Source organism: Lepus europaeus, chromosome 4, assembly GCF_033115175.1.
Source record: "Lepus europaeus isolate LE1 chromosome 4, mLepTim1.pri, whole genome shotgun sequence".
In the NCBI taxonomy this organism is placed as follows: domain Eukaryota; kingdom Metazoa; phylum Chordata; class Mammalia; order Lagomorpha; family Leporidae; genus Lepus; species Lepus europaeus.
Genome location: NC_084830.1, coordinates 81,672,817 through 82,249,532, shown reverse-complemented (window position 1 = coordinate 82,249,532; position 576,716 = coordinate 81,672,817). Strand labels below are relative to the sequence as shown.

At 40.7% G+C, this 576,716-nt stretch overlaps 2 protein-coding genes and 1 pseudogene across 6 annotated transcripts; 2 read left to right on the top strand and 1 right to left on the bottom strand.

Annotated features, from left to right (window-relative positions):
• The first annotated feature begins 122,555 nt into the window (after positions 1-122,555).
• CLVS1 (clavesin 1) lies at positions 122,556-316,803 on the top strand. Its single transcript, XM_062189571.1, has 5 exons — positions 122,556-123,010; positions 217,492-217,666; positions 284,797-284,907; positions 289,015-289,250; positions 316,716-316,803. Exons 1-5 carry the CDS (start codon positions 122,556-122,558, stop codon positions 316,801-316,803), a joined length of 1,065 nt encoding a protein of 354 aa, XP_062045555.1.
• Positions 234,100-234,252, top strand: LOC133758998 (U2 spliceosomal RNA; annotated as a pseudogene).
• A 972-nt stretch (positions 316,804-317,775) lies between the features above and the next one.
• On the bottom strand, positions 317,776-555,270 carry ASPH (aspartate beta-hydroxylase). Of its 5 annotated transcripts, none has more exons than XM_062188443.1 (25): positions 554,942-555,269; positions 513,584-513,730; positions 509,564-509,632; positions 476,463-476,591; positions 473,275-473,349; positions 469,382-469,504; positions 467,056-467,088; positions 466,083-466,139; positions 465,534-465,581; positions 464,966-464,998; positions 460,296-460,334; positions 459,508-459,543; positions 455,097-455,141; positions 442,107-442,148; positions 392,273-392,358; positions 384,460-384,546; positions 377,432-377,582; positions 373,388-373,524; positions 368,506-368,604; positions 366,318-366,407; positions 360,186-360,323; positions 338,730-338,865; positions 334,581-334,672; positions 334,078-334,211; positions 317,776-321,288 (listed from the first exon to the last, which is right to left on the bottom strand). In XM_062188443.1, exons 1-25 carry the CDS (start codon positions 555,087-555,089, stop codon positions 321,138-321,140), a joined length of 2,325 nt encoding a protein of 774 aa, XP_062044427.1. In that variant the 5' UTR covers positions 555,090-555,269; the 3' UTR covers positions 317,776-321,137. The 5 variants fall into 5 exon arrangements, with proteins under 5 accessions (XP_062044427.1, XP_062044431.1, XP_062044428.1 ...); XM_062188447.1 differs by lacking the exon at positions 554,942-555,269 and adding an exon at positions 520,736-520,829; XM_062188444.1 differs by lacking the exon at positions 467,056-467,088 and having other exon boundaries at positions 554,942-555,268.
• Positions 555,271-576,716: the final 21,446 nt, after the last annotated feature.

Below are 576,716 nucleotides of genomic sequence, written 5' to 3'. Positions count from 1 at the left end.
CAAGCATTCAAGAAACTTAGATTACAGGAGAGACAACCAGCAGAGACAGTAGCCAGCAGAAACATAACTGAAAAGATCTTAGTTATTGGAATAATCAGAAGTAGATTATAAAACGATAGTCTTGCTATGCTTAAATAATAAAACATTTGCAAAATATGTGCAGGATATAGGTAACTTTGAAAAGTAAGTCAAAGGATAGCAAAAGATATGTAGAACTGGTAGAAATAAAAACAAAATTGCCAAAATAAAAAAGCTTAATGCAATGCTTAAGCATAGATAAAGGAAAATTAATGGACTGGAAGATAAATCAGAAAAAATCTTCCTGAACAAAATATGGAGAAACAAAAAGTGGGAAAATACTTATACATAAATGAAGATAAGCAATATGAGAACAAAATACAGAAATGATTTATAAGTCACAGGAATTATTTAAGATTCCTTTTTCTAAAGAGTTATTTATTTACTTGGAAGGCAGAGAAAGAAAAGCAGAAAGAGATCTTCCACATGCAGGTTCCCTCTCCACATGCCTGCAACAGCCAGAGCTGGGCCAGGACAGAGTCAGGAGTCTAATTCTGTATCTGTGTCTCCCTCATGGATGACAGGGGCCCAAGTACCTGGGACATCATCCCCTGTTTAATTGTGCTTACAAATAAAATTGGAATGTTATGCTTCGAAGACAAAATAATACTCAGGACAAGCTTTTCCTAGAGTGAAGTTGAGAAAGTTAGTTTTGCAATTTTGTAACAGAAACAAGCAGTCATCCTTTTTTTTTTTTTTAAGCATCATTTTCCAGATCAGAATAGGGCAAGTTATTGTCTTCTTTTACATGATTACAAATTTTTCTTTAAGTAGAACATTCCTTTTTTAGCCAAGGAAGATGACAACACAGTTATATACATGTCTTAGATGAACACATGACAACTTATGTGTCTTTCATTTTATTTTCCTCTTAGGTGGCAGTGTAAATGTATAAACATGAAATTATTACATACTTAATATATTACATTTAAAAATTTCCCTTTTCTATATCTCGTGTTAAAGATTACAGTGTAATTTGCTAGTGTCTTACAATTTCCTCTCCCCTAACATTACTGTAAATTGTTTTGGTGAATATTGATGATATTTCAAAAAGTTCATGGAAAATAGAGTTAAAAGAAGTTTTCTTTGAAGCAGACATTTTTGAAATCCATGCATAGTTTTTTATATGAACTTTTTGAAGATATCTTGTATTTTCTCTACTCTTTTTTTAAATTTTACTAAGGGATAGAAACTTCATGCATTTCATATATACAAATTTAGGAACATAATGATTCTTCACACCCTACCTCCATCTTGCCCATACTCCCACCCTTCTCCCTCCCTGACCTATTTCAATTATTCCCATGCTTATTTTTTACGAAGATCTATTTTCAGTTAACTTTATACTCATAAGATTAAGCCTACACTAAGCAAGAGTTCAACAAATAGCAAGAAGAAAAAAACAAAACAAAATATACTACTATTTCTGAATAGTTAATTTGTTTAGCACTTTTTAATGTAAAAACTTTGCTATTAACATTCTTGGACATTTTAGTGCATTTTTAAAATTGTTTACTTAAAAATTCTTTTCTTGGATTTATTTATTTGAAAGACAGGAAGAGAGAGATAGAGTGAGAGAGAGGGAGAATATCTTCCAAATGCTTGTTCACTACCCCCATAACCACAATAGTCAGAGCTGGCCAGGCTCAAGCCAGTAGAGAGAAACTCAATCTGGGTCTGCCACATAGTGACAGGAATTCAAGTACTTGAACCCTCATTTGCTGTTTTCCAGGCACATGAACAGGAAGCTGGATTTAAAGCAAAGTAACTGGGATGTAAACTGTCACTCTGATAGGAGGTCTCGGCATCCCAAGAGTTGGCTTCACTCACTGTGCTGCAATGCCTTCTTCTTTTACTCAGGAATTTCTAAGTTCCATAAAGTGAACTTGCTGGTACAAGGTTATGCTCATTAGGAATTTTGCCTTCTTGCCCTTTAGTAGAGCTTATCGACTTGCATCTCATTAATGATGCATATTACTTACCCCACAATTATGCTAGCACTAATTATCATTCTTTTCAAGATTTCCCAACTCAATAGGCAAAGATAGTATCTTGTTATTTCACTTATTCATCACTAGTGAATTTACAAATTTTGTTTTTCATCATTATTGACCACTGTAGGCTTGATTTTAGTAATTATGTTTTATTTCCTATTGATTCTGAGATGTAATTTAACATTTGGCAACATACAATGTGTATGTTTCTATATAGGAAATTGTGAGATATTATTAGCCATAAACAGTCATCATAACATTTACACAATTTCAGTCTTTTCCTTGATTTCTTTTTCAATCATTTGTTCCTGTTGCTCACTAAGAAAAAAAATAAAGTTCAGCAGAGTGACATAAACCCATCCAATGATTCTGATAAATCAAACAAAAAGAATTTGTAGGGGCCACATGTCTTTTATCATTTAGAGGTCAGAGGTCCATTGTCACTAAGGAATAAGGAAATTATGATGGCCTGCAATTTCAGGAGTCCCAGGTAACTCAGTGATAGTAGCATAGTACATTGCAATGACAGGTATGGAAAGTTAGGGTGAGGACAGGAAAATGCATTTCCCACAATCCTAGAAGAGGGCTAAAGTTAGGCTCAAATCCTGATCAGGTTACACATCCTGGGCCTTCTTGAAAAAAAAAAAAAATCCAAGGGGGCCGATGCTGTGACGTAATGGGTAAGCTGCTGCCTGCAGTGCCGGCATCCCATATGGGCATGGATTCTAGCCCTGTCTGCTCCACGCCTGATCCAGCTCTCTGCTATGGCCTGGGAAAGCAGTAGAAGATGGCCCAAGTCCTGGGGTCCCTGCAACCATGTGGGAGACCCAGAAGAAGCTCCTGGTTCCCAGCTTTGGATAGATGCAACTCTGGCCATTTCAGCCAACTGTGGCGTGAATCAGCAGATGGGAGACCTCTCTCTCTCTCTCTCTCTCTCTCTCTCTGCCTCGCCTTCTCTCTCTAACTCTTTTTTTAAATTATTATTTATTTATTTGACAGATAGAGTTAGACAGTGAGGGAGAGAGACAGAGAGAAAGGTCTTCCTTCCGTTGGTTAAACCCCCAAGTGGCCGCTACGCTGGAGCTAGGCCAGTCCGAAGCCAGGAGCCAGGTGCTTCCTCCTGGTCTCCCATGCGGGTGCAGAGCCCAAGCACTTGGGCCATCCTCCACTGCCTTTCTGCGCCACAGCAGAGAGCTGGACTGGAAGAGGAGCAATTGGAATGAGAACCCGATGCCCATATGGGATGCTGGTGCCGCAGATGGAGGATTAACCAAGTGAGCCACGGCGCCGGTCCCTAACTCTGACTTTCAAATAAATAAATACATCTTAAAAAATGAAAAGAAAAAGAAAGGAAAATCTGAAGAACAAAAAAGAGAGAGCAATTGTTATTGATTTTTGTAGGACAGCTACAGTTGATAGACATGGCAGGGCATAGTCAGATCTCTCTTGTTAGCTAAACACAAAGGCTGATATCATAATGAGAAAAGTTATAAATTGATGACAGTACTATTGTGGGCCAAAGAGATCATGTTTTTAAAGGATTCTGTACTTTAGTTATTGAATTTAGTGCCTTATGTTCTTGTGTCTCACAATCCAGACCCTAGTTGTCCTAGAAGGCTGGTGCAACCAAAGTCTCTTCCAATGAGAAGTCCCGCAGGCAGAAAAAGTTTGTGCTGAACCGCCTTGGCATTAGAGTCTGTCACAGCCAGCTTACACTGATCATCTTACATCTTCTCTTGCTTTCTTAACATCTTGGATGTTATTCCTGTTCACCTGTTTCTATGAGTATAGATTGCTAGACTCCCTATATCAGAAGTTAATCCTCAGCACAAAGGTGAGCCCACAGTAGGATTTATAGCAAATGCAAATATGAGTCTAATGATAACTTAAAATACTTCTACAGAAAAATTCAATTAATATTTACTGAATAACTGCCATACGTGTGGCATTTCTGCATATGACATCTTTTTAAATTCTGGTAATCATCCTGCCAGGTAGGTGGAGATTGGCCCATTTTTCAGATGAGAGAACTGAGTCCAAGAATTTATCCATTTCTCAAGATTCTCTGGCTAGTGGGGCTGGGATGTGAATTTTGTCTTACCAGTTTCAAGGTTGGTACTCTTTTCACCATCTCACACTCTTTCTGGGTTTGTTCAGCTTAATCTGATTGTGGGTGGAAGAATTTTGCAAAGAAAACTATCATGACTGATGAGCTGATTGAGAGATGCCGAGAAAAGAAAATCATGATTATTTTGGTGATTCTTTTAACCAAACCTCATGATGCCTATGTTCTTGGACTGATTTTTATAAGCAAATTAAACAAGTGCATAGAGGTTTCTTTTCCTCTGAAGTCAAAATCAGTGGGTTTTCAGGAAGAAAATTGCTGGACTCATGATTGTCTTCTGCTAGGGAAATATCCGAGTAGAATTTCAGTAGATATAAATGAAAATTGTTTACACCATTAAAAAATGCAGTGCTTAACACACTGAGGACCTTTCAGGACACCTATAGAATTTGATTGTTTCTGTGGGAAAATGTTAAATGTGGAAAGAGTCTAATGAGGCTCCCTTAACATTTTTGCAGATGACATTAAGTACATTATTGCCTCATTAAAAAGGAAAAAATCAATTTCATAGAAAAAAATAAATGTGCAGTGCCTCATAGTGCTTTGTATAGCTACTTTTCTATAAAGCAACTTCCACTGTAGGTGGGAATCCAGCTTCATTAAACTTTGATAAGGTCAAGTTATCTCACTAATAGATCACCGACCGTGCTTAGGCTATTTCCTTTGCTGTCTCTAGGAGCTTCTTGCCATTAAAATACCATCAAACAGAAGCAAAATGGTGATGGTTAATAGATGTCAATTTTGTGAACTACAGTTTAGAAGATTTTTTCAAAATTATGTTTTATTTGAAAGGTAGAGAGATGGACAGAGATCTCACATCCATCCATAGGTTCTCTCCCCAGATGCATGTATCACTGGAGGCTAGGTCAGGCTGAAGTCAGGAACCGAGAGTTCAGTATTGGATTTCCATGAGGATGAAGGCCATCATCTGCTGCCTCCTAAGGCCTGAATTGGTAGGTCACCAGACATGAGCGTGGACTTATGGCTTAAACTCAGGACTTTGATATGGGATGCAAGTATCTCAAATTGTGTCTCAAGTGCTGTGCCAAATGTCTATCCCTTGTAAATTATAATTTGAAGACAAATGTGTTTCAAACTCAGTTGTATAAGCCATTGGACATTATTGTTTTTTTTCAAAGAATAGAATTTTTCAGTTGGTGAAACATACTGGAAAATCTGCCAGATTTCAAGAATTTACATATCGCAAGGGAATTACAAAAGCCTAATGAGGAGAATGCTTTTATTTATTTATCTAAAATTTCTTATTTATATAAAGAGAACAGATTTTATGGATTTCACAGGTACAGTTCCAAGAAGACGACCACACTTCCCTCACCTCCCTGTTCACCCTCAGGTCCCCTCTTTCCCTCTCCTGTCTTCATAAGTTTTTCCAAGGACTTACTTTTTTTTTTTTTAAAGATTTATTTATTTTATTTGAAAGGCAGAGTTACAGAGAGGCAGAAGCAGACAGAGAGAGAGAGAGAGAAGTCTTCATTTGCTGGTTCACTCTCCAGATGGCCACAATAGCCGGAGCCGGGCTGATCTGAATCCAGGACCCTGGAGCTTTCTCTGGGTCTCCCACATGGGTGCAGGGGCCCAAGCACTTGGGCCATCTTCTACTGCTTTCCCAGGCCATACCAGAGAGCTGGATTGGAAGAGGAGCAGCTGGGACCTGAACTGGTGCCCATATGAGATGCTGGTGCTTTACCTGCTACACCACAGCACCAGCCCCCAGACTTATTTTAATCCACTCCATATTCACAAGCTTAATTTGTCTCTAATCATAATATTCAGTAAGTAAAGAGTAGAAAGACCACAGTTCCACAAGAATATAAACACAGGCTAAAAATGACAATCATATCCCAAAATGATCATTTCATTGCTATATATTTTTTAGTATTGTGTATTAACTGTCACATATCAGAGAAAACATGATATTTGTCTTTCTGAGACTTGCTTATTACACTAAGTATAATGGTTTCAAATTGCATCTACTTTGCTGCAAAAGACAGGAGTTCACTTATTTTATGGCTGAATAGTATTCCATAGTGTATATATTATATTTTCTTTATCTAGTCATCAGTTGATGGACATCTGAGTTGATTGCATATCTTAGCTATTGTGAATTGAGCTGCAATAAACATGGGGATACAAATAACTCTTTCATACACTGATTTAATTTATTTTGGGTAAATTCTGAAGAGTGGAATGGCTGTGTCATATGGTCCATCTGTATTCAGATTTGTGAGGAATCTCCATACTGTCTTCCATAATGCTTGTACTAGTTTACATTCCCACCACCAGTAGATTAGGGTACCTTTTTTCCCATATCATCACCAGCATTTATTGTTTTTTGATTTTTGGATAATAGATATTCAAACTAAGGTGAGGTGATAACCTCATTGTGGTTTTCATTTGCATTTCCATGTTGGCTACTGATTCTGAGCATTTTTTCATGTGCCTGTTGGCCATTTGTAGTGCAGCCTTTGAAAATTTCCTGCTCATGTCCTTTGTCCATTTCTTAACTGGATTGGGCCAATCCTTTGTTGAGTTTCTTGAGCTCTTTATAGAATCTGAATACTAATTCTTTATTGGTTGTGTGTTTTGCAAATATTTTTTTCCCATTTTCTTGGTTGTTTATTCATTTTGAGTATTTCCTTTGCAGAGCAGAAGCTTTTTAGCTTGATGTAATTCCCTTTGTCTATTTTGGTCTTCATTGTCTGTGCTTCTGGGGTCTTTTACAAGAAATCTTTGCCTATGCCACTGTCTTTCAGAGTTTCTCTGATGTTCTCCTCTAATAATTTGATGGTATTAGAAAATAAATTTAGATTCTTGGTCCATCTTGAGTTGATTTTTATATAAGGTGTGAAATAGGGATCTTGTCTCATGCTTCTGCATGTGTAGATACAATTTTCGCAGCACCATTTGTTGAAGAGACTGCCTTTTCTCCAGTGACTGGTTTCAGCTCATTTGTCAAAGATTGGTTGATTGTAGATTTGTAGATTAATTTATTTTGTTTCTATTCTGTTCAATTGGTCCACATGACATATTTTTATGTCAGCAGCAGGCTGTTTTGATTCTAACTGTACTATGGTATGTATGGAAGTCTGGTATTGTGATGCCTCTGGCTTTGTTTTTGGTGTGTAGGATAGCTTTTGCTACTGTGTTTCCATATGAATTTTAATGATATTTTTTTCTTGATCTGAGGAGAATGTCATTGATATTTTGATTGGGATTTCACTGAATGTGTAAATTGCTTCCAGTAATGTGATATTTTGATATTAATTCTTGCAATCCAAAAACATGGGGGATTTTTCCATTTTTGTCTCTTCTATTTCTTTCTTTAACATTTTGTGATTTTCATTGTAAAGATCTTTCACATCTTTTAGAGTTATTCCAAGGCATTTTAGTTTTTATGCTGCTATTGTGAATGGGACTGATTTTACAAGTTCTTTCTCAATCATATACAAAGGTTAATGATTTTTGTGTGTCAATTATACCCTGCAACTTTATTAAACTCTCTTATGCGTTCTGATAGTCTGTAAGTAGAGTATTTTGGTTCTCCTATTTATAGAATATGTCATCTGCAAATAAACTAATTTGAATTCCTCCTTTCCAATTTATAATCTCTTTGATTTATTTTTCTTGCCCAATGGCATTGGAAAAACTTCCAGAACTATATTGAATAGCAATTGTGACAGTGGGCATCCTTGTCTGGTTCAGATCTTAGTGAAAATGCTTCCAGCTTTTCCTTATTCAATAAGATGCTGGCAGTGGGTTTGTCGTAAATTGCCTTGATTGTTGAGGAATGTTCTTTCTTTTTTTTTTTAACTTTTATTTAATGAATATAAATTTCCAGTATACAGCTTATGGATTACAATGGCTTCCCCTTCCCATAATTTCCCTCCCACCCGCAACCCTCCCCTCTCCCGCTCCCTCTCCCTTTCCATTCACATCAAGATTCATTTTCAATTCTATTTATATACAGAAGATCAATTTAGTATAAATACTTCAACAGTTTGCACCCACATAGAAACACAAAGTGAAACATACTGTTTGAGTACTAGTTATAGCATTAAATCAAAATGTACAGTACATTAAGGACAGAGATCCCACATCAGGAGCAAGCGCACAGTGGCTCCTGTTGTTGACCCAACAAATTGACACTCTAGTTTATGGCGCCAGTAACCACCCGAGGAATGTTCTTTCTATACCCAAGGTCTATGTCATGAAAGGATGGTGAATTTGAAGCTGGCACTGTGGCATAGTGGGTTAAGCTGCCACCTGCAGTGCCAGCATCTCATATAGGCACAGGTTCAATTTCCGGCTGCTCCACTTCCAATATAGCTTTCTGCTATGGCCTGAGGAAGAGATGGCCCAAGTCCTTGGGCCGCTGCACCTGCGTGGGAGACTCAGAGGAAGCTCATGGCCCTTGCCTTTGGATTGATACAACTCCGGCCATTGTGGCCAATTGGGGAGTGAACCATTGGATGGAAGACCTCTCTTTCTCTCTGCCTCTCCTTTCTCTGTGTAACTCTGACTTTCAAATAAATAAATAAATAAATATTTTTTAAAAATTTCTAAACTTTTCACCATAGTTACAGACAATTCTTATGTGTCAATTAAATATTAATATCTTCTTAAAATTTACAAGGAATTTAAAAAGATAATGTGAAACAAAGATTTTCCACTGTATTTTCTATTTGACATACTCAACCCTTCATTTCTTTTTTTAATCTACCAATGCTTTTTTAAAAAATAAGATTTATTTGTTTATTTGAGAGGTAGAGTTATAGACAGAGAGAGGGAAAGACTGAGAGAGAGAGAGAGAGAGAGAGAGAGAAAAGAGAGACCTTCTACTGCTGACCAGATGACCACAATGGCTGAAGCTGGGCTGAACTGAAGCCAGGAGCCAGGAGCTTCTTCTAGGTCTCCAAAATGGGTGCAGTTGTCCAAGCACTTGGACTGTCTTCTGCTGCTTTCCCAGGCCATTAATAGAGAGCTGGATTGGAAGACAAGAGGCCAGTACACAAACAGGTGCACATATGAGATGCTGTTGCCACAGGCAGAGGCTTAACCTATAGTGCAGTCCCTGAATTCTTCATTTCTAATATTTCACTTTGACTTCTCTTCAATATTTCTGTCTCTTGGAAAAATCTTTCACCCATATGGTTTATGGATTTCTTTATCTTATGAATTTGTTTCTCTGTGTTTCTGAGTAATTTTATGATCATTCTTTTGAATTCATGTTCAGACATTTCATCAATCTCTTCACATTCTAATATTTATTTGTTGCCATTTTCTTTTTGGGCTGTTTTATTGTCTTCCTTGTTCTTATTTCTTGTATTTGTGCATTTACTTTTAGGCATTTTTGGAAACGTTTTTTTCTCCTCTGATGGCTTTTCTCTTTGAACTATGCCTCTGTGGCTTCATGGAGTGTCTACTCCTTCAGTGGATATACAGTGGCCTGTGCTGGGTGGGGCCAGGGAGCTCTGGTCAGTGCTGAAGTGTGGGTGAGAGTCCAGGATGACACCCATGTTGGTCATGGTACATCTCCTCCATTGTCAGCAGGGTGGAGGGTATGATCATTTCTACTGGCATGATCACAGCATCACCTTCTCCTTTCCAAGGTGATCAATGCCTGGCGTTAGCTGGCAATGGCTACAACCCCCACCCGCACATGCACATGAGCTGCACAAAGGCTTGTGAGGTCCTCAGTGTGAGCACAGAAGCCTCTGCAATGACCCACCCCAGGCTATCTGGGAGCTCTGAGCCTCTGAGGCCACAGACACTGATTTCCCAGAGACTCAGCCACACTGCATGCCCTAACATGCAGTCCCAGAATTCCCATAGTCTAGTGCTTAAGGCCCCTATATTCACAGGGTGCAGGGAATTCACTCTCAGTCCTGCATCTCCGCCCCATCCATGGAGAAGCAAATGGATTCCCAGAACCTGCTGCCTGTGTGTGCTCTGCCTTGGCAGTTTTAGCCCCGGAGCCTGTGATAGGGTGATGGGAGATCCTCGTAGTTGTAAGTGGGTGCCCAGCTCCCTGCCAACCCCTCCAGGCCAGACTCAAAGTCAGTAAGGACTGATAAAATTCCCTAGTCATGTGGCAGAGCCACTGCAGCTTCTACTGTCCTTAAGATGTCACTCTCTTTCTGCTGGTCACTGGGTGTCCCTGTTGGGAGATGGGGAGAAAGAAATATCCTTTTCTTTCATGATGCCCTGCTAGGGCTCCAGGCCAGACTCAAATTCAGCATGGTCTACAAGGCTCTCCCTCAGGCAATATCACCAGTGCCTGGATCTCCTGCAATCTGCTCTCACCTCACTCTCAAAAGCTGCCATCTCGTCCAGCCCCCAGCTGCAGAAGTCACCAGTGGTGTAGCCACTCTGCTGCATGTTTGTATTTTCCACATTGCTCCATGGTGACTCTCTTCTTTTTGTAGAGTTTCCAATCCAAACTTCTCTCCAACTCTCCCCTGGGGATGAACTTCCTGCTTTTTTCCCTCATTATCTTCCCCCTATGAAAATCAGCACATCTTTTTCATATTCAGCCATCTTGGAATCCAAGAATGCTTTTTTTAGAAAAAAATCTTGAAATGGGCCACTACTGCAGTGCAGTGGGTTAAGCCATTGCTTGCAATGCCTGCATCCAAAACTGAAGTGTTAGTTTCATTGCTGGCTGTTCTGTTTCTGATCGTTTCCTGTTCAAGCCCCTGGGAAATCGGAGGATGATGGCTTAAGTGCTTGATCCTCTGTCACTCATGTAGGGGATTTAGGTGGAATTCCTGGCTCCTGGCTTCACCCTGGTCCAGACTTAGCTGTTGTACCTATCTGGAGAATGAAACAGTGGCTGGAAGGATTCTCTTTCTGTCTCTCTCTATTTCAAATAACTGAATAAGTCTTTAAATAAAAAATTTTAAAAATTGTATTTAAATATACCTAACAAAATTAATCATAATTAATAATTTTAGGTGTACAGTTTTGTAGCATTAAGTCTGGGTATGTAGTTATCAGTTGTCTACTATGCATCAAGAAGCATCTGGTGCTAGGGCTACTTCCAATGTTGCTAGTATAATTTTCACTTGGGATAAACCAGAATATTTTTTTTCTGTAATCAACTAACATTGATCCTGCTAACCTGGAAACTACATTAGAGGAGCTATAAGCTTTTAGGTGAGTGAATTCATTAAGCCCAACACCTGCAACAATCCAGGTGCCCAGTGGAGAAACAGAACCATAAACAAGCACTAATTCAATTTTTAGAAATTAAATTGTATTGAAAATTACTTTTATAAATAAGGAGAGGGATTTATTTGTTCATGACTCCGGCATCCTAATAAATGGACTTCCCCATCTTTCTGTGTGCTTCCTTAGTCTCCGCCATGTGCATGTACAATTTTTATGTTCTTGTGGTCAGTACATATAGAGCTTCATTGTCTGCAAATATAATTCAATGCTGTAAATGTTTTTCAACACATGAAACTAGAAAAATCTTATGGTTTTTGGTGGTTGAAAAATATTCCATCAACTATAGTGTTCTTGGCTGTTGGATGCCTTAGAATAGCAGCACTTTGGCTGGAGGAGGCAGTCCCACATCCTTCCTGGGATGACCAGGAAGCTATAGTCTGAGGAAAGGGAGTGAGGGATGAAGGCTACCACAAAGGAGGAGTTCGATGCTTGTTCATTCCCCATAGAATAATTTGTTGAACAACTTTAAAAGTCATGAGACTTACTGTATCTTAGTTCATGCCAAGAACAGCTTGCATCTCAGAGGAAAACTGCCCTGCATTCTTGGAAAAAAAAGAGAGGTGGTGTAAGCAGAGCTGGAATCCTCAAATTGGAAGCGGAACCCCAGAGTGTTGGGGTAAGCTTAGGCATTTACATTTACAAAGCCCCCCCACCCCCCAGTTATTCTGAAAGGTTTTAGGTTCTTAGAATCTCTGATTCTTATGTCTGAAAGCTACTGACAAAGATGGAGAGGTTTGAGCTGAAAGCCTGACTCTGCCACTGACCAGGTGTGATATCAGGGAAATCACCTTTGAATGTGTAGCTTCAGTTTCCCATCTGTCTTTTGGGTTTTGGTGAGGAGGAAATGATTGCAAAGTAGTTAGTTTGTAACTAAACAAAATGTTCAGCCACATAAAGCAATGGAGATAAAGAAACTTTTGTCCAGAGTTTCTCAATCTAGTTTCTCAGCTCTAACTCATTTTGTTCTCAGGGAGAGAACTTGGGAAAACAAGTCAGACCCATGACTTCTCAGGCAGTGTGTTCTTGAAGTACCAGCTTTCAGCCACTGGAGGTCCTTGGAAAGACTTCTAACTGATAACCCAGGGAGCTCTGCCAGCCATGGGAACGGACACATCCTTGTGACTGCAAGGAGTCAAAGGCAAAGAGAAAGTGATGGGGCTTCCTGCCATTGTCCACGGTGCGTCAGGAAATTCAGGTCCCATAATCTTTCACCAATAGACTGTGGTCTTGCCATGGAACTAAAAATGCGAAGTCAGACAATAGAAATGCTTTCAAATATTTTATAGGATACTGACAGATGAAGCAGTTTTTCTCTGTAATCCATCATGAGTACATTTGCTAAAGGGGGATATTTATTGGTTTCACAAAATGATAGATTTTTTTTCAGACGCACATGCTGATTTAGTTTCAACAGTATGGCAGAATTCCTTAAAAACCCCATCTTTCTTACATTTTAGAACAAGGTATCCAGATCATTAATTCTGAAGAAAGGGCTCTGACAAAATAGGGGATAAATCAGGATGCTATTACATCCTTACTCTTTTCTGACAAGAGCTGAAATAGCTTAAAAAATTAACTTTTAAATTTTAAAGCTGAGAGGCCTATGCTGTGGCATATCAGGTAAAGCCATCACCTGCAGCGCTGGCATCCCATATGGGCGCCAGTTTGGGCTCAAGACCCAGCAGCTCCACTTCTAATCCAGCTCTCTGCTAATGTGCCTGGGAAAGCAGAGGAAGATGGTCCAAGTGCTTGGGCTTCTGCACCCATGTGGGAGTCCTGGAAGAAGCTCTGGGCTGCTGGCTTCAGATCAACCCAGCCCAGCTGTTGTGGTCATTTGGGGAATGAACAAATGGATGGATGGAAAATCTCTCTCTCTCTTTCTCCCTGCCTCTCTCTGTAACTCTGCCTTTCAAGTACATAAACAATAAATCTAAAAAAGTTGTAAAACTAAGATGAATCTTGGAATTTTGTTTCCTAAGGTATTTTGTAATGTTGGATATGAGAATCAATAAATGGTAAATTATCAAAGCGTATATGCCTTGGCCAGCGCCACGGCTCACTAGGCTAATCCTGCGCCTGCGGCGCCAGTACTTCAGGTTCTAGTCCCAGTTGTTCCTCTTCCAGTACAGCTCTCTGCTGTGGCCTGGGAAGGCAGTGGAGGATGGCCCAGGTCCTTTGTCCTTGCACCCACATAGGAGACCAAGAGGAAGTACCTGGCTTCTGGCTTCGGATCGGCGCAGCATGCCGGCCATGGCAGCCATTTGGGGGGTGAACCAATGGAAAAGGAAGACCTTTCTCTCTCTCTCTCTGTCTAACTCTGCCTGTCAAAAAAAAAAAAAAAAAAAAGCATAGATGCCATATAGGAAACTAACTTCATGAATCAACCACATCTTGTTTTTTCCAACAGGGTTGTGGGAGCTTTCTCATATCCTCTTGGATTCCTAAGAACAGCAGTGGGAAGTATAGTCCCATTAAAAATAGGGTGGAAGGTGCCTGGTGAATCCTGATGGGCTTCGCTGCTGACAAGACAGTGTGAGAACTTACGCCAGTTCTTCTAAGTCTGGGGTCTATTTTAGCTTCTCCATTGCTAAAATAGTATCTTTTTTTTTTTTTATAAACATTAACCATATTTTAACCTACTGACTTTAAGGAAGAAGTACAGTGAAAAGAATGGGTGGTACATGTGTAAGTCTCAAAGAGACAGTGGATATTTAGGACTGGTCTTGGAGCCCAGCATCCAGCCCTAGGGCTAAGCTAGTTCTCCTGCTTTGTGAGTTGCTGTGTTGGCTACTCAGCCTAGTTGCATCATGCTTAGAAAATATTATTTCATCCTCATAAGAAATGCATGTTGTGACATTTCTATGGTGTTTCACAAAGCTGCAAATGAAGATAAATTGAATTATTATAGAATATTGACTATAGTGTGGATTTGGGTGGGAAGCATGGGGAACTGTTTATAGACTATACTTGTCAGGCAAGGGCAGCTGTTGCCTGATGAAGGGAGAGGCAGCAGAGATGGAGGAAGGGAATCAGTTCAGCTTCACGTTGTTTGAATGTGAGTTGAAGAGGGAATGAGAGGGTCTAAGATGACTTCTATGTCTTTTGGGTGAATGTTAACTGGCCCTCTGAAAAGAGAAGAAGGACAAATTAGTTGTATGGGAAAAATGATAACTTCACTTTTGCACATTGTTTGTCAATACCTGTGAAGTGTCACACATGGGTATCTAGGATGCATTTGAATGGGTAATTTTGAAGGTCAGTGTGGTGGATAGAATTCTAAGATGATCCCCAGTGTCCTTGTACCATTCTCTTCTTGTGTGTGTGTGTGTGGGGGGGGGTGAGAAACTTGTAACTTGATTCTAACCCATGAAGTATGGCAGGTGATGGGATAGCACTCTTGTGATTCCATTACACTGAAGGTGAGGGGATTTTGCAGGTGTGATTAATTTTTTTGTTTTTTGACTGGCAGAGTGGACAGTGAGAGAGAGAGAGAGAGAAAGGTCTTCCTTTTCCATTGGTTCACCCTCCAATGGCCGATGCGGCCGGCGTGCTGCGGCCGGTGTGCTGCGGCCAGTGCACTGCACTGATCCAAAGCCGGGAGCCAGGTGCTTCTCCTGGTCTCCAATGCGGGTGCAGGGCCCAATGACTTGGGCCATCCTCCACTGCACTCCTGGGCCACAGCAGAGAGCTGGCCTGGAAGAGGGGCAACCGGGACAGAATCTGGCGCCCCAACTGGGACTAGAACCGGGTGTGCCGGTGCCGCAGGTGGAGGATTAGCCTATTGAGCCGTGGCGCCGGTCAAATTTTCTACTCAGTTAACTTTAAATTCATCATAAGGAGATTATCTTAAGTGGCCTGGCTTAATTTGGAGAGCTGTCTGGGGCAGGCTCAGATCTTTCCTGAAAGAGGATACTCACTGAAATACTCGCGCTAAAACTTGACTGTTATTATCTTTCAAAAATTCCTATTTTGGAACTTAAACTCCAAGGTGATAGAATTAAGGGGAGGGTCCTTTTGGGAAGTGGCCCGGTGGAATGGAATGGATTTGTGACCTTACAAAAGAGATTGAAGGGAATGTTCTCATGCTTCTTCTGCACTTCTGGTAGTAGAAACCAACCTTCATTCTTTCCACCATATGCTAATGTGGTAAGAAAGCACAGTATGAGGAACATGTCTTCACAAGACACCAAACCTGCTGGTGCCTTGAAACTGGACTTCCCAGCCTCCAGAACCAATAGACATAAGTTCCTATGGTTTATAAGTTAAACAGTCTCAAGTATATTGCTGTATCAAAAAACAGAACTCCTCTGCTGGCTTTGAAGAAGAAAGCTGCTGTGTCCTGAGAACACCTGTGAAAGCACCACATGGCAGGGGACTGTGAGGCCTTCTAGGAGCTGAGAGTGACCTATGTGACCCATAGTTAACAGCAAGAAATCTGGACCTAGTGCTTCAGCTGAAAGAAGTGAAATTCTTCCAACAACCATGTGAGCTTAGACAAGGACACTCAGCTCCAGGAAGGGTGTAGCCTGGCTGCTATCTAGATTTCTCTGAGCAAAGCTAAGCCATGCCTGAATTCTTGAGCCAGGGCCACTGGGGAATAATCAGTGTAAGTTCCTTAGTTTGTTCACAGCATCGAAAACGACTACAGGTAGCATTAGTACTGGATTATAGATGTAAGAGGCCATTTCCCAGGGAAAGCCAGTAGAGCAAGAGGATCTGTGGGCTAAGGACACCTGCCTTTCTGGAAGGGAGCACTTTCTATTTAAAAGGGAATCTGCAAGAAGCCACTAGAAAGGGATGATGACAACAAGGAGAGAGCAAAGGTGGGAAGGCCTGGAGGCCAGGGAGCCTAGAGGAAAACCATATGGTTAGCCATGTTCAAGGTAACAGGGAGATTCAGGAAGTCAAGGCAAAAATGTGGCCAAGCTTGAGGTCATGGAGGATCTTCAGGAGTAGTGGAGAGAAATATGAGAAGGGATCATATAGTGGACTGAGGAGTGAAGGTGGGTGAAAGTTCGAAAGATTGAGTGAAAAGGATAATCAATCTCTAGAGAGACATCAGATTGAGTGAGGGCTCCTCCTCTCTTTCTTCTCAACCACATCCCACTTTTCTTTCTCCCCTATCAAGAATGACATAGTTTTTTTTTTTTTCAGATTTGTTTCTTTATTTGAAAGTCAGAGTTACAAGGGTGGGAGGGGAGAGAGAGAAAGAGAGAGAGAGAGAGAGAGAGAGAGAGAGAGAGAGAGATCTCCCATCCTCGGGTTCACTGCCTAGATGGTTACAACTGCCAGGGCTGAGTTAGGCTGAAGCCAGGAGCCAGGAGCTTTATCCAGGTCTCCCACTCTCCCATGTGGGTGGCAGGGGCTCAAGCGCTTAGGCCATCTTTTGCTGCGTTTCCCAGGACGTTAACAGGCAGCTGGATCAGAAGTAGAACAGCCGGTCTCTAGCTGGTGCCCATGTGGACTGTCAGTGTCCCAGCTGGTGGCTTTACCTGCTACGCTGGCCCCATGCCACAGATTTGAACATGTTTGTGGGGTGAGGGGAAAGATCCATTAGAAGGTGAGTATTTGAAGATCCCCTTTCATCAAGACCTTTACTGTTTGCAGCTTGCTATGTGCTGAGCGTTGGGCTACACTTACATACAAGATCTGCTTCTTGTTTTCAGGGGGGCTGTGGAAGGCACAACAGTGGCTCCCCCAAAGTGTCTGCATCTTGAGCAGTGGGACTGTGATTATGTTACCTCCTGTATGACAAAAGGGCTTTGCTGATGAGACTGAATTATGGATCTTGACCTGGGGCAAATACTCTCCATTATATGAGTGGGCCCCATATGACTTCATAGGTCTCTGTAAGAGGGAAGCAACAAGGTCAGAGAAGGGAGATATGAAGCAGAACAAGGCAGAGTCAGGGATTGAAGATGCTCTGCTCCTGGCTTTAAAGATACAGGAAGGGACCACAAACCAAAGAATGCAGGAAAAATCAGCAAAACTGATTCTGTCCTCAAGCCTTGGAAGAAATGTGACTGCATGGATTCCTTAATTTTCGCCTAGTAAAATCCCTACCAGACACTTGACCTCCTGATATTTATAGCTAATACATGTGATGTTTTTAAAGACACTAAGCTTGTAGCAATTCACTGCAGCAGTGATAAAAATTAAATAGATTGGCTAATGGTGTATATGGGCTCCCAGCCCTCTGTTTCCAATGCTGTCCTGGGTGTGTGCAGGCACAGTGGGACAGCCTGGAGACAGGTGCCCCTAGAACACCCAAAGGATGTAGCATCTGGGGAGAGTTCAGGAAATCTCCACAGAGGAGGTTGAATCTAACGAGCATTCAAAAGGGACAGTAGGAAGGAGACACATGAAAAGAGTTTGGTGATGAGGTAGGGAGTGTTTTGGAGAGAAGACTAGCAAGAATTAAATTCAGCATCAAGAGTGGGCAGCGCAAATTCAGGGAATGGAGTCAAGGTGACTCCAGGGTGCAAAGTCAGGAGTGGGGAGAGAAAAGCTGAGCCCTGAGCAGATGCTTGCCAACTGCCAGGTGGGTACATTTGGATTAAATATGATAAGGAAGAGCCAACTAAGGGCCTATGTAGGGGAACAGATAAGGCAATATATACATTTAGGAAAATAATTCTGGATAAATGGTGAAGAGTGGCTTGGAAGCCTGGATGCAGGAAGTCAGTCACAGAGCTGTAGTGATAACAGCTTGACCCTGGGGATGATCTAGGTTCAGTTCAGGTTTTCCTGGTACCAAAAATTGTGCACCTGATTCAATCCATCTGCCAGCCTTGATCTCCCTTTGTAAGCATTTCTTTGAGGTAGAGTTTGATCTTTGACTGCTGCTAATCTCTGGAAAGGATTGGTATGCCTTTCCAGCTCTCCTGGCTCTGTGCAGATATATAAAACCATCTTGCTCTGAGCTTTCTGTTTGTGGGAAGAGAAATGAGATTATAGCCACATGGAGCACTTTCACAATGACAGAGCAAATCGCTGTGAAAGTCTTTGAGGTAAGAAGGGGTTCTTCGCCCAGAACCGTCTGTCACTGTCTGTATGTGCAGGAATAACTTCCCTCCCTCATGGGAGGCTAATTTTAATGGCATAAGTAATTTGTATGGATGCACTGTTCCTGGTGGCAAATTTGCTGGAAGTGTGTGATATGGAACAAGCAATTTACTGTATTCATTTGTTAAGGTTGCCATAACAAAATACCACAGGCTTGGTGTCTTAAACAACAGATTTATTTCCTCACTGTTCTGCAGGCCAAAAGTCCAAGATCAAGGTGTCAGCAGGTTTGATTTCGTCTGAGGGCTCTTGCTTGGCTTGTAGGGGGGCAAATTCTTGCTGTATCCACACATGATCTTCCCTTTGTCTGCCTGTTTTCACCTCTTTTTATAAATGCACCAGTCACCATGGATTAGAGTCTATTGTAATGAATTCTTTTTAACTTAATCACCTCTTTAAATATCCCAGTCACCAAAATGCAGTCACATTCTGAGGTCCTAGGGGTTAGGACTTCATCTGTAAACTTGGAGGGGACACAATTCAGCCCATTAAACCCTCTTATGGTTCAGTTACTCTTCTCAGTTCTGGAACAGTGATAGTCCTGACTCTGCTTCAGATCTCAGTTTCCTGCTAATGCACTTCCTGGTAGGCAGCAGGGATGGCTTGAGGAGATAGTCCCCTGCATCTCATGTGGGAGACTTACATTAAGTTCCAGGCTCCTGGCTTTGCACTGACCCAGCCACACCTGTTGTAGGTATTTGGGGAATGAATTAGAGGACAGAAGATCTTTTTTGTCTATCTTTTGTTTTTCAAATAAATATAAATTAATGAATTAAAACCTTTTAAATGGTGATAATATAAGGGAGGTCTTCAAAAATTCATGCAAAATGCATATTATGAAAAAATTATGCATTAGTTTCAAAATTTTTTTGCATCAAAATAAAGATTTCTTTTAATTCCATTTCTACATGCTTTTTGAAGTTCTTTGTAATTGTACTTTTCTTGGCATGATGGACTTGCATATTGAACGAATATTGTGCAAATGACTTAATGCAACCCCTGAAACAGGCATGCTTAGCCAATACCTGCTACAGCGATGCTGATCTGATGGCTCTGCTAAGGGTGGTGATATTCACAAAGGGACAGACAAATGCATGTTTTGTGACCTCAAGAAGCTACTTGAAGTCTGTGCTCCCTTTCTTTCTATATTCTTAAAATCTAAGCTATGTGCCTAGAAGGAAATAATAATAGAGGTACTATTATGGTGTGGATATATTAGTTTGGGTGTCCCCCAAAGGCCATGTGTCTAAGGCTTAGTCCTCAAAGTCTTATGCTAATGCTTAGTGGATTATCAATAATGGATAATAGATTAAGGATGGACACTAGACACAAATATGGTTTTTAGGAGGTAAACCTAGTTTAGGGGGAGGTCATTAGATCATGGGGGCCTGCTCTTGGGAGATAGTTCTTGGCACATTACATAAGCTTGAGTCAGGTCTAGGTGCTCTCTCCCTGCTTCCTTGGTCCACACTGGACACTCCACCATTGTCATCTTCATCAGATGCCAGATGGGTGGGCCCAATCTATCCTGGATTATAAAGCCAAGAACCTTAAGCTGAAATCAACCCCCTTTCTTCACAAGTAGCTTCTCTCAGGTGTTTGTTATATACTTAACACAAGTCACTTAACATTAAATACACTAGCAGAGTGATCATGAAGTGTAAGTATTACTTTTGTAACTATACTTAGTACCCTTTGATGAACATCATGCCATTATACCCACACTAAAACAATGGAAACCACCCATTTCTGTTTCTTTTTAAGATTCCTCATACACGCCGGCGCCGCGGCTCAATAGGCTAATCCTCCACCTTGCGGCACCGGCACACGGGGTTCTAGTCCTGGTCGGTTCGCCGGATTCTGTCCCGGTTGCCCCTCTTCCAGGTCAGCTCTCTGCTATAGTCCGGGAGTGCAGTGGAGGATGGCCCAAGTGCTTGGGCCCTGCACCCCATGGGAGACCAGGAGAAGCACCTGGCTCCTGGCTTCGGATCAGCACGGTGTGCTGGCCGCAGCGTGCCGGCCACGGCGGCCATTGGAGGGTGAACCAACGGCAAAGGAAGACCTTTCTCTCTGTCTCTCTCTCACTGTCCACTCTGCCTGTCAAAATAAATAAATAAATAAATAAATATTCCTCATACAGCAGCTGGTGTTGTGGCATAGTAGGCAAGCATCCCCTATGGGCACTGGTTTGTGTCCTGGTTGCTCCTCTTCCCATCCAGCTCTCTGCTAATGGCCTCAGAAAGCAGTGGAATATGGCCCTGGTGCTTGGGACTTTGCACCTATGTGGGAGACTGGGAAGAAGCTCCTGGCTTTGGGTTGACTCAGTTCCAGCTGTGGCGGTCATTTGGGGAGTGAACCAGCAGACAGAAGACCTCTCTCTCTTTTTCTCCCCTTTTCTGTCTGTAACTTTACCTCTCAAATAAATAAATAAAATCTTTAAAAAAAGATTCCTCATACAAGTGAGATCTTGTACTATTTGTCTTTCTGTGTCTGGCTTATTTTACTCAGCATAATGCCATATGACTTTATTAATGTTGTCACAAGTGACAGGATTTCCATCATATTTAAGCCTGGATCATATTCCACACATGTCTACCCCCCCCCCCACATAAACAGCATTTTTATAAGAATCAAAAAATTCATGGAAAATGTAATTAAAAGATAAGTTTATATGGGTTCAAAAATTTTGAAATCCATGCATGGTTTGTTTACAATATGCATTTCAATAAACTTAAAAAAACTCATTGTCCATTTGTATATGTACAAGGGGATTTAGTAAGTTTATGGAAAGGTGTAATTAAATGATAAAAACAAAAATACAAACTTTATTTTTCAACAAAAGCTTTGTCAATTTTAGGACACTTTTATAAGTAATGATACCTCCCATTTAGGCCTGAAAGTCCTGGCAATTCATGTCAATATAGTCATTTTAATATTAGTAACTGAAGAAAAATGGATGCCCTTGAAAGAGTTTTTAATATTAGCTAGCAAAAAGACATCAGAAGGAGCAAATACTTACTGTACAGTGGATGGCTGGTGAGTTATTATTGAAACTCTTGCAAAATTGCCTTGTGTAACTAGAAGAATGAGCAGGAGCATTGTTGTGATGAAGAAGAGCACCTGGGTGAAGATTTTCTGTGCCATTTTCCATAAGTTTTGGCTTTCTCAAAATGGTCACCTAAGAGAGCCTGTTATTATTCTTTGGACCTCCAGAAAGTCAACAAGCAAAATGCCTTGAACAGACCCCCAAAAACTGTTGCCATGATGACTTGCCCTTGACTGTCCTGATTTTGTTTTGATTGGATCACTTCCACCTCTTGGTAGCTATTGCTTTTTTTTTTTTTTTTTTTTTGACAGGCAGAGTTAGACAATGAGAGAGAGAGAGACAGAGAGAAAGGTCTTCCTTTTCGTTGGTTCACCCCCGCAAATGGCCGACACGGCTGGCACACTGTGCCTATCCGAAGCCAGGAGCCTGGTGCTTCCCCTGGTCTCCCACGTGGGTGCGGGGCCCAAGGTCTTGGGCCATCCTCCACTGCCTTCCTGGGCCACAGCAGAGAGCTGGACTGCAAGAGGAGCAACCAGGACAGAATCCGCCGCCCCAACCGGGACTAGAACCCGAAGTACTGGTGCCACAGGTGGAGGATTAGCCTAGTGAGCCACGGCGCCGGCCAGCTATTGCTTTGATTGTACTGGTAAAGCTAGGCTTCATTTCCTAGCTGCAATTTTTAAAAAAAATTTTGGAATCTTGATCCCACTTCTTTAAAATTTCCGTTGAAAGCTCTATTTTTGTCTGCAGCTGATCTGGATACAAGAAGCTGGATACTCACAGAGAAGAAATTTTGCTCCACTTTAAATTTTCATTCAAAACTGTGTGAGCTGAACCAATGAAGATGTTAATAGTGTTGGGCATTGTTATTGTTAGTCTTCAGTTATGGTACATATTCATTTTTTTCCTCGTAAATTGTTTTGGATGGTCTGCTGCTGCAGGCTTCGTCTTCAATATCATTTTGTCTTTTCTTAAATTGAGTTACATGTAAGCTGCTGATTTCCTTGGAGTATTGTCCCCATAAACTTTTCATTAAGCATAAGCGATTTCACTATTCTTGTGCCCAAGTTTTACCATAAATTAGACATTTATTCTTCCTTCAATTTTAGCAGAATTTATGTTACTTTGATGGGACTCTTTTCAAACTAATGTTTAGATGTGTTGTAATGAGTTAGTGTGAGTTTATTTTGGTGTAATAAGTTTTGAAATCCATACATTGTATTTTCATAATAATCATTTTCTTTAAAAACTGTCTTTACATTTGTATACATATATCTTAAAGAAATCCTCCCTGCCCCAAATTTATAAAGACATCCTTCAGTATCTCACTAGGTTCTTCTAAGAGTTTTCTTGTTTTATCCTTTTCTTTTTTTTTCATACCTTGGTCCTTAATCCCAAATTGAGTAAATTTTTGTATGTAGTATGGAATAGAGAGATTAATCTTTTTTTTTTGTTTTTTCTTCCCCCTTCACATGAAAAGCTCATGTTCTCGAACTTGTTTATTGAGTAGTTCATCAATTTTGTATTGATCTGTAATCTCTTCTCTGTATCAAAGTTTCATATGTATGTTCTTAGATATGATTTGAATCTTTTTGTGCTGGGTTATCAATATATATCCCTGTGTTCCTCATAGTTGGGTTGTAATTATCTCAATTTTAAAGAAGTCTTATCATCTGGTTGGGTAAATCCCTTTCCATTAGTCTTTTGAAATTATACTCATTTATATGAAATTTTTTGTTTTTTTAAACTTTTATTTAATAAATTAAATTTTGAAAATACAACATTTGGATTATAGTGATTTTCCCCCCATAACCTCCCAACAACCTGCATACCATCTCATCTCCTATACCCTCTCCCATCCCATTCTTTAATAAGATTCATTTTTAATTATCTTTATATACAGAAGATCAACTTAGTATATACTAAGTAAAGATTTCAACAGTTTGCACCCACACAGAAACACAGAGTATAAAGTACTGTTTGAATACTAGTTATACCATTAATTTACATAGTACAACACAAAAGGACAGAGATCCTACATGGGGAGTAAGTGCTCAGTGACTTTTGTTGTTGATTTAACAATTGACACTCATTTATGACATCAATAATCAACCAAGGCTCTTGTCATCAGCTGTCAAGGCTATGGAAGCCTCTTGAGTTCACAAACTCCAACCTTATTTAGACAAGGCCATAATCAAAGTAGAAATTCTCACCTCCCTTTGGTGAAAGGTACCTCCTTCTTTTTTGGCCCATTCTTCTCACTGGGATCTCACAGAGATCTTTCATTTAGGTCATTTTTTTTTTTTTTGCCACAGTGTCTTGCCTGAAATACTCTCATGGGATTTTTAGGCAGATTCTAATGCCTTAAAGGCTGATTCTGAGGCCAGAATGCCGTTTAGGACATCTGCCATTGTATGAGTCTGCTGTGTATCCCGCTTCCCATGTTGGCTCATTCTCTCCTTTTTAATTCTTTCCGTTAGTATTAGCAGATGCTAGTCTTGTTTATGTGATCACTTTGACATTTAATGATCAGTTATGAACTTAAACTGATTACTTTATCAAGTAAGATGGCATTAGTACATGCCACCTTAATGGGATTTGGAATCCCATGGCATGTATCTTTTTTTTTAAATTTTTTAAAATTTTTATTAAATAATGAAAAGAGATTTCATGGCATTCATAGGTACATTTCTAGCTCTACCATTAGGGGTAGGTCTGAGTGAGCATGTGGTGAATTGTACATCTCCTCCCTCTCTATGGTGCCTTTCCAATTTCTTGATGTAGGCACCTATTGCTATAAACTTTCCTCTTAACACTGCTTTTGCTATATCCCATAAGTTTTGATATGTTGTGTTGTTATCTTCATTTGCTACCAGAAAATTTTTGATTTCTTTTTGATTTCTTCTATGACCCACTGTTCTTTCAGGAGCATGTTGTTCAGTCTCCCTTCTAGCTTGTAGGGTTTCTGATGAGTCTTCCCTTCTAGCTTGTAGGGTTTCTGATGAGAATTCTGCTGTGAGTCTAATTGGAGATCCTCTGAGAGTAATCTCATGTTTCTCTCTTGTACATTTTAGAATCTTTTCTTTATGTTTCACTGTAGTGAGTTTGATTACAATGTGTCATGGTGAGGATCTCTTCTGGTCAGATATATTGGGAGTTTGATGTGCTTCCTAACTTGTATGACTCTTTCTTTCTCTAAATCTGGGAAGTTTCCTGCAAGTATGTCACTAAAAAGGCCTTCTAATTCTTTCTCTCTCTCCATTCCTTCAGGAATTCCTAGAACCCAAATGTTGGGTTTTTAAATAGTATCCTGTAGATTCCCAACAATATTTTTTGGATTCCTAATTTCCTCTTCTTTTCTTTGGTTTGACTGTATACTTTCCTGTGCTCTGTTTTCTAAGTCCGATATTCTCTCTTCTGCCTCACTGATTCTGTTTTTAAGGCTCTTAATTGCATTTTTTATTTGTTCTATTGAATTATTCATTTCATTTTGATTTATCTTCAATATCTCAATTTAATGTTCTATTGAATTCCTCATTTCATTTTGATTCGTCCTTAAGATTAAGAGTGGGAAAAAGAGAGGGAGGAGATGTAGAATTTGGGACATGCTCAATCGGACTTGCCCCAAAGGGTGGAGTTAGAAACGAGCCAGGGGATTCCAATACAATCCCATCAAGGTGGCATGTACCAATGCCATCTCACTAGTCCAAGTGATCAATTTCAGCTCACAGTTGATGGCTCTGATAGGTCTAAGAGTCAAAGGGATCACACAAACAAGACTAGTGTCTGCTAATACTGACTGATAGAATCATAAAGGGAAAAAATGATCCAACCTGGGAAGCGGGATACACAGCAGACTTATAGAATGGCAGATGTCCTAAATAGCACTCTGGCCTCAGAATCAGCACTTAAGGCATTTGGATCTGGCTGAAGAGCCCATGAGAGTATTGTAGGCATGGAAAGCCAAGTCACTCTGGAAAAAAAAAAAAAAAGAAGACGACCTAAATGAAAGATCTCTGTGAGTGAGATCCCAGTGGAAAGAACGGGGCCATCAAAGAAGGAGGTACCTTTCTCCGAAGGGAGGAGAGAACTTCCACTTTGACTATGACCCTGTCGGAATAAGATTGAAGTTGGCGAACACTAAAGGCTTCCATAGCCTTGGCAACTCATGACTAGAGCCTAGGGAGATTACTGACGCCATAAACAAGAGTGTCAAATTGTTAAGTCAACAACAGGAGTCACTGTGTACTTACTTCTCATGTGGGATCTGTCCTTAATATGTTGTCCAATATGAAGTAATTCTATAACTGGTACTGAAACAGTATTTTTACACTTTATGTTTCTGTGTGGGTGCAAACTGATGAGACCTTTACTAATTATATACTGAATCGATCTTCTGTATATAAAGATAATTGGAAATGAAAAATAAAAACCTTGGTTTTAAATTGGACATTGCATAGAAAATTAATCAATTTTTTAAAAATATCATGTAGGATCTCTGTCTTTAATGTGCTGTACATTGTGATTTAATGCTATAACTAGTACTCCAACAGTATTTTTCACTTTTGTGCTATGTGGGGGCAAACTGTTGAAATCTTTACTTAATATATACTAAACTGATTTTCTGTATATAAAGAGAATTGAAAATGAATCTTGATGTGAATGGAAGGGGAGGGGGAGCGGGAAAGGGGAGGGTTGCGGGTGGGAGGGAAGTTATGGTGGGGGGAAGCCATTGTAATCCATAAGCTGTACTTTGGAAATTTATATTCATTAAATAAAGGTATAAAAAAAGAAAAAAAATTTCATTCATGAGAGAGATTTTCTTTCATATCCTGCATGGATTTTAGTAGTTCGTGTGTCTGTTTTTGATTACTTCTAAATATTCTTACCATCAATTTTTTGAGTTCCATTTCGTGCCTTTCTTCTATCTTGTCATCTTCGTAATCTTGTATTGAAGTGTTGTGTTCTTTTGGGAGCATCATGTTGTCTTCCCTATTCTTTTTCCTTGGTTGTTGCATTTGTTGTTCAGCCTTTGTGGAGCTACTCGTTGTTTTCTTTTTCTTTCTTTTTTTTTTTCGCTGTGGTGGCTTTTCTTGTTGTACTATAAGTCTGTAGATAAGTGGCTTGTGGTGTCTATGGCCAGAGAGATATGTTCAGTTCTTCAGGGTTAAGGGTTTGCCTAAGGTGACATACCCAGGTTTGGCAGGGTAAATCAATCTCTCTCTCTCTCCCTCCCTCTCTCTTTCTCTCTCTTTAATTAGAAGGGCAGTAATTCTGCTCAGCTGAGCTCTTCTCCTCAATGGCAATCAGTGCCTGAGTGCTAGCCCCAGTGGGTATAATATTTGTCTGCTCTTTTCCTAGGACCACACAAATGATCTGTGTAGTCCTCAGTGTAAGCTCAGAATCCCCTGCAATGTGTCACCAGGTAGCCAGGGCTGCCCGAGCTTGGGGCATCTCCCACCAAGACTACTCAAAGTCTCAGCCACACAGTGAGTTCTCCCACACACCCTCAGGTTTTTGTTTTTGTTTTTTTCTTTTTCACAATGACAATTCAGAAGCTTCACACAGTTACAAATTCCTAGCTGCCTGTTTTCTCTCCCCAGCAGAGTCAGGTTTCTCTGCTTTGACTGATTGCCGGGTGCAGCCCTGAGCTGGCACAGCTGTTATGTATACCCAAAATGGTGCCTGCTATATCAGTTCATACGCCTTTGTAAGGTGATTGGAGAGAGAGAATCATGTCCATACTGTCCCTTTTATTTTTTCTCTCCTCTAGTTGGGCTGGTGTACTTTCCCCAACGAGGCATCAAGCCTCATTCCCTCTAAGCTCTTCCTGCCACTTTTCCACCAATGTCTCGGGCTACTGCAGTTTTGTCTCAGCTTGCTTTCCAGCATTGGTGCGGAGGTTTTTGGCAGCTGGGGTCCCAAGCCATGGGCTCCCATGCCCTCCATGTAGGACCACCGTCCCTCTAATTATGAAAGTTTCCTCTTCTGTTTTTTCCCTAACTCTTCCCTGAGACTACACTATCTCTAGTTTTATTATACTATCTTCTCCTGGAACATCAGTAAGCTCTCTCCCTATTCCACCATCTTGGAACCTGGTGTGTCATAATCTATATGAATTTTAGAATAGTTGTTTTAGCTGACAATTTTAAATTTTATTGTGTTAGAGAAAGTGTTCTAATGACCATCCAACATTCTCAGTCTGAGATTCTGATTTCATGGGGAAAGTGGTGTGGCTTGGATCACAGAGAATTTAAAAATGTCTTTTGTTGGCCGTTGCCGCAGCTCAAAAGGCTAATCCTCCACCTGCGGCACTGGCACACAGGGTTCTAGTCCCGATCAGGGCCCCGGATTCTGTCCTGGTTGCCCCTCTTCCAGGCCAGCTCTCTGCTGTGGCCCGGGAGTGCAGTGGAGGATGGCCCAAGTGCTTGGGCCCTGCACCCCATGGGAGACCAGGAGAAGCACCTGGCTCCTGGCTGCGGATCAGCACGGTGCGCCGGCCGCAGCGCGTCGGCAGCGGTGGCCATTGGAGGGTGAACCAACGGAAAAGGAAGACCTTTCTCTCTGTCTCTCTCACTGTCCACTCTGCCTGTCAAAAAAAAAACAAACAAACAAACAAACAAAAAAAGTCTTCTGGTAATTCTAATGCCTCTGCAGTTCTTTTAAATTGTATTTCTGGGCAGTACTCTTTCCTGTTTGAACATCCTATTCTATTTCTAGCATGTCTTGCTACAGTGAGATGTCCCTCCATTGTTAATAGCTCCTTAGAGCCATGCTGAGTTTCTCTCCTGTGACTAAAAGTTTTTATCTTTGTTCTCGCTATTTGGAGAATAGATTTTTTTAGCTGACAATTTTTAGTTAACAAACGGGTTCTAGGTGTTGATTTGTTTTTGTTTCTGTTTATCACCTGTGGTACACATTCTTCTGAGACTCATTGTTCATATTCAGTGGTAGACAACTCTAGGACATTACATTACTCCTTCCCCTTTTTAAAAGAACAGTTATTTATTTATTTATTTATTTAAAAGGCAGAGTTACAGAAAAGCAGAAGCAATGAGAAAGAGAGAGGTCTTCCATTCGCTGGTTCACTTCCCAGAGGGCCGCAACAGCGAGAGCTGCACTGATCTGAAGACAGGTGCCAGGAGCTTCTTCAAGGTCTCCCACGTGGATGCAGGGGCCCAAGACTTGAGTCATCTTCTACTGCGTTCCCAGGCCATAGCAGAGAGCTGGATCAGAAGTGCAGCATCCAGGACTCAAACCAGCACCCATATGAGATGCTGATACTGCAGGCGGCAGCTTTACCAGCTACATCCACATTACCCCTTTATTTCAGCTCTTTTACTCTTAAATCTGGTCTTTCTAATGGAGGCTCTATTGGATGTATGAAGAAATCTTTTACTTTCATCTGTACATCTCTTATATTCTCATGTACTTTTTATTTCCTTTGTCTCTCTGTATAGCATTTTTAGTGAATTGTTTAATACTACATCTCTTCCTTTTAAAAAACTTTATCCTGTCAAGGATTTATTCAGTTTGCTAAGTTTGTATAAGTTAATTTCCATGTCTGGATATATTATTATGTCCAGGGAGTAATCCGATTTTATTTCATACTTTTGTGGTTTTGTTAAGTGGATGTTATTTCTTCCTTAATCTCTTTCAGGCTCTTTAACATGCTAGTCTAAAGTCATTTCAGATTAGCCTATTAATTATTCCATTTTCTAGGGAGTTGTATTGCCAGAAAGCAAGAAGAAAGAAAAAGTAGGATGACTAGTTAAATTTGAATTTTAGATCAACAGTGAACATTTTTAAAAGTATAAATTGTGTCCCATATTCAAAGCCTAGTGAGGCCATAACTTTTCCATTGTTCTATATTGTATCTGGAAGCTCCACACCTGCTCTTGCTCCCTTGGGGCCTGTGATTTGGCATGTAATTTGAACATCTCCCTTGGTGATTGTGATACACATGAAACTGTACAATGATAGACCTGTGCCACAGTCCCTCCTTAGATGAGAGCAAAATCATTTATTTCTTGATTGTGACTTGGTGGGCATCTTGCTTAGTGTTAATTTTTCTGCTCTAATTTTAAATGATAGTTTGCATTTGTGTGTTAAAATTACTTCAAAGCCTTTCCTCTCACTGTTTGCTTCTCCTGAACTGCTGGCCCTACAGTTGCCTTTATCTGATCTCCTGTGACCTCCTGTCCAATATAGCTCTAATGTTGAGAGTTTGATGTGCACAGCAATGCTGAAGACATTGCCAACTCAGCCATCAAACCATGACCATTTTAGCTAGCTTTTTCCTGCCTAATTTTTCTGTGGCTTCTGTTTCATTTAGAGATGCATTTATTCATTTTTTAATGTATTTGACAGATAGTGAGAAAGAGAGAGAGAGAGAGAGAAAGGTCTTCCTTCCATTGGTTCACACCCCCCCAAATGGCTGCTATGGCCGGAGCTATGCCAATCCGAAGCCAGGAGCCAGGTGTTCTTCCTGGTCTCCTATGTGGGTGCAGGTGCCCAAGCACTTGGGCCATCCTTCACTGCCTTCCCGGGCCACAGCAGAGAGTTGGACTGGAAGAACAACTGGGACTAGTACCCGGCGCCCATAATGGGATGCCGGCACAGCAGGCGGAGGATTAACCAAGTGAGCCACGGTGCTGGCCCAGAGATGCATTTATTCATAATCTACATATTATTTCTTATGTTATTAAGTGCAACTAGGCTATTCAAAGGACGTGTGTGTGTGTGTGCGTGTGTGTGTATTTTGTATTATCACTGGTGTATTTAAAACAAAGTAGAAAGCTTACAGGAAACTTTTCATCTTTATGGAAAATCTTTATGGATATTATGATATAATAATACTCATATATATTTGATCTTCATTCAGGTTCTTGGCACTTATTTCCTAAAGCACTCTTAATTTCTCGAGTGATAAAGTATTGACAGGAACGTCTTTTGTTCCAATAGTTGGCCTGAGCTCCAGGTTCCTGATGTAAGAACCTCTAGGATCCCTGACATCTCTGAAGAGGTGCTTGTCTTCTCTGTGCTAATGAGGATGCTTGTGGCCAGAGGCCCTTAGATAGCTCCAGGATAGGAGATGGTCATCAGAAAGTCCAAGACATGATCAGTGGTTTGGAACATTTAGCCCTACTCTTTGACTACTGGGGAGAGAAGTGATGGAAGTTGAGCTAATCACTAGCAGCCAATTATTTAATTGATCATTCATGCCTATGTAACAGAACCTCCATAAAAACCTAAAACAACAAGGCTTGGAGAGATTCCAGGTTGGTGAACCTAACCATGTACCATAAGGATGTGCATCCCAAACACCAAAGAGTCAGAAGTTGCTTTACTCAGGGCCCTTTCCAATGCCACTATATATTTCTTCACCTTTATAATATCTTTTACTATAAACCAGTGAGTGCAACTCTGAGCTCTGGGAGACATTCTAGAAAATTATTGAAAATGAGGAGATAGTTGTGGGAATTCCTGATTTGTAGCCAAGTTGGACAGAAGTGTGAGCAGTCTAGGGATCCACTGCTTGCAACTAGGGCAAGTCTTGTGTGATGAATCCTTAACCCTTGGGATCTGCACCATCTCTGGGTAGTGTAAGAATTGAATGAACTTGTAGGACACCAAGTTGGTGTTCTACAAAAAAAACCTTGCAGTAAACCCACACTTTTGGTGTCAAAAATGTTAGATGTAGAGAAACAGTTTTCCTTTAGCTATATTCTGATTACCATGTCTTTATTCAGTGGCTTATTGGCAACCAAAATATATAATGAAGCAACTTTAAATATGGTTGCCCTCTGTGAGTCTTACTAATGAAAGTCTTCTTACGGCTAGTTTGGTCACCTGTGGAAGAGGCCCAAGGGAGGGACAAAATGTGTGATTGAAGAGTTAAGGAGCATCTTAAATCCAAAGATTCTATTTGAGTGAAGCAGGTTTGAAGTAAAATTGTAACTCAGGGAGTTAAATTGAATTTCTTGAACAATATTCTGAAGAAAAACTTCAATAATGTTACAGGGATTGTTGTCATTATGCTCATAATGGGGATCCTTTGGGTTAAGAATTGGCACTTCTAGAGTTTCTGGGGAGAATGTGTCATGGAGAAATCACACAATGGCACATTTTCTGGCAAGCTTATTGTAATATGAGAATGGGTGCATCAAGTCATTGAAACTTTGGTGAACTAGCCCCATATGCCATCTACTGTTATGAGCAAATTTGTGTCCTTCTAAAGTTCCTATGTTGAATTCCTAACTCCTAGTACCTCAGAGTGTGACTGTGTTTTTGGAGATAGGATTTCCAATGAGGTTATTAAAGTAAAATTATATCACTGGCATGAACTCTAGTGCAATATGACTGGTATCCTTTAGTAAAAAGCACACAGTGAAGACCATGTGAAGACACTGGGAGGGGATACCTATCTGCAAGTCAAGAAGAGAGGCCTCAGAAGAAACAAAGCTGTTGGTAACTTGATCTTGGACTTCTAACTCCCAGGACTGTGAGATGATAATTTCCTTGGTAGTACTTTGTTATGGAAACCATAGCGAACTAAGACATCGTCCAGTTGCTTGAATCCTGACTTCAGATCTCATGGTAGCTTTCTGGTTATAATTGGAACTATTATTTCATTGTCCTTGTGAGAAAAGAATGAATGCATTAGCCAGATATCATGAGAATCCTGACTCATCATCAACTCTGATTTTCCTTGTGAATTAGTTAACTGGCCTTCTGGTGAACATATTTGTTTTATAAACATGTTTAGGAGGGTTCCATCTTTGATTTTCTCTCATTCATGTCAGTGCTGGTAGAATGAATTTCTGGACTTGGTGAGGTATTTTTTTTTCATAATGGAAATTAGAATGTGACTCCTGTTGCATGGTACAAAGTAAATATTCAGCTTTTACAAGTGTTTTTTTGCTAAGAAACACCAACTCCAACCACTTAACCTCCTGAAGTTTTATGGTCAAAACAGGGAGAGATGGTAAGGTTTTGGTACACCATGAGGATGGCAGACATTCAACAGAGTTTATTTTAAAAAACACCTTAAAGTTTAGTGGCATGTTTTTAGTTTTCTTCAATATCCTATCAGTCACTCTAAATTGACTGTATAAAAATAGCAACATCAACATCTATTGCTTTGGCAAAGTTGTATGGTACGTGGTCACAGGTACATAAAAATAGTGAAGAGGTGAATAATTGTACCAAAGTCACACTGTGTACCTGAGCTTGACAGACTATTAAAGCCAATTATTGTATTAGGCCAGCCTCATGAGCAAGCTTGTTTTTCAATGATCAAAGTTAAAGTTTATGCAATGCCTTCCTCTTCTTCCTTTTTTAAAACAATGACAGTGGAGAAAAATCATCTGGCCTTGAGTTTTCATTTATGTATAAACAGGATCCTACTACCTAGAAGTCTGAAACATCCTATTTCTCCCTTTGTGCTCAATGATGTTGAACTCATAGCAGAGAAATTGAAAGTGTATGTGTTCCTTTTCTGAATTCCACCCTATTCACACACTTAAATGTTTCAGAACATTGCTGAGAGAGGCGGAATTCAGTGGACATGAGGAGAAATCTGTTGTCCTCCAGCTGTTTTAGTTTATACATGCCTTTAGAACAAATGATAGTTCTTTTTTTTTTTTTTTTTTTTTTTTTTTTTTTGACAGGCAGAGTGGACAGTGAGAGAGACAGAGAGAAAGGTCTTCCTTTTTGCCGTTGGTTCACCCTCCAATAGCCACTGCGGCCAGCGCATCGCGCTGATCCAAAGCCAGGAGCCAGGTGCTTCTCCTGGTCTCCCATGCGGGTGCAGGGCCCAAGCACTTGGGCCATCCTCCACTGCCTTCCTGGGCCATAGCAGAGAGCTGGCCTGGAAGAGGGGCAACTGGGATAGAATCCGGCACCCCAACCGGGACTAGAACCTGGTGTGCCGGCGCCGCAAGGCGGAGGATTAGCCTGTTAAGCCACGGCGCCGGTCAACAAATGATAGTTCTAGCTTTGTCAAAGCAAGGGGAGGCAAATGTGCAAAAGAAACAGCCCCAAGGCTATGCCCATGGGTAGCGGAATGTGAGTGTTGTTTCTGATCTTAGATAAATATATCTCAGTCTCCTATTGCCCCCAAGTCCCTCCACTCATTGTTTGCCCCCCTTTTTTGTGTCCTTCCCAGGATATAAACACAGTGACTGGGCAGTGGAAACCCAACTCTAGTTCATGAGAGTCAGGTGTCTTACCAAAGATAGGTCAGACTGACATGGTAGGGATTGAGGGCCAAAGAAAATTTCTCCTTGGTCTTTAGCTTCCCTTCTCCATGGATGCTTTGAGGCTTAAATTTCCTTTACAGTCATCCTGAATGGAGAGTCCTCTTAATGAAGAGCAGCTCCATGCTAGCTTGACTTACAGGGTAATAGATTGAATATTAGCACATGACCCTTAGTCTTTTAGCCATTAAAGGTTCATGGCGAATATATTGGGATGGGTATTGTTTAGGGTGGCACTTGGGATGCCTGCATTCCATATCGGACTGCCTGAGTTTAAGCTCCAGCTCCTGATTCCAGTTTCCTAATATTACACAACCTGGGAGGCATAACATGGTGGCTCAAGTATTTGTGTCCTTGCCACCCATGTGGGAAACCAGATTGAGCTTCTTGCTCTTGGCTCTGGCCTGATGCAGCTCTGGCTGTTGTGGGCATTTGGGGAGTAAGCCAGTGGGTGGAAGATCTCCTTGTCTGTCTCTGCCTGTTTCTCCCTTCCTCTGCCTTTCAAATAAAGTAAAAATAAATTAACTAAAATTTAAAAAATATTGGAATATATTAACCTCATGGTTTAGTTCAACATAATGTAAGCACCTGTTATGTGTCAGGATGTGGCTTGTTAGAAGAAACAAATGAGAGGTCAGCAACTCTGACCTCCCATCTTAGAGCTGGTGTCCCATACAGGTGCCAGTTCTGTTCCCGGCTGCTCCTCTTCAGATGCAGCTCTCTGCTATGGCCTGAGAAAGCAGTAAAAAATGGCCCAAGTACTTGGCCTCTGCGCCCATGTGGGAGACCTGGAAGAAGCTCCTGGCTTCAGATCAGCCCATTTCTGGCTGTTGCAACCATTTGAGAAGTGAACCAGTGGATGTAAGACCTTTCTCTTTGTCTCTCCCTCTCTCTGTCTATAATTCTACCTCTCAAATAAATAAATAAAAATCTTTAAAAAAAAAAGAAGAAACAAATGAACATATGTCTATCTCAGGAAGCTCATGGTCTTTGGAGGTGGAAAGGTGAACAGGTATACAGAGAACCCCACTAGAGCATGCTTGTTGCTGAGTGGTCGTAGGATATTGGTGGACACTGAAAGGCAGCGGAAAGGGAACTCAGGGCTGCAGGAATTCTCATCTATAGCTCTGGGAGGAATAGAAATGTCTGATATATTTGTGTTCTATAAAAGTAATTCGTAGTTTTGAAAATGGAGGTAAAAAATGTGAACAGAAAATCTTCTTTGTCCTTAGTGCCATTTATTATTCTTAACTATGATTATCCACAATTTATCCTTACCAAGTCCTGAAAAGTGGACTTTAAAAAGATCACATGTTGGGATTATTAAATGAAAGCCTTTGAACTTGACAACATTTCAAAATGAAATTTTCATTAGATTCTAAAATCTTGGTGAGGTAGTTTCAACTCTGAAGGTAACCAGTCACCTTTACTGATTTTATAGATTTAAACCATAGCGTGATACTTGAATGAGAAGCACAAAACCCAAACAAAACAAAAATCCTACATCTTTTGTTACACAGAATCCAAATGGTGGGAGGGGTGATGTGTTCTGTCAATGGATGTGTATATTTCAGGTGATTTGCACAACCTACAATGGGCTAAGCCACTTAGCTGTACAGTACATCCAAGGGCAAAATGTTAGTTAGATGAATGGAATTTGGATTTCAACTGAGTCCACTGGCAACTCAAGCTGTCATCAATCCCCAGGATACATTTTCTTCTTCTGTCAGTGTTTCCTCCTGGGTAGTAATTGCTAAGTGTAGTATACAGGAAAACATTATGATCACTACTTCCAATTATAGCAGGAGAGATGGTATAATCATTGGTCTCAACAAAGTCATCTTTGCTTATTTCTAAAAACATTTCATGTAAGCTTTTAAAAGGGGAAAAACTCAAATTTTCCAATTTGAGATATATGGGTGATACCAACTAGTTTTGACTAGAGTGAACATTGTCACTAGGTTCATTTCAGCTTTAGGAGTGTTTCAAATGGGTCAGAGATACTTACTAAAGTAAATTTAATATGCTCCAGAAATAAAAAGTAGAAACTGGTCATATAATTATTTTTAATAACCTGTTGGCTATTTTCAAGGTAGCTAAACCAATTAATCAATACTAAGTATGACTTTGAAAAGGTAACTCAAACCATAATTTATTGTTCAAAGAGATTATTAGAAATTATGGTTTTGAAGAGTGACTGAATTCTTGGCTTGGAACACATAAGGCATTCAATTTCTTTTTGTAATGAAAACAAACTTTTCAGACTGTTAACATCCATGAAGTTTTCCAACTTGTCTTGTCCCTTAAAACTGGAAGATATTTCTCCAGTGCAAGCACTGTAGTTTTACACATAGCACACTTCATTTTACCTTAGTGAAGAAGTGTCCAGTTCTCCACTTTTGTATCTTGATGTTTTCTTGCAGTGGGATTTGGAACAGAATTTAGTTTGCCCTCAAAAATTAATAAAATTTAAAGTGAAGAATCAACTCAGAGTCTTCTTCACGCTGACTTTGAGATGAAAACCAGTTTTTCTTTCCTGGTGATCCTGAAAGCCATCCTGTGGTATCAGTCTTTCATGTTAGCCCTGGGGTGGGGAGGAAGGAGGGTCAGTTTGGAAGGCGGACTTTGCAGAAAGGTAAATGGATTCTATTTACAATAATTGGTTTGATGTCACTTAGTGATAATTCAAATCCACCAAACAAGGACATCAGTATCAAGGAGGTCAAAATATGCCAATGTCGGCACAATGACAGTTTCCCTTTAGAAAGTAATTAGTGTGAATGAGAGCTCATTTCTGAGGATCCAGGGTTTCAGAATTATACGACAAAGATATGTGACGTTATCAAAACACCTTTTTCCTTTTTTAGCTTCCCTGTTCAGTTTAGCCTTTCAGTTCAATATAATATGAAAGACTGGGTTTAACTGGTGATAAGATCTGGTAATAGTGGGATCTACAAAGAAAGCAATAGAAGAGTACTTCAAAAAGTCTGTGGGATTGGCATTAGGATGCAGCAGGTTAAGCTGCTGTGGGTGAAGCCAGTATCCCATGGGAGCACTGATCTGAATCCCAGTTGCTTGACCCAGCTCCCTGTAATGTGCTTGAGAAATCAGTGGAAGATGACTTAAGTACTTGTGTCACTGTCACCCATATGGGAGAACCCGAGCAGTTCTAAGCTCCTGGCTTTGTCCTAGCCCAGCCCTGGCCATTGTGGTTATTTGGAGAGCAAACTGGTAGATGGAAAAAGTCTCTCTATCTGTGTCTCTTCCCCCCTCTGTAACTCTGCCTTTCAAATGAATAAATGCATCTTAAGAAAAAAAAACTGTGTGGAAAAACTGAATTAAAAGATGTTTGTTTTTGTTTAAGAAATTTTGAAATCCATGAATTTTTCATGATATGAATCTTTCTGAATTATTTGAAGATCCCCTTGTATGCATAGTTTCAAAATTTTTCACCAAAATAAACTTTAAAAAAATTATTGAAAAAAAAGGTAGAGTTATGAGAGAGAGAGAGAAAACTTCCATCCACTGGTTCACTCCCCAAATAGCCACAATGGTTGGAGCTGGACCAAGCTGAGGCCAGGAGCCAGGAGCTTCATCCAGAAGCCTCCCATGTGGGTGCAGAAGCCCAAGGACTTCCACTGCTTCCTCAAGTGTTTTAGCAGGGAGCTGGATCTGAAGTGGAGCAGCAGGGACTGGAACCATAGCCAATGGGAAGCCGCAGCTTAACCTGCTACATCACAAAACCAGCCCCTAAACTTATATTTTAATTCCATTTTTTGTGAACTTCTTTGAATTGTCAATATGCAAATGATGTTTGTGTATGCCCTAGCTCTGTAGCTGTGTCCTGATGAATGAACATCGAGGATAGAGACAGATTGCTTTATAAAACACAATTCCATCATAGACTAACAGTGTAATATTGAATTAATTCTCATTAAAATGAAGTTCAGGGGTTGATGTTTGATGCCCACCTGGCTCAAGTCCTGTCTCCACTTCCGATTCAGCTTCCTTATATTGCACTACTCTGGGAGGCAGCAGATGATGGCTCAAGTACTTGGTTCCCTAGCACCCATTTAGGAGATCTTGATTGAGTTCCTGGCTCCTGGTTTTAGCCTGGCCCAGCCTCGGCTATTGCAGGTATTTGGGGAGTGAACCAATAGATGGAAAACCCATCTTTAAAAAGAACCCATCTTTAAACCCATCTTTAAAAAGAAAGGAAAAAAATGCAGTCCACTTACACATGAGGGACTAGTCTGTCAAGGTTGGGGTGAGAAATGTTACTTTCTTAGGTGTGAAGTTTCACAATCTCTCTGATCAGTCACACAGTTGTAAAGTCTGGTTCTGGGAAGTTATAGAATCACATTTCCAGAAAACTTTTTCCATGCCTGGAGCCAAAACCACATCATACATTTTCATGAGAACTCACTGCTATTCATCTCATTGAAAGCATGTTGTTATTTTTTTTTCTGTTTAATCCATTATAAAAACAAGTATCTAGAAGACACATGCTTTTTATATTAATTTCTGCCAAAAATAGCATTTATTTTCCATGCACATGACATTCATTCTCATATTTATCTTTTTTTGCTGTAGTAATAATATTCAAAAAGAGTAAGAGAAAAGGCTTCTGCTCTGGGGTGAAGCTCAGCTCAAAGGAGGGAGTCATTTCGAGACCTATACATAGGAGTGATTTCTGTGGTAAATTTTTACAGTAAAGATGTCTGGGTGCTAAGTAGGGTGACATGAGGGTTTTTCCTGGAAACAGGGTTTTCAGTGCTAGAATTGTGACATCCCAAGCAAACCAACACTTGGGTCAACCTAGCACTAAGACAATCAATGAAATAATAGAGCTATAAGGGGTACTTTTCATATTGCTTTGCTTTTATTGCATTTATTTGTATTTTTCTAGTAATTAATTTTTTATTATGCACTATTTATTTTGTTTTTAATTGACAATTATAATTTTATACACTTATGGTAAACCACATAATATTCTTTTTTTTTTAACCACATAATATTCTAATAGCAAAGGATACTTCAAATTATAAGTGGAAAGAGGGAATTAAAAGATAAATTTATTATGGTGCAAAAAATTTGAAATTGTTTATAGCAGGGGTTATCAAAGTGTTGACAGAAAACACATATTATGAAAAAACTATGCATGGATTTCAAATTTTTTTCACCAAAACAAACATATCTTTTAATTATGTCTTCCATGGGTTTTTGAATTACCCTTGTATGCATAAAACATGAAATGCCTAAATTAAGATATTTAACACATGCATTACCTCACATACTTAACACTTTTTTGTGTGTGTTGACTACATTTAGCATCTACTCTCAGCAGTTTTCCAGAGTGTTGTTAACTGCAGTCACCAGAATGTAACGATCAATATTTTTTAACTTACTCCTGTCTCACTGGAATTTTGTGTCCTTTGACAAATATCTTTCCATTACCCCCACTCCTCAGCCTCTGGTAACTCTTTATTTCCTTGAGTTCAACTTTTATAGATTCCATATATAAATGAATTCATGTAGTATTGGTCTTTCTGTGCCTGGCTTAGTTCACATAATATAACATCCTTCTGGTCCATGTGTGTTGTTGAAAATAACAAGATTTCTTTATATACAGAAGATCGATTCAGTATATAATTAGTAAAGATTTCATCAGTTTGTACCCACGCAGAAACACAAAGTGTAAAAATACTGTTTCAGTACTAGTTATAGCATCACTGCACATTAGACAACACATTAAGGACAGATCCCACATGGGATGTAAGTACACAGTGACTCCTGTTGCTGACTTAACAATTTGACACTCTTGTTCATGGCACCAGTAATCTCCCTAGGCTCTAGTCATGAGTTGCCAGGGCTATGGAAACCTTTAGAGTTCGCTGACTTTGATCTTATTCCGATAGGGTCATAATCAAAGTGGAAGTTCTCTCCTCCCTTCAGAGAAAGGTACCTCCTTCTTTGATGACCCCATTCTTTCCACTGGGATCTCACTCACAGAGATCTTTCATTTAGGTCTTCTTCTTCTTTTTTTTCTTTTCCATGGTATCTTGGCTTTCCATGCCTACAATACTCTCATCTTCGGGTGGGAGGGCAGTTATGGGAGGGGGGAAGCCATTCTAACCCATAAGCTGTACTTTGGAAATTTATATTCATTAAATAAAAGTTTAATAAATGAAAAAAAAAGAAAATAACAAGATTTCCTTCTTTTTAAAAGGCTGAATGGTTTTCCATTACATATATTATATGTATATATAATATGTTAATATGTAAATGTATTTCTACACACACATATATAATATATGATATTAATATATATGTAAGCATAAATATATATCTATTTCTACAAAAACACATCTCACATTTTCTTTTTCAATTCATATGTTGATAGACATATAGGCTGATTCCATATATTGGCTATTTTGAATAGCACTATAATAAACAGTGGTGTGCAGTCATGTCTCCAGCATACTAACTTCATATCCTCTAGATATATACCCAGTAGTGGGATTGTTGCATCATGTAGTGGTTCTATTTTTAAAGGAATCTTCATATTGTTTTCCATAATGGCTGTGCTGATTTACATCCCCCCTACCAGTGCACAAGAGTTCCTTTTTTCAGAGCATACTCACAAATACTTGTTCTCTTTTTGAAAATATCTCTTGTAGCAGGGAGGAGGTGATACATCATTGTGGTTTTGACTGGCATTTCTCTAATCATTAGCAATGTGGAGCACTGTTTTGTAAACCTGTAGGTCATTTTTGAGAAATTTTTATTCAGCTCCAGTTTCCTCAAATCTCAATAAATGGGTTAAATCTAGCAGCTAAGAGTTGTATTTAATCCACTTCCACAGTAATTCACTCAAAAATATTTATTAGGTACCTAATCTATTCCAAGCACTGTATGATAATATATTCGAAAACAGAGCAATGTTTCTCCTCTAGTGAGATTTATGTTTAAAATGACAACACTGGCCTTTGTTGAACAATAACCTCATGCCAAATACTCCATATGTGTTCTCATTTATTTCTCATAATAAAGTAGTCCCTCCTTCTCTTAGGGAAATGTAGCTCAAGACTTCCAGTAAATTCTTGAAACCAAGGATAGTATGGAAATTGTACTTTTTTGCTTATTCATAAACACCTATAATAAAGTTTTAGTTGTAAATTAAGAGATTAATAATAACTAATTAAAACAAATTAATAACTAGTTAAAATAAGTGACAAATAAATAAAAGAACTATCAATAAATATAACAGTAATATTCTGTAACAAAATTTGTAAAAAAATGTATGAATTGTTTATTTCTGTAATTTTCCATTTTATAATACTGAAGCATTGTTGACTGTGGGTAACTGAAATTGCAGAAAGCAAAACTGTAGATAGGGCAGAGGCTACCATAACTTTAATTATTGAATCCTGTTGTTAGACCTATTCTCCAGGTAGAGAATTAGAAGGTCAGAGAGACAAAGTAACCTACCCAAAACAGAAGGGTGGGATGTAAGCCACTGAGATCTGAAAGGAAGGCTCCATGCCTGGTGTCAGGCTATGCTGGAAGAAGGAGGGCTCTGAGCCTTGAAGCAAAGACTTGAACTCAGGGGACACCTAAATGGCCAGGTATTTGCACTGTGCCAGACAGACACATTTTTTAAAGACTTATTTTTATTTATTTGAAAGGTACAGTCACAGAGAGAAGGCGAGACACAGAGATAGAGAGCTCTCCCATCTGCTGGTTCACTCCACAAATGGATACCATGGCTAGGACTGTGCCAGACTGAAGCCGGGAGCCAGGAGTCTCTTCCAGGTCTCCCACGTGGGTGCATGGGTCCAGGCACTTGAGCCATCTTCCGCTGCTTTCCTGGGTGCATTAACAGGGAGCTGGACTGGGATCTGAGCAGCTGGGACACAAACCGGTGCCCATATGGGATGCTGGTGTTGCAGGCAGTGGCTTCACCCACTACTACACAGTGCTGACCCCAGGACACATTTTAACAATGGGCACAGGTTCTCCTCTTTGATGTTCATATCAGGAAGAAGGAAGTGCGGAGCCGTCTGAAAAGGACCCTCTTCTGAGAAGCTCTTTGTGGACAAGGGACTTTACAGTCTTGTGTGGGACTTTAGGAGTGGAGGAAGGGCATAGGCGTAAAAAAGAAGACAAAAAATGAGGCAAAAGAATAAGCCAAGTGAAGGAGGGCCATGACAAAAAGGTTTCTTCAAGACTGCTGATCTCCCACGGAGACAACTAGGTAGCCCACTGGTCTATTCACCTTTCTTTTGTGTGTGAACACTGTAAGCATTTCGAATGTTAATAACAGAGGAGAGCATCTAGCAAGCAGCTGATCACAAGGAACCTGGGGCCAGACTGCCCAGGTCCAGATTCCTGCTCTCCCACTCCTAGCTATGTGGCCTGAGCTCTGTAACTAACCTCTCCGAGATACAGTGATAGCTATAAAATGATAGTGTTAAAGACAGCTTTTTCTATAGAGGTTAAGAAAAATTAATTAGGTAATAGATATAAACACTAATGATGATGTTTGGAATACAATAAGTATGGTATCCGCATTAGCTATAATTGGAGTCCAAAGTGTCTTGATCAAATATTGTCTCTATTTGAGTTAGTCTTGGTTGCTTATAATTTGCTTTTCTTTCTTCACTTGGCCTTTCTGCCTTTTGGCCTAATGGGTTTTTTTAGTCTATTTGTGCTGCTGTAACAAAAATAGCATAGATTGGGTAGCTTATAAACAAAGGAAATTTGTTTCTTTTTTTTTTTTTTTTTTTTTGACAGGCAGAGAGGAAATTTGTTTCTAACAGTTCTGCATACTGGGAATTTTAAGAGCAAGGCACTGGCAGAGTGTCTGTTGAGGGCCCGTGTCCTGGTTCATGGATGGTTCCTTCTCACTTTGTCCTCATGCTGTAGAAGGCAGCAGATGATGGTCCAAGTGCTTGTGGCCTTTCCACCCACATGGGAGAACCTACATGGAATTCCTGGCTCCTGGCTTCAGCTAGCCCAGTCACAGTTGTTGTGGCCATTTGTGGATCGAACCAGCAGATGGAAGATCTCTCTCTTTCTGTCTCTCCCTCTGTTTTTGTTACTCTACCTTTCAAATAAATTAATAAATCTTTAAAAAAATTGTATAACCTTTAAAGATTTAGTGGAAGGTAAATAGTTCTTTTCTACCATGTCCAAAGAAGATAGTAACTGTACTAATATCTTTCAAAAAATCATTACTTATCAAAAGGCAAACTCCATAATAAGCACATGAACACCTAAGGAAATCATTTAAGGGGGACTTGTATGCATTTTTTTTTGTCTACAATAATTAGGAATAATTAATTTTTATAATATGCTTCATATTTGTGTTTATTATATTTATATTCAGATAATGAATATTATAAATATTTATCTCACAGACAAGTTAAGTAAGAGATTGTCTTTTTATATTGCAATAGGCTAAATGAGAATTTGCAGAGTGTCAACATGCTCTGAACTCATTTGCTTTGTGAGGGACCTAAGCTTGCTAGGTATTTATTTACATGCATGATAATTGGTAGGGTACAAACATGGAATGGATTTATTTTTCTCCTCACCAGTGCTGGTAGCCATTCTCCATCTACTCTCTATTTCTCAATCTTTAATGAAGTCTCAGGAAGAACCTATAGCTTTTTAAAATTTTCTTAGCATTAAGTTATTTAAAAGTGTAGGTGTGTCTAGCACACTTTAAAACTTCAAATTTAGCTGAGTGCTTAGCTTAGTGGTTAGGATGCCTGCATCCCATATCTGAGTGCCTAGTTTAGTCTTTTCTCTGCTCCAAATTGGAGCTTCCTGATAACACAGACCCTGGGAGATAGCAGTAATGGATGAAGTCATTGGGTCCCTGCCACCCATATGGGAGTCCAGAACTGAGTTCCCCTCAGTCCTTGATGGTATTTGGGAGGTTTCTCTGTCCCCCCAGCCTCCTTGCAGGGGTCTCCTCTCCTAGCAGCCTGCTCTTGTGGCTGCGGAAGGGCCTGCCTGGTGATAGGAGACTGTGTGCCCAAGGTCACACCGGCCGACATCCGGCCACAAGCGAGAACCAAGCACCTTCTCTCTGCACACAGGTTTCTGGTTGGTTTTCCTGGAGTCTGTCTCTCTCTTGTCTTTATCTCTAAATTTTTTAAAAATTAAATTATTAAAAAGAAACAAAACCTCAGACTCTGAACAGATATTACAGTTAAGACACTGTTTGCAATGCTGACATTCCATATGGGATTACCGGGTTGAGTCTCAGCTGCTCTTCTTCCTATCCATCTCCCTGTTAATGCACCTGGGAAGGCAGTGGATAATGGCCCAAATGCTTGTGCCCCTGCCACCTATTTGGGAAACCTGAATGGAGTTTCTGGCTCCTGGCTTTGGCCTGGCTCAATCCTGGCTTTTGTGGCCATTTGGGGAATGAACCAGTAGATAGAAGATTACTCTCTCTCTCTCTCTCTCTCTCAGTCTGCCTTTCAAATAACTAACTAAGTAACTAAATACATCATTTTTTAAAAAAAGAAAACTGCAAACTCATTTCTTGCTTAATGCTTATCTCTTTTCCTACTCCCTGTACCTCATGAATTCCTGCCTCTGGGCTGCCTCTTCCACTTGGGCACTGCCCAACCTCCCAGCAGGGGTCTCCCCTCCTAACAGCCTGCCTTCATGGCAAAAGGAGAGAAAGGAAATGAATGACTGGAGTTGTGAGTGCTTTCCCTGGGTGTGATGTTGGCTTCTTTTCTGCCTACCCTACTTGGAAAGTGTTGGCAGTTGCTCCTTAGTAAATTCTAGAAGGAGTGAAGCCCCTAGTCATGCTCCAGGGATCTTCAAAAAGTTCATGGAATATACATATTATGACAAAATTATGCATGGATTTAAGTTTTTTTTGGGGGGGAGGATATCAAAAGAAATTCATTTTTTGATCATTTTCCATGGACTTTTTGAAGTATCCTCATATAACTCCTTGAACATGAGGGTAGGTGACAGACACCCATTTGTCTCCAGCTTTGGGTCACAGCTTCTTATCTGAGGTCCACTCAACACCATATTACCTATTTCAGTTAATACTCCACATTCTGCCCCTAGCAGCCTCAGTCCGGGATCTCACCACAGACTCTGGTGTCAAGGGACACTGGCCAGGTGTCTGTTCAGACCAAGGCCTGGGGAAGAAGTGTGAACTGAATTCTGCCCTTGTCCAGCTGAACGGTGGGTGTGTCCTGGCTTGAGGGGGCAGAGCATGATTTGACTAGCATTTGACATTCTTTGTTCTGCGCTTCCTGCTGGAGGGTGTCAGCTTGGCAGAGGATCCCTGGGTGGTGCATAAGTAACTGTGGATAATTACTTCAAAGGAAGAGGTGAATTACCCCTGCCGGGCCCATCTGTATAGACAGAGCTTGGACGTGCCTTTTATCTGCACATCTTTGAGTTTTCTCTCATGCTGCTGCTTGAGCAGGGGGCAAAGGTGCTTCTGCAGCCACCCACACGATTGGAAGGGGGTCCTGGCAGCTCAGAAAGAACCCTGCAGCGTCAATGGCACATCCCTCTAACTGTTCACAGCCCCTGTTCTCATGGTCTAGAGACCAGGCTCTTACCAGAGCAATCTGCAATTTCTGAGGCCTTCAGTATACAAGTGCAAGGCAATAAACGTCAGATGGAAATGATCTCTTGAAACATTTCTCATGAATAATAATAGTTTACATTTTTGGAGTGATTTTCCTAAGACAGAAGTTCAGGGAACACAGCATGGAGACATATGTCCCTGTTTTTAAGTTGAAGACAACTAGAAATTCACATCCAGTTGTCATCAGCTGGGAGACCCAGTCAAGATAGGGCATCCATAGAAACTTTCTGTAATTTTCTATTTATTTATTTATTTGAAAGGCAGAGTTACAGAGAGAGAAAGAGAGACAGAGAGGTCTTCCATCTGCTAGTTCACACCCCAAATGGTGGTAATGGCTGGGGCTGTGCCAAGGCCAAGCCAGGAGTCTGGAGCTTCTTCCAGGTCTCCCACATGGGTGCAGGGGCCCAAGAATTGGGCCATCCTCCCATGCTTTCCCATGCTCACTTGTGGGAAGCTGGATCAGAAGTGGAGCAGCCAGGACTTGAACTGTTGCTCTTATGGGATGCCAGCATCCATGGCAGACCACGGCACAACCTGCTATGCCACAAAGCTAGACCCTCTTCTGTGATTTTCCATGCTCTGTACCAGTTAATCCTTACCATTGCCGGTGAGATTTAGAGTTTGATTATCCCCAGTTTTCAGACAAGAATGCTGAAACTTAGGTAGCTACACAACTGGCTGCAGATTGCACACATGGCCAAGGTTCAGCCCATGGCTGTGGTGTAGACTCTTATCATTCAGTTTTCTGTGGGGCTGACCAAGTCTGACCAGCTCAGCCAGCTTGGATGTCACCAGGCAAAGGAGGATCCTCAGAGCTCAGGGGCCTTAGCACAAACAGTGCAATTTTGCTGGCTGTCATAGGTCTTTCAAAAAACACCAGCTTAGATGGAATGGCTGCTGTGGTTATCTTCTACCCCAGGATCAGCCATCATTTTTTGCACAAAACATACAATTTTAGGTCACTGCAGAATGATCTGATCAGAGTCATCCTAAATAAGGCAAGAAGGATGCTTAACATGACCAGACTAATTGCAGATCACAGATTGGCCTAGGAACTACATAAATAATAGGCAGTCTAAGGAGCTGGACACAGGGAGGCATGAAGAACTTGTGGAGATGATGTCTCAATATTTTGGCTTTCCTATAAGCAATTGCTGTTTAGATTGTGGAGTGAAGGTTTGAAAGGTCAAAATCCAAGAATAGGAGGAAAACACAGAAATACTCCATTTGTTTGGGCATCTCTGGCTGCCCCACAGTGAGAAGAGAAACTGCCCATGCTAATGGCCGATTCTATTGTGCCACTCAGGCAAAACTGCAGAGGACAACAATGGAAGAGCACCTGTGTCTCCCTGAGTGCTTTTTTTTAAATCTCAAGAAATAAGAATTTCAAAATGCAGATGAACTTCTCTATCATTATGCTACTACCAGTAACTATTATTAAAGCTCAAGAAAATGGAACTTGAGTGGATACATTCTGTAGAATAGCTTCTTTTAAAATTTCATTCATTTGAGAATCAGGGAGACAGATATTCACAGAGAAAGAGAGACAGAGAGAGAGAGAGCGAGCGAGCAGCCATCCACTGATTCACCTCCCAAATATCTGCAATGATTAGGGCCAAGGCTGGGAGCCTGGAACTGAATCTAGGTCTTTCTTGTGGGTGGTAGGGATCCAACTCATTGAGCCATCACTGCTGCCCTCCAGGGTGTGCACTAGCAAGGAGTGGGAATCAGGAGTGGAGCCAGGAGTCAAACCCAGGCACTCTGATATGGGATGTGAGCTTCCCAATTGGTGTCTTAATCCCTGGGCCAAATGTCCACCACTATAGGATAGTTTTTACTATGCAAATTCAGCTCAACTCATCACTATATTTTCTTAAATAATTACTCATGTTGAGAGTGCTAATTTATAGAAAATAGAGTAGGGTATGTTTTCTGCTTGTCTATACGTGATTCATCCTAGGCCCATTTAAGAAAGAGAATCTTCATTTCTGAAGACATTGTTAGTCACAAAAATCAACTGATCCCTATTGAGGTTTATTGTATTAATGCCTTGTTTCCTGGCACATCTTCTGAGCTGAAGGTAAAACATAATGTACAAGTCACTTCTTGTTGCTGGGAAAAGAGACCACTGAGCCAAGCTCTTTCAAGACTTTACTTCTCTGTTAATAGTTCTCTATCTCCAAGCTGGGAGCCATATCTGTGAAAGCAACATGTCACCTGGCGCATAGTCAGATGGGATTGGTCCCAGTGAGCAGGCTGTTTCAGACCCATGAAATCAGAGACTAGGGCCCAAGCTGTTGAGGCTTGGCTCTCACTGTCGGGACCCTTTGTGATGTTCTTGGACTGCTTTCTACAGTTGATGAGAGAAGCAATGCCTGTCAGTGATGAGTTGGCTGTGCCATAGATCCCCAGCCACCTGTGCCAGGATTCCTTCTACTCATTTTGGCTCTGCTGACCCAACATTGAAGTGAGGCAATCAATGTGCTGCCAGGGCTCAGGGTAGAGAGAAAACAGTATGTTGGCCAAGCTGGAGACTGGGTGAAGGAGAGATGCGAAGGGTATGCAACCAATATTTACACAGTAGCCCAGAAAGGCAGTAGACATGGTGACAGCAGGCAATTAGAGATGAATGGATTCCGCTTGCACACCATGGGATCCAGAGGGAAACGTACCTGCTGTTGGTTTGTTTCCAGTGGCAGAAGGCTCTGGGAAGGCCTCCTTCCAAGATGCAGCCTGTAGCAGGGCATGCTGATCTCCCTCAGACAGTCGGCTCCTCACTCAGACATCCCTCTGGGACCCAGAAATCTGACCAAAAACAGAGCTGTGGATTTGGGAGCAAAGTTCTACAAATGTAGCAGTGGCACTGCTCCCAGGTGGGCAGCCTTTGCTCTTTGTGAAATCCCATCTCTCCTACCAACGCTCAGCACCTGCTCTGTTATTTAATAGCTCCCTAGGGCCAAGATCCAGCTGGGTTTCATTTACAAAAACAAGAAGGATTACAGGTTTCTAAGCAGAAATGAGTATAGGGATTGTCTAGGTCCTTGACATCATTTTACAAATGAAGAAATGGTGGTCATGAGAGGTGAAACTACTTCACCAGGTCACAGAGCCAGCGCAGGAGAATTAGGGCAAATGGATGAGCCTACACTTAGAGTGTGGGAGGTCAGGGGAGCCAACACCTGCATCCCCAACATCCTCATCTCCCCAGTGCTGGTGGTTGATGGAATGGAGTGCAATTAATTAATGAGCAAGATGCGAGTGTGTGTTGTTAATATGGCATCATGAACATTTAGCTAGAGGAAATAGAAATACTTAAATTCTGCCTTCAATGAATCATGGTGTGATGTCCCACAGAGGAAAATATCCAGGTACAAAGGATGAAGAAAGTAGAGGAAGGTATGTTTTCATTAACTGGGGCTTTATTTTTGGAGCTTAGGGAAGTCTAGTGAACTAAAGTTAAGCCACAGGATGACTCCTATTGTGGGCAGAGCTGGTTGAGGCAGCAAGCCTCTGGCCATAGTGATGGAGTCAAGTGCAAGGAAGTTGTTGGCAACGCCTGTATTGGAGTAAATAGAAGCAAATGGTGGAAATTCACAGAGAGAAGGAGTTCTCTATTCTGAGAATCTTGAAGTCTCCGAACTGCACGGGGCCTCAGATGTCATTTCATCAAACTTCCTCAATTACTAATTTAAGAGCTAAGGGCATTGCGGGCTAGAGAGAGAATGTGAGTTCTCTCTCCAGCTTTGACAAAACTCCCGGGGACAAGCCATGGTGCAGCAGCCTCTCCAGTGGATTGTGGTTTTTTGTCATCTTGTAGGAGCCTGAAGAGGAGCAAAGGCCTGTGGGCACATCTGAGAAAGCTGCAACAGTCAGACATGTGGAACAAATGGTGGAACCACACATCCTTCTCCAAGGAGAGATGTGGGAAGCCCAGAGGATGCTCTGTGGATTGTCTACTGCTTTCAGGTCATTTAAGATGCAATTCTCTATCTTCTCAGAAGCTCCCATGCAGAGGAACCTGCAAGAGGCTAGAGCTTTTCGCTACCTAGTATTTTCTTGGGTCATCCAAGCAGAGACTGAAGTAGCTGGCAAGTTGGAAAGCATTTAATTACTAGTTTGGCCTGAAAGATTCTGAAAGGGTCTGAGAGTGCCTAATTTGTGGGCACCCAGCCACAGTTCTTCCTGACAGAGCAGGGGGTCCTGTAGGAGAGCTGAGTAGCTATAAAGAAATGCAGAAGCTATGAGATCATTTGAGACTGTGCACACATGTTTCAAAGCGAGAAACACAAGTTCCCTTTAATTCTAATAGTCAGGAAAGACCTACTGCTAACTTGCTTGTCCCTGTCTTCTTCCCTTTCCTTTCCTCTCATCATTCCTCCTCCCATCATTTTGTTAAAAAAATATTTATTTATCTATTTAGTTTTGAACTGCAAAGTGGCAGGGAGAGAAGCAGAGAAAGAGAGAGAGAGAGAGATACCTTCCACTCACTGGTTCACTCTCCAGATGGCTGCAAATGCTAGGGCTGGCCAGACAGAAGCCAGGAGCTTCAAACTACATCCAGATCCCCCACAGGGGTGCAGGGGCCCAAGCATCTTCTGCTGCTTTCTTGGATGCACTGTTAGGAAGCTGGATTGGAATTGGAGTAGCGATGGAATACCGGCATTCCAAGCAGTGGCTTAATCTGCTGAGTGACAATGACAGCCCTATTCCCATCTGTTTTTCCCTCCTTCCTGCCCGCTTCCTCTCTTCTCCTCTCTGCCTACTCTCTGACCCAGTGTGTCTATTCTTTGTTTCTCCTGCCAAATGGACTTCATTCAGCTGTCTGGACAGATATTTTCTCTGCTTAGTCCAAGTGGCAGGGGACAGACCGCCCCCCCCCCCAAATATTTACGAGCTTCTGCGGCTGCTTCCAGCCATTTTGTCAATTAACATCACACTGCACTTATTTTAAACAATATCTTTGGCTGGCGCCAAGGCTCACTTGGCTAATCCTCCGCCTGCGGCGCCGGCACCCTGGGTTCTAGTCCCGGTTGGGGCACCAGATTCTGTCCCGGTTGCTCCACTTTCAATGCAGCTCTCTGCTGTGGCCTGGGAAGGCAGTGGAGGATGGCCCAAGTCCTTGGGCCCTGCACCCGCATGGGAGACCAGGAGGAAGCGCCTGGCTCCTGGCTTCGGATTGGCACAGCGTGCCGGTCGTGGTGGCCATTTGGGGGGTGAACCAACGGAAAGGAAAACCTTTTTCTCTGTCTCTCTCACTGTCTAACTCTGTCAAAAAAAAAAAAAAAAAAAAAAAAAAAAAAGCAATAGCTACCAAGAAGTAAAAGTGATCCAATCAAAACTAAATCAGGACAGGACAGTCAAGGGCAAATCATCATGGCAACAAAAAACAAACAAACAGTATCTTTGTGCTTTATTTAATGCTATATTGTGTGTAATTTCTCATGCTATTAAGAATATTCCATGGGGCCGGTGCTGAGGCATAGCGGGTAAGGCCGCCTCTTGCAGTGCCAGCTTCCCGTATGAGTGCCAGTTCAAGCCCTAGGTGCTCTACTTTTGATGCAGCTCTCTATGATAGCCTGGGAAAGCAGTAGGAGATGGCCCAAGTCCTTGGGCCCCTGCACCATGTGGGAAACCCGGAAGAAGCTCCTGGCTCCTGGCTTCGGATCGGCGCAGCTCTGGCCGTTGCAGCCATCTGGAGAGTGAACCATCGGATGGAAGACCTCTGTCTCTCTCTCTCTGTCTCTCTCTCTCTCTGCCTCTCCTCTCTCTGTGTAACTCTGACTTTCAAATACATAAATAAATCTTTAAAAAAAACATTATACCAAATGAAGATAACTTATTTAATCAATTTACTTTTGTGGCCATTGAAGTAATTTCTAATTTTTTACTCAACGTATATCTTTACACATTAGTCTTGGTCCATAATTAGGACAATCTCTATAAAGTAAAATCTTATATGTTGAGAAGAAAAATTCTCTTATTCAAACATGTACAGGAAGCTGTGGTGGTGGGTGTTTGTTTAGCCTAGTAACCAAGATGATGATTAAGATGTCCGTGTCCACGTTGGAGTATTTGAATTCAAGTCTGGGCTCCAGCTCCTGATTCCAACTTCCTGCTAATAATGCAAACGTTAGGAGAAAGCAGGTGCTGGCTCAAATAGTTGGATCCCTGATACTCACATGGGAGACCTGAATTGAGTTTCTAGCTCCTGGCTTTAGCCCCAGTGCAGTTCTGGCCATTGTGGGCATTTGGGGTGTGAACAAGCAGATGGGAGATCTTTCTCAAATAAATCAATAAATTTTAAAGATTAATATGTTTGGGGCTTGCACTGTGTCCCGGCTGCTCCTTTTTTGATCTAGCTCTCTGCTAATGGACTGGGAAAGCAGTGGAAGATGACTCAAGTGTTTGGGCCCTTGTACCCTGTGGGAGACACAGAAGAACCTCCTAGCTCCAGCTGATGCAGCCATTTGGGGAGTAAACCAGCATATGGAAGACCTCTCTCTCAGTCTCTCCTTCTCTGTCTGTAACTCTGCCTTTTTTTTTTAAAGGTTCATACGCCTTAGTGGTGTTGATACATTTTGCTGAATTTCTTTCTGCAAAGAGGAAACCAATCCATGCTACCATCCACTACAGAATATGAGTCCTTAGCACTGCCACTTCTTCAGCAGTTTACTTTGCATTTTTGTCCATTGAAAAATGATATCTAATTTTTGTTTTAGCTTACCCTGCTTAAGAACTCTTTAATAGTTGAGTATTAACTTTTCTGCCTCATTTTTGAGCTCAGTTTATCCTCTCTTTACTTTTTATTTGTGATCATTTTACAAAATGTACTGTTGTGCTTTGGGGTTCTATAATATAAAAGTTATACAAGTGAACGTGTCAACCCTGCTAAACTTTGTAAGAATCACAAGTGGAATTTCTGCATATTTTCTTTGTGATTTTGTTTGATTGTTATTGTGTGTAGAGAGCCACGTCTTATTCAGGGATCAATTATATTCTAATATGTGCATTTTTCTCTTTTTAGATATCATTTCCCTTAAAAAACTAGATTTTTGAAAGTGTTTTTTCATCTGTCTAAGTCCTTATGTTTAGCTTTTGTGCAATATTTTGTTGAACATTCATGTGCACCCTGTTGAGATGAATACCCTTATTGTCTCCTTGTTTCAAAAACGAGGGCTCTGGGACTGCAGTGGGAGGCAATGTGCCCAGGTCACCCTTCCAGACTGCTGCAGAACCATTGACTTAATTCATCACCCTTGACCATTAACAGTGCAGTCTCTGATTAGCTACATAATCTCACTGCTTCTTATCTAGCTGAGATCTTAAGAAAATGTAGACAATCACCCATATAGATAGAAAAAACATATCTTTTTAAAAAATATTTTATTTATTGAGAGGTAGAGTTACAGATAGTGAGAAGGAGAGACAGAGAGAAAGGTCTTCCATCCACTGGTTCACTCTCCAAATGGCTGCAATGGCCAGAGCTGAAAAGATCTGAAGCCAGGAGCCAGGACCTCCAGGTCCCCCACATGGGTGCAGGGGCCTAAGTACTTGAATCATCTTCCACTGCTTTCCCAGGCCATTGCAGAGAGTTGGATTGAAATAGAGCAGCCTGGACTAGAACCAGCACCCATATAGGATGCTGGTACTGCAGGTAGAAGATTAACCTGCTGAGCCACAGTGCTGACCCCAGAAAACACAACTTTAACAGGAAACAAGGAGGCCAACAGAAAATGAAAAGTAGAAATGGGATGAGATGGAGAAGGTATCATGTTGTTCTTTTCTCTCAAATTCTTCACAGCTTCCCACCACTATTAAAATAAAATCTCACTCCTCAACAGGCTGCATCAGATCCTTCCTTTATTCTTTGTGAGCTCCTCCATTTCATTCTCAACTCTGTTCTGAGTGCCTAGCATTCACCTTGTATTAGCTGTTATCAGCACCTAAAATTCTTCCTGTATTCACATATTAATTATAATAGCTAATGTATAAATTTATTTTGGGTTTTTAGGTACCTTCAATATATAATATTAAATATAAGAGCTTGTGCTTTTATTTATTGATTTTTAACAATATGCTTCCCCACCCCAGTAATGCACTGGCTAAATTCTATACTGCAACATTGAATGAATAGTAGACTTGCTTTGGTCTTGACACAGGGATAACTCTAAGAATTCCAAAATTAATGATGGTGTTTACTGATGTTTTGGAAAAAACTGTCAGTCCATTTGGGCTGATAAAACAAGCTATTATATGGCCAGCTCTGCAGCTCACTAGGCTAATCCTCCACCTGCGGGGCCGGTCCTGTCCCAGTTGCTCCTCTTCCAGTCTAGCTCTCCGTTGTGGCCCGGGAAGGCAGTGAAGGATGGCCCAGGTGCTTGGGCCCTGCACCCACATGGGAGATCAGGAGGAAGCACCTGGCTCCTGGATTTGGATCAGCACAGCGTGCCAGCCATGGTGGCCATTTGGGTGGTGAACCAAGGGAAAAGGAAGACCTTTCTCTCTGTCTCTCTCTATCTCTCTCTGTCTAACTCTGCCTGTCCAAAAAAAAAAAAAAAAAAAAGCTATCATAGATTGTGTGGCTTATAAATAGCTAAAATTTATTTCTGGAAGTTCTGGAAGCTGAGTCCACGGACAAGGGGCAGGTAGATTTAATGTACAGTTAGGTGTTGCTTTCTGGCTCATGGATGATCATCCTCACTTAGCAATCACCTTCTAAAAGCCCCATCTCCTAACACTAACACATAGGGGACTGGGATTTCAACATTAGAATTTTGAGGGGTGCACAAACATTCAGCCATAGCAATAAACTTTATTGAGTTCAGAAAAATCCCCAAATCATTTTATTTTGAATTGATATTATGAATAAATCTGAACTGTAACAGATACTTTTCTGCAACTGTCAAAATGATTATTTGATGATTTTCTATTCATGAAATGAATTATTATGATGATTCTTAAATGTTAAATGACCCTTGCATTTCTGAAATGAGTTAGCTTGGTCATGATATATTTTCATTGTTACATGCTATTAAATTCAGTTTCTAATATTTTTAATGGTTGCTTTAGGGAGAATATATGTAGTCATGTGTTACTTAGCTTTATGGGAGATGCATTGGTAGATGATTTTGTTGTGCAAAAAGTCAGAATGTATTTGTATAAAGTTAGATGATTATGACATCACTAGGTGATGTAATCTTATGGGACCATTATATATGTGATCCATGGGTGATCAAAAATTGTTACATAGTGCATGACTGTATTACAGTATAATGTTCCACAGTCTAATAGAATAAATACTGTACCAATTTGTGTAAAAAACAAGAACAAAAAAATTTTTTAAAAAAACCTGGGGGGCTGGTGTTGTGGTGCAGTGGGATAAGGCACTGTTTGGGATGTCTACATCCTATAGCAGAGGGCTGGTTCAAGTCCAGGCAGGCTGCTGTGCTTCCAATCCAGCTTCCTGATAATTCACCTGGGAAAACAGAAGATGATCCAAGTATTTGGGTCTTTGCCACCCATGTGGGAGACCTGGATGGAGTTCTGGACTCCTGGCTTTGGCCAGGCCTAGCCCTTGCTGTTGTGATCATTCGGGGAGCTAACCAGTAGATAGAAGATTTCTCTCTCTCTCTCTCTCTCTCTCTCTCTCTCTCTTTCTTGCTCTGCTATTCAAATAAATAAATCTTTTTTTTAAGAAATTAAAACTTTGCAGCCATATAATTTTGTTTAGGCTCCCCTAGAACTTTTAACAATTTTCATATGCACTGCATCTGTGTCACTAATCCTGCAAGACAAATATAATTTTTGTTCCAAAATGGTAGATATATGGAAGAAATTAAGAGGAAAAATAGTTGTTGTAGTCACACAAATATTTAACATTTCTGATATTCTTTATTCTTAAGATTTGAGTTTTTCCGATAGTCATTAAAATTCCTCCAGAGAAATTTCTTCAACATTTCTTGCTGTGCAGGTCTGCTGGTGATGACTTCTCCCAGTGTTCCTTTATTTATCTGCCCTTCATTCCTCAAGGACATTTTCACTGAATATTGTGTTCTGATTTCACTTTTTTTTCTCTTCTAGTACTTTAAGATGATTATACTGTCAGTAGTATTATTGAGAAAGTTATTTAAGTCATTATTTCATTATTTTTCTGTATATAATAAATTGTTTCTTCTGTCTTCTTAAAAGATCTTGTTAGCCCTTCCATAGATATCCTAATATGACAGGTCAGCATAAAATTATTGAATTCTCTTTGTATTTTGTTTCCATTTCTCTATCAAAATTTTAAATGTTTGTTTATATTGACACATACTCATTTAAAAGTTGCTGTCTGCAATTCTAATGGTAGAGATCCTGTCTTTTTTTCTTTATGCTGTTTCTTTTGTTTCTCAGTCATATTTCTTGTCTCCTCATACGCTTAATTTAGTGTCGTATATTAAATAAGAAATATTGTGGAAATGATTGAGGCCTACCTTGAGAGGCCCGGGCCATTGTAATTTTGGTTCATTTCTATTGCTTGGCTTTGATTAGCTGTTTAGGCTATTCCTAACTGATGTTTACCAGGGCCACACCTTGGCAAATCTAAACTTCACTATCCACCCTCCTGATTTTGTGAGGCTGTCACAAACTCTGCTCGGCTTCTTTCTCTTAGTCACCTCTTGCAGGTCATCTCTCTAGGATTTTTTTCTCCCTTTGCATTTGGGCCTGTGATTTTTCACTGCCTTCTTAGCAATTACAAACATTTCTGATCAGGATTTAATTGTTATGAAGAAAATTCATCTGAATTATACAGCCTACCATTACTGGAACTGATATTTTAGTGATGTACTGTTGAGTATGATTTGCTAAATTATTTTGAACTTTTACTCTGTGTAACATACTGTAGTAGGATTTGGGGATACCACATTGAATACAGACCAGGCTGCTGCCATTATGAAGTTTGCAGTGTAATGGGAGGTGGAACACATTTTAAAAAAAAGAAGTCAGAAGTAGATGATATGTGTTTTAGCCTGGATTAAGTGTTACAAGTATGGGGTTTTGAAATATAGCCATGAACTCTGTAGGCAAAGCCTCAGTACCACTGAATATGATTTGTGTGTGTGTGTGTGATAGTGTGAATGGGCATAAATACAAGAATACTTCAAAAAGTTCAAGGAGAAATGGAATTAGAAAACAAGTTTATTTTGATGCAAATAAGAGACAGAGAGATACAGCTAGAGATAGATAGATAGATAGAATTTACATTTATTACTGATTTTAAAAAGTGCTTGGGCCCTGCACCCCATGGGAGACCAGGATTAGCACCTGGCTCCTGCCATCGGATCAGCGCAGTGCGCCGGCTGCAGCGCGCTACTGCGGCGGCCATTGGAGGGTGAACCAATGGCAAAAGGAAGACCTTTCTGTCTGTCTCTCTCTCGCTGTCCACTCTGTCTGTAAAAAGGAAAAAAAAATCTTTGTTTTTGCTTATTTTAAACCAATTGATCAACTATAAAGGGTAATGTTTTGTTATAGTCTCCCATTTAGCTGTGGTTGTTCATTTATCATTGAGTTTTGATCATGTTTTTACTTCATATTATTCTAAGCTGTAAGTGGAACATTTTTCAGTTTGCAATAAGCTTTTCATTACTACAAAATCATTAGTATTGTACTTTAATCAAAATAAATGGACAAGTTACAATATTTAAAACTTGTATCTTGAAATTTAATTATATGTTGTTAAAGACTTTTGTGTTTTTTTGGTAGTTTTTTTAGGGAAGGAAAATAGCATTCTCAGAATTCAATTCAATGAGATGCTGCTGCCTTTTAAAACTATAATGCTAGGGGAGTGAGGAAGACAGGATAAGGCAGAATAACTCAGTGGGAAGAAGTTGGGTTTTATTCTGTGAACAATGACGCTGATTGCTGGAGAGTCTGGGTAGGTGCTTAGGTCACTCAACTAACTTTATTTATTCATTCAGAAAATATTTATTAGCCATCTAATATGTGCCAGAAACCATATTGAGTGCTAAGAGTGTAGGAAATGTTGTAGACAAAACTTCACTGCCCACAGAAGTCAAATTCTTATTTTTGGATTTGGAGGGATGAGGTAAAGACAAAATTAAAAAAAGTAAGTAAAGGTAGAATATAATTTTAAAGATTTTTTTTTTATTTGAAAGGCAGAATTACAGAGAGGAGGAGGGGCAGAGAGATAGAGGCAGAGAGATAGAGATAGAGAGATAGAGAAAGAGAGAAAAAGAGAGAGAGAAAAAGAGAGAGAGAGAGAGTGAGAGAGAGAGAGAGATCTTCCATCTGCTGGTTGACTCCCCCAGATGGCTGCAACAGCTAGGGCTGGAGCAACAGCCAGGATAAGGAACCTCTCTGGGTCTCCCATATGGATGCAGGGGCCCAAGCACAAGGATCATCCTCCACTGCCTTCCCAGCTGCATGAGCAGGGAGCTGGGTTGGAAGTGGAGCAACCGGGTCTCAAACTGGCACCCGCATGGCATGCTGGCATCACAGTGGAGGCCTAACCTGCTATGCCACAACACCGGCCCTTACAATGTAACTTAAGGTATTGGTAAGTGTTGTTCTATCTGCTCTACAAGCCTCTCTGTATAACCATGTCCATTTTGCAAGTAGATGTCTAAATGTGACCTGGCTTGGTGTTCGGTTGTGAGGTGTACCTTTTCATGTAAGACAAGAGATCAGGAAGAACTCAAGTAAATCTCAAGGGACGCATATTTTGTGTTGTCAGTAGAACCGCAATACTTGCCATTGAAATGTCCACAGTTTCAAATAAAAAACAAAAACAGAAACAGCCCCAAAAACATTTAAAGATGACCTTACTACAAAAAATAGTTCATATCAAGAAGGGGAAGACATGCTTTTGAAATCTAAGTATCATCTTTGGCTTAAGGAACACGTGACTCAACTTTCTTTCATACAAATTACATATTACTGTTCTGAGAACAAAGCAGCTAAAATATTACTTTTATTTTTTCAATATAGTGAAGATATTGACCCATGTAATTATTTTTTTAAAGATTTATTTATTTATTTATTTGAAAGTCAGAGTTACAAAGAGAGAGAAGTAGAGGTAGAGAGAGAGAGAGAGAGAGAGAGACAGTGAGATCTTCCATCTGCTGGTTCACTCCCCAAATGGCTGCAATGGCCTGAGGTAGGCTGATCCGAAGTCAGGAGCCAGGAGCTTCTTCTGGGTCTCCCACGTGGGTATAGGGGCCCAAGGACTTGGACCATCTTCTACTGCTCTCCCAAGCCATACAGAGAGCTGGATCATTTGGGATGCTGGCACTGCAGGTGGTGGCTTTACCCGCTACGCCACAGCACTGGTCCCGTAATTCTTTTTGAGTGTAGACTTCAGGGACATTCAGTCCGTTCACACTGTTGTGCAGCTAACCACCATTCATAGCCAAAGCTTTTCAAAATCCCAAACTGAAGCTTCTGCATTCATAAAAGAGTGCCTCCATTTGCGGCAAGTCCGATTGAGCATGTCCCAAATTGTACATCTCCTCCCTCTCTTTTTCCACTCTTAAATTTAACAGGGATCACTTTTCAGTTAAAATTTAAACACCTAAGAATAATTGTGTGTTAATTACAGAGTTCAACCACTAGTACTAGAACAACAACAACAACAACAACAAATACTAAAAAGGATGAAGTATTACATTGTACATCTAGAGTCAGGACAAGAGTTGATCAGGTCATTGTTTCTTATAGTGTCCATTTCACTTAACAGGTTTCCCCTTTGGTGCTCAGTTTTCACCAATCAGGGAAAACAAATGATATTTGTCTCTTTGGGACTGGCTTAATTCACTCAGCATGATGTTTTCCAGATTGCTCCATCTTGTTGCAAATGACCGGGTTTCGTTGTTTCTTACTGCTGTATAGTATTCTATGGAGTACATGTCCCATAATTTCTTTATCCAGTTGACTGTTGATGGGCATTTGGGTTGGTTCCAGGTCTTAGCTATTGTGAATTGAGCTGCAATAAACATTAATGTGCAGATGGCTTTTTTATTTGCCAAATTAATTTCCTTTGGGTAAATTCCAAGGAGTGGGATGGCTGGGTTGTATGATAGGGTTATGTTCAGGTTTCTGAGGAATCTCCAGACAGACTTCCATAGTGGCTTAACCAGTTTGCATTCCCACCAACAGTGGGTTAGTGTCCCTTTTTCCCCACATCCTCTCCAGCATCTGTTGTTGGTAGATTTCTGAATGTGAGCCATTCTCACTGGGGTGAGATAGAACCTCATTGTGGTTTTGATTTGCATTTCTCTGATTGCTAGTGATCTTGAACATTTTTTCATGTGTCTGTTGGCCATTTGGATTTCCTCTTTCGAAAAATGTCTATTGAGGGGGCGGAGCCAAGATGGCGGATAGTGAGGACGTGTGCCTTAGTTTGGGAAAATAAACTTTCATAAAAGTGGAACTACTGTAGCCTCAGGAAAAGACTCAAGAAAAAAAACTACAGAGGAAACGCTTCCGGATCTTGTGGATGAGACACAGAGGAATTACAGGGAACCCACCGCGTGGAAAACCAACCGAGACGAGCCGAGCGGCAGCGGCGGGAGCGGAGCCAGAGCCACAGAATCTCGCCAGCGCGGGAACGGAGGACGGTAAGACAAAGACCTGAGAAGTCCGAGACATTGGGGGGAGGGGGAACAGAGGCCTCTCCCTTCACTCACCAAGCAAAACAAAGAGCACCGCGATTTTACATATGTAAAGCTCAGCCAAACTCAGTATCTTTAGCAAAACTGGAGAACACATTGAGGGCTGCATAAACTCTGTGTATGGTCCCAGGGGTAGATCAAACGAATACTCACAGAGGCTAGATTTCAACTACCCTCAACTCCACTCCCAACTGAGTCAAAAGAAAAAAAAAAAAGAGAGAGAGAGAGAGAGAGAGAGAGAGCATCCCAGCAAGGAGCAAGTATTCTGGGAGAGTCGCTCTTTACACAGCCTTAAACCTCAAGAAACAAGCATAGCTCTCTGGCCACACCCATCACAGCCCCTAAGGCTCCAACAAAACAGACAGCTCACTTAGAGGCATAGTATAACGAGAGAAAAAAAAAAACAAAAATAAAAACAAAAACACCACAAATTATCTCTAACATGCCAAGCAAGAAACATAGAAGCGGAGGTACCAAAAACAACGAAAGCACTATGACGCCCCCAGGTGATCAAGACACGCCAATGCAAGATTATGAAGACGCAGAGATAGAGCAAATGCAAGAAGCAGATTTTAAAAAATTCATAAGAACATTAAGAAGTTCTCAAAAACAAATTCTTGAACTACAGAAATCCTTAATGGACAAGATAGAAAATCTCTCCCGTGAAAATGAAATATTAAGGAGGAATCAAAATGAAATGAAAAAATTAGTGGAACAGGAAACTGCGATACTGGCAAAAAACATCAATGAAATGAAGAACTCAATAGATCAAATGGCAAACACATTAGAGAGCCTTAAAAACAGAATGGATGAAGCAGAAGAGAGAATATCGGAATTAGAAGACAGAGAACAGGAAAGGAAACAGTCAAATCAAAGAAAAGAAGAAGAAATCAGAAATCTAAAAAATACTGTCAGGAATCTACAGGATACTATTAAAAAACCCAACATTCGGGTTCTAGGTGTTCCTGAAGGCATGGAAAGGGAGAAAGGATTAGAAGGCCTTTTTAGTGAGATACTAGCAGAAAATTTCCCAGGTTTGGAGAAGGACAGAGACATCCTAGTACAGGAAGCTCAGAGAACCCCTAATAAACATGATCAAAAGAGATCCTCACCACGACACGTCGTAATCAAACTCACCACAGTGAAACACAAAGAAAAGATCCTAAAATGTGCAAGAGAGAAACGCCAGATTACTCTCAGAGGATCTCCAATTAGACTTACAGCTGATTTCTCATCAGAAACCCTACAAGCCAGGAGAGAATGGCGAGATATAGCCCAGGTATTAAGAGAGAAAAACTGCCAGCCCAGAATATTATATCCTGCAAAGCTCTCATTTGTGAATGAAGGTGAAATTAAGACCTTTCACAGCAAACAGAAATTGAAAGAATTTGTCGCCACTCGTCCAGCCCTGCAAACGATGCTTAAAGATGTGTTACATACAGAAACACAGAAACACGGTCACCAATATGAAAGAAAGTAAAGGAAGGAAACCTCAGAGCAAAAGATCACAGGAATCTCAAACCAGATATTAGAAAATATCTTTGGCAAATGGCAGGGCAAAGTTACTCCTTCTCAATAGTCACATTGAATGTTAATGGCTTGAACTGTCCAGTTAAAAGACACCGATTGGCCGATTGGGTTAAGGAACAAAACCCATCCTTTTGCTGCTTACAAGAAACCCATCTATCCAACAATGATCCATACAAGCTGAGAGTGAAAGGCTGGAAAAAGATATACCACACCAACAGAAATGAAAAGAGAGCGGGCGTAGCCATCTTAATATCGGACAACATAAACTTTACCACAAAAACTGTTAGGAGAGACAAAGAGGGGCACTATATAATGATTAAGGGATCCATTCAACAGGAAGATATAACGATTATCAACGTATATGCACCTAATTACAGGGCACCAGCTTATTTAAAAGACTTGTTAAGGGACTTAAAGGGAGACTTAGACCCCAATACAATAGTACTGGGGGACTTCAATACTCCACTCTCAGAGATAGACAGATCAACAGGACAGAAGATCAACAAGGAGACAGTAGATTTAAATGACACTATAGCCCAAATGGATCTAACAGACATCTACAGAACATTTCATCCTACATCTAAGGACTTTACATTCTTCTCAGCAGTACATGGAACCCTCTCTAGGATTGACCACATACTAGGCCATAAAGCAAGTCTCAGCAAATTCAAAAGAATTAGAATCATACCATGCAGCTTCTCAGACCACAAAGGAATGAAATTGGAAATTGGCAACTCAGGAATCCCTAGAGCACGTGCAAACACATGGAGATTGAACAACATGCTCCAGAATGAACAATGGCTCATAGAAGAAATTAAAAGAGAAATCAAAAATTTTCTGGAAGTAAATGAGGATAACAGCACAACATACCAAAACCTATGGGATACAACAAAAGCAGTGTTAAGAGGAAAGTTTATATCAATAGGTGCCTACATCAAGAAATTGGAAAGGCACCAAATAGATGAGCTTTCAAGCCATCTCAAGGATCTAGAAAATCTGCAGCAAACCAAACCCAAACCCAGTAGGAGAAGAGAAATAATTAAAATCAGAGAAGAAATCAACAGGATTGAATCCAAAAAAACATTACAAAAAATCAGCCAAACGAGGAGCTGGTTTTTTGAAAAAATAAACAAAATTGACACCCCATTGGCCCAACTAACTAAAAAAAGAAGAGAAAAGACCCAAATCAATAGGATCAGGGATGAAATGGGAAACGTAACAACAGACGCCACAGAAATAAAAAGAATCATCAGAAATTACTACAAGGACTTGTATGTCAGCAAACAGGGAAATCTATCAGAAATGGACAGATTCTTGGACACATACAACCTCCCTAAATTGAGCCAGGAAGACATAGAAAACCTAAACAGACCAATAACTGACACAGAAATTGAAACAGTAATAAAGGCCCTCCCAACAAAGAAAAGCCCAGGGCCAGACGGATTCACTGCTGAGTTCTACCAGACATTTAGAGAAGAACTAACTCCAATTCTTCTCAAACTATTCAGAGCAATCGAAAAAGAGGGAATCCTCCCAAATTCTTTCTATGAAGCCACCATCACCTTAATTCCTAAGCCAGAAAGAGACGCAACATTGAAAGAAAATTACAGACCAATATCCCTGATGAACATAGATGCAAAAATTCTCAATAAAATTCTGGCCAATAGAATGCAACAACACATCAGAAAGATCATCCACCCAGACCAAGTGGGATTCATCCCCGGTATGCAGGGATGGTTCAACATTCGCAAAACAATCAACGTAATACACTACATTAACAGACTGCAGAAGAAAAACCATATGATTCTCTCAATAGACGCAGAGAAAGCATTTGATAAAATACAACACCCTTTCATGATGAAAACTCTAAGCAAACTGGGTATGGAAGGAACATTCCTTAATACAATCAAAGCAATATATGAAAAACCCACGGCCAACATCCTATTGAATGGGGAAAAGTTGGAAGCATTTCCACTGAAATCTGGTACCAGACAGGGATGCCCTCTCTCACCACTGCCAGTCAATATAGTTCTGGAAGTTTTGGCCAGAGCTATTAGGCAAGAAAAAGAAATTAATGGGATACAAATCGGGAAGGACGAACTCAAACTATCCCTCTTTGCAGATGATATGATTCTTTATTTAGGGGACCCAAAGAACTCTACTAAGAGACTACTGGAACTCATCGAAGAGTTTGGCAAAGTAGCAGGATATAAAATCAATGCACAAAAATCAACAGCCTTTGTATACACAGGCAATGCCACGGCTGAGGAAGAACTTCTAAAATCAATCCCATTCACAATAGCTACAAAAACAATCAAATACCTTGGAATAAACTTAACCAAGGACGTTAAAGATCTCTATGATGAAAACTACAAAACCTTACAGAAAGAAATAGAAGAGGATACCAAAAAATGGAGAAATCTTCCATGCTCATGGATTGGAAGAATCAATATCATCAAAATGTCTATCCTCCCAAAAGCAATTTATACATTCAATGCAATACCCATCAAGATCCCGAAGAGCTTCTTCTCAGATCTGGAAAAAATGATGCTGAAATTCATATGGAGACACAGAAGACCTCGAATAGCCAAAGCAATCCTGTACAACAAAAACAAAGCCGGAGGCATCACAATACCTGATTTTAGGACATACTACAGGGCAGTTGTTATCAAAACAGCATGGTACTGGTACAGAAACAGATGGATAGACCAATGGAACAGAATAGAAACACCAGAAATCAATCCAAAAACCTACAGCCAACTTATATTTGACCAAAGATCCAAATCTAATCCCTGGGATAAGGACAGTCTATTCAATAAATGGTGCTGGGAAAATTGGATTTCCACATGCAGAAGCTTGAAGCAAGACCCATACCTATCACCTTACACAAAAATTCACTCAACATGGATTAAAGACTTAAATCTACGACCCGAAACCATCAAATTATTAGAGAGCATTGGAGAAACCCTGCAAGATATAGGCACAGGCAAAGACTTCCTGGAAAATACTCCAACAGCACAGGCAGTCAAAACCAAAATTAACATTTGGGATTGCATCAAATTGAGAAGTTTCTGTACTTCGAAAGAAACAGTCAGGAAAGTGAAGAGGCAACCAACAGAATGGGAAAAAATATTCGCAAACTATACTACAGATAAAGGATTGATAACCAGAATCTACAAAGAAATCAAGAAAATCCACAACAACAAAACAAACAACCCACTTAAGAGATGGGCCAAGGACCTCAATAGACATTTTTCGAAAGAGGAAATCCAAATGGCCAACAGACACATGAAAAAATGTTGAAGATCACTAGCAATCAGAGAAATGCAAATCAAAACCACAATGAGGTTCCATCTCACCCCGGTGAGAATAGCTCACATTCAGAAATCTACCAACAACAGATGCTGGAGAGGATGTGGGGAAAAAGGGACACTAACCCACTGTTGGTGGGAATGCAAACTGGTTAAGCCACTATGGAAGTCTGTCTGGAGATTCCTCAGAAACCTGAACATAACCCTACCATACAACCCAGCCATCCCACTCCTTGGAATTTACCCAAAGGAATTTAATTTGGCAAATAAAAAAGCCATCTGCACCTTAATGTTTATTGCAGCTCAATTCACAATAGCTAAGACCTGGAACCAACCCAAATGCCCATCAACAGTAGACTGGATAAAGAAATTGTGGGACATGTACTCCATAGAATACTATACAGCAGTAAGAAACAATGAAACCCAGTCATTTGCAACAAGATGGAGCAATCTGGAAAACATCATGCTGAGTGAATTGAGCCAGTCCCAAAGAGAGAAATATCATTTGTTTTCCCTGATCCTTGACAACTGAGCGCCAAAGAGAAAACCTGTTAAGTGAAATGGACACTATAAGCAACAATGAACTGATCAGCTCCTGTCCTGACTTTAGATGTACAATGTAATACTCTATCCTTTTTAGTATTTTTTGTTGTTGTTGTTGTTCTAGTACTATTGGTTGAATTCAGTAATTAACACACAATTATTCTCAGGTGTTTAAATTTTAACTGAAAAGTGATCCCTGTTAAATCTAAGAGTGGAAAAAGAGAGGGAGGAAATGAACAATTAGGAACATGCTCAATCCGACTGGCCGTAAATGGTGGAGTCAGAAATGTGCAGGGGATTCCAACACAATTCCATCAAGATGGCATGTACCAATGCCATCGCACTAGTCCAAGTAATCAATTTCAGCTCACAATTGATAGCTCCGATAGGTCTAAGAGTCAAAGAGATCACACAAACAAGACAAGTATCTGCTAATACTAACTGATAGAATCAAAAAGGGAGAGAAAGATCCAACATGGGAAGTGGGATACACAGCAGACTCATAGGATGGCAGATGTCCTAGACAGCACTCCGGCCTCAGAATCAGCCCTCAAGGCATTCAGATCTGGCTGAAGAGCCCATGAGAGTATAGCAGGCATGGAAAGCCAAGATATCATGGAAAAAAAAAAAAAGACCTAAATGAATGATCTCTGTGAATGAGATCCCAGTGGAAAGAACGGGGCCTTCAAAGAAGGAGGTACCCTTCTCCGAAGGGAGGAGAGAACCTCCACTTTGACTATGACCCTATCGGAACAATATCAAAGTCAGCGAACTCTAAAGGCTTCCATAGCCCTGGCAACTCATGACTAGAGCCCAGGGAGATTACTGACGCCATGAACAGAAGTGTCAAATTGTTAAGTCAGCAACAGGAGTCACTGTGTACTTACACCCCATGCGGGATCTGTCCCTAATGTGTCGTCTAAAGCCAAGTGATGCTAGGACTGGTACTGAAACAGTATTTTTATACTTTGCGTTTCTGTGTGGGCGCAGACTGATGAGGTCTTTGCTAATTATATACTGAAGTGATCTTCTGTATATAAAGAGAATTGGAAATGAAAAAAAAAAAACAACCTGGTGTTAAAATGGAAATGGCATAGAAAATTAATTATTTTGAAAAAAAAATTATGTAGGATCTCTGTCTTTAATGTGCTGTACATTGTTATTTAATGCTATAATTAGTAATCCAATGGTAGTTTTTTCACTTGATGTTGCTATATGGGCAAAATGTTGAAATCTTTACCTAGTATATACTAAACTGATCTTCTGTATACAAAGAGAATTGAAAATGAATCTTTACATGAATGGAAGGGGAGAGGGAGCGGGAGGGGGGAGGGTTGCGGGCGGGAGGGAAGTTATGGGAGGGGGGAAGCTATTGTAACCCATAAGCTATACTTTGGAAATTTATATTCATTAAATAAAAGTTTAATCAATAAAAAAAAATAAATAAAAAAAAAAAAAGAAAAATGTCTATTGAGGTCCTTGGCCCATCGCTTAAATGGGTTGTTTGTTTTGTTGTTGTGGATTTTCTTGATTTCTTTGTGGATTCTGGTTATCAACCCTTTATCTGTAGTATAGTTTGCAATTATTTTTTCCCATTCTGTTGGTTGCCTCTTCACTTTTCTGACTATTTCTTTTGAAGTACAGAAACTTCTCAATTTGATGCAACCCCAAATGTTAATTTTGTTTTTTACTGCCTGTGCTGCTGGAGTATTTTCCAAGAAGTCTTTGCCTGTGCCTATATCTTGCAGGGTTTCTCCAATGCTCTCTAATAATTTGATGGTTTCAGGTCGTAGATTTAAGTCTTTAATCCATGTTGAGTGAATTTTTGTGTAAGGTGATAGGTATGGGTCTTGCTTCAAGCTTCTGCACGTGGAAATCCACAATTTGGGACATGCTCAATCAGACTTGCCCCAAATGGTGGAGTTAGAAATGTGCCAGGGGATTCCAACACAATCCCATCAAGGTGGCATGTACCAATGCCATCTCACTAGTCCAAGTGATCAATTTCAGCTCACAATTGATGGCTCTGATAGGTCTAAGAGTCAAAGGGATCACACAAACAAGACTAGTGTCTGCTAATACTAACTGATAGAATCAAAAAGGGAGAGAAAGATCCAACATGGGAAGTGGGATACACAGCAGACTCACAGAATGGCAGACGTCCTAAAAAACACTCTGGCCTCAGAATCAGCCCTTAAGGCATTTGGATCTGGCTGAAGAGCCCATGAGAGTATTGTAGGCATGGAAAGCCAAGATACCATGGAAACAAAAAGAAGACCTAAATGAAAGATCTCTGCAAGTGAGATCCCAGTGGAAAGAATGGGGCCATCAAAGAAGGAGGTACCTTTCTCCGAAGGGAGGAGAGAACTTCCACTTTGACTGTGACCCTATCGGAATTAGATCAAAGTCAGCAAACTCTAAAGGCTTCCATAGCCCTGGAAACTCATGACTAGAGCCTAGGGAGATTACTGACGCCATGAACAGGAGTGTCAATTTGTTAAGTCAGCAACAGGAGTCACTGTGTACTTACACCCCATGTGGGATCTGTCCTTAATGTGTTGTCTAATGTGCAGTGATGCTATAACTAGTACTGAAACAGTATTTTTATACTTTATGTTTCTGTGTGGGTACAAACTGATGAGGTTTTTACTAATTATATACTGAATTGATCTTCTGTATATAAAGATAATTGGAAATGAAAAAAAAAACCTGGTGTTAAATTGGAAATGGCATAGAAAATTAATTAATTTTAAAAAAATATTATGTAGGATCTCTGTCTTTAATGTGCTGTACACTGTTATTTAATGCTATAACTAGTACTCCAACGGTAGTTTTTTCACTTTGTGTTGCTATATGGGGACAAACTGTTGAAATCTTTACTTAATATATACTAAACTGATCTTCTGTATATAAAGAGAATTGAAAATGAATCTTGATGTGAATGGAAGGGGAGAGGGAGCGAGAAAGGGGAGGGTTGCGGGCGGGAGGGAAGTTATGGGAGGGGGGAAGCTATTGTAACCCATAAGCTGTACTTTGGAAATTTATATTCATTAAATAAAAGTTTAATAAATGGAAAAAAAAAGAGTGCCTCACTATTCCCCATTCTTCTAGGCCCTCATAGCCATCTTTCTACTTTCTGTCTCTCTTAAATCACCTACATTGGGTATCTCATGTATGTGGATCACATAGTATTTTAAAGTATTATTTTAAAAACTAATCTATTTTATATAGGAATCAAATAGCAAAATATTAACACAGGTGATTCTGTTCCCATTTTGACATTTGTTGTTATTGATTGTGGACTTTATACATTTTGCTTACTAGATTTGTAAGGTGGTTTTAGTGAAGGAGGACAATGTGAAAAATTTCAAACCAGATAAATCACTAGAGCCTTCTCATGTCACACAGAACTGCCAAGTGGATTAAAAAAGGCAACTTTCAGAACCAAGAGCTGCTTACCCTCTTATCTGGTATTATTTTTTTTAAATGTACTTATTTATTTGAAATTCAGTGTTACACAGAGAAAGAAGGAGAGGTGAAGGGAGAGAGAGGTCTTCCATCCTCTGGTTCACTCCCCAGTCTGCAATGGCCGGAGCTGTGCCAATCTGAAGCCAGGAGCCAGAAGCTTCTTCCAAGTCTCCCACGCAGGTGCAGGGCCCAAGGACTTGGGCTATCTTCTCCTACTTTCCCAGGTCATAACAGAGAGCTGAATCAGAAATGAAGCAGCCGGGGCTCGAACTGGCACCCACATGGGATGCCAGCACTGGAGGTGGCAGCTTTACCTGCTATGACACAGCGCCGGCACTGGTATTGTTATTGAGTTACTAATTAGAATGAAAATTTATGAGATCTTTAGGGTCTCACATTGTATAGTTATTCGGTGTATTTATTTGAGAATCAGATTGAGAGAGAGAGAGAGAGAGAGAGAGAGAGAGAGAGAGAAACAGAGAGAGATCTTCCATCCGCTGGTCCACTCCCCAGATGGCCTCAACAACCTGGCCCAGAAGGCAGAAGTCAGGGGCCAGCGGCTTCCATCTGGGTCTCCTATGTGGGTGGCAGGGACCCAAACACCTGGCCATCTTTTGTTGCTTTCCTAGGCCATTAGCAGAGAGTTGGATCGGAAGTGGATAGTCAGCCCATGAACGGTGCCCGTAAGTAATTACTTGCTATGTCACAACGCTGGCTCCTTGGGTGTGTTTTTTGAGCAAAGGAAAGATTTTCCTTGATATTCAACATTATTTTCTCCCCTTAAAAACACAAAAAATAGTTTTGGTTGGTCATAACACATGTATTTTAAAAATGGACAAAATTGATTGCAGTTACACCATTTGATGTAAACAAAAGCCAGGTTGTGGGGAGAACTCCAACAAATGCATTAGCAGCAGCATTTTTATTTTCTGTCTCTGTGCTAAGTGAGTAGACAGATTTTATCTTTGCAGCAAACAAATATTGATCAAACATCTTGAGTTGTTCTGTCACCTATTAAGTTGATGGTGTGCAGGAATTACAATGTCTATAAATTTGATGTATGTTCAGCAAAGCCACACATTTAAAATCTTAACTTTTAAGGCTTTGTAAGTCTTAAGCGTGTTTTAACTCAAGACCAGAAACACTTAAATTATATATGAAGCAAGCATACTTGAAAAGGCTGGGTAAATGGTTTTAGATGTTTTCAATTCTCTGTCCTATAATTAAATTAACTTTGGAAATGTTCCTGTCTGCTTGCAAAGTTGGAGTGAATGGGTTTTGCATGCACCATTGCAGGGTACATACTGGAAAACCAATAAGATTTGTACTTGTGTTCCGGTGAGTTTACTGAGCATTTTTCAGCAAATAAAAAGCAGGAGGAACTTGGGGGACTTAGCTAGAGAAAGGTGCACAAGTAAGAAAAGGAAATGGGAATGCTGGAATGCAATAGGCAATGAAGAAAGTACATAGGCTGGGCTCAGTGATGTGCTTATCAGTGGCCACAGTAATCTAAATCTTGAGTTAAGAAAATAATTATGCCTTATGCTGCTGATTGGCTCATGCTACCCTGGATTACTGTGTATATTTTATGTATATGGTCTGCTCCTCTATCAGAAGAGATTCACTGTGCGATACTCTCATATATATTTATTTATTTTTAAAAGATTTATCCATTTATTTGAAAGTCATTGTTACAGAGAGAGAAAGAGAGGGAGAGGAAGAGGGAGAGGGAGAGAGAAAGAGAGAAAGAGCGAGAGGGAGAGAGAGAGAGAGAGAGAGACAGAGAAATCTTCCATCCATTGGTAAAAACCCCCAGACAGCTACCAAAGCCAGGAACCAAGAACTTCATCTGGGATCCCCACATGGGTACAGGGACACAAGTTCTTGGGCTATCTTCTGTGTTTTCCCAGGCTATTATCAAGGAACTGAATTGGAAGTGGAACAGCCAGGATTTGAATAATAGCTTCCAACAAGAAAGCAGCCCATACCAGTTTTACAGAGCATTGATTATTTTATATTTTAAAAGCTGACTTTTCATCCTATAACCTAGAAAGTGCCAAGTAGGGCCATGTACACCACACAAGTTCAAATCCTGGCTCTTCCACTTCCAATTCAGTCAACAAGCAGTGCTCATGCCTGCTAACCACAAAGTCAGCCCCACATTGCTCTCTTATTAAATAGGTTACTAATGTTGATGGTGATAATGATGATGGTGATGGTGATGGTTGTGGTGGTGGCAACAACAACTTTTGCTGAGAAAGGGACAAGAAATGTCAAGATGAACAGAAGAAGGACGAGCATAAAAATGTAAAATGTGGGATCTGTTAATAAGTGGGACTCATCCAGTCCCTCTACCCTGCTCTGCTACTGCTGGCCACGCTTGAGCTTTGTAAGCACTATTGTCTGTTTTCCTCATATCGGCACAAACCTCACTTTCATTGCAAAAATCTTCATCTACAGTGAATTCAGTAGTATACAAGAAATAGATTTATAGATTTTTGATCAACTGAATACACAAAATAACCTTGGTGTTCAAGTAGTTGAGGTTAATAGCATCCAACAAGAAAGCAGCCCACAGCAGTTTTACAGAGCATTGATTATTTTATATTTTAAAAGCTGACTTTTTATCCTATATCCTAGAAGGTGCCAAGGGGAGCCATGCATCTTACAAAGAGAGAAGAAAATATTCTTGTTACTGAGCCAATACATGTCAGGAGGACCTCTTCAGAAAAGGCTTGAGCTAAGGACTAATAAGGGCAGCCCAGGGGAAGGAGGGGACCAGGAGACAGACACATCTGGCAAAGTGCAAAGTCAGCAGAGTCAGTTCTCACCCCTGTGACCCAGGCACACCACCTCCGACACCAGCATGAAGACACAGCTGTTATTTATTGCTCTATTTATTGGTTGGGGCTGCTGAATGGCTTTCAATGAAGCCACAGAGAACATCTTTGGTGAGTGGATGCAAAATCACCACTGAGTTTATGTCATAAAAAGGATGTGTAAGTGAATTTTTGCGTTTAGATTAGAACTTCTGCTTATGATTACACAATTAGCCCTCTTATAGCTTTAAAAGCTTATTCTGCACAACAGGATGTCTTTGGATGAAAGCAATACCTAACTGGTTTCATGTTATACATTCCAAAGATATAGCATAAACACAGAGGGGAAGGGTCAACATTCCAGCAGTACAGCAGGTCGGGTAACCCTTAAATGTCAAGATAATGCTATACAAGTAGAAATCACCAACATGATATTTTCCTTGTAGAGAAATTATTGCAAGGCAGTTGTCAGATGTAGCCCTATGTGGAGTGTATTTAAACATGGAGATAACTGCAGCCAGTGTTCTGAAGAAAGTAAAATATCTGGTAACAAAAGAGCAAGATGATACCCACGTGCCTCAAGAGGTGAGCGATTTCAATAACACACAGCACATGTGGCATCATCTACACATTCAAAGTCACCTTCCAGCCAACTCTTTGGGGACGGATATTCATTGGGCTCCTAGAGCTCAGTCATGAGTAGTTCTGTGGGTATTTACAGTTAGCAGCAGGTGCTAAACAGGAGGGTGCCCATGTGGCAGGCTGCCCGGACCACAGCTGCTGGCATAGTATTGATCTGGCTCCCGCTCTTCCAGCCGAAGCATCACATCTGCAGAGGGCTTTTGTACCATCTTGAATTTCCTTTGCCATCCTCATGGCACATCTGCTGCAAGAACTCAAGGGCCCACCTGATCTTCCCCTTCACACAAATAATATTTCTGTCAAGAATGTGTAATCCTCACATCTGATTTCTCTTCCTATTTTCAGGCTAAATGTTACTTCCTTCTGCCCAATTCCCTGTCCCTCTCCCCATCATGGCTAGTTACTTGTCTTTATTATTTTCTATTCTGGTCCCTTCCTGGTTTCCTTCATAGCTCTTATGTACCAAATTTTACTTATTTAGATGCCATTCATTCTAATCCCTTCCTTTTATAAATGAGAATATTAATGGATATTAATATTAATTGATTATTGTTAATTAATGAAGTTGCTTGTCTAATGAGCATTGGTGTCCTTAGCTATATCTATAACATCTTGAAAGTTCATCCACTTACAAATAAACTCAACTACTAGATGATGAAGCAAATACACAATTCTGAGGAAGAAATAAAACCTTTTTGGGGCTGACTCTGTAGCACAGTGGGTTAATGCCTGGCCTGAAGTGCCAGTATCCTATATGGGCATTGATTCGAGACCTGGCTGCTCCACTTCTGATCCAGCTCTTTGCTGTGGCCTGGGAAAGCAGTGGATGATGGCCCAAGTCCTTGGGCCCCTGCACCCACATGGAAGACCTGGAAGAAGCTCCTGGCTTCAGATCGGTGCAGCTCCAGCTGTTGCAGCCAATTGAGGAATGAACAATTGTATGGAAGACTTCTCTCTCTCTTTGCCTTTCTTCTCTCTGTGTAGCTCTGACTTTCAAATAAATAAATAAATCTTTTAAAAAAGCCTTTTTTTTCTCTTTTCCTTCAGGTTGCCTGCAGGCATCTGATGTCATTTCCTCTTATTCCTATGCACCTGCTGAATGGGAAGAATTATTTTTACTCTTTCTTTCTCCTCCCTACCTTTCAATACTAGAGCTCCATCATTTCTTTCTTTGACTCTCTAGTCAACCTGTTGTTCAGCAGTGGTTGAGGTGGAGACTGGGGAGCGGCTTCAATCTCCAAGGCCTTTGGGTCTTGTTTATAGGAGTAAATGAAAAAGAGTGAGTCTATCTGGTCAAACCCAAATACACAAACTCTTAGGGTCCAAGTCACGGGTCTGATTACACTGAATTTTTTCTTCTTTCATTTGCCATTGTCCTAGCTTGATAAGGGCAGACTCCCCAGAGGAAGGTGAGTGAGTGTTGGGAAATAATACCATGGAAGTAGACAGGCTGGCGAGAATGGACACACAAACAGTAAAGTGTGTGCAAGCTTAATGTGCATGAAAATCATAGGAAGAGCTTACTTAAATTCAAAGTCCCAGGCTACCCTAACTCCTTAAAATTTGGATTCAGTAGGTCTGAGTGGGAGTGTTGGATTACAGAATGTAAATTGAAAGAGGCTCCCTGATAATACTATAAAAGCTGATCTTACATCTTTTCCTGCATAAAATTTTCAAGCATCCTGTGACTTGAGCTCTGTGATGTAAACAAGAGCTTCCAACTGATGCGTGCTCAGATACTGCTCCCTAGAGGTGGCCACCTGACCCCTGCTCTAAGAGATGGCCCTGAACTGGCCTCATACACCCTGCTATGCCTTACAAATATTTTCATTAGCTCTGAGGGATCTGAAAGAGGTTGTGAAGCATTGGCTAAGCAGCATTCTTTGAGGACCTTTAGTGAGTTAACCATCCTTTGAATAATAAAGTTATTTTCAGAACTAAAAGTGGGGAGCAGAAAAGATATAGATCAGAGCCAGACTGGAGTGCAAGAGGAATCCTTGTTCAATATTCCCATCCACTAGAAATCTGGAAAAATTCAGAGCTTTGGGGAGTGTTAATGCTAAAGAAGGAATGTTTGTGGCACCTTGAAATCTGTATGTTAATCCTAACCTTCAGATGAAGCAGATGACCAATTATCAGGTGGATTTTTGGGACAAGATTAAGTCGTGAGAGTGGAGCCTTTATGAATGGGATTCATGACCTTAGAAAAGAGACTGTGTTGAGTTTTCTGGTTCTTTCCACAATGCAAGCACTCAGCTAGAAAGAGCCAGCCATCTATGAACCACAAGCAAGTTCTCATCAGACACTGAAGGTGCTGGTGCCCTGACCTTTAACTTCTCAGTCTCCACAATTGTGAGAAATACGTTTTTATTTTTGATAAGCTGCCAAGCCTATGGTATGGTCTTAGTCTGTTAGCAACTTGAAAACACTAAGACCAGGAGGACTTGCTCTTCAGGTGAGGGTCCCTCTCCCTTCTTGTGTTGAATTCTTGCTTCTTTTCTTTCTTCTACATTTTGGAGCAGTTCTTACTGCCATGTATTTTTAAAGCATGTTGTAGGATGCTGTTTGAATGCTCCATAGAACAGTGTCCCCTCACATGTACAGCAACCTAGGCACATGGAATTCAAGAGTCCAGATGGATCTTGTGCCTTGCTCTGAGATCACAGAATGGCAGCTCTTTAATGAATGCACATATGTTATACTTGTCCTTATCTTCAGCCTTAGAAAGACAGGGATTAGGCATCCTCCCTCTACTGATCAGAGCTCATCTTGTATTAGGATTAGCTTTCTGTCTCCAGGGCTGCGGCAGAGTGTTCAGGGACAAGGTGGCAGGCTTTTGAGATGCTCCCAATCTGTCTGTTCCTTGTGGTTGACTGCCCCTTCACTGGGGTCTGCCAGAAGGCTTACAGCCACAGAAATAAAGGCACTTGTTGATCTTGGAGCATTTGCTTGCACTGAAGGCTCAGAGGTGGGAGCACCTGCATTTTAAGAAAGTCTTATTGGCAATTTAGTTAATCCTGCTGGGCAGCACTGTATCAAGACAGGAAGATAAACACATATTTTAATAATGGAATCAGCCAGCATTTGGAAGAGGAGGAGGAGAAAGAGGAGAGAGAGAGTGAGAGCGAGAGCGAGCGAGAGAGAAAGAGAGTGCTCCCTGGAAAACTTGACGGAAACGAGTGACCCAGAGAGGTCCCTGGTTAAATGGCTGTCATGGCTGGCAAGAAGTACTGAAAACCCATTCATATATACCATAGTGTGGTTAAGATTTCTGCTGATCTTCTCTGTTTATTTCCCCAGCTCACTAAGCATAGGGGCTGGGTTTTATGTATTGTTATTTCTGAGGAAAAAGTTATCCATTTCTATTGTTTTATTTCTAATTGACATAAATTACTTGCACTTAGTTATGATGTATAATATTATAATTGAATACAAGCATATGAGCACAATGTATAATGATTAAATCAAGTTAATTAGCATTTCCATCTCCTCAAATATTACCATTTCCATGTTTTGAGAACCTTCACAAACCTCACATAGTTATTTTGAAATGTATATTTAATTGTAGACAGTAGTTACTCAACCATGCTGTGGAAACCTAGAACTACACCCCCATCAACTGTATTGCAGTGTCTATTATCCACCCAGTCATTATTCTCCTTTCCATCTACCCTCCTGGCCTCTGCTAACCTCTATTCCACTATCTTCTTCTATGTGATCAACTTTTTTCTGACTTCAACAAATGAGTGTGATAAAATGAAATATTTTACTTATGATAATGTTCTCCAGTTTTGTTTGTTGCTGCAAATGACAGGATTTCATCCTTTTTATGATATCATAATACTATTTGTTTTCCTCTGTTTTTTTTCCTTGGATATCAACTCTCAATTATTTGTAATAAAATAAATATACAATTGTGATTTAAAAGCTCATGACTACTTTTGCCTGACTTTTGATTATCGTTTTGCATATACATGTGAAAATAGGTGTATTTCACATTCTGAGAACTCATGTCTAGCAGAGTAATGACTCTTCACTAGGTAGCTCTCCCATAGCAGGTGTTGGGAATCTGCCCAGTTTTCACCCAGCTCCTTCTGTGAGCTCTTATCCATAACCCATGTTGTCTTGGGATTTAACATTATCAAGATTTAGCTATTTTGGCTAGAAGAGAGAAAGTTAAGTATTTGCATTTCTACCTTTTTCTTTTGACAAAATGAATGGGAGTTGTAAACATCATAATGAAGCTCACTGGCTTCCTGGGTGGGCACAGCGCTACAGAAAGAGCATAGGACTTGATTGTCACAGGGTAAAGGTTTCAGTCCTAGCTCTGCTGATGATTGCTGAGAGTAATTCATTCAGTTTCTCTAAGCATTAGGCCCTCCTCTGTAAAGGGTTATCATTGTAAGTAACTTATTCAATTCATACGGTGGTTATGAAGGTCAAAGGAAATGGTGGATGTGAAAGCTTTTACTAAATTGCAATGTGGCTGTTTGTGTTTCAAATAGTCTAAGACTTCAGCACTAAGTTATATTTCTTAGGTTGAGGTGGTGGCAATTGTCACAACTGAGTATGAGACTTTCTAAATATGCTATAAAGAGATGGTCTGCCTTAATAATTGCAATTTAGCTCTTTCATTTTCAAGAATTTCCATTCAAGCTACAACTGAATGAAAAGTAGTACCAAAGCAGAGATCTTCATGAAATCAAGAGAACCTGGAGTAGAGTCTCATGGTCAGCAATGTCAGTATTGTCCCACTCATGCTGTAGTTAAACATGAATCAGACATTCTAATGTTTTGGGTAGTAGGGTGATCATAAATAGTGCACTGCATGTTTTTAACATAAAAAAGCTAAAAAAAAAAGATGGTAAAAGTTTAAATGTCTTCACTTAAAGAAAGGGTAGATGTTTGAGAATGGGACACTATGCAATATGTATATGCATCAAAACAACACACGGTACCCATAAATGTGTATAATTTTTCTGGGTCAGTTAAAAATTTTAAAAATAAAACCAACATGGTATACTGAGATACTATCTCCTCCTCAAATCCATTTCCCACAAAGCTTTGTTTATCTCAGTGGATGGTGCTGCCATTCACCCAATGGTCCCAGCTCAAATTCTAAGAACCATCCACATCAGACTTTGCACTGGAGTTATCCAGGGTTTAAATCACAGCTCTGCAGCTTATTTGCTTAGTAGCTTCGGATTAGTTCTTTGGTCTTTCTGTGCCTCAATTTTCTTACCTGTAAAATTAAAATGATAGTACTCATCTCTTTGGAAAGCCAGGGAATTAAAAGGTGAAGCACTCAGGACAGCACCTAGCACATTGTAGTTTTTGTGAAGGGTTTGTTGTCAACATTTTGTCTCCTCATGTCTCATGTAAATTTTACTAGCAAATATTGTCAGCTGTAACTCAAAATCCACTCTGAATATCATCACTTCTCACCCTCCCAGCATCACAATCTAAGTCCAGACTGTCATTATATCTTCATTGTTTCCCACATAATTCCTCCTTGTGCCCAGCATTCACTTTCCTTCTGTGACTGTCTAGCTTCTGCAGAGCAGCCAGAATCTAGGCTTCTCACTATGACAGATAGGCCACACTTGCCTGATTCCTGCCTTCCTTTCCCATCTCATTGCCCCTCTCCACCATATTCTGGATGGAGTCACCTGCTATGATCACTTTTGTGCTTCTACCAGTCACTGTCCTACATTGGCATCTCATCCCATTTTATTCCTAATACTTTACAGAATTTGAAATGATAATATTAATGGATAAGTCTAAGGATTCCTTCTCATATCTCCCTGTGAAATATTGTATGCTGTTCTACTTTGTTGCTATGTCCTGACAATTTGAATTTCACCTGATTCTTATGATTCTAGAAAACAGTGAAAGTTAGGAAATCCCCCATCCTTTGTGTTCCAGAAAACAGTGTTCTTGCAAAAGAACTGTCATTTTCCAAATTACTTAATTAAGACTCATGGATGCTCTCCCTTGTTATCCTAAGACAGGACCAGACACAGATCCTCCAATGGAATACAGATTCCCACTCTTTTGCCTCAGAGATTATTAGATTCACTGCTTGTCTCCATTGGTCAGCCCTTACTGATCAATATGAACAATATACTCATTATCCAAACTTGGGTTAATATTCTTTCTTTCCCTCAGGCATGGAACTGGGACTGAATCAGCAGAAAGTCCCAGGAGAGAATAGTCTGGCCCCAGGGTAAAATATTCTCTGAGCTACTATGCAGTCAAGCACCCTCATTCTATTTCTCCATGCATGATTCTTCCTCGGCTTTTTGCTCCTTCCAATATAAAAGTCAGTTTTTCATAACTCTCCTAATGCTTGCATATCTAATACCCACAGTGTCTATTGCCATGGTTCCTAGTCCCTTTTGAAATAACGCTTTCAAATAAAGTCACTCTTTAATAAATCCTGATTTTTAAAAATTTTATCATTATTGGTGATGATTCTTTTTAAAAAGTGTTTTACTTATTTATTTAAAAGGGAGGGAGGGAGGAAGAGATATATTTAGACAGATAAGATACATTTACATGATAGGTGCCTAATGGATATTTGTTATGGAGTAAAAATGGATTTTTATGTGGGAACCAAACCAAAATATTGCTACTTTATAGCAATCCCAATGCCTGACTCTCAAAGCTCAGTGAAGAAATCCACCACTGTGCAGCCATCAAGAGAAATTTTCACTCTGAGGACAGGAAGCTGAGATGAACCCTAGGTGATGAGGTTTTCAGGCCCAGAATAGGTAGCCGATGGTAGAGATGGAACTGCCATTCACCCAACTCCTTTCATTCTTATCACTTTAAAAAAGAAAAATGCATGTCCCAATCATCTGGAGATTTTATTTCCTTTGCTGTCTACCTAATCTTTCACAGAAAATCTCCAGCAAGAAAGATGAGAACAGGATGGGATGTACCCCTGGTATCTATGGGAGGCTAAATATCAAAGGGTATTATTTTTAAAAATTAGGGTCTTTCATTTTTAAGCAGGTATTTAGCATTTTATAAACCTTGTAGCAAAATTTGTGTTATATTTATGTCTTGATTTTACAAATTATAACTAGTAGAAATAAAATTTAATAGAATAAAATGGGCTATAATTATACTTCCTCCCAAACACACACACACATGCACACAGACACACAGACACATCCTTCTGCTATGTAAAATTTATCTTTATTTAAGGTCATCTATGAGCACTCTCTCTTCCTTGAATATAGAGTACACAGCTAATTTTATTTTCCAGGAGAACTTGTCTTTATCCTTGAAAGACAGGACAATTCATATTTTCTATGTTATGAACAAAACAGACAACTTTCCATACCTGTTTAGCTTTCTAGCTTTCCCTCTTTTATTTCTTTTTTTTTGACTGATCTAGGCCTCCCTCTTAACTTTAAATAAATTAAATGATAATCATGGCTGTAGTGCATAGCTAATTTGGGTTTATTGTCTTTTTATGTGTATAACAAATATAAACTTTTTTTTCTTTTTTTAAACTTTTACTTAATAAATATAAATTTCCAAAGTACAGCTTTTGGGTTACAGTGGCTTTTCCCCCCCATAACCTCCCTCTCACCTGCAACCATCGCAACTCTCGCTCCCTCTCCCATCCCATTCACATCAAGATTCATTTTCAATTACCTTTATATACAGAAGATCAAATTAGTGTATACTAAGTAAAGATTTTCAACAGTTTGCACCCACACAGAAACACAAAGTGTAAAGTATTGTTTGAGTACTAGTTATACCGTTAATCACATAGTACAAAATATTAAGGACAGAGATCCTATATGGCAGTAAGTGCACAGTGACTCCTGTTGTTGACTTAACAATTTGACACTCTTGTTTATGGCATCAGTAGTCACCCAAGGTTCTTGTCATGAGTTTCCAAGGCTATGGAAGTCTCTTGACTTTGCCAACTCTGATCTTATGTAGACAAGGTCATAGTCAAAGTGGAAGTTCTTTCTTTCCTTCAGAGAAAGGTACCTCCTTCTTTGATGGCCCATTCTTTCTGCTGGGATCTCACTCACAGAGATCTTTCATTTAGGTCATTATTTTTTTTGCCAGAGTGATTTGTCTTTCCATGCCTGAAATACTCTCATGGGCTTTTTAGCCGGATCCCAATGCCTTAAGTGCTGATTCTAAGGCCAGGACTGTTTAGGACATCTGCCATTCTATATTTAGGACATATGTTTAGGAAATATGCCACTCTACACAGTCTGCTGTGTATCCCGCTTCCCATGTTGGATTGTTTTCTCCTTTTTAATTCTATCAGTTAGTATTAGCAGACACTAGTCTTGTTTATATGATCCCTTTAACTCTTAATCCTATCATTATGATCAATTATGAACTGAAACTGATCACTTTGACTAGTGAGATGGCATTGGTACATGCCACCTTGATGGGATTGTATTGGAATCTCCTGGCACATCTCTAACTCTACCGTTTGGGGCAAGTCCGACTGAGCATGTGCCGAACTGTACATCTCCTCCTTCTCTTATTCCCACTCTTATATTTCACAGTGATCACTTTTCAGTTAAATTTAAACACCTAAGAATAATTGTGAGTTAATTACAGAGTTCAACGAATAGTACTAGAACAACAAAAATACTAAAATGGATAAAGTATTACATTGTACATCAACAGTCAGGACAAGGGCTGATCAAGTCACTGTTTCTCATAGTGTCCCTTTCACTTCAACAAGTTTCCTCTTTTGTGCTTGGTTAGTTGTCACCGATCAGGGAGAACATATGATATTTGTCCCTTTGGGACTGGCTTATTTTACTCAGCATGATGTTTTCCAGATCCCTCCATTTTGTTGCAAATGACCAGATTTCATTTTTCTTTACTGCTGTATAGTATTCTATAGAGTACATATCCCATAATTTCTTTATTGAGTCTTCTCTTGATGGGCATTTAGGTTGATTCCAGGTCTTAGCTATTGTGAATTGAGCTACAATATACATTGAGGTGCAGACAGTTCTTTTATTTGCCAATTTAATTTACTTTAGGTAAATTCCAGGGAGTGGGATGGCTGGGTTGTATGTAGGATTATATTCAGGTTTCTGAGAAATCTCCAAACTGACTTCCATAGTGGCTTTACCAGTTTGCATTCCCACCAACAGTGGCTTAGTGTCCCTTATTCCCCACATCCTCGCCAGCATCTATTGTTGGTAGATTTCTGTATGTGAGCCATTCCTACCATGGTGAGGTGAAACCTCATTGTGGTTTTGATTTTCATTTCCCTGATTGCAAGTGATCTTGAACATTTTTTAATATGTCAGTTGGCCATTTGGATTTCCTCTTTTGAAAAATGTCTATTGAGGTTCTTGGTCCATCTCTTAAGTGGGTTGTTTGTTTTGATGTTGTGGAGTTTCTTGATCAATTTGAAGATTCTGGTTATTAATCCTTTATCTGTTGCATGGTTTGCAAATATTTTTTCCCATTCTGTCGGTTACCTCTTCACTTTCCTGACTATTTCTCTTGCAGTACAGAAACTTCTCAATTTGATGTAATCCCAATTGTTAATTTTGGCTTTGACTGCCTATGCCTCTTGGGTCTTTTCCAAGAAGTCTTTGCCTGTGCCTATATCTTGCAGGGTTTCTCCAATGTTCTATAATAATTTGATGGTGTCAGGTCATAGATTTAGATCTTTAATCCATGCTGAGTGGATTTTTGTGTAAGGTGTAAGGTGTAAGGTAGGGGTCTTGCTTCATGCTTCTGCACGTGGAAATCCAATTTTCCCAGCACCATTTGTTGAATAGACTGTCCTTGCTCCAGGAATTGGTTTTAGATCCTTCATCAAATATAAGTTGGCTGTAGATGTTTGGATTGATTTCTGGTGTTTCTATTCTGTTCCATTGGTCTATCCATCTGTTTCTGTACCAGTACCATGCTGTTTTGATTATAACTGCCAGTAGTATGTCCTGAAATCTGCTATCGTGATGCCTCCAGCTTTGTTTTTGTTGTACAAGATTGCTTTAGCTATTTGAGGTCTCCTGTGTCTCCATACGAATTTCAGCATAATTTTTTCCAGATTTGTGAAGAATGTCTTTGATATTTTGATTGGTATTACATTGAATGTATAAATTGCTTTTGGGAGAATGGACATTTTGATGATGTTGATTCTTCCAATCCATGAGCATGAAAGCTTATTCCACTTTTTGGTATCCTCTTCTATTTCTTTCTTTAAGATTATGTAATTCTCATTGTAGAGATCTTTAACGTTCTTGGTTCAGTTTATTCCAAAGTATTTGATTGTTTTTGTAGCTATTGTGAATGGGATTGATCTTAGAAGTTCTTTCTCAACTGTGGCATTGCCTGTGTATACAAAGGCTGTTGATTTTTGTGCATTGATTTTATATCCTGCTACTTTTCCAAACTCTTCGATGAGTTCCAATATTCTCTTAGCAGAGTTCTTTGGATCCCCTAAATAAAGAATCATATCATCTGCAAAGAGGGGATAGTTTGACTGCTTCCTTCCCAATTTGTATCCCTTTAATTTCTTTTTCTTGCCTAATGGCTCTGGCTAAAACTTCCAGAACTATATTGACTGGCAGTGGTGAGAGTGGGCATCCCTGTCTGGTACCAGATCTCAGTGGAAATGCTTCCAACTTTTCCCCATTCAATAGGATGCTTGCCGTGGGTTTTTCATAAATTGCTTTGATTGTGTTGAGGAGTGATCCTTCTATACCCAATTTGCTTAGAGTTTTCATCATGAAAGGGTGTTGAATTTTATCAAATGCTTTCTCTGCATCTATTGAGATAATCATATGGTTTTTCTTCTGCAGTTTGTTAAGGTGGTATATCACATTGATTGATTTGCAAACATTGAACCATCCCTGCATATTAGGGGTATACCCCACAGGTCTGGATGAATGTTCTTTCTGATGTGTTGTTGCATTCTATTGGCCAGAATTTTATTGAGGATTTTTGCATCTATGTTCATCAGGGATATTGCTCTGTAATTTTCTTTCAATGCTGCATCTTTTTCATGCTTAGGGATTCAGGTGATGCTTGCTTCATAGAAAGAATTTGGGAGGATTCCCTCTTTTTCGATTCTTCTGAATAGTTTGAGAAGAACTGGAGTTAGTTCTTCTTTAAATGTCTGGTAGAATTCAGCAGTGAATCCATCTGGTCTTGGGCTTTTCTTTGTTGGGAGTGACTTTATTACTGATTGAATTTCTGTCTCAGTTTTTTGTGTATTTAGTTATGTCTTTCTGGTTCAATTTAGGTAGGTTGCATGTGTCCAGGAATATCCATTTCTGATAGATTTCCCTGTTTGTTGGCATACAACTCTTTGTAGTAATTCTTGATGACTCTTTTTATTTCTGTGGTGTCTGTTGTTACATTCCCTTTTTCATCTCTGATTTTATTGATTTTGGTCTTTTCACTTCTTTTTTAGTTAGTTGGGCCAATGGTGCTTATTTTTTCAAAAAGAAGCTCTTCATTTGGCTGATCTTTTGTAATTTTTTTTATTCAATCATATTGATTTCTTCTCTGATTTTCATTATTTCTCTTCTCCTACTAGTTTTGAATTGCTGCAGTATTTCTAGATGCTTGAGATGGGTTGAAAGCTCATTTATTTGGTGCCTTTCTAATTTCTTGATGTAGGCACCTATTGCTATAAACTTTCCTCTCAACACTGCTTTTGCCATATCCCATAAGTTTTGATATGTTGTGTTGTTATTCTCATTTACTTCCAGAAAGTTTTGATTTCTCTTTTGATTTCTTCTGTGACCCAGTGTTCATTCAGGTGTATGTTGTTCTGTCTTCATGTGTTTGTAAATGCTCCAGGGATTCCTGAGTAGCTAATTTCAAGCTTCATTCCACCATAGTCTGAGAAGCTGCATGGTTGATTCCAATTCTTTTGAATTTGCTGAGACTTGCTTTATGGCCTAGTATGTGGTCAATCCTAGAGTAGGTTCCATGTACTGCTGAGAAGAATGTAAGCTCTTTAAGTGTAGGATGAAAAGTTCTGTAGATATCTGTTAGATCCATTTGGGCTATAGTGTCGATTAAATCTGCTGTTTCCTTTTTGATCTTCTGTCCTGTTGACCTATTTCTGAGAGTGGAGTATTGAAGTCCCCCAATACTATTGTATTGGAGTCTAAGTCTCCCTTTAAGTCCCTTAACATATCTTTTAAATAAAGTGGTACCCTGTAATTAGGTGCATATACATTTCTAATAGTTACATCTTCCTGTTGAATTGATCCCTCAATCATATAGTACCCCTGTTTGTCTCTCTTAACAGTTTTTGTGTTAAAATTTATTTTATCTGATATTAAGATGACTATGCTAGCTCTTTTTTGGTTTCCGTTGGCATGGAATAACTTTTTCCAACCTTTCACTTTCAGTCTGTATGCATCTTTGTTGGAAAGATGTGTTTCTTTTAAGCAGCAAATAGATGGGCTTTATTAATCCATTCAGCCAGTCTGTGTTTTTTAACTGGAGAGTTGAGGCCATTAACATTCAATGTGACTATTGATAAGTAGAGACTTTGCCCCTGCCATTTTTTCCAAAGATATTTATAATATATGCTTTGAATTTCCTGTGATCTTTTAATGGGAGGTTTTATTTCTTTACCTTCTTTCATATTTATGGCCGTGTTTCTGTGTTTCTGTGTATAACACATCTTTAAGCATCTTTTGCAGGGCTGAACGAATGGTGACTAATTCTTTCAATTTCTGTGTGCTATGAAAGGTCTTTATTTCACCTTCATTCACAAATGAGAGCTTTGCAGGATATAATATTCTGGGATGGCAGTTTTTCTCTCTTAGCACCTGGGCTATATTTCACCATTCCCTCCTAACCTGTAGTGTTTCTGATGAGAATTCTGCTGTGAATCTAATTGGAGATCCTCTGAGAGTAATCTGGCTTTTCTCTCTTGCACATTTTAGAATCTTTTCTTTATGTTTCACTGTGGTGAGTTTGATTACAATGTGTCATGGTGAGGATCTCTTTTGGTCACGTTTATTAGGGGTTCTATGTGTTTCCTGTACTTGGATGTCTCTGTCCTTCTCAAAACCCAGGAAGTTTTCTGGTAGTATCTCACTAAAAAGGCCTTCTAATTATTTCTCTCTCTCCATGCCTTCAGGAACTCCTACAACCTGAATGTTGGGCTTTTTAATAGTATCCTGTAGATTCTCAACAATATTTTTTAGATTTCTAATTTCCTCTTCTTTTCTTTGGTTTGACTGTATACTTTCCTGTGCTCTGTCTTCTAAGTCCAATATTCTCTCTTCTATCACTGATTCTGTTTTTAAGGCTCTCAAAAGAGTTTGTCATTTGTTCTATTGAATTCTTCATTTCATTTTGATTTATCTTAACTATCACATTTCATGTTCTTAAATTCCTCATTTCATTTTGATTCCTCTTTAAGATTTCTTTTTCTTTTCTTTTCTTTTTTTTTTTTTTTTGACAGGCAGAGTGGACAGTGAAAGAGAGAGACAGAGAGAAAGGTCTTCCTTTGCTGTTGGTTCACCCTGCCAATGGCCTCTGTGGCCAATGTGCTGTGGCTGTCGCACCGTGCTGATCCTAAACCAGGAGCCAGGTACTTCTCTTGGTCTCCCATGCGGGTTCAGGGCCCAAGGACTTGGGCCATCCTCCACTGCACTCCCAGGCCACAGCAGAGAGCTGGACTGGAAGAGGAGCAATCAGGACAGTATCTGGCACCCAGACCAGGTCTAGAACCTGGGGTGCTGGTGCTGCAGGTGGAGCATTAACCTATTGAGCCACGGTGCCAGTCTAAGACTTCTTTTTCACGAGAGAGATTTTCTGTCCTTTCCAGTAAGGATTTCTGTAGTTCGTGAATTTGTTTTTGATAACTTCTAAATATTCTTATCATAAATTTTTTGAATTCTGTATCTTGTATTTCTTCTATCTCATTTTCTTCATAATCTTATATTGGAGTGTCATGTTCATTTGGGTGCATCATAATGTCTTCCTTGTTCTTGTTTCCTCAATTTCTGCATTTGTTTTTGGCATTGTGGTGATATTCTTTGATTTCTTCTTCTTTTTTTTTTTCTTGCTGTGGTGGCTTTTCTCATTATACTATGACTAGATTAAGTGAACTGTCTGCTTTTGGTGAATTTCTAGATGCTTGAGATGGGTGTGGCCAGAAAGTTCTGTTCAGTTCTTCAGGGTTAAGGGTGTACCAAAGGTGACACACCCAGGTTTGGCATAATAAATCTTTTCTCTCTCTTGTTTTTTTATTCAGAAGGGAAGTAATTCTGTTCAGCTGAACTCTTCTCCTTGATGGCTATCAGTGCCTGAGCACTAGCCCCCGTGGGTATAATATTTGTCTGCTCTGTCCCAAAGACCACACAAAGTATCTGTGCAGTCCTCAGTGTAAGCTCAGATTCCCCTGAAATGTCTCTTACCGGGTAGCCAGGGCTGCTCAGTCATGTTCCATCTCCCACAGAGACTACTCATGTCTCAGTGGCACCGTGAGTTCTCCCACACACCCTCAGTTTTTTTTTTTTTTCACAGTCTCAGTTCATAAGCTCCACACATTCACTAGGTCTTAACCTCTTGTTTTTTCTCCCCTGTTTGGTTGAGGGCGGGCACAGCCCTGAGCTGGCGCAGCTGTTACATATGTCCAAAATGGCACCTGCTGTATTGTTTTCCCCACCTTCGTAAGGTGAGTGGAGAGAGAGAATCGTATCCGTACGGGTTCCTTTTATTTTTTTACTCTCCTCTAGTTAGGCTGGTGAGCTTTCCCCCATGGGGCCTCAAGCCTCGTTCCCTCTAGGCTCTTCCTGCTGCTTTTCCGCCAGTGTCTCAGACTACTGTGGTTTTGCCTCACCTCCCTTTCTGGCGCTGGTGTGTAGACTCAGTGGCTGAGGTCCTGAGCCATGGGTGCCTGTGCCCTTCACATAGGTCCACCATGTCCCACTAGTTCCGGAAGAGTTCCCTCTGCAGTTTTTTCCCTAACTCTTCCCTGAGACTACAGTATCTCCATTTTTTTTTAAGACTTACTTATTTATTTGAAAGTCAGAATCACATAGAGAGAGGAGAGGCAGAGAGAGAGAAGTCTTTCATCCAATGGTTCACTCCCCAATTGGCCGCAAAAGCTAGAGATGCACTGATCCAAAGCCAGGAGCCAGGAGCTTCTTCCTGGTCTCCCACATGGGTGCAGGGGCCCAGGGATTTGGGTCATCTTCTACTGCTTTCCAAGGCCACAACAGAGAGCTGGATTGGAAGAGGAGCAGCCGGGACTAGAACCGGTGCCCATATGAGATGCAGGCACTTCAGGCCTGGGCATTAAACTGCTGCGCCACAGTGCCAGCCCCAGTGTATCTCCACTTTTATTAAACTATCTTTTCCCGCACTATCAGTGCACTCCCTCCCTATTCTGCCATCTTGGAGCTCCTCTTTTTCCAAATATGAACTTTCAAAGTTAGTATCATTATGTTTTCAAAACCATAAAATAAACTTCAATTTACTGCAATTCTCTTGTCACTCAGAGTTAACTTATTTAAGAAAATTCTACTCTCTACTATTAAGGAATCTAAGAGGCTGAGCATTAAAGAGCTATTATTTAAGTCTTCATTGATGGATTGATCAGGGAATGTTCCATGCCATTCATGGGTCTGCATGGTTGCACAGCAAAATATAGGAGTCCTGATGGTAGTTGTTAGATGAGAGGAGCGGTCATTTCTTTTATGTAAAAATTAGAAGAGTATAATGATCTGCCTAAAGATTCTTAAAATCAATCTTCATAATATTTCAAATGTTTTACATGGTCCTAATCAATCAACAGTGTAACTCACTGAGCACCTTCACTGTGCCCAGTATTGTGCTAGGAGTCAGTGGGTGATTAAATGATGCTGTATGATGTATTCGTTCAATCTTGCTACAGGGAGTTTATTTTACTTTGTTACCATCTTAGATCAAATGAAATATTCTTTGGCTCTATTTTCCCTCATTAATGTTGGACATACTCACTTTTTTCAGCTGAAGTTAACTCTATTTCCTGGAGATTAAATCTTCTTAATAGTTATTGATAATGCCATTTCTATGCTACGGTGAATCAGTTCACCAAAGACATACACATTCCTTTCATTCCTTTAAACCTTTCTTTTTTCCTTTCCTTTCTCCCTCCATCTTAACCAAATTCTGATTAGTAATATCATTTCTATTTGTACCTGAGCACTTTTAAACAAGTAGTAAATCTGAAATGTTTCCATCAAAGCAAGGAAATTTGCTGCTTCTCTCTTTCACCTCACTGCAATTGATTTTCAGGCTCCACAAATTTATTTCAATTTGGAAGATATGTTGTAGCAAAAAAGTACACCATAACTAGCTATTTTAATTTTCAGTGGATTAAAACTAACTTAAAATACATTATTTCTTGTTAAGATGAAGTTGCTTAAAATTTGGAGCTACTTTCTTTAATTGATTAACACTTATAGTCTCTTATGTCTTCATCACAATTCATGTTTTAGAATGTGTCCATTTTTCCAAGTACAAATAGTGTTGTCAGAGAGCTTGAAGGAATACAATCATTGAGTAATGCATAAGGAGTACAACCAAATATTTATGGAATGACTTTCTGGAAATTAATGAAGATTGCAGAGGTGTTTCATTTGCAACCAGTATAGATGCTGGGAGATTCTGACTTCAATCTAAAGAAACCAAGATTATAAAATTATTAGAACTAGAGTGGAAGAAAAATATTATCTAACTTAGAGATTGCAAACGAGGCCTCCAGAGCTTTTATCAGTTTAGTTTTGATTTTGAGTGCCTCTAGGAAATGCAAACCAATCTTCAGTCTAGCATACTCCCCGACATTATCACCTTACTCCTGATTGCATGTTGCATGTGTGTCACTTGCCTGGCACTGAGATGCATTTAAATATGTGACCCATATTTTGTAGATAGGAAATGAGAAAATTCTGAGGCAGATAATTTGTTCAAGGGAACGGTCCCATACGCAGCTTACCTCACAAATATCTTGATTTCCCTCCTCGAGTCCTCTTCCCGCCACAGGAAGTTATATTTGTTTAGTCAGAATTAGCTAAAACTCTAGGTCACTAATATAACATTTTATATGTTTAAGAAATAATAAAAGTATTTTAGAAGAAAGAGTAACAAAAGGAAGCTTAGTTCAAGAGGTAAAATAGAAAGTTGTTTCAACTATAGAGTTCAATCCCTCACACAGGGTTTTATTGTTTATTTTGCACAATGAAGGAAACAATAAATAAAAACTGGTTAAATGATGACATACCTTTCTATAAGCTTGATGTAATAGTTTCCAAATAAGCCTCTAGAAAGTGCTTGTCTTTAAAACGCCATTGATATCAAAGAACAACCTACTGAATTAAAGTAAATAAAATGGGACCTGTGCTGTGGCATAGCGGGTTAAACTCCTCTGCCTGCAATGCCATCATCCCAATATGGATGCCGGTTCTAGTCCCAGCTTCTCCACTCCCAATCCAGATCCCAGCTAATGGCCTTGGAAAGCAGTGGAAGATGGCCCAAGTGCTTGGGCCCTGCACCCATGTGGGCGGCTTGGAAGAAGCTCCTGGATCCTGGTTTCAGATTGGCCCAGGTCTGCCCTTTGCAGTCATCTGGGGAGTGAACCAGTGGATGGAAGACCTCTCTCTGTCTCTTTCTCTCCCTGTCTGTAACTCTGCCTATCACATAAATAAACAAATATTTTTTATAAAATAAAGTAAATAAAGCTCCATGGCATTTCAGAATTACTTTCTCTTAGCCATCGTATTACTCATGCAAGAATTCTTTATATCAGTATGAGTTCATTTTAACTGGATCATTTGGTATGATGTAAGTGGTGGTGGTATTTCTTTACTGATATTCCTAATAATGTGGTTAGTCAAGAGCCACAACTGTATCATGTAAGCAAAAAAGAGAGCAAATGAAAGCTTAGTTTGGAGAATTCAGCGTTCCTTATATTTTCTGACTCAGAGTTCAACACTCACTAGGAAGATGAGGCTTGTGTTTTTCTTAGATACTTGGAATGTGCCATTAACAATCAACAACACAGGTGCCCACAGAATGAAGGACAAAGTCCAGAGTAATTCAAAAACACTTTCCTATCATTCTTGGCACAAGCAGATGTCATCCATTTGCAACCACAATAGTCTATACTCTATTTTCGATCTCTGCCCTTCCCTGCTTATTTCTTAGTCACTGTGTCATCAATGGACTTGGAATGCCTTTCTGTTCTCTTTGTTTACTTCTTTTTTTCTCTACTACAGGGTGATCTCAACAGTACAAGTAGAGTACATGGGTTAGAAAGATTGTTCAAGAAACCCTTGTATTTATGCACCAGTAGTATTCCTGGCAATGTTCTTTTGTTTGTGTTTTAACTGTAATTAAACTAGACTCTTGGTTTTTAAACCTCCTCTAAGTTTCACAGCCTTTTCTCACAATTACATCCAGCACTTACCAGATTGCACTATAATTATTTGCTCACATATTCAACTTATTCATTCAAATCTATGAGCCTCCAGGGCAAAAGATTATGTCTCAATCAGTTTTGCATTCCTAGCATCTAACCCTGTACATGTTATGGTATTTAAAAAAAAAGGGGGGGGGTGAGTGAATAAAACCACACAAGAAAATAGGTGTCTGTAAAAAGTCTTGCTTTTTTGAGATTCAAGTGTTAGTCAATATATAAAATCAGAAGAGACTCACTGTTTGAGCTTGAAGAATCAGGGAGGAATTATAAAGGGGAGAGTACCATCCAGGGAAGGGAAACTGGCCCACCTCAATAGCCCAAGTAGATTAGAGGGCAGACTGGCTATCTTTGTTCCCCATGTCAAAGGCTTCCCCCAATGCCTTGTTTCTTACCCTTTTATCACCCTGCTCTTTGTGCTGTGTCCATGTTGATTTGCCTTTCAAACTCTCCTTTTTCTGTCTTACCTTAAAAGACAAAATTCTTTATTCATACCTCCTACTCTATCGATCCATTTATTCTTATTGGAATCTGGCTTTGCTGGCTCATGAACCATAGTCTCCTTTCCCCATCACAGATATACCACATCCTTTGTACCATGCATGCCTAATTATCAAGCACTGCCTTCAAATTGGATAGGAGCTTTTGCCTTAGCCCATGCATACCATTCCCTGAGATGAGGTGTTCATGATACCCGGGACTTGTCCACCCTGGGTCTGTAATACCAGACCATATTTCACATACCCAGGATGCAGCTCCCCCTCCCTACCCACATGTTCCCAGAGCCTACATTCAGCTTTCTTAGGATGCCTGTGCTGCTGTGTTTTATTGTGTGTGATGTCCACGCACAGGTCTAGGAGGTCCCTCATGGTGTAGGACAGAGACCAGGGTGATCATAGAAAAGGGTGGCTTATTGATGAGTGTCAGGGAAGCCTCTATTTTCAGTCAGTTAACATTTTCAGTCTCCATAAATGTTAAAGGTAAGCGTTTTAGTTGCTTTACTTAGATTGCCACATTTTTTCTTCACAAAAAATCTATGTGAGGGAAATAAATTTCTGCCCAATTTCTGCCCAATCTAATATTTAAAATCAGACTGTTGATATTTAGTATTGAGGAAGTATCTTTTCATGAGTTTTCTATTAAGATATTATTTTATGTTAGATTTTAAATTGGAAATGGCATAGAAAATTAATTAATTTAAAAAAATATTATGTAGGATCTCTGTCTTTAATGTGCTGTACACTCTTATTTAATGCTATAACTAGTACTCCAACAGTATTTTTTTTTTCACTTTGTGTTGCTATATGGGGGCAAACTGATGAAAACGTTACCTAATATATACTAAACTGATCTTCTGTATATAAAGAGAATTTACATTGCAAATTGAATTGAAAATGGTTAGACTATTAAATATATGCATTAATGTACATCAACAAAGTATTTTTAAGAACAAAATAGGAAGCCAGTGCTGTGGTATAGTGGGAAAACAAGATTAGAGGGAACTCTTAAGGAAATTCATGGATTCAACAAATATTCATAGGTTCTCAACTGAAAAGAATCTCTGTTACAAAGGATAGATTAATAAAAGAAAGAAAAGCAGATGTTTAGTAGCTTATATATTTCATAAATACTTAGGAGATACCCAGAGAATGAGTAGTTCTCAATGAGGTACTTTGAATTCCAGCATATACAGCATTTTCAACAAAGAACAGGGAGTATTGTGACAGACAAAGGAAGAAGACTTTGAGTCTCCATGGGTGGTAATTGTGGGATGAGGGAGGCAAGTAACTGACAGATAAAAGGTTGGTTAGCAATGCTTGCTAATGCAGATTCTTCTGGTAACATCTCCAGGTTAATGAGGGTGAAAATTTGTCTTCAGTGGTTAAATTTTGTTCTCCCTTGTGGAAGCAGAGAGTTTTTGGGTACCTCTTGTCTTTGTAAATCCATATTCTACTTTTAGACAAACAAAAGGAAGCTAGAGGGCTTTCCTGCATCTGCTTCTTCTTGTCTTCAGCTCAATAAAGATGCATATTTGGGGAAGGCATATGCTGGTCTCCCACAATAGGAAGAGCTGGTGAGCAAAATTTGAAGGCCTCTTATCTCATTCAACTTATCACATACACTAATTAAAGCCATAGAGACAACCTAAAACCAGTAAGCAAAGGAAACACCATCACTGCACATGGCATGCTTTTAAATAGCAATAATGTATAATGTAACATGAATTTTTATTTGCCAGCCTTGGACCTGCCGAGAAATGCTTAGACTCCTCCTTCAATACAATTTCAGAAGGATACATATCAGTCTGTTCCCTTTTTGTGAGCATTATTTTCTTATGTCTTCCTGATTTTGTGACTTAACAGGTGTTGTGTACAATTTCCCAACTTCTCTGCTAGTGTTACCAGCATAAGCTAGTTTGGTTATGTGTGTTCTGGAAGTCACCAGAGATTATACATACATGTATTTTCTTTTCCTGATTTAGGAGCCTTGAAATAATTGAAGGTAACTCCCAGAATCCATCCCTGATTTTGCAATGACTTAGCAGGTTCTCAGAAAAAGTAGTCACCAAAGAATCTCTAGGGGTGGCTTTGCCCTGGAACAGGAGACCCATGGTCACCTCCCTAATCCCATGATCCTGGGACTCTGGACCAAGTTTATGTGAGCACTAGAGGACCACAGATCAAGCATGGGAAAGGCCACAGTAATGTGTCAAGCATAAGCATGGCAGAATCTGCAGCACCTGTGTAGGACCAGGTTCCCAGAGACAGCGTGTGACTGAAGAAACATTGACTGTAGTGAGCCAATCAAACTGCGGCTCTAGCTTCTTGAGTGTGGGGGCCTGACCTAGCCTCTGAGGTACAGATGAAGGAAATCTGGAGGAAAATGAAGTGTGTTTCTCAGCCATCGTCTCCCTCATCCTTACAAGCCAGCTCCACCCTGATGACTTCATGGGAAGTCCCTATTCAGAGCTGTCTTCTATTCTGCAACCCAGCTCCAGCTATCCATCTGGCAGGAAGCAAAGGCTGTTCTTGGCCCAGAGGTGCCTTAGTTTCTGCATCTCTCTCCTAGGTCTTTAAGCAAAGCTCTGTCCCTTTCTACTGTTTGCTTTACTTTCTTTCCTATTCCCCCCAAATTAATTCCCTCTTTTTCTAATGCCTCCCAAAATAATGACTTATACGTTAAAAATTTGGAAATCAAACTCCTGAATTTGCTGAAAAAATCTGCAGTAAAAATTTCACAAAATTTGAATAATTGTATTCATAGTTTGCAAAATCAGGAACTCAAAGTGGCTAGAATCCACTTAGAGCAAATTTGTAGCACTAATTTCCCAAACCATATCTCTCCTCTGATTCCTTATTAAGATATCCACTGAAAGCATTAGGTGGCTGGAAGAATGTAAACTATATATGATCAGAATGTAAGTTTGAGGACCAGTGCTGTGGTGTAGCAGGTAAAGCTGCTGCCTGCAGCACCAGCATCCCAAATGGATGTCAATTTGAGTCCTGGCTGCTCCAGTCCCAATCCAGCTCCCTGCTAATGGCCCGGGAAAGCTGTAGAAGATAGCTCAAGTCCTTTGGCACCTGCGCCCACATGGGAGACCCAGAAGAAACTCCTGGCCTTTGGCTTTGGATTGGCCCAGCTCTGGCCATTGTGGCCATTTGGGGAGTGAACCATTGGATGGAAGTTTCTCTCTCTCTCTCTCTCTCTCTTTCTCTGCCTCTCCCTCTCTGTAACTCTGCCTTTCAAATAAAAAAAATTAAAACTCAAAGTATAAAAGAAGTCATAGAGAACCCAATAAATAAATTTATTTCTTTTTTAAAAATAATGTTAAGTTTGGAATATCACTCAAATATATAAGTATATTTGTGTTGCATATTTGGTGATTATTTGTGTGTATATATAGAATACATACATTAAAAATGTCGATTTCAAAACTTAGTAGACATTTTGCCCTGTTTTATGGTGTCAAGAAAATTTTTGGTTAGATTAATGTGAACTTGAGATATATAATAATAATTTTGATATGATTTAATTTTCATTACAAGAAATGAGACCTAATCTAGAATGACAGTATTTCTCAAGGAAGTGTAAAATCACATGAATAAAAGACAAGAGTTTTGACTTTAAATATCTTATTTTGAATAAAGTTAAAAGTCAATACTTAAATATTTCCTGCACACATTATTATTCATATTATTCAAAGCACAGAAGTAAAAGGATTTATTTCTAAATTAAATGAACAGTGAATAAGGCTAATTAAATACACATTTTTCTGTAGTTGATCCTTTATATTAGATAGACAAACTTTTTATTTTGGAATTGAGACAGATGCCCAATTTCTGCCCAATCTAATATTTAAAATCAGACTGTTGATATTTGGTATTAAGGAAGTATCTTGTCATGAGTTTTCTAATAAGATATTATTTTATACTAGATTTTATATTGCAAATTGAATTGAAAATGGTTAGACTATTAAATATATGCATTAATGTACATCAACACAGTATTTTTAAGAACAAAATAGGAAGCCAGTGTTGTGGTGTAGTGGGTTAAGCCACCGCCTGCAGTGCTGGCATCCCATATGGGCGTTGATTCAAGTCCTGGCTGCTCCACTTCCAGTCCAGCTCTTCTGTGGCCTGGGAAAGCAGTAGAAGTCCTTGCACCCTGCAGCCGCTGGGAGACCCAGAAGAAGCTCCTGGCTCCTGGTTTTGGATCAGCACAACTCTGGCCGTTGCAGCCAGTTGGGGATTGAACCAGTGAGTGGAAGACCTCTCTCTCTCTCTCTCTCTCTCTCTCTCTCTCTCTTTCTGCCTCTCCTCTCTGTGTAATTCTGCCTTTCAGATAAATAAATTTTTTTAAAAAATAACAAATTAGGGGTCGGTGCCGTGGCTCACTTGGTTAATCCTCTGCCTGCAGCTCCGGCATCCCATATGGGCGCCTGTTCTAGTCCTGGTTGCTCCTCTTCCAGTCCAGCTCTCTGCTGTGGCCCTGGAGGGCAGTGGAGGATGGCCCAAGTGCTTGGGCACCTGCACCTGCATGGGAGACTGGGTAGAAGCACCTGGCTCCTGACTTTGGATCAATGCAGCGCCAGCCATGGTGGCCATTTGAGGAGTGAAACAACGGAAGGAAGACCTTTATCTCTGTCTCTCTCTCTCACTGTCTATAACTACCTGTCAAATAAATAAAAAAATTTAAAAAATAAATAAAATAATAAAAAAATAGATATAAATTGCTCTGGGTATTAGCTTCATCAGTAGCAACAAAGCCCCCTTTTTGCAAATATAATAGCTAAAAAAGAAGTTTTGGAGAATTCTGTATCATATATTTTAAATACAATAGTCCTTGTAATTGGTTTTTTATGTATCAATATGCGTATGCACATCTTCACAATCTTTTCTGATAAAAGACATTAAACCCCATTTGAGAAATGCATATGCTTTTCAGTTTTGGAGTTAATGATAAAGGCTCTCAAGTCTATACCAGAATATTGGATGTGCTACACTTATTCTGCATAATTTCCTCCTTTTGAACAGAATCAACAGCATCATTACAAAAATTTCCAGAAAACTCCAGAGAAATGTGGTTCTTCCTTCAGTCCTGAGATGATAGAGGCCAAAAGGCAACACTAATTGTTGAACCGTATAGGAAAGAAGGAGAAGGAGTACAGGACTGTTCATAACATAAAGGATAAGGAAAGGCATTGGGACTATTTGGACTTCACTGTGTCTCCCCTCATTTGTTGAAGCTCTAGCCCTCAATATGACTGTGTTTGGAGATAAGGCCTTCAAAGAGATAAGTAAGGTTAAACGAAGTCATAGGGTGGGGCACTAATCCAATAAAAAGAGGAAGAGATACAAAGAGTGCATTCACAGGGAAAACACCATATGAAAACACAGTAAGTAAGTATGTGCCTATAAAACAAGGAGAAAGACCTTCCTGAAAACCAATTCTAACAGCACTCTGATCTTGGACTTCTGAGTTCCAGAGTGGCTCAAAAATAAATAAATAAATAAGCCACCAAGTGCAAACTATTTTGTTATGGCATCTATAACAAACAAATAAAGGAAGTATCCTTCCATCTACTGGTTCATTCCTTCCTGTATTTCTGACATATTTCTTACTCCATCCCACTAGATGTCAAAGGCCCTATCATTGCATCCTGACTCTTCAGGGCTTCCATTGATCCCCTGTATCTCAAGCTGCCATTCTGATTCTGCATTGTTTTGGATGACTTACCCAAAAAAGCATTCTGATCTTTTATCTCAAACCTTAGGAACCTTGCCAGGTACTGGATTGCCAAATGTAGTCATAAAACTTGCAAAAATGTTCATGAATATGTAGCAACCAACAGCTAACAAGCCTGAAGTTATATACATTTTCCCTGGGTGTTCCATTACAATTATGTCTTTCACCATCACCCTGGCCACAACCAGTTAAAATGAGAGCTGGTCCTGAGCAAAAGACAGCAGACAATGGGATGTTTCTTCTTGCTACCTATTAAATCATTTTACTTGAGGCTGGTGCTGTGGTGTAGTAGGTTAAGGCCCTCTGTCTGCAGTGCCAGCATCCCATATGGATGTCGATTCAAGTCCTGGCTGCTCCACTCCAGACCCATCTCCCTGCTAACGGCATGGGAAAGCAGTAGAAGATGATACAAGTCCGTGGGCCCCTGCATCCACATGGGAGACTCAGAAGAAGCTCCTGGCTCCTGGCTTTGGATTGGTCCAGCTCTGGCCGTTGCGGCCATTTTGGAAGTGAATCACTGTCTTCCTCTCTCTGTCTGTAGTTCTGCTTCTCAAATAAATAAATAAATCTTTTAAAAAATTTTATCTATGAAGACACTCCTCACCTGATAATGACTAAATAAGCCAATCTGATTGTGATTCTGTTAGATAGGAAGTCAGATATGAACTTATGTGTGTGTGACTAAGGCCTAAAGAGAAGACATCTATGTCCAGCATATGCATCTCAAAGTCATCCCAATAACCTTATTTACATCTGCCCTGCCCCTCCTACCCAATAACGTGCCAGGTGGAGGCCCCCGCCCCTTCTGCCTGATAATCTTCCAGGTGCAGCCCTGTATCTGCATTTCAAATATGCATCCTGCTCTGCCCTTCTACCTGATAACCATCCTTCCTCTAAGGCGGGGCAATGCCAACCAGGCTTCCCCCTGTCTGATAACTTCAGGGGAAAACTCAGAAAGGAATTTTTCGTATTTTCACCCAAAAAGTCCTTTGTTCCAAGAAGAGCAGAGGTGGGGAGGCAAGACCCATCCCCTTAAAAACCCCCAGCCTCAACTGGACTGCATGCTCAGCCCTCTGCCTCGCTGCCTCGCCATCCACCTGGCCTGCCCAGGTGTACTCTCTCTTCCACTCAACCATGTAACCTTGCTCTCCCCCAGTCTGAGCGACTGGGCACTCTCTCAGGTTCTGTCTGGAGAGGTGCCCATCTGTTCTTACGGATGTCCCTACCCTAATAAACCTTGCTATTTGCTTTCCACTTACTCTCTGTCTCACACCTGAATTCTTTCTTGCACGAAGACAAGAACCCTGCCATTCACTGACAACAATTCTAAGAAAGTGGAAATGCAGCATACAAAGAGAGTCTTAGTAACTAGAGGACAGAGTTGGAAAAGACATGGAGAAAGGTAGCAAGTAGGCATAGGGCATGAGTGGTAGAGGCCACAAATAAGTGCAATTCATGAGGTTAAGAGGATGATGAGAGAGAAGCAGCTGCTAGAAGGAAAGGAAGTTATGGGAGAAACCAAGATAGAACCCAACTGCAAAAATCACAGGAGTTGACCCTGAGACATGACGTCTTTTAGTTCTCCAAGAGGCCTGGTTGCCCACTTCTGGGATTCACATGTTATAGTAGAAGAGCAGCTTAGAGTATTGGCCTTGAGAATAGACATATGTGTATTACACTCTCAGCTTCACACGTAATTCAGGAGTGTAACTTAACCTCTCTATGACTCAGCTTCCCTGGCAAAATGGGGACAAAAACCTACCTCCATCAAATTGCTTTGAGGATTCAATGACATAGAGCTTGTAAAGTACTTACTATACTGTTTATACATAGCAAAGAATTAATAGGTTTCAGCTATTATTACTATTACCATTAATGGTAGAAATTGTGTATCTTTATAATTAAAATTCCTGTCTGTTGAAGTAAATGAACTATGGAACTGTTTCTTGAAATCTGAAAGAGACAACCACTTACTTCTTAGGATGTAATGAATAATGCCTCTCAAAAACACACCACATTTTGAGGAGATTTGGCAGAAATTAAGGTATGTAGTTTCTAATACTTGATTGATTATTTTTGCCCCAACAAAGGGGAGACTTATTTGGAAAAGGCTAGGGTCCCTCCAAAGTAATCTTACCAAATATAAGAAGGTTCCTAGGTGAATCCAAATAGGAAATGCCAGTTACAACTCAGTGCTCCTAATTTCTTCCTCCTATAACTAAGTATTCTCTAACAGAACTAATATTCAGAGTGGGTAGATTTTCCACAAACTAATAGAGTAGTAAACTAGTAGTAAATTATAGGCTAAGTAGTAAGGTTCCCTCAAACTACCACAGAGAAGTTGGTAAAATTAAACAGAATTATTTTAACGTCCATGAGAGAAATCATATTCCAAATAGCTTGACCAGCTCTTTATGTGGCTCAGATAATTGAAGAAAGAGTTTATAGGAACCAAACCTTGAGATAGAAAATGGAACCCATGGTAGTCTGTTTTTATAGATCTGCAAACTCCCTGGCTTCATTCCTTCCTAGTTCCCGTACCCATTGAGAAACTGCAGTAATGATTGACCAGGGTATCAAGTGTCTCCAGATGTAGCCTGGCCAGGTATATTGGCTAACAAGGGAGGAGGAGTTCCTGAAAAGGAGTACTGGCCAGACTTAAACATGTGTTTGTAGTTCATCTGAGATCCCACAGATAGTAAGATGCAAAAAATGACCCTCTGCCTCCATCTTTCATGCTCTTTCCTCAACCACACTGGTATTGATTATTGTAGGAGACCTCTGAGATCTGTGGGGTTACTTAATTTTGAAAACTAGCAAAGCATCTCCTGAAGTGAAAGGCTGCATTAAAAAGTAAATTGCATAGTGTGGACTTAGTATTTGGCAACACACAGGTACGAAGCTGATAGCAGAGATAACAATCCACATTATGTAGTGGTAAAACATTTGGTAAACTGCCATCTGCAATAACTTAGGAGTAAGGTTGTAGAATTAAAGAATTTACAATTCTAGAGGTGAAGTGGATAAAAACAAAGTGTTAGTGGTATGTCTTTGTTATTATTTGCTGCATTTTGCAAGATAATAAATAAATGAGCCATTTTTATAAGGAGAAGTAAAAGGGACAGAGACTTCAAGACTTCAAGACTTCAAGACTTTGCCATGTTGGAAAGGTCAAGTAACTTTTCCCTTCAAAGATAGAGGCAATTTTTATTTATTTATTTGACAGATAGAGTTAGACAGTGAGAGAGAGAGACAGAGAGAAAGGTCTTCCTTCTGTTGGTTCACCCCCAAATGGCCGCCACGGCCGGCGCTGCACCGATCCGAAGCCAGGAGCCAGGTGCTTCCTCCTGGTCTCCCACACAGGTGCAGGGGCCCAAGTACTTGAGCCATCCTCCACTGCCTCCAGAGAGCTGGACTGGAAGAGGAGCAGCCAGGACTAGAATCCGATGCCCATATGGGATGCCGGCGCCTCAGGCAGAGGATTAGCTAAGTGAGCCACGGAGCCGGCCCCAGAGGCAACTTTTTAAGAATATTTTATTTATTTATTTATTTCAAAGATAGAGTTACAGAGAGAGGCAGAGGCAGAGAGAAAAGTCTTCCATCCACTGGTTCTCTCTCCAGAGGGCCTCAACAGCCATAGCTGAGCAGAACTGAAGTCAGGAGCCAGGAGCTTCTTCCGGGTCTTCCACATGGATGCAGGGCCCCAAACATTTGGACCATCTTCTACCACTTTCCCAGGCCACAGCAGAGAGCTGGATGAGAAGAGGAGCAGCCAAGACATGAACCAGTGCCCATATAGGATTCTGGTACTTTAAGCAGAGGCTTAGCCCACTATGCCATGGCACTGGCCCAGAGGCAAAATTAAGCAAGTGTTTGAAGAAAAGTCCACTAAAACCCAACTTTGTTTTCCATTGGCAAGACTCACATTAAGATTTTGACCTTCATGCCTATTTAAAACATCTTGATAATTTAGATTGTCTTAATGAAAACATCAGATAAAGGATCTATCCTTACCACTTATTACTTCAGAGGAGTCACATAAATTGAGAGGCACAGGGAGAATAAATATTATCTATGAGATTTGGGTTTCCAAACACCTGTGGTGTGGTTACTGAACATGGAACTTGAGTAGACTGAAGATGAACCTCTAAGATCTTCAGAGAGTTATAATTTCAAGGAAACTGTGAGGATGGAGTCCCTGTGGAAAGGAATAGGCTAAAAGCTGGTACATTCCCCAGGGATATCAAGGTATGTGTATTTCAAGATATTCCAAAGACACTGCATTCTAGTTTGTAACCACTTTCTTGTAACTGCCTTACATGAGAAATTGGCTAAGTGTGAAATAAATTTGAGCTTAAATGTTTCATGTCATTCCAAAGGAAATTTACCTAGCATATACTGAAATATGCTGATCTAGGAATATTTAAGCCTGATGATGTAACTCTGAATATTGTAACTTTGAAGCAATAGGAATGTGAAGCATGTGGTCATCACCCCATTCCAGGCAACTGAAACACCTAAATTGCTACAGTGTCACACTTTCTATGGGGCAATCTATGGCTTCAGCTCCCCTAATCTCTCCAATGAAAAGTGAAATGTCAGTGATAAGAAATCATCTGGGGGTAGCTGCTGAAGCTGCTGCTGGCAGTACTGGCATCTCATTTGGGCACAGGTTTGAGCCCTGGCTGTGCCACTTCTGATCCAGCTCTCTGCTATGGCCTGGGGAAGCATTGTTCTTCCCTGCTATGACAATTCATCCCTTGGACCCTGGATGACTCAGTGGAATAAAGCCCTCATTTCTCCCTTAATCTTCACTCCTAGTAAGAGTAAGAAGCCATTGCCAGAAGCCACAGGAACAGCAGAATTCATTTTTTCTTTCGGCGCTACCTAGCTTATCCTGACTAATACTATCAGATTTCAAAACTGGCCTACACATTAAATAATAGAAATTTCTGCAACAATCTTTTATGGTAATATTTTGGTATTCACATTACAAAATCACAAGGAAAGCAAAAACATTTTCTTGCTAACAGGAACATTTTCCATTTGCAATTTGACCTTACTGCTAACACATCTCCCTAATCCTTCAACACCGAAGTTTGGCAGGTATCCAGTAGTGTGTTGTATGCCATTGTAACACCATTCTAATATCTCCATCACATGTATTAGGATTTCTCCAGGTATTTGCCCCTTTTTCCTGGACTCCAAGCTTCAGTGTACCCTTACATGGATAGAGTCTTCACCTGTCATTGGCCAACCTACCTTTTCATCACCTATATCTACATTACAACAAACCTCATATTTAAAAATATTTTAAGATACATAGATTTCATATATTTTGTGAAAACAGATTTAGTAACACAGAGATACTTCCCACAGTATCTTCCCTCCCACCCATGCTCCCATCTTTCTTTCTCTTTCCTCTCCTAATCCTTCTCTTAATTTTCGCAATGTTCTTCTTTCAGTTTATCTCTAAGATTAACCTAATACTAAGTAAAGAATTCAACAAATAGTAAGAAAAAGAAGAAAAAAAACCACTATTATTGGCTGAAAACAATCATTGAAATCATTAAAGATCAAAGTGTCAATTACACTCTTATACATTACATTTTTGGTACTCTATTAGGTACCACAGATCAGGGAAAATATATGGTATTTGCGTTTTTGGAACTGGCTTATTTCACTAAGTGTAATGGTTCCCAGCTGCATCTGTTTTGTTGCAAAAGTCAGAATTTTATTCTTTTTTATAGCTGAGTAGTATTCTATAGTCTATATATACCATAATTTCTTTACCCAGTCTTCAGTTGATGGACATCTGGGTTGATTCTATGTCTTAGCTCTTGTAACTTGAGCTGCAATAAACAATGGGGTACAGCTAACTCTTTCATATGCTGATTTCATTTCTCTTGGGTAAATTCCCAGGAGTAGGATTGCTGGGCCATATGGTATATCTATTTTCAGCTTTCTGAGGAATCTCCATACTGTCTTCCATAATGGCTGTAACTAGTTTACATTGCCACCAACAGTATATTAGGGTGCCTTTTCCCCCACATCCTTGCCAGCATTTATTGTTTATTTTATCTGAGAGTCGTTTTACCTGGGGTGAGGTAAAACCTCACTGTGGTTTTGATTTTTATTTCCCTGATGGCTAGTGATCTTGGGCATTTTTTCATGTATCTGTTAGCCATTTAACTTTCCTCTTTTGAAAAATGCCTTTTCAAGTCCTCAGCATACCCCCATATTAACAGAGTCCTTGAAGACAGTACAGAAATGAGTAACTGGCAGTGGCATGCTTGGCACAAGGTCAAGCAGCAGAAAAGATGCTTGTGAACAGGCCGCACTTTCAGCCTTGTCATTGACTGCTTATGCACAAAGGGGTACATGGCGGAATCCTGGCAAACAAATATGTAGGCAGCTGCAGTGAGCCGAGCTGAGGTGGAGGCTGAGCAGAATGTGTACAATATCAGCACAATGTCAATCAGGGCAAGTGAAGAAAAGAATCCTATCACAGAAGCTTCTGGTTTGCAGTTATCAGGAAAAAGCTTTGAGCAAAGATATTCTGAGTCCCAAGAAACAAAAAGACAAACCTAACACAGTGAATGCATAGGTACTCAAAAAGGGCAGGTGTTCTTGCACAGGAATTTTAAATGAATAGAAAAATAAGTCTTATCATAACCAGTATGGGGATAATACCCATGAAAATAAAGGGAAAGAGTACACTTTGACCCTTTGGGAGAACTAAATATTTTAATAAATCTACTTAATATCTTTGTTCTGACTATAAGTAAGAGTTTAATATTTTTTTAATTTTACACTCTTAACAGTGAAAGTGGATTTAAGGGTTTTTTTTGTTTGCAGATTTATATGTTTATTTCAAAGTCAGAGTTGAGAGAGAGAGAGAGAGAGAGAGAGAGAGAGAGAGAATCTTCTAACCACTGGTTTATTCCCTAAATGGCCAAAACATCCAGGGCAGGATCCAGGAGCTTCATCAAGGTCTCCCACACAGGTTCAGGGACACAAGCACTTGGACTATCTTCTACTGCTTTCCCAGGTGCATTAGCAAGGAGCTGTGTCTGAGAAGTGGAGCAACCAGGACTCAAACCAGTGCCCATATTGGCTGCCAGCATTGCAGGTGAAAATTATTTCCTGCTATGACACAATGCTGGCCATATCCGTTTGTTTAAATCAGAACATAAGACTGTATTCTGGCAGCCAGTGGCTTGTGTGATTACTTTACCCACCTCTATTTTTCCCATTACAGGATCAGGCTGGACCACTCCAGAATTATGTCTCAGTCTCATTTAAGCAAGATAATTTTCTTCTGTAAAGATTTCTCAGGGAGTAGATTGTATATATTATCATATTACAGTTATGAATCACTATGATGGTAATGTGCTATGTATGAGGGATGCATCATTGGGTTAGTTCATCATTGTGCAAACATCATGGAATGTACTTAAACTAAGACAGCTAAAACTGGCTCTATCATCTTAGGGGACTACTGTCATATATCCAGGTCATTGCTATGCAGCATACTACTCTGTTTATAGAGGGATAATGTGTGACATATTTATATATATATTTTTTTGACAGGCAGGGTGGATAGTTAGAGAGAGAGAGAGAGAGAGAGAGAGAGAGAGAGAGAGAGAGAGAGAGGTCTTCCTTTTGCTGTTGGTTCACCCTCCAATGGCTGCCACTGCCGGTGCATTGCGGCCGGCGCATCTCGCTGATCCGAAGCCAGGAGCCAGGTGCTTCTCCTGGTCTCCCATGCGGGTGCAGGGCCCAAGCACTTGGGCCATCCTCCACTGCATTCCCGGGCCATAGCAGAGAGCAGGCCTGAAAGAGGGGCAACCGGGACAGATTCCGGTGCCCCGACCGGGACTAGAACCCGGTGTGCCGGCGCCGCAGGCGGAGGATTAGCCTATTGAGCTGTGGCGCCGGCTGACATATTTGTATTTCATATATCATATAATATTTGTTCTACCTCACAGGTTAGAAAATGCAGATAAAATTTGGCTAAGTTATCACCAATATCACCTTAAAGGCATAATTAAGAGTGAAGTACAGGGATCCACCTTGACATGACTATAAACATCTTGCCTTTTACATGACCCTGACAGTTATCTCAAATTCTATGAGATGAAGTAAGTTATTCAGATGACCTATTTCTCTTATCTGATGCCTGGAATGTTGCTATTTCTTGAGAAAGTCCAGCCACCTTCCAGTTAGCCATGGATCACCTTTGTATATAAAACCCTTTTGTCCTGCCTCTAAGGTACAGGGAGCCTTCTGACCTGAGGAAGCCCAAGACTATGCTTCTGTCCATAAATCCTTGAGAAATTACATTCTGTGTGGTATTGGGCTTGCTGGTTTCCTTCTTTGGTCTCATTTTACCTTCCTCCTTTATAGTTTTTTGACACTTGGTTTTCCAAAACAGTGAAGAATAACTGAAAGGTTATACCCTGGTTAAGCAAGAGTGTCTAAATACATTTTAAACTTTGAAAAAAGATTTTTAAAATACCATAGACTTCTGAAATATTTGGGCTTTGGTCTTGCTTTGTACTTCTATTAGTAAGAACAAAAAGGAGGAAGGAAGGGAGAGAAACAGAATAATCAACACTAACACATCAGAAGAAAAGAAAGTCTACAAAACTTTTAAAGGTTCAAGATCAAGAGTATATGTAGAGATTAGAGTTGGGGTTAATTGGAGAAAAATTTTTGTTTTAAAAAATTCATATATGCTGCCACTTTGCAATTTATGTTCATTATTGGCTGCACCTCAAAGATACCCCTTTGAGTTTACGTGATCAAAGCTCAGCTTCAACCTCAGATCATTTCATTGTGCTATGCCATTGCAGATAGATTTCTATGTAAAATTCATCACTTTGTGGAGCAATAAATACATCTGTATGTGTATGTGTAGATTGTGTCATTCACTTACTTATTCTTCTATTCGATATTTATTGAATCCCTATGATGTTCCAGGAACACTTCTAAGTGCTTGGGAAGCAACGATGAACAAGACAAGTCCTCTAACACATGGTGCTTACCTTCTATTGAAGAGACATTAAAGAAAAAAAGGAAACACATAGTAATATGTCAGAGTCTTAAAATTTCTGCTAACTTTAAAATCTTTGTGAAATATAAGATACAGGCCTGGATTGTGGCACAGCAGTTGAATTCACTGCTTGTGTTGCCAGTTACTCCCATATCAGAATGCCACTTTGAGTCTCAGCTGCTCCTCTTAGAATCTAGATTCTTGTTAATGTGCCTTGAAAGGCAGTGGAAGATGACCAAATATTCAGGCCCTTGCTACCCATGTGGGAGACCAGGTAGAGTACTAACCTTCTGGGTTTGGTCTGTCACAGCCCCAGTCATTGCAGCCATTTGGGGAATGTGCCAGCAGATGGAAGATCTCTTTCTGTCTGTCTCTCCCTCTTTCTCAGTCACTCTGCTTTTCAAATAATAAGTCTTTTTTAAAAAGAAATATAAAACAGAAAGATTGCTTTAAAATATTTCACAAATTTCTGTCTTTTTTGGTAAAAGTAGAAATTTGGAAAAACACAAGGAAGAAAATTGAATCATTTTGGCAAAAAAACAGTCCTTGTTTTCTTACCATACTATCTTATGATCTTAGCAATGTGGAAATTGGGGAGAAATGAACGCTTTATTTGATGTCTTGTTTTTCTTCATTTACCATTTTGCAAGCATTTTTTTTTATCTTTAGTCTTTGAAAATATGTTTTTAATGGCTGAAAACATTACAGCCTATGTGCAAAAATGTAATGCTTTGATTACTTTTTGAGAGTTTCTATGAACATAAGTTGAATTTATATTCATAAATCTTTTTCTACATATCTCAATAAATAACCAGCATAAGTTGCTAGAAGTAGAATCACTGGTTCTAAATAACATGTATTTTATGACATGATGAATGTTGTGAAATTGGTTTGTATAAAGATTATACTTTTGGTGCCAACACTTTGGGATAAGCTGTTGCCTGCAGTGCTGGCATCCTACATGGGCATGAATTCGAGCCCTGTCTGCTCCACTTCTGATCCAGCTCTCTGCTATGATCTAGGAAAGCAGTAGAAGATGACCCAAGTCCTTGGGCCCCTGCACCTGCATGGGAGACCCAGAAGAAGTTCCAGGCTCCCGGATTAGGGTCAGCTCAGCTCTGGCCATTGTGGCCATTTGTGGAGTGAACCAGTGGATGGGAGACCTCTCTCTTTCTCTCTCTGTCTCTCTCTCTTTGCCTCTGCCTCTCTGTAACTCTGCCTTAAAATAAAACAAATATATCTTTTAAAAAAAGATTATACTTTCTCACTATTATCTTAAAAATATTAGATATGTGGATTTAAAAGCTCAGACAAAATTGCACCTCAGTACTATCTTTAAATTTTTTTATTTTAAAAATGTATTCATCTGGGATACAGAGACACAGGGAGAGAACTAAATCTAGAGATAAAGCTAGAGATAGAAAGATCCCTTCTGCTGGTTCACTCCCCAAAGGCCTCCAATGACCACAGTGGATAAAGTTGGGAGCCAGGACCTCAGCCCATATCTCCCATAAATGGTAGATGTATGACTATTTAAGTCATCACCTGCTGCCTCATAAGGTATGCATTGACTGGAAGTTGGAATGGGGAGCAGGAGCTAGGAATTAAACCCAGGCACTCTGATATGGGATGTGGGATTCTTAACTAAATGCTCATTCCCCTGGGGCTCTTTTAAGCTACATATTTCTGTTTGCTGGTGAGGTTGAGTTTTTTTTTTACAAATGTGTTTACTATATTTTCCTCTTTCTCTGTGAATTCTTTGTTATTTTCCCTTTCTCTTATTTTTATGAATCTATTAATGTTTTTCTTTCGATTTATGAGATTTTATGTATAGAAATATATTTGCTTCTTTTTTCTAAGAGGTAATTTATATTTACATATTTTGATGTATTGACAGAGATAGGCTTTTATGCACTCAAATTTCTTGATATTTTTTGATTTCTTCTACTCCTCTTATACTCAGAAAACTTTACCTGAGATAAACAACATATTTACTATGTTAAAATTTTTTAATTTTAATTTTTATTAAGAGATGTGTATTTTTTTATGAGACGTTACTTTGAACCTCTTTAGAAAGTTCATTTTCTTAACGCGACTTATTAATAAAGTAATACGTCTTTCCTCCTGTATTTGTGGATACTTTCTTACCTGTCAGATTTACACACACACAGATCATTTCAGAGGTTTGATTAATACGTTCTGCTTTTAATATCGTTTGGGGAGTGCAGGTTCTGGTACTTTTTCTTCCAGATGTTAGCAAAATCAACCATGATTCTCGGTACTATCTTGATGGAATGTGGGAGAGCAACGTACGGAGGTATTTAGGACCCAGGGGAAAGCCAGGCTGGTTATAGAAGGACAGAGTCTCTGGCGCACACGCCTCCTACCAAAATCCCAGCCCCGTGGAGCCCAGGCTCTCATTCACAGCTTTCTAGAGAAATCTGAGCAGGCAACTGCCAGAATAGGGGATCTCACCCACCCAGTTCAGCACCGAGGACACCTGCAGGAACATATTCCCAAAGCAAGGCTGGGCGACAGTGTGAAGGTATTTGTTGCTTTTTTTTCTCCGTTCTGTGTTTGCAGCGCCTCCCCGCCTTTCCCCACTCTGGCGGAGCCATGGCTGCGGCGTTTCAGCACTTGGGTTCGCGGACAGCTCCCATCTGCAATCCCTCTGCACTCCATCCCTCGCTCGCCCCACGCCACCGCCCCCGGGGTCCATCCTCCTGCCGGTGCCTGCTCAGCCAGCGCTCCCTCGTTCCATCTCACCCCATCTCCACCATCACCGTCGTCATCTCCACCATCACCAGCCGGTGCGGTAACTCCGGTCCACACAACTGTGTCTTGTCACTTAGACAAAGCCCGAGGTCCGCAGGGTAGAGTGTAAGAGCTCAAGTTTACAGGCATGGGAAGGAAAGTTCAGGGGAATGACACCCCTGAAAACAAAGAGAGACGCCTGCCTGGGAGAAGGGGAAAGTGAAGGCAGGATGGAGAGACCCGGGCTCGGGGACAGATGGGGCACTCGCCAGACACCAGCAGTTAGCCAGCTGCCTTTCAGCTGATTACCGACTGTTTAGTTCAGGAAATTAACATGGCCTGAGGCAAGTGTGATTCCAGAAAAATAGAAATGCAAGCTCAACCCGTGTTTCTGGTTTTCCAATGGAGAATCACCAGGAAGCAGGGTGGGGGTGACGGGTGACTCATATTCACCCACACGTCCGTTTTTCTTCCTAAGCCTTGACTGTAGAAACTCTGGCATTAAGTTTTTTAGTGAAATGTTTTGTAAAATGGAGACCCCGAAGGTTAACTCTGCTATTAGAAGGAAAATTAAAAAGATGACAGTGATTAAAAACCCAACCAGTGGGGTCCTCATTGGAAAGTGCTGTTTGTTCAGATGTCTCTTCCTGCTTACTTATTTCATGTCCATCTTAAATCTCTTTTACAAACAGAGAAGAAAGATCTCCTGTCCAAATGGTCAAAGTAGTAATGCTGTTCGCAGCAGATGGCCTGGCTTTGTTCGTCTCTAGTCAAGGACTGGCTTGGATACGGGAGGGGAGATTTTTGTGTGCTTTCTCAGTAATCAGGCAGGCGATAACACCATTTTTCTATAATAGTAAAGGGTAATAGAGTGCAAAAATTAAAAAGGCATTTTATGTAACTGTATTTTGCCAGGCTCTGCTCTTAACAGTGCTATCATTTTCTATCTCAGTTGGGGGGGAAGTTGGAGCATCTTTCAAATACCTGATTAATTTGAACTTGAAAGTCCAAACCCAAGTCACAGCACTTATTTGATTTTACCCAGAATCATCTAATCATCTGTAATTTAAGAGCTAACAAACACCATAAAATAAGTGCCTGCGTCTGCCATAAATTCAAGTCTTTTGATGTGTATGCATTTAATTGATTTTTTTATTAAGTGGCAAGTGAGCGGAGGTTTTTTTTTTTATATAAACTGTTTTTCATAAAATCAAAATCTGAACTAAAAATGAGCTTTATTTAAACGAGAATAATGCTGGGTCATGTGTAACAAGAAACTTTAAATAAGAGCACAGAAAAAACTTCATTTAAAAAATGCCCTGATACATTTATTCTGTTTCTTAAGAAAGAGACAGCAAAGCATATTTTGTCTAAACTAGCTTGCCTGTCCTTACAGGCATTGCCAGATGTATAGTCACGAAAAGGTGTTTTCTGGAAGAAGTTTTCTGGGAAATTCACACTTAATACTCCTTGTGAATGAGGCATAGAGGCATTGTGTCAAAAGTTACTGACTGTTACTAATTACATAAACATAAGTAATTTCTTCTGCCTCTAAACTTCACTCACTTTAGAACTCAAGTCAAAAACTCATGAAAATATTTGATGATATGGATTTTAGAGAAAATTAACATGTGGTCATCTGGATACTGTCATTAGGTTAGTGATTTACACAGTTGACAAGTGCTCTCTAGACACTGAGCAGGATACCTAAAACTCCCTAATCTATAAAGAATGGTTCAGCCCAGTTTAAAAAGTGTACATATTGCCAGCTCTGGCTGCTTCATACCAGATACACAGGCCAGAAATCCAGTTCCTCCCATGCTGCTGTCTTCCTGTGCTTAATACAATTTCCTGAGGCAGAGGAAATTTCAAAACAGTGTTGCTTCAATGAGATTTATAGGCATCTGTCTCAGAAGCGATGCCTTTCCTTGACTGAAATATTGGGCCGAGTTTATTAATTTTTACTGTGTGCCACTGTGCTGGCTTCCCCTCTTACTTTTTCTATTAAGTACTATTTAACTTACTTCATATTTTCAATAATAGAACTTTCTCATTGCTATAGTGAATTTACAGTTTTCTGCAGAATTCCATCCTGCACTTTTCAAGATGTGGTCATAGAATGGTGTATGTTTTAGGATCATACTACAAAGCTGGAAGATCCTTTTTTGCCCAGCGAGTGAAATGCTGAACTCTTAGAACTGGTGGTGTCTCCTCACATTTGCTGGCTTTTTCGAAAGAGATGTCTGTTATCTCAGAAGTCTATTCACAACTTAAAATACACCCTTGTAGCAAAGCCATCTTTAATAAATTGACTTGGATTGGCTTTGAGCTTCTCTGCTGCTCCTGTTGTACAATGACTCAGGAGATAACATAGCAGAATGAGTATATAAAATAGGAAATTTGCATGCACTTGGTCCAGAAATATCCCCCAATATTGCCCAGGGAAATCTTCTCCCTGTTTACATCCTTCTCCAAAATATCATTTTGATTATTGTTCTAAATTTAACAGGAATAAAATTGTTTTAGGAGAAGGGCCATAGTGTGCATTACTACATCTATAGTTCCTAGTGACAACCTCAAGTGTTCTCTTTCTAGAGAATTTATGCTTAATTTCCAACCCAATTTTTTCTTTGTTTAAGGAAAGTTTATGTTCTCTTACTTGATACTTCATGGATGTGAAAATAAACTGATCAAACACATCCTCCCCCCAAAACATCCTATCATTTACTTAGACAATAAGTCCATTATTCTTTCCTATCTCTGCTTCCTCGCATGTCCCTTCCACATCTTGTTTGTGATCTTTCTCTTTATGAACCAGTTCTGTGACAGGGAGTATCAGAGAAAGTATCTTGTGTGGTAGGCTTATTTCTTGTGAGCTTTTCTTCTTCCTGAATTCTGAGCCAGCAAGAATTTTCCCTGTATATGTTTCAGGTCATATGCTCTTGTGTCTTGGATGTTTTTAGCCAAGTCTCCAATTCCTGGACACTGTATATACCACTGACCATCTCTTTTCTAGCTCTGTTCCTTAAAATAGCACTGTTTCAATTCAGCTGCTGTTACTTCCCAAAGGTTTTATTTAAAGTTCCATACTTTTATGTGTGTCACATGGCTTATTCAGCATTCATCCTTTTATTAGTTTTAGAGGAAGTAGGAGGGAAGTGGTAGGCCTGGGAATAGCAGTTGTGGAAGGGCTCAAACAATGCACTCTAAAAGTAAAAGTCTTCTTTATATATGGCCAAAATAAAAAAAAAATAAGCAAACATGAGATTTATCTCTCTCCCTCCATCCCTCCCTCCATCCCTCCCTCTTTCTTTCCTTCCTTCCTTCCTTCCTTCCTTCCTTCCTTCCTTCCTTCCTTCCTTCCTCCCTCCCTCCCTTCCTTCCTTCCTTCCCTCCTCCAGTTCATTTGTAGAGCACACAAACCTGTGTGAGAGTAATTAATGGGAGGTATGGTAAACTACTATGAATGCATTGCTTCACAAGGAATTAATGCATTCTTGGAAATTTTATTCTCCTCTTGGACAATGTAGTCCAAAGACAATGGGAGTTCTGACTTTAGGTGCAATGCAATGCACCTACCTTCCCAATGCCTTCTAGTCATAACCGACCCTCTAGGTCAGTGCTTCACAAACATTAATGTGGGTGTGAGTTGCCTGGGGATCCTGTTAACATTGAGTAAGTGTGGGTGGTGCTGACATTCTGTCCTCCCCACAAGCTCCTAGATGGTGCTGATGCTGCCATCCTCTGAGAAGCAAGAACCCAGTATAGTCTCCTTTTTTAGCATTCCCACTTTTAGGTTTGGTTATTAAATAATAGAACTCACTCTAGAGCAAAACAAAGACTACCCCACTTTCTGGGCAATAAGAACTCAGAAATCATATTTCTAATTAAGAAGAAAGTTATGTAAAGAGTTCCTTTACTCCTACCTCACCCAAAAGCACCATGCCATGTTCCACTTTCACCAGGCAGTTTTCTTAATTCTGGTATCTTCTGCTGAATCACATAGAAAAGAAGGGTCCAAGTTGTGTACCTGTGTTAGGGAAACATGGAACTCAAAAGGGGGCAGGTAGACTTAATGATCATCATTAGGAGTCTTACCTTTCTTATCTCTCTGCAGATCCTTCTCATACAAAAAGTGTCCATTCTTAGAGAAACTACTTTCCTTTGCCAACTGAAGAAAGTATAAAATGTTATGTGTATCCTATTGATACTCCTAAGAAGCATAACTAATTTGTTTTTAAAGTTGGGACTTTGACTGCCAGTGATTTCTTTTTTAAAAAATATTTTATTTATTTATTTGAGAGGTAGAGTTACAGACAGAGAGGGAGAGACAGAGAAAGGTCTTCCATCCTTTGGTTCACTTCCCAAATGGCTGTAATTTCTGGAGCTGAGCTAATCCAAAGCCAGGAGTCAGAAGCTTCTTCCAGGTCTTCCACATGGGTACTGGGACCCATGCACTTGGATCATCTTCTACTGCTTTCTCAGGCCCTAGCAGAGAGCTGGATCAGAAGAGAAGCAGCCAGGACTCGAACCAGCATCCATATGGAATGCCAGCACTGCAGGGAGTGGCTTGGTACACAATGCCACAGTTCCAGTCCATGCTAGTGATTTCTTATGGGAATAGTTTAATAGAAGAGGAAGACATTCCAATTTAACTTCTATGTCTTTATAACTTTTCTTTGCAGATTTTCACTATTTAAAATACATTGAAATTATCACACTGTATCCCCACAATTGTGTATGATTAAAATAATAATATTAAAATAAAATAAACACATATGGAGTGCAAAATAAACATCATGCTGATCAAAAACTTTTCTACCTAACACAATAAGGAGGAAGAACAATCCTATGGTTTTTCTAAAAATTGGCTTTCCTTTCAACTCCTTGCATTGTTTTTACCAAAACAAACTGAAAATTGAAAAGACTTACAGATGGATATAGAACTCAGGACACAAATATTTATCAACTAAGTCTACTTCTTTTTTGAGTCCCACTGTATTTTAATTGTAATCTGATGTCTATTTAGAGTAGAAGTTCTCAGTGTCTCTACTCAAGTGAAACTCATTCTAATTTACTTTTCTTAAGAGCAGGAGCAAATGGGAGCTTGGCTGCTGTTTTAAAAGGAGAAGGCAGACTGCACATGAATATTTATGTTGCAAGAGCAAGCCCTGGGCTAGGACTGAGCTAAAGGTGAAAGAACATTGACTGTAAGCCAAGGGCTAAATTCTGGTCATGCCACCCTTTCAGGTGATTAAAAGTCTCCCCTTTCTCCTTCCAGAATACTCTCCCTGCCCTTGTACCAATTGTTCATGTAGGTAAATTCACCAATATTGGACAGAAAGTCATTAGACTGGGGCCACTTTGTTACTCACTGGGTTGCGTTTGTCTCCCAGTATTCTTGCAGGAGCCTTACAAGTCATAATAATCAACCTGAAAATTCATCAGTTGGAAAGATGATACTTTCTGGTCAGCACCAAAAAATGTGTAATCAACCAGTCTCTGAAGTTTAAATGTAGACTCCACTGACAGCAGGGGGGCATATTATCATTGAAGAAAGATTTCAAATTAAAAAAAGATTTTTACTCACTATTATTTTCAATTTTTGTCTAGATATATCAGCAACATCTATTTTTATTTCATCCAGCGTAAAAATTCCTTCTGGCATTCCTAGGTGAAAATGCATACTGAGTTTAAAAATTTCAAGTGAGGCTTTAGAAAGGTGAAGAGTTACAAAGATTAAACTAAAACAGGATATATTTTATATTTGGAAACTGAACACACTTAGTGATGGATGAAGTAGTTGATTAGACTTTCACAGGCACAATTTTATCACGGATATTCATTTTTCATCCTTTTCTTGTAAAGCTATAGTTCTTGCATTTGTACTAATTTAAATTTTTTAAAGATTTATTTATTTATTTGAAAGTCAGAGTTACAAGAGTTACACACAGAGAGAGGAGAAGCAGAGAGAGAGAGAGAGAGAGAGAGAGAGAGAGAGAGAGGTTTTCCATCCAATGGTTCACTCCCTAATTGGCCAGGAGCCAGGAGCCAGGAGCTTCTTCCCGGTCTCCCACGCGGGTGTAAGAGCCCAAGGACTTGGGCCATCTTCTACTGCTTTCCTAGGCCACAGCAAAGAACTGGATAGGAAGTGGAGCAGCCGGGTCTTGAACCGGTGCCCATACGGGATGCCAGTACTTCAGGCCAGGGCGTTAACCCGCTGTGCCACAGCGCCGGCCCCACTAATTTAAATTTATGTGTACTTAAAATGTGTCCTTGCATTTCCAAGAATACCCAGAAGCATGAAAATTTGAGATATTGTTCATAAGTTATTTTTGTTCTTACATTTCAAACATTTAGGTTTTATCGATTTTTTCATTTTGTTTACAACAATGTTCTCTTTGGCCAGACTTTTGTACAATTCTGCATCCCTCAAATGATCTTCTTAGGAAAGGTGGACTTTGGATATGTGCCTGCCAAGGGAGTGAATCTGAGGGCATTAGTACCAAGAATGAAATCTTAGAAGATTTGGGAGGAAGGGCAGAGTCATGGACAAAATGCCGATCATTAGGTTTGAGTACAAATATTTATTCTTTCACTTATACTTTATTTAAATCTGAGATTTGCTCATTTGTCTAATAAGTAATTAGATGAAAGTAATTAGGAATTAGATTAATTTCAATTTAATAAGTAATAACCTAGCTTTAAGGGTTGGTATGGAAATTAGATCAGGTAGCATCAAAGCCCTTAGCACATAACAAGTACTGAACAGATATTTGTTTCCAACTTTAATACTAGATCATTATCTGACTTTAAGCCAGTTTCTTAGTTGTTAGATGCCTTGATATCCTTTTATTTACCTAAAGATGGCATAATTATAGAAATGAGAATGTTACATTTAATGTAAAATGGATCACTTCACTTCATAAGCAATTTTACCTATATTATTTAATGTGACTATATTTCAGCACTTATCAGGGAATTATCTTTCTTCTATCTGTTGCAGAATCATTCTAACAGAGAATAAAGGTAACTGATGTGAAATGCTTTGAAATAATACATACATGGATACATATTTTCAGTTAAGACATTGCTATTACTTTTCTGATTTTTTTCTGACACAGTTAATGTGTATTTGTGAAGATAACAAAATAAATGAAAATGATAGATGATAAAGTAACCAAAATATATTTCATGTGACTTACTATACATTCTTTTTTAAAGATTTATTTGTTTATTTGAAAGGCAGAATTACAAAGATGCAGAGAGAGATCTTCCATCTGCTGGTTTACTGTCCAAATGGCTACAATGGCTAGGGCTGAGCCAGACTGAAACCAGGAGCCAGGAACTTCTTCCAGGTCTCCCATGCCGGTTCAGGGGCCCACATACTTGGACCATCCTCTGTTGCTTTCCCAGGTGCATTAGCAGAGAGCTGAATTGAAAGTGGAGCAGCAGGGACTTGAATCAGAGCCCATATGGGATGCTGGCACTGCAGGCGGTGGCTTTACTCTTTACACCATAGCACAGTCCCTGCTTACTATACTTTCTGCAAGAATTTTTATAGTTAGATTCCTTGATTCATAAAGACTATAGTGTGTTTGCAGATGTGGTTCTTTAAGAATGAATTAAGTAAAAAGAAATATACACATAGATTTTTTTTCAAATGGCAATTTGAGATCATGATTCTAGAATATATGAATGCCATGACTTCAAGTATCACACTTGGAGACTGTTCTTTCTTTTCTCTTATACAAAAACACTAATACTACTACCTACATTTTTAGTTCATTAGGAAAGCAATAAATGAGTAGTGGAAGGTATCTACCCAGACAGTGCATGTGAGTTACTCTCCATGTATCTGAAATGGTCTCTAAATACAGACACATTTGGGACTCAGCCAGAAATAGGGAGATAGCTTCAAAGTGTGGCTAAAGCACCATGCTTAGTTATGATGCACATTTAAATGCCAGAAGCATGTTTGCTAGGCTTGGCAAAGGGTCAATCCTTCAAAAAGAGTGGCAGGGTCTTAGGGCTGTCATTTTTGCCAAAGGGAAATACATAAAGGAAGAATTAGTGATAGCTGGCAAAGTCATAGACAGTCGGATTTGGAATAGTTCCTGTCGTCTTCCAGTGAATAAATGAGGAGGTAATTGGACATCTGTAGGGTACAGTATTAAGTTACCCAAGATAATCTGCCCTTCTGTTGGTGTATTTAGGCTCTTAGGATGGTAAATCTGGAGGGGATTTTATGGAGGGAGAGTGAAGTACTGAGAGGGAAGGTGACTGGCTGCAGGTCACATGGGTCTTAAGTAATAAATATTGAAACTTCTCTGCTACACTTAAGAGGCAGGATCATGGGGCTGAAGTTGTGGCAAAGCAAGTTAAGCTGCCTCTTAGGATGCCAGCCTCCTATATCAGAGTTCTGGCTGTTTCACTTCCAATTCAACTTTCTGCTAATGGGCCTGAAAAAGCAGTGGATGATGGCCCAAGTGCTTGGGCTCCTGCTTTCCATGTGGGAGACCTGAATGGAATTCCTGGATCTTGGCTTTGGCCTGGCCCAGCCCTGGCCATTTGGGCAGTAAATCAGCAGACTGAAGATCATTCTCTTTCTGTGTCTCCCTCTCTCTGTCACTCTCTGATTTTAAATAAACAAAAAGATCTTTTAGAAAAAGAGGCAAAATAGCATAGTAAAAAAAGAACATGAGTTCAGAGAAATATTACGAGGGTAATTCACAAAAAGTTCATAGAAAATAGAATTAGATGGTAAATTCATTTTGGCACAAAAATATTTTCAATCTGGGTACAGTTTTTTCCTAGTGTGCTCTTCCCTGGTCACTTTGAAAATCCATTGTACTTGAGTTTGAATCTGGTTTCTGCCTTTTAGTAGCTATGTGCTCTTGTGAAAGTCATTTAACCTTTCTGTGCCTCAGTTTCATTTACACGAAATGAGGACAATGATACATTCGTTTCATATAGTTGTTCCAAGGACTAAATACTGTAGTATCTAAAAAGAGAGTTTAGAAGTGACCAGGATGTAATAAACATAGTTGTAACAAATAATAAATTATGGCTATTATTATTATTACCACAGAAAACCACTCCAACTTCCCCATGTGATACCAAGTCCAATGTATTTTTTTCTTTTTTTTTTATTAAACTTTTATTTAATGAATATAAATTTCCAAAGTATAGCTTATGGGTTACAATGGCTTCCCCCCTCCCATAACTTCCCTCCCGCCCGCAACCCTCCCCTTTCCCGCTCCCTTTCCCCTTCCATTCATGTAAAGATTCATTTTCAATTCTCTTTGTATACAGAAGATCAGTTTAGTGTATATTAGGTAAAGATTTCAACATTTTGCCCATATAGCAACATAAAGTGAAAAAACTACCATTGGATTACTAATTATAGCATTAAATAGCAATGTATTTTTTTCTAAGTCATAAAAGTTGAGATCCAAATCTTTCACATGAACAAGAGATTCCAGTCAATAGACAACCACACAGCATTTCTAGTGCCTTAAATATTATCAATTGAAATTGTTATTTAAGTAGCTGTCTGTTCTGACTCTTGATATGAAGGATTTGCCTTTAATGGAAAATATCTATTTCACCTAAGTATGAAATCCAGTGACGCCAGCTTGGGTATCTTCCATGGAAGCTTCCCTGCTGAGCACAGAATAAAGATGTAGATGGAAGCAAATTTATTTCAGATTTTATAGATTGGAGGCATAGCTGTGTAGAAGCAGGCCATGAAAAACGCAACCTCAATGCTCCCCTTGAACTCACAGTAATTTATCTCAGAAATGTTGTTGAGTTCCCTGAACTGTAAGGTAAGTAACTTGCTCCAAGCAGCTTTAAATCTTCTGTAGGGAATGAGCTATCCCCGTGGTTTGCGGTCTGTGTGTTGTGCTCCATGGCTTGGAACTGTGAACACTATCCAGCATGCTTCAGGGAGGCAAGGATCTGCAGTTCATGTGCCTAGGCTAAATTCTCTGGGGAAAAATATTTCGTAGATGAGGGATGAATTAAAAGTCATCTGCAATGCCTTCTTGAAGGAAAAACAGTCCTGGAGGTACTTAGAGGTGGAAATTATGTATCTGTTCATTGAAACAGCATTTAACTTCTTTTTTCATTCATGCATTCTATGGATATTTACTGAGTACTACTCCATAGAGCCAGTGTCCTAGGCACTGAGGACCTGGTGGTGAACAAAATGAAGTTGCACTGTTCATGGAGCTGGCCCCTTTGTTGCCAGGCACTATACTGAGGATACACAGATGATTGAATCCCACCCCTTCTCTTTAAGGTGTAACACAGAGAGAGAAAGACAATGGACAATAAATACAGTTGGGGTTGTGGGGGGATACTGTGACCTCTGAAGGTCAAGTGGGGTTTCCTAAGAAGAATGACTTTGAAGTTGACTCCTGAAGAGCAAGAGGAAGCCAACCAGAGGTCATTCTAGGCAGAGAGAGCAGCGTTTGCTCAGGAACAGAGGTGAGAAGAAATTGCAGGTGGTTCCATGTGGCTGCATGGCCAGATGGTGAGTCTGGAGAGATGGGTAGAGATCAGATGATAAAGAGACTTAGAAACTATACTACCAAGTTCTATACTTTATTCTAGGACAGTTTGATTAATGGTGAATGTTAATTAAGGAGTGTCCTGAGCATATTTTACTTGAAATGCAGAGAATGGATTGGTGGCAAGGGCACATCAAAGAAATTGTTGCAGGACTAAACAGACGGATGGTGATGTGATCTAAGCAAAGACATTGATAATGGGAATGGAAGAAATTGGACAGATTTGAGAAATGTTATGGAAGTGATTGCCTGGTAGTGGGTGGTAAGGAAGAGGGTGGAATAGTAGTTAACTCCCAGGTTTCTGGTGGGGGAAATTGCATGATAAAGGATGTCATTCACAAAGTGAAGGAGGAGGAGAACATTCATTATGAGGAAATATGATTAGTTCAGTTTTGAACAGATTGAGTGTCTGTGGGATGTCCAACTGGTGATGAATGTCTAACCTGAAGATCAGGAGGGAGATTTGGACTGAAGTTATCTGCAGAAGGCTGGCTAGACTATGGGGCAGGAACCTGGAAACACTGGCATTGAAGTGGCTATCACAGAAAGAGAGGACTGAACAGGAAAGGGTAAAGGAAAAAATCAGAGTGTTTGGGGTCATGGAAAAGAGATGGAAAATGTGAGAGAGAGGTCTAAGAGGGATGAAGTAGTCAATGTCAAATACTGATAGAGGTCACCCACAGTGAGGTCTGAAATTTGCCTATTGAATGAAGTAATACAAATGCCGTTCATTAATAGGGTGACCATCTGTCTGGGTTTCCTTGGAACTGTCCCACCCAGTTTATGCCTGTGGTCCCAGCACTATTGCTTGCACTCTTTAGTGCCCAAGTTCAGATAACAGATCATATCATTGTCTCTGGTTGGTGAGAACAGTTTCAATAGTATGGCAAAAATATATTGCCATGGGTATAAGGATGAACTGAAAAAGGAAGGCAGTGGATAAGGCTGCTTTTTGAAGGGGTATGGTGAAGATATTGGAGCGGGAACTTTAACATTAAGTAAGCATTGAACTAGATGTATTTTGGAGTTTTATTCTAGTCCTGGGAATAGTCTGTAGCATTCATTACTTATTGTTTTTACTATGATGGGTTCTTAAATTATTGAAATTCAAGATTCAGTTTCTTGTTCTGCATTATAGAGCTAAGTACTATTGTCTTATACATTATTTAATAAAACAAATATATTATAAATAAAATGACTTTTATTCCTTTATCTTGAAAATACGTACCATTACTTAAAATGTTGTCCATTAATCCTGTATCTGAAAGGCATTGTAATATACAAATGTGTGAGTTGATTATCACCCTTAGGAAATTTCTGTTAGCCCTAAATTAAGCAGGAAAATAATTTTGTCCTTTGAATTATTTTTTATGATGCAGAAGAGTGGGAGTAAATATTCTGCCTCTTGTAGATGCTGTTAAAGTAGGAAAACTAGGGAAAAAAATCCATGTCTCCAATTTTATATATGCCTTATATGTCACGTGACTTTTGGAACTTCCAGGTTAGACCAAAGAGATGTCTGTGAGAGTTTAAAATTTATATTTATAATGAGAAAAGTGCAAATAATGCAAGAGTTTCTCTGTGTAATAGAAATCATAAGGGATGACCAAGGAGGTCTTTGAGAAGTTAATAGAAAATACATGTTATGAAAAAGCTATGCATGGATTCCAATTATTTTTGCACCAAAATAAACTTATCTTTTAATTTCATTTTCCATGAACTTTCTGAAGCCTCCTAATATTTAAGACAATTAAAATGATTATTATCATAGTAAAGAGTATCTTGGGATGACAGAAAAGTTATATCTAATTGATTTTTAAAACTGATGGATCAGGGCGGGTGCTGTGGCATAGCAGGCAAAGCAGTGCTGGCAACTCATATGGGCACTGGCTTGAGTCTCGGCTGCTTCACTGCTGATCCAGCTCTCTGCTATCATCTGAGAAAGCAGTGGAAGGTGGCCCAAGTTCTTGGGCCCCTGCACCAGCGTGGGAGACCTGGAAAAAGCTCCTAGCTCCTGGCTTCAGATCGGCTCAGCTCTAGCCATTTCTGCCATTTGGGGAGTAAGCCAGCAGATGGAAGACCTCTGTCTTTCTCTCTGCCTCTGCCTCTCTATAACTCTGCTTTTCAAACAAATAAATACATCTTTAAAAAAAAAAACAAACCAGTGGATCTTGGGTTAGGTAATGAAGAGTTTTTAGTACCTTGGACTTCCTTGCAGAAGGATGACAAAGGCAGACAATAAAGTCCCTTGTAAAGGTCAACACCTGAGCCTCATTTCTCACTGCTGTTGAATTTGATTATTGAGGTCAAGCTTGGAGCCTTAAGCGTGCCACCAGTGCTTTCAGAGTTGGGTTTAGGAAATGGTGACCATCAGCATTCCCTTTTTATTGTTAAAATGCAAATGGATACCCTAATAAAAGGTGATGGAGGGAATATCTCTGTTTGAGAAATGAGGCTAATGAGAAGTAATAAATTGTATGGCAGCCATAATTTCTGTGCCATATGCAGGCCTGTGAATAGTCCCATAAAACATGCTATTACAGAGAAGGGTCTTTAGTGTTTCTTAGGTAATTAATAAGAGTGCTCTGACTACACACTATTACATTACCTAGTCAATGCACTAAGAAATCTCCAAAACATATTCAAAATACTTGCATATTATCCATTCATATTGTCAATAATAAAATCATGCCAAGTATGCCATTGAAAGGGTAATTTGCCAATTATTCTTTGGACATATGATCTAATCAGACCCACAACCTAATATACTGCTCTTCTGTCTCAGTTCCTATTAATTCACCCAGAATTTCTTCTTTTCATCTCTGTTTTGTTTCTCTTGTGTGCATCTGTTTTTCAGTAAGCAATGGCCTCGGTTTTACTTTACTTTGGACAACCACCACCACATAGGGCCTGAATGTCCTACTGCTTTCCAGGAACATCAAGAAGACCCTCTGTCTGTCTGTTTCAGTGGAAGTGTGGGAGGAGAAAAACTTGAATGGGCCACCGTTTCAGCAGACCCTCAGGTGAATGGGACCAGTCTCTCCTCTTCCAAAATATCAGAAATTAAGCCCTTGGAAAGGAGATTTGGCCACGATGACCCATTTACAAGCTGGGCTTAGTCCAGAGACTATAGAGAAAGCACGCCTGGAACTGAATGAAAACCCAGATGTTTTACATCAGGATATTCAGCAAGTCAGGGACATGATCATCACCAGACCTGACATTGGATTTTTGCGTACAGATGATGCCTTCATCCTGAGATTTCTCCGAGCCAGGAAGTTTCACCAAGCAGATGCCTTTAGACTCCTGGCCCAGTACTTCCAATACCGCCAGCTGAACCTGGACATGTTCAAAAACTTCAAGGCGGATGATCCTGGCATTAAGAGGGCTCTGATTGACGGGTTCCCAGGAGTGCTGGAAAACCGTGACCACTACGGCAGGAAGATTCTTCTGCTGTTTGCAGCCAATTGGGATCAGAGTAGGTAAATGTAGATAGTGTCTTTACTCGGTTTTTCCTTTCCATTGCATCAGCAGTGCATGTTTGGAGTTGAATGGTAATAGACTTGCTTTTCTCTCCATATATATATTCTCTATTTTACATATACCCACAAAAGAAGTATTAAGGTAACAGGTGTGCTCTCATCTAAATAATGGTTTTCAGATAATGGGCTTGTATTTCTCTCCATATATATATTCTCTATATATTCCATATACCCACAAAAGAAGTATTAAGGTAACAGATGTGCTCTCATCAAAAGGCAACTCTGGATTCCCAGTGTTTTGGAATGATAGAATCAGTGTTAGAATTGTAAGAGACCATAGAATTCCTTTTTCTATTCATCAGAATGGGTCATTTCTTTTTTTTTCTTTCTTTATTTCTTTTTTTTTTTTTTTGACAGGCAGAGTGGACAGTGAGAGAGAGAGAGACAGAGCGAAAGGTCTTCCTTTGCCGTTGGTTCACCCTCCAATGGCTGCCGTGGCCAGCGTGCTGCGGCCAGCACACCACGCTGATCTGAAGGCAGGTGCTTCTCCTGGTCTCCCATGCGAGTGCAGGGCCCAAGGACTTGGGCCATCCTCCACTGCCCTCCCAGGCCACAGCAGAGAGCTGGCCTGGAAGAGGGGCAACCGGGGCAGAATCCAGTGCCCCGACCGGGACTAGAACCCGGTGTGCCGGCGCCGCAAGGCGGATGATTAGCCTATTGAGCCACGGTGCCAGCCCGGGTCATTTATTTTAATAAAACTGAGAGCTGCTCATTTAAAGAAGCATAGATTCTGCTTTCAATGTTACCTTTAACACCAGCAAAAATGAATTCAATATATGGTTTTAAATCAAATGTTTTTGACACATTAAATAATTTCTTGGATCCCCTCAATGATTTTAATATCCTGTTTTCCTGAATTCCAGTCTATAAAGAACCCCAAGGTCAGTATGTCCCAAACTGAAAGCATCATCTTCCCCACTCTATCTGTTCTTTCATCCACCCAGAAATCTAAAGCCCAAAATCTTGGAGTCATCCTTGACAACTCCTTGATTTGGTCTTCACATCCAACTAACTGCCAAATCCTAGCACTTTCTTCTTAAAAACCTTCCAGATTGGTTGTCTTGGTTTAGGTTCTCATTACTTCTCACTTACATTATTGCACTACCCTCCTAATTGGCATCTTTGCCTCTAGTCCAGTCTCCATTTAATAGTACAGAGATAGTATAATCCTTTTAAAATTCCACTAAGTCCCTCCCCTGATCACAGTTGTTCAGTAGCCTGAAAGGCCTTCAAAGGAAAGTAATGCCCTTTATGGTTCCCCTTCTATGTTTCCAACTCTTCTTCATCCTCAGCCCTTCTTTTGTTCCCTTGTCCAGTTGGTTGAAAGCATAAACTTTGCCTCCAACACTTTGCACTCAGCCAATAAGACACTTAAAGGAGAGATCAACCACCCTCTATAGTTTCAACTATCCTGGACACATCCTGTGTATTCTTACCCTACTCACAAGACTGTAGGATTGTCAGAGTGTCTGTGTCTTTTGCATGTTTATCTCTTTGGCTGATGGCACAATAGTCAGTGAATGTTGCTTTTGAGTGAATCAATTTCCCAAGCCCATCATTGAAACTTTTATGAATTAGAAATACACAGGTTTGGGGCCGGCGCCGTGGCTCACTTGGTTAACCCTCCACCTGCGGTGCCAGCATCTCATATGGGCACTGGTTCTCATCCAGGTTGCTCCTCTTCAGCTCTCTGCTGTGGTCCGGAAAACAGTGGAGGATGGCCCAAGTGCTTGGGCTGCTGCACCCATATGGGAGACCAGGATGAAGCTCCTGGCTCCTGGCTTCGGATTGGAGCAGCTCTGGCCATAGCGGCCATTAGGGGAGTGAACCAATGGAAGCAAGACCTTTTTCTCTGTCTCTCTCACTGTCTATGACTCTACCTGTCAAATAAAATTTTTTAAAAAAGCAATACAGAGGTTTAAATTTAAAAATATATCAAAGAACCCTTGCAATGACATTAAAGGGAGTATCTTGGGTGTCTCTTCACTGCCTCACACAAATACTCTCTTCATACAAATAATAGTGTGAGATAATTAAGTAATTACTGAATATTTTCTGGTTGATAAATTTGAAATATAGCAATACAATACTTGACTGTATGTATTTGGACTGTTTAACACCATTGGTCTAGATTTTGGTTGAGTCTACACTTGGGCCTGGGTTGGCTTTCCACATTTATATTCTATTTTATAATGGTGTGATAATAAATCATATTTGTTAATATTATATCATATCACAATTAATATAATTAATGATGAGTCTCTCATTTCATGTTTCCCTGATAAAGAAGATTCTCAAGTCTACACATTCATTCATCTATATCATGAGCTCAAAAAATATTTGGAGAAAAAGGACTTTGTGTCACAGCTTGTTCTAAGGCACTTAGAGAAAAATGATGAGAAGACGTGGTCCCTCTCAGTGAAGACCCCATTGCAATGGTGCAGACCTACAGACAGCTAATCACAATGTACCACAGGGTGGTTCTTTCTGAGATACACAAATCATTAACCAAGGACATCAGCATTAAACTAGAGGGAAATGCCATGCTTCTGAGAATGGCACATGAACACGTTTTTTTTTTTTTTTTTAAAGATTTATTTATTTATTTGAAAGATGTATACAAAGAGAGAAGGAGAGGCAGAGGGAGAAAGAGGTCTTTTATCCATTGGTTCACTCTTCAGTTGATTTAAATGGCTGGAACTGAGCTGATCTGAAGACAGAAGCCAGGATCTTCTTCCAGGTCTCCCAAGTGGGTACAGGGACCCAAGGACTTGGGCTATCTTCTGCTGCTTTCCCAGGCCATAGCAGAGAGCTGGATCAGAAGTGGAGCAGTGGAACTTGAACCAGCGCCCGTACAGGATGCTGGCACTGCAGGTGGCGGCTTTTCCCACTATGCCACAGCGCCGGCCCCACATGAACAGTTTAGAATTTGAAACAGGAAAGTTTTGATAATTCTGGAGAATGATCATGTTGACTTCATTTGTGTTAAGCTGTGTTCAGTGTTCTAGAATTTCCATCTGCTCAAACAGATGATGCAAAGATCACCAATCAGTAGTGATGTGCAGATAAAGAAATGAGCCATAGTGAAATACTTTATTTTGTATTAGAATTGGGTCAGCTTATCTCCTAAGATATGCTGTTAATAAGTATGAAAAAATAAGTCTCTGAGGAAATAAACCAAATGTTTGTGATTATAGAAGCCTTGAACACATTGCTTCACTTCTCTGTTTGTCTTGTGTAAAATGAGAAGGTTGAACTATGTAATTCCTGAGATCTCTTCTAGCTCTAAAGGCTCATGAATGTGAAGCTCATTCAGCTGATCCTATGGATGGAGAAGGATTTTAAAATTCACTTTATGGACTCCTAATTCACTGGCATTTTGAAGTATTTCTTTCACTCTTTCTCCTCACTTACCAATTTTTTCAAACTATACAGTATTATTTGTTTCAAACCATTTCAGTTTTATCAAACAGGTGGTAATTATAGGGGTATCCTTTTGGCAGAAAAAGATCATTAAATGCAAGAAACTTCATTTTAATGCAGATATTGTCATGCAATTTACTGGTTTTATGATCTTGGAGAAGGAACCTCTCTGAGACTCAGTTTCCTCATCTCTAAGGTGGGGATGATAACAATGTTTAACTAACAGTGTGATTGGGAGGCTTAAATTAAATAATGCATTGAAGAAACATGGCTCCTTCTTTAGCATATGTTAAGCTCTCAATAGACTCTAGCTTATAGTATTGTTACTAATATTCTAGAATATTCCACCAGAAAAGTAACAGAATACCATTGGTAAATAAATTAGAACCAGAGACAAGTGTACAATATTTGCAAATGGGAGAAGTGGGATGAAGGTGACCTGCCCACATACCAATACAAACCAGTTGTCTGCTTTCTCTCTCAACAACCCAACCCAAACAGAGCCAAAAATCTGGAAGTGTAAACACAGCTTTGCAAAGTGATGTTTGAGTACCTGAGATGACTGGGAAGCAATTTGAATGTCTTATATGAAAGGTTTCCTGAGATGAAAATGCATAGTAATATTTATTAAAGTGATGTATACCTCACCCACCTAGACTCAGACATGTGAACAAAAACATAGAACAATGAGGAATGGGAAGCACTATCCTCCAAAGGTGTGTGAAGGTCTCTGTCTTCTTGGATTAGGTATGAAAACTGAGATCAAGGCAGTGACTGGACTGTGGGAACATAACTGGCCTTGTCCAGCAACTGGTGCTTAGCAGAGAGCTGTCTGGCTTCTGTATTTTCTGAGGCTATTGGGCTGAACTGAAAGGATTAGATGAAATTGGCATCCACATATTTACTCATAAAATGAACCTGCCCCATCCAGAGTCAGCAGAGTTAATAATCTGGATCGCCAGTGTGGTATGTAGTGGAGACCTGAGGGGACACTATAGTTCATTGAGCGCTTTGATCTTTCTCACCTGACCTCCTATCAGCATTAGAAAGAATCCACAATTTGCCCCTATAAATTCTGATAAAAAATAAATCCATTTCCTGCTTCTGAGCTGCAGACTCATACCTGGTCACATAGCCTGATGTGCTGTATGCTCTGGTGTCAGGCAGGGAGATATGGAAACAGAGAATCATGTCTATATTTTTCTGGATTTCCATCACTTAAAAAAAGAGATAAGTGTGATCAAGTTATTCTACTGTGGAGCTGCATTTTCATCAAATGGAAATAGGTAAAATATCTGGCCTGTGGAGCTGTTGCAAGGATTAATCTCAACTGCCCTACTAGAAGGTACCCAAAAGAACAATAGGATAGTGATTAAATGCACAAACTCTGAAACCATATGGTTGGCTTCAACTTCCAGCTGCCTCCTAACCAGCCAGGGAATCTTTAGCAAGTTACTCAAATTCTTACTACCCTAAATGTCTTACCTAAAAAATGGGGTGACAGTTATCATGCATTGGCACTAGTTTTTACTCTAGAAGTGGTAGTTTTTTCTTTAAAAATAAGGTATATAGCTGGGATAATAGGTCACAATATGCTGATGACAGCAGCATTTGATGTCATTATCAACATTCCTTCACCTGGAAAATTCTGAAACATGCAAAGGAGACCCCAAGCTACCTTGCTCCAAAGTCTTCTATGAGAGCTTAGTTGTGTCTGGGAGGCTCTGTGCAGTTACCTAATCTTATTTCCCCTGCCTATTGTGTTTTTTATATTTTCATGATGTAAGGAAAGCATTTGAGAGGGGGTGGATTCAGATAATAAAAACTCCACCATATGCTCTATTAGCATTCCATTTTTGCTTTGTATAAACCCAGCTGGTCCCCCAGTTTCTTGATAGGGGAAAAACAACTGGATACATATTACAAGTCTGAATATATAAAATTACACTGGACATTGTTTTGTAAGTGCATTGTTTGTTTTTTATGCTGAGAAATCAGCAACCAGGTTGAAAATTTGTTGAAAAATTTGTCCTTCATGGAAGATTAGGTATTTTAAGGAAGAGTTAAGTTCATGTCATCTGTTGAGGAAAAAAAGCAGACTAAAAAGCAACTTCATTACTCTCTTCAAGGATATAGGGATAAGAAGACCAAGAACCCAGTAAGCTTTCTCTCCCAAGAGTATAGAATAAAAGGTTTGTATTAATGCACAGCCCATTGGGTTAAAGATTAGGGAGCCCAAGTCAAGATCACAGAATCTGAGCAGGAAGAAAAAAAGACAGGGTAGGGAAAAATTCAAGAGGGCATCAAAAATTGCCAATCAATGTAAGTAGTGCTGTAAAATTTTTTAAAAATTAAAAATTAATGCAAAAATTCCTGATGAATGAAATATCAGAATTTTGAAGAAACAAGATAAATATTTCTGGCTTTTCATTTTGCCTCCAGTTCCAGTTTGGCTCAGCACAGCACTTCTCAGACGAATTAGATTTCTCAGATCCCAGTCAATTATATTATGATCCATAATCCTGCACCTATATATTCTATACATTGTATATCATACCGTGTAATATACTATTACAATTCCAAAGAATTTTCATGTATTTTTTATTTAATGCTCATAATCATTTTGAAGATTCAACATTACTAAGTTACTGATGACAAAAAAGAGGCTTGGGGAGGAGAAGATGCTTCCTAGTCAGGAGCAGTATGACTAATCAATGGAAAAACTTCGACACAGACACAGGGTTTCCAATTGCAAACTCTTTCAGAAGACATCTGGAGCCAATTGCTCAGGCCATGTGGTTTGATGTTTCATAGATACTCAGAGAGCTTGTGAAAGACTCTAAGTGGATTTCTTGAAGAATGAGTGCATTCATGAGCACACTGAGTCACAAGAGAGATGATCTGAGTACTGGGAAAAGAGTTTCTCAAAAGCCCATTTGGATGTGGAGCTGCTGCGTTCTTAATAGATAGGCTTTTGTCAATCTGTCTTCCAAAAAGACCTCCATTTTTCCAAAGTCCCTTGGATAGCTAGAGCCCACTTGGAAAGCCCAGTGGGGACTGTAGAAAGATCCCAATATCAGGGTCAATAATTACCCTTTGTTAAGAATCTTTGTGCCGGCCAGTGCCGCAGCTCACTAGGCTAATCCTCCGCCTGCGGCGCTGGCACCCCAGGTTCTAGTTCCGGTAGGAGCGCTGGTTCTGTTCCGGTTGCTCCTCTTCCAGTCCAGCTTTCTGCTGTGGCCCGGGAGTGCAGTGGAGGATGGCCCAAGTGCTTGGGCCCTGCACCCGCATGGTAGACCAGGAGGAAGTACCTGGCTCCTGGCTTCGGATCAGCGCTGCGTGCTGGCCATAGTGGCCATTTGAGGGGTGAACCAACAGAAGGAAGACCTTTCTCTCTGTCTCTCTCACTGTCTAACTCTGCCTGTCAAAAAAAAAAAAAAAAGAGTCTTTGTGCCAAGTGTTTCAAATGCAGTTGTATCTTTTTTTTTTTTTTTGACAGTGAGAGAGAGAGACAAAGAGAAAGGTCTTCCTTTGCCGTTGGTTCACCCTACAATGGCTGCCCCGGCCGGCGCACTGCGCTGATCCAAAGCCAGGAGCCAGGTGCTTATCCTGGTCTCCCATGGGGTGCAGGGCCTAAGGACTTGGGCCATCCTCCACTGCACTCCCGGGCCACAGCAGAGAGCTGGTCTGGAAGAGGGGCAACCGGGACAGAATCCGGCACCCCGACTGGGACTAGAACCCGGTGTGCCGGCGCCGCAGGCGGAGGATTAGCCTAGTGAGCAGAGGCGCCGGCCACAGTTGTATCTTGGTGTTCGTGGAGAATTGGTTCTAGGATGCCCTGTGGATACCAAAATCTAAGAATTTTCAAGTCTTTTATATAAAATTGGGTATTATTTACATATAACTTACACAATCCTCCCATATACTTGAAATCATCTCTAGATTACTTGTAATATCTAATATAAGCACTATGTAAGTAGTTATGTATTGCTTAGAGAATTATTACTAGGAAAAAGTTGGAACTTGCTTAATATAGACACTATTTTTTAAGAATATTTTCTTGCACTTGGTTGAATCTGCAGATGCAGGATCCTCAGGTAAGGAGGGCCAACTGTACATTATTTCTAAGGTCTGCATTGTCTTGCAAAGATCTATGTTATGTACACATAATGTTGAAAAAAGCAGTTTATGAAAAATATGTATTTTTGAAAAACTACACATAGATTTAAAAAGTTTGCACCACAATGAACTTATCTTTTAATTCCCCCTTTCTATACATAAGCTTAAAAAATATTATTTAAAAACAGAGAGAGAGAGAGAGAGAGAGAGAGAGAGAGAGAAAGTCTTCTACCTGTTTCTCAGTCTCCAAACATTTATAACAGTCAAGGTTAGGCCAGGCCAAAGCCAGGAGCCCAGGATACAATCTGGGTTTCTCATGTAATAGGCATGGACCCAAGTACATGAGCCATCATTTGATACCTATAAGAGTACACATTAACAGGAAGCTAGAATTGGAAAGAGAGTCAGGACTTGATTCCACTTTTGGCACCTTGATTTGGAAGGCAGGCATCCCAAGCAGTGTCCACTGTGCCAAACACCTGTCTGTCCATGAACTTCTTGAGTTGCTCTCATACATAACAGAGCAGAGATTCTTCCCTAATTTGACCAAAAAAGACTAAGCTTTCCCACCAAGTTCTCTATGTGGTCTTATTCCCTGAACTGAAAGTTTCCAAAGTCCTCAGCAATCAAAATCTTTATCATTGGTGTGCTGCTGAGTGCAAACGAAGCTCTAGCATCTAAATTCAGTGTGTGTGTGTGTGTGTGTATGTGTATTGGTTACTAACTCCCTCAACTCTCTCTTCAGCCTTAGAGGCACGAAGTGACTCAGTATAAGCAGTGAAGTCACAGCATGGGACTTTGTGCATCACAAACTGGGAGCTCTAGACATTGAGATGACTCGGGAGGCTCAAAGTCCATGGCCTACCTGGTGCCCAGTGTGAATGGAAAGAAAGCAGAGAGGGATTAATTGGTTCAGTTTGAGAAAACAAGAAAGTACATGGGGTGCTGACCAATAGACAAAATTGTCTTTAGGGGGATGAATCCAAGTCTCATTCATTCATTCATTCCTTATGCCCTCTATATTCAGTCCTGGAGCAGCTCCTGACAGTCCCCAGGCAGAATTCCTGTTCTGACCTCATTGTCTCATGGTCTCATAGCAGTGACCTCTGCCCCCAGGACTTTCAAGGCATTCAGTGATGGGAAGATGAATGCTACTACGATGCTTGATATTCCATCACAATTAATTCACTAATTCCATCACTAAGATACTTGATACCTGATATTCCATCACAATTCTGAAAGAGAGAACACCATCATATGACTATGTATAACATACAAAACAACTAGGAATCTGTCCGTTCCTAGGGAATGAGTGCTTTGCCACTCCTTGTTTCTAGGGAGGCCAGCTCAGCTGCTGCTCCTTGTCCCATTACATCTTGCAGTAATTTGACAGATATGCTGGATAGCTAGCAGTTCCTTCAAACATCACTGGTCACTGCTGATCTGCACATCCTCTCAAGGACTGTGATGCCCAAAGCCCCAAAGCTCTGTGGTGTGATTTGGCAGTGGGAGGTGAGCTTTGAGGAAGTTCTTTCTTGTGATGAAAACCCCAAGGAAATAGATGAGAGATAACACTTCAAGCTGTAAATCAGCTGGCTGACTGGGGCTCACCCTTGGTTTTTGTGAGAACATCGAAGAACTTTGTTCAAGTAGCAGAGTTATCTGTGTTCAGTTTGATGGTCCTCAGTTATAAGAACTTGTGGCATGAAAGGGGACAGTTTTCCAGTTATCCCTCTTTAATACTGGTGGGAAAGGAAGAGAACAAGAAAGCCATGGAGACATTAGGTTTCTCACCAGGACTATGAAGTAACCCCACTCCTAAAACCCCAAAACATACTAAGACAGAGCCCTTTGTTCTTATAAAAACACTTCAGAAGCTCTCTGGTAGTGATCAGTTTTCTCTTTGTTATGAGCTTGAGAACAAGCAAAACTGAGCTGAAGAGAAGGAGAGCTATTGCAACCACAAAACCAAACAACGCTGAATGCTTACTAAGTGCTTAACAGTGTGGCAGGCAGGAATGCTTTCAGAAGGCATTATTAAGATTCATATTTTGTAGATGATAAAGTTGAATCTCAGAGAGGCTAGATAATCCATCCAAGTTCACACAGCTTATAAGTGGTTAAAATGGTATAGCTCCTCAGTCAAAATAAGCTGCAAAGCTTCTCATGGGAGCTCTTATGCCAAGTCTGGAGACTCTTAAATCAAACATTCAGAGGACTCTCAGGGAGGGATCAGGGAGCAAGTTTTCACCAGTCTCTTGAGGTCTCAGATGACTCAACAGGGAACTCAGAGCTCAAAGGTAAATCCTCTTGCCACATACTCCAGTCTCACAGGGATCTGACAAACAAATTGTGGGAAATCCTTTTCCAATCTCTGTTCTGTTAGACCATAGTAACAATGACAACAGAAACAATATTGATTTCTAAAATCCACAGGCCAACAAAGGAAACTGTATATTGCTTGGGACATGTGCTATAAAGTGATTCTAACCTGAGCCTGATTTAAAACAGCGATCAGAGATGCTGTCTTTGCCATCTTCCATTCCTTGCATTAAGATAGTTACTTATACACAGGCTTTCAGTTGCCAGTTAGAGCCCCAACTCTGCTACTCCTAACCCCCTGAGCTTGTCAAAAGGTGCACCCCTTTGACCCTCAGTCTTATTGTTTATTTGGTAATACCATGTACTTTGTAGAGCTATGAGATTGAAGAGAGGTATGTATCCACAGGAAGGGACTGAATACAAAAACAGGCACTTCCTTTCTTCCATGATTAAGATGGTTTTTCCATTTTAACCTAATCCAGAATCTAAAATGCCTAGGATATTGGTTTGTCATTCAGCTGAAAAATATCAAAATAGAATATACCTCTATTACATGCTTCTAAAATGCTGTTGATTAATGAGAAAATGAAGTCAGAAAAGTTTATAATGTGTCTAAATTGCTGCTTTGTCAGCCCACCAGATGTGTCTATGGCTTGTCAGGTGAGATGACCAAACTCTTCATCAAATATTCCTTTTAAAACCTTCTCCCTCCATAGAAACTCCTTATCAGACATACTCCACCACTCACACTCTAATTCCACATAGTCCATGGCTTAACTGCTTTCTGCCTACTGTCAACAGCCCCTTGTGATTGATCTCATGTCCTTAACAGCTTGCCTGTTAGGAGCCATTTCCTCAATGATTGAAAAAATAAAAAAAGCAGTAGGGTCTCTACTTAGAGATATTGCAACAATGCAAGTCACTACCCAACTGGGTGGCTGCCCCACAGGAAGATGTCAGATGTCACCCAGCTCTAATGATACTATTACAAAGGAGATCGATTTGCAGAGGAGGGAGCCCAGTGAAGACCAGAGAACAAACTTTTGTTGACAGCATATCTTTCTAGGCCACCTGCTCCTACCAAGTCATCACTTATAAATCCAGAAATTTAAAAGACACAACACTCACTACTTTGTAGTTTTTTTTAAAAAATTCCTCTAATGGCTAGAAATTTGCTGGGCTAAGAATAATTTCTTCCTACTCAGAGCAAACTCCTGTTAAGTCACCTAGGGCTGAACTTGGCCTCAGTGAACTCAATTTGAAATTGTGCTGTAAGTGATACGGCCTTGACTAAACAAGTTCAGAGTCGGTGAACTCAAGGGGCTTCCATAGCCTAGACAGCTCATAGCAAGAGTCTCGGGTGATTGCTGACGTCATAAATAAGAGTGCCGATTGTTAAATCAACAACAGGAGTCACTGGGTACATGCTCCCCACGTAGGATCTCTGTCCTTAATGTGTTTTACTATGAAACGTAAAAACACTACTAGTCGAACAGTACCCTATACCTTGTGTGGTTGTGTGAGTGCAGCCTGTTGAAATCCTTGCTTAGTATATACTAAGTTGATCTTCAGTATATGAAGGCAATTGAAAATGAAACTCGATAAAGGGCGGGATGGGGGGGGGGCCACGGGAGGGAGGGAGATTGAGGGGGAAGCCACAACAATACAAAAGTTGCACTTTGTAAATTCACATTTATTAAATAAAAAATAAAAAATAAAAAAATAAAATGAATGGAACATAAAGCAGGAAAACAAAACAAACAACAACAACAACAAGAAATTGTGATGTAAGGGGCGCAATTCATTTCTGCCCTTTTTTTGCTTTTTTTAAATTTTCTTTTTCTTTTTTTTTTTTTTTTTTTGGCAGGAGCCAGGTGCTTCTCCTGGTCTCCCATGGGGTGCAGGGCCCAAGCACTTGGGCCATCCTCCACTGCACTCCCTGGCCACAGCAGAGAGCTGGTCTGGAAGAGGGGCAACCGGGACAGAATCGGTGCCCTGACCGGGACTAGAACCCGGTGTGCTGGCGCCGCAAGGTGGAGGATTAGCCTGTTGAGCCGTGGCGCCGGCCTTTTTCTGCCCTTTAAAAAGGCCAGCCAAGTAATGAAAGTCAACAGAGTGCCTTCCCCTAGGAGGTTCACACCTCCCTTAGGATATACCCCATGTGAAGAGATAGATAGGTCTGGGCCTCTTAACTTACAAGGCCTAAAGCCCAACAGATTATTATCAAGCCCCTTCTATCAGGTTCTATTTGCCTCTCAATCAGAAAAATTACTTGTAGCTTAGTCAGCACCTTTCTTAGCTCCTCTAATAATGACTCTGTCCTTTGTTCTAGACCCTGTCTAGTCCACTTGGGCCTCATTCCTTTGTAATCATAACCTCTACTCTACCACCAATGGCTCTACTCCCAACATGTGTGTACTGATGGTCCTCTTCCCCACTTAATGCTGTATAATTGTTCAGACCTGGTTAAGGCCACTCTTAGGATCTTGGTTACTATCCTCAACCTGTCTTTTATGACCTTGTCTAAATATGATCAGAGTCGGGGAACTTGGAAGGCTTCCATAGCCTTGGCAACTCATGACGACAGCCTAGGGTGGTTACTGGCGCCATAAACTAGAGTGTCAATTTGTTGGGTCAACAACAGGAGCCACTGTGCGCTTGCTCCTGATGTGGGATCTCTGTCCTTAATGTACTGTACATTTTGATTTAATGCTATAACTAGTACTCAAACAGTATGTTTCACTTTGTGTTTCTATGTGGGTACAAACTGTTGAAGTATTTATACTAAATTGATCTTCTGTATATAAATAGAATTGAAAATGAATCTTGATGTGAATGGAAAGGGAGAGGGAGCGGGAGAGGGGAGGGTTGCGGGTGGGAGGGAAATTATGGGAAGGGGAAGCCATTGTAATCCATAAGCTGTATACTGGAAATTTATATTCATTAAATAAAAGTTAAAAAAAAAAAGTCAGTGTCAGGGGCGGGCATTTAGTGCAGTAAGATACTTCTTGGAACACCTGCTTCCCATATTGGAGTGACTGGGTTTGATTCTTGACTGTGCTCCTTATTTTGGCTTCCTGCTAATGTGTTCTGGGAAGGAGCAGGTAATCAGGTAACAGCTTCAATATTTGGATCCCTGCCACCCAGGTGGCAGCCCTGGATTGAGCCTACACTCCTGGGTTTAGCCTGGCCCAGTTCTGGCTGATGCAAACACTTGGAGAGTGAACCAGTAAATGGGAGATCTCTGCCTGTCTCTCTGTCTTTCAAATAAATAAAAATTAATGAACAAAAGTTTCTTAAACAGAGAATAGGCCAGTGTCAGGAAAAGAGGGCATGAAGACAGGGCATTTTTAATTATGGCATTGACTAGATGCTGCTTTCTCTGTGACATTTTCTAGTGGACACAGCTGACTTCCATACCCTGTGTATGACAAGCCATAAGGTCTTTTCCTGGGCTATGAACTGTTTTTCCCAGTTCTCAATAAACTAGGAAAGGGCCTTTTTTGGCCCCTTTATAAGATTATCATAGAGCAAAGAAGAAAACCTCCTAGTCCATGCCCACACTTCAATACCAGCCCCAAGTCCTGAGCTGCAAGAGCCAGCTTTCTTGCTCTTTAAATATGGTTCCCAGATAATCCCTCCTGAATGGTGATATACAGAACCTTAAACAGCTGCTGGGAATGATTAAATGCCTGTGCTACTCCAAAGTTGTAAATCAAGCTCAGAAGCCATTTATTGTGAGTGTACTATAAAGTAGTAGAAGTTATTGCTACTATACTGCAAAATGTAACATCAGACAAGAAAATAGAGAGGGTAAATTTTGTTGTGAAGGTTTTAAAGTGATGTGTTGTTTTTTCTTTGTACATTCTCTTTCTGCTCCTTCCTGTTTTTCTCTTCCTTGTGCCTCTGTTTCTTCACTTCTCAATACTCCCTGCTAAATGTCTCTGGATCTCGTTTCAAATACACACTCCCACAGTAGCTTTTTGAATTGCACTGTTTATATTAACAATGTTCTGAGACACTAAGCATCTCCCTGTGCCTTGTGGTTTCATTCAACCCTCGCAACAATGTACAAAGGAGGGATTTTTTTTTTAAGGTTTATTTTATTTATTTGAGAGAGAGTTACAGAGAGAGGTAGAGACAGAGAGAGAGGTCTTCCATCCGCTGGTTTACTACCCAGATGGCCGCAACTGGTGGAGCTGCGCCAATCCGAAGCCAGGAGCCAGGAGCTTCTGCCATCTCTCACATAGGTGCAGGGGCCTAAGGACTTAGGCCATCCTCTACTGCTTTCCCAGGTCACAGCAGAGAGCTGGATAGGAAGAGGAGCAGCTGGGAGTAGAACCGTAGAACTGGCACCCATATGGATGTCAGTGCTTCAGGCCAGGGCATTAACCTGCTGCACCACAGCGCCAGCCCCACAATGGAGGGATTATTATGCTCATTTCAAATACAGGGTATTTTTAAAGATTTATTTATTTATTTGAAAGGCAGTGTTACAATGAGGCAGAGGAAATAAGGGAGGCAGAGGGAGAGAGAGAGTGTGTGTGTGAAAGAAAAACAGAGGGAGAGAGAGAGAGAGAGAGAGAACTTTCATCTGGCATCCATAGGAGATGCTAGCACTTCAGGACAGGTCTTTAATCCCCTGAGTCACAGTGTTGACCCCATTCACAGGATATTTAATATGGCCAATGTCACAAGGTTGGTTAGTGCTTTGATACTAAGGATCTCTTTCTCCCCTTCCTCACACTGCCTTAATTATGTTTGAGGCCTGCTGTTGGGGATTGTGGTACCTAATATTTGATTGCTGGGAAATCTTTACAGTTGCCTAATAATGTTGGTTCAGTGTCTGCCATATATTTTGCAATATCAAACCGTCATCATTTGGCATTACTTTCGTTACCCAAGAGACAGCTTCCACTTGACTTAAATGAGACTCCCTCCTCTCTCCTTTCTCCATCCTCTTCTCAGCCCTTCTCCACATTTGCTTTTGTAATTCCTCTTGCTCAGGCTTCATTCCTATCATGAGAGGAGCATTGGCCAGACAGGAGCACAGAAGAGATAACTAACCCAGATGTGAAGCTGGGCCTTTGGGATTGTTTCTGGAGTGCTATCTAACTTGAAGGAGAAGGACATGTGAGCCAGTGAAGGAAGGGGAACATGTGGGATGCTGTTTGAGACAAAAGGGCATGGTGTGAGATAATCCTGAGGGAGAGGGCTTGTTACCACAGTGAGAAAACCTTGGTTGTTTCCATTGAACATAGAACACAAGGGCTCATGTAGTAATAGATGAGACCAGGGAAACAGGTTGAAGCCAAGAAGGAAGTAATTTGGGCTTGATGGTAAGGACACAATCAGTTCTACTCATCTTTCAAAGCTCATATCCACAGTAAGGAAATTTGCCTGGCTGGGATAGAAGTGATTTTGCTTTTCCCTTCCCTGAATTCCTGATGCACTCATTTTTACTGCACACTTTCTCATGCTTCAGGGAAGCTTCTGGAGGCAAGACTCCCTTGGTGTTTGAAGGTACAGAGCAGGTGCAATGGCATCCTATTGGATGACTGAACTGTGGGGAGAAGTCTGAAATGTTGGAAAACCCAAAAGAGGGAGGGTCTTTCTAGACTCTTCCCAAAGATGTTATTCCTGTGGAGCTGGCTGAAGTTGTGTGCAACTGAACTTGAGAAGGAAGGAGGAGAAAACTAGTAGGCTTCCATTTACTTCATGCTCAATGATTTCAGCAGGAACTAATGGAGTAAAAGACCTAATGGAGTAGAAGCCATTCTAGCAGTAAGGGCACAGGATGAGAGAATAGAGCACGGGTGCTATAGATGCTCTCTGCTGTGTTACTTGAGCTCCATGTACCAGTTTTCTCAGGTAATTAATACGAATGTAGAAGTGGATGTTTCATTGTTTCTCCAACTCTTAAAATGTGTCCTTGTGTGGGGTTAATATTTCAGATTATAGAAATCTCCATTGTTCAAGATGCTACCTTCTCTATTAAGCTCAGGGATTGAAAGCCTGCTATCTTGTCTTGTTCTTTGTAAATGGCTTCTTAGTTCTACTCACCATCAGCTTGCCCTGAAAGGTTTTTGTGGATTCTGTTGATAACACATTTATCCATGATTTTCTGAGGAGTTAATCCATCATATAATTTTATTGTGTGCATATTTGTTGGTGTATCATACCACCACATATAGAGTGTTTCAGTTTGATAGTTGATCTGTGAAATCTCTGAAAATAATACTGCAATGCCTCATTTACCTTATATCTTTGTCAGCAAAGATGGTATTCCAGAGAAATTAAATTTCCAAATAGTTTAGGGCTGCTTTTTACAGACCATTAAACAATTTTATTTTATTCAATTCTTGCTAAAACAAACAAATCAAATTTAGAATGCATTCTCCATTCCCTACCTTTGCTATGTATAATTTAATATTTGCTTCATGATAAATGTTGACCACACTGGATATAAATCATTGTATCCTGGGCTGTGAAATAACCACCATGATGAAGATTCTCAGAGTCTATAGGACTTAGTCCCCATGCCACATGGCTATGCTTTATGAATTTCCAAATATTTCATTAATTCAAGGTGCAGTTAGTGGGTCTGCTTCAAAATCCCCTCTCCTTCTAATTTTCTGTGGATCAGGAAGCCAGAAAACCAAACTTGTTGAATTGTATGCTTTGGATGAGGATCTATGGGAATCCCAAGAAATAAATTAAATGAGCTGTAGCAGTGCATGAATTTTATAACATCTCATTTGTGTGCTCAGAAACACAGTTCTGGCTAATGCACCAGCAGGCAAGGCATGCAGCACCTTCTATTACAGCATCTATTTGAAATTGTACAAAATTGAAAACTTGGGTGAGGGCAGGTATTTAGCCTATTAGTTAAGATATTTATGTCTTACATAAAAGTCCCTGGTTTTGAGTCCTGACTCCAACTCCAAATTAATTACAGCTTGCTCCTAATGCAGACCCTGAAAGATAGCTGTGATGACTCAAGTAGTTAGATCCTTGGATACCTGAACTGGTTTCCTGACTCCTGGCTTCAGCATGATTCAGCCCCAGCTCAGCCCTGGCTTTTGCAGGCATTTGGGGGAGTAGTGGATGGATGTGCTCTGTTTGTTTCTCTTTCTCTCTGTTTTCCAGTTAGAAAGAAAAAAGATTGAACAGCTTTCTTTTCAGGCTTTCTCAAACTTTACATTCGTATGGGATACCTCATACCTCCCCTCTGACTTCTGACATTCCTTCTCTCTAATACTCTCCTTTGCCTGACAGAATATCACTTGTCTTCATTTAAACTGAGACTAAAACTCGTTTCTACCAAAGGGCGACTGTCTTCTGTGCTTTGATTTTCAGACTTTTTTTTTTAGCTATTAAATAAAAGGCTTTGTGTCTCAAGAAGAATGTATTGAGAGGGAAAATAGAATAGTTTATCCTTCTTTTTATCTTTTACTATCTTCCATGTCTTTCTCTCACATCTACTTTAAGGCAGTAGAATACACACAGCATTGTTCCTGGGTCCATTCCCTTTGGTACCCTCTTCTGAGCTATCATAATCTTCTTTTCAGAATAGTTGTCATGATGCAAATTATTGTGGCCTCACCACCATAGCCAAATCCTTTACATTTATAGATTAGATGTATACTGCTCTGGGCCCTCCAGTACCCAGATATCCCCAGGTAGAGTCAGAGATAGGAACACTAACAGGGAGAGTAGCTCATTTATTCCTTAGTGGTGGAGAGAAATATAATTCTTTCTTCCCTGGTCTCCACAGTGGTATAGGTAGTGAAGCTACTGGATAAATGAAACACCTTAACTTGGCTCATTCTTAACTGAAGGACACCAATCTTGGTTCACCACAGGCTCCTGGGAACATAAGAATCTCTTGAAATTGTAGATGTACACACATGTGGAGAAGGTAGCCAGCAACTCAGTTCTCAATGTAAACAGATGTAAACAATGTAAACATTGTACATGATTTTTCTTCTTTTCTTTTTTTTTTATTTTCTTTGGTATTGTACATGATTTTTAATGTTCTCACATTTTATCTATTTTCATAGATGTTTAAGAACCACTACATTATATATATTTCTTCTATTAGTTGACCCAAAAGTATAATTCTGAGGGGGTAGTAGGAAGGCAAATATTCTATCCTGTTTTTAATTAATTAATTATATTTTATTTCAGAGGAGGAGGAAGAAGAGAGGGGGTGAGAGAGAGAGAGAGAGATATTGATTGATTTCTTCTATCTTCTGGGTCATTCCCCAAATAACCATAACAACCAGGACTGGGCCAGGCTGAATCCAGGAACCTGGAACTCCACCCAGATCTCCTTGTGGATGAATGGAGCCTAAGCACTTGAGCCATCATCTGTTGCCTCTCAAGTTGCATTAGCTGGAATTGAATTGGAAGCCAAATAGCCAGAACTCAAACCAGCAATCCCATAGAGGATTTAGGCATCCTAAGCAGCAGCTCAGCTTGCTGCACCACAACACCTACCCTGACTGGATGATTTAAAACTCAGTTAATGCAAGGCATTAGACTATATACAATTTTTCATTAAAAATGTTGGTACAATGAACATCTTTATATATAAATATTTTCCTGCATCTTCAATTACCCCCTCCTTAGGATAAATTAAAGAAGTTGAATTAGTCATCAGTGAATGAGAATTTTTATAGCTCTTTAATACATATAGTTAAGTTGTTTTCCTGGAATGCTGTTTGCATCTTCATGACGATTTGCAGTCAAGAGAGCACCTGGCTTTTCCTAATTCACAGTACAAGGCATCACTACACATGCTCTCACTGAGCACTGCTTTCTGTTGGTCTGATCAAGATTTTTCTTCTTGTTTTTCCCCACTTACACCCTTCTGGTTTAGAAGTTAACCAGTTCTGGGGCTGGTATTGTGGCTGCTTGCAATGTTAGCATCCCCTACTGGAACTCCAGTTCAAGTCCTGGCTTTTCCACTTCTGATCCAGGTCCCTGCTAATGTGCCTGGGAAACAGCAGAAGATGGCCCAAATGCTTGCCCCCCGCCCCCACCACCCATGAGAGAAACCTTGTTGGAGTCCCAGGGTCCTGACTTTAGCCTGATGCAGCCCTGCCCATTGCAGCCATTTCTGGAGTGAAATAATGGACGGAAGATTCTCTCTCTCTCGCTCTTGCTCTCTCCTTCCCTCTTTCTGTTAGACCTCCATCTTGGTCTCCCACATGGGTGACAGGGACTCAAGCATTTGGGCTGTTATTCCCTGTGTTCCCAGGCACTTTAATAGGGAGCTGAATCCAAAGCAGAAAATCTGGGACTTGAACCAGCATTCTAGTAAGGGATACAGATGTCCCAAGTTGCAGCTTAACCTTATGCACTGCAACATGGCCCATCCCCATAATTTTCTTTTAAGCCAAGTCTGCTCTATTTTAATTAATTGTCTATACTTTCTATTCCTGTAATTTGCCTGATTTTTTCAAATCCACTTATTTTTTATCATGTTTTATTTATGCCTAATATATTTTGTTTGTTCTTATTTCTCTGGATATTTTAAACACATATATTTTCTTTCAGATTGCTTAAATAGCTGTAATCATGGCTGTCATGTTTCCCGTCTCATCTGTTGATTATGTAGTATTGACCTTCATCATGATTTTTATGGCTTTTGTTACAAGTTTATTTTGATGAAGAGTTGTTTTCTATAGAACTTCTAGGAAGCAGACCTATTACCTATTTTGTGATCTCATTAACTCTGGAATCATTTTTATGTTGGCTCCTAATATCAAGATTTCTGTACCAGAAATTGGTCACTACAGCCATGCGTGGAGGAGTCAATGACTAATTTTATTTTCTCATTCTTCCTCTGCCAGCCTACACTGGACTAGGGGAAAGCTCCTTTCTGTGTCATCCCAAAGACAGGCAGACAGTTTTCTTTCACTTTGTGATTCGGATTCCTCCTTTTCCAGGCCCTCACTTTGGAAAAGCAGACCAGTTCTGGCTCCTATTCCAGGGCTACTACTTCCAGGTCAGCACCATGGAAACACTGGAACTCTACACCCCAAGAGATAGATCTGATTCAGTCATTTGTTAAGGCTTCAAACCCCTCTGATGATTCCTGTTCATTTGTCAACCCTGAAGATCTCCATTTTTAGTTTGAGTTCAGTTATGAATGAACATTTTACAACTATATTTATTCCACACTTTCCTAGGACTGGGGGAAGGTCATAAGCAACTGGAATCACCTACTCTATCAACATAAGTATGCTTCTAATATATACAAATAAATATATTTCATGTATTTATCACTTGATGTTTCTAATTTTCTTGACTCTCAAATGTTCATATAACTAAAATATTAATTTTTCCTCTATTTCCATTACAAACTTTTACATATTTATTTTTAATTATATAGTGGGTTATTGATTGAAAATAGTGTCAAAATTTTCTAATGTAATTGTGTGTTTTTTTAAAAGATTTTATTTATTTAAGTGGTTGAGTTACAGACAGTGAGAGGGAGAGACAGAAAGATCTTCCATTTGCTGGTTCATTCCACAAATGGCTGCAACGGCTGGAGCTGAGCTGATCTGGGAGCCAGGAGCTTCTTCTGGGTCTCCCACACAGGTGCAGGGGCCCAAGCACCTGGGTCATCTTCTACTGCTTTCTCAGGCCATAGCAGAGAGCTGGATCTGAAGAGGAGCAGCTGAGACTAGACCCGGTGCCCATATGGGATGCTGGCACTGCAAGCAAAAGATTAACTTACTGCACCACAGTACTGGCCCCAATTGTGTGTGTGTGTGTGTGTGTTTTTTTTTTTTATTTGACAGGTAGAGATATAGACAGTGAGAGAGAGAGAGAGACAGAGAGAAAGGTCTTCCTTCCACTGGTCCACTCTCCAAATGGCCACTACGACCGGTACTGTGCCAATCCGAAGCCAGGAGCCAGGTGCTTCCTCCTGGTCTCCCATGCGGGTGCAGAACCCAAGCACTTGGGCCATCCTCCACTGTCCTCCTGGGCCACAGCAGAGAGCTGGACTGGAAGAGGAGCAATGAGGACTAGAATCCAGAGCCCATATGGGATGCCGGCGCCACAGGCAGAGGATTAACCAAGTGAGCCGTGGCGCTGGCCCCCAATTGTGTTTTAATGAATCATTCTGTAGGTTTGTCTTCTATGAGTAGTATACTTTTCATTGTCTTAAGCATTGATTATAGCTTTTATGCATATCAAATTAGTCTGTTACATCTTTGTGGATAATTCTGCCTCACCAGATAGTAAAATTCTGCCTCTATACACAACTGTTCCTTTGGATTTATCTTCTCAGCCTTTAGTCATCTTAGTTCTGTTTTGCTCTAGGTGTTTTTTTTTTTTTTTCCCAAAATAAGTTACGACTGTTAAGAACTGTTACTGTTTAATGTTATTTTCTTTTTTGTTATGAATTTAAGTGATCCTTTCCTTTGTTCATTTTGATGTATACATTTATTTTTTATTTACTATTTTTCTGACAATAATTTAAAAATAAGTTTTGTTTCTCTGCTGATGAGTGACTAATTTGCATTTTTCAAAGACAATCCTAGATCTGTATTAAGTTAACTCTTAATATTACACATTACAAAAACCATAAATTTGAGTCCATTTGAGTGGGTATAAAAAAATTACCATTGCCTGACTTGCTTATAAACAGCGAGAATTTCTTTCTTGGAGTTCTGGAGGCTGGGAAGTCCAAACTGTAGGCACCATCAGATTCAGTATACTGTGTCCTCACATGGTGAGAGGGGAGAATGAGCTTCCTTGGGCCTCTTATACAGCGACACTAATTCCCCGTGAGCCCTCAAAACCTATTTCCAAAGGCTCCGCCTTCTACACCATCACCTTGGGGGTTAGGATTTCCAAATAGAATTTCGAGGAGACACAAACGTTCAAAGCATCACACCCTCTTTTCTAGATAATCAGAAATGTGGTGCTGATTCCTCTTACATTCTGTGATCCTTATCCTAGCGTTTGTTTATTTACTCTGTGGTTTAGAGTTCATAATTTGTTTTCTACTATTTTAAAAATAAGTGATCAATTCATTCACCTAAAAAAGAACCTTTTGGTAATTGGCTTTATAAACATGTTAAAACAAGCATTTACACTCATCTCTGTGTCTTACTCATCTTTCTGCTCAATGCCTGTCCTTCTACCAAGATTGCTTCACCCTGGACTTGTTTTCACACATTTGTCATTGTCCTGGTATAGGTTTTCCAGGGGCTGCTTCAGGAAGACTGCCTTGGCAGCAGCACTCTTTGTGCAGGAGTAGCCTAGGAACTGCCTTTGTGTCTCACATGGGTGAGATGGCCTTGCTGGGTTGAGGTCTCAAGCATTTTCTGCACATGTGTAGTAGTGGTCTGTGGGTTGTCTTCCAGTGCTATGACTGTGGATGAGTCTGAGAAAAACCTGATTTTGTTGTGGATTTTTTTCTAGGTGACCTGATTTTTTTTTCAGATGCCTATATGATTCCTATTTATTCTCTTTTTTTCTAGATTCAAACAAAAATTCCTCTGCTTATGCTTAGAACTCATTATTATCCTGCCATTTAATGTCTTGGAACATAAAGCACACTGTAAATTTCCTAACTAGGGTATTTATTTGTGTCAGGAAGTATTTTCTACATTGCTATAGTTGATTACTGTTTTGTTTCTTATTTGGCAATAGTGTTTTTTTAAGGATTCATTCATATATTTAAAATTCAGAGGTTGGGGGTGGAGAGAGAAAGAATCTTCCATCTACTGGTTCACTACCCAGATGACCACATTGGTTGGGGTTGGGCCAGGCTGAAGTCAGAAGCAAAGAACTCCATTCAAGTCTTCCATGTCGGTGGTAGAGTCCCAGACACTTGGGAAATCTTCCAATGCCTTCCCAGGAAGATTGACAGGGAGCTGGATCACAAATGAATCAGCCAAGACTCTAACCAATGTTCCAGTATAGGATGCCAGTGTCACAGGAAGCAGCTTAGCCCTCTGTGCCATAATGTGTGCCCCAGAAATAGTGAGTTCTTTTTATTTTTTTAAAAATTAATAATTATTTATTATAGAGGCAGAGAGAAACCAGTGAGAGAGAGAGAGAGAGAGAGAGAGAGAGAGAGAGCGCTCCCCATCCCTCGGTTTATTACCTACATAACCTCAACCTCAATGACTGAGACTGGGACAGGCTGAAGCCTGGAGTTAGGAACATAATCCAGGTCTCCCACACAGATGGCAAGAATCCAAGTGTTTGAGCCACCATCACTATCTTCCAGGATCTGCAATAGCAGAAAGTTGGAGTCAGGAACCGGAACTAAATATGTATGGAACCTAGACCATCTGATCCAGGACATGAACATCTTAGCTGCTAGGTTAAACGTGCCTTCCACCATGCCATCAGCAGTACTGTTTTTTTTTAAACTTTAATTAGAAAGTTGACTATTTTTAAAGTATTCATAAAGTATCACCATAGATATTCCTTATTAAATAACAAAAATATGAAAGAATTCTGATGGACAAGCGCATAATAGAAAATTGGAAGGCAGTTTGTGAAATTTTTTTTCCAGCTGTGGATCTATCTTGAATGTGGAACATAACATTTTCAACTCCACAGGAGTGATAGCACAACAACTTCATTCCCAAATTTATCTGAGCAAATCTCCTACATAATGTGAAATATTTAGAAGGAAGCGCAAGACTCTGGCCATGATCTTTGCTTTTTTTTCCTTTCACCATCAAAAGAATTTTCAATAAATTCTTTCTCAGTATTTAAAATGTGCCATTGTGTTATAATTTCACTCTATTCCATACCACCGTGTTACATTTTGTCTTCAATTCTACTCCTCATATAGCTTAAAGAAATATTTCCTAAGTGATTTTTTCCCAAAGAAACCTTTTATTTAATGAGTACAAATTTCATAAGTACAACTTTAGGAATATAGTGATTCTTCCCACCATACCCAGCTTCCCACCCCATCTTTTCTCTTTCCCATTCCCTGTCCCATTCTCCATTAAGATTCATTTTCAATTAACTTTATTTAACATCTGTGTACACAGATGACCAACTCTATACTAAGTAAAGATTTCTACAATTTACACACACACACACACACAAAATAAAAAAAATTTTCAAAAATAAGTTTAACAGTTAATTCTCATAATAGAACTCATTGAGGACAGAGATCTTGCATGGGAAGTAAGTGCACAGTGACTCCTGCTTGTTAATTTACCAAATAACACTCTTAGATATGATATCAGTGATTACTTGAGGCTCTTAACATGAGCTGTATAGCTATGGAAGCCTTTTGAATCCACAATCTCCATCAGAATTTAGACAAGGCCATAAGCAAAGTGGAAATTCTCTGCTCCCTTTAGAGAAAAGCACATCCTTCTGTATGGACACTTCTTTCCACTTCTTTTCCCAGGGTCTCACTCACAGAGATCCTTCATGTAGGACATTTTTTTTTGCCATAGTGTCTTTGCTTTCCATGCTTGAAATGCTCTCATGGGCTTTTCAACCAGATCAGAATGCCTTAAGGGCTGATTCAGAGGTCAGAGTGCTGTTTAGAGCAATTGTCATTCTATGAGTCTGCTGTGTGGACTGCTTTCCATGTTGGGACATTCTCTCCTTTTTAATTCTATCTATTATTATTACCAGACCTTGATCTTATTTATATGGTCCCTTTAACATTTAAACCTATCCATATGATCTCTTTAACACTTATTATGATCACTTTAACACTTAAGATGCCATTTTTACAACCCTGCTTAATGGGATTTAGGGACCAATGGCAAGTTTTTAAACTATATCCTTAGATGTAAGTCTGTAGGAATGTATGCAGAACTATACTGCTTTAGAGTTACAAACTCCCTCCACCCTCTCTTATTCTCACTCTTATTTTTTACTAAGATCTATTTTCAATTGACTTTATGCGCATATGATTAACTGTATATCAAGCAGAGTTAAACAACTGGTATGAGGAAGAGAAAAGAAAAAAGAACTGTTCTTCGACAGTCAAGACAAGGGCTGTTCAAGTCATTACTTCTCAAAGTATCAATTTCACTTCTACAGATTTCCTTTTAGGCTCTCTTAGTTATCATAGATTAGGGAGAACATATGGTATTTGTGCCTTTGGGACTGGCTTATTTCACTAAGTATGATGTTTTCCAGATTCAGTTATTTTGTTACAAATGACCCAATTTCATTTATTTTTACCTCTGTGTAGTATTCCATAGAGTATATATCCCATAATTTCTGTATCCAGTCTTTAGTTGAGGGGCATTTAGGTTGTTTCCATGTCTTAGCTTTGTGAATTGAGCTACAATAAGCATGGGGGTACAGATAACTATTTTATTTGCTGATTTAATTTCCCTTGAGTAAATTTCCAGGAGTGGGATGGCTGAGCCATATGGTAGGTCTCTATTCAGATTTCTGAGCAATCTCCAAACTGTCTTCCATAGTGGTTTTACCAGTTTACATTCCTACCAAAAGTGGATTAGGGTATGTTTTCCCCACATCCTTGCCATCATTTGTTGTTTGTTGATTTCTGAATGAAAGCCATTCTAACTGGGGTGAGGTGAAACCTCATTGTGGTTTTAATTTGCATTTCCCTGATAGCTAGTGATCCTGAACATTTTTTTATGTGTTTTTAGACCATTTGAATTTCCTCTTTTGAAAAATGTCTGTTTAAGTCCTTTACCCATTTCTTAACTGGGCTGTTTGTTTTGTGATTGTGGAGTTTCTTGATCTCTTTATATAATCTGGTTATTAATACTTTATCAGTATATAGTTTGCAAATAATTTCTCCCATTCTATCTGTTGCCTCTTCACTTTCCTAAGTGTTTCTTTTGCAGTACAGATGCTTCTCAATTTGATGTAATCCCATTTGTTAATTTTGGCTTTGATTGCCTGTGCCTCTGGGTTTTTTCCCAAGAACTCATTGCCTGTCTCCGTCTTGCAGGGTTTCCCCAATATTCTCTAATAATTTGATGGTATCAGGGCCTTTATTTAGGTCTTTAATCCATTTTGAATGGATTTTTGCATAAGATGTAAGGTAGTGATCCTGCTTTATTCTTTTGCATGTTGAAATCCTGTTTCTCCAGCACCATTTGTTGAATAGACTGTCCTTGCTCCAGGGATTGGTTTTAACTCCTTGTTCAAATATAAGTTGGTTTTAGATGCTTGTCTTGATTTCTGGCATTTCTATTATGTTCCATTGGTCAATCAATCTGTATTTGTACTAGTATTAGGCTGTTTTTATTATAATTGCCTTGCAGTATGTCTTAAAATTTAGCATTGTGATGCCTGAAGCTTTGTTTTTGTTGTATAAGGTTGTTTTAGCTTGTCAAGGTCTCCTGTGTTTCTATATGGATTTTAGCATCCTTTTTTCTATATATGAGAAAAATGCCTTTAGTATTTTGATTGGTATCACATTGGATCTGTAAATTGCCTTCAGAAAAATAGATATTTTGATGAAATTGATTCTTCCAATCCATGAACATGAAAGATTTATCCATTTTTAATCTTTAATGTTTTGTAGTTCTCATCATAGAGATCTTTGACATCATTGGTTAAGTTCATTCCAAGGTATTTGATTTTTTTTTTTGATGCTTTTGTGAATGGGATTGATCTTTTTTTTAAAAGGATTTTATTTATTTATTTGAGAGGTAGAGTTACAGACAGTGAGAAGGAGAGACAGAAAGTCTTCTGTCTTTTGGTTCACTCCCCACATGGCTGCAATGGCTGGAGCTGTACCAATTCAAAGCCAGGAGCCAGGTGCCTCTTCCTGGTCTACCATGTGCGTGCAGGGGCTCAAAGACTTGGGCCATCTTCTAATGCTTTCCCAGGCCAGAGCAGAGAGCTGGACTGGAAGAGGAGCAGCTGGGACTAAAACCGGCACCTATATGGGATGCTGGCACCACAGGTGGAGGATTAACCTACTGTGCGGAGGCTGGCCCTGGGATTAGTCTTAAAAGTCCTTACTCAGCCATGGCATTGTCTGTATATACAAAGGCTGTTGTTCCAATAGTTTCTTGATGGAGTCTTTGGATCCCCTATATATAGAATCATGCCATCTGCAAATAGTGATAGTTTGACTTCCTCTTTCCCAATTTGAATCCCTTTGATTTCTTTTTCTTGCCTAATGGCTCTGGCTAAAACTTCAGGAACATATTAAATAGCAATAATGAGAATGGGCATCCTTGTCTGATTCCATATCTCCATGGAAATGCTTTCAACTTTTCCCAATTCAATAGGATATTGGCCATAGATTTTTCATAAATTACCTTGATTGTGTTGAGGAATGTTCCTTCTATAACCAATTTTCTTAGAGTTTTCATCATGAAATGGTGTTGTATTTTATCAAGTGTTTTCTCTGCATCAATTGAGGTAATCATTTGGTTTTTGTTCTTCAATTTATTAATATGATGTATCAAATTAATGATGGGTGAATGTTGAACCACTCATACACAGCAGGGATGAATCCCGCTTGGTCCCCGTGAATGATCTTTCTGATGTGTTGTTGGATTCGATTGGCCTGAATTTTGTTGAGGATTTTTGCATCTATGTTCATCATTCGAAAAATTGGTCTGTAGTTCTCTTTCTCTGATGCATCTTTTTCAGCTTTAGGAATTAAGGTGATGCTGGCTTCATGGAAACAATTTGGGAGGATTCTTTCCCTTTCAATTGTTTTGAATAACTTAAGAGTTAGTTTTTCTATAAATGTCTGGTAGAATTCATCAGTGAAACCATCTGGTCCTGCGCTTTTATTTGTTGGGGCGGTCTTTATTACTGATTCAATTTTCATCTTGCTAATAAGTCTGTTTAGGGTTTCTATGTCTTCATGGCTCAATTTAAGTAGGTTGTATGTGTCCAAGAATCTATTTCTTCTAGGTTACCCAATTGTTGACATACAGCTCTTTATAGTAATTTCTGATGATTCTTTTTATTTCTTTGGTGTCTGTTGTTACCTTTCCTTTTTCATCCCTAATTTTATTGATGTGGATCTTTTCTCTCCTTTTTTTGGTAAGTTGGGCCAATCGTATGTCAATTTTGTTTATTTTTTCAAAAAAAAAAAAGCTCTTCATTTTGCCGATCTTTTTTATTTATTTATTTATTTGGTTTCAGTTTTGTTTATTTCTTCTCTAATTTTAATTATTTCTTTTTTCCTACTAGTTTTGAGTTTGGTTTGCTGTTGTTTTTCTAGATCCTTGAGATAAATTAATAGCTCATTTTTTTGGTGCCTTTCTAATATCTTGATGTAAGTATCAGTTGCTATAAATTTTCCTCTTAACACTGCTTTTGCAGTATCATAAGAGTTTTGATACATTATATTGTCATCTTCATTTGTTTCCAGAATTTTTTTAATTTATCTTTTGATTTCTTCTATAACCCGCTGTTCATCCAGGAGCATGTTGTTCAATCTCCATGTGTATCCATATGTTCTAGAGATTTCTGAGTTGCTGATTTCCAGTTTCATTGCATTGTGGTCTGAGAAAATGCATGTAATGATTTTGATTTTTTTGAATTTGCTGAGTCTTGCCTTATGGCATAGCATGTGGTCAATCCTAGGGAAAGTTCCATGCACTGCTGAAAAGAATGTGTATTCTGCAACTGTAGGATGGAAGGTTCTGTAGATATCTGTTAGATCCATTTGGTCTATAGTCTTAATTGACTCTATTGTTTCTTTTCCGATTTTCTGCCTTGATCTGTCTATTGCTGAAAGTGAGGTATTGAAGCCCCTTATTACTATTCTATTGAAGTCTACTTCTCCCTTTAAATCCATTAACATTTCTTTTAGATAGCCAGCTGCCCTGTAATTATGTATGTATACATTTATAGTAGTCACATTTTCCTGTTGAATTGATCCTGTAATCATCATATAATGTCCTTCTTTGTCTTTCTTTGTTAAAGTCTATTTTGTTTGATATTAGGATGGTTACACCAGCTCTTTTTTTGGTTTCTGTTAGCATTTATTATCTTTTTCCATCCTTTCACTTTCAGTCTGTGTGCATCTTTGTCAGTGAGATGTATTGCTTGTAGGCAGCAAATAGATGGGTTTTCTTTTTTAACCCATTCAGCCAGTCTGTGGTTTTTAACTGGAGAGTTGAGACCATTTACATTCAGGAGCACTGTTGTTAAGTACCTACTTTGTGCTGCTGTGTTTCTGCTAATAGTCCTAATTTTTTACTTAAGGTTACCTTTGTATTTTTTCTACATCATTTTCTGAGTTCATCTTTTGTAGTGATGTTCCTGTTTCTGTGTGTAGAACATCCTTGAGCATCTTTTCTAGGACTGGGAGGATAATTACAAATGTTTTCAATTTCTGTTTATTGTGGAAGATCATTTTTCTCCTTTATTCATAAATGAGAGCTTCACAGGGTACAATATTCTTTGTTGACAGTTTTTTTCTCTTCGGACTTCAATATATCTTGACATTGTCTCCTCGCCTGTAGAGTTTCTGATAAGAAGTCATTGAGTCTAATTGAGTTTCTTCTGAATGTGATTTGATGTGTCTGTTATATACATTTTAAGATTTTTTTCTTTATGTTTTACTGTGGGGAGTTTTACAATGTGTCTTGGTGAAGATCTCTTCTGGTCCAATTTGTTAGGAGTTCTGTGTACTTCCTGTACTTGTATATCTCTTTCTTTCTCTAGATTGGAGAAGTTTTCTCTTATTATTTTATTAAGAAGGCCTTCAAATCCTTTCTCTCTTTCCATGCTTTCTGGAACTCCTAGGATCAGTATGTTGAGTCATTTGAAAGTACCTTTTAGATCTCCAAGCATGTTTTTAAGTTTTGTAATTTCTTCTTCTTTAATTTGGTCTGACTGTAATATTTCCAGAAATTTGTCTTATAGTTTGGATATTCTTTCTTCTGTCTCACCTATCCTATTGTTAAGGCTTTCCACTGCATTTTTTATTTGATCTGCTGAATTCTTCATTTCTATCATTTCATTCTGACTATCTCACTTTCTTGGGAGAACTGTTCATTTAGATCATGAATTTGCTTCTGATTGCTAAGTAATATGATGATTAGTTTTTCTGAATTCCATTTCTGGCATATCCTCAACATCCTCATCTTCACCTTCTATTATTATCCTCTTCTTCACCTTCTATTATTATTATTATTATTATTATACATCTATTAGTATTCCTTTGTGGGGCTCATAGTGTCTTCCTTATTATTTAGAGTTTTTCCTTTGTTTTTTGGCATTTGTGTATTTTTTGTCTGGTTGCTTTTCTCTTAAATTTCTCTCTTTGTTATTTAGTGGGATGTTTATACATTTAGTGAGTCCCAGTAGGTGTGTGCTGGATGTGGCCTGGGTGCTCTGTTCAGTATTCCAGGGTGGAGGGGTTATCCAATGTAAGGTCCCTGTGAGGCTTTGACTCTTTCCTCTTGTTTTTTTGGTTAGAGGAGATTGTTCACTTCTGTTGGTGTGACCTGTCCTTTTCCTCACTGTTGCTGAATGCCCAAGTGTTAGTCTCTGGTGTGTTCAGGGTTATATCACTCTGCCTAACGAACTGTACCTCTAATCTATGGAGGTTTTATTGTGGTGATGTTTCCCTTTGTTATGAACTGCTATGTGTCTGTGCATTGCAAGTGGAAGCACGGAGCCCCGGCTACTGGAGCTCAGCTCACTTCTCAGTCATGACAGAGGTGGATATGAGCTCTGCTGCATGGATCCTACTGTAGCCCAGCTTGCTTCTCAATGGTGGATGGAACCAGCTCACATTTTCGATATTTGACTTCTCCGTGTTGTACAGCTTGCTTGGTGGGGAAGAAATTCTTCTAAAATGTTGTGGTCTTCATTCCTGGGTGGTGGGTGTAGTGAGGTAGCCCCTGCAATTGATGGGCATGGGCACAGAGGCAAAGGCATCAGTTCCCTGCTTACCTTCAAAAATGTAAACCAACAAAATGGATTCTCTCAGCCAGCTAAAGATCCACGTGGGAAGAGGGGCGGATGTGAGCAAGGGGGTGCTCAACCTCTCTGTTCCTCTATACTTTCTCTTTTTTCCCATGTGGAACTTCAAAAGTAGTTCACAAAGTTTTCTCTCCCATTCCTATTTGCAGCTTTGTGGACTCACAATTTCCCATCTCACCCAGTCTTCTGGGGGCTCATGTCAACCTACCTGGTCCAAGTCTCTGCCGCTTCCCCCTCAGCAGTAGTGTTATACAGTTCAGTGCAGTTCTTCCTACAAAATTCCATAGATGCAACATTCTCTGGCATTTTTAAAAATAACATAAAATTTCATTTGATTTTCCAATATTTTCTCATGTTTCTTACAATAAATATACTTTAGAATGGGATGTAAATAACTCTCTTTCTTTCTTTCCTATTTGATTCCTGGCCCAAAGTCCATTGTCATATTCTGAGGCCTACCTTGACCTTGTAGTAGAGCATTGTGATCCCTCTTTGCCCCTGGAATTCTAGATTCCTCTGATTTATTGTTTATTTTCCTTACTGTATCACTTTCTAAAACATTATATGTTTCATTTGCTGGTTTAATCTATTTTTTATGATTGTCCCCCAGCCCAACCCCACTGGAGTCTAACCTCCTAGGAGGAGAATAGGGATCTTTGTTCTGTTCTCTGATGTATTCCAAGAACCAGACTTAGCCCCTGGAACACACTAGGTGCTCATTAAATATGTATTGGATAAATGGTTAAATTTTTCAGCGTGCCTAATTACCCATTGATTTACTTCGTTCATATTTATAGGAAAATATCTATAGGCATTTTTCTCTAACATTCATTTATAAGCATGTGGAATGGGAAGAAAGTCATTCTCTTTGGAGACTGATGTGGACCCTTGGTGAGCTCTTTCAAGTCCTGATAGATAGATATAAGACAGGGAAATTGGAAACAACATTCTTAGGATTTCCAGCCTGGGGAGGGGTGTGGAATGATATGTGACAGGAGTGTGTGTCTCTCTAGCATAACTTCCTGTGTGGTACCTGTGGTGCCTAGGAAGTCCCAGAGTCATTGGTGGTACCAGAATCTTGCCAGATCACCCGAAGAGGGTTTTACCCTCCTTGTCTGATCAGGTAATGAAGATAAGATAGATCCGTTATTAACTGAAATACAAAGGTAGGGCAACTCTTATTTTCTCCTGGAAACAGAATAATGGACTATTGATAACTCAGAATAAGTCCTCCCATCATCATCAGCCCACTGTTGCATCTTCTGGAAGCATCAGGTATTCTTTTTATCACAATTAATCAACAAGGGGAGTGAGTGACTCTCCTCTCTAAGAAAACTCAAGATTTTTGCTTATGCCTACTCTAATTAAAGTGCTCCTCAAGATTCAGTTTCCACTGTGGCTATGAGCCAATCTTTACACAGAAATTTAATTGTCTCCTATATTTTACCTCTCTCTGTAATTTAGGTGGGCAGTTGCTGAGTGACAGTACCTTGAGTTTCTGAGGTTCTTTTTCTTTTTTTTTTTTTTTTTTTTTTTTTTTTTTTTTTTTTTTTTTTTTTTGTTTTTTTTTTTTTTTTTTTTTTTTTTATTAAACTTTTATTTAATGAATATAAATTTCCAAAGTATAGTTTATGGGTTACAATGGCTTCCCCCCTCGCATAACTTCCCTCCCGCCCGCAACCCTCCCCCCTCCCGCTCCCCCTCTCCCTCCATTCGTGTAAGGATTCATTTTCAATTCTCTTTATATACAGAAGATCAGTTTAGTATACATTAGGTAAAGATTTCAACATTTTGCCCACATAGCAACATCAAGTGAAAAAACTACCATTGGATTACTAATTATAGCATTAAATCGCAATGTACAGCACATTAAAGACAGAGATCCTACAAAAATTTTTTTCAAATTAATTAATTTTCTATGCCATTTCCATTTTAACACCAGGTTGTTTTTTTTTTTTTTTTTTTTTCCTTCCTTTTTTTTTTTTTTTTTCGTTTCCAATTCTCTTTATATACAGAAGATCACTTCAGTCTATAATTAGCAAAGACCTCATCAGTCTGCGCCCACACAGAAACGCAAAGTATAAAAATACTGTTTCAGTACCAGTCATAGCATCACTTGGCTTTAAACGACACATTAGGGACAGATCCCACATGGGGTGTAAGTACACAGTGACTCCTGTTGCTGACTTAACAATTTGACACTCCTGTTCATGGCATCAGTAATCTCCCTAGGCTCTAGTCATGAGTTGCCAGGGCTATGGAAGCCTTTAGAGTTCGCTGACTTTGATCTTATTCCGATAGGGTCATAGTCAAAGTGGAGGTTCTCTCCTCCCTTCGGAGAAGGGTACCTCCTTCTTTGATGGCCCCGTTCTTTCCACTGGGATCTCACTCACAGAGATCATTCATTTAGGTCTTTTTTTTTTTTTTTCCATGGTATCTTGGCTTTCCATGCCTGCTATACTCTCATGGGCTCTTCAGCCAGATCTGAATGCCTTGAGGGCTGATTCTGAGGCCAGAGTGTTGTTTAGGACATCTGCCATCCTATGAGTCTGCTGTGTATCCCACTTCCCATGTTGGATCTTTCTCTCCCTTTTTGATTCTATCAGTTAGTATTAGCAGATACTTGTCTTGTTTGTGTGATCTCTTTGACTCTTAGACCTATCAGAGCTATCAATTGTGAGCTGAAATTGATCACTTGGACTAGTGCGATGGCATTGGTACATGCCATCCTGATGGGATTGTGTTGGAATCCCCTGGCACATTTCCAACTCCACCATTTGCGGCCAGTCCGATTGAGCATGTTCCAAATTGTTCCTCTCCTCCCTCTCTTTTTCCACTCTTAGATTTAACAGGGATCTCTTTTCAGTTAAATTTAAACACCTAAGAATAATTGTGTGTTAATTACTGAGTTCAACCAACAGTACTAGAACAACAACAATAACAGCAAATACCAAAAAGGATAAAATATTACATTGTACATCTAAAGTCAGGACAGGAGCTGATCAGTTCATTGTTGCTTATAGTGTTCATTTAATAGGTTTCCCCTTTGGCGCTCAGTTGTCACCGATCAGGGAAAACAAATGATATTTTTCTCTTTGGGACTGGCTTAATTCACTCAGCATGATGTTTTCCAGATTGCTCCATCTTGTTGCAAATGACTGGGTTTCGTTGTTTCTTACTGCTGCATAGTATTCTATGGAGTACATGTCCCATAATTTCTTTATCCAATCTACTGTTGATGGGCATTTGGGTTGGTTCCAGGTCTTAGCTATTGTGAATTGAGCTGCAATAAACATTAATGTGCAGATGGCTTTTTTATTAGCCAAATTAATTTCCTTTGGGTAAATTCCAAGGAGTGGGATGGCTGGGTTGTATGGTAGGGTTATGTTCAGGTTTCTGAGGAATCTCCAGACAGACTTCCATAGTGGCTTAACCAGTTTGCATTCCCACCAACAGTGGGTTAGTGTTCCTTTTTCCCCACATCCTCTCCAGCAGCTGTTGTTGGTAGATTTCTGAATGTGAGCCATTCTCACCGGGGTGAGATGGAACCTCATTGTGGTTTTGATTTGCATTTCTCTGATTGCTAGTGATCTTGAACATTTTTTCATGTGTCTGTTGGCCATTTGGATTTCCTCTTTCGAAAAATGTCTCTTGAGGTCCTTGGCCCATCTCTTAAGTGGGTTGTTTGTTCTGTTTTTGTGGATTTTCTTGATTTCTTTGTAGATTCTGGTTATCAATCCTTTATCTGTAGTATAGTTTGCAAATATTTTTTCCCATTCTGTTGGTTGCCTCTTCACTTTCCTGACTGTTTCTTTTGAAGTACAGAAACTTCTCAATTTGATGCAATCCCAAAAGTTAATTTTGGTTTTCACTGCCTGTGCTGTTGGAGTATTTTCCAGGAAGTCTTTGCCTGTGCCTATATCTTGCAGGGTTTCTCCAATGCTCTCTAATAATTTGATGGTTTCGGGTCGTAGGTTTAAGTCTTTAATCCATGTTGAGTGAATTTTTGTGTAAGGTGATAGGTATGGGTCTTGCTTCAAGCTTCTGCATGTGGAAATCCAATTTTCCCAGCACCATTTATTGAATAGGCTGTCCTTATTCCAGGGTTTAGATTTGGATCTTTGGTCAAATATAAGTTGGCTGTAGATGTTTGGATTGATTTCTGGTGTTTCTATTCTGTTCCATTGGTCTATCCATCTGTTTCTGTACCAGTACCATGCTGTTTTGATAACAACTGCCCTGTAGTATGTCCTAAAATCAGGTATTGTGATGCCTCCGGCTTTGTTTTTGTTGTACAGGATTGCTTTGGCTATTCGAGGTCTTCTGTGTCTCCATATGAATTTCAGCATCATTTTTTCCAGATCTGAGAAGAAGGTCTTTGGGATCTTGATGGGTATTGCATTGAATGTATAAATTGTTTTTGGGAGAATAGACATTTTGATGATATTGATTCTTCCAATCCATGAGCATGGAAGATTTCTCCATTTTTTGGTATCCTCTTCTATTTCTTTCTGTAAGGTTTTGTAGTTTTCATCGTAGAGATCTTTAACGTCTTTGGTTAAGTTTATTCCAAGGTATTTGATTGTTTTTGTAGCTATTGTGAATGGGATTGATTTTAGAAGTTCTTCCTCGGCCGTGGCATTGCCTGTGTATACAAAGGCTGTTGATTTTTGTGCATTGATTTTATATCCTGCTACTTTGCCAAACTCTTCGATGAGTTCCAGCAGTCTCTTAGTAGAGTTCTTTGGGTCCCCTAAATAAAGAATCATATCATCTGCAAAGAGGGATAGTTTGAGTTCTTCCTTCCCGATTTGTATCCCTTTAATTTCTTTTTCTTGCCTAATAGCTCTGGCCAAAACTTCCAGAACTATATTGAATAGCAGTGGTGAGAGAGGACATCCCTGTCTGGTACCAGATTTCAGTGGAAATGCTTCCAACTTTTCCCCATTCAATAGGATGTTGGCCGTGGGTTTTTCATATATTGCTTTGATTGTATTAAGGAATGTTCCTTCCATACCCAGTTTGCTTAGAGTTTTCATCATGAAAGGGTGTTGTATTTTATCAAATGCTTTCTCTGCGTCTATTGAGAGAATCATATGGTTTTTCTTCTGCAGTCTGTTAATGTAGTGTATTACGTTGATTGTTTTGCGAATGTTGAACCATCCCTGCATACCGGGGATGAATCCCACTTGGTCTGGGTGGATGATCTTTCTGATGTGTTGTTGCATTCTATTGGCCAGAATTTTATTGAGGATTTTTGCATCTATGTTCATCAGGGATATTGGTCTGTAATTCTCTTTCAATGTTGCGTCTCTTTCTGGCTTAGGAATTAAGGTGATGGTGGCTTCATAGAAAGAATTTGGGAGGATTCCCTCTTTTTCGATTGCTCTAAATAGTTTGAGGAGAATTGGAGTTAGTTCTTCTCTAAATGTCTGGTAGAACTCAGCAGTGAATCCATCTGGTCCTGGGCTTTTCTTTGTTGGGAGGGCCTTTATTACTGTTTCAATTTCTGTGTCAGTTATTGGTCTGTTTAGGTTTTCTATGTCTTCCTGGCTCAATTTTGGGAGGTTATATGTGTCCAAAAATCTTTCCATTTCTGATAGATTTCCCTGTTTGCTGGCATACAAGTCCTTGTAGTAATTTCTGATGATTCTTTTTATTTCTGTGGCATCTGTTGTTATGTTTCCCATTTCATCTCTGATCCTATTGATTTGGGTCTTTTCTCTTCTTTTTTTAGTTAGTTGGGCCAATGGGGTGTCAATTTTGTTTATTTTTTCAAAAAACCAGCTCCTCGTTTGGCTGATTTTTTGTAATGTTTTTTTGGATTCAATCCTGTTGATTTCTTCTCTGATTTTAATTATTTCTCTTCTCCTACTGGGTTTAGGTTTGGTTTGCTGCAGATTTTCTAGATCCTTGAGGTGACTTGAAAGCTCATCTATTTGGTGCCTTTCCAATTTCTTGATGTAGGCACCTATTGATATAAACTTTCCTCTTAACACTGCTTTTGTTGTATCCCATAGGTTTTGGTATGTTGTGCTGTTATCCTCATTTATTTCCAGAAAATTTTTGATTTCTCTTTTAATTTCTTCTATGACCCATTGTTCATTCAGGAGCATGTTGTTCAATCTCCATGTGTTTGCTCGTGCTCTAGGGATTCCTGAGTTGCCAATTTCCAATTTCATTCCTTTATGGTCTGAGAAGCTGCATGGTACGATTCTAATTTTTTTGAATTTGCTGAGACTTGCTTTATGGCCTAGTATGTGGTCAATCCTAGAGAGGGTTCCATGTACTGCTGAGAAGAATGTAAAGTCCTTAGATGTAGGATGAAATGTTCTGTAGATATCTGTTAGATCCATTTGGGCTATAGTGTCATTTAAATCTACTGTCTCCTTGTTGATCTTCTGTCCTGATGATCTGTCTATCTCTGAGAGTGGAGTATTGAAGTCCCCCAGTACTATTGTATTGGGGTCTAAGTCTCCCTTTAAGTCCCTTAACAAGTCTTTTAAATAAGCTGGTGCCCTGTAATTAGGTGCATATACATTGATAATCGTTATATCTTCCTGTTGAATGGATCCCTTAATCATTATATAGTGCCCCTCTTTGTCTCTCCTAACAGTTTTTGTGGTAAAGTTTATGTTGTCTGATATTAAGATGGCTACGCCCGCTCTCTTTTCATTTCTGTTGGCATGGTATATCTTTTTCCAGCCCTTCACTCTCAGCTTGTATGGATCATTGTTGGATAGATGGGTTTCTTGTAGGCAGCAAAAGGATGGGTTTTGTTCCTTGACCCAATCCGCCAATCGGTGTCTTTTAACTGGACAGTTCAAGCCATTAACATTCAGTGTGACTATTGAGAAGGAGTAACTTTGCCCTGCCATTTGCCAAAGATATTTTCTGATATCTGGTTTGAGATTCCTGTGATCTTTTGCTGTGAGGTTTCCTTCCTTTACCTTCTTTCATATTGGTGACCGTGTTTCTGTGTTTCTGTATGTAACACATCTTTAAGTATCTTTTGCAGGGCTGGACGAGTGGCGACAAATTCTTTCAATTTCTGTTTGCTGTGAAAGGTCTTAATTTCACCTTCATTCACAAATGAGAGCTTTGCAGGATATAATATTCTGGGCTGGCAGTTTTTCTCTCTTAGTACCTGGGCTATATCTCGCCATTCTCTCCTGGCTTGTAGGGTTTCTGATGAGAAATCAGCTGTAAGTCTAATTGGAGATCCTCTGAGAGTAATCTGGCGTTTCTCTCTTGCACATTTTAGGATCTTTTCTTTATGTTTCACTGTGGTGAGTTTGATTACGACGTGTCGTGGTGAGGATCTCTTTTGATCATGTTTATTAGGGGTTCTCTGAGCTTCCTGTACTAGGATGTCTCTGTCCTTCTCCAAACCTGGGAAATTTTCTGCTAGTATCTCACTAAAAAGGCCTTCTAATCCTTTCTCCCTTTCCATGCCTTCAGGAACTCCTAGAACCCGAATGTTGGTTTTTTTAATAGTATCCTGTAGATTCCTGACAGTGTTTTTTAGATTTCTAATTTCTTCTTCTTTTCTTTGATTTGACTGTTTCCTTTCCTGTTCTCTGTCTTCTAATTCCGATATTCTCTCTTCTGCTTCACCCATTCTGTTTTTAAGGCTCTCTAATGTGTTTGCCATTTGATCCATTGTGTTCTTCATTTCATTGTGGTTTTTTGTCACTATCGAGAATTCCTGTTCCATTAGTTTTTTCATTTCATTTTGATTCCTCCTTAATATTTCATTTTCACGGGAGAGATTTTCTATCTTGTCCATTAAGGATTTCTGTAGTTCAAGAATTTGTTTTTGAGAACTTCTTAATGTTCTTATCAATTTTTTGAAATCTGCTTCTTGCAGTTCCTCTATGTCTTCATCTTCATAATCTTGCATTGGTGTGTCCTGTTCACTTGGGGGCGTCATAGTGCCTTCCTTGTTCTTGGTACCTCCGCTTCTATGTTTCTTGCTTGGCATGTTAGAGATAATTTGTGGTGTTTTTGTTTTTGTTTTTTTTTTTTTTCTCTCGTTATACTATGCCTCTAAGTGAGCTGTCTGCTTTGTTGGAGCCTTCGGGGCTGTGATGGGTGTGGCCAGAGAGCTATGCTTGTTTCTTGAGGTTTAAGGCTGTGTAAAAGCGCGCTGGGTAGATTTTGCGGGTCGTCTCCCGCAGTTGGTTATCTGGAAGCGTTTCTTCTGCAGTTTTTCCTTGAGTCTTTTCCTGAAGCCTTGTCTCAGCTGGTGATCCAAGACACCACCTGGGGCTTCTCCCGTGATCTTCCTCTTTAGGCGCTGTCGCCTAGGGCCAGCCGGGCCACAGGATCGCTGCGGCCACCGCTGTCACCACCGCCGCTGTAGTACCTGCGCGCGCTCCCCGGGACTGGGGCGGTGGAGGGAGGCGCTCGGGAGGCCCCCGCCGCCGCCGCCGCCGCAGTGCCCGCGCACGCTCCCCGGGGCTGTGACCGTGGAGAGAGGCGGTCAGGGCGCCGCCGCCGCTGCCGCTGCCGCCGCTGCAGTGCCCGCGCGCACTCCCCGAGGCTGGGACCGTGGAGAGAGGCGGTCAGGGCGCCGCCGCCGCCGCCGCCGCCTCCTCCGCCGCCGCCGCTGCAGTGCCCGCGCGCGTTCCCCGGGGCTGGGACCGTGGAGAGAGGCGGTCAGGGCGCCGCCGTCGCTGCCGCTGCCGCCGCCGCTGCAGTGCCCGCGCGCGCTCCCCGAGGCTGGGACCGTGGAGAGAGGCGGTCAGGGCGCCGCCGCCGCCGCCGCCGCCGCCGCCTCCGCCGCCGCCGTTGCAGTGCCCGCGCGCGCTCCCCGGGGCTGGGACCGTGGAGAGAGGCGGTCAGGGCGCCGCCGCCGCCGCCGCTGCCGCCGCCGCCGCCGCCGCCGCGGCAGAGCTGCAGACGGAGGCGGGAGGAGGAGAGTTTCTGAGGCTTTTGTCTTACCCCGGTTCCCGCGCCGGCAAGACTCTGTGGCTCGGTTCTCGCGGTTGGGTTTCCACGCAGTGGGCTCTCAGTAGATCCTCTGTGTCCCGTCCACTCGATCCGGAGGCGTCTCCTCTGTAGTTTTTTTCTTGAGTCTTTTCCTAAGGCTACAGTAATTCCACTTTTATGAAACTTTATTTTCGCAGACTAATGGCGCACGTCCTCACTATCCGCCATCTTGGCTCCGCCCCCCGAGGTTCTTTTTCTTTTAACTGAAGGTGTCTATTAGGCACATAAACCTTTCAGAGGTCTTTAACAAAGGTCCAAGAGCCACATCTGGATTTGAATTTAGGTAGAGACCATTTTCTACATTGAGAAACATTTTCTAGCAAAAGAGGCTGAGAATATGAACGAATTTTATTTTCCAACCCCAAAGATCGTGGGCCTTTTACTACTCCTTAAATTATGCTTCAAACTGACAGTTTCCTTCTTTAGTGCATCTCTTCCTTGACAATTTATCATACACAGAAAAAAGTGCCAATCGACACTTCCAACCTTCTGCCAGATCCATGCGCTTGTTAGGTACATTTTCTATGCTGAACATGAATGTTCCATCACTCAAAAAAATGGGTCGCCTCTCTTTGGCTTTTAATAGCAATTTCCCTATTGCCTTCCAGCCTCTGCTAACAGACTTTTCACTACCTTTCAACTTTCACCTGCAACCTGAAACTGAAACCAACATCACACTGGTGTTTCAAGTTTTTATTATGGTAGAACTCCACTTTGAGGTACCAACTTGGGTCTGTTGTGTATTTTTGCACAGCAAGCTGCATCAAAATTTAGTGTCTTCAAATAACAAACTGTTTTTCCTTTTAATAATTTTGTGGCTTGACAAGGTGGTTCTTTGCTGTTTTTCCTAAATTTATTCCTGTGGCTGCATTCAAGTACAGGGTCAGCTGTGAGTTGGGTTTAATTGCAATAGCTGGGGACCTGGACCTCTAGTTCCAAATGTCTTTGATCTTGGGCTTCTATATAGGATGGTGGACACAAAGTTGCAAGAGGGAAAAGGCAAAAGCTGCATGATCTCTTGAGGCCTGAACTCTGAACTCACATGTTTCTTCTGCCACATTCTATTTGTCAAAGCAAGTAAAACATAGCTAGTGTACTTGAAAGGGTGCAGAAAAGACTCCAACCCTTGGGGAGCAGTGTAGCTACATTACAAAACAGGTGTCACCTCATATGAGAAGAGTCTATAGCCATTATACAATATAGCAAAGAAGCCATGTCAAATTAAATTTTGTATTCCTAAGACATGAAGCAAATCCTGTAACATAAATAAGTGAGATGATGGGTATTTGCTCAAGTGAAGGAGGAAAAAGAATTGAGGTCAATAATTCCAAATCTGATGTTCTGCTTAAAATCGACTGAGCATTCAGATACTTTTAAAAGGCACTTTCTTCTAATGAATTTAGGATTTCACTCTTATAATCAATGCAGCCAGAAAAATGCTGATTTTATATTTTAATACTTCACAACTCTGAAAACATGGTTTAGTTAAGTTAAAAAGATTTTTGACTTAATAACTCTCATGAGTACATTTCAGGCTATTGCTCAGAGTGAGCTAAAGCAGAACTCTTTATACTGGAGACAAGAAAAATTCACACAGATGAACATACCTTGTTGTGTACGTCTGTGTAAATCAAACTTCTTGGAAACGTGAAGAGATAGAGAGAATTTAAGATGAACCCTTAAAGAAATACGGCCAATTTTCTCTCTTCAGTAACAAAAAAAGAGAAAAAGGCATTTTAAAGTTCATTGTGATAAATTTCATCTTGAAATAATCTAAATAACTTTTAAATTTAAACAATTTAAAATATATTCAGTGTAAATATTGGCACATATTAATGTCCTAGTTGTCACCATAATGCTTTATTGTTTAAAATCCAGAACTTCACTTTACATTTCTGCTTATCAATGGATAGAACAGAAGCAGAAATTTTCTAATTACTTTTAGGACTATTATTTGTGAATATCTTCCCTTCTAAATGGGCATTTAAAGACATGGACCATAAGTATCTACTTTTCCATAGCTAGCTCAGAGCATTTCAGTTGGTTGGTCCCCAATATTTGCTGATTTCAATCAAATTGAACTTCTAGTTTCAATTCCAAGTTTGGCTTAAAAGATTGATCTCTGCTGTATGATTTTATCCATTTGTGCTCACTGAGAGCAATGGTTTTCAGATACTTTTGTGAAGGCATTTTTCTCTTCCTCAATTAAAGAAAACTCACAACATAGGACCACAGAACATGTATTCAAATATTCTCATTCTGTGTCAGGATTAGATTTGGTGGCTTCTCCCCATCCAGCAGCATTTAAAACACTTAAATTAGCAGCGTGAGTTTCTCCTTTGAACAATAGACTATGCAGTCATATCCTCTGCTTCCATCAATCCATGTGGCTCCCATAGTATGTATCATGTGCCTGCAACTGTGACATTGAGGAGAAAAAATACAAAGTCCACACTCTCAGGATATTTGCAGTTGCACTGAGGAAAGCAATTGTCTTTATAGCAACAATAGTCACCACGTCTTACACACCTATTGTTTGCCAACTGCATTTTATGCATTATATTCCATGATTCTGAGGGCCTTGCAAGGTAGACAGTTACTATATCCAATGTGCAGGTAAGAAAATAGGCTCAGGGAGTTTTGTGAGTTTTCCCAAGACCATAATGGTAGTAAACAAGTGAAGTAGAAATTCCAATGCAAATTCAATGACAAAGGCTATGATCATTCTTTTGTTCTGGGGAATAGCTGGATAGGGACCAGTGACTGAAAATTCTGAAAGAATCCCCCAAAAGAATGTAGGACTCTAGCTACAGGTTAAGTGGAAGGAGATGTTATTGTCATTTTTTCCTGATGAGGCATGTTTTGTGGCTTTGGTAGTGTTGAGCTTGAATTGACAGGTTCAGTGTAGACACACAGAGGGGCAGGATTCACACAGGCAGGCCAGTGCTGGGTCAAGGTGTCCAGCTGTCAGCCCTGCAGCATAACTTGTCTTTCATCCTCATCCACCTTGCCTTGACCAGTCTTATCCCTTCTTTGCCACCTCTTTCATGCTCAGCAAAGAACTGTCTTTTCTCCCTTCTTTCAAGGCATCACATAAATCCATTACCTCCATAAACTTGCTGCAGACCCTGGATTCCCTGATGACTCAGAAGTATCCGTCGTGTGTGTCCATTTCTAATCTGCCTTGGATGGATTTCTGCATGTCTCTCATTTCGGTTTTCGTGTTTTCCCACTTATATTGGTTGTCTCTCAGCAGGAGGGATATCTCCTGGAAGCAAAGATTTTTCTTTTGTTATGAACTCCCTTATGCTTTCCTCCTACACTCTATTTACACTGGACATTTGACAAATGGTACCTACGGGCTAATTCAGAGCGATGCTGTGGGGAATAAATTAAAGCAATAAAATTAGTGGATGACAATCCACGAAAGCTTTGGTGAACAGTACACTGTGTCTAAAATGGAATTTTTATTACTGCATCTGTAAGTTGGACCACTGCATTCTTATAGTTTTTATTTGTCTTTGTTTTCACTAAAAATATTTGTTCCTCTTTTTTGACATTTTTGTATTTCCTCTGAGTTTTTTCTGTTTCTCCCCTTATATTTCCTTCTAATTACCTTCTTCACAATTCAATTTGTATTTTATCAAGCTAATTAAGACATTGTAAGTCAAGCAATAATAATGATAGCCTTTTGACAGTAGCTTACTTTTCTCCACCGTTATTTCTCATTCTTTTTCAGAGGTAAGTAATTTCAACCACTTTACCATTTTTTCTGGCATCTTTTTGCACATTTTGAAGTTATGTTGTCCTTATATTGCTACTTGTTGACTGTTTTAATTTTAGCTATTTAGGAATTTTACTATGAGAATCCTTTTTGGGATTCCTTTTGCTTCTCCTGGTGTGATCTCTGCTATTTTCTGGATCTCATGTTGTCTTCTTTCTTGGTTTACTTCACGGTTTTTAAGAGATTGAGAAATATGCATCTTCCCACCAAGCTTGACCTCATTTGTAGGTTGGGAGCTGCTTTCCTTCAGAATTTGTAGATATTTCTTCATTGTCATTAAGCTTCCAATTTTTCTCTCAAGTCCAGTGATATTTTAATCTTTGGTCCTTCACCTGAAACCCGTTTTTTCTATTGCACACCCTCTCCAGGGGAACATTTCCAGGTATTCTATAATTTCACATTGCTGAGTGTGGCCCAGGCATTTTCCACTCATTTACCTGAACAGCCCATGAATCTATACTTTCTGAAAAGTCACAATCTTTTTTCTAAGATTTGTTAATTTGTTTTTGTTAAACTTCCTCCTCTATTTTCTCTGGACTCTTTTCTTAAACTCCCATTATTTGGAAGTTTGATTTTCTGAAATTTTCTTATAAATTTAAGGAAATGCTTTGTCCCATTTTTGGGGGTTTTCTGGAGATTTCCTCATCTTCATGCTGTTTTCCTCCTCCTCATTTTTCCCATAAGATACCATACTCTATTTTTTTTTCCAAAGAGTACTCTTTTGGTAGTTGTTGTTTATAACATGTTATCCTCTTTTCTCTCCACACACAATATGTATTTCACTATGTCTCTGAGGATATTAATTATAATTCTCCTTCTTGCATTTTCTCATTTCCTCCAGGTTAATATTCTTTTCTTCTGCAGCCTTGTTTTGCTCACTCTTTGTTGGGAAGTTGCCTCATGTCCCTGATCCTTGGCCAATAAATCCTGCTTTAGAGAGGGAATGCTAAAAGCCTGTTTGGCAGGTTTGCATGCAGGGGAGGTGTCTGTCAACCTAGACTCACAGTGTTATGACAGGGTGGCAATCCAGCTTTTCACAGGAGGACCTGTGGAGGACAGTGTCTATAGACATTTTTCCCTGAGCAGGTCAGCATCCCTACAGAGAAGTTCTCTGAATCTCTTGAACTAAGGAGATGGTGGCTGTCAGCTTTCTGGAGCCTGAGTGGGGAAATGGAGCTGGTAGTTTCTAGATTTGGGATGTAGACTTTGGTTTAACCCCATATGGCCCCAGAGCCCCAATTGCAGCTGGATGTTGCATTCTGAAGGCCAACCCCCTTCTGCAGGGTGGGCATCTGCCATTGCACTATTCCTTTGAACACCCTTACAGACTCCCTGGGTGTTAGTCACCTGTCCCCACATTTAGAGGGAACTCTATTGCCAGGGCATTTCCAGTAGTGCATGGAACACACCAGCTTGCTTCTTGCTGGCTTCCTTTCTCTGGTCTGACATGGCAGTGACCACTTGTCCTCTGCCTGACACCTTGATACCTCTCATTTGCTGTCATCTCGTCATATTTTCTCTTTGTTCCCTAGTTTGATGTATTTTAAAACTTTCTTTATAGTTATATGCAAATGGCATTTTAAATATGGAGGAGATAAACTCACAAATCCAATCTGCATCTGCCATGTTGAACTAGAAACTTGACCAAAATTTACTTAGTTTTGATTAAGTTTCACAAAAATTTAAGGATAGCTTTTGATGGAGGAAAGAATAAATAAAAATATGGGGAAATTTGAAAATCTGGTAAAGTTTCCATAATATCTAATGACAGATAGGTAAATATCATAGTAAGAAGGAATTGTAATCAGAAAACTCTTTTAAAGAGACAAAATGCAATCATTTGACTCTTGACAGGGTCCCATACCAATCTCAAGGATAATAGAAGATACTGAATAACTGAATAATAATAGAAGATAAGAATAACAGATGCTTATAAGAAAATGAAATGGGGAAAAGGGATTAAATATTAATTAGAGACATTGAGTTTCAAAACCAACAAAAGCAATGACTGAAGTGCTTACTATGTGAGAGTAGACATATTGTCAGATAAAAAAGCCAAACTGGGCTTGGTAGGGAGACACTTCATTCAAAAGGATTATTATAAGTAGAGGAAGGGGATTGTAATAGAACTCTGGGTCTATAGGAGCTTCAAGCTCTCAGAGAATGGATAAAATAATTGTCTTTCATAGAGAGAAATAAACAGGGGTAGAAAGAACTGAGTGTGTGATGAGATCTTTACTAATTATATACTGAATCGATCTTCTGTATATAAAGATAATTGGAAATGAAAAAAAAAAACCTGGTGTTAAAGTGGAAATGGCATAGAAAATTAATTAATTTAAAAAAAATATTATGTAGGATCTCTGTCTTTAATGTGCTGTACACTCTTATTTAATGCTATAACTAGTACTCCAACAGTATTTTTCTTTCACTTTGTGTTGCTATATGGGGGCAAACTGTTGAAATTGTTACCTAATATATACTAAACTGATCTTTTGTATATAAAGAGAATTGAAAATGAATCATGATGTGATTGGAAGGGGAGAGGGAGCAGGAAAGGGGAAGGTTGTGGGTGGGAGGGAAGTTTCGGGAGGGGGAAGCCATTGTAACCCATAAGCTGTACTTTGGAAATTTATATTCATTAAATAAAAGTTTAATTAAAAAAAAAAAGAAAGAAAGAACTGAGTGTGGGAAGTGGGATGGGATGGTGACCCAACCAGCAGCAGAGCACGCTTTAACCTGAGGCCAGCCTGTCCTTACCTGGGGCTGTCTGGGGGCTTGGGTTTAGGGTGATCTAGTCCTAGGGCCAGAGGAAAAAAAGAGAATCACAACCAGATTTGGCTAACAACTATTTTGTTCTGAATGATCTGTGGGGACAAGTAGTTCATCTATTTGTAAAGCAAAGAGTGGGAATTTGGAGGGTCTGAGGCTGGCCTTGTCCTTGCCAAACAGAGGTTGTCTGTGTGGAGCTTAGCTAAATCCTAGAGAAAGTGAGAGTTAACACAACAGTAGGGGGATTTCTTCTCTTTGGCTGTTTACTGGTATTTTCTATTTGGCTGTTTTCCAGGAATTTCTTTCCTTCCCTGTTTTCACAGGAAGTAGGTATTTTGACATTGTTGATATGAGTAAGTAAAATGGCCACCGCTGAAAAGCTAAGAGGCTGAAGTGGATGATGACTGAATAAAGTATTTTAGTACAGTGTAGTGAGTGCTGTAATAAGTAAATATGCAGGTTGCCATTGCAGCCAGAGGCAAGACACCTCACATTGGGGAGAGGTGGGTAACTAGGTCTTGATGGATGAACAGGACCTATCCAGGTAGAGAGCAGGCCATAGGCACTGAACTAGAAAACAGCAGTGAGATCACAGAGAAGGTGTGTTGCTGTGGATTCATTCTGAGAGGAGGAGTGTGCTAGGGGCAAAAGGTGTGGAGACACCACACAGACACCAAGAGTCAGGTGAAAGCGGGCCAGAGGCAGAGCAGCCCTCAGACTTATTTATTTCAGTTGGTACAGCAGCTTCTATAGCAGAGGAAGCCAATCCAGTCAAGGGGTGATATATGCCCTAATTAAGCACAGCCTATTTCCAGGCAGGCTCCATTGCCAGGTGGTTTCCCAGGTGGCTGCCCAGGTGGGTTCTGAAGCCATTCCTGAGGCTCTGTTGCCAGGTGGTTTCCCAGAGGGTTGCCCAGGGGGTTTCCAAAGCCATTCCTGAGTAACTGATGCTTGCTTGCCAGTGGCCATCTTGGCATGACCTTCTCATTCCACCACATTTCCCCCTTTTCATTTATTTTTTGAGCAACGGGAGGCATGATTCCTGGCCATACCATTGTTGACCCCATTTCCATGTGGTCTCTGTGCATGGCTGTGCCTGTCTTAGATTGTCCCCCAGAGGATCTTACCCATCATTGACTAAGCAGCCCTCAAAATGGGAGACCACAGGAGTGCTTGCTCAGATGGGGGTAGGAATGAGGAACAACCCAGGCTGTGGGTCATTTGAGTGGCTGACCAGAGCTAGTGGGGTATAAAACAGTAGTGGATGTGGCTATGGACAACTCCTCAAGGCAGGATGATAGGGCAGCAGCTTGACAATCGGTAGCAGGTGTGTCCACTAACAAGGCGGACTCTCAGTCTGTTCAGCTGGTTCTGGTTGACTGTCAGTTGCAGGCTTGATGTTTCTGGCTGGTACTCAAATGGGCTGTCCCGCATTGTCTGGAAAGACACAAGCATATCCTCGGCCCTTGGTTAGTAGAAGCCTTTCTACAGGTGTTGGAATCCAAGGCCTGAATTCTGTGTCTGCTCCTACATTAACGGCAAACATTCAGGTGGGATGGGGTCTAGCGGCTGCCCTGAGAGCCTGGGGTGCCCAGGGACTGCCACAAATGTGGGGATCCTCACTGGGTGCAGATGGGATGACCTCACATGGGTTATTGCCTCAAGGTTGTCTAAGTTCATCCCATGGATTTTGGGGGGGTGGCTGACTAGGCATTGCTGCATTGTCCACTGTCATGTCATTTTCACTGTCAGAGCTCTCTCTCCCTAAGTCATCAACTGTTGCCTGTGAGGCAACAGCCTGGAGTGACAGGCTCTTTTCACTGACAGATTCATTATGTTGTTAATCTGTGTTGGTTTCTGAGAGGGGGGTATCTTTCCCATGTTTGAGCACTTAAGAACTGCCCACTGTGCAAACTCTAGCCAAAGGAAAGACACCCACAGCACTGCTGCCATAACAAAACAAATTCCTAGCACCTCCGTGGCTGATGGCATTATGCAGGGGTTTCCCTACGTTAGACGAACAGACAGTGGTGTATTGGATTGTAAGAATGTCCTGTGCTTAGTGGGGGACTTCCTTGATTCGTTGGGTCAAGGCCGTATGCCCACACAGTGTCTCTGAAGTGTCACCTCTCTCAAGTGAGGGAAGATGACTTGGTTCTGAATTGTGGGATGATCAGTCCCTTATGTGAATTTGCTGGGAGAACCTAAAGTAAAAGGAGGAGCCGAGAAGTGGCGTACACTTCTGGGTGGTGTGTACCTAACCCGGGGTCACTTTGACCAAGGACAAGGACAAGGACAAGGAAAGGGGCGTAGGAGGGGGTTCTGTGCTCACCTTCAAGAACTGAACAGCACACAAAACACTGAGGGGCCTACTTGCCAAAATCAAGGGGGGATCTTGCCAAGTCCAGCATGCTGTCTCTCTCTCAGTCACGTTGGGCACCAGATGTTGCTGTAGATTCATTCTGAGAGGAGGAGTGCAGTGAGGGCAAAAGGAGCAGAGTCACCACACAGACACTGGGAGTCAGATGAAAGCTGGCCAGAGGCAGAGCAGCTTGCAGATTCATTTATTTCAGTTGGTACAGCAGCTTATATAGCAGAGGCAGCCAATCTGGTCAAGGGGTGGTTTATGCCTTAACCAATCACAGCCTATTGCCAGGCAGGCTCCATTGCCAGGTAGTTTTCCAGGTGGTTGCCCTGGTGGGTTCCAGAGCCATTCCTGAGTAACTGATGCTCACTTGCCAGCGGCCATCTTGGCATGGCCTTTTCATTCCACCACAAAGGTGCTCTGTAAACTTTGTGCAGCCAGCTCATGTGCAAGGGGATGAGGAAACAGGTTTTGCTGGCTGATGAGAGGTTTTCATCCTCCTTAGGGCTGTTAGATCAATTGTCTTCAGAGTAGGAGCCCATTTGTAAACATCTAGTAAAAATCTAGGTAACACATGGGAAATTAGCGTTTATTTTCCAATTTTGTTGTCAAGTAGCATTAAACTTCATGTAAGAAATGTCAAACTCCGACCTTCCTCTTTTTTGGAAACAGATTGCTGAGAAAGTAAATTTCTTCACTTGCACTCCAGATGTGTCAGTGATGGTGGGGTCAGATATGGAAGTATGGTGAGATGGCCCACAGGTTCTTTTTGCTTAGTGTTAACATCTGAGTGACTTGTTGGAGAGAAATCTCATTGTGTATCAGGATTCAACCTGGAGAGATATCAAAAATGGTGGATGAAGGACATTTTGTGGGGAAAGGTGTCACGGGATGGGGAATGTAGGTCAGGGCACGGTAACCTGGCTATCTGAGAGGAGAGGTATAGCCTTCCAGGGAGTAGGATTCAGTGAGGAAAACAAGAGGGTGGGCCCCTGCTTCTCTACTGCTCAGTCCTCATTCCCACTGTCTGCCCCTGACCTGGGTCAGAGATCCACAAAGCCCAGCACTGTCCCCAGCAGTTGCCATGACACCATTCAAGCTTATCTCAGAGGATCAAGTCTTTTTTTTTTTTAATTATTTATTTTGAAAGAGTAGCACAGAGAAAGAGAGGGACAGAGGTAGAGAAAGAGAGCAAGATCCATCTACTAGTTCACCCCTTCAGATGGCCATATGGGCCAGTGATGGGCCAGGCCTTGGCTAAGAACCAAGAGCTTCTTCCAGGTCTCTCATATGGGTGGTTGAGGCCTAAATGCATGGGCCATTCTTTGCTGCTTTCCCAAGCCATAACAGGAGCTGGATTGGAAGTGAAGCAGTTGGAAGCTGAACCTGTGCCTATATGGGATGCTGGTGTTGCAGGTGGTGGTGTTACTTGCTACACCACAACACTAGCCCTGAGGATCAAGTCTTACTAGAAACAACCCTTGAGTATTTCAGGACTTATCCAATTTGAGACACATGTTTTCCACAGTGAATGATCGTGTTTATTATCTTAGTCATCCCTTGAAATCCAAGGGGGCTTTGTTCCAGCTCCTCTCACAAATACCAAAGTGCTTGATGCTCAAGCCCCTTATACAAAATGCTGTAGCATTTGTATAGAACCAATGTATATCCTCCTCTAGTCTTTAAATCATCTCTACTTAAAACACAGAATATGGTGTAAATATTATCTGAATAGCTGTTTGCTGTGTCATTTAGAGAATAACGACAAGGAAAAAAGTCTGCATGTGTTCAGTACAGTTTTGTAACTTTCTAACATATGGTTGGTTGAGGCCAGTGGTATGGACCTGAGGATTCACAGGGCTCACTATGACCTTTGTAGCTTTTATTGTAACTTCTGAGTGCAATAGTGCTTATAGCAAAAGATAAACATGTGTCTTCTTCAAATAGAGAGGATAGTAAAACACAATACATCCTAAATGTAGAGGCAGGTCCTGTGGTGGCAGCGTTTCAGCATTTTCCTGATCTAAGTGTCCCCAAAACTAGGGCCTCACCTGCCTAGCACTTTGGCTTATGCAATGAAATGGACAGAGCCCTCACTAGTCCTGGGCCACAGCAGTCTCTGTGGGAGGAAAAGTGGATATGAAAAGAGGGAGTGAGACAAAGCAGGACAAGGAGACTTAGGAGAGTTAACAGGTGCCGGTGCTGTGGCATAGTGGGTAAAGCCAACGCCTGTGGTGCCGGCATCCCATATGGGCACTGGTTCAAGTCCCAGCTACTCTGCTTCCAAAATAGCTCTCTGCTATGGCCTGGGAAAGCAGTAGAAGATGGCCCAAGTCCTTGGGCCCCTGCACTGGCATGGGAGATCTGGAGGAGGCTCCTGGTTCCTGGCTTCGGATCGGCACAGCTTCAGCTGTTGCGGCCAACTGGGGAGTGAACCAGTGGATGGAAGATCTCTCTCTCTCTCCTCTCCTTCTCTCTCTATGTAACTCTTTCAAATTAATAAATAAATATTTTATAAAAAGGAGAGTTAATAGATAATCATAAACACAACTGTAACAATCCAATGAGGAAAGATGAAAAGAAAGAAGGATAGGAAGGAAAGAAAGAAAGAAAGAGATAAGGAGAGAGGGATGGAGCTAAATACCTTAAAAATCAATAATGTAGACTAGAAAATAATACAACAAAGATAGGAAAAGCCCATAAGCATGAAAATTTTTCAATTTTGACTATGGTAGTAGTGCAAAATGCAGGCATCTAAGGAAGGGGGGAAGATTAATATGGTCTGCCAGTAATAAACAAAAAGAAATGAAAACAAAAAATGTTTGTATACAAATACACAGAAGGAATGGGGTATAGGAGAAAGAACAAATTGGGAAAACCACAGTGAATTCAATATTGGCCTTTGTCAGAAATTCAATGTTCCAGGGTAAAAATTATGTTCTCAGCTTCCATTTTTCAGACTTTGAAGTCACTAATTCAAAGCAAGCCTGTGGATTGACTAGCAGTAAGCAAGAAAAGTGATCGACTATACTACCCAGATTTCCATGTTGACTATGAGAGCAGGGAAACCAGATCTTACTCCCTGTTGCTTCAACCCTTTTCCAGTCCAAGATAGGAAACACTTTTAAGGGACAGGTTTGGACCTACCTGTGTCCTTGTGCAATTCCAAGCAATCCTGCTGGTATTTCAGGTATTGCATTAATCTGTTCCTTTTGCTGTGCCTTGTTACCTTAGACTGGAAAATTAATAAAAAATAGAAATTTATTTCTCACAGCTCTGGAACCTGGAAGGTCCAAGATCAGTGCAGCCATAGGGTCAGTATTTGGTGGGGGCCATGTGGTCTTTGCTTCAAGATGGTGCATTCTCATGAAGACCTCAGGTGGTGGAAAGGCAGAATGGGAGAAGAACAATAAGGAAGTAACAGACTCCCAGAAGCCCTATTATAAAGGACTAATCCCATTCATTGCCCTCATGACCTAATCACCCTCTAAAGTTATTACATTGGGGATTATGTTTCAACATGAATCTAGGAGGGATACAAATGCTCAAATTATAGCAGGCATTTTATACTACAAATCTGTGAATTATGGAATGAATTCCCAATGCAGTGGGTTCTGAGAACCTGGTTTTTGTGCCGGGAGCCACCAGGTTCTCTGTACTCCTCCAGTTCTTATTTATCCTGTGATTGAATGATAAACTTGGTACCTGGTTCCTGGCTGGGGCTCCTTCCCTGCCCTGCCCTGATCCTCTCTGACCTACACAGACTTTGAATCACTTGCTTCACATAAATGTCCTCTTCCATACTTTCCATCCTTCTGAAAACATAGCAGAGACATCTGCCACATTTTGGAGATTTCTGCTGCTATGTTCCCTATATGTTCAGATCAGTTGCAGTATTATGATTTGTGATGTGGGCTGCAACATTTGTGTCTTCATAAGAATCATTTAATCTGCAATGTAAAATGTATGAGGTAGACTACTGTGGTCTTTATTTTCAAGATGGGGGAAGTGGGGCCTGCCTGGAGTCATTAAAAAAAGAAACTCATTCTAGGTCAAATAGCTAAGGAAATGGTAGCACTGCGCTCTAGATATTAATTTGGGCGATATCAAGAACTTACATGTTCTACCACATCCTACCAATGTGAACATTTGCTCTAAAGATCTAATTTTTAAATGACAAAGAAACAAAGCAAAGAGCTCAGAGACTGGGTTGCCTATAATCACAGAAATGGTGGCAAAATTGACTTTAAAAGATCTCCCCATTCTAAGAAAAGTTAACTTGCATCAGGAGACCTTGACACATGCTCTGTAGAGTTGGGCAGTTACAACTCTTCTCAGTCTGTCTCCGTTTCCTCAGGGAAATGGCCAGACCTCAGTGTAACACATGGACCCAATGTGATCCCATTTCTCCCACTTCACTTTGTGCTTCTACAGTGCCAGGCATAGCACCCCCGTTTCTGCAAATGTGTCCATTGAAGTGAATTCTTTTAAAAATTTCTGGATGTAGAAATAGGAAAATAAAAAAGATGCCATTTGCTAAGCATTTTCCATTCTAGGCTCTGCAATGGGAACCTTTTCATTGACCAGGACTCCCAAACTTGAAGGAGGGTAGCATTGCCTGGACAGCTCCTTATGCCCAGGGATTGCTGAATTTTGCTCCCTTGGTGTCCACTGGGCAGGACTGGGTTAGGCTTTGAGATTCTGCATGGCTAATAAGTTTCCAGGTGATGCTGATATCACTGGTCCAGGGACTACATTGTGAAGGCCTCCAGTTCAATGTGTTGGCCTTGAGCCTCTCAAACCTCTGTTACATAGAAGCAGACTTTGTGGATCAGATATGTTAAGGAAGTTCCTAAGATTGCCCAGTTAAATAAGGTCACAGGATCTCAAATGGAACTTACTGGTTCTCAAACCATCTCTACTTTTTCCAAACATCATGCTGCTCCATTAGCAGCAGATTCTCAAAAGAGCAGCACCCACTGTGGCGTGCTGGCACAGTACCCACAAAGGGTTCTCTCCAGCTAGGATTCAGGAGTGGGAACCACACTGAAGAGCCTTGGCTCTGTTCTGCTACCTCTGCTCCTAGGGCCCATTCCTAGCTTGCACAAGTGTTTAAGCCCAGTGGCAAAATGTGAATCCAATCACAGTCATTGCTTTCTAATTTACATTTGCTTATCCTTCCTGGCTTTCTTAGGTTAGTGAACGTGACAATGAGTGGAAAAGTTTTGTTTTTTGTGTGTGCATGCGCATGTGTTTATGTATGTGTGTGCTCACTTTGTGTGCATGTTTTTTTTCCAAGAGTGTCAAAGATGCTTTGAGGATGGAGAGAAGAAAGTGGGTATGACTTCTAAATACTGGTGAGGTGACACTGCACCTTATGCCCCTGGTAGGATGAGGGTCAGCCAACAGAATTGCTGTTGGGGCTCCTCCACCCTTCCCTCATCCTCTGTAAGTGGAATGAGAATACTGTGGTAACACAGCAATAAGGCACATCAAAACTCTAGGCTCAGGTAACAATCTGCACACTCTGCATGGTGGTCAGAGCCACATGGACAAAGCTCTAAGGCAGAGGTCTATGAGTCCAACAACATGGCACCTGGGATTTTGCTCAGGAGGCAAGAGATCTTTATATTCAAGCAACTAATAACTAGGGCAGTTAGCAGCCCTGTGTGCAGTATTCCAGTGGTACAGCACACAGCTAGGCCCATGATCTATGTCCTGTGTCCTTGACAGTCATCACATGTCCCATACAGACCACCAAGTGTACCAAATACTCACATATACTTAGAGGGGCCCCATAACCCTGGGCATAATTGAGAGGGACCTCCCTAAATTGAAATGCTTAGCTTGTATCTCATCAGCAAACAGATGTTTAGAAGGCAAATGTCAGGTGAGCTGCTGGACTGTCCACAAGAGAAAACAGAAATCAAAGAATTGCCTCTCCCCACTTTCTGTCAGCTTCTCTCCTTCCTTCCTTTGTCTGTCTCACTCATTCCATCTGTCTACCTTCCCTCCCCTCTCCCCAAAGAACTGACAAAATTGTATATGTTTGTGGTATATTCAGGATAATTTGAAATATACCTGCATTGTGAAATGCCTAAATCAAGCTAGTTATATATTACCGCATATAGCTATCATGTTTTTTGTGATAAAAACAATTAAAATGTACTCCCTTAGCAGTTTGCAAGAATACAACATGTTGTTTATTAGCTATAGACCCCATGGTGAATAGTAGATCTCTTAGACTTACTTCTCCTAACTAAAATGTTGTAGCCTTTGTCCAACATATGCCCACTCCTCTACTACCCCTAGTCCCTGGCTTCCCCCCATTCTACTCTCTGCCTATAAATTTGACTGCTTAGATTCAGCATATGAATTAGATTATATGGTACTTGTCTTATTATACCTGTCCTAAAGGCATTCCTATTAATGTCCTTTGAATTCATCAGCTTTGTCCCAACAATAGGATCTCCTTAATTTTAGTGACTAATATTCCATTGTGTATGGACCACATTTTCTTTGGTGGACACTTAGGTTGATTCCATGTCTTGGCTATTGTGAATAATGTCACAGTACCAATGGCAGTGCAGATATCACTTCAACAGACTGGTTTCATTTCTTTTTGATACATACCACTAGAAGGATTGCTGGTCATATGGTAGTTCTGCTTTTAATTTTTTGAGGGTCCACCATATTGTTTCACATGATGGCTGTATTAGTGCTGGGTGCATTTCTAATTTGGATGCATTTCAATATTGTACTCATAGTCTTGAAAGCAAATGGAAATTTTGTTTTTGAATTTTTTTAATTCACTGTTTTTCAAATTCTGGGGTGGAATGTTTTCAAGTTGGCAGTTTGGGGAATATGAAGACAATTTGTGTTTCTTGTTTCTGCTTTGTTTTGTTTTGCAAACTGGGGGCCCATGCTGGCAGCCCAGTACAAACACCACAGGCAGGATCCATGCAAGGAAGACAATAGCCTTCTCTTACAAATATTGCTGATAAAAACCATATAACTGTAAAATGCACTGGAAAGAATAGATTATGCCTAGCAGAGAAACAATAGAAACTGTCTCCTTTTTGGCTTGGTGATCATTTTGATATTTGTCATTGCTAGGCACTACAACAAAATGAATCCTCGTCCACATGTTGATAAGTCCGTCATTTTATTTAGAGAAAGCTGGGTCGGAAAATTGCACAGGGACTGAAATTAGATGGCGGCAAGAAGCTGTTAAAGATAATAGACCTGTGTTAAAGCCCAAAAATGAATGGAGCCGTCCTCTGGCCTGCCAGAGTGCACGTTGTACTCCGTGGTGCATTTTCCACACAGGCAGTGTGTGCACAGCTTGGCCATCCATTCTCTTTCAGGGACATTTGTGAATATGCATGCTCAGATAACAGGCATGGCTTCCAGGCCTGGAACTCATGTCCGTGTCCATCTCCTCAGGCATCCATCACGAAGACCCTAATCAATTCGGCACCCACCATCTGGTGGCATCATCCTGTTGACCCTGCTGGGAACCGGGGCTGCACATCTCCGTGAATGGCCATCCAAGCTGATTTGTTCTGAGCACTCACTTAGATGGACATTTCCCCTGGGGTTGATAGTATTGTTTCAGGCAAAAATGAAATATGCAGGAAACTGTCTGGCAGTATGTCCTACCTTTGAAAACTGGAGGGGAAGCCAAGGTTGTATTCACAGATTGCAATAGAGGCAACCCTGAATCTAATTGAAGGCTTTTAAGGGAATTTTGCAAGCTTCTTGTGTGAATGCCCCTGAGAGAAAACAGCTGCTGCTCCCTTGCATGGATGCTGAATTCACTGCTATCTCCTTGGGGAGGGGATGGGTTGAGGGGCAAAGGGGATGGAGAAGAATTTAGTGCTGAGCATACTAAGAGTGGCAGGTTAAAAAAAGTCATCTAATTGTGTTAGTTGGCTTTCTGGTGGAAAGTGAAAGTGTTTCTGAGCCTGAGCACATCTGAGCACCACTGATTCCTGGGGGTGTCTGCAAGGAAAACACTAGGTGATTTGCCCCAGAGCTCTCCTGTAGCGACACATGTGCCGAACTAGACCACGTTTGCTCTTCTCTTCTTCTTAATGTGTCCAGCAGGGATCTGCTCACCATACCCTCTTCTCCTGCCTAACCCTGGCTCCATTCTGCCTCCTCCAGAGGGGAAGGAACATCTACCTATTCAGAAGAGTTTGGGATCCTTCTCCTTACAGCATTGCCTGATGGGAGAACAACGAAAGAACTGAGTATGGCAGAGCCCTGCTAAGGGGCAGTGGTAATGGAAGGAGGAGGAGAGGACGCTTAGCTTCTGTGTGGCTTGGGCAGTGATGCTGACTTCTGCCTAGATCCACTGTTCACATGATCCTGAGGAGAGGTTCCTGTCCAACATGTTTATCATCTCATTCACCATTGTACTCTTTAACCATTGCAGTCTTGATTTTCTTCTTGGTCTCCCCAAATGGTAAAAACTCTGCTCGTTCTCTTGGTGGACTGCATATCTTGCAGTGCTTGGCTGAGGGAATACAGTTAACTGTCAAAGAAAAAGTGAATTATATTGTTTGCACTTTTTTCAAATTCAATTGTAACAAATAATAATGATGTGGCACTTTGGAAAGGCCCTTGAACATGTCACATGGAGCCACTTACTATAGAATCCTGGCATCCTGGAACAACAAATACCCAAGAAAGATCTCCTGAGGTCTTTAGGAGGTCTGTGGGATGTGTCGAGCAGTTTCTTTAAAGCCATAATGTAATTATAATGTGTTATAATGAAACTTTGAAAAGATGTAATAATGTCCAAAGTAGGAGAATGTTTTGGGTGCCAAAATGTTCAAAGGAAATCATTGTTGGGAGAAGAATGAAAACTAGAAGGAGAAATATAGAAATAGAGACACAGCATTTTTAAAAATCTGGGGGTGGGCATTTGGCCTAGCAATTAAGCTGTGGGTAAGACATCCATTTCTTATTTTGGAGCACCTGGATTCAACTCTTTGCTCTGCCCCTGATTCAAGCCTTCTGCTGATGCAGACTCTGGGAGGCAGCAAGTGATGAATTAAGTAGTTGGGTCCCTGCCATCTATGTGGGAGACCTAGTTTGAGTCCTGGACTCCTGGCTTCAGCCTAGCCCTGTTCTAGCTATGGTGGATATTTGGGGAGTGAAGCAATAGATGAAAGCTTCCTCTCTCTCTCCTCTCTCTATCTGTGTGTGTATGTGTGTGTGTCAAATGAATCTGCTTTTAAAAAGTGTTTTAAAAATCTTGCTTTTGTTAAATGATTATCTGGTTTCAAGGTATTAACATCTGATTGATCTTAGGTTGGCTACACTACAGCAAGCTGTCTACACAGAGAACTTACTGTCCTTCCCAATTTAATCAAACAAATATGACTTCAAAGTAATTTTAGATATATTTTATTTAGCATTAGCTGGTATCATGATATTCTCTTAGCATACATAAAAGAGATTCTCTTAGATCAATCAGCCAACATGCATTCTGATTTTCTAATGATCTTTGGTTATAGCAAAACATTTGTTTTACAAAAGATAAACTTGTAAGGGGTCTTCCAAATTTCATGTAAAGTGTGCATGATGAAAAAACTACAAATGGGTTTCAAAATTTTTTGTGTCAAGTTCATTTTTAAATTCCACTTTTGCATCAACTTTTTAAAGTGTCCTTTTATATGCAGATGTTTATGTCTGAGTTTTAAGATGCAAATTTTGCTAAGGCTAGTGGTGAGGTGGATGCACCTGTAGGATAAGTGTAGAGGGAGATGATTACATGCTAATGGGCCAGTCAATGAGCACCCAATGGAGACCCAGCTCCACTTGTCTCCAATGGTCTGGCCCAAGCACATTCAGGTATTGCAGAGCTGCTCAAACATTTTCCAGGTGACATCTCCAGAGCCAAGGACTGAAGATGTATGAATATACATATATCCATATGTATATTATTGATATCAAATAACATGTTAATATGCTGAAAGACCAATATGTATAATAATAATTGAAATATTTGTTGTGAATCTGCTATACTATGCTCTGTTCTCAGTTCTTTAAATGTATTAATTATTTCCCAAAAACATAACATAATTTCAAGTATACAATAGAAGAATTTAAGATTGAGATTTTAAAAACAACAACAGATAGATCTGATCAATTGAGAGTCAATATTCAGACCCCCACTGTCTGGCTCCAGAGTTCCCGTGTTGTAGTCCTAAGGACTATCAAGAGAACAACACAAAACTATTCCCCTCTTCACTCAGAAGGACCAGTCAGGTGTGGCTCAGCATAGTATAATGGGGTGAGACATCTCCAGGAAAGGAACAATTGCTGCATTCTAGTGAATAACCTCTCCTCTTCCATTGCCTTGTGCCTATCAGTACAGATTGGAATATGTGTAACCTGTCTCACTGTGCCAGAATCAAGCACAGGGACTGGTCCATAATGAAAATCCCTTAAATAAGTGAACAAATGACTATCCAACTAGTCTCTGAGGTCCTTTGTTAAAGGAACCAACTCTACTTTTGGCTTTAGCTCCACTACTTGTCTTGATTTTCTATTCATGACACTTGCTTCTTTGGTAAATAGTAACATGAGAGGTCTTCAAGAAGTTCATGAAAATGCACATTATAAAACAACTATGCATGGATTCTAATTATTATACCAGATATGCTTATCTTTTTAATTCCACTTTTCCACAAACTTTTTGACAACCTCTCCAGTTTCCTAATATTTAAGATTTTATTTGTTTTATTTGAAAGGCAGAGTGACAGATGGGAGAGGGAGAAAGAGAGAGAGAGAGAGAGAGAGAGAGAGAGAGAGAGAATCTTCCTCAGTAGGTCACTTCCCAAATAGCCACAACTGCCAGGCTTTGGCCAGGCTGAAGCCAGGAACCAGGAACTTCACCTGGGTCTCTCGCATGGGTGGCAGGAAGCCAAGCACTTGAGCCATAACCTGTTGCATCCCAGATACATTAGCAGGGAGCTGGATCATAAGCAGATCAGCAGGGACACTGATGATATATGTGGGTGACCCAAGGTACAGCTTAACACACTGTGCCGCAGTGCCTACCCTGTATTTCCCTATCTTAAATTGAGACTTTGTAAAATGCATATATTCAGGGATTGAACTGGCCAAAGGAAGTGCTATTCTAAAGAGACTGGAAAAGTACCATGTAATTTAAATACAATAGGAAATCACTTTGATGTGATCTACTGTGTTATCAAAGAGCAAATGCTTGTGTTTTTGGCTTGTGTTTGTTCCTCTGCTGCTGGGTCTCCTTCTTACTGCATCTGCAGTAGTAATTTTCTAAATTTTTCTTGTGCTCAAGATTTTGCATAAGAACTAATCTTTGTGTTTGTATTAACCTACATGTGAGCATTATAATTGAAGAGCAGTGATACCCATCTGCAAGATGATGCAAGTACAGTTCTCATGGCCATGTGCCCCACACACTTGTCACTCACATTTTCCATTATTAGACTCCTTGTACTAATTATATTTTTTCATGACTGGCAATAACTACTATGAAAATTACTTATAAAATCACATTTGCATTTTTGTTTTCATTCTCAAAACAAAGAAAGGAACTGGTAGGTCCCAAACATAAAGAAAGGATAAGGAAATGGGAAATGCTGATTGTCCAATTTGATCAGTGTATGCTGTAGATGTGTGTTGAATATTGGACTGTATTCCATAAAAAGTACCACATCAAACATATTTTAAAAATTGAAAAGTGGGGGCAGCACCGTGGCATAGCAGGTAAAGACACCGCCTGCAGTGCCAGCATCCCTTATGGGTGCCGGTTCAAGTCCCAGCTGCTCCACTTCCCATTCAGCTCTCTGCTATGGCCCGGGAAAGCAGTAGAAGTTGGCCCAAGTCCTCGGGCCCCTGCATCCACATGGGAGACCTGGAAGAAAGCTACTGGCTCCTGGCTTCGGATCAGCACAGCTCTGGTCATTGCAGCCAATTGGAGAGTAAACCAGCAGATGGAAGATTCTCTCGCTCGCTCTCTCTCTCTCTCTCTCTGCCTCTACTTCTCTCTCTGTGTAACTCTGACTTTCAAATAAATAAATAAATCTTTCAAAAAAATGAAAAGCATGAACTAGGATGATGTATTCCGTCTTCCAGATCCCTTGCACAAGTGTAGCATATTAGCAAGCTATGCCAGGCTGAGGATCAGGTGAAAAGAACAGGGAGAACACGTACACCAAGGTATGCTTAAGAACTTTTTGAAGTCCTTTTCTATTTCCCTTCTAAAAGCAAGTGAGTGCTCAGGAGCAGGAGTAGGGACTAACTCTTAGATGAGAAAGAACGTCCTTAACCACATTTGGATGACTTGGTATATCCCTAACTTATTGTGCATTCTCTTCTCTTTCTTCCCTTATTAATGGCTTCTACATGTGTGTGTGTGTGTGTGTGTTTGCTTGGACAGCATGTGTAGCTGTTAAGCAGTTGTTGTAAGGAAAGATGGGTCTTTGAAACAAAATTTCTTGAGTGGAGGTTAAATAAGGGAAAAGAAGAAAGAGAAGAGGTAGGGAAAAGAAGGAGGTAGAGAAGAGGAAATACAATTAAACAGCTGTCTTTTCCTAGCTAGTTAGGGGAGCAAGTATCACAGAAATTTAAACTTGGGACTGTAGGGTCCCCACTGCGGAGAGGCTTGGCTTGAAGGGCTTAGTTGGGCTGTTGGGACAATGTTTAAGGTCACTTAGCTCAAGAATGACTGTACTGCAACAAACCTATATCTGTTTTGTGTTATTTTAGACAATGAAGTGACAGTGAATTTAACTGTACTCCAAGTTAATTTTTTACTTTTTAAAAAATATGTTTTTTTAATTATTTGAAAGGCAGAGTTACAGAGAAAGAGAGAGAGAGAGGTCTTCCATCCACTGGTTCACTCCTCAAATGGCTTCTAAGATCAGGACTGGACCAGGCCAAAGCCAGCAACCAGGAACTCCATCCAAATCTCCCATATGGGTGGCAGGAGCCCAGGCACTTGGGCAATCTTCTGTTGCTTTTCCAGGTGCATTAGAAGGGAGCTGGATTAGAAGTGAAGCAACCAGGACTTGAACTGGCTTAACCCACTGCACGATGCTGGTCCCCCTCTCCTCAGCTGCTCTCAAGTTACTTTAAAAAGAAACATATTGGTCCAATGACCTAAAAAGTAAATGTTTTCCTATCAAATTCTTAAGAAATAATATTGGGAAATGAATACATTTCCAATTTCCCTGCACAGGACATTTCAGTGAAGAGCTATTCACACCTGATATGCAATGCCAGTCAATGCTTCTTATTCCAGGCTGCCTGGGATCTGCCCTAGACTGATTATCTCAGAACCTCTGGGAGTCAGACAAGGACATCTGCATTCTGGAAACACTTCCCAGGTGTGGAGTCAAGACGAAGAACCACTGCCCTGACAGACTCTGAGTAGAGAAGTGGAGGTCACAGATGAGGAAGCAAAATCTTACAGTAGAAGAAAATAATGAAAATGGGAGATTTTCAGGGCCCTTAAATATACGTAGATATATTATGATTACTACAATAATAAAGATTCCTACAAACCTAGTGCTAACATTTTGCATGTCTAATTTAGTTTAAAGGCAGCATACATTTAATTCCCACCTTTCCTTAGTACTTCCCCTATCTTCTCCAGATAAAGCATTCACTTGACAATCACTGAGCACCTACCTGTGTAAGGCATGGTGCCAGGAACATGGGTGGATGACAGTCCTGCCTCCACGGGGTTTCCAATCTTATGGAAGGAATGGAATGCATGTAGAATGTCTCATTTAAGTGCAGCATGATAAATGTTCAAAGAGAAGAACAGGGTGCTAAGGAATGGAAAACAATGGTTCTGGACCTGCTTTGGGGCAGACATTCAAGGTAAGGTCTGAAAGGGTGAGAGCTAGCACTGTGGAACAAAATAGTCTATGCAAATGTCTGCATGTGGCAAAAGTCTTTGTATCTTAAGAGAATTTAAGAAGGTCAATGATACTGAAAAGCAAGCATCTGTATAGAGTTGTCCCTTCTTCCACATTGTACAACCAATTCTAAGGGGCACAAATCACAAGAGAGGGCTTTGGTGGCACCAAGAAGGAACCCAAGTCCTTTGAGATGATGTTGAGGAGGTAGGGAAGGCAAAATCATGCAGAATATTTTAGGTTGAGAGGCTGTGAAAGATTGAATCAAAGGGCTGACCAGCAGGAAGCTGGAATCAGTTTTGTCTCTTAAGTAATTCCCATCACTTCTTGGTCTGAGAATGGATTAGAGGATTGTAGAAGTGAAAGCAGACCAATCCTGAGCTACCTCCTGCAGAGATGAGGGACACCGGCCCTGGGGAGGTGGTGGAGATAAAGAGATTTACTCAGAGTAATAGCTGTTACAGCATGATCTCACTTACATGTAAAGTCCAAAAAAGTTGAATCCATAGAAGTAGAGTGGTGATTACCAGGAGCTGGAGGGTTGGGGGAATTAGGGAGATTTTGATCAAAGGACACAAAGTTTCAGTTAGACAGGAAGAATAAGTTCAAGAGATATACAACTTGGTGCACATGTTTATTACATGTTTTATATATGTTTTGTAATGATTATCTTATTAGCTTGATTTGGCCATGGTACAATGAATATATATTTCAAAATATGTTGCACACTATTATTAAATATGATTTTAATTTGATTTTTATGCTTTAAAAGTGACAAATATAAATTGTACATATTATTAATTTTTTGAGGAGCCATTTATATTGTTTTCCATACTGGTTGCAGTAATTTATATTTTTACTCACAGAGCAAAAGCTTTCCTTTTCCTAGTCACAAATATTTATCTGTAAAGAACTTATTATTTATTTGAAAAGTAGAGGGAGAGAGTACAAGAGAGCTCATCTGGTCTGCACCTCAAATACCTGCAATGGGCAGGGCTGCAATGAGGCTGAAGCTGGGAGCAGAGAATGTAGTCTAGCTCTTCCATGTGAATGGTAAGGACTCAAGTACTTGAGCTATCACCTCTGCCTCTAGAGTCTGCATTACCAGGAAGCTGGAATCAGGAGTTAGGACCAGGTTTTACTTAGGCACTCTGATGTGGGATGCAGACATCTTAAATGATGTCTTAACCACCTGACTAAAAATGAACCCTCATCTTTTGTATTTCTTAGAATAGCCATTTGAGTAATTATGAGGTGATATTTCAGTCTGGTTTTAATTTGCATTTCCCTGATGATTAGTGATGTTGAGCATTGTTTCATATACACATTGACCATTTTTGTGTCTTTTTTTTTTTTGGTAAATGTCTGTTCAGGTCGTTTGCCCATTTTCAAATCAGGTTATTTATTTTTGTTCTATTGAGTTGTGTGAGTTCCTTATATATTTTGGATACTAACCCCTTATAAGATGTATGGTTTTCAAATATTTGCTCCCATTCTCCATGCTGTCTCTTCATTCTGTTGATTGTTCCTTTTGCTGTACAGAGGTTTTTTTAGTTTGATGTGACCCTACTTGTGTATTATTGCTTGCATTACTTGAACTTTTGGGGTCACACAAAATTATTACTCAGATTCATGCTATTGGGTTTTCTTACTATAATTTTTATTTATCAATTTGAAAATAATTTTTATTTTTCATTTTAAATGGATACAATTGGAAACCATTATACTTAGTGAAATTAGCCAGTCCAAAAACACAAATACCATATGTTTTTCCTTCTCTGTGGTAATAGAGTATGTAAAATGAATTGTAGAAGTAAAATTGACATTTTAAGATTCGATAATTGCTTTCAGTCCTTTTCTCTATTATTGAGGAACAGTGCTTCTTTTCTCATAATATTTGTTGAACTCTTTACTTACTGTAGGTTTAATCTTATGAGTATAAAGAAATAAAAAATAGATCTTGGTAAAAATCGAGAGTGAATAGGAGAGAAAGGAAGAAGAAGGGTAGGACTGTAGGCTGGAGGGAGGGTAGGGTAGGAAGAATCACTATGTTCCTGAATTTGCATATATGAAATGCATGAAGTTTGTATACCTTAGATAAAATAAAAATAATTTCTAAAATAAACAAAACTCTCAGGCTATAGAATCAACAGGGTTTGACCTTTTGGATATGAGTAGGAGGAGACACAAGAGGGAGAGGGTACAGGGTGCCCATTAGATTTCTGCATGGGAACCTGCTTCTGGGATGGGGACAATGGGAACATACCCTGGGCTTGGCAACCATGGGAACAACAACTTTTGGTGCACAGATGGTTCAGGATATGCACCAAGAGTCTTCTCTTGGATGTTGCTGTTGGTTTTAATCAATTTATTTAAAAGGTAGAGTGACAGATACACACACGCACACACACACACACATATATATATATATATATATATATATATATAGAGAGAGAGAGAGAGAGAGAGAGAGAGGGAGAGATCTGTCAGCCATTGCTTCACTACTCAAATGGCTGCAGTAGCTGGGGCTGTAGGCCAAAGCTGGAAGACAAGATCTCCATCCAGGTCTCCCAAATAGATGGCAAGGGTCCAAGTACTTGGGTCATCCTCTGTTGCCTTCCCAGGCACATTAGCAGTGGAGCAGCCAAGACTAGAACTGGTGCTTTGATATGGAATGCTGGCATTGTGAGTAGTGGCTTGACGCACTGCACCACAACACTGGTGCCAAAGATTTATTTATTTATTTATTTATTTGAAAGGCAGGGGGAGTGCATGAGTGCTGGGGGGTGGAGGGGGAGAGAGAGAGAGAGGGAGGGAGAGAGAGAGAACGATCTTTCATCTTCTTCAGCATTTTTGTTTTGTGTATTTGTTGTTTTCAATTTGATCTCCCATCTGAATGCTTAGATTCTTCTTAATTTCCCACTCAGAGTCAGTAATAAACAACTTGAAGTAATTTACAATTTTAGTGTACTTGATTCTGAACTCCCGAAAACTCCTGGCTTGAAAATGCCAAAAAGAAAATGAAAATCTGAATCCAGGTTAAACCAACATTAATTAGGGTTTTCGCACAGGAGGGATTGCCTGCGGCTCTCCAGTGCTCCCCAAACATAGCACAGGTGAGCACCACCTATGTTCATCCTTTAGACCCCATCCAAATAATCCTTGATTTGCAACACTGAGGCACATGCTCTTTGCCATGCAATGAGTTTTTTCAGGAAGGCTTAATTTTATCTCCTGTATAGGCTAATCAGTCTGTAGAGTATTAGCTAAAACACATTAAATTGTAGCTCTTCTATTCTCACCATCCTCCTGAGGTTTTGATTACTGCAAAGGGTCAAGTATCCACATGGGTCATTGCTTATTCCCCTCACTAGAGGTCTAGTTAACATCTTTTCTGACCCAGTACATTTTCTTCCCTTCTTCTGTCTGTTTCCCGAGTGAGCTATTTCTCTTGCAAGGCTGTGTGTTTGGTATTATCTGAGGTTGTGTTGGAACATACTTTTCTCCTTATCATAGAGTACTATGATAATGCATTGCAAAAGGGAACCATTTCAATAAACCATTAAAAGATTTTTGGCTCCCGAATGGCAGTTTTTATTACTCTGAAGATAAGCTAAGGCTGTAATCTACCATCTTGTTAAGTGTACACACACATTCAAATGACTGTCAGACTCCAGGCAACTTAGAAAACACAGATTCACTTTTCCTCTCTTAGATCATTATGATTTTGCTCTTGTGCACAGAAATCAAAGGTACAGCACAAATGAGCAAAGCAATTGGCACACAGAGTGGAGGACACAGAGGTAATAGAAGCTCCTTGTCACCATGTGATCCCCGGTCATCCACAGCACAGAGGTCACTGGTGCTGGTCATTGCCTGCAAAGGCTTCTACACCTCTCCTTGGCAGTGGAACTGAATAGAGATGAGGCTCTGCCTATCTGGTAGGTATGGTGGGCTGATGATGAGTCCTAGAAAAGCCTGGGGTGTGTGAGATGCTGGTGGGGACATATATGCATGTCTTCATCTGTCACGGGATAGATGTGGTTGGAGCCATGATTGGCTAGACACCTGCTTTCCCTTGTACATTGTTTTAGGGGTTTACTCCCCCTCTGGTCCCTCATCTCCACTTTCTCCAGCCTGGACTCCTCCCAGGAATTCCTTGTTGTTAGGCTCATCCTGGAGTTTCTGAACAGGGCCTTGCCATGAGGCCATCACCCCATATTGAACAAGCTGCCTTCCTCATAAAGGGTTGTAAGTGAGCTGCTCTAGGCTCAGAGGGAGGTTCCAGGACTGCAGGGCACAGAGGTTACTCTACCTCCTGTCGATGTGTCATCCAAGCAGATGTTTATTAACAGGCACTGCCCTGAGCCCATGAAATGTAACTCTGAGCAAAACATTGGATGTTGCAGTTTCTATTTTGGAAGCCACCTACGCTTTGGATTTGGATGAAATATTTGCCTCTGGGTGCTGGTTTTCCTTTGTGAGGAGGAGCCAAGTTCGGCCTGGAGTCCAGCTGAGTGCTTTCTGTGGAAACTCTCTGTGGACTCTGGATGTAACTGGTATAGCTACATCCAGGTCCTAGGCATGAGCAGGGTTTGGATCCTCTTCTCAGAGGCCTTTGAGACACATAGGAACACTCCAGTATACAGAAAAAGGCAGATGTACACTAAGGTGCCAAATACAACTTCAGATTGTGTCCTGTGCTCTGGAAGTAAACAAATGAAGACTTCCCCAATGACCTGATTTCCCTTCCTGACAAGGTGGTATAGATGAGCTGCCTTTTGCTCCTGCCTGCTAAGCACAGCCGACAACCCTGGAAAGAACAGCAGAAAGAGTGAAGGAGAGGTCTGAGAGATGGGAAGAGGAAGGCAAACCGGTTTTCCAAGACTGGAAGACAGAACAGTGAAAGGGAATCTTAAATCCTCACATCCAAAAGAAGGAGGATACCCAGTGTTTGGGTTTTTCTGATAACTGAAACTAGCAGTAAGACAATAGTAGGCTGTACTCCATTTGAGATCTGATGATGTTCTCTGTGATGACAGCAGGAAATCTAGGTGCCAGGCAAGGGCACACTCACGACCCCCACTAACGGTGAGCAGCCATGTGGAGTGATCCCCTGCCCTGGCCAGAGACAGACAGACAGACAGAAGAAGGAGGGGCCCTGTCACAATAGGCGGCCTAATTGTGGGCCTCTTTCTCCCCATAGGCTGGGAAAGAGACACAAGGGCAGGCTAGCAGACCCTGAGGACTTTTGGATCTCCAGGGTCTGAGATTTTACTTTGTTGATCAGAAATACTGAGGCAACTTGTGAGCACCTGTGCAGGAATCCCAATGCCCTGCCCCTGCCTTCACCACACCAAGTGGTGCAGCCTGGGAAACCTCTGCCTACTCTTTAGGCAGGACCAGCAGGGCCAGTGGGAGGCACAGCAGTACTGGTGACCAGAAAGAAAATCTTGATAGCCAACAGATAGAAACATCAGCTTATATAGAAAGGAACACTAACTCAAGGAACAGTGGATTTTTCATTTGATAGGGTAAAGGCAGAAGAAGAGTCACAACATTTTCCAAGGGCTGAAAGAAAAGAATTGTCAACCATGGGTTGCACATCTTGTAGAACATCCTTCAGGAATGAAGAATGAAAATATTCTCAAAGTAAAACTGAATGTTGCTCTCGGCAGATCTATCCTTTAAAATTGGCCAAGGAAATAGTTACAGACAGAAAGCAGAAGATAAAGAAGATTGGAGCATCAGGAAGAAGGAACACCAGGAAGATCAGCAACGTGATGCTTATAATTGACTATTCCATTTCTTGTGAGTTTTATAAATTATATTTGATCATTGAAACACCAAAAACACCAAATTCTTTTTTAAAATGTTTATTTATTTATTTGAAAGTCAGAGTTAGAGAGAGAGAGAGAGAGAGAGAGAGAGAGAGAAATATCTTCCATCCACTGATTCACTCCCCAATGCAATGGCTGGGACTGGGCAAGGTTGAAGCCAGGAGTCAAGAGCCTATACACAAATATCCATAGCAGCTTTATTTGTAAGTACTGAAAACTAAAATTCACTCATAGACCTTGCATCAAGTAAATGATTCAACAATCTGGTATATCTACACATTGAAAACTACTCAGCAATAAATGAAATAAACTTTTTATATATGGAATGACTTGGATGAATCTTTGGGTAATTATGCTATATGGAAAAAAACATTTCAGAAAGACTGAATAACATGATATTCTACTTATGTAGCATTGTTGAGATAACAAAATTTTAGAAATGAAGGACAGGTTTTGGAATTGGAAGAAGATAGAAAAGGGCAACATGTAGGCTCCATGGTGTGGTGGATCTATTCAATATCTTATCTATGGTGGTGGACACACTAGCCTATGTTGGATAAGATTGTGTAGAACAAAACATACATATATAAACAGATACACAAAGGATTATAACAGAATGTGAATCTACAATTATCTCAATTTAAAAAAACTTTGTTCTTCCTTGTTCCTCCTAACTATGGAATTGGTTTCACTCCCACACATAATAAACAAGAAACTCAAGCCGGCGCCGTGGCTCACTAGGCTAATCCTCTGCCTTGCGGCGCCGGCACACCGGGTTCTAGTCCCGGTCGGGGCGCCGGATTCTGTCCCAGTTGCCCCTCTTCCAGGCCAGCTCTCTGCTGTGGCCAGGGAGTGCAGTGGAGGATGGCCCAAGTCCTTGGGCCCTGCACCCCATGGGAGACCAGGAGAAGCACCTGGCTCCTGGCTTCGATCAGTGTGATGCGCCGGCCGCAGCGCACCAGCCGCAGCGGCCATTGGAGGGTGAACCAACAGCAAAGGAAGACCTTTCTCTCTGTCTCTCTCTCTCACTGTCCACTCTGCCTGTCAAAAAAAAAAATAAATAAAATAAAAAATAAACAAGAAACTCTTCTGGCCATCTAGGGTCTGTGTGACTTTTCAGGTCCCTTTCTACTGTGATATTTGGACAATGAAGTTCAGATCTTGGCTCTGATACTTTAGAGCTGTGTTTTCTGGGCCTTAGTTTTTCTCATGTATAATGGTGAAGACTTTGAACCTGCTCTAAACTTCTGTATTTTCTTAAAGTCACTGAATAAATTGATTTGCAGTCTCTCAGTAGCCTACAAACATTATGAACAACTCTTGTAACTGGAACATTTATCTTGCAGTTGAGATCTTTCAAACAGTAATTTAAGAACTTCCCTCTTCTTCTGGACCCAGTAAAAAGAGAATAAAAGAACATATTCATCAAATATTTGAAAAATGTTCTTTATTTGTCCCCTCACATCCCTCTTCCTCTAAGCCAGTCATTTCCAACATGTCAGATCGATATATAATTATATTGTACGTTGTGTGCAACCATAGTCTGCACAAGCCTCTTCAGCCATCCATTGCCAGTGTTTACTCACATCTGACTTTCCCTCTGTATCTTTCAGCTTAAGTCCTACTAGATTTGTTCCTAGCACTCTCAGCTACCCAACAAGTAAATTTTATCCAAGGATAAGTCCAGTATTTGTTTAGGATTCCAGGCATGACATCTTATTCCCCTCCAAAGTATAATGGTAAAAATGGTTACAAAGATTTGGGCCGGCCGGCACCATGGCTTAACAGGCTAATCCTCCGCCTTGTGGTGCCAACACACCGGGTTCTAGTCCCGGTTGGAGCGCCGGATTCTATCCTGGTTGCCCCTCTTCCAGGCCAGCTCTCTGCTATGGCCCGGGAAGGCAGTGGAGGATGGCCCAAGTCCTTGGGCCCTGCACCCGCATGGGAGATCAGAAGAAGTACCTGGCTCCTGGCTTCGGATCAGCGAGATGCGCTGGCCACAGCAGCCATTGGAGGGTGAACCAACGGCAAAAAGGAAGACCTTTCTCTCTGTCTCTCTCTCACTATCCACTCCGCCTGTAAAAAAAAAAAAAAAAAAAAAAAAAAAAGAAAAAGAAAAAAGATTTGGGCCAACAGATGTGCTCCCTCTAAATGCAACATCCAGCTTTGGAGGCACAAGTTTGTTAACCCATGTCCACTATTGAAGTCTGAGTACCCCCAGGAGAGAGGCTGCTCAAATAGAGTTCTCAAGAAAGAGAAATAGAATATTTGAATACAAGTGTTCCAAAAACTATGAATCAAGGGTGTTACGTACACCAGTCACATGAATTTTAAGTTAACTATTCTAATGAATAGAGCTTATGAGGTCTTTTGTTTTAGTTGGTCTTAGTTAAATGTACATTGTTTTCTGTTTTATTTAGTTATATAAATATAGTTATATAAATATATATATTTAGTTATATATATTTTCTGCAAACTTGAAAATTTGTGTTACTATAATGTAAACGTTTAAACCTTTGTTTTTATAGTCTAGCTGGTATATCATTTCTACAGATTTGTTTCCCAAAATTATTTTTGTTGACACAAAATACATGGTTTTTGAACCTTACTTTGAGAAATGTTCTAATTGGCTGATTGGGTTTATTATGACTTATTTACAAATCAATTCCTCATCATTTAAAGTCTGAGATACCAACTACACTAGCCTGCAGAGACTACCAGGTATTTGTAAACTTGATCATGTTAGTTGCATGTGATCAAGGTTATAGTCCTTGTAAAGATAGTAGCCACTGAAGAATTGGGAGAGGGAGAAATTGCTTATTTCTATAGTGTAAAACAAAGATGGATCTCCCTTTAATGACATTAGAAAAGACTGTTAAAATCAATGTACATGCTAGAATTCTGTAAGTATCTTTTCATTTTACAAACAGTCCACTTGAGTCATAAAGAAGTTACATAGTTCATTCAAAAATAACCATGTAGCTTAGATATACATATATACAGGCAGCTTATGGAAATGCCTGTTTTCCTTGTCGTCAGCTCAATGTTTTGTCTAAACTCATGGTAACAAACTAGTGGACTGATGTCCTCAACCTGTTTCATTCACTCATATGCCTTGTCTGGTCCTCACAGGCATTTGACTTAGCCACTGTGTTGTGTCCTGTCCACAAGTAAATTCTTCTCCTCATGGAGGTTGCTAAGATATATATTTTTTAGGGAGTGTTGGAGTCAGGTCCCCATACTGCGCTCATGATTCCTTGAGGACAGACTGGATTGTATTGTTGGATACCCAAGTTCTGATAACTGCCCATCACTTTGCTGTGTCGCTTTCCACCAGTGACTCACCAAGCTGTTATTTCTGCATGTGTGTGGGCTGATGTCTAATTTACAGACTTTGAGAATAAATGAGACAGTGCATGTAGAATATGTGGCACATGTAGCTGGCACATGTTAGGTGACCATTAGATGTTATCTCTATTCCTTTATTCTAAGAACAATGCAGAAGAAATTTAGTTGGACTGATACTGTATCTTTTGGGCTATAAGCCAGTAAATTCTGTGCCCTTCTGAGATGGTTCTTTCAAAGTTATTGGTATCATATGGACTGCAAAGAAGTTCCTTTTTGTTTCAAAATTAGCCTGGAGATGGGGAAAAAGAGAACATATTCTCATCAAAATAAAGAATTTATGAATTGTCTTCTCATAGTGTTGGGTGAAGATAAATAAACCAAAGCTCTTCCACTTATCCTTGAAGAGCTTGTGATTTCTTCTTTAAATAATAATATGCAATAAATACTATGGTTGATTTTGTATGTTAGATTTCTTCAGGTACTTAATTATGACAAATATGTCAGCAAAGTATATACAATTAGTAGAAATGACTGTATCCATTCAGCATAGAATAATAGCTGATAGGACTGCCCTACTTGATAGTATCCTGGTCCTCAGTTGCATCCACATAATCTCAAGGTGCCAGATTGTCTCCTTTGTCAGTTAAATCCCCCAAAGGATATTCTCCAGGCTTCATGGAGACTTCCCTTTCTCTAGTCTGTAGGTTGACACAGCTGGCAGCCTTGATTACAGAGAAAGCTCATTAGCACAAATGGATGCAATAAGTCTTCCCAGGCGTCTGTCCCTGGGTGCACAAGGGAGCACACTCTAAGGTCAGATTATAGAAGGAATGACCCATTCCTCATGAAATCACTCTGTGAAGGATTCCTTTATCTCATCTGCCAGCCTTCTCTTCCAGCTTTAGGGTTAACATTCCCATGTGGGAATATTTATCTAGACAGCTCATGTCAGGGATACATCCATGATATTTATTTATTAAATTATAAAAGAAAAAGTATTCACTGGACACTTGTTAAGAATAACAAGGAAGACTATATTCAAGACAACTGCAAACAGGGATCAAGGCTATCATTAGAGGATAGAGATTGAACTAAGCTCTGAACACAACAGGGACAAGTTGAGATTTACAGCCAAAAGACAGGACAGGGAGTTGAATGGAGCATTACTAAGAGGAAATGGTGAGGTATTAAGGATGCATGGAGGGAGAAGAGAAACTTGATTAGATGTCAAAGGGAAGGATGTTTTCAATAAACTTGCTTAACAGGGTTCTTTGCTAAAACTGGGTTCTGCAGGCCAGACACAGGCCAAAGAAGAAATCTACTTGATAAAAGTGCTCAGAATTTGGTTAAAGTCAGAGTCCTTGTCAATACTTTGCCTTAGGGAAAATCAATACTTTCCCTAAGAAAATGGAATTGACAAAGATTTGAAATATGAAAAAGAGCTCTGTGAAGAAAAGGGAAAGAATGTTCTAAGAGGGGAGAAAGAGATAAGAAATATTCTTGATTCTGTAGTTTATTCAAACTCCTTTTGGAGTCAGTAGTTCCTCCTTTAAATGTTCTGGGAGTCTCAGAGCTAGGACAGGATACTGGACACAGGCGTCAAGAACCCTGTTCTTATGAAGTACCTAGTTTCATTGAGCTCTGAATCCAAATGTCATTATGTAAGGTAAAGAGGGTACTAACATTTGGAATGGACTTGTATTTGAGGTCTTTGCCACACATTTAGGGTATTTAGAGTTATGGGCCACTGCCCAACAAGTGTTGATAAAATTCTCTAAATATTGTGAAAAACCAGTGATGACACCCACCACCCAATATGCACATGTCGGATGTGCCCTAAATGTGAAGAGGTCCATCCTATCTCCAACTGAAAATTACCACGTAATCAACAAGATTCCTGCAAATCCTCAACTGCCTCATTTGGTTTAAACTGGATGTCTGTTGTGGAAGAACCAGCCCCACTCTTTATCCACTCTTCTTCCAAGCTTTCCTAGTACTTCAGCTTACTATCATCAGGGATTATTTACAAGATTTTTATGTTGCCTCTGGATCAAAAGAATTCTATAAGATGGTAATAGAAATCCATGATTCCTGAATACGGGTGAAGGAGACTGAAAGTTCCATTTCTCTGGGAATGTTCTATATGAATAAGAGTTAGGAAAACTGTCTCTGTAACTTGGTTATTAGAAAAAACTGGGTAATTGTTAATCAAGTTGCAGCAGGCAAGAATTTTTTTATCTTTTTTTTTTTTAATTTAAGGTAAAGAAACTTCCAGTAATTCTAATGTACAGATTTAGAACATAGTGTCATTTCCTTCCCTATCTTCCCTCATGCCTATGCTCCCACACTCCCTCCTCCTTCGTTTCTTATTCTTTATTTTTATAGTGACATACTTTCCATTTTTCATTTATTTTATAATCATAAGATTGACCTACACTGAGTAAAGAGTTCAATAAATAGTGTGAAGAAAAAAAAACTGTTTCTCAATAGTAGAGACAAGGACTGTAAACAATCATTGAATTTAAAAATGTGAATTTCACTCTTATACATTATATTTTTGGTAGTCTATTAGTTACCACATATCAGGGAAAATATTTGTCTTTTGGGGACTGGCTTATTTCACTAAGTATAATAGTTTTCAGTTGCATCCATTTTGTAGCAAAAGAGGATTTCATTCTTTTTTTACAGCTGAGTAGTATTCCATAGTGTATATATGCCATCATTTCTTTATCCAGTCATCTGGACATCTGGGTTGATTGCATGTCTTAGGTATTCTGAATTCAGCTGCAATAAACATGGGGGTACAGATAACTTTTTCATATGCTGATTTCATTTCCTTTGGTTAAATTACCAAGAGTGGGGATTGCTAGGCCATATGGTAGATCTATTTTCAGCTTTCTGAAGTAACTCCATACTGTCATCCACAATGGCTGCACAAGTTTACATCAGGAGGGACATTTGAGATAGAATTTTCCAGGGGCTGAACTACTAAATTTTTTTCCGTCTGGAAATTAAACTGCTAATATTTCTTTGCTTCTTTACTTGCGTGTTTTCCAACTAAAAACAATTTGATTTTTTAGGATAAATACAGGCACTGAAATCCTCTTGTAGCAAAATTTCAAGTCCTAAAATGTTTTTCTTTTTGTGGATATTTAAATATTATATCTCTATGTTTCAAATTTAAATATTGTAACTATGTTTCAAATTCTGTGTTGCTATTCACAGTGCAGGTGATTTTGGCCCTACTTTGAAAATAAGTAAATACTGCTGTTTTACAGTATCTCCTGCAGTGTAACTACTGTTAAGTAGCAGCAACAAATAATAACTACTGGTTTTAATTGCTTAGAGAATTACCAAGTGATAATCTGTGATGTAATTAAGTAAAAGAAACCAATGTTGTCTTTAACTGCTTCCATAAAATAATTCCCTAGAGAGACATCAGAGCTTCCATGGCTGAAGTTACCTGGTAGGATAAAATTAATCTCCAAGCACACTGCACTTTGGATGGGAAAAGTCAACTAGTCCTTTGCTAGTGTTGTTGCTAAATGAACTATGCCAAGCTTATGTTCATTATTTTATGTAATTACTATGGTATTGAGTATTATTGTTTGTATGCTTTCTGATTCTTAAAATTAGATAGTACAAGAATAAGTCTATGCTGACTAGAGGACAGAAAGAGGGTCTTTTGAAACTCCCAGCTAATCTGCTTTATGTAAAGAGAGAAGGGAGAGGGCACAGCCACTCTTGGCTCTACATCAGCTACCTGACTTGGGCTAGGCTGGGGTGCAATGGGTGTACTTGTGGGTCCTCTTCTGGGAGATACCTAGAAACTCCCTGATCTGTACCCTGATGTATATCTGATGTTGCCAGTTAACGCTGATAGTCATAGCACTCTAGGCTCTAACTTTTCTGAAGCCTCCAAAATTGACATGTCTGCTGAAGCAAAGCACAGATTCAGTTATGGAAAAGTGCAGGTGCCCCCCCCCTTTTTTTTGACAGGCAGAGTGGATAGTGAGAGAGAGAGAGAGACAGAAAGCTCTTCCTTTTGCTGTTGGATCACCCTCCAATGGCCACCGCGGCCAGGAGCCAGGTGCTTCTCCTGGTCTCCAATGCGGGTGCAGGGCTCAAGGACTTGGGCCACCCTCCACTGCACTCCCGGGCCATAGCAGAGAGCTGGCCTGGAAGAGGGGCAACCGGGATAGAATCTGGCGTCCCGAACGGGACTAGAACCCGGTGTGCCGGCACCGCAGGCGGAGGATTAGCCTGTTGAGCCATGGCACCAGCTGTGCAGGTGGCTCTTGCAGAAAGTTTTTCCCCTTTGGCTCATGGAGGCATAATTAACCTGGTTTCAGAAAGACGATCTCTTGTCGTTATTGTTATTTGCAAGCTATCATTAAGCATTCCAGGAGTTGATCAAGACCAACATTTCTTCCCATAAGGCTTGTCTTTCTGGTCTCAGACTCAAAAACATTGTACTCAGTGGTTGGGATCTCCTTGAGTCCGAGAACTACCAAGGTCCCAGCAGCCTTGTATCCTAGTTCTCTACCTGTGAGAATCCAGTAACTGAGTTGTCTTGAGGAAGATGAGACAGCTGAAGAAAGGTAGGTAGGTAGAAGAATGCAGACCTGAAAACTAGCCAACAAGTTGCATTTCTGTCTGTCATGTAGATGATAAAGTTGTCCTGAATACATGAACTATGGAAATAAGACTTATCTTTCCATCACATAATGGTTTCCTGTGGCCTTTTCCTTTTGGTATTTCATGAATTTGATTGCTTGCTGCTGTTTCATTGGCTTTAGATTAGGAAGACAAGGATTTTTAAAGGGGGAAATGTTAAACCAACTTTGAAAATGTCAATCAGCTGGGGCCGTGGCTCAATAGGCTAATCCTCTGCTTGCGGCGCCTGCAAATCGGGTTCTAGTCCTGGTCAGGGCGCTGGATTCTGTCCCGGTTGCCCCTCTTCCAGGCCAGCTCTCTGCTGTGGCCAGGGAGTGCAGTGGAGGATGGCCCAAGTCCTTGGGCCCTGCACCCCATGGGAGACCAGGAGAAGCACCTGGCTCCTGGCTTCGGATCAGCGCGGTGCACCGGCCGCAGCACGCTGGCCGTGGTGGCCATTGGAGGGTGAACCAATGGCAAAGGAAGACCCTTCTGTCTGTCTCTCTCTCTCTCACTGTCCACTCTGCTTGTCCAAAAAAAAAAAAAAAGTCAGATTGCAGATCTCTAAGCTCAACAGTCTTTATTAAATCTTCTGAGGTTATAGTATATTTCAGATTAGAGACTTAAGATTTCTCTTGGTTGTAAAATCTTGTAATTCTCCCAAATTATATTGATGTCTATATATTTATGCTTCCCATGATATGCAACACCTATAAGAGTTGTTTTGCTAATGCACCATTTTATTCAGGTTGCCTTGACACTGTTCTCAGAGTTGGTGATTTCTGAGAGGTACCTTTTGATTACATGAATGATTACAGAATATTGCTAGGAGGGTAGAGCTCATGAGTGTGAGATCATTCAAAGCAATGTAGTACCATGAGATGGATGTTTTTGTAAAATACCTTCTCATCTCATTGCTCAAGTTTTTATACTTCAATTGATTTTATGGTTATAGGAATAAGGTAGGCTCAAGAGAAGGAATATTTCATTTCAAGTCATGACTTGCACATTACCAGGAGTCCAATATTGCCAGGAGCAAGACCTAGAAGTACCAGTTGAATTCCATTGATGCCCACTTCAGGGGGAGATCTTGCCATTTGAGACCCAAGTTAGTTGGATATGATCTTTGCTGCATACCTATTCTCAATAAATCTTTATGGAATGAATAATGAACACATGTTAAAAACTACATGTGTTATTTTTGTGATTTTGGAAGGTGTCAGTTTTGCAGAGTGAGTGTATCTGTGTTGTCTGTCACCAATTGTGAGGACAGTCTAACTTACTGGACAGGAAGCCGGAGGCACTTTGCAATCTGTCACCTGTTTTCAGTTTATAAATGTAGAAATTTCTGGCCAAAATGGAAATGCTAACATCAGTGCTTATTTGGCTGTATTAAATGCTTATTTGCATTCTTGAGACTCTTTCTAATTTATACTTTTCTGAACATCCTCAACCAAGGGAGTTACCAGAATAGACAGGCATGAAATTAATTTTTCATACTCATTTAGGAATGGATGGAATACTCTTAGCTCACTTCTTTTGGAGTTTTGGATTTTATTTTTGTTTTTAATTCTTCCGCTGCTACTCCATATTGACACTGGCCTCCCCAGAGAGTGGATGAAACAAAACCACTCCACACTAGCATTACAGACTGTTGTAAAGTGCTGTCTGGGGACAAGTTCTTCCCACAAAGAGCTAAGAATCTCCTGGTTTGCCAGCTTTCCCTTCTGTAAGCAACTCTCCAGCATTTTATTAACTGCTTCAGATTCTCCTTTTCTCACTGACTATTACTTTATTCGTGACCACACTGACCTCATGTGAATGCAGGGATGGCCCTCTGTTAAACAAAATCAAATGTGAAAGCCTAGCTTCCCTTCCTCCTCCTGGATCCATGATTCTCACGAGAACATTTTTCTCTATGAATACGAGCTAGGTCAGAAAACAATGCTTAAAGACACACATTGGACATCAGCAATGAGCATGAGAAACATCAAAGAATATAGCAGTTTTCCTACAAGTAATCTCAGAGTGAATTTTGTTTATATTCAGTGTTTTAGGGTTCCTAGCTTGTTGGTTAATATGCCTACCTTCTTTTCTTCACCAAGAATCATTTATTGAACTTTTACTATGGGTAACTACTGGTTGTTTCCAGGGATTCCAAGGCAAATACATCACACTACCAGCTCTAATAGAGTCCATACTCTAAGCTAAATGGGTAAGTATTCCTATGATATGAATAGAATAAGAAATAGTCCCTCCTCCAGATGTGTGGCATTTGGGAGTGGTGGTATTTCATTCCAGTTTAGTGGTAGGAATGCAGACCTCACCACACCATGCAGTTCTAGTCCCTTTCACAATTTCAGGGTCAAACCATGTTAATATTAATATTGTGTGCAACTGTGCTGAGTGCTAATCCTTACTGTGCTCTCACACACTTCCTTCCAGACAGTTACCCTTGTCTTTAATAGTACCACTGTCCTTCCCTTTTCATACCCATATTTAATTAATAATTAAGTCTTAGCACTATCCCTCGTGGTTCTCATAGCCCTTTCATTTCTATTCAGCTCTCCTGTGAGGCTGTCACCTCCTCCTAATTAGGCTTGTTCATTCAGGTCCTCTGCCTTTAGTTCACACAGTCTCTACCACCAGTCCAAATCTTCCTAAAGCCCAGCTTCTGTTCCTCCCCATTCTACCTAAATAGTAGATCTGCCAGCAAATGGAATGAAGATGGATACATTAAATTTCTGACCTCATTTTTACATTCATTTTCACTCACCTCCCTGGCACAGGCGAACTCATCATTGCTCTCAATAGATGATGTCTATACTCTCAGTTGTTACCATTGTCTATGTGGCTTCTTCTGCCTTTGCCTCCTTCTGTATCCAATTTCCAAACCTCTGCATTCCTCACGGCCCATGTGAAAACCTTCCACCACCACCACCCCCAGACTTCAGTGATCTCTCTTTCTTGTGAACCCCAGTATTACTTTCTACTTGATATAATCTTTACTTATGTAACAATGAAGACGACTGTGACTATCAGTACTCAGCATTAATATAAGGGGATTTCAAAAAGCTTAAGGAAAATGCACACAATCTTTTTTTTTAAAAAAGATTTATTTATTTATTTGAAAGCCAGAGTTACACAGAGAGAGAAAGAGAGGCAGAGAGAGAGAATCTTCCATCTGATGGTTCACACCCCATTTGGCCCCAATGGCCGGAGCTGCGCCGATCCGAAGCCAGGAGCCAGGAGCTTCCTCCGGGTCTCTCACGTGGGTGCAGAGGCCCAAGGACTTGGGCCATCTTCTACTGCTATCCCAGGCCATAGCAGAGAGCTGGATCAGAAGTGGAACAGCCAGAACTAGAACTGGCACCCACGTGGGACACCGGCACTTCAGGTCAGGGCATTAACCCACTGCGCCACAGCGCAGGCCCCACACACAATCTATTAATTCCATTATTCATGATCTCTTCAAAATATTCCCACATGAGCCAGTTGCTCTGCTAAGGTTTTGTGTTCATTATCTCACTTTATCATTACCAGTGAGGTGGAAGCCATGATCTTCCTACAAAGGCATACACTTATAAACTACTGAGAGACAAAGCAACTTGCTAAGCCCACAAAGAAAACCTAGCTGGGATTTGACTCAGGGTCTACCTAACTCTAAATATTATTCTTTTAATGACTACACTTCATTGCCTCACACAGAAATATTTTTTTAATGCCTCCTACTGGTTTCCATCTAATAGCAAAAAAGTAAATACATCCTTTTTTGTGCTTTCCCCAAAGAAGAGCTTCATTAACACTTTGAATAAATACCTCCTTACCCTTATCCAGTAGCAAGTATTTCAAAAAATTTAAAAAGAAACAAATGAATAGTAAGAAATTTCACTAATCATTGAAATTAGCAGATGGATGCATTTGGTGCTAATTTTACTCTCTTCAATTCTTGGGAGAATTTAGAAGCAGCAGGACTCAAAGTGATAAAATATTAGTTTTATTTATTCAAATCATTTATTTATTTAAACCCAAGAACTAAGTAGAGGGGAGACAGAATCTAGGGGAATTAACTACAAATGGTGCTTTATTGTATGTGTGTGTGTGATACATATATACACGATGGTTTCTACTCTTCTTATCCACAGAAACACAAAGAAGAATCCCAGCAGACTACTTCTTGAAAGCTTTAGTTCTAAGTATCATTTTGAGTGGTGAATATGAATATTTCACATTTTGGTATCTTTATGCGGAGATGGATAGGCCTGCCAGGATTGGTCAAAAGAAAACATGCTCTTATCTCCTGGCTCTCCTTGAATGAAAGAGCACTATATTTGCCATCATGATTTCCTCTACACAATTTCAAAATCAGGGCCTTGTTCTTGGGCAAAAACATTACCCTTTGTGGTAGGTTTTCCGTAAGCATTTGTTGAACTGGGGACAGGTTGGAGCAGAGGCTGACTGACCCATATGCTTTCCATATATTATTTTATCTTACTTGGTAAAGATACACAAATATTTGCAATGGCTTGTTGTTTTTGTAAAATATACACAATTCAAGCTTCTGTGACCTGAATTGAACCAAAATTCAGAAATCAAATGAAATTCAGTAGCTTGTTCTTTATCTAAATCTCTACAGAATTTGTTATCAGATGTTTGAATAGTATTCAATCCATTATTCTATCTGATCCTGAGACTGAATGCCAAGTATTCTCTTTCCAACTAATAATTTCAGTAGGCAACTCATTATTCCGATATTACAAGGAATAATATTCTTAAGGCAATACAAATCCAACATTTGCTGCACTGACTAGGATAGGATGAAATTAAAAGAGATAAAAATGTGCTTATTATATTTACTTTTCCTTATTTCCTTCTTCCTTTCTGTCTCTTTCTCTCTTCCTTGCTTTTCTCCTTGTTCTCCCTTCTTTCCTTTCTCCTCTTCAAAATATGTGCTCCATTAAATAATGGAAGCCAGAATTAAGTACAGGCTTCAGTTCTCTGGGAGATTATCCTTGCTGAGAAAAGTTGGTCTAATTTGACAATTTCTAGCTATGATTCAGGGTAGTAAATTAAAGGTTAATTTTTTTACTAATGTTAATTCTACAATAGCAAAGCACAGCATTTTTATTAGCATCCTTTGTAAACCAAATATTTTCAGAACACAAACTTTTGTTCCTCCCCTTGATTATCCCATTGAGAAATAGATATTCATTTTCCTAGGAGCACAATGACATACAACCGATGATGTTGTCCAACTCAAACCTGAATCACATAAGAATTATTAGAAGCCATTTAGGAAAGCATATAATCTGAATCTCCATCCCAGATCATTTTCCAAAGACCCTCAGCTCTAGAAGAGGAGACAGTAGGCTCACTTAAACAGTACTGATTGGATTTTGTGTACTTCCCATTGTTCTGCTACAATCACCACCATGAAAGCAGCATGACAAAGACAGGTGTCTTTATAATTCTTGCAAGTACAATACTACTTCCTATTGGGATCTGCTTTCCAATTCATAAAGCTCCTTTGCACATTTCAATTTTTAAAGATTTATTTATTAATTTGAAAGAGTTACAGAGAGATAGAGAGATTGAGAGATCTTCCATCAACTGGTGCATTCTCCAAATGGCCACATCAGTCAGGGCTGGGCCAAGCTAAAGTTCGGAGTGGGCTTCCCACATGGGTGTAGGAGTCTAAGCATTTGATCCATCATTTGCTGCCTTCCCAGATGCATTAGCAGACAGCTGGATTGGAAATGGAGCAACTGGGATACGAACCAGTATCAGATGGGATGCTGGCATCGCAAGTGGTGGTTTAACTGCTATGCCATGTTTCAGGCCTCGACATATCCTTTATTTTTTGTAAGATTTATTTATTTATTTGAGAGGCAGAGTTAGAAAGAGAGGGAGAAGCACACAGAGGGATCTTGGTTCACTCCCCAGATGGCCACAACTGCTGGAGCTGGGCTGATCTGAAGCCAGGAGACAGGAGCTGCTTCTGTGTCTCCCGTGTGGGTGCCCAAGTACTTGGGGCATTTTTCACTGCTTTTCTAGACCATTAACAGAGAACCAAATTGGCATAGGAGCAAGCTGGGACATGAATTGGTGCCCATATGGGATCCCAGCACCACAGGTAGAGCCTTAACCTACTACACCATAGCACTGGCCCCCTGACATACCACTTTGCTTGAAACCTTTGTTCTCCCGAATCAACAGGAAGTATCCTTTGCTGACTTTTGGTTGTGTACAAGTAGTTGCATATTTAGTGAGTGGCAGAAGCAAGATGTGAAGCTCCCTCACTTCTCTTCGGCACAGGCTCTTTTGCCATTATCTCAGAAGAGAGTTGTTTTCCCTGCTCAGTGGCTAAAATGCCTCAGAGGAGATACAGGGAGCATGTTTTCCTTGTTAGCTTCGCTTTGGCATTAGTATCCTTGCAAGGGGGAAACCACTCTCAGTAACTGTGAGAACCACACAATAGTTATTTCAGTAATTAACCATGAAAGAAGTTTTAAATGGAATGAAGAGATAAAGGAGCTTGGGCAGATGCAAGGTTTCCGTACCCATGACATAGATATTTGGGGAAAAATTATATTCAAAACTACCTTGTAGTTTACAGTTGACCTTAAAAATTTCCCAAGAAAAAAAATCAAACATTTAATTGCATTAAGTATAAAGTCAAGAGGTTTCAACACAGAATTGGCCAAAGAGGTTTAACTACAATATTAAAAGGCTTGTTGCAACAGCAGAAAAATTAGTATGAGAATATGCACTGTGATTTTAGAATAGGCTAAGAAGCAATCTCCACCCCCATCCCTAAGTCCTTCTAAGAAATAGCGTCATTTGCAACCCCAGCATATTATAGGGTCGTCTGATCACAAAAGAGCCAGTATTTTTCATACAGAAGGCTAGTCTTGGGATCGAGGTCCTAGAACCTCCACTAAAAATTCTAAGCACAATCATGCCACTTCTTGAAACTTGAATCATCTTCTAATTTGGTAAGAGATTACTCTTTTCCACAATTTGCCTCTATTTGTAGTATGGTTTTGACTTAGATTTCAAAGCCCTAGGTAGCAATGTTGGATGTTCAACTCATAAAAATAACATTAGAACCTAAAAATGAGTCACTATTCATAATCTCTAATTGCTCGCAGTTTAATGATGAAACCCCTGTAGATAAACCACTGCTAAGTCCTAATTAATAAAAAAAAATCCCTTTTTTCTGGAAAAATCTATGTTCTGTATTTTCTGCTAATATGATTATTTGTGTGTCATTGGCAATTTTCAGTCCACATAGTGCTTTTCATGTTTTCACATTTAACCTTATACTTATCAATCTAAAACTGATGTCATCCATAACAGACTATATAGATGGTATGCAAATTATAAAAAAGGATAGAAGAAATGTAAATATCCACTTGTCATCTGTTAGTCTATTTATTTTTTTAATATCTGAGAGGCAGAAGAAAACAGGGAGAAATAGAGCTCTCATTAGCTGGTTTTCCCCAAATACCTATAGAAGTCTGGAATGAACTGGGCCAAACTAGAATCTGGGAACTCAATTCAAATGTTCCACATGGATAAAAGGAGCCAAATTAGTTGAGCCATCAACACTGCTCCCCTCCAGTCTGCATTATCTGGAAGCTGAAGTCAGGAGCTGGAAACAGGCATCAAACCCAGGCATCCAGTGTGAGACACAAGCATCTGAACAGTTGTTTTAGCTAGTAGGTTTATTGCTCATGCCTGTTTATTTTGTCACAAGTCCCAAATACTCTGACAGAATTGTGACCATAGGCAATAAAGAAAATACATTTTATTTCTGGATTATTAGAGTTAAGCAATATATGAATCTAAATGAGTTGGTAGAATGAAGAAATTCTAGAAATGCTTTCTGTTCTCATTTCCACAATTTGTAAGATGAAATAGCTAAATTGTTTGTGACCATTTTGATTTGCTTAGAAAACATGTTAGAATATGCATGGAGAATTATTATGGCAGTGTGCAATCTCTAGTAGGCACTATTTTTTTTAAATGTACTCTCTATTAACACAATTATTATGAAAATAGCTCAGCATTCCTTTATACTGAACATCCAGTTTTTCCTATTATTAAATCCTATGGCTAGTATATTTTTTTACAGCTAAATAACCAATATTAATACATTGCTAGTCATTGAAGTTTGTACTTATCCAGAGTTCCTAAGTTTTTACATCATGATCTTCTTCTGTCCGAGAAACTGTTATGTTTAGTTTTCAGGTTACCTTGGGTTCTCCTCGGCTGACAGTTTCTTAGCTTTTCCTTGTTTTCTGTTAAAATTGACAATTTTGAAGAGTACTGGTCAGGTATTTTGTAGACTGTCCCTCAATTGGAATTAGGTATATTATTTTTCTTGTGGGTAATGGGGCATTTTGATTCTTTGCAAGGAAGATCACAGAGGTAAAGTGACAATTTCATCACCACAGCAGGAGTAAGTTCTAGCAACATGATTTATCTCTAATGAAGTTGACCTTGATCATCTGGTTCAGGTAATGCTTCTCATATTTCTTTACTGCAAAGTTCCTCTTTTTCCCCCCTTTCCATACTCTGCTCTTTGGAAAGAAGTCACTACATGTAGCCCCCACTTAAGGAGTAGAGAGATATTCTCCTTGTCCTTCAGACTTGTCCTTCAGTAACTCCACAAATTATTTGATCTAATAGGTATTTTAAATTAAAAAAAATGAGATGATTCCATAAGGCTGTTGTAAATGGGAAAGAGGAAAAAGATGAAGAAATCCACATGAAGAAGCCAGGAGCTAAGGAAATCAAGGTAATGATTACCGGAAAGATATGAGGTAGGGGAGAGCGGCAAGATGGCGGAATAGGCAGGGAGCACACTATTAGTCCGGGGGGAGAGAAAGTTTAATATAAGTGGAGATACTGCAGGGTCAAGGAAGAGTAGGGGATGAAACAGCAGAGGAAACTCTTCCGGAACTAGTGATTCACAGTGGACCTGCGTGGAGAGCGTGGAAGCCCAAGTTCGGGACACCAGCGGCAGACTCAACACACCAGCGCTGGAACGCGAGGTGAGCCGAACCTCAATAGCCCGAGATACCAGTGGGCAAGCGGAAAAAGGAGGCTAGAGGGAACGAGGCTTGAAACTCCATGGGGAAAAGTTCACCAGGCTAACTAGAAGAGAGATAGGAAAAAAAAATAAAAAAAGTGACCGATACAGACACAAGTTTCTCTCTCTCCGCTCACCTCTCAAAGGCAAGCAAGACAGAGCAGGCGCCATTTTGGACATACGTCATAAGCAGGGCGACCTCAGGTCTGCACCAGCCCTGAGCCTAGCAGAAAAACCTGACTCTGGGGGGAGGGGTGAAATAACAGGAGATTAGCATCTAACTTGGCAACCCAGTGGGAGACTGCAGGAGAATTGGAGCCCACACTGAGGGCAGCAGAGATTCCCTGTGTGGTCCTTGGGAAAGAGCTTCCAATCTCTGGCTCCTGTGGGTATATCATTTGCCTGCTAACTACCTCCAATTACGTTCAGCTGTGCGGAATTACTTCCCTTTTGAATAAAAAAAGAGAGATTTACCACACCTAACCTGGGAGTGTCATCTTTGACACACCCTCAACCCTGAGGAACCAAACACAGCTCTCAGTCCACACTCATCTCAAGCCTCTAAGGCTCCACTGAAAGCAGACAGTCCACTTAATATGGAGCCATAGTGTAACAAGAAAAAACACCACAGTGAAGAAACCAAATATATCCAACATACCAAACAACAAACGCAAAAACCGAGGTAACAAGAACAAGGAAGAAACTATGACGCCCCCAAATGAAAAAGACACCCCAGTGCAAGATTATGAAGATGATGAGATCGAAGAAATGCAAGAAGCGGATCTCAAAAAATTGATAAGAACATTAAGAAGTTCTCAAAAACAAATTCTTGAACTACAGAAATCCTTAATGGACAAGATAGAAAATCTCTCTCGTGAAAGTGAAATATTAAGGAGGAATCAAAATGAAATGAAACAACTAGTGGAACAAGAAACTCTGATACTGACTAGAAATCATAATGAAATGAAGAATTCAATAGATCAAATGACAAACACATTAGAGAGCCTTAAAAACAGAATGAGCGAAGCAAAAGAGAGAATATCAGACTTAGAAGACAGAGAACAGGAAAGGAAACAGGCAAACCAAAGAAAAGAAGAAGAAATTAGAAATCTAAAAAATATTGTCGGGAATCTACAGGATACTATTAAAAAACCCAACATTCGGGTTCTAGGAGTTCCTGAAGGCATGGAGAGGGAGAAAGGATTAGAAGGCATTTTCAGTGAGATACTAGCAGAAAATTTCCCAGATTTGGAGAAGGACAGAGGCATCTTAGTACAGGAAGCTTATAGAACCCCTAATAAACATGACCAAAAGAGATCCTCACCACGACATGTTGTAATCAAACTCACCACAGTGAAACATAAAGAAAAGATCCCAAAATGTGCAAGAGAGAAACGTCAGATTACTCTTAGAGGATCTCCAATTAGACTCACAGCAGACTTCTCATCAGAAACCCTACAAGCTAGAAGGGAATGGCGAGACATAGCCCAGGTACTAAGAGAGAAAAACTGCCAGCCCAGAATACTATATCCGGCAAAGCTCTCATTTGTGAATGAAGGTGAAATTAAGACTTTTCATAGCAAACAGAAACTGAAAGAATTTGTTGCTACTCGTCCTGCCCTGCAAAAGATGCTTAAAGATGTGTTACACACAGAAACACAGAAACATGGTCACCAATATGAAAGAAGGTAAAGGAAGGAAACCTCACAGCAAAAGATCACAGGAAGCTCAATTTCTCTTTGACATAGAATTAAACTCTGATGCTCTGTTAAAGCAATGTGTTAAAGTAATCTATTATGTTCTCTTGATGTCTGTTAAATTCTAATTGTTCAAAAACAGCTGAATTTTTATTAAGAGCTATGGGTTATTTAAATATGTGCTTTTTTCAAAAATTTGAATAATCACCTTGTAACAATGATCAAATTTGGTCTATGTTATGTCATGATTTTAAGAAATCTTATTTCAACCAGATATTTTGGATTTTGAGCCTTCTTGGCATTCTTGACAGGCATTCAAAAAATCAAAGTTTCAAACAATCTGGTCTCTAAAATTTCCAGTAAATCCTGGACTTTGGTTTTTCCAGTTTGGGCCCAACTGAAAAAATTGAAGGACCTATGTCTCTCATCTTATAGAGACACCAACTAATCAGTCTATTTGGATTAAATTAGAAGGACTGTCAAGATGTGATGTGGTACCAGACTTTAAGTTTCTATAATGGAAAATGCTATTAATACAAATGTTTGAGAATTAAAAAGTCTAATGATCTTGTGTTACTAGACATGATAGTTATCTTAATGAGAAAGTCCAGAGGCCTAAAGGGTTAAATACTTGTAAAATCCTACAGGTGCTTTCAAAAATGCTGTGAAGTAAGCAAGTGCCTCTTGTTGGTTGATGAGTTTATAATTTTAAACATGGCGACTTAAAGTCTTTTGTCATCCACAGTTATATATGATGTGCTGCTCATAAAACTAAAGCGTTGTTGGTTCTGTGTTTAGCTGTCCTCCTATAGGTTCCTATGGACTTTTTCCAGCCACTTCTATTGTATTCAGTACTTTGGGATGGCTCTGTAAACAGATGAAGCCAATAATGTATTAACAGTACCAACTGAGAGAAAGTATGGTTAACTGAGGTTACTAAAAACAAAAAGCAATTCAAATCAACTGTCAATCTACAAAAAGAGTTAAAGATTTTAAAAGCTATTATTAAATTGCTATATTGGTCTATTATGCTATGTTATATCTGTGTACATATTGTATGTCCACATGGGGAAATTTTATTAAGAGTTTTATTTTAAATGGCTTATAGATAAGATTGTCCATAAATTTAAGCTGCTAAAATCAATCAAAGATACATTTTAATTTGTGGGACCTGAATCTGTGTATCATATGTTTTAGACTTGTTGGTAGAAAGAAACTAAAAACATTTTAGATGGTTGTGCTTAAGTTTACTGGCTAAACAAACTACACCATGTTAGATATTTAAGAGGTGTTTTCAAATACATGATTCTTAAAATTGATAGAAGGCATTGGACCTTCTGGTAAATGTTTTCTTAAGTTGTTATCTAATGGTTGAAGCGGTTTGCTAAGTATTCATGTGATATTGCTATTGTCAGCAAGCGATCTAGGACTCGCTCCCTCATTTCTCTATTCTAAGCCCAACTTGTTCTTTCATTTCTCTATTCTCTTCAAGGTAGGAAACTAATTCTATTATGAAGGAATCTGTAGGATGCACAATTTAATCTTTAGACCTTATAAAAGAGATGGCTAACATTTTTCTGCAATAGCATAGCCAAAATAAGAACTTAAATAACAATCTCATAGCTAGATTCACTTCGCCATCAGCGAAGTATACAGTAAGTAGAAAAAACCTCCCTTTCAGACCAAAGGGAAAGAAAGTTTTAAAGTGAGAATATAATTTTCCTCATGGGCATTGTCTACCTTAGAAAAACTACTACAGAACATGCCTGTGACTATAGACTTGTAGTTCAGGCCACCGAAGATTAGAGATGGGACTTGGGCACTCCCTTGACTTGCATTCTCTGGTCTGCTTTAACACAAACCAGGAGGAAAAGAAAGCTCGGCATCAGAAGCAATCGGTGGCAGGCCTATTAATGGCTGATCTGTACAGTGATCTGCCCTCAAGGAGACCCAACAGGCCAGTCCACTGCAGTGGCTTTCAATGTGGTAAGCCTGGGCTTCAGCAGAAGTCAGCTTGTGAAGAGCCCTGGCAGCTCTGCCAAGAGTTGGATCACTGGAAATGGACCTGCCCTGGAGTCCAAGGATGCCCAGGTCAGAGCCACAGATCTTATTGGCTCTAAGCTAAAAAGCCCTTCACTCAGCCCAACTTCCAAAGTGACCACTGCAGCTGAGGGGATGGTCAAGTAGGGTCAGCAACATTGCAGGCAGAACTGTAAATTTCTTGTTAGAGATGCCACCTGCCTTTACCTGGCCAGCTCTCCTCCCAGGCCAACCAAGTAATGAAAGTCAACAGAGTGCCTTTCCCTAGGAGGTTCACACCCCCTTAGGATATACCCCATGTGAAGAGATAGATAGGTCTGGGCCTCTGAATTTACAAGGCCCAAAGCCCACCAGATTATTATCAAGCCCCTTCTATCAGGTTCTATTTGCCTCTCAATCAGAAAAATTACTTGTAGCTTAGACAGCACCTTTCTTAGCTCCTCTAATAATGACTCTGTCCTTTGTCCTAGGCCCTGTCTAGTGCACTTGGGCCTCATTCCTTTGTCATCATAACCTCTACTCTACCACCAATGGCTCTACTCCCAACCTGTGTGTACTGACGGTCCTCTTCCCCACTTAATGCTGTATAATTGTTCAAACCTGGTAAATGCCACTCTTAGGATCATTGGTTACTATCCTCACTCTGTCTTTTATGACCTTGTCTAAATATGATCAGAGTCGGCAAACTTGGAAGGCTTCCATAGCCTTGGCAACTCATGACGACAGCCTAGGATGGTTACTGGCGCCATATAATAGAGTGTCAATTTGTTGGGTCAACAACAGGAGCCACTGTGCCCTTGCTCCTCATGTGGGATCTCTGTCCTTAATGTGCTGTACATTGTGATTTAATGCTATAACTAGTACTCAAACAGTATGTTTCACTTTGTGTTTCTATGTGGGTGCAAACTGTTGAAATCTTTATACTAAATTGATCTTCTGTATATAAAGAGACTTGAAAATGAATCTTGATGCAAATGGAAGGGGAGAGGGAGCGGGAGAGGGGAGGGTTGTGGGTGGGATGGAAGTTATGGGAGGGGGAAGCCATTGTAATCCATAAGCTGTACACTGGAAATTTATATTCATTAAATAAAAGTTAAAAAAAAAAGATATGAGGTAGGATCACAGTCCTCAACAGAGATATAGACTCATGACTAGAGACACATTCCCTCTGACTTTTTATTGCCTACCCAATTCTTCTGGAAATGTAAAGCATTTGAACATTTGGAAACTATTACAAAGTCCACAATCCTTTTACTTTTCTCCTGGGGTCATCTCATGAATATCACACCTCCTTCATTGGCCATGCCAAACCTGCATTTTGGTCTCCAAAATGCATAGAATGATTTTCAAGTTTCTGGGAAGATATGTCTTTTCATATCTTTGCAATGTCTTCTCATGAAAGTGGAAAAGACTGGATATGTGATATAAAGAGGTACTATTTTTTTAAATGATTTGTTAAAGATCTTCATAGTTACTGAATTCTCTCTTCCATCAACTTAAAGTTCTTTCTCAAAATTCCTCAAGGCCGGCGCCGTGGCTCAACAGGCTAATCCTCCGCCTTGCAGTGCCAGCACACCAGGTTCTAGTCCCGGTTGGGGCGCCGGATTCTGTCCCAGTTGCCCTTCTTCCAGGCCAGCTCTCTGCTATGGCCCGGGAAGGCAATGGAGGATGGCCCAAGTTCTTGGGCCCTGCACCCGCATTGGAGACCAGGAGAAGCACCTGGCTCCTGGCTTCGATCAGTGTGATGCGCCGGCCGCAGCGCACCGGCCGCAGCGGCCATTGGAGGGTGAACCAACAGCAAAAAGGAAGACCTTTCTCTCTGTCTCTCTCTCTCTCTCACTATCCCCTCTGCCTATATATATATAAAAAATTCCTCAAAGATCTACTTGTCAAATGCAATAACACTTTGATATTCATCTTGACCTTTATGTTGCATTTGACTCCCTTAATTAATGACCTTCTAGTATTAGATAACTATTGCTGAATAAAAATCCATCCCCAAACTCAATGGCTTAAAAAAACAATTATTGGGGCTGATGCTGTGGTACAGTGTTTGGAACCACCACTGTGGAGCCATATGGGCACTGGTTTGAGTCCTGGCTGCTCCACTTCTAAGCTGACTTACTCCCTAATGATCTGACTGGAAGGCAGTGGAGGATGGTTCAGGTGCTTGGGCACCTGCATCCATGTGGGAGACCTAGAGGAGGCTCCTGGCTCTTGGCTTTGGATATACCCAACTCCAAGCATTGCATCCATTTGGGGAGTGGACCAGCAGATGGAACAATCTCTCTCTCTCTCTCTCTCTCTCTCTCTCTCTCTCTCTTCCTGTCTGTACCTCTGCCTTTCAAATAAATAGATCTTTGAAGAAACAATCAATCAATTATATTACTCAAGCATCTGTGAGGTGGCTAGAGTTTGTCTTGTTAGGGTTCAGCTAGATGCTTCTACTTCTAATGAAGATTACTGATTGGTAAAAAAAATCACTGGTTTGCGTGTTTCTCATCCATTCTTAGTCCAGCATGCCAGCTGTGGCATGATTTGTACCTCAGCAATGGAAGAGGGCAAGACAAGTGTTGACATCTGAGGTGTCTTAACACTTAGACCTGGAATTAGCAGTTTTCATGTCTGTGTACATGCCATTAGTCAAGTCAAGTAGTAGGGATAAGAGATGGGGAATTCTCAGTGAGGCCACAAGGCACAAGTGAAGAATTGGGTCCACTGATTCAGTAATGCACTTTTGCTTCTTGAAATCCGCCCCCCCCCCCCCCACCATATACCATCTTGGTCTTTTTTCCTTTATTATTTCTTTAATTCTGTTACCTTCTAGCCCAGCACTAAATGTAGGCTACATCTAAGGCTCATTCTTTCAGCCCTGATTTTCTCTATACGTGTTTTCCTAAGCACTCAGACTCCATCCCTGAGGCTCTAATAATAATTTCCAATTTATCGTTGTGTTGTTCCGTGTTTTCACTTGGAATTGTCTAGAGTCATAGTATTTGGTGACAAGCTACTCTCAAATCAATGTCTCTTGAAAAGGCTTATGTCTATAGATTATTATTTTGATATGAATACAAAACCAAAATCAAAACAAAGTCCTAGTGAAAAATTGCCTTATGTTAATAGGAACATAAAATTTCTAAAAATGGAAAGAGAACATATCTGAAAGAAAGCAATAAGGGAAGTATTGAGAGTTATTTTCTATGAGAAATGGTTAAAGCTAGTAATACTTTTGTAAATTTTATTTAAGGCATACAAATTTTATGTAGTTCATGTATATTAATTTAGGAACATAGTGATACTTCCCACTCCAACCTCTCTCCCACTCACCTTCCCACCCTCCCTCCTCCTTCCTCTCCTATGCCCTCTCTTTTTACAATGATCTATTTTTAGTTTACTTTACACTGAAAAAATTAACTCTACATTAAGTAAAAATCCAAAAGATAGTAAGAAGAAAAAAACACTGTTGCCAAAAGTAGAAATAAAGGCTTTAAACAATCATTGAAACCCAAAATGTCAATTTCACTCCTAATATTACACTTTTGGTACTCTATTAGTTACCACAGATTAGAGAAAACATATGGTATTTATCTTTTTGGGACTGGCTTATTTCACTAAGTATGATGTAATGCTTTTTAAGTCTAGGAGTTAGATAGGAGATCACAACTGCTGTGTTTAGAAAGCTGAAACTGTATTTATGGGAAAATGTGAGGTTTTTAAATATAGCAGAATTACTCCCAATGAGTGATGTTTGGGGAAGAAAAATTCAACTTGATACATGGAAATAATTTTTAGTAAGAAGAACTGTACAGAAAGAGTGTGCTATTTTTATTTTTCATTTGTGTCACTATTGTCTCCCAAAAGTCTTGTCCTCCCTTTTCCAACTTATCCATTAAAATACTACTCACCCTATCACCTACCTATCTCAAGCTGTCATCTTGCCATATACCTTTTCCTCAGTACTCAAATTTTAAACAATTTCTCTCTACTCACATTGCTAATCTCCTACTCCACTATAATTAAACTAGAGGCTCTTCGAAAATAGAAAAAGGACATATTAATTTATAGGTTCAAACAGGAAACACAACACTGAGCTTATAACAAGCATTTGGTAAGTTCTCATTGTTGGGTCACAGATTTCCTGATTTCACATCTGCAGTTATTAGGTTCATTTACAGTTTGAGCCATCTTGGAATGATGAACCTGATGATTTTACAAGAGGACATGGCAGATTTTGCATCACTTGTCTTCCAGGTTTATATTTTCCTACTCACAAAACTAAACCACCAAATTTAGACATCCTGTAAGATATTAACTTGTTGGGTGAAATACTTGGTAGCAAATACTGTGGTGAATATGCCACTATTTCCTCAGATCTGACAGTTATTCGAAATGAAGAATCAGCTAGTGATTTGGATTATATGCTGTGGGAGAGGACGCACCACACTGGAGAACTGTCTGTCACTCTTGTTTGTATCCTAGTTGGGCAGTTGTCATAGTTACTAATGTACTCAGTGATTTCCTTTTCGAATCACACCCAAAAGACTTTCAGTGAAAATAAGCTATTCTTCCTGCTTTATTTTTCTCTGTTCGTGAATTGAAGCTAAAATATACCATCAACCATGTGGGTATTTTTGTACTTTTAGCAAGATCACAGGTGTACAAGAGGAAAAAATGAGGCTTAATCAACATATTTGCCTCTGATTGAGGTCTCAGTTCATTTGTTCAGCAGTGATTCATTGACCTAGGTGCTGGGGACACAATTATGACCATGGCCCAGTCCCAGCCCACAAGAATATCAGCGTTCTGTGAGATAGAGAGATGATTCAGGATGTATTTAAATGAAGCGCAGTGGGAACAGTTTATAGTTTGTCATGGGAACCCAGGGTGATGCCTTGTTAAGTTTGGGGTACTAATGGGATCAGACTGAAGGGATGCAAACATCCCATGGATCTCAGAAGCAATGCACCTGGGAAATCTAATAAATGTATTTTCAGTTGTTCTGGGCACAGGACACCAATGTGACCCTGCGGGCTGGACTCATGGAGCAGTGGCATGAAGAGGCCAGCCCTGCTGCAGGCGTATGCTGTCACCTGCTGATACTCACCACAACTCTCCTTCTGCTCTGACCCCAGGAACTCCTTCACAGACATCCTCCGTGCCATCCTGCTGTCCCTGGAAGTCCTTATTGAAGATCCTGAGCTTCAGATAAATGGCTTCATTTTAATTATAGACTGGAGTAATTTTTCCTTCAAACAAGCCTCCAAACTGACACCTTCAATCCTAAAACTGGCCATTGAAGGGTTGCAGGTATGTTTAACAAATGTACAATACAAGACTGTGTGTGACAACATGATTTTTTCTTATTATTGCAAGCAGAGGAATAGTTGTGTTTTAGAGTGGAAAAAAGAAAACTTGGACAAAATTAATCTGTGAGTACCCGATACTTTTATCTGCCTGAATTTAGATGTTTGTTTTTTTTAATTAGCCTTCATTTTCATTAATAGCTCTAAATTACTATTACCACAGGCACAAATTACCTACAGTAGCAATAATGAAGAAAGCTCAGAGATGTTTGACTTAATTCATCAGAGAGTTCACAAAAATTAAAACTAGGAAACATCTGCTTTATGAGCATGCCCTATATAGAGGTAGCACAAGGGCTTTCCAGGATTTCCAGCAGCATTTTTGTGCCCCAGAAATGTACCCTGTGGATCACCACTTCCCAGAGTGTAATGTTAATGTGCTAACCTAGAGCATTTCAGGGCAAACAAAGAAAGCAAGTGAAACTCTACCTCTTATTTGTAGGATCAGTTGTCAGGATTTTGTGGAAGGAATTTTTAAGCTGCCTGGAGATTTGGGTGGTCAGACTCTGGGGTGCGTTTGACTTTATGAGGGTCAGCAATTCTATGAACAGTAACGAAATCAGAAGCAGTGCTGCTTAGCTTCCTGGTGACTCATAATTACAGTACAAAATTAGGAGCAGAGTTTGGGAGATTCAGAATTAGCATAGATGAAACTTATGTCCCTTCTTAAATTTGAAGGAAGTTTGACTCAGTGGAGTGATCACCTCCCAGTAGATGGCAGTTATGTCTGTGGCAAAATATGGACATCAGATAATTTTTAGATCAAGCAGTCATAACTTATGTTCCTCATCACATCTCATACTCCAGTGTAATAAGTAATTAGTGCATTTCTTTCTTAAAGCTACAGCTTATTCATACCTGGCCCCTAGAAAATACCTAGCACTTCTGATAGACATACAGGGGTACTTTAAACATTTTGTGAAAAATGGAACTGAAAGATGTTGTTTTGGTGCAAAAAATTTTGAAACCCATGCATGTGAGGGGTCTTCAACAAGTTCATGGAAAATGTGTATTCCTTTTTTTTGTAATGTACTCAAGTACTCATATATAAAGGGAAAACATTCTTTAAATATTTATTTATTTGAAAGTCAGAGTTAGAGAGAGAGAGAGAGAGAGAGTGCTCTTTTATCTGCTGGTTCACTTCTCAGTGGCAACCAATAGCTAGGGCTGGACCAGACTGAAGCCAGGAACCAGGAGCTTCTTCCAAGTCTTTCTCATGGGTAGCAGTGGCCCGAGCACTTGGGTTCTCTTCTTCTGCTTTTTCCAGGCCATTAGCAGGGATCTGGATCAGAAGTGGACCAGTTGGGTATGAAACCTGTGACTGTATGGGACACTAGCATTGCAATGGCAGCTTTACACGCTACAACACAACACTGGGCCCCAGAAAATGTGTGTTACTTTTTAAAACTATATGTGAATTTAAAATTTCTTTGGTACCCAAATAAACACCTTTTAATTCAAAATTTTTTCAGAAAATTTTTTAGTACTCTTGTGTGCTTACTGAATGGATCATATTTTATTGGAACCTGATTTCTCAGAGGCAGAGAAGTAGATCGGGCATTTCAGAAGAGGAAAACAAGTACAAATTGCTTCAGGAATGCCAAGTTGTCCTGAGTGGCTGCATAATACAGGGTACCTTGGGTCTGTCTTTAAAGATGCTTTTGCATGGCCAGCCTACAGGAAACATCCTGACTTGTCAAAGTCACAATCATAGACTTGTATGTTCTTCACTATCAATCACTTTCTCAGCTCAAACTCCTTTTCTCCAACTTCCTCTCTTCTAAGCTTTGAACATCTGATCTTTCTCTCCTTAAAGCTTTTATCAAAGAGAGATTTAAAGTTAACTTTAAGGTTTATTTCATGCCTATAATTACACTGACTGTATTCCCATGCATTTCTGTACAAGCTTCATGTGATCTTCTTTTTTAAAAGACAATTCATTACACGTATAAGTAGCTCTGATTCAAGTTCTGTGCCTTTATAAGTTTGTTTTTTTTATAAATCAGAAAGAAAAATGTCCTTTATCTGACCCTCTGTTCCAGTTTTTCTTTTTGAAATGTGTGGGTTATACAACATGTCCCTTGCTGGATTCACTAGGCTGATGTGCATCTTACTGAGTTATGCATGTGAACATGTTTTAAAGAGTAAAGCACATAAGTATGCACTATTCTTGTGAGAAATACTAGATGGGCTTTTGTAGGGCAAGGTGGGCCCCATCTGGGTCTTCTCTTATTATGTACCAAGGTCCAGGATGAACTCACAATGTCCTTCATTTCCCATTAAGGAATAGTTTCTACTGGGAGAAGGGAGATGTATGAGACTAGAGTCAAAGAGAATAAGTATGGCTACTAACTCTCAGAGCAGTGGGCAGGACCCTATTGTTACTCTCCCCTGTTTTGAGGCAAGATGAACCCTCTTGGATTGAGGATAGCATCAGATCATTCTGAATTCAGGGTGTCTGCTTCGAGGGTGCAGGTTTTTGGGAAATTCTGTCTGATCTGACCCTGGAGCCTCAAAAAATAGTACAGATCCTCTTGCCAGTGGAGGACCCAGTGGTGCCAGGAAAGCTAGGAGCTCCTCCATGTAGGATGCAGATGCTTCCACCCTGTACTAATGGCCATACTGAAGAGGCTTTGAGGGTTGCTGTAGGCAAGCCAGTAGATAGTCAGTTCTGGCCAAACCAGGCAACTTCTCACTTTAGATTGTCCTCTTTCTGGCTTTGGAGGACATTCAGGCACTTGGGTCAGCCCACCCCTGACACAAGTAGTGACCTTTCTTCATTGCAGGGTTGTCTCTATCTCCAGGTGACCATAAAAACTTCTATTATCTTTAAAAAGCAAAATTCATCCCTTTGTGATCACAAGTGTTGTGGGAGGGGGATCCCATTTGGTTCTCTGTTTGTAAGCTGCAAATACTCAAGATAGGTTCTGCAACACCACTGGAAGACTTTGGTGGAGACAGGGAAAGGTATACAAGGCTTGCAGTGGAAGAGAAGTCACACTCTTTCTTCCTCCCAATCACCTTGCTGGTGCATGAGGCCTGCAGAGGCCATGGCATCTACTGGGCTTGGGGAAGATTGAAGGGAAGGGAGAGAAACAGAGGGAGATCCTATGTTCCAGGACAGAGAACTTGCTGTCTCTGCCATCTTGCCTTTTGTTGGGTAAGTGTGAGAAAGTAGTTTTGCCAGAGGAAATAATCAAATCAGTTTGTTTGTCCATCTGGTTTCATGTGTCAAGTGTTCATATGATTTGTCTAAGATTACCTGCTGCTTAACTCCTGGTGAATTTGAGACCTTGGAATATGACAACACCCCTGCCCCTGCCTCTCCCCCCGCCACACACACACACATTGTACCTCTCACAGGGAGAATAGGATAGGAGTCATCTCAAATAGCTCACTGTTCAGGTCCTGAGAATTTAGGCCATCTATGGTCAATCTCCCACCATGCATCACAACTAGTTCCAGAAATCCAAGTTTTAGTCCTATTATCTTGGTTCTTAGTTCTCCATAATGATAGTTATCTAACAAGTCCTTTGGTTACTAATTGTCGCAAACTGATGAGATTCACATGCAGATTTATTAGGGGATGATCTTGGAGTCAACACCCATAGAAGGAATGCTAAGTGTATTAGCTTTCCTTCAGTGTAATAAACTGGGGCAACTAACCCAATTAAAAAGAAAAGATAAATTTAGGGCATAGCTTTTGGGAGTTGAATGTCCAAGATGGGGTGACTCTACTGTTGGCTTGTCCTCTGGTGAAGGTAGCAGATGTCAATGATGGGAGCACCTGTTGGAACAAGTCACATCTCCAACCAGAGCCAAGGGAAAGGTTGGGTAGGGTTCTGTAAGCTCACTGGAAGGCATGCCCTTAATGCATTTATGTACCTCTCACTAGGTCCTACCTCTTAAAAGTTTATGACACCTCCAGATTCTGACACCTGGGGAACCAAGCCTTTAAATATGAACCTTGGAAGGACACTCAACATCCAAACTGTAGCATTATGGAAGGAAGTTTGCCTGGGATTCAATTATTTCCAGTGAAGGCATCAGGCATTCTGTAGCTGGGTTGATCCTTTAGCGTCATCCCCATTTGAGATCAGGGGCCTGGGCTTTGTGTTTCTTGATTGTTCAGTCACTGTGTGGAGGCTGCCTAGGGAAAGGTTATGAACTTTGGCAAGTATCTCTATTCAGTCTGAGGTACCAGAGGGCAGATAATAGGACTTTCTCCTAGTGGTTCTCCCAGCAGCTGTGTCAGAATATTTACTGCAATGAACTAAAGATATTTGAAATATATTTCAATATAATATCAAAGCCACCTTAACTTTGGGTCTGTATATGTAATTTTTTCTTGACTACATACAGTCCCAATTAACTCCCAAAGTGGAGGTGTTGCGAGGTAATACAATGGTGATGGACATCTTGGTGACAGGCTTCAGTCTGGGTCTTCCAGTTGTCCTTATGTGTTTCCATAGGTAATTATACCACCCCTGTCAGCAATCATCCAACAAACAGCACCAAATTGGTCCTGAATTTCAATGGCTGAATTAGTGACTTTTTTAGTAATCATATGCAAGATTGCTCCTTAAGAGATCAGATTCTGGCCAGCGCCGTGGCTCAACAGGCTAATCCTCCGCCTAGCGGTGCCGGCACACCAGGTTCTAGTCCCGGTTGGGGAGCCGGATTCTGTCCCGGTTGCCCCTCTTCCAGGCCAGCTCTCTGCTATGGCCTGGGAATGCAGTGGAGGATGGCCCAAGTGCTTGGGCTCTGCACCCCATGGGAGACCAGGATAAGCACCTGGCTCCTGCCTTCAGATCAGCGCGGTGTGCCGGCTGCAGCGCGCAGGCCACGGTGGCCATTGGAGGGTGAACCAATGGCAAAGGAAGACCTTTCTCTTTGTCTCTCTCTCTCACTGTCCACTCTGCCTGTCAAAAAAAAAAAGAGAGATTTTTACAGAAAAGCTATTCTGTATCAGCCAGTCATGAAATGCTAATAGTATTTGCACTATACACTCCTGTTTTTAGAATAATGCTTTAAGGAAATGTCATTATTTAGAATATTAAGATGTCTCAGTTACATAAATATTCTATGAGGTTCAAAGGACTTTAGTTAAAATACTGATTTTGAGAATGCTGGAAAATCATTTCCTCTTGTTCTGCCATATGGTCTTTGAATGTGGTCAATAATGTCTAAAAGCCGTTGTATCTATTGATGATTGTTTGAATTTTAATCAAATTTAAAGTAATATTTATACTACCATTCTAACGCAGCACAGCTTTATTCATGATTTCACTGGAGAATTCTGGCAGAATGAGCAGTGCACTGAAGCCATGCTCTTGCGCCTTGTAATGTTTCCAAAATCAATTTTTAAAATTATTTCATGTAAATCACTGCAGTCCAAGCAATACAATCAACACACAGTGTTTATCAATGCTAGGCCAACCCAGGTACTTAAAGAACTTGCTGTGTTGGAATATTTTACTTAGAAACTACTATAGCTTCTGTTCCATGGGTTGTTTACAAAATAGTTGATTGCTTTAAGAATGCAAATGTTGGGGCCAGCGCCTTGGCTCACTTGGTTAATCCTTTGCCTGTGGCACAAGCATCCCATATGGTCACCGGGTTCTAGTCCCGGTTGCTCCTCTTTCAGTCCAGCTCTCTGCTGTGGCCCGGGAAGGCAGTGGAGGATGGTCCAGGTCCTTGGGCCCTGCACCTGCATGGGAGACCAGGAGGAAGCACCTGGCTCCTGGCTTCAGATTGGCGCAGCGCAGGCTGTAGCGGCCATTTGGGGGGGTGAACCAATGGAGAAGGAAGACCTTTCTCTCTGTCTCTCTCTCTCACTGTCTATAATTCTACCTGTCAAATAAAAAATGCATATATTTTTGTGGGTTTAGATATTGATTATGCTTTTCTCACACTGGAGGAGATCCAGGAAGCCTTCTATTTTTTTTCTCATCTTCCTGCTCATTTCATTGTTCTATGACCAATCTAGCCACTTTATCAGTTCATTAACTCTTCATTCAAGGTTCATTGCATGGCCTTTCATGTCATCTTAAATATGCCTTCATAATATTTCTATCACCTTTGATTCAAATTCTCCCAACAACTTTGAGGCAGTCTAGTGAAGGAAAAAAAACCAAAAAACAAAAAGAGGTCCATTACTTTTCCCACCTATTTTTTTAAGATTTAATTATTTATTTGAAAGTCAGAGTTACACAAAGAGAGAAGGAGAGGCAGAGAGAGAGAGAGAGAGAGAGAGAGAGAGAGAGAGAGAGTTCTTCCATCTGCTGGCTCACTCCCCAATTGGCCACAATGGCCAGAGCTGTGCAGATCCAAAGCCAAGACCTTCCTCCAGGCCTCCCACATGGGTGCAGGGGCCCAAGGACTTGGGCCATCCTCCACTGCTTTCCCAGGCCATAGCAGAGAGCTGTATCAGAAGTGGAGCAGCCAGGGCTCGAACCAGCGCCCACATGGAATGCTGGCACTGCAGACAGTGGCTTTACCCCCTATGCCACAGTGCAAGCCCCTCCCACTTACTTTTAAAAAATTAACTCTAGATGTTTAGAAAATTAACTCTAGGTGCTGTTGTGTAGTAGGTAAAGCCACTATCTGCAGTGCCAGCATCCTCTATGGGCACCGGTTAGTGACCCATCTGATCCACTTCTGATCTAGCTCTCTGCTATGCCCTGGGAAAGCAGTAGAATATAGCTCAACTGCTTGAGCCCCTGCACCCACATGGGAGACCTAGAAGAAGCCCCTGGCCCCTGGCTTCAGATTAACACAACTCCTGCCATCTTGGCCATTTGTGGAGCAAACCAGTGGATGGAAGACCTCCACCTCTCTCTGCCTCTGCCTCTCTGTAACTCTACCTTTCAAATAAATAAATAAATTTTTAAAAAAATTTAATCATGATTTACCAACTCTTAACCCAGACGGGAGGGGAGTTGGGCAATGTCCAGGGACTTGTCCAATTGCATATCATTAAACTCTCTCTCTCTTTCTCTCTCTCCCTCTCTCTCCCTCCATCTCTCTCTCACTTTCACTCTCAAATTTGAGAGTCAGAAATACAGATTGATAGTCATCTGCTGTTTTACTCTTAAAATGCTCCCAATGACCAAGATTGAACCAGGCCGAAGTTGGAGCTGGGAACAAAAAATAGGTCTCCCACATGGGTGACAGGCATCCAGTTACTTGAGCCATCACCATTGTCTTTCAGGTTCTGCCTTAGCAGGCAGCTAGAGCCAGAAGCCAGAGCCAGATTTTGAACCTAGGCACACTGATATGGGATGCAGATGTCTTAACTGCTAGGCAAAATGCCCAGCAGATCTCTGTTGTAGTTTTCTCTCCAGCTTCCTGCCCACATCTTAGTTTTATTCCCACTTTTCCAAAGCATATGCTTATGTTTGCTTGCTTTTGGGGAATTCAAAGTACCATATCCACTCGAAAGATTGAAACAGATGAAGAGTTGGTCATATCAGTGGGCAATGTGACCGCCCATAGGTGTAAATGAATGTAACATGCTATGATCAGAAGTGTGGAAAGAGAGGTTGGGCACTTGCATTTCAAGTTAGTAGCAGATTTACCCCAGCTTTGCAGTCCAAATCACAGACATACAGACATATTGACTCATGGTGTATTAATCTGACATAAAATAATGGTCAAGTGCTCTTGACCTGGTTTTGCTGATGCAGGCCTAGATTTGTGTCATCTGCCCATGCAGTGGCACTAGAGTTCCTTTCTTTCTGTTCTGTGGTGTGATCCTTTAATTATTACCAAACAGTTTAAAGATGAGTTCACTCGCCATGCATTGGCAACCAGATGACAAATGGGGCTGACACTCGCCTTTTTCATCTTGTAGGACTCTTTTGAGGAGCTAAGTATACAGCATCTTCTATTGATCCTTACAGTTTTCAAGAACTAAAGAATACTTGATAAGAACAGATTGAAAGAAAAGGACATTAGTATTTTGTCAAGAGGTTTCTTAATTTGTGTTTTCTAAACACTTTGGGTATACTTAAAGAATACTTTCACTCCAGGCAAGCTGTTTTACCTTCTCAGGCCACAGAGCTGTAATTGTGAATTTGAAATAGTGTGATGTACTATTATGGAAATTTTAGAGGAATAAAATACCTCCTTGAATGCTCTAACTGGTTAAGTATCTATTAAACTCAGGAAGATAATAAGAGCTAATCACACTCTGGTGATCCTGATGGCATACAGTATGGCCCATTTAAAATAGTTTCTATTAAGTAGGTCTATCTCTGGCATAGTTTTTTGCTGGATGGTGGCTCTGGACTCCTGTGCATTATCAACATAGCCAATCCTCTAATTCACTCTCAAGGAACCATCACTAAGCCTTGACTTCCAAGCAGGCACAAAGGGAAACAGGAGAAGTTCCTACCTTCAAGAAGGTCATGGTTCAAAGCAGAGGCATCCCTACAAAGGTGATGAAAATTCTTTTTTAGAAAGGAAGAGATACACTTAGTAAAATCACCAAGGATGAGTCCAATCTAGTCATGAGAGGAGTTAGGTGACTCCAGGACAAGCAAGCCACAAAGAGTAAAGAGGCCAAATCTCAACTGAATCCTAGCAGATAGGAAAATATGCATAGGCAAGGCATAGAGCAATAAGGGAGAGAAGCAGAATTAATATTCCCAGAGTGCACAAGCACCAGAAGAGGACCTTGTGCACTTGTGCCATGTTTTTTTTTCATTTTTAATTATCTTTATATACTGAAGATCAACTTAGTTTATACTAAGCAAATATTTCAACAGTTTGCACCAACACAGAAATGGCAGTGTAAAGTACTGTTTGAGTACAAGTTTTACCATTAATTCACATAGAACAACACATTAAGGACAGAGATCCTACATGGGGAGGAAATGCACAGTGACTCCCATTGTTGATTTAACAATTGACACTCTTGTTTATGGTGTCAGTAATCACCCAAGGCTCTTGTCATGAGTTGCCAAGGCTATGGAAGCCTCTTGAGTTCGCCAACTCCAATCTTATTTAGACAAGGCCATAGTCAAAGTGGCAGTTCTCGCCTCCCTTCAGAGAAAGGTACTTCCTTCTTTGCTGCTCGTTTTTTCCACTGGGATCTCATTCACAGAGACCTTTCATTTAGGTCATTTTTTTTTTTTTTTTTGCTATAGTGTCTTGGCGTTCCATGCCTGAAATATTCTCATGGGCTTTTTAGCTGGATCTGAATGCCATAACGGCTGATTCTGAGGCCAGAATGCTATTTAGGACATCTGCCATTCTATGAGTCTGCTGTGTATCCCGCTTCCCATGTTGGATCGTTCTCTCCTTTTGAATTCTGTCAGTCATTATTAGCAGACACTAGTCTTGTTTATGTGATCCCTTTGACACTTAATCCTATCTTTATGATCAATTATGAATGGAACCTGATCACTTTGACTAGTAAGATGGCATTGGTACATGCTACCTTGATGGGATTGATTAGGAATCCTTTGGCACGTTCCAATACAATCCCATCAAAGTGGCATGTACCAATGCCATCTCACTAGTCCAAGTGATCTGTTTCAGTCAATTGGTCACTCTGATAGGTCTAAGAATCAAAGGGATCACACAAACAAGACTAGTGTCTGCCAATACTAACTGATAGAAGCAAAAAGGGAGAGAACGATCCATCATGGGAAGCGAAATACACAGCAGACTCATAGAATGGCAGATGTCCTAAATAATACTCTGGCCTCAGAATCAGCCCTTAAGGCATTCGGATCTGGCTGAAGAGCCCATGAGAGTATTGTAGGCATGGAAAGCCAAGACACTCTGGTAAAAAAAAAAAAAAAAAGAAAAAAGAAAACCTAAATGAAAGATCTCTGCGAGTGAGATCCCAGTGGAAAGAACGGGGCATCAAAGAAGGAGGTACCTTTCTCTGAAGGGAGGAGAGAACTTCCACTTTGACTATGACCCTGTCAGAATAAGATTGAAGTCAGTGAACTCAAAAGGCTTCCATAGCCTAGGCAACTCATGACTAGAGCCTAGGGAGATTACTGACACCATAAACAAGAGTGTCAAATTGTTAAGTCAACAACAGGAGTCATTGTGTGCTTATTTCTCATGTGGGATCTGTCCTTAATGTATTGTCCAATGTGAAGTAATGCTATAACTAGTACTGAAACAGTATTTTACACTTTGTATTTCTGTGAGGGTGCAAACTGATGAAATCTTTACTTAGCATATACTAAATCGATCTTCTGTATATAAAGATAATTGAAAATGAATCTTGATGTGAATGGAATGGGAGAGGGAGTGGGAGATGGGAGGGGTGCGAGTGGGAGGGAAATTATGGGGGAGGAAGCCATTGTAATCCATAAACTGTACTTTGGAAATTTATATTTACTAAACAAAAAAAAAAAAGAAAAAAAAACTTCTTTTTTAAAAAAAAAAGGAATCCCTTGGCACGTTTCTAGCTCCACCATTAGGGGTAAGTCCGAGTGAGCATATGCTTAACTGTAAATCTCCTCCCTCTCTTATTCCCACTCTTATATTTAACAGGGATAACTTTTCAGTTAATTTTAAGCACCTAAGAATAATTGTGTGTTAATTAAAGAGTTCAGCAGGCACCGTGGCTCAATAAGCTAATCCTCCACCTGCGGTGCCAGCACACCTGGTTCTAGTTCCAGTCGGGGCGCCAGATTCTGTCCCGGTTGCCCCTCTTCCAGGCCAGCTCTCTGCTGTGGCCCAGGAGTGCAGTGGAGGATGGCCCAAGTCCTTGGGCCCTGCACCCGCATGGGAGACCAGGAGAAGCACCTGGCTCCTGGCTTCAGATCAGTGTGGTGCGACAGCCGAAGTGGCCATTGGAGGGTGAACCAATGGAAAAGGAAGACCTTTCTCTCTGTCTCTCTCACTGTCCACTCTGCCTGTCATAAATAAATAAATAAATAAATAAATAAATAAATAAATAAAATTAAAGAGTTCAATCAATGGTATTAAGTAGAACAAAAAAATACTAAAATGAATAAAATAGTAAGTTGTTCCTTGACAGTCAGGACAAGGGCTAATCAAGTCATTGTTTCTCATAATGTCCATTTCACTTCTACAGGTTTCCTTTTAGGTGCTCAGTTATTTGTCACAGATCAGGGAGAACATATGATAATTGTCCCTTTGGGACTGGCTTATTTCACTCAGCATAATGTTTCCCAGATTCCTCCATTTTGTTGCAAATGACCAGATTTCATTTTTTTTTCTACTGCTGTATAGTATTCTATAGAGTACATATCCCATAATTTCTTGATCCAGTCTACTGCTGATGGGCATTTAGGTTGATTCCATGTCTTAGCTCTTGTGACTTGAGCTGAAATAAACATTGAGGTGCAGACATCTCTTTTATTTGCCAATTTAATTTCCTTTGGGTAAATTCCAAGGAGTGGGATGGCTGGGTCATGTGGTAGGGCTATATTCAGGTTTCTGAGGAATCTCCAAAGTGTCTTCCATAGTGGCTTTACCAGTTTGCATTCACACCAACAGTGGGTTAGTGTCCCTTTTTTCCCACATCCTCATCAGCATCTGTTGTTAGTTGATTTCTGTATGTAAGCCATTCTAACTGGGGTGAGGTGAAACCTATTGTTGCTTTGATTTGCATTTCCCTGATGGTTAGTGATCCTGAAATTTTTTTTTTAATGTATCTGTTGGCCATTTGGATTTCCTTTTTTGAAAAATGTCTATTTAGGTCCTTGGCCATCTCTTAAATGGGTTGTTTCTTTTGTTGTTGTGGAGTTTCTTGATCTCTTTGTAGATTCTGTTTACTAATCCTTTATCAGTTGCATATTTTGCAAATATTTTTTCTCATTCTGTCGGTTGCCTCTTCACTTTCCTGACTGTTTCTTTTGCCATACAGAAACTTCTCAATTTGATGTAATCCCAATTGTTAATTTGGCTTTGACTGCCTGTGCCTCTGGGGTCTTTTCCAAGAAATCCTTGCCTATGCCTATATCTTGCAGGGTTCCTCCAATGTTCTCTAATAATTTGATGGTGTCGGGTCATAGATTTAGATCTTTAATCCATGTTGAGTGAATTTTTGTGTCTGTTATTTCTTTGCAAACACAAGGAATCACTGAAAACATTAAAACTAGACAGTAGCACAGATTCATATCTCCCAAGGGAGTTACTTGGTGACTGTGAGCAGAAAGAGTTCAAAGGTAGGGGAACCAGCCAAAAATCAACTGAAATTAATCAAGTAAGAAAAGATAAAAATCTAAACCAGGAGTGACAGCAGGCATTTGATAAAGAAATAGGAGGCAAGATAAAACAGTGGTGATGGAGTCAATGGTAAATAGTGAAGGAGATGTCAAAAAAAAAAAAATACAACTGGGCATGAAGTTGAAGTGAAAGGTGAATGGCGATGCCAGTCAATGAGATTGGGTAGACAGGAATAGGTAGGTGCAAGAGACAATTATCAGGAAGCTGGACTTGGAAGCAGAGCCAGGAACTCAGATAAGAGATGCTGGTATCTCAAGCAGCATCTCAATGGCCCTGCTAAACACTCACTCCATATATCTTAATTATTTACACGAAGTTTAAGCCAAGGGAAGAAGCCTAGATTAGACACATAGATTTGGGAGTATTTGAAATCACAAGAGAGGAAAGATCATTCTGGCAGGGGAAATCTAAGGAGTGAAAAGCAGGGACTGACATGAGATTATTTCAACCTTAACTCACGTCCAACTGAACCTGGAAGAAAGATGCTCTGAATTGTTTTTGTGTGAATATTCTCACCCCATTGCCTGCCACTTTTTTATTTTGCTTGAGCTTCGTTTGGGTTGGTTTTATATCCCTTGAAACCAAAGAACTCTGAATCCCAGAGTGCAGTATTTTCAGACCTAAGGTTTAATCACTGGAGAGTGTGAGCTGTGCAAAGGAAAGTTTTCCAGGGTTTCTTTCCAACAGGGAAGTCTTAAAAAACGCAAAATACTGCTGCACTCTGATGCAAGGTCCTATGGGACACGGACAGGACTAGAAACCTATAATAGTCTATATTACATAGTATATACAGAACAAAACCCCTAAATAGCCATGCCACTTCACTTCATTTCATAATCATTCACTATTCATCTTCCAGTCACTCTTTTTTCCGTACTAACTTCATTTTCAGACTAAATTTTTCCCCAAGGTGACAATGAAAACTAGGCAGTTCCAGATGCGGCTGGAACTTTGCAAGAATGAGGGGAGTCTGCATTCTTTAAAAGAGTGGGGGGCTTAGGAATGACCCTCCATCCAGAAGATACCATGAGCCTACACATGATGCTACACTTAAAGCACAAAGACTATGGAGGGGTGGCCTCCAAGGGATGCAGAGAAATGCCAAAAATTTCCACCTAGAAACTTAAGGCAGAAAATTAGAGGGAAGAAATGAGCATTTAGTCTAATGGTTAAGACACCAGTTAAGATGCACATGTCCTACATTAAAGTGCCTGGTTCAATACCTGGCTTTGGCTCCCAGCTCCAACTTCCTGCTACTACAGACCCTGGGAACTAGTAGTAATGGCTCAAGTGGTTGGATTCTTGCCACATGCATGGGAGATGATGATGGCTTTTCAGGCTCCTGGCTTCAGCCCTAGCTCTGTCCAGCTGTGGCCACTGTGGGCTTTTAGGGAGTGAAACAGCAGATGGAAGATATTTCTCTCTGTCTCTATTAAAATATTTAACACTGTAAAGAAAATTCGATGTATATTTTTCTTACAACTCTACCTGTTGTCCAATATAGCACCTAGGAATTCAGAAGTTGGGTTCTGTTTTGAATATCAACTAATTACATGAATAGTTTTGAGAAAATTGCTTAAGACATTTAGACCTAAAGTCAGCAAATACTGACAGGGCTGAACTAGAGCTGTTTCTCTTATGACAAGGTCCCAACTTTGGAGCATCTGACTTAGTAATTTGGGGTGGGTGGGGTGAGAATTTGCATTTCCAAGGCCCAGGTGATGTTGATGGTCCAGGGACCACACTTGGCAACATTGGACTAGATCATTCTTTATAACCTCTCTCATCCCAAAATATTGCAATTCTGTAATTTTACCTTTATAGAAATAGTCTTGCTGCCTAGGTTAAAAGTGGAAAACAAACTTTTCCTCACACATCAAATCTAAACCATGGGAATGCAGAGTTGAGAAGGATTCTGAAGCAAGCTCCATGCTCAGCAGAAAGAATGATGAGATTTATTTACGAGGTTTGGCTTTCACTGTGGACGGTGAAGGTATCCTTGTCCCACACTGACCACCAGCCCAGGTATTCCTTACTAAGCTGTTTGGGAGATTAGCCTAGTGTTCATGATATAACAATAATGAAGAGAATGAACTTTTTATTGACATGTAAAATACATGCTAGTCCCAAATCACATAAAACATTACTACTGAAACTAGAAAGTCCATGACCAAAGCCATTCAGAATAGAAGTGAACGTTCCACAGCATTCCTGAGAGCATCCATGTATCATCACAGAGTTCGATGTGAAGTACACAGCCATGATCCTGAGATACCCGTCAGAGTCCTAGGATGTTTGACGAGCCACGATTGATGACATCATGGAAATGCATAAAATATTGGAGATTTCTATTTGCAATAGTTATAATACAATATAAAACTTTTTACATCCTGAGAGACAAATCCTTAATCACCAGTATTTCTTAGGGACTCCAGCAATGTTTAGTTATCTGATATTTTAGGGTAGTGAAAATAGGTGCCAGCATTGTGACATAATGGTAAAGCTGCTGCCTGCAATGCTGATATTCCATATGGTTGCCAGTTCATGTCTTGGCAACTCCACTTCTGATCCAGCTCCTTGCTAATGGCCTGAAGATGGCCCAAGTGTTCAGGCTCCTTTCACCCACATGAGAGACCCAGGTGCTCCTGGCTTTGGCCTCACTCAGCCTTAGCTGTTGCGGTCATCTGAGGAGTGAACCAGTAGATGGAAGGTATCTCTCCCTCTATCTCTATAACTCTGACTTTCAAATAAATAAATCTTTTTAAAAATTTGTGCAAATAAGGCTGGTGTGATGCAATGGGTTAAGCTGCACTTGCTATTTGAGTCCTGGCTGCTATGCTTCAGTCTCTGATTCCTATTGATGTGCCAGGGAAGGCATCAGATGATGGTCCAAGTGCATAGAACCCTGCCACCCAAGTGGGAGACCTGGCCTCTCACTTCAGCATGGCTCAGCTATTGTGGCCATTTAAGAGTGAACCAGAGGATGAAAGATCTCTCTCTCACTCTCCCCCATCCATCACCATGCTCTGCTTTTCAAATAGATTGTTTTTAAAAGGATGATGAAAATAATTACTTTACGTTGAAAATGCTTTCCACTTTACTAAGAGAGTACTTTTCAGTTTTCCTTTCCAATTCCCTGAAATTCAAGAACATGACCTTTTTAACTAGTGCCTTTTTAACTAGTGAAATCTGGATCATTATTTAAACTCAATTTCAACTCCAGAAAGTCCTCTCTTGGGTACTCATTACGCATGATTGCTATCAAAAGATTTTTTAAAAATACTGATAATACTGACAAATAAAAATAAGGTAGTTCAAATTACACACTGCCCTACTTGGAAGCAAACATTTTAAACCTGGGCATGTTCTCTTTTAACCTCAATACTCAGTGAGCCACTTTCCAGCTCTTTAATATTTTACCACAGCATCATTTATAATGACTTCATAGTACTCCAGTGTTTAGTTATATGATAGTAACAAATGCCCATTTGTTGAATGTTTAGGTTGTTTCCAGTTTTCTTCAGTATTGTACACAGTGGTGACATTAATATCTTCTTAGCTAAAGTTTGGCAACATGAACTACCTTCTCAGGATAAACTTCTAAAGTGTACTATCGCATGAAGAGACCTACAGAAGGATTTTTATATTAATCAACCATATATGAGAGGGTCTGCTTCCTAAACAGAACCCAACATTGGATGTTGAAAATAAGGCTTTCTTGTTTGTAAGCTGCCACCACACAGCATCTTTTTGTTTCAATTGTTTCATTACTTTGCTTACTGGTGATGTGGGACAATTCGCCATGTATGTATTAAACATTTGAATTCTCTTTTCTGAGTATGCTGCTAATCTACTTTGACCAACTTTAGTTGGAATTTTAAAAGCTTGTTTTATTAGTAGTTTATAAAACTTTTTTGTTATTGAAGGTAATTGAACCTTTATCTCATATCACAAATATTTTTTCACAACTTGCATATGCAGTGAATAATGTTTATTTTTGTTGTTCTTGTTTAAAGAATTTTAAAAAGTTTGTATGATCAAGTTTATTAAACTGCTTTTGCTAAAATTTGGAAGTTTTTTATTTATCCCAAATATTATCTAAAATCCATTAGTACTACCTTCTATACTCAGAGTTTTAAAAATTTAACATTTATCGCTTCTCGGCCTTTTGGCTAAGATCAAGTATAGTAAAAATTTAACATTTAAATTTATCTGATACCTAAATTTGTAAAGGTGTGAGTGAAGAATCTAAGTGTTTCTTCTCTAGGTATTTATGTAATATTGGTTACTGGTAGTACATCCTGAAATGCACTTTGGAAATCAATACAATGGAACTCTTAGAAAGGACTGTGATACCAAAGCTGGAGTTATTCAATGAATTTCTCTAAGAAATATGAGCCAGTGTTTGTTAAGTAAAAGTAGTGTGAATTGGCAAAGGATAGGGGTTGAGATTCATGTCAATTCCACAACCATTCTGCCCCACAAGCCAGAGTTGCTAGTAGGCATAGGTGATGGGTCCAGCTGAACTGGATGAAAATACATTTTTGTTTCTTTGGAGAGACTCTGGAGAAAAGGAAAACAGATTGGTCAGCCAGATAAAAGATAGTTGTTGTAGGGATCAAAAGCTGTGCTGATGAGTGTGGAAAATATTTTTCACTGCTCATGAATTTTAGAGTATATTTTTCCTGCTTAAATAATAAACTGGATTTTAGTTATTTAAATATATTAGTGAAGAGTATTAAGAATGTGAAAAAACAAAAAGATTAAGCTAATGCCAGCTCAACTAAAATTAATTGAGAGGAGTAATGCCTAAAACCCTAATCTCTGGACTCATTAAGGATTGGAAGAAATTACAAATAATTTTTTCCACTAACTGAATGAGGTTTTAATTAAGACATTCATGGAAAAACAAGAGTATAGGGTAGTGCTAAAGTGTATTCCAATACTTTGGAAGAGGGAAATCATTTCTGAAGGAGAATCTATGTAAGAGAAGAACTGACTGGGAGGCTATGAACAGAAGGACTTCTTGGTAGATCTAAGACATGATGATAACATTCTGAAATGTTTTTCTTGGGGCAGAACTTGTTACCATTGGGGCTTTGCTACAAAGTTCTATTTCTTTATTGTTCTTGAAATTTCATTCTATAATACTGCATTTCCTTAAGTTCACAAAAAAAAAAAGGTCTTACGTACAATAATTTTCTTAAGTTCACTACATATTATAATTATATTAACCCCAAATATAGTACATAAATAGGGAAAACAATTGACTCTAAGCATAAGCCTAATATACAAAATTTCAGAACTGCCATGAGTTGTCTTACTATATACTTATCTAAATTTATTTATCAGTGCTGCCCAACACTGCCCACTTTTTCTGCTCCACTTGCCAAATTTTCTCTCTGATTACAAATAAATTGTAAAATCCCCATCTCTGCATTCCTTCTGGTGCTGCAGCCTATTGATATCTCCCCCTACTTTTATCTTAAAAAGTTTTATCCATCCCACATAAATACGATGAAATATCACTAGGTCAAACTTCAGTTCTGCAGAAGATATTCTCTAGGTATTCTAACTCTTGGTGCATTTTTCTTCCCCTAAACTTCTAGATCACTCAATTGTAGATCAAAAAGAGACTTGAGGATCACATATGGTTTGGCTCAAACTTTAGCATGCTTTAGGATCTATAAGAGAGACTTTGATTTACATTTCGCTGATGGCTAGTGATTCTGAGCATTTTTTTCTCATGTCTTTTGGACACTTAAATTTCCTCTTTTGAAATATGCCTGTTCAAGTCCTTTGCTCATTTCTTAACTGTTTTGTTTCTTTTGTTGTTGTTGAATTTCTTGAGTTCTTTATAGATTCTGGATATTACTCCTTTATCAGTTGCATAGTTTTTGTTTTTTTTTTTTGTTTTTTTTTTTTTTTTGACAGGCAGAGTGGATAGTGAGAGAGAGACACAGAGAAAGGTCTTCCTTTTTGCCGTTGGTTCACCCTCCAATGGCCGCCACAGCCGGTGCACCGCACTGATCCGAAGGCAGGAGCCAGGTGCTTCTCCTGGTTTCCCATGGGGTGCAGGGCCCAAGCACTTGGGCCATCCTCCACTGCACTCCCGGGCCATAGCAGAGAGCTGGCCTGGAAGAGGGGCAACGGGGATAGAATCCGGCGCCCCAACCGGGTAGCGCAAGGCAGAGGATTAGCATGTTAAGCCATGGCGCCGGCCTCAGTTGCATAGTTTGCAAATATTTTCTCCCGTTCTGTCAGTTGCCTCTTTGCCCAGTGTTTCTTTTGCAGTGAAGAAACTTCTCAATTTGATGTAAACCCATTTATCAATTATGGCTTTGATTGTGCTTCTGGGGTCTTTTCCAAGAACTCTTTGTCTATGCCAATGTCTTGCAGGGAAAGATTTAGGTCTTTGAACATGTTGAATTGATTGTTATATAAGGTGTAAGGTATGGGTTTTGCTTTATACTGCATGTAGAGATCCAGTTTTCCCAGCATCATTTGTTGAAGAAATTTCTTTGCTCCAGGGATCGATTTTATCTCCATTGTCAAATGTAAGTTTGTTGTAGGTACGTGGTTAATTTCTAAAGTTTCTATTTTGTTCCATTTGTCTACCCATCTTTTTGCTTGTTTGTTTGCCAGTACCAGGCTGTTTTGATGATATCTGCCCTGTAGTATGTCTTGAAATCTGGTATTATGATAGCTTCTGCTTTGCTTTTGTTGTATATGATTACTTTAGGTCTTCAACCTTTGGGGGGTGGGGTGTGAAGAGTTAGTTGGGCCAATAGTATATCAATTTTGTTTATTTTTTAAAAAACCCAGTGCTTTGTTTCACTGATCTTTTGTGTTTTTTGTTTGTTTGTTTGTTTCAACTGTGTTTATTTTTTCTCTAATTTTAATTATTTCTTTTTTTCTCACTAATTTTGGGTTTGTATTGTTGTTGTTTTTCTACATCCTTGAGATATATTGATAGCTTATTTATCTGCTGACTTTCCAATTTATTGATGTCAGCATCAATTGTAAACTTCCCGCTTCACACTGTTTTTTCTGTATCCCATAATTTTGATATATTGAATTTCTGGCTTCATTCAATTCTAGAAATTTCTTGATTTCTCTTTTGATTTCTTCTGTGGCCCAGTGTTCATTCAGAGCACGTTGTTTAGTCTCCATGTCTTCACATATTTCTAGAGATTCCCGAGTTGTTGAATTCCAGCTTCATTCCATTGTGGTCAGAGAAGATGCATGGTATGATTTTGACTTTTTTGAATTTTCTGTGGTTTATTTTATGGCCTATTATGTGGTCTGTCCTGGAGGAAGGGTGGGAGTACAGGGGGGAGGGAAAGTGGGGTAGGAAAACTCACTATGTTCCTAAATTTGTATATATGAAATCCATGAAGTTTATATACCTTAAATAAAAGGTTTCTAGATTATAAATAAATAAATAAATAAATAAACTTAAAACTCAAAAAAGACTGTTGGTCCCACCCTGGGATGGAGTCTGAGAATCTGCATATCTATCATATTTACAGATTATGCTGAAGTTTCTGGCCCAGGGAATAATTTTTGAGAATAATTGCTTAATAACATTCTTATATAAATTATAAATCAAGAAGCAAATTAATTTGCTTGACATACAAAGTTAGTGACACAACCAGAAACTGTAAATCTTAGGAGTTGATTTCAAGGTAAGACTTTGTGACTCATTTAAACCTGTGTATAAGGCAAAGTAATTTTTTATAATTTTTATAATTTTTTAATAATTTTAAAATTATTTTTATATTTTTTTTTAATTTTTGACAGGCAGAGTAGACAGTGAGAGAGAGAGACAGAAAGGTCTTCCTTTGCCGTTGGTTCACCCTCCAATGGCCGCCACAGCCGGCGCACCGCGCTGATCCGAAGGCAGGAGCCAGGTGCTTCTCCTGGTTTCCCATGGGGTGCAGGGCCCAAGCACTTGGGCCATCCTCCACTGCACTCCCGGGCCATAGCAGAGAGCTGGCCTGGAAGAGGGGCAACTGGGACAGAATCCGGTGCCCCGACCGGGACTAGAACCCCGTGTGCCGGCACCGCTAGGCGGAGGATTAGCCTGTTGAGCCATGGCGCCGGCCAAGCAAAGTAATTTTTAGTTAGGTAGTTTTTTATTATTGAGCTGTAAGAGACACATTAATGTTCTAGATATAATTCCTCTGTTAGATTACAGATAGACTGCCCTGGCATGCGCCGCGGCTCACTAGGCTAATCCTCCGCCTGCGGCACTGGCACCCCTGGTTCTAGTCCTGATCGGGGCGCCAGATTCTGTCCCGGTTGCTCCTCTTCCTGTCCAGCTCTCTGCTGTGGCCCAGGAGTGCAGTGGAGGATGGCCCAAGTGCTTGGGCCCTGCACCCTCATGGGAGACCAGGAGGAAGCACCCGGCTCCTGGCTTCAGATCGGCCCAGCAAAGTCTCTATATTTTGATTTTTTTTAATTCACCACAATTATTTATTAGTGGAAGATGAATAAATGTTAGCTCAAAGAGTAAATTACATTTGACATATCCACTTTATTATATTTTCATTTTGATGCCTATGGGAGTTTTTATTTAAAAGACAAATGCTTGTCTGTCTTGAATGGTGAAGGATCTTTTACAATGAGCTCACCTCATAAGAGCTTACATGCTAGAAAGTTTATTGCAAATAGCTTTAAGAAACAGTAACTACTAAGTGGCAGAGAGCTCAAAATCCTTCGGACTGCTATGCAGGAAACTGGAAACTTGAAGTAAGGATCAGGAAGAGGGAAGACTGATGGATCTGCAGCAAAAGCATTTGCTTAAGCTAGTTGCATTCCTTATAAGGATAAAGGGACTAACCTGCTCTCTGTCTCTTAGGCAAGGACTTTGGCATTTTGTATTCATTTCTTCAGAGCCGCAAAGGTGATCTCCAACTTTACTGGTAGGAGATTCAATGACAAGCTCAATCTCTAGTCCAGGCAAAGATTGAGATAGACAACCATGGCTTCTGCCAACACATTAGCACTGAGTGAGGATTGGCTACTAAGACAAAACCCAGCCTCTGATCAACACAGGATAAGGTGAAACAGTTGCTGTTTGAGTCTCCAACTGCACACTGATTGGTATTTTGAATGGTACCAAGGACTCTCTGGGGGTAGTGAATATATGTACTAATGCATCTTAAAATATTTCTGTGTTAGTTACTAGTCTTGCTTTCAGTATTGACTCCTCTGATTTACAGTGTCAGTTATTCATTTGCTAATGTGAGAACAAACACTATTACCTGTTTTCCTTGAAGTGACAGAGTCACTTGCTCATTTGGAGACAATATCTACCAAAACTTAAGTCTGAGTGTCCATAGTTTGCCTTTCAGTCATCCCTTCCCATTGCAATCGTGTTCTACGTGAGAAGCAGCTGGTTCAGCTCCCAACTCATTCAGTTGCTCAGGGGCATTTCTCAAGACATCTTACTGCAGTGTGCTAGAGAGGTGCTGCAAGTCTGCCTCTTGCGTCCTCACACAGTATAGACGTGTAGTTTAACATTGAGATTTAATAAAGTCACTAATTTTTTCTGTTTCATCAATGACACTCTTAGGAACTGGGGCATGGCAGAGTGGAAGACCGTGGGTCCTAGTATCATTGCTGCCACTACCTTGATTCATGCTGCCCCTTTGGGGTAACACAGTATCTTAAAAAGCAAACAATATCTTAACATTACTATGAAATTAGTCTTTAATATGTAGTTTCCCTAAAAATATCTTAAAGCCCTTTAAGAGTTGGTGGGCCACAAATCAAGAATTGCTATTATAGACAAATCCATTTGAGTATTTTGAAATTCTTTGATCACATCTATAAATATTTTAAGGTTCTTAATAATATTAACAAATGGCCATGCAGATATAATCCACATACATAATTTACCCTTCCGTCTACAACATGTGGGAGTCCATTTTATCAGGCACATACTCTACAGAATTAAAACTCCTGACTGTCCTGATTAAAAGATAAATAGTTCAAATTATAATGAATGTCTCTGTTGTGTCTGAGGTAGAGGAAGTGAATTCTTTTCAATTTCCATTACTTCTCCCACCTCAGATGTTGCTACCATTCAATAAATGGCTCACATAAACTCAAACCATCTTCCAAGACAATTTCTGTCACAATAGACCCATGAATGTAGAGAAGAAAAGAAATAATAATAAGGATAAGTGAATGAATCATTATTACCCCCACCCCGTGCTCCAAGAACATCTTTCTTTTTCCTAATTCACTACACAAAGACTAGCAACCAGTTGTCTTCAAACTCCTTTTGATCTAAAAATGTGATATTAGGCATATGTTCATTGTAATAAAATTACAAGACAAAAATATTTAATCTATAATCATAGAAGTGGAAGAGAACATACAATAGTTCCTGATTAATTCACGTGATTCCAGGAAGCTTTACATAAAATGCTTTCTATATACAATTATCTTAATCAAAACTTTTCTGTTAGACAAGATTCTGTAGGGTTAAGGATTTTGCAGTATATTGAACTTCATTATAATTAATAATAAAAGTAGTAGAATAATATTTATTGTGGATCCAGAACCAAGGGATTTAGCTAGCTAAGGAAGCATATTACAATATAGATCCCACAAGAGGGGTTCCTCAAAGGCTGAGTACCTGGCAGAAAACAGTTGGTTAGGTGCCAGCGCTGTGCCATGGTGGGTAAAGCTTCCACCTGCAGTGCCAGCATCCCATATGGGCACTGGTTCAAGTCTCGGTTGCTCCACTTCAGATCCAGCTGTCTGATGTGGCCTGGGAAAACAATAGAAGATGGCCCAAGTCCCTGGGCTCCTGCACCCACATGGGAGACCTTGAAGAAGATCCTGGCTCCTGGCTTCGATCTGCCCAGCTCTGGGCATTGCAGCCTCTTAGGGAGTGAACTAGTGGATGGAAGATCTCTCTGTCTCTCTCTGCCTCTGTGTCTCTGTAACTCTGCCTTTCAAATAAATAAATTAAAAATAAAACAATTGGTTGGCCCCAACATTTGAAGAGACCAAATGCCATGTCCAAAATGTGTCTAAATACATGCAGCAAATGTTCATTCCTTTTTCTAAACCATGGCTCACCTGGTAAGAAAAGGTCATGCTCAAGGAAGAAAATGTTCTTTTTAAAAAGTGGGGTGAATCCCATTAAAAAGTACATATATTAATATTTTAAATGTAACTCTACCTACAGGACTATTAATGTTATAAATATAGTCTTGTGATTAGGATTTCCTAAACCACCAAATCAATAAACTTTCATCATTTATACAATTAAAGACATCTATTTTCATGTTTATAAAAGTGACATTTGGAAATGGAATAAAGTAAAATATTTCATTGCTGATGACAAAGAATTTTACTCAATTGATTTTTTTCCTTTTTAAGTTGAGACACAGACAGACAGACAGAGGTCCCATCCACTGGCAGACTCCCCAGATGCCTGCAGTGTCAGGGGCTGGAGAGCAGCTGGGCGGACCCCGAGACCAGCAGCCAGGAACTCAAATCACAGCTCCTATATAGTGGTAGGAACCCAAGTGCCTGAGCCATCACTGCAGCATCTCAGGGTCTGCATTAATGGAAAGTTGGAGCTAGGAGCCAGAGCCAGGTACCAAACCCAGACACTCCAATGTAAGATGCAGATGTCTTAACTGCAAAGCCAACTGCCCACATTTGTGACTTCAAAGTCAGTTGTTAGAGGACAAATCGATTCCATAGAACAAGTTCCACTGATCCTCAAAGAAATTACATTTCCAATAAACTTAGCTTCTGATAGTTAAACAAGCATTTTATTTTTATTTTATTTTTAACAATTCATTTATTTACTTGAGAGGCATAGTTAGAGAGGGAGAGACAGAGAAGTCTTCCATTTCCTGGTTCACTCTCCAAATGGCCACAACAGCCGGAGCTGGGCCAGGCCAAAGCCAGGCCAAGCTGGAGCGGGGAGCCAAGAGCTTCTTCCAGGTCTAACACATGGGTGCAGGGGCTCAAACACTTAGGCCATCTTCTGCTGCTTTCCCAGGCCATCAGCACTGAGCTGGATTAGAAGTGGAGCAGCCAGGACTTGAACTGGTGCCCATATGGGATGCCAGTGCTGTAGACAGATGCTTAATCTACTACACCACAGCACCAGCCCCTAAACAAGCACTTTAAATTAAATCATGTGTAGTGGGGCACTTAAAGAAATACTAAAATTATGAGAAAAAGCTGATTTTTATCAGAATTCCAGGGGTCTCAATAATTGTCTTAAGTGTGGTAGAAAAGAGTGATCACTGAGTGAATCACAGTCAAGCCAATCTAAGTGTCTCAAAAGGCTATGCCAGTATCTAATGGAGAACTTACTTGAATTGATCCATTCACTGAATGAATACTTGTTAACTGCTTCCTGTTTGCAAGTCTTTTGTGTTTAAAAGCCCACCAGCCATGGGCTTTACTCTTCCATTTATTTATATATGAGAAATATGTGTCAATCTCTTAAAAAATAGGTCAGGCACTGATTTAGGCACTGCGGATATGTGAGGGGAAAACATGGACAAGGTCCGTGCTTTTTGGAGTTACAATTTATTGGAGAGTAGAGAGAACAGAGACAATACATAGTAAACAAGTGAACAAATGAATGAACAAGACCATTTCTGACAGGGATTAGTGCTATCAAGAGGATTTTTTTAAAAGATGTGAGCATTTGGTGCAGTATTTAAGATGTTGCTTGGAGCAGAGTGCTTGGGTTCAAGTTCTCGCTCCTCATTCCAGCTTGCTGCCAATGTGCACCTTGGGAAGCAGCAGATGATGGCTCATGTGTGTGGGCCCCTACCACTCATGTGAGCAATGGGGAGGGAGCTCCTGGTTCCAGGCTTAAACCTGAACCAGCCCTGGCTGGTGTAGGCATTTAGGAAACAAACCAGCGTTTGGAGGATCTCTCTCTGTTTCTGTCTCTCTCTGCCTTTCACATAAATAATAAATGCTAAAGAACACATCCTAAAATGTAAATTTTGAGTTTAATCTTAACTGACACAGAGAAAACAGACATTCAAAGATTGAGTGCAGCAATATTCAGACAAGTCCAAAGGCCTTTGGAAAAAGAGTTAAAAGCGATCCAGTGGGAAAGAGATCCATGGAAGTTTCCTCCTTCCCAACGTTTCTCACCTCTCATCACCTCACTTCCCCATTTTTGCTCCACCTGATGTTGGAATTCAACTCACCAGGCCAGTGGAGTGGGTATTATGTGCCTCCACCAAGTTGCAGACTTGATTTTTATTTCTGTTACCTACACAATTGTACACAGGAACTTTTGTATTTTGCATAGAAGCCTTTTCTAAATGAAACCATTTATAAGTCACCATTTATAACTCAGAAAAATAAGCTCTGGCCTATAAAAGCAATTTATAGAGCAGAGGCAGGATTAAAATACCTGAAACTCTGGTGCTATTCATCTCGATGAGACACATTGCCTTTCCCCTGCAGTCACTCTTGGACTGAAATGTGACAGCTGTTGATCTACTTGGCTGCTGTTAACAGGTTGACAACAGTGATCTATAGAGTAAAACACTCAGTGCATTAAGGAGATTCAGCATCTTGGAGACAGATGCCCATGGTTAATGGTGAAATGGTGGTCTCCATGTTGTTGACAGAACACCCCAAATCCTCAGGCCACTCATAAACATGACTATTTATCTTTTTCCCTGCGTCAAAGGAAGAAATATGTCAGGCTTAAAAGCCCTAATGGGAAAAGAAAAAGAAAGAGAGAGAGAGAGAGGAAAAATGTGGTAATTTGTAAAAACCAGTTTTGAATTTTGTTTTGATTTCCTTAAAGGGGAGTATTTAGTGATACCAATTTTGAATTGGCAGTCCATTCACATAGGAGACAAATGAAAATAATAGAGTGCTCAGAGCAATCCTTCTACTTCATTTCCATCCTTTACTTTTATTAGTTTCTTTTGTTACAGAAAAGGTATATATTTTTATATTTTCCATCTTTACACAAAGCTTCCATGTTATATATACTTCTGTGCACTCTGCTTTATTATTTAAAGTATTTTAACATATCGTTTCATAGAAATGAAATCTATCCATATCAGCACATAGAAAAATTCCTCCTTATTTTCTTTGACATGTGCATAGTATTCCATTGTATGGAGGAACCACAATTTGTGAAATACAATCCTCTACAAATAGAAATTTGGTCTTGTTCCAATCTTTTGCTATTATAAACCATGCAAAAACAAGTAAATTTGCATATACCATCACTTTGCACATGGACAATTATATCTACCAAATAAGGTCCGAGAAGTGGCATTTTTGTATAAATTTAAATTTATCCATTTGCAATTTGGGCAACTCTGGGGGCGTGGTGGTGGTGTGCTACACATCCACTGCCACCAATACTGTCTGAGAATGCCTGCTTATCCAACAGAATGCCTGCTCACACTTTAGGATTTTTGACAACATGGTAAATGAAAACCATCACAGTGAATTTTTTTTTTAACTTCTGTAAGTATGATGGAGATCAGGCAGGCTTTCATGTAAGTAAATTTGTATTTTCTTTTTGTTAATTTTCTGTTCATATTCCTTTCCTATGTCTTTGTTATGTTGTTGTTCTTCTTACTCATTTATAGTAGAATGAAAAGCTTTGTGACATGAATTGCAAAATTTCTCATGGTTTGCTTTCATTTGTCTTTTGACATTACTTGCAAGATTTTAAATTTTTTTGCTTTGTTTTGTTTTTGCTAGGTAAGTGGATTTCCTTTTTTCTTTTTCTTTTTTTTTTTAACTGTAGTACTTATCAATCTTGTATGGTTTCTGGATTTTTCTCTTAAAATTTTATGGCTTCATTTTATTTTACTTTTAAATTTTTCACTCATTTGCAGTTTATCCTGGTATACAGTGTGAGGCTGCATTTATTTTTCCCTAGAAGATTGCCTTGTTGTTCCAGCACCATTTCTGGAAGTGTAGATTTCCCTCTTCCGATTGCACTTGCCGTGTTCATCAAATCCCGTGTATGCTTCATATACTTGGGTCTGTTCATGCAGACATACCACACTGTTTTAATTATTGAGGTTTAAAACCATAACATCCAGTAGATCCAGTTCCTCTGAATAATTCTACATAGCAGAAACTTAGCCACTGTGAATGGAAATAGAGCTGATTATCCCAAGCTGATTGTGTGATTTATGGGGTCAGAAGCCGTTTGACCTCCATCAGAGCAGCCTTCTTTTCTCTCTTTTGTTCCCTACACACCCGCCCCTACTCTTTAAACCATCAGGTTTCATCCTTAACGCTCATATTTGCAGGCACTGAGAGCCTTTTTCTCTTCCTTTCTTGTGCTTTCCCCCTACTTGTCAGATGGTCAAATGCAGTGCTTTTTAAAGCTCCCAGATAGAGGGCAAATGCTACCTGCATTCCAGTCCACTGAATCCGAATCCTAAATGTCTGGGAAACAATCATTAATTTTAATAGATTCCTTATAGAAACATGCTTCCAAGAATGTGTGTAGGAGAAAGAGACATGAAAGGGCAAGAGAAATAAAAAGAAAAGAAAAGAAGAACCAGGCTCCAGAGCTTATTGCTCGGCTTTGAGCAAAGCACTGAATGCCTGCTAGCTGCACAGAAGCCTGGGCCCGCCCTGCACCCCACACCCAAAGCCGGAGTGACAGGTAAGGCCCTGACAGCTTAAAGAAATGAGCCAGGGGACGAAACCTCTGCTTTTTCTCTCTCCTTTCTGAGCAATGGGGGGGGGGGGGGGGAGGGGAGAAGAGGCACTAGGGGAAGAGACATACAAAAAAAGGCATTGGGGGAAGTGATACAGAAGCGGGTGGGAGAGAGAAAGGGAGGGAGAGAGAGAAATTGAACATGCAGGAAGAGTATTTCAAAAAAACCCAAGAGGCAGAAGTCCAGACCTAGCAATATTGTAGTCATTTTTTAAAAATATTTATTTATTTATACTTATTTGAAAAGCAGAGAGAGAGAAAGAGCTCTTCCCTCAGTCCCCAAATGAGGAAATAATAGAAGCTGGATCAGGAGGAAGCCAGGAAGCCAGAAACTCAATCCAGGTCTCTCAAAAAGAGAGGCAAGGACACGAGTACTTGAGCCATCACCTGCTTTCTCTGCAGGTGCATATTAGCAGGAAGCTGGAATAGGAAACAGAGCCAGGAGTGGGACCCAGGCACTCGGATATGAGATGCCAGCAACCCCGATGGCGTCTTGTCCTGTGCCAAATACCCGCCCCTTTTGCAGTGGTTTGTAAGGGCCTCAGATACACTCATCATTTTCTCTGTAGGAATCTCTTGTGAGAGACAGGCCTGCTGCAGTGTGGGCACTGCTCAGCTCACAACGGTGGCGACCCCTGTGCAAACTTCCTCTGCTGGGCAGCCTTGCCTCTTCATTCTGAGCCTCACATGGTGGAGCACCTCACTTCTCTCACCCAGGAGCTAGTACGGGGTCGTCAATAGCAGAGCAGGCCGCTGTGTGGCACATGGGAGCCTGGGATTGGCCCTGATCTTTGGAGAAGAATGCCAGCACTCTTCATCTTTCCCTGTTACTCTTAGCCAAGCATTTACTCAACATGCGCCATGGCTCACCCCATGGTAGGTCCTGGGGATAAAATGATGATAAAGGCAAAGTCCCATTTTTGCAGAAAGCCATTATTTGATAGAGGCTGTAAATATGTAAACTAATAATTCAAATGCAAGTTTTCAATATTTCTAAATACAACTTTTTAAAAAAGATTTATTTATTTACCTGAAAGTCAGAGCTTCAGAGACAGAGGGAGAGACCAGAGAAAGAGAGAGAGAGAGAGAGAGAGAGAGAGAGAGCATGATCTTGCACCTACTGATTCACTCTCCAGATGGCTGCAAGGACCAGGATTGAGCCAGACGGAAGCCAGGAGCCAGAAGCTTCATCCGGATCTTCTACATGGGTTGCAGAGACTCAAATACTTGGGCCATCTTCTTCATTTCAAGTTTCAGACAATTAATTATAAATTAGCCCATGGACCTAGGCAATCAACAAACACTGTGACTGAGCATGATGAAACAATAATATGAAAGAAAATTAGAATGAGAGAGAAGAAAAATAAATGAGTTTGAGTTCCTGCTCCAAAATAGCTCACAGCCTTGTCAGAAAGAGATAATCTAATACTTGCAAAGAAAAGTAAGAAGTATAGTAATAATAAATGTTGCCAAGGATGCTAGGGAGCTCTCAGAAAGAAATGCGTAATTTGGGAGTTTATGTGATTAGAACCAAGAAAGGCTCTTTGACTGAAGTCAGATCTGCAGGGGATTTTGAATAAACAAGGAATTCCAGCCACATTTGAAACTTCTTCCCATACTTCTCTTTTTTTTTTTCCCCTACTAATGCTGGGACTGGATTTTTTTGAAGATTTATTTTTTATTTCTTTGAAAGGCAGTGTGAAAGAGGGAGAGAGAGAGAGAGAGAGAGAGAGAATATCTTCCCATCCATTGGTTCACTCCCAAGATGGCAACAATGGCCAGAACTGAGCAAGGGTGAAGCCAGGAGCCTGGTGCTCTATCCTGAACTCCCATATGGGTGCAGGGGCCCAAGCACTTGGGCTTTCCCAGGCGCATTAGCAGGAAGATGGATTGGAATTGCAGCACCCAGGACTCATCAGAGCTACCATATGGGATACCAGCATCACAAGCTGCAGCTTAACCTGCTGTGCCACAATACCAGCCTCGGTCTGGGATTTTTTTTTAGTGACATGAAGTGAGGACAGAATTAAGCATATTTATTCATCCAAAATGTTATTGTGATCTTCCAGATCTCTGAGCTGTTTCCCAGGAGCTGAGAAACTCCCTTGTCCTTGACCAGGGCTGTAGGTGGAAACTGAGGCACGTATATGGGTGAAAGGAACCAGTTCCTACCATTCTTACCTTCACTCTTACCTGCACGTAATCAACAGAGAAAAGCTGTGGAAGAAAGGGAAGTCCACAGAGGAAAGGAAGATAAATACCATCAGGTGCTAAGAGTTAACATGATTAAAATGAGCCCACCTGTGCAAAAAAACCCTCTCTGCTCCTGTCAGGCAGGTAGCTGCCCCCAGGCCTGATACAACACATGGGATGACACATGTGCCACTCATCCTCACAGCACCTGTGTCTGGCCTAGGTCTCCCCGCCAGGGAAAATCCTCCTACAAGGTAGGCAATTCATTACTATATTTTATAGATTCATAAGGTTTTACTTATTCTCTGAACCCCACTGTAAGCCACCGAGGGAGGCAGAAGTTAAGCACCATCTGGGGGTTGGGAAATGGGAATAGTTAATGGAAGTTTCCCAATCCAAGAAAACAGGAGATCGAAGAGCTGCTCTGGGTGAAAGCCCAAGGCTTTTGGCTTAATTATCCTCACTGGCTCTTGCCTCATCTATATTCTGAGATCTTTCCCCCCTAAACCACTTCTCTCTGCATTTTTCTGCTCTCACAGGCTTTGTCACTTCACAACAGATCCACTTTTTGTGTTATTCATTTTTTTCCTGTTAACACTTTCCTGGGGCTAGGAGCGAAGGGGTGAGGGTTGGCCTCCTGAGTGGCCCCGTGCCTGAGCAATCACTCCTGTGGCCCCATCCTGCCAGAAGCAGGAGCACCTGCCCCGGAGCTCACAGCATTGTGGACTACACTTTTTCAGCCTCGTGATCTCTTTATTTTGTAGCCATAACTTTCAGCTGGAACATTGTCTAGTCAAATAGGATAAACTCTATAATAAGAAAAGATGGACACTAGGAGATTCTCCATTGCCTTTCAAATATTGATGGCTAAGCCACCTCAAAGTGAAGAACTTTTTTGAACATGTTTAAATCACCAGCTATTCCATAGCTTCTCTTTTGTTCATTAAAAATGCCTTGGCAACTGGTAATTGATCACAAAGCAGCAGGAGTATCAGTAGAACAGCAGGATCTCAGGGATGTCAGAGGACCATCAGCTCTCATGCACTTCCCATGGCAGCAATTGTACAAGGACACTTGAAGAATTTCGTGGAAAAATGTAAGGAGTTTGTTTTAGGTCACAAATATTTCATATCTACACATCTTCAAGGGCTTAAGAAAGTTCACAAAAAGTGTAGATTATGAAAAGCTATGAGGGCCGACACTGTGGCATAGTGGGTAAAGCCACCGACTGCAGTGCCGGCATCCCATATGGGCGCCGGTTCAAATCCAAGCTGTTCCACTTCTGGTCCGGCTCTCTTCTATGGCCTGGGAAAGCAGTAGAAGACGGCCCAAGTCCTTGGGTCTCTGCACCCATGTGAGAGACCCAGAGGAAGCTTCTGGTTTCTGGCTTCAGATTGGCTGTTGCAGCCAATCGGGGAGTGAACCGGTAGATGGAAGACCTCTCTTTCTCTCTCTGCCTCTACTTCTCTGTGTAACTCTGATTTTCAAATACATTAAAAAAAATCTTTAAAGAAAAGAAAAGCTATGCATGAATTTCAACAATTTTCAGCACAATGAGCTTATCTTTTCATTCTATTTTCCACAAACTTTTTGAAACGCCTGCCTATGCTCTCACAGCTCCTTCCACAGGAGCCATTATATGCTCCATGCTGTTTACTCTCAAGAAATGTGAACTATTTCCAATGAGTGGCCACCTACCTCCTTTCTCAAGGAGATAAGTGCACCCATGTTGTAATTCAGAAGGGGCTGATAAGCAGTTCAGAATGGTGTAATGAATGATACTAAGAAAAATTGCCATTTCCTATCTGCATTTATTTCATCCATGCATTCAATTTGTGGATGAATATACACTAACAACAAAGTTGAGAGACCACGGGCTAGACCCTGACCAACACAAAACAAAACTGACAAATGCCCTGCAACACTCAGGCAAAGCACATGTGTCGGATGCTTCGCTGCTGCACTGGAGTGAAGAGGAACCCAGCAACCCACAGACGTGGAGACCTGCACGTGAATACTAGGTTACAGAATTTAGTGGAAGCAAATAAGAAATATCAATCTTCCTGCTTTGCTTCATTTTGGGGATTAGCAATTACTGTTTGGGATCTGCTCTCAGATATCACTGTTACACATTTATTTTCTTCTTGATTTCTAAACTGGGCTTTTAAAAAATGCTGTCCTTGAACTAGATGACAGATATGATAGACAGATAGATAGATGGATAGATATTCCAATGCATAGAATAAATACTAGAAGCAAAAGATGGGGAAAACACTGAATTTTGCATGATTCAGCCCAAGATGAGCTGTCATTCATGTTCAGGGCCTTCATTCCTCTCCATTTTTGCTAACTTGCAAAATTTTAAATATTTATGTGAAATATTCTGTTGAGTCCCACACACCGGATATTGATCATTACCCCAGCCAAAAGAGTGGGCCTCAGACAAATAATGAGTGGACACAGCTTTTACCTAGGAATGCATGATTGTAAGAGGAGCAACTCAGTTACAGAAAGGTTCCTTTATGAGGTCCGCAGCTGAAGCAATTTCACTTTTCTTCTATTATTCACTACCTCAACACAAAATTAAGAAATGTGGCTGAACACTGTCTTTTGTGTAATGGGAATATCATCTTAGTATTCAGTCATACTCCTTAATTTTAGATTTAGATATACACATTTCATGATGTCATATGGCACACCATAATATATACAATATTATCTGTCTGCTGAAATTTTTTTTAATTGACAGGTAGAGTTATAGACAGTGAGAGAGACAGAGAGAAACGTCTTCCTTCCATTGGTTCACTCCCCAAATGGCCACCACAGCCAGCACTGCACCGATCCAAAGCAAGGAGCCAGGTGCTTCTTCCTGGTCTCCCATGCAGGTGCAGGGGCCCAAGCACTTGGGCCATCCTCCACTGCCCTCCCGGGCCAAAGCAGACAGCTGTACTGGAAGAGGAGCCACCAGGACTAGAACCTGGCGCCCATATGGAATACCGGTACCACAGGCAGAGGATTAACCAACCAAGTGAGCCATGGCACCGGCCCCTGCTGAAAATTTTTAATAAGAAAGTGCCCCTGTTCCCCCATTCCAACCTCTGTGTGTACCTGTGCACATGTGTTTTGAGAAATGGTAAATATGTCTGAATTATGTAAGCTGTATTTTTCTGCCAGAAATTTGTTTCTTAGAATGTGAAATTAAACAAAAATTCAACCATGTAAAGTTCTTGGTTTAATTTTGACTATATTTATTGTTCTTTCTGGTCCTTTGGAAGATCCATTGCAAAGTGCGAGAATTCTAGTTGCACAGCTGCTCAATTCCAGGTGTCCTTAATTTCTTTGATCACCAGTGATGTCACCATTATAATCTCTTTCTTCTTTCCCAAGAACCTTCTATGGCAGAGGTTATGACATCTCAGTATGTCAATTAATTCTCCCTGGCATCACATGTGAAAAACTATACTCAGAGAAGAAAGAAGAAAAATATTCTGGCCAGCACCGTGGCTCAATAGGCTAATCCTCCGCCTTGCGGCGCCGGCACACCAGGTTCTAGTCCCGGTTGGGGCACCGGATTCTGTCCCGGTTGCCCCTCTTCCAGGCCAGCTCTCTGCTGTGGCCCGGGAGTGCAGTGGAGGATGGCCCAGGTCCTTGGGCCCTGCACCCCATGGGAGACCAGGAGAAGCACGTGGCTCCTGTCATCGGATCAGTGCGGTGCGCCGGCCGCAGTGCGCCAGCCGCAGTGGCCATTGGAGGGTGAACCAACGGCAAAAAGGAAGACCTTTCTCTCTGTCTCTCTCTCTCACTGTCCACTCTGCCTGTCAAAAAAAAAAAATATTCTAATGTGGGACAAGCATTTGGCCTACCAGTTGAGACATTGGTAAAGATGCTCACATTCAATATCAGACTGCCTGTGTTGGAGTCTCAGCTCCACTGCCAATATCAGTTTTCTGCTAGTGTGCATCTGGGAGGCAGCAGGGGGCAAATCAAATAGTTTGGTCTCTCTCACCTATGTGAGAGACCTGGATTGAGTTCCTGGCTGCTGGTTTTATCCTGAGCCCGGCCCTGGCTTTTGCAGGTGTTTAGGGAGTGAATCAGTGGATAGGAATTCTGTCTGTATGCCTCTCTATGCTTCTCAAATAGATTAAATTTTTTTAAAAAAAGAAAGATATCTTAGGGTATTTATTTTCAACCAATTACTCACAACCCACAATTGTCCATATCAATAGATAAGAGTCATCTTTGACCTTCTTACTGATGCCAGAACTGGGTATCTTGTCCTCACAGTCAGTTGATCACAAGTAGGTGCTATCTAGATTCAAGAGAAAGCTTGAAAAAGTTATGAAGACCTTATGGTAGTCAACCTGGAGGCCTATATCATACCCAAAACAAACTGGTCTACTGTTTCTCCTTCAATCAAAATGTCTTATCCCCCAGCTCTGAAGAGTTCTGGTTTTCTTGGGTTTTGGTTTTTGTTTGTCAGGGCACTAAATCCCATCACCTTTTGATGTATTTGTTCTGTGGGAAGGAAAGAGCTTCCATTGGGCAAATCTCATTGTTTTCCCAACCAGAATTCTGATGGAGCTTGGCTTTTCCTGTTCCTGCCTCTGTCACCTGAGCAGATGCTTGCTTTACCCAAGCTTTATGGTTTTCCTCAACCTGGAAAAGGAAGAAGAGTTAGTCAGTCTCAACCTCATGGGGTTGCATGTTTTTCTGTTTGTTTTTTAAATGAAAAAATTGTTATGATAGTTTTTGAACTGCAAAAGTAGTGTGTGTTTATTTTACTTAATGAAGCAGGTGCTAACACCTGTTACCTAACAAGCTGAGTAAAGGCAAAGGAGATTTTCTCCTTCTCCCCTTCACTGCCAAGCTCCTGGACAGGCAATGCACACAGTTCATAGCCTTCTACCCCCTATCCCCTGTTACTACAAACATAAGTGAATAAATATACAGGAATTTCATTTGTACCAAAATATGCCTACCGTATATACATTAGTCTGCAACTAGGTTTCTTCTCCCCACCCCCACCACCACTTGACGTATTGTTGTTTTTAGAATCAAATGAAACAAAACTCAAGAAGAAACTTAGTAAGCTGTATTCACTGCTCTTCAAAGACTAGGAAGTGGTTTGGGACAGACATTTCTGTCTCCAGGACCGAGTACCCTGCCTGGTACACACTGGCTATACAATTCATATGGGAGGAAAAGGGAAATACGATGGATGGATTAATGAATATATCTATGAATTTATTTTTTAATTTTTTAACTTTTGAATTTTTAGAATTTATATGAAAGGAAGAAAGAAAGAGATCTCCGCTCTTTTGTTTTACTTGCCAAAGGCTCACAACAGCCAAGGCTGGATCAGGCTGAAGCTGGGAACCTGGAACTCAATCCTGGTCTCCCATATGGGTGGCAGGAATCCAATTACTTGAGCCATCAGTTGTGGTCAGATGCACTTTAGTAGGTAGCTGGAACTGGAAATGGACCTGGAACTGGAACCTGGGCAAACAAATATGGGATGCAGGAGTTCCAAGTGGCACCTTACCAGCTATACCAAACAACCTCCCCCAGATTGGTGAATTAAAAAGAAACAAATTAAGGTGCAAACAGAGCCATAAACAAAGACTATTTTTTAAGAAGTGTTGTGCTGAAAATGAGGAAGAAAATAATGAGGGAAGTAGGGAATTTTGTCTAAGAAATTTGAAGGTGAATTTGAATAAGCAGTGAAAAAAGTTGCTGACACGTTGAAGCCAAACAGCAGGAGACCTGAACTTGTTTCCCCAGCCAAGGGAACTCTGAGGCTGAATTGGAAATCGGGCTTCTCCTTATGCTCCTCCACTAATACAGTTTAATATGATTCTTTGGAACTTTCCTCAGGGAATACTGCCTCTGAGAGCAGCTGGCTCATGGAGCTGAATGCCTTATACTCTTCATCTTTCTTCAGGTCTCCCTGGCAGCTAACTTCCTGATTCTAGATGCTTCTCTGCCTTCTCTGTGTATTGATGTTAACTGTATAGCTGCAAACCACCTGTTATTATGCAGTGTCCAAAGGGCCCATAACTGACTTCTAAACTGGAGTTTCAAAGAATAATTTCATAACCCCTTGACATTGCTGCCTGCTTATTAGTGATGCTAAACAAGCATGTTAATGTTTGTTTGAAAATGTGAAGGATAAGTAACCTTCTTGTTATTCATATAAACCTTCAATGTTTATTATTTTCATCCAATATCATTCAATAACATTCCTTTTTTAGAGAGATCTTCAAGGAGTTCATGGTTGGGACACATGTTTTGGTACAGTGCTTAAGCTACTGCTTGGGTCTCTTGTATCCCATGTTGGTGTGCCTGGGATGGAGTCCCACCTTCACTTCCAGCCAGCTTCCTGCTAATGCACCTGGGAGGGAGCAGATGATGATTCAAGTAGTTAGGTTCATGCCACCCATGGCAGAGACCCAGATGGAGTCCCTGGCTTCTGGTTTTGGCATGGCCCAGCTCCGGCTGTTGCAGGCATTTGGGAGGGAGCTTATCTTAACCCATCTCTTCCTTTCTTGCTGTCATTCTGCCTTTCAAATAAGTAAAAATAAAACATTTAAATATCACTTTTAAAAAGTTCATGGACAACACATATAACGAAACAACTATGCACAGTTGTCTAACTTCTTTGCACTAAAATAAATTTATCTTTTAATTCAAGTTTACACAAACATTTTGAATTCCCCTTATATTTCATGGAACTCCTATTAGCAGAAACTCTGGAGTCAGACTACCCAGATTCAGATTCTGATCCCAGAGTGTATGGTTGTAGATCTTGAGGTAAGTTACTTTACCTTTTTGAGCCTCCATTTTTCAACCACATAATGGAACTACTACTCTGCCTTTCATAGGGGTATTATGACATTTAATTGATATACTTCCAAAAGCATGCAGCAAAAGTAGAAAATGGCAAATACCTAACTAAGGTTTGAAGAATATGCTTTGAAAAACCATTTTTAAGAATATTGTTTACTCATCATTAATTTTTCCTTATATTTAGTAGAAACCTATGCAACTCAGTATGCAAGTTGGGAGAAACAGAAGTTTAAAACTAGCATCAAACATAGGGTTGTTTTTGCTTATTTGTTTGAGGTGGCAGGTGTTTTTTTTGAGATGCAAACTCCATTCTGAGGCAGACTCTTTGAAACATTAAAAATAGCTAGAAGGAAGCTCACTGAACCTGCCTCAACTGTCCGTACACAGCAATGTCACCATACATAGCAACATCACCACAGGTACCACTCCATTTAGCATCCACCGAATGGTGATTGTCACAATACAACAAGGCAAGCATGGTGAGGAAATAAATACAGCACTATGTACTTCTAATCAATACAGACAGAAGGCAGTGGCACACCAGAGCTGAAGGTCTACTCTGGTCCTCAGAGTTTGTGGCAAATGTTCCCTTTGGGGATAGTGCCATCCTTCATACACAGGATAAGTAGCACGGACTGATACTGACGAGATGAATTCTAACCACTGCTGAGCAGAATTTGGAGTTTGTTTCTAAATTAAGCTTACTCTAAAACTATAGCACTGTGAAAAGGCCTAACCTTGCAGGCAGGCTCAATGCTGGTACATGTAGAGTCCACCAGAACAGGGGGCCGGGTGGGTTTCAGCTCATTCTGGGTCCAACTCCAGAAGCCATCTGTCATTTCCGTCTCTTTCTCTGGAAACAAAACAATAGGGGATGATTTTACTGGCTTTTCCAGCTAGAAGCCAATGCTTGTAGTGAAATGTGAAGAGACAGCAGATGTTGCTTCACTCCCATGTGGTCATGCTAGGCCTTAATTCTGCAGTGAAATGGAAGGATCCAGTTAAGGTGGACCCCTTCCTGACACACAGATCTTCCTGTACTACTTCCTGCTGTGAATACACTGGTTGAAATCCCAAACTCACCTATGAAAATGCCAGGCTCTCATCAAGAAACTGTGTTCCTATAGTGAGAGGATTTTCTTGCTTTGGAAAAAGTGTGAACTGGATGATTCTACTTCAGTTCTGAGTATGTGATTGTTCCTGCCAGCTTAATTTTTTTTTCTTTTGAAGAGCATTTTTCTCTAGGCTTTCAAAACCCTCAGAAATAGAGTGAACTATGTTTAATATTCTAATAAGAAGTAAAGAATGAAAAAGTTTAAGGGTCTTCTAATAATCTGCAGTTCTGTCCATGGAAATATAAATGTTCCTTGACTTACAGTAGTATTATGTTCTGAGAAACCCATTGTACATTGAAAATATCCTTAAGTGGAAACCAATTGTTATCTACTTAACCTGCTGAACACCACAGCTGAGCAGCACAGTGCACTGTAGAGTGTGGGTTACTTCCCTTGTGACTGTGGGGCTGACTGGGAGCTGCCCTTGCTGTTGCTGCACAGCTTTGCCAGGGAGGAGTGGATTCATAGCACTAACCCGGTAAAAGATCAAATTCAAGTACAGTTTCTACTGAGTGTATCACGTTTGCATCATCATAAAGCTGAAAAATCATAAGTCAAATCATCAGAAGTTAGAGATTGTCTGTACACATATGTGTGAAACTGGAGATGACCCATCTGTTAATGTAACATGAATTCAGTTATTCACCATCTATTTAGCCCAATCTCAAATCCCTTCTTTGTGCCAGACATTGAGCTGGGTGTTGGGTTTACCGAAGGCAAAATAAGTGTGATCTCTTCATCATGGAATCTGGAGTGTAGAGAGGAAAGTGTAGAACGAATATGCAGTTAAAGATTATATTCAGTGCCATGAAGAAAAGGAAATGAATCAATGTAATTTGCCTTAGTAGAAAAATTCTCTATAGCTAGGTTTTCCTCCTATTGTCTCAGTTACTTTAGCTAATTGCTTTGACTACTTTCTTTTTAAGGCCTAATTTATATCCAGTGTTTAGTATTCCAACTGAAAACACACTGCAGAAGTTCCAGTGAGGAACTTCTTCTATAATTTGAGTAGGGTCACCTAGAATTTGAGGGAAATCAAAGGAACGGATGAAAGTATAACAATGGGACTATCGCATAGGGAATCTTCATAACTGAATAGCATGGACAAAACCCATAGTCAGCTGTCTGTGTTCTGAAACATGAAGCAAAAGAGTAGAAGCAGAGGAATTCCATTATTAGTAGTCCGCCCTGGCCATTGAAATGACAAGAGGCAGAAGTGGCCATATCATCCAACATGCTGTTCTCCCAGTCAGTCACATTGTAGGTCGACCACCTTCCAGGCTGGGAAATCTCCTTACACAGGAGTGAGTCCTCCTAGACAATGCATTGGCGGCTTCTGGCTTCTGGCTTCCAGTGTCCACTGATTGTTATTAATGGGAAACTAAAAGGACAAACACTTGTATCAAAGAGATGAGCATAACATGTGTAGCACTGTGCCATTCCATACTCCCACCATAGGAGGCCACCTCCTCATTGCTCCACCCCAGGCCAGGGAATCAAGACTAGGCACTTATTTCTTAAGTAGTTCACGAAATTCTGATGCTCATACACTCATCTGAGAATCACATTGCTTTAACTTCAGAATTTAGTAATACTAAAAAATAAAACACTCTTGAAGTCAGATCATATGTAAAATTATCTAATTCACAGAGCATTTTAATGATGCTCATTAACTTACTCAAAGCATACTATGACTTTTACATCTTTTCTAGGGCAGGGCAAGCACAGAAATATTCTATAGGGATTTCTGCCTACAGGGAACATCTACTTTCTTTTTCTCACCTAATTTTAAAATATCTTCCAAAGTGGAACCTGGACAGTGTTATATAATTGTGCTTAAAAACAGTTTTTTCAATCAAGAAAAGACTCATAATGAGGATGGTGTCCTAAGTCAGACAAAGATATGTCAAAAATAAAGGTGTACAATTATAAACCTATAAGGAAACATTGAAAACTTGTGTCTGTGCTTCTAGTTCTACAAAATGGGCATACGTGTATTTGCCATATAGATTTTATACATGTACCTAGGGTATTATTGTCTATTTATTGGCCACCAACACACACACACACACACACGTGCACAGTAACAGCCTAATCCCTCTTAGGTAAGAGTGGACTGAACTAAGATGGAAATGTAACTTGAGGGACCAGCGTTAAGGCATAGTGTGTAAAGCTGCCACCTGTGATACCAGCATCCCATATGGACCATAGTTCTTGTCCTGGCTGCTCCACTTCCAATCCATATCTCCCTACTAATGGCCTGGGAACAGAAGCAGAAGATGCCCCAAGTGTTTGGGTGCCTGCTACCCTCGTGCGAGATCTGGGGAAGAAGCTTCTGACTCCTGGCTTCAGCTTGGCCCTGCCCCAACCATTGCAGCCATCTAGGGAGTGAACCAAAAGATGGAAGATCTCTTTTTATCTCTCTGTCTCTCCTTCCCTCTGTAACTGTGCCTCTCAAATAAATAAATAAAATCTTTTTTAAAAAAGTAACTTGGCCAATATTAAAGGATTAAAATTATTGATTTCCAAATATGAGAAAAATAAGATGCAGAAACATTTTTCAACATTTATAAGATTACTAAATGACATCATCTTATCTATCTTTACCTTGCCTCTCTCAAATGTACACATGCACACACACTGTGCAAAACTACCTATGACAGTGTACAATACATAGATATATCTATTGAGCTCTTTATAGTAATGGTACCATTAGCAAATTTATTCATTAGCTTCTGCTTTTCACCCAAAAGTCATCAGCTGTAATCATTGATCTGTTCTCCCAAGCTGTCTGCGTTATTATCATTATTAGTTCTTTTCAGTGAATGCTAGAACTTTCACTGACACCTACAGAAGTTCCTGTACTGTGGGGCAAACCTTCCACATACTGAGGGTTGAGAGCAAAGCAGAAAGTTTTCCTTAACAAATAGCTACTCTGTGGCATAGACTCTAACATAAAAATGAATGTCTAATTTGTTCGTTCTACAACCCCAGAAACAAAGACCATAAACAAGAACACATAGACAGCAAAGTAGTTTGGAATTAGCTTGGATTAACTCCCATAAATAAATTATAATTAGCAGATAATTTATTTATTGTCATGCAGCAGTAGAAGCTTTATTAACTAAGTAGTCTATGTAAACTTGCTGTATTAACTTAAAAACCTTCTTATTTTTCTATATCCACAACTATATAAGATTGCACATATAAAATGGCTTTAGTTACATGTTTCCATGTGTCTTTACCACGCCCACCAAAATTTGCTATCTCTCTCAAGGGAGGCCACACAGTCACTTGTTGCTGTTTTTCCAATATCCCCAAACAGAATGGGTCATAGATAAATGGTGGCTAAGAATTTGATGTGCCAAATGTTTTTAAAATTAGGGCTATTCACATAAAGGAAATACAGAGGGAATATCATAATAATATAATCCTGATTATTATATCCCTACCTTTTATGCAATGCAAATGTAATTATCTCTTTCCCTTTCCTATGAGCTCTTTATCCACATGGATATGTTTGAAATGACTATTTATATCTGGGCAAAGGGCTCCAGCAGTTTTTAATCCTCCCTACTTATCTGGTTCAGCTCCCCAAAGCATCCAATTGCACCTGTACGTAACAGGAGCAATTACATTGGCCTTATGAGAGCCAGCTCTGGATTCCTAGCTATACTATCAACCTGCTGTCAGCTGGGATTCCCTTTCAAGAAAGAAGTCTTGGTTATAAAATGATGTTAAAATTTCCAAATGACTGAAGGGTTAAATTAGCTTTAGATAAGCATCGCAACTCTGATTCCATCATTTCTATACAGTTTTAGCAATATTTACAAAAGATAAACAGAAGTTTGTTGTGCTTCCCTCTTTGCCTTTTTGGTTTTTATTCTTCATCATCTTTACAAGGCCAACTTCTCTTTAACTACATCAACTGCCTTTTGTTGTCTCTCTTAAGGGAACGGATTTGTTACTGTTTTGGGGAGTTGGGAGGATATATTTTATTTAATCTAGTACTTCTAAGATATTGGCAATTCAATATGTAACACATATTTTAAAATGCTAACACAAAATTTGATGGGTATTTTATACTCACAAGACATGTAAATTTTGCAAGACACATTCAGCTGTTCACTTATCATAAGTTTCTAGTGGCTCCTGTCCTAGGCAGTGCAGGCTTGTAAGAATAAACTGCAATATCAGAGCATGGAAACTTACAGCAGATGCCATATGGGTCAAGAACTGATTCCAGTTCTGAGCCATAAATGTTAGCGGAAAGTCACTATATCTAGCAAAGTGTTCCCACTTTTCTGTTTCTAGCAGTATCCAGATTTCTTGTCAAGATGAACCTACAATTTCTCTTATAGTTGTGTGACTCTCCAGTTTTCATCTGTGAGAGTCCCCAGAACCTTACTGGAATAGGAAACAGACCTGTGCAGCACAGTACATAAAATATTCAACTGGTCCTAGAGAATTTCAAACCTTTCCAGTACTCAGTGATTCAACTAGTGATGACATAGCTTTTCAGGGTTCTAGAAAAATACTCCTATTCAGATCTCTCAATGAATATTAGTTGAGTGAAAGATCTAATGGACCGACAGCCTGCTACCAATTCTCTGATCCACAATCAAAATAGTTTCTGTTTCATGTCAATAAGTGCATGCTCATTTGCATGTTGACCTCCTGTTTAAAGTGGTCTTGAATTTCAAAGAGACGATTTTTTCTCTATTTTTATGTCATTGTTTTCATTAGGTTATAATGAAAGACTAAAGCTGGTTTATTTTACTATGCCCAATGACCTTTTTTGGAGTTGCTGGTTATAATGTATCTCAACTGTGATTTTTAAAATTAACAGATTTATTAAGGTATCTTCCATGTGGCGCAAAAGCCACTCCTTTAAGGACACAACTCACTGCATCTTAGTAGTTTCACAGAATAGAGCAACTTGCCCACTGTCTGGCTTCAGACCATTTCATCACCCTGACAGGAAAGTGTGCCCATTAGCAGTCACTCCCCAGGGCCTCGCTCTCCCAGCCCCATGAAGCTGCATTTCAATCAAGAAGTCATCTTAAAATCTGGGTTTAACGTTTTTGTGAATAGAAGAGGCAGTGGGCTTTTATGGTTTGGTGGTTTATTGCTTCCATGCAATTCACTTATTTGCTAGCTCAAGAGTGGAAAGGAGTACACAATTCCACATGTCAAATGCGGTTGTTTTCAAGGTAAGCTCAGAATATATGGGCTACATCCAATTTCTGTGCTTGATTCCTATAAGATCAGATAAACATCGTTTTGCATGAAGTCGGAGATTAAGTTACTAGAATATTGTGTGCTCTCTCTGACCCCATTAAAGTGGTGAGTACATTTTTCTAGGGATGTGTGTTAAGCTTGTGGTTGACAAGTTTGGTCAGTGTTAGAACCTGCCTTCAATCAAGAGACTATGGTGTGTGTAAGCCCAGAAGTTTGGCCCACTTCCATCTCACACTCTGCTTTGTTCTATTTCATTTCTTTTTTTATTTTTTATTTTTATTTTTGACAGGCAGAGTGGACAGTGAGAGAGAGAGACAGAGAGAAAGGTCTTCCTTTGCCGTTGGTTCACCCTCCAATGGCCGCCGCGGCCAGCACACTGCGGCCGGCGCATCGTGCTGATCCGAAGCCAGGAGCCAAGTGCTTCTCCTGGTCTCCCATGGGGTGCAGGGCCCAAGGACCTGGGCCATCCTCCACTGCACTCCCTGGCCACAGCAGAGAGCTGGCCTGGAAGAGGGGCAACCGGGACAGAATCCGGAGCCGGGACCGGGACTAGAACCCGGTGTGCCAGCACCGCAAGGCGGAGGATTAGCCTATTGAGCCGCCGCGCCAGCCCTATTTCATTTCAAAAGAAACAAATCAAGGTTCATTATACAAATCCTCATTCTGACACACACATTTGCCTTCTACAGGGGGATTCATAGTGCACCTTTGTATGTTACTTCAAGCATTTATTTCTGTTGCATGGATTATTCAATATAGGAAAGGCTTACCTGATGGGCAATTCATTGCAACTTCTAGCCAGAATTTTGTGCTTCACTATGTATGGACATAAGTTATTTGTTAATTGTATCTTGTTTTTGTCTTCTCCTCCCCAAAAAAAGAATGAAGTATCCTTAAGAATAGAGAGCTCCCTTTAATGCAAAATACCCTAAACTATTTCAATAAAATCATGTCCTGAATGGAAAATATCTGGTTTCCCCATAAAATTATCCTGTTGTGTATGTTAAAACACATTTTACTTTTGTTCCAATGGCTTAATGTCCAAAATTCCTGCAGATAAAGTAGACCTGTCATGTGGTTAATCTTTTTTAAGCCAATTCATTAACTGTGTACTGATATTGATGCTGCGTTTTTTTTTTTAATGGATTTTATTCCGGGTAAATTTTTTATAATAATGTTCATCTAAAATAAAAACTAGATAATGAAAATAAAATTAACCAAATGGAATAGAGAGCTTATGCCAGAAGTTTCTGTGTCTCTGCCCCACCCTGGCCACTTCACATGTAGCATGTCTCATGCCACGATCACATGATGACCCACAGAGTTGGTTTACTTCAGATAGACAGCTGTAGACTGAACCACCTGTTGTGTTTTTTTTTTAAACATTTATTTGAAAGGCAGAGTTACAGAGAGAGAGAGAGAGAGAGAGAGAGCTTTCATTTGTTGATTCACTCTCCAAATGGCCACAATGGCCAGGGCTGGGCCAGACCAAAGCCAGGAGCCAGGAACTTCTTCCAGATCTCCCATTTGAGTGCAGGAACCCAAGCACTTGGGCCATTGTTTGCTGCTTCCCCAGGTGCGTTAACAGGAAGCTGGATTGGAAGTGGAGCAGCCTAGAATCAAACTGGTGCCCACATGGGATGCTGGCATCACAGCTGACAGCTTTACCTGCTATACCTGGCCATCTTCCACTACTTTCCCAGGCACATTAGTGGGGAGCTATCAAGACAGTTATAAAGCATCTTCTGATCAAATGAGGGTAATTGGCATTTCTGTCTCCTTGTTATTTCTTTATGCTTGGAATCTTCAAGCTCCTCTCTTCTAGTTCTTCATAAAATATATAGTAAGGTATTGTGAACTATAGTAAGCCATTGTGCTGTGCAACACCAGGACTCCTTACTTCCACTGGACTGTTTAGGTACTGTTATCCAACCTCCCTCTGTCTCTCCTCCAGGACTCTTCCCAGCCTCTCAGAATCGCTTTTCTGTGTTCTTTGTTTCTCTACTCGCACTTGAGAGAGATTTACATTCCACAGCAATGCGGGCTGAAATCCCTTTCTTTGCCTGCTGTCCTCTCACATCCCTTTCTACTCTGCTCCACAGTCCCCACCTCTCTTCCCTCACCCACCTGGCACCTCCTTTCTGTGTGTCTACCCTTTGCCTTTCATTCCTTAACTCAAGGCTGAGCTGCGAAGAAAAGCCTGGAGCCAACCCAATGAGCAAGAGAACTCCCCTTTGGAAAATGGGTGGATGAGAGGGGGCAGCACTAGAGAGCAGTTGTGTGGAGGATAATGAATACAAGAGTGTTGGAATAATGATTTTTGTCCTTATTACAAGTGCAGTAAGACTGGGAAATGGGGGAGGTGGACTCTTCCAGGACTCCAGGGCTCTGTTTGGGCAAAGGCACTATACGTGTACACATGGCAGTGAGTGCCTGGAACTTGCTTATGACCACTGAAGTCTACACATAGAATTAACAAATGAGATAAGTGGGCCCTTCATGTGACCCAGAATATTAATTGCACACTTTAGAGAAGAGTTACTCTATTCTCAGCACTCTTGTGACATGGAAACCAGCCTCAGACAGGGTTATCAATTTTCCCAAAGCTGCCTGGAAGAAGTAGCAACATTTCTGTGCCTGTAACCCCATTCTCAAAGTTTTCAAAAAATACATCCTGTTCGGTGACACTGTTGGAGGAACAGAGTTAATTGCAAATGTGAAGCAGGAAGTGTTTGCAGTTGGTGCTTTCCTACTTTTCATTGCAGGCCTCCTTCTCAGGAGGACCTTGCAAGTACAGTCAGTTCTGGCTACCCATGGGGGATTGGCTCCAGGAATCCCTCTGGTGTACCAAGATGTCCCTCAATAAAATAGCATCCCATTTTCATATAAGCCATGTACATCCTCTCATATACTTTATTATTTTTTTTGACAGGCAGAGTGGATAGTGAGAGAGAGAGACAGAGAAAAAGGTCTTCCTTTTTGCCGTTGGTTCACCCTCCAATGGCCGCTGCCGCCGGCGCATCTCGCTGATCCAAAGCCAGGAGCCAGGTGCTTCTCCTGGTCTCCCATGTGGGTGCAGGGCCCAAGCACTTGGGCCATCCTCCACTGCCTTCCCGGGGCCATAGCAGAGAGCTGGCCTGGAAGAGGGGCAACCAGGATAGAAACCGGCACCCCAACCGGGACTAGAACCCGGTGTGCCGGCGCCGCAAGGTGGAGGATTAGCCTGTTAAGCCACGGCGCTGGCCTCTCATATACTTTAAATATTGCATCTAGATCACTTACAGTATGTAATATAAATACTATAATATAAATGTGATTTTGCTACTGCCTTGTCTAGGGAGTAATGAGAAGAAAGTAAGGCTGTACTTGTTTAGTGCAGATGCAATTGCTTTTTCTGAGTATGTTCCTTCTGATGTTGGTGCAATCTGTGGATGCAGAACCCACGGCTATGGAGGGACAACTGTTTCTGTCATCAGCGTTCCTCTTCCATCACCATGCCTCAGACACAGGCAAAAATGCACACCAATAATGACTCCAAATCTGCTCCCAGGAAATTGTGAAAGAAAAACACCTGGAGTTTTACCCTGACAGCGTCTTTATTTTAGAGAAGATAAAACTCTAGCAAAGACATACTCTTTCATGATGGATATGCCAACCCTGTTCTCCACAAATGCCTGTGCTGGCTGGCACTGGCTAGGGGCTGAAGCTGAGACTGGGAAAATTCATCTAGACCTCCCAAATGGGTAGCAGGGACCCAATCACTTGAGCTATTGCTCTTGCTTCCTAAGGTCTTTATTAACAGGAAGTTGGAATCAGGAGTCAGAGCTGAAGTCGAGCGTCAAACCCAGGCACTTCGATATGGCAATCAAAGGCTCATAATTAGTGTTTTCACTGTTGGGCCAAATGCCAACCCCTTCCACAAGTTCTTGAAATACTCATGAATGTATATGTATGCATGCATACGTGTGTGTGTGTGTGTGTGTGTGTGTGAGAGAGAGAGAGAGAGAGAGAGAGAGAGAGAGAGAGAGGTCTGAAATCATTTTCTTAAAGCTAAAACCTAATTCTCAAGTCTCCAATGTGAAATAGAATAGCTTAATGGGGTAATTTTCAATGAGAACTGTGATTTTTGCTGCTGTAAAATACTGAATACATATGAGAATTTGTGTTATTAATAAAAAAGAAAACCACTTTTCCCAATGTATATTATAATACTGGTGATAAATTTTATGTAATAGAAAATATCTAATTTTATCAGCAAAAATCTTCTCTCTGGCCCCTAGATTCCCAAATATTCTCATACCTGAGTTAAAAGCACAAACAGGTGAATTTGGAAATTAATGAGTCTTATTGGCAAGCTGTTATTTTTATCAGAATCATTTCTATCACATTGATTTCACTTTGTTTTTGACTAGAATTGTAAATTGCTCTTCCCTTGACAACAGTTTTTCAAGTATTTATAAAGGTTGGCATTGACTAGGGAGCTGATTATGCTTTTGATGCTGTGCCCTTCAATGTAATACACAAATGTGTCAACATGCCTAGGAATCACAGATGTAGACAGCTTTCATGGAACCATTGGGGTACTTGCAGTGTGATTTAGCAAGAATTTTCTGTGGGTGGCGAAGGTGATGACAAAGCAATACAGTTCCTGCTCAGCGTGACAGGCAGATGAACAGAAAGAATGGGGTATAAGAGTTATTCCAAGAGGAAATGGAAGTGAAATTACCCCTAAGGTCATTTATTGACCAGGCACACCAAATCACGTCGCCTCCCCAGCCCCCAGCACACTCATGTAGGCAATGAAAACAATCCCCTCTGCACGGGTGAGACATAGGAGACCTGCTGCAGGATCTGATGAATCTAGCCTTGCTCCTCTCTGTGGCTCTGGGGCCCAGTGACTGGGCTTGCTGCTGCCCGTGTCCTGCTCTCAGTTCAGTGCCAGATTGGTGCTCACTGTATGCGCATCTAAATGAAAGATTTGGCACTGTCTTAACCTCCATTAAACAGAATTGCCAGGGCAAGCATTTGGCCCAGTGGTTAAGACCCCTATTGGAATGCCAACATCTCATATCAGAGTGCTCGGACTTGAGTCTCAGCTCTCCTTGCAATTTCGGCTTCCTGCTAATCCACACTCCGGGATTCAACAAATGATGAATGGGTCTCAACCACCCACAAGGGAGGTTTGCATTGAGTTCCTGGTCCCTGACTTTAGATTGGCCCAGTTAAGATACATTTTTTAAAAAAGGTAAATAAAAAGTTTGTTTTAAAGTGGGTGCTATGGAAACCCTAAAGGATAGGGTAGTTGTTTTCCAAGATTTTACATCAAAGAATTGGGGAGGAAAATAGACAGATTCCTCTGGAAGACAGCAAGAAATCTGGGACTTCTTCAAAATTTAGAGGTCACAGGCAAGTGAGATGAGATAAGAAAATTAGAGATTTTCAAATGACGAAAATGTGGTTCTAATTTTAAAAAGCCACAAAATAACTCCTGGAAACCACACCCTTGCTCCCTAGAACTGTATGACTTTCATAACAGATTTGCTTAAAATAGTATTGAACAATATTTAAACTGTCACATTGCCAACTCAAGTCTGATAGATCTGATGCCTGAAATACATTGTTTCCTGACTTAAAGAGAGAGGCCAGTAACTCCAAAATGTTCTCTTGTAGGTTTTTTAGAATACTAATTTTGGCTGATAGATAATCTCTCCAGTACGAATCTTGTAGTTCACAGCACTTGGGCAACATGTATTAAAGAAAGTTCAATAGCTTTCCTATCTATGGACTTATTCAAAGAACTTAGTGAAGTACACAGACGGATCTCTTCACTTCCCAGCAGTGGCCAGCTGTACAGTGCTTTTCACTTAGAACCATTTTTTTTTTAATGTGGAGACCCTTTATAGTTAATATTCTGCAGCACTTACTTTAGAAAATGCTGGTCTCTTCCTTTCTTAAGACATGGTATGGATGTTCTCCTGGTGAGTTCACTTCGTACATGGCTGCAACAGCCAGGTCTGGGCCAGGTCAAAGCCAGGAGCCATGAACTCCATCTGGGAGGCAGGGGTTCAAGCCCTTGGACCATCATCAGCTGCCTTCCCAGGTACATTAGCCGGGAGCTGGATTGGAAACGGAGCAGTGTGGACTTGAACCATCAAAGCACTTTAAGGCCCTTCTATAAAATCTTGTTGTTGACCTTAAGGAGCATGAACTCTGAGACACCAGAGAAACAAATATCAGTAGAATTGTGTGACTGCAGTACCAGAGAGTACAATTCCTCTGCTGGAAGTTTTCCCACAGTGTCCTGCCCCAGATATTTCTGGAGCTTCTAAAGCCCTGGCTTTATCTCAGGAGAGGAAGCCCAGGGGATGTGCTTCCTGAACAGAGTTTGAAGGGCGGGTAGTAGTGTTACTGGGCCAGAGAAAGAGTGGGTACTTCAGGGAGGGCAAGCAGTAGGTGCATGGTCAAAATGGACAGAACTAGGAGAAGTTTAGTAGGAACTTTGAGGGCTGGGTTGTGCTTGCAGGAAATGAAGCTGGAGTGGTTGGTACTCAGGGATCAAATCACCAGGGACTTTTATCTCCTCCAGAAAGCCACGGTTTTTACCTAAAGTCTTTGGAGGTTTTAATCAATGTCATGAGACTTACATTTTAGGGACAGCTGTTAGGCAGTAGAGGGGATACCAGAGGCCAACAGACCACTAAGAAAAGCTGGTATCAAAATACAGACAAAGGCTGACACCAAACCTAATGTTAAACATAAGAAGAAGCATTTAAGAGGCATTCAGGGAGGAGTGAGCGTGAATGAAAAACATGAGAATGAATGATAGTGGGAAGTGAGGGCAACAGAGACTGAGTTGTGGCCCCCAGAGTAGCCATTGGACAAGGGAGTGGAGCCCCAGCCCTGAAAAGGGAAAATACAGAAGAGCAGCAGGAAATACCGAGCAGGGGATGGGGTTGTGACTCAGTGGGTTAAGCCTGACACTTGCAATGCTGGCATCCCATATCCCAGGCTTTGGGACACAGGTAAGCTGCTACTTGGGACACTCACATCTCATATTGGAATGCCTGGTTCGAGTCTCAGCTCTTCCACTTTCAATCCAGTTTCCTGCTAATGCACATCTTAGAAGGCAGCAAGTGATGGCTTAAGTACTTGGTTCCTTGCCACCCATTTGAGAGACGTGGTTTGAGGTCTGGGCTCCTGGCTTTAGACCGGCCGAGCCCTAGCCGTTGCAGGGGTTTGAGGAGTTAACATGCAGATGGAAGAGCTTCCTCATTCTCTCTCCTCTTACTGTTTGTCACTCTGCCTCTCAAATAAATAAAAGTAAATAAATAAAAATTTAAAGTCATTTTAGGAAGGATATGAAAACCATTAGTGATTCCTTAGGACTGGCAGGTTTGGTGAACATTTGTATTTTTCCCTGTTGTAAGAGGAATGGTTGTTCACTGGAAAGAAAGAAAGAAAAAGAAAGGAGGAAAGAAGGAAAGAAAAGAAAAGAGGAGAAAAGAAAGGAAGAAAAAAAGGGGTGAAATCACCCTAATTCTAATACTCAGAAATAAGCACTATTATTATCTTAACAAATTTTACTGCATTTTAAGTATATTTTCCCTAATACTTTACACAAATGTGCAATCTTACATGTGCATTTTGCATCCTGATTTTTGTGTAAAATCCTCTCATAATTTAAGCAGCCTGTGTTTGTTCCTTCTTCCTTGATCAAGGACCTTACCCAAACAAAAAAGCCAGCCCTTTCACTTGCATAATCAATTATTTCCTCTCCACTGGATCATTCCCACCAGCTTACAAACATACTGCAATATGTCTCATCTTAAAACAAACAAAACACCTCCACCTGCTTCTCCCTTGCAAGAAGTACCTCAAACTAATTTTATGGCTTTTTTTTAAAACCCTGTCCTGATAGACAGGGTCCTCTCTACTGTTTACTTTAGATGTGGGTGATTAGTAGTTTTTGATAGAGATGAGAGTGAACATTTTATAATTAGAACATGAAAAAAATTTGCTCTCATATAAGAAATATTTCCTGCTCACTGAAATCTCCTGCAGAATAAGGCGTGGCATGCTTCCCTCAACTCCTTCCCTTTCTTCATCAGTTTTTGGAAAGAACAGGAAGTTTTAACTTGGAGTTGAGATGCATTCTTATGAAATGTTTATCATCCTATCTGAAATGGTAAGCGTATGTATCACTGAAAGCCCACATGAAGATGGTCAACAGTCCATCTCTATTGATCCATGAAGTATAGAGTTTAGAAAAGCTCACAGTAGAACAGTATAGTAGCACAGATGACAGCTGGGACTATGAAGTCTGACAGGGTCCACATTCAAATTCCACTCAGCCTCTTAACTATTAGGTGAGCTTGAGCAAGTTTTTAACCACTCTGCAAGGCTATGCTTCTTCATTTGTAAACGTGGGCTACTGTCTATAATAATAGAAACTATATAAATTGTCATGAATATTGCGTGAGACAACACATGTAAAAATGCTTAGTGTAGTCTCTCATGCATACTAAAAGCCCAATTAATGACTAAGTGTTCTTAGCTATTAAATTATATTTACCTACTTTAATATTTCTCTTACCTTAAATCCATTTAAGGCTTCAAAGTTTTGTTCCTCTTGCTTTTTACAGGCTTAGTTACAGAACAAATATATTGGTGTGGCTAATAGTTTCACATTTGCCAACATGGTTTGCTTTGAATATCTTTTGTGTTCCTTCTGCCATGCTTCCTTCCACATGATTTTGTGAGTGTAAAGTGTAAGTACCAGCTAACAGATGAATCATAGGAAGCATTCGAAAGCATTCTCTCTCTCTTTCTCTCTCTCTCTCTCTCTCTCTCTCATCAACTTTCCCTTCCAATCAGTGATTCAAGTTCTTTGAGGAGATTCAGTGGGTTCTTCTGTGAATTGACTTTAAATAACAACAATCACCATTTGCCATTTAGGGGCCCTGAGGAAAACTTGAATGAAGATGTAGTATGGCGTCCTAATCATAATATATTTGCTATTTAAAGTCAAATGTAAACCCTTGTTAAGGTTGCTGTGGTTAGAAAGGCTGGAAGTGATTTATACAACAAAATTACATTTCCACTGCCTGAGCATTCTGCAACTCCAGGTGACCAGACTGGGTGGATTTGCATTCCACACCTTAGTGCCTGTCACCTCTTGAGTCATCTTGCTTGCTCAGCAACTGAATGGTCGAATTAGACTGTAAAGGAAACCACTGGGATTATCTTGATTGCCTTGTTATTAAAAGTTTTCCTACCAGGCACAAAGCAGATAGCATTGTTATCAAGATATTCTCTAATTTATAGTCACATTTTCTATTTCCTTGGCAGAAACTCAACAAGTATGCACTAGCAGATTATTTTTCTTCTATTTTGCTTCCTTCCTTCTTCTTTCCCTTCTCTTATGTTTATTTTCTTTTAAACAGAGTACCTATAAACTCGTTCTTGGGGAGAAAAAAAGTGGAGCTAAGCAAAATGTAGAGACTCTTGGTGGTATATCAACTCTCAGAGATCCTAAAGCACAGTCTCCCGTATTGATCACTGAATTTTTGCTGGATCTTTTATATATGGCTTGTTTATTTGACCTGGAAGAGCATTCAGCCTTACCTTGATCTTCAGGTTGTGTTATCTAAGTGTCTTATTTGCTTGACCTGAAGAACTACATCCAATCCTCAAATCTTACATCTTTCAAATCCTGTGCCATTTCTCTTTATCCCCTACTGGACAATGAACTGGTTAAAGGCAAGGAATATGTCTCGTATATCCCTGTACCTCCTGCATTTTTTTTCATATGAGGAACCCAATAATTACTTTTGAAGCATTGAACATAAACAAATATGAATGGAGGGGGGCTGGCACTGTGACATAGAGGGTGCAGTGCCAGCACCCCATATGGATGTCGTCTTGAGTCCTGGCTGCTCCATTTCCCATCTAGCTCTCTGCTATGACCTGGGAAAGCAGTAGAAGATGGCCCAAGTCATTGGGCCCCTGAACCCTGGAAGAAGCTCCTGGCTCCTAAATTTGGATCTGCCCAACTCCAGCTGTTGCAGCCATTTGGGGAGTGAACCAGCAGATGGAGGACCTCTCTCTCTCTCTCTCTCTCTCTGCCTCCCTGTAACTCTGCTTTCAAAAATATAAATAAAGTCTTTTAAAAAATGTAAAGAAGGGAGGAATGGTCAAGGATTGTTAAGCTTGCAGCTAGGGAAGTTTCCAAGCTTGATTTGCAGGCTGAGCCAGTTTGCAGAAGGTCAGAAGGTCAGTTTTGCTTAATTCAGTTGGAACTGCCAGAGATAACTGTTTTAGGATCTGGGATCTAGGGAAAATTCTATCTCCTAGCATGTCCTGTTCTACATCTGTGGGAAAAACCCAAGCCCCTGTGAGAATCTAAAGAACACTTAGTTGGCTTAGCCTCTCAGAAGTCAGCAATGCCTTCTAGGAGCACATATTCTGAGAAAATCTATAGCCCATTTTCAGATGGAGCCAGTGCCCACCTTTCTTCTGAATGAGCACACACTCTACTCATTCATGCATGATACTGGTATTTAAAAAAAATTAAGCACTTGGTATGTAACTGTTGTTGTGTGAGCTCTCCATTTCCTTGCAAATGGGGCTATGTGACTTCCACACTAATGATGGCCACAGTATAATACAAAGTCACCACCATGAAAAATAGCATCCTTAGGAGACTCTTTGCATCAACAAAACCGATTTATGCTGCTGAAATTGTTTTCATATAACTGCTTTGATGTGGGAAGTGGTGTCATTGGTAGGATGTGCATGAAGGGGATAGATAAATCCTTACTTCATGCTCCTATCCTTAAACCACCAGCAACATACATACAAGACATCTTCAAAAAGTTAATAGAGATCTGATTTAAAAGATAAATTTACTCTAATGCAAAATTTTTTGAAATCTGTGCATATTTTTTCATTTTATGCATTTTTCATGGACATTTTAAGTTTGCTAATATGCATGAATATCAGAAATTTTTGCACCAAAATAAACTTACTTCTTAATTCTATTTGTCCATGAGCTTTTTTTAAAGATTTATTTGACAGGTAGAGCTATAGACAGTGAGAGAGAGAGACAGAGAAAGGTCTTCCTTCCATTGGTTCACTCCCCAAATGGCCGCCACGGCTGGCACGCTGCGCCAATCTGAAGCCAGGAGCCAGGTGCTTCCTCCTGGTCTCCCATGTGGGTGCAGGGGCCCAAGCACTTGGGCCATCCTCCATTGCCTTCCCAGGCCACAGCAGAGAGCTGGACTGGAAAAGGAGCAGCCAAGACTAGAACCAGCGCCCACATGGGATGCCAGGGCGGCAGGTGGAGGATTGACCAAGTGAGCCACGGTGCCAGCTCCCTGTCCATGAGCTTTTTAAAATATCTATTTTGTTTAATTTGAAAGAGAAAGAGAGAGCACAATCTTCCGGTTCATTCCCTAGATGTCCCCAGTGCCTGGGGCTGGGCCAGGCTGAAGCCAGGATCCAATAACTTCACTCGTGTTTCCCATGTAGGTATCAAGGGCTCAAGCACATAGGCCATCTTCTGCTTCTTTCTCTGATACTTTAGTAGTCTGCTGTATCAGAAGTGGAGCATCCAAGACTCAAACTGGCTTTGCAACAGGGGATACTAGTGTAGTGTCACAGGTAGTGGTTTAACTCTCTGAATCCCAATGCCATCCCCTATCCATGAACTTTTTGAAGTACCATTGTACACGCAATATATGACTGAATGGGGCTTAACAGGCTAATCCTCTGCCTTGCGGCGCTGGCACACCGGGTTCTAGTCCCGGTTGGGGTCCTGGATTCTATCCCGGTTGCCTCTCTTCCAGGCCAGCTCTCTGCTATGGCCCGGGGAAGGCAGTGGAGGATGGCCCAAGTCCCTGGGCCCTGCACCCGCATGGGAGACCAGGAGAAGCACCTGGCTCCTGGCTTCGGATCAGCGAGATGCGCCGGCCGCAGCAGCCATTGGAGGGTGAACCAACGGCAAAAAGGAAGACCTTTCTCTCTCTCTCTCTCTCTCTCTCTCCCTCACTATCCACTCTGCCTGTCAAAAAAAAAAAAAAAGAAAAAAGAAAAAAAAATGAGTGGGTGCCTCCTCTCCAGCCCTGAAAGACATTCTGCATTCCCACGGAGTATAGAGGAGGCAGAAGATTTCAAAGATAGGTCCTGTGCCATCCTCTTTTTCCTTCTTTGTATTTTATTTTTCAGAAAAATTTTAGTAGATGGGATGAGTTCATTGTGGTTGCATATTTGATTGCTCCTGTTCTAGTTTTCACATAAGAAGAGTAGAAAGAGGTGGGGATAGGGATGAGAGCTAGAGAGGGCAGCTGATATGAAAAGAAACTCCTCAAGTTTCTTCAGGCAATGTGATTTTGAGTTCAGATGCGTTTTATCCCTGTTGGAAACTATGTTAGCCTAAAGGCATTGCAATTACTAGAAAAGAACACTAGTAAGTATTTCATTATCCTGCAGGAAACTGAGCCAACTGCCACCAATGACATTTGTATTTGACTGTTGACTAGAGAGGGAATACTTTTGCCTGTCCCAATGTTGCTCCTAAATTCTAATCAAACACAAAACAAGGCAGATGAGTGATGCTTGCCTAATGCCACCATGAAAGTGAAGTGCAAAGAAAGTACCCATTTAGAAAGGAAGTACCTTTCTAATGGATTGCAAGGGTCACTTAAAACTGTGCAAGAATCCCAAGGAAATACAGAAAAGCCCCTTAGAATGTCCTGGACTATATCTTGTGCCTTAACATTTAACCTTGGCATTTTTAGTTGTTTTAAACATTCTGTGTAAGAGGAAATATCATTCTTCTTTTGTATTTCAAGGTATACAACATTCCTTCTCCACTAGGATGGCTCATGCTGTCCCTAGAGCCATATGCTCTTCTCTCAATCCTTACCCACTCCTTAAGCCCTGGCAATCACTAGTCTGTTTTGTTTCTAGAATTTTGTAATTTCATGAGTATCATAGAAATGGAATCCTGCAGTACTCAGCATATGCATTTCAGGAGATTTGCTTTTTTTTTCACTCAGCAAAATTCTTCAGAGATCCATGCAGGCTGTTGTATTTATCAATAACTTTCCTCCTTTTCTTGCTGAGTCATACTCAGTGGTATGGATGCACCACTTGCTTGAACATTTACTTGTTGAAGGACATGTGGGTTTTTCCTACCTTTTAGCTACTGCAAATGGAGCTGCTATGAACCTCCATATGCTAGTTTTTGTATGAACATAACTTCATTTCTCTGAAGTCCAGGCTCAGGAGTTCAGTTGCAGGATCATATGTTAATTATATATGAAGTTTTTAAGAAAATCGCCAGATTATCTTACAGAGAAGCTATGGCATATTGCCTTCCTACAATCAATATAGGAATAGTCCACTTTCTCTACATCCTTATCAGCATTTGGTGTTGTTACTCTTTTTGTTAAGCCAACCTGATAAAGTTGTAGTATGAAATCTCATTGTGACTTTAATTTGCATTTCACTAGTGGTTAATGATGTGTAACATCATGTGTGCTTGCTGGACATGATTATATTCTCTTGCCAAAATAGCCCTTTGTATATTTTACTCATGTCTCAATTGGATTTCTCGTCTTTATATTCCTGCCTCTGAGAACTCATTATATATTCTAGATATTAGTCTTATATTAGATATGTGGTTTGCAGGAATTTTTTCTCAATGTGTAGTTTCTCTTTTCAACTACTTCATATGAATTATTACAGGGCAAAAACTTTTAATTTTGACAATCCAATTATTTTTTTTAATTTTATGGATCATGCATATGTAGTTAAATCTAAGACTGTTTCATCCTAGATTTTGAAGATTGTCTCCTATTTTTTTCTAAAAGTTTTATAGTGCTATGTTTTAAATTAATGTTCCAATTCAAGTTAATTTCATATGAGGTGTGAAGTTTAAATCAAGTTCATTTTCCTGCCTCTAGATGTCCAACACTATTTCTTGAAAAGCTATCTTTCCATGGGGCCAGCATGTGGAGCAGCAGACTAAGTTGCCTATTGTAACTCCAGTGTCAGTTCCAGTCCTGACTGCCCTGCTTCTGCTGCTTCTGATGTAATTCCTGACTTCTGGCTTCAACCTGTCGCGACCATCTGGGTAGTGACACAACAGACAGATGATCTCAGTCTCTGTCTTGGTTGTTCTGCCTTCCAAATAAATAAGCAAACATTTTCTTTAAAAAAAAAAAAGATGAGTTATTTTTTCTCCATTAAAATGCTTTCATACCTTAGATAAAAGTCATGGGTTTTCTATTCTATTCTCTCTCCCTCTCTCATTAGTAAAAAAAATTATTTTGAAAGTCAGAGTTACAGAGAGAGAGGATAAAGAGAGAGACACAGAGAGAGAGAGAGAGAGAGAGAGAGAGAGATCTATTATATGTTGATTCTCTTCGAGATGGCTGCAACACCCAGTACTAGACCAGGCCAAAGCCTGGAGCCAGAAGCTTCATCTGGGTCTCTCATGTGGGTATTAGGGACCCAAATACTTGGGTCATTTTCCCCTGCTTTTGGCAGGTCTCTATCAGTCTCTGTCTTTTAATTTGTATATTTAGATCATTTACATTTAAATTTATGTGAGAGCTTATTTGTGCCATTTTATTATTTATTTATTATGTGTTTTTGCTCTCTGCTTCACATTTCACATTTCTCTGTTTTCTCTTTCCTATAGTCCTCAGGGTTACTTGTACTTAGTATTCCAAATATTTTTGTATTCAATTTGGATTTATCTGTAGCAATGCTGAGCATATTTGTGTAATTTTTCAGTGATTGCTCTAGGAATTACATTATAAATTCATAACTTTTCAGTCTTTTTATATCAACATTTTACCAGTACAAGAGAAGTGTAGAAACTCTTGCTTTATTTTGTTTCTTTCCCCCTTCTCAGTTTTTAATATGTCTTAAGTATTCCCCCCCACATATTATAGACAGATAGATAGATGGATCTATCAATCACTCAATCTATCCATCTATTTATCTATCTATATCTGTAGCTATATATTTATATACAGGACAGAGAGACAAATGGATTGTCAGACAGAGAGTTCCAGTCTTCTGATTCACTCCCCAATGCCCAAAATGATTGAGGCTGGGTTGTGCTAAAACTGGGAGCTGGGAAATGAATCCAGGTCACCTGTGTGGGTGGCTTAAATCCAACTTGAGCCATCACCCTGGCAACCCAGGGTCTGCATTGGCAGTAAGCTGGAGTCAGGAGCTAGAGATGGGAATTGAACCCTGGCACTACAAGATGGGAGGCAAGCCTCTGAACTGCTAGGTCAAATGCTCTCCCCTTTACAGTTTCCAATGATTAAAGAAAGCCTAGGCTTCTTGTTACTATAATATAATGTAGCCTATGCTGAAGGATAAAGATCATCAGTAATCAGTATTTCTTTAGCAGTAGGATAATAGGTGGTCTTGCTTTTCTTCTTTTTTGTCTTTTTTCCAACAATGTTTTAAAATCTATATTTAACTTCCCAAGAATGTATATTATTCTTGTAACAAAGAAACCCATGCAATGAATTAAAAATAAACTGAGGGAAACAACATTCTATAATTTGAAGCTATATTATATTTTTATTGATACAAATATAAATGGACAGAATTATTACCATTTTTTTAAACTTTTATTTAATGAATATAAATTTCCAGTGTACAGCTTATGGATTACAATGGCTTCCCCCTCCCACCCGCAACCGTCCCCTTTCCCGCTCCCCTTCCCCTTCCATTCACATCAAGATTCATTTTCAATTCTCTTTATATACAGAAGATCAATTTAGTATAAAGATTTCAACAGTTTGCACCCACATAGAAACACAAAGTGAAACATACTGTTTGAGTACTAGTTATAGCACTAAATCACAATGTACAGCACATTAAGGACAGAGATCCCACATGAGGAGCAAGTGCACAGTGACTCCTGTTGTTGACACAACAAATTGACACTCTAGTTTATGGTGCCAGTAACCACCCTAGGCTGTCATCATGAGTTGCCAAGGCTGTGGAAGCCTTCCAAGTTTGCCGACTCTGATCATATTTAGACAAGGTCATAAAAGACAGAGTGAGGATAGTAACCAATGCTCCTAAGAGTGGCATTTACCAGGTTTGAACAATTATACAGCATTAAGTGGGGAAGAGGACCGTCAGTACACACATGTTGGGAGTAGAGCCATTGGTGGTAGAGTAGAGGTTATGATGACAAAGGAATGAGGCCCAAGTGCGCTAGACAGGGTCTAGAACAAAGGACAGAGTCATTATTAGAGGAGCTAAGAAAGGTGCTGTCTAAGCTACAATTAAGTTTTCTGATTGAGAGGCAAATAGAACCTGATAGAGGGGGCTTGATAATAATCTGTTGGGCTTTAGGCCTTGTAAGTTAAGAGGCCCAGACCTATCTATCTCTTCACATGGGGTATATCCTAAGGGAGGTGTGAACCTCCTAGGGGAAGGCACTCTGTTGACTTTCATTACTTGGCTGACCTGGGAGGAGAGCTGGCCAGGTAAAGGCAGGAGCCAACTCTAACAAGAAATTGACAGTTCTGCCTGCAATGTTGCTGACCCTACTTGACCATCCCCTCAGCTGCAGTGGTCACTTTGGAAGTTGGGCTGAGTGAAGGGCTTTTCAGCTTAGAGCCAATAAGATCTGTGGCTCTGACCTGGGCATCCTTTGACTCCAGGGCAGGTCTATTTCCAGTGATCCAATTCTTGGCAGAGCTGCCAGGGCTCTTCACAAGCTGACTTCTGCTGAAGCCCAGGCTTACCACATTGAAAGCCACTGCAGTGGACTGGCCTGTTGGGTCTCCTTGAGGGCAGATCACTGTACAGATCAGCCAGTAATAGGCCTGCCACCCATTGCTTCTGATGCCTAGCTTTCTTTTCCTCCTGGTTTGTGTTAAAGCAGACCAGAGGATGCAAGTCAAGGGAGTGCCCGTGTCCCATCTCTAATCTTCGGTGGCCTGAACTACAAGTCTATAGTCACAGGCATGTTCTGTAGTAGTTTTTCTAAGGTAGACAATGCCCATGAGGAAAATTATATTCTCACTTAAAAACTTTCCTTCCCTTTGGTCTGAAAGGGAGGTTTTTTCTACTTACTGTATACTTCGCTGATGGCGAAGTGAATCTAGCTATGAGATTATTATTTAAGTTCTTATTTTGGCTATGCTATTACAGAAAAATGTTAGCCATCTCTTTTTATAAGGTCTAAAGATTAAATTGTGCGTCCTACAGATTCCTTCATAATAGAATTAATTTCCTACCTTGAGGAGAATAGAGAAATGAAAGAACAAGTTGGGCTTAGAATAGAGAAATGAGGGAGCAAGTCCTAGATCGCTTGGTGACAATAGCAATATTACATGAATACTTAGCAAATAGTTTCAACCATTAGATAACAACTTAAGAAAACATTTACCAGAAGGTCCAATGCCTTCTAGAAATTTTAAGAATCATGTATTTGAAAACACCTCTTAAATATCTAACATGGTGTAGTTTGTTTAACCAGTAAACTTAAGCACAACCATCTAAAATGTTTTTAGTTTCTTTCTACCAACAAGTCTAAAACATATGATGCAGAGATTCAGGTCACAAAAATTGAAATGTATCTTTGATTAATTTTAGCAGCTTAAATTTATGGACAGTCTTATCTATAAGCAAATTAAAACTCTTAATAAAATTTTCCCATGTAGACGTACAATATGTACACACATATAACATAGCATAATAGACCAATATAGCAATTTTAATAATAACTTTTAAAATCTCTAACTCTTTTTGTAGATTGCCAATTGATTTGAATTGCTTTTTGTTTTTAGTAACCTCAGTTAACCATACTTCCTCTCAGTTGGTACTGTTAATACATTATTGGCTTCATCTGTTTACAGAGCCATTCCAAAGTACTGAATACAGTAGAAGTGGCTGGAAAAAGTCCATAGGAACCTATAGGAGGACAGCTAAACACAGAACCAACAACGCTTTAGTTTTATGAGCAGCACATCATATATAACTGTGGATGACAAAAGACTTTAAGTCGCCATGTTTAAAATTATAAACTCATCAATCAACAAGAGGCACTTGCTTACTTCACAGCATTTTTGAAAGCACCTGTAGGATTTTACAAGTATTTAACCCTTTCGGCCTCTGGGGCCTTCTCATTAAGATAACTATCATGTCTAGTAACACAAGATCATTAGATTTTTTAATTGTCAAACATTTGTATTAATAGCATTTTCCATTATAGAAACTTAAAATTTGGTACCACGTCACATCTTGACAGTACTTCTAATATAATCCAAATAGCCTGATTAGTTGGTGTCTCTATAAGATGAGAGACATAGGTCCTTCAATTTTTTTCAGTTGGGCCCAAACTGGAAAAACCAAAGTCCAAGATTTACTGGAAATTTTAGAGTCCAGATTGTTTGAAACTTTGATTTTTTGAATGCCTGTCAAGAATGCCAAGAAGGCTCAAAATCCAAAATATCTGGTTGAAATAAGATTCCTTAAAATCATGACATAACATAGACCAAATTTGATCATTGTTACAAGGTGATTATTCAAATTTTTGAAATTAAGCACATATTTAAATAGCCCATAGCTCTTAATAAAAATTCAGCTGTTTTTGAACAATTAGAATTTAACAGACACCAAGAGAACATAATAGATTACTTTAACACATTGCTTTGACAGAGCATCAGAGTTTAATTCTATGTCAAAGAGAAATTGAGCTTCCTGTGATCTTTTGCTGTGAGGTTTCCTTCCTTTACCTTCTTTCATATTGATGACTGTGCTTCTGTGTTTCTGTGTGTAACACATCTTTAAGCATCTTTTGCAGGGCAGGATGAGTGGCAACAAATTCTTTCAATTTCTGTTTGCTATGAAAAGTCTAAATTTCACCTTCATTCACAAATGAGAGCTTTGCCGGATATAATATTCTGGGCTGGCAGTTTTTCTCTCTTAGTACCTGGGCTATGTCTCACCATTCCCTCCTAGCTTGTAGGGTTTCTGATGAGAAATCTGCTGTGAGTCTAATTGGAGTTCCCCTGAGAGTAATCTGATGTTTCTCTCTTGCACATTTTAGAATCTTTTCTTTATGTTTCACTGTGGTGAGTTTGATTACAACATGTCGTGGTAAGGATCTCTTTTGGTCATGTTTATTAGGGGTTCTATAAGCTTCCTGTACTAAGATGCCTCTTTCCTTCTCCAAACCTGGGAAATTTTCTGCTAGTATCTCACTGAAAATGCCTTCTAATCCTTTCTCCCTCTCCATGCCTTCAGGAACTCCTAGAACCCGAATGTTGGGTTTTTTAATAGTATCCTGTAGATTCCTGACAATATTTTTTAGATTTCTAATTTCCTCTTCTTTTCTTTGGTTTGCCTGTTTCCTTTCCTGTTCTCTGTCTTCTGAGTCCGATATTCTCTCTTCTGCTCCGCCCATTCTGTTTTTAAGGCTCTCTAATGTGTTTGTCATTTGATCTATTGAATTCTTCATTTCATTATGATTTCTCGTCACTATCACAGTTTCTTGTTCCACTAGTTGTTTCATTTCATTTTGATTCCTCCTTAATATTTCATTTTCACGAGAGAGATTTTCTATCTTGTCCATTAAGGATTTCTGTATTTCAAGAATTTGTTTTTGAGAACTTCTTAATGTTCTTATCAATTTTTTGAGATCCGCTTCTTGCATTTCTTCGATCTCATCATCTTCATAATCTTGAATTTGGGTGTCTTGTTCATTTAGGGGCGTCATAGTGTCTTCCTTGTTCTTGTTACCTTGGTTTTTGCGTTTGTTGTTTGGCATGTTGGAGATATTTGGTTTCTTCACTGTGGTGTTTTTTCTTGTTACACTATGGCTCTATATTAAGTGTACTGTCTGCTTTTGGTGGAGTCTTAGAGGCTTGAGATGAGTATGGCCTGAGAGCTGTGTTTGGTTCCTCAGGGTTGAGGGTGTGTCAAAGATGACACTCCCAGGTTAGGCTTGGTAAATCTCTTTCTTTCTTTCTTTCTTTCTTTCTTTCTTTCTTTCTTTCTTTCTTTCTTTCTTTCTTTCTTCCTTCCTTCCTTCCTTCCTTCCTTCCTTCCTTCCTTATTCAAAAGCAAAGTAATTCCGCACAGCTGAACATAATTGGAGGTAGTTAGCAGGCGAATGATATACCCACAGGAGCCAGAGAATGGAAGCTCTTTCCCAAGGACCACACAGGGAATCTCTGCTGCCCTCAGTGTGGGCTTCAATTCTCCTGCAGTCTCCCACTGGGTTGCCAAGTTAGATCCTAATCTCCTGTTATTTCACCCCTCCCCCCAGAGTCAGGTTTTTCTGCTAGGCTCAGGGCGGGTGCAGACCTGAGGTCGCCCTGCTTATGATGTATGTCCAAAATGGCGCCTGCTCTTTGTCTTGCTAGCCTTTGAGGGGTGAGCGGAGAGAGAGAAACTCGTGTCTGTATCGGTCATTTTTTTCTCTCTCTCTCTCTTCTAGTTAACCTGGTGAACTTTTCCCCACGGAGTTTCAAGCCTCGTTCCCTCTATTCTCCTCTTTCCACTTGCCCGCTGGTGTCTTGGGCTATTGAGGTTTGGTTCACCTCATGTTCCAGTGCTGGTGTGTTGATTCTGCCGCTGATGTCCTGAACTTGGGCTCCCACACTCTCCACGCAGGTCCACTGTGAATCACTAGTTCTGGAGGAGTTTCCTCTGCTGTTTCTTCCCCTACTCTTCCTTGACCCTGCAGTATCTCCACTTTTATTAAACTGTGTCTTCCCAGACTATCAGTGTGCTCCCTTCCTATTCCGCCATCTGGCTGCTCTCCCCATTTTCTTTTATGTTTGAGTACTTATTCTGTAGTTCCCAAAAACTCTGAAAAACATGGTGCTACACTGTGACTGAATCAAGGCTTACCATCTTGAGAGAGATCTACTCTAGCCCCTAAGAAATGCATTTCTATGAGGACAGGGGGCTCCCTTAGGGGAAGGGAGACTGACAACTTTCCTGGTATCTGCCTTCAACTTGCTAACGAAACTGGGCAAAGGTGACCAACAAAGAAGGCCGTTAACTATAAGGGGACTGTGAGTGCTAATATATTCACCTCCCCATTTGTACAACACACACACACACACTCAGTCACTCAACATTATTAATAATGTGGCTAGATTCATATAGTAATACTTCAAACAACTGCACGTTACATTTATTAGACAGGAGAACCTTTTATGTGAATTTCATAGAACAGACCTGAAACCACTGTGGGGATTTGGTAGGAGATCCCCAGCTTGGTTTATTCCAAGTTCTTGTCTTCTCATGTAGATAGAAGTGAGCAGAAAAGCAGGATTTATTGAAAGGCAAAGAGATAGCACACACTCAAATATGAGTGCAGGAAACCTCATGGGGAGAATCACCCCACCCCAGTTCGGCTGACCCCTTTGTTGTGTAGGAGGAGTGCTCTAATTGAATATATGAATGTGAATGAGTTTGGGTATGCTTCATTGCATGTAATGATCTCTGGGAAGTTTTCATGGCATCTCCAAGTAGAAGTCAGCATACACATGTTTATTATTGTAACTTTTTGCAGATCAGGGGGAGCTTAAATGCATCATGGGAAAAAGTGTTTCAAATTGCCCTGGAAGGGGTGAAGTTTTTAGCAGTGCAGGGCTACAGCATAGAGACTGCTGGAAGACTCTTATCTTCTTGTCCCTCACTATCTGCCTAGCCCACATTAATTTTGCTTCACCTCTGGCCCTAGTCCAGAACTCCAATGCTCATGTGTTTATTTGTACATATTCACTGGCTGACTTGAATGAGGTCAGTAAAAGCCCACACCTTCAATCTGGCGGACTTATCGACTGGGACCAACCTAGAGAGACCTTATAGGCTCTCAGTCCTATGATTTATTTTTCTTTGAATCTCCCTGACACACACAGAAGACAGCTTTTGATGATTGTGGTTCCATAGACTAAAACTAAGAGTCTCAAGATATTTTTAAAAGGTTAATATTTTCTTTGTGATTTTACCTACTATTTGTTGAGCATTATTTAGAGTTTTCTTCCATTTTACTGAGAAATATAAAACACAAAGGACAATGAACAGAAATACAAACCTTCTTATTGGCCCTTTTGAAAATGACAATAAAACCCTGGTTTTATAAATAAGAGCTTTACTTGTGTCCTATCATTTCTCAGAACTCACATTTACTGTGTGAGTTAATAAGTTATATTTTGAATAAGAATTCACAAGGACCAAAAATAGTAATGCTAGTGTGTGACACTTGTCACAAACACAAAGTTTTGGGGAATGTTTTTTTTTTTTTTAAATAAGCTAAAAAACAAATAAATAAACTCAGAAAAGCACAGACCTTTTACAAAAATTTTCTAGCTTAGCCTTTAAAGCTTTTAATTCCTTCCTATTTTATAAAATGCCTATAAAGAAGCAAAAATTATTCTTAAATTTTCAAATGTCAGCCCTTGAGCACATTTCCATGTCCTTACATTGGAAACCAGGTCTCAGCATGGAAGATGCCTAGGGATACTATAGACTAAAAGGGTTCTGAAAAAAGTTAATAAACCTCTTTCTTTGTTCCTAAAAAAAAAGACCCAGGCACGGCAGTTCATATAGCCATAGGGAGTAGCTCACTGCCTGAATTGCTAGTTTAGATAGCCAGCCTCCTCTGCTTTCATCTTACCTTGCTAAATTTTATAAACATGTTTATGGCAATGAAGGAGATTGACAGCAAACTTGTGAATTTAAATAACATTTGCATGGTCCTTCTTTTTTGATTCCTTGAGCTGAGAATAACTCAATCTGCTGAAGACATTTACCAGGATCTCAAAACTTGGTCTTGTAGAGCAAACTCATACTTTACAGACAAGCACATTTGTCCCAGGTATCTAATTAGCATGAGTGCAGCTTCACAGCTTCTAAAACATCACTATGTGCCCTGATCTGAATACCAACATTGGAACTATTTTAAAAATGTTCATATTTCAAAGCGTTTACAAAAGGTGTTGATTTGCAGAAAAGTGTGCTCATCTTTCCTCCACTAGGAGGACCAACTAGCTGAGCAATTAGCAAATCTCTATTCCCTGGGATCTGCCCTGTGCCCCAGAGTAGAATAATCCGTGAGGATGTGGGAGAAACACTTGCTAGACTTTCTAGATTCCCAGCAACCTCATCTCTACAGATCCTTTGAAATCCCTTCACACCCTCTTCCTACACAGCCAGCATTCATTCACCCAGAAAATGCTGTGATTGTCATAATAGAGGGTGGGAGGAGGAGAGGATGGGGGTGGAGGGAGAGCGAGAGAGCAAGAGCAGAGTGAGAGCGAGAGCGAGAGCGAGATCGATCACCTGCTTACAGCAGGTACAAATGGGAGCCTTGGTTACCTAACACCATGAAGAATTCAGATGCCCCACCCCAGCCTCGACCCAGGCTGCCCATTCTTTGTGCCATCTGGGAGATTGTACCACTCGGATGCAGAAAAAATCGGGTCTCATACTGCACCTATACACAATTTTCAAGTTGTGGAGCCAAAGGCAATAAGAGGGAAAAGGTAAAAGGAGTGGAGGACCATGCACACCTGGGAAGGAAGCATGTTTTCTTCCTTCCCCAGCAGGAGGCTAGAGCTGCAACCAGGGAGAAGAAATAAATCGTGCTTCACAGTTGCAGTCCTGCTGATCCCATCTAACCAGGAGTGCTTATTAATTGGTGTGTTTCTTTCTTTCTTTATGCCACAGGACAGCTTTCCTGCTCGCTTTGGAGGAGTTCATTTCGTCAACCAGCCCTGGTACATTCACGCATTGTACACACTCATCAAGCCATTCCTTAAAGACAAGACCAGGAAGCGGGTAATGAAAACATACACGTCATGTAAATTCCAGACGGACCATAATGGATGCCCTTGTCTCCCTCTCCTCCACTCCCTTCCCTACCTTATCTTTTACTGTGGATTTTTAGCATCCCCTGAGCATTTGTATCTCAGCTGGAGTTTACAAATGGCCTGAATTTAATCAGTAATTTGGTAGAACTGGGTTATTTTCAGAGTCCCCGTGACAATCTGAAAGAAATTTTGGAGGCATCCAAATACCAGATGCCCATTGCTCTGTAAATGTTTATGGGTGCTATTGGGGCAAACACTTCCTGTTCATAGAATTTTCTTAAGATTTATTTTATTTATTTGAAAGAATGGCAGAGGGACAGGGAGAGACAGATAAAGAAATAGATTTTCCATCTGCTGGTTCACTCCCCCAGATAGCTGCAATAGCTGAGGCTGGGTCAGGCTGAAGCCAAGAAGGAGCTTGGTCTCCCATGTGGGTGGCAGGGGCTCAAGTATATAGGTCATCTTCTGCTGTTTCCCAGGCACATTAGCTGGGAGCTGGATCAGAAGCAGAGCAGCTGGGACTCAAACTGATACTCTGATATGGGATTCTAGCATTGCAAGCAGTAGTTTAACCTGTGCCAAAAACAGTGGCCCCAGAATATTTTAACAGCTAGCATTTTGTCCTGCAATTGTATCATTACTATAAGAATGTTTATAATATTTTCTCCAATGGCTCTTGGGTGATAACTGCCCTCTCCATCACCTGTCAGACTGGGAAGGCATTCCTTGCTGGAAAAAAATAATGCTCTTATCAAGAGGCATTTAAAATCTTACTGACATCAGTTGACACTTGAGGAGCCTGCTTCTTTCACTGGAGTTGGGCTTTTGTGGCCTTCTAATTATCTGAGCAACTGAAAATTCCTTAACTGCTCAGAATCTCAGTTCTATTAATTATACAAAGGGAAACTAAAATCCACCTAATGAAGCTGTTAGGGTAACTTAATGAGACAGTGTAGGGCATGTAGCACAATGCATTGGGGCAAATACTTGAAGACTTTCATTTCTGTTTGCCATTTAGCTCAGTTTAAGGATTTGTTTTGTTTTGTTTTTAATTATTTGAAAGGCAAAATGACCAGAGAGAGAAGTAGAGGAGAAGAGAATGAGAGAGAGAGAATGAGAGAAAGAGAATGGAGAATGATCTTCCATACACTGGTCCACTCCCCAAATGGTACAACAATTGGGGCTGGGCCAGGCTGAAGCCCAGAGCCTGAAACTCAATTGGTGTCTCACACATGAGTGGCAAGGAACAAAGTAGTTGAGCCATTATTGGTTGCCTCCCAGACATGTTAGTAGGGAGTTAGAACAAAGGTAATACAGCTAGGACTTGAACCAACACTCCAACATGGGATATGAGCATCTCAAGCAGTGGCTTAACCTCTGCTGCATCACACCTGCCCGAACTTTTTCCTTTATCTTTTAGCTATATTGAGTTGTACTTGACAAATAAAAATAGATCAGGTGTACAACATGATGATTTGATATGCGTATACATTGTGAAATGATCACTACAATCCAGCTAATCAACACATTCATCACCTCACATAGTTTTGTTTCTGGAGTAGTGAAAACACTTAAGATGAACTCTCTTAAAATTTCAGTTATACAATGTAATACTATTAATTATTGCCACTGTGTTGTGCATTAGATTTTCAGAATTTATTTATCCTGCATAACGAAACTTCTGTATCTTCTAAACAGCATCTCCTTATTTCCTCCCTTACCCTTCACTCAAGCCCTGGCCACAATCATTCTAACTGCTCCCATGGTTTCAATTGTTTTCAGATCTCACATGCCAGGGAGTTCATGCAGTATTTATCTTTCTGTGGCTGGCTTATTTCACTAGACATGATGTCCTTCAGGTTCATCCATGTTGCTGCAAATGGCAGGACCTCCTTTTCTAAGGCTGAATGATATTCCATTTCATATTTATTCATCCATGAAAGACACCTAGGCTGTTTCCATATCTTTGTTGTGGTGAATAGTTCTGCAATCTACTGATTTCAGCCATCTCCTAGGTCAAGAGCAGCATTCATCAAAGGAATCTGGGAGCATCATTCTTACAAAACTTTGCATGTATGCCCTTACATCTAAAGGATCCAACCAGGGTAGGTTTAGGATTAGGGTTAGGGTAGACCTCTGAGTATTCAGGGGAAGTAATGAAGCAAGAGATCCTCTCCCCTCCCTGCCTCCAAAATACACATCCCATAAAGGCTTCCTAACTCCTAGACTTTGGATGCTTTTAGGTCCCTGGGTGATATTTCAGTATGGGATGGAAAGGGTGATGTCCTTGTCCCCAAGCAAGTATGGAACTAGGGGCTATACCTCACCACTCTCAGCAGGCAGAGATGTTCTTAGACACTTTACAGTCTGTCCCAGGGCTCAGTAGACATTTTGTTTACCATGTAGTTTCAGGCTATCCAGTGCCTTCGTCTTCTATTCAATGTGGAGACAGTAGGAATTCTTCCCACAACTGACATCACTACTGTGCCAAAGAAGTGAGTTTCTGAGCTCTGGGCTCAAGGAAGAATCAGATGCATGAGAGGAAGTTCTGGCCTCTTGCCTCTGTGCTCTTCCACCCTACAGGGCTCCAAGTAGTTTTAGTAGTATTTCATCTCCTTTAAGACTTGTGGGCTAGATGTGTATAAGTGTTTATTCTAAATGCAAGGGACAACATTTAGCTCTAGGATGCTTCAAATACTACAGCACCTTCTGAAGAGTTTTGTAAAAGTCAGAGTAAGTGAATTTTGTCAAGAGATTAATTCTTATTAAGACTCAGTCATACACAGCACCAATGTCAGAAAATGCACATTGTTTTCCAAAGAACTACAGTATTCTAAAGAATTTAAAATCTGACTTCTTTCCCACTGCATCTATAAATGATACCATTACATCATGAGTTAAAATCAGTACACAATATAGAGCAAGATAGTAAGTGTTAGTTCCTGAGTTCCATATTTAAATATTTTTAAAAAATCACACTTAAATTTCATGATGGCTAACTGGTGTGTGTGTGGGTGGGTAGGTGGGCTGGTGGGAAAGAAAGAGAGAAAGAGAGAGAGATTCATGCTTGTATGTATAATTGATGGCCATATAGTTGGGTGTAACTTGAAAACATGTGAGAACCAGAGTCATACAGACATATTTTAAATCAACTTTTCTAGTCAATTCCTGAATTGCAGTCAGTGGTACTTACCTATTCATGGTTTATCCATTTTGGGATGTGTCTGAAAATCATTGTAATTTAGTTTTTTTTTTCTCCCCTATCTGACCAGTTTCCAAAACTATCCATTGTATGCTCAGAAAAAGCAAACTTATTTGTAAGTATTGGCTCCCAATCTAGATACAGTGGAGAACTGATGCAAAAACATCCCACAATGCATTCTCTGGTTATAGCTTTCAATTCTATAGAACAAGAACTGATTGTTCTGCCTCATGTCCACACCACTCTGTGAGCTGAGGAATCTATAACAGGAGTAAGAAAATAGCACCTCTTTCCCTAGGTGTGTCTCCCTGGGGAAGCAAGCCATGACTGAACACATTAGGGAAAGAATAGAAGTCAACAGATAAGAGTTTATTGGAAGGTGGGCAGGGAGGAACAGAGATGTCAGTATCACGAGGGAAGGGTAAGGAAGAAGCTGCCATTTGGTCCAGACTGAACATGGTGGGGAGGACTCTGGTGGGAGGACACAGAAGGTGAGCATGGTAGGAGGGGAGAACAAGGCAGGCTGGGGTCTACGTGAAGCACGATCTGGGTTTTGGATGATCTATGCCACTGCTCCTTTCATCAGCAGGGATGATTAGGCGATGTCTCTATGTGTAAATTTGGGCCATGGCCAAATAATACCCAATCTATTCATAAACTTCATTTTTAATGACTATTAATTCAATCCCTTTTCTGAGCAATAAATTAAATCTTATGAAGACTAAGCTACAGGCACCAAATGAATGCCTCTTTAAACATCATGATCACCAGTAGTGCATCCAATTTGTCATTGCTAAATTGTGCATTATATTAATGTCATGTTAGTGTCATATGTTTCGAATATTTTACTGGTAACAATTTTTTTCTTTCCAGATTTTCCTTCATGGAAACAATTTAAACAGCCTTCACCAACTAATACACCCTGAGTTTTTGCCCTCTGAATTTGGAGGAACCCTTCCTCCTTATGACATGGGAACTTGGGCCCGGACGTTACTTGGTCCTGACTACAGCGATGAGAATGACTATACTCACACTTCCTATAATGCAATGCACGTGAAGCATACGTCCTCCAATCTGGAGAGAGAATGCTCGCCCAAGCCGATGAAAAGGTAAGGCCTGGGTTATTAGAGTCTTCCAGCCAAAGGTCAATGGGATTTTTTATTTGGACCTATTGTGGGTTATATAATTGAGTAAAACAAATCGCAACACATTCTCAGCTGATTTCACTAGAATTGAAAGCAAATAGGGGTTGGCTGGCCCAGAAATATAGCTGTCCCTGTGGTATTAGAGGAACAGTTTAAGCCTAGGGCCTCACTCATGTCCTGATTAGCCCTGGTCTCTCAGGAGTGTGTTAATATACAAGAGATGGTAGACTTTTCAGATTCACTAGATGGAAAACAGCCTGCTAGAAAACGTTCCTGCCATTCATTCGTTCAGAGCCATTTATCGAGAATCCACTTGGCTGTAGCACTGATTAGAAAATAGAGCAAACCAATATGAATAATACACCAAAAGAACAGAGAGATGTGCCTCAGGCAAATCTTCCAAGCAAGACTTTTGGCAATGTATTTATGAAGTGGGTGACATTCAAGCTGGGCTCTGAGGGTGAAAGATCTACAACTCAGGCTTTCAAAGGGGAAACATGGGCAGACATTGGCCTAGCAGTTAAGATGCGATGTGGGATGCACACATCCTGTATTCTGTATTAGAGAACCTGACCCTGAGTTCTGGCTCTCTGCTCCTGATTCGGGATTCCTGCTAATGCACACCCTAGTAGGCAACAGGCTGTGGATTAAGTACTTGGGTCCCTTCCATCCACCATGGGAGACCTGGATGGAGATTGAATTCTGTCCTCTAGGAAGCCCCCTGGTTGGAACTGGAAGGGATTGGAAATTCACTTACTTCCCTTTTGGTGGTTGACCTTCACTGGGAAGTGTTGACATATAGGTTGAAAGGTTGACTTGTGTCTCTATGGTGAAAGGACTGACCTTACTGGTATAAGTGATATTGGAGGATCCCAGCCCTGATCCACTCCCAGTTCAGACAACAGAATAATGGTAACTCCCAGTTCCGAGCCCCTTACCTACATTACTTCTCTGAATCCCCTCATAACCACAAGAAAGCTTCTTTTGTTATTCCCAGCTCCAAATGAAGAAACTAAGGTTCAGAGACATTAAATTACCATCTAAAACCACACAGCAGATGGTATTCAGACTGAGCAGGCTGGATGTGGCCCCTGTGTTCATGTCTACTACAAGGAGCAGCAGTGGCCTGCTTTTCCTCAGACTTTCTACCCTAAGCGCTCTCTTCTGAATGCCTCCATGTGCAGGGACAGTGACACCTCAGGTGACATGCCTCTATTTCTAGAGACATTCAACAAGACCATGATACCTTCATATATGTCTGAACTTCTAAAATCAAGTGACTTGAAGCACAAATTTGCTTTGCTTGCCCCAGGTGGTCTGTCACAGCATAACATCTCATTTGAGTGACCAGACATGTCCCAACTCCAAGTTCCAGCTCTGAGTTGATGCTGAGGGTCAGACAAAATGATGGTCTCCATTATCAGCCAGAGAGCTCTGGAGGCAAAAGATCTTGTCTAATCCTTATTAGATATTTCCCTCCCCAAGGATCCAGCCCAATATCAACACACAATAGACACAGAGCAGACACCTGTCTATGCTCGCTGAATACATGAATGAATTAATGTTGAATAAAAGCTATTAATTCCAAAACTCATCCTTGGTACCTTTGTCCAGTTGCTTCAACCAACTGACCAGCTTCCACAGGGAAACAGGGAAAATTCAAGTCTATCTTGCTCCTGCTATCTTTAACAAGACTCTCATAAATCCTGCTTTTAGGATCTTTCATCCTAGTAGGCAAGAGAAGACATATTCACAGAAAGCTACAGAATGATATGGAATGGGACTATTACTATAAAGGAGAGAAGAGGGTCTGCCCTGGTGTTCTGAGGAAGCATCACTGATTTCAGCCACAAGGAATCTCACAGAACCCCCCACAGAGGAAGACGTAGCACACAGAGGATTTGGAGGGGAAAAGCAATGATGCATGCATCTCTGTCCTCCACCAAAAGCCACCAAACTGTCCTGTCCACACTTCTGCCCTTTGTGATGGTGTCTTGGAATGCTTGTCTGGGGATTTCAAACAGCAGCAGGATTGCACTGGGATTGGGATGTGTCTGCCACCAGCCACCTTACTGATAGACAAACATGGCAGCCACAGTTCATAGTTTCTTCTTGATCTCTCAGAACCCATAGGGACATGGGAAAATTAAAAATCAAATTAGAAGAGACCTAAAAGTTCATGTCTCTAGTGTCCCAATTGTGACTGGTTCTCCTGCACAGAAGTCTCACTTCACACCATCAGAGATGGGTAGGCAGTGTATGGGGGAATCCTGTTCTCTGCACATGGCAATCATTGTTAGAAAGTGAATTGCTGCTCTGAGCTGTGCAACAGTGGTCTGTCCTCTGGATTGTCACCATCGTTTCCAAAGGGGGCATTATCGTCATCTCTTGTCCTAATCCTTCCATGGCTCCCAGCATGCTTCAGGTCCATTTGGAGTTAACTGGGGGTTTTGTGACTGCCCTCAGGATCTAATCACTTTTTTCTTTTTAAAAAAAGGGTTTATTTATTTATTGGAAAGTCAGAGTTACACAAAGAGAGAAAGAGGCACAGAGAGGTCTTCATCTGCTGGTTCAATTCCCAGTTGGTGGCAATGGCAGGAGCTGTGGCAATTCAAAGCCAGGAACCAGAAGCTTCTTCCAGGCCTCTCACGTGGGTGCAGAGGCTCAAGGACTTGGGCCATCTTCCACTGCTTTCCCAAGCTATAACAGAGAGCTAATTTGGAAGTAGAGTAGCCGGGACTTGAACCAGTGCCCATATGGGATGCTGGCACTGCAGGTAGCAGCTTTACCCACTACACCGCAGCGCCGGCCCCTAATCATTTTTTATGATGTGGACTCAGCACAACCACCATTGAGTGGCAAGCAGGTGTCTTAGCAGTGCTTTCTGGTATACATGCAGAGTAAACGCCAAGATATGTGAAACTCAGTGAATGAGTGCTTCTAGCAAGATAGTTATGACTCAATCCTTAAATAGAAATTGTAATAAATTATCAGTCTAGATAAAAAATTATTTAAAATAATTTCAATATTGTTCTGCTCTTTAATACAACGTTGGTCTCATGGGTTTTTGCAATGTGTGCTCCAAATATAAATGATCTAGAGGGTTTAAATTTTTTTTTTTCTTTTTTCTATTTTATGTTAGAAGTCCATTTCCTTGTGTCCAGGTCATCAGCTGTCCTTACTGTTCCTAAAAACCCTGCTACTTCTCCTATTAAATTCATTACTTGAATATGTTTTAGTCTTGGAGAGTAGGTGACCAAATTGATTAAAATTGTACAACAAAGAACACTGAATAAGCTTCAGATGAGTTATTGTTATTTTATTGCAAATAAGAGAAAAACCTACAATGAACTTCTGTAAACAATAAGGAAACTGTGTTATTTAACATAATGAGACATCTCAAATTAAAGTGACTGCAAGAATGTTTTTCCATAGACTCAGTGGGGACCATAAGAACCCAATCCCTCTACTCCAATTGCCCAATATAATTGGTGAATTCCCAAGTGGATGTCTATCCCTGGCTCAGATGGAGACTCCATGACTGAACAAAAAGAGCTTTTGCACCAGCAAGGAGGAAGGAATGGCTTGAGATGGGAACCATCATTTATATAACAGGCTTATTTAGGAGGGCAGGCCTGAAACTAGCCTCATGAAGTAAGTGCACAGACTTTTAATCAATGTGTAGATTTTGTGATATTTGTCTTAATTAGGCAATGTTTACTGATTTCTAGTTCTAACCTTTATTGTTGGTAAAGCATCTAAAATGGCCACAGACATCATTGTAAAGCTGGGCACACACACAAAAAACACTATCTTGAAGTAACTGGTGAATGATTAGCTACCAAGGCAGAGGTTTTCAAATACATGTTGTCTATGTCCACTTTTTGCTGTTATGATAGAGTGTCTGAGACTGGGTAAGTTAGAAAGAACAGAGATTTATCCCTTGGAAAATAGATTTATTTCTGACAATTCTGGAGTCTGGAGACCCAAGATCACAGGATTGGCCTTGGGTGAAGGGCTTCTTGCTGCATGATAATGTGGTAGAGAGCCCTGGGAGATGGATACATGCACTCCTGAGACACAGTAAGGGGGTAGGTACAACAGAGAACCTTGGAAGTGAAGCTCAATGTCATAACACAGCCACCCCCAGAACAATGTTCATTCCTGAGAACAGACTGATCAGCTCTTAAAATTTCCACCTCTTACTACTGTTACAATGGCAATTACGTTTTAGCATGAGTTTTGGAGAGGATATTCAAATCATAGCATATGTATACATATGTATGTATATGTGCACATGTTATATGTAATATGTGTATCATACATGCACATGCTGAGTCTTCAAAAAGCTTATAAAATATATATGTTATGAAAAAACTATATCTGGGTTTCAAATACATTTTGCACCAAATAAACTTATTTTTAACTCAGTTTTTCTATTTTTTAAAATGCTTTTTAAAAAAGACTTATTTATTATTTTATTTACTTGAAAGGCAGAATCCTAGAGAGAGGGAGAGAGGAAGGGATAGAGAACAAACCAGCATGAGCACTGGAGTTAGGTTAGATTGAAGCCAGGAGCCAAGAACTCTATCCAGGTCTTCCATATGGGTGACAGGAACTCAAGTATTTGGGCCATCATCTGCTGCCTCCCAGGCAGATTAGCAGGGAGCTGAATCAGAAGTAGATGTGGGACTCCATCCTCGGCACTCTGATATGGGATGTGGGCATCAAAGTAGCAGCTTAACCTGCTGTGCCATAGTGCCCACCCCTTAACTCCATTTTTCTACCAAGTTTTGAAGTATCCCTGCATGTTATTTAATATTACAGGTGATAAACATCATGTAAATGGTTTGGATTCAGGGTAAGGAACCTGACCTATTTCCTGGAGTCGGATACATTAGAAGTAGATAAGATACTCATTGAGAATCCCATGTTGGAATACCTGGCTTCCATACACAGCTCAAGCTCCCAATTCCAACTTCCTGCCAATGCAGACCCTGAGTAACAGCAGATGATGGCTCAAGTAACTGAGTCTCTGCCACATGTGTGGGAGATCTGAGCTGAATTCCTAGCTCCTGCCTTTGGCCCAGCCAGGTCCTCGCCATTGCTGTCATTTGGGGAATAGAACAGTGGATGGGTGTTATGTTTGTCTCTCTCTCTGATTCTTGAATAAATAAATAAATGAAGAGGAAGTTAAATTCAGATTGTTCATCCAGAGGTGAGGAGTCTTTAACAGAGCTTATTAGATGTAACACTCAGCAGGAAGAGTTATGATTGGCACTCTTTTAAGATGTTCAAGATCACGAAGTGCTCTCAGATATTTTATTTCATTGTTTGACTGATTCATTAATCTTGCTTGTCCTTCATGGAAGTTATTGGCAATGGAATTGAAGATATAAGAAAAATAAAGAGCATCTTTTCTTGGTATTTCTGAGAAATATTAAAAGGAAGGAATCTGAAAGGTCTGGCTCTGTGCTGCCTCTGAACACATCACTTTGGCCAGAGAGGTTGCATCTCATCTCATCTTCTGGGACCAGGGCAAGTGTCACTCTGGCAGGAGGGCAGAGATACAATTCTGGACTGAACATGGTTGTTACAGAAAGGAGGTGAGGTAGCTTCCCAAAGAAGTGGTGCAGACCAGGACAAACTCTTCTGTCCCCACCACCCAAGAATGGCCTGGTCCATGCCAGTGCAGGCTGAGACAGAAAGGGTTTTAGGCCAACTTTTGGCTGAGTTTCAGCATGTTCCTGTGGGCTTTCCTATTGCAGCCAGTCAGCCTCTGTTTGCAGGACAAATATCCTCCACAAAAATTTTGTATGAAAATACATTTTTATCATTCCCCTTACTATCAAGGGCTATGAAATTTTAGATCTGGGAGAGGTCCTTAGAGGTCATTTAGGGGGTCTTCAGAATTTTCACTTCTCAGAATGTTTTCTGTCCCATAGAAAGTGTGTGAGTGTGTATACAGAGTTATTTCAAAAAGATCATGGAAAATGTGTCTTATGGGTTTTTTTAATATTATTTATTTGAAAGGCAGAGCTATGGAGAGGCAGAGACAGGGAGAGAGAGAGAGAGAGAGAAAGACAAAGAGGTCTTCCATCTGCTGGTTCATTCCCCAGATGGCTGAGCTGATCCAAAGCCAGGAGCCGGGAGCTTCTTCCAGGTCTCCCATTCAGATACAGGGGACATCTTCTTCTGCTTTCCCAGGCTATAGTAGAGAGCTGAATAGGAAGTAGAGCAGCTTGGACTAGAACTGGTGCCCATAGGAGATGACAGCACTGTAGGAGGCGGCTTTACCCGCTATGCCACAGTGCTGGCCCTGTGCCTTATGTTTTAATTCCATTTTCCTGTGAACTTTTTGAAGTATCCTCACATATTCATATATATATATATATATATATATATATATATATCCTGTATGTATATTTATACATACCTGCATATACACATGTATATGATGTATACGTGTGTGTGTGTGTGTGTGCTCAGAGATGCTGGCTACATCAAACACATACAAGGACACTGTGTTTGTTAAGGAATCCAGAATAATTGCAATATAATTACCCTAAGAGCTGTAATTCAATAAAAACAAAATTAGTTAATTTTAATTTATGTTTCAGCCTCATGGATGAAGTACATTTAATTTCTATAAAATTTTATGGAATATTGCAAATAGTGTAAAAATATCTGCCCATTACTGCTTGTATGAAATCACTGGAAGGACTAAAGCTCAGATCTCTCACCTTTGAGTCTGGGGATCTTTCTGTGTATTCATACTGTTAGCTTTTCCAAAAGCACAGAGTCTTGAATGTGGCAGATTTAATATTTTAGATTAAAGAAACATAAGCCTGTGGTGCAGAGATGTGCCCTTTTCACACTAGTACTAAGGTTTTAAAAAATACTTTCCCCTTGAATTATCATTATCGAGATCCTGAGAAGCCCTGTAGAGGAAATCTACCTCCCCAAGCCTATTTTACCCTAGGATTCTTTCTAGGAAGAAGCTGTTGGCATCTCACAGTACACTTCTTTCCTGAAGATGACTGAAGTGGAAGGTCAGGAAGCTGACAAAATTTCTCAGAAATCCAACTGGGTTAAACCTTGAATCATAACTTACATTTCCATTGTTTCTTGAAACCTCCTCCCTGGTGTGCTCTGAAATCTCTGAATTTAATTTGGGCCAAACCTGGCAGCCTTGATATGCAAGGAAAGAGATTATTTATGGGAGGAAAGAAAAAGAAAACCCCACAAAACCTGCTATGTGGTTTTCTTCATTCAGCTCCTGAATTTACCAAATAAACATTTGTTGGCACTGAAAGAGAAACTCCAGGACAATGACACAAAAGCCCTGAGTCCTTCAGAAGCTCAGAAAAGCACAAAAGCACATCCTTGTACAGCTGAATGGAGCAGAACTACATGTCATGAGGTCATGAGGTTTCTCCTCTGTCGTGACACAGCTGTCCCAGCCACCGAGATCCGAAAGAGCTAATCTGAGGAGAAGCAAAGTCAGAAGGACTTTGAAGAGACATGGAGAGACCGAGAGGTGTTCCAGTATCATGTGTAGAATCTGAGGCAGACAGCAATAACCACACCCACCTGTTTGTTCTGCTGAGTGAGCTTTTCCTCTGGGCTGAGATCACAGGTGCCTGCCTTTCACGATATTGAAAGACCAGTGTCTAGAACATCCCAGTAAAAGGGACAGTTATTCGCACTTTGGTTCTAAGTTCTTTGCTGACTTCCTCAATTGGCATAGCAGTGACTCCTCTGCCTTGGGTGTTTGCATTTAAAGATGTTTATTTCCCAGCATTTTTAAAACCATAAGATAATGCCACTCATAGAAGTTTAAAACTGAATTCATTTCCAGGAATCCTGTGGTAAGGTGTTGGTACACCCTGACCATAGACCACATTAAACCTACCAGGGATCCAGAAACTATTTGCAAAGGAAGAAACCTAAACCAGTACAGAGCAGCCAGAACTTTCAGAGACTCTATTGAGCCCTGTTTTGTATGTAGGAGCCTTGGTTGGCGGTGCCACAGAGGGCATACTTTTCATTCTTCTAACAAAACACCTTCCTCCTTTGAGTGCTAAACACCCCTCCAAGATCCCATAGGGAAAAGTGAGAGGATGTCACCAAGACACTGTGAGCCATTGATTTGGGTGGGGTTGACAGGGAGCTAAGAATGGTTGAGAGACAAATGCCTGAACTGAGTTCAGTTTCTGAGTATGAAGAAAACTGCAGGCCATGTTGTTCCCTCTTGCTACCTGCCTGGGTGGTAAAAATTAGTTTAACTGTTTTCAGTTGTCTGTAGATTTGGCCTTGACCTTGGTGATCTTTCAGCATGCAGTCTTCTTTTTACGGGATGAATTTGTGCATTTGCTGGGTAAATACTAATTTTTGGTAGAGGTAATATATCATGACGAAATGCTATCCAAATGAAAAGAATTTCAAGGCTGGCAGTATGGGAACAGGAAGGCCCTTTTCTTCTGAGCAGCCAGGGCAAGGAGTCCACTTTACTATGTGCTTGAAAACAGAGGTTCCATGCGATTGTTGCATTCAGTATCAGTACCAAATGCATCATTCCTTAAGGAATGGTGCATGGTCTCTACAGTCCTCTAAGTTGTTCGGTATTTAGCAGAAACAGGATAGTACATCTTAGCTTTTAAAAATTAATTAATTAGTCATTCTGAAAGGCAGAATGGGAGAGAAAGAGAGACTCCAACTGCTGGTTCACTCTCCAAATGCCTGCAACAGCTGAGACTAGGCCAGGCTGAATTCAGGAGCCCAAAACTTAGTCAAGGTCTCCCCCATGAGTAGCAAGAATCCAACTACTTCAGTCATCACCCACAACCTCCCAGGGTTCATATTAACAAGAAGCTGGATCAGAAGTGTAGTTGGGGGAACCAATATTGTGGTAACATTGGCTAAGCTCCCACTTCAGATGCTGGCAACCTATGTCAGAGTGCTGCTTGGAGTCCTGGGGGTTCCACTTCCAATTCAGCTTCCTGCTAGTATGCCTGAGAATGCAGTGGAGGATGGTCTGAGTGCTTAGTACCCTAACATTCATGCATCAATGAGAGGGACCAGGATGGAGCTCCTGGCTCCTGCCTTCAGCCTGGCTCAGCCTTGGCTGTTGTGACCACTTGAGGAGTGAAACAGAGACCAGAAGATCTCTTTCTCTTTCTTTCTCTCCCTGTCTCTACTGTTCTACCTTTCAAATAAAAAATAAGTAAAACATACAAACAAGGAGTGGAACTGGGACTCATAACAAGGAATTCTGATATGTGACATGGCATCCCAAGCCACAGCTTAACCACTGTTTCAACACCCACCTCACACATCTTAGTTTTGGGGTGTCACTGCTACTCAGGCAACTAATACCTGACAGATAATACATGTCAGAAACAAAGCCTCCTAGGTAAGCCATAAATGACCAGTCTTTTATGTCTTCAATTTGATACTAGAATGTTGCACACATGCTTATAGGTTTTTGTTAACATTTTTTAAAGAATGAAGAAAAATAGTTGCACCTCCTGATCATTACTTATGCATCTGACTGAAATGGATTTCCTGCTTTTGTGCGGCTTTTTTTTTTTTTCCTGTGGCAGAAATGAAGGGGACCATCTCCTTCTGAGCACATCCTATATAACCATGTTAAAATGGAGTGAAAGAAAATCTCAACAGTGAATTTAGTCAATGAGAAAATGAATGTGCCTACTTAAAACATTGGGTACTAGGGCATATTTTCTCTTCTTTTTAAAGAAACACATGAAAAGTTATTAGATAAAGAGTTACAGGCTACTGGAAAAGCAAAGAAATAGGGTTGAATTAGAGGGAAATGAACAGATGTGGATGAACTGTTTGGGTGTAGTTTTGAAAATGAACTGTTTGATTACTCACAGTGTATGTTCAGAAAAAGATTCCTGTTTGCTGAAGCACCACAATCAGAGGCAATTACTCAGAAAGAGAGATACGGCTTAAGCAAGAAAGACAAGGCAAATTTGATTCTTGTGACACATTGCTGTTGGTAAACAAATGTTTTGCCCAACATTGATGATGTCTGTGCCCAACATTCAGCCAACAATGAAATCTCTCTTATAAAGCTTTAATGATTGTATGGACAAAAACAAGAATTTGACATAATACATGGTTGAAATCTCTTTGCAACATCATTCTGAAAAACAATATACAACCTTCCATACAGTGTTTGAATTCTTTTTTAGGTTTCTGCAAACTTCATTGTAGATACCATTTTTAAATTTTTTTATTTAATAAATATAAATATCCAAAGTACAACTTTTGGATTATAGCAGCTCCCCCACCCCCACCCCAGTGTCATGGCTTTCCATGCTTGAAATACTCTCACAGGCTTTTTAGCCAGATCTGAATGCCTTAAGGGCTGATTCTGAGGCCAGAATGCTGTTTAGGACATCTGCCATTCTATGAGTCTGCTGTGTATCCCACTTCCCATGTTGGATTGTTCTCTCCTTCTTAATTCTATCAGTTAGTATTAGAAGACACTAGTCTTGTTTATGTGCTCTCTTTGGCACATTGTAGATACCATTTTGGCTTTAAGATGTCCAAACTGTGTATTAGTTTTTATGTCAAGCTCCTAAGTGAACTTTGAGCATTTTATTGAAAACTCCTTCTCAGCCCTGCTTAGGACGTGCCTCTGGGCTCCTGTTATCATGGTGATGGGTGCCAATAAGTTCCCCTCACTTTGGTATGCAGCTGCTTAAATGGGCCCTGTGAGCTCCATGTCCAAGCAGCACATCTTAATCCCACCATATTTGCTTCAGCTTTGCGAAGTTGAGGCTATGGTTGCACTATTTCTCTCTATTTGTCTTTATTTCCCAATATAGGCACTTTTTATCTATAGTTTTTTTTGTTTTTTTTTTTTTTTTTTTTTTTTTTTTTTTTTTTTTTTTTACATATAAGACATTTGGCAAGTCACTAGCCTCAATGATCTCAGCCTTGTCAACTCGAAAGCAGATGTAATGGTCTAATATGACCTTGGGGGGTTTCTGTAGAGTCAAATGGCAGCTGGTTGAGCAAGCGAACTGCAAAGACTTTAGATAAACATGACAAATATTACCATCCTTTCTTTTCCAGCATTGAGCATAAGGTTTTCCATTTTGTTCCAGTTTTTACTTCTTCCCAAAGAAATGTTTCTCACTGAAAATTAAATTCCCAGCTCTATAATAAAAAAAGCAGCAATGATTATGACTAGGGCATAAAGAGAGATGCCTGGAAGTCAGACTTATATTGGACATTATCTTAGGAGCAATGGAAATTTGCAGAAATATTTTAGGCAAGGAAAGTGAAATGAACATATGAGTTTGTTAAAAATCTCACCCTGTCTGTTGAGAGAAGAATGAATTGGTGTAGGGAGAGTCAGTTAAGGAAACTATCTAGGGCTATTGCAATAGTGAAAGGGAGAAATTATGGTAGCTAGGGTTAGGGGATAAATGTGGAGGTATTTGGAAGAAGATGGACTAAAAAATATTTAACAGGCAAGCTCAAGAAGACCTGATGATCAAGGAAATGGGGAATAAAGGAAAGCAATTTCAGGAATGGCGACAAGTCTCTGGCATGCATAATGGAATGAATAGCAGTCCTGTTTTCCAAGGTATGGAACTCTGTAGAAGATTGGGGAGAAGATGGTGAGTTCAGTCTTGGACATGGTTGGTGTGAAAGATAGTGTAGCATCTAGCCAGAGTCATCACATAGGTAGATGGGTATACATGGTTCTGAGGTTCAGGAAACAATCCTGGAGGGGACATATAAATGATGATTCAAAAGAACAAAGAAGGGTTTACCTTATTTTCATAAGATGAATTCTATACTAAGTGAAGAGTTCAACAAATAGTATGAAAAAAAAATTTGTTCCTCAACAGTTGAGACAAGGGCTGTTTAAAAGTAAAAAATAAGAATGGGAATAGGAGTGGGAGGAGAAAAAAGGGTGGGAGTGGTGGGAAGAATCACTATATTCCTAAAATTATATATTGGAAGTGCATGAAGTTTGTATACCTTAAATAAAAGGTTTCTGGCTAAAGAAAAAAGAAGAAGAAGGGAATGCATGCCTGGAGGAGAACTTTGCTCAATGAGAAAAATGGGTGCCTGTATTGACCTGCAAGAATTTCCAAGTTTATATGGCATAAGGCACCAAGGAGTATCCAAAAATGGTAGGCAGTAAACCAAATGTGGCATTGCAGAAGCCAAAGGGATAGAGTGTATGCTTCTGAGGTGCCAAGTAAGATGAAATTGAAAGGCATCCATTGGTGAAGAAAAACAACATTAAAGCCATCTGGGTCCTCACAGCCTCTTCAGACACAAATGTCCCTTCCCCTCTCACAGTCAAACTTCACAAAATAAGCGTCTATTTTCTCTTCTTCTGATCCTCAACCCCATCTTCAATCTGAGTTGTCATGTTCACCTACATGAGTCCACCACAGCTCTAACTAAAGCCATCACCAATGACTTTCAATTAATTTTCTTTTATTTTTTCTTATTTCTTTGTTTTTGTCTTCCCATTTTTCTTTTTCTTTTCCCTATATTATTGAAAATAGGCAGGCTGAGATATTTCAAGTTAGTAGTGAGGATCCAAGAAGGAGGGAGAATTAGAGGAGGTAGCAGAGAGAATAATTGGTAACATCAAGCAGGTGAGGCAGGTTAGTACCCAGAAACTGGGTGGAAGAGGTTTCTTCCATCCCAAGAGAAGGAAGCTCCCCTCACAACAATAGGTACTGGTATATGTGTGACCTGAAGCTGTTGAGAGTCCATGGATTTGTTGGCTTCTAGTTTCCCAGAGAAATAGGTCAAGTCCTAAGGCTGAGATTACAGTAATTTACAGAAGATTTTTTAGGTATGGTGGTGGCAAAGATGCATGGGCTGAAATTCGTAGATAATCAGAAAGGGCTGGGAATTGCGTTGAGGGAGGCATAGAAGGTGAGACTCAGTTTTAAAGGTCATAGAGGTGGTAATAATGGCTTTACAGTGACTACCATATTTCTGTGCAGTGTGGCTTATATTTCTCAGCTACTCTATCACCAACGCGGAGGAGTAGTACTATTGCAGTCATTCAGGGCTCAGACTTGATTAAAGGAGATCAGTGTTTAGCCAAAAGAAAGATTGAAGTGTGTGACCACGCAATCTCAGTTTGTAGAAAAGGAAGTGAAGCTGTAAGTGGCCTCTTGCATAAGGAGACTGGTGTCAACCTTTGAGGGAAGAGCAAAGAGGCAGAGAAAAGACCAGTTACTAACCAACATGAGTGAATTAGAAATGTACAGCACTCTGTCAGCCTGAACCTAAATCTACAGGTTGATATGTAGGAAAGAGGATAAATGGTGGACCAATGCCTGCAAGGAGGCCAGTGGGAATGGTAGCAAGAATACAGGCAAAGGGCCTAGCTTTGGAAATAGAGAGTCAATGCACAGAAAGGATGTTTGCTTTTAACTTACTTTGGCTTCTCATGCTTAGCTCAGAGACAGGCCAAAAATAAAAACCCACATACATAATTCTTTGAGTGAATTATGAATGAACAAATAGGAGACAATGTTAATAGAAATATTATCATGAGAAAAAATTAAGTCAGGAATTCATACAAGAATCTCTGGTTATCTTTGACATTTTTTTAAAAATTTTTAAAAACTTTTAAAAAATTTTTTGATAGGCAGAGTGGACAGTGAGAGAGAGAGACAGAGAGAAAGGTCTTCCTTTTTCCGTTGGTTCACCCTCCAATGGCTGCTGCGGCTGGCGCGCTGTGGCCGGCGCACTGCGCTCATCCATAGCCAGGAGCCAGGTGTTTCTCCTGGTCTCCCGTGCAGGTGCAGGGCCCAAGGACTTGGGCCATCCTCCACTGCACTCCTGGGCCATAGCAGAGAGCTGGAATGGAAGAGGAGCAACCGGAACAGAATCCGGCGCCCCGACCGGGACTAGAACCCGGGGTGCCGGCGCCGCAAGGCGGAGAATTAGCCTATTGAGCCGCAGCGCCGGCGAGTCTTTGACATTTGACAAAAATCAAATCATAGCTCAGTGCTACTGGCCTGAATGCAATATTGTAAAATCAGACTTTTATGTTATTATGAAAATAAACTTGAACAAAGAAAACAAGGATCCAAACTAAATCACAGTAACTGCTCATTGAACATCTTTGGGGAGTGGGCATTTGCTTTAGTGGTTAAGAAGTCCATATCCTACATCAGGGGGCCTGGGTTCAATTCCCAGCTTCAGGTCTAGCTCCTGACTCCAGCTTCCTGCCAATGTAAACCCTGGGAGGCAGCAGTAATAGCTCCAGTAATTGGGTTCCTGCCAGCCCCATAGGAGATGTAGATTGAGTTTGTGGCTCCTGGCTCCAGCCTGACCATTGTGGGCATTTAGGGAATGGGCCAGTGGATGGGAGCCCTTTTTCTCTCTGCATCTCAAATAAGTACAAATTTTAAAAAATATCTTTTGAGTTGAATAATTAATTGCAGTGCTGAAAATGAAGGAACTTATAAAGTAAGTGTGGATCAGTAGCTGGAAGGCAACACTTCATTGTTGTTCCATGTGGCAGACAGGATGAGGGGGATGACTGGTCACACCACTGATGCACAGCCTTACTAGAGATTCATCTTGTGCAGGTGCATCTTCACTAAAGTAGCACTAGCCCCTTCTCCTGGACCCTGCCTATTATGTCACCTAGATTCATTCACTTTTTTTTTTTTTGACAGGCAGAGTGGATAGTGAGAGAGAGAGAGACAGAGAGAAAGGTCTTCCTTTTTGCCGTTGGTTCACCCTCCAATGGCCGCTGCGGCCAGCTCATTGTGCTGATCTGAAGCCAGGAGCCAGGTGCTTCTCCTGGTCTCCCATGGGGTGCAGGGCCCAAGGACTTGGGCCATCCTCCACTGCCTTCCCGGGCCATAGCAGAGAGCTGGCCTGGAAGAGGGGCAACCGGGACAGAATCCGATGCCCCAACCGGGACTAGAACCCGGTGTGCCAGCGCCGCAAGGCGGAGGATTAGCCTGTTAAGCCACCGCACCGGCCAATTCATTCACTTTCTAAGCACTACAATGTTCCTAACTTTCCATTTGCACACAGGTTCATTGAATGTGTCACCTCCATCAGCTCTGTAAACACAGCTTTATCTGGTTGCAGTCTTGTAGCCCAGCACTTAGACTAATGTCTGTCACAAATAAGGACTTGATACTTTTTTTTTTTAATTTAATAATGTACAATTCTGACTCTCTGCTTGTGTGCCAGCCATTGCCTTGACTGCTGGGTCTTGGCATTACCATGGAATGAATGGATGGACAGCTGCTGGAAGTTATATATAGGTCACCAGTTTCTGTTTCATATGAGTCGCTTGAAGGCAAGGGTTATTTTTCCTTCTTAATTTAGCTAGTAGTATATCTCAAATCTTTTAAAAGAACATATGCTACCAACATGAATATGGATAAAATGATAAATGAGAAAGCAGCTTGGCCTCAGTTTTTCCAACTTTGAATTTCTGAAATGTTTCCATCCCCCAAATATTTCCCAAATACAAAGACAGATTTTCCTAATCAGAGAGCTATTCCCTGTTAGGCTCTTTGTGCCAGTCTAATTTTAATGAAAATGACTCCATTTGAAGCAGGTGGTATAAACACCTGCAGTCATTTTCAGTGTTGCTATTTTAAGTTATAATTGGTAGTAGAAAAAAGCTTTCCGGAAATATTCACATGTTAGAAATGCATGAATTTAATACTCCTGACCATCATAAACACCTGAACCAAGAGAAAAATACATTCCATTCCCCCAGAACTCAACAAACTCGCATATACCAAATATTTAATAATTAGAAGGATAGTTGTCTCGTTCAGATACGCACTGGGGAATCTCTAGATCTCACTCTGATGCCTAGGGTTCCAATGCAGGATTTGGGCACAATGCACACTAATTCTGACCTTAAAGGCTTTGACACTTCAAATATACTCAGGTGACATTTTTTTTCCCTGAGAAACCTTTTATTTAAGTATACAAACTTCATGCATTTCATAAATACAACTTTGGGGACATATAAAGGAATTATTTTGTCAATTGTCAGTAAAATCAATAATTTATTTTTAGTGTACATATAGGCTCTGTATACATTTTCTGAGTTTATAGTCTCCCCTTTAGCTTTCTCCAGCTGGGTAAACATGAACTATCTCTGTCATCAGATAAAGCAGTGAATCCATTGTTTATTCTCAAAAATCTCATATTAAGGGAAGTATTGGTAATTAACATGCTTCTAAGTTCAGCAATTTCCCCTTCAAAGAGCTCAAACACTTTATTATTATATATGTTCCCTTTTGGAAAATATAGCAATCATTTATCCTCATTGCACAGACGAGAAAACCAGGTTGGGCGAGTTAATATGGCTAGAATGCATAGTTTCATAAAGAACAGCAAACAGCTTCATAAGTAAATTAAGCAGAAAGTCCAATTGCAGCTGCCAGCTTCATCATGTCCTTCCTTGGCTCCCTTTTCCCATTTCTTTCTCAGTATGTCCATGTTCCTGGATAGATCTGTCTTCTGGCAGCTGAGTTCTATTCTCAGTTACTTTTAATGTGCAGCCTTTCTCCAATCTAATCAGCTTTCAGTGTTGACTGATTGCAGTTCTGAACAAGTGTCCTGGGTACTTGAGTCAATGCTATGTGTTTGGAAGGAAGAATCTTGAAATATGATTAAATACTCTACTGGCAATTAGACATGCTTCTAGATTCTATAATTATTGAAGTTTTTTCTCACTAAAGATCTATTTTGTGATTTCAGTAACTTCACTGTGCCTAAAACAATTTTTATAAAAAATTGATGATTATGTGAACTTTTGGATTCAATAATACCAAGGGAAGAAATGCATCTATTACAACTTGAAAGTCAATAATTTGGATATGAATATGAACTTTTTTTTCTCACCAAGTTGTAGGCATTTCTTGTACAGTAGTTTAGTGTTTAATAACATGAATTATAGAGTCAGATCTTGGTTTTGATTCTAGCTCCACAACTGATTGTGGAATCAAAAGAAAATTAGTGCACTTTTCTAAGGCTCAGTTTTCTAATATGCAAAATAAAATGAGCAATATCCATCTCAAAAAGTTATTGTGATGATTAAGCAAAGATACAGTAGCATACATAGTGCAAAATTTGGCAAGTGGTGAAAGCTCAATAAATGGTGGTTATTGAGTTTGGTGGTGATGATAATAATGATGAACAATTGTAGGATTGTAAATGATAATTCTAAAAATATATAAGGTGTGCACTGAAGTCTTCCAAAAGTTTCAAACTGATTTCAGATGCAGCAACCAAGAGTTACTGAGTGCTGATTAGATTTGCTGTGCAGCTCGGGAGTAACCTTGGTGACTATAAATTGGATTTAAGAGAGATTGGTGAGAGTTACACTGCATCAGGAAATTGTGACCAGAGCACAGATCATTTGCAGCAATACAGTACTCAAAGGAAACTGTTTTAACAACACAGGAAAACAGTTGTTTGTAGCATCTGGCAATTGGAAATCAAACCTTTAGAAACTCATAGAAGTGAGAAATATTTTTAGAAAGTTAACCTTTTTGCTCATGAAACCTAGATGTATGGGGCTCATACTAACTTTAGAAAAGGTTTTCCATATCTGGGCAACTTCTGGCGTTTTCAATATTTCTTTGTTTTTTCTAGAAGGAGATAGGAACAACTGTTGAGGTTGAAAGGTACTTAGACTATTTAAGAAAATTAGCTTGAAGTCTTGAGTTGCAGATTTTGAAAAATGATATCGAATTATTTTTAAGAACAAATGGTGGTTACAACCCAATCTGGTAATATTCATGAAAACATGCGGCTAACCATGTCATCTTGCCCATGAATATCCATCATTTTACATGAAGTCAGAGAAGTTGGGTGATGTGCTCTACAGTCATATATTGAGTTAATGACACTCAGGACAAGAAGAGGGACCCAACTTTAGCCTTGCACTCTTCCATCAGTTTATCTGTGACTGTCAGAGGGCCCTTGGGATAAATAGAAAAATAATCTGTAGTTATAAAATAAATTTTAATGTTTTAATTTAATTTAATTTAATTTAATGCTTTAATGTTCAAAGGAACAAATTTATCTTTTTAGTAGTTTTTATTTCTTCACAGAGCAGTTTTTTTTTATTCAAGAAATAAGTAATTTATTAAGGATTATTAAACTTGAAGGGGAAGTTACATTATACCACTCTACATGTTACCATAACAATTTGCACTGGGTACTATAATGTCACACAGGAGGGAAACATAGGTAGTGGCTGAGAAAACTACCTGTCTTAAAAAGCTAGGCAGTGGGGCTGGCACTGTGGCATAGTAGGTTAAGCCTCCACCTGTGGTGCCAACATACCATATGGGTGCCAGTTTGTGCCCTGGCTGCTCCTCTTATGATTCTGGTTTCTGCTTATGGCCTGGGAAATCAGTGGAAGACGGCCCAAGTACTTTGGCCGCTGCACCTGCATGGGAGACCCGGAAGAGCCTATTGGCTCCTGGCTTTGGATTGGCCCAGCTCCAGATTTTGCAGCCTTTTGGGGAGTGAACCAGTGGATGGAAGAACTTTCTGTTTTTCCCTCTCTCTGTAACTCTACCTCTCAAATAAATAAATAAATAAAATCTTAAAAAAATAAGCTAGGCAGTTATCCTCATCAAAAAAGTAAGAGACATAATAATTTGATTGAAAAGGACAGTATGAGCAAAAACTTTGAGGGATGGACCAGCAGAGACAACTGCTAATTCCTTAAGTTTTATTCATAATATTTATTCATTAACAGACAAAATTAAATGTCAGTTTCACCTCAGCTAAATGATAATAGATGGAGTATAATCCAATGAAGTTTATTTCCAGTTAGAATTCAAGAAACCACATTGACAGTCCAGCTCTCAATCATACAGTGCCATGTGCTACTAAGTGAAACTAAAACTGGTTAATATGCAGTAAGGGCTTAGGATGGGGAAGTTCCATGATGAGAGACAGCGATGTTGTCACTGAGATTCTTTAAAATGAGTGTGAGTTTCTCAAGGAAGATTAGATTGTTCTAGGCTTAACCACAAACATAATCAGGTAATGAGGTTCCATACCAACCTTAAAGGAAATACAATGTGAGCCACAAATGTAATTTTAAGTTGTGTTGCAGCCACATAACAAAAATAAAAAGTAATTTTAATGTGTTTTGTGAGAGGTCTTCAAAAAGTTCATGGAAATGTGCATTAAGAAAAAGTTATACATGAATTTAAAAATTTTTGGTACCAAAATAAATTTATGTTTAATTCCATTTTCCCACAAACTGTTTTGAAGGCCACTCATATTGAACCTAGTGTATCAGTTTGTAATTTAAGGAAATATCAGTGAGATATTTCACATTCTTCTTGATTTTCAAACTAGGTATTTGAGATGCAGTGTGTCTATGACCTTTAAAGCCTGTCTCCATTCAGTGTGGCCCAGTTTTGAATCCTCAGTGGACATGTGTATTGAGGCTCTGTATGTACAATGCAGGCCTAATGTGAGACAAATTTTATGGAAGTGTCTGTCTTCACTGCAAGTAATTTGTGTTCTCTGATGTCTTTCTTCCTGGTCATGAGTAGTCAGTCAGTGCTCAGACCCATCACATTCCAGTAGAAATGCATTATATATTTAAATGTAGGTTATAGTACATATAGGCAGGAACTGCACATTGAATGTTTGGTTTACTCTAAAAAACAGCTCACATCAAAAATAACAGAAATGTTTATTGGTTTCTTTATATTTTTAGTTGTGTAAGTTGTGGAAAACTTATTATCAGAGTAGAGAGATATTTATTATTTATTCATTTTGATAGATAAAAGAAAGATTCATTTGTTTATTTTTAAAGGACTTATTTATCTGGTTCAGTCAACATTAATTGTTCCCAGTGAGTTCAATCGTGTTGCCTGCTTGGATAATTCTGAATTTCAAAAGTTTTACAGCTGAACAGAAGAAATATTTCTTACAAATATTCATTAAGATGCCTTGCCAAGATTATTGAGGGTGTTATAGTAGCAAGAAACCTCATATTGCTTTCCACAGTTGAAAGAACTACAAATGTGAGGGTACTTTAAGAAAATTCATGGAAAAATAGAGTTAAAAGCTAAGTTTATTTGGGTGCAAAATTTTTGACATAGACACATGATTTCTTTATAATATGCATTGATATGAAATTTTGAAGACCCCAATGAGCATGGATTTAAAATTTTTTGCATCAAAATAAACTTGCCCTTTAATTCCATTTCCATGAACTTTTTGAAGTTCTCTTGTATATTGCACTGAATGCTATATAAGTAATTGTAAACAGATAGAAATTTCTGTGTTACTTCTACATTTTACAAGATTATAAAGTTAGGCAATTAGTCTGGCTTTCATGTGGAACAGTTTCATCACATATTTACATTTTTAAAAATATTTATCTTCATCAATTTTGAAGTGTAAGTCTTTCACTTAATACCAGATTACATCATAAATCAGTATATACAGTTCTATCTCACAAGTTTTATGATTGGGCTTGAATTCAAGTCCTACTTTGTGGCTAAGTATCTAAATTGACTTATTATTTTTGCACCTATTTTTCTTATCTGTAAATGATGAATAATAATAATAACTAAAAAATTTAGCACTATATCCAGGTGTCACTGAGTGAAATATTTTACTTGCATTAGTTCATCAAATGCTCATTTATTTTCATTACTCTCACCTCTCGGATGTGGTCACTCTCATACCTCCATCTTACACTGAGAAGACAAAATTCATTCAAGATCACAAAGCAGGGAGTGAAGTCATAATTCAAGTCCAACTTGGAGCTCCCCTGGGTAATTTCCTTGATACTTGAAGTTACTGATAGAACAAAAAGCCTGGGTAAAATTACTTAGAACTGTTTAAAAATACTTTCTTCAAAAAATATCCATTTAAGAATTCCTATATAGACTCACAATCATGTGCTATTCCGCAAAGTCAAGTCTACCACTGACTTTAAGAAATAACTCCAGTACTATGGAATAGTGGATGAAATGATGGGGTCCTTCTTTGGAGAATGAATGGTAGGGTCTGCTTCAAATCAGAGTTTGATGGAACCATTTGTCATTTGGCATCAGAAAAACTAAATCACAGCCATAGAACCTTAATGACACAAAGTAGAGCAAATTCCAAAGTTGGGGGGAAGAAAGGGAGAAAGAGAAGTACGGAATGGTAGAAGGGAGTGAAGAGAGAGAGAGAGAGGGAGAGAGAGAGAGAGAGAGAGGGAGGAAGGGATGAAATCAGAGAGAGCAAGAGTGAAAGTGAGAAAGCGAGAGAGAGAGAGAGAGAGAGAGAGAGAGAGAGAGAGGGAGAGAGAGAGCTTTTGAGGGTGGATAATAGCAGGAAAGCAAAATGTGGCTATCAAACTTAGAATGAAGCCTTTGGTAGGGTTGCCTGCTACACCACTGAGATAATGATAGCTGAAATAACTGAAATCACTCCCCTGCTTGCCCTTGAGGTTAAGCTGGCTTTCAGTGTTGGAGAGAGGACCCAAGAGAAATGTTTACTTTAGCACAAGTGTTAAGCTGCTTGTGAGAAGGCAAAGCCACTGAATGGAGAGATTACCACCAAGAGTGATCTGGACAACAAAGCCCCAGGCAAGTGATTTCTCCCTGGATAATGCACTAAAACTACAATTCCAGAGAACTCTGGAAGTGTCAAAGACATTTGTTATCAGAGAGAAGTTGATTAATTTTGCTAGAATGTATTTTGACTCAGCTAAATGGAGCAAGGTGCTTCTTTTAGCTTCATTTTTTATATTAGACTTTTTTGAAAAGCAATGTTTGCTATTATTTTCCAATTAATTTCAAATATTTCATGATATACTTTGTGGTTATATCAAATGTTCATTGTGTGACTAGGTAAATGAAATTATTTTGTGTTCAAAGTAAAGCTATTAGGGTCATATTCTCAAGTATGGAAATGGAGACTGGGAGTGGGGAGGGGAAATGTTATGTTTGGTTCCTCATGGTCAGTCTTTCAGAATTGTCCCATTGCTATTTGCCATTCAACAAAGATAAACAATTTATTAGCTGGGATGAGAGCCATCATTCTGGGCATCATCTATTGAAAGAAATTGTGTAGATCACAATTTGAAACCATGTATGAACAGAGGTTGCTTGAACAAGGATGGTGAATAACGCCACTGTGTGAAAGACAGACTTTCTTTTTTTTTTTTTTTTTTTTTTTTTTGACAGGCAGAGTGGACAGTGAGAGAGAGACAGAGAGAAAGGTCTTCCTTTTGCCGTTGGTTCACCCTCCAATGGCCGCCGCGGTAGCGCGCTGCGGCCGGCGCACCGCGCTGATCCGATGGCAGGAGCCAGGTGCTTATCCTGGTCTCCCATGGGGTGCAGAGCCCAAACACTTGGGCCATCCTCCACTGCACTCCCTGGCCACAGCAGAGAGCTGGCCTGGAAGAGGGGCAACCGGGATAGGATCGGTGCCCCGACCGGGACTAGAACCCGGTGTGCCGGCGCCGCAAGGCGGAGGATTAGCCTGTTGAGCCACGGCGCCGGCCCAAGACAGACTTTCTTTTACTTAATAGCCGATACTTTCCCTCCCTCAAACTGCTTCTCCTTTAGTTGGGTAACAGTGTACTTGTCACAGTGATTCCACATCTATGGCTCTGTGGTTGGGTAACTGAAGCAGTGTTTGCACAGAACTGTGACGGTTTCTACACACTTTCTCACATGGCATAGAGCAGCAGAGACTCAGAAACATCTGTTACCCAAGTCGGTGTAAATAAGTGATTCCTGGAAAACCCATGATTTGGGAATTTGTTGATTTCTTTTCCACATAATGGTTATCAAAATAGGGGAGAGGAAAGTTTGAGTGGAAAATCCAAAACTTATTAAAACCAAGATAATATTTTATCTGAGTAAGACATTTCAAGATCCAAAAGGATGGAAATATGTAGTGAATTTAAGAAGATGTAATTTAATACTTAGCCATGCACTTTCAAAAAGGAAGAGAAATAGATTAAATCCAGCATTTATAAATATAGGCAAATTTTACTTTACCTGTGTTATGCCTATACAAGAAAGGCTAATAGAATTCTAGAGGACCTCAATAGAAGCATACAAAAAATAAATAAATAACAAAGTGAAGCAATCATTTCATCCTGTTATGAAGTCACACCAGAATACCATGAGCAACCTGCCCAGTTTATAAGGAGACCCAAGAGAGGGCTGAGGTGGTGAGGTTTAGACACCTTGGCATCAGTGAGGTCTGTTTGTCTTGGTGGTGGTGTGGGGTAACGTGAGGGGGTGTGTTAGAGGGTGCTAGCTAATACCCAAAGGCCTCTTACATGGACAGGATGGTAGCACATATTCTGACAGCTCTGGGAAATGGAACCAGAAACAGTGCAAAGAAGCTTCAAAAGGACCTGGTGAGTTCAATGTAAGAAAGAACTTTCTAGAAGAGCTGCTCCTTCAGGGACATGGAGGATACTTCTCTCTGACTTATTGCCATATTGATTTAAATGAGTCACAAGTTTTCCCTTCAACTCTATGGCTTTGGCTCATATGGAATACTGTAAAATAAAGTTGACCTCAGAGTGTCAATTGTTAAATCAACAATGGGAGTCACTGTGCACCTGCTCCCCATGTAGGACCTCTATCCTTAATGTGTTGTACTATGCGAATTAACAGTAAAACTACTACTCAAACAGTACTCTATACTTTGTGTCTTTGTGGGTGCAGTCTGTTGAAATCTTTACTTGATATATACTAAATTGATCTTCTGTATATAAAGGTAATTGAAAATGAATCATGATGAAGAATGGGATTGGAGAGGGAGTGGGAGATGGGATGGTGGCGGGTGGGAGGGGAGTTATGGGGGGGGGAAGCTGCTATAATTCAAAAGTTGTACTTTGGAAATTTATATTTATTAAATAAAAGTTAAAATAATAAAAAATAAAAAATAAAGTTGACCTCATGACAGAAGAGAAATGTAGTTTGATATCCCTAAAAGTAGATGGCTATCAGTATGTGCACCTTCCAATTTCACAGGGGCGTATAGAGCAAACAGGCAGCTGTCCAAGGTGCTGCAAGGAAGTGCTCTGTCTGGGCAGGTTTGCCCCTCACGTTTGCTGTTTGTTTTAATGCTTGCTCGCTTTTCAGCCTTTCTGTTCTTATATAAATCTACACCCTCATTCCACATACACAAGCACAGAGAAAATTGCCTAGGAAATGTGTGAGAGCTGAGGCTAAACTACTACCTGGGACTTCCTCTGCTCCATCCGAGTGCTGAATGAATCCATTTCACATTCAAAGGTTTGCCTTGGTCTCTCAAGTTGAATTGTTTGGATGGAAATTCATAGTAGCTGCTAATTATCCTGAAGCAATTGTAATGATTTGACTTTTGGTATCTTCATTTTATGCTTTCTGCAGTGCATACATATCCTGAAAGGAGATGAGAAAATTATGTTCATGGTGTAGTAGAAGGAATATTAAATATTCCAGCTGAGGCCTTAGTTACACCCAGGATAAGTGTGGTGGTAACAAGCTATCCTGTTTTGCACTCTCTGTGTTGCCATTCCTGTGTTATCTAATTTTTTGGTCACTTAGTTGTTTTGCTATCTATAAAATGGTGATAACAATAGCAACATCCCTTAGAGTTCTGAAAATAAGGTAAGTTAACACATGTAAAGAATCTCTAAGAACACTAGGTGCATACATAATTAATACTAGAGCTATTATATATTGTAGTGAGAATCCTCTATTATGTTTGATAATCTGTTGGAAAACCTTATAAGATACAGAAAATTGTTATACCCAATGATGGATTATTACAGCAAAAACACACTAAAATCAGAAAAGAAGAAAAGTGCACAGGGTGGAATTCCACTCCTCAAATGGCCACAAGGGCCACCGGAGCTGAGCCGGACTGAAGCCAGGAGCCAGGAGCTTCTTTCAGGTCTCCCATATGGGTTCAGGGGTCCAAGTACTTGGGGCATCCTCTGCTGCTTTCCCAGGCACATTAGCAGGGAGATGGATCAGCAGTGGAGCAGCCAGGAATCAGTCACCTACATGGGATGCTGGCACTGCAGGTGGCAGTTTAACCTGCTATACCACAGCCCTGGCCCCATGAATACTTTTTTAAAGAATGTGAGGCTGGCACCGTGGCTCACTAGGCTAATCATCTGCCTGCGGTGCTGGCATCCCGGGTTTTAGTCCCGGTTGGGGCTGGATTCTGTCCCCGTTGCTTCTCTTCCAGCCCAGCTCTCTGCTGTGACCCAAGAGGGAAGTGGAGGATGGCCCAAGTGCTTGGGCTCTGCAGCTGCATGGGAAACCAGGAGGAAGCACCTGGCTCCTGACTTCAGATTGGCGCAGCGTGCTGGCTGTAGCAGCCATTTGGGGGGGGGGGGGTGAACCAATGGAAGGAAGACCTTTCTCTCTGTCTCTCTCTCACTGTCTAACTCTGCCTGTCAAAAAATAAAAAATAAAAAAAAAAGAATGTGAACATAATGAGTATCTACTACTCATGTAGCCTTTGTAATTTTTTTTTCTGTAGGTTGGAAAGTGGCTTCAGATTTAACATGTTATAACATGTGTTAAAAAAACACATAAAAACACATCAGAAATTGAGGATTCCTTCCACTACCATTGTAATAATGATGATAAAAGTGTTCCACAAATTCTAACTGTAATTCTATGCCAAATGCATTCTATCATTAGTTCTAATCCTTATAAACAGATGTGAGGAATATCCAAGACTTTTATTTTTATAGGAGAGATATTAATGATCTAGAGGATTTCCCAAAGCCCTCCAACTGCCCAGCCAGTCTTCCCAGGGGCAGAGTCTGACTGATTCGAAGGCTCAAGGTCTTAACATCATCCATGGTAGTTGCTGAGATTCTGGGAAACAAAGTGATTAAAAAGCACACTGAGGGACTGGCACCTTGGCATAGTGAGTAAAGTTGTTGCCTGCAGGGCCAGCATCCCATATGGGTGCTGGTTTGAGTCCTGGCTGCTCCATTTCCGATACAGCTTTCTGCTATGGTCTGGAAGGGTAGTAGAAGATGGCCCAAGTCTTTGGGACCCTGCACCCACGTGGGACACCTGGAAGAAGCTCCTGGCTCCTGGCTTTGGATTGGTGCAGTTCCAGCCATTGCAGCCAATTGGGGAGTGAACCAGTGGAGGAAGACCTCTATCTCTCTCTCTCTCTCTCTCTCTGCCTTTCAAATAAATAAATAAATAAATAAATATTTTTTAAAAAAGTACACTGAAACATGGAAAATCCAACAACATTTATTTGACTTGAATCATCTCAAGATCCATAGATGGGGAGGGCATTTGGCCTAGTGGTTAGAATGCTTGTGTCCCACATCAGAATGCCTGGGTTCGATTCCTGGCTCCAGATTCTTATTCCTGCTGTCCTGCTAATCCACACCCTGGGAGGCAGTGGTGAAGGCTCAAGTGGTTATGTCCTAGCTTCTCACACATGGGAGACCTGGATTGAGTTCCCCTCTCCTGGCTTTAGCTCCAGTTGTTGTGAATATTGTGTGGAGTGAGCCAGTGGGTGTGATCTCTCTCTTTCTCTCAAATAAGTAAAAAGAAAGAAAGAAAAAAAGAATCAGAATCATTGAATGATTTAGAATAATAGATGCAGAGATGGGCATTTGGTCTAGTAGTTAAAGACACTGCTTGAGATGTTCATGCCTAGGTTGGAGTTCAGCTTTGCTCTCAATTCCAGCTTCATGCTAGTGAACACCTTGGGAGCAGCAGGTGATGGCTCAAGTAGTTGGGTCTGGCATTTGGTGCAGTAGTTAAGTAACTGGGTCCCTATCACCTATGTGGGATACCCAAATTGAGTTCTAGGCTCTTGGCATTGGCCTGGCCAAGTTTCAGCTCTTGCCTGCATTTGGGGGCATGAACCATTTGATGAAAAGATCTCTCTCTGACTCTCTGTCATAAGTAAATTAAAAAATTAAAAGGTAGTTGAGTTCCTGCCACCCATGTAGGAAACCTGGACTGAGATCCTGTTTCCTAGCTTTGACTGATCCGGTTATTTTGGGCATTCAGGGTGTGAACAAGAGAATGGGAGCTTTCTGTCTGTTGTCTGTCTGAAAAATAAACAAAACAAAGAAAAACTAAAGAAAAATCCATGGAATATTTAGACACTGAGGCAGAATTGTGGCTGGAATGTTGTGCCCTTCCACCAATGTAAGAAATTCTAGCAAAGATTCCAAGATTCTAACACACCTTTCTCCATAAAAATGTCAGATAAGAAACACAAGTAGGTAAAACAGAGACATAAAAGGGAAAACAATTTTGTAGTTGAGTGTCTTGATTAAAAACGTGAATAGACAATTGAAAATACCTCCCCCAGTTTTCAAAATTATTGCCTCCACGAATTGTTTGTAATTGTGTCTTTTTTCTCTCCCCTTTCTAGATCTCAGTCTGTGGTTGAAGCTGGGACCCTGAAACATGAGGACAAGGGAGAGAATGAGAACACTCAGCCACTCCTGGCTCTGGACTGAGCCATGAGCCACCCTGATTCTCCTGCACACTGGCCTTCAGTGGTATCAGCCACCGAGGAAGCACGTGTGCAACCAACCCACACAGACACGTGCCACCTGCTTGACACGAGGCCCTCCACTCCTGACCCCCAGCAATGACTGTCACCAGCCATAGGTCTGAGCAGCCAAAGTTGGATAAAGACTTGAGTTTTCTTTTTTCAGTGAGGGAATTGGAGGACAAAGCAAGGCATTTATGTAAGAAAGACAGCCCTTCCCTGATACATATGGTATTAAATGAACTGAAACAATGAAAAACTACATTTGATGCACATACCACATTAGGACAAGGATTTTTCTGAGGGATTACACAGGGACCCTCTCCCAGTTTTGCAATTTAAGGTTAAGTATGTTTCCAAGTAAATACATCAGAGTTAAACTGTGCAGATCAGATGGTCAAGTTTAATGTAGCGCAAAGCCCCAAGACAATAGTAATTTTCATTCTTATTGAATTATTTTCTCTGACCTCATCACCAGCATTGAATTGTTCTGCCTAAGAGCATGTTCTCATAGGTCTGGCTATTTGCAGTTTGCTTATATTGATGTCCTGCAAAAAATGATTTTGATGTCACATCTGTCATCAGGCCTCCAGCTTAAAAGAAGACACATGTAATTTGGAATGTGATTATTTCATCTTAGCCATGTGACTTCCCACAGGCAGCCTGAGAACCCATTAGTCCAGTGTGTGTTGGCAGAGAGGCGGGCCTCATTGAAAACACATGTCAGTGATTAACAAATCAATTCAAATTGCCTCGCTTGGGTCACTACAGCAAGGGAACGAGCTACTAAGCTATTTAAGCCCCCACCTTTCTGCGGTCATTTCAGGTGTGAAGAAAGGGCCAGGTTGTTGCTAAGCAGGCAGGTATTCGATCATGGAGGAAGAGACCCCTTAAGCATAGTAAACAGGCAATCACTGAAATAAGAGAAGACTACGAATGCAAGATGAAATGCCAAAGATCATTTTATTTCTTTAGCTACTCTTCTTAGAAATGGAGGTCCCAACTACCCATTCAAAGGAAATCAGATAAAAAATTAACAGATATCCTTACGCGTGCCATGTTTTCTAAGACCAGCTGTGTATTTTTAGATATTGCTTATTTGTCCAGCTATTTGCATCACATGGGCATTTATTAGAATGACCAATTGGTGCTCAATGTCAAATAAAACATATTTTAGTTGATAATGGAAAATAAAATATGGCTTCACATTTTAAATATTTGCAAAGGTTAATTTGTGAGCTGAACAATTCAAAAGAAAGAAGTGATTCAACTGGCCACAATTACCCTTATAGATAATAATTTTAATAGTTGTATTACATTTCTTTCTAATGTTTCAGTTTTTCCCTACTGGTAGAGAATAACAACAAAGTTAATTTTTCATTCCACCATTAAAGAAATAAAATTGAAATATAATTAAAAATATTTCTCAACCACTTGCATCACAGTATAAATAAAACCAATTCATTTTGTGTAGACATTTCAAATCACAAAACAATAACACTGAAATGATTCCACCAATGCAATGACTGAAACACTTTTCTTACACACCAAGATGTAGGTAAGACACAGAAGAATTAAAGTGAATTAGAAAATCCCTTTTATTACTTGAGTTTATAAAATAGTTGTGGATTCCAGGTAGTTAAAATATGATTGGAGTCAATTATTGCCAACCCTTTGCAACAGTAATAATACCTCTGGCATTTCAATTGGAAATATTTACAATGCTACTGTAGTGACCTGATTTTAAATACCATATTACATTTACTAAGTTAAGAGCTAGGTTTTCTACTATCCCATAATCTCATTAAATGAATGTAAGGTGATGGTTCAGCAATGATGATTTCTAGTTTGTATTTCTTTATGTGTATGCAATATACTGACGAGAACCAAATTCAACGGTGACACAAATGTCACTCCATGAGCACTGGATTGTATTGCCCTTTGTCAGTCATTTCCTCTGTCCAATAAATTCTGAGGGACACAAATACTGTCTTATCTTTTATGAGTTTGATTTCTCTTCTTCATTTTGGTAATTAATTTGATAGTTTCCCTCTTGTGCCTCTTTGTTTTAGTAGGATTTTTGAACATTGACAAAACAGAAGGAACAGGAGAAATATTTTTTAAATTTTTCTACTGAGGCCAATATCTATAAAGTCAAGGAAAAGGGGTCAATTTTCATGTTAAAGAAATTTTTAAAAAACATTTATCTATCTATTTGAAAGAGCTACACACACAGAGAGAGAGAGAGAGAGATAGGTGGAGAGAGGCAGAGAGAGATCTCCTGTCCACTTGTTCACTCTCCAAATTCCCACAATGGCCAGGGCTGGACCAGGCCAAAGCCAGTAGCTCCATCTAGGTCTCCCAAATGGGTGACAGAGACCCAAACACTGGGCCGTGTCCACTGCCTTTCCCAGGCCATCAGCAGGCAGCTGCATAGGAAGTGGGGCAGCCAGGACATGAACTGGCATCCATATGAGATGCTGATGTTAAAGGCAGCAGTCTTAACTGCTACACCACAGGGCCAGCCCCAAAGAAATATTTTTTCCCCACAGATTTATTTATTTGACAGGCAGAATTAGAGATAAAGGTAGAGAGAGAGACAGAGAGATCTTCTATCCACTGGTTCACTTCCCAAATGGTTCCAACAGCTGGGGCTGGGCCAAGTTGAAGCCAGGAGCTTCATCCCAGTCTCCCACATGGGTGCAGGGGCCCAAGTACTTGGGCCATCTTCTGCTGCTTTCCCAGGCACATTCACAGAGATCTGGATTGGAAGTGGAGCAGCTGGAACTTGAACCAGTGCCCACATGGGATGCTAGCATCAAAGGCAGTGACTTAACCCAGTATGCCACAACATTGGCCCCATGAAATATTCTTTAATGACATAAAAAAGCCTCCTTAGTATTGGAACAAAAAGAAAGCACAGGTGTATTTTTCGACCTGTGAATGCAATCAGGTGATCTATGTGCCATTTTGGCATTTTTGTTCATATTGGCTTAGAATTCAGTGCCTGAATATCATTACATTCTTAAACATGTCTAGTTAGCTTATATTTTAAAAATACAAAATCAAATACATTACTGCTTTACTAAATCAGTGATTGGATTAGCTCAGGATTGAGTGGGCAACACCATTTTCAATTGTGATTTTTAGGTCATGGGTAATATTAACAGTACATGTGGATAATTATTGTTCTTTCGAAGTGATGTTTCAAAGGCAGAAGTTCCTCAAGCCAGGGAGATAGGAGAGAAGAGCAATCTCCACCTCCTCACCCAGCATGAAGATCCTAGCATTCTTCATGACTTTCACTCTGCACCCTTAATGTGTTTACAAAGCTGTGGGGGTTATCTCCACGGCCAAAGGCCCTCACATAGATTGACAGTAGGCAGGTGCCCTGGATTCCTAGGTCCTGCTCACAGACAGCAAAAAGGGCAGGAGCCTGACACCCTAGGAGCATCTATCTACTGAGTCCTCAGAACATCTTCTACGCATTTTACCCCCTCACACACACAAGGCCTAATACTGGGCATTAAAAAATTTCTATTCAGTATTTTTATAAATCTTTGTAAAAATGATTCCATATCCTTTTTCAATGTTAAAAAATTCCTCTTAGAAAGAACTATGATTTTGATAATATTTCCACCATTAGCATAATGAGGAAAAATTAAGATACTGGATCTCAATGCAGACAATAAGTAGGGATCAGCATAGTTCACAGGCATTGGATTGGTGTAATTATGTGTTCTCTTTTGTATTAGGAAAGTAAAATTGCTTTATTCAAGAATGTCTTTTACTAAAAGAATTAAAAGAGGGAAATCTCAGTTTGCCAAGGAAGTTATCATTAAACAGCTAGAGATAAAGCATTTACACAGCTTGTCATTGAAATCAACAAAAAGTAGTGGTATGTGATGACAAAACAGTTTGACTATCCTAGAAAAATATAACTACATAGAAAAATTCCAGACTAAAGCAATATATTCACAGTTTCTACATATGTTCTCATTGTATGTTGATTTAGACCTTTTATTCTACATGGAAAGAATATCTTTGGCTGGCAAGGTAGAGGCTGTTAAGTGTTCACCTTAGATATAGGCAGAAGATCCATGTTGTCACACAGGTGTTTCCTAAATGAACTGCAATGAGGCAAATACTCTCTTTTGTGTCTTCAAACCCTAGGAGGAGGCATAAAATTGTCCAGGGAATGAAAAGCCTTGGTGTTTACACTTCTTTCTTCACATCCAAGGAGACACAGCCAAAAAGACAACCTCTCTGGAGAGGGTCCCAAGCCTGCATGAATTCCTGCTAAATTGCGGGAAGGCTGCGTCTCTGATGGGGGGTGAGCTCTGGGTGCCACACATCCACGATGAAAATCAGCCGAAAAGATGAGGCATCCTGCCACACTTCGTGCTCAAAGGAGTCGTCAAAGATGAACACCTTGCCTTCCTCCCAGGTCCTGGAAAAGAGAGACAGATTCTAGAGTTCAGCTTTGCGTGGTTCAGGTGCTTGAGATCAATTCCTGTCCACATGCAGGAAGCCCTTTCTATAATCTTTGCGCTATACCAGCTAACCAGAACATCAAGCCAGAATTTATTCCTCCCGTGGTGACAAAGAAAGGATTTCAGGATTCTTAGCATAAACATTCATTTTTCATTGCTCCACATTGAGGATGTACCGTGGGCAGGGCACTGGTGATGAGGGCCTACTGACAGCATCACAGGCACCACACTGGTGCTGGCTCTCACCTTAGGAGGGGCCTCCTTGATCAGCCCACCACTGGAGCGCATGCCCTGGCATTTCCTGCACGCAACAGCTGCTCAGTTAGGGACTCCACGGCCTTTTCCTCCTGGTCTTTCAGAGATGAGTTTAGAACCACAGGTGGGGACCAGGTGTCAGGCATCTCAGTGCCTCTGAGGACACCTGGCAGGGGTTTGTGCATCACCAAGTGATTTTCCTTTCAGCTTACAAGTTCCATTTTATGAAAGAAGTGAGTCTTCACTTATACTCAGTGACCAGAAGGCATAGAACCAAATTACGTGGTTCCAAGCTAGTATAACTGGTTGGGGGAAATGGGCAGACTGGGAATGGATTTTGTATATTTTTAGTGTCATCTGCTATGCAAGTGGGTTATCCATGGAATATTTTAAGTCAATGTTGCAAAACACTTTAGAGCCTCCAGCACTACCTCTCAAGAGATCTGGATGGTGACTTAGATCTAAATATAGTGTTAGTCTAAACAAAGCAATCAAGGAGGAAATATGCATGAGGCAGTTACACCAGGTCTTTCAAATCCAAAGAAAGTTTATTAACTATATAACAATGCTCCCTTCCATTAAAAATAGATACTAATTGCTAATATCTTAAATGCTAAGTTATGTTTTTAAAATGAAATTTCCTTTATATATTAAGATTCCACTTAAGCACTTGAAATTTTACATCTTGGATTAGCAAAATAGTTGCATTAGGGCATAGATATGCTAGTGTGATTTCAAACTATCACTTTGTCATAAAGACCTTTTCATTGGGAAAATGACTGGTGTCTTTTTAATGTTTCTTATTAGGTGATAAATCAAGCACAATGATGTATTGCAAGGCTTCTTGATCTCGGCACTACTGATGTGTGGGCCAGATCACTCTCTGTTGGACAGGCTCTCTCGTATACTGTAGCAACATCACCTACTAGATAGCAGTAGGACAGGACCTGCATACCAGTGTGACATCCTCAGTCATTGCCAAAAGGCCCGGGGTGCGGGGTGGGGGGCAAAATCATCCCAGTGGAGAATAGCTGACAAAGTGAGTGATTTCCACAATAAACTTCCAACTTATTTAAAGTGACTGATAAAGTAATTCACATTTACAAGTTAAAAGCTCACTAAAGCAATACTTCTGCTACTCACCCATACAACACCCCTGCCCCCTGCCCCACCTGGCCCTGCCCTTTGTGCTGTCACACATCTAGCCTAATGTCTTACATTCAATAAAAAGAAGTGTTGCTTGGGTCTTTACCTTCCTCTGAAGGTTTACAAGAGTTCCATCAGAGTTCTATCCAAAGGTAACAGAGGACAGAAAGCAGAGATTTAGGAGCAAATGACCGAAGAGGCATTCATCATGATGCAAAATCAAACTTAAAGAAAGGCAACACCAAGAAAAGAAAAGAAAAAGAGAAAAGGAAGACAAACTAACAAGAAAGAGAAATGAAATGATCTTAGGTCTAGTGTTCTTAGAGGGATTAAGCATTGCTAGTGTGTCACAGACAAACCTACAACATAGGCAGAATATAAGAAGGGAAAAGTACACCTGTGTTTATAGCAGCCCTATCCACAGCAGTCGAAAGGTGGAAGCAACCCATGTGTCCATCAATGAAGAAGTGGATAAACCAAGTGTGGTGTATTTATTTGTACAGTGGGATATTATTCAGTCCTAAAAAGGAAGGAATGTTTTTTAAAATAATTGATTTGAAAGGTAGAGTTACAGAGAAAGAGAGAGGAGAGATAAAGAGAGAGGTCTTCCATTTCCTGGTTCACTCTCCAAATGGCTGCAATGGCCAGAGCTGGGCTGCTCTGAAGCCAGGAGCTCCATCTGGCTCTCCCATGTGAGTGAGTGCAGGGGCCCAGGGACTTGGGCCATCCATCACTCCCTTCTCAGGTGCTAATAAACCTGGGAAAGTAGCAGAAGATGACCCAAATGCTTAGGCCCCTGACAATCATGTAGGAGACTCCGATGAAGCTCCCAGCTCCTGGCTTCAGCCTGGTCCAGCCTGGGCCACTGGGGCCATTTGTGGAGTGAACCAGTAGATAGAAGATCTTTCTCTCTGTTTCTCCTCTCCAACCTCTGTAGCTCTGCTTTTAAAACAAACAAATGAACCTTTAAAACACATGCACACAAGTTAAGATAGCAATTTTTTGTACTATGTATTTCACTATAATTACACAAGGAAAACAGAGGAAAGGTAAAGGGGAGCATGTGGCAGAAGATACCATGGTGGTGGCACTGGTGGATGAGAAGCAGGCTTAAACCTCTGGGCTCTGGCAGTTACTGCTTACATGACCAAAGGAGAGTGACAGGTGCTTCTCAACTTACAATACGGTTATGTCTCTAAAAATCCATCATAAGTTAAAAATTATAAGCGGAAACTGCATTGATTACATGTACCTAAGGAGCAGCTGAGCTGAGCTGAGCAGTACAGTGCATTGCAAAACGTGGATTGTTCCCCTCCTGACTGTGGGATGGATGGGGAGCTGCACTCACTGCCACTGCCTATGATGATGAGAGAGGATGGGACCACACTGAAGTAGCCCTGGAAGAGATCACATTCAAAATTCCAAGTCCAGCTCCTACTGAATGCATATGACTGTCATATGATTGTATAGTTGAAAAACTGTAAGTCCAGCCTTTATAAGTTGGATGGTCTGTACTTATTTAAATTCCGTATCCTCATCCACATAGTTCATGTGTGTATTAGTCTATGGTTGGCACACAGTATTCAATTAATGGCTGAGATTATAAAACAGAAGAGGAAGGAAAATATAGAAAAATGTGTGAAAGATGAAAGACGGAGGTGAAATGTTGGGAAGATGTGAATGTCACCAAAAATTACTTTGCATCACTCCTTAAGAAATCTGCCTTCACTTGAGAAAACGGGAAATTTCTAAAGGTATAAGATATCAAAAGTCTTTAGAGAGTCTGTGAATACACTTGGTGCAACAATGACAAGTGATTATTAAAATTTTTGGGTGGCAGAGAATCTGAAAGGTACTTAAAAGAGCAAAAGTAATTAAAATAATGAAATAAAAAATTCTAGGTTGAGCAAAGTGACAGCTTTCACTAGATTCTGATAGGTTTAACAAAGCCAAGATTTAGGGATGTAAATTTTATGGCAGAGAAATCTTAAGCATTTCATTCATTAACTTAAATTCCCTATGAACTATAAAAAGTTATTAGCCCTGGGACAAACTGGTCACTCAGGGAACACCAGGATGCACGAGCAGAATGTTAGAACCACTGGTTTGTGGCTTTTCAGATAAATGAAGTCAAATGTGTTTTAGTGTAAACCATTAATTAACCATTTTTTAAACAAGAAATCTGGGAGTTATTCCAAAAGGTTAAGTGTTTTTTTTTTTTTTAACAGGACCATAAAACTATAGTGAAGTAAGAATTATGTTTGCCTTTAATTTTCACTGATATATTTTCCCAGAAAAGCATGAAGATACTCAATTACTTAATGGGGATTCTTTCATGTAGATTCCTTCCATATACTTAAAAAGTGGTGTCTTTCAATCAGTTGTCAGAGAGAGAATGATTGACTGTGCAGCCTCAGCCAACCTGGGAGGGGGAGAGGGAGGAACGTTAAAACTTCATGGAAGCCAGGTCCAGACTGAAGTAACTCCAGGGCTAAACAGGAGATTCAGTCCCTGCCTGGAGAGGCTGAGTGTACCACACAACAAAACAGAGCACAAAGATGTCAAAGGTCTGTAAATCTTTTGTGAAGGAAAGCCTAAAACCTTTATAGGTAATATCTCAGTGTGATCTCTGCTGAAATGCTTTGAGGTAGGCAAACACCACGGCTGTAATTTTCACACAAAAGGATCACATGGAAAGAGCTCCAGCTTGGCCGGCACCGTGGCTCAACAGGCTAATCCTCCACCTTGCGGCACCGGCACACCGAGTTCTAGTCCCGGTTGCTGGATTCTATCCCGGTTGCCCCTCTTCCAGGCCAGCTCTCTGCTATGGCCCGGGAAGGCAGTGGAGGAGGGCCCAAGTGCTTGGGCCCTGCACCCCATGGGAGACCAGGAGAGGCACCTGGCTCCTGGTTTTGGATCAGCGCGATGCGCAGGCTGCAGCGGCCATTGGAGGGTGAACCAACAGCAAAAAGGAAGACCTTTCTCTCTCTCTCACTGTCCACTCTGCCTGTCAAAAAAAAAAAAAAAAAAGAAAGAAAAAAGGTCCAGCTCTCTGCAGTACTATAGGGACAGTGCTGTAGAAACTCAAATCACTAGGCTTGTTTCATCAACAGCATAGCCCTAGGAGACATTCTGAGCATCTGCAGGTGCCCTGCTGTGGTGGCCTACAAGGAACACAGGAAGGTTGAAGTGCCCAGGAATAAGGTTTCTTTTTTCGTTTGTTTAGTAAATTTAAATTTCCAAAGTATAGTTTATGGATTACAATGGCTTTCCCCCCTCCCCATAATTTCCCTCCCACTCGCACCCCTCCCATCTTCCCGTTCCCTCTCCCATTCCATTAGGAATAAGGTTTCTTAACACAGCTCTTGCTCATATTGAGTTAATGAAATACCCCCGTTCTGACTCCAACCTGGCACTCACTGTAACCAAAATGTTAAACTGCATCAACACTTCCTCCTCTCCCCCTACACACAGAGAATATTCTCTCTCTCTCTCTCTCTCTCTTCTGTCTTTCTCCAGAGAAAGCAGGTCTCTGGAAGTGAAGACACCCATGTTTTTACACTGACTGCTTCTAGGCTTCCATCCAACCACGGCAAATCACTGTAGATGAAGAGCTTAGTTTCTCCATTTGTGTAAAGATTAGCAGTGCATTAAAAGGGACCAGCATTGCTAGCATCCCATAACGAGCCCTGGTTGGAGTCCTGGCTGCTCTGCTTCTGATCCAGCTCCCTGCTAATGCTCCTGGAAAAGCAGCAGAAGATGGCCCAAGCGCTTGAGACCCTGCATCCAAGTGGGAAACCTAGATGTTCTGCGCTTCTGGCTTTGGCTCCACCTACCCCTGTCTGCTGTGGCCATTTGGGTAGTGAACCAACAGATGGAAGATCTCTCTCTTTCTCCCTCTCCCTCTCTCTCTCATTAGTTTTCTTTTTAAATAAATACAATAAAACAGCAAAAATAAATACTTTTATAAAGTGCACAAGGAAAAGATGGTCTGTAAGGCTCCTTTCAGCACTACAATTCTCTTAGCCAAGATCTTGGTTAGGGCTTCATTCTCCACACTACATTTTGCAGGATATAATGAAGAAACTGTCATCTGAGCAATAGGCAAAGCATTTGCTAACTCGTTTAATGTCAAAATATTACTACCACCAAAAGATGGCTGAATCCACAAAGTATCTCTTTCCCCCCAGATTCCATATATATGGCACCCTTGGACATTCCCTGGCTTAGAGCCCTGTCTCTTGGTGCCTGCTTAATAAAGATTGTGATGTAAAAACCTTTCAGGGACTGGCCCAGAAACATCCATAACATTTACCAGTGCCACAGTGAAATGGATTCTAACTCCTCAACCATCAATTCAGCAAATACAAGCTTGGAATACAACCTGCATTGATGTGGGAACTATCATTCCCTGTGCAGGTGCAGACATGAATGTGTGTATATGTGTGTGCATTCTGTGTATTTATTGTGTATTGCTCTAAGTACTTCACCACGCTAAACAGAACACAGCTCATGCACTTTATTGATGTGCTTAATTTACCAAGTTACTCAAATGAAGGAAGAAAAGGGATAAAATGTTACTATTCATTAACCAACAAACCTTCAGGAAAACATCCCATCCAGTTAAAAAATGTTCCTATGGTCTTACAGTCTTGGATAGCAGGCTTCAGTGTGTCCTGTGGATCAGGTCACATTGCAACACAGATGGTAGCAGAGTTAATCTTGTGGAACAGAAGATGTATGATTTCAGGGAAAGTAGTGCAAAAGGTGAAAGAAGGGGTGAAAATGTGTTGTAATTCACAGCTTCTATATGTGATCGACAATTTTAAGATTTATTTACTTTATCTTCTTGGACAACTTATGGAATCAAAACAAACGTTGTGGAGCAATTTATAGTGGATTAAAAAAATAATTTTCTCATTTACTATGAGCATTGTAGCACAACCTCCACACAATCTACCTAATTGAAATCTTGAGTAATTAATGAAAATATAGCTAATAATATAGGTGAGGTGTGTGGGGGAAGGATACTATTTCTACAGACATACAGAGAAGAATTAAATGACTTATTGGTAATTCAATCCTTCAGTCTATGGCCACACCAATGCCACATGTCCTTTCCTGGCTATGCTTCCATCTCGGCCAACATGTCAGGCTGGTAATTTGCAGGCAATGATGCAGAGTCCCGTAGAGGGCTGTGAAGTCACCATTCATTCTCTTGGAATGGCTCCAGTGCAATTTGGAAGGCCCTCTTGGAGACTCAAAAGAATGAATTCCTCTCTGGAATCATCTAAAGCTCAAACAACTCAGCCCCTCCATGAGGTTAACAATTAATTCCCACTTTCCCATGGCCTGTTTATTCATTCATTGATTAGAGTTTATTCAGCTCTGGATTAAAATTTCTGATGACCTCATTTTACAGACTACAAAGCAAGGGCTGCCTCAAGTGACAGAAATACAAGGCACAGAAATGGAGACTCCCTAGCTGCTTTCTCTACTGTTAACCCGGCTGTCTGGAAATGAAAAACAGCATTCAACATGATCACCTTCTGAGTACAGCATTATCCTCATTTTGTAAATAACCAAAGACCCAAAATCTACATAGCAAGCCTATAGGGTTGTGGCTAGGATCACTGATATTCAAACCAGAATGCAGGGGAGAGAACCTGGCTTTAATAGCGTAGGGGTTGAAGGTTTACCCCCCCTCTATAGATATACTTGGAACCCATAAATGTAACCTTATTTGGAGAAAGGTTCTTTGCAGATATAATCAAGGACATTGAGATGAAATCATCCTGGACTAGGCGGGGCCCTAAATCCAATGAGAAGTGTCCTTAATAAACAAGAGAAATAGTACCATGGTTTGAATATTAATTTGGGCAGCCTCCAAAGGCCTAATTGTTAAAGGCTTGCTCCCTAAAGTCTTATGCCAGTGGCTTGACATGGATGGTTGAGGGATTAAGGGAACATACAACCCAATTATGGTATCCAGAGGTGGGGCCCTTGAGAAGTGATCAGATTGGATCAGGCTCCTGGGGTGGAGCCCCTGTTATGAAATCCTGGTGGCTTTATAAGGAGGGACCACATGGACTAGGAAAAGCACACTCCCTGTCTCTCTGCCTGCTGGCTCTCCACATGCTCCTTCCTCTGCACACATTCCACTATCTGCTGCTCTCTTAGGATGGCAAACCAAATGGGCCTGCCAAGCTTGGACAGTGAAACTCCAAAACCCTGAGGCCAAGCAAACCTCCCTCCTTCATAAGCAGCTTCTCTTGGGTATTTGTTATAGTGATGAAAATATGACGAATGTAAGCAGAGAAGACAGGGAGAGATAAGTGCATACAGAGGCAGAGATCAGAGTAATGCATTGATAAACCAAGAACACTAAGGCTTGCCAGTAGCCAGCAGAAGCTGGGGGGAGAGACAAAGACTCTCCCTCTGGGCCCCTAAACTCTGCCAACATCTTGATGTCAGACTCTGACCTCCATTACTGTGAGAGTGTTTTAAAGAACCCAGGTTGTGGCAATTTGTTCTGGCAGTCCTAGGAAAAAATAACAACCTTGCACAAGTTGCTCATGTTTATACCACAGGATCCTCAGCTGGTGAATTTAATAATCATAATTGAATAGCATTGTATGGATTAATGAGTCAATGTATTTAGAGAGCTTAGAAGTGTGCCTGGCACAGTTATATCACTGGTATAATATATATCATTGCCATTATCATCATTGTCATCATGACTATCCATGTCTCAGCACAAAGAAACATCTGAACAATATCTGCTTGGTACTAGGATCAAGAAAACTTTTCTTTTTATCTCTGTTTTACAAATTATGGACAAGGGGCATCTGGTTTTGTAATCAGAAGGCATTTATTAATTTGAAATGCTCATTTTATTTATAGTGACTAAGGCTGCTCAACTTATTTATAGTGACTAAGGCTGCATGCTTGCAAGTTCATCATCAGACCAAGAGAGCTGTGCTATGTTTGCAGTGATGGAAGTTTTAAACAACATGCATGCCAGCAGGAATCTCATCACTCTGGAATAACAGCAGATGATTAATACCTAGAACTACAGTGCAAAAATTGCCACGGGTAACCTACTCTTGGAAGCTGAGATGCTCAGAAAAATTGCTTCCTGTTCCCTAGCACAAGGAAGCCTGATTTTGTGGCATGTATAGTTCTCTTTCCATGCTAATAGTACTTCTGTATCACAGCATGAAACTTGCTGATTTTTATATTATACTATTTCTGTCCTCAAAGTTGATAAACTACTATTCAAATATCTAGTTCTTTTTCACTATAACTAGTACATAACACTTTAATTTAGTTGATCCATTTCTCTTAGGAAAAGCACCACTTTTTTTAAAGATTTTATTTATTTATTTGAGAGGTAGAGTTACAGACAGTGAGAGGGAGAGACAGAGAGAAGGTCTTCCTTCCGTTGGTTCACTCCCCAATTGGTGGCAACAGGTGGAGCTGCACCAAACTGAAGCCAGGAGCCAGGAGCCAGGAGCTTCTTCCTGGGTCCCACGCAAGTGTAGGGGCCCAAGCACTTGGGCCATCTTTCACTGCTTTCCCAGGCCATAGCAGAGAGCTGGATTGGAAGAGGAGAAGCCAGGACTAGAACCGGCATCCATATGGGATGCAGGTACCACAGGTGGAGGATTAGCCTCCTGCACCACAGCACCAGCCTTAAAGCACTGTTTTTGTAATGGAATACTAAGCCTGACTCAACCACCCTGGAGCCAGGGATTACTGAGGATGAGACTGTCAGGACATAAAGCAAGTACAACAGCTCGGAGAAGCTGTATGTGGAGAAGGAGTACTGACTGCCAGTCACCATGAGGCAGAAGAGTGCTAGGGCTCACTGGTTATTCAAGAGCATTTCATCTTCCACAAAATTACCTCCTTGGCCCAGTTACAGGCAGGTGGGCGGCAAGATCTTTTTAATAATCACTGTCAATTTGCAAAACATACCATCTGCAAATTATTGTTCTCAGCCACTCCTTCCTGTCACATGAAGTGGGTTGCACTTTATCTCAGCCAAACCTGAGGGACTGCCAAGTTCAGGTTTTCATTCAAAATCCCCCTCTGGGTAAGCTGCAGGACTGGGGCATCTAACCTTCAGTACCTCTGGAAGGTGAAGAGGGTTTTTGAAACTGATGGTGTCCGAGTCTTCCAAGATGAATGGCCTGTGGTTTCCTTCATCACGTGGGATCATGAAGTATTTGCTAGGAAAGTGGGGTGGGCAATGCACCTGTTGATATGCTGCTAGGGTAGGTCTCCCGGCATCACTTCTGTGTTTTGGGCCTTCTATTTATTAAGTTTCTGGCTTCATCCAGGTCCACCTGCTCCCCTTCTTGATGGCCATTTACATTATTGTAACCAGAGCTTTTTCAGTATCTCAGGCTACTAAAGACTAGGATCCATTACTTACCCTTCTCTGTCCCTGCCTAAGGAGATTTTGACCTAATGACTCTGCTCCAAGTACTCATAAGTGGAATATACAAGGGACAGGAAGGAAGGAGAGAAGGGAAGAAGAAAGGAAAGAAGAAAGGAAGGAAAGGAGGGAGGGGAAACCCAACAACAAGTCCTAAAATCTAAGTAGCATGTAGGAGTGGGGCCTGAAACTCTTCTGCTTCTCCCCTGCATCAAGCTCTTATTTGAGTTCCAAGGAGGTGGCCTTGTTCATCTTTGCCTCCCGCAGTATCTTCTCACCCCTTCTCTGTACTTCCTGGGACCCTGGCCATATCTGTTCCTCTTCCTTTTCACACAATCTGAGTTTCCTAGGGTTTGACAAGATTTGTTTCATCATGGAAGACACTTCTACATGGTCAGCCATCGTTGGTTACTCCTCCTGGTATGCCCAACTCTGCTGTCTCCTTCCACATCTCCTTTTTGGTTCCCTTTACTCTTTCTGCCTTCTACATGTAATGTTTTCACGGACTCTCTTCATGCCTGCCTTCTACATGTAATGTTTTCATGGACTGTCTTCATTTCTTTCATCACTCGATTTTCTCAGGCTTCCTCTAGAAACTCCTGCTAATCCCAACTCTCAAATCATCATCTCTACACTTGATTTCTCTTCTGAGCACTGGAGCTCTATTTCTAGATGATTCCTGGATATTTCTACTACTGTGTCCCAGTAGCAACTTGAAAAGAAAATACATGCAGACTGTGAACTAATTTCCTTTCCCTGAACTTGCTTCATGCCTCCCAAATTCCCAATGTTTGTAGAAGCATCACCAGCCTCCTACTGACTCAAGATTGAAACTGAAGCAGCACCTGCGACTGCCCCCTCCCTGGTACCACACACTCAAGATCAACTTGAGTCAAACCACACAATACCCCCTGCATCTGTTTTCTACTCTCCACTTCCCTCTTGGGCCCCAATTCTATCTCTATCTCCTGGGCAGCTTGCTGTGACAAGCTGTTAACTGTTTCCTCATCTTCCCCATCAGAATCACCTGTAGCTTACAAAACAACTTCCTAACAGGCATCTCATCTCATTTGTTTGGTATTCAAGCTGTTTACAAGTTAGTTTCTAAAATATTCTTTCATTTTCTACCATATTCTTTACACACCTACACTCCTGATTGCAGAATAGATACACATATTTTTAATGATTTATTAATTGGGGTTGCCACTGTGGTGCAGCAAGTTAAGCCACTGCCTGCAATGCTGTCATCCCATATTGGAGTGCCCATTTTAGGTACTGGCTGCTCTGCTTCAGATCAGTTCCCTGTTCATGGGCCTGGAAAAGCAGCGGAAAATGGCCCAAGTACTTAAGACCCTGCCACCCATATGGGAGACCTGAATGGATTTCCTGGCTCCTGGCTTCAGCTTCAGCTTCAGCTTGGCCCAGCGCTGGCTGTTCTAGCCATTTGAGGAGTAAACCAGCTGATAAAGATCTCTTTCCTTGTCTCTTCCTCTTTCTCTCAGTTACTCTGCCTTTCAAATAAATGAACAAGTGTATAAATAAATCTTAATTTTTGTTTACTTATTTATTTCTCTGCCTTCCCAGGAGCATTAGCAGGGAGCTGGACTGGAATTGGAGCAGCCATGACTCAAACTGGCATCCATATGAGATGTCAGCATCACAGGCGGCAGTTTTTCCCGTTATGCCACAATGCTGGCCACTCTCTTTGAGCTTTTAATGTCCAAATTGCTCTTGTCTTATGAAACCCCCACTGCCAGGATTCCCAAACCTCAGTTGCAAGTGAGGTACTTGTTCACGGGCCCAGACCCATCTGCATCTCTCTTACAGCTCTTGTGCCATTCCATTGTTGTCTCCCCAGTCAGATGCATCTGGCAGAGGACAGCCCCACCTGCTTCACCTTGTGCTGCTCTGCCTTGTCCAGGGCAGGTATCTGCCAATGACCAAATGAACAAGAAACCAAGCATGAACCCTCCACTCCGACTGCTATACAGCATTATGAGAAATGGTTGGGAAGACAGCAGCTTGATCTCCGATCTCTAGAAGCCAACAGCTCACTGTGGACATTAGGCTAATATGTACTAATAATTACACAGCAATAGAAGACAGACAGCAGGATATGATGTGCACTCCCTGAAGCCAGAGGGGAGATTCCATTTTGAGAAATTAAATCAAATCTTAGAAATAGTTTTATTTTGGATAAGTGAAAGGACTGGCACTTCAAGGGAAGTATTAGCATTATAGGTACAAAAGCCAGAGCAAGTGTAGGTTGTTCACAAGGTCACAAATAAACTTGCCAACAATAGGAAAAGAAAAGGTAGAGAGGAGAAGACCTCTCTTTGTTCACCACCACATCCCTGCCTGCTAATGCCAGAACATGGACTAAGTGCTTTATAGGCATTATTTATTTAATCCAGCCAAAAGCCTTGCAGAGTCAATGTTATCAGTGCTAGTTTCATAAAGACTGAGATTTGAAGGGATTAAGTAACTGGCCATGATCACACAGGATTAGGCAGCAGAACTGGGATGTGAGAACACAGCCAGCTTCCTTTGCACCACCCGGTCTCCTCTAGAGGAAAACAGGTATCATGGGGCGTTTCCTCCAAGGAGGGGGACTTCTCATATTTATGAACAACTCCATTGTAAAGCAGTGAGCAAATGCATAACATGTGAAGGACTCAGTGTATGTTAGCTGACTCAGATGCAAGAGTGCCCACCTACAGAGAGAAGCAAGAAGGCTCAGTAAGCAGAGGAGCGTGTCTGGAGAAGATGTAACCAAGGAGGGCATCCCGAGAACTGGGCAGCATCTCCAGACCAACAGAGAGCACAAAGGGAGATGGAGATGGTCAAACAAACATAGCTTTTTGTAACAGACACCTGGAGGAAAGTGACGAAAGAAACGTACTTGGTCTCGTTGGCACATCGGATCTTGCAGCCTTCCTTGGGAATCACCAAGCCCAGGTGCATTCGGAGCCTGCAGTTTGTGGGCCCCGTGTGCGGCCACACGTGAGTTCCAGGGTGCATGATGGAATATTTGATCTGAGCAGAAAACATACACTCGTTCAGTCATTTATCAAGGTGTAACAGAATTGCTAAATTAAAGTGACAGGACCAAATTACTGTCAATTTGGATTAGAGCCTTTGAAAGACTCAGAATTCATTCTCACATCTTGTTCTTTTGTGAAAGAACTAAAAATAAGCCCTTGCATTTTCCACAAAGCCATAAACACTGAACATTTGCCACCCTCGATTCTGACGTCAAACACATGAAATTAGGTCTCATTAAAAGGGGAGTGAGAAAAGACACATTCTTCAGGCCACAGCAAATGTTTGCTTCTTGTAAAGGTCAGCACTGCCTGTTCCTGACAACTCATTGGGTCCTCAGAGCATGGCAAGCCCTCTTGGTACCTGTCCTCTTCTGCATCCTGTGGTCTCAGGAAACTTCTCTAGTAAAGTGCAGGTTTTAGGAGCTCCTTTGCAAGCATTCTCGTTTTTTCTTCCTAGAACAATAAATAGTAAAACCCCTTTAAAAAGCAAATCATGTGAAAGCTTTAATTTATCCCCTTATCATAGGCGACTTCCATGTTCATTCTTGCTTAGGAATGAGAGAGCTGAGTAAAAACAGGAAGATGAGGTGTCTTGCTCCAGTAAATAGTGGCTGGCAGAGCAAGGACCCCAATTCTCCAATCAGCATGGGACTATTTGACCAAGGAGGTCCACATGTTGAACACTTACTTGCACCCTGTGGCAGGCAGAATAATGCCCCCCTCTTCACGTGTCCATACCCAAAGACTTGCAACATATGAATATGCAAACTTACATGCAAGGGGGAATTAAGGTTGGAGATAGCATTGAGATATCCAATTAGCTGACATTAAAACATTATCACAGACTAACTGGGCTCGGTATAATCACAGGGTCCCTAAATGTGGAGGAGGGAGACAGGAGAGTCAGAGTGATATAGAGTGAGGGAGATCTGACCAATCATGGCTGGCTTTGCAGGCAGCATGGGACCAGAAGCCAAGGCATATGGGCAGTTGTTAGCAGCTGGATTTCAGCTCAGTGAGATCAGTTGCAGACTCCTGAATTCTAGCTACCAACAAATCTATGTGTGTGTATTTTAAGCCACCAAGTTTACAGTAATTTGTTAGAGGCACAGGAAATGAGTGTATCCCCAAAGAAGAAAAATGACATTTATATTTCTAAACCTAAAAACCCATTCCTCAGACTGCATTAAAGAGTTAGCAAAGCACACTACTTTAATCGGAATTTAATGCCTTTTTCAATGTACAGATGATCATTTACAGATTGAAAAAGAATGAGATGGCAGTGAAGAAGGGAGGAGGAGCTCCTTGTCAGATGATGCCTTCTGTGAGCAATGTTGGCAGGCACAGAGATTCTGGGGCACGGTCTTCAGCCTGCTGGACTACACCAACTTCTTCCTGTCCTATAAAACCACTGTTTATTGGGGAAGATGTGCTCAGAATGCAGAGCATCATCGGCTCACCTCGGGAGGAAAACAATGGGTATTTTAGAAGACAGAAATATTTTAATTCCACTCAAGATTCCTACAAAAGGCTGCTACTTCTAAAGCTGAGTTTAATTTTATTTGATTAACATTAGTTGTGTTCCAAGACAATCATATACTGAGAATAAAATGAGAGCTACAAAAGATGCCACTTAAATGTCTTCCTTAATAAAATGGACCTCAATTTGCACAAGGGGTATTTAAAGAGCTCCTGGAAAATGCATGTATGCATTTCAGAAATTTGCATCAAAATAAACTTTTTAATTTACTTTCCATGAATTTTTGAAGTATTCTTGCATATCTGTATTAGCTATTTCTAAGTAATCTTTTTCCTGATAGAGTAAAATATCAGTTGTCGTTTTGGTTATTAATGGAGTACCCCCAATAAGTTGAATGATAAGTGACAGTTTGAACAAATGTTAGACAAATGTATTAGCCATCATAAAGCATTTTTAAAAAGATTTATTTATTTGAAAGGGAGAGTCACGAAGAGAAAGGGGGAGACAGAAAGAGAGAGAGAGAGAGAGAGAGAGAGAGAGAGAGAGAGATCTTCCATCTGCTGGTTCATTCTCCAGTGGTTGCAATGGATGGGCTGGGCTGGGCTGGCCAAAGCCAGGAGCTTGGAAATTCATCGTGTCTCCCACATGAGTGGTAGGGGCTCAAGTACTTGGGCCATCATGTGCTGCCTTCCCAGGCACATTAGCAGGAAGCTGGATTGGAAGCAGAGCAGCCATGGCTTGAACTGGTGCTCCGTTATGGGATGCTAGCTGCTGCTTGTGATAATTATGTGCATGAAATAATGTACGTTGTAAGGTCATAAAAATGTAGAATCACCATCATATGCAATACGTAGTATTATTATGTAATAACATCATTAGGTAATACTAATAATGTGTTGCTGTTAGGTAACAGAAATGTACTGTCACTATCATATACTAGATACTCCTGTGTCAGACCTATAGCCAAGTGCTCACTGATCCTATTTACAGCTCCACACTTAAGGCAATGTTTTCACTGCCATTTTTCAACTGATGAATTTGAAGCTCAGAGATCCAGACATGCTCACATCACACAGCTAACAAGCAGTGTTTCTAAGACAGTAACCTAGGATTGCTGGTTTCTAAAACCTGTGCTTTAAACTATAATTTCACATTTTCTTGCATAATGAATTAGAAGGCAGCTGTGTAGCAGCAGAACAGTTAACTTATTGAAGGAAAAAATGCCTAGCACCTGCACCTCAGTGTGATTTTGTTGTTGTTTACTATGTCTTACCAAGGTCAAAGTAACTCTCAAGAAGTAAGAACCTGTTCCCTTGAGAAAATGGCCTTGGAAAGAGATCTAGCTTGAAGAATCTGTTCAATATATTATTTACATATGAATACACTTTATGAGAAATGTGCATGGAGCTGGGACCTTGGGTTGTCCCTTTTCTTAAGTTTCAAGGGGCTACTGCCAGAGTGACAACAGAGCCCATCTTGTATGTTAACTCTGATCAATTGACATGGTTGCCTATGACAACCATATGTTAAGAAGAAGCCAAAGCTGGGGCAGTGTTGTGGCGTAGCGGGTAAAAATGCTGTCTGCAGTGTGGGCATCCCATATGGACTCTGGTTCTGGTCCTGGCTGTTCCACTTCTGACCTAGCACCCTGCTAATGTGACTGGGAAAGCAGTGGAGGAAGGCCCAACTCCTTGGGCCCCTGCACCCATGTAGGAGAAGTGGATGGGGCTCCTGGCTTCAGCCTGGCCCTGCCCCGACCCTGGAGGCCATTTGGGGAATGCACTGGCAGATGGAAGATCTATTTCTCTCTCTCTGCCTCTGCCTCTCCTTCTCTGAAACTCTGACTTTCAAGTAAATAAATGAGTCTTTAAGAAGGAATCAGAGGTTCAATCTGAGTCAATCCAAAAAGGGTCAGAGAATCAATTAGCATCAATTGTCATGAGCTCTGGAACAAAGATTGTGCATGTGGGCCATATTCACTGACTGCATCTTTTGGTCATTGCTTGTGACAATTATTAAAATGGAAACAACGTGGATTTTAAAAACATATTCATGGGGAAAATCACTTTTATATTTGTTAATTCTTTTATTCTTTTAACTTTAATTAGCTGATTTTTTAAAAAAAGGAATACAGTCTCGTAGTGATTAGAGACTACTTAGAGACTGCATTAGTCTGCTGCAGCTGCCTCAATAGACATTGATTCTCACACTTCTGGTGGCTGGACATCCAAGCCAAGGTATTGGGGGGCTTTGTTTCTCCCGTGGCCTTTTTCCTTGGCTTGCAGGTAGCCACCTTCATCCTGTGTCTTCAAGTGGCCCTTCCCGTCTGCACACACATGTCTCATAGCAGAGTTATTACTATCCCAGGTTAACTTGACTTTCCAAGAAAATTGGAAAACGCCTCAAAGATAAAAATCACTGCTCCTTTCCTTAAAGATACACCAACAGATTAATTCATTGAACAAACACTTTTACAGCTCTATTTATGTGTTTGAGCCCAAGATAAGCTCAAGAAATATCAAATGGAATATGAAACACTTCCTATTCCTGAAGATCTCACAGCATGGTTTCCACTGTCTTGTCACTCTGATGGGAAACTGATTCTAACGCTCACAGTGGTGGTATCACTTTGGCATGCAGCGTCATCTCCACTTCATAGGAACACAAGAGGCTCAGAGATGCTCCTTTCTAAGACATCAGTAAACACATACTGCCCTTTCAGCTATGCCTACACAGTTGGTTTATGGTCAGTAGCATACCAGTTAACAGAAAAGACCAAAAAAACCAAAATTCTATCTATCTATCTATCTATCTATCTATCTATCTACCTACCTATTTTTTAAACATACATGCAAATGCACACACACACACACATAATTCTCCAATGCAGTTTTTAAAAACAATGAGTAGAATTCCAAAATCTAGGTCTTTCAGGCAGTCCCTTTAAGTTCCCTTTAAGTCAACAGAGACTTCCGTCACTTGCCATTGGGTGACTGGCTGCAGAGAACGGTGTAGGAGTCAGGAGCTCACCTTGCTGCCACAGCGTAAACTGGCTCCAGTCGCCCTTCTCTCTCAGGTTTTCATCCTCAGGCAGGAAGAGGCCTTGGGCTTTGTCCATCACTGCCAGACCCTCATCACGAATCAACTTCCAGTTTCTTTCTAAAGTCTGAAGGGAAGATTCTGCATTTACTGGACTAAAAACATGTAAGGTTGAACACTGTACAAATACATGTGATTGTTGGTTTCATAAAGTGATGAAAAATTTGCTCTCGTCTAAATCACTTGTTTTAATGTTCTCTGGGGCCTCTTATTAAGACTATAAAAATACTCAACCCCTCATATTACTTTTCTCAACCAAATGCAGCATAAATACTGTATTATCTCCTAGAAATATCAGAGAATAATCCTTTTCATGCTTAAGGTTTGCCTAAGGTTTGCTGTTATCTTAAAAAAAAAAAAAAAAAAAGCCCACAACCTAACAGGAGCATTGATCTTGTTGATCAGTACACTTTAGCTTGGTCCGTGTGACATTCTGGCACCCCCAATGGAATACAAATCACAGAATTAAATTCACCTTTTAATAGATAGAGTTCCTTACATAGATAGCATTCAACATGGCCAATAATAATTAAACTTTTGGAACACTAAGAAAGAGTCCATTGGAGCAACTGGTGCATTAAAAAATTAACAGGAAAATATAACATATGGATACTCTTTTGTTCAGAATTCCGCAAATAAAAATATTTCCTTGACTTTTCTTTTATGAGGGTGCTTTAGTCCCAGCCAGAAGATGGGCTTATGACCAGTGGAGACTATGAGTGGCTATGTGGGTGCTGGGACACCTGGTGGAAGAGCTTCCTGGCCATTGTTGGGCTCAGAAAATGAAAATTCCAAAGTATGGCGCTTCGGCATGCTATGCAGTCTGACTTAAACCAGAGTCTCACAAACTGCTAACCTCTTGCTTCTCTCCACCAGGTACAGGAGGATCTCTCTGTCCCCCTCCTCCCGCCCCACAGCTCCCTTATCTGACTGTGGAAACTTCTTAAAAAAGAAATGCAATGTCTTAAACCCCTTCCCTAGGATCCTTATCAAATAACCAGAAAGAGTAATCTCAGAGAAGAGAGAAGACTAAAAGCATCATCAAGGCCAAGCTGAGTTTTCACTTATTCTTCCCAGGGAAGCCTCCAGAAGTCCCTGGGAGACTCTCTGCATCAAAGGACACTCTGCAGGGGAGCTCTGCCCCTCACCTTCCCTTAGCTGTCTCCCCAGAGTCAAGGGGAACATTGTCCCAGACCATTGTGTGTTCTTTAGGAGCTAATTTCTCCTAATAAGAATTTACTACCCTTCTAAAATGGCTCCCCTTCTTCTCCCCTACAAAAATGGTATTTAGGCCTCAACCGCTTGATCCTCCTTTGAATTTTTATATTTTGTATGACTCCTGGGTTTAAGCATGTTAATGTATTTGTATGCCTCTTCTCCTGTTAATCTGCCTATTGTCACTTCATTTCAGTGAAACTTCAGAGAGCTGAGGGGAAATTTCCCTTGCCCTTACCTACATACAAATAAACAAGGGTTATAAAATGTTAATCACTTCAATCATTTCCAAGTTAGGTGAGAAGTAGATGAAATAATTGAGTATTTGAATTCATGCCCAGGTAGGAACATATTAGCTCATTTCCACTAGAATCAGGGGTCATATATATTTTAAGTGGCTCAAGAGCAGGAGACCAGAACTATTAATTTACAAAAAGAAAAATATGCTGTAAAAAATAAAAACAACAATTAGCACTCTCTGAAAGTGGATGGCATTCCCTTGTAAAACACGAAATTCCGGGGCCGGGGCCAGCGCCGTGGCTCTCTTGGTTAATCCTCCGCCTGCAGCACTGGCATCCCATATGAGCGCCGTTTCTAGTCCCAGCTTCTCCTCTTCCAGTCCAGCTCTCTGCTGTGGCCCAGGGAGGCAGTGGAGGATGGCCCAAGTGCTTGGGCCCCTGCACCCGCATGGGAGACCAGGAGGAAGCACCTGGCTCTTGGCTTTGGAATGGAGTAGCTCCAGTCATTGCAGCCATTTGGGGAGTGAACCAACGGAAGGAAGATCTCTCTCTCTGTCTCTCTCTTTCACTGTCTGTAACTCTACCTGTCAAATAAATAAATAAATACAAAATCTTAAAAAAAAACCCACGAAATTCTATCTATTTCTAGTTTTCAGATTAGTCAAATGAAATGACCATTATTGGGTAGCAAGTAGAGCAAGAGACAGTATGTAAGGTATTTTGTAATAACTCATGCTTTATGAATGTAGAAAAATGCTAAGAAGTCATTATGACTGCACAGAAAAGAGTTCCAAGAAAAAAAGACTGTCAGGTTTGCAGGCCAACTTGGTGACAACTGACAACTTCAGTCCACCCAGTGTTACGTTTGGCCTAAAGCTGCCAACGTATGGATTTTCAGTTTGCCTTAAAGATTTCTTCTATAAATAGTGAACTGTATTCTAACTTGGTGTGTTATAGACTATAAGCTACTCTTGTAACAAGAGGCTGAATCAGGCAATCATGAGCTGAGACTATTCAAATACGATGGGCTTGATCTGTAATAATTTGGGTTTCTCCACTTCCGTTTTCTGCATTTTTATTTATTTTCTTTATTTCATTTTATTTGAGACACAGAGAAAGTGAGCTCCTAGCCACTGCTTCATTCCTGTATGTCTGTGATGGCCAGGACTAGGACAGCCCCAAACTGGGAGCTGGGATGGGAATTCAATCCAGGTCTCCCATGTGGGAAGCAAGGACCCAACTACTTGAACCCTCACCTTTGCTTGGTAGGATGTACATTAGCAAGAAACTTGAATCAGCAGTGGGACTGGGACTCAAATCCAGGCATTCTGTTCTGCGTTTGTCACTTTCTTTTCTCTGGTAATATAACCTGTCTATGTAATAGGATGGAACACACTCTACTATTTTGAGTCCACATTGCTGCCCGCTTATGGAAAATAAAGCTAATTAAGAACTGCAGGCCGGTGCCACAGCTCAATAGGCTAATCTTCTGCCTTGCGGCACCGGCACACCAGGTTCTAGTCCCGGTCGGGGCACCGGATTCTGTCCTGATTGCCCCTCTTCCAGTCCAGCTCTCTGCTATGGCCTGGGAGTGCAGTGGAGGATGGCCCAAGTGCTTGGGCCCTGCACCCCATGGGAGACCAGGAGAAGCACCTGGCTCCTGGCTTCAGATCAGCGCGATGCACCGACTACAGTGGCCATTGGAGCGTGAACCAACGGCAAAAGGAAGACCTTTCTGTCTCTCTCTCTCACTGTCCACTCTGCCTGTCAAAAATAAAAAAAAAAAGAACTGCAATACTAGATTTGTTATAATTTTCTCTTTTACACTAAGGAACACTTTAAAAAAAATGTGTAAACATTAGGACTATTAAAAAACTCCAGGGCACAAGATTTTGATTAGAGACTGATTTCATAATTCCATTTCTGTGAAATCTACCCACTAATTCTTGCCAATATCTACCCTTACTTCTGCCTCCAGTTTGCCTGGGGGCCTTGCCGACTGTCTGTCCTCCTTAAGCACTCTGTCCATGTGACTTCATCTCAGGTACACAGCTTATGTCTATCAAGTCAAAATCACATTTCAATGAAGAGTACTCAAACGTTGTCACTTCGACATTTGCCTAGATGAGAGAATTCAACAATGTTTGTCAAGTATCCCAAGATCATTTGAAAAGGGACAAAAAACAAACAGAAAAACCTCACACACTCCGGACTTGCTAGTATGTCCACATCTTCTCAAATGCACCTAAATTGCCAATGTTCACAGCACTTATTGTAACTCGTTCAAGTAGCTAGATAAAGCTATTAGATTCTTGTTAAACTGTCATCCAGGCAAAGGCAGAGTTACCTCTCTAACTCAAGAAATTACTTTTCAAATGAGGTTACTGGCACCTTATATGGGCAAGCTTTTCCTCACTTCTCTCCTAGTATTTTAACAATTTCTTTCATTTCTTTTGAAGGCTGAACTTAGGGGCATAGTTGGAAATGGCTGATCTTTTGTTACTAAAATAGGGCACAAAACCCTAGGGGGAAATGTTACAGCGATTGCATCATTCAATATAATTTTAAAAATTTCACTTAGAAATAGGCTTTCTTGTTTTTATGTGAAGTGTGGTTCATGCCCCCTTTCACCTCCAGCCTCCCTGGGGAAATGTTGCTCAGGTACTTTTCTACTTGGAACACTGAATTTTTAAAATTGTTTTTGTTATTCTGTTATATACAGCACACACATGTTGGATGACAGAATCATACTCAAAATGAGAAATCTAGTGCAGAGGGATATCCCCAGAACCTGATTCCAAACACCTGCTTAAGATGCCACAGGCATGCTCCGTCCTACCCAGGCACTGCACAGATTTCTAGTTTATTTTCATTATATGAGGAAACTTCAAAAAAAATCATGGGTGGCAGCCGGCACCACGGCTCAATAGGCTAATCCTCCGCCTTGCGGCGCTGGCACCCTGGGTTCTAGTCCCGGTTGGAGCGCCAGATTCTGTCCTGGTTGCCCCTCTTCCAGTCCAGCTCTCTGCTGTGGCCCGGGAGTGCAGTGGAGGATGGCCCAAGTGCTTGGGCCCTGTACCCCATGGGAGACCAGGAGAAGCACCTGGCTCCTGCCTTCGGATCAGTGTGGTGCGCCGGCCGGGTGGCCACTGGAGGTTGAACCAACGGCAAAGGAAGACCTTTCTCTCTGTCTCTACCTCTCTCACTGTCCACTATGCCTGTCAAAAAAATTTTAAAAATAAGCAAAAAAAAAAAAAAAAAAATCATGGTAGGGCAGATGTGTGGCCCAGCAGTTATGATGCCTGTGTCCCATACTGGAGCGCCTGGGTTCCATACTCAACTGGTGATGGCTTAAGGGATTGGGTTCCTGCCACCCATGAGGAAGACCTGCATTGTAGTACGGGCTTCCAGCTTTGCTCATTTAGGGAGTGTATAAGGCAATGGAGCTCTTTGTCTTTGACTCTCCAAAAAATAAAAAGGTTAAAGAAAAAGAATTAACAAATGTTTTCCCTGATCTGGGATAACTAATAGAGTACAAAAAAGGTAATGTTTATGAGCAAAATTAATCCTGAGATTTTATTATTGTTTACAACCCTTGTCTCTATGGCTGAGGAAAAGTGTTTTCTGTTTTTTACTTTTTATTTTTTTACTATTTGTTGAATCCAATACTTAGTGGAGGGTTAAGCTTATAAAATAAAGTATGTCACTGTAAAATTTAAAATAAAGAATAAGAAAAAGGAGGAGGGGGAACGGGAGCATGGGTGAGAGGGAGGGTAGAGTAGGAAGTATCACTATACTCCTAAATCTTTATATGAAATTTGTTAACCTTATATAAATAAAAGTTATTAAAAAATAAAAATAGAATTAAAATATGTTTAGTTTGGGGCAATTTTTTTCATAATATGTGGACAATTTCATAAATGTGGAAAATGTTTTTCATAATATGTAGAAAAAAATATGAAAAACTATACATGGATTTAAATAATCATTTTTGCACCAAAACCAACTCTTACTTTTAATTCCATTTACATGAATTTTTTGAATTCCTCTTGTAAAATAGTTACTCACTGTTTTCTCTTCCAAGTCCAATACTTCATCATAGAACTTTACAGTTGGAAGGATCCATACTGTTAATTTAGTGGAAATCTCTTCACTTTAGAGATGATGCAATGACTCTTGGAGGAATTAATGAACCTAACAGCCTGTAGCTTTGCTGGTTCCCCTCTGATAATTCCTCCCTTCCTTGTACTAACAAGGCCCAAACAAGTTCAACTCCTGAGATCAGGAGAGACCGGGCATGTTCAGGGTGGTATGGCTGTAGACCTCCTTCGATCATTCCTCTGTGAGAGGAGTGAGGGTCACACTTGCACACAGGCATTCCAGTCTTTGGGGGACTTTGTGTGTCCTGCTTCCCTCTGGAATGTGAGAGCAACTGGGGAACCCAGAGCCTCCCATGCAGGGCGATTTGACGGGCACCCGTTAGTGCAGGTACCACGAGGGGTGGCTACCTTTGAGGTCTGTGGAGAGCTCTGTGTGGAGGGGGCGACTTAAAAGCAGCTCACATCCCTGACAAGTGGGAACAAATGGGCAAACCCAAAGACTGTGCCAGCTAAGCCTGGTGAAAATTGCTAAGATAACAATACTCATGATTTCCTAGATGTTTTGGGTAAACATTTGGTGACCAAAGTAATGATTATGCTTAGGAGTGATTTATGACTTTGGAAAGAAAAGACATGGTCTTTAGGTAAAAATCATAGCATACTGGGTGAAGCCGTCACTTGCAATGCTGGTATCTCATACAGGTGCTGGTTCCAGTCCTGGGCACTTTGCTTCCAATCCACCCTGCACATATGTGGGAGACCTGGAAGAAGCTCTTGGCTCCGGGCTTCAGCCTGGTCCAGCCCTGGCTATTGAGATCTTTTGAGGAGTGAACCAGTAGATGGAAGATCTCTGTCTCTGTCTCTCTATAACTCTGCCTGTCAAATAAATAAATAAATCTTTAAAAAAAAGTCTGAGATGGGACCTGGGAATGTTATTTTTTAAGCACAGACTGAGAAATCACATAATATAAAATTTGCATGGTTATATAAGATCAAGGACCAAACCTATTTACACACACACACATGTGTGTGTGTGTATGGGTGTATCTTAGTTGGGCTGTTATGAAAAAAATACCATAAAGGGGTAGCTTATAAACAACAGAATTTCTTTCTCATGGTTTTGGACACTGAGAAGTCCTAGATCAAGTTGCCAGCCAATCTGATATCTGGTGAGGGCCTGTTTGCTGGTTCACAGCTATCTTCCAGTTGTGTCCTCACATGGAAGAATGGGACAGCCAGCTCTCTTAGGCTTCTCATCTCATTCATGATGGTTTAGACTTCATGAGTTAATTGCCCCCAAATCCCACACTCTAATGCCATCAGCTTGAATGTTAGGTAACAGATGAGTCTGGTGGGGGACACAGATATTCAGAGCATAGTAATGTGTGTGTGTGTGTGTGTCTGAGACTGTGTTTCTTTTGGGGGTGTGGGGAAGAAAGAGAAAGACTGAAACCATGGACATGAAAGTTCTCCCTCTCTGCTTAATAGCAAGCTTCTCTTTGCTGCCTAACATACTAAATAGCCCATAATGGTCATTTGCCTACCTGTTGCATAGTAATTTCTTATCTCATAATAGTTGTCATTGCTAAAAACCTGAAGAGTTGTATTTTAGGGTCATGGATAAAATGAGACAGATCTGGTTACAGCCATGTATGACTAGAGTCGGCACAGATCAATAAGACTGACCTGAGAGTTGCCCACAGTTCACTGCTATGCTAAACACCATGGCCTCCGACAATGTTTCAGCAGTGTCTTTAAGCAAGTGATGCATGGAAAACCTGGATTTGGTCAGGAGCATCTCAAAGGACTTCCCCACCCCTTTCCGCTGGACCTATCATGTTCTCAGTTAGTTTTGCTCAGTCCTTCTCCAATAACTGTAACTCTGAATTCCCAAACTTCTTTCTGAATGGACAGATGGATTTAGGTTTTGTTTTTAATTCCATCACCTTACTGGCCTATAATAATGTCTTCTCTTTCCAAGGATGTTTTAATAACAGTAGCATGTGCACAAGTGGGCTGGCCTGTTGCTGGACAACATGAGAATATGTCTGTTCTGGACAGTTATATCTTGATTGTCTGAAGGTGAGGGATTCCACTTTCTAGGAAATCCAAAAGGAACCTGAAGGCTCACACAGAGCTCTGGCACTTTAGACACCTATATATGTACTTCCCCAATTCAAGGGTCCCTAACCCCACAAAGTGTCCCAGTTCTCTTCAATCTAAAAACTCTGTGCAGGACAGGACAATTTGCTCACCTCCCTCCTCATCCCATCTTGTTCATCCCACTTGGATAGAGCACTTTCCTCTTTAATGTCAAATTAGAGTAAATCCTATTATGTTTCTTCTTAAAATTATGTGTTCTAGAATGTCTTCCTTTTAAGAAGCAAACTAAAGTCAAACTAATTATTATTTATTTCCCATATTAATATTCTTATTCAATTAAAAGTATACACTTTTTAAAAAGTCCAGTGTTACTACAAGTTTGATAATGAAAACAGCAGTCTCTTTCCCAATGCTTTTAAATATTCCTTCTGTCATTCACCTGCTTACATCTAACAATGGAAGGTTAACAATTTTACAATTTGTTGTCTTCATCTTCTCCCTTCTTCCCATCCTTGCAATACTGTTAATTTCACGAATCTTTCATATAACTGGGTAAACTCACATTCAGATTTTATAATATTATGACAAAGAGGTATCATTCACACTTGACTTGAGTTGTGATGATTAACCTTCATTTCACATACAGCTTTTTAAAATTCTGTCCCATTTCATTGGTCTAATTTCCTAATGCACTGAACACTACTCATATTTCTTCACTAACTCTGAAACAGTGGTATTAAATCTCTTGTTAATATTCGACCGTTTGCTGAAAACATCATGTAATTTATTAGAGTTGATCCTCTGTATTTGTGGGTTCCACATCTCTGGATTAAACCAAAAATAATTATTTTCATGTTATTTGAAAACAGAGAAACAGAGACAGATAGACACAGAGAGATCTTCCATCTATTGGTTCCCTCCCCAAATGCCTGCAACAGCTGAAGACTGGAGCCTGGAAGTCAGTCTGGGTCTCCCATGTGAATGGCAGGGACACACGTACTTGAGGCATCATTTGTTGCTTCTCAGGGTATGCATTAGCAGGAAGTTCAATCAGAAGCAGAACAGTTAGGACTTGAATCCAAACACTCCAATAATGGGATGTGGATGTCTCAAGGACTGACTGAACTACTCTACTATGCCCAACGTCTTCCTCTACATTTAACCATTTGAGGGCCAAAACATTTGGAAAACAATTGCATCAGTAATGAACATGAACAGACTTCTATTTTCTGACATTATTCCCTAAACAATACAGTATAACAGCCATTTATACATTTATATATAATTCACATTGCATTAGGTATTAACTACTTTAGTGATGACTGCATGGGTTGAATGCATACACCATGCTATCTTTATGTAAGGGACTTAAGCATCCACAGATTTTGGTAGCCAAGGGAGGTCCTGGAATTGATTCCCATGAGTATTGAGGGTTGAATGTACTTTCTCTCTCTCTCTCTCTCTCTAAGATTTTTCATTTATTTGAAAGGCAGAGAAGCAGAGAAAGCAAGAGAGAGAGAGAGGTCTTCCATCCACTGATTCACTCCCCAGATGGCCGTAATGGCCGGAGCTGAGCTGATCCAAAGTCAGGAGCTGAGCTTCTTCCAGGTCTCCCATGTGGGTGCAGGGGCCCAAGGACTTGGGCCATCTTCTACTGCTTTCCCAGGCCATAGCAGAGAGCTGGATCAGAAGCAGAGCAGCAGGGACTTCAACTGGTGCCCATATGGGATGCTGGCACTGCAAGTGGCGGCTTTACCTGCTGCACCACAGTGCCAGCCCCTGTATTTTCTTTCTCTGAGAGCATTTACAGCGTTCATCAACTGCCCCAACAAAAAGGCTTCCTCCACAGAAAAAATATTTGAATCTCCGACCAGATTTGTTGATTTAAACAAAATTAAAGTTACTTCACGTCAAGTTTTAAGCACTGTAATCATTTTACCATCATCTAAGCACCTCATGGAATTGGGGGTTAACCAACCCATTTATCCAAATAAAATGTATAGTGCAGGAGGCATAAAGAAATTAGGCAGACAACAAACCAGTATATGTACTTGCAGAGTTGGATTAAAATGAGAAAACATGATGCTGAGAAGTGTTTTCTTCTCTCTCTTTACTGCCTCTCCACAAATGAAACACCATTACCTTGAGTTTGATGATTTTCCAAAGACAGATTTGAGGAACTGGTAAGGGGTTCTGCAGGCTAACAAGGTTTTGTTTCTAAACTTCACTAGACGTTTGGCGTAGATATTACAAGGTCATCTAGTCTAGTTGAAAAGAAGATAAACAGTGAAAAATATGTAAACTATTAGAGATATAAAGAAAACATGACTGAAGAAGGATTACACAAGATTGAACAAATATACTTAATACTACCCCACATACATGTGAATTCTCACTGAAATGATGATAAAAAAATTGTACAAATTTTTTAAATGGGAGGGGAAGGGGACAATAACAGTTGAACACTATCGGCATCTATTTTTGAATGAGAAACAGAAGTACTTGATTTGGCAGATCCAAAAAGCGAACGTGAAGTAACTGCTGAGGGGGATCCAGAGAAGGAATGAACGCAGCAAGGACTAAGGCAACTAAAGCAGCTATGTGACCTCGAAGGACAGACTTACCTACCCTCATGTTTGAGTCCCCATACAAACACTAGCTTGACAATGCACCCAACAGTGAAGCGCATGAGCCAGGAGGCCCTGCCCTTTCATACAGACCACCAATGCCTGTCTAATGTTATAGGACTAATGGCCAGTGATCACCAAACTTCGTGGACAGCTTTCAGCATGAAAGATAAAGGGCAAAACAAGCAACAAGAACATACTCTGAGAATGAATCCTTCAGTTTGGCAAAGGCAGGTAGGAAACGCTGCGGCTGGCGAAATAAGGAGAGTTGCCAAGAAAAGTCGTGACTAGCACTCACTCACCAGGAAAGCCGTAACAAATACTGCAGAAAGAGGGGCTTAAACAACAGTGATGTTCTCACAACTCTCGAGGCTGGAAGTCTCAGATCAAGGTTTGGCATGTTAGTTTCTTTTGCAGCCTCTCTCGTCAGCTTCTTGGTCTGTGTGTGCATCCTTGGTACCTCTCTCTGTGCCCAAATTTCCTCTACTTAGAAAGGTACCAGTCAGATGGCATTAGGGCCCACTCGACTGGCTCCTTTTAAACTTAACTACCCCATTAAAGGCCCTATCTTCAAACACAGTCCATTCTGAAGTACTGGTGGTTAGAGCTTCAATATACAAATTTTGGGAAAATAAAAGTCAGTCTATAATATGAAGGTGGATTCAAGCTAGAAGAACTTCAGCTAAAATATCAAACAGGAGAAGGAAGAGGGACAAGAATAAATTCATATCAACATGGGAAAAAGTAATTTGGTAATAACATAAAAAACAATCATGTAGAAAGACAGAAAGACAAGAGCTATGTTATTAACATGTGTAGCAAACATAATACAAACAAAATGCTCTTATTGTTCAGAGCAACACAAGATCAGGTAAGTAATTTTGTATGACAGTTTGATAAGAAAGAGGGCATTGAAAAAACATAGACACTGATGGTTGAGAAAAGTCCCAGAGATGTGCGTGGGTTCTGACTCTAAATGAAGAGAAAGGATGTGGTCAAAGCTACTCTAGACAAAGTTATTGTGTTAGAGTTAGAATAAATTGATTCACAATGGTGTATTAGTACAATATATACCAATTTTCACTAGAATGGACAAGAATATGGTTGTAATTTATTATGATTTTAGGGACTATATATTTTATTTTTTTAGATATAAAGTCACTTGGGTTAAATCTTAACCAAATCCTGCCTCTTCTTCATATTACACTGATAGGAAGGACACAGGCAGTGTGTTCTCGCCCTCACCAGCAACACCTGAGTTGGAGCCCTGCCTGAGTTTTGAACTGAGGTTACAAAACCACAGCCAACATACGCAGTGAGTTTAGCATTCTCACAGCAAGCTCTCTTTGCAATAATTTAAATAAAATCTCTTAGGAAATTAGTAGCATTTAAGGAACAACCTCTCATTGGTTTAAGTGCATACTGATCAGATCTTGTATTCAAGATTGAATACAAATATAGAGGTAGCTTTCTAATTGTGGGACGTTTATATCTTCATATTGTGAAGATATAAACCAATCAAATGAGAAAAACGAGATCTATTGATTCAGAGCTTGCAGCAGCAAGGGAGTCAGCTGGTGGCAGGCAGAGGAGTCGGGAAGCTTCACAGTGGACCAAAGGGAAGACCCAGGTGTGCCCGGGGCCCAGGTAGTGTAGTGACTGGAGAAGCTGGAGGCCTGACTAGAAGAGGGACACTCCATGATGCAGAGAGGGGAACATATTTGGTTTTCTCTGTGTCTGAAGTTAGACCTGTGGGCAGAAATCAAGAGAGCTGTCCATTACTGATCAAATCCTGGCCATCTTGGAGATTTGCTCCAGAAGCTACTTGGCTTCCTAGATTGTTACCAGCCCCAGTTAGTCCGGCTTCCTGCAAGTCTGACATACAGCAGGCTGGCTTCCTGAGCTGTTTATCCTAGGAGGGTGGAAAACTGGAAGGAAAGGATGTCCTAGAATTTTGAAATTCATGCACGGCTTTTTCATAATGCACATTTTTCCAGGCACTTTTTTGAAGGACCCTAGTAGATAAGGGTGGATTTCCTGGCAGGTGGCGGATCAGAGTCTGTTTGCCCATTGTCAGGTGCTGTGACCTCATTTTCCTGGCTGAAGGAAATGGATAACAGGCACTGAGCACTGGACCAAGGAACGTTTTGTAGAACTGAAGTTTGCTCTTTTATGAGAACGGGAGAAGACACAGTCAGATTGCTGGAGGAACCCCGGGTCTGAGGGTCTCAAGGACTCAGGCAGCAAAGGAGGTCCTTATTTCTCATTCACTCATTCAGACAAGGCAGGGAGGCCAGCCAGCATCACTAGTCAGAGGAAGAAAGAGGGGACTATGATGCTCACTTCCCTACTTCTCTGATCAATGGGGAACAATGTTCTGAGCTATGTCTGGGAAGAGTGACAGCCACAGGCAGAAACCCAGAAGTCACCAGGGGCTGAAAGTCTGATGAGAAACTTTCTGTGTATAAAGAAAACAAACTGCTAATATACAGTGAAACAAACTATCCATAATGTGTAGGATTTGTGTAGTTGGACATCAATCTGTGTATACATCCACCTGTGTTAAGCTACAGATCATCACCTACTGGAATAAACATTTTGGGACCTCAAATGGAGTACCAGCTTACAGGCAGAGTTTGCAATTATTGTGGATTTCCAAACACTGTACTGTGACTTCTAAAGAGGGTCAGAGATAAGGCCAATTTATGAACCTGCCTTTTTCACACTGACAAATACTAAAAACTCATCAATTTTGTTTTGAAATGGAAATACACCTCTTAGTTTGAAATTACTCAAAGAATGTTAAATATGTTGTTCTTGTGCTGTACTGCTGTCATTGGCATCACTCTTCTGTCATCTCAGCACTGTTGGCTCATGTTAGGAGCTCAGACCTAAACAGTACAAAGGAACCAATAAGGTGGTGAATTTTACATCTTGTTTTTTGAGCCTTAGAGGAAGAGAAATATAATAATTTTGAGCTCAGAAAAAAGAAACTGAGACTCAGAAGGTGAAATGACTTACAATGTGTCAGAGCACACAGCAAAACCAACCGGCTTCTAATTGTGGAGTCCCACTTACAAAGTTTTCCTTTAAATCACATAAACATCAAATACTGAACCCCATTGTTATTTCGTTGTCATCTTTATCACTGGAATCCAAAAAAGTTTAAAATCCGACTTAGAAAAATAAGATTAAATTGTTACGTTAATCTTAGGGAACCGCTTTCAGTACTTTTTTATACTATGACATTTATTTTCACAGAAAATTGTTAATCCTCTTAATTTACAGCTTAATTCCACTATAAATCTGACATTTTTGCTTCTTTCTTAATCCATTTCATTTCAGAAGCAGTTTGTGAAAATATTCAAATATTTAATCACATAGAAAGAAATGTTGAACCACTAATGTATTACTGTCTAAGTCTCATTTTTGTCCAGGTGAAGTTATTCATACACAATGAATTTCTTAATAAAAGTCACCATCTGAAGGAAAATGACGTGCTATTTTTCTAAAGAAAAAGAGTGCTGTTCTAATCAATCATTCCAATGTACCCTGTCATATCACTGGAAAAGAATTACCAGGCCCTGTTCCAACTGTATTACAACTACAATATGAAGAAAAGCAACCTTGTATGCAATGCTATTTGTTTACATCAGTGCAGTGCTTCTGAAAAAATCAGAAAAAAGGATGCAAGAACTTTCCTTTTCCAAGAGATAAACACTAAGAGCCAGTAGTAGGAAAAACAAACACAAAATGAATACATTTTAGTTTTCTGTTGTGCTTGACTGTTGTGTTTTCAGTGTTACTAAAGTGATTTCTATGCATGCATGTTTACCTCTAAATTAGCCATGGAATAGTGTGGATCAAAGAGCTAATCTCAAAAAGGGAAGAGAAAAACTCTTAAGGTTCATGGCTTTTCTCGGACTATAAAAGCTCTTTTCTGCTTCTATCCTAGCAAAGACCTTAATCCATTTTTGTTTCAATTTCTATGTTAAACACCCCCAAGGCACTTAGCACTTTGATATTTGTGATTTGGGCAGCAACCAACTCAATTCAATGAAAATAAGCCCTAAAGACAAAACTCCACTGGAATATTTTTCTCTCAATTTTTTCATTGAGTTGCATAACCCTCAGTGCCTGAGCTGCCAAATTCCAAGCTACATAAGGAGAGGGAATGATGACAATTCAACAAAAGGGAAAAACACAGATGATGCATCCTACTTAATACTGTCCCATGCCTTCAAGAAAATTGCACTTTCCATCTCGCTGGAACACACAATGCGAGTAATGTGAATGAAGATGTATGGTGGCTAATAGTCACTAAAAGGCCAGCATCTGGGTAATTCTTCTTCTTCAATTTTATTTTAACTCTATGTTATTCTGTTTTGTTTTTATTTTTCATTTGAAAGGCAGAGAGACAAGAGACAGAAGCAGGCAGAGAGAGATTTTTCCATCTGTTGGTTCACTTCTCAAATGCCCGCAGTAGACAAGGATACCCTGGCCTTCCAAGAACAGTGAGCTCCATCTGGATCTCCCACATGGGTGTCTGGGACCCAAGTACTTGAGCCATTACAAGCTCTAAAACAGAGCAGCAAGGACTTGAGCTGGTACTTCTATATGGGATGCCGGCCTTGCAAGTGGTAGCTTAACCTGCTGTGCCACACACTGGCCCCTATGTTAGTTTCTTAAAGTGGACTCTTGAGTTATTGCTTTATAATCATTCTCCTTTTTATTATTTTTAATATATTTTATTCTTTTGAAAGGCAAATAGAGAGAGAGAGAGAGAGAGAATCTTCCACCTGCTGGCTCACTTCCCAAATGGCTCCAACAGCCAGGGCTAGGACAGATTGAGGCCAGGAGCCAGGGGCTTCTTCTGGGTCTCCTATGTGGGTGCAGGGGCCCAAGCATTTGGGCCATCTTCTGCTGCTTTCCCAGGCACACTAGCAGGGAGCTGGATCAGAAGTGGAACAGCTGGGACTCAAAGCAGCAATGGGATGCCAGCATCACAGATGGCGGCTTTACCTGCTACTTCACAATGCTGGCCCCATCATTCTCCTTTTCAAACACAAGTATTAACAAGGATACATTTCCAAGAATTGCTACAGTGGCATCCGGTAAGTTTTGCTATGTGGTATTTTTGTTTCATGCATCTCAAAGCATTTTCTAATTTCTCTTCCAGTTTTGTTACTTCTGAAGGTACTATTTAATTTTTACATATCTGCAAATTTGCCAAATTTATTTTTCTTAATGATTTCTAATTTTGTTCCTCTGTGGTCAGAAAATATGCTCTGTCTGTTAAATTTATTGAGGCTTGTTTTATGGCCTCATATGTGATCTATTCTGGAGAATGTTCCTTGTGCACCTGAGAATGCACATTTCACTCTTCTTAGGTGAAATATTCTGAAGATGCCTGTGAGTCTTGTTGGTTTAGAGCTGTTAAGTCTTTTAATACCTTGTTGATATACTGCCTACTTGTTCTGTCTATTATAAAAAGTGAAGTATTTACACGGAGGGTCTCTGTGAGACCTCAGAAGAAAGAAAGGGTCATTAAAGGAGGAGACACTTCTCTGAAGGGAGAAGGGAACATCCACTTTGCTTATGGCCGTGTCCAAATACCGACAGAGTCTATGGTCACAAAAGGCTTCCTTAGCCTTGGCAGCCCATGACAAGAGCCTTGGATGATCACTGACATCATAAAAAAGAGTGTTAATTGTTAAAGGAACAATAGTAGTCACTGTGCACTTGCTCCCCAGGTAGGACCTCTGTCCCTATTGAATTGTAATATGAGAATCGACTACAAATTCTCTCCCCAAACTGTACTCTATATGTTGTGTATGGGCCTGGAGGCAAATTGTTGAAGTCTATGATTAGCATAGAGTTGGTCCTCAATATATAAAGTCATACTAAAAATGATTCATAATGAAGAAGGAGATGGGAGAGGGAATGAGAGGTGGGTTGGGAGCGAGGTGGGTTGGGAGCGAGGTGGGGGGGGAGGGTATGGGGGAAAAGAACCACTATATTCCTAAATTTTTATCTATGTAAAAATGCATTCATTAAATAAAAAAGTGAAGTATTTAAATGTCCAACTAGCACTGTTGAATTGATCATTTTATTGTCATGAAATGTCCCTCTTTGCTTCTGGTAACACTTTTTTTTTTGACAGGCAGAGTGGACAGTGTGAGAGAGAGACAGAGAGAAAGGTCTTCCTTTTTGCCGCTGGTTCACCCTCCAATGGCCGCTGCCGCCGGCGCATCATGCCGATCCGAAGGCAGGAGCCAGATGCTTCTCCTGGTCTCCCATGCGGGTGCAGGGCCCAAGCACCTGGGCCATCCTCCACTGCCTTCCCGGGCCATAGCAGAGAGCTGGCCTGGAAGAGGGGCAACCGGGATAGAATCCAGCGCCCTGCCCGGGACTAGAACCCCGTGTGCCGGCGCCGCAAGGCAGAGGATTAGCCTGTTAAGCCATGGCGCCGGCCTGGTAACACTTTTTGTCTTAAAGTCTGTTTTGTGTGGAATTAGTCACTTCAGTAATCTTTTGGTTACTGTCTGCATTGATGGTCTTTTTCAACATTTTATTTTTAACCTATTTGTGTCTTTGCCAAAAGTGTTCCTATTGTAGATAGCATATAATTGGATCACTTTTTAAAAATCCATTCTTTAATTCATCATCTTTTTAATTTTTAATTACCTTTTCATTAGAATATTTAATCCCTTTATATTCAAGGAAGTTGCTGACAAAGTCCACCATTTTGCTATTTTTTTGATATGTCATGTTCTTTTTCTTTTCACCTCTATTTCTTTTCTAATACCTTTCTTTACAACAAATAAATATTTACTAGTGTACCATTTCATTCCCTTGCTATTTCTTCTATGGTATTCTTTTTTTGTTTTGTTTTGTTTTCTTTTGAATTATTTTCTTAGTGATTTCTCTAGGCCTTAAAACTGGTATCTCTAATTTTAAAAAATCTAGTTCAGCTCATTACTAACCTAATTTCAACAGTAGAGCTGCGTTCCCTTTCCCACCATGTGAAGACATTAAACTAACAGGACCTCAGAAGAAAGCCCTCACAGACACTGAATCTGCTAGCACCTTGGATTCCCCAGCCTCCCAAATTAAATTTCTATTGCTTATAAGCCACCCAGTCTACAGTATTTTATTACAGTAGTCTGAACACAGTAAGACACTGACCAAAACTGATGGAGGTAGTTAGCAAGGAGCCGCTGAGTTGCCAATGATACTTAGTCCCAACCTCATCCCCACCTCCACCACTCCATGTAGTGGAAAACTGCATTTTTTGTGAATCCACCACCAAAAATCAGCACTGGCCAAAACAACCAACATCATTGCCAACTGTGTCCCCATGATGACCTTTAGCTGATTATAATATCATTGTAATACATTTACCATGACTGATACTCGTATTCTCATAATGTACCTGATGCCATGGCACTTTCAAGATTTGCAAAAAAGGGTATGGGAATGGGTACAACTCAAACCATGCCCCAAACCCTCCCCTCTATGAATATTCAATTAACCCCCACACCAGACACCACTCCTGTGCCTCCAGATCACATAAAGAGATGGCCCTGAACCCTGTTGAATGTAACTCACTCTTGAGCATGCCCATATTCCCCCTCAAGCGTGTAATTCTGTATTGCATGCAAGTAAGTCTTATTCTCTACTAACCTTGACTTCTTTCTTGACTCAGCCTTTGTACAACAAAATTATAAATTTGTATAGGAGTATTAACCAAGGCATTACAGAGTGAGTTAATTTTCATGTTGAATGTTAATGTTTCTGGAAATAAAATACAAAGAAATGAGAAGTCTATTTGGGTAGCATAGCTTTGGTGGACATTTTCACAATAGCTGAAACATAGTGGATAAGGTTTCTTAGAAAATGAATGACAGGGGGCTGGTGTTGTTGTTGAAGCTACTTCTTGTAACATCACTGACATCCCATACCAGATTGCCGGTTTGAGTCTTGGCTGCTATGCTACAGATTCAGCTCCCTGTGAATATACCTAGGCAGGTTGCAGATAATAGCCCAAGTGCTTGGGCTACTGACACCCTTGTGGGAGACCAAAATGGAGTTCCTGGGTGACTTGGCTGCTGAGGCCATTTGGGAATGAGACAGCAGATAGAAAATCTCTCTCTCTCTCTCTCATCTGCCTCTCTCTGTCACTCTGTCATTCAAATAAATTAACAAATAAATCTTTAAAAAATGAAAATGAATGAAAAGAAAGGGAAAACAGAGAAGAGAGATCAGTGTTTGGGTCTGAGTGCATGTCCATTTTCAGCAAGGATCACAAACTCACTGCCTTCCCAACACTAATCACATGTCCTCCTCTTTCCCAACAGAACTGTGGTTTTGTTAGGTGGTCAACTTCCTGAGATGAACAATTTGGTTGAGATAAAGCTGACCTTTCCTGAGACTCAGGGATTGATCTGTTGGTTTGATAATCTCACAGCCTCCTGCCAGGAATTCATCCAGAGAGGAAATCTGACACCAACAGGCTCAATCAGTGTGAAGAGAAAGATCATCGGTCCCTGGTTGATGGAGAGTAGTTAAACTCTTTCTGCTCCTGGAATATTACTGCTCCAGCCTGATGCCAGCTAATTAGTGTCTCAGGCTCTGTTGTAACTATGAGTGCCCCTAGGACATGGTTTATTACCATAGAAAAGGGTCTTTCTGGGATCTCTAGAAGACCACTAAGAGCTTGGTGTGGTGGCTCCATAATGTTATGGAATCCTCAGAGTCTTACCAATGCTCTATTTGAATTGCTGCTGGCAGCCCTTTTCAAATAAGCCAGGAGAAGAACAAAGTTCAGCAAGGAGGAAGTGTACAGCCTGCCTGTACTTCCTCTGAACTCAGGACCACTGCCAGGCATCCAGTTTTATGAATGCTACATTTTGGTTGTTGAAAGTCCCCTCCATGGCATATGAAGTAAATAATTCATCCCAAGAATCCACTGGGAGGTGGCTGAACCCTTAGGGAGGTACAGCCTAATGCAAAGACCTTAGGTCCTTGGAAGCATCTCCATCAGAAGGTGGTTCTTACGTGACTCGTTGAGTTCTTGCAAGAGGTTTATTATAAAACCCTGAGCTTGGTGCCACCCTCTCTGTGCCTCCTGTACTGCCATGTGATACTTCTTTGTGCGTATTCCAGCACCACTATGCGTCATCTGCCATCTGTCACGGGCCAGCTACCAGAGACTTGCAACCTGCCATGGGCCCCACGCATTATGCCTTTTGGAGTCTGAACCTCCAAAAATGTGAGCCACATAAACCTTTTTCCTCCATAAGTGGCTTGTCTCACGTATTTCACTGTAGTACTGAAAAGCTGATTAAAACACAGTAAATCCATAAAATTCCTTGGTGCTTAAGCCAAGTTTGATTACAGTTCTGTTACTTGAGGTTGAAAGATTCCTAAAAGCTACAATAGAGAAATAAACTCATTAAAAAATCAGAAAGGAAGACTGAATGGTGGAGGAGAATCAGAAGCGCTAGTATGATCTGATCTGAGGGAGGGTGGAACTTTACAGAGGAAAGAATCACCAACGGTGCAAAATGCAGCATAGCTATCAAGGGAGCTGCTGTTCCTAAGCCATTTCCGCCTTGGAGATGGAATAGTTTTAATTCAATCTGCATTCATTGTCACCGTCCCATGATTTTTTGATCCATAAAATATTCAAATGCAACTGATGGCAGCCTACTTTGCAACTGGATTATGATAATTAAAGTATGCTTTCATGATGAAATACAGAATATAGTCATCTAAGATATACTGAAATCCCATTGAAACCTCTCTTCCCCAAGTAGACTAAATTTTTAGTAAAGTTAAGTCTTATAGATGTATTTTATTCAAGTTATTCTTTAGCAAAAATTAAGAAAAATTTTAAGTATATACATAAAGATAGAGAGAATAATATAAGCTTTCCTATATCCATCACCAAATTTTAGAAATATCAAAATTCTGTCACTCTTGTTCTTCCTTTTCCACTTCTGTCACATGTAAAATCAATAATTTGAAAGTCAAAGGGGCCAGTGCTGTGACATAGCAAGTAAAGCTGACGCCTGCAGTGCCAGCATCCCAAATGGAGTCCCTGTTTGAGTCTCAGTTGCTTCACTTACAATCCAGCTCTCTGCTATGGCCTGGGAAAGCAGTAAAAGATGGCCCAAGTACTTGGGCCCCTTCACCTGCGTGGGAGACCCAGAAGTTCCTGGCTCCTGGCTTCAGATCGGCGCAGCTCTGGCCATTGTGGCCAATTGGGGAGTGAACCAGTAGATGGAAGACCTCTCTCTCTCTCTCTGTCTCTCTCTCTCTCTCTCTCTGCCTCTCCTCTCTCTGTGTAACTCTTTCCAGTAAATAAATAAAAATTTTTTAAAAAAAGAAAGACAATACATTAACATCTTTTCTTCTGTAAACCATGTATAAGTGGTACTTAATTCTGAGGCCATAATGTAGAAGCCCATCTAAACCAGAAGACACAGGGCATTTTTATATTTTTGAACAGAAAAGAATATTATTGAAAATATGAGCTAATTATGAGTCTCATTTTATTAATGAGTCTACATTATAATCACAGAGTAGATGACCTTAAAAGCTCAAATTTCATCTACCAATATCTTTTACACGTATTTAGTTGTTAGAATTATGTAGTTTCTCCATGCTGCATATCTGCCATAAATACTTCCCATGTCTTATATGTGGGACACAGAAACCCAACTACTTGAGACGTCACTCTTGCATCCCAGTCTCTGCATTGGAATGAAGTTGGAGTTGGGAGTCACAGCCGGGGGTCAACCTAGGCACTTGGGTATGAGATGGGCATCTTAACCAGTGTCTAAAATGCTCGGCTAAACACCTGCCTTTTTTAGTTTAATAAAAGGGTCCAAAATCCAAGAAGTTTGAAAACCAGATAAATTCCCTTCTTCATTCATCTAAATGAAACTTTGGTCAGTGGGATGACAAAATTCTTTTCTCAATATTGTTTGCAAATGTCCCTGCAAATAAAACCCCTGACATTCCACTCAGGGACAGTCTCTTTGAGTCAGACCTAGTCGGAGTTGAGGTGAGGATGAGGTCTAAGCTAACACTCACCTTTACTAATTCGGTGTAGCCTGTTTCTCTGGGGGTCCACCAGGGCTGAGCTTTCAGCCCATTCACATTGTAGAGTGAGCGCTGCCAAACAGATGCAAAGTGTCCTCTCTTGTGCCCAAGCTCATACCACTTGTAAGCCTGAAAAGACAGAAAGACTGTGCGTCACACTGTGCTTTAAAGGAAACACTGGTATTCTCTTTGAAGTCACTAAAAATGACTTCATGACACGTTTCTTGACTTATGGTGGGTTGTGTGCCAGTTAACTCCCTCTACATAGAAAATATTCCACGTGGAAAATGCACTGACCTCCACCCAACCCATCACACATCCTAGCTCAGCAGCACAGTGCACTGTGGAGTGTCCCCTTATGACCTTAGGGCTGACTGGGAGTTGTGCTCCCTGTCACCGCCCAGCAGCACAAGAGAGTATTGGACTGCATGGCTCTAGCCTGAGAAAAGATCAAATTCACAATTCAAAGCACGGCGACTACTGAACGCATGTTGTTTCCACACTATCATGAAGTTGCAAAAATTGTAGGTTACATCATGGAAGTTGAAGACTGACTTTAACTTTTACATAAAAGTTTACCTGTGTGGTACTCCAATCTTTTGAAAATCTGTTGAAATCTTTGACAACACAATGATTTCAATGGGTTTCTGATTATGACCTATTAGTGCAAATGAACACATTTTATTTTTCACTCTTAGACTGTAAGCTCTCTCAATCCTGGATTCATGTGCCAGCCATTTTGGTCTCCTCCAGTGTCTAGCAATCTAGAACTTAGCTGTTGAATGGATAAATAACTTCAGAACACCAAAGTGGACTATGTTTACATTTCACCTTTCTTTTTAAGTCCTTTTTCAATGTTTCCTTTAAAAGGAAAGGAATTCCGTTTTAGTAATTTCTTCAATGACATTTGCACTTACTGAATTGGGATACTAGCATGGAGAGTGATTTCTTTTCATAAGTACTTAACGTGTCTGCATTTAGGAAGTCCACCCCAGGATGATAGAGTGGAAACTGCATTAGATTAAGCAGACAGAAAGGAAATATTATTTTGAGCTGGCAGTAATAGACAGGGATAGACACTGGTAGATTTTTTTCAATGGGAACTTTTGTTCCTTATATATGTTTTTTTCTGCCATAAGGAATAACATGTGGGGTTCTGGGTTGGCTGTAACCTGATACCACGGTCTCCAAGAAGACTGGCTTTTCAGGGACAGCTGTCTGCAGGGCATACCAGCCCAGATGGCTCCCTCAGAGGCAGCCCTACCCAGATGCTCCCCAGTGGCCTTGTCTGCCAGCTTCCTGCCTGTGCATGCTCCACTGTCTTTAGAACGGAAGGCATTTGGAACAGTGCACTGAGTATTATTTCCTCCATTATAACAAGATAAATCTAATGATTACTTTCGAAGAATGATTTCAAAACTATATTTTGAGAAACAAGCAATTAATATCAACTTGCATATTCTCATAAAAGTCCAGATATACCTTAGTGTAAAAAATATTAATTAAAAAAATCTTATACAACTCACCTTTCCAATTCTTTCTGGTTAGAAAAATGAAGGATGACAGCAATGCACTTTCTATTTCCAGTAACACTTTACTACTTCCATTAATATGCGTAATCTCACTTGATCTTTCTAATAAGCTCAAATTTCTCCACTTTCAAATGTTGAATCTGAGGTTTCTAAAAGCTAAATATCTTGGCCAGCGCCGTGGCTCACTAGGCTAATCCTCTGCCTGTGGCGCCAGCACTCCAGGTTCTAGTCCCAGTTGGGGTGCTGGATTCTGTCCCGGTTGCTCCTTTTCCAGTTCAGCTCTCTGCTGTGGCCCGGGAGTGCAGTGGAGGATGGCCCAGGTCCTTGGGCCCTGCAACTGCATGGGAGACCAGGAGGAAGCATCTGGCTCCTGGCTTTGGATCACCGCAGCGCACTGGCCACAGCACGCCACTGTAGCGGCCACTTGGGGGGTGAACCAAGGAAAAAGGAAGACCTTTCTCTCTGTCTCTCTCTCACTGCCTAACTCTGCCTGTCAAAACAAACAAACAAACAAACAAACAAAAAACTAAATATCTTTAACTAGAATTCAGAACACTTGTTCTATTCTCCTTTTATCTTTGTATTAAAAAAAAAAAAAAAAAAGAGCAATTGCTGGGGCCAGTGCTGTGGCGCAGTGGGTTAGAACCTTGGCCTGTAGTGCTGGCATCCCATATAGGCACTGGTTCAAGTCCCAGCTGCTCCACTTCCGATCCAGCCCCCCTTCTAATGAGCTTGGGAAAGCAGTAGAAGACGGCCCAAATCCTTTGGCTCCTGAGGCTCATTGCTCCTGGCTATAGATATTAGGGCCATTTGAGGAGTGAGCCAGCAGATGGAAGACCTTTCTTTCTCTGTCTCTACCTCTCTGTAACTCTTTCAAGTAAATAAAATAAATCTAAAGAAATAGTGACTTTTGAGCCCACAAAAAAAAAAAAAAAGGATTGCTGAAGCTGATTTACTTACCTTTCTTTTAATATCTCAAATTGAAAAGACATATGCTAATGATTCTCACATATATTCCTTCAAATAAATGTATGTTATAGCCAGAGTTTAAAAGACAGAAAATTAAAGTGGCCAATTGTTGTCTGATTTGTTTTTTAAAGAAACATCATTAATCCTTTGAAAGTAATTCAACTATTTTGCATTTATGATTTTATTCCCTGTACCTTTCAGTGTTAAGGTGAAAAAACAATATTAATTGCAACCCATATGTTTTGAAAATATGACAGTCCATTAACATTTGAGCCATCAGTAATTCTTAAGGATTATGTATATTATAAGAATAGTGAAATAAAATGTTCTTAGAGAAAAAATCAAAAAGCAAACATGATAGCTCCAGTTCAGCAGTTGTAAGTCTTACAATTCAGCTCTCATCAAGTAGGATACCTGGGCCAATCTCATAACTTACAAGACCACCAATGAGGTCTTTTCTGACACTCAAGGTACTTCGGCATCCAACAGGACCCTTAATTTTGTACTTCCTTGCCATCTAACTCACAGAAGAAATAGAACTGTGAAAATTATGTATCAGAAATCTTATAGGAGATCCAATGAATGCAGCTAGATGACTTTCTTCTTAACGTTGAAATCATCTTTATAATAAAAATTGCTAAAAATCAATGATCAAGTTATAATCCTCTGCAAATTTCTTCTTTGCCATTGCCCATTTAATCAGAAACACTAACATAGTAAAAAAATTCCTGGGCCACCTTCGTAAGTGTGCTTTAAATCAATGTCATCTCTCTATTCTCTTCAAATTATTGCTGTATATGGTTTACACACACACTCACACACACACACACGGTACATGGAAAGAATCGAACTCAGAAAAGCCCAGGCCACTTCACAGAAAGGAAAGTGGCCCAGCTGGTGTGTGTTCTGTCTGGAGCTGGGATCTGGGAACAGTTCTGCTGAGCACTGCTGTCCACAACTTGTGTATGGAGATTACAAACATTATTGTGTGGAAACAGGACTTTTATTTTTCTCTGCAGGATGTCTGAGTATAGAGTTTCCTGAAAGAAAGTGAGACTTAGCAAGAAACGACAGTCAGGTTCCTACAGCCATTGTTAAGGTGGAAGAGGACCCAGCCCCTAATGAGCACTGACTAAGCAGGAAGGAGGAGGAGGTGAATACCAAAGACTCTAGAAAGCAGCAACCCCAGCACTGGTTCTGATCAGCCTGGAGCAAGGAGGAGGAGGAGGAGCAGCAGCTAAATCTGACTCAAACCTCGCTTCTGGGGAGCTGCCAATATCATCGCATGAGAGATGAGCCTAGGAGGAAAACGGGGTAGAGGAAGACAAGACAATTGTCCCTGTGAACCCATGTGGTAACACTAAACAGGCTGTAGACACACGAATGTGGACTTGGAGAAGGAGACCAGATCCTGCTAGAACGTGGATTTGGAAGTTGCAGTGATAACAAGAATACCTGAATTTGAACTCCTGTAAGACTATCATGGTTTGTGTTCCTCTGTCTCCCAGTCCTACTAAACAAACCTGTCAGAAAAACGTGTTCTCCAAATCCATTTTATTGTCAGCCTCTGCAGCACAGACGCTCTGGCTTTGCTTCTCCCGGGTCTGTCCTCTTCCAGTGCTGGAGCAGAGCTTCATGCATTAAAACATGAAGGGTGGCTGCTTCCCAACACGCAAACTCAGAGCACAGCGGTCAATTCATATGCAACACCTAATATTGGGAATATACTAAAATGGGGCCTCTGCAGGCTTGTTTCTGTTCTCCTACAAGGCTAAATTCTTGTGAACTTTTAAAATTCAAGAACTGTGCTGTTCCTTGCATATTAATGATAATTAAGCTGGTAGAATAGTCCCATAGGTTCAAACACCAAGCCCTTAACAAGTGTTTAGTTGTGAATTCTTTGCCCTTGATGTAAAGGCTGTTTTCATCTAAGACGTGAGATAAATCATGGACTTCTTTTATCTGTCTTTGCCCTGGACGCTGAAATGTTCAAAGACAAATTAATTAGTGACAATTATATTTATGGAACTAAGACATGTACATTTACCCAACGTAAAAGATTGTCACCAAGTCTGTTATCTCTCTCATTCAAAGCAGGCACCAACCATTTGCATCAAAAAGAAAGAAGACAAGTTAGTTTTTCTCCCTTCTTTCTCTTTATCTCCAATGTCTCATTCTGTTTTAGTTAACTGATGGGTAGGTTAGGAAGGAAAGGTACAGATAAGTAGAAATGTATAAAGAAAACATGCTTAATTATCCTAACTTCTATTATTCTTTTTTTTTTTTTTTTTTTTTGACAGGCAGAGTGGACAGTGAGAGAGAGAGACAGAGAGAAAGGTCTTCCTTTTTGCCGTTGGTTCACCTTCCAATGGCCGCCGCGGCCAGCGCGCTGCGGCCGGCATACCGCGCTGATCCGATGGCAGCAGCCAGGTGCTTCTCCTGGTCTCCCATGGGGTGCAGGGCCCAAGCACTCGAGCCATCCTCCACTGCACTCTCTGGCCACAGCAGAGAGCTGGCCTGGAAGAGGGGCAACCAGGACAGAATCCGGGACTAGAACCCGGTGTGCCGGCACCGCAAGGCGAAGGATTAGCCTAGCGAGCCGCGGCGCCGGCCTGACTTCTATTATTCTTAATTGGGTCGTGTTTCCAGCAGAGAAGAACCCCATCACAGATCTTGGGGCTTCTCTGAACCCTCAATTGTCTAGAGAGTGCCAGGTTCTTGTTAATTTCAGAAACCTGAAGCTGTCTTTTCCTTAGATGTCACTCTATTGTACATATGGAATGCAAGGATTACAAAGATTCAGTGTCTCATTCCACTGAAGTTCAGCCCAGCATGGAATACCTGCAATGGTGCAGGAGGGTAAAGACAGGCTTTGCCACCAGCACTGGTGCCACATATATCATGAGAGAGTTTTGAAATTTATAGTACACGATGTCGTGATGAATGATCCAATGTTATGTTTACTGAAGCTGACACTGTACTCAAACATGTGTGAAAATCACAGAGAAAATATGTAACTAATTTTAGCTACTACCTTTTATTGTGTGTGTGTCAATACCTATCATCACTGGAGCTGCAAGTGTTCATCTTAAACCTGGTGTTAAATATTTTAGAAGGTAGGTTGTACAATTTATCATTAGGATCAGTGCACATAGGAGTTAGTTGGACAAAGACTTCACTCTAAAAATAGCTTAATATCCCAAAACAAAACAAAAAAAGAAATAAGGCAAATTTTTAAAATATTTCTCAACATTTAAACAATTTCAGAGACATCTCTTCATTTCACAATTTAAATTTAAATTTTCCATGGCAATATCTACCTCTTTGTTTATACACTAAAACACACACACACACACACACCAGAGGGTCCTTTGATGACTGCTTAGCTGATTTTGTGAAAGAAACAAAAGCAGCCAAATCTCAAAAATTCTATATAGGATTAAACTAGAGTTGTTGGATTGTTTCAAACACAGTTTAAACAGTTAAATTGTTTAAATCACAGCCTTCAGAAGTTTACCTTTAAAATGTCTGTCCAATTGTAACTTTCTAGAATTAATGCCCCCTCCCCGCACTCTACACTCTGTTAGAGAGAATAAGAGGTTCACAACCCCAACCCGCTTACCTCTTTGTTCCCCACCCGCTGCATGGCATCTCCCAGGTGGAAATAAAACCGCCCATCATCAGTGCCAGGATCCCCAGATTCAATTCCTTCCTGCAGAAAGGACAGTGTTAGTATTTGTGAAAGAATTACAAAATCAGATTTCATTTACTGATTTACATTTCAGTAATTTCTCTGAAGTATTTTATCAATGCATTCATTCACTGATATCATAAAGAAATCTAAGAACCAGAAAAGCACATCTCAGTATTAAAATTTGGCAATGAAGTCAACATGTACAATGGATAACCAAAAGGAGGTCACAACGGTAAATTTAATTAATTAATAGTGGAATATTCTAGAAAATTGGCTGGCATGCTACTTAGTGCACCGTCTGTATGGCGGCAATTATATTTCAGTGTTATAAAGAATTTCTCTGGCTGAATATCTCTCACATTTATTTTGCTCTCTAAATCTGACCATATGTCATTTTGAGGCTTTTTATTCTTGAACCAAATTGCTTAATTGCTCATGTTTGAAGTGACAGCAGTCCAACTGCAAGTCACATTTCTTTCCACTCAAAACATGTGTTCTTACCTTTTAATGATTTTTTTTTACAAAACACACAGAAGGCTTAAAGCTAATTTGAATCTTTAAAAAATGTAATTTTTACAGAATAATTTCTATTCTAAAACATTTACCTGATTTCCCCCATCTCCCACACAAAGAATGAAAGTGCAATTTATGATTCCCCAAAAAAAGAAAATAAAAACTATTACTGCAAAAACATGAATTTAGAAAAGCAAAAATAAAGGTCAACAGCATTTGCATGTCAAGGATTCTTCCTAAAAATCTGCATCTCTGAGACCTGTGCCCAAGAAGCTTGTTACCTTTCACTAGGAAGACATTCTATCTGCATCATGTTGGAAAGCAGCAGGCAGCATGATAGATCAGGAGAAACTCTGCTCAGGACAGGAGAGCTGTGACCAGGGCTCCCGCCCGCCCGTGCAACACTCAAATGTCCTTGCCTATTAATGACTCACCCTCTCTCCTCTCTGAAGTAGGGAGAGTACTATTGGGCCCTCCTAAGTCAGACCAGAATACTTTCAAGCAGAGAAACTCACATATGTACAGAGCCCTGGCAGGGAATGTAACGGTTTGCAGAGGCCTCAGGACAGCTGGGCCCCACTGTGGGACCACATGTCCACCTCAAGGGGGCGCCACTGTGCAAGGCTCTGTATGCCAGGATGCAGGACAAATCTGACCTTTCAAGAGAAACTAGAAATTTGTACAGTTATATAAATGTTCAGATCCTCAAATAGAGCAAATCATCAAAGCTGTTTGTAATAGACTCGTGCTGGCCAAAATGAAACACACAAACTGTTTGCTGTCAATGGGGTGATGTTTGGGATCTCTGATTTAAGTCATGTTGAAATAAAAGAGATCAGAAAGCAGAACATCCTGCTCTTTAGAAAACAATTCACAGCTCCCCAAGCAGCTACCTGTCCAATATGCTAGTGCTCACCACAGGTTCCATTCAAAACTAATTAAAATAAAATGAAACAAAATCAAATAAAATATGTGCTTCCTCAGTCACACTAGCCACACCTCTGGTGCTCAGTGGCCACTAGGACAGATAAGGAATGTTTTCACCATGGCAGAAAATTCTACTGGACAACCCTGAATTAGATCAAATGGGATTCTGGACAAAGATTCAATTAGATATGTGACATAAAAAACCTCAACATATTTCAATTTGAATATTTTGAATTATCGGATAGGCTCTTGGGGGTTGACCCACTGAATCTGCATTCATTGTCTCACCTTGTGTAGGAAGCCACAAGCCCTGTTCACAACAGATTCAATATTTAATTAACTTATAAATGGAGCATTTGGAAAATGGTCCATATTTTACATTGTTATATTAGTACTTTTTGTTTTTTTTGAATAACTGTAAAAGCTTCAGTTTTAGTAATTTTGTCCTAAGGTCTTTTCCCAATAGCGCCTGTTCACATGCTTGGTATTTCTGTATCTGATGCTTGATTATAGTGAAGGTCCCCGCTGCCCGTGAATTACATGGTTAGAGGTGTGTATTTTGACGAAGAAAAGACTCAGCAGTGCATGCCGGTCAATCCACAAGGCACAATCAAGAGTGTGCAAAGGGCTGAACAGCATCATAAGATGGAAAGAGAGGACGAGCAGTGACAGTCACCTTCAAATAGGGAATGCTCTCGGCAATCTTGTTCTGCGTCTTCAGGATAAAGCCATAATGCACTTTTGCAAAGCCGTCATTAGGTGTCACGCTTAAAACCTGAATTCAAAGAGAACAAAATGCTATTGTGATATTCTATAAATTCTACAAGTCACTGTTAAGGTAAATTATAATTAGTCTTGCTGTGCGTGGGTTGGATGATGATGTCACAACTTGTAACACTATGGTACCTTGTTGCATTGCAATATCATTAGGTCTAAAGTGGCTCCCTTTACCCTCAACCAAATTACACCCTGGTTCTCCAAAAATGAAGAAATGGGGGAAGAGGCAATAAGCACTAGGCACGGCTTCAACAATGCAAGTCAGTAAAATATCTGTTGATTGATATGGCTTGCACACTTCTTTTATTGAATAGGGAATATTGCTTTAAATTTGTTATACTTGAAGACAACTCTGATAAATAACAATAATAAAATAATAAACATTGCTTTATATACATGCTTTGCACAATGTTTTACTAAGAGAAAATTTAGACTTGCATTTGTAATATATCATGATCTACTCATTCTGCAAAAATGTCTTGAGTGCTCAGTTTTTTTTCCTCATGCTATTTGTTGAACTCTTTACCTACTGTAAAGTTAATCTTATGAGTATAAAGTAAACTGAAAATAGATCTTTGTAAAAATTAAGAGTGGGAATAGGAGAGAGAGGGGGAGGGAGGATTTCATGGGAAGAATCACTATGTTCCTAAATCTGTATATATTAAATACATGAAATTTGTATACCTTAAATAAAAATTTTTTAGAAAGTACTGAAGATAAAGAGGTGACCAAATCCAAACTTTAGTGATAAAAGACAGGTAACTAAAACCAGATCATATTTACTATTATATGTGCTTATTATGATTTAGGAATAAATTATGCAAAATGCCTCTGCATTAAATATTAGCAGTGAGATATAGTCTTCCTTTATCTGCAGTTTCGCTTTCCATGGCAAACTGTGATAAAAAAATACGAAATAGACCACTCCAGAAATAAACAATCCTTAGGTCTTCAACTGAATGCTGTTCTGAGTGGTGAGATGAAATCTCATGCCAGCCTGTTCCATCCCTCTAGGATAGGAAACACCCTTTTGTCCAGGGTATTCGCACTGTACACCCCAGCAGCCTGTCAGTCACTGAGTGCTCTTCTCAGTTATCAGATTGACTGTTGTGGTTTCACAGTATTTGTGTTCATGTAACTCTTACTTTACTCAATAAAGACCCAAAAATGCCACTGCAATGTAATGCATGAAAGGGATTCAGGTCCATCTGCAGTGTCAGGCATCCACTGAATGTCTTGGAACAACTCCCTGTGGATAAAGGGGGATGATTGCATATGACAGTCATAAATAGCATTGCGCATGGATGTTGTTAAATATTAATGTTTCGGGGACAGTGAAAAAACTTTGGTAGTTAAAATTTTAAAACGTAGTTAAAGTATTTCATTTCATCTTAAAACTTTAAGATATTTACCTTTTATATCTTATATTAGTATGCATATACATATATATACACACAATATATATATATAAATATATAAATGTATCAAATGTATTTGCCTGAATATTTTTAACTGGGAGGGTACTAAATCACACATGTTTGCAGTCCATAATGGGAACTCTGGAGAACTGAAGACAAGGGAGATGGTCAGATTTGGTTTTAGTCCAGGCAAGTTCAAGCAAGAGATGATGACAGCTCAGATTAAAAATGGAGGGGATTTTGGCCGGCGCCGTGGCTCACTAGGCTAATCCTCCGCCTGCGGGGCTGGCACACCGGGTTCTAGTCCCAGTTGGGGCACCGGATTCTGTCCCGGTTGCTCCTCTTCCAGGCTGGCTCTCTGCTGTGGCCAGGGAGTGCAGTGGAGGATGGCCCAAGTACTTGGGTCCTGCACCCCATGGGAGACCAGGAGAAGCACCTGGCTCCTGGTTTTGGATCAGCACAGTGCGCCAGCCGCAGCGCGCCGGCCGTGGCGGCCATTGGAGGGTGAACCAACAGCAAAGGAAGACCTTTCTCTCTGTCTCTCTCCCTCTCACTATCCACTCTGCCTGTCAAAAAAAAAAAAAAAAAAAAAAAAAGGAGGGGATTTGAAAGACTTTCAGAAGCTAAAATGATAAGAAATTGGTTATTTTATACTAGATCTGTGACTTATTCAATAACAATCATGTCCAGAGCTGGAATGCATGATTTTAATAAATACATTTTGACTTGGTGGATAGAGGCACATTGTGTGTGTGTAGGTGGGTAAGAATCATTAACTATGCCCACATTTCAACCATGGGTGGCTTGGGTAACTACCTGGCAGTGTTGGTAATTTACAAGGAGAAGCCTCCAACAGGTAGTGATGTGAAAAACTGATGTCAAATCCATTTGAAAGCCTGTATCTTTGTTGAAACTAAAAGCGGCGAAAATCCAGAAAGGAAACTGTGATTTTTACAAATTTCCTCAAGAATAAAAATGAACATAAAAAATATAAAAATACAATATTGGTTTTATGAAAATGATCTTTGATGGAGACATAAACATAGCAGGCTGAACTTTGATTAAGGCAAGAGAATCCATTAGATACAGCTTATTAACTTAGAAGGGGGGAAGGAGACAAATCCCACACACATTTTCAGCTGATGAATGCTTCTCTAAAAAGAAATGCACTCAGCTGTGTAATGTGGCCGTATTTTAGACTCGCTCCACCCTATTGTGCTTATTCAGATGAGATTATGATTTGAAATGTATTAAACAACAGCAGGTAAGTTTGATTTTCCAAGGCAAGGTAAAATGCTTCACAGAGCAGAGGTTTAGCGTCAGCTAAAGAAGATGAAGGAAGGATTTAAAAGGGGGAAGGAAAGATAAGCACACAGTGGGTTAGAGAAACTAGTAGGCTTTCAGATCCTGCCCCAACTCAGATGTGCCTGGTGCCCAGTCATCACTTGATGGTGCTTTCTAGATGGAAGGAAGGGAGAGAAAAGAGATGGGGAGAGAGAGGGAGGCGGGGAGAGACTGAAGGAAAGAGGGAAGTGGCAAGCAAGGAAGGAACTGTATAGTTCTATCTTTGTTGCCTCTGACAGTGATGGAATAATGGGTACGTCTGCTTAGCTTAACGAGTCTTACATTCAAAAGGTCTTCAATCACTGAGATACAACAAACTCTGCAAGACAGGGCACTGAGTATGTTTTGGCCCTTAGCAAATGCAGTGTTACACAGAATTCAATTATGACCTTGAACAAGTCTTCAGCAGATGGTACACGTTTTAAATGTTGTAGGCTCAAGCCACTTGTGTAGATATTAGCAGTGTCATAAAAAGCAAAGGCCTGACGCCTGCTCTCTCACAAAATATAAAAACATGGCAAGTGTACAAAGACAACCGCTCTGAAATTCGGTGACTGTCAATTAAGCATCAACAGCAATAAACAGAAAAGCAGCACACTTAGTGGACACCGTCCCTGGTCTAAACACAAAAGCATCACACTTTATGGCATTTTAAATCATGTTGGCTATCACTGAAGGACAGTACAGTGATGCAAACTGCACCAGCTTGAAAATCATTGATCAACAGGCCTCAATGAAAGAATGATGAGTAAATGTGTTCATCTTTTTTTACAAAGGCACCAACTTTCCTGAACTTCAGAGTTGACTGGGTATCCTGTTCCTTCTGCACCAACTGAATTCCATCAACAGTTCTGCAGATTTTAGAGTTCCCAGGAACTTGGTAGTTACCTATTAAAACATTCATAATAAGGGAGAAATCCTGCGGCAGAGCCTTGCAAGAGGATCCTGTATGCCTTAAAGACTCATTTTCTATAGTCTCCAGAATGGATTTCTTGTGAAAAAAGGTGTCTTTTTTTTAACATTCATAGGAACTCGAATTCCTTCTATCATAAAAAATATTTTTTAGGAGGAATGTTTATGGAATGATAAATATGAAGTTTTAAAAATAGACAAAATACTAACTAAAAATCTGATGATCAAAAAAAGCAACATAAAAACAAAGTTAAGATTATGTCAACTATAATAATACTGACATCCTACTTAATTTAAAATAAAGAAAATGAGAGTTGAGCATTGTGAAACAGCGGGTTATGCCGCAACTTAAGGCACCTGCATCCCATATTGGCCTAACTGGTTTGTTCAGATCCAGCTCCCTGCTAACACACTCTGGTAGGTGGCAAATGATGGCTCAAGTGTGTGGGCCTCTGCCACCCACACAGGAAACCTGGACAGAGTTCCAACCTTTTGGCTTCAGCTTGGCCCAGCCCCAGCTGTTGTGGGCATTTGGGGAGTGAAATAGCAGATGGAAGATCTCTATCCCTCTGTCTCTCCCTCTTTCTCTGTCACTCTGACTTTTAAATAAACAAATAATTAAATCTTTTATTTATTATTTATTAATTTTTTTTATTTTTTTGACAGGAAGAGTTAGTGTGAGAGAGAGAGACAGAGAGAAAGGTCTTCCTTTCGTTGGTTCACCCCCTAAATGGCTGTTACGGCCGGCGCGCTGCACCGATCCGAAGCCAGGAGCCAGGGGCTTCCTCCTGGTCTCCCATGCGGCTGCAGGGCCCAAGCACTTGGGCCATCCTCCACTGCCTTCCCGGGCCACAGAAGAGAACTGGACTGGAAGAGAAGCAACTGGGACAGAATCCAGAGCCCCAACCGGGACTAGAACCTGGGGTGCCGGCGCTGCAGGTGGAGGATTAGCCTAGTGAGCCACGGCACCGGCCCCAAATAATTGAATATTTAAAAAATAATAACAAAGAAAACAGAATGAGAGATTAGACATAATAAATGTATTTTACAAGTAGCACTAGATCATAATGGGCAAGATCATTTGACAGTGAACAGATTGATGCTTACCTCTTCATAAACCTTTTTGGCATTGTCATTATCTCCTATCAAGAGGTATCCCACTCCAAGGTCATTCTTCAAGGAAGTGTCATTGGGAAATAGCTGAACTAACCTCTGCAGGGTGAGCAGGGAACCTCTCATGTGACCTAATGTAGGGGAAGGTAAAAGAAAATCCAACAGCAATAAAAATAACTATGTATACCTTTGTTTTGGGAATAGTATTCAACAGAATCGGAAAGCTAGCTTACATCTGAGTTTACATATTAAGTACCAAGAGAAATTTCATGGTGTAGTTGCAATGGTATCAACAACTGTTATAATTAAATGCTGAATATAATATTGACTATAAAATTTTAAAGATGCTATTTTCTAAAGTCATCAGTTTATCTTCTTATATTAAATTCTCTATTGAGAAATGTTTAGTTACCAAATCCTTATACAAATACTTTGTTGATATTTTTGGTTTATTTATTTGAGAATTAAGAATTGAGGGTAGACCATAAAAAGTCTGATTTCAAGGTCCAGTGCCCTGCATAAAACCTGAAAAGGCACTGAGGTGCACAGGAAAGTACTACACAGCCAACACCCTCTCCACCTCTGAGTGGGTGTTTGGCCTATTGGTTAAGAAGTCTGAGGCCTATGTTAGAGTGCCTGGGTTTGATTTCTGATTCTCTTTCCTGACTTCAGTTTCCTGCTAATGCAGAGCCTGGGAGAGGTAGTGATGATGGTTCAAGTGATTGGGCTCCTGCCACTCGTGTGGGAGTCCTGGGTTGTGTTCCTGACTGTTCCTCTAAGCTTTCATTTGGGGAGTGATCACCAGACAGGGGCAAGCATGCTCGCTAGCTCTCTCTCTCTCTCTCTCTTTCTGATAAACAAAATAAAAACTCAAAAAAAAAAAAAAAAAAAAAGCAAGTGAATTCATCTCTAAGTAAGGACCCAGTCATAAAGCAAAGGATTCATCATCCAGTATTATGGGACCCTCTGGTGGACATCAGGATACTATGCACTACATGAATCATGAAAACCCTAGCTTCAATTGATTTTAAGGCTATCTGATGGAAATTTAAAAACTGAGGGGCTGTCATGACTCCTTGCCACACTTATCTAAGAGAAAATGTACAAAATGTGGCTAGTATACATGCAGAAAACTATTTACCAAAGGACTTGGTTGCTCACAAACTGCATGAGAGCTGAGGAGTGGTAGGGCTATTAACAAGCTAATGCAGTACTATACTACATGGAAAACGTAGCATACAGCATCACCAATGTGTCCTATGCCCTGTACCTGTAACTGACCAATAGTGTTCCAATCCGAACTTGGGATGGGATTGCTGAGCCAGCCACTCCTTCAGAAACAAATCTGTGTCTACCTTCCTGCACCATTTCTTGCCCCATATCTGCCCACCTAGGCCTACGCTTTTCTTCTGCTTCAAAACCTCTCCTATTGACAGAGTGCAGGTGTCAATGCCTCTGCTCCCCATCCCTTCCACTCTGTTCCTGGAACCTGTTCCCCCATGAGCAAACTTCACCACCTGGCCATTCTCACGAAAATCTTTTGCTTGCAATTGCTTTCGAGCCTCCTCAAGTGAACCAGCCTCATTCTCATGTAGAGGAAGGGATTGTATTTAAACACTAATGGTCAGTCATCGATTTCTTCCTAAGCAGTCTTCTTCCTAAGGCTGGGAATACAGTGAGGCAATGGGTACAAAATTTGAGGTCATGAAAAATTCCATAATTTTGATTTGTCTTAATATTTAATGCATCCTTTTGAAGAAAATAAATATGAATGTTTAAAAAATCCCAGATGAATCACATTGTTTTAAAAATAGAATCAGGGGGTCTGGTGCTATGGTATAGTGGGCTAAGCCTTGACCTGTGACATCCCATATGGGATCAGGTTCTAGTCCTGGCCACTCTTCTGATCCAGCTCTCTGCTATGGCCTGGGAAAGCAGCAGAAGACAGCCCAGGTGCTTGGGCCCCTGCACCCACATGGGAGACCTGGAAGAAACTCCCAGCTCCTGGCTTCAGATTGGTCCACCTCTGGCCATTGCAGCCATCTGGGGAGTGAACCTTCGGATGGAAGACCTCTCTCTCTGACTTTCTCACTGTCTGTAACTCTACCTCTCAAATAAATAAATAAATTCTTTATATATATATATATATATACATACATATATATTATAAGAAATTGGCTACCTTACAAAAAAACAGGATTAGGAAGCAGTGTAAGCAGGGCCATTCTGATGGTGGAGGTAAAAGATAAACTCAGGGCCGGCGCCGTGGCTCAACAGGCTAATCCTCCGCCTAGCGGCGCCGGCACACTAGGTTCTAGTCCTGGTCGGGGCGCCAGATTCTGTCCCGGTTGCCAGCTCTCTGCTATGGCCCGGGAGTGCATTGGAGGATGGCCCGAGTGCTTGGACCCTGCACCCCATGGGAGACCAGGAGAAGCACCTGGCTCCTGCCTTCAGATCAGCGCGGTGCACCAGCTGCATTGCGCCGGCCGCGGCGGCCATTGGAGGGTGAACCAATGGCAAAGGAAGATCTTTCTCTCTCTCTCTCTCATTGTCCACTCTGTCTGTCAAAAAAAAAAAAAAAAAAAAAAAAAAAAGGGTAAACTCAGAAATGCTGACTGTGTACCCAAGGTGAGTGCCTCCTGAGTCCAGCTCTGCCTGTGCCATCCTATGTACTACATGTCTCCCTTCCCCTGCTGGTCCTTATGAACCCACGTCTCATCCATCATCTCTTATGCCATGTAATCATCACGCAAATTCTACTGCTACCACAGATTTTGATCATCTACAAAGGTGACACAACTATCCTTTCTGCTATCCTTGGAAAACTGATCAAAAAGCCAACTTGGCCTGTTTAATTCTGAGATGAGTCCCTCCTAAGTGACAGCAATCACCCAACCATGTGACCCAGCAGCTGGCTGAGCCCCCACCACAGCAGTGGCATGTAGCTTAGATCCTCCTGTTAATAGGGAGAGAATTACAAGCCCGGTTAAAAAACTGTGAGTTATGGGGCCAGTGCTGTGGCACAGCAGGCTAAGCAATGGCCTGCAGTGCTGGTCCAGTTGCAGCCATTTGCACAGTGAACCAGCAGACTGAAGATCTCTCTCTCTCTCTCTCTCTAACTCTGCCTTTCAAACAAGTAAATAAAATAAACCTTAAAAAATGAAGCGTTTTCCTTGCCTTTGGCACTGGAAACCTGGGTTATTTGAGAGTATGCAATATGCTATTCTTTCCAAAGCATTTTCAAATTTACCATTAAAAATTTTTTTCCTCTCATTTTCCTAGGCAAAGGGTCAAATCTGACAACTAAAATTTTTAGAGTGCCTGAAATGGCTAACATACCTCTATTAAAATTAATCCCTTGATAATTTCAATCTCTGAGTCAGCTGGTTATGGTAAAGAAAGTGAAGAATTTGGCATCACACAAAGAACTTTTGATTCTAGATCTTCATTTATTAGTTTTCGTTCCTTAGGCAAAACACCCAAGCTCTCAGCATTTTATATGCCTTACCTTAAAAGTGGTGGAGGGAAGGTGGTAAATTATCATCCACATCGACACAATTATTAAAGCTAGGATTTCAGTTTTAGAGCTGCTCAGTCTAAGACAGGGTCAGATAAATTACTTGTAAAACTCAGGTTTCTCCCATGTAACCAAACTCTTCCAAGAGTAATATATGAGGGTTGGGCTTAGAATTTTTCCACCTTTGACAATGCAAAAGTCATATGCATTCAGTAGAAACCACTTGGAGCTTTGATTTTTGAAGCTTCCCTGGGTAGTGTGGTGTGATTCTGTCCTCTCTGGAGACACTGGGTAGCAGCAGTGAGTTCAGCTTACAGTCAGCCCCGCCATCGCGAGGGGAGCACCCAGGCTGTATGCCTAAGCTGTAATCATCAGTAGCTTAGGTGCAGTCAATGCATTTTCAATTTACAATAGGTTTATCGGGACATAACACTATTTTAAGTCAAGAACACCTGCTTATGGTCTTCATGTTCTTCAACACAAAAGCCTGCATTTGTCAATTAACTGTTACCGTATCTTACCAAGAAACTGCTGTCTCTCTGATCGCCGCTTCAAAGTCAGCTTCAGGAGGTCTGTGGGGACATTGGGCAGGTTGGCCACCTCTTGATAGGTTTCAATGGCCCCACGAAGCACCTCATTGCTTCTCCTTTTCTCAGCCAAATCATCTTCACACTAGAGGAAGACCCCAGACTGGATCAATGTTCATGACCAGTTACGTTTGCAATTACCCAAAATATTCACAAAAGGCAACTTTCGGACATGCTTTAAGAGAAATTCAAGACAGATGAAACTTTTCTCCTTATCAAGATGAAACAAACAAAAGCAAAATAACATGCTATTTTAACAATTATTCAGAAAATCTAGCTACTGAGCCACAGAGAGAGCATCATAAAATCATAAAATCTATAGCTCTTGAGATTTAATCAATTACAACTTAAAGATTACCACTTGAGGAAAAACAATACCAGTTAGATGCTAAGAGTAGCATATATAAATATTTATCTCAGAGTATTTAAACATGTTTGCCCTGCTAAAATAAAGTGCTGTAGTCAACATATAGATGTCTACAAAATAAGCGTAACTCCAAAATTTAAGGATTTGTAAGAAAACAATCCATCCTTTACCCAACCCCAAAGGCAGAAACTAGCAAGAATCAGCATAAACTGGTAAAATGAGACATCTTATCTGGAAGGGTTTCAGATAACAATACATCAATGAAATAACCCATCCTAATCAGTATGTACCAACTACAATAAGTTTCCCAAGATGATGAAGGCTAGGAATTGAAGAAGTACTGATTGTAATGGACAAATGAAGGAGAAAGGAAAATGGGTAGGGCAAAAATCTCTAAGATTAGGAAATTCATCCTTCTTGATGGAAATATGTTTCAGACCATCCACTTTTTTTTTTTTAGTCTGTGAATTGTCTCCACAAAAGACATATCTACAGGAAGAGAGAATCTAATGCCAATGATCCATATTTGTCATTCTATTGCCATTAGACATTCATAGGCTAGCTTTTTCCTTTTTTTATTTTTTTTTAAGATTTATTTATTTATTTGGGGCCAACACTGTGGCATAGCAGATAAAGTCACTGCCTGCAGTACCAGCATCCCATATGGTTGCCAGTTCCAGTCTCAGCTGCCCTACTATCAATCCAGCTCCCTGCTAATGTGCCTGGGAAAGCAGCAAAAGATGGTCCCGGTCCTTGGGCCCCTGCACCCATGTGGGAGACCAGGAGGAAGCTCCTGGCTCCTGGCCTGGGTATGTCTAACACTGGTTGTTGCAGCCATTTGGGGAATGAACCAGAGGAATGGAAGATCTTTCTCTCTGTATCTCCCTTTCTGTGATTCTGCCTTTCAAATAAATAAAACAGAGATTTAGTTGTTTATTTGAAAGGTAGAGTCACACAGAGAGAAGAAGTGACAGAGAGAGAATGTGATCTATCATCCATTGTTAACTCTAGAAACAGCCGCAACAGCCAGGGCTGGTCCAGGCTGAAACTCGGACCCTGGAACTCCAACTGGGTCTCCCATGTGGATGGCAGGAACCCACGGACACAGGCTATCTTCCATTGTTTTCCCAGGTGCACTATCAGGGAGCTGGATTGGAGGGGGAGCAGCTGGGACTCACACACTTGGACATGGGATGCCAGTGCTGCAAGTGGCAGCTTAACTCACTATGGTACAACACTCGCCCCCCGCCCCTCCAGCTTTTCTGTTTAGGCACCAGTTTCTTGTGAGGTTAGCTTTGGTGAGTTAACTCCTAAGGAGTACCACTAGTAGATGACCTAATAGAAACCAAGAGCTAGAGCTGAGAGAGTCCTTTGGAGCCCATGAAGTCTGGCCTCTTCATTCCGAACCTAAAAAAGCTACCAAATAGATCCTAGGAAAGGAGGTCTCTACAAGGTTAGTAGAAGGGCAAATTTCTCCCAAAATAATTCTTCATAGAGACAGGGATAAGGAACTTTCAAGTCAATCTGAAAAGAGAGAAAGGTTTGTGATCTGTATGCATTGTTTCCTTCCAGGGCCCTAGGGTCCTTTGTTTTAATGAAGTATAAACCTTTTACAACTCTGAGAACTGGGGAAATAATCAGTATTAAAAAGGCACATGATCCTTTAAAATCTCTTGAATGAAACTGATAGGCACTCGCTTTGAAAATGAAAGCTGTACAGACTGATTTTTATCAGCTTAGCATGTGCAGATAAAGCAAGCTGGGCTGCAACTGAACATTTGTTACAGGACGTTAACATTGCCAAGCCTTTTGTTGACTCTAACTAATTCACCTGCCCAACCATCCTAGGGATGTGTCATTTTCTACCTCAAAGGCATTAATGGTTTGTGAACAAAAATAAAGTGAAGCAAGTTTATAATTTAAGATTTTGTGTCTAATGCTCACAGAACTTGGTCAAAATTGATTTTTACAGTGAGCCAAAGAATAAGACAATATTATTGCTACTGTAGAAAGGATAGACACCATAATTTATATTTGACTCAGTGCTGCTGAATTTTGAAAATTTGTCAGGATATTCCAAAATAATTTTTAATCTGCTAGCAAAGACTGAAAAAGCCTGTTTATCCCTCCCTACAAAGTAAAACTTCTGTTCTATTTTTATTTTCAAAACTCCTATGAATCTAAAGTTTCTTTTAAATTACTTTATTAAAATTTAATTTGCCATGCTTAAACTTCATTTTATGTCACATTGATGTTAACATCAACAACACTTTGTAGCATAATAGTTTGGAAATAAAAAATATTGCCCAAGGCCTCAACATCAAATTCCTATGGTGAAATAAGATATAAACACAACAATCACCAAAGTACTGCACTTATTTAGACTTCAGTACCCATAATTAATATCACATACAAAGAAAAATTCTAAGGAACAAAATATTTTTATCATAATTAAATTAGCATTTACACAAACCATTTTAGTTAATATGCTGTCCTTAATTAAGTGACTTAATACTAGTTTCAGAACACATGAGTTATTTGAATAGGCATGACCTTTTGGTAGCAAACACATTCCTTCTTATTTCAGAGCATTTAAGCAATCTTGGAGCACTGAGCAAATAAGGTTGTAAAACTCATGGTTGCTTGTAGGCTGGTGTTGTGGTGCAGGGGGTTGAAGCACTGGCATCTCATGTGGGCACTGGTCAAAGTCCCAGCTGCTCTACTTCTGATCCAGCTCCCTGCTAATGTGCCTGGGAAAGCAGCAGAAGGTAGACCCCTGCACCCACATGGGAGACCTGGAGGAAGCTCCTGGCTCCTGATTACAGATCGGCTCAGCTCTGACCATTGTGGCCATTTGGGGAGTGAACCAGCACACGGAAGATCTCTCTCTCATGCTCTCTGCCTCTGCCTCTACCTCTCTAACTTTTTCAAATAAATAAAATAAATTAAAAAAAAAAAAACAAAAAAAACAAAAACCTCATGGTTGCTGTCCAGCACATCTGGTCTGCATTATGGATAAGAGGCATTTTTTTGTATTAATTTTTCACAAACTTAATTTTGTAAAATTTAATTGACAGAATTTTCATTTTATTGGGGGAATAGGAAGAATTGAGCACGTCAACCTCAAGTGGCTGCCACCTTGAATTTAGAACAAAGTACACTTGCTTTATCTACAGATGTGTTAGTTGCTATATGTCATACACAGACTGTCTAGAAAGGGATGTTGCCAGCTTTTCCTCTTTCTGAAAAATTTCAGTGGCTCTGCATCTACTATTTCCTAGCATGGCTCACAGTCATGTCCCCATAGGCAGGGCTGTGGGAGCTTCACCGTCCGACAGATTTGTGTCTCAGCCTTGGCATTTACTCTGAGTTTCAAAACCCATAAATCTAGCGGTCCAATTGAATGTCTAACAGACACCTTGGAGACCAAAAGCAAATCATTGATTTCTGCATCTCTCTAAACCTGTTTTTCCTGGAAAGCAACTTGCACTGTCCTCTCTCAGCTAGTCAAGGAGAACCCTAGGAGTCGCCCTGGAATCCTCGAACTCTCACATCTAATCTATCACCAACTCCTTTCATCCCCACCACCTGCCCATCTCCCCCTCTCTGCGGCCATGCCCACAGTCTGAGGCCCTAGCACATCTGCAACAGACACCTATTGTTCTTGCTCCTATTTTTGTCCTGTAATTCATTTTCCACCCAGTAACCAAAGCAATTTTTATTATAAAAAAAAAAAAAAAACAAAACTACTAGACTGTCATGCTCATGTATAAAACTCTCCAGAGGCTTCCCAGGGCCTGTGGAATAAAATCTGTAAGGCCCTGGGCCCCCTTGTCCCCGCTGCCCCTCCCTCTGCATGCCCTTCTTGCTGTCCCTGGGCTTAGTATGCCAAGATTGTTTCTGGGCATCATGGCCTCTGCCTCCTTGTTCCCTAGACCTGGACAGCTTCTTCCTCAACCTTGTCACATCTCAGCCACATGGAGCCTCCTTCGAGAGCCCTTTTCTGATCTCATCGAAAATACAGTCTGCCACGTTCAATCACATTACCTGCAACCAGAGTCTTCTCCTAGCTATGTTCTTTACTCCTTCATCCTCTTTTCTTTTCTGTGCAGCACATATCATTAGGTAAGAAGACCTAATACATTTATGTTTAATACTTTATAATATTGTTTAGATGTATATATATGAGGCACTTCAAAAAGTTTGTGGAAAATGGAAAGAAAAGATAAGTTCATATTGGTGCAAAAACATCAAAATCCATGGGTAGCTTTTTTTATAACATATACCTTCTATGAACTTTTCAAGGACCCTTTATACATGAATTTCAACATTTTTTCTTTTTTGCACCAAGGAAATTTATGTTTTGATACAAACTTTATGAAGTACCTTAGTACGTATTTACATTTGCTCAAAAGTCACCTCCTTGGAGACATCTTTCCTGCCTCCCTTCCCAGCCTCTCACACGGCCTATATCAGCACTCATTTGTCCAATGTGTTGCCTTCTTCTTTGTAAAGGCAACTCAGTGAGCACAGGTGCTTTTTAAATATGTTTAACGGATGGGTGGATCTCCAGGGCCTACAATAGGGCCTGGCGCACACAGAGTTCTCACTAAATATTTTTTGACTAAGTAATTTAAATTAAAAACATTTCTTTTCAAGCCGGCGCCGCGGCTCAGTAGGCTAATCCTCCACCTTGCGGCGCCGGCACACCGGGTTCTAGTCCCGGTCGGGGCACCGGATTCTGTCCCGGTTGCCCCTCTTACAGGCCAGCTCTGCTGTGGCCAGGGAGTGCAGTGGAGGATGGCCCAAGTTCTTGGGCCCTGCACCCCATGGGAGACCAGGAGAAGCACCTGGCTCCTGCCATCGGAACAGCGCGGTGTGCCGGCCGCAGCGTGCCTACCGCGGCGGCCATTGGAGGGTGAACCAACGGCAAAAAGGAAGACCTTTCTCTCTGTCTCCCTCTACTGTCCACTCTGCCTGTCAAAAAAATAAAAAATAATAATAAAAAAAAACCATTTCTTTTCAAATTTGAAAGGCAAAGTGTGTGTGTGTGTGTGTGTGTGTGAGAGAGAGAGAGAGAGAGAGAGGGAGAGAGAGAGAGAGAGAGAGAGAGGCAGCAAGAACATACTTCCATCTGTTGAACTCCTCAAATACCCAAAGTAGCCCCAGAGCCTGGGCTGAAGTCAAGGTTGAGAGCTAGAATAAAATTTGAGTCTCTCACTTGGGTGACTGAGACCTGATTACTTCCACAAGTGGGCATTTAAGATATCTGTGTCTCTTATTGGAATGTCTGGGTTCAATTCTTGGCTCCAACTTCCCACCACAGTAGAAAATGGGACGCAGAAGCGTTGGTTCAAGTCATTGGGAGACCTGGATTTCATTCCTGGCTCCTGGTCACAGTGAACATTTCAGGAGTGACCCAGGGGATGGGACCACTGTCCCTATCTCTCTCTCTCTCTTACACAAACATTAAAAAACAACAAAAACAAAACAAACTTCTATTAGAATATAAGACCTAGAAGGACAGAGACTACCGCAGGGCTCATTAAAGTGTATTGCAAAATTTTTTTACATTTTCTGTATTTTATGATGCTTTGGCATCTTAGAAAATCTCTTTGGGGATAGCCTGCCTTTTTAGGGCTAGTCATTCTTAGCAGGTGCACAGCCAGCAGCAGGCTTTGAACTGGCTAATCAACTACTTCAGAGCCAGAGCTCTCCCAAGCTGGGAAGCCCTGGGAGACAAAAATTCCTCTGCCTTCTGCATGCCAGGGCCAGGTACCAGGCAACCAGAGACCAACCCTAAAGCCCAGAGCCTGCAAAGCTACTCAAATTAGCCCATCCTAACAGTTAACTCCGTCCTACCTTGCCTGGAATCCCCAACAAAGGCTGGGGCCTACATCTTACCCTCACTCTTACTGGCTGCCTCTTGATTGCCCTGGTGTCTTTCCTGTGTGGCTCTGTGTGGCCTGCTGGATCTCCTGGCTTGAGGGCCCATAGGGAGAATAAACTGTTGTTTCTGGAGCCTCTCCTTTGGCTGCACCTGATGGACTGTCTTATAAAAGAATACAAAACAGATAGATCCAGGGCCTAAAACAGCACTCGGCACAGGTGGGTTTACTTGCTTCCAGGTGGATATGGACAAGCTTCATAAAGGAGGGGTTGGAAGATAAGCCAGGTAAGAAGGAGACAGTGGGAGTGTGGATGGGGAAAAGGTCAGAAATGCGTCAGTTGAAAGAAACTACGGAGAAAACAAAGTATGTCCCACTTTATATTTTTGAAAAGTCTTTCCTAAGCATGCTTGCAACCTCTAGATACAGCATTGAGCGTCTTGAACCTCCGAGGAGCATCAAGTGACAACTGTGAGGTGGGTCTAAAGGGAAGCAGGCAAGAGGTGACAGGAAATCAAGGACAAAAGTGCTACTCTGTTTTCTTTTCAAAACCAGAGGGAAGCCAAATGGATGAGGTTTATGCGTATGATTCTGAAGCAACATTAGATGGGGAAAAGAGAAAATGCAAATAGCAGCGAGTGAAAACGCCAATTACACAGAACACAGAGGCACCAAAAAAGTTTCCTAGAAGAGGAGTTTTAAAGTACCTGTGCCTTCCCGTATCGGGCTCGTGGACTCTGAGGATATTTGCGTACCAGTTCTTCAAATGCTTTCATTGCTTCCTCAATTTTTCCCTGTGAGAAAGATACAGTTACCCAAATAGAATAAATTCAGTTGTCTGTCATTATTCAATACAGTTATTTCATATCCACCAAGTGATTCCATCAGAATTTCCTAGATTTCACTCAGAATGTAAGGACAGTTTCATTTAAAATAAAGAAAAACCCCTGCACTATAGCAAACATAAAACTAGAAGTATGACCATAATTAATCTTTTATAGACAGCTACATGACAGGTGACATAACATGAATTTGTTTAAAAACCTGCATTTTTTCTCAATATATGCAGTTCTCATAGTCACTGTCAATTTAAGTTTGGGGGAGACTATTAGCAGTCAGAAGGTCTTGGGTCTTGAGAGGTAATGAGATGGCTCATTACAGTTTTGAAGCATCTGTTCGAAGGGCAAGGAATAAACACCCCGGATCCCTTGGTCATGGCAACTTTCTCCCCTTCAAGGGGAGGGCTAATTTGGCTCCTCGGGTTGACTGAAGTCCATCATGGCCTCTGTGTTAGGGGATCCCACCCTGCCACCTCCTGCAGCTACATGGACCCTAAGAAAATGTTTCTTGTGCCTTAGCTGACTTTCTGACCACACTGCATGAAAAGAAATGGAGGGGGTGCAGCAGGCGGACTTGGCAGGGATCTGGTGCCGGGTAGTCCCCTCGCTCCCCACTCCAGTGCCACTCCTTAGTGTGAAACCAATGTCTGCTAGTTTCTGATAGTTAGCGGTAGGTCAAGAATACTGGGACCATGGGACAGAGACAAACTTTCCAAGGTGAATCCATTCACTCCATATGGAAACACAAGCTTACTGTGATCTGTACGTTTTGACCTTTACTGAGTTCCATTTTTTTTTTTTTTTTTATGACAGGCAGAGTGGACAGTGAGAGAGAGACAGAGAGAAAGGTCTTCTTTTTCTGTTGGTTCACCCTCCAATGGCTGCTGCAGCCGGTGCACTGCGCTGATCCGAAGGCAGGAGCCAGGTGCTTCTGGTCTCCCATGCGGGTGCAGGGCCCAAGCACTTGGGCCATCCTCCACTGCACTCCCAAGCCACAGCAGAGAGCTGGACTGGAAGAGGAGCAACCGGGACAGAATCCGGCACCCCAACCAGGACTAGAACCCTGCATGCCAGCGCCGCAGGCAGAGGATTAGCCTAGTGAGCCGTGGCGCCGGCCAAGTTCCATTTTCATACAACAAAATTCATCTCACAGAAAGAGCAGCGCAAAGCAAGCTGTCAGGTACTACTCAGTTGTCACTCACACCTACTTCAGAAAACCTTGTCTAAATATTGAGCAGTTGGGCAACATCCACGTAAAAGTTCCTAAAATAGTTCGTCTAGGTGGATACCAATAAAGACAGCAGTTTGCTTTTCCCTCTCACAGACCTAGGTGATGTGAGTGAGTGGTTTTAATGGGTGTTGAGGAATTCATGCTAAATGACCTTCTCTTCTCTTCTCTTCTCTTCTCTTTTCTTTTCAAAAACATTTATTGATTTATTTGGGAGGAAGAGTTACAGAGAGAGGGAAAGACAGAGGGAAAGGTCTTCCATCCGTTGATTTACTCCCCAAATGGCCACAATGGCCAGAGCTGGGCTGGTACAAAGCCAGGAAATAGGAGCTTTTTCTGGGTCTCCCATGCAAGTACAGTGGCCCAAGCACTTGAGTCATCTTCTACTGCTTTCCCAGGCCAGAGCAGGGAGCTGGATTGGAAGAGGAGCAGCCAGACATGAACTGGTGGCTAAAGGGATGCTGGCGCCGCAGGCAGAGGCTTAGCCTATTATGCCACAGCACCAGCCCCTTTTCTGTTGTCACTTTCTTATAAATACCCTTAGTTTCTGTAGCTGCTATTAAAAAAAAAAAAAACACAACAAAATTGGAAACTCAAAGTAAGAGAAATGAATCCTTTCTCAGTTAATTGTGCTCTAAAACACAAAGGTGGGATAAGTACAGGATAACATTTACAGATATTCCTATGTCCAAATGGAGAAAAGAAAGGAAGGAAGAGGCCGGCGCCGTGGCTCAACAGGCTAATCCTCTGCCTTGCGGTGCCGGCACATCGGGTTCTAGTCCCGGTTGGGGTGCTGGATTCTGTCCCGGTTGCCCCTCTTCCAGGCCAGCTCTCTGCTGTGGCCCGGGAGTGCAGTGGAGGATGGCCCAAGTGCTTGGGCCCTGCACCTGCATGGGAGACCAAGAGAAGCACCTGGCTCCTGCCTTCGGATCAGCGCAGTGTGCCCGGCGGCCATTGGAGGGTGAACCAACAGCAAAGGAAGACCTTTCTCTCTGTCTCTCTCTCAGTGTCCACTCTGCCTGTCAAAAAAAAAGGAAGGAAGGAAGATGGGAGGGAGGGGTGAGTCACTGGTTCTAAGCAAGTTCAAAATCCAGCCATTTTGATTAGGGCCCATTAAGATTCAAGGCGTGGGAATAACCCTCTGTGGCTTGAGGCTCTGCATCCTGGCTCCTCTGCCCTGACTATTGCACCCTTATCTTTGGCCTTTGGGTCCAAGGCTTTGGCCTGGGAACTATATTTCCTTGCTATTGTAAGGGTAGCACAAGTTGGTAGTGGTGTTGTTTTATTAGCCGCCTTCTATTTTTTCTTCTCTATCTCTCAGTCCATGCTGGCAGTGCTGTTACTGATAAAATATATCCTTAACATCTTGTGGGCCTCTTAAATGTGTCCCAAGAGAGCAGGTCATTAGACAAAAGCTCTTCCACAGACCCTTCCAGTATAATCTTTTCTCTATTCCAGACTTGTCCTGAGATATTTTCTTGGATCCAAGAGTCTTATATCTGATATCTTCAGAAAAATGATGTCCAGTGTCACTCTTGGACTTCTGTCTGGGGTACTTTACTAATATTGAATTTCCTAATTTTTGTATCTTCTACACAATAGGATAGACTGAGAAAGTCACAAATAATGAATCGCTGCCTCCTTTTTTCCATAAAAATTTCATTCTTAATTTATCTTTTTCCTCTCATACATTTTTTATACAAGCAGCAAAAAGTAATCTAGCTGCACTTTCAATACTTTGCTTGGAAATCTTCTTAGCTAAATATCTAAGCTTATCATGTATGTGTAAAGTCTTGCCTTTCACATAATTGTAAGACAAAATTCAAATAATTCTTCAGCCACTGTGCAACAAAGGTTACCTTTCCTCTAGTTTTCAATAATATGTTCCCATTTCCTTCTGGGACCTGCCAGAGGCTCCCTTAATGCCAACTTCCTACCCCTGTGCTGTTCCTGATGGTGTTTTCTAAGATGATGGGAACTTTTTGTCTATCATGTTCATTTCCTTCTGAGTCCTCACTAGAAGTGCTATTAACATCCATATTTCTACAACAGTGTTTAAGACAATCTGGGCTTTCTCTATCATCCGTCTCAAAATTCTTCCAGCAGCTACTCTACTCAATTCCAGTACCACCTTCACACTTGTAGGTATTTGGCACCCCAGAACTTAGTGCCAAAATCTCTATTCACTTTCTGTGGCTGCTATAACAAATTACCACATACTCGGTGGCTTCAAACAAGAGAAATTTGCTTTCTCACAGGTGTCCAAAATAATCTTCTCAAGGTTGAAATGAGGTTCTGACGGGACCACGGTGCCTCCAAGGCTCTATTCCTTTTCTTTCACCAATATGGGTTGACCTGTGGCCATGCCATGCCATGCCATGCCGATATCCATTTCTGTACCCATCCTGTTCTCTCCTCTGTGTGTGTCTATATCAGATTTCCACCTCTCCTCTCCTATTAGGAAACATGATTTCATTAGGGCTCAACTAGATAAACTAAAATAATCTCTATCCCAAAATCTTTAACTTAATCTCAAATGCAAAGACTCTTTCCCCAAATTACATAACATGTACAAGTTCCAGGTATTAGAAGATGGGTATCTTTTGGGAAGACATTGTCAGTCTATATGCCCTATGCAACCTAAATTGCAGATGTTGAAACTATTGTGAAAATTGTGCTAAATGGACCATTATCAGATTTAAAATCTAAGAATAACAACATCCAGAACAAATTTGGTAACTCATATTGTTCTTGCCTTATAAAAGCTGCAAAAATAGTGGAATATTTTGGCTCTACCCTAGGCATCTTTGGATTCCCCAAAGACAAATACTGTGTGTGTGTGGCTTTTCTAAGGGATCATTAGTCCTGCTCTCACTTCAACTGGCTGGTGAAGTATATATGTATTTGCTTTTAGTATGAAAGATTTCCCTTCCTTATATTTGTATATATCTCCTAGCACTATTGTACAATTCTCATTTTAAAAAACTCAGTTGCAAAATACAATGTTTTTGAAGAACTGCCTGAAAATCATCTGTTCCTCAAGATAATGTGTATTTCATCCTAGAATCAGGATGGTTTATTGGAGAGATCCTTATTTGGGGCACATTGTTTTGGCCTGAGTTCAATGAGCCATATATGCTGAAGGACATTAAGATACAGCCATGCAGGCAATCCTCTGGTTTGACATCAGGAAGGAAGTCTTGCAGTCAATCATCAGTGTACGCTCTATGAAGATCTACAGCACCCCATTCCTCCTACACTTGGTGCAGAACAGCTATTCTGATGAGCAATGTTTATCTTATAGTCTGATTCCATTTCCTTTGTTCTAACTACAAGGAAGCAGGATTGATGTCATTCCTAACACAATTTAGATCCTGCGTTGACCTTACACTGTGTGTGTGTGTGTTTTCTTTACTCTCTCCTTATTTTTTCACTTATAATACAATAATACATGATTCCAACAGATAAATGATTATGTTTCAGTATGTCATTCCAAATCTTTTTTGTGGGATTAGGGAGAAGTTTTAAATAATGAATATTATTTTGAAAATATGAATGAAAGAAAAATTACCCAATCTATATGTTTTGGAAGAGAACATGACTGAATAGTTTCACATAGTGAAGTACTTGAACATGAACTGTGAACTAAGACTAGACTGGGTCTATTTAGGGCATGACTCTGCTCAGTCCTCAGCTATTCCAGGGCACTAAGTCACATCCTTTGAAAATACTAGCTATAAAAATAACCCTAAAAGACTTCATTATGCTAATAATTCATGCTAATAATTCAGTCAATAAAACAACTCCCAGTTGTTTATGTGGCCACTTCTTCCTCCTTTATGTGCACTGTTATAGATTTCACGGTGTTCCTTGAGGAAAACATCATAATTTCTCCAACTAAGCAAGATGAGAATACCCCACGGACTGTTCGAGCACATTCATGTCCCATTGACTTATTTGCCACTTGGTAACTGAGCCCTTCCTTACCATTCATTAGAGGTACATAAAATCCCTTCTCTAAAACTGTGCATTTGTTCTTTATCCCAAGCGTGACCTGTTCTCCAAACATCCTGCATTTTCATAGATGGCATTTAGTACAGAGAAAGTAGAGGGCACCAAATGAGGACAGAAAAAGAAACTCCTTGCTTCACTTCCATTACAAAATGCAAATCCCTCACAAGTAGTTGATGACCTTACTTCATAGTTACACATAATGACTTAGAAGTCATTCCATATATTTAAATTTACGGGTAGTGAACAATTCCTTGCTACATTACACCATTTTTATCAATGGTGAAGAGGGTAAGCCCTACCTTGACCTGGAGACCTTGTCTAATGCTAGTTATAGAAGCCTTTATGCCCGGATGGTACTTTGGCAGTAAACATATGTGAAGCCCATTCTTACCCCATTTCAGTTTTGTAACTTGTATGTGTTTTTTTTAAAGATTTATTTTGAGATGTAGAATTGCATAGAGAGAGAGGGAGAGACAGAGAGAGAGGTCTTCTGTCTGCTGGTTCACTCTCCAAATGGCTGCAATGGCCAGGGGTTAAGTCCATCCGAAACCAGGAGCAAGGAGCTTCATCCAGGTCTCCCATGTGGGTGCAGAGGCCCAAGCATTTGGGCCACCTTCTACTGCTTTCCCAGGTCAGAAGCAAAAAGCTGGATTGGAAGAGGAACAGCCAGGATACTGGCGCCCACATGAGATGCCAGCACCACAAACAGAGGCTTAGCCTACTACACCACAGTGCCAGCCCTATAACTTGTGTGTTTCTATTATCATTGCTTATTTAATTATGTTCTCTTCTCCTTTTTTGGGGAGTCAATGTTTACTTGATTTTTAAAAAAAAGCATAGGATATGAAAATTCGTGAGCATTGCAAGTCTAAATAGAATTATAGCACAAGTCTAAATACAAGTAGAGAAAGACAATCCTCTATGTAAAACAAGAGATAATTAATTGGCAACTAATGAAAAAATAATTATAATAAACATTTTAGGCTTGAAAATTACATGAGTATGACTGAGTTAAGGAAACTAATAACTTCTATATTGTTTCAGCTGATTGTTTTCAAAAACTGTAAAATCTAAAATGGAATGCAAATAGTATTTCAAATCAACTTATACTGAAGCTAAAAAGTCACCCTGAGAAATGGAGATGCACGAGATTAACAGTGAGAAGAATGTTAAATCAAATCTATTTCATCTAATTGTAGCCATCATAATAGTGTTGGACTAACCTAGTCTTTGTTTTTACATTAACGTGCTATAAAATTGAAAACTTCAGAGTATAGGGCCAGTGCTATGGTATAGTGTGTTGAGCCACTGCTTTCAACAATGTCACCATCACATATCAGAGCCCTGGTTCAAGTCCCAGCTGCTCTGCTTCTGTTTCTGTTCCCTGCTAAAGTGCTGGGGAAGGCAGAGGAAGATGGCCAGTATCTGAGGCCCTGCCACTCAGGTGGGCAACACAGATGGAGTTTCTGGCTCCTGACTCTGGCCTGGCTCAGATGTGGCTGTTGTGGCCATGCAAATGAAGCTCAATCTCTTTCCTTCTCTCTCTCTCTCTCTCTCTCTCACCTTCTTTCTGGTCCTCTGCCTTTCAAATAATAACTAAGTAAACAAAATTGGAAAACAAGAGAAATCTTCACAGTTCAGAAGCTCCAAACACAAATGATAAGTGTCACAGGGGTGGCAGCCTTTTTTCCATCAAGGACCAACTGTATATTTATAACATCATTCATGGGCCATACAAAATTATCCACTTAAAAATTAGCCTGCTATACATTTATTGAATTTCAAGTTGCACTTGCTGTTGCCTTGGCAGGACCAGACCCAGTGATTTCATGGACCTTTTATGGCCAGACATTCCCCATCCCTGCCCAGAGATGGGAATGATAATTGGATTGATTTGATCATTATTCATTTTATAAACATATGAATCATCATACTGCATCCCACACGTATTTGCATTTATTATGTGGCAATTAAACCTAAATTTCTTAAAAAAGAAAACAATTCCACTGATATTTTATATAAAAGTATTGATTTCTTCTTTTCATTTCATTTAATCTTTATGAAAAGCAAGTAAAGAGTTGGAAGGGTACTTAACATTCTCATTTTTAAAAACAATAAGGAGATGGAGGCTCAGATGGCCAAATGAATTGCTCAAAACCACACATCTAGAAGGTGACAGAGGTGGGCTGACATCCAAGACAGCTGGCCTGAACAGGGCAGTTCTATTTCTCTCTGCCAATGTGGCTGCCATTCCTTTCCATTTGATGCACTTTATGGGGAAATGTGCTGATATGCCTGGGAAAAATCCACTCCACTCAAATGTGGTTTGCATTTGCATTTATTATTATTATTATTTGTAATAAACCAAGAGTAATGGCTGGGTTTATTTAACAATGGAACCATTGCACATTTCTGTGTCAAACAAGAACATCAACCTACCCTTTTGCGGAGTTTCTCTGCTGCGTTGAGTTCAGCTTTAATAGTCTTATCAAATTTATTTAAAAGTTTAGGCTTCTTTTTCTTAACTGAAAGTAAAAAAGAAAAAAAAATGATTTTTTTGGATTTTATTACTTAGAATTAGCTTTTAAGGATAACGATTTACAAGCAGCAAGAAATTCAGTATTGATCTCCAATACACAAGTGCAGAAGCAGGTGCTCTGGGCTCCCTTTCCCTTTACTCCTCAGGTATGACAAAGCCATACCCAAGGTGTTAATGGGACATCGGGTGGTTACTGGTGACCTGAAACACCCAGAGATCTAGCTTAGTCTGTTTATTTTATTTATTTTTGGCTTCATTTTTGAAATAAAAACAGTAGCCCTGATTTCTAGACTCTTCTGGCTAAATCCAAAATACTGCTTAAAATATTTCTTGAATATGTTCAGAGCTTTTTGTGGTACAACAAAATTAAAATGGAAAGCCACTCTCAAGAAAAGTCAAGTAAAACAGAATCTCTTTCTTTAGTCGTCAAAGCCCTTCAGGTGCATCACGGACCTGGCACCACAGAGCTGCTACCTGTCTTTCACTCAAACTGGACTGACCCATGTTTCCTATAAATCCTCTGTGCTAGGTCCGTGCTGTGGTAAACTGGGTTAAAGCCCCAACCTGCAGTGCCAGCATCCTGCATGGGTGCCGGTTCAAGTTTCGGCTGCTCCTCTTCCAATCTAGCTCTCTACTATGACCTGAGAAAGCAGTAGAAGGTGGCCCAACTCTTTGGGCCCCTGAACTCACGTGGGAGACCTGGAAGAAGCTCCTGACTCCTAGCTTCGGATCAGCTCAGCTCTGGCTGTTGCAGTCATTTGGGAAGTGAACCAGCAGAATGGAAAACCTCTTTCTCTGTCTTTCAAATAAATAAAATAATTAAAAAGAAGAAGAAGAAGAAGAAGACGAAGAAGAAGAAGAAGAAGACGAAGACGAAGACGAAGAGGAAGAAGAAGAAGAAGAAGAAGAACCTCTGTACCAGGGCTGGCAGGTGCACAGCCGGTTGAGCCATTGATGGTGACACCAGTATCCTATCTGAGCATCAGTTCTAGTCCTAGGTATTCCGCTTCCAATCCAGTTCCCTGCTAATGTACCAAGGAAGGCAGAGGAAGATGACTCAAGTGCTTGGGTACCTAGCACCCACATGGGAGACCTGGATGGAGTTACAGGCTTCTGCCTCAGCATGGTCAAGCCGTGGCAATTACAGCCACTTGGAGTGAAACCAGTGTATGGAAGATTTTGTTACTTTCCCCCCCTTTCTGTCACTCTGCCTTTCAACTAAATGAAGTAAATCTTTAAAAACATAAAACCTTGTGCTATTTGTTTCCTTTTCATTAAAGATTTATTTCTTTATTTGAAAATCAGAGTTACAGAGAAAGAGGGAGAGACACACACACAGAGAAACTCCTCCATCTGCTGGCTCACTCCCCTCACCAATGGCTGCAACAGTCAGGGCTGAGCTGGGCTGAGCCAGGCCAAACCCAGGAACCAGGAACTTCATCCGGCTCTCCCATGTGGGTGGCGGGGACCCAAGCACTTGGGCCATCTTCTGCTTTTCCCACACCATGATCAGGGAGCTGAATCGGAAGTACAGCAACCAAGACTTAAACTGGTGTCCATATGGGATGCCAGCATTGTAGGTGGTGTCTTTACCCACTGTGCTCTCCGTTGGTTCACCCCCCAAATGGCCGCTACGGCCGGCGAGCTACGCTGATCTGAAGCCAGGAGCCAGGTGCCTCCTCCTGGTCTCCCATGCGGGTGCAGGGCCCAAGGACCTGGGCCATCCTCCACTGCACTCCGGGCCACAGCACAGAGCTGGACTGGAAGAGGAGCAACCGGGACAGAATCCGGCACCCTAACCGGGACTAGAACCTGGGGTGCCGGAGCCGCAGGTGGAGGATTAGCCAAGTGAGCCACGGCACCAGCCTGTCTCTCATCTTGTCAGATGAAAATATACTTGTTTTTCTGAAACTAGCTCAAAATCACAGTTTTTATGATGTTTCTCTCAGTATCATTTACATAGTCTCAGTTCATTCCCCTGGCCCCTATCCATGGCTCTCATAATCCCTCTTCTGTGGTCCTCCTCACCTAAATGACCCTTACTATAATCAATTCATCATGTATCTTAGTCCCTTCCAAACCACAAACTGCTACAGGATGGCACCATGGTTTAAAAGTAGACTGGATCTATACATACTGACTCAGCAAACAGTTTTCTGCTGTGTGCACAACCCTGGCACTCAATGAACAGTCTCCCCTCCTGGAAGGAGGTCACATCCCGCAGGTTTTGCCTGTGCACTGGGCAGTGCACGTGGAGTGGGCAGATGCAGAGTGCTCTCTGGAATCTGAGTGTCGAGGCCAGAAGCTTGCAGGGAAGCAGTAGGCTCCAGGTGGAGAAGGGGACTGGTGGTGAGTAGGTGGAGTAGGGTGGAAGAGATAGAATCATCAGATGAGAATTTCCTCAAGCTCCTGATATTAAACATACACATTTAATAACTTCTGCCTTATCACAAAAAAACAGTTCTTCTTCTACCTCTACACACACCTGCCTTCTGCCTTCTCGCTGTCTCCTGTCTCTGGCTCCCTCCTGGGCTTCCATCAGCATTTAATCATGCTGAAGTCTGTACCATCTTAAAGCAAACAAACAGAAACACACTCAGTCTACCCTCCTGTACTTGCCATGCTCTGTCCCCTTCCCCTAGGATGGCACTTCTTCACCACCTCAGCTCTCAGGGCTCTGGCTTCCTCCCACACCACATGGGCAGCAGTGAGTGCTGAGTGGTTATGGGTGAGATGGCAGAAGTCTGAGTCTACTCTGTCACCTCCAAGCTCTGTGGTACTAAACTCCATTGAGTCTCATTTTCCTCCTCTATAAAATGCAAGGAGTGTTTTGGAGAGTTACCTGTATATTGTACAGGAAGCACTTAGCAAAGTTCCTTGCATACAGCTCGGTACCTTAGAGCTGAAAGTGTCCACGACTTTCTCTGCACTTGATCTTAGCCAAAAAGTGGAGAACCGATACGACCTTCTCTGAAAGGTCTGAAAGGCAACCTGTTTGTTCCCCTTCTTTCCTGTTATACTTCACGCAGTCCTTTGCATTTCATCCGACTCATTCTTTTTCCAGAAGTGATCACTTTCCTAGACTTTTGTACTATCCACTCTCCTGTTTTCCTCCTCATCCTCTGGCCATTCTTATCTCCTGTCTCCTCTGCAGTTCCTCATTCTGCTGATCTCTGGGATTTTATGTTTGCAGCAACACCTCTCTCCCTGCCCCCAGGGGCATTAAGGACTTAACATTTCAAACTGAGCTAAAAATTAACCAGTGCATCTCCTCTATCCCAAATATCCTACATCCAAGTGCCGACCGACACAGATGCCTCCAACTCAGGCCATCAGAGACAGAGCTCACTATTTTTCACACGTCTGTTCTGTCTCCTGTCCACCTAGGTTCAGAGAATGGATCTTTATTCACCCCACTGTCAAAATCAGAAACTGGGTTAAGGAAAACAAGTAAAAGAATGGCAAAGCAGACACACGTGGAGTTATCTAACAGCCAACTGAATGGAACTCGTCCTTCACCTGTTTTGTTTTGTCTGCTCTCACTCAGCCAGTAACTGGGCCAGGTGCCTTAAGATAGTTCACCTTTTAGCCTCTTAAGTTCATCTGTTAGTCTCTCAAGCTCCCAACACAGAGAATATAACTGCAGAGCTGGGGTCACTGAGGTTCTACCCACCCGGGAGGAAAGAGACACTTTTTGGTTTCCAAGAAGGAAGTTCCCTAAAAACCTTAATTGCCTGCTTCTCTCCACAGGGGAGGTGATGTGACACATGGGATGACTGAGTCAGGGGTAGGTGCACACTTGCAAAGCTCAAGTCCACTCCCACTTCCCTCAGTGCCTCCTAAGAGTATGTAGGGTTGCAGCCTCAGAAGAGAGCACATGCAATGAATTAAGCTGAACATCTACAGGTAGAGGTGACCCACATAGAACCGAGGCAGTAGCACGTGCCGGAAGTGAGTGGCTATGTCCAGTTCTGGGGTTAAGTATTAAGAAATGTGTTATTCCTGATTATCTAAACTGCATTCTTTGTTCAGCTCCCATCAGTAATAAAGCTGGCATTTTGATCATCCTTACCTTCTTACTTGTGTGTTTTTTTAAAGATTGCTATAATCTCCTAATTTGTTTATTCTGCCTTCTTCTCCCCTTCTCCAGTGGCTAGGCCCTCTATTGTTTGCTGTAAATTGTCTCCAAATCAGAGCCTGAGCAAACAGTGAACAGGGCTTTTCCAACTGCGTGTCACCGTATGTTGGCATATCTGCTGATACAGAAAGTGACACTTGACTGAGGCATGCTTTTATGGGGTGGAAGTTTGTGTCTTGTCGTCTCAACACTGACTTATGTCTCCCAATTGCCCATTTCACTTTTATAGAAGTGTCTGTGTGCAGAACCACAGCAGGACCTCCAGGAAAGCTTGGTGTGCACTTGGAGAGAGCCTTTTACTGCTGGCATCATCAGTTTAGTATCCCCTGTGTTATGAAGTTCAAGTTAATATTAAATTTATTTACAGGAAAAGAAAAATTACTGGCAGCTTAGGACATCCTAATGCTAAAACAGTAAAATAATATTCTTGCTAACAAGTCATACTGAGTCTTACTGTCAAAATATTTCAATAACAGCATAAAACAAAAAATATTAAAAATCTCATAGTACATATTACTAAGAAATTACTTTTTAGATATCATATTTAATAGCTTGTAACCATTGCTTCTCTTTGAAACTCAATTTTCATGCTATGATGACTATTTTTATTATTTTTTTAAAGATTTGTTTTATTTATTTGAAAGGCAGAGGGGAAGACAAAGAAAGAATTATCTTCCATCCAGTGGTTCACTCTCCAAATGTCTTCAATAGCCAGAGCTGCGCCAGGTTGAAGCCAGGAGCCACGAGCTCCATCTGGGTCTCCCATGTGGGTGGCAGGGGCCCTAGCACTGCAACCATCTTCCCTTGTCTTTTCAAGCACGTTATCAGGGAATAACATTAGAAGCAGAGCAGCCAGGACTTGAAGTAGTGCTCTAATAATGGGATGCTGGTGTTGCAAGAAGCAGCTTACCCTGCTAAGCCACAATGCCAGCCCCTATTTTTATTTGTTAATTTATAAAATTCCTGAGGCAATTTTTCTCAATAGTTAAAAAAATGTAAGACACATCCTTCCTTCTTGTTTTGGGAAAGTCCACGGTCTGGATGAAGAAATGATGGGTTCTCATTGCAGTTAATGAAGGGATTCTCAGACGCTCTCTCTGGGCCTCAGTTTTCTCAACGACAAATGGGTGACGTGGGCTGATTCTGGTAAGGTCTCTCTGAACTCACAATTCCTGTCCTCGTAATTTTCAGTTGATTTAAATCACATAAATAGTCTTTCAAAGTACACCTATAAGGTGCTGGAGATGATTATCAGTTTTGCTAAATTTGGATTTTTCAGAATGGTTTAGGAAGATGTTAGCCTAGCTGAATTAAAAGTCTTTTTTAATTGCTGGCATCATGAGTGTTTTACCCTTTTCCAAAAGCTCCAAGAAGGAAAGAAAAGAAAGCAGCCACATCTCAAATCCTTACTTCCCCTACTATGCCATGGGTGAAATATGCAGATCAAAGAGAATGGAAAAGAAGAAAAATAAAAGAATTAGTTGAAAGCATGAGAAAAGCACTAGCTCCACATAGTGAGATTGTACAAAAATCAATGATGACTCCTTTTCATTTCCACTTAGTCTGTGGAAGAAGATGTTTTCAAACTATGGTGCCCGGGGAGAAGCTGACCCCCAATGAACACACACAGAATCGCTGCATTACTCTCTGTCCTTTACCTGTTCCATGGAAAAGCAGTAATTTCTGCCAGAAGACAGAGTGAAAAGCACCAGTTCCCTAACCAATCTCCACCTGCAGACTGTCCCCATGCTCTGAATTGTGCTGAGGGTATTCCTGAAACACAATCTGTGCATGGGACCACACTGCTTAAAACACCCACAGACACCCAGGATATACAACACAAAAACTCAATTCCTTAGGGTGCCATCCAAGCAGTCCTATTTTTTGTCATCTACCCAAGAGAGATGAAAAAATAGGTCATGAAAGCATATACCAACACTCACCCAGAGACATTCATGGCTGTTCAAAAGCCAAAAAGATAGGTGGACTCAGAGGCTTGGGTGTGGAAAGAGGTTGCTTTCAAAGAGTGCCTGAGAATTCTGGGAGTTAAATATTCTAGGTTTTAGTATCTAGATGTCTGTGTCCATCATAAGATGAATGGATAAAAAAAAATGTGGTACATATACACAATGGGATATTATCCAGCTATAAAAAAGAATTAAATTCTACCATTTGCACAAAATGGATACAACTGGAGGACATGTTGAATAAAATAAGCTGGACCAGGAAGGCAAATACTGCATGTTTCCCCTTATATGTGGGAGCATCAAGATGGCATGTACCAATGCCATCGCACTAGTCCAAGTGATCAATTTCAGCTCACAATTGATAGTTCTGATAGGTCTAAGAGTCAAAGAGATCACACAAACAAGACAAGTATCTGCTAATACTAACTGATAGAATCAAAAAGGGAGAGAAAGATCCAACATGGGAAGTGGGATACACAGCAGACTCATAGGATGGCAGATGTCCTAAACACACTCTGGCCTCAGAATCAGCCCTCAAGGCATTCAGATCTGGCTGAAGAGCCCATGAGAGTATAGCAGGCATGGAAAGCCAAGATATCATGGAAAAAAAAAAAAAGACCTAAATGAATGATCTCTGTGAGTGAGATCCCAGTGGAAAGAACGGGGCCATCAGAGAAGGAGGTACCCTTCTCCGAAGGGAGGAGAGAACTTCCACTTTGACTATGACCCTATCGGAATAAGATCGAAGTCAGCGAACTCTAAAGGCTTCCATAGCCCTGGCAACTCATGACTAGAGCCTAGGGAGATTACTGACGCCATGAACAGGAGTGTCAAATTGTTAAATCAGCAACAGGAGTCACTGTGTACTTACACCCCATGTGGGATCTGTCCCTAATGTGTCGTCTAAAGCGAAGTGATGCTATAACTAGTACTGAAACAGTATTTTTATACTTTGCGTTTCTGTGTGGGCACAAACTGATGAGGTCTTTACTAATTATATACTGAATTGATCTTCTGTATATAAAGAGAATTGGAAATGAAAAAAAAAAAAAACAACCTGGTGTTAAAATGGAAATGGCATAGAAAATTAATTAATTTGAAAAAAAAAATTATGTAGGATCTCTGTCTTTAATGTGCTGTACATTGCTATTTAATGCTATAATTAGTAATCCAATGGTAGTTTTTTCACTTTGTGTTGCTATATGGGCAAAATGTTGAAATCTTTACCTAATATATACTAAACTGATCTTCTGTATACAAAGAGAATTGAAAATGAATCTTTACATGAATGGAAGGGGAAAGGGAGCGGGAAGGGGGAGGATAGCGGGCGGGAGGGAAGTTATGGGAGGGGGGAAGCCATTGTAACCCATGGGCTATACTTTGGAAATTTATATTCATTAAATAAAAGTTAAAAAAAAAAAGAAATAAATTAAATCTAAAGTAGAGAGAAAAAGGAATAAAATAAGATAAAATCACATTGAGGAGAACCACTATCAACAAAAAAATAAATAAATAAAATAAAAGGAGAGAAAAAAAATGAGAAATCTCTGTGTGTATCAGTATTGTTGCAAATATAGTTTTGTAAAGCTTTGTTTTTTACGTCTGCCAAACCAATGGTTAAGAATGTTAAACTAATATAGTTTTAATGATCTGTGATTACTTTAAAATTTACTGTATGTGGGTGAAGTGGTCATTTTTCCATTCAATTATTGTTTATAGCCATTATCTATATTCCCACTAAATTAGGGTCCTTTTGTTTTTTACTTGTTAAACTTTTTATTTGAGTTAAGTGCTAAGTCTTTATTGTAATATAATTTTAAAACATGTTATCTCAAAAACTAAAAAAAATAAATAAATAAAAGAAAGAAAGGGAGAAGGAAAAGGGTCGGGGAGGGAGGGAGAAAGGGAACATCATTATATATATATATATACGTATATATATATATATTTAATTTGACAGATAGAGTTAGATAGTGAGAGAGAGAGAGAGACAGAGAGAAAGGTCTTCCTTCCGTTGGTGCACCCCCTAAGTGGCCACTATTACCAGAACTACACCAATCAAAGCCAGGAGCCAGGTGCTTCTTCCTGGTCTCCCATGCAGGTGCAGGTGTCCAAGCACTTGGGCCATCCTCCACTGCCTTCCAGGGCTATAGCAGAGAGCTGGACTGGAAGAGCAGCCAACCGGGACTAGAACCTGGCACCCATATGGAATGCCAGTGCTGCAGGCGGAGGATTAACCAAGTGAGCCATGGCACTGGCCCCTATATTTTTAGAATTACATCTACAAATCACATTGAATCTGTTAAAAACTGGTTAAAAATTTTTAAAAATTACACCCTAATTGACCTGACTTTTAAGAAAAAGGGCAAGTAACAAGTTCATGAATCTCACTGAAAACTATTATTCTGGGCAAAAAGTTATTAAAAGAAACTACTTTTAAAACATAAAAATAAATCTGGTTTTGAGTCTCTCTTCCTATAACTTTTTTGGGAGGTAATTCCAACTCTACATCCTGAAGAGTCCCTTTCCTACACCAAACAAGAAAAAAAGAAAAGTAAAAGCCAAGATACTTAACACCCACATAGACCTTCAATGAACACCTACATATTTTTCTTATTTAGTACTCTCACTACCTTTTCTTTTCTGACTGCCCTCTATGGACCCCACTCTTGATCTACAACAAAACATAGCAGTTCTCAGTGTGTGACTCTGAACACAGTGGAGAAGGCCCAGGACTTTTCATTTGCACTGGATCTGACCTTATTCACTGACTTACTGATTCACTCAAGTATGTGTTAACATGCGCCCATCTTCCAAAGAGTGTGCTTAGTTCCAGTAATTCAACACAGCCTTTCCCAAGAAGGTTGAAATCTTAACGGGGGAAAAAGGCCTGAGTGGATAATTAACATGTAGCAGAATTCAAGTACAGGCTGAGTATCTCTTAACCAAAATGTTAGGGACTGGAAGTATTTCAGATTTTGGATTCTTTAGAATTTTGAATATTTACATATATACAATGAGATATCTTGGGATCAAATCTAATCAAAATATGAACTTTACTTATGTTTCCAGTACACTTTATAGATTTAGCTTGAAGGTAATGTCATACAACATCTTCAGTGAACCTGCATTTTGATTGTGACCCAACCTGAGGTCAGGTATGGAATTTTCCACTTTTTATTTTTTTTTTTTTAAGATTTATTTTATTTCTTTGAAAGACAGAGTTACCAAGAAAGGTAGAAACACACACAGAGATATTCCATCTGCTGGTTCACTCCCCAGATGGCTGCAACAGCCAGAGCTGCACTGATCTGAAGCCAGGAGCCAATAGCTTCCTCTGGGTCTCTCACATGGGTGAAGGGCCCCAAGGACATGGGCCATCCTCCATTGCTTTCTCAGGCCACAGCAGAGAGCTGGATCAGAAGAGGAGTAGCTAGAACTAGAACTGGTACCCATATGGGATGCCCTCACTTCAGGCCAGGACTTTGACCAGCTGGGCCACAGCGCTGGCCCCAGAACTTTCCACTTCTGATATCAAGTTGTCATTCAAAAAGTTTTGGATTTTTCAGCATTTAAGATTTAAGACTTTCGATTAAGAATACTTAACCTGTAATTATAAGGTGGATTAGCAGTGGTACTAACCTGTTTGGTATTTTTAAATATAGACATATTAGCCTTCCTACGGAAATTGAAAATATAAATATGCCTAGGCATAAGCAGCATTCCAGGAACTTTTACCTTTATTCTAAGTTATTTTTGTTGTAAATGAAGAGCTAGAAATCTCTTGCTTGGATGCTAGGGTTTGGTGCCATACACATAGACATTGTCTTATTATTGGAATCTGGGCTTTCTAGAAGTTTGGAAAGTTGAAGGTATGGACACTGCTCAGGGTCCCAGACAGATTGGTTTTCTCCCCACACCTGAGGATCAGACCTTACTCATGCTGAGTCTACAAAAACCAGCAGAGTCCAGAGTGCACGCTCAGTGAGGATAAGTGTTCTTGAGAGAGGATAACGCACAGTAACAGTAAAAAGGCCATGGTATAGCGAGAATTGGGCTTGTGAAAACACACAAGCCACAGCGTGGACACCTGGGTCTCCCCATGACCTCTGTGATGAAGGACTGTAGATGCCTGGGGAAGCCACTAAGGAAACAACACCTGCTCCAGTCCCAGGCTGACATTTTGCTTGTAATACAGTTTGTATGGCTCACTACATAGGACTTTAATTTAACTTGGGGTATGTGTGTGAATCTTCCCAATTCATAACTTAGCTGTAATTCTGTACTGATACAAAGGAAGTAATGTGCATCTTCTTGACAGCTGTGGATCCTTGATCCAGCTGCACTTCTGTCCATAAACTGTCTCCTTATCTCCTTGTTCCTCTCCTGATGCTTCTGGTGAAACAGTATGCATTTCCTTGACACAGCCCCTCAGACAGCAGAACACTCACATTTCAGTGGCTGTTTTTTCTGCCTGGATATTCAATATTTGACCAACTTGAAGTGCTATTTCCTGTATCCAGTCATCAAAGACATCTTCATGTAAAGAATTCCCCTCTCTCCTGTGCTCATATAATACTGCTCTGGAATCAACAACTCCTCAGATTCTCTTGAAGTTGGTCGTTTCTTCATAACTCTGGCTCAGCTTTCTCACCATTCCCTCTCCTCTATTCTTTGCTGGGCTGTTAATGTCTTTGAGGAAGAAATTTCTTATTCATAATTTATATTCAGCAGGTAGCACATGGCCTGTCCTAGGGAGAGGCCCAACAAATGTTTCTGCAGGCATGAATGCACCCAAGGCACTCTTGAAGGGGCTGTGGCGATTCCAATTCTAATTCAGGCATATCAGCAGCCCAAAACAGCATCAGAAAACCATAAGCAACCGAGATAACAAACCGTGGCTCAACAGGCTAATCCTCCGCCTTGCGGCGCCGGCACACCGGGTTCTAGTCCCGGTCGGGGCACCGATCCTGTCCCGGTTGCCCCTCTTCCAGGCCAGCTCTCTGCTGTGGCCAGGGAGTGCAGTGGAGGATGGCCCAAGTGCTTGGGCTCTGCACCCCAGGGGAGACCAGGATAAGCACCTGGCTCCTGCCATCGGAACAGCGCGGTGCGCCGGCCGCAGCGCGCTACCGCGGCGGCCATTGGAGGGTGAACCAACGGCAAAAGGAAGACCTTTCTCTCTGTCTCTCTCTCACTGTCCACTCTGCCTGTCAAAAATTAAAAAAAAAAAAAAAAAAAGTAGCTTACTGTGTAAAGACGGTCTCATCCAAAAAGTTTCAATGGACAAACATGGAGGAGAGGGGGGAGGAAGATGACAAAAAGATACAAAATATGTTTTAGGTAATCCCCACGGAAGATCTCACGGAGAACGTTGAGACTTATTCCACAGGCTTCTCTGTAAGCTTTTCAATATGGCTGGTAACTTAGGACACTGCTATAGTTTGTCCCACGAAGCTCATGTTGAAATTTACTTATTTATTTTGAAAGTCAGAGTTATACAAACAGAGAGATCTTCCAGCTCCTCATTCACGCCCCATATGGCTGCAATAGTCAGGGGCCAGGAGCTTCATTCTGGTCTCCTACGTGGGAAGCAGGGGCCCAAACACTTGGGCTACCTTCCACTGCTTTCCCAGGCCATGAGCAGGGAGTTGGATCAGAAGTGTCAGACAGAGACTTCCAGACCCAAGACAGGCAGGGCCTGTGCTATGCTGCTCATAAGCAGGAAGCAGCTACTGAAGATACGATGATTCTACGCCCTTCAGCATCCCTTAGGATTAAGGTCTAGAATCCCTGAGCGGAGAATGATAGGTAGGTAGATAGGATCTAATTGATTAGATTTGTAAGCTGGAGAACACACCTTCATCCTGCCCCCTTTCATGATCTCATACTCCTACCTGACCTCACTTGGACGCAACCTGCCAATCAGACTAATCAGAGTAAATAAAGGGCCTGGAACACAGTGGGCCTGCTTCTTGTTGCTCTGCACCTCCAGGCACGCGAGGCCTTATTGCCTCCATTCTGCCTCTGCTTTCCTGCCTCCATACTTGCTCCATGTGGCACCCAGCCTGCTCTCTGCCTGGTATGGACCCAACTTAGCTTCTAGACTTCCTTCTCCCCTAATTAAAGACCTCACTTTCCTATGCATTTCTCTCACTTAAAAAAAAAAAAAAAAAGGAAAAGAAAAAGAAAAAGAAAACAAACAAACAAAAAAAAGAAGTGCAGAGGCCACAGGGGATACAGGCATCCCAGGCAGTGGCTTTAACTGCTACACAAGGCCAACCCTCATGTTGATGTTGATATTTAATCCCCATAATAAGGTGCTAATGGGGGAACAAAGAAGGAACTTTAAGCATCTACCTTTAAGTGATGAGGGCTTTGCTCTTACGTAGGGTTTAATCTGTTAATGGTTACCTCAAGAGTGCTATAGAGTCACTCTGCTGTAAAAGCCATTTGGGGCTGGTTGTGTGGAACAGCAGTTCAGCCACTGGGACACCACATCTCATACAGGAATACTTGGGAATGAGTCCTGGCTCAACACCCAACTCCAGATTCCTGCTACTTCACCTGCTGGGAGGCAGCAGGCGAGGGCTCATGTAATTGGGTCCCTGCTACTCATATAGGAGAACTGGACTGAGTTCTTAGCTCCTGGATTCTGTCTTCCTCAAGCCTGACTCTTAAGGGCATTTGGGGACTGAACCAGTGAACAGGAGATCTTTCTGTCTATGCTTTTCAAATAAACTAAAAAAAAAAAAAAAAAAAAAAAAAAAAAGTAAAAGCCAGTTTAAAGCTAAGTTTCTCACAAGTTCCCTGGGGGCCTGGAGGGCCCCACTGGCTCAGGCCATCAGTTCTTCCCCTGGATTCACACTGGGGACCTGGCAGGAACCATGGCCTGTGCCCTGGAAGCAAACCATGTGCAGGGAATCCTGAACAGAGTAGCCCCAGCCTCTACCGCTACCAATGCTGAGTTTGCCCAGGCCGTGGGCACTGCCCTGGGCTGCCCAGCCTTCTTCTCTCTCCCCAGTATTGTGGTGCAAGCTATCTTTGGGCAAGAACGTGCCATTATGCTACTGGAGGGCCAGAAGGTGGTCCCATGGCGGACATTGGCTGCTAGCTACCAATATTCCTCCCCAGAGCTCAGGGCTGCCTTGAAGGAAGTCGTAGCAGGGGCTGGAGGGCCTGTCCATGAACAAAGGCTTCCTGGTTACATAATACACCTGGGCTCAGTATGCTACAGGCCTAGTACTCCTCTATTTGAGATGTGAAACCAACTGGATTTTAGGACTTCTTCTGTTCCCCTTCCTTTGCCATTGTTCCATCTTTTGTAACTAAGAGACTGTCCCTTACCTGCTTCAACTCCTTGTAAAATTTCCATGTTTGGTTTGTCCCCGTGTCCCATTGCTGCCCCAGTTCTCCTATATGCTAGAATGCTCTGTGGTTGGGGCAATAAAGATAAATTATCTCACTAAAAAAAAAAAATGTGATGCCCTGTGCCACCTTAGGACTCCATGAGCAAGAAGACCATCACCAGCTGTGGCCCTTTGATGTTGGACCACAACTGTGAGCCAAAATAAATCTTTCTTATTTGTAACTTAACCAGTCTGTGGTGCTGTCATTTTAGCAACAGAATATGGACCAAGAAAGACACAAATGGCAGAAGATTAGGCAATATTAACAAGTTCTTGGATTGCAAAGTTCAGTTAATATTACCAGGACATAGAAACTTCACAAAGCAGCCTGCTTTTCTGCTAAGTCTCTTGCTTACTGCCTTGTCAATTCTTTGCTGATGACAATAATAATATGGTGGCTTTTATTGGGCATTTACTCAGCTAAGCATGTACAACTCATCCAGGCTACACACAGTGCAAACAGTAGGAGTCAAAACTTGAGCTTGCGGTTGCTCCAATAGACTCCAATGCCCACGCTCTTTACCATTTTGCTGTATCTCTGGCATCTGGCCCAGACATTAAGAAACTAGGGTGTTCCTGAGGGCTTCGAGAGTGATGACAGAGTGGAATTAAATATTAGTGTAACTATTATGTTGTGGAAAAGAAGTAGCTGAACTTTGTATTACTTGTCTCCAAGGACAAAGGTGGTTAAACAACCACAGTAATTTTCCTTCATTTTGTGTCTCTGAGCCCCAGCATTTACACATTAAACAGACACACCCAGGCTTAGTAGCAGTCAGGAAGCCAGCATGTGAGCCTCACTCTGCTATTTAGGAGGTTTCTTCTTACACCTGCTGAGCCCCTGTTTCCTCATCCATGAACCAGGCATAATACCCGACCCTCTTCATGGGTCAGGAAACTTCAAATCAATATTAACTATGACTTCCATTTACAGTACTTCTCCTTTTTTCAACTATTTTATTTATTTGAAAGACAGAGTTACAGACAGAGGTAGAGCCAGAAAGAGAGAGAGAGAGAGAGAGAGAGAGAGAGAGAGGTCTTCCATTCCGCTAGTTCACTCCCCAAATGACCACAACTGCCAGAGCTGTGCTGATCCGAAGCCAGGAGCCAGGAGCTTCTTCCAGGTCTCCCACGCGGGTTCAGGGGCCCAAGGACTTAGGCCATCCTCTACTGCGTTCCCAGGCCATAGCAGAGAGCCGGATTGAAAGAGGAGCAGCCGGGACTCGAACCGGCGCACCTATGGGATGCTGGTGCTGCAGGCTAGGGCTTTAACCCACTGCGCCACAGAGCCAGCCCCTACAGTACTTCTACTTTAAAATTCTGCGTCCAGGGGATAGGTAATATGTTTGCACAGTGGTAAGCCACCAGTAAGGGCAACCACATCCCATATTTGAGTGCCTGTTTGAGTCCCACTACTCTGCTTCCAATCTAGCTTCTTCCTACTATGTCTGGGAAGTGAAAGATGAAGGCTGAAGTGGTTGATTTCCTGCAACCCATGTAGGAGACCTGGATGGAGTTTTTGGCTCCTGGTTGCAACCTGGACAGGTCCCAGCTGTTGTGGCCATTTGGGGAGTGAACCAGTGGATGGAAAATGTATCTCTCTTTCTCTCCCTCTCTCCACTCTCTCAAATCAATGAATAAATCTTTAAAAATTTGTTATTTAAGTGGGAAATGTACACAATTTATTAATAAATGTTTGAGGAATTAAGTTTTTTTTAAACAAAAAATAAAGATAGATTTGATTTAGTGTCACATCTTTCCCTGGCAGAGATTTTGGAAAACTTAATTTTACTGCATTATAAATAATTTAATGATTATATTACTTTATTATAAAAATTTAATATTTACTAAATTATTTTGGTATGTTACTAAAACTAATAAATTTAACAAACCTAGTTCATATTTCCTAAGTCAACCAGGGCCTGAAGAGCATGGGGCCACTCTACACTTTCCTTGCTCCCCAAACCCTATTTCAAGTTGAATATCCCTAATTCCAAAATCTGAAATACTGCAAAACACAAAACTTTTGATTATGTACTTTGTGATGCTTCATGTCTGATGGGCCTATATATATAAAGTTTGTTTCATGTGCAAAAATCATCAGAAATATTGTGTAAAATTACTTTCATCTTATGTGTATAAAGTGTATATGAAACATAAATGAATTTTGTGTTTTGTCTTGGGTTCTATCCCCAGTTCTCATCCCTCATTATACAGATACAAGTATTTTCAAATGTGAAGAAATTCAAAATTTGAAATGGCTTTGGTCCCAAGTGATTCATGTAAGGGATACTCAACCTGTATGAATTTTCAAATAGGAACACATACAATATAAAAGACTGTTTTCTGTGATAGCAGTAATTATTGTAAAATTTTATAAAAGTAATCTAAAAAGAAAATTATTTTAGGGTGGTAAAAGTAAGACCAAAACAAGATACTGAAGGAAAAATATGCTCTGTTAGGCATCTTCAAAGAGTTCATGGAAAATGTGTATTAAACAAACACTAAACATGGATTTAAAAAAAAAAAACATTTTGCAGCAAAATCATTTTGTCTTTTAATTGCATTTCTCATGAACATTTTGAAGTGCCCTCATATCTCACTGGGATAGAATCTAAAGTTTTAAAATACTCATGAAAACAATGTCATTGCAATATCATTCCTGGTCTTTAACAGTTAGCCAAATAACACAGACCCATTACATATTTAAATCTTCTATACTAGAATTGGAAAGTTAACCTTGCTGTTCTTTTTAAAAGTCAGTGATAGATTTCAATATAAGGGAATTAAGTGCTCTAGGCTTCTGGCAGTGACCAAAATCAAAGGCAAAGGATAAGAAAGAAGCGAAGAACAGAGCAAAACATAAAGGAATTCAAGAACCCCTTATTAGGATTTTTTTTTTTTTTTTGACAGGCAGAGTGGACAGTGAGAGAGAGAGACAGAGAGAAAGGTCTTCCTTTTGCCGTTGGTTCACCCTCCAATGGCCGCCGCGGTAGGCGCGCTGCGGCCAGCGCACCGCGCCAATCCGATGGCAGGAGCCAGGTGCTTCTCCTGGTCTCCCATGGGGTGCAGGGCCCAAGGACTTGGGCCATCCTCCACTGCACTCCCTGGCCACAGCAGAGAGCTGGCCTGGAAGAGGGGCAACCGGGACAGGATCGGTGCCCTGACCGGGACTAGAACCCGGTGTGCCGGCGCCGCAAGGCGGAGGATTAGCCTAGTGAGCCGCGGCGCCGGCCCCCTTATTAGGATTTTTGATGAAAACTGTCTGCTGTTTACTGGAAAAGTAAGCCCACATCCACCAGTGTTCCTACCAGACACAGGCAGGACACGTGGTGAGGAGCCCTTTTTTTTTTTTTTCTCTTTCATTTAAAAGTGGGAATTGTGCAAGGTATTCCCTACTGCTAGGCTTCACACTTGGGTCTGAGAGACATCTGCTGTCACACCAAGAGGGAGTCATGTTACTTGCTGCTGAAAAACCCAGTCCACAGACAGCTATAGAAGTGCCTCTGGCAGGGGCCCTTGTTTGCATTATCAGCACAGGAGAAAGGAAAATTAACGTGTTTGATCCAAAAATACCCCCTGCTGGAGCTTCCTTCTCTAATGCTACCTCCTTGCTAGGAGAAGAGGTGACTCTGGCAGCTCTGAGGAGATGTTCTGCTTACCTGCCCGCTACTGGGGGCTGCAGATTGGTGGGAAGTGGCATGGTGCCCTCTTCCTTGCCTCCTACAGCTAAAGAACAATGGACTTTGGCTATGCTCAGCATTCAATCTCAGCTACACACCAAGAGGAGTTCAATATCCAATGCTTACCCAGAATAGCTAACATAAATATTTTTCAGACGAGAGACACTAACACAACACAGTAAACATTATGTAAAGGGCAATTGTGTTCATCTGCCCCCTCTATGGAAATAATGTGAGATTCACCTGGGAGCATTCCATGGCACCAGCAAGTATTTCAGTTTATTAAATGTAGTTGGCTGTCTCCCCACAGGGTTATTTAATAAATTATACATCACTCCCTTCTACAGCAATAATCCTTTAACAGATGTGACCCCATATGTTAAATTAGAAATTTCAGAGACGCTAAGTGATGTGTTTTCTATACATAAAAGAAACCCCTTCAGCACCAACGCAGCCCATGGCCTGCCTTACCAACCAGAACTTTTGGCCCTGTGAGTGACATCTCCATAAGCACTGTCCTAAGAGAACAGCCACGTGCTCCAAACTTTATTTCAGACACTATTCTGGCAATCTTGCATAGCTTGTTCTCTAGCTCTTAGCTTATCACAAGGAACAAATTAAAGAGGAGTGAAGGGGCTGGTGCTGTGACATAGCAGGTAAAGCTGCTGCCTGTATTGCCGGCATCCCATTTGGGAGCTGGTTCAAGTCCCGGCTGTTCCACTTCCAATCCAGCTCTCTGCTATGGCCTGGGAAAGCAGTGGAAGATGGCCCAAGCCCCTAGGCACCTGCAACCATGTGGGAGACCTAGAAGAATCTCCTGGCTCCTGGCTTCAGATCAGCACAGCTCCGGCTGTTGTGGCCATCTGGGTAGTGAACCAGCAGATGGAAGACCTCTCTCTCTCTCCTCTCTCTCTCTCTCTCTCTCTGACTCTGCCTCTCTATAACTCTGCTTTCAAGTAAATAAATCAATCTTTAAAAAAAAAAAAAAAAGAGTGAAAGTTGTGCAGATCAAAAAGGCCCGGATACTCAGCAGGTACCAGCTCACAGACCAGAAATGAGAAAGGCAACAAATTTTCTAGAAATGAACCCAGCACCAGTGACACTGCAATATGGGCCAGCTGTGTAGGGATAAATAGTACATCACACTTCAGCAATCCCAAAAGCATTCCTGCATAGTACAACCTACACTGATGTTCAATAAAACAAGTATGATAGCCTCCATCGCCAGGGAAAGTTACATTATGCGCAGAGAGGCAGAAAAAAGTACTTTAGAAAAGTAGCTGCTAAGTTTTATTAATTTTGTTAAAGGATGCTTTAAGGTATTTCAAGCCAACTTTAAATACTGATTTTTCCATTAATGTCAAATAAAATAATCATTTCCAAGCCTGGTTATACATCAGGATCTCCAGGAGAACCTGAAACAAAATAGATGTTTCCAAGCTTGGTCAATGCTAAGTACAATAGCTACAGGTGAGTGCACTCTGCAATCCGTCAGATATCCAAAAACTAATATCCATCATAGAGCTATTTGTACCTTCAGTTTCTGACACTATTCTTATTTTCCATTTGATTGTTCAGATGTCAACAGAGTCTGTTTGATTAGTATTTGTCAGCATTACTATTGACTGACTTTTCTCTTTTTAAGACAGAAATTACATGGAATTCACTAAAAAGTTATCATCTGAGATTTCAGCAAACCTAAGAGGAAAACTTTAAGTATATTTTTATAATCACAAAGTGATGAGAGGACCCCCAAGAGGGCCTTTTGAGTTTATCCCTGTGTTGTGAGAATGAAAACCTGATATTACAGAATTTGTTAACCTTGGTTTATAGGAGTTGAAGTTTACATGACAGGATGACCACAAATGTTCAACACATAACCATGAAGATCTTGGTCTTTGAGGGGTGTGAGAAATCCTTGCATTTATATCAGTAACAGCAGGATAATTTTGACAGGTAAATCATTTCTGATATTTTAACAAATAGAGAAAATACATGTCTAGATGTCAAACTTCTCATTACAGACAATTTTGATTATGGATCGTTAACAAAGACATCAACCTATCACTTGACACAAAGCATTTGCCATCTTGAAGTAGAAGTCGTGAAAAATAATAGAGGATACTATATCTTCAAACACTAATCTTGAGCACATACTTCAAATTTTTAAATATTTTCATATCACATATGAAACAATGTTTTCTTAACAGAAATTGAAGGGAGTTATCTCTGAAAGACAGAAATCACATTTCTCAAACTAGTGATAAAAAGAGAATCCTAAAAGTAGACAGACAGAATGGATATGTCACATATAGGGAGACCAAAACCAGGATGATAGCAACTTTCTAATCAGAAAAAAAATGGAAAATAGAGTAAAGTAACATTTTGAAAAAAATATCAATTGAGAATTTTATACTCAGCAAAAATATATTTGAAAAACAAAGGAGAAATAAAGGCATTTTCAGATATCTCCATGTTAAAAGAATTTATTGAAAGTAGTCCTGTGTCACAAGAAATGTTAAAGGATATCCTTCAGGCAGAACGAAAATGATATCAGATGGGCATACGGATCTACAGAAAAGAATGAATGAACTAGAAATGGTAATTACATGGGTAAATATATTTCTGTTAAATATATTTCTTTCCTGCTATTTAAAAATCTCTTTAAAAGATATCATTGAGAGATAATTGCTTTAAACAAAATAATAGTTGAAATAAAAATAAATAAATACATTTAAAAATTTTTAAAAATAATTGAAATAAAAATAATGTAGTGTGGGGTTTGGAACATATTTAATAGTAAAATGTATGTCAATAATAACACAAATGTTGGAAGTGAGTGGAGGTTTATTACTGCAAGGTTCTATATAGTATATGTGAAGTGGTATCATATCTTTTGAAGGCAGACTGTGATTAAGGATACCATACCATAAAACCTGAAGTAATCTCTAAAGTAACAAAACTTGGAGTAATACTAATAACCCAGCAAAAGAAGATGGAATCAAAAATTGCAAGGAGCTGGACTGGAAGCTGAAAAGCCAGGATTGGAACTGGTGCTATGATATGGGACGATGGTATCTCGAGTGGCAACTTAAGCCACTGCACCACAACTCCAGCCCCCTCAAACCATTGTGACATGTATTTATTGAGTGTCTCATAACATATATGCTAATTAGTGTAGGGGATACACAAATGAGCAGGATACAATCCCCAATCACCACTCGCACATATTTTAAACATTACAAAGTAGGAGTTGGGCAGGGGGGCAAAGTAGACCTAACGAAAATTACCAGGCAAAATAAGAATTACATTGGGAGCACAAAGTAGCAGTGCATTACTTCTAAGTGGAACAGGAAAGAAGTGAGGTAACATCCGGCCTTTGAGTTGAGTCTTGAAGCACAGATCTCATCTGGGATGTGGCAAAAGTGGGGAAAAATATCCCAAAGAAAGAGGAGACTGTGCAGGTTATGTTCAACGATTTGTGCAAATCCATATGGTTCTGGGACAGGGATAATGGGGTCAAGGCTACATAAGTAGTTTGAAGGCAGATTATGGGGTTCTATGAACAATACTCCTTTTAAAGAAAAGATTAATTTTTATTTATTTGAAAGGCAGAGGAACAGAGAGGGAGGACAAGAGAATGATTTTCCATCTGCTGGTTCACGCCTCAAATGACCACAACAGCCAGAGCTGAGCCATACCAGAGCCAGGAGCCTGGAACTTCATCTGGGTCCCCTATGTAAATGACAGGGGCTCCAGCACTTGGGCCATCCTCTGCTGCTTTCCCAGGTACATTAGCAGGGAGCTGGATTGGAAGCAGAGCAGATTGGAAGACTTGAATCAGCACTCATATGGTATGCTGATATCACAGGTACTCCACAACACTGGCACCCCATATATAATATTCTGAAGAATACAAAGTGGGCTCCACAGATATTGTGGTATAACTTTTGACTTTACTGAATGACTATCAATAACCTGTGTTTCAAGAAGGTTCTCTAATAGGAATGGGTAAGCATAAGAGTAAGGGGTAGAAGTAGGAAGGTCCTTTGGATGTGGTAACCAGGCTGAAGGAGAAGTCACAAGGCTGAGGGAACAAGAGAAAGGAACCATTACATTACTGGCTAAATTACATGGTCAAATTTTAGGGGGAAAAGGGACTTGAAAATAAAACTCTTAAGAAAAATTAAATTGGAAAATATGAAAGAAAACATAAACGACTGTAATTTCTGCTCAGTAAAACTCACAGTCACATCAATCTATTCCACTTGAATAAAAATACAGAAAATAATATCATTGTTTCTCAATACAATTTTTAACAGAATACATTACTGAGCATACTGACACTCAGAGCAGAGGTGGTGACATTCTGAAACATCCCAAATCACAGCTGGCCCCAAAGATATATGTTACGATCCTTTTTATGAATAATGCGCAGTTTATTTTTATGCAACAGCCTACCACATGTTTTACTTTTTAACAGATGGCGAACTCTTTTTACCATGGTTTTAAGCGTGCACACTGGGAATGAAAACTATTTATACAGTAAACACTGTAGCCGATGCTATCTTTGGACGAGTTTAATTAAAGAATGAGATGCTGATCGCACAATCAAGGAGGCTCATGGGAGAAAGCAGGAACTTGCTTCCTTGCTGAATGCATTAGTTGACTCCAGCAATTTAAGGCATACATGGAAATTAATGGCACTATTGAGTTTTATAATCAATCCCTTAAGCATTTAGCTTTTTTTGTTAGCTATTTTCAAACCTAGTGTTAATAAAGCTTTAACACCTAAGGCAGAAAAGAGGTATAACTTATTCTTTAATTAGGAGCCCTGACAAGCATTCTTCCAACAGCTCTCCAATATCCTCACACCTTATTCCGCCTGTGGATGTTCATTTCCCACACATAAACACTTCTCCAGAAACATCCCTGAAGAATGAGCACTCCTTTTCTGTACCTAAGGCATTAAGGACCTTGAGAAGTCAAGCAGGTGAAGTCCATTCCATTCATCTTGAGCCTCTTAGAAAAGGAACAAACTCAACTAAAAATCATTAGGTTACTCTTGTACTCTATCTAGATTGGTGGATAAAGCAGATTTTATATAAAATAATAACAGGAGAGCAAGCAATGATGATAACTGCTCATGTGTGTACAGGGTGACACCAGTGATGAAGCAAAATGCTCAGCTACCTGCACACAAAAGGCAGAAGAAACAGAACAGCTCTCTGAAGCCAAAAGCCGTGTTCAACACCAACTGTAAATAGGAATTGGTAGAGCTGAGAGCTCAGGCTAAAACTCTTGGGCAAGCACTCTGCATTCTGCACTGCAACGATGTTCTAGTTCTCATGAAGAGATTTCACACTACTTAGAGGGATTTAAATGCCCATGAGGAAAATACTCATGGATAAAAAAAAAAAAAAACAGATGGCCATTTTGAAGGCTACCATAAATCCCACATTTCCTAGAATGTCAATAAGACCCTGTATGTCCAAACATCACACCACATTCAGCCACACACTTGGATCTTAAAAATGAAACAGATCAAATCCAAAGCAGTCCAAGATGCCTGACCAAGAAGGGGAACATGATGTGAATATTTCTATCACCTAGTGCCCATGCATTAAGTGGGTTGGATCCTGTTAATCTAAAAGACAATTTCAAAATATTCCTTGGGGTGGGCAATGTGGCACAGTGAGTAAAAGCCCCTGCTTGGGATGCCTGCATCCCATATCAGAATTGTTGGTTGAAGTCCTGACTCCTCTGCTTCTGGATCAATTTCTTGGGAGACAGCAGATGATGGCTCAAGTGTTTGGGTCTCTGTCTTCTGCATGCGAGACCCAGATGGAGGTCCTGGCTCCTGGCTGTGTTTTTTCTTTCTTTTTCTCTTCATACTATTTGTTGAACTCTTTTACTTAGAATAGGGTTAACTATACAATCATTAAGTCTACTGAAAATTGATCTTTGTAAAAATTAAGAGTAGGAATGTGGGGCTGTTGCTGTGGCATAGCAGGTAAAACTGCCACCTGCAGTGCCAGCATCCCATATGAGCGTTGGTTCCAGTCCCAACCCAGCTCTCTTCTATGGCCTGGGAAAGCAGTGGAAGATGGCCCAAGCCCTTAGGCACCTGCACCCATGTGGGAGACCCAGAAGAAGCTCCTGGCTTTGGATTGGCACAGCTCCTGCAGTTGTGGCCAACTGGGGAGTGAACCAACAGATGGAAGACCTCTCTCTCTCTCTCTTTTTCTCTCTCTCTCTGCCTCTCCTTCTCTCTCTGTGTAACTCTGACTTTCAAATAAATTTTAAAAAAATCCTTTAAAAAATAAAAAGGGTGGGAATGCAAGGAGAGGAGAAGGGCTGGAGCATGGGCAGGAGGGAGGATGGGGGGAAGTGTCACTATGTCCCTCAATCTGTATATATGAAATACATTAAACTTCTATAACTTAAATATAATTTTAAAAAAGGGTACCAATCTTAGCAGTTGCAGGCATTTGGGGAATGAACTATTAAATTTTAAGATCTCTCTCTGCCTTTCAAGCAGATGAAAATAAATAAACATTTTTTAAAAAAAGTATTCCTCATTTTTTCTTTCGTTCTAACAAGTCTCTTCACTTGTGTTTTATAATCACAGAGAAAATCCTCTAGGAAGTGCATTGTCAGGCTATTATCATACTTCTCAGGGGGTAAAAGCCAATCTGCCTCTGGCCTCCTTCCTCACAGAGGTATGCAATTAATGGCACAGCAACACATACCCTGCTGGGCCCTATACTGCTTGCCTCTCCTGACTGTCTGAGAGTGCCATGAAAAAAATATACCGCAGAGAAATGCACGTGGGGTTCATGGAGGCAGTTAGAAAGCAAGATGTGGCATGAATCAAAGTGACAAGGCACAGAAATTAAAAGCTCGCCCAAGTTCATTGGTTTTATGTTGAAACTATAATTTGCAATTAATGCTACTTCCACCCTATAACTAGCTGAATGCCATTAGGAAGCGCATCACCACTATGATGGTATAAATACACAAAGAAGTCAGTGATCCTTGGGGGAGAGGAGCCAAATTTCAATGAAGCATAAAAATCAAGGTTATTACCAGAAACACACCTATTTCAAATGCTGGCTTTTATGTAATGGGCATCAATTAAACATAGCATGCTGCCTAATAGATTTCATCAACCTTTGCTTCAAGTTTAAGGGTGCTCTGCACAACTTGAACCAAATTAGTTTTATAATTGTGGTAGCTACCTGGCATTAAGGGCTCCAGGTAAATAAAATACTGTCTCATATATAATCCTAGGAGTACACACTAAAAAAAATCTATGACATGAGTCAGGAACAGAGTAAACAGGAAAATGCAACATCAAAAGAATTGGAGAACCAAAGGAAGGAAAGCATAAAAATTACTGAATATGGGGGAAAGGAATAATGACAATATCCACGAAAAGTGCTGCCATCAAGGGTTTCAAGCAAGAAGGTTAAATAAAATATGTGGGAGGCCATGGATTTGGGCTGCACAGTTGTGCTGGGCCAAACAGAGCAAACCAATATAGAGCTTAATCACAGTAACAGTTTTGGTTGGTTGCAGGAGGCCCTGTAGCCAATTAACTAAGTGGTAACCAATTGACTGGCTGATTGACTAAATTGTAGCCAATTAAGTTGTTTTCCACGTCTCACTTCTGTTTTTCTATGAATACTTTTGGATCATGTTGGTTAGTTCTCAGAACTGCTGATTCAGGAAGCTACTGGATTCGTATACCATTTTTGTTCTGTTTTACTTAAATAAACTCCACTAACTTGACTGGCTGAAGGAATTTTCCTTTTCACAACTCTACTCCATTGAACCTGCTTTATGGAGGGTATCACCCATGATACCCCTGTAGTGCTTACTGCTCTTTAGAGCAAGGATGGGATTGCTTTGTGCAGAAACACCCAGGGTCTTTTTTTTTCTTCCAAAACAACCTCTTACCGTTGTTATTAAAAATAATTTGGGATCAAACTCACAGGGCTGTTGCACAGTTATGACCCTCGCCTGCCTGCTGTCTGAAGAGCAGCTGGAATGTCACCCCTCCAGTTCATCTCTTTGTGATGCTTCCACAGCAGTCTCTTCAGCACCTTCATCTCCTTAGATTGTGGCTATTTGCTTTGTTTTCAGGAAGCTCCATGGAGCAAGGGATAAAAGGAAGCCCAAATGTTTGTTAAATTAAGGAATCATCCCTCTCAATTAGGAGCTGCTATCACCATTATTCAGCACCCTCCTCCATTCTTTAAGAGGCACCACCTTGCCAGGGATAGCTAGGTCCCAGGACATGGTGAAAGAGGCTCTACAGTTATCTAGCCAGAATGAACTCCCAATAAACAAAAACATGTTTGGGGCCAGCATTGTGGCATAGTGGGTTAAGCCACTGCCTGAAATACCAGCAACCCATATGAGCGTTGTTTTTTGTCCCGGCTGCTCCACTTCTAATCCAGCTCCCTGCTAAAGTGCCTGGAAAATAATAGAAGAAGGCCCAAGTACTTAAGGCCCTGAATTTACATGGGAGATCTGGCTGAAGCTCTTGGCTCTTGGCTTCAGCCAGGCCTAGCCCAGGCCATTGTGGCCATTTAGGGAGTGAACCAGCAGATGAAAGACCTGTCTTCTCCCCAACCCTGTAACTCTGCCTTTCCAATAAATAAATAAATCTTTAAAAAAAATGTTAAAATAAATTTCTTCTTCTAATTCCTTCAACCACACATGCTGACTTCCTTAAAAATTAACCCAAAACTAAAAATCAGTGTTCTCTAATTCTATTATAATCAACAAAGCAAATGTGTTTATGATATGAAATAGTTTAGAATTTAAGATTTAAGACACCTGCATTTCACATTGAAATACCTGAGTTTGTCTGCTATACCTCTTCATTTCAACTTTCTACCAATGTGGCCCTAGAAGGCAGAAGTGATAGTTCAAGCAGTTGGTTTCATGCCACCCACATGTGGGAGACCTGGATTGAGTTCCCAGATCCTGACATTGGCTTGTTCCAGTCCTATTTGGACAGTAAATCAGAAGACAGCAATTCTCTCAGCCTCTCAAAGAAACAATCTTTTAAAAAAAAAAAAAATGCTCACTGGCAACCCAACAACAGATCTATGGAAGTGACCCAATGAATGCTGAGAATGCTCTTTTAAAAAAATTATTTATTTTAAAGGCAGAGTTATGGTGAGAGGAGAGGGGGAGGAAGAGAGAGAGAGAGAGAGAGAGAGAAATCTTTCATCCTCTGGTTCACTCCACAAATGGCTGCAATGGCCAGGGCTAGGCCAGGACAAAGCCAGAAACCTGAAATTGCATTCGAATCTCCCGGGGGGGGGGGGGGGGGGGCAGGGGCCCAAGCACTTGAAATATCTGCCACTGCTTTTCCAGGCACATTAGCAGAGATCTGGATTGGAAGTGGAGCAGCAGGGACTTGAACTGGTGCCCATATGGGATACTAGGGTCACAAACAGCAGCTTAACCTGCTGCGCCACAACACCAGCCCTGAGCACCTTCTTCCTAGTAGGTGCAGCCAGACCCTTTCAGAAGAGAGCAAAAAAGTAAACCGACAAAGCAGAAGGCATTCACTGTTTATTATTAGGGTTATATTTTCCCCCATTTTCATCCACAAAGGGATATATCTTCAGTAAGTGATTTGTCCTAGATTCATAGACAATGTGTAATTCACACATGAGTGATAAATTAGTTGCCTCAAACACATAAGCAGAAAAAATTCCAAAGAGGAGTTTCCACCTCCAGCTTCTACAGCAAATGTGGGTAAAGAGGATAGTAAAGTGGGGTAGGTTGGGAGAAGATGGTGAGGGGCTTGAGTTAACGTTAACCTCAAATCAGAAGCGGGTTTCTAATAGTCAAAGTCTGGGAGACAGAATGGAAAAAGCTCACCTGGCTTCCAGCATTTGCTGGCATCAATGCAATAATAACTACTGGTTATCATAAAAAGCTAGACCTTTGAAAATGTCATTTATAAAAGTCATGTTCTCTTTTCAAAAGATTTATTTATTTTGAAAGTCACAGAGAGAGAGACAGAGAGACAATCTTCCATCCACTGGTTTACTCCTTTGATGGCCACAACAGCTAGTGCTGAGCCTGACTGAAGGCAGGAGCCAGGAGCTTCTTACTGGTGTCCCACTTGTTTAGCAAAGGCCCAGGTACTTGGGCCCTCACCTGCTGCTTTTCCAAGCCATTAGCAAGGAGCTGGATCGGAAGTGGAGCATCTGGAACAGGAACTGGCACCCATATGGGATGATGGCATAGCAGGTGGCGCTTTATCTTCTATGTCATAATACTGGCCTCCTTCTCTGTTACCTGAAGGTTGAGTAGGGGTAGATGGCAACTAAAAATTGTGAAAATAATTCTTAGTCTGGATTAAAAGCTGTGGATTTGAGAGGATTAGCAAAGGAATGGACAGAGTGAGGGGAGAGTTCATAGATGAGAAAAAACCTGGGCCACAAAAGGAAAAGACTTCATACCAGGATTCAGACAGGTGCAACCCCTTGCCCAGCTCAAATTCTGCCAAGAAAAGATGAGGAGGTGCTGCAGGTCTGCCTCAGCTACTCCACACAACCAGCTTACTTATCATTTGTGGCTCACATAGTTATCTAAAGATATCTGTTTTTTTTTTTTTTCCATATGACAGATTCAGCTCTTCTCAAACAATCCTCCTGTTGTCTTTATGGTTTATTATAAAGAATTGCTTCAAATGGAATTCAAGGAATGATAATGGAATTAGGTGTTCCCAATTAAAATAGGTTTAGTTAGGCTATGGCTGGTACACAGACCTGACTGACCAGGTCAGCAACACAGCTTACCTAACACTTCTCAACCAGGACTGTGCTCATGAGAATTCCCACACTGAGAGAATCAGAATAGCTGGGCGTGGGACCCAGAGCTTTGTGTGAAAGTTGCTCCTGTGTCTCTCACAGGCAAGAAGGGTTGGAAATGCTGCAGGAAGCACTTGCAGCCCCAGTTTCAACTGCAGTTAACTCCCCACACATTAGCCTCTGATGTTCTAGATGGAGAGTGAGGAGGCGAGTGGACTGCCAGATAAAAAAGCATATGGTAGCTGATAAACCACCAGTGTGGCTGATATCCTGTCACTGCCCTGCTGCTCTCATCCAGCCCAGCACCTAATGCTTGCTGCAGGCAGGGCGAGGGCTGACTCTGCAGGACACAGAGCCACCGGCGGATCCAATGTTATTCCTCCAGGTGGAAGTCCTGCCTCAGTCAGCGGATGTCCTCTGCTTGCAGCTTCGCTTGTGCCCTGTTTCTGAGCCCCTGTGTGCTGAGGCTAAGATCTGCCCCATTTCTGTGATCTATTTGCCTACTGCCTGCTTCCTGCTGCTGCTTCTGCCTACGTTTGCCTGCTGCCTGCTTCCTGCCTGCTTCCACTGCTACTTCTGCCTACGTTTCTGTCCCATCCTTGATTGCCTGACTGGCTCCAGGTTCCACATGCTACTACTCAGCTCTATGTTGCCACTGCCAGGCTCAGTAATATAATAGCAAAGGGCTGTAGGAACTGAGTGAGAGGAGAAAGAGCCCTTTATGTTGAACTCTTTTTACCTACAATAGTGTTCGTCTTCTTTATATAAAGTTAAATGAGGCCGACGCCGTGGCTCAACAAGCTAATCCTCCGCCTAGCAGCGCCGACACACCGGGTTCTAGTCCCGGTCGGGGCGCCGGATTCTGTCCCGGTTGCCCCTCTTCCAGGCCAGCTCTCTGCTATGGCCCGGGAGTGCAGTGGAGGATGGCCCAAGTGCTTGGGCCCTGCACCCCATGGGAGATCAGAAGCACCTGGTTCCTGCCTTTGGATCAGCGCGGTGTGCTGGCTGCAGCACGCCAGCCGTGGCGGCCATTGGAGGGTGAACCAACGGCAAAGGAAGACCTTTCTCTCTGTCTCTCTCTCTCACTGTCCACTCTGCCTGTCAAAAATAAAAATAAATAAATAAAATAAAAAAAGTTAAATGAAAATAGATCTTAGTAAAAAAGAAAAAAAACACAAGATGGGGAACAAGAAAGGGAAGAAGAAGAAAGGTGAAAGAGTGGGTGGGAGGGTGCGTACGGTGGGAAGAATTACTATGTTCCTGAATTTGTATTTATGAAATGCATACAAATAAATTTTATAAAAAAAGCCCTTTAGCAAAGAGGAGAGGCACGAGTAACAATTCAGGGTGTGTGGAGAGGTGATAGACCAGCTTCCTGGGAAGGATGTCAGAAAAGCACTCAAACACAGAGAGGATCTCATTCATTTTCACTATCACTGTTACATTAGTCTCCCCATAGCCAATGGAGATCCCCAGTGGATGCCTGAAACCACACATTCTATCAAACACCATATATACTGTATTTCTGTATCTATACCTATGATCAAGTTTAATTTATAAGTTAGGCATAGTAGGAGATAATAATATGATATAATACAACTTAGATGAATGTGGTTTCTATCTCTTAAAACATCTTACTGTACTGGACCCATCTTTCTTGTGTTGATGTGAGAGGACACAAGGCCAACTAAGGAGATGAGGTCAGATGAATGACACAGTCAAGTGGGTTGCTACTGACCTTCAAATGACCTGTATTTCTGTATTTTGTACTAGTAGACCATGGGTAACAAAGAGCAGAAAGCAAAACCACAGCTAAGGGGAGACCACTATATTTCAGTAGTCCATTCATATTTGCTTTCTAAATGACAACATACATACATGGAAAGAAGCACTATTACAAGTGCCAGTAGAACCTACCATTGTATCAGAAGAATAAAAAACACTGTGGGGAATCACTTTACAGAGTTCAGACCAAGGAAATTTTCAGGAATGCATTCTTCAAACTAATACCTTCAACAGTTTAAAGTCCTATTTAAATCAATCAATATACTCAACATCTTCTTACTGTATTTTTTGAAAGCTTCATTTTAAGTTAGCTTGGGCATAAGAGGATAACACATTGGTCTTTGGTTTGCCTCAGGATACATTCGGTTACTATGTGAATAAACAGTACTATGTGTATTATTCCAACTTGAAAACAGTATCCCATTTCCATTTCCCATCAATTAAAAAAATTAAGATCCTACTGCTGATCTAAAAACACACTAATATGTGCTTTTTTTTTTCCCTTAAGAAACCCATTTTACTTTCCTGCACACATTGACACAATCATTACACAAATTAGCTCTGTCAAATGCAGAGTGCTCAATGGGAAGCATTAGAATGGGATTTTAATGATAAGGAACAATTTGCTATAATAGCCCTGTGGTGTGTCAGACTGAAGATTCACTCTGGTGGGAACAGGTGTCCCAAATCATCACACATATTACAGTATGGCTACAGGTCATGAAAAGAAAACTAAAAACAAAGTGGATGTGTATCTCAACACAGCTAAAAACCTCTACTACATTTGCTGAGACTGGTAATATATGCTGAACTTATTTAAGCCACTAAAATTGCTGTAATTAAACTTCTCTCTAAATCAGACGTGTATAAGAGTCAGAAATCTCCTATAATTAACTTATCTGTAGATGTAATCAGACAATAACTGCTGGTGTATTTTAGGAACCACTAAAACTACTGTAGCTGTTGAATGTAATGACTATAATAAATCTTTAACAGCAGTTATCTCATAACCTCCTTTCACAGCTGCAAGGGTAGGAGGGAGATTTTTTTTTCCCAACCATTTCTCTAAGTTGGTTGAAATGTGCTATTGATACATTTCTCTTCCAGAATATGGACAAATTATTTAGAAGTGTGGCCTGAATTGAACTACCAGCCCATGCAACAATATATAGGTGAGTTGTTTTACTAATGATGAGTGTCTGTGTTTTAGGACTGCCAAAGACAATGAGCGAAAGAATCCCCTATGGGCAGCTAAAAGACAGAAAACCTTGTGATACTGATCACACAGAATGGTGTTCAAGGCAATGACACCTTGGTTGAGCCCACATGCATCAATAGGAAGGCCCTCAGAGACTGAATGATTGAAACTTCAAGAAAGGTGTCTTTGCAGCAAGATATTAGGGTTCTTTCCAAATAAGATGCATGATTAAATTCACTGAGGAAAAGACCATACTTCCTACTTCCAAGCTCCCAGGTCAAAGCCATCTGAATCATGTTTTTGTGTATGTCTTATTTTCAAATGAAAAAATCACAGAAAAGCCAGGAAAAATTGTTGGACTTGCTCAAAGTACTATTATACATTCACTCATGCATCACTTATTCCAACCACCATGTATGTGTCAACCATCTTTCCTGAAGCTAAAGAAAAAACTGGGAAAATATTTTCACAGTATCAAAATCCAGCAAGGAACTAGTATCAGTCCCAAATAACACCCCAGAATCAACAAGAAAAAGAAAAAGAAAAAAAAATGTTCAGGAAAAATGGATGAAATATATGAATAAGCAGGTTACAGGGAATCCAGAATGACTTATAAATTTGAGTTTAGCCTTTCTAGTATTCAGAGAATATTACTATTATTAGCACTTCATTAAATCAGCAGAACACTACTAAAAAACTGAAACAACTAATTGAAGGTACTTCAAAATGATTAAAACACAGAAATAAAGAGTACACTCTTTTTTTTTTGACAGGCTGAGTGGACACTGAGAGAGAGACAGAGAGAAAGGTCTTCCTTTGCCGTTGGTTCACCCTCCAATGGCCGCCGCGGTCGGCGCACCACACTGATCCAAAGGCAGGAGCCAGGTGCTTCTCCTGGACTCCAATGGGGTGCAGGGCCAAAGCACTTGGGCCATCCTCCACTGCACTCCCTGGCCATAGCAGAGAGCTGGCCTGGAAGAGGGGCAACCGGGACAGAATCCGGCGCCCCGTCTGGGACTAGAACCCGGTGTGCCGGCGCCGCAGGCAGAGGATTAGCCTATTGAGCCGCAGTGCCGGCCAAGAGTACACTCTTAAAGATTCTTCCCACATTAGGTAGGAAGGGTGAGTGTATGTTATTCTTGCAGGTGGTATTCTCTGACCACCCCAAGTCAGTCAGGGGTGAACTGTGGTCTTCCCTACTGAAGAGGGCAGATGACAGCATCTAGAGCAGAAAACCGCATGGAAATTTTAAGGGAAAACTATGGGAGCAAGAGAGTAACAGGTGGCCTGAAATCCAAAATTTGAGCATAAACTCAGTCCAAATCCCTAGCTGAATGATAACTTTTCACTTTCATGAATAGCTTCAGGAAGTTTGATGAAAAATTAGGAAAAAGTTGAAACCATATAAAACTGCAAAAATAATTCACTCCAAACTTAGCAATTTGCAACATTCATAAACATTTATTATCTTACAGAAGTTTCTTGCCATGGGGACCTGGGTGTATGCTATCTTTTTTTTTTTTTTTTTTTTTTTTGACTGGCAGAGTGGACAGTGAGAGAGAGAGAGACAGAGAGAAAGGTCTTCCTTTTTTCCATTGATTCACCCCCTAATGGCTGCTGCGGCCAGTGTGCTGCAGCCAGCGCACCGCGCTGATCCGAAGCCAGGAGCCAGGCGCTTCTCCTGGTCTCCCATGCGGGTGCAGGGCCCAAAGACTTGGGCCATCCTCCACTGCACTCTCGGGCCACAGCAGAGAGCTGGCCTGGAAGAGGAGCAACCGGGACAGAATCCGGTGCCTCGACAGGGACTAGAACCTGGTGTGCCAGGGGGGTGTATGCTATCTTAACGTAGCGACTCAGAGCAGATCCAAAGGACAAAGTAAAACCTGCAACATCCTTTATGACCTAACCTTGGAAGTCACTGTTATTTCTACAATATCTAATTGGCCACAGAATTCAGCCCTATTCAATGGAGCGAAGACTGTACAGATACATGAATTTAAGAAGGCAAGAATCACTAGGGATCTTCTTGGAGCTGACCACTACTGGAGTTTATGTCTGAAAGAACTTTTTCTGGTGAGATTTACAAGTCTGTTAATGGTTTGTTGGACTGCATTTTTTAAAACACACATTTTGGACCAATTAAAGGATACAGGCTGGCTGAATGAATTAAAAAACAAGCTCCATCTCTTCGCTGCCTATAAGAAACACACCTCACCAACAAAGATACATGCAGACTGAAAATGAAAGAATGGAAAAAGATATTCTATGCTAATGGAAAGCAAAAAGAAGAAGGTGTAGCCATCCTAATATCAGACAAAATAGACTTTAACACAAAAACTGTTAAAAGAGACAAAAATGGACATTGTGTAATGATTAATGGATTAATTTAACAGGATGATGGGACTATAATAAATGTATATGAACCCAATGTCAGGATATTTATTCAAATGTTAATGGATCTAAAAGGAGACATAGACTCCAATACAACAGTAATACAATAGTAATGGAGGACTTCAACACCCTCACTTTCATCAATGGACAGATCAATTAGACAGAAAATAAACAAATAAACAAGAAAACTAATCTACACTATGGACCAAATGGATCTAACTGATATCTACAGAACATTTTACCCCACAGTTGAAGAATACATATTATTTTCACCAGTGCATGGAACTTTCTCTAGGATAGACCATATGTTAGGCTATACTGCAAGCCTCAGCAAGTTGAAAACATTGAAATCATACCACGTATCTTTTTGGATCATAATAAAATGAAGCTTGAAGTTAACAGCAGAGAGCTGGCCTGGAAGAGGGGCAACCGGGACAGGATCGGTGCCCCGACCGGGACTAGAACCCGGTGTGCCGGCGCTGCAAGGCGGAGGATTAGCCTAGTGAGCCGCAGCGCCGGCCAAAAAAACATTTTTCAAAAGAGGAAATCCAAATGGCAAATAGACACAGGAAAGAATGTTCAGGATCACTAGCCATCAGGGAAATGCAAATCAAAACCACAATGAGGTTTCACCTCATCCCAGTTAGAATGGCTCACATACAGAAATCTACAAACAACAAATGCTGGTGAGGATGTGGGGAAAAAGGTACCCTAATCCACTATTGGTGGAAATCTAAACTGGTAATGCCACTATGGAAGTCAGTTTGGAGATCCCTCAGAAATCTGAATATAGACCTATCATATGACCCAGCCATCCCACTCCTGGGAATTTACCCAAAGGAAATTAAATTGGCAAACAAAAAAGCTATCTGCACCTTAATGTTTATTGCAGCTCAATCACAATAGCTAAGACCTGGAATCAACCCAAATGCCCATCAACAGTAGATTGGATAAAGAAACTATGGGATATGTACTCTATAGAATACTATACAGCAGTAAAAAAAAAAAAGAAATCTGGTCATTTGCAACAAAATGGAGGAAGCTGGAAAACATTATGCTGAGTGAATTAAGCCAGTGCCAAAGGGACAAATATCATATGTTCTCCCTGATTGCTGACAATTAACCGAGCAGCAAAAAGGCAACCTGTTGAAGTGAAATAGACACTATGAGAAACTGTGACTTGATCAGCCCTTGTCCTGACTAAGAACAACTTAATACTTTATCCCTTTTAGTATTTTCTTTTTGTTCTACTTAATACTATTGGTTGAACTCTGTAACTAACACACAATTATTCTTAGGTGTTTAAATTTAACTGAAAAGTGATCCCTGTTAAATATAAGAGTGGGAATAAGAGAGGGAGGAGAGGTACAATTTGGGATATGCTCAATCGGACTTGCCCCAAATGGTAGAGTTAGAAACATGCCAGGGAATTCCTTTACAATCCCATCAAGGTGGCATGTACCAATGCCATCTCACTAGTCCAGGTGATCTGTTTCAGTCCACAATTTATTATAATGATAGGATTAAGAGTCAAAAGGATCACATAAACAAGACTAGTGTCTGCTAATACTAACTGAAAGAATTAAAAAGGAGAGAACGATCCAACTTGGGAAGTGGGATACACAGCAGACTCATAGAATGGCAAATGTCCTAAACAGCACTCTGCACTCAGATTCAGCCCTTAAGGCACTTGGATCTGGCTGAAGAGCCCATGAGAATATTTTAGAAATGGAAAGCCAAGACACTCTGGCAAAAAAGAAAAAAGAAAAAAAAACCTAAATGAAAGATCTCTATGAGTGAGATCCCAGCAGAAAGAACGGGGCCATCAAAGAAGGAGGTACCTTTCTCTGAAGGGACGAGTGAACTTCCACTTTGACTATGACCTTGTCTAAATAAGATTGGAGTTGGCGAACTCAAAAGGCTTCCATAGCCTTGGCAACCCATGACAAGAGACTAGGGTGATTACCGATGCCATAAACAAGAGTGTCAATTGTTAAGTCAACACAGGAGTTACTATGCACTTACTCCCCAAGTAGGATCTCTGTCCTTAGTGTGTTGTACAATGTAAATTAATGCTATAACTAGTACTCAAACAGTACTTTATACTTTGTGTTTCTGTGTGAGCACAAACAGTTGAAATCTTTACTTAATATATATTAAATTGATCTTCTGTATATAAAGATAATTGAAAATGAATCTTGATGTAAATGGAAGGGGAGAGGGAGCAGGAAATGGGAGGGGTGTGGGTGGAAGGGAAGTTATGAGGGGAAAAAGCCACTGTAATCCAAAAGCTGTACTTTGGAAATTTATATTCAATAAATAAAAGTTTTAAAAAAAGAAATTATGGGCCGGCGCTGCGGCTCACTAGGCTAATCCTCCGCCTTGCGGCGCCGGCACACCGGGTTCTGGTCCCGGTTGGGGCGCCGATCCTGTCCCAGTTGCCCCTCTTCCAGGCCAGCTCTCTGCTGTGGCCCGGGAGTGCAGTGGAGGATGGCCCAAGTCCTTGGGCCCTGCACCCCATGGGAGACCAGGAGAGGCACCTGGCTCCTGCCATCGGATCAGCGTGGTGCGCCGGCCGCGGCGCACTGCCGCGGCGGCCATTGGAGGGTGAACCAACGGCGAAAGGGAGGACCTTTCTCTCTGTCTCTCTCTCTCACTGTCCGCTCTGCCTGTCAAAAATAATTAAAAAAAAAAAGAAATTATGGGATATGTATATTATGGAATACTACACAGCCATAAGAAATGTAATCTGGTTTTTTACAACAAAATGGATGAATCTGGAAAACGTCATACTTTGTGAAATAAGCCAGTCCCAAAGAGACAAATAGGTAGGTTCTCCCTGACCTATGATAACTAACAGAGCACATAAAAGGCAATCTCTAGATGTGAAATTGACACTTTGAGAAGAAGCAATGACTTGTCTCGACTGTTGAGGAACAGGTTTTTTTTTTTTTTTTAATACTATTTGTTGAATTTGTTAATTAACATAGAGTTAAACATTTTTGTATAAAAAATAGATCTCAGTAAAAAATAAGAGTGGGAAGAAGAGAGGGAGGAGGAAGAGGTGTTCAGAGTATGCATGGTGGGAAGAATCATCATATTCCTAAAGTTATAATTATGAAGTATATGAATTTTGAAACTATAAAGCTGTATAGTTCTGCATACATTAAAAAACTTGGCATGGATGGTATAAATACCATCTTAAGTGTTAAAGTGATCATAAGGATATGATTAAGGTTTTGGTAATAATAATAGATAGAATTAAAAAGGAATGAATTTTCCAACACGGGAAGCAGTCCACACAGCAGACTCATAGAATGACAATTGCTCTAAACAGCACTATGACCTCAGAATCAGCCCTTAAGGCATTCTGGTCTGGCTGAAAAATCCCACGAGAGCACTTCAGGCATGGAAAGCCAAGATACTGAGGCAAAAAAATGTCATACACAAAGGATCTCAGTGGGTGAGACCCCAGTGGAAAGAAATGGTCATCAAAGAAGGAGGTACTTTTCTCTGAAGGGAGGACAGAACTTCTACTTTGCTTACTGCCTTGTCTAAATAATGAAGGATTTTATGGATTCAGAAGCCTTCCAGCAGCCTACGCAGCTCATGTCAAGAGCCTCAGGTGGTCAATGACATCATACATAAGAGTGTTAATTGTTATATTAACAAGAGTCACTGTGCACTAACTTCCCATGCAGGACCTGTGTCCTCAAAGAGTTTTATTATAACTATGTCTAAGTGCCCCCAAGATGTATCATTCTTGGGTGCTTCATCAAAGTTTAATTAAGTTTCTACAAAAAAAAAGGTGAAATTAACTTCAAGATGCAATGACTTTGAACAATCTTTGTCTCAACTGCTGAGAAGTTTTTTTTTTTTCCCAGTGTTTTTTTTACTGTGCAAATTGTTGAACTCTTTACTTAGTATAGAGTCTGACTTCTATTTATAAAGTTAATTGAAAATGGATCTGTGTGGAGAATGAGAATGGGAATGGGAGAGGGAGGATGAAGATATGTAGGAGGGCGGGTATGGTAGGAAGAATCACTATATTCCTAAAGTTGCACTTATGAAATTCATGAAGTCTATATTCCTTAAATAAAAGGTTTCTTTGGGAGGGTGAGAAAAAAATTTTAAAAAAAATTTAAAAAGGAATATTACTCAGTTGTAAAAAAGAATGAAAGTCTGTCTTTTGTAACAAACTGGATGCAACCAGAAACCATTATACTCAGTGAAATAAGCCAGTACATAAAAGACAAAAATCATATGTTTTCTGTGATCTTTGGTAACTAATAGAGCACAAAAAATGTATATGAGTGAAATTGACATTTTGGGATATGTTTATTGTTTACAGCCCTTGTTTCTAACGTTGAAGAACAGTCTTGTTTTTTTTTTTCCTATTTGTTGAATTCTTTACTTAGTGGAGGATTAATCTTATGATTACAAAATAAGCTAAATAAAATAAAAATAAACAGGATATGAAAGGAAGGAGGAGAGAGGATGGGAGTGTGGGTGAGAGAGAGGGGAGAGTGAGAAGTATCACTGTACTCCTAAATCTGTATATATTAAATAGATGAAATTTGTTTGCATCTTATAAATAAAGGTTGAAAAAACCACATTTTGTGAAACAGAAACTTGAAGTCCAGCTGGCTTGAATTATAAAAAGGCAGCACTTGGGACTGCTGGAGTAAGTGGCAGTTTCCATGGTGAGTCCCAGAAGCAGGCCCACAAACTGAGCAGAGATTCTGCCCAACTCTTTGGTGGGCCAAGAAGTTCTGCAGGCTCAAGGCATCTCCACCCTGCCACCCAGAGTGCTAGACTTTAAAAATAGCAATTGAAAGCAAGAATAAACAAAAATAAAAAACAAACAAAAAGCCCTGTGCAGAGAGCTCTTTGCTTTTCACCACATATTTTTCAGTTTTAGTCCAGGCAAGTTAAGTGTCTACTATGAGCCAACAATCTTCTGGAAACAAATTCCAGAAATTCTGCAATATTTTTATATAAAATACAGTTTTCAACCAAAATGAGTAGGGCAAAACTATGAATCACCTGACTCACACTCAGGAAAAACAAAATGCAGCCAATAACAAATGCCTTTGTGCTAGATGTTGAGTTTATTAGAAATAACTTCAAATCACTGATTATAAATAAGTACAAAGAATTAAAGAAAAACATGGTATCAATGAATGAACTCATATTGAACTCAATAATGAAATATAAACTATCAGAAAGAATGTTTAAAATTCCAGAGCTGAAAAGAACAACAGGGAAAATGCAAACTTTAGTAAATGGGCTCAAGAGCAGATTTAAAAAGTCAGAAGAATCAATGAACCTGAAGACAGAGCCATAGAAATGATGCAATCCCTTAGGGAAAAAATGAAAACAAGTTTCAGAGACTTGTAGAGCATTACCAAGTACTATAAAACACATGTAACTAATTTGGGACATGCTCAATCAGACTTGCCCCAAATGGTGGAGTTAGAAACATGCCAGGGGATTCCATTACAATCCCATCAAGGTGGCATGTACCAATGCCATCTCACTAGTCCAAGTGATCAATTTCAGCTCACAATTAATGGCTCTGATAGGTCTAAGAGTCAAAGGGATCACACAAACAAGACTAGTGTCTGCTAATACTAACTAATAGAATCAAAAAGGGAGAGAACGATCCAACATGGGAAGTGGGATACACAGCAGACTCATAGAATGGCAGATGTCCTAAATAGCACTCTGGACTCAGAATCAGCCCTTAAGGCATTTGGATCTGGCTGAAGAGCCCATGAGAGTATTTTAGGCATGGAAAGCCAAGACACTCTGGCAAAAAAAAAAAAAAAAAAAAAAAAAAAAAAAAAAAAAAAAAAAACTAAATGAAAGATCTCTGTGAGTGAGATCCCAGTGGAAAGAACGGGGCCATCAAGGTAGGAGGTACCTTTCTCTGAAGGAGGAGAGAACTTCCACTTTGACTATGACCCTGTCGGAATAAGATCAAAGTCGGTGAACCCTAAAGGCTTCCATAGCCTCGGCAACTCATGACTAGAGCCTAGGGAGATTACTGACGCCATAAACAAGAGTGTCTAATTGTTAAATCAACAACAGGAGTCACTGTGTACTTATGTCTCATGTGGGATCTGTCCTTAATGTGTTGTCCAATGTGAAGTGATGCTATAACTAGTACTAAAACAGTATTTTTATACTTTTTGTTTCTGTGTGGGTGCAAACTGATGAAATCTTTACTTAGTACATACTGAATCGATCTTCTGTATATAAAGATAATTGAAAATGAAAAAAAAAAACCTGGTGTTAAATTGCAAATTGCATAGAAAATTAATCAATTTTTTAAAAATATCATGTAGGATCTCTGTCTTTAATGTGCGGTACATTGTTATTTAATGCTATAACTAGTACTCCAACAGTATTTTTTACTTTGTGTTGCTATGTGGGGGCAAACTGTTGAAATCTTTACTTAATATATACTAAACTGATCTTCTGTATATAAAGAGAATTGAAAATGAATCTTGATGTGAATGGAAGGGGAGAGGGAGCGGGGTTGCACGTGGGAGGGAAGTTATGGGGGGGAAGCCATTGTAATCCATAAGCTGTACTTTGGAAATTTATATTCATTAAATAAAAGTTAAACACACACACACACACACACATGTAACTGGCATTCCAGAAGTACAGGAGAAAGAAAGAAAGAAAAAGAAAATAGTAGTTGAAAAATGCTTAATTCACAGGATTTGGGGTTAAAGATTAAGTGAGAACCCATATAAAAATAACTTGAAATGTGGTTTGTAGATTGTAGAAACTTTTCATTCATTCATATATTTTCTGTTTATAAACTCTTCCTGCTCACCATTTAAGCTATTCACTTCTCCTATTATCACCATCAGATGAAGAGAGAATAAAAGAGAAAGAGATTAATTCCATGTTTTCATATTAAAGTTATTTTTGCAGTATTTACAATACCATGGTTAAGTGCCACTGGAAGGAGTGATGGTTAATTTTATGTGTCCATCTGGTTAGGTCATAGTATCCAGAAAACTTGTTCAAACATGTCTGATTTTTGCTATAAAGATTTCTTCAAGTGAGAATAACACTTAAATCAATACTTTGAGTAAAGCAAATTACTATCCATACTTTGGGTAGACCTCATCCAATTAGATGAAGGGTTTAAGAAAAGGACTGTCCTTCCATAAGAAGGAAGGGATTCTGCCTCCAGAATCCAGCATGACCCTGACTATCCTATTGTTTTTGGCAATGCCATTCCTACTCTACAGTCTTGTGAGTCAATTCTTTAAAGTAAATCTCTATCTCTACGTCTATACACACACACACACACACACATCCCATGGTTTTATCCTTCTGGAGAGCTCTGAGAACTCCAATACAATGTTGGGGTAGTGGGGTGCTGGTCACGGTTCCTATCCTCAAGAAATTTTTTTGTCTACAAATTAAGGGGAAAATTCACAACATGAGCCAGAAAACTGTAGGCACAAGGTATCCTGGGAACAAATGAAGCAGCACATCTCCTGTTTTGGGAGTGTAATCAAAGTCGACCTCCTGAAAGAAATAATTCCTAAGCTCAGTTCTGAGTGACAGGAGTGTCTGATAAAAGGGAATTGGGGAGACAAGGAAGAGAACTAGGAAAGCCACAGCAGGAACTACATCCTGAGATGCTTTATATGCTGTAGTAAAGGGGTTCATTTTTATTCTCATACCAATGGAGAACAATTTTGCTCAAATATATACAGTATAAGAATTACAGGAAAACCTTCATAGATGTTTAAAAAAAATCACAAGACAATTTCTGATTGGGGCTTTATTACTATCTATGTTTAGTCTATCTTTATGTTCATTGTGATCACAAAGAATTGAAAAATATCCACAGAAAGTACTGGTTGTATCAAGCTGCTCTACTGGCTATTAATACAGTCATCTCCACCTTTACGTTGAAGACATTTTCTGCTAGTGTGACCGTGACTTGTTTTCCAGTGCCATCTAGTGTTTTCTTCAGGGTATGGAAAATTATATTTTAAACGAATGCAAATACTAGCCAGGAAATCTTTAAATGTCTATTTAAAGACACTAACAATATATACCAGGGTACTTCAGGAAGTGGATGGAAAAAATGGAAAAGTGTAATTTTAAAGAAGAATTTTATTTTGATGTAATTAAACTTTGAAATCTATGCATAGTTCCTTCATAGAGCACATATTACATGAACTTTTTCAAGTGCCCTCCTACTGTTTAAGCACTTTCTTGATTATAATGAATAATATAATGGGATATTAAATATTAGTCTAAATCAAAAGAAATTTTCAGGAAACATCCACAATACAAATGCAATACCCACCCCACACCAAAGTAAAAACTTATTTCCTTTTTGCAGGTATGGGTATTGCGTTGCTCTTTGGAATTCTTTAAAGACCAACAATTCCTAAATTCATAACTGATTTTTTATATGTACTAAATCCTACTTTTGCTTTCAGTTTGTCAAATTACACACCTTTTAAAGAAGTGTAGAGGCATGTTTGACACCTCTCTCTCTCTCTCTCTCTCTCTCCCTCTCTCTCTTTCATATCTTATCCCTTCCCTTAGCAAACCCTACTGACTTTAGGTCCAAATACAAGCAGAATCTAACCATGGTTCACCAATTCTACCATAAACCCTAATCCTGTTCATCAACATCTCTGGCCTGTACTAGTGCAGTGGCCTCCTGATTGGCCCCTTTACTTCCAATCTTGCACTGCTATAGCCACATGATCTTCTGAAAACCTAAGGCAGACCAGAGCAATCTTCCCCCTGGAATCTGCCAGTGGCTTCCATCTCACTAGCAACAATACAAAGACCTCTGCTCTCCCCGTCAAAGTCCCGTGTGATCTGGATCCTCGACCTCTCTGACCTCATCCCCTCCTATTTTCCCCACCAGTAACTACCTCCCTGCTCATCTTCAAACACACTAAGCACATAAGCCCCAGGGATGAAGACGACATCCTTACACCCCTGGGACACGCCACCCTTGCCCCATTGTATCTGTTTAAATGTCACCAACCATGAGGCCTATCTATAAACCAACACCTCCTGCCCACTATCACTGTCCTCTTTTCTTATTTATCTGTTTCCTTGTACAACGAGCATTGCCTACTCTATTTTAATTTTTAAAAATGACCTATCTGCTCCCACCTCTCAACACACACACAACACTGAAATGTAAGCACCACGAGAACGAGGACTTTATTTTATTGCATACTTTAGTCCCTGTTCCTAAAACAGCACGTGGCACTTAGGAAGTACTCAATACGTATTGAAAAACAAATTAAAAAAAACAGCTGTTTGCATTGACACCTAATAAGCGAGGTTTGCATCGGATTAAACTGTATGGTGGTTCACACTCACATTTCATGGCTGCGGAATACAGAATATGTGGGAAAGATGACATCCAGTGGGGAGAAGTTGATATGACAATGTTATCAAAACATAAATAAGCTCATTCAATTTCAGAATCAGAATCTCCAAATGAAGGCCTATTTTGGAGAAAGCCCTATTCCAATCCTCTGACTCTTCAAAAATGTACTAAATATGGCTCTTCAAAGGAAGAAAGGAGTCAAGTGATTATTAATTCTAAGGGAAAACACCATTGTCCCCCGCCCCGCCTCCAGCAGCTCCTCATCACTACTCAGGAGTGGGGGAGATACAGGTAGGAAACTAGTCAGCCTGATAATTCATCCTGAGACTAACTGATAATTTCCAGTAAAAATATCCCAACGTATTATTATGAAGCAAAAGTCTGACTACTGAAGCACAATTTTTTCACTACACATTCCAAACATGAATACGTCCCCTTCTCTCTTCCCTACCAGGCAACAGCATCCGAGGAATCCATTTTGAATAAAAAATACATGGAATTCCTAAAGCTAACGATTTGCATAAACAAGTTTCACTGAATCTGTGGTAACACTGATTCATTATTTCTTATGATTTTGACTGTTTGCATTTCATCCTTCCTAAAATATCTTAGCCTTGGTGGTTGATGATCTAAACTGTTCTTTTTAAACATCAGAGTGTGATGGGGCCTGCACTGTGGCATAGTGGGTAAAGGTGCCACCTGCAGTGCCGGCATCCCATATAGGTGCCAGTTGGAGACTCGGCTGTTCCACTTCCGACCCAGCTCTCTGCTGTGGCCTGGGAAAGCAGTAGAAGATGGCCCAAGTCCTTAGGCCCCTGCACCCAAGTGAGAGACCTGGAAGAAGCTCCTGGCTCCTGGCTTCGGATCCGTGCAGCTCCGGCCATTGCGGTCAATTGGGGAGTGAACCAGTGGATGGAAGACCTCTCTCTGTCTCTTCTTCTCTCTCTGTGTAACTCTGACTTTCACATTAATAAATAAATCTTTAAAAAAAGAGATCAGAGTGTGATAATTCTGTCAAACTGTTGCACGCTTTCTCTGCACAGGTCCAGCAAACCAGCCTATCCTGGAGCATCCCCATAGGAACATCCCTGTAGGATCACAGCCCCTGGCGGCTGGAGGTTAGACCTGTGCACAAGGTATACCCAGGGGAGCACTGCTAAGACTCAGAGTGAGAGAGGCAGCAGTGTGGTCTCATGATAACATAGTGAGCAGCAGGTCTGCAACAGGTTTGCAAGTTGTTTCATCTGCAATAAATCACACCCATCATCTGGTCTCCTAGGTCCCTAGCTTGTATGTCTGCAGCATGCTGGACCTCTCAGAAACAAACCACTCAATGTTCCAAGGGGAAAGACCTCTGGCTCTGGCTGGCACAGGATGTCCGTGAGCTGGGGATGGCATACCTTGGAAGGAGGACCACGTTCAGGCTCTGCCACAAGCTGCTCTCTAATTTTCTCTATGTCTCACATTCTTAGTCAGTTCAGGGTGCTCCCACTTCGAGATTTTTCCTTCTCAGGACCTTTGCAAAGACTGGAGTTCTGCTAAGAATGCTCTTAGACCCCTGCCATGCTCAGGGCTCTCAAGACATTGGCACAGACCATTTCTCCACTAGGGTGTTCTCAGCTCCTCTGCAGACTGCTCCTCTCTGCAGAGTGCCCTGGGGACCTGTGCAGATGGTTCCTCTGCTCGGAGTGTTTGTAACTTGACAGGGATGCCTCCTCAAGAGACTTCTTCCCTTACTGCTCACCTCCCTCCAGTATATTCTCCTGCTCTCTTTCTTCAGAAAATCACAATTTGGGTTTTTGTGTGGATTTCTGATCTCCTCACTTGGATATGAGCTCCCTGAAGGCAGCAACTTGGTCTTATCTAATCTCTAATCTAAAACAGTGCCTGGCATGTTAATAGGTAGGTAAGTATTAAAAGGGATGGAGAATTGCATTTTTTATGAATAATGGAAAGCTAATGGTTATTTAAAAATTTATGTCTCCTTCTCTAATATATGTATAATAATAGTATACAATAATAATATATATAATATATATGAAGCTTTGCAGCATCGAATGGTAGCTACTATGTTCCTTAAATATGGTGGTTGAACACATCTAGTAACAATAGGAGTAAAATATTGCCTGTCCAAGTCTGCTAATTACCATTTTCTCTCAATATTCAACATTCTCTTCTTCCTTAAACCAGAACCCTGAATTTTTGCTTTAACAAAATTCTTTCAGTTCCATGTAGTTCTTCTGAGAAGCCCACCTTTTCTCCAATCCCCCATTCTGTTACATGGATGGAGCTAAAAGGCTATAAAAGTTGTACAGGAATATGAGGACAAAGCATAGCAGAATGGCAAGAGAAGAGCTGAGTCCCTCCTGACCCACTAACTGGCCCTAGATATCTATGTAAGTGACAAGTAATCTCTTTCCTTTTTAAGTCACTGAAGTGAGTTTTTCCAACTGTATATAACTCGATGTAATTGCGATGGGAATGTGGTGATTTGTAGTGTTGGTCTGAACCTGACCTAGAATTCAACTCTTGAAGACACACAGGGAGGAGGGTGCATATCGGAGACTGTTAAGATAACTAGGATTTTTCTTAAAAGCGATTCCTTTCCTAAGCAGTGCTGCATAGGAAACCATGAACAAAAGAGGAAGAGCATTTGGTGTTTCTCTGTTTTCTGTTACTTTCTGGAATCTGGGTTTCTGAAAGTAAGACTTGAGTGGACTTGGTGCTGAAGCCTGGCCTCTCTGTTTTGGAGCCCCATCCTGGCACAGAGAGGGTTCCAAGGTGAATTGAGTGATGTAGATCATAGCAGTGATTTTCTTTCATAAAGCTTTACTTATTCAAGTTGAAGCACCATCCTTTATTCTTAAATTATGTGTGTCTTTCTTTGGGGCTTAGAATACCCTTACTTTTATAATTGGTTATGATAATAAATGTGGATTTTTTTACAAGTCCTATAAAAATTTTTAAAATTGGCACACCTATATTAGATCCCAAGTCAAAGAAATAATTTTCAATCAAGCAACCCAAAGTCCAGATATTTGGATAATAATAGAAGTAGACTGAAATTCAGGTATTAACAACAGTAGCAGACTGCAGTTACGATTCACAGATACTGCTTCAATTTATCCTTGTGCTATGACATGCACTCAGCGAGGCATAAGGACAAATACCCTCATTTCTGTAAGAAAAAATTGGAGGTAAAATGGTTTTCACATAAAGATTTTCTTTGTTAATTCTGTGCTCCAAATAGCATGGAAATGATGACTCAAAGTGTCTGCTGAGTTAGACACTTTTAGCCACAGAACAGACCATGGCATTGCTTGGGTTTCTTAGGACAGCAGCAGTCTCTTTGTCCCAGATCATTCTAATATTTTGGGTCTCCCACAGATTCCCATCCTGGGAGTTCCATCAGAGCTGTGGCTATTATCCCTCCAGTTTGGGTTTTATAGAGCCTTTGATCCTCTTTGATGTTAATTCTCTTATTAATTAAGGCCCAGGGGGTACATCAGTGAGCAAAACAAACATACGCCTCCCTTCATTCCAGCGGGAGACTCAGACCAAAAAATCTAAAGAAGTAAGCTATTAAATATATCATATGGCGATACTGCAATGGAGAAAATGAAGCAAGGAAACAGGACATGGAGTGTAAGGGTGCTGCAATCTTAAATAAGATCAGGGCCAAGAGAACCCACGGGAGAGGGCAGTAGTTAAGCAGAGACTAAAGGAGCAAGTCCTGGTGATATATCCAGGGGAAGAACACTGGGCTTGGTGGAAGTAGCCAGTGCAAAGGCCCTGACTCCAGTGTGTGCTTGGCTTGGAAGCAAGCATAGTGGAGTCAGAAGAGCAGAGAAGAGAGAGTCACAGGACATGAAAGTGGAGAGGAAACTGGGAGAAGGGAGGGCAGATGGTGGAGGCTACTAGAAATCTCTAGGCAACAATCGGTGGTGGCTAGGACCTGGTGGTGGTGGGTCAGGGTGGATGGAAGCAAGCACAGTTGGCCTTCTACACCTGCAAGTTCCATGTCCTCAGGTACAACTAACCAAGGATCAAAAAAAAAAAAATTGAAAACTGTACTAGATGTGTATAGACATTTTTTGTTGTTGTTCCTAAAAATACAATATAAAAACTATTTACAGAGCATTCACATTGCATTAGATACTACAAGTAATATAGTGATTACTCCAAATATAGGGGAGGAGGAACATAGGTTATGTTCAATACATATACCATTTTATTTACTTGTAAAATTTTTATTTACTTGAGAGAGAGAGAGAGAGAGAAAGAGAGAGAGAGAGATTTCTTATCACTGCTTTACTCCCCAAGTGCTTGCAATGACCAGGGCTGCCAGGGCTGAGCCAGGCCAATGCTGGGAGCCAGGAACTTAATCCAGGTCCTCCATTTAGGTGTCAGGGAACCAAGTACTGGAGCCAACACCTGCTGCCTCCCACGGTGTACACTGGCAGGATGTTGGAATCTGGAGTGGAACCAAAACTTGAACACAGGCACTGTGATATAGGATGCAGGCATCCCAAACAGCATTTCAACCAATGCACCAAATGCCCACCCCTATTTATCCAAGGGACTTGGGCATCCACAGATTTTTGGTTTCTGCATCCTGGTTCCTATCCCAGCAGATACTGGATTCTAAAGAGAGGGCTGACTCCAGCTCCAAGTCAATTCAGAGGCTGGAGGTCAGAGATGAGGGCTCAAGTAATTGGGTCTCTGCCATTCACATGGGGAGCCTGGATTGCATTCCTGATTCCTGGCTTTGTCCCAGCCTATCCCTGGTAACTGTAGGTATTTGGAGAGTGAGTCAGTTAATAGAAACACTCTGTCTCTCTTTCTCTACCTCTCAAACAATTAATTTATTTTTAAATCCCACCCCTCCCCTCGCCAAAATAAAAAGAGCTCAAGAAGAACAAACAGTGGAGAGTAAACGTGGTAACCTGCAAGCCAAGCCAAGGGAGTTTCCAGAGTCCAGGAAATGCTCAACCCTATTAACACCTGCTGATAAGCAGAGCTCTGTCCTGCTTTATTTCTTCCCCCTTGTCATGTATCACTATCCATTATAGTTACATCATAACATGGTGGGGGATTCGGAGCTTGTGTGACTATGATGGTCAACTAATCTAAGTTGTCTATAAAACAAAACCAGTCAACAGTTTCCAATATTCAAGGAAAAAAAAACCCTGCAGAATTAAGCAGAAATGCAACGTAAGTACTAGAAAGCAAGAGTTAGAAGAATGTTGGGGAGTAGGATTCATAGGGCATGATAGGATAGAGGATTGCTGATTTTCATTGTAAAGCCTTGACTTGTTAAACTATATCCTTATATTACTTTAAAAAAAAAAAAACTAAACTAAAAAAACCAATCAGGCAAGTGTTACATCACAGTGAGTAAAGCCATCCCTTGGGATGCCGGCATCCCATATCAGAGTGCTGGGTTAACTCCCAGTTACTCCACTTCCCTTCCAGCTCTCTGCTGATGTGCAGGGAGACCTGGATGGAGTTCCAAGCACTGGTTTTGGCCTAGTCTACCCATGTATTGTGGCCACTTGGGGAGCAAATTAGCAGATAGAAGATCTCTATCACTTGGTCTTTTAAATAAATGAACAAATACATAAATCAAAAAAAAAAAATCATAGTTGGCCAGCTCTAATCCTCCGCCTGCGGTGCCGGCACCTCAGGTTCTAGTCCTGGTTGGGGCGCCAGATGCTGTCCTGGTTGCTCCTCTTCCAGTCCAGCTCTCTGCTGTGGCCTGGGAGTGCCGTGGAGGATGGCCCAAGTCCTTAGGCTCTGCACCCGCATGGGAGACCAGAAGGAAGCACCTGGCTCCTGGCTTCGGATCGGTGCAGTGCACTGGCCATAGCAGCCATTTGGGGTGTGAGCCAATGGAAAAGGAAGACCTTTCTCTCTGTCTCTCTCTCTCTCTCACTCACTGTCTAACTCTGCCTGTCAAAACAAAACAAAACAAAACAAAACAAAAAAACCCTAGTCATAAAATAACACCATGTGAGCTGGATACCTGGTGCTTAACTTCAGGCTGTGAAATGACAGTCTGATGCCAGAAATGCCCATGCTCACTGAGCACTGCTTATACCCTGCATAACACCTGCTTCATGTATAAAGTACAACCTTTCAAGTGCAGATACTGTTTTCATTACTGCAAATTAAAAGCACTCCTGAAATTGAAATAAAGTTTCATCTTCAAATAAAATTATATTGAAAATGTAACCACTATTCTTTGATCATTTATATAATTTTTTAATTTTGAAAAAATGTTCCTTGTTTTAAGTAAACTTAGAGTTCTCTGTGAGAGTTGAGCCAAAATATTATTGGATTATTAAATTTATTACAATGCCTCTGTAATGCACTTTTGGAAATCATAGATAATTTTTCAATACAGCTACAACTATGTATCTTTCTTTCCAACAACTCAGTTCCTTGGAAACTGATGTCATGTTCTAATAATGATTGGAATCCTGTAACTAGCACACCTGTCAACATATTAACAGGACATACTATTTAATATTTCCCAAGGTTTCTCCTGTGGTGGACATTGCTTTAAGTACTTTACACATACTTTCATTTAGTTACTATTTGGAAACACAATCCTATCAAATTGGTACTCTTATTATTCCCATACTACAGAAGAGGATACTGAGCCCCCAAGGTTAAATAATTCTACCAAGGATACATGTAATAAATGGCAAAAGTAAGATTAGAAGCTAGGCCACCTGTGGCCAGGCCTTAGCTCTTAGTGTTCATGTAGACTCCTATTAAATAATGTAATTGAAATAAGAACCGCAGTGGTAATTTCCTCTAACAAAGGATATAAAATGGCACTACCATGTTACTTCGGATGGTGTGACAACTTTCCCTAAGTGTATATTAAAGACTATTTATTTGGCAATCTCACCTGTTTCTTTTGGTTGTGGATCATCTGTTTTTCTACTTGTTTCTGAAAATTAAAGACAAAAGAAAATAAGTACTATGCAAGTCATCATTAAATATCTCCAAACATAGGACTACATTTAAATGAATTCCAATAACTAAACAAAGTATTTTTGAGCACACAACTCAAGTTTCCTAAATCTTCAAGTCTTTATATGTGGAATACACTATAAGATATCAAGATATCAAGATTTAGGCTCATTTGAATTCCTCATAAAAGTCACTGGCCAGTGACCAGATATCAGGCAGCAAGCTATGTTCCTTGCCTATAAGAAAGGCCAAGTGTGGTGTCTACCAACTCTAAGCAACTCCAAGTCTCTCTAGGAGAACAAAGGCAAACTGGAGGGGGGAAGCAGCCACTGATGTTCAATATTTTTATTGTCTCATAAAATCATGACTTCCTCTGTAACAGCTGCAGGTGTTTTAAAGGAATGTAGCATGTCACACTACTGAGATTATTAGTCTCACTGCTCTAAGGACTCTCTCTCTCTCTCTCTCTCTCTCTCTCTCTCTCACACACACACACACACACACACACACACACACGCATGCAATTCATCCACTGGAAGAAGCCTTAGCTGAGACCCAGGTGTGCACCATACACTCACTCGCTTAGAAGTGCAATATGAAAATGAGCCATGAGTGTCAGCCTCACATTAACCATAGTGTTTCTCACACAAATGGGGCTACCAAGCACAGTGACATCCAAGAACCTAAACTGGCCAAAGAACCCGAGCAGCACACACATACATAGAAAATGGCAAAAGACCTAACCAGGTGTTTATAGCCTTATTTCTGCACTTGTAAGCACATATCAAGCCTGTTGTTTAATGTAGTTCACCCTGTAGCTGATTTTCAATGTAGACCAGTGTCCAGTCCTAGTGGGTACTCATTAGTATGTCAACAGTTCTAGAAACATGTGTGCTGGCATATGTGGTGGTGCAAGGATGAGGCAGAGTTCGGAGACTAACAGAAAATCATACACTGCCCTTTTCCACAGTGGATTGTAGAATGTGGATGTGGTCAAGGGCTGGTTGACACACATCACTCAATTTTTTGGCCCTGAATTTCTCACGTTCATTCATATCCAGGCAGGTGAAAAGGAAACTGGGGCAGGCTTTGATGCAGGCTTTGATACAGGGTAGGGCATTTTATAGGTCATATGTTTTGCTCCTCCGAGACCCAAGACAAGAGGAAGAAAAAGCAACTAACTTAAAGTCTAGGGCACCAGGCTTATTGCTAAACCTGTTGCTTGGGATTCCATTGAATCCTGACACCCTGTGGGGAAGGTCTCTCTTCATGCAAGGGATGAAGTTGAGGCTGAAAAATTGCAGAGTTCCCAAAGCCATCATGGCCAGCAGTTTACATGATTACGAAGCATTACGTTCTTCTTTTCAATATTCTACTGCAACCTTTCATGAAAGAGCAATGAAGGGACACACATGGGCAGGGCTTGACTTGCAAACAGTAGATTTGATAAAATTGAGTCTATATAACTCCAGGGTAGTGCTGCAAGAAGCATGCAAGATATTAAATACAAGGTTTTTCAGATCTCTGTTGAACATTCTCTAATTTCTGATTTTACTAGCTGTACCTCATCATAGTTAGATAGCTGAACTCAGTGAATATTAACTGAATACTCAATGTCTGTGTGGCCTTCTTGAAGACAACAGGGATGCAACAGTGAAGAAAAGCATCAACAATCTCAATCCCAAGGAGTCTCTGTAATGTGGTCAGCAGCACCTGCAGAAAGCCTGCAGCCCTCCATATCCTCCAGCCACTTCCCATGGCTAACGTGACAGTGCAAATTTCTAACCTGATTTGATGGAGCAGCTGGATGCTGGTTATAAAGGACAGTTTAGGGTTCTCCATTCAACTTCACATCCTTGGGGGTGAAATAAGGATGAAGGAGTAGCTTAAATGGGTTACATTCCAAATAGAAGTGGAAGGTGCCGATCCCAAAGTCATGGGGCCCTAGCAGGTCTCCCCATGTCCTCTGAACCCACTTCTTCCCAGGAACTTGACAAGCAATGCCAACTTTCCTCCTCCTCCTACATAGCACCTGGAGTGAGGTGAGCAGCCTGACCTAACAATGCCTCATCCACACCACACTAGGCCTTGGGGCCAAAACCCTCATTTATTCTTTCTTTCTTCCCTTCTGTCCCTCACTTCACATCAACAAGTGAGTGGAGACTTATATTTGGATATGGAGAAAAACATAGGATGGTATTTTAGCCTCTTTGGTGTTTAGCTTAGGTAAAGGTGTTTTCTTTTTTCTTTTCTTTTTTTTTGACAGGCAGAGTGGATAGTGAGAGAGAGAGACAAAGAGAGAAAGGTCTTCCGTTTTGCCGTTGGTTCACCCTCCAATGGCCGCTGCAGCCGGCTCATCGCGCTGATCCAAAGCCAGGAGCCAGGTGCTTCTCCTGGTCTCCCATGCAGGTGCAGGGCCCAAGGATTTGGGCCATCCTCCACTGCCTTCCCGGGCCATAGCAGAGAGCTGGCCTGGAAGAGGGGCAACCGGGATAGAATCTGGCGCCCCAACCGGGACTAGAACCCAGTGTGCCGGCACCGCAAGGCAGAAGATTAGCCTGTTAAGCCACGGCAAAGGTGTTTTCAGTGAGATGTGTTTACCTCACCAGCATCCTGCAGAGTTAATAAGTAAATGTTATTTTACTTTCTCTTTGATACCATGGCCTCTGGGAAACCTCATGTGCACCTCATTGTAGTAAAGGAGAAAATGACTTTTTGAGCACTTAGTATATACTAAGCACTGCTCTAAGCACTTAACGGTTGATTCCATTTAGCCTTTGGCTAACCATAGGAGGTAGTTAGAATTTCACAGATAAGGAAACCGAGGTATGGAGAGGCAAGTAATCCAGTTAAAGAACAACACAGTGCAGTTTCAGAGGCCATGCTCCACAACAATACTACTTCAATCACACTTTGTAAATCCCAACAGTGGACAGCTATTAAGTAAAGGAAGCTACATGTTCAATCCACTCCTGAAAATTACAAAACTGCAAGCTGACCTGTAACTCAGACTTAAGAGTTTCAATATTCACATCCAAAAAGAAAGATCTTACATTCTTTGTTTTAACATCACTCTCTTTTCCTCTTTCAACGTGATTAGAGAAAGGAAAATCTTGGTAAAAAGATCAGGCTCGCCTTCAGCAACCCGGTACTCAACCAAATGCTGCTACAGGGATATATTCAGCTCCCCACCTGGGAGACAGCGGCTTGAGACATCGCCCCATGCCCGTGAAGAGTACCTCGGCACCCCACGTCAACAGGAAGTAGCTCTAAAGACAGATCATCGTCCCTCTACCCCTCCTGGACTTTTGGGACTAACATAATCCCATACAACTGTTGCTTTATAAAAAACAAAAGGGGAGAATGTTAGTAAAATGGCGCAGTCTTATCTGTGACGCTATCTACACCCTGACACCATCCTAGGCTGTAGCCCCCGCCGCCATTGCTGGAAGCCAAGTGGCCACATGGCCCAACCACCGGTGTTAGCCCCAGCCATATCCTAATGGGATTCACTGCTCCTACTTCCCTGCCTGACCCTGGCGAAATTTTAAAAGGAACTGTTACTGAACATGTGTCTATCTCTTCCTCTCCATCTCCTGACCTCTCTCTCTCTCTCTCTCTCTCTCTCTCTCTCTCTCATGCTCTCCTTCTCCCTCTTTTCCTTCTTCGCCTCTTCCCTCCAGTCTGTTGGGCTTCCCCCAATAAACTCTTTCCCTTTAAAAAAAAAAAAAAAAAAAAAAAAAGATCAGGCTTTTAATCTCTTACAAACAGTCATGCAACCATTGGAAAAAAGTCACTTTTCTGGATTCAGATAGGTTGTGATCTATTACATTCTGGTTACTGTGCAAATCTGCCCACTTAGCAGTTCTTCTTGGACCCTGAGATGTGCTCCAAGCTAATTTCAACCCAGGCGTATTTACCCTTCCGAGGGCCTCCTCACTGAGGCATCTGTGCATCTGCAAGTCCCAGGTTGGCATTCTGCGTCATCCCCGAGAGCCCACAATGACCAGTCTGAAAGTCATATTTTTGTCTCCTTACCTGTCTCTATGCTAGCACTTTCTGAGCTCTGTCATTCCAGCCATCCCCTTCTTGTTAGTTTCATGAACTGTTACTTGCAGTCTCCTAGCTGGCCTATCTCTTTGGCCTCCCTCCAAATTGTCTCCCCTTCTCCCTGTTGCCTGAGTGCTCACACTGGAACATGGTGCATGCACAATCACAGGTCAGCTGGTGTCTCTGCTATCCTGTCACTACGCTTACTCATCTGCTAGCAGAGATAACACTGATCTACTGAGAAAATGCAACTCCTTACCAGGTGTAAAGTACTCAGCAGAGTAGGTGCATCCAATCAATTGGATTGAATCCAATCAACTGAATAAAAAAAAAAGACTTTATGCCCACCCATAAAGTCTATTTGAGGGGTAATAAACATATTGGAGGTAAAAACAACCCTGTCTAAAATCCCAGGTGCTTCTTCCACACTTGTTTCATTCTCCTTTTCATGCCAGCAAATAAAGACAGGAAATGGGAGAGAAGAAAGAGTACCTCTCATACCCTTTTCTGCCTGTCCCTTCAGTCATGATGAGGTCACCAGGGATTTGAAATGTAAGTGCAGAGGGTGCTCATCAGGAAATAAACGAAACTTCTAGATCTAGGGCAAACCCTCCAAGGAGCAATGCAATGGCTATTTCATTTAGATCCTGCTCCCACCTCCAGCAAGGTAGCCTAATAGTAAAATGTTAAATAAACATGATCTTTTAGGAATATGGGTAAGATGGGCTGAAGGTATTCCCTTAGGTTTTATCCACCAGAATGCTACAATCTTCTAAAATACTAGAAAGCATAAAATGAATTGACTTCATTATGTAACAGAATTAAACAAACTTGAAAATAATGACAAGATAGAGAAGAATTCATCTGCATTTTATTGCACTCCAACAACATTAAAAGAAAGACATTTACATTATTTTTAGAAAATCCACTGATGTCGTCCAACTTGGCACATATTTGTAAAGGAAGGTTAATTAATTCAGATATTTGGAATTGAAAAGTATTTGAGGTTGATCACAGTATAACGAGTTCTCAATTTCCAGAGTTCTAGAGATGATTATATACAAAAATCCAGTAAAACTTAGTCATTCATCAGTTCCATGTCACTCCTAAATTTCCCTAAAAAAATATGGCTTTATAAAAAGTAGAGTTCTGTACTTCACAACAGGAAGAGCTTTATGATCGTTTGAGCATCAACTCCATACCATCCATATCACAGCTTTAGAAAATTATTGCTTTGCTTACTAACTTATTTTCTCAGGTTTACTACACATTGAGTCAACATGCAGTACTTAACTACATTGAACCAGAATGACAACAACATATATAAGCTCTTTGATTTTACCCTAAAAGCAGAAAAAAGGTCATCTTATTTTAAAACAAAGTTAACTAATCAAAAGTTACCCCTGAAATAGACAAAACCATTTCTTGATGGCTTTTTAAAAATAGCTCATGATCCCTTCAAAATGATGCTGAAGCTACCTTCTTTCCTAACAAAGGAATATTTTCATCACAGCAACTATTTCTGAGCCAGAAATAAGCCACATTAAAGACAGAAGAAAACCCTCAGTGTAGAAAGGGAAAGGCTCATCCCTTGTGAAATAGCAGCAGGCACTGGGCTCCGTGGGCATTTTTCACACATCCCTCCTCAATCCAATGAGAGGCATTACTGACTTTATCCAGATAAAGAGAGCACTGTGCAGTCTCAAGAGCTGTGAGGGTATTTCTTAATTAGCCAAAGGCAGAACCTAGCAATTGTTAAGCTATGCACCAGTAACTTATATAGATTTTTCTAAAATTTAAATATATACTGAGTGGACTACAGCTATTATATGATCAATCCAAGATACTAAGATGTAGCACAGGTCATTCTTTTTCATTATGTTCTAACAAGGAATGTTAGTTTTTCTGTCTCATTTTGAAAAATAAATTAATGATAATTTGATACTTCCACTGGAATATCAAATTTTTCTGATTAACCAGCTAAAGGCTACAAAAATCTCAAAATTTAAGTTTTAACCTGAATAGCTAAAGCTGATATAGTATGTTTTGATAAGAATATCAGTGCAAATATACAACTGAAACCTTCACAGCTAATGACCTTTATTAGTAATTTTAAGAGTGCTGAAGCAAAGCACTCTTACTGGTAGTTAAATTACATTTGACACAGTTTACACAAGTCAGTCCAACATAGTATTATTTACTAGTAATATATTAAAACCCTGCCAAGACAATTGCTGCCACATCATCAATATAATAATTAACTACTGTCTGAAAAACAACACATAAATGCAGGTAAGACTAAAAAATTATGTCATAAAGAGAAGAAATCCAATGGATCCACTAATGCTATCAAAAAAGGACATGCAGGAATGTAATGTTACATGAAATTTTTGTTTCTAAAAAGAAATACACTAAAACGCCAGTGGACTATAATTCATTCAAAACATCTTTAGTGTCCATTCCCAAAGATCTTGATCTGCTCAGTAATTACATCACAAGATCTAGAACAGCCATCGTTTGGAGCGTATGGTTAGGCTGGTCCTCCTGTGGTAGTAGGGGCAGTCTTTTTGAAGCTTTAAGTATCTGCAAAAATAAGGGGAAATCTAAATTAAAGGACCAACCAGACATAGACTGTGACACTGCTTCGTTTTCAATCTACTTTTTAAAACCCACCAACAGAAGTAATAAATGTGTTTTTTCATTGTTTGTTTGATTTGTTTTTTAAGGACAACTTGATAATAGAACAATTAACCACCCAGAGAAGTCTCCCAGATGGCTTATCAAAGTTGCTGATAAAAATCTGAGATTCATCAGAACACTTGGGAATTACAACAGAATTGAGGAATCTCAGTAGAGAAATACACAGCATTACATTTCTTTTTCTTATCAATGTTTTCATTGTACTAAAAAGAAACAAATAGAAATCTAATACAGTATTTGAAAGATACAGGAAGGATTTTCAAGTATTCTGTAAGCTACATTTAAATATATTAATTAGTTCAATAATTTTATTTCAATTATATTTTAAAGGAAGTAAAATTCACTCCTAGCCAACTTCTTACAAGTATTTTCTCTTCCCAAACATCAGTGTCTGGTGTATTTTGCTATTATAACATTGGCTGTATTATCATTAGATTAGAAAAGGAGCTAGTGCACATAAATCCCAGCCACATTTTGACATAATTTATAAACCTAGACTGTGATATTGCCTTTCTTATTTCTCATCAATATCTATCTATCTATCTATCTATCTACCTTCATGTGTATATAACCAAAAATTGTTATATAAGCAAGAACTGTTAGGTACAAATATGGGGCAACCAGAAATAGCATGTCTAACTTTATACATTCAACAAAAAGGAGTGTTTATATCCACCAAAAGGTATATATAAAAATATCCATAACAGACTTCTTCTCAATAGCCCTAAAGTGGAAACAATCACTATACCCATCAAATGTAAAACAGATAAAAACTGTACTCTATGTACAGAAAACAGCCAGGAGTAAGGCCAAATTACCATCCTCAGTGAGGCAGCTGGAACTCAAATATGATGCTAAGTAACAGGAAGCAGTCACAACAGCAAGCATGCATGTCTATTTATAGTTTGAATTGTGTTAAGCTCAGAAGCACACAAACCAGCGTGTGATGCTGCAGGTCAGAACAGTGCTTCTCAAATTCGGGCATTACTGAGAGCTGGATCAGGGGAGGCCTCTCAGGTGCTAATGTGCTCTGTAGCTCGGTCTGATGAGTGTGTCCAAGGGTACGCCACATGTGAGCACTTCCTTGTGTGTAAACTACACTTTAATAGCAAAAGTCTACAGTGAGTTTGACTTCAGGTTGTCTTAGAATGTAACAATTAATTAAACTCAGAGAAACTTCTTAGAAATAACTTGAGACAATGGAAAGTCACTCTAAGTACAATGACGAATATTAGTAATAAGGCAAATAAAGTTCAACTGCGATTTTGGACAACTCAAATAGATGCTCTTGCATATTTAAAGACAACCCCAGTCAGAAGTAGTTCAGTCCAAAATCAGGGCAGGATGGATAACTGTTCTGCCTCCCCATGCTTCCTGCTGTCTCTACTTCCCTCCATTAAGGTTACCCATTCACTCAAAAGGACTCAAGCCAGGATGGGAGGAATCTCTCCCATCAAATTATTTCCAACTGCAGTTTCCATGAAAGCAATGCCTCCCCCTCATTCATTCTACAGTCCAGCTCCCATGAACTCTCCGCCTTAGATTATTACAGATACACCTTACTCTATCTCCTCACTGGACTACTCTTCAAATCCAGGTTTGATCATAAGACTCCTATGCTTGGAATTTTTCAGTGGCTTCCTGTTATTCAGGGTCCCAATCTGAAGATGTAAACATGACAGAGAAGATCTCTAAGAGACACAGCTGGCTTTTCCACCTTGTCTATTTATACCCTTGCATGGCACTTGGTATTGGTTTTTGGTCAGTAAGCACGTGCTTCCCCTGACCTGCAACTATCAGCTCCTGTTACTTCCACCAGCAGCTGAAACTCAGTTAAAACCAGCACAATGACACATGGGAGGTCTAACCTCACTCCCTACCACCACCTTTGAAGTTGGATGGGTCAACCCCTCTTCTGTAAATTGCCTTATACAAGGCCCTGAGAAGGTAACAGCATCACATTTGTTGTTTTCCTTCACTGTATGTCCACAGGGCTGTGAACCACACTGGGGAAGAACACTGTGGATCATGTAATTTCATGGTCCAGCCAAGAGCCTATACCATAGTAGTTGTTCAATGTATATTTTTTGAACAAATGAATGAACAAGAACAATCAAATACATATGAAACAGTTATAAAACATTAGCTGCCAAGGACACAGATTCAACCTCTGCTATTGCCCCCCACCTTTGGTGCTGCCAGCCTAAAGCCAGTTTTATGCCTCACTGAAGAGTATTTAAAAATACTGGGACATGAGGAGGCCTGAGTGAACCTTCTGGATAGATGCAATGGAGTGAAATCATTACCACTGCTAGAACTGTCAACACTAACATGAGTTACAAGTCTCCATCTGCATCCACTTGCAAAGAGGCAAGAACAGAAGAATCCTCCAGAAACCATCTCTGTTCCTTTAACATAAACGCACAAGTGAAAATGAACTTTGTTTTCCTTTTCTGGCATAGTATGAGAGAAAAACAGTTAACGGACTCAGTCATATGGCCTTAAGTAATGTTTGGCAGGAAATCTTACTTATATTCCATAAATGCTTCCTTAAAAAATGTGCTGTGTATGTTTATGTAGGCACATTGCTGGAAATATACTACATGATTTCAAGTAAAACATGAGTTTGAGAGGGGTGAACACATGCAAAATGAGTAGGGATTACAAAGTTAATCTTAAAAATCCAGAATTCCAAATGAATGACTTATAATGGAACAATCAATTCTTAGGACTAACCTACATCTACATGAAGAATATACCTACAAAACATTTATAAATTGGTAAATATAAATGAAATATGGTAATCTATTAGACACTTTATCTTCCTGACATAAAACATAATTAAACATTCCAGAGTTCAAAATGATGATCTCATGTAGATTAAGAGAAGATGCTGAAGAATATAATGTCTCTAATCTTACTGTACCATAAGTTTTCAAAGCTCTCATCCGCTTTTAGCCCTTCATCTATTGAAAATGCTCTTTTAAAAAAAAGCCACTGAGATTGTGGGTTTTAGAGCCAGAATGTAGGGATTAATCCCACTTTTGCTACTTGTCAGCTCAGTGACCTGGAGCAGGTCACTTTGCCTTGCTGCCTCAGTGCACTCATCTGTAAAACATAGATAACAGCATTTATCTCTCATTGGGTATCAAAACTAGTTAAGGTTAGCCTATAGAATGGTCTTAGAAGACTGCCTACAAAATGAGTAACACGTGTTAGCATCCATTCTGGCTTTGCAGTTGGATACAATGGTGGTGATAGCCCCAAGGGATCAGTAAACCAATAAGTATATGATGAGGTTTTTTTTTTTTTTTTTTGAAAGGCAGATTTAGAGAGAGGAGAGAAAGAGAGAGAGGGGGGGAGAAAAAGAAGCTCTCATTCACTGGTTCACTCCTCAAATGCCCCCAATGGCCAGGGTTAGGCCAGGACTAGGCCAGGGCTGGCAACTCAATCCAGATCTACACAGGTGGCAGGGACTCAATGACTGAGGCATGACTGTTGCCTCACCTTCCAGCACCTGCATTAGTGGGAAGCTGGAGTCAGGAGCTGCAATCAGGTACATCATAACCATCTTAACTGCTAGGTAACATCAGGTACATCTTAATTGCTGGGGCATCCCTATTATGAACTTTATTTCATATTACAGCAATATTATTCATATAAAGCAATTCATAGAAAATTCATAGAAAGCAGTACTAAGACTGTAAAACCTAATCTTAGAATAATCAAGGAAGGCAAATCAACCATCAGTTTGTTTCTGAGGGCCACAAAAAAGTGAATTAATGGCTAGCATTTTGCTGAAGTTCTTGATTTGCATTTCCTGCCAAATAAATAAATTTCAAAGACTGAAGAGCAGAAAGGAAACAATAGTTCTACCATCAAATACACAATTAAACAGTATTACCAAAGCTGTGAACTTACTGTACCAAAATATCACTATAGATCCATAGATACTTTTTTTGCATAATTGAATAAAAAGTTGTAATATGAAGTAAGACTAAGACTTACAGGATATAAGCCGTGGTGCAATGGTTAAAAGTAACTACTGCTGACTCGCAGTGTTACATTCTCTTTTGATAAGGTCTAATTATAACCATGCAGCAGGTCAATCATACTTAGATAATAGCAAGTTGCGGGTTACAACGTCGTGAGCAGGTCTTTCAGAACTCAGCTTCTCCTGATCCACCTCAAGGATCAGGCTAATGAATTACTAAATATAATGACCATTTACATAAAGCTAATTATGTGGCAGGAACTATACACTTCATTACATTTCCACTTGCATGTGCTGTGGTTGTTAAATATCTCACCTAAAAAAGCACCTCATTCCATTACCTCAACTATTTGATATTCTATATTTACATTCTAATGAAATTCCTGGACTCAGTTTATAAAACATTGAAATAAAAACAGAGATTTATAGTCAGAAAATGCCATCCTTCATATCTCCACAAAGTTAGGTAAATAGTAAAAGAAAAATGAACTGTAACTAGAAAAACTTGATGTTGTAGAAATTATTTTTAGAAACACCTGGAAAGTCATTTTCTTTAGAGGAGTGGAATAGTAATCAACATGTAAATCTGTAACCTGCTCTGCCTCCTCAAGACAGAATCAGGACACTCTGTGAAGCTCAAAGGAGAAGGCAGCGAAAGAAGGACATAGACACCCACTTCCCTTGCCCTGTCCTATTTTTCTAAAAACAAAACATTCATCATCATACAGAGATCAGTTTCTCCATGGATTCCTTTCCTCACTCATACCACAGTACCAACAGTATAGCTCTCTTAATCAAGTACTAGTTTCTGCACACTACTATTATAAATGTACATGCTATGACAACTGTCAAAAACCTGAAACATTCCATTCACAAAGTTAGCAAAGACAGGCTAAAGTGCAACTGAATCATTCTTTGATTATTTTATTCTTTGGCTATGTTTCTTTCCTTGAAATTTAATAGTCAATAAATTTTGGCAGGTATAATTATTTCTAACAAAATCAATAAACAGTAGTACAAACACCACTATAAAATTCACGTTATTGCATATAATCCAACAAAATATGAACAAAGACTGAGCCAATAGATTTCACACAAAAAGAAAAACTGAAATACAGAAATGAGAAGAGAGAAATATTCTTTGAAAAGAGACAGGATATGGAAAATTTCTCTGAATAAAACTTTCTCACTATGAAAAAAATGTTCATATATGTTAATTACTGACTGCAGGTAAAGTTCATGTCATCTGTAAAGAATATCTGAAAGCACAAGCTTGGAAGAAATTCTGTTCCCATTTGTTTTCAAGTTTTATTTACTTACTTGAAAGGCAGAATTACAGAGAGAGAAGGAGACTGAGAGAGCTCTTTGATCCACTGGTTCACTCCCCAAATGGCTGCAATAGTCAGGGCTGAGCCAGGCCAAAGCCAAGAGCCAGGAGTTTCATCCAGGTCTACCACATGGGTGCAGGGGCCCAAGGACTTAGGCCAGACGTATTAGCAGGGAGCTGAATGAGAAGTGGAGCAGCTGAGACACGAACCAGCACCCATAGGGGATGCTGGTGTTACAGGTGGTGGCTTAGGCCACTATGCTACAATGTGGCCCTTGTTCCCATTCTTTAAATTCACTGACAAGAGGGACAGATGTAGGAATATAAAGAAAAGTAGAGAAATGGGTTTAAAGTCGTGGACTGAAAAAAAAGTCTCCTTCCTTGTGGGGGTACTGACAAGTCCAGGGAGCCACACAACACGAAGGATGCTCTTAAGGCAGGCAGAGAATTGGAAAGAAGAGGAGTAAGGTCATAATCTATACATTCTTCAGCTTGCATCCTATAGCAATACTGATTCCAAATCAAATAGTATGTCAATCAAGAAGGGAAGAAAACTCCAAAAACCCAACTTCTACTATTACCACCATCTATAAAGGTAAGGCTACCAAGTACTTTATTAGCAGTCCTTAAAATCTAGCACAACACACACATACCAGACTGAAACTGACGTGTATTTTCTACTGTTTTGGCTCAACTGACCAAAGCACAAAAATTTTCCTTTTAAATGTAAGTCTGATCAATTTCTCAACATTGTTACCCTTCACAGGTTCATTTCATAAAACAAGTATTATTATCAACAATGCTTTAAGTTAAACCACAAATGAAAATGCAATGCATTGAACAAAACGTCATACCTGGTGGCACTTCTTGCTCATCTTCTTCAGGGGGAACATATACATCTGAAATGAAAAATAAAGGTACATTTTGCCGACCAATGTTTAAAACACAGACTGCCAATACTTAAATTACAGTAATTATTTCTGCAAACTTCAAAAAACTCAATTGTAATTATAATAAAAACATTAGGCTGTTAACACTATTCCAACAAAACTTAGCCAAATGTTCTACAGGCAGGTACTCAAAGTACAAATAAAATGGAATTAAGCTTATTTTGGTATAAAAAAAATTCTGAAATCATACTTATATTTTTCTTAAAAAAAATCAATGAACTTCCAGTATTTCACATTGTCTGGCATAACAGATTTCACAATATTATTTGCTTGACTAACTTCACTTCATTCCTTGGCAAAGGAAATATGGACTAATATCCAGGTTTTCACCACATAAGATTTTGCATCACATAAGAAATTTTTGCACCACATAAGATTTTGCATTACATAAGAACCCCTGTGGGAGATACACAAGAAACTCCTGGCTCCTGGCTCCTGGCTTTGGATCAGCTCAGCTCTGGCCATTATGGCTTTTTGGGGAGTAAACCAGTAGGTGGAAGATCTTCTCTCTTTCTCTCCCTCTTTTTGTCTGTAACTCTACCTCTCAAATAAATAAATAAATAAAATTTTTATTAAAAAGCCAAGGAAAGACAAAGCATCTTGTTTATTCTTGAGAAGTTTTCCTCATAATCGAGTTTTTTTTTTAAAGATTTATTTTGTTTATTTGAAAGAGGTACAGAGAGAGGTAGGGACAGAGAGAGGTCTTCCATCCGCTGGTTTACTGCCCAGATGGCTGCAACAGCCAGAGCTGCGCCAATTAGAAGCCAGGAGCTTATTCCTGGTCTCCCACACAGGTGCAGGGGCTCAAGGACTTGGGCCATCTTCTACTCTTTCCCAGGCCACAGCAGAGAGCTGGATTGGAAGAGGAGCAGCTGGGAGTAGAATTGGCGCCCATATGGGATGCCAGTGCTTCAGGCCAGGGCTTTAACCCGCTGTGCCACATTGCCGGCCCCCATAATAATCTTGTTTTAATATTGATGCAACAACACAAAGAAATTAAAATGAAATGAAATCACTTTTAAAAAAGAAAATATTTATTTTGTTTATTTAAAAGGCAGATTCACAGAGAAAGGTAGAGTCAGAAGAGCGGTCTTCCATGCACTGGTTCACTCCCCAAATGGCCACAATGACCAGGGTTCTTCAGGCCAAAGCCAGGAGCCAGGAACCTCCTCCAGGTCTTTCACGTGCATGCAGGGGCCCAAGCACCTGGGTCACCCTCCACTGCTTTCCCAGGCACATTAGAAGTGAGCTGTATTGGAAGTGGAGCAACCAGGACTCGAACCAGTGCCCATATAGGATACTGGCCTTGCAGGCCGAGGCTTTAATCCACTGTGCCACAGCACTGGTCCTTGAAATCAAATCTTAAAGTGAAACACTATCCTTCATAAAGTTGTTTCTGAGAAGTAACATTAAAAATAATATATTCTAAGCCAAGTCAAAGGTGTGGATGTAAGCTTTTAACACCTCACCTTTTTCTCTAGATACTTCAACCCAGTACCACTACAGAGGCTGTTATGCTTTATAATGGTATAAAAACACATTGATGGGATTTGCTCCATCATGTATTATTATCTTGAAACCTAACAATCCATTTTCTTCTTGTATTAATTTGGTTCAAATTATAAATTAACACATCCTTCAAACAATATTTGGAATTATTTTGTCGCAAGCAACCAATACTTTTCAGCCCTGAAATTTTCAGACCACTTGGCTGCAGGGAATACACCCCCTTTTCTTCCCAGCACACTCTTCTCTCCCAGTTCTCCAGATTCACGGGTTACTCACCCTCCAACCACCCCTCACCACGTTGGGAGTCCTCAGAGCTCAGTGCTGGGACTGCCTTTCCACTCACTGCACTTACCTCCAAAATAATCACACCATACCATGGATTTAATAGCCATCTGCATGAAGATGACCCCCAAATGCTCACATGCTTTTCAAGTCTTGCCCATCTACTTCAGATGGACATATCCAGTCCCCTACTTGACACCTCCAAGCTTAAAATGCTTAATATGGAGATTTGATCTCCTCCCCTAAATAAGTTTCTTTTACAACCTGGTTTTCTTCTTTTTAATAAACAACCCCATCATCCAACAGTTCCTTAAACTCAAGGAAAGGGCCCCTTGATTTTTCCTCTTTGCTTCACAATCATCAGAAATGGCCATCAACTTTAATTCTAGATATATCTCAACTTTACAAGCTCCACCTTCTACTGTCACTGTCACAGTCTTACTCTGGGCATCCCAATCATATCCCTGAATGAATACACAGTAATTTTCTTACAGGGTGACCCACTGTTCCATTCTTGCTCCATCTCATCCATTCTCTAGCGAAGAGCAGAGGTACTTCTTCAAAACATAAATCAGATATCACATCTTGCTTAATTATTTCTATAAATTCTAACTGTACCTAGAATATAATCATAACTTTTTTGTAGGCCCTAAAAAGTCCGCACGGATCTGTTTCCATGTCTTAATTGCTTATGACAGCCTGAGTTTGGTTTTTATTATCTGCAACTGAAAGTAACTTTAGTGACATCAGTAGCAGAACAACAGAGTGTAAACACAGGATTGATACACTGAGATCTACACTTTGAATACATCATCCTAATGGCATGTCAAAGATGGAGGCCAGTGCAGAGACAAGAAGCTGCTGCCATTACCGAGGAAGATGACAAGGGGCTGAACCAGATGGCTAGTTACAACAGCTACAGAGGAAAAATGGATTTCAGAAACACTTAGGGGTCTATTTATAGGACAGGTGACTATCTACAGAGATGGAGGGAGACGGAGGATTCAAGAACCACTCCCATGTTTCTGGTTTGGGAACTGAACTATCTGTCAACACAAGGAGCCAAGATAAGAGATAGGGGAAGGGGAGGTTTGTGGATGTGTGTGCAGCATGAGCTCTGCTTCAGGACTAGTCAGGGGTAGAGGAACCCAGCATGGAGCTACAGGTGCACACCACAGATTTCCGTGGTCCACCAGACAGAGCTTCCTCAGTGATACCCTCCATTGGGTGATCAAAATGCCTAAGAAATCATAAGGGAAAAAAACCTGTATTTCTAAGCCAAGAGAGGCAGGATCAAATTGCATATTGTAATGTTAGTTTGTGGGGTTTATATGTACATAAAACATACGTGGGGAAGGTCGAGTGAAGGTCTTCCTGGGATTTTGGGCTTCCTTTCTGATTCTCATTGAGTCAAATCATACACTGGGCCACAGTGTGCAGAGAATTAATACTCCTCAGGGAGACCTGAGGTGTGGGAAGTGCGAGGAAAGTCTCAGCACAGTCTAGCCTTGCTCCACGAGATGCACCCTGACTGCACAGAGTTGGCCCACAGTGCACAAGCACAGGTTGCTCCCGCAGCTCAGGGGATGCGGAAGGCTACTGCAGTCTCTCCCATTCCCTCCGCCCCGAGGGCCCCACCCCATTGCAGTTGACTGCACAATTATCCAGCCTGTCTACCAAAGCTCAGAAGCAGTTAGCACTTAATCTGAAAACTGACAGCTGGAGTGGAGTACCTCCAAGAGTAAACTTCCCCATACCCTGCTCCGTGACAGGTACATACATCCCATAGGGAGTGAACTTCAGGCCCAAGGCTGGCTGGAGCACCGGCTCAGCTGCTTGCTACCCTGGAACCAGCCCAGTCATCTACCTGACTTGCTCTGCCTTAAGTTAATCATTTGTAAAATTTGTAAATTCTTCCAGTGCCTTTTGAAACAATGTATGCAAGAGAATTTTGTAAACTGTTAGAATTATGTAACTCTTACCCATTCCATATATTTAATTTTGGCTCTTTTTAGAATGGTCTTCTAATAAAAGGCTCACAAGTACTTGCACTAGAGTATCAATTGTAAAGCACTATAATTTAGTATACAGTATTTTCTTTTTCAGAAACTATGCTTTTATTTCCAAAAAATGTTTTTGTTCTAGCTCAGTAACAACATGAAGGACCCAACTTTCAACCCATCTCTGTCTGTAGCTGACTCCTTTTTACCAGGTCAACTCTGCTTACACACACTCCTCCTCCTATTTAGAGTACTCTCCACACCATCATTAGTTATTTTCTGTTACAGTATCCTGAAATTTTGATAGGCATCCATGTACTTCTCAGTCTTTAGTTACTGCATTTATCACCTGGCTGGCCAGTATAATGCTATCCCCAATGAAACAGGAATTTGTCTGTCTTCATCACTCTTGTACTCCCCTCCTGAGTACTGTGCAAATAGCAAATTGGAAGTGCTCACTAGTTTAAACAAATAAACATACCTTTGCTGTGGAAGGTAGAACTCTTTCTAGAAAATTAACTTACCTTCTGAAAACACGTTTGAATCTTCTATAACATCATCTGAAAAAGCAAACACATATTAGCTCAATGCCATTGAGATCCCTAAAATTAACTCTTATCCACTCAGAAATACGTATTTGGCCCTTTTTAGATGGGATCTCCTTTTTTTAAAATTTGCTTTATTATTTATTTGAAAGGCAGAGTTACAGAGAGGGAGAAACAGATATGGATAGATAGATCCATTGATTGATTTATCCATTGATCAACCACCCACTGGTTCACTCCCCAAATGGCCACAATGGCCGAGAGTGGGCCAGCTCAAAGCCAGAAGTCTGAACTCCATCAGGGTCTCCAACATGGTGGCAGTGGCTTGAGTACTTGTATCATCCTCTGTTGCTTTCCTAGGCACATTTGCAGGGAGCTGGGTCAGAAGTAGAGCAGCTTGGACTCAAAACTGGCACTAATATATGGTGCTGACATTACAGGTGGAAGCTTACCCACTGTGCCACAACACTAGCCCCAAGACTGGGTCTTCTTATAGAAAGACTCACAAGTATTTGTACAAGAATGCCAATTTTAATTTCTAAGTTGTATTAAAAGAATACATCAAAAAAGGCAAGCATTCTTGTTAACACAAAATTTCTACCATAAATAGGTAAGAAATATATGAGCATTGACAAGACCCAATTATTTTCTTGGTGACTTGAAAATATCTTATATTTCTTACATCATTTTTCTGCTCCACAAGTTATAAGCATTTTAATAAAAGTAGTATGTTGGCTTACAGAAAACATGTTTACAGAAAAACTCACCTGAAATTCCAATCCTTTCATTTTCTGAATGTTGATATACTATGAAATAAACAGAAAAAATAATTCTTTAGCACTGCATAACTTTCATTAGTACAAAAATTGACAACACATTTCAAAAGGGCAGAGACAATGTCGTGTTTTGTTCTGAACCTCTGGGGCTTTGTCACTGGGAAACAGACTGCAGAGAAGGGTGGGGAAGTCTGAACCAATGGGAGTAGAGCAGGCCTGGGTTCAAATCCCAGGTCAGCCACTCTGTAGCCATGGGTGTTGGGCAATTGCTCATGCCTCCTTCCTACCCACTGGGTCGCCTCCAAGTTCCTCCCTGATCAGTCATATGTTTGCTCCTCAGTAGCTCTGAGTTTCCTTCTTAAATTTTCTTCCTGTCTTTGGTGGGGGTTCTGAGTTAAGCCGAAGCTCTGCTCTGCTCATCACCCTAGACCTGTCAACAGGCACACTCCTTAGTCTGTTTAGGGACAAATCTTCAGGTCTTTAATTTAGGGGCAAATGCCCTCCTGCCAGCCCCTTAGAAAAAGGGGCCAGCTGAAAGGCCCTGCCTTCACACCCTAGCTGGGGCCCACTGCTCAGTTCTGTTCTTATCTACCAGCAAAGGCTTCATGCAGCTCTGCTCTGCTCCAGAGAGAGCCCATCTCCACACAGCCCTCCCCTGCCCTGGGTGTCTCACCTTTCTCGGCCAGCCTCATCTTCCAAAATGCCTCTAGCCTTCTGGCACACAAAGAGCCACCCTCCCTCCAACCTTCTTTATTTCCCCAGAATGAGCCTGTATGTATCCTTATTTATCTATCTATCTATTTATTTAATAAACAAATTTTATCACCTACTAGTTTTCAGATGTTATTCTTAGAATTGCAATATTGGGGCTACAGATCTATCTATCTATCTATAGCTTTTCCTTTTGGTGGCATTTGAAAGACAAGGAGGCAATGAGGATATGCTTTCTCTGTCACCCCAAGCAGCACCAGTACTCCAGTGCCCCCCAGCTTCAACTGTAACAACAAAGACCATCTTGTCCTACACCTGCTTTCCCAGTCCTCCTTCCTCCATGCCACAACCTAATTTCTTCAAAGAGTCATTTACCTTTGACGTCTCATTTCCTCACTCCCCTCCTCAACCCGCTCCCATCTGTGGCCCAGACCGCATCCCTGACAAAGCACCTGCTGGGACCCCCATGAGCACCTCCTTCAATCTAAGGGCCCCTTTCTAGCCCCACTTGCCCTATCTCTAAGCAATATCCTTCTTCCCTGCTCCTGGACTTTCGTGTGACCAGATTCTAGCTTCAGTCTTCTGTTCCTCCTCACTTTCTTTATCATGTCATCTTTTTTGCAAGTGTTAAATGCAGCCTTTCTCCAAAAACAACCAGAAACTTTCCCTTCATCTGTTTTTCTTCCCTGCTTCAGAGATCCCAGAGCCTGGTTCCAATGATCAAGTGGATACCAAAGACTCCCACATTCACAGGAATGGTATCAAAGAAACCCACCTATCAACATACCCAGAACTGGACTCATGACCTCCTGCCTCCATCCTTGTCTTCCAGTCTACTCTGTCTCAAGGAAAAGGCACCACTGAACAGTAAGCTGCAACAGCCATAAGTGCAGATGGGAAACAGGCACCTGCTCTCCCCAACCTCACCTACACATCAGGTCCTGCCAGTTCCACCTCCTGAACATTGTCCATCTCCCTCTGCCTTCACAGACACAACCTTAGTTTAAAACTCTCTCATCCCTGTCCAACTTCAAGACACTAAAGTCACCTGAGAGGTCACTCTGGAACCAGAAGGCAGGCATATTTTCAGTCCTCACCGCGCATGGCCCTTGATAGCGCTGGGCACCGCTCAACAGCCCCCTTCTGAAACCCATCTCCTGTGACTTCATTTGGCAGTGACATGAATCAGGGACAGAGTGAATTTGGAGGACTGCAGTAAACTACCTCCTCACACCTCTCTTCTCCCTCTCCAGTCATCTGCCATGTGTCAGCCCATCAATCTCTTCAATAGGCAGATCTGCTTCTTCAGCACCCAGCAGTTCCCTAAGGTGAAGACACCTGTCCTTGGTCTAGGCCATGGGCAGCCTCTGGACCTGGACCATCTCACCCCTCAGCCCACACTTGCCTTCTAATTCTCAGCACTCCAGGCACCTAACAGAGGTCACACAACGGCCCAGTTACCTAGTTACCTTTCCCTCACCTGGTCAACTGCAGTCCCCATCAGCTCAAACATTAGGAAAGCCTGCCTCACCCACACACTAGGTAAGGTCTCCTGATGATAAACCTAAGTTACGCCCTGCACTTGTCAGCAGCACTCACCACAATTTCAGCTGACTAGTCCACTGAAATGACATTTCATCTCTGTTTCCCTGACGAAACATACGGGCCAGGAGAAGATGGAAAACACACGTGTTCTTCACCAGAACTTCTCTAGTGCCTTACATTTTGGACACAGGATACAAACATGTAAATAGTAGGGTATGAATAAATCAATCAATTAGGTGTGAGACTCTACTGTTACTTCCCCCAGATTTGCCCAATGTAGGCCGAAAGCTTTCTAGCATATTTTTGATGAAGAAAGCTGTTTCCTGACGTAGGCCTATCCACCTATGTGTTTTCCTGATTTTGGAGCTGGGGAGTTTGATATAGAATATATTCTGCCTACTGAAATATGACTTTGTTTTCACCCTAATTAAAACTTAATTTTTGTGACAGTAACTTGGTTTCTTTCATCTGGTTCCTAAATTTCTGTATACTTTCAGCATACAATTGTCCCCTGACCTATTAGAGCTACTTTGTTAAAAAAAGTTTAGGGGCCAGCATTGTGGCATAAGGGGTAAAGCTATTGCCTGCGATGCTGGCATCCTGTGTCAGGGCTGGTTCGAGTCTCAGCTTCTCCACTGAGAAAGTAATGGAAAATGGCCCAAGTATGTGGGCCAACTGCCACCCATGTGGGCTCCTGGAAAGAGCTCCTGGCTCCTGGCTTCAGCTTCAGATCAGCTTAGCTCCAGCCATTGCGGCCATCTGGGGAGTGCACCAGCAGATGGAAGTTCTCTCTCTCTATCCCCTTCCTCCCAAAACTCTGTAACTCTGCCTTTCAAACAAATAAATAAATCTTTTTAAAAAACATTATAGTGATAAACAGAAATGAGAAGTCATCTCAAGTCCAGTTCTCTGCATAACTTTTAATTTCTAAACTCTTATTTCTCCTATTTCTTCCATTAATTCAAGGTTGGAAAGAAAATCTAAAGGCAATCTCAGTGAAGTTATTTAACTATTTATACAAAGTCAATACCTAAAGACTTCCAGGATTCTTCCAATGGTATTATTTTTATCCCATTAGAAGCAACTACTATGGATGATAATCTTAGTAGAGTATCAAGTTTCAAATCAGGTCAGGTTTCAAATGACATACAGTCATTTCCAACTTTCTTCAGCTGTCCTTTAACAGCTATCATGAGACTAAAGAATCCTTGGAAGCCGGCGCCGCGGCTCAATAGGCTAATCCTCCACCTAGCGGTGCCGGCACACCGGGTTCTAGTCCTGGTCGGGGCACTGGATTCTGTCCCGGTTGCCCCTCTTCCAGGCCAGCTCTCTGCTGTGGCCCGGCAGTGCAGTGGAGGATGGCCCAAGTGCTTGGGCCCTGCACCCCATGGGAGACCAGGAGGAGTACCTGGCTCCTGCCTTCAGATCAGCGTGGTATGCCGGCCACAGCGTGCCGGCCGTGGCGTTCATTGGAGGGTGAACCAATGGTAAAGGAAGACCTTTCTCTCTGTCTCTCTCTCTCTCACTGTCCACTCTGCTTGTAAAAAAAAAAAAAAAAAAGAATCCTTGGAAACAGGGACTCCATGTGACTTGGAATTTCCAGCCTTAAAACCATCTAGAATATAGGAAGTCTTCCATATTCAACTCAAATCACAATACATTTATTCATTGTTCTTGATTTACATACAAAGTTTTACTTAAATTGACTTCCTTCTACACAATCATCTTTCAAGAAATTGGGGGGGGAGGAATCTATTATTGGTTCTGTTGTTTCTTAGTCCTAATATTAGGCTAATATTTGCCCATTAGTCCATAATGGGCAAACTATGTTCTCTGAACCTTACTTGTTTCATCTGGGAAGCAGGAAAAATATTTTCTTTACAAAGTTCAATAAAAAAGTACATGAAATGCCCAGACACAGAGGAGTCACAATGGCCTATGTCTGAGTTGGATGTTGTGCATGCCACATTTGCCAGAACTAATTTCTCCAGGCTGCCTAAGAGATAGGAATCCAATTCTTTATAACCTTCCCCAGCCTGACACATCAGTCTCCCTTGAGACTAGGACTAACTTGCAGAAGCAGCTAAAGCAATTAAGCTCTGACTAAAGTAGTTGCTCATGCGTATTTTACTCAAAAAAGAAAGAACAATATAAAGTAATGACATGGGTTTTCCTGATTAATTTCCAACTGCCTCCTATGGCAACGTGTTTAAGACATTTATTTAGATGGTAGAGCTGCTGAAATAGATAAATGATATCCCCAACTGAAGTCTTTTGAGTCCTATCATTTGTAAGCCTTAAGTTGATATTTATAGCTTTAAATACAATTCCCCATAATTGAGTGTCAAACTACAGAAAATTTTTAAAAGAAGTACATGGCTTAAAGTTAAGAAGCAATTCCAAACCTTGGTCATCGTAGTCTTGGTATATTACATCATCTGAAAAAAACATAAAAGAGACACAGACACACAGAGAGAGACAGAGAGAAGAAGTGAGAGAGAGAGAGAGAGAGAGAGAGAGAGAGAGAGAGAAGGAGAACAAAAACAAAGTTAAGTATTAAATGAATCATTCTGTATAACAGCTTAGCTAGAAACAATCTAATCTCAAACACAAAATCCTATTCTTTAAACATTAGTGTCTGCAAAGACATTAGTAAATGCTTCCTCAACTGAAGGAGAGGACAAATAAATTATTTTCTTAAAAATTCCTCAAATTGGCACACAGCAAAATACACAAAAGAAGTGTTAGAATTTAACATCTCTTTCTGTTATAAGGAGGTATTGGGAGAAGAGTTGAAATAAAACACCTAATATTCTTTTAATAGTCTCATTTTGTTATAAGACAAAAAGTCTTGTAGTAGGTGTTAAAACTGCTTCTTGACTCTTTTGAAAGAAAAATCACCATGTAAACAAGGCACTGCAACTGGAAAAACCTTAAAGAACATTCAAAATTTAAGAATATGTACATTAATACCTTGATCATAGTGAGGTACTTCCTCATTTCCTACTGGTTCCCTGGAATCTAAAAAGAAAAAAAATACACACCTTTGCCAAACATGAAAAAACCAAGCACTTTACCAGACACCATCTGAAAAGATTCATAAATTACTTCTCATCTTCACAACTTGTTAAGATATATATTATTGTGGTCGTTTAATAAAATTTCAGCTGAATAAAGTTCTACAATTTGCTGAGTTGCAAAGATAGGAAAGAGCAAAACTGGAGTTTGCACTGCCCTACTGCATTGTACTCCTTCCTTAATTTCCAAATATCCTTCCCAGCACCCTTCCTACAAGGACTAAAACCCCAACAGTGATTTGAGAAACACATCTCTCCACTCCCTCATTTTCTCCAATGTTAAACTATCTTGAGAAATTGCTGTAAGTATCTGGGCAAATGATTGCAAATATTATAAAAAGATCTCTGTTTTAAATCTGAGTGAATTGTTAACCCTGGGTTAAAAAGGCCTTGGCTACTGCCCCAAACAGAAACACATATCAAAATTTTTTTAATATTTACAAACCTAGATATTCCTGATCATACACCATATCTTCCATACCCTGGTTAGGGTCCTGTGAAACTGTAATCAGGGAATAATTAGGAAATTACAAATGTATCTGAAATAAGGATCACATGTCATTCAAAACTGGAACAATTCCTTACAATGCTAGAAATGTAAAATCATATCATGAGGATGTCCAAATATGTCCTTTCAGAGAACAATTAAGTATTAACTATGCAAAATTCTAAACACAAAGATGAAGAGTTCCCATCATCACAAAATAGCAGAGCCATACTCTTATTTTGCATATGCAAAGTCAACTATAGTTAGTCAATGAAAACTAAGAGAGGCAGAGAGACAAACAGCAGCGCAGGTGAGTCCTCCTCCTTCCCAGAGGCAGCACCTGCCACAGGGGGGTCTGGTTATCTAGCCCTTACCTTACTGGCTACCCCAGCACTTCACATGACATTCCTCCCAGACTGGAGTACAGTTCTAGTGTTTACAGATACACAGTGGTAAGGCCATATGGGTCCTAAATGCACATGGTCCTTGAGCTTTGGTAGAATGATTAGCTCCAACTCTAAAGAAAAACCAGCCAACCACATGGGCTTATGGGAAAATGCTGTGCCCAGTTCCAGTGTGGTCACACCTTGTGGGGGCAAATGACATGTGACAAGATGCAGCTTCAAGTTTTCATTTTCTTTGTCTTGTAAAGCTGCAAAGCAGGCAATTCTGCTCCATCTTTTTGACCTAGTGGTCTCACCACTAATAATTCCTCCTCAGGAAACAGACTTCAAAACAAAAACTTTCACAAAAAACGTATCTCTGTGATATATATATAAAGATATATAACATTATTAATTATATAAGTGATATAGTGATACTAGGTCCATTAAAATATTATTCATAAATAATAAATATGTAAGCATAATGCTCTTTCAAAGGAAAAGACTCATTCTAATTTGCAAAGAATGGTATTAACTTAAAATCTCACCTGTCTCTTCCTCACAGTAACTACACTCAGTTTCTGAAAAAACATGAGGTCAATATTACTACTTTGATAAAATGGTATGTATATACACTATATATACACATTATGGATCTATGTTTATCACTGATTTTACATTTAAAAAATAACTATTAAAATAAAACACAGGGGAATCAATCAAATGCCTGCCTAACACATTCTCCCTCAGTAGAACCACACCCTGAAATGTTTCACATATCCTCTTACAGTATCTACTCAACAGCCCCCAGGACTGACACACCCCACAGCTGGGCTAAAGAAGAGGGATGCTGCTTGTAGAGCGACAGGGGTCAATGGTCGGGCCCAGGGAGGTGCTGACTTCTAGTCCACTTCCCATAGCACTGTGGCGCTCTGTTCTCTAGACCTGGCCTCCTGTTTCTGCAGCAGAAGTATGCTGAGTATAGACGGACCCACAAAGGAAAAACGAGGCAGACTCCCTGTGTTTGGGGGGCTGAAAAGCAAGCCCCCAAGTCCTACCAAACAACCTTGCCACGCCAAATGACTTCTGCTCGCTTTATCTAACAGATGTACAAACTGTAAATAGTTTTAGGTTCTGAAGACTTTCGACCAAAAACTTTCAAAAGGAATATCTATGTCCCAATTAAGATTAGAACATAAGGTTTCTTCAATTTATGCACTTCTTAGAAATTCCTGTGCCTGACCTATAACTCCTAACCTCAATATATCAAATATCAGATCCCTTGTGTTTCTGATTATTTGTGCATCTTAACTGAAGTATGCTGTATAAGCAGCATCTCAATACTAAAATTCTGAAGAACTGTCAATCTTGCCTGCCTGACCAAAGAAAGGTGGGAGGAAGCAAGTGATACTGGGAAGCATGGAAATCATTTTATTCACATCCCTACCAAGGAATTAGAAAGTTTTCTCATAGAGATGACAAATGATTCTTAAAGATAATTCTTTCCACTCTACCCATATCACTATGTTCCTGAATCTGTATATATGAAATACATAGGGGCCAGCAAGCTGTGGCGTAGAGGGTAAAACTGCCACCTTCAGGGTCAGCATCCCATATGGGTGCTGGTTCAAGTCCCAGCTGTTCCTCTTCCGATCCAGCTCTCTGCTATGGCCTGGGAAGGCAGTGGAAGATGGCCTAAGTCCTTGGGCCCCTGCACCCACACGGGAGACCCAGAAGAGGCTCCTGGCTCCTGGATTCAGATCGGCACAGCTCTGGCCGTTGCAGCCAACTGAGGAGTGAACCAGCAGATGGAAGACCTCTCTCTCTTTCTCTCTTTCTCTCTGTCTCTCTCTGTGTAACTCTGACTTTCCAAGAAATAAATAAATCTTTTTAAAAAATATATGAAATTTGTATACCTTAAATAAATTTTTTAAAAAAGATAGTTCTAAAGCTAGTCTTTAAATGCATAGTTTTAATGTATAATGTGCCTCAAGTCATATGTACGTTCAAAAGCATTTTGGGTTGGCTTTTTTTCCCACAGAAATGTATGCATTACATATAATTCTGCAGATTAGCTTGGAAACCAAACCATCACATATGACATAGTTTCTTTGGGAAAGTGTTTTTTCTGCTCTAAAACAACAGGCTTCCATATAAAGCTCATGAAATACATCCTGTTGTAAATTCAGAGCTGCTGGCTTCTAAAGTAATTTTCCAGTATATTAAATATTTTAAGAAATAAAGTTCATTTTTCATTATTTTTATGCTTTAAAGAAGTCCTTGTAATCATCCTGTAGCTGTATTGTGCAGGATTTTGTAAATAAAGTTTTGCAGAAGCATAGTCATGCTCCCCTGTGTAGGTGCTGTCCATGGCTGCCTTGGTGTTCTTCCAACAGCCAAGCTCAGCAGCTGCAAGAGGCTGAGCCGTACCCAAAGTCTAAATATTTACTATCTGGCTGCTAACAGGGTGTGCTGAGGTCTGGCGAAGAAGATAAGAGCTATGCTCTACCCTCTGTAGCCACAGTATTCACGACAGAATAAGAACCTGTAACAGATCAATTCAAACATTTCTTTAATTGTTTGAATTTCATATAACAAATGGCACTCGAGGCAGGAGAACATAGTAAAAATAGTTTGCTGAAGTATTTCATTTACTTTTTAATAAGATATGTATATATGCAGAGTTTCCCTTAAATCTGCTTAAAAACAAAATCATATATTCAACTGGGGGGAAAATTCATGCTAATTGAAACAAAGTTTCAATTTTCAAAAAACTAAAAATTAAACATTGGTTTCAAAGGAGTGTAAGCAAAACATTCATAATTATAAATCATCTACTGCTTTTTATCCTGAAACCTAGAAAATGTGTCCTACCTTCAGGAACTGCTTCATGTTCTGGGGTCTCAAATTGATCCTCGCTGTCACCAGCCACCAGGAAGCTGTCATCCTCTGGTTGGGGTTCTCCTGGTGGTCCAGGCTCTTCTGGCTGCAGGTCTTCTGCAACAATGACAATGAACAATGGATGCTGGTTCCAGTGAGGGCCAACAGGCAGCAGCCAACTTAGTCACAGAAGCCACTGAGGGGTGCTGCATAAGCTCTCCTACTGCGGGTCATGTCCCCATCCTCCTGTGGGCCTCTGCTGATGCTACTGTCCCCCCAGCTCTGAAGTCATGTCATCACTCTGCCCAAGTGCTAGTTGTGGGGCAGGCCTGGTCTCTCAGTAAAACGAGAACCCATCGAGACAGGGACCCCATGTATTTGGTTTATTATGTATGTACAGCACCTGTGTATGCCTAGCCATAGAAGTACTCAATATTTAAAATGTCATAATCTAGTCAATATTTAGTAATTTATTTGCCTCTTCAATCACCACTGAGTCAGAAACAATGTCCATATTATGACCTCTTCCTGAGAGCTGGCATAAAAGTCTATGAAGAAACTTTAAAGGACGATTCAAATGTTCCAATGTAAAGACCAGCCAACCACTATGGAATTCACAAACTATATCTACAAGTGACGTGCCCTGTACTGGGCGCCCAAACTTTCCTTCAGGTAGTCTTTTGGTTATGCAAAACTGCCTGTTTCCACTTCTGCGATCAATTCCTATGATACACTGAGCTTATCTGCTTTTTCTGTGCAGATGTTGGAGATGCTACTTTGTTCCACTGCAGTATGGTTTGGATTGTTGCACTGCCTAAAATTTTTCCCAGCAGTCATTGCCCAAGGATCCAGCAGAGTAGCTCACATACAAGAGCTCTATCTAAACAATGTGAGTGAGATGCATTTGGCTAGGGTTTTCTGCAGCACACAAGTCAGGAGCATGGGGTCTTGGAAGGGATGACTCCACATTTAGGCTCTTCCATGCCAGCTGTGCAACTCTAGGCAACTTACATTACTCTGTGCCTAAGAGTTCCTCTCCATAAAATGGGATTAAATATCTATGGATAGCATTGTTGTGAAGAGGAAAACCACTAGAAAAACGCCCAGCTCATAATAAGCATTAGGGTGCTTATTATCTTCATTACAGTAGTAACACTCTAGCTTGCTCACTTACTCTGCCTTTGTGCATCCTGGTGACCCTCTCAGCTGTAACTGAATCACCATGGCCTCTTTCCCCTCATGCTTCCTTTGCTTTCTGTCTTGTCGTAGCCTGCTAGATTGTTTCTCCTCATATTCAGATTTTCTGCTCTCCAGTAAACCAATTACTAATCCTAATTCCTGCTGGAAATTTATTCATTCCTTCTTACCATATTCCGCTTTCATTATTCGCCTTTCTACCCAGTGCAATCTCAAGATTTTTGTATTAGCAGGGTTAGCTCACTCCACTACTCAATGGGAATCTCCCTGTTTTCAGCACAAAAACCAAGTGCCGTCATATGTTCCTTTTAAGTCTCCTTTGCTCAGGCACTGAAAGCCACGTATGAAGAAAATCATTTCCTATAGGTTTCTTAGACACTGGGCATTGCCAAGTGTCTGCAGCCATTACACCAACGCCAGGAGGTTAACTATTATCCCACTCTGAGAGATGAGAATCTTGAGACACTGTGCTAAAGCCACACTGCTAAGAAACAGCAGATATAGGTCCTAGAAACCAGTAATGAAATATATGCCAGTGGAGGAGGGAAGGTGATTTTAGAGATGGTGGTCAGAGAAGCCACGCTGGGATGTGAAGATCAGGCAGAGGCAGAAAATACAGTAACAGCCCTGAGGCAGGGCCATGCTTGGGAGTTACAAGGAAAGGAGGGAAAATCAGCAGGGCTACAGAATAGGGGACAGACTGGGATGAGGTAAGGGGGGACTGGCTGGGCCACTCAGATCTGGGTTATAGAGGGGCAAAAACAGACATGGAGGACCCAACTGCATGCAACTGCAGTGGTCAAGGGAATTGGCAATGGTCACGGCAGGGCACCAGAGTCAGGATTGGCACTGGAGGTAACACCCACAGGACTTGCTGATGGATGAGACATGGAGGCAGAAGAGAGACAAACCAAGGAATATGGGGTTTTTAGCAGACCCAGCCATGTAGGTGGGAAGACTGTTAACAAAATTATAAGAGCAATTTGGGGGTGTGAGGTGGGTTGAGGAGGGTGGGAAGGAGTTGTGAGATGGGGAGAAATCAAGAGTTCAGTGTTAGGTGTATTTTAAGTCTGACATATGCAGATGACTTCTAAATGGAGATGTCAGGTCCACAGCCAAGTAAATCAGGAGTTTAGAGCAGAGATCGGGGCTGCAGCTATATATCCAAGAGGTACCAACATATAAATAATCTCTATAGCCATGGGCCATTCATGTGGCTTACTAAGGAGAAAGTCTCAATGAAGGAAGGAGCAGGTCCTAGAAGAAGTGGGTGGCAGGGAATATGATGCGAGACTGGATTCGTCCCAATTCTGGCTGGAAGCCCACCACTACCCACCTAACATTGCACCTTTCCTCTTCTCTGTAGCCACACATTGGCTAACCTGCCTTGATGAACCATCTTGACTCACTGGAGTCACCAGTACAACCTCTGTCCGATTGGCCCACTACACTCCTGCACCTTCCCATCCAAATTTCTCATGCTGTAGATAGAATGCACAACACTCCCTCCGTCAGGGCCAGCTACTCTCAGAACTGAGTGAAATACTCTTCTCTCTCCACTTGCACAGCCATGTGCTGGCCATTCTGATCTTTCCAGATAGTCTGACCTCTAGACTTTCACATGCTCTGTGCCCTCTGCTGAAACACTAACAATGCTGGCCTGGAGAAGTTCCCTGCCAGCCTTCAGCTCCTAAACAGACATGATATCACCTCCAGGAAGTCTCTTCTCGCTGTGTCTGGGTAAGCCCCACAGAGCACCCGTGTTTCCCTATAACAGCACTCACTTCATTCTGCTGAAATCACTTCCTTACACAGCTTCCTCTTGTTAGGTTATGTAAAGACAGGCTGTAAGAAGCGGAGGACTGCACCAGCTCAGATGGGCAGAGGTACATTCTGGTACATTCAGTTAAGTGGCTATCCCAGCTGCCGAGAGAAGATATGGCTCCCACATCTCCAGTGGCCATCAGCAAACATCAGTTTATATTGTGGGGGACTTCTAAGACACACAACTTTTTTTCCCCTGAGGGCTACTTTTGGATCATACCGAATCATCAGGAGTATCAGGAAAGAATCCTTTCATGAGTTACATTTTCAGGGTCTTGTTCTCTGCTTTTATCAAGGGGCATTTAAGAAACAACTTTATAACAATCTGAGGCATCGATTTCTAGATTATCATTGAATCTTCTCTAAACAGAACTTAACGAGACATTTTTTAGATCAATCTAAGTGCAGTCCAATGCTTTTATATTCCCTAAGTAAGTAATATCCTTTTTTTCCCTCTCTGATAATATGCCCTATGTATAATGAAGACTTTCTGTTGTTTTGCTCTGGCAACCAGCCCAGCTTGAAGTAAAAGGTGAGAGCTGACTACAGCACCCGGACAACACACATGGCTTGTTTGCCATCTGCTCCTCCTCTCAGTCCTGCCCATCTATCCCTGGTTTTTCTGTTCTTGTTTATTCCATGTCTTTACCAGTTCCTTTACAGTAAGGGGGGGGGGGGTAAAATCAGGAGAACCTAGCACCATTTTAGATACATTATTTGGGCTCTATTGACTTGGAATAAATTTTTTTTTAGAAAAATACCCCAAACATTCAATTAACATTTAAATTTTAAAATAACGTCCAGATCATTTTATGTAATTACACATTATTTTAAAAACTTTTGACAAAATACTTTTTAATTCATACCATGTTCTGTGTGTACCACTTCATGAAGAACAGACTGAATTGGTTCATTTACTTCATCTTCAATATACTGGGATTCTAAAATGATTACAAAATCATAAATAAGTAGAAAATATTCAGGAATTAGTGTGGAATTCTCTTACTCAAATATGGCATTCGTGTAAACACATTAAAATTAATATCTTTGGCTAAGCAACTATGAATCTTGTCATTTCGGTTTACCACTTTTTCCCCATGTTGGCAGAGAGGCAGATACTTAAAATCAGTTTTATCTTGTCACCAGACATAATTTTTAAAATGTCATTAATATTTTAAAAGTGAATATTTAGCTTCATGTTTTTCTCAAAGCTTCACTAAGAGTAAAATCACTTGTCTGTAATTGCTAAAATTCACACTAATGACAGAATAAAACAGGAAGGACAGAGCTTCCAAAGAGGAAGTACTGGGAATTAAGAGCAGAAACACGGAAGACAAAGTCAGTGTAGATTAAAGCGTATGGGCAACAATGGGTTCCCCTGATGGTCAGCAGCACAGATACCCTGGCTGATGAGCGGGCGGAGGGTGGTCAGGGTTGGCTAACCACTCCCGGACGTCAGGCAGTGTGAGCGGAGGAGGTGACACTGTAACTGGCCATCCTCCCAGTTTTGCAGAACCATATCCGACAGATAGTAGATCAGATGAATGCAAATCACAAAAGTGAACATTAATGGTGACATTCTGACACAGTGCTTTATCAGATGAGCACCAACATAACATAGCACCACATAACAAACAAGATGCTGTAATTACATTGACCCTGATATTCCTAACAAATATAATCTGCATCTAGTGAATAATATAAGTACTCGTCTTGGCATCACAAATGTTGTCCTGTGAAATAATGCCAACGACATCAGTTATGTCAAAGAGCTCATTTTCAACAAAAATGAAAAAAAAAATTGAACTTCAGCAAGGGAAGTTTAAATGTACTATCTGTGGTGTTAATCATGCTACAAAATCATTTCAAAAGCACAAGAATGCCTTGTATTTTTAGAGATGCTTGTTTCACTAACTAATTCTATTCTTCCTTAGTCTCACAATGCCCACGAGAACTGCTTCACTGCATTGCCAGTTTCACAACTGCTGAAAGCACTACCCAGTAGAAGTCACTACACTGGAGGGCAGAGGCCTCTGCTCCTCCTCTTAACCCTGTGATGGACAACACAGATTTCCACTGGCTTTGAACTCCATGACTTCCCCAAGTTCTTCCTCTCTCCTGAGGGTGAACAGATGCAGAAGCCAAACTGCAACTGGCTGAGGAAGAAATGGAAAAGCAGGTAGAAAAGCAGGCACACATTCGGCTTTCAGCTATGTGACTGCTACAGTGAGGACAAGGACTGGGTGGCAGACAGAAAGAAATGCAAAGGTCACAAGGTGCTTATTGCATTTTTAGGAGAGTTATGTAACCATATTTACACAATGGGTGGATGGAGTTAGAGAAAAGAGAGAAAATAAAGACTTATATAAGAGAAAGGTTCACAAGGCAACATTTAAAGCAAAATGAGTATTACCAAGAAGTTGAAAGAATATGGGTTCATAATAACCAGTGTATTAAGGGTAATATTTTTAAAGAAAGGGAAAGCAAATAGCATATTTTAGATCAGGCATCATTTTATATAAACAAAATGTCTAAATCACAAATTTATTTAGTACAAAATACGATCCATTGGGATGAATCCAAGTTCTAAAAAAACTTAAGAAAAAATTCGCTTTGTTCCAGAGCCATGGTATGATCATAGCAATTTTACAAGTATAGGAAGAAGACAGTAAGGATAATGAACAGAAAAAAATAACAAAAACTCTGAGCAACTTTTTGATCTTTTAAGAAAAGATTTTTTGGGCCCAGCTCTGTGGTGTAGCAGGCTAAGCCTCTGCCTGTGGCACTGGGATCCTATATGGGTGCCAGTTCGTGTTCCAGCTACATCTCTTTCGATCCAGTTGCCTGCTATGACCTTGGAAAGCAGTAGAAGATGCTCCAAGTGCTTGGGCCCCTGCACCTGTGTGGGAGACCCAGAAGAAGCTCTTGGCTCCTGGCTTTAGACGGGCCCAGCTGTGGCTATTGTGGCCATCTGGAAAGTGAACCAGAGGATGGAAGACCTTTGTTTCTCTCTCTCTCTCTCTCTCTCTCTCTCTGTAATCCAACTCTCAAATAAATAAATAATTTAAAAGAAAATAGCTTTTAAGGAAGAAAAGGAAAATCAAATATTTTTTATCATCTGGACACCATTTGGACCTGGCACTTTAGCAGCCGTAGTGCCATACCTAACTGTGCCAATAGGTGGCAGAATAAAACCAAATTTACTGAGAACCATGTAAGTGAAAAATATTCAGAAATAAAGCTTTTTGAAATGACAGTAATGGGTTAAAATTTCATATTCTAATTTATTAAACTATCTAAGAATTCTCCAACCTATAGGTTATAGTGATTACAGAGATACTTGAATTGATTTATGAGTCCTTGCAGGTATAATTACAGCCAATCACAGGGAGATCTGGGACATCTTCTGATGTAGCAGGGGGACCCTCATAAAAAGACTGCAGGGGCAGATGTTTAACTCAATGGTTAATATGCCTGTGTCCCACATCCAGATGCCTGGGTTCAAATCCTGGATCTAGCTCCAGATTCCAGCTTCCCACCCACACAGACCCTGGGAGGCAGTTTCCTATCAGCCACAGGGGAAACCTAGGTTGTGTTGGCCACTGTAGGCGTCTGAGGAGTGAACCAGTAAATGGAAGTGAGCTTCCTCTGTCTCCCTTATTCTCAAATAAACAAAATTTTCAAATTGTTTTAAAATATCAGGAACCCACTAGACCTACTCTACTAAGTCATGGGGTAAATGATGACAGCTGGTTTAGTGCCTGTTTTTATTTCCACCATAATACAGTATAGCAGTGCTGGAATTGGAATCAAGAAACAGCATTTAGCTTATGATGCCCCTAACTCTGTGATCCTGCACTGAAGGACAAATTCTGTGCCTTAGATTCCTGATCCCCAAAAGTAAGAGCATCCTGGACAAACTTTCATTAGAAAAAAACAAGTATACTATACAATTTCAGAAGAGAAGAAAATGTAGTAGGCTGTTCTGTAAACAGCAAAGGAGGAGCAGTGCCAGGCGAGGGTGTACCCTGGTGAGACATCCAGCAAGACTCACCTGCCCCCAGGGGACCCGGCTCCACCAGCATATCCTGGGGCTCCTCCAGCTCATCCTGCAGCTCCATATCCTCTGATGGGATCCTCCGCTCTGAAGCAAATCTTTCTTTAGCAGATCTTTCTTTAAGTCCTGCATTTTTTATTCACAAGGTTAACTTAAGCTTACTTACTTTTTTGATATGTTACATCAGGAAAAATAATATTCTCAAGCATTTAACAGTTGTGCACAAGTAATTGATAGTTTTCAATGCATAAATATTGAAGTGGGAAAATGCTTCAACTTCATATGAGTCTTTAAAATCTTGTCTAAATTCGCCTTTCATTCAGAAGTAATCAGAAAAGCTATTGTTTAAATGTTCACAAATCTGTAAAATATACAACTTAAACATGCCAGAAACAGCTCCTTGTGTGTTCAAGCTAACTCTTAAGCCCGACTCAGACCTCACCAATGAGAACAGTCAAGATACACGTGAACTTTGGTACTCAGGTGCAATTCATATTTTCATTTACATACAATTTATTCTTCTTGAAAAACTACAAATAGAGAAGAAAGCATATGAAAATAATTATGATCTTCTAATGGTGACACCTCCAAGTAATCTTATTATAATAGTTAAAAGATTTAAAAAAAAAATCCTTTTTAAAAGTCAATCCCAAAGAAAATTAAGACATCAGGATAAATTAACGAAAACGGATTGTAAAGGCAACATCAATCTGAAATATGTTATATTAACTTCTTTGATATTTTACACGTGCAACATTAAAACATATCCTCAATTAAATGTACCTACTTAAAAATCAAGCAAGGGTCAAGGGTCTGATTTCATTTACTGCCTCCAGGGTTCCTCAGGACCTAAGGGGCTATCACTACAGGGAGTGCTGTGCATGGTGGCAGACTGGCGCAAAGAGGTCAAGACAGACCCAAGAGGTGATTTTCCAACCTCAGGTACCTTTGTACAGCACTTCATGAACATATGCTATTGTAGTCTGGAAATTTCTCATTTCAATCGCTTTTGTTCTTTTTATTGTATGTATTTTCCCCTAAAATTCTCTTTCCTCTCATTGACAAAAACACCCACCCAAGTTCCTCTTAGAATTTTGACACTGAGACAGGAAACAGCCCCCATCCCCAACCCTGCATCACTTGTATTTCCTCTACTGATTTCCAACTGGGCTTCCACATAAAAACCTACCAAACACTCATGCATACAGTTGTCTTCTACATCTAAGTGTAAATCTAATTAGAAAATTAGTTGCAAAAGGAGCCTACACAATTACCCACAGGTCCTAACTGTAGTTCAATTTCTCCAGTAGGGCATGGGAATGATGCCATCTTACACCACATTTCAAATTTAAATACAGGGCTGAGAACTCCTCTGCACTTTGCTACTGAAATACTCCATTCTAACACCTCTCAATTGTTAATGGGACATGGTTGCAACTGTTCACCGCCAAGTTCTGCTGAACGAACTGTCTGAAGCTTAAGAGTCTACAGGGTCATGCAGTTGATCTTGCATTTGAGGACTCCAGCAACACCGGGCAGGCAGCGGTGACTCAGCAGACCACACCCAGCACTGTGGCCACTGTGCTAGTCCACGTGGATGCAGCAGTTCCCTGCGGGCCGGGGCTCCTAAGCAGCACCAGAGTGGCTCTGGGCTATACAGTCAAGCAAGGGAGTCACATTAATTTCTCTCGAACTATTTCTCAGAGATCCATTTGGCTGCCCCAGAATTCACCATTTCAGTGTCATGAACCTGATTTGCCTGGGACAATTCCAGCTTGGTTTCTGTTTGTTTTTGTCCTGGAATAATTATTCACTCTCAGAAGTACCTCAGTGGGGATGAGAACTCAGTGTTATCCCTCACTAGCTTCATACATAGCAGGTTTTCATACAGTGCTCCACACTACACCAGCCCCTCAACAGTTCCCCATCAAATGATAAGAATTCCAACTGCCTGAAAACCCTATTGCCATCACATTTGGATAAAGGTTTCATCTGGGAAAAAAAGTTCTATGCTAAAAGGTTTGAAGACTACTAGTACACTGATACTCGGACATACAATGCCCCTAATAGTTGTCTTTAAAATTGAAATTCTAAAACATATGCGAAACATTACAGCAGAAGGCAAAGACATCTAACGGGAGAAGATTGAGCTGTTTTCCATCCAAAGTAGCAGTTGAACTCTGGCCTCAGAATCAGCCCTTAAGGCATTTGGATCTGGCTGAAGAGCCCATGAGAGTATTGTAGGCATGGAAAGCCAAGAAACCATGAAAAAGAAAAAAAGAAGAAGACCTAAATGAAAGATCTCTGGGAGTGAGATCCCAGTGGAAAGAATGGGGCCATCAAAGAAGGAGGTACCTTTCTCTGAAGGGAGGAGAGAACTTCCACTTTGACTGTGACCCTATCGGAATAAGATCAAAGTCAGCGAACTCTAAAGGCTTCCATAGCCCTGGCAACTCATGACTAGAGCCTAGGGAGATTACTGACGCCATGAACAGGAGTGTCAAATTGTTAAGTCAGCAACAAAAGTCACTGTGTACTTACATCCCATGTGGGATCTGTCCCTTATGTGTTGTCTAATGTGCAGTGATGCTATAACTAGTACTGAAACAGTATTTTTACACTTTGTGTTTCTGCGTGGGTACAAACTGATGAGATCTTTACTAATTATACACTGAATCGATCTTCTGTATATAAAGATAATTGGAAATGAAAAAAGGAAAACCCTGGTGTTAAATTGGAAATGGCATAGAAAATTAATTTTTTAAAAAAAAAATATTATGTAAGATCTCTGTCTTTAATGTACTGTACACTCTTATTTAATGCTATAACTAGTACTCCAATAGTATTTTTTTTCACTTTGTGTTACTATATGGGGGCAAACTGTTGAAATCGTTACCTAATATATACTAAGCTGATCTTCTGTATATAAAGAGAATTGAAAATGAATCATGATGTGATTGGAAGGGGAGAGGGAGCGGGAAAGGGGAGGGTTGTTGGTGGGAGGGAAATTTTGGGAGGGGGAAGCCATTGTAACCCATAAGCTGTACTTTGGAAATTTATATTCATTAAATAAAAGTTTAATTAAAAAAAAAAACAAAGTAGCAGTTGAATTATAAATTCATTAATATCTATTCACAGCTATTTCCAGAGGTGAACTCAGCACAAAAACAATACTGTAAGTTTCAAAGATATTGGGATCAGAATGCATTGCCCTCCTTGTATCCCTACAAACTCATTAGAACTTAACAAGAACACACTCTGCACTAGAAGTGCCTTAAAGAATCAGCCCTGCAAGCTTTCATGCTAGTGTTCCACCCTCATGAACCCTTCCCCCAATTTTTTTCCACCCAAGCCGCTTTTGGTTCATAAGATTTAAGGCAAAAAGTAAAAACTAAACAACAGAACTAATTCATAAGGCCAACTCAGTCAACAAAAGGTTTCCCAAGTGGATTTATTATGAAATATACATAGCAAAGAAATAAAGCAGAAGTGACATAAACATTCATTATTACACTATGAACTGAGATTCATCAGTGTTCATATTCCTGGGCCGCATATAGCAAGACATCAACTCACAATAGCGTCAGCAAGAAGGAAAGTCCTCTGATTTTATAATATGGTGGAGGCAGCGCTGGGTTCATGCTCAAGCCAGCTGGGCTTCCTCTGGGCTTCTCTTCTGGACAAGAGGATGTGCAGAAGCGAAAGGATCAACTCTTGCTCTGCTTTTCTTAGGCTGGAGGACATCTTTTCTAGAAGTTCCCGGCAGTCTTCCTTTTTGGCTTTAGTCCTCAGAACGAGACCTGCTTCCACTCCCAAGCTGGCGATACCATCAGGATGGCCCTACATAGCGGCTACGGACATTAGTGCTGAATGAGCATGGCAAGTCCATCGTAATGACCATGATGCGATTTTGAAAATAAATCAATTCCCTTCAAGCACACCTTGTTTTTAGTTCTTTAGCTAAATGTGGAAATCTGTTTCAAAAATTTACACTTAATAACCACTTAATTTTCCTCCAATTTTAACTAAGACTGGAAGTTAGAAAACAGATAAAATCAAGCACTCGTGGATCGCTTGACACAATTACCGTAGCCCAGAATTAGCTTACTTTATTCACTGTTGCGCAGATACATAACAGGAAAGAATGAACATATTCCCTTCCATAAACACATTAAGAATGGCTTTTATAAATTGCACACTGCATTCATTCAACAAACACTTATTCAGCAACTATTGATGTAAGGCAATGTCCGACAGTAAACATACAGTAGTCCTACATTCTACAGGGAGATAGCAATTTAAAAGAGAAGAAACATGAACTATTTTGAAATCGGACAGAAACAGATGGTATGGAGACAATGCAGCTCAAAGAAGGGTGAGGCGGTAGGCAAACAAGGAGGGGCTCAGTCAACTGGGGACACTCAATAATAACCTCTGAACAGATCCTGGAGGAAACCAAGGCTGTGGTATGAGACTCACAAGGGGAAAGAGGCCCCCTGGTGAAGGAACAGCACAAAATTCCTCACCTGGGAATGTGCTGGCTTAGAAGGTGCAGGGTGGCTGATGCAGCAGGAGAGAAGTGACCCCAGGGAGTGAGTGCCAGAAAGGCTCAAGGACTCTGGGCCTCGAGAGGACCTTGATGTTGCACCTGACACACTTCTAAGAATTATATGCAAGCTGCTCCCTCAATGAAATCTGGGGAAGAGTATAAGCAGGATTTTGTTTCATAGGATTTTCATACAAATAGCCCATAAAAACTAAAACAATTAAAAAAAATTAACTCAATCTTTAGTTTACAATTCACTGGTGTACAGGCTGAAGAAAAATTTTCTTGCCAATTCAGGTTACTCCAGTTGCCATTATTCATGATGGGTAAGTGCTCAGGATTGTCACTGCTTCACATGCAGTCACAGTAGAAATCAGTCCACCCAACAATAAACACTAGCAGGTACACTGAACTTGGGAAACATTCTGGAAAGTCAATACTACAGAAAGGCATGCATACTAGTTGACCATGCTAATCTCTGTTGCTTCTGGCTTGTAAAATTAGTGAACTCAGGTTTTAGTAAGTACAGCAATATCAGCTCCAGAACTCAGAACAATTCTGAGACTACCAGGAAGTAAATGCTCCACCATGACAAACACTGAGAGCTATTCCAGATTCAAAGTATCTTGACATGACCCAGGATGGAAACATAGATTTCAGAAAGGAGATGATGAAAAGTCACACAAAAAATTATACTGCTGAAAAGGTTTCTAAGAACTTGCCAGGTTTCTGGACAAATGAAGGAACTCCACAAAGAATGGAAGGAGTGGCCTCACTTAACAATGGGCAAAATTCAGTTAAGGATCACACAACACAACAGTGAGAAGGAACTCAGGCACTCAGGCATAGAATTGCATCTCAAACACACTACCACTGCTACCACTTGAGTTATAACAAATGCAGAAAAAGAAAATAAAACAGTTCCTGTCATAATATTTTTAAGGATTAAATGAGATATTTAAAAAGCAATAAATATTATCTTTATACATTACTATAGTTATATGAAAATATGATATTTTGGCATCCATTTATCTTTTTCCTTTATTTCTTCTACACAAATTTATCACACTCACCTCCCCCATGCATACACGGTAACATGAACAGAGTTGTAGGCAACTTCCAAATTGTTAAAATATATGGCAATTACTGGACAGTCTTTTAGGTTTTCCTTTTTTAAAAATTTAAACATTTTCTTCTACTATTCTTCAACAGTGTACACAGACCTGGAGTATTTTTAAAGGCTCCATTTTCCATATTTCCCATTCATGTCTATCAGTGTCACTTACGCGGGTAGGTACTGGAGGTCAATTCAGTCTGGCAGCAGAACCCAAGGATGAAGCAGGGTGATGAGTGTGGTAACTGAGGCATGCAGAGTGCAGCCCCCTAGAGTGTCAGGGACATCTGAGTGCAGACATGATCACCAGACTGGGTCCTAAAGGAGGTGCAAAGGAGCCCAGCACACAGAGCTGGGCAGAGGGAGTAGCAGGTGGTACTGGCAAAAGTTGTTTGGAAAACAAACTCTGTGATCTGGCTGCTTTTAGTGCAGATGAAGAACTGTGCATAAACACTGTTAGCTTGCTCTACACCTCTCCATTCACCCCACTTCTTCTGAGAACAGTACACCAGTTTTCTTCTGTGGAATGCTTTTCTTTCACTCAACAGTTTTAACAAGTGGACACTTGCATGACCCAGGCCTTGTGATCTCCGCCCCCCCCCCCCATAAGAATTAAGAATGAAAGATGAGTGTGCGGGGCTCTGCCTCCAAGAAAGCCAGCACCCCGATAGAGTCCAGAGTGGACAGAGGGCTTCAGAGCACTGCTTGCCTTCCTAGATCAGTAAAACTCAATTACAATTTGGGCTTTACAACTACATGATCAATGTCTTCTCCACATGAGCTAATTTGAATGGATTTCACACAAGAACCAAAAGGTTCTGGGGAATACCTGGAAGTAAATCTGTTAAATATGCTCCTAATTTCCTGAGAAAGTCAGATGTCTTTTTCCATGGAAACAGTTACATGGAAACTTGCAGGACTGGGGTTTAGGGACCAAATGGGCTTTTGCACAATGGAGTATAAAAACCTCTGAAAACCACCAACTTGCTTCTATGGGAATATGTGTTTTGAATACAAACAAACTTACAGATTTTTTTTCATAAGTTGGCTGGTTATGAAACTTCTCCATGTTTCCCTATACTTAAGATTAGAGTTTGCAATGTCTTAAATGTCATTCGAGCCCTTAGATTTCCTAACTTGTGTTTCCATGGTGTGCAGTGTTCCTAAAGTTAACCATTCCTATGGCTTTATGCCTAGTTAAGATTTATAAGTTTCATTTGCTCTATCATCTCAGGAGGACAGATCCACATTCAGTACACCCAGTTCACAGATACATTTGTTCCAGAGGACAAGGGAGGGAGGTAGACCTCACAACCTGTTGACAAGGGTAGAAGTAGCGATTCCAATTTTAGTGATTCCAATTTCTTAACCATTTAATTACCATTATTGTGCTGAAGCAAAAGAGAAGTTGAGGCATCATGAAGTGCCAGTTGCTCATAGATATGCAGCATCAGGTGCGTTTTACAGACATCTTGAGTGACAGGTGTTAATGTCCGCATAAAAATGACAGAAACCACCAACTCCAACATACACTTTGCAGCGAAATATTCTGAGTAAGTAATCTAAATAACCAAAGAGATTAAGAGGGGAAGGAATATTTGAGGACAAAAGAGAAAGGAAGCAAAGTCAGGAGACATAGCTTAAACCATCAGACACATTTCACAGAAGATGACTAAGTCACAGTTATCTTAAAACACATAAAATTAAAATTCATACTTTCTGACTTCCACTTTTTTTAATGGAAGTATTTCTAGAGATAATATTTATTATCCACGAAATCATTATGAGAACCTCTAAATAGTACAAAGTCTGGTCAATGAACTCTACACTTCTTTAATTCAAGTCATTCTCCCCAATATTCATGTAGACTGATTTACATCTATTTCTCTACCAGTCTCTCTCCTCACTGCTTAATGTTCACAGGATCATCTGTACACAACACAAGCCATCCATAAAGTAAAACTGAAAATCCTGTTTAAGAAAGGGAAGGGAGAGGGGAGTCTGGCCCAATGACTAGATCTTGCCTGGGTTTGCTGCTAGATCTTGCTCTTGCTAAAGCAGATCCTGGGAGGCAGTGGTGATGGCTCAAGTAATTGGGTTCCTGCCACCCACATGAAGACTTGGATTGAGCTCCTGGCTCCTTCCTTCAGTGTGCTCCAGTCTGAGCTGTTGTGGGCATTTGGGGAGTGAACCGATGGACAGGAACAGTCTTTCTCAAATGAATAAATAGATGAACATTTTTAAAAGGTAGGATTTCAAAAAGTTAATTATAAGTCCTATTAGAAATAATTAAGATTCATGCACAAAGTAAAGGAAAACACAAAGGTTAGACAAGAAAGAAAAAAAAAAGATGCTCTAAAGAAATTGATAAAAATCAATGATATCAAAGAAAGTGATGTGAACAGTAACAGATAAAAGAGATTCTCAACAAAGCTTACAGGTGATTAAACATTTTCATAAGTCTAATGATCTTCATGGTAATTAGGCTATTCAAATGTGAAATATCATAAGGTTTAAGGGAAATTGTGATAACACAATTTTTCAAAATTCAAAGTATCATACTGTAAATTAAAACAAAACATTGTTTATATAAGGAAATAAACTTATATTCTGAATATTTAATTTTTACTTCTCAGGTTTTCCTCAAAATTTCTTCTGAGTCCCTACTATTACTATTACAAAATTTTTGTCTTTGTCTTCAGTTGGCTTATTTTAAAAGAATGCCCTCTCTGGTTTTAATTATAATTAGGTAAAAATGCAAACTGAATAACAGAGAAATATCTTCATGGAGAATACATGGTAGTGTAAAACTAAGAAGCAAACAAGTTTTTGACTCATTAATCACGACGAAAGTTTACCTCCTAAGTTTTTAGTTGAATCTTAAGTGCCAATGCAGTTTGTGTGTCCTCAATTTCAAATGAATTGTTTAAGCCTTTTATTTACTGAAGAAAAAAAAAAAAGTGGGGGAGAGGGGAGAAAAAGAAAATGAAAAGAAGAAACCAATCAGGTTCTTGATCTCAGGTGCTCCTGAAACATCTTGAAACATTAAAATATAGATGTTTTGATTCTTGACCTGATAGGCAAAGGAAATGATGAAACTAGAAGGTTTCAAAGTGTTTGACTGAACAACAGATAATACCTACATGCTCGTGCCGATCAGAGTATTCTAAAATGTCTTCACTCATTTGTTTAGACTTAGGACTTATCTACTTTCTGCTCCATAGCCTGTCTTTCAAATACCATGATGAAAACTACTCAAATTGCCCTCATTAAATATAATTCTCTGCTCTAATGTGAGGGGGGAAAAAAGCCTGTAAAAAGAGAGAGTAGCTCTGAAAATTTCACCCATAAATAAAATCAACCCATTTATCTCAGCAGCAAGATCAAAGACCAGGATGAATTTTGAAAATTTTGTGGTTTGTATACGTGTGGTGCGAATCGGTTTTGCTCTGCTGTTCCATCCATTTCTCAGTCACAGTCTCCCTCTGCTTGTCCCAGGAACCCTTCTTCTGCAGTTTGGGTTGTCACCCACTCAAGCTCCACCACCAGAATAGGCTGGGAAGTCTAACTCCCCAGCTAAAGTAAGGGTCATGGGCACTCATCAGGCCTAACCAGGCCAGGCGCAATTCTTTCCCGACTTCTCCACTCTGGCACTCCCAGAAAACTGCCTCCTTACAGGAGGGTGGAGAAGCTGGAAAGATATGGCTGGTGCTGAGAGTGTCCTGTTCAGTAAGTGGTAGAATCTCCATACACAGTAAAGCCGGGCAGAAGCCAGCAGAGCCAACACTTGGGAAGAGAGCTAAGGAGCAAGAGAGTTCTGGTTACAGGGCTGGACTTCCGAACTATTTGCCTGAGGTCAGGACCCCTGTGTTTGTCAACCAAAGGAGCCATAAAACTTACTTCCGATTCACTGTTTTATTGGAATCAATAATAACAACAGCAAAATCCTGACTGATCAACAAATGTTACAATTTGCGCCTGAGTTTTTCCCCAATAAAACAACAGAGGATTAGATTAGATGAAGGTATTGGGTTACATATTCTCTAGGATTTCCACTTTGAATTCTATTGTGTAAGTTGGATTTGTCAACCATGTCTAAACATTTGATTTCAGTCAGTAAAAGGTACACAATGCTACTAAGTAATACTTGAAATTTACTCATTTTTGCTTAAGTAGCTTTGAGGTCAAAAACTGGATCTTTAAGCTCTTCATAAAAACATTAAAAGCTATTTTATAAAAATAAAATATTTGGGGCATTTTCAATTCTGTTATAATAAACACGTTGCTCTCAATGTCAGCTGCATGTCACATCACAATTAAAACTTCAGGCACAAACACTAAAACCACTTGCAGAAATACACTTCTTAGTGAAATTTCACTTTATTACATGTTTTCAATGAGCTGAATTCTGATCTCTATTTAGATCTCAAATTTTCAATTAATAAGAAATGATAAACAATTATGATACAAATATGAAAAATAGATTCTATACAAGAAAAACAATGGAAAAATGGTGATATAAAATGTAAGGATGCCCTAATTTGAAATAATTAAAGCCTTTCTATAACTATACTGTGTCTGTAAAGATATCACAAATAAAGTGTTCTGAAATTGTGCTTATAAACAGAATTTTCTCTTGTATTCATGACTACATTCAGGTTTCTCAGATCAGTGTATCTGGCTCATGGTACATATTTGTTGGAGGACAGAGAGAAGGGAGGGAAGTGGGCACAAAGGGAAGAATAGCTGAGGAGCAGTGAGGAGTGAGGTGGCATACAGGGGTGGGGAAAGAGGCAAAGGAGACAGAAAAAGACGGAGGGAGAAGAGATCAGACTTAAAAGAGGTGGAGCGGGCAGGGACAGAACCCAGGAAAAGTAAGAGGAAGTGGGGCCTTGAAAGAACAGGAGGAGCCAGGGTCTGGAGGAATGGGGGAAGAGGGAGGAGGCCACAAGCAGGTTGGTGGGTTGCGGTTCAAACAGGATGGGGTTGTGGGGTGCCCACAAAAGAGCTGGGGAGGGGAGGAGAGAGAGGGAGGAAAAAAGGGCAGAAGTAGAAAAGCAAAGGAGGAAGGGGCACAAAGGGCCAGCAGAAAGAAGTTGCCTTTCCTGTCCACAGGAACATTCAGCAAACTTGGAAGTCATGGGCAGAGACACAACTATTTCAAACAGTAATACTTTTTTTTCTTATTTGTTTAGCCCCATGAAGGCATTCAAATCAATATACTAACAGATCCATTATCATTCATATTATACAACATGTGTATCAATTCATGATCAATAAATTAAAAACAAATTATTACAAATGTTGACATACATTTTAAAAGCTTCAATTTTTAAATTTAGAAGCATGAGAAAATATATTTAAATTTCAAAGAATGTACCTGCTGAGCACCAATAAATACATTCCAGGACTAATTTACATGTCTTTTCCAACCTGGGCAAGGCTACCTTTTTGAGGCCCGTTTTTGCGGCCAATCACGATGAAGACTACTACCATTTCCTGGGATGACTTCAGAGCGTTAGTTCTTTCTCTTGTGGCTATTTCCCTTTGCCAAGGTTGTGAGTCTGGTAGAACTTCTGCTTTCCTTTCTGTCATCCTTGTCTCTGGGTGCCATTTTACTCGAAAGATCCTTTGTTGGTGTTGACTTTTTCCTGTTTTCCTTGGTCTTGGCACTTTCCGCTTTCTCCTTTTCTCTGCTCTTTTTGCCGGCGGGAGACTCTCTCCGGGATGCATCGGAATCAGCACTTCTCCCGCCCTTCTGGCTGTCTTCTTTTTCTTTCCTCCCCCTTTTTCGCTCCTCATTCTTGCTTTCCCTCCTTGATTCAGGTTTCTCTTTTCCCTTCTTGAGCTCTTCTTTAATGAGTTCTTTGACTTTTGAGTTTTTCAACCAAAGGAAAAAATGTTTACTGACTGCATCTCTTAATTCATAGAATAACAACTTAGTGACAAATGGTCTTTTTAGTATGCCCCCCAACACAGGAAATGTCTGCTCAAAAAGCTACTGTAATAGCTTACAAAGTGGCTAAAAAAAATAGATGCACAGGCCTAGAACACATCAGCTATGAAATAAGCACTAGCAAGTTGCTGTCATATTTTTTCCACCTTGGAATGTGGTATGACTTGCCTTAAAAACAAGGTTAACATGCAGTGTTACCACAGTGAGTCCACCCAGAAAGATAGTGCTTTACACAAAGTGTTAACTCACATTTCCTAACTTAGACAACATAAGTAAAGGAACACTGGGAGCATAATTGGAAATTGTTCACAATTTGTATCTGTATAAAACTTTTTGGAAATTTTTAGGTCAAAAAAAAAATCACATCCTCAAAATAGCTGGGCTTACAATCCTTGAAAAAAGTATGCACAAATAAAAGTTAAGCATCATTTAATCATCTTAGCTAATGAAGCAAACGATTATTTCCGTGACATAAAATTTCCACATATACTACTTTAAGATCATTATCTGTGGTATTTAAAATGACAACCAGGATTTCTTTGCTGCTTATATTCAACATTATGCAATCAGTATTCCTTTAAGTATGTTCTCCTGATAATTAATATAGAGCTATTCAAGCCAGCAGTCCTGTCTTTCCCACTCAGAGAGGAGAGGGAGCAATTAAATGGAATACACAGCAAATTCCAAATCTCAGGTAAGATACTACTTTCAACATGCTTTGCATAAACTTTAATAGAGTGGTTAGCAAATGCCTTGAGATTCACTTTCTTACTCTCTCATTAGGAAACCATAACAACATATTTACTGTACAAGGTAGCATTGAAGCACAAAGAAAATGAAAGATCTCTTTAAAAATGCATGTGATATCCACGTTCATCACAATCACGGAAAAATCACATTGCACACCAGGTCCTCCAAAGCAAGTGCTAGTTTTGTGAGCTCATTAAGATGCTTTACATTCTATCTTTCTAGACAGTAGTCTTGACTAACCAACAAAAATATATAGGATTTTTCATTAAGTGAATTTCCTGGTGAACAGGAAATCCTTCAGTATTCCTGAAAATCTTATCAAAATCCTATAATACAGAAGCACATTCATACAGAATCAACCTCCACCTCGTCATTCTACTTCAGTGTTGTTTGTAGAGTAACACACCTGACACTGCAAAACAGTAAAATGTGCAATGTCATCAGGATTTATTCTGTACGGTATTTTTATAAAATTAAGTCTTTCATGTTTAATTTGCCCTTCTGGATTAGGAAATAAAATTGTACCTTATTGGCCAAGTTATCATCATTATTTACATACAAATAAATTTAAGTCCTAGAAATTATCCAGGTCAGAAACAAGTTTAAAACACATTCAAATTTCCTAATCTTAAAATACAAATCTGAAAATCACAAAGTGAAAGTCTCATCTGTTTATGTTTCACATTTTATCAAAAAACAAACTACAAGCAATGCGCCAAGCACTTGAAGACAAAAACAAAAAATCCCAAGTTTATAAAGAAAAACATGCAGTTCCCCCCACTCACCTCTACCCAAAGCACATAAATATTTACACGTAAATAAGAAAAATCATGGGGGTATACATTAAGGTTACAATACATATGTAGGTTAGCCTACATATAATGGTTGACAGGTATGGTACTTAGCAAACTGAAATATCAAACACAGCAAATTCTATACCAACATTATGCAGTATTCTGCGTTACAAATCTAAATTTTCATCTTACTGTAAACTACATGTTTGACCACGCTAGCTTTTGCTGGGCTCTAAGACAGAATGTCAACAGAGCTTTTGTAGAAATGAAATTATCACTGGATGATTCACCTTTTTTATAGTAGTAATTAAGTCAAAACTAAGAAAGATTTTACATAGGAAAGAATAATATGCATGTATAAATTTACTATATATATAACAAATATAACATGACACTGGTATATACATTCTTTAAAGAATGTATGTTGATAAAATGAAAAGCAAATGACATAAAAGATTATATATGGCAGAAAATTATTCAATTAAGTCTTGATAAAGCTAGCTATGGCTTAAAGATGTGCATATAAGATCAAAAAGCAATAATGTTTAATATTAGTAGCTGCATTTACATAACATATCCAGAAAATGTCATGCATGCTCAAGCAATAAACTTTAACTCAAGGCTAATTGGAAAAATAGAAAATACCTTTAGCCTTGGTTTTTCTCTTGGCTACCCCACCAGGTTCTTCTGTTGGTATTTATAAGATGAAAATAGGTTATGAAGAGAAAATTCTAAGGGGGTTCAGAAATAAAAATCTAGGCAATACTCAAAGTTACCTCTATGAAACAAAGCATTTAAATTCACCACTTGAAAAAACTACATTGTAACACAGAAGTATCTATTATTTATGTCACTTTAAAGCCTTTCACTAGCATAGATAAATGTATTATAATCAACCATGATTTAGTCAATTTCATAAGGTTCCTGAGGCCTCTAACAATTGTTTGCACTGAAACATCTAATAATCATTGGCAATGGCATCTCACTCTTGGTTGTGGACTGCTGCCTAGGCCACAGGTACTCTATGACAAGTACCAGGGGCGAAGGACACAGGACTTTGTTTCCCTACTCAACCACCACCACCATCCAGAAAAGGAGAGTGTATTTTCATAGAATTTTAAACTTCACTATTTGAACAAGCATTCCTTTCCATGCCCCCCCTTCCATGATTTCAAATTTCCTTTAAAAATAAGTGTATAAGCAACTTAAACTATTACACAGGTACATATTAGCTTTATCACTCTATAAACTTTTCAACAGCTTTTTATTTCCTCTCTTGGCAAAGGAAAGTTCTGATAATCGGTTTATTTTTTTGACCCTCTAGCAAACGTCAGTACTATATGCCTCCCGGTGCACTCTATTCCAATAAGGCTGTACTTAGTGTCTCATTCAATTACTCTCCCCACCTCCTGATCACATAAATGTTGTTTCATACTTATGTATCAGCAGACTTTTGAGCTGGCATTTTAAGAGGTCAAGCCATTCCATATGCACATCAGGTGCAAGGTGTGGTCCTTATTTTAGTCCGTCTCCTAGGGATGTGGGGAAGGGGTTGAGGACAGCTCCACACAAAAACCATCCTCAAGAGCCAAGATCTAAGGTAGCATCAGGAGAAAGCCCCTTAGCTCTCTGACACTTATTCCTGCTGTAAACTGTGGAATTCTGTTTCTTGAAACCACAGTAATACTCTCACGTTTGGCATGAGGCAGTTGATGTTGTTCAAATCATTCTCCATTCCTAAATTCCCTTCCCTTTTGCTATTCACAGCAAATTGTTTCCAGCAAATGAGGTAACACATTTGAGAACAGCAGTTTATTTTTGCTGAAGTATCACCATCACCATTCTGGGGGAAAAGAAAGTGTTAGTTTATCTTTCTACTGACAAAGAAGGAAGGAAGGAAGGAGTATAAGCAGATAGGACTAACTGCTCCTTGTGGCTACCTCTGACTAATTATTTGATAAATGCTGAGAATCTAACCAGTGTGTGTGTGTGTTGTAACTATTATTTTTTCACAGACAAACCTCATTCTTTCCTAAATTCTTGTCAAAAGTAGCATATCACCTTGCAATAGAGAATGGTATCGTGGACCAATACATACTAAACTTTACTTCAGAATAAAAAAATCTATTTTGGGGGGCTGGCGCCATGGCGCAATAGGTTAATCCTCCACCTGCAGCGCCAGCATTCCATATGGGCACCAGTTCTAGTCCTGTCTGCTCCTCTTCCAATCCAGCTCTATGCTGTGGCCTCGGAAAGCAGAAGATGGCCCAGGTCCCTTTGGCCCTTGTACCCATGTGGGAGACCGGGAAGAGGCAGCTGGCTCCTGGCTTTGGATTGGCGCAGCTTTGGTCATTGTGGCCATTTAGAGAGTGAACCAACAGATGGAAGCCCCTTCTCTCTCTCTCTCTCTCTCTCTCTCTCTCTCTCTCTGCCTCTCCTTCTCTTTCTGTGTAACTCATCCAAATAAATAAATAAATCTTTTAAATAAATATATTATTATAATACCAACTATTAAATACACGGGCATTGCTGAATGTATAAGGAAAATCAGCATAAAATATTAAAACATATTTTAATGCTGCTAGTGTCCCCCTAATGACCACTACATGTTTTCACCTGGTGGGCTTGTTAAAAAGCAGTGGTAAAAATCCAATTACCAATTTAACACCAGGTTGTTTTTTTTCATTTCCAATTCTCTTTATATACAGAAGATCGATTCAGTATATAATAATTAATTTTTTAAAAAAAACTATTATGTAGGATCTCTGTCTTTAATGTGCTGTACATTGTTATTTAATGCTATAATTAGTACTCCAATGGTAGTTTTTTCACTTTATGTTGCTATATGGGCAAACTGTTGAAATCTTTACCTAATATGTACTAAACTGATCTTCTGTATATAAAGAGAATTGAAAATGAATCTTTATGTGAATGGAAGGGGAAAGGGAGTGGGAAAGGGGAGGGTTGCGGGTGGGAGGGAAGTTATGGGAGGGGGGAAGCCATTGTAACCCATAAGCTATACTTTGGAAATTTATATTCATTAAATAAAAGTTTAAAAAAAATCCAATTACCCACTTCTCACCCCCATTCTCAGGATATAGTTAAAAAGAACCACCTTAATGGGCCGGCACCACAGCTCACTTAGCTAATCTTCCGCCTGTCGCGCAGGCACCCTGGGTTCTTAGTCCCGGTTGGGGCGCCGGTTCTGTCCCGGTTGCTCCTCCTCCAGTCCAGCTCTCTGCTATGGCCCGGGAGTGCAGTGGAGGATGGCCCAAGTGCTTGGGCCCTGCACCCGCACAGGAGACCAGGAGAAGCACCTGGCTCCTGGCTTCAGATCGGCACAGCACGCTGGCCATAGCAGCCACCTGGGGGGTGAACCAATGGAAAAGGAAGACCTTTCTCTCTGTCTCCCTCTCACTGTCTAACTCTGCCTGTCCAAAAAAAAAAAAAAAAAAAACAAAAAACAAAAAACACCTTGATAAAAAGGTCAGAATTAATTTTTCTTATGAATAGGCTAAATACTACATTAGCATCAGAAGAGTAGAATACTAAAAAACAAGCACTTAATTTAAAACATTTCCATTTGGGGTACACATCTTTAAAAGGACACAAATCAGTTAGTGCAGTGTACCACATAAAATACAAAGTACCATGCTAAGCAACCTTTCCTATACTTAAAAGAAATGCAGCCAAGAAATTTTCTTAATTTTTTACATGAAATGAAAAACTAATACTTGAAAGCCACTATCATATTCAGCCTCTGAAAGAAAGGCCAGACATGAGGAAAGCACATTCCCTGTGCTTATCAGTTAATAAAATAAAGGTGGCCCGCAAGTAACGGCCAAATAGGAGTGAGGAGCATCAAGACAATGCATTCTCTAAAAGTCAAAGAGCAGCTTTAGGCAGGGAAGCAGGAACAAAACTTGGGATATGAACTACTGAATTATGATAGTTATTGAATATCCTGTAAAGTTCTTGGGATCGGGGCCGGCACCATGGCTCACTAGGTTAGTCCTCCTCCTGCTGTGCCGGCATCCAATATGGGTGCCAGATTCTGTCCCGGTTGCTCCTCTTCCAGTCCAGCTCTCTGCTGTGCCCCAGGAAGTCAGTGGAGGATGGCCCAAGTGCTTGGGCCCTGCACCTGCATGGGAGACCAGGAGGAAGCACCTGGCTCCTGGCTTCAGATTGGCGCAGAGCTGGCCATGGCGGCCATTTGGGGAGTGAACCAACGGAGGGAGGACCTTTCTCTCTGTCTCTCTCACTGTCTGTAACTCTACCTGTCAAATAAAAAAAAAAAATGCTATAAAAAAAAGGTTCTTGGGATCACTGTTTTATGAGCAACAGAACTGTCCCATTACAATGATGAGAAAATGTAAAGAGGAAAAAAACTAGAGTGTTCATGAGAGGATCTCAAACCTTAGGACAGAACTGATAATACATGGAGTTTCCCAAGATTTCCAGGGAGCAGAAAAGGAGTGAGCATCTGAAGAACCTTACCTGAGTTTGCATGCCTTAAAGGTAGAAGAAAAATAGGCCTGTATGAAAGAAAAAGCTAAGGGAACGGAGAGAGGAAGGAGATGTTGAGGTCAGAAGGCGGTGCAAGCACAGGGGAAAGGCTGACTTTGGAAACTTGAAGATGCCACTTCTGGGAAAAATGATGGAGGAAACAGAGAGGGAACAAAGTGTTGAAGAATGAAGAGAGAAGATAATGGGATGGTCATCTCTGACCATCTCAAGAAAGCAGAAGGCAAAACTCATCTGCAGAGGAATACAGCGACCTTGGAAGATGGAAAGAGCAGGGAAAAAGATTTGGGATGCCTGCTGTGAGGAACTGCTCCAAGACCACAGCAGCAGCAGCATGCAGGTACTTGCATCTCTAATCTCTAATCTCTAATCTCCAAAAGTGTTGTGAAGCCCAGTAGTGGAGAAAATGGTCCATGGTAACCCAGGGCTGCTGACAAGTAGAGGCAAAGAAAGATACAATTTTGGGAGCCCTAAGAGATGGCCTCAGAGATAGCTCCTCTATCCTTTCTAATTCTTGACAGAATTAAAATCTTAACATTTGTATCTAGAGTTGATAGGAACTCTCCCTATGGTGTCAAAAATCAACAAGTACGGCCTATTTTTCTCCTTGTGTCTCTTATAGTAGCCAATACCCAGGGGGTTTAAAAAGAAAAAAGGAACAATTTCATCAAACAATGGAACTGATGACAATACAATAGCTCTTTACAAATTGATTCTAAGTAGTATGGAGAAAATTCTATCAATTAGAGCTCAAAAAGAAGCATCTTGGTATTCTGTAATCTATTTGGACAGAAGTTGATTTTACTGATGGAATCTTGATTTAAAGTATTAGGATATGCTTAAAGTCAAAGAGAATGGCAAAATAGTAATCACCATATTATTCATTTTCTGCTCATCCTTATTCTGGTGCTTTTAAAGGGTATTATTGTTAGCCCTGGTCACTCTTTGGGAATTCTTACATAGAAATTTGAAAACAGCAGGTCTTTTATTCTTCCCTTAAGAATACTGCTTATGGGGTCAGCATCCCACGTAAGAGACAATTCAAGTCCCAGCTGCTACACTTCCAATACAGGTACCTGCTAATACACCTGGGAAGACAGCAAAAGATGCCCCAAGTGCTTGGGCCCTGTCACCCACACAGGAGACAAGGATAGAGTTCCTGGCTTCTAGCTTCAACCTGGCCCAGTCCCAGCGATTGCAGCCATTTGGGGAGTGAACTGGCAAGTGAAAATTCTCTTTCTTTCTCTTGCTTTCCCCTTCTTCTTCTCGGTAACTCTGCCTTTCAAAAAAATAAATCTTTTTTTTTAAAAGACGATTGCTTAAAGTTAATTTATGCTAGTTTGGCAACTGCCTCAGAGTCACTATGCCCAACTTGTTTTCAAAATGAGATGGACTTCATGAAATTCAAATGTGTGAGTCATGAAGCCAATAGTTTGATCCATGGCCCCACCACATGCAGTAGACAACAACTTTAGAAAACCAGCTACATCACAAGTACCTAGTGATCTGTCACAGACTTTCAGACACTTGCATCTAGAATTGGTCAGCTGGTATCACTAACACTCAGGATTTCAGTCACTCCCACAGTCACTGGTTGTTGAGACTTTGGGCCTTCGTTTCTTCCTCCTTCTCATTCTGGAACATCATGATCCTTTCACCATTGACTTCATGGAGCAGAAACAGGTCCCAAGTGTCCAAGTATTGGTCCTGTCAGCTTGGCAGGCTGTAGCTCCACAACCAATGTGTAATCTTAGTTAAATGCACACCAGGACACTACACCAGCTTCCTTTTCATGTCTACATTGATAATGTAACAATAATCTTACAAGTATTTTTGGAAAGAATATTACAAGCGTACCAACCCTCTGCACATGAGTAGGGAATGGAGGATCAAAACCCAAGAGAACTAGAAGATGAAAAGAGGAAGAAGGTTCTAAATCCAGAGACTAAGAGTATGAATGAAGATACAAGTACAAATGTCACAGTGGGAAAATTGTGAGACCTGAGCCTGAATCAAGGTGTAACTATTTTAAATTAGGCCTCCATCTTGTAACTTGGGCCTGACCAGGCCCTGAACCCTAAGCCAGAAGTAAATAAATGAGCTCACCTTGCAATAAACTCTCCTAGCAACAACCGATTAACAGATAACAGAGACATACCTAGAGTCCCTGGTGTCTTCTCAGGGCAGATAAGGTGATTGATAGCTACCCGAGACCCTGCAGTTTGGCCCGTACACCCAGCAGCTTGGACCCTATGCTTCGGCCAATCAATTCAAAAGGCATCAACCCCAAAGCCATCCAACCACCTTCAGTAGGTCCGTTCCCGCCACTGGATGCACTAATCAATTCTAGGAGATGTCCTTTGAATTTCCCGCGGGATGAGGTGATTTGCTAAATGGTACCCTGATGTATAGAATGTCTCTGAAAACCCTATAAAAACCCTGTTAACTGAAGGGTCGCGGCTCTCAATTCAGACCCACTGCGTCGGTGTTATTGGGAGACCAGGCCGGACCTGTAATAAAACTCTCGTGTGCTTTACAGTGGTATCGGCTCCTTGGTGGTCTTTGAGGACGACTGAACGGGGCATTACAAAGATCACTTGAAGACCTTTGTTAGCACAGGCTGGTCTGTCGTATTAACTTCAAAATATTATTTCTCTAGCTGAAAATATGTCCAATTTCATCATGTATTTCAGCTGGTTCGGAAAACAGACCCTAGCAGTATTTTTATGGTTCAATGAGAAACTCCTGGGGCTCTCTTGATCATCAGGACTAAGGTCAGCATATGATAAAATTCATAAGAGATTAATGAATATCATATGCTAGGGTCAGCTTTGAAGAGGAATTCAACTAAAGCTTAAGGCTTGGTTCCTTCAAGGAAGGCACAATCTAATTAATACCTGCTCCCAAGTATTACATGGTTATATCAACCAATGACAGAAGCAAAGAACTCAGTATATTTGTTCCATCAACCAACCTATGAAAATAAGAACTGAATTACCAAGTGCCCCAAAGATGCACTGCGACTGAAGAAGACCCCTCAACTCTGATCACAGAAAACTTCTTGTATGTTTCATGGACTTAAGTAGCTAGCTGAAAGCCATATTTGAAAAACATCATTGAGTATCATGCCCCAAAAGTTGTAGTTGCCATGTGATGAACTGGCTAAGCATGTACCTGCTTCTGATAATTCACTAAAGTTACAAATAGTAAGCTGCAGAAGGAAGCACTTTGCTTGAGCTAACTGTAAATAAAAAACAAACCAGAATTCAAGCAGAAAAAGTTTTTCTTCCATGTCTGGATACCACTTTATTAGACAGACAGGTCACTTGCAGACAAAAAAAGCAAGTACAAGAGGAACAAGTAGGACCACCAAGGATTCCACTAGTCTGTCAAGTCCTGGACATCTACAGGACCTGGGGCTGACAGCCAGGCCAAGAGAATTGGCAGGAGCAGCACCTCAAAGACTCTTCTCCAACTGACCTACAACCCACAAAGCATGCCCCCAGGAAAACCAGTGACAAAGCAATAATGCAGGAAAGCAATCTCCCTCCAGGATGCCACTGCTTTGTTTTGCAAGAACTCAGGCCTGTCCCATGGAACAAACAGCAGCCATCTGCAGAAGCAAAAACTGCAACTGTGAAGAAACCACACTGCCTCTCAATACGCCACATGGCCCACTGAGGTTCCCTGGTTGTGAAAAACTTAAAAAGCACAGCATAAATACAGCAGGACTTAAAATTTTGTAACTATAAATAAACATGTCAATGTGCAGAATACAAGTTTGCCTTTTTAGGTAAATTCTCAGGTTTAAATGACAAGAGATAGGTATACATTTATCATGTGAAACAAGCAACTACAAAATAAACCTTTAGAAAATTAAGAATTATATATAACCAGTAAAGCTTAAGCAAAGTAGATCAGCTTCAAGATCATTTATATCACAGTCTTGCAAACAACTTTATTTGCTTTCTCTCTCTCTCTCTCTCACCACACACACACACACACACACACAGCCTTAGGCATGAGTTGAAGGAAGTCACAGAAGTCAGGGGTTCGTCAGCTATCTGTATTTTCCCTTCATCAGAGGCTTTGCAAATGGGCTTAAGAAAAGTGGTACAAAATAAATGTCAAATGATTACTTCATATCCTTGTTTCTCACTTAAAAAAATACAGCATAATTAATTTCTGTACATAAAACATGCATTAGTAACATGACCAAAAAAATGGCTGATGAGAAATTAATGATTCCAAACATTTTTAACACACAAATTTAATTATTTACTTCTCATAAACTGCTCAAACATCTTTTGGAGTTAGTAGTAGTAACACATTAACAAAGAAGACTGCTTTAAAAAATACACCTCAGACACCTGGCTAAGTGAACTTCATCAAGGAGGACATAATCAGTTTTGAACTGAAACTTAATGAATTCTGACATTGTACCCTACTCAAATTCACTGGGGAAACACAATAAATACTGACAAACTTCCAGAAAGAACACTGTTAAATGATATGCAATTGTGGCAGAACCTTCTACTAAATGATCGCTTAGTTGAAGTACTTTAATATTTGAAAATCAAAAGTTTCTGCCTGCTAGAAACATTAACAGAATGAAATCCCTGTCCTGAATAATAAGGACAAGTTTTAATAACCATTTAAGCTTCCAAAGATGCACAATGTATAACATGTGCAGTTGTATCTAAAAGTACCCACAGAATGTAATAATAATTAATAATATTTTTCTAAAAAGAAACTGGACACACTGGCTCATGTTTGCTGACACATGAAAATGGTGGGCAGAAGGGATGTGTGCTCTGTGTATAGATTTCAGAATTTAACTTTTTAGCTGTCCTTTTGATAGCCTATAAGAGTCACTGATGACAAAGGGGGAAAAAAAAAATCTGTCATAGTCCCCTCAGAGCAAATGGATGAACAATCTAGTTACTGAAAGCAAGAAAGCCATTTAGATAAATAGGGAAAACAAGACACCACTATGTTTAAACACATTTTCAAGTCATAAGCTCTCTGAAAACATGAAATACCATTCCATCAAAGAGTAACAGAAACTGAAGGAGAGTCTCAGGTCCTAGCCTTCTCTAGCTGAAAGAGCTTTCTTTGCTTGAGGGAGAAATGGGTAAAAACTCATTTTAAGAAATGAATTTCATACTTAGATAATACAATTGCTTTTGCCCCTCCTGAAACTCACTTTATAGAAATTGATTAAAAGATGTTTGTGGTTTGTAAGGTTTTTTAGTGGGAAAAATTTATTGTATAAAAAATGATTTTCCCTTTAATAAACTCAATTTATAAATCTAAAAATCACATATATGTGCCTAAGCCAAAATTAGTAATGTTAATGAAAGAAAAAAATAGAAAAAGACAGTTATTTAGGATCAATAATTTTAATATATATACAACATTATTTAAGATACATATTCACATTTTCCCTCTTGTATATTTCAACTTAAAAAAAAATACAAAGTACTTTCTCTGGATGTATATTTGGAAATAAAATAAGAAATGAATTTTGCTTTCATAAACAGAAATATTCAGACATCCTATATCTGAATATAGTCAGTCACTTAACTACATATAAGGCAAAAACAAGGGGTTGTTTTAAAATTATTTCAAAAGCACCATTAATACAGATTTTTACACTGAAACTTGTATGTACCTATCTGATAAGTCAGTTAACCTAAGAACGATCACAAATAAAAAAATATCATTTTTTAAAAGAACACCATTTTACACAAATATGTTAAGGATCAACAGAAAATCATTTAAGTGTTGAATCATGCCAGAAATATTTTTATAATTAGGTCCATTAGAATCATCCCTATTAATGTGTTAGAAAGACAAGCATTAAGGGTTAATCACAACACAGTTTGTTACTATTAAGTTTCCAAACTTAGTTCAGTGAATACATAAGTAGAAATAAAATAACACAGAAATCAATTATTCTCCCAAGAACATCATTTTCAATGCACTTTGTAGATGACTGCAAGAATGAGGAATCCCACTTTCTTCACTAAAATTGGGGGCAGCTGAGCAAGGAACTAGCTAGTAGCCATACAGAGCAAGGCTAGGTTTTATTGTGCATTCACATCGTCGTACTGCACATTACGCTTTGCATAAGCAAAGGAAAGAAATGAAAAAAGAAACTGCTTCGGGTTTTCATAAGCCACGACTTCGGTCCCTGCATCAAAGTTACTGGTTATGTAAATCCAGAATGACACAAGTCTTGCCCTGAACCCCTTCATTCTGTGACGTACCATCAACACCATCTGCAGTTTCGCTTTCTTCTTCATCTTCTTCTAGCATTTCAAAAGGAGTCATTATATCATAGAGAAATGAGAGGAAACCATAAAACCAATCTGAACTTTCCTCTGCTAAAATATTAAGGACTTCCTCAAGAGAATCAATATTTTCATTACTGCCATCTTTGGTCAGGCCTACATAAGAATAAAGGAAGAGAGAAAGAGAAAATAAGGAGAGCAGTTAGGCTGAAAAAGGAGATTGCGGAAGGGTGATCTCAACAAGATGTGCATCACAGTCACAGAGGTTTACAGAGAAGGTAACTGGGAAAACAAAGGAATCAATGAAGATGCACACCTCACAATCAACTCTCAATCATGTGTAGCAAAGGGAGGCCACCTCTGACCAAGCATCTTTGTCTTTCTTGCATTAGAAAATTTGTAGTGGAAAATCTGACAAAATTCTATCAGCCCAAATCAATAGACAGTAAATGGGAGAATCAATTGACTGTCATGGAAAGACTGAATAAAAGCAGTGTCAGAGAAAATAGACATACACTTCTGACAAGCTCCAGATTTGCTCAACTACCACCCACTTATTATCGAGAGTTGATTATACAAATATGTACATAAACAGTCGTCATTGAAAGTAGAGATGCTCACCTTCCTCAAACTTTTCCACCTAGGACCTGAAGTTAACTTACAACACTCCAGATTCAGTATCAAAATTACTGTTTATAGCATCCACAGATGGGTATAGATGCACTGAAATGATGAAACTCCAATAGTTTTAACACTTGAATTTTAACATTACATGTATTGGCTCTATAACACTCTTGCAATTGACTCATGGTCCTGTAATTCTGAACAATAAGAGCCAGCTATTAATAATAATTCACTCATCCTACTGATAAGGAATTTGATCAAAGCATTAGCATTACTGCATTTGTAATAGGAACATTCCAAATTTCTCCCTGCATCAGTCCATGAAATAAGCTTCTACTAAAAAGTTATTTTTTATTTTTAAGTACTGGCCCCAAAACAGGACCCCATGATACAAAGAAATCAAAGTATATGTTGTCTTTATTGGTTCTTATTTGTTATTGTTCTTATGAGGAACTGGTAGGTCAACTGGCTCCAGCAGGTATCAAAAGTCTCTGAATATATATAGCAGTATTTCCTCATTTTGAGGAAGAAAAACAGGGTAGGAGTTCTAGTTGTGAGAAATGTCAAGACAAAGCTTCTCCAACTACAACCACCTACTTCAGCCATCCAGGCTTTTCACAACGCTCAACATCTCCATGCTGCTTATCTACCAGCACTGAAGACATAATGATAGGGCAGCTACTTTGTTTTAAAGGTTCCAGTGAATTCTTTTCTCTGTTAATCAACAGACCACTTGGAGGATGTGGGGGAACACACATTGCACCTGTTATTTAAGCTATTTTAAAAATTTTTCACTGAATTAAACAGGTAACAAATGCTACAAACAGAAATCCATATTTCTACACAAGTCTCTGGAAATAACTGCTTCTTCTTTCTGCTTTAAAACATATGGCTGCATATTTTGTACAAATATTTTTACTTTTCTCCATCTTCCCATATAATCATTTCCAAGCACTGAATAGAAAAGGTAAAACTTATCCACCCTTCTGTGTGACAAGTGTGCAAAAAACTAGAACAAAACTATAACCCAACTATCCAACCTCCCTGTCATTCCTAAAACAAATGTGCTATTCCAAAGTGAAAAAGACAACATTCTATATATGAAATTTCCTTCACACCAACTAAGAGGTGATCCCACCAAGCAGCAACGTGTCAGTTTGGCTGGGCAGGTTCCAGTCCTTTCCTTCCTTTGGCTTGCTTACACATCTGTCCAGTCTGTGAACAATCAGCAGGGGTCTAGGAATGGTGGGCTGGCTCCCTTGTGTGTTCCACCCATACCTGATACATGGTGCCAGCCAGGTGCTAGTCATGGAACAAAAAGACCACCATACAATCCTTAGGTGGTGTTATTCTAAGATGATGTCACTCTCAACATTCAGTCCCTGGATCACTTTCCTGTTGATTTCATTTGGAAAACAAGTTTTTAAAGAAAACATTTCCAAGCAATGTAGTTCTCAATAATCTAAACTAAGAGCAAAGATATTTTTATTTTGGATAATTTGGTTACAAAGTATGAAGCTATATAAAAAAGAACAGGCTTAAGTATATATTCAGAAGGGCCTAGGCCAGAAATGATAAAAGTAATCATAGCTACAGATTCTGAATTATTCATATATATTTAATTCTTTTTTATATTCTGCAAAAAAAGCAAAGCTTTAAAATGCAAAATAAATCTGTAAATATGAATGTGTCCTTTTCCTAACATTGGTAATATTTACACATACGCAGATTTAAGAATCTAGAAAAAAAGTAGGAAATAAATGGCAAACACAAAAGTTCAGCGTCTCTCAACTATTATGATAGTTATTATGCCAAGCTCTCCACAAATTTCTGTTCTATCTTCCTTCTTCCACTTGGACTCCTTGTCCCTTAATGCAAAGCCCAAATCCTTAGGGTTCAACCTTAACTTTTTAGCTGCCTCTCCAGTAAGAATGTACCCAGGACACCTGGCTTCTTTTGGATATATGTTCACTGTGTTTCCTTGTGGGGCATGAGCGCGGCCAGGCCAGGCCAGGCCCGGCCCGGGGGCTCCGCATGCGCAGCTGCTCCAGGGTGCCCCCGCCCGAGCTGCGCGGAACGAAGCCGCGCGGAGCCAAGTAAGATGGCGCCCAGAGGAAGTAAGATGGGCGGAATCCAAAGTTGTTTACCACTAAAACTAATTGGCTGCGCAACAACAAGGGAGGTAACAAAACTAGTAACAAGTGTATAGACATAGGGCTAGTCCTATAGAAATCCCCCCATAAGGTGATTTTTTAAGTGATTGGTTGGTCCTTAGCCCTGCCCCAATGACTCTGCAGTTTTGTGTTATAAAAGGTATTATTATACAAAAGGTGACTGAGTCCTTGCTAGACTTGGCTCCCCGCTGCGTCTGATTGTCTCCGGGACCAGGAGGCTGGGGAACGGGCGAGCGGTCGCACTTACCTTTCCTCGGACCCAGTCCATCCTTGTACGGGTGGACTAAGACCCAACATCTGGCGCCCAACGTGGGGCGTGAACAGTTACTTTTCGGCCGAGGCTAAGCGGTCTCTCAGGGTAAGTGAAACCTTTATTATGGGTAATTCTATTTTTAAGGCAGTCTGGGATACAGAAGAGACAGAGGAAGATATCGACAGTAGGAAAGATGAGGAAACACAGACAGTGGAGGTTAGAACAAAAGTAAAATTTCCCCTCCCTGCCTACATTTCGGAGGAGTCCAGGCCCCCGCCATACGCGCCTGGGAGCGAGGAGGGAGCGTCATTCTGTGTGGCCCCACAGAGGGACCTGTGTGACCTAAATCCCAATGGCCAGCCCTCCACTGAAAGACAGGGGCTTGGGGAGGTAACCTATGCGAAAGCTTGTCCAGTGGACATAAAGCAGTGTAAGGAATTGAACTCTGGGCCTGGGAACTCGCCGCCTCAGGCCTACCCTGTTAATTTAGCTCCGGGGGGTAATAGGCCCTTGGAATGGTACCCGTGGGAGGCCAAGGACCTCAAAGAACTCCGCAAGGCAGTAGCAGAGGATGGTCCAAACTCACCCTGGGCACAAACATTGCTACAAGATATAGCCTATCACCCATGTGTCCCCAAGGACTGGCTGGACGTGGCCAAGGCAGTCCTCACGAGTTCCCAGTTCATAAAGTGGTGCGCCTTCTTTAAGGAGGAGTGCCGGGTGAGAGCCGAAGCTAACCGAGCAGCCCAGCCAGCTATCCCTATTACATATGCTATGCTGGCTGGGACGGGGGAAGGATTCTCTACGGGGGTCCAGCAAGCTGCGCTGCCTGCTCCGTACCGTGAACAAGTGAGGCAGGCAGGACTTAATGCTTGGTACAAGCTGGATGAGGGGCCCACCGAATCTCCCATCGCAGGGGTGCGACAAAAGCCAAGAGAGTCATTGCCAGATTTTGTAGCTAGGGTCGAACACAGTCTCCGTCGTAAGTTGCCAGCTGGGGACCTTCGGGATCAGTTTGTTAAAATGCTTGTTTGGGAAGAAATGAATGCTAATCATCTGAAGGCCTGCGCTGGCCTGAGGGAGGCTCATAAATCCCCAGAGGCAGTTAAAACTAAGGTGAAACTTTCAGGTGTGGCGGCAACCCCTCAACGCACTGCGCCTCCAATTCCGCCCATGTGGCCACCCCTTTATGGTTATTCCCCTCCCTTGAATCGCCCGCCGCCATCTTGTAAACAGCGTGCCTACTCAACCCCACAGCCAGTCCTACTAGGCCCCGACGTGCACAGTCTTCCCTGTAAATGGGGGACCACGGCCTTTCTCTGCACTCTCTTCCAGTCAGTGTAGCCTGTTGCACCCGTGCAGGCCACAGCTAGATACTCTAGGGAGACTAGTCCTTGGACTGCTTTTTTCCTCTCCATTTACAATTCAATGCTGTCCTCACTAAGAGGGGGAAGAAAAAATGCCTTTGGCTACCACTGGCCTTACCTAAAAGAACAAAAACCTCAATCCATTAACCTTTTCCAACCTAATGAGTCTTTATTTGCAGTTAATAAGACTTTTTCTCCAGCACTACGGAAGTCTCTCATTCCCTGCCGCTTTGTTTCAGATGTGTTTCCCTGTCCTAAGCAATGGGCTCCCATGCTGATGACCAGCTCTTTTCTGTGCTGCTGTAGTTAACTTGTCTAAGAGTTTGCACGTGTCTTGAAGGTTTCGTGTTTTATTGGATTTGTCTGTCTTTAATGTTTGAGTGATTACCTAACTCTGATCAGATCTACCCCACAGCCTTGGTTAAAATACTCAGGTTATACGTACTGGTTTTTGGATGAGTGGTTTGACTCTCTGACAGTTTAAATTCTCAAATGGAGTCTAACAACTTTGGGACTTCCAGTAGGATCCCTGGAACTCTCAAAGGATGGGACTCTAAATTTGTTAAAGTAACAACTGTTTGAGCCTATTCAAATTATGCAGTGTATTAAAATATTGTAAATGATGTCAGACCTATGTTGTATTCATGTTTTTGCTTTCCAGCTAAGGTGGTCTTATAAGTTTTTATGCTTTAAACTTGTTTCCTTTACAGATCTGCTTTTGCAAAAACTATAGTGTCTCTTTTTAACAGTGTCTGCTTAATGGGTTACTCTGCCATTTCTAAAGTTAGGTCATGTAAGCTCTTTTTAGCTCTGTTAAGTAGTTCTAAGTCATGTAATCATTTTGTATACTAACTCTTATGTTCAAGGTGTTTATTTCTGGTTTATTCAATAACAAAAAACATAAAATTCATGTTCTGTCAAGGTAATGTATTGTGTAAATTGATGAAAAGCATTGCTAAATACCTTTATGATTAGATCTGCTCTAAAAGTGTTAAGATCATCCTGTCTAATGAAGGGTTATCATTTCAGAATGTTAAAAAATTCTATTCTAACCAGATACTCTAAGTTCTCTTGGCACCTTTAACAAACTTTCTAAAAATCAAAGTTCTAAATTCTCTAAACTTTTGGTATCTCCAAAAGGGCCCCTGGAGATATCAAAAGATATATCTCTCATCTTACAGAGATAATAACCAATTGGGATGTTTAAAAGTGCTGCCAAGACGTAAAATGATTCAACACTCTACTAAAATTCCTCACAACCCACAGGAACAGGCTATGGTGGAAAAAAACCATCAATGCCTCAAAAAACAGTTATTAAAACAAAAAGGGGGAGCGGCTACCCCCCATCTACAGTTACATAAGGCCTTGTTCACCATCAATATTTTAAATTTTTCAAAAGGGTCAAGGGAGTCAAGGTTCCAAAAACATTGGGGACATTTAAGCCCTAAACCACAGATGCTCGTTAGATGGAGAGACCCTCTCACTCGACTCTGGAGAGGGCCTGACCCACTGATTCAGTTGGGAAGAGGATTTGGCTGCGTGTTCCCCATAGGGGAGTTAACTCCAATTTAAATACTGGCCAAAAATATCAGGCCTATGCCCGAGGCAAGTAACAACCCACCCAGGGAGCAGTTTGCCCCTGAGGGAGATCCCCTTGTCTTTCCTCTTCCAGAAATGGATGGAGATCGAAATCGAAAGGCAGGCGATAATGTGGACACTACTCTTCACTGTGATCCTGACAAGAAGTGCCCAGCCCAGTGACGGGGGATTCGATGACCCAAACGAGATCATCAAAACACTTCAGGAGGACCTGAAAAAGACGAAGAGAACTCCAAAAAAGCCTCTTTTGGACGAGCCTTAATGGACTCTTTCCCTACCTCTGCTCTCTTCTTGGACTGCTTCTTGCCCTGCTTTTAATCCTTGCTATTGGCCCATGCATAATGAATAGGCTTATACAGTTTATACAACAGCGCATAGAGGCAACAAGGGTAAGACAGGTTGAGGTTCATTACCAGAGGCCGCTAGCCACAGAGGGCTATGATCCCCTGAACTGGGGAAGCGCCCCCGGTGCTCTCCACATTGCCAATGACGGGTAAGATTCCGGATGGACCGGAACAACCTAAGACAGGCGGTGGAGAAAGCTCACCCCACTCCGTAATTACAAGTCACGCGACACCCCAAGACGGGTAAAGCACCCAGCGTCCTGTACCAACCTAAGACAGGGCTCATGGCCAAGCTGCCTGGGTTACCAATGACGGGTAAGGGCAAGGACGGCTGGGGGCAACCTAAGACAGGGATCGCGTGCTAAAACAAAAAGGGGGAATCTGTGGGGCATGAGCGCGGCCAGGCCAGGCCAGGCCCGGCCCGGGGGCTCCGCATGCGCAGCTGCTCCAGGGTGCCCCCGCCCGAGCTGCGCGGAACGAAGCCGCGCGGAGCCAAGTAAGATGGCGCCCAGAGGAAGTAAGATGGGCGGAATCCAAAGTTGTTTACCACTAAAACTAATTGGCTGCGCAACAACAAGGGAGGTAACAAAACTAGTAACAAGTGTATAGACATAGGGCTAGTCCTATAGAAATCCCCCCATAAGGTGATTTTTTAAGTGATTGGTTGGTCCTTAGCCCTGCCCCAATGACTCTGCAGTTTTGTGTTATAAAAGGTATTATTATACAAAAGGTGACTGAGTCCTTGCTAGACTTGGCTCCCCGCTGCGTCTGATTGTCTCCGGGACCAGGAGGCTGGGGAACGGGCGAGCGGTCGCACTTACCTTTCCTCGGACCCAGTCCATCCTTGTACGGGTGGACTAAGACCCAACATTTCCTCCTCCCATAGTCTCTCCCTGAATATACACACCTGTTAAAGTCTATGCATTCCCAACAATTTCACCAGCAGCAGAAGCACAGCTAACTTCCAGCAATCTCACACACCAGAAAAGAACATCGTAACATTCAAGTTAAGGCTGCAATTCATGCAGAGAATTCAAACAGGGTAGAAACAAGGGTAGAAGTGATAAGTGAGTTTCACAGTTCACCTTTGGTTTGTTTTATCTTTACAAAAGCCACAAGCCAACTGTGCATGTAGTACATGTATACAGTAAAACAGTTTCTGTATCTTGGCCTTGCCTTTCTTTGGGTAACAATTATTAGATTGCCAAAATTACCCCGAGATTCACCAAAGCAGGTCCTACCTCCAAGACAACACTTCTTACAAAAAAAGAAGGTTACAATTTGCCTAGCTAACATGGGTCTTCCCACAAATAGCAATTTTCATGTTACAATTAGTTAACTTCTTAATGGCTAGTTAAGGGGAATGGCTAATTAACGGGAATAATCTTTTGAAACCTAAAATACACCAAAAATTTATTAATATAATAGTTTGTTATAGAAATCAGTGTATTTTCTATAAGAAACACAATGTTGTAAGTGTTAATAGTTGATATTTCCTAACTAATAAGACTTGATAGTAGGTTTTAAGAAAAAATATTAATAAAATACATTGGACATTTCTAAATATGAGAGAAGCTAGGCCCACATGAAGTTATCTTTAAAATAAAAAGCTTTGGGGCCTGCACTGTGGCATAGCCGCCGACTGCAGTGCTGGCATCCCATATGGGTGCCGGCTCAAGTTCCGGCTGCTCCACTTCTGATCCAGCTCTCTGCTATGGCCTGGGAAAGTAGTAGAGAATGGCCCAAGTCTTTGGGACCCTGCACCCACATGGGAGACCTGGAAGAAGCTCCTGGCTTCGGATCAGTACAACTCTGGCCGTTTCGGCCAAGTGGGGAGTGAACCAGCAGATGCAAGACCTCTCTCTCTCTCTCTCTCTTTTTCTCTCTCTCTGCCTCTCCTTCTCTCTGTGTAACTATGACTTTCAAATAAATAAATAAATCTAACAAAAAATAAAGTAAAATAAAATAAAAAGCTTCACTATTCAGAACTAATCATTTAAAGTAATTAATGGAGTAATCATTTATAAACAAGCAAATTAACAATCATCTTGATACATTAGGTTGCAAATAATTTATTTCCTTAACATGCTGGGATTATAGTCATTTGAGGATTTAATATTTTTATAGAAACTCAAATTTAGATGCATTATGACAGAATTACATAGAAACTTTCATTAAGGTTAGGATAGTACAAAAATTTTGTGGAAATTTTATAGTAAGTTTCCACTGTCAAGTAGCAAACACTGATTCCCACTACCTGGTCATAAAAAAGCCACATAAACTGAGGTAAAATTAATAAGTTCTTATGTTTAATCAAAACTGAAATTCTTTTTTCATATATAGAATTTACTGTCTTAAAAGGAAGTGAAATTAATCTGAAAATTTAGCTGGCGGCAGATGTGGCAGATCTGCCCATTCTTTCATAACCATAATATTCAAAACAGTATGCCTACCAAGAATTGTGTTATTATTCTACCAAGCTTTGTATTTAATATCACGCCATGACCACTGTTTTTCTAAGACTCTGATATTGTTTTAATACATGTTATGCTAAAGCAAAGGAAATGATGCTGATTAATGAGGAGAAATACACATCTCCCCAGTTATATTAGCTAAAAGTTACAGATTAAAATTAGCACTATTGTTTCTAGTAAGCACTTTTGAAAAATGAATACAATTAACATAAATATTATTAAAGCAAAATCATTGTTTTGTTTCCAGTTTTTACCACCACTAACAAAAAAGATGTGTACTTGCCTAATAAAGCTTTGGCATCATCCACGTCAAAATCTCCATCACCATCAGCGTCATAGACTCCTAGTTTTCCTACAAATGGAGAGAAATGATGGACATATCAAGAAAACACAGATTTAAGAAGGTATTATCATTATTGCAGTACTGTCCATCAGACATAAACGTTACCAAAGTAACACTTAGTTCTCTAGTCCTGCAAAAGAGTACCACCTAAAAATGATAGAAATTCACTTAACTATTCAGGAAATAGTCACCTAACAAATTCTAAGAAATATAACTGAGATGATATTGTCCTTAAAGGTTTAACAATACCCTGGTCTATTTATTTCAGAATAGCTTCTTATTATACTACTAAAGATATTTTTGGTAAAGTTTTTAACACACATGAGAAATAATATTGACACATTTCTTTTTTCTTTTTTTTTTTTTTTTTTTTTTGGACAGGCAGAGTGAATAGTGAGAAAGAGAGACAGAGAGAAAGGTCTTGCTTGTCCGTTGCTTCACCCCCCAATGGTCGCTGTGGATGGCACACCACGTTGATCCGAAGCCAGGAGCCAGGTGCTTCCTCCTGGTCTCCCTTGCGGGTGCAGGGCCCAAGCACTTGGGCCATCCTCCACTTTCCTACCGGGCTACAGCAAAGAACTGGACTGGAAGAGGGGCAACCGGGACAGAATCCGGCGCCCCAACCGGGACTAGAACCTGGTGTGCCGGTGCCGCAGGCGGAGGATTAGCTTACTGAGCCATGGCACTGGCCAACACATTTCTAACATGAAGTTTTATGTATTGCAGTATGAGACTTCATTACACTATCAATATTTAAGCATACAGAACAACCAACCAAGTCTCAAATAAAGATTAAATGTAGGCCGGCGCCGCGGCTCACTAGGCTAATCCTCTGCCTGCGGGGCCGGCACACCGGGTTCTAGTCCCGGTTGGGGCACCGGATTCTGTCCCGGTTGCCCCTCTTCCAGGCCAGCTCTCTGCTGTGGCCCGGGAGTGCAGTGGAGGATGGCCCAAATCCTTGGGCCCTGCACCCACATGGGAGACCAGGAGGAGTACCTGGCTCCTGCCTTCGGATCAGCGAGGTGTGCCAGCCGCAGCACACTGGCCATAGTGACCATTGGAGGGTGAACCAACGGTAAAGAAAGACCTTTCTCTCTGTCTCTCTCTCTCACTGTCCACTCTGCCTGTCAAAAAAAAAAAAAAATTAAATGTAATAAATGAACAGAATATTAAGTGCTAAAAACAACAGGGAAGTAAATTTTACTTTTCAAAGTAATAACTTACAACAGAAATGATTATCTTGAATTAACCCTAAAAAATATAAAGTCATCATTCTGGAAATAAAGTATATAAAACTGCAGGCTTCCCAAAATTACAAAGGAAAACTTATGGTTATCCTACTTAGAATTTTAATTAGCACCGGCCATCTATTACTAAGGGGGTAAGAAGGCTCAAACAGCTCTGCTGTGAAGACAGCGCACCAAGACCTGGCTCCTCAAGAACTGCTCCTAAGTATTTGGAGGCTCTCCTGCTTTGTCAGCAGGAAAGCTGTTGTGTTTTGCATTTCAAATGAGTCACCTACATTCAATACTGAAAAAAGCATTCTAAAATCAAGTTGCTAATTCATCATTGGACAATGACTATGAGGAAACACAATGTACAGGAACATTTTAAACAGCATTCACAAATATCTACAGCATTAAATTCTGTTTCCACTGCTTTAATATAAAGTACATTAAGATTGCGTAAGGGCAGGCAGAAATTTTGGTATGGAGTACCTAGGACCGATTTTACCTTCCCAAAGCCCCAGCTATACTTAGGTATATAGTGAACTTGCTATAGAGAAGTCTGACTTAGAAAGCACACACACATTAAAAATGGTAATATTAATGGAGAAGTAAGGGCATTATCATTTGTGCTGCTAAAGAAATGAAAAGTGCTGGTCTGTAGGTCAAAGATGTCCACAGAATTGCATTCAAATAACACTGAGCAGATGGAAAATACAATCACTTCCTGACACACAGGAGAAATTGTTCTTACCACTTAACATTTTCTGATGCAAATGATGACTAAATTAGTGGAAAAGGGAGGAAGACTTTGCAAGGGTGAGGAACCGCTGGCCTTATAAGGCCTGAAAAATCACTTGGCCTGGCCCTGCTAAAGCAGCTGCAGACAGGTCTTGAAATTCAACAAATCAATAGCAGACTAGTTTTTAAGTCTATAATTCTGTATAGCCTGCAAATGATGTTATAAATATCCAAATGGCTCTTGGCATAAAAAAGGTTCCCCACCCCTGATTCAGAGACCCACACAAACAGACTTAAAATACATCTCCAATGGCCTACCTTGAAGTACCTCTGACAAGTTATAACGGAAGTCCTTTGCTTTGGCTGCATGCATGTAAAAACATGAAAATTATTACTTGCGTTTAAAGGTAAAAATGTCTTAAATCTCTTCTGTTCTTTAACTTGCATTCCCTTACAATGTTTCATGATAAGCCAACAAAAGCACAGAATTGTTCAGAGGTTTGTCTCCAAACTAGAAGTCTTCCTCTGTTAGTCTGAGTCTATCCAGAGACACTCTCCTTAAAGTGATTAAAAAAAAAAACTTCAACGAAAGACAGGTAACATGTGAATGTGTTTTTTTCATTCTTGCCTCCTGGCCCCCAGAAAGACAACTGTAATTTGCCAGAAAAGCAGAGGCACAGGAGGTCGGAGGGAAGGGAGTGGGTCTTCTGTACAATACAGTCCATGTAGGAAAGTGGGCGTCTTTTCTAGTGAGGGGTCCACACCGTTCACTGGATTACTAAAGATGAAGACTGTTATTTACAACAGGCAGAAAAAGACAGCAATCTGACAGCACATCCACACTATGGGATGTCACACTCAGCCTTATGCTTTATTTTGCAAAAAAAAAAAAAAAAAAGAGCAGACAAAAAAGTCACACATGTATGACTCCAATCATATAGAACTTCCAGGATAGGCAAAACTACAGCTAGAGAAATGTTTGCCAGGAGAGGCAAGGAGATAAAGAACTGGGTGTTTCAGGGAAACCGGTAATAGAAATATTCTGGAATTAAGAGGGATGATGGTTTCCCTAATGATAAATACACCAAATAAATGAAACTGGACATTTTCAAATATTTACAAAACTGAATTTCATGTTATATGAATTTTAACTTCATTTTAAGAAAAGATATTTGGTTAAGTGAGGAAAAAAAGTGGGATGTGTCTCCAAAAATTATAAAGAACCGTTAATGTAACAAATTAAAAAAACTACAGTGATTATGGGGAAAGAGAAAGGAGAAAGGGTAAAGCTATCAGAAATTGCATGGCAACTTCTTCAGAACACCATACAAATCACACACTCACATACACACAGACTCACATCTTCTACTCACATTCATCCCAGCACCTATACAAACACACATACCCTAGCATCTACATAGACACACAGTCACATTCACACAGATACATGTACACATACCCATATCCCAGCACTTATACATGTATATGTCACACCCATACAACCCATATCAACACCACCACACACACACTTACATACACCCACACACACACTGCAACAGACACCAAGGGGTGTACTTTGAAACCCCTAAGGAAGGGTTTTACAAATTGTGTGGTTATGATCCATTAGTGGGTTCTTAAATAAATTCAGTGGCTCATGACCAAGTAATTTAAAAATTTATAAAATAACAAAATTGAATAGAAATTACATAGTGCTACATGCAGTGAGAATGAATGGTGCTTGTTACAAACTTCTCTGTTTCATATACATACAATATAAAGTATCTTTTTAAAAATACATATTACAGGTCATGTACAAAGTTCAAGTACTCCAAGGTAACACTGTTCACATTCCCTTTCGTTCTTACCCTACTGAGAACCACTGAAAGGCTCCAGAAATTAACAGTATGAAAAGTGACCACAAATGTTTAAGTTTACTAAGGATGTCACTTACCCTCTTACAAATTCAACAGAGAAGTCACATCACAATTCTTACCTAGCACTTCCTCATAATCAACAAGTTCAAACCAAACGACAGCTACTGATGTCCAGACTCCCAGCAATGCGATGACCATAAACCATGTGAAAAATGAGCTTCCCGAAAGTCCTCCTTTCCTCCCATTCCTGTGTCCATGCTTTGGCTCTGTTTAGAAATAACATAAATGTAAAATGTCACTATAAAGAAGAGAATACATTTTTGCACAACGTTTTTCTGAATAAATTATGTCTCCAGTTATCTGATAGTACTGATAATGGTAAGTCATTCCAAAAAGTTTTCACTGAAATTCTCAAAACGTATTATACAAAGTAAGAATTCTGGAAACAGGAACATTTCTGCTTAGACTCAAAACTAAACAAAACCCTAATTCTGAAGTAATAGAAGATATGAACTACTAAAGGCTAACCAGTGAATATTAAAAAAAAGTGTTGAAAAAAATATGCATATTCCTTAGTTCTACATTCCTTATCAAAACTCCTTGAATAAAACCTCCTTCAAAGTTCAGAACACATCAGCTTAATGAAATTATATAAAAAGGTAGCCAAATCCTTTATGCATGCTAATTCCTATAGGATTTTAAGTGCCATGTGAACTCTCACGAAAGAAAACATGTTCTTATGGAGTGGGAAGAAAGAAGAAAACTACAGGAAGTGGAGAGCAGGGACAAGGAGCACAGGAACAACACATCAACATGCACAGTCTCGCTCCCGTGCAGGGTCCACGAGTGCCTTCACAAGTAGTCTCAACACAGAAAACAGCTTTGTAACCTGCCAACCACCAAGTGTCCCCTATTACACTTGAGATGCTTTAACACGCCCTCTATTCTTCTGGAAACATTCTCCTGAGCGCCAAAAATAAAACGACAGAGGTCAAGTGAGAGTCATAAAAAATTAGTCAACACTGTCCTTAAAAGAGAAGACCACAATATTTAACTCTCTTAAAGAGGAAATATAGTAAGTTGATAAGTAAAAAGTATATGCCATATCAGGAAATGGCACCTAAGAAAACGTTTCAGCAACCAGATAGAAAAGCAGGAGACGCCTGCACCCACGTAGCCAGCCGGACCTCTTTAAAACACATTCACGCGCTTTGCCACAAGCGCTCCTGGCAGCATTGTGCCCCTGTTTCTGCAGAAGGCATTTCTGGATGTTACGCAACTGTTACTCCCACTGCAGGACATCTGGCACCCCTGGTTCCCCCTGGACCTTAAGGCAAGTACTCCTAGAGATGATGAAAAAACACCCCCAAATGGTTCCACGTGTCCCTGAGAAGGGCAGTGCCTGGCTGAGAACCTCTGTGGGTGAGGACAGGAATAATCATGAGTTTTACAGAGGGAAGATGCTGGGATTCACCCCAAGTCACCAGCACAAGCCCTGACCTACCTGGTCCTGAGTTCCTTCAGCCATACTGAGTGGGCCAGCTGGCAAGGTTTCAAAAGCCCCACTCACTCTCACAGGCATGGAAAGCCATGGCACGGTGGCAAAAAACAATCTAAATGAAAGATCCTGGTGAACAAGACCCCAGCAGAAGGAACAGGCCATCAAGGAGAGAGGCGCCTTTCTCTGAAGGGAGGAAGGAACCTCCACTGTGACACGGCCTTGACTAAACAAGTTCAGAGTAGGTGAACTCAAGGAGCTTCCATAGCTTAGACAGCTCATAGCAAGAGTCTCGGGTGATTGCTGACGTCGTAAATGTCGTAAATAAGAGTGCCAATTGTTAAATCAACAACGGGAGTCACTGGGTACATGCTCCCCACGTAGGATCTCTGTCCTTAATGTGTTTTACAATGAAACTTAAAAACACTACTAGTCGAACAATACCCTATACCTTGTGCAGTTGTGTGAGTGCAGCCTGTTGAAATCCTTGCTTAGTATATACTAAGTTGATCTTCAGTATATGAAGGTAATTGAAAATGAAACTCGATGAAGGGCGGGATGGGAGAGGGAGAGGGGAGGGCCACAGGAGGGAGGGAGGTTGGGGGGGGGGGGAAGCCACAACAATACAAAAGTTGCACTTTGTAAATTCACATTTATTAAATAAAAAATAATAATAACTATATAACAAACAAACAAAAAGAACTTAATACTTTACCCTTTTAGTATTTTTTATGTTCTACTTAAAACTACTGGTTGAACTCTGTAATTAATACACAATTATTCTTAGGTGTTTAATTAATGCTATAACTAGTACTCAAATAGTATTTTACACTTTGTGTTTCTGTGTGGGTGCAAACTGTTGAAATCTTTACTTAATATATGCTAAATTGATCTTCTGTATATAAAGATAATTGAAAATTAATCTTGATGTGAATGGAAGAGGAGAGGGAGTGGGAGAGGGGAATGTTGTGGGTGGGAGGGAAGTTATGGGGGGGGGGGAGCTATTGTAATCCATAAGCTGTACTTTGGAAATTTATGTTCATTAAATAAAATTTTAAAAAAAAAAAGCCCCACTTGCTCTCATCCAGCATCTGCCTTCTGACTTCTAATGCAATTCTAGCTATAAAACACCAGTGATAATTTTCAGCAGTTCAAGTCAAGAAAATACTGCCAATATATCCCTCTGACAGAAAAACCAAAATTCTTATTACACAGTGTACCTACATTTTTAAAACCCACCACAAAATCAGTTTTTCAAAGGGGGCCATACAAATTAAATCAATATAAGTGTGTTTGTGTATGTGCATGTATGCATACTCAAGCTTATAGATTTACACACCTACATCCAAATCTATAGAAAAACGACTAAAAAAGACAAGTTTCCATCTTCAAAAGAAATTCCTTTTTCTAGTGTTAAGAGACCCGGGAAAGGGGCCAGATTTCTGAATAATCATATGGTAAATCCACAGGAATATATTTACCAAATAATGTACTTCATTTATAATATGATCTATATAAGTGTCTTCCTTTTGGGGCCAGCAATGCCAGGATCCCATTTGGGCATCAGTTAGAGTCCTGGCTGCTCTAGTTCCCATGCAGCTCTCTGTTAATGGCCCAGGAAAAACACAGGAAGATGGCCCAAGTGCTTGCCCCACGCCCCCCCCCCCCCCAATGTGGGAGACCAGATGAAGCTCCTGGCTCCTGGCTTTGGGCTTGGTTCAGCCCCTGGCCATTGCAGCCATCTGTGTCTGTGTCTGTGCCTCTCCCTCTTTCTCTAGAATTCTAACTTTTAAAATAAACAAATAAATCTTAAAAAAAAAAAAAAGAGAGAGTCTTCCAAATACTGGCTATAGAAAAACATAATATGTACATTAAAATATACTTCTTAGGCACAGATTACATTATTGTTTATTATATCAAATAAAATGGGTTTCACTGTTTCAGTGACCAAATGTTACACAGTAGGGAGAGACTGGATAAAAATTTCTGCAATGTTGGGGGTGGGGGAGTTTAATCACTTCCAGTATTTTTATGCGTCTTAAGCACATAAATTATAAAAGGAACTAAACAGAATAAGCCACTGCTAAAATAAGAAAAAAAAAAAAAAGATAAAAGTAGCTCTGTGGACGCAAAGGCATTCCAGATTCAGGAGTAGAGCTGTGTGTTTCATTTATTAAACTTCTAAAAACATGAAGATATTTTTTCTAAGAATGTATTTTGAAAAACCTTATATCTATATAACATATATATATATACACACACATATATGGATATGCATAGAATACTAAATATAAAACTGCCTTTGAAAATATTCACTGACTTCCAAATATGGAACTATAATAGTTAAGTACTAAGAATGTCCACCCCCTTGTCTACTTGCTGCCTGAGGATCAAATCCAAATTTCTATTTAAAATGAATGCTAGGACTACAGTCAAACTGGGTCCCTACCTCCTCTCAGACATTCTGTAATTAACACTAGTCTCTTGTACTGTTCCTCATTAAGTGGAAAATCACAAGCCTAGATAAGTAGTTCGTCCTTTTATTCACTGCACATAAAAGTCATGCGTCACTTAACCATGGGGACACATTCTGAGAAATGTTTTTAGCTAATGTCACTGTTGTTCAAACAATACTGAATGTACCCTCACAAGCTCAGATGGCTATGACAGCACTAGGCAATGTAATCGTGTGGGACCACCTTCCACTATGCAATCCCTTATTAACTGAGACATCTCTGCAGCACATGGCCATCTTTATTCAGCATCTGTGTACCAGGCACGATATATTGTTTATCCAAATAAGGTTTCAAAATGTATACAGCAGGAGGAGTACACTCAAGATACTATTTAAACAAATCTATTCTGAAAAAGCTAATAAAACAAAATTATAACTTGAACTCAAGGTTCAATTCTTTGTTTCTCTTAAACTAGAAGTGAGAAAGGAAAATTTCTGAGATTCTCAAAAGTGAAGCACCTTTTGTCCCAGTTAAATCAGTGAAACTCATTACATTATTGACCTGGAACACCAAATGTAAAAAAAAAGTAGACAAAAGATTTTTCAAAAGAAATTATGTAAACACGAGTGGGCAGCAAAAAGTTTGTGGAAAGTAGTATTGAGATGGGACTTGCCATGAAGTTTTGAACCCCTTGTACATGCACTAAAACAGAGAGGGGGACTAGAAGGGAGAGGCAAGAAAAAGCCACACATGTGGTAGAGCTAACCTTCGCCTCATATACCTCAATTTTAGACATGCTTCTTAGACCTTCAATCAAGTTTCTTAACCTGCTGTGCAAAACTACAGAATAGACTTGAGAGACAACCTAACTCAAATATGTGGAAGCAGCAAGCTGCAGCAGAGGGAAGGCCTATGCAGGACATGGTGACCACAGCAAGAGCAGCACAAAATCAGAAAGCCAAGTGGTGAGGCAGTGCCCACAGGACAGAGGCTTGGTGGCCACTTACTGTCTCCTAAAATACTATTTTAACCTGAGAATGCAGGAATGGTATAACCCATCTTAGACTTTTATCCAAAAATCATTTTTGATTAAATGGAGTAATCACTTTAAAAAGTAAATGTTGGGCCGGCACTGTGGCGTAGCAGGTAAAGCCACCACCTACTTTGCCAGCATCCCGGATGGGCGCTGGTTCGAATCCTGGCTGTTATACTTCTGATCCAGCTCTCTGCTATGGCCTGGGAAAGCAGTGGAAGACAGCTTAAGTCCTTGGGCCCCTGCACCCACATGGGAGACCCAGAGGGAGCTCCTGGCTCCTGGCTTCGGATCGGCACAGCTCCAGCCAATGTGGCTATCTGGAGAGTGAACCATCAGATGGAGGACCTCTTTCTCTCTCTTTCTCTCTCTCTCTCTCTCTCTCTCCTTCTGCCTCTCTGTAACTCTGCCTTTCAAATAAAAAAAAAATCTTTTTTTTTAAAACAAAGGTAAATATTACCTAGCTAGATTATTAAATTATTACCAATATTTTATCCATCCCTTTACAATGTCAAATAAAAGACATTACTGTTATTTATTAGTGTGAATTCTTAACCTTATTACTGTTATTAATCCCATAAAGGAACAAAAAAACCCACCAAATTACAGAAGGGAGTCCTCCTCAAGACACCATATTTGGGAGTACTTTTTTAACAACAGTAAAAATACACACTCTTGATGTGTCCCTCTGTGAATGTGGTATGCCTAGTCCCAAGGGACAGATCAGTTTCCAATTAAACTGAAGAAAGCACAGTAAGACAAACCCTTCAAGAAGGCTCGGAACTCCCTAAGCAAACCTGAAACCAGTACTTTGTTCCAAAGGAATTCTGGAAAAATATCTACTAGTTGCCCCTAATTTCTAAGATCAGCATTAACCCAAGAATCTTTCAGTCCATTCCTTTGCTCCATGTTCAAATTACAGTGAGTGAGGGGTGTCAGAAACATGGCTAGAATGGTATGATTCATTTTTCCATACGGTCTCATCGAAAGCACCAGACTCGCAAGTCAGAAAATGCTCCTAGAAATGACCAAGCATACAGTCCCAACAGTCCAAAATGAAGACCCTCCAAAAATGGAGACCGGACTGGCGACAACAGGTCATTCTATTTATTTGGTTGAGGAAAAGAAAACAGGAAATGTGCCCAGCTCCAGAAACAGCTGTCAAGTACTTAGCTGGCCTACCAGTAACTGAATTACAATTAACTGTTGACAAATTTTAGTTAGCACTATGCTGGCACTTCATATTTATTCATAAAGTCTATTTGTTTAAAGAAACCACAGAACCTGTAAAGTAATTCATCAAATATTATTTTGCCAGGCCTACAAAATATAATCCTTTGGGAACTAAGGACTGACTGTTCAAAGTGGGCCAGAAGTAACAGCTGATTTCACCTAATGACGTAGAGTACATGATGCAGGGAGAAGGAGAGAAACATCTTCCAACAGAACTAAGAGTCAGATATATACTCATATTCCTCAAGGTTCTATGAAGCTCTTTATCAGCCTAGTCAAGCGTCCCCTTCCAACCAGTTCACTACTCAAATCTACTCCGCATGGAGGTGCTCCCATTCTCTATCCCCACAGCACAATCCTTTCAGTCACTGCTTAGAATGCTGAGGGTTAGGAGCACTCTTCAAACATGTATTGCTCTTTCCTTACTTAAACTGTCAACAGAATGAGTGAGTGCAGTCTACTTTTAACGAACTAAAAATAAGTGACTAACAATCTGGACGAAAACAAACGTACAATCAAAGTAAATTCAACACGCCATTAAAGTACAGCTGAAGATTAATGATTCAGTTTAAAAAATAAGATTATACTATCTTTTCTTGGCATTTATTATGTTTCCCAAAAAAATTAGGTCAGTTTCCATATATGGTCTTTGCTTGAACCAGCTAAGTCTGCTCATTAATGTAAGACTGGATTTGTATATCTCTTAAATTTCCTATCATTTTATATGATCTAGGAATACATACAATTCTCTTACTGCAATTAACTTACAAGACTCCTAGTACTTTTATTTGACGTTTGTAAAATGCAATCTCTGTTAGTAAAATAAACTAAAAAACAGTGTTAAGACACCAAAACATATTCAGATTACAGATTATTCCATGACAATTTCAACTACTGTGAAAGTCAGTGTCTCTGGGCATTCAAAATTAAAAAAACAAGACTGGGTCAAAGCACTTAGCCAAAAATGTGGTAACAGAGCACAACTGAAAATAAAACGCAAAGCTGTCAGCTGGATCCAAAACCACTTTTAACCCAAACAACAGAAATATACCTTTATCCTCAGTCATTGTGATTTCTTCAATCCATGAATAATATATACTAAAGAAAAAAAATCAAAGTGCTCTCAGCAGATATGGAAGAGGCCACATGTCTTCCCCTACTCCAGCTCCAGACTAGCCAACCCCCAAGCAGCCAGGGCCTCTAGAGCTGAAATTGGACCTGCCTGTGAAGGCTGCTCACCAGTTATTTTTAGAGGCTTCCTCCTCATGGCCAAATGCTGCTAACCACTCAGGCTGAAATGCATGCCTGCCAACCCCCAGCCTTTCTCCCACTTCAAGGACTTTCCTAGTTGGTCCTATCTCCTAACTCTAACCCTCAAAAAAATCAAGCACGCCAGAGAAAGTAAAATGGAACAAATTGTGTTCCCAGTTTTGTTCTGGAAGTAAGCTTTTAATGGCTCATGCTTAAGCACCAAACCATTCAAACCCAAAAGGAATCTTGCTATAAAATGTGGCCCCAAGCCCAGAAAAAGCTTGATCTGGTCCTTCAAAATGGAATCAAATGCCTACAAGACAAGACGGTGCTTTGTTAGAATGAAGCAGAACCAAAAATGGAATTAAATTAATAAATGCTCTGAAATTCTGATTCTCAGACATTACCATCCCAAGAGTACTTCCCTCCAGCAGCAAAAATATAACACAAAAACATTACACTATAGAAGGAAGGCAAGAGAGGCTTCCATTGAAAAGGAGAGAGGCGGGGGGGGGGGGGGGGGCAGGGACTGAAGGGACACTGGGGGGGAGGGGAGAGGTAGAGAGAACAACCTTCAGCAGGGAGAGTAGCCACTTAGGAAAGAAAGGAAAGTAGAAACAGATTACACAACCACATTTTGGTATTTTTTTACTTCTCCTTAACCTCATCTCCAAATAGTCTCTCCTGGGAAATGAAATCAGTCCAATTTTAATACCATTCTTCACTAACATAACCTTAGCAGATCACAGAATTCATTAGAGCTCTGATTAGTGTATTAAATTAACGTAGCACAAATAGTATCTAGAGCAAAGCAGCCACCTTTCAAAGTTGTTTGCAAGTCTTTCAATTTCTCACTCAAATCTAAGGTGCCACAGGGAAATTAAACATCATTAAATACCCTGGAAAGGAGGCAGTCACCTACGGAAATAATATTAGTTGTCCCAGATAAGGGACAGAGTGAAGTAGGCATCAGGGTCAAGTAATCAAGACTGAGGAGTGTCTTGGGGGTCCCCTGATCAAGTGCCTTTGCCTGGTTCCTTTCCTCCAGGATCCATCCCACTGAAGCTAGTGTTTGCTAAATCCTTTAATGACAATGAATTGCTTGTTGATAGTTCAAGATGACCTCACTCCCAATCACCATACAAATTTACTAGAAAAAATATTCTGGAAGCTTCCTTTCATTGCACTGTTTTTGGAGGGAGGGTGAGAATGACAGAAGACCCTTCCTAAAACCCTTGGAAACCAAATCCCCACATGCACATGGTGGGCAGCCTGGTAGGGTTTCACACTCACAGAGCTGGATTCTCTTCCCAGGGTCTCCAATAACTGTTTTGGTGGAAGTCATCATACTTCTGGGTCTGTTTCTTCGCTTATTAGAAAAAACGCCTCTTGGCATGCAAATGCTTGTTGAAATCATCCATGCACCAGATTTTTTACTGAATCACTCAGGAATGGAGCAGAAATCTCCTTACTCCCAATTCACAGTTCTTTGCGTAATACCAGCTGCCCCTGGGGACTTCTGTGCCACCAGGCTTTACTCTCATTGCCCACCTGTGCAAGGCCAGCAGCCTTTTGAAGTACAGGTCTGTGGCCAAATGTTGGACTGAGACAATAGTCCCATTTATTAAATTTGGGTATACTTCAGCCCTGAGGCTTCTTTAACACAGCTTCCAATATTTCTCCTGGACAAATCTTTATCATGAGTATTTATACATCCTACAGTTAACTCTCCCCTTCTTTTATCTTTTGCAATAGGTGAATACTTATTCTGATAAAATGTCATTCCCAGTAACAATGGCATACTTGCAACTTTAGATTGGGTGATCAGGAGAAACCTCTCCTAAATATAATTTACACACAACTTTCGTTTTTTGTGTGTGTGAAAATGTATTTATTTGAAAGGCAGAGTTAGAGAGAGAGGGAGAGACAGAGACAGAGAGGTCGTCCATCTGATGGTTCACTCCCCAACATGTTCTGAATGGCTAGAGCTAGACCAGGCTGAAGCCAGAAGCCAAGAACATGGTCCAGGTCTCCTACATGGGTCCAGGGCCCAAGCACTTGAGCCATCTTCCATTACTATCTCAGGTGCATCAGCAGGAGCTGGATCAGAAGTGAAGCAGCCGGGTCTCGAACCAGCACCCATATGGGATGTCAGCACAACAGACAGAGGCTTAACCTTCTAGGCCACAATGCTGGCTCCTATTCACAACTTTCTAAGAAAAAATAAATTGTGAAGTCTAAGTAACTACCTCTTATAATTAATTTTTATAATAACAATGCAAGTTATATCATAAAAACTCTAACAAACACAATTAAGTGATATTCACTATTCCTTACAAGTGCTTCTGGGATGAACAGCAACTCCAAGGTCCAATCAAACACCAAACTTGTAACATGTGCACTTCTGAGACTGTTAATAGCCTGGCATCACCTGAAACCATGACAGCCAAGACTGATGTTCAGAGTCAAGGGCTCCACCTCTCTCCATAAACCTACCAGGTGAAATCCCATCAGCGGGCTCGTGGGTCAGTGATGAGTGCTTCTTTCCCTCACCCCAATCACCCATCACAAAGTGGTCCTCAAACTCTGAGAACACCAGTCACCTGAAGGGCTAGCTAAAACAGATTCCAGCCCTACCCTGAGTTTCTGGAACTCTATTTCTGCAGTAGGACCCAAGAACTTGCATGTCTGGGTCCCAGTGGCAAGATGCCACAGGTCTAGCTCCTATGCACTAGCTGTCCCTGATTCTCTTCCAGGTATGAAGGTAGAGAAGGAATGAAGCTCTTGTTTTATTCAGTTTCAGACTATCATTTTCTTACCTCCTATAAAAAGAAAAGAAAATGATGACAAGAACAACAAAATCCTGTTCCTGATAGGGTCTGACATTTAACCTGGTGGGTTAGATGCTGGTTAACACACCTGTGTCTCACATCCTCATGCCTAGATTCAACGCCAGGCTCTGGCCCCTTACTCCAGCTTCCTGCTAATGCAGACCTTAGGAGGCAGCAGGTGTGAATCAAAGAATGCAGTCCCTGGCTGAGTTCCCCATTTCCAGCTACAGCCCCTGCCCAATCCCAGTTGTCGCAAGAGGGAACCAGTGGATGATAGTTCTGTCTGCCTCAGTCTCTCTCGCTGCCTCTTAAAATTAGAACAAACAAACGCCCCCTTTCCTCTGAGATCTGTGCCATGCAGTTATACTACTTTCCACTGGGCCTCATCACTGCCAGCTGTCACCTCCAGTGACAGCCCCAGCCCCAGCCCACACTCAGTGAACTCTTCCACAGCTCGATTCCAGTCAATTCCTGGGTCTAATCTGGCAGCTTCTCTTTCCCTCATGTCTTCATTCCCAAGACCTCATCACCTTCCACTCTGCACCCAGCCCTCTTGTTACCGTGCATCGTCCCTCTTCCTAACCACAGCCTCACCAGAACACTTCTGTAGCTCTTCTGGGAACAACCAGAACCCAGCAAAGAAAGCTTTGTCTCCATTATAAGGACTACATGGCAACATGAGATACTGAACATCTGGCTCTTTAAAACAAAAACGTAAGACTTCACCCAGATATGGTACCCAAAATAAACATGAGTGAGTGATTCCATTCTAAACCTTGTAGTAAATCACCAGGAATTCCACACTAAGAAAGGCAACTCAGAAAAGGGTTAGTTCTACAGCTATGTGTCACATAGCATGAAAACATGCCCTCTTTGATCACAAACTTCCGTTTTCCAGCTTAGTTGTTCAACCATTTCCTCTGCTCTTCTGTGGCTCTATTATTTCTCCTTTCCTCCTATCCCCTCATCACCTCCTGCCCTCGCACCTTTCCGTGTGCATGCAGAGTCAAAGTCCACCAGTAACTCGCTGCCTTGCTCCTCCACCGCTTTCACAGCATCTCCAGCGCAGCAGGATGACTCGCCCTCCACAGGGCCCCTGGAATGGAAATCAGGAACCGGACACAGTGTGGCCAACCAGAGCGGGGCCTCAGTTCTGCCTGTGAATCCCTTTCTCTAGAACACTCATTTTCCCCTCCTCCACAATGACTAGTTCCACTTCTCCACCCTGGAAGCATCCCACTTTATACTCGAAACTGCAGTAGCCTCTTCCTTCACAGAGAAAACAGAAAAACTGCTAACCACACACACCTGCACCCGCCTCCTCCCATCCCCTGCTGCCTCCCAACTCTCCACCCTCCCTTCCCCCCTCAGCTACCTCCCACCCCTGACTTCCTCCTCACGCTCCCACCATTCCAGCCGCAGTGTTTGACTACATCTCCCCACCCTGTGGCCAGCCCCCAGCTCTGTCTCTCTCAGCGCAGTCATAAAGAAAATTCTCAACAGAGCTGCTATCTCACTTTTGTCTCCTAACCTCCCGCTCACTCCTCACAACCTGTAGGCTGCCATCTGGCTTCTGTACCTGACTGCAGGGGAGCAGTTCTAACGCCACACCAATGATTTCTCTGTCAGTTAATCCAAAGGACACTGTCCCCATCTTACAGGACCTCTCAGCAGAGTCTCTCTCCTTGAACATTCCCTCCATTACCCCAGGATGCCTTGGCGTTTCTGTCCTCTCTCTGGACTGTCTGGTACTCAGTTTCTTTTGCCAGCTCATTCTCCTCCAGTTGACACTGAAGTATGAGAGCTCCATAAACCTTTGGCCTATGCCACCTCCCTGGCTGATTGCAGCTGCCATATGCATGGCCTCAACTCTCCTCTCCTTTCAGCTCCAGGACCATGTATCTGTCTCAAGATTCCATCTGAATGACTAATGGGAACCTCAAACTCAGAACCTCCACAGCAAACTGTCACCTTTTCCCTCTCCTCTTCAGGTTTAGATCTCAGAAGCAATTCTGTGAAGCCAGGCACTGAAGCCAAAAACCTGGGGTCTGCCCTCGACTCTTCCCAAACTCTCATCATGAGTTTCTCCAGATGGCTGGCACAAATGGTTGGTGACAATGATGTCAAGAACTGGATTTCCCTCAGCACCTGATCACCCTTGGCTATATTTTTATTTTCAAAAAGCACTGCCTCACAGGATGAAAATGTGGGAATCCTGTCACAAATCTCCCCAGTTTCTGTCTCTCACCTGTGAGTACCCAAATTTAAGCTATCTTCATCTCCAAGGCTCTTCCAAGAGCTTAGTATAACCTTCTGGCTGCACACAGAAAAATTTTTAAAAGTCTGATTTTTTTTTTTTTTTATCACTACCCTGTTAGAAGTCCCTCCATGGCTTTCACAGCACTCTCTGGATACAAGATAAAATCTTCAGCGCAGCCTGTTAGACTCTGCTGGTCAGGACTCCTACTCCAGCCTTGGTGTCGTGACATCTACCCCAGGTTGTCTAGACTCCAGCTGCACACAAACACCACACTCCTTCCTGTGTCAGGCTCTCTGCCCAGCGGCTCCCTCTTTCAGGACGCCAACACCACTGCACCACCACATACTCCCTGCCCTGCCAGCTCCTGCCCACCCCACTCCCCAGGAAGCCCTCACGGCAGCGTGCACCGCTCCCTCACGGCATTCTTTCAGTGGGAATTTGACAAGTACACGACAAGTTATCAATCTCTTTCCACCTCTGGAATGTAAGGTGCATGAAGCCCGAGACTGAATCTGACTCATTCATTACTGTACATTTCCCCTGCATCCAGTAGGAACTCAAAAAACTCTCATAAAATACGTGATTCCTTCTCAGATCCTTCATATTATATGTGTAATCAAAGCTCATCCTGCTAATGACTCAGACATAAAGAAGCAAAGTGTAGTCCAAGTGATTGCTGAGTCATTTCAGGTTTCTCAAGCCCCATGAATGTATGAATTTTCTTTCTTTAAGAGGCAGAGACAGAGAAACAGAGAGAAAGAGTTCCCACCTGCTGGCTCGGTCTCCAGATGCGCAGAACAGCAAGACTGGGCCAGACAGAGGCTAGGATCTGGGAACTTACACCAGGTCTCCAGGGTGGCAGGGCCCCAGCTGGTTGGGCAACCACCTGCTCCTTCTGAAAGTGTACATTAGCAGGAAGATGGAATTGGTAGCGGAGCCAGAACTCAAACACAAGCACTCCAGTAAGGGATGTGGACATCCCAAGCAGCATCTCAATCACTAAGTCAAACACCCAACCTGCCATGAATTTAACAACTTAAAATTAATTCACAAGGGGGGCCGGTGCTGTGGCACAGTAGGTTAATCCCCGGCCTGTGGCGCCAGCATCCTATATGGACACTGGTTCTAGTCCTGGCTGCCCCTCTTCCAATCCAGCTCTCTGCTATGGCCTGGGAAAGCAGTGGAAGATGGCCTAAGTCCTTGGGCCCCTGCACCCGCGTGGGAGACCAGGAAGAAACTCTTGCCCCTTGCTACGGATCTGCGCAGCTCCAGCCATTGCAGCCATCTGGGGAATGAACCAACGGAAGGAAGACCTTTCTTTCTGTGTCTCCCTCTTACTGTCTGTAACTCTACCTCTCAAATAAATAAATAAAATCTTTAAAAAAATTAATTCACAAGAGTTGAAAAGATCAACAATAGTTAAAATAGAGAGATATCAAGAATAAAGCCCAAGGATTCTGAAACCCTGGACCCCAACTTTCCACAGCTCTGTCTCAGATAAATTCCTCCCTGATCAATCCAAGGTGACTCAATGATAGGTTGAACATGAGTAGGGTCAGCCAAGAAGGGATCTGCAACTCCTTTCCTTTGTCCCAGAAGCCAGAGATCTACCACTACTGTCTTGACTGGCCCTGTGTAGAAAAGGCACAATGGTCCTAAGAGAGATAAGGGGCCACTGTGAGTCTTGGAATATTGGTAAATGAGAGTGAAAATATTAGCAATATCCATCTGTAGCAGCCTCCATGTATTTTTTGGAACTCTTGTTATTCCTTGGAATCCCCCCTTGGGGAACTGCTACCCCAGAATACCCTGGGTTTGTACTGATGCTGATTAGCTACAGAGGAGAATGATGAATTCAGAACATGGGTCTGCCAATCCAACCTCAGGAATCTGTGAGGTACTTCGCTGGTTAATGCCTCATTAATGGTAGCTGATGTCACAGGCCAGTTCGGCAAGCCAGGCCCCATGAGTCAGTTCTTTGATTAGTTCTCCATACACAGCATTTAATAGAAAACCACTGCCCCAGGCTAGTCAACTGTCCATATGTGCGGTTAACAGCTATTAGTATGGAGTTCAGAATTCAACAGTCTCCTGCTGGCCTGGGAGAGACAAAGGGCATAAAGAAAGATGAGTTATGATATCCATTTAGAAACTCTGGGATAGTGAAAGGAAAGCTGTTATAATGACAAAAAAATGTGCTTTCTTCAAAACTAAAAATGACGAGAAAATCCTGGCACTAACCATTTGAATTCCTCAGCAATGACAGGAGGCCACAAGCCAGTATGACCACCACTGATGTGTAGGTGTGTCCTGGAAGATGTTTCTGACCTCGGTGGCTGTGGAGGCCACTTGGGCTGTGAATCAGCAGATGGAAGACTCTCTCTCTCTCAACCTGTTATTCTGCTATTAAAACAATGTTTTTCAAAAAATCTTAAAAACACAGATTCACACCCTCCACATGACCAGTTCCCACTTCCAGGGGCAAAGGAATTCAGATAAAATGCTCAACAGACACAAATAAGAAGGGAGCAAAGGTGATATATAAATGCTTTAGTACAACATATACAGACAACTCACCTGTAAATCTCCAAACATACATGTCTTACAGTCAAGTTATTGGACAATTATGAGCCGGGGGCAGACATTTGACACAGTGGTTAAGATGCCACCCGGTACACCCATATCTCACATCAGAATGCCTAGGATCAAGTCCTGGCTCCACTTCTAACTCCAGCTCCCTGCTAATGCAAACCCTGAGAGGCAGCAGGTGATGATACAAGGTGTCCCTGCACCTTAGTGGGAGACCCAGATTAGGTACTTGGCTCCTGTCTTCAGCCTGGCCCAACCCCAACGATTGCAGGCATTTGGGGAATGAACCAGAAGATGAAAGATCTCTCCCTGTCTCTCAGCCTTTCAAATAAATAATTAATAAAAAATTATAAACCAATATAATACTGGATGCAATTAAGCAGCACAATACATTTTGGGAATAGCTACTGACCCTTTAAAACATAAAGTAATAATAACAAAGGTGAGTAACAGTAATGAATAAAGAGCAAGAATGAAATTGCACAGTGAAGAAATTATTTACCCAAACCTGGAACTAGTCTCTGGATCCCGAGAACACCCTGCCTGACAGGAATACCCTTGTTTGCTTGGGGGCTTCGGTCCCTGGACAGCCTAACCATGAGGTTTATGACCCATTGTATCAGTTCTGATCTCTGGAGGAACTGGACGGGGACGGAAGGTCAGCCATCAGTGCAGTTTGTGATACAGACCCTGGAAACCAACAGCTCAGATGAGCAACCTGTTCCTCCCTACTGGCAGCTGGCAACACTTCACAGGTATCCCCACAAATTACCAGAAGGAGACCACGTGGACAACGGAGCTTTGCATTTGGAGAATTCTTTGCCCTGTCTACCTCTTCCTTTGGCTATTTCTAATTTGCAGCCTCTCACTGGACTAAAACTCTAAAGATAAGTGCAGCACTGTCCTGAGTTCAGTGAATCATTCTAGTGAATTATTGAACCTGAGGGTGTTTGCAGGAACCTTCAAATTTGTGGCCAGCTGCTCTGAAGTCACAGTCACCAAAACTGCCAGTGGTGTCTGAAGTGAGCGCACTTTTAAGGGAACTGCTCCTGCAACTGTACTGAATGCCTAACTCCTTTCAGAAGTCATGGCCAATTAATGACCTGAAACAGTGTCCTTCCCCCAAGCTGCAAGGACTGCAATCTGTCTACACACAAAGCACACAACTCCCTCAAGAGCTGAATAACCGCACCTCTGTAGTGCATCTGAGTTTCCAACTAACTTATTAGTAAGTAGAATATGCGCTTATGAATTCTAAACACCCCTCCCCTAAAGGGAAATGAGAAGGGGACTATAAGAGAACCCCTACAGAGATCAAAGGTGCCTGCGAAGCAGCTGGCTGCTCTTTCCCCAGGGCCTGTGTACTCCAGCAAGGGACACAATGGCCTAACCAAGCCTGGCTAAGCAGGAGCAGAGACAACTGGGGAGGCCAGCTGCAGAGCAAATGCCACAGCTGGAAAACAGCTTGATCTCCCAGCAAGATGTCCGCTTTCCATGGCTGGAAGTGGGCAGCAAGGAAGTACTGAGGTTGTCCCAACTTGTCAGCACCTCACTCCAAAGGGCTGTCAGGCACAGGACTCCCAGGAGTGAGGGTGTGTGGAAGCCAGGGGTAGAAGCTGCATGCCATGGAGAAGGTTCCCATGCAGCCTCTCAAAGAACCCAGAGGCAGTATCTGGACACCTGTTACTCACAGGCAACCATGCCAGTCAACTGATAGTGCCGGTGACCAGCCAGAGGCCTTCTCCCTGCTTCCTCTCCCTGCCTCAGTGCTCCTGAGAAGCCAAGCCTGGAAGAGGCAGAGACAGCATGGTCCCAACAGCACAGCAGGAGCGAGCACAGCTCAGTCCTTCCCCACTGCAGGCCCCTCCTGCTCTGCCACAAAAAGGAGATAAAAATTTCACATTGAAAATGAGATCAGCTCTAAACCAGACAGACTTTTAAAAACAGAGAGTGACTGGGACGTTAAGGAATCTGTTCCAGAGACGGTCAAGAGCATCTGCTACCCAGAGGAAGGGGGAACGGAATCCAGCCCAACCACACACACAAGAGTGAAGGAAAATGAAGCTACTTCAGACAGAGACGAAAACAAAACAGCTACAAACTGTGCTTTCATGTTCGGCTCAATCATAGGAAATTGCCAGTATTTGACCATTTTTGACCCCCCAAAATAACTACTTCATAGGACTAAAACTAACAATGTGAATATTTTCCTCATGTTTTATTATGAAAACTTCCAAACACACAACCAGGCTGAAAGAATTTCATAATAGATATCTACGTGCTTATCATTTAGATTTTGCTACTAACTCTATATGGTGTACCTACATACCCCTTCCATTAATCCAAATTATTTGTATAACACATTTTATTTATTTTTGGAAAGATTTATTTCATTTGAAAGAATATCAGAGAGAGGGAGAGGAAGAGACAGAGAAAGAGACAGAGAGAGCTTCTACCCGCTGGCCTCAAATGCCTGCAATGGTCAGGGCTGGATTGGGCTGAAGCAAGGAGGCTAGAAGTACATTCAGGTCTCCCACATGGATAGCAGGGGCCTAAGTAGTTGGGCCATCTTTTGCTGCTTTCCTAGGCATATTAGCAAGGAGCTGGACCAGAAGTGGAGCATCCGGGACACTAGCCAGTGCTGTGATATAGAATGCTGGCATTGCAGGCAGCAGCTTAACTCACTGTGCCACAACACCAGCCGCCATAACTTGCAGACAACAGTACACATCCCCCTAAATACTTCAGCCTGCAAATCAGAACTTACAGCACATTTTATAGATTTTTAGTGTAAAGTTTACAAAAACTGAAATACATAAATTCTAAGCATACATTCCCTGAGTTTTAAAAAAAATATACACTGGTGTGACCCAAATTCCTAACACTATCTAGAACATTAACACTTAGAATGCTAATTAAAAATTATGTATCCTTGGCCGGCACTGTGGCTCAACAGGCTAATCCTCTGCCTTGTGGCGCCGGCACACAGGGTTCTAGTCCCAGTCGGGGCGCCGGATTCTGTCCCGGTTGCTCCTCTTCCAGGCCAGCTCTCTGCTGTGGCCAGGGAGTGCAGTGGAGGATGGCCCAACTGGCTCCTGGATTCGGAACAGCGCGGTGCGCTGGCCGCAGCGCACCAGCCACGGCGGCCATTGGAGGGTGAACCAACGGCAAAGGAAGACCTTTCTCTCTGTATCTCTCTCTCACTGTCCACTATGCCTGTCAAAAAGTAAAAAAAAAGAAAAAAAAATTATGTATCCTCAGGGCCCTTTCTATGTACAGTTCACCCATCCTCAGCAGAAGATCTACTGTTTCACTTCTTTTTCACTGTAGATCTGTCTTGTCTGTTAACAGAAAACTATAAAAATAACATTACACACTGCTATGATTTAAATGGGTTGACTTTGTTCATGGGCTGGAGGCTTGGTCCTCAAAGAGGGTGTTGTGGAACATTTAAGAGGTAGGACTTAATAGGAAGCCCATAGGTTAAGTTGAGGGGTTTTGTTCTTGGGACTTCAGGGCCCCAGCACTCTCTGGATTCCTGTCTGGCAATATGATCTCTCCCTAACACATGCATTCCCATCACAACATCATCCATTAGGTCTTCAACAGAGGCCAAACCAATGGGGCCACTCCAGCTTGGACCACAACTATGCACTTTAAACCTCTTCTGTTTACAAAGTACCCAGCCTCAGGTATTTTGCTATAGTAAAAATGGACTAATACACACAATAAAAATGGATGAATACACACACTTGTTTGTGTAAAGCTCTTCTTACTCAATTTTGTTCCTGAGAATCATGTGGCTTAACTGTAGCAGTAGCTCATTCATTTCCATTGATGGGAAGTACTGCCCAGCATACAAAAAGGAGTATATATGAATCATGAGTATATCCATATCTATATCTGCTGCACCCACAGCTGTTGTAACACCTGTGTAGCAAACTTTTGTTGCGTCGGGGGTCCACGGCTGCAGGGACGAGGCAAGAACTTTGTGGAGTGTAGCCTCGAGCTGTTTCTGTGTAGCCAACGGTTGTAAAGGCTATCGGCTCACGCAAGTAACAAGAAGTGGAAGACCTAATTACTGCTGGTTAATAAAGCAATGTGTCTCAACATTAATAGTGATTTTGTATTTAGTAGTTATGCCACGTAGTGCGTTAGGACAAGTGCACCATGATTAGAAACAAGGGAGTCAAGTAGTGCCAATAAGCATTTCACAAAAATCAACAAAAAACACTTTAGACTTTGGCCCACCAGCCATTAGGGCAATTTACGAGGAGGCATTAAACACTGACAAGAAACAGCACACCCTAGACAAGATAAAACAAAGAGAGCTGAGGTGTGAGCTTTAGAGAGCTGAGGTGTGATTTAGGTTCTGGGTTATCAAGTTTAGGCAGCATGGGGATGAAAAAGCTACATTCAATCTTACATAGGTGATATATGGGACTTGGGCTAACAAGCACCACCATCTGATAACTCCCCTGTCCCAGGTTCTCCTAATGAGAGGTTAGCTAGTAACCTGACCTTTACCTTTTCTTAAAAGTAGGACTGCGAATCATCACCACAATGTCTCCCTGTGTCCCTTGTAAAGTTAATCATGTAACCCCATTAGCCTTAACAAGTTTTTGTAATCTTGGAATTTCTTTTGTCTTCAGCAATGTAGACTTCCCTATATAAACTCTGGTTTTCTCGCTAATAAACTGCAGGCAGGCGGCAGCAGCAGCATACTCAAAAAGTGTGTGTGTCTGTCTGTCATTTCCCCGCCGATTCCTGTTTCTCCTGGCCCTTCGTCCCCTCGTTCTCCCTCGGTCTGGTGACTCCGCGAGAGCCGGTCCGCGGCATATATCTGTATCTATATCTCTATAGATACTGATGACACATGGAATATATCAGACCATATCCATTCTCCTGCTGGTAGAAACCTAAACATTTTCCATTTTAAATTATTATAAATAAAGCTGCTAGGAATATTCTCAAACAAGATTACTGGGAATAATGCCTGTAATTCTCTTATGCTAATATGTAAGAGTGGAATTGCTAGATCATAAGGTGGTATGGTTTGAGCATGACTTGGCTCCAGAACTCTTGCTGGATATCCAACCCCATCATCAAAAATTAAGGGTACAAAGAGGGTAGAAACTCAATCCAGTTGTGGTATGTAGAAGATAGGCCTACTGAGAGGGTCAGCAGTCACTGAGGGTGTGTCCGTGGAAGGTAGATCTCCCCAGATGGTTATTAGGAAAGCCAAGTTGGGCCCAGCTCTGTCTCTCTGCTTCACTACATAATCCTCCTTCTCCTGCACACTTTCTGGCACTGCCATCTACTGCCCTCTTCAGAGGCTAACCAATGGGGGACACCTGACTGTGCATCTGAACCTCCAAAACTGTGGGCTAAATTAACTATCTTTATAAAGCTAAGCTGCCTCAAAAAGCTCACCTTAGCGATGCAAAGACCAACACAGAGGAGATATATACATTTAGTATTAAAACAAATTGCCAGACTGGTTCCCAAGGCGGCTGTGCCATTTTATGTACTGATCAGGAATGACCAGCATTTGTTGTTGTCAATCTTTTTAATTTAAGTCACTAGTGAGTGTATAGTACAGTCTCTATGTGGTTTCAATTTGCATTCTCCCAAGAACCAATGATACTAAACACTTTATTTGTATGCTTATCAGTCATTTACTTCTTTTTTTTTTTTTTTTTTTTTTTTGGACAGGCAGAGTGGATAGTGAGAGAGAGAGACAGAGAGAAAGGTCTTCCTTTTTGCCGCTGGTTCACCCTCCAATGGCCGCTGCAGCCGGCGCATCTCGCTGATACGAAGCCAGGAGCCAGGTGCTTCTCCTGGTCTCCCATGCAGGTGCAGGGCCCAAGGACCTGGGCCATCCTCCACTGCCTTCCCGGGCCATAGCAGAGAGCTGGCCTGGAAGAGGGGCAACTGGGATAGAATCCGGCACCCCAACCGGGTCCAGAACCTGGTTTGCCGGCGCTGCAAGGCAGAGGATTAGCCTGTTAAGCCACGGTGCCGGCCGTCATTTACTTCTCTTTGTAAACTGTTCAAATCTTTTGCACATTTGTTTTTCTGAAACTGAACTGTAATAAATCTTTGTTTTTTCTGCACACAATCCTTTACCAAGTACATGTATTACAACTTATTTTCTCAATCAGTGGCTTTCTCATTCTTTCTCTTTTTCTTTTTTCTTCTAATTTTATTTATTTGAGAGGAAAGCAGACACAGAAATGCTCCTATCTGCTGGTTCATTCCTCAGATGTCAGCAACAGCCAGGGCTGGATCAGGCTGAAGCCAGGGACCAGGGACCCAAGTACTTGAGCCTTCCTCCTAGAATGCACGTCAGCAGGATGCTGGAGTCAGGAGTAGATTTGGAATCAGCAGATGAGAGCTCTCAAGCATGCTCACTCTCTCTCTCCTTCTCTCTCCCCCCACGTTCAAATAAGTAAAAAAATATTAAAAGATATGTATTTCCACAATGTTTTCTATTAAAACTTTGAAACACACATACAGTAAAAATATGAGGGTACCTCAAAATGTTCATAACAAAACACAGTCAAAAGATAAAATTCTGATGAAAAAATTTTGAAATCTATGCATTGTTTTTTCATAATATACATTTTCCATGAACTTGTGGAAGATGCCTTGTAGTAGTAAAATGAAGCACTTGTGTACCCTCTACTTGGGCTTATCAATGATCACTTTGCCACACTGGCTTTCTTTACATTTACACACCTGTGTATACACACACACACACACACACTTTTACATTCTTTGTTTCTCCCTCCCCACTGAAAGGGAAAAAAAAAATCACACTGTTTCTGACATTCTCTTCTCTACTAGAATCTATACTACATGGAATATTCTGTAGGCTGGGAATTGGCACACGATTTTGGATAAGTTCCTTGTTTTATAGGCCTCAGTAAAATGAAACATGAAGTATATTATCTTTCATGTGTCCTTCAATTTTAAGACTTCATGATTCTAACTCACAAAAGCTCAATGCCTTAAGTTAAATTACCGGATGGTTGCAATGGGAAGAAAACCAAAAACTTCCTCTTGTGAGTGATTTTTTTCTACCCTGTCCTCCTCATAAAATATTTAGGAAAATCAAAATAGAAACATATTATAGAGAAACGCATGGAGCTTATCTTCGAGACTTTGTGGGGGAGGTCTATTTCCATAATAAAAAAAACTTTAAAGAATTTTTAAGTATGATACTGAGAATTCAAAACTATATGAAGGATACTTTAAAAGACATTATTAGAATAAATTAGGGAAATTTGAATACAGACTTTATTTTAGGTAACAGCGCACTTAATTTAAATTTCCTGAGTATGATCATGATGCTGTGATTATACACAAGCATATCTTTGTTCTTAAAAAAAATGACAAAGAATGTAGGAACAAAGTATCAAGATTTTAATTTTCATATGGTTCAGCAGCAAAAAAAGAAAATTAAAGAAAACAGCTATAGAAATTGTGTCTAGGGAGACAGAGAAAGCAAACATATCATAATGTTAACAATCTCATATCAAACTGAGATTGTATTGTATTCTGTTTGTGACTGCTTTAAGAGTCACATATTTCAAATCAAAAAGTAGAGAAAATACAATTTCCAGGCCTAAAAATCAGAATTTCCAGAGGTAAAGGGTAAGAATGTGAAATAATAAAGTGCCTCTGGGTTATTCATGATTCGATTCCAGATAAGTAAAAAGGAGGTGAGAAAAAACTGAAAGTTTTAGGGATGCTTGCACAGGTGCATCCTGACCAGGATCTGTCTACTGTAGTATTGGTTTCATATTTTTACACCACCCTGGATAAAAATGTTGCTGTAATCTGAACATGGAGAACATTTAATTGATAATGGTGTCAGCACTAAATTCCTTGGGTTTGAGGCCACTTCCGCGGTTATACAGGAGAATGTCCATGTCCTTAGGCAATGCATGGTAGAGGAGTTAGTTGAGCTGAACTGTCAGTATGGGGCGGGCATCTGGTCTAGCAGTGAAGACAACCACCTAGAAGCCAGCAGCCTGTATCTGAGTATCTGGGTTAGATTCTTGGCTCCAGATCTCAATTCCAGCTGCCAGCTAACACACACCCTACTAAGGCAGCAGTCGTGGCTCAACTGGTGGGATCCCTGCCACCCACCTAGGAGACCAGAATTGAGTTTTCAGCTCTTAGCTTCTGCATAGCCCAGCCTTGGGCCTCGTGGGCACTGGAGGAGTGAAGTAGCAGGAGCTCTCTCTCTCTCTCTCTCTCCCCCTCCCTGCTCTCAAAACAAAACAACAACACAAAAAACACCTTAGCATAACCATAGCCTCCATTCACTCAAACAGAAGGAACACAGCAAGAAAGGTGGGAGGAAGGAGGGGAAGACAAAAGAGGGAGAGACAGTAAATAGCAAATATGGCAAGATGTAAACAAGTCAGTAAACCGAGTTGAAGAGTATGCAAGTCTCCATACATTAAGCTTTCTGCCATTTTATGGGTTTAAAAGTTCCAAAACAAATGATTTTAAAAATACAAAATAAGAACAAAACTAAATTTGAAAGAAGGCGAAGGTCAACTTCTACAACCAGGCCTGAAGTCAAGCTAACTCAGCCTCTGGTCTGGACCCATGCAAATCAAAGGGAGCAGTTTCTCAGATCTGATGTCTCACTCTCCCTTCAGGTTCTGCTCCCACGCCTCTTACTGCTTACATGACATGACATTCCAACTGCACCCCCTCAGTCTCACCTCAAATTCAACTGGAGAACAAAATCTAAACTTGGTGATGATGATGCTGCCAGGAGGGCTCTCCCTGCGGGGAAAACCACCCAAAGGGTTTTCCCCCTCCCTTACAGTAGGGCCACCACACACTCACCCCAAGGCACTCTGCTGAGCCCTCTCCATCACAGCCCCTCCTACCCTGCAGCCCCACAAGGAAGCCACCATTCCAGATGCAGTCCAACCCTGGGAGTTTCACCCCCTCACTGTGCTCACTAATAACATTAACAACTGAAGGTCTGCTTTGGTCAGACACAACATACAGGCAACTGCAAACAATTAAAAAACAAAACACAAAACAAAACAAGCCTTTTTACAAATTTACATCCTGTACATTGTGTCTGCTTTGCACAAGGGTTCAAGTCACTCTTCACAGCCCAGCCATCCTTCTGCACAGAATCTCAGACCTCATTGTAGAAGTTGACCTTTGCCTTCCTCTTCAAATTTAGTTGTGTTTTGTTCTTATTTTGTATTTTTAAAATCATTTGTTTTGGAACTTTTCCTTTAGGTACAGATTTCCCTCATAGCTTTGTGCCCCACACAAGTTCAATAAGCAGCAACTGGACAGGTTTCTCTTGAGGTTGACATGAACCCATTAAAGCAGCTCTCCCCAGGTTCAGTTCTGTGGTCTGCGGGGACTTAAACTGAACACAGGACAGTGCTGTCAGTCTTTACCACAGCGGGGTTGAGACCAGGAGATTAATTCCTTGAGGAAGTCAGGAAAAATGACAAGACTGTATCCTAACCAGCCAGTCTACAAAGTCTACCAAACTGCATAATTAAAATGTTGTTCAAGTAACCTGCATGTAGTGAGTCCCTAACCCCTTGGCTAGTGTTCACGGATTTCTTTTCTAAGCACTTACAGACAATTTTTTCATTCTAGAATCTGCCTAGGATTGCCATGGAGACATCCATTTACAGAGGCTCTGTCTGACTCTACCCTTTTCTTCTTCTTTTTGTTTTTAATAAAAATGGGACATTCGTCCCTTGAGTGGCTTCTAATTTTCTTCTAATTTTCATGATTACCCAAAGGAGAAATATTCAGAAAGCAGTCACTGGGGTTGTAGTTTCATGACTTTTGAAAAACTTCAGTCCATCTTCATCTTAGCCTTTCTTTCTCTCTTCCTAGATCCTAAACACCTTATTCCTTCAACAAACATGGGGCTGACATTGTGGCATAGCAGGTAAAGCTGCTTCCTGCAATGCCAGCATCTCATATTGGCACTGGTTGGAGTTTCAGCAGTTCCACTTCCAACCTAGCTCCCAGCTAATGGGCCTGGAAAATAGCAGAAGCTGGTCCAAATGCTTGGGCCCCTGCACTCAGGTGGGAGACCCAAAAGTAGCTTCAGGCTCCTGGCTTCAGCCTGACCCAGCCCTGGCCCTTGAGGCCATTTGGGGAGTGAACCAGTAGATGGAAGATCCATCTATCTCCCTCTCTCTCTCTCACCAGTGGATGGAAGATCTTGATCTATCCCCCCTCTTCTCTCTGTGCCTCTTCTTTTCTATCTGTAACTCTTTCATCAAATAAATAAATAAATATTTAAAAAAAGCACTTACTGCTCTATAGTCTGCTGCCTCCTGTGGCAAATTTCCCAGCGGCAGGCACGAGATTTTACTGCTGAGTCCCCTCCCCTGTTCCTGCACAGAGCTTGGAATGAGGTAAACACTCATTAACCTCACTGGACAGTTTACAGCTTGTTCCCACAAAAATCCAAAAATAAGTTATTTTTGTCCTATCCCACTGATTAAACCAAATTTAACACGCACGCAGTGTTTTAAAAACAAAAACCATACAACAGGAGGAGAAAGGGGGCTCTGAGTAAGGAACAGGAATGCCCAGGACAGGTGCAGTCACAACTCTGAGACTACCATGGACTCTGCTACCTGGCACCGCATCACGACTGCACTTCTCTTGCCACCTGCATCACAATTCAAAACCAAAGTGACGCTCAACATCACCACCAGGTCCAGAAGCATCCCCCCCACCCCCCGCCTTACTCTCACAGATTCATTTTGCTCTTAACTTCTTCCCAACCCTCCCTCAGATCCGCCTTCACCAAATATACTCCCACTTGCCCCTGGCTGAGGTGACCTGATATAAAGGTCACCTAGCACCCCACTATCTGCATCGATGGCCTCCACACTAGCAGACACTGTTTCAAGTGCAAGTCTCTCAGCCATGTTAAAGAATAACCCAGTCTGGGGCCGGTGCTGTGGTATAGTAGGGTTAAGCTTCTGCCTGCAGTGCCAGTGAAATTGGAAATTGGGGTGCCATACAATATCACCATATGCTTATTAATAAATTCCCAATATGAATAAGCCCTTGTGGGTTCTTGTCTAATATTCAGAAAAGAATTCTGAATGAGGCAGCATAGTACATTTTTAAGCTTTTATTCAGTGCAAAAGATGCATAGGAGAGTGAGGCCCCTATCTATAGGAGAGAGGTAAATCTGGGTTCATAGCAAGTACCAGGAACCAGCCACACAGAAGAGCGTTTAGGCCAGGAAGCATGGGGAGGGGTGGCCTGAAGGCCACGCACCCTGGAGGTGCAGGGCTACAGCAAGCCCTGTACTGGCAAGAGGCCAAGGAAAGGAAGGGGCGGGCACACCATGCCCCAGGCTTTTAATCCACTTTCAAAGGGGAGTGGTTAATTAGCCTGATTGGCCAGTAGGCACACAGGTGTGGCCAGGTAGGGGCTGTAAGGTCACACAGGGGCATGGTGAAGGAGTGGTCTTCCAGCTCACAAACCTAATCAATTTTAACCTGTATTCCTGCCTACATCACCAGCATCCCATATGGACGCCAGCTAGAGTCCCAGCTGCCCTTCTTCTGATCCAGCTCTCTGCCAAGAGCCTGGGAAAACAGTGGAAGATAGCTCAAGTAGTGCTTGGGCCCCTGCACCCATATGGTGAAGACCCAGAAGAAGCTTCTGGCTCCTGGCTTCGGATCAGCCCAGCTCTGGCCATTGAAGCCATTTGGGGAGTGAACCAGCGATGGAAGACCTCTCTCTGTCTCTTTGTAATTCTGCCTCTTAAATAAATAAATAAATCTTCAAAAAAAAAAAAAAAAGAATAAACTAGTCTGCTGCTGAGACTTCCTAGGTACATGACCCCAAAAACATCTCCCTAGCTATAAAGGATGAAGTCTTCAAGCTTTCTGCTAGCTACAGGTTAAGCTAATGCCCAGGCTGTAAGCACAGCTATGTTGTACAGGTGCATCCTGAACAGGCTGGTTCATATTTTTAATACCATCCTGGATAAAAGTGTTGCTCTAAGTAGAATGTTCCTGGACAACATAAAATTCAGATCAGCAAAACAAGGCAGTTGCAGTTCTTGCAGGCTACCTCAGACTTTAAGACACAATAAATATCAGGATGGTAAACTGTAATGGTTCCCAGTTTTCTCTATGCCCCTGAATTTTGATTCATTCAAAAAATACTCTTTAAATTTCTACCCTGTGCTGTACTAACTACCATTCAGGAGAGGCCATTCAGTCTACAGTCCAGTGGAGGAGAAAAATAAAAAGGCAATTAAAATTACTTTGATAAACTCTGTATCAAGGTAACAGGACAAATTAGACAATATGGATGCAAATAATCATTTGAGAACAATCATAATTTAGAATTTTGGTGCTCCAAACTCTTCTTTACAACATGTTAGCACTGTCACTTCACAGTTTTTCTTTTTTCTTTTTAAAGATTTATTTTTACTTATTTGAAAGGCAGAGTTAGAGAAAGAGAGGGGGAGATAGAAAGAGAGAGATCTTCCATCTGCTGATTCATTCCACAAATGTCCTCCACAGCTACGGCTGGGGCTGCACAGGGGCCAGGAGCTTCATTTGGGTTTCCCACATGGGTGCAGGCACCTAAGAACTTGAGCCATATCAATTTTTCATTTTTTATGCCAAGCTGATAAACCTCAGTCTTTCTTTTTAATTATATATTTTATTTATTTGAAATAGAGTTACAGAGAGCGACAGAGCCAGAGAGCCAGAGAGAGAGAGAGAGAGAGAGAGAAAGGTCTTCCATCCACTGGTTTACCCCCCAGATGACTGCAATGCCAGAGCTGCACTGATCTGAAGCCAAGAGCCAGGAGCTTCTTCCAGGTCTCCCACGCAGGTATAGGGGCCCAAGGACTTGGGCCATCTTCCACTGCTTTCCCAAGCCATAGCAGAGAGCCGGATGGGAAGCGGAGCAGCTGGGACTTGAACCAGCACCCATACGGGATGCCAGCGCTGCAGGCTGGGGCTTTAACCCACTGTGCCACAATGCTGGCCCCAAACCTTAGTCTTAAGTCAAAGAGAAAATAATAACTCTTACAAATCAATTTTAAGTCCAAAACAAAAAAAAAGGGAGAACAATTTAGCAAATTCCTCCATGTTTTAATATTCATGTCAATACTTTCAGCCTATCCTTGAGTCATGTTTAAAAATAAAGTGAGAGGCAAATTGAAATCTTGCAAAGTAAGCAAGATTTCCAACATCACAAAAATGCAGAACAAATAAAATGCCTGTTTGTGTCCAACCTTCTTGCCAATCAGAATGGACTTGCCATGGATGAAAGAATATTGGGAATGCTCTTGTGGCTGCAAAATAGCTTCCCATGGGTGTGACTGTGAAAGCTAATGGGGAGACTACCAGGGTGATGCCTAAATAATACTTGTTACTATACTAATGGCCTTGACCTACTCACACAATTCTCTACACCAATGAAGTACACTTAAAAACTTCAAGAGAACTTTTCATCTCTGTTCTTGCCCATAATAAAAACCAAAAATATTTAATGCATGTAACATGTAATTTTTGAGTATTACATCCAAGGCACCAAAACAAACCCTCAATGTCCTTTCAACTAAGTAGAGGGAAATATGACCCCTGGTATTTTTCATTCCAACATTTATTAGCACCTTTTAGTGTACTCATCACCTACAATGATATACAAAGTATGATTCAATATCCATACCACTGCATATTGAGTATCTACTACATCAATGCTGCCAATTCAACCACAGAGATAAAAAGAAAACAAAACACACTGTTTACCTAAAGCAAACATCAGCAATAACTCTTTGAACCTCAGCAATTATTCTAAACTAGCATGTGCAAACTATAGCCAGTCTTGTTTGTCACAGGCCAATTGTAGTTTCACTTGTGACACAGCTGAAAAGAAGAAAATTTCACAATTACATTTCACAATTACAATTTCATGAGCAAATTACATGGAATTCAAATCTCAGTGCCCATAAAGTTGTGCTTGAACACAGTTACACTCGTCTGCGTACCCTCCTGTCTGCCACTGCTTGCGTGCTGCAACAGCAGAGCTGACTAGCTGCAATGAAGAACATATGGGCCGGCGCTGTGGCTCAACAGGCTAATCCTCCGCCTTGCGGCGCCGGCACACGGGGTTCTAGTTCCGGTTGGGGCGCCGGATTCTATCCCGGTTGCCCCTCTTCCAGGCCAGCTCTCTGCTGTGGCCCGGGAGTGCAGTGGAGGATGGCTCAAGTCCTTGGGCCCTGCACCCGCATGGGAGACCAGGAGAAGCACCTGGCTCCTGGCTTCGGATCAGTGCGATGCACCGGCCGCAGTGCGCCGGCCGCAGCGGCCATCGGAGGGTGAACCAACGGCCAAAAGGAAGACCTTTCTCTCTCTCTCTCACTATCCACTCTGCCTGTCAAAAAAAAAAAAAAAAAACATATGGCCGGCAATGCTAACGCCTGATCTAAAACAAATGATCCTGGTAATCCCTCCATAGCCTGGTTTGCGGACAGGCAGGCTTAAGCCAACATACACCAGTGAGATGCAAAGGGTCTTGCTCTAAGCAAAAAGACAAAAAAGTATTTCTCTTCTGTGGAATGTGAATAAGGAAATATGCTATTTCAGTTGCCACAGGCTACCATGAGGGAACCAGGCTTAGGATGACACCTACACTGAGTGGTAAAGCTAAAGGAATGTGAGTCCTTGCGACCCTACTGAACCACTGATCATCTCACATCTCATCAGCCTTACCTGGGGTTTTCTTCTTAATGAAATATCCTTCTTGCTTATATTAGTTTGAGTCTAGTGTGTGATCCTAACAAAGATGGTGGCCTTACAATCAGGCAGCAGTGAATGTTTGCTCATGGTAATACTGCTTGGAGGACTTACTCAAGGTTAAAAATTAGTAAGTGGCAGAGCTAGTACTTGAGTCCCATTCTGTCTGATGCTGTTGTGTTGTCTAATATCATAATTGGCTCACATTTTCATCTGTTGAAGGAACGTATATCACTAAAATCATGAAGTTCTATTAAAGAACCTTGTGGAGGAGGGGAGAGGGGTTACCAAACCCAGTCTATGGGAGAAGGGTAAAGGATGAGGGAGAGTACATAAGAACTAAAGAAGAACTAGTTTGGAGATTCCATAGTCAACAGGGGAAGTCAAAGTGGTGAGCCATCCTAGAGGATAATTTTTTAAATTATTTATTTATTTACTTATTTATTTAAAACTCAGAGTTCCAGAGACAGAAAAAGGTCTTCATCCACTGCTTCGCTCCCCAAGTGGCTGCAACAGCCAGGGCTGAGCCAGGCTGAAGCCAGGAGCCAGGAGCTTCATCTGGGACTCTCAAGTGAGTGGCAGGGGCCCAAGCATTTGGGCTATCTTCTGCTGCTTTTCCCAGGCCATTAGCAGGGAGATGGATTGGAAGAGGAGTGGCCAGGACATGAACGGGCATCCATGCAGGATGCCAGCATCTCAGGTGACGGCTTTGCTGCTATGACACAGCACTGGTGTCCTAGAGAATAACTGTACAAATGCTGAGTACAGAGAGAGATTTTCTTCATGGCTGGAACATTAATACAAACAGGTAAGTCAGGGAATGGCTAGAGAGGGTACAAGGAGGAAGACCATGAAGAGCATCTTATATCGTGCTAAGGAATTTGAACCATCATCTTGAGTTCTTTGGCAAACTATCTCAGGTTTTCAAATAAAAGGATGTGGACACAATCTAATTTCCACATGATAAAGATGGCTATGACAGAAGGATGAGCTAGGACCAGTTATGAGGAATCTAACAACTAATGAGGATCTAAAATGTTCAACTCAAGTAGCTTAAGTGTCAGAACTGTCAGAAATCGCAACCCCAGTTTTGACTTTTGCTAGTTGCATGCTCTTTGGCAAAGTAACCTTGCTAACCTTCCCATTTCTTCATATACAAAGACAGACTTTAGAGAACTAATGTAAGAATCAAATGCTAAAACAGAAGGAAGTGCACTATGTCTGACATATAATTAGCCTTAGGAAGAGGAAACTGCTTTTTCTCCATCATTACTGTTGACACTTAGGTCTACAACTCAAGAGTGCTACAGAATTCGGAGCCACCAAGAGGTAACACTTAAAGCCTGAAGAATGCAAATTGTGGGGTAGAAGAGGACCAAGCAAAGAGTCCCAAGAAGAACACTCCTATGGGGGAGACAGAGGAAAAGAACAGGATGAGCCCCATAGACTTAGGACTAAAATCTCTGTGACTTTGAGAGACTTGAAAGGAAGGGGAAGAAAAAAAGGAACCCATATGCCTGCTGAAAAAGGCAGGGAAAAGAAGGGCTTGGATTTTTCTTTAAATGAGAACTACCACATCAAGAAGTATACATTACAGGAGGAGGTGGAGAAGGAGAGTTTCCAGGGTCAAGATCGGTGAGAAAACGGTGCCCTTCAGAGAGAGCCAGGACTCCCACCCCAGCCTTTGCTTTTCTCCTAGGTGGGTGAGGAACCAAAGCATCCTAACAGTTGTCACTGCCAAGACTTTACCTAGTAACTGTGGTGCTGGCTCATCTCCACTCACCCACCATGTTCCCAGGGCCTCCACCTCAGTCTAGAAGAAGAAAATAGGATGGGAAGCAGAGCAAGGAGGACTTGTTTTGGGACTCTGGCATTGCAAGCCGCACATTAATGAGTTGTGCCACAATGCTGGCCCCTGTTTAATTTTAAACAATGTAAATGTATATAGCACTAGTCATTACCACTTCAAGAGGAAATGGGGACTGTATCACAGCAATCAAACCAAATTACCAGCATAATATGGTTTAACTTCTCAGATATTCTGGGGATTTTATAAGAAAGACTTTTCACTTTAATAAACTCATCAAAATATTCTTAGGATCTTAAAAATAACTAAAATTTAAAGAAGCTCTATATTCAATGATTTTTAAAAGCACTTTTATTTCATTGTAAGGTTATAACTGGCATAAATAGCTATTTTGTGTTTTCAAAACCATAAACAACCTTTTACCAGCTAAACCTGAAACTTCAAAGGCAGAGTTTTCAGAAAATGTAACTTACTCAAAGGTACCTACAAAGAAATAATAATTGTAACTTAGCCACTTTGACAAGAAGAAACAGAAAAACTTAAACAGTCTCATAAACATTTAAAAAGCAAAGCAGTTTCCCCTTTTGGCTACTCACATCTGATAATACTCCTAAATTCATTTATGCAGCTAGAATAACCTTGGTAGCAAAACAAGGAAAGAAAATTACAGGTCATTTTTACTAATGCATATATTAACAAAATCAATCCAATCATACTTTAAAATATGTAAAATTACCAGGTTGGGTACTTCTCAGAAGTGTAAAGGTGGTTTTACATTAGAACATAATTTAATTTACCAATTAAAATACAAAAGGAAAAAACATACATAATCTCAGTTGATGCACTCAAAATAGTACTCAGAACTAATCATAATTCCTAGTAAGGTGAATAAAGGGAGAAGAGGGGAAGGAATAATAGAAGAGAAAAAAAAGGAAGGAAGAAAATTTCCTACAAACATCCAGCAGGAACAAAGATGCAAAACTGTTGACCAAATATTAGCAAAGAGACCAATATTTAAAAAGATATTTCATCTTGACCAAGAGGAGCTTTTAAAAGTATTTGACAAAATTATCAACCTAGAAATAGAAAGAAATCCCCCAATCTAGTAGAGAGCATTTAGGAAATGCCCAGAGTTAAATTCTACTTACTTAATGGTGAAACAGCATATACTTTGTCATTAAAATCAGAAACAAAGCTAGAATATCTACTCTCATCACTTTTATTCAATACTGTACTGGAAGTTCCACACGGAGCAGTATGGCAAGAAATGACTGGAAAAGAGGTAAAATTATCTCTATTCATGGGTGGCATGATATTTACATGGAAAATCTCAAAGAATTTTTTTAAAAAACTACTAATATTAACATATAAATTTAGCAAGGTCAAATGACATAAGTGTAAGTATCATTCCTAAGTGTATATATTAATAGCAAATAAAGGAAAAATTAAAAATTTAAAAATATTTACAATAGCATCAAAAACCATAAAACAATCCAGAAAAGTATTTAACAAAAAAATGTATGCGATCTCCACATCAAAAACTACAAAACAAGGCAGAAAAACATTAAAGATCTAAACAAATAAAGATAATACATCACTGTTGTGGACTGTAAGACTTAGTATCAGTGAGTGCTCTCACAAACTTGATGTACAGATTTGATGCAATTCTCATCACAAACTCTTGCATGTATATTCTGTAGAAATCAACAGGTTGATTCTAAAATGTATATGGATATACAAAAGGCCTAAAATATTCAGAGCTGTTTTAAAAGGAACAAAAAGTTGGAAGATTTCCACTACCTGGTTTTAATACTTAGTGTACAACTACAGTAACTGGGACTGTGGTACAGCCAGAAGGACAAATAACAAAACAACAAAAAAGAGTCCAGAAATAGACTGATGTCCTTATGCTTCATTTTTTTGACAAAAATAACAAAAGCAATCCAATGATGAAAGCCAAGTCTTTTCAACAAATGATGCCAAAACAACTGAATGTCCATTTAAAAAAATAAAAAAATCTAATCCAAAATTAATTTTAGTTACATCATAGAACTAGACATAAAATCTAAAACTGTAAAACTTCTAGAAGAAAATACAGGAGTATAAGTTTGTGATTTCAGAATAGGGAATGTTTCTTAATGACAGAGAAAGAAAAAAAAAAAAAAATTCCAGGGGCCAGCAATGTGGCATAGCAGCAGATAGAGCCACTGCCTGGGATGCTGTCATTTCATGTGGGCAACAATTTGAGTGCCAGCTGCTCCACTTCTGATCCAGCTACCTGCTAATGTGACTGGGAAGGCATCAGAAGATGACCTAAGTGCTTGGGTCCCTACACCCAAGTGGGAGACCCAGAAGAAGCTCCTGGCTTCAGACTGGTCCAGCCTTGACCACTGTGGCCATTTGGGGAGTAAACAAGTAGATGGAGGATCTCTGTCTCTCCTTCTCTCTCTGTCTGTAACTCTGTCTTTCAAATAAAACTTTCAAAAATATTACAGTACTAAAAAATATTTACTCTCCAAAAGATATTATTAAGAAAATGAAAGGTAAGCAGTAGACTGGGGAAAATATTTGTAATACATATATCTGGAAAAGAACTTCTATCCAGAATATTAAAGGAATTACAATTCAACTATAAAGAGCAAGAAAAACAATTTAATAATAGGCAAAAGAGCTAAACAGAAACTGCCCAAAAGAAGATAACATGCACAGCCTTTTAGTACAAAGACCAGTTCTCGACATCATTAGTCATCAAGGCAACTGAAATGTAAACTACAATAGGAAACCATGGCAAACACCAGAATGGCCAAAATTAAGACTAACAACACCAAATGCTGGCACAAATGTTGTACAATTAGAATTCCCACATGTTCTCAGTGGGAGTATATAATATTAACCACTTGACAACATTTAATACCACTAAACATACACCTACCCTACACCCCAGCAATTCCTTTCCTGGGTATTTACTTAGGAGATGTAAAACAAGCAGAAAAATGGGCAAAATACATGGAAAAGTAATCCACAGAAAAGAGAACACAAATGGCTGTTCTCACTAGTAATCAGAAAAATGCACATTTAAGCCACAAAGTTCTACTTCTTAACCACTAAACTTGCAAATATTAAACCTTACTAACGTGGCTGCACCAAAAGGGATGGTATTCACTGTGAGTAGGAGTGTAAATCAATACAACCACTTTGGGGCTAAAACATGGCCAGTATCTAGGAAAAGTTTCATATTTAACACTTGCTAAGACCCCAAATTCAGAAACTAGATGACGCCTTGGAAAAGCATTCAGACACAAGCACAAGGGATGGACGCACAGGTACAAGAATACTCAGAGCAGCATTGCTTACAAGAAAGACAACGTGGTTTCAGCAGGATGGCTCAATGAAAAGTGGCACCTACAATGTAAAGAAATAGGTAAGTCATAGAAGAAAATAAAGAACCAGAGAACAGCAGGACCTCGAACAGTGTCTCGCTAGTTACATCAAGCAAGAGCCTATTAACAACTCTTGCAGCACATGTAAACAAGTTATATATATATATATATATATATACACACACACACACATATAAAAAAAAGTCTATTATCCTTTTGAAATTCATTCATCATACACATTTTCTACTGACTTTCTGAAAACTCTCTGTATTACCTGTACTTATACTTGATATATTATAAAGGAAAGCATAAGAATGGCTATCACAAAATTTATAAAAACAGTCACAGACAGATACACAGGAGAGGAAAACCCAAGAGTTTGGTAATGTTTTGCTTCTTCATCTGTGTGGTAGATATGAGAGTATTCATTGTATTGCTCTTAATACCTATGTATAGGCCTTAAATTCGCATTATTTCAAAAAGATACAGTCTTAAAGAAAAACACATAGAATTATTTTTATTTTATAAGTTAAAGAGCTGGCTCTCTTCCAAAAAGCCAGTCCTTGGAAATATTCACAAAACTCAGTGGCAAGCAGCTAATTTCAATCAATTTAATTCAAAGAATGGAAAGGTAAAGTTGCACACTAAATATTCTCTCAAGAAACACTGACAACACAGATTTTTAGATACATGCAAGAAAAAACTTAACTGCTTATAAATTAAATATATGTGTGAACCAAGGATCAAAGGGGCTTTCCAATATCCCATTTCAAAAAACTGAGATTAAAAGCAGTGTCAAAGACAGAAAAATTGTGCTCATTAGCAGTGTAAGAAACATACAATCAAAGGCAACAACAAAAAAGATATCAATGACTGCACTATGGGAGAGCAGAAATGTCTAACAAACTTATGTAAAATATGACTAAAGACTGGTAAATCATTGCTGATTGTGGAACAAGATTTTATCAAACAAGATTCTCCCACTTTAAAATTAAGACTGATCCTTGCTTACTTGCATACAGAACAAGACCTCGCATTAGATCTACAGGCACACATGTAGGAGGGATGGTATTCCCCCAGCTGAGCAGGGGCTTATTCTAGTTTCAGGGATGTCCCTGGCAATCCTACTACAATTGGACAACCCTCTCTGCTGAGAGCACAGAGTGATGTCATGGGTCTCACAGGCAGCCCCGGTCCTTCAGTACATCTTCCCTAACTAGCTTTTAAAAAGATTTATTCACCAATTGAACTCAACATTCCTCTGAGTTTAATAGGTTATCTATATCTAATTTGCCCTCATCCATCACCTGTCTGAAGAGAACCAATTACATTCGGTGATTTGCCTTTACAAGATAATACCAGCCAAAGGTAACCAAGACTCATCCTCAAAAAACAAATACAAACAAATAACAAATGCAGAACAAAGTAACTTAACGACAGTTGTGCTAATGGAATATTTTCACTTCCAAAGGCAGACACAAATGCATCATGGGTGCAAATGTATCAAGTGGTACAAAAAGTCACATTGTAAATATTACCTCAAGAGCATCCATTTTGCTTAAAACACAAGTGCTACAGTCACATGACATTATGTTTGCTTGTATTTTTTTTTTTTTTTATTTGAAAGAGTTACAGACAGAAAGGTCTTCCATCCGCTGGTCCACTTCTCAAATGGCACAATGGCCAGAGCTGAGCCGATCTGAAGCCAGAAGCCAGGAGCGTCCTCCAGGTCTCCTACACTGATGCAGAGGCCCAAGGACTTGGGCCATCCTCCACTGCTTTCCCAGGCCATAGCAGAGAGCTGGATTGAAGAGGAGCAGCTGGGACTTGAACCTGCATCCATATGGAATGCCAGCACTGCTGACTGCAGTTTTAACCCACAGTGCCACAGGGCCAGCCCCAACATTATTAATCTTTTAAAAAAATTTATATATTTATTTTAAAAGTAGAGCTAAAGAGAGAAAGGGAAGACAGAGAGAGACAGAAGTCCGCTGGTTTATTCCCCAAATGGCTGCAATGGACAGGGCGGGTCAGGCAGAAGCCAGGAGCCAGGAGCTTCATCTGGGTCTCCTCAGCAGATGGCAGGGGCCCACGCACTTGGGTCACTCTCCACCGCCTTCCTAGGCACCATTAGCAGGGAGCTGGATCAGAAGTGGAGCAGCCAGGACATGAACTGGCATCCATATGGGATATCGGCATTACAGGCAGCAGATCAACTGAATACACCACAACACCGGTCCCCTAATTATTAATTTTTTACAATAAATCATCAAGAATTTTCAAGCATGGAATACCCTACTTGAATCTCCACTTTAATATCCTGGAAAGTTTTGTACTGTTCCCCTACCATTAAGAGCACTTTGATGGAAACGTGAGAACTATGAGGGGGTATAGAAAGGGTCACAGCACTAAAAGAAAAGCAGAGTAATTCTTTCTGTTTTAGGAGATTGAGATTAGATATTCAAAGCAACCTGTCACACAGTTGTTAAATGATTATGACTTCAGAACATTAGGTTCTTTATCTCAAATTATCATGCCTTTCTAGAGAAAAAGATTTTGGTGGGTTTTGTTGTTCTGTTTACCTCTGGGAGCAAACAGCTCAGGAGTTAAATCTGTGATATCAACTAAAAATAGGGTGGATAGCTCACATAAGCCATTATCCAAGTCACTGTTTTAGAAATTAGCTGAAAATGCAAATCTCATATAATCTTGTCTTTACTGATCTGAGTCAGACGACTTTAAAGCAAGACTAAGATACAGACCTTTCTTTTTCCTTCTCAAGCCCACCATAGGTTCACATGTTTGACCTTTTAAATATGTGTTCAAGAATTCCCTTAGTCCTTGATTTCATGCGATCTGAACATGCTGGTTCAACCACAAACTAGTACACAAGTCTTGCAGTAGAATAATTATGGCTCCTATCTTTTCATTCTGCAATGACTAATGGAGGATTAAGCAACTGGCCTTAACTGATTAAGTCCCTGGCTAAAGAAAGGGAATTTCACCATCACCTTTTTATTCAAAGAAGCAAGAACATAATCAGCAGTGCATTGTATCTTCAAGTTACTTAGTAAATTAAGAGATACTGAAAATGGGGGGGAAAAAATCCTCAGAAGCGTGTCTCCAAATGACTAACACCTTTTAAATACATCTAAATTAATCTTTGCATATACTTTACAGATATTACTTGAGTGCTTTTAATTTTGAATATGCTAAGCTTAAATAAAAAGGCTGCTTGGGACAAATTCTTATTACTAAATGTCTTATGACTAAATCTGCTTAGAGACCTTGATGGAATTGAACAGAAGTGGCTAAGAGTTTTTAAGTAGTTATCTATCAACAGCTTGGAGTATGTACAGACTGATAAAAAAATAGTTAAATAATAGTTAAAACCCTAATTGCTGTTACATAACCTGAAGTTTCAAATTGAAAGGTGGATGAGAAGGGTTCTCCAGTGACACCTACTGGTACACGGTAATAAATCAGGCTGACACACAAAATAAACATGCAGATGGAAAACAGGTTAGAAGCTACAGGGGAAGAGTGATACTCAAAAAGGGAAAAGCTAAACGAACAAAAATGATACACATCAGTGTCCCCGTGTTATAACATAAGCCCAAGAGAACATCATGATATTTCTTTATGAAAGATTTACAAATCAGTAAATCTGAAAAAGGCTTCTTCTGGTCTCAACTGGCTGTGCCAATCAAATTTTATTTACAAGGTAAAGGCAAGATGTCAAAAGCGTTCATACTTCTTTTCTATTTTAAAGACTAAATCTGAAAAGAGTAAAACTGAACTCTGCAGAAATATTTTATCACTTTCAACTTTAGTTAAAATTAAAATCAGACACCCGCTTTAAATTTTTCCCCCTAAAATGCAAGTTTTAAAGGACTAGGCCCTCTTTCTCCATATATTTACATAAAAATCTAAGAAACAATAATATTTAAAGTGACTAGTGCTGTCATCAACTTTGCACTCTTAATGCAAAACATCTTTAAAAACTTATTATCTGAGCCTATGTACTCTTATCAAACTAAGATTTTCAAATATGCTGCTGTAAACATAATTTTACTCAAAGGAAATGTAATTAGTGACTTGACAAAAGTGTGCTGTCCTTCAATAACTAAAAGAGGTATATCATGAAAGAGAAGGAAATCTGGTAATCCAGTCAGCTCCTGATGCCCTAGGGATCTCACATTTCGGAGAACATAAACTTGAAGGAGTATGATGTAATGAATGAATATCAGAAAATCTCAGTTCTGGTCTTGGTTCTTCCAGTAACTAGCTAGGTTTCCATGATGTCAGCAACCTCCAGTGAACTAGACAAGCTTTCTGGACATTGATGTCCCCATCTTTATGATGACAGCAAGGAATTCCATGGGCCTCACTGCATTTGAAAAACTCCTTGGCTTTCATGATTTCCCCAGCAGAAACTGTTTGTCTATACCTCAGTGACCAGACAATTATAGTCATAGAAGAAAAGTTGGTTTTACTGCTTGTTCCATATACTCATTTTCATCCCTGTAGGATGATGGAAAGATTCCTGACTTGCATCCCCAGTGCCTTCCATCTCACACACAGTCAGAACTCATTTGCTGGGAAAACAAATAGCTGTGAAAAAAGAATACTCATTATGTAACACGCAGGACTCCAACACCAACTCCAGGGTTTTGTTTTTTATTTTGTTCTGTATTGTTTCTGTTGTTTTGCTTTGTTTGTAACAAGGACCTTTCTCTGTGTTACCTATTGTGTCTGATGCATGCTAAGTCTGTTTCATGATAATTATGGAATCAATGTGCCAAATGCTTAATAGGCTATAGATCCTCAGTGTGAACAGTGTTTGCTCATAATGCTGAAGATGAAAATGAGAATAAGTTAATTTTGGTCCTAATGTTTCCTTAACTCATTCACTCCTTGTTAAAATGGTTCAAGAATTAATTTGGTAGATGTGGAAATGTGACACACATTTCTCAATACTAACTTATCAATAAAAGGCCATATAATTTCCTCAGATCTAATCACTTCTAGGGAGCTCACAGGATAGGCAGAACAAAGATACGCTTCACCTGTAAATAACTACATAAAACTTTAATGTCTTGTTTAACAACTTCCTCTGCTTGGTGCCCAGGCAGCACACAGGGCTCTTCTCACTTAGAAATACTAAAAAGTGAAGCTCCAGACCCAAGGGGCTGTGTTTAACTGACATTTAAAGACAAAAGGGAAAGGCACACAAAAGATTACTTAAATCAAAGGTGAATTATGAGGCTGGTTTTGAACCCCAAACTGTGTGTCTCTTCCCATGTGGAATACAAACCAGTTCTTCGAACTTAAATGTGTGCAATGGCTTTAACTGCAGTACTTTCACCACAACTATTCATTCGCTTGCTAATCAAATATTTGAGCACTTGTTATGGGACAGGATCATACCAAGAGCTGGGGATAAGAAATGAGGAAGAGTTGGGATTGAGGCCATAACAATACACATGAAAATAAGTGCTATATGGGAAATAGTTCAGTGAAGCATAACTGGAGTTATCTTATTTTCAGATGTACATGAATGCCCTGCATTTAGCGCTCAGCAAAGAGTCTAAACTATTCCAAGGGAGGTTTGTTGTTCACATTCAACACACATGTGCATTCCAGCTTCAGTATCCTAAATATGAGTCGAAGGGAATATAAAAGAAACAGAACCACTGAAATACGAGACGAAGCAGATTTAAAACATCTGTTCGCCTTGCTCGGTAAGCACATGGAAAGAGAAAGGTGAATATGCGGCTGATTTCAGGGAAAAATAGAAGCTCGTGAGCTATTTCATGAGATCCGTTGATATTTTAAAGGTAACTACAACTCATGTGAAAAAGCTATATAAAAGCAAAAACATTTCAGGTAATTTCCAAGAACATTCAAATCACTCCCAATCCCCGCTCCCCAACTTCCACCCCCCCTAATAGTCCTCCTCTGAGCTGCTCTTAAACGCTGCTGGTTAGGCAGGAACTTAACTTTCCCTGACTTTGCCACATTTTCAAAGTGCCCACAACCCGAGTATTCAGGGCAACGATGAACTGTTCGCCTACTCCCGGCTTCAATTCCACTGACAGCCAAGAAAGAGTTGACACGTAACGGCCAGCTCGGCTGCGCCCTGCAGGTGTGGGCAGCACGGGGAGACCCACCCGAGGGCGCGGACCCCGCTCCGCCCCCTTGGCCCTCCAGCTCGCCAGGCCCCGCGAGCACGGCCTCCGCCCCGCGCGCCGAGAGGAGGTACGACACGACACGGAGGACGGGGCACCCGGGGAGATGGACCGCAGCGCCGGACCCCGCCCCGCAGGGCCTCTGACCTCTCCGGGTGCTGGTGCTGCAGCTGCCGATGCTGCTGCTCGTGCTCGTGCCGCCGCCGCCGCCGCTGCTGCTGGAGCCGCTGCTGCTGCTGCTGCTCGTGGTGGTGAAGCCGCCGCCGCCGCCCTTGGCATTCTTGCGCGGGGCCATGGCGCGTTCCGCGGGGGCTGGCGAGGACTGGGGGCGAGGAAGGAGGGGTCTTCCTCAGTGTTGGGGGGATCTTGGGGGGCGGCCGACGGCAGCGGGCGCTGAATCGGCGCGGGCCGGGGCTCCTGCAGCAGCGTCAGTGCCTCCGCACCTCCCGCCGCGCCTCCGAGGACTTTCGCCCGCGTGCAGGTTGCGCGCGCCAGGCCCTCGCGTGCGCCGAACCTGTGACTCCCTACGGAGGCGAGCGCGCGCGGCTTCCCCGCCCCTCGGCCACGCCCCCGCTCGGCCTCGGCCCGCCCACAGACGTTGAGTGACGACGGCTACGAGCCAATCACGAGCGCCACTACGAGGGGGCCGGACTCTGCCGCGCTTGCCCGCCCCCTGCAGATTTGGAGCTGTTCTGGCGCGGCGCCGCAGCCTGCGAGCTCGAGCCGCCTTCAGCTTTCCAGGCTGTCTCGGTCCTTTGGAACGTGGCAAGCGTAGCAGCCGAGCGGATTCTCGCGAGCGTTGGCGGACCCGGCTCGATCTGGATGGGGCGGAGCGCGGGGGCGGGCCGGGGCGCCGGGGTGGGGGGACACGTGTGCCGCTGCCTGGCGGAACGCGCCGCCTCTTGGCCTGATTGGAGGCTTTGTCCCGGGCCTCCTACCCGCAGACGCCGAGAAATGCCATCCCGCTTCTTGGGAAAGAGCTGCCTGTTTCTTACCAGTACTAACGCGAGGGCGCCTCAGAAATTGGGTCGGGACTAGTCCAGCGCTTACCCCGTGGTCTTGGGTCCCTTCAGGGTTATAGCAGACTTACCATCCGTGTTTTCAGAGAAAGTTAAGGTATGGGAAGGTGCATATGACGCAGGAGGTTATTTTTCTTACCCTGGACGGCACCCAGGATCGGAAATCTCACGCAGCCAGGCCAATGCCTACGTTATCATTCTTCCGTGTCCCCAAGCCTCGGCCCCTCTTGCGAGCTCGAAGGGTGCCCCAGACCTGCAGTGGCTTCAGAATTCGGGACAGGGCGTTAAAAATGTCTGAGCTCCTGGCTGAACCAGACGGCGCTGGCGGCGTCACTATCACCTTTGTGTCGCCAATTGCGCACCCTGTGCCCAAGAAGTGTTTGTTGATTTGTCAAGTCTGTCAACTTGCTAAGGCTTTCCCCCAGGTCTTGGCAGTGTTTTGCAGCACCTTCAGGGAGTGTTGTCGGGAGGGTTCAGGCAGAAGCTGGAGACGGCAGAGCCATTGGCAGTTTCCTGGGTCCAGCCTCTGTGTTTTGTGCTGTGAAGGGCTGGATGGCCCTAACGGTGTCCACTGAGGGCCTCGTTGCCCAAGGGAGAAGTCCCAGGGGCGCTGACTGAGTTTACCTGAAACATCTCTTTCCGTTTTTATGGCATAGCCTTCTGTCCCCCAACACAGCCATGCATTCATTCAGGCACCCATGCAACCTCCTATGACATCTCAACTAGAGTTGAGGGCATTGGGCAATGAGACAAATCTGAGCGATGGTGGTTAGTATGAAATAGCAATGACATCTAACCTGCAAACACAGAAACAAACAAGAAAACAGTGCTCTCAGACCCCAAGATATTTTAACTCTTGAATTCTCACAAAGCCATGCTATTGTGTCCACATTTTCTGGATGAGGAAACTTGAGGTTCTGAGAGATCAAAGTGAGGATGCGAAATTAGTTGATCTGGCCGGGAGTCTACAGTCCAAATCTTTCTTCCTGGAAGAGGCTTCCTTCTGAGTGGAGAATGTCCAACTGGCTCTCTCTTCCCTTAGCACATACCCTTGCCCCCTTAAACCTTACAGGTCCTACCCGCAAAGATAGGCCTGAAACGCGAAGTGGTGGCTTATCAAAGTCCACCTTGCAAAGAAATTAAATGTCTTTAGTCGCTGACACCAAGAGGCCATGAAGTAATGCTTCATTGCTCCTACATGTCCAGAAACTCAACCCAGAACCACTGACAAGGTACACTGCTGTGCACCTTAGGCAGCACCAGGCCACAACAGAGGCTTTGTAAGTACAGAGCACAAGAAGGAAGTGGCCACCTAGTTCCTCCCTAGACCACAAAGAAACAGCTGTAAAGACATTTATACACTCAGCATTACAAAATAAAAATTATAAAATAAAACAAAATGTATCAACAATATTTACAATGGCGGGTCCTGTTGGCTGGGTGTACTTGTGCAGTTGAGTTCCTGGGTCCCAATTCCCCTGAGCCTAGTATTAGAATTATGCATTTTATATCTGTCTATGCTTCCCGTTTTTATGAACATTGACAACACAAAGATTGCCTTGGATCCATGAATTCCTTTACATAGGAGCTTTTCTCAGCATGGGGTGAGGGAGATTAGTGAGTCAAAGTATCTTTGAAATTAAATGAGAGGTCAGATACCCCTTGTTAGGCTATTCTGTTTTCTATCAGTCCCTGGGAAGCCATGAAGGAACCCTGGGTGAAATAGTGTTAAAAGAATCATGAATACAAGACTCAACTAGGACAATGCATTAAGATATTAATGTAATGCAGCTTTTGAAGTAGGCCAAATTGTCTTGCAGCTATTTCATAAACCTTTCATTGGTTTCAATTGGATTTGCAAGTGGAAACTGGGGAACAACACGTGTTCTATTTTTTTCTTTTTCTTTTTTTTTTCTTCCTGTTGACCCTTTACAACCTCCAGGCAAATGCTTTCAAAATTAGACATTTCTGGAAGTATACTTACAAACAAATTGCTGTAAAGGTCCATTTTAACTTGCTCCATCCTAGTTTGTTCCACTTTAAGTCTCATTTGTATGCAATTTACCTAATGTAGAATTACATTATTGTGAATAAATAATGACTATTTCCTCGTCTCTATTGACCATAGTAAGTTGAGCCATAGTGGAAAACAATGCACTTGAACTGATCACAAGTCATTTCTGTATTTTCATATTTCATTACTAAAATATGTTGCAATGAGAGCTATGTTGGTAAGTACAAGGACACTTTTAAGGGAAGGCATTTTCACTGTTCTCAAGGCAATTATTCCCATATGAAGTATATCTCAACAAGTAAATGAACTGTCATTTTCACCGAACAGCTGGATTCTCTATTACCATAGAAAGCAATAAGCCTGACTGGTAACTATAGCATAAATACACAGAACAAATTTATGTGAACAGAAATGATTTAAAATCTAGCTAAAAATAGATTAGAATTGGCCGGCGCCACGGCTCACTAGGCTAATCCTCTGTCTGCGGTGCCGGCACTCTGGGTTCTAGTCCCGGTTGGGGCGCCAGTTCTGTCCTGATTTCTCCTCTTCCAGTCCAGCTCTCTGCTGTGGCCCAGGAGGGCAGTGGAGGATGGCCCAAGTGCTTGGGCCCTGCACCCGCATGGGAGACCAGGAGGAAGCACCCGGCTCCAGGCTTCGGATCGACTCAGTGCGCCTGCCGTAGCAGCCATTTGGGAGGTGAACCAACGGAAGGAAGACCTTTCTCTGTCTCTCTCTCTCACTGTCTAACTCTGCCTGTCAAAAAAAAAAAAAAAAAAAAAACCAGAAACAAAAAACAGTAGATTAGAATTGAAAATATTGTGTTTGATAGGAGGATATAATCTGAAATCATACTAGCTAAGAAAACTTTTTTTGTTCTTTCATTTAAAGCCTTTATATTCAGGTTTTAAGCAACAATCTTTGTTAGGTCTTGAGTTTCCTAGCAGAGAGAATTGATAGAATTAACTGACCCTTCTGAAGTCTCAGACTTAATGCCAGAAAGAAACTTCAGCCAGAAAAAAAAGCCAAATAACTAAAGAATAACAGCTAATTATGATCATAGCCATTTAGAGTATTATAGGAAATATTAATGTGATGTAGGAATGCTTAGAAAGTAATGAAGAAATAAAAGAAAATGTAGAGAAATCTCAAAAATTCAATTTGTATGCAAGGTCATACTTTTGCATAAACCACACTTTCCTCAAGGATCTTTTTTTTTTTTAAGATTTATTTATTTGTTTATTTATTTGAAAGTTACACAAAGAGAGGAGAGAGAGACAGAGAGAGAGAGAGGGGTCTTCCATCTGATGGTTCACTCCCCAGATGGCCACAACGGCCAGAGCTGGGCCCATTTGAAGCCAGGAGCCAGGAGCTTCTTCCGGGTCTCCCACATGGGTGCAGGGGCCCAAGGACTTGGGCCATCTTCCACTGCTTTCCCAGGCCATAGCAGAGAGTTGGACAGGAAGTGGAGCAGCCAGGTCTCGAACCGGCACCCATATGGGATGCAAGCGCTTCAGGCCAGGGCGTTGACCCACTGTGCCACAGTGCCGGCCCCCTCAAGGATCTAATAAGTCTTATGTGTCTGTGTGTTTGTAACCAAAGTAATTACTTTTTTGTCTTTCATGAAACCAGTCATTTTCTTCAGGTGGAAACAGGTCCTTGACCTAAGGAAGAGTATCCTAAATCCAGCCTCAGAAGCCTCAGTTTCATCAAGTTTAAAGATGTAAAGCAGATAAATTTGTCTCATAAAGAATAGTATTATTACAATATGTAAAATTGGATCAATTAGCCTAAATCTTTCATAGATGATGGGAAATTATGCATACATTATACCAAATTAATTTAACTGAACCGGTTTTGCATTGTCATCATCCTCACTTGAATCTATTCGGAATTTCATAAGCACATGACAAATATCACTTTGCCAGTAAGAAAACAAAAGAATTCTAAGATACTCTGTCAAAAGGCTTGCTAGCATGAAAAAGAGGAAGAATCTCCCTTCCTCATTGCCACAAGGTTTTATTAACCTAAAGACCACTGCTTATAGATTTAAAATTCTACAGTATTTCTTTACTTTCAGGAAGCATCATATCAATTATTTAAAACATGTTTAGCATTACATAGTGGCTACCAACTAGTAGCCCTGAATATTTTGCAATTTATGGAACTGCTCCACTGCTGACTTCATCAAGTGATAAACTCATTTCTTTCTTGGCAGATCTCTTTGAGTTAAAGAGAGATGCTAATATCCTAGATGCTCCCTGAAGCTACTTCGTCCAGCCCCAGAAAGCACATTAATTAGTAAAACTTAATGGAATGGCTTCTACGCATCTCCCTGTCTCACAAATTATATATGATTCTGCTTTCTCTATACCTTTAAGGTGTGCTTACTGTGCCTGTTGTTTCCAGCTACAATGCAAAAGGAGAGTTAAGGAATCATAGGTAGCTACCAGTAGGAAATATACTTACATAAGAAGTATATAAAAACTTAAGTGTAGAAGTTGTGACTTTTTAGACATATCCTGAGATTATCTGTAATTCTCTAATTTGAGAAAATTGAAGTCATATGTGAACAGTTCTATGCACTACTTGGGCTGATGTGAAAACAAAGTTACAAACTGTATCTAAGGACTAAGAGGACTATTGACTTTCTCATGTATGTGTGGTAAACAGGACAGGGTCAGTGTATCCTGTGAATGTGCCCACTGCAGGCTCTTGGCAATTGCTGCTTCTCTTCCCTGGGGAGTGCTTTCACCACAAAGTTCAGAGGGATGGGTGAATCTTCACTTGGTACGCTCTCCATTTAGCCTTGAAGTCCTGCTGCTGAAATTTTCTTGGTGAGTATTTTATGTATAGGTAGGAGGTTAGCCGCTAAACCACTGGGTGGCTGCAAGTGAATTCCTCTTTGATACTTACAAAGAAGAAATATGAAGTCCACATATGTTTTCCAAATATTTATTTATTTGAAAGCAGGGTTGACAGAGACAACAATAAGAGAGAAAGAAAGGGAGAAGTAGAGATTTTCCATCTAAGTGGTTCACTCCACAAATGGCTACAAAGGTCAGAGCTGGGCCCATCTGAAGCCAGGAGCCAGGAGCTTCTTCTGGGTCTCCCACATGGGTGCAGGGGCCCAAGGACTTGGGCCACCTTCTACTGCTTTCCCAGGCCATAGCAGAGAGCTGGACAGGAAGTGGAGCAGCTAGGACTCAAACCAGTGCCCACATGGGATGCCAGCACTGCAGGTGGTGCTTTACCCACTAAGCCACTGTTCTGGCCCTGACCCTAACTCTTTTATCATCCTCTGCCTGAAGGCAGCCAGGAAAGATGTGCGAGATGCTTCTACCCCTTTTCTCTTCTGTTATTCTCTAATGATTTTCTCCTTGAAGTTCCTTGATGTAACCTCATTTCACTCTGGTACACATGTTGGCACAAATGAATGATGAGGACTCAGCGTAGTCACCTGGTGATTCCTTGTGCTCTGGCATGTTTCTCTGAAATCTTACTAAGTCAGAGATACTGCAGACTCAGAGCTAAAATGCTTCTTATGGTTGAGGATGGGAAGCAGATTAAAAGACTAAGAGCTCTTGGGAAGAATATTCACCAATCAATAGAAAGACCTGTTCCCTCCTCTGATCACTGGGAGGACGCCTATCAAAAATGCACATTGTGGGAATTCACCATGACTGGCGAAATTTGACCTACCCCTGGCTTTAATCCTGCAGAATAACAGCTTTGCAATGAATAAGGCACTGCGCCAGAGAGACTTGCCAAAAGAGTTTGCAATTGGGAATGAGAATAGTGAGACCTCACCAGTATGTACTGGTGCATGGCCTGCAAAGGGCACATTACTAGTGCAATCCCATCTCCCTGCACCCCTTGTTTTCCACAAGGCAACCATCTCAAAAGCCCTCACTCCAGCTGGGCATCCCTCTTCTCAGTTATTCTAGCAGCAGGGAAGAGGGACTTCTTGTAGCTGCTACCACCTTTGGATAGTAATCAGATATTCAGATGGTTAAGGAAAGAACCCCATGCTACCCCCTTCTCTCCTCTATTTGCCCAGCCTTATAATGGGGCCTTACTCATTTAGGTTGGTACTTGGGTCAATGCTGACTAATGAAACAAGTCTTTATGATATCTTGTATAAAATACATCAGTCCCCAAGGACATAATTCTGAAACTGCTCTGAAAACTCTCCAGTTGTCTTCTGGTCAGCCCCAAACTGAACAACAACCAAAAGAGGGAAATAACATTTCCCTACTTCGTGTACAGTGCCAGTCCCATGACAGTGATTGATGATTGATTTTCCCACACTCTTCCTAAATTTTCACCCCACATTTTTCTACATCCTTACAACCAACTCCAACCTCTTAGTCAGCCATGTGGTTCAAAGAACTACAAAGAAGGTTTCCAGAGGTTCTTGTCTTACCCAGTGGATCTTTTGGACTCTTACCACTGTCAATCCCTGCCTTCTATAGTTACAGGGAGCAGAGCCACAGGAAATGGCACCATCATTCCGGCCTCCCCTGATTCTGGCTCCTGGCTTAGATTGGCCCAGCCCTGGCACTTGAGGCCATTTGGGGAGTGAACTAGCAGATAGAATCTCTCTCTCTCTCGCTCTACCTTTCAAATAAATAAATATTTTTAAAAAATACCATGATGGACAACCTAAGTTTTTTAAGAAGATGGATGAAAACTCACAATGGGTCACCACCACTTATCTAGTTACCCAAAGAGCCAAGATCTAAGGAATTTTATCTTTCACAAATGTAGATATATAAAAGGATATATCTTCATTTATTGAACGTTTCAACATTTTTAGATATATGCACAGTGTTATACACAAAGTCATTATTTTAATATTGCCATTTTATATAGTTAAATTAGCAAAAAAATGCATCTAATGAATTAGAACTCCAGTATTGGAAATGATGCAAAGATGAAGTACATAGCATGGTATATTGTAAAAAATAATGCTGACTATTTAAAATAGCAGGGAAAACAGCTTAAAAATAAATAGAAGAAAAAACACCCCAAGCAAAAAAACTTTTAAAAAATGATATAGATATACTATGGGTAAACACATGGAGGCAGTCCATAAGAACCAGACAATTTTCACATTTATTAACTTTATTCTACCTTGATAAATAGCTGCATCTTGGTCTGGGAGTGGGGCATAGCTGTCAACTGAGAATACATTCACTATATTTTCTAGATGGTACTACTCTTGTTTAAATTCTTCTGTGATTTGATATACACTGATATGAGCATTCCCTATTAAATTTTTCCATCTTCTGTGCCATGCTTCTGTGTTATTTTTGGTACACAGAAATCCTTTGTGTGTACTTATATACAGATTACAAAATTGGCAGATACAATCCTGGTGACTGAACAACAGCATTGTTACGTTAAGTGTCTTATTATCCTACCATGAACACAATCCTTTTTGAAACATAGCTTGACTGGCTTCTTTAGACAAATGAGGCTTTAATTCATTAAATGCTCCTTAAACTTCATTACTGGGAAAGAATGCCAATGCAGACAAATAATGCTTTTTAAATGCTTATTTATTTATTTTAAAGAAAGTGATGAAGGAGGAGGGGGGAGAGAGAGAGGGAGAAAGAGAGAGAGAAAGGGAGAAAGAGAGAGAGAGAAAGAGAGAGAGAGAGAGAGAGAGAGAGAGAAAGAGATCTTCCATCCACTGGTTCATTCTTCAAATGCCTGCAACAGCCAGATGCCAAAGCCAGAGAGATGTGGATCTCTCACATGTGTGGCAGAGACCCAAGTACTTGGACCATCTTCTGCTACTTCTACACACTAACAGGAAGGTGGAATCAGAAATGGAAGTTGGCCTCAATCCCAAGCACTCCATGATGGGATGTGATCATCTCAAGAGGTAGCTTAACCTACTACACAATACCTGCCCCCAATGACAGATTTTCGAACTCAAGCTTTTGTCATTACTGTCTTACCTTGTGATAAATCTACTCATTAATTTTCACAGATATATTAAGTTAAATGGGAAAAAAAAACCAAACTACTGCAATATCTTAGAATTCATGTCTTGAAGCTTTGATCACACCTAACTCCATTTTGGTTTGGGGATTCAACTGAAATCCATTTTCCTCTGTAGTCTACCAAGTCTTCAAATAAGCACTTACAAAATGCTCCACTTTTTCCATGCATGAATGAGCAGACAAATTCTAGAATTTTCATATCCAACAAGCACATGAATTGTATATCAGTGATAAAAACACTGAGGACAATTTTGAAAGGATCATCCATTAGGCAAAGTGAAGCATACACTAGTTTTTCTATATTAGATTTAGTGGTAAATATAGGAAGTTGATCTTCTTTGACAGCCAAATCCCTAAACAAAAATTGTTCACCATTTAATTTTTTGTAACACAGGAGGAGCCTCTACATGAGTGAAAGACCACCACAAAACACACCAACACCGGAATAAGGGAAAAGGATTATCTATGGGGGAAACCCAACAGGCTGGAGGGAGAGAGCGGAAAAAAAAAAAGGGCCTGTGTTGAAAGGCAGGGCGTGTTATAGCTTTGCAGGGATGAGGGCGTGGGAACAGTGAATCCTGTTAGAGTCGGGGTGGCGTTGCTGCTTATGGTTGGGCCATTTGGTGGGCCATTTGGTCACCTGACTCCTAGTAAGCAAGGCTGGATTCTGGAGAGGCTGAACTTAGTGGACAAGGTGGCTGCTGGGCCAGAGGATAAGATGGCATCCGGGGCTTGAATTGAGAATGAATTTATCAATCTCTCCCTCCTGCTGTGTCAATTTTTACCTCACATGTTTTAAAGGTCTTATTAAATGTTTAAAGACTTGTGACTTTTTTCATTATGCTGTTATAGATTTCATTGCTTCTTAAAATCTCTGCTAATGTCAGTATACCAGCTGTCTTTTTGTTAGCATCTTTGTGACTTGTTACTAACATCCTTACTTTTAACCTTTGTATCCAATATGTTTAGGTGTGTCTTTTGTAAATACAATTATCTGTCAATATTTGTTTTTTAACTGACATATTAGTTCATTTACATTTTTGTAATAACAGACACATTTCTGTTTCTACCATGTGTATGTATTATTTCAGTTCATTCTCAGTTTTTCTAGCCTCGTTTCCATTACTCACAAATGAGAATTTTAACATTCTTGGATATGCTTGCCCTGTTCCTTACTCCCAACACTCATCAGCTTAGCAGCAAACAGATCTCTGAAGGGCATGGCAGTCTGGAAAGACAACAAACATTATCAGATTATTTCATCTTCTTTTCTTCTCTGAATTCCTTGTACCATTCCCAGGCTAGTCAGTCTTATTTAAATACTTCACATAAAACTATTTTTAATGAGGAGCTTTGCATAGCCAGGTGTCCAAAGCCTTCCATGAGTGAAAATTTTTTTTCTCACCCTCATATTTGAATGACAGTTGGTTTGGATATAAAATTCTATGTTCTAAGTATTTTTTTTCTCTTAAGTACCTTGAAAACACTACTATTCCCTGTATAGTAATCTAATTTTTCTTTTCTCTGTATGTGTAGTTACTACAATTTTCTCTTTTTCTTGGTGAGATTAAATTCCCACCATCAGAGGCAGATATTTATCCTCATCTCTCCTTTTTTGCAAGTATTTCCGATCTGAGGCCCATTTTTATGTTAATTTTATGAAATTTATCTCAATTATTAGTTCAAATATTTCTTTAAATATTCTCTCCTCTTTGTTTCTCATTTTACTCTTTATCTGAGACTGTATTGGTTAGAAATGCTACTTCTAGCCTCCATAGCCCACAATTGTGATTTTGTATTTCTTTGCCTCTTGCTCCCTCATGGGAGATATTTCCAATTTAGTCTTCTAATTCTTCAGCCCTCTCCATTCTGTTACTGTTCATATTAACATGTGCTCTATTGAAATGTATAATTGATATAACTGGGGTGGGAGGGGATGCAGGTGTTTGGCCTAGCAATTAAGATACCTGCATCCCATACTGGAATTCTTGGATTGGATTCTTGACTCTGGCTCCTGATTCCAGCTTCCTGCCAATGCAGACCCCAGGAGGCAGTGGTGATGACTTGAGTAATTGGGTCCATGCCATCCATGTTGGAGAACTGGGTTGAGTTCCTGGCTTCTGGCTCTCACCCCAGCCCAGTCCCAACAACTGCAGGTATCTGAGGAATGAGGAATGAGCCAATGGATGGAAATTTTCTCTCTCTCTCTTTCCCCTCACTCCCTCTCTCAAATTTTAAGAGTGTAATTCTGGAAATATCAAATATTTCTGCTTAGTTCTTAGCATTATTTTCTCATCCTTACTGCTAATGTTTCCCTATCTCATTTTTTATGTTAATCAGGCTACATTTAGATTACTAGCCCATCTCTTCTAAGAGTTCTGCTTCTTTGGCCGGTGCCGTGGCTCACTTGGTTAATCTTCCACCTGCGGCACCAGCATCCCATATGGGCCTCGGGTTCTAGTCTCGGTTGCTCCTCTTCCAGTCAAGCTCTCTGCTGTGGTCCTGGAGGGCAGAGGAGGATGTCCCAAGTGCTTGGGCCCCTGCACCTGCATGGGAGAACCAGGAAGAAGCACCTGGCTCCTGGCTTCAGATAGGCGCAGTGCCAGCCGTAGTGACCATTTGGGGAGTGAACCAATGGAAGAAGACCTTTTTGACTTTCTCTCTCATTGTCTATAACTCTATCTGTGGAAGAAAGAAAGAAAGAAAGAAAGAAAGAAAGAAAGAAAGAAAGAAAGAAAGAAAGAAAGAAAGAAAGAAAGAAAGAAGGAAGGAAGGAAACAAGAAAAATCACTTTTAAAAAAAGAGTTCTGCTTCTTATGGGAACTATAACAAAGTATGTTTTTACTTTGAAATGCTCGTTGAACTGCTTAATGTTTGATTTGTCAGTTCTGTTTTACTCTGAATATATGAACCACTGTGTCAGGTAAGACTTTAAGAGGATGAGTAGATTGTTGTAAACCATTTCAATCAACGTACTCATGCCCCAAATTACTTCTTGAGCTCAGAGTGCTTTCGGTCACTCCCAACAACATTAGGCCTGCCATACTGCCTAGATTACAGTCCTCCACACTGAGGGGGTGGGGGTGAGGGGTAGGAGGAACATGGATGGAGAAAACTCTGCCCAAAGTCAGCCCAAACTACTTTTTCTTCATAGCTCCCCCGAAGCACAGAATTTCTGTGCTGTCCTGATTTTCCTCTGAAGACTCTTCAAGGAGAGCTCTAAGTTTTTGCAGGTGTTCAGATTGGCTCGGTATGGCCCAAAACCATAGCAAGAAAGACAAACTAGAACTCTGGGACTTTGCTCTGATTTTATCGTCCCACCACATCACTACAACTTTCTGCAGCTTAACAACACCACAACTCACCCACATGCCACTTCTCTACTTCCCCATCCATAGGGCTTCTTTATCCTTTAGTTCTTTGTGTTTTTCTTCAATCATTCTTCCAGAGCTGGTCTCATATTGGGGGGTAAAGCAAAATCAGCATTTGAGTGAAAACTGGAAATTGACCACTAGCTTCTTAGTACCTCCAAACCATAGGATCTCTTTCATGCCCAGGTATTATTTGCATTCCCTTCAGCAGAAGAGGATGAATGAGCTAGGGGAGAGAAGTCCTATGTGATTCTAAACACAGGATTCACAACAGAAGAGGGAAACTCTCTTTAGCTAAAAATAAAACTATTTGAACAGGACATGGAGAAAAGGCATTTGAAATGGATTAGTGCTTGCCCAATAAAACTTTAAGAGCCATCATTATCTTGAGACATTTAACTTTCTCTAAATAATTTACCAGGTGCACTATCTTTAAAATACACACACACACAGACAGATGTTCAGTAGGCATTGGCACTACAGTACTGCAGCTCCAGGGATGCAGAGGGAGCCATGGCAGCTGATGAAATGGGAATGAAGTTGACAGAACAAGAGACAGAGAAGGCTGATGGAATGGTGATGTAACCAGCTGGGAAGCAGTTAGAGAGGAGAAAGCAACACCGCAACTGGAAACAGAGAGAGGGAAAGAATAGCCACAAATGTCTAATATCCTAGTCAGGACAAGTACAACCCACAATGAAAGGTCTCTGGTTTTAGGGACAGGCGGGCAGGAGGGGTGCAGATTGTGGAATTCAGTGTTGGAAACAGACAGCAAAATTGAACTGGAGGTCAACTGTCCCAAGAACTGAATCAAGCAATTTGGTTGTAAAGTGTAGGAGGTAGAAGGAAATGGGAGGGTTGTTGTACATATTCAAATGACTAAGTCAATAGGTCTCAACCAGGGCCACAAAGTGACGCCACTTGGGAAGCTTTAAAATAAAATATCTATGATCAAGCTCTATCCCGAGATATTCCAATTTAATTGGTCTGGAATGAGGCCCAGGACAGGCATCAGACTTTTGAATGGTCCCCATAACATTCTAAGCCACAGGCTGACTTGGAGCCCCTAGTCTAAGGGAAGAACACAAGAGAAAGGCAGATAGAAAATTCTACAGGGAAAACCAAGTTCCTGGAGCCCAGGGGCTCAAGTTGCAGCAGAGGACTTGGTCTTAACAGACAGGGCATTTCTTCTACTGGTAGAAAAGAAAAGTTCAGAAGTAGGTAATTTTATGACTGACATAAGGAAGAAAGTTTGGTGTGTGTGTGTGCTGACAGCTTGTATTTCCCCGTGAAATAGGAAGAAAAGTTGCCTGCTGAGGGTAGGGGGAGAAACTGGAGAGTAAATTGTGGGGAACAGTGAAGGTTTTGAATGGTTGCTATAATAGGATCCTGGAACATAGACTTCTTGACACTGTTGCATCCCCGTCTGAAGCTGTCGTGGAACCTATCCATGTGGTTATATGACTCTATCTAATAGTGGTGATCCCAAGGGGCTGGGAAGACTGGCCAAGTGACAGCTGCAGTTATACTGGGACAGAAGGATCTGACTGCAGATAAAGGGAAGTGTGGATGTGAATTGCAGGGTATGGGGTAAACAGAGAAGGCACAGAAGAGCGAAGGGAGCTACTGGGGAGAACATAGACACCTCAAGAAACTGGAAGGATCAGTGAGGTTGAGAAATCATGAAGCAAAGAAGCCATGTGAGCAAAGGGGAAGATTAGAAGCACAATGTGAGGGTAAGTGTTGGGACTGAAGTCTTCAGTTGTGGACAGAACTGGATGATAATGTGGTCTGGAAACAGCCAAGATGTGTGTGGTAGAGGCAAACCAGGAAAAAATGGGGACAAAAGCATTAGAACACGTATTCCATTATTGCAAATATTCCAACCAAATTTGACTTAGATAATATGACTTATGTTTCATACACATTCATATTCTCATCTCTATCTCTCTCTGTCTCTCTCTCTCCCCCCTCCAATTCTAAGTGTTGTACGACAATCAAATACTATTTCTGTAATCATAAAAGGTAATGCACTTTATATTTTAAAATGATATAATTTCCTCAAAATGAACTTTACTCTTTCTGGGTATCTTAGTCGTTAAAGGAAGTAATATTCTGGACTGTAGAACATATTGCAAGGTATTAGTGTAGAGTGCCTAATGCAAACAGAAATTCCAGTGAGTCACTTTCTTTCCAGCTCATTGGCTCATTTTAACTGTGAGATAGCAATCAAGCCTAATTGCAAATATTTACTCTCAAGACAAGTTCCTGATGCTGATAATGTTGACTCTCTAAATACAAGTTGACATTGATATACTATGACTTCCTCCTCTAAGGGGTGTATTGAATGGTGAGAACTTTGTGAAGGAGGACAAGAAGAAAGCAAATGAGCGAGGAATTTTTTCTCTTACTACTTAATTGTGACTTGTAACCTCCCAACCAACACACACATACATTTTCTATTCCTTTTTCATCTTTATTTACCTCCATAGCTCTTATTAACCTACTATGTTTTCCACTGGAAATGTGAAATATTTATTTACAGACATATACTTATATGGTATATATTAAATCAGAAATTGATTTATGTGAATTTGTTATAGGGCAGACTTGGCTGTTATTTAAAGCTCCATGATGATTCTTATGAGCAACCAGTGTTCTACACTTGTGAGCAACTTGTTGGAATCAATGTAAAATTTTTTGGATTCTTGCTCTTTTGTTCCATGAATAACAAGACATCCTCCAGGCCACTACCATTCCTTTCAGCTTTGATGTCCCACCCATCCTGAATATGTGGTTATTCAGTTTCCAGCTCATCAACTATAGTCCCAAATACACTTATCCTCAGTGTCTGTCTTTTTGTCTATCCTTTGAAAATTTAACTAAGCAAATCAATGAAAAATGAGGAAAGTAAATTCCTAAGTTCCATTGAAACACAACAAAATAAGGGGCAAATCACACCTTCTGGGTACTTCAGAAAGGCAAAAATGAAAGAAATACCTTCAATGGGGCACATACAACAACTTGAAGAGGCTGCTTTCAAATGGTCAGTGGTATCCACAGAGCCCCAGTTGGCAAGGCTTGTAGACTGGTTGTAATGCAGTTTGCCAGAAATCACAAAGTGACCAGTGGCAGGGCTTACACAGCCTGCTTTAAGGACGTTCCTTAAGAATCATGAAGCAACAACTGATAGGACTGCAAAAGACAAAATCAGCTCAGATGACATAACCACACTTTAAAAAAAAATCACTCTCTTAGTTCAACACTATGGTGCAAGAAGTTAAACCACCAGTTGGGTAACCCACATCTCATATCAGAGTATCTGGTTCAAGTCCCAGCTACTCCTTGCTTCCAATCCATCTTCCTGATAATGTACCCAGGAGGCAGCACACGATGGCCCAAATACTTAGGCTCCTGGCACCCATGTAGGTGACTCCTGATGGAATTCTGGCTCCTGGCTTCAGCCTGGCCTACTTAGCCCTAGCTGATGCAAGCATTTAGGGAGTGAAACAGTGGATTAACATATTTCTCTGACTCTCTCTCTCTCCCCCTATCTCTCTCTCTCCCTCCTCATTTTTAAATAAATAAATGAGTCTAAAAAAATCACTTCTCAGCATCATTTTTATGTCAAGTTTTTCTTTTAAGATTATTCTATAATAATTATATCTATATATATAGGAAATTGCAAAGATAATACAAAAAGGCCCCGTGTGGGGCTGGTGCTGAGACATAGCAGTTAAAGCCACTCTCTGCAATGCAGGCGGCCCATATGGACATGGTTTGAATCCTGGCTGCTCCATTTCTGATCCAGCTCTTTGCTATGGCCTGGAAAAGCAGTGGAAGATGGCCCAAGTCTTTGGGTTCCTATACCTGCATGGGAGACCCTGAGGAAGCTCTTGGCTCCTGGCTTTGGATCGACCCAGCTTGGGCAGTTGCAGCCAACTGGGAAGTGAACCAGCAGATGGAAGACACCTACCTCTTTCTCCCTCTCTCTCTGCTTCTCTGCAACATTGTCTTTCAAATAAATAAACAAATCTTTTTTTAAAAAAAAGCCTCATGTACCTTCCATCCAGTTTCCTGCAATGATTGCCTCTTGAAAAACATCTTACTGTGAAATTCCATTGCTACAATGTGAATGTGCAGATCCATGGGATTGTCAGCTCATGTGGACCATGTAACCATCATTGAACTTCAGATACTGAGTTATTCTATCCTTTTCATGTCTCTGGGATAAATGCCTGAGAGAGTGACTTCTGTCTCTTCTTGGTGAATCGACCTTTTTGTTATAATGTCCTCTCTGTACCTCGTAATTTTCTTTGCCATTTTTTATAGACCACCTTATTGACTTCTAATATTTGCATGGAGTATCTTTCCATTCTTCTACTTTCTATCACAGTATTATATTTGATCTGAATTTCTTGTTGATAACATATAGTTGGACTGTATTTTAAATCTTTCTAAAAATTAATGGACTATTTTTAGAGAAGTTGTGGGTTTATAGAAAAAAAGAGCAGAAATAGAGAATTCCCCTATGCTCTCCCTCTCCTAGCTTCTTCTCCCCACAGTTTCCCTATTATTAACATCTTGCTTTAGTGTTCAACACTGGCTACAATTTGGAAACCAATATTGATAAATTATTAACTAAAGTCCACTATTTATGTTAAGGTTCATCTTTTTTGTTGTACATTTCATGGATTTAGAGATATGCATTTTATCAAGTGTCTGCCATTACAGTGACATACAGAGTAGAATCACTGACCTTAAAATCCCCTCAGTTCCAGCTGTTCTCCTCGTCTTCTCTCAAACCCTGGCCACCACTGATACTTTTAATATCTCTGTGAAAATTACAAGTCATCTGACAATTTTTAAAATGATAAGATTGAATGAAATGGGCTTAAAAACTAACTCGAATGATATCAAATTTCAATATCAAAATGAATAGAGCAAATGGTCAGTTCTTACTGAAATAATAAAAAAAAAGATCTCTTTAAAACTCATTTTCAATTTGATATAAGTATTTGGCTGAATGATTAAGTTTTAAGCCATAAACTGATATTTTTCCTTAACTGTCAGCTGTCTCTGTTTGTCAAATTACAGATCAGCAATAGACATCCCAAATAGAGAGAGACAGCATATGTTCATTGGCCTCAAACATGTCAATGTTTATAAGAGGTTCATCTCAGGAGAAGATGAGTTTTCTACTCCTTACATAGTTGAAGTCTGTGCCATTTTCTGCTATTATTAACAATTTGTACATGTAAGAGTAAAATAGGTATTTCATTGTTTAAAACAGCCAATGGCAATGTAAATATTGTAAATTCATCTTGAAACTGATTGAAGCATCAACAGAAAGCAAAATCCTCAGGAATATTGTAAGTATTTGTATAATACAAAGCAAAAATTTTCAGGGAAGTATGAAAATTCTACCCCTGGGGTCCTAGCAATACTGGATCTTCAGTTTATTAATAATAAGTGATGTCTCCTTTGAACCTAGCTTGTTCTACAGCTCAGTTATCCTTATGCCTTCCTCTCCCTAGGTTTCTACAAGAACCATTCCATCTGTATCTAAATGAGTGTGTTAGAGATAACTAATGTCCGCATACCACTTCCTGGACCTCCAAAGGCCAGGGTAGCTCCAAGTGCCCCCATGAGAACAAATGAGACAGATGTAGACAATGAAGCCCACTCTGCTGTCATACAAGGCCTGCTTTCTTTCCAGTGCCTGCTTTTACTAAATGACTTATAACACACGGTGTCTACACACTCATTTATTATTTTTTCTGTAAATATTTACTGAGTGCCTACAATGTGCTGCATTTTTTTTTTTTTTTTTTTTTTGGTTTCAAGGAGACAACAGTGACCAATACACATTCTCTGCCACCATGGAGCTTACATTTCCATGCTGGGAGATAGATAATGACCAAATACCCAAGTAGAAAGATACACAGATGTACACAATAATGTCACATTGAGGAACCCAGGGGGAAAAGTAAATCAGGTTAAAAAAAAAAGTAGCTACTTGAGATGGCAAGGAAATACGAGTACATCCAATCCATCTTCTTGCTAATGCACCTGGGAAAGCACTGGAAGATGGTCTAAGTACTTGGGCATTGCCACCCATGTAAGAGATCTGGATAGAGTTCCCAGCACTTGGCTTTGGCTTGATCCACACCTGGCTATTACAGCTATTTGGGGGAGTAAAGAAGTGGATAGAAGTTCTCTCTCTTTCTGTCTCCACCCCTACCCTCTAATCCTCATTGCTCTGCCTTTCAAATAAATAAGTAACTCTTAAAATAAAATAAAATATGGACAGAGAACTAGAATAGAAATTTTTAAAGGTTTGTGGGAAATGGAATTAAAAGGTATATATTTTTTAAAGATTTATTTTTTATTTGAAAGTCAGAGTTACACAGAGGGAGAAGGAGAGGAAGAGAGGGAGAGAGAGGTGTTCCATCTGCTGGTTCATTCTCCAATTGGCTGCAATGGCTGGAGATGCACTGATCTGAAGCCAGGAGCCAGGGATTTCTTCCAGGTCTCCCACACAGGTGCAGGACTTGGGCCATCTTCTACTGCCTTCCCAGGCCAAAGCAGAGAGCTGGATCTGAAGTGGAGTAGCCGGGCATCGAACCGGTGCCCGTATGGGATGCCAGCACTGCAGGCCAGGACGTTAACCCATTGCGCCACAGTGCCGGCCCCTAAAAGGCACATATTTTATTGCACAATATTCTACTCACCTGTATACAAGGGGTCTCCAAAAAGTTTAAGGAAAATGCACGTGGTGAAAAAACTATACATGGATTTCAGAAATTTTTTTGAAGTTTTAAAAATTTACTTATTTGAGAAGCAAAGTTACAGAGAGACAGACAGACAGAAAGGTCTTTGATCCACTGATTCACTCCCCAAAGGGCCACATCTCCAGAGCTGGACCAATCTGAAGCCAGGAGCAAGGAGTTTCTTCTAGGTTTTCCATGCGAGTGTAGGGCCCCAAGCACTTGGACCATCTTCCACTGCTTCCCCAGGCTATAAGCAGAGAGCTGGATCAGAAGTGGAACAGCTGGGACAAGTACCTGCACCCATATGGGATGACAGCACCACAAATAGAGGCTTAACCCACAGCACCACAGCACCCACTCCCTATAAATTTTTTCACAATAAAAATCTTAACTCCACTTCCTGTGAACTTTTTGAGGTCTCCTTTTGGCTGTGTCACGGACCTCTAGGTAGAGAAACTTAAAGAAAGAGGGGAAAGGCCTTATGGCTATGTAGCAAAACAGAGTCCCAGATAAATGAGATAGGAGCATGTTTGTCACATTCAAGAAAGCCCAGAAGCAGCAGAGCTAGATGAGAATAAGTAAGCATGGGGAAGAAACAAAGCCAGAAAGGAAGCCAGGGACCAACATACATGTGGCTTTAGAGGTCTTGAACAGATTTTTCTTTTGAAATACCACTTTCTTAGACATGCCTTCCTGTCTACTCTTGTAACAGTAGACACTCCCTATAAGAATACCATTTTATCCATCTCATCTTCTCCACAGTTTTTACAACTGATAGGAATTATACTGTACTTTTTATATATTCTAAGCCAGATGAAAAAATATTGAAGATTTTTGTTGTTTGCCTAGACCCGCCCAGGCTTGTCAGTAATCACCCTGGATGCTAGGTGGAGAACATTCTACGGGGGACATGTATGGAAACTGAAGGATCACTCAGGAGATAGTGGCAGTCTAGGAAGGAGTGATTACGGTAGAGGCGACACAAAGGACTGCAATTTGGAGTATATTTTCAATTTGGAGAGCTTGAAAGTTCAACTTGCCAGTGAGTGAAATGCACAGTAGAGTAGAAGAGCATCGTTGTGATGCTGAGTTTTTGGAGCCTGAGCAGCCGAGTGCAGTCAAGTGGTCTCTTCTTTTTAGGCTCTTAAAATTCCTTCCCTTGATTGCAAATAATTTTGGTGGTGACCAGAGCACTCTCCTAAGTGGCCTAACAAATCTATTTTCTGGGACTGCACGGCTACCCATTCAGGGTATGAGTCTGTCTATAGATAAATTGGCGTTACATGCTAGTTTATCCAAAACTTTTAATTTCTAAAGGATTCTTTTAGCCATTTAATGTCCTACCATCATTAGCATTAGCAGGTTCTTTTTCAGCCCCTGTTCACAAAGAAATAGAATTTGTTTCACTTCCTGAGTGTTGCTGAATATGGAACAATGATTCAGCATGAGAAAGCCAATTAATGACAAAGTTGCCATGTGAGCTATGAGGATGTCTTACTAGCCAAGCAGATCTGTCAGCAATATCAGCTTACCTTTCCCTAAAATATTCAACAGTATGAATCAGTAAAATTTCAAGCTATTTCAATTATTTAACCATGTGTTAGACATGGTTAAAATCATGGATTTCATATCATGAATGTCAATGATCTATTACACAAATTTATCATATCCAGTATATGATAGCTAATTTTATATGCTACATTCTTTTGATGGAGTTGTACTATTTGCCACCCTAGGTTAAAGCTTCCACCACTCAATTCCGAGATCTGTTAAGAACCTCAATAAAGTTCTCAATTTCCTGGAGAGCCCTTGTGTTCAAACACAAACAGAAAGATCTTGATTCAAATCCTGTCTATCATTTAAGATGTGTGACTTCTGAAAAGTTACTTATGTATTCTGGGCATATTTCTCCATCTTTAAGTGGAACTAATGACACCTAAATTGTGAGATGTTTCAAAATGGCCTGGAGCAACGTCTGTGTAGGTCATAGAAGTATAGCTCTCAGATTGGCCACCTTCCAAGAGATCCTGCTGTGAGGAGATAAGTTGGCCAACAGCTCTGGCCACTGTGGCATTTACTCTGAAGGCCATTGACTCCAGCCCATAACCAAGTGTGGTAGGAAAATTGGAACTGAGCCATTTTTGCCCAACCCAGGTCACATCTCTAAAAATCAGGTTTTGTTGGAGATCCCAATGAGCTGGCTGAGATTTTGTTCTGAACAACCTGCTGCTCCTCCTATCCAAACAGCTTTCTCTTTCTCCATTCTCAAGAGTCAGACCAATTCTCAGGCTGAAGGCTTTGTGCTGTACTCCTGTTTGCTGCCCCTTTAGCCTTCAGAAGTGTGTTAACTTGCATGTCCAGTGGGGCCTTGGTGTCTGTCTCTCTTGGACGTGTTGCCTTTAATGGAGATCAGTAGGACCTTGAGCAGTACCTGGTGTTAGGTTGTATGGCTCTTTAGTATTCAAACATTTTTTCTCACCAGGACATTACGAACAAATCCTCTCTGCAAGGAGTTACTTGTGAGTAGCCAGGGCACCATGAGGCAGGCTTGGAGGTTTATGTGCCCGTACAAGCTTTTAACCCTTGGTTTCTGGAGTACATCCTAACGCTTTCTCAGCATGGTACTGCCTGAACTTCTCAGAGTTCCAAACTGCACCATTGTGTGGGTTCCTTCATCACTCACCTCACCATCAATCTAGCTCCCTGAATTTCCCAAGATCCTGGAAAAATACAT

What these genes read in the sequence shown, in the direction of transcription:
- CLVS1 (XM_062189571.1), top strand. Translation starts at nt 122,556, where the DNA reads ATGGGACCAGTCTCTCCTCTTCCAAAATATCAGAAATTAAGCCCTTGG. An exon ending in GCCAATTGGGATCAGAGTAG is followed by an intron (nt 123,011 to 217,491) that starts GTAAATGTAGAT and finishes CTCTGACCCCAG; the next exon opens with GAACTCCTTCACAGACATCC. An exon ending in AAGACAAGACCAGGAAGCGG is followed by an intron (nt 284,908 to 289,014) that starts GTAATGAAAACA and finishes TTTTCTTTCCAG; the next exon opens with ATTTTCCTTCATGGAAACAA.
- ASPH (XM_062188443.1), bottom strand. Translation starts at nt 555,089, where the DNA reads ATGGCCCCGCGCAAGAATGCCAAGGGCGGCGGCGGCGGCTTCACCACC. An exon ending in TGATTATGAGGAAGTGCTAG is followed by an intron (nt 509,633 to 513,583) that starts GTAAGAATTGTG and finishes CTCCATTTGTAG; the next exon opens with GAAAACTAGGAGTCTATGAC. An exon ending in GCTACACCGAATTAGTAAAG is followed by an intron (nt 338,866 to 360,185) that starts GTGAGTGTTAGC and finishes TCTTCCCTTCAG; the next exon opens with ACTTTAGAAAGAAACTGGAA.